This window comes from Oryctolagus cuniculus, chromosome 13 (assembly GCF_964237555.1).
Source record: "Oryctolagus cuniculus chromosome 13, mOryCun1.1, whole genome shotgun sequence".
In the NCBI taxonomy this organism is placed as follows: Eukaryota; Metazoa; Chordata; class Mammalia; order Lagomorpha; family Leporidae; genus Oryctolagus; species Oryctolagus cuniculus.
This window is the reverse complement of record NC_091444.1, coordinates 99,869,906-100,363,401: the sequence shown is the minus strand read 5'-3', so window position 1 is coordinate 100,363,401 and position 493,496 is coordinate 99,869,906. Positions and strand designations below refer to the sequence as shown.

At 47.1% G+C, this 493,496-nt stretch overlaps 3 protein-coding genes, 1 long non-coding RNA gene, 1 other non-coding gene and 2 pseudogenes across 9 annotated transcripts; 4 read left to right on the top strand and 3 right to left on the bottom strand.

The window, feature by feature from the left end:
* Nucleotides 1-25,554: 25,554 nt before the first annotated feature.
* Nucleotides 25,555-49,375, bottom strand: LOC103350887 (prostaglandin-E(2) 9-reductase-like; annotated as a pseudogene).
* Nucleotides 49,376-51,436: 2,061 nt separating this feature from the next.
* Nucleotides 51,437-52,484, top strand: LOC100343788 (protein FAM163B). Its single transcript, XM_051821596.2, is given in 3 exon segments — nucleotides 51,437-51,461; nucleotides 51,464-51,528; nucleotides 52,080-52,484. Coding segments are annotated over 3 exon segments (495 nt in total).
* Nucleotides 52,485-54,820: 2,336 nt separating this feature from the next.
* LOC103346828 (uncharacterized) lies at nucleotides 54,821-67,797 on the bottom strand. The gene is made up of 4 exons (XR_011381721.1): nucleotides 63,663-67,797; nucleotides 57,997-58,094; nucleotides 57,700-57,854; nucleotides 54,821-55,808 (listed from the first exon to the last, which is right to left on the bottom strand). It is a non-coding gene; the product is annotated as an uncharacterized protein (transcript).
* A 3,993-nt stretch (nucleotides 67,798-71,790) lies between these two features.
* On the top strand, nucleotides 71,791-72,532 carry LOC100358630 (peptidyl-prolyl cis-trans isomerase A pseudogene; annotated as a pseudogene).
* A 70,776-nt stretch (nucleotides 72,533-143,308) lies between these two features.
* On the top strand, nucleotides 143,309-144,028 carry LOC100358370 (large ribosomal subunit protein eL15). Its single transcript, XM_002717298.5, has one exon. It carries the CDS (start codon nucleotides 143,362-143,364, stop codon nucleotides 143,974-143,976), a length of 615 nt encoding a protein of 204 aa, XP_002717344.1. The 5' UTR covers nucleotides 143,309-143,361; the 3' UTR covers nucleotides 143,977-144,028.
* Nucleotides 144,029-169,623: 25,595 nt separating this feature from the next.
* Nucleotides 169,624-171,755, bottom strand: LOC138845074 (uncharacterized). The gene is made up of 2 exons (XR_011381800.1): nucleotides 171,555-171,755; nucleotides 169,624-169,972 (listed from the first exon to the last, which is right to left on the bottom strand). It is a non-coding gene; the product is annotated as an uncharacterized lncRNA (long non-coding RNA).
* Nucleotides 171,756-171,965: 210 nt separating this feature from the next.
* Nucleotides 171,966-442,799, top strand: MPP7 (MAGUK p55 scaffold protein 7). Of its 5 annotated transcripts, none has more exons than XR_011381720.1 (19): nucleotides 171,977-172,195; nucleotides 227,581-227,718; nucleotides 263,235-263,353; nucleotides 320,227-320,304; nucleotides 322,828-322,908; nucleotides 333,431-333,562; nucleotides 346,646-346,727; nucleotides 347,190-347,275; nucleotides 353,653-353,727; nucleotides 353,891-354,087; nucleotides 354,583-354,647; nucleotides 385,497-385,667; nucleotides 398,341-398,421; nucleotides 402,801-402,894; nucleotides 404,064-404,172; nucleotides 405,821-405,964; nucleotides 422,623-422,716; nucleotides 440,884-440,956; nucleotides 441,676-442,799. XR_011381720.1 is itself a non-coding variant. In XM_070056057.1 (19 exons), the coding sequence occupies exons 2-18, from the start codon at nucleotides 227,682-227,684 to the stop codon at nucleotides 422,665-422,667; spliced, it is 1,635 nt and encodes a 544-aa protein (XP_069912158.1). In that variant the 5' UTR covers nucleotides 171,977-172,195; nucleotides 227,581-227,681; the 3' UTR covers nucleotides 422,668-422,716; nucleotides 429,003-433,076. The 5 variants fall into 5 exon arrangements, 3 of the variants coding, with proteins under 3 accessions (XP_051677551.1, XP_069912158.1, XP_008266259.1); XR_011381719.1 differs by lacking the exons at nucleotides 440,884-440,956; nucleotides 441,676-442,799 and adding exons at nucleotides 363,819-363,857; nucleotides 429,003-433,076 and having other exon boundaries at nucleotides 422,623-428,914; XM_070056057.1 differs by lacking the exons at nucleotides 440,884-440,956; nucleotides 441,676-442,799 and adding exons at nucleotides 363,819-363,857; nucleotides 429,003-433,076.
* Nucleotides 442,800-493,496: the final 50,697 nt, after the last annotated feature.

Below are 493,496 nucleotides of genomic sequence, written 5' to 3'. Positions count from 1 at the left end.
ACCACAATGAGGTTTTACCTCAAGCTAATTAGAGTGGCTATAACTCAAAAAATTTAAAAAATGCAGCAAGGATGGGAGAAAAAACATACATTAATATACTGTTGTTGGCAATGTAATTAGGTATAACTATTATCAAAGAGTGTACAGACAATCCTCAGAAATCTGGAAATAGATATACCAATGAACAAGCCATCCTACTCCTGGGAGTTTACTCAAAGGGAATGAAATCAGCCAATAAAAGGGATGTGATGCCCCCAGGTTTATAGAAGCTAAATTAGCAATAGCTAAAATATGGAATCAGTGCAGATGTCCATCAACCAATAACTGGATAAATGAAATGTGGTAGATATATATTACAGAATAATACTCAGCCATAAAAAGACTGAAACCCTATCTTTTGCAGCACAATGAAAATTTGGGAAGTAATCAATGGTGAGAGCATAAAGAAAAAGATCTTTTAGAATGTGGTAACATGTTTGTAACTAGACTGAGGGGAAAGAGGTATTGAAGAAAGGTATGAAAAAGATAGTCGTATGGGATGTAACACACATGGAAAATTATATAGACTAGGGGAGAAAATAGTCCAAGACTTAAGAGAAAAAAGAACTCAGCTCAGAATACTGTACCCTGCAAAGCTCTCATTTTGAATGAAGGTGAAATAAACACCTTCCATAACAAACAGACATTGAAAGAATTTGTCACCACTCATCTTACAAAAGATGCCTACAAAAGCCTTGCAAAAGATGCTTAAGGATGTGTTACACATAAGAACAAAGAAAGATAGTCATCATTATGCAAGAATGTGAAGGCAGAAAATCTGCCAATAAACACAAAGGAAATGCAATGTAAACAATCGGTATATTTATGGAAAAATAGTAGGGGCAAGTCATTATTTATCAATAGTAACCATGAATTTAAATGGTGCTAACTCTCCAGTTAAGATACACATGGATTAAAAAATAATACCTATCTATTTGCTGCCTACAGGAAACATACCTCACCAACAAAGATACAAAAAGTAAAAGGAAGAAAAGTATATCCCATGCTAACAAGGCAAAAAAGCACAGGGGTAGCCATCCTAATACTGGAAAAAATAGACTTTAACACAAAAACTATTAAAAGTGAGAAAGAAAGACACTATATAATGATTAAAGAATCAATTCAACATGAAGATATGACTATAATAAACATGTACCCAAGTACAGGGTGTATCAGCTATTTAAAGTAAATATGAATGAATATTAATAAACAGAGACATAGACTTGAATACAGTACTAATGTATGATTTTAATATTGTCTATAGTCAATGCACAGATCAACTAGATAAAATCAACAAAACCAACAGTACTAATTGACACTATGTTCCACTTGGACCTAATTGATATCTACAGAACTGTTCAGTCCACAGTTGCACAATACACATTCTTCCCATCAGTGTGTGGAACTTCCTCTAAAATATATTTGCATGTTTAGTTATAAAGCAAGTCTCAGCAAATTAAAAAAATCATACCATGCGTCTTCTCTGATCACAATGGACTGTAGTTGGTTGTAGCAGGGGGCAATCTTTCCTGCTGAGCACCCTGCAGAGATGGAGAAGCCATCTGTGTCTGTGTGTGCAGCACGTCAGGAAGCTTTGTGCAGATTTCAGAAAGGAGAAGCAGTAGTTACCATTGCTGAGGGACTTCGAGGTGGTGGGACTCATTGCTCCCTGTCACTCATGGTAGTCCCATGAGGAGTCTTTTGTGAAGCAACTGGAAGTACACAGAACATTCAAGAGTGCTACCAGGAGGCAGTGGACACAGGAAGAAGGAGCACTAAGGACCCTGAGCCCAGATAGGGGTGCATTGACAACAGGACCCCAACTGACCTATACATTCATGCATTGATGTCCCAGTTCTCCAACTTTCATAAACACTTTGCAGAGGAATTATGTCTCTCCATCCTTTACTTTCTGTGCATCACAGAGTATTTGCACTTAAAACTTTATGTATGTATGAGATTCTAGTTCTTTGTGTTAAGTCTTCTGTTAATTGGGAGCATGGTCTTGGTGGTCTCAGGTTTTTGTCACTATTGCCAATTATATAAACAAAGATAATAGAATTGAAAATTAAATATGATTATCATTGTAATAAATATAAGAAGAAGATATTTGATGAGGAACATTCAAGTAATAAACACACAGGCAGTATCAATGTTAAGAATACTTCTTTTTAAACAATTAGTTGAGTGCAGGAGCTAGGAAAATGGATAATGCACCAGTAACAATGATAATAATGTTTTCTCTTTGGAAAATAAAAATCATGCAGTAACATCAAAAATTTAGTTTTCTGAGTATCTTGACATCTGGATTTGAATTTTAATTACAAATAAAGGCAAGACTACAAATGAATACAGACTTATTTCACATATCATCAGATTTGGTGCTGAAAATAAAAACAAATGATTTGTAATAACTGCTCAGAATAAATTATAATGCTCCAAATCTTTATATTAAATCCTCCTTGAAACTATAAAATGAGAAATCCTCTTCTATGCAACAAAAAAGTAATACTATCAATACCTTTAGGAGTATGCATATTTTTCTTGTTATATTTAGACATTGTTTTTATCTCCTTCACTTTATAAGACTAATAGGTTTCATTTAGGGATTCTTTCTGAGGGAAATCTCATATGAGATTAAGCCAATGTTGCAAATTTAAAATTCGAATTCCACAGTAGACAGACAAAAGTATTTGAATTTATATGGCTAATTCCTTATATTTTTTTTGAGAGGTTGAGTTACAGACAGTGAAAAGTAGAGTCAGAAAGGTCTTCCATCCACTGGTTCACTCCCCAATTGGCCGCAATGGCCAGAGCTGTGCTGATTCGAAGTCAGGAGCCAGGAGCTTCTTCCAGGTCGTATATGCCAGTGCAGGGACCCAAGGACTTGGACCATCTTCTCCTGCTTTCCCAGGCCATAACAGAGAGCTGGACTGGAAGTGGAGCAGCCAGGACTTGAACAAGTTCCCATATGGAATGCAGGGACTGCAGGCAGTGGCTTTACCTGCTAAGGCACAACACCTGCAGCAACTTTTCCTGCTATGCCATAGCACCGGTCCCCAAGCAATTATGTCATATATTGTTATTATATATTCATTAATAGTGACTCTTCAACTAAACTGTGAACTTAAAGTTAATGACTCTATGTCAGAAGCTCAGGATAAATATTGGGGGGTTCTTTCAAAATTTATGGTAAAACATATTTTATTCACAAAAGACCAAATAAATGCGAATAAGTACTTATACAGGGACAAAAACCAGCATAACAATATTTACTGCTGGATCGAAGTTAGAGCCCCAATGCATGTGCAAACATACAACTTTATTTCTCTTTAATCTCTTACATAACTTTCATCTGTCAATAGCAACAAATTAATTAAAGGATAACTCAATAGTTTTTCACTTAACTTTAAGCTAGCTTTAGATAATTGACAAGGTCTGAATTTAATTGAAAGGCTATTCTCCCCTTTTTTTTTTAATTTCTCTCCCTAGCCTCTGCCTATTCCAAGAAGAACTAATCCATGTAACAGTATGAGAGGATTTCTTTATTTAGATGTCCATAAAATATACGCTAATATACTTTGAAAGTAGGATTTGCTGAAAATCAGCTCTTCACCAACATATATGGGGTGCGGTGGAGAGAATAATAATTTTCCCTGAATATATTACATATTCAAGAACACTTTTAGGTAATGCATGCTTATAAATATCAGGAAGATCATGTTGTTAACCAAAGGGCACTCCATAAGCAAAATGTCAAAAGGGGTCTTAATTGAAATGAAAATTTAATTTCATTTTAAAAGTATTGTTTATCAGGGCTGACACTGTGGCACAGCAGGTTAACACCCTGGCCTGAAGCGCCGGCATCCTATATGGGCTCCAGTTTGAGACCCAGCTACTCCTCTTCTGATCTAGCTCTCTGCTATGTGGCCTGGGAAAGCAGTAGATGATGGCGCAAGTCCTTGAGCTCCTACACCCATGTGGGAGACCCGGAAGAAGCTCCTGGCTCCTGGCTTCAGATCAGCACAGCTCTGACCATTGCAGCCAATTGGGGGAGTGAATCAATGGATGGAAGACCTCTCTCTCTCTCTGCCTCTTCACTCTGTGTAACTCTGTAGCATGTAACATATATATTTCATATGTTAAACATACCTACATAAAAAGCATAAATTGGTTGCTGTTTTGCTTTTTTTCCTCCTTTTTTGGGTAATTTTTTCCTATGCAAATAATGGGAAAAACAGCTGTATAATTGTAGAATTTTTTTTTTGACAGGCAGAATGGACAGTGAGAGAGAGAGACAGAGAGAAAGGTCTTCCTTTTGCCGTTGGTTCACCCTCCAATGGCCGCCGCGGCTGGCGTGCTGCGGCCGGTGCACCGCGCTGATCCGATGGCAGGAGCCAGGAGCCAGGTGCTTCTCCTGGTCTCCCATGGGGTGCAGGGCCCAAGCACTTGGGCCATCCTCCACTGCACTCCCTGGCCACAGCAGAGAGCTGGCCTGGAAGAGGGGCAACCGGGACAGAATCCGGTGCCCCGACCGGGACTAGAACCCGGTGTGCCAGCGCCGCTAGGCGGAGGATTAGCCTAGTGAGCCGTGGCGCCGGCCTGTAGAATTTTTTGAGAGAATGAGATGTCTATATATTAACGACAATTTTTTTAAATAAAAGTTCCTAAAAGAGGGGGAAAAAAAGAAATTGCAAAGCAGTGTTTTGTTATTTATTTATTTATATAAAGGGGACAAGTTTCATGTTAACCATGATCAACGTGTTTGGTTAAAAGCAGTTTACAGCATCCAGCGGGCACTCAAGGTCAGCACCCCACATCATCATGAGCTTCCCACGTTGCCCACGAGCTGGGCCCTGGGCCTCAAGCACAGGAGGGGAAGGCTCAGAAGGGACTCAGTAGTCAAGAGCAGACAGTTTTCAAAGGCGTGCAAGAAAAGCCAAACTCTTCAGCTCCCCCAGGCCTAAGCACCAACGTCCTCCAGGGGGCCACTCTCTCCTGCCCTGCCCCACCGTGTGCTCTCACTGGAGTGGGCTCCCATCACAGTTGATCTCTGCAAAGGAGCTATGAGCATGCATACCTGCCCCAGGACTACTGCCTGCGATTCCTAAATGGGTGAATTATATGGTGTAGGAGTTATAGCTCAACATCAAGAAGAAAGTAATTTAGGAAGGAAACTGATGAGCCTTGATTATTGTTTAGGTGTGAAATAATACTGGCAGGGAAAAACAAGTTTTGTTGTGTTGTGTTTTGTATTTGATTACTCAGTGGGGCAGAAGGGAGTGACATGAAACAGAAAATATACAAACCTTATATAAGGAGGTGACATATAAGGAAATGACAAGCTTAGAACAAATTTGATCAGCTAGAGATGAAGCCATATCACTGAAGCTCAAGAGCAACCCCTAGGCTGGAGAAGATACACTTGGAGCCAGAACCATTACAATGGGTCATTGAAATCATTGAAGCGGGCAAGAAAGGACCAGGCAGGAGTCTGAGGGCTTCTGGTGTGTAGAGTCTTGCATGGGGAGTGGAATCACCTAAAGGGAGACAATTTCTTGAGACAGCACATATAAAAAAGCAAAGTCATGTGTAACATGTGTCAACTAAAGCAAGACTTCCAGGTGGTAGAGCTTCATTAATGTGTTTAGAAAACCCAAGAATCAGGAGGGAAATGGAGGCCTTATAGAGAAAGCAATACATTCTCTTTCTTCAAGTGATGTCCATTTTTCCTAATTGTGTTATTTTAGAATATTAAGTTTCCACAAGTAAAATCAAAATAATTTCAAAATATCATATATAAAAGAGATCCTTGGTCAAAATTGTCACTCAGTGCTAGCAAATTTCACTTGTCACACTGCTGCTAAAAGCTTTTCAAATGAAAGATGGTATCTTTCTAAGGAGTCTATAAAGTTAATATTATTTTAAATCAGTGATTCCTTATCAAGTCAATTTTCAGAAGGAGGTCAGTTTTTGTAAAATATTCTATTACTGGATATTTGAAAAAGTTTATATTCCTACTTAGTGTTCAGAGTAACTTCATTAATATTTACAACATGCTGCTTAGAATGTGCTTTTTCGCCAGTGCCGCAGCTCACTTTGCTAATCTTCTGCCTGTGGCGCCGGCACCCCAGGTTCTAGTCCCAGCCGGGGCACTGGATTCTGTCCCAGTTGCTCCTCTTCCAGGCCAGCTCTCTGCTGTGGCCCAGGAGTGTAGTGGAGGATGGCCCAAGTCCTTGGGCCTGCACCCGCATGGGAGACCAGGAGGAAGCACCTGGCTCCTGGCTTTGGATCAGCGCAGCACGCCGGCCGTAGTGGCCATTTGGGGGGTGAACCAATGGAAAGGAAGACCTTTCTCTCTGTCTCTCTCTCTCTCACTGTCTAAATCTGCCTGTCAAAAATAGTAATAATAATAATAAAGAATGTGCTTTTTCAAGAAAACTCACTGGGACTACTTGCCTTGGAAGTTACCTGCTTTTCAAAAGTAGTATACCAAGAGAAAAAGGTACTCTAACACATTGTTTGTAGAATGTAAACTAGTACAATCACTATTGAAGACAGTATAGTGATTCCTCAGAATCTAACAACTGGTTTACCATATAAGCTAGCCATCCCATTCCTGGGAATTTACCCAAAGGAAATGAAATCAGCTTATGAAAAAGATATCTGAATTATCCGTACTCCCATATGTATGGCAGCTCAATTCACAATAGTTAAGATATGGAATCAGCCCAGTTGTCCATCAACTGATGACTAGATAAAGAAAATGTGTGTGTGTATTTGTATATATATAAATGTGGCATATGTATAAATGTGGCATATAAATAAATGCGGTATTTTATATATTATGTATGGCATATAAATAAATGTGACATTATATATATATATATATATATATAGCTACTACTCAGGCATAAAGATGAATGAATTCCTGACTATTGCAACAAAAAGACACAATTATGCTTAGTGAAATAATGCAATCATGACCAATATATGTATTTTCTCTGATTTGTGTTCACTAATATATACAGTACAAAAATATAGTATATGTGATTGAAATTGACATCTTGAGATTTGATTATTGTTTATAGCCTTTTTCTATACTCTTAGGAACAGTGGTCTTTAATTCTTTAGTGGAGGATTAGCTTGTGGCTATAAAGTAAATTGAAAGTATGTCATTGCAAAAATCAAAAGAAAACAAGAAAGGAAGGAGAAGGGATGCGAAGGGAGGCATGACCATGGGAAGTATCATTTTGTACTTAAAAACTGTATATACGAAGTACAAGAAATGTCCTCTTTATATAAATAAATGAATTTATTTTAAAAACAATCAAATGAAACATTTACTAAAACTTTTCCGAAGTATTTACTTGTCTTTGCTTCCAATCTCAGCCAATATTTAATTATTCAGGAGATGAGTATTTGTATGAACTTGAGTTCTGTATTGCTTTCTTCATGTCCACTTGATGATTTTATTGTGTGTCAGTCCTTCTTCCATTAGAAAGGTCATGAAAGTGAAATTGAGGTAAGCTGAAACAATTAGTTACAAGCTGGCTTTACTCTGAGTGTGCAGTTCCCTGCCCATCGATATGTGCTAGTGCTTGCAGGGCAAGTTCTGTCAGTAATCTATGGAGATCCTTTCTTCTGTAGGTGAAACCTGAAAGTTCTTGTGCAAAGACCATGCCTGACTCTGCTCTCTGTTTTATTCCTGAGTGTGTAATTCAGGAGACTTAAATAGATTCACACTGTGTAAAACAGTGAGCAGAACTTTGCACACCCCTTCACTCAGTCTGTTCCTCCCTCCCTCTATCCTCTGGTTACCACTATTTTACTTCATGAATATAGCTTCCCCAACTCCATTTACTTTGGAAGACACTAAAGTGTGTTTTGCACAAACAAAGGAGCCAGCCATAATCCTTGACTGTAATGTGCACTCTTCTCCATTACTGCTTTCTTCATTCCTTCATTCACTCAGTCCTTCAGGACAAGCGAGTTTAGGGTGTGCTTTCACTGGGGGAGAAGCTGTGTGGCACACATTGGCTGTATGGACATTTCTGCTCTTTCCTATTTCATGCTTCCTTGCTTTAACTCCTGCTCCATGCTCTTTCCCATGGTCTGAGAATGACCATCCAATGGTTACATTAACTCACATGTAATTTTTTAAAAAAAATTTTTCTCGCCGGCGCCGTGGCTCACTAGGCTAATCCTCCACCTAGTGGCGCCGGCACACCGGGTTCTAGTCCTGGTCGGGGCGCCGGATTCTGTCCCGGTTGCCCCTCTTCCAGGCCAGCTCTCTGCTGTGGCCAGGGAGTGCAGTGGAGGATGGCCCAGGTGCTTGGGCCCTGCACCCCATGGGAGACCAGGAAAAGCACCTGGCTCCTGGCTCCTGCCATCGGATCAGCGCGGTGCGCCGGCTGCAGCGCGCCGGCCGCGGCGGCCATTGGAGGGTGAACCAACGGCAAAAAGAAGACCTTTCTCTCTCTCTCTGTCTCTCTCTCTCACTGTCCACTCTGCCTGTCAAAAAAAAATTTTTTTTCTCTATTCTAGAGCTTCAAGCCCTATTTTATGTTATACCATAATCCAACATTCGGGATCCTATTTTGGGCCACGCCCCATTCCAGCAAGGACTGCCCTGCCCCAGCTTCTCTGGATATAACATGGGGAGTAGATCCCTCCAGCTAGGGCCAGGAAAGGGCCTCATGCATGTGGCAAACCCAAGAGGTGACTGCCTGATGAATTGAAGTCTCATGGATCAATCCTTTCTTTGAAAAGACCTTGGAAGGAGTCAAAAATTGCTTCCAGTATAAAGCAGATGCTCACGACCATAACTCTCATTGGCTTTGCACAACACACACACACACACACACACACACATGCACAAACACACAAATAGGGTAGTTTCATATCAGATAAAACATGTAGACCCATGTTGCCAATACCATGCAGCAATATACAGAGAATAATCTTTCCCTCATTTAAGTAACTTGGTTATTGTCTAGTTTATTATTTATATTACATTTTGGCATCTGTATTTTATGTTCAATTATTATAAACTACACAAAATATAAAATTTTCCATTTTATCATTTTGAAAGAATATATGTCAAGAGGGTCAAGTAACCATTCTCCACATTATTATTATTATTTTTGCTTATTTTTTAAAGATTTATCCATTTATCTGAGTCAGCATTCAGGAGAGGAAGAGAGAGAGAGAGAGAGAGAGAGAGAGAGAGGTCCTCCATCTGCTCATTCATTCTCCAGATGGCCATGATAACCAGGGCTGAGTCTGTCTGAAGCCAGGGGCTAAGAGCTTCTTCTGGGTCTCCCACATGCGTGTAAGGGCCCAAAGCACTTGGACCATACTTCGCTGCTTTTCCAGGCCATTAGCAGGGAGCTGGACTGGAAGTGGATCAGCCGAGAGTCCAGTAAGCACCTTTATGGAATGCTGGTGTTGCAGGTGGTGGCTTTATCTTCTACACCACAGCACCTGCCCCTCCACATAATTTTTAGATCTGAGTAGTCAACTCTCCATTTCTACTTTTCCTTCAGCCCCTGGAAACCATTTTACTTTTAGATTCTGAGAATTTGATTCCTCTACATGTCCTGTACTATGTAGTTTAATAGAAACAAAAACAGGCATAGATCAGAGAGCATACAGCCCTGATTTTACTAAGTACTTAAAAATGTTGACCCTAAACCAAATCTCCTGCCCATTCTGTATGTATTTCATACAATCTATCATTCACTCTTTCTTTCACAAGTGTATTTCAGAAGGTGATGTAAGTCAAAGACAAAAAAGTGTTGATTGTAAATCTCTGTTGTTTCACATTTCATTCCTTCCTTTAGTTCCTGCTTATGGTTTGCAAGTCTCTGTCCACTTTTTCAGAGAACACTGAGCCAAAGATGTTATGACCTCAGTGTAATCTTTCAGAGGACATTCAAGGACGTTTTAGCCTCTAGTCCAATCTTATGTGAATGGAAGTAAGAGGAGGACTGCTATACAGAAAGAGCATCTCTGGCTTCAGTGAGCTTAAAACACTGACTTCAGGTCTCCATTCTTGCTCATTATGCACTTTATCCATTCTCCCACTCACTAACTTATGCACAACAAATTTGTTTCAGTAAGAATGTGCTTACATCAGAGAGAAACACAGTTCAACACATTTTTTGTTTATTTGTTTTGAAGAACTACTTTGTGATTCCTTACAAATGTCCTACTCTATGGATTGAAGTGCATTTCCTTTTTCCTTTCTGAGAACACCTACCCAATGTTACTAGGTAGCTTATATGTGGGATTTCAAAAATACTCAACTCAGGAGTTCCTGTGCAATTTTTTCATTATGCCATTTTCTACCATGAAATATTGCCTCTCACAATCCATTTATGGCTCCCGATATATTCCAATGGTAAGAAACTGTCCCTGCTTCTCTGGAATCTGCTAATTAGCAGATATCCTGGATCTGACCAGAAAGTGGTTTACAGGGACTTCACACACAGGACCTAGGTGCTTTTTCATTGATGCCTACTGGCACCAACAATCTAGCAAACATTTTAGATGGGTTCAGAAACTTCTGCCACTTCAGATTGGGTGCCAGAACTCAAAGCCACAGACACACACCTGCATGTGTTTCATCTGTGAAAACGTTGAGGCTGATGTTACCAATATTATGAAGGAATGATATATGGAGTACAGACTTCCTAGCATACCCACTGCACATGGTTGAACTCTTGTCGCAGACCCAGGAGGATACAATCTGATGATTGGACCTCACATTGGCAATCATTTCCTTAAAATATTTTAAAAGAATGCAACAAACTGTTCTACTTTAAGAAGCTTTGTATTGAAGTCTTGTGTATGTGTGTGTGTGTGTGTGTGTGTTTCTCTTTTGCTTTAGCACAAACACCAAAATTTGAGGTTCCTATTGGAAAAATCATCTAGAGCAATGTGGCTACTATTATGAATAAACTAACAGACAGAATAACCAATTCAAAGTCTAAGCAACATTGTTATCTAACAGATTATTTTTAGTTAAGATATTAATTTGGTGTAAATATAATTTATGTTGTTACATCATACTTAATTTTAAGCACAGACTAAAAGAATATCAAATATATTCACACAGAATGCCATAAATCTTTACAACTGTTCCCTACCAGCTACCTAGTTCTTCATTTCCTCCAAATAGTCCCTGGAAATAACAATTAGATCAGCCAATACTGTGATATTGACCCCTTTGTATATATTATATAATAGAGTTTGATTGAATGGAAACAAAAGGTGGACTGCTATACAGAAAAGTAACAGATCTAGCTTTAGTAAGCACTTTAAACTGACTTTAGGTCTGTGTTCTTACTCTTTCTGTACTTTATTAATTCTTCCACTCACTAATTTGCCCACAAGAAGTCTGTTTCAGGATGTGCTTAAATTACAGGGAAACAGAGTTGAACACATTTGTGTTTGGAACAACTACTTTATAACTCCTTGCTGAATGTCCTGCTCTATGGCCTGGAATCTTCTTTCTTTCTCCTTTCTGAAAACATATGCCCAATGTTAATTTGAGCTCATATGTAATATTTGAAAACACATCAGACACATTCTAAACTATACCCCTGTCCAATTTTTCTTTATGCTAGTTATAGTCATTTGCTGTTTCCACTAAAGTATCCCAAGAATGACTATGATAGAGTCTGACACAGGTATGCAGTAAAAAAGAAATAGGTGATATTATTGAAACCAACAAGACTTGTCTCCATCAGGAAGGGAATATCTACATACTCAGGTGATCTATATGTGTCTTTCCAGAAAAGACAAATTATCGTATAATGAAATTTCAGAGAGCATTCTTATTTCTGCAACACTATACCAATTTTTTTTTTGACAGGCAGAGTGAACAGTAAGAGAGAGAGACAGAGAGAAAGGTCTTCCTTTTTCCATTGGTTCACCACCCAATGGCCACTGCGGCGGACGTGCTGAAGCCAGCGCACGGTGCTAATCCGAAGCCAGGAGCCAGGTGCTTTTCCTGGTCTCCCATGGGGTGCAGGGCCCAAGGACTTGGGCCATCCTCCACTGCCTCCCCGGGCCATAGCAGAGAGCTGGACTGGAAGAGGGGCAACTGGGATAGAATCCGGCATGCCGACGGGGACTAGAACCTGGTGTGCTGGCACTGCAGGCAGAGGATTAGACTATTGAGCCGCGATGCCGGCCTACCAATTTTTGAGTACATAAATGTTTACATTGTTGAAATGTTTCACTTGTCACATTTATTTATATTCTAAATTAATATTTCCACAAACAAAAGGAATATAGAGTCCTCTCAACCTCATTTACACTATATTATTTATTTCATATTTAACCTTAGAGCACACAAGAAAGGGTGAAGTTCTTGTGTTAGCTGTAAATTGTTTCCAATAATGGGGTTTTATCTCTGTATCCCTTCTTTTTTTAAAGATTTAATTATTTATTTGAAAGGAAGATTTACAGAGAGGCAGAGGCAAAGAAAGAGAGAGGGAGAGAGCGGTCTTCCATCCACTGGTTCACTCCCCAGATGACTGCAATGGCCAAAGCCAGGAGCCAGGAGCTTCTTCTGGGTCTCCCATATGGGTGCAGGGGCCCAAGGACTTGGGCCATCTTCCACTGCTTTCCCAGGCCATAGCAGAGAGCTGGATTGGAAATGGAGCAGCCTGGATTCCAACCAGCACCCATAAAGGATGTCAACACTGCAGGTGGCAGCTTTACCTGTTATACCATAGTGCTGCCCCTCACTTTGGTTTTAAATTTCTCTTAAGGCTCTTCATCTCCTCCACTGAGCTCTTCATGCTTTGAAAAATTAAAGCCAGATGTTTTTGTTGACACTCTCAAGCCTTCCTTTCTCAGGGCATATGAAGTATTTTGGCCCTCAACACACATGCAGTGAAGTGGAAGGCAGAGATCTCAGACCATCAAAGTGAATTGGAAAGAACTAATTAACAATATAGAAGTGATATTTAACATTTATTTTTCCTTTCCTGATTTTTTACTCTAAATTTTTTTCTCCCAAAGTTACTATAAGCTACACTTTTACCTATATGGTAAGCTTTAATACTTTCCATTGAATTAGAATGGAGTTACTGTAACATACATCAGCTTAGAAATATATTGTAATTCTCTTTCTCCTACTCTATGTTCATTTATATGGACTTGTGTTCTCTTATTTACTTTTTGTGTTATAATTAATTTTACTTTACTTTTAGTGCTGAAATCCACCCAAATGATTCCTACCTAACTGTTCTATTATTTTTCAGACTTACCACAATGAACCCTTTTAAAAATTCTTGCTTTCTGGCACAATTCAATGTCTAAGGCTCATGTTTTGCTTGCTTTGTAGCAGATCTGGGGTTTATAATAGAAACAACAATGTCTGGACCACACAGTGGCTTCTTCACACCAATGTCATTTTTTTTCCATTTTACCTTTCCAGGAAATATGTCATTTATGAAAAAAATAATGGATTCTGACATTTTCCAATTTAAATTCAAGTTTCAAATTGAGCTACTTTTATTTTAGCATTTTCTTCTATATTAATATTAGCATTTCATAAAATCTTAGAGTTTTCTTTCTTGCTCATTTACATGTAGAATGTCAACCCTGTCTCAACCAGAGCAAACTGTTGGATTTCTTTAATTCAAAAGACATTGTTCTAGTTGCTGTAGTACTCTGAGACCAGAAAGAGATAAATGATACTAAAAGGACAACAGGAAGTTTATCTAAAATATCCTTGTTGAATATTTTTTAGATTTACAATACTTATTTTGCTAATCCTCTGCCTGCAGCGCCGGCACACCGGGTTCTAGTCCCGGTTGGGGCACCAGATTCTGTTCCGGTTGCTCCTCTTCCAGTCCAGCTCTCTGCTGTGGCCCGGGAGTGCAGTGGAGGATGGCCCAAGTCCTTGGGCCCTGCACCCCATGGGAGACCAGGAGGAAGCACCTGGCTCCTGGCTTCGGATCAGTGTGGTGCGCCAGCCACAGCGGCCATTGAGGGATGAACCAACAGAAAAGGAAGACCTTTCTCTCTGTCTCTTTCTCTCACTGTCCACTCTGCCTGTCAAATAAATAAATAAATAAATACAAATATATGCTAATTTTTTTTTGTTTGGGGTAAATTCCTAGAAGTGGGATGGAGGTGTGTCCATATATTCTTCCACAGTGGTTGTGCCAGTCTACATTTCTGCCAACAGTGGATTAAGGTACCTTTTCCCCACATCCTTGCCAGCATTTGTTGTTTGTTGATTTCTACATGAAAGCCATTCTAACTGGGTTGAGGTGAAATCTTGTTGTTTTGATTTGCATTTTGCTGATGGATAGTTATCCTGAGCAGTTTTTCATGTATGTTGACTATTTGGATTTCCTCTTTTGAAAATGCCTGTTCAAATCCTTTGCCAATTTCTTAACTGGATTGTTTGTTTTATTTTTGTTGAGTTTCTTGAGCTAGTCATAGATTCTGGATATTAATCCTTTTTCAGTTGCATAGTTTGCAAATGTTTCCTCCCCTTCTGTAGGATTGCCTCTTCATTTTGGTGAGTGCTTCTTGCCATGCTGAAACTTCTCAATTTGGTGTAATCCAATTTGTCAATTTTGGCTTTGATTGCCTGTGTTCCTGGGATCTTTTCAAATAAGTCTTTTTTTTTAAGATTTATTTATTTGAAAGAGTTATGTTATGTTATGCCCAGTTCGATTGTCCCCAGAGACCACCAAGGGGCTGATACCGCTGTAAAACACAGAAGAGTTTTGTTGCAGGCCTGGGTCTTGGCTCTCAGTCATCATTGGCACAGCAGATCCGAATTGAGAACCCAGACTATTCAGTTAATGGGGTTTTTACAGGGTTTTCAGAAACATTCTATACATTATAGCACCATTCAGCAAATTATCTCATTCTGCGGGAGATTCAAAGAACATCTCTTACAATTGATTAGTGCACTCAGTGGCAGGATGGCTTTGGAGTTGATGTTTTTTAAAATGATTGGCTAAAGTATAGGGTCCAAGCCGCTAGATTGCACATGCCAAACTGCAGGGTTTCAGGATGCTATCAATCACCTTAATGGCCTGAAAAGACACCCAGAACTCTAGGTATTTCCCTGTTATCTGCTGGTTGGCTATTGCTAGGGGTGTTTATTGCAAGGGGAGTTTATTTTTCTTTTTTCAGGAGCTTTTGACTTAGGGTTCAGGGCCTGACAGACCCAAGTTACAAGATGGAGGCCTATTCTAAAATAGCTATGCCTTGATCCAGGCTCAGGTTCTTCAGTTACACAGAGAGAGAAGGAGAGGCAGAGAAAGAGAGAGGTCTTCTACCCACTGGTTCACTCCCCAACTGGCTGTAACAGCCGGAGCTGCATCAATCCAAAGCCAGGAGCCAGGAGCATCTTCTGGGTCACTCACATGGGTGCAGGGCCCAAGGATTTGGGCTATCTTCTACTGCTCTCCCAGGCCATAGCAGAGAGCTGGATTGGAAGTGGAGCAGCCGGGTGTTGAACCAGCACCCATATGTGATGTAGCACTGCAGGCAGTGGCTTAAGCTGCTAAGCCACAGAGCCGGCTCCCCAAGAAGTCTTTACCTACAGTAATGTCATTCAGAATTCCCCCAATGTTCTCTAATGATTTGATGGTATCAGGTTTAGAATTAGATCTTTGATCCATTTTAGGTGGATTTTTGTAATTTGTAAGGTAACAGTCTTGCTTCATACTTACGCATGGGAAAAATCCATTTTTTATATTTACATCTACTTGTTGAATTGATCCCATAATGATTACATAGTGCCCTTCTTTGTCTCTTTCATCAGTTTTTATGTTAAAGTCTATTTTGTCTGATATTAAGATGGCTACACCAGCTCTTGGGTTCCATTAGCATCAAATAACTTTTTTCATCCTTTCACTTTCAGTCTACATGTATCTCTGTTGGTGAGATGTTTTTCTTGTAGGCAGCAAAAATATCGGTTTTGTTTTTGAATGTATTCAAAATGTATCTTTTAACTGGTGAGTTAGGCAATTTACATTCAAGGTTCCTATTAATAAGTAATAACTTGGTCCTGCCATTTTTCCAAAAATATTCCTATTGCTTACTTTGGATTTCCTTTGTACTTTTCCTGGGAGATTTTCTACCTTCACATTCTTTCATTATGATGACTACCTTTTTTGCGTTTCTGTGTTCAGCACATCCTTAAGCATCTTTTTAAGGCTGGATGAATCATGACTAATTCTTTCAATTTCTATTTGCTATGGAAGGTCTTTTTTTTTTTTTTTTTGACAGGCAGAGTGGACAGTGAGAGAGAGAGACAGAGAGAAAGGTCTTCCATTGCTGTTGGTTCACCCTCCAATGGCCGCCACGACCGGTGCACTGTGCTGATCTGAAGGCAGGAGCCAGGTGCTTATCCCGGTCTCCCATGGGGTGCAGGGCCCAAGACCACTGCACTCCCAGGCCACAGCAGAGAGCTGGACTGGAAGAGGGGCGACCGGGACAGAATCCAGCTCCCCGACCAGGACTAGAACCCAGTGTGCCAGTGCCGCAAGGTGGAGGATTAGCCTATTGACCCACAGCGCCAGCCTATGGAAGGTCTTTTTCATCCTTCATTCATAAATGAGAGCTTTGCTGGGTACAGTACTCTGGGCTCACAGGTTTTTTTCTTTTTCTATTTATTTATTTATTTATTTTTTGGCTTCAGGCTTGTAATATATTTTGCCAGGCTCTTCTAGCCTGTAGGGTTTCTGATAAGTTAGCTATGACTCTACTTGGAGATCATCTGAAAGTATTCTGACATTTCCATTGTGTACATTTTAGAATCTTTTATTTATGCTTTACTATGGAAACTTTGGCCACAGCAAGTAGTGGTCATGTCATTTAGGAGGTCACTGTGCTTCCTCTACGTGGATGTCCCTTTCTTTCTCCAAATTGGGAATTTTTTTGAAATTATTTCACTAAAAAGGCCTTCAGAAACTCCTAAAACCCATATGTTGGGTTGTTTGAGAGTATTCCATAAATCACCAACACTTTTTAATTTTTATAATTTATCCTTCTTCCTCTTCTTCTTCTCCTTCTCCTTCCTTTCTTTGTAAAATTTCCAGAGATTTGTCTTCTGACTTGGATATTGTTTCTTCTGCCTCACCCTGTCTGCTATTAAGACTCTCTACCACATTTTTATTTATCTGTTGAATTCTATTTCATTTTGATTTCTCTTTAAAAGCTCAGTTTCTTGGGAAATTTTTTCATGTATGTCATTTACAGATTTCTTTAATTCATGGATTTACTTCTTGTTATTTCAGAGAAATAATATGATTAACTTTTTGAATTCTATTTCCAGCAATTCATCAATCTCTTCATCTTCCCATTCTAGTGTTGAAGCATGGTTGTGTTGCTTTGGGGGCATGATGTTGTCTTTCTTATTCTTGTTTTTTTAATTTCTGCATTTAATTTTAGGTATCTGTGGAGATACCTCTGATGGCTTTTATCTTTGGATTATACCTCTATCACATAATGGAGTGTCTGCTCTTTCAGTGAACACCCATAAGTATGTGTTGGGTGGGGCCAGGAGGTCTGTTGGTTACAGTAGGGCGAGGGGCGTATCCATGGTGACACCCAAGTTGGGCATGGTAGATCTCATTTTTTTAAATCAGAGGAGAGGGTTTGATCAGCTCTGTTAGAATAGTCTCACCTTCAACTTCTCTCCTCTAAGGTGACCAAAGCCCTGGGCAATAGCCCCAAGTGTGTGCAATATTCATCGGCACTGCCACAAGATCCACACAAAGGATCCATGCATTCCTCCGTGTGAGCATGGATCTCACAGCAATGACCCACCACAGGCAATCAGGGAGCCCTAAGCATATGGAGCTGCTCACAGCCACTGCTCAGGGACCCAGACACACCCTGCACCTTCCCATGTGGCCACAGTGTTTCCATAGTCCTAGCATACAAGGTTCCCACAGTCACAGGGTGCCAAGGATCCACTCTGCCCTGTCACTCTGTCCTGTTCACAGCAAGGTGGAGGCACTCCCAGAGCCAGCCTCCTGAGGGTACTCTGCCCAAGCAGCCTAAGTTCCAGAGCCTGTGATGTGCTGGGAGGCCAGAGGCACCTCACAGTCTTACATGAGCACCTAGGCCCTATCAATCCTCCAGCCAGACTCAAGTATCTCCTCTCAGCTGGTTGCTGGACACGAGGATACAAGTTGGTCAATTGTTACATAAGTCCAAAATGGCATCTGCCCTCTCTCAGCTAGTTGCAGGGTGCTTTGCTGAGGGGCTGGAGAGAGAGAAATGTACCCTTTTTTTCCTCTATGTTGTCTGGTCCCCTGTCCCTCATGGGGCTCCAGGCTGGACTCACGCAAGCTTGTCCCTGCGGCTTTATTTCCATTGGCTTGGACTGCTATAGTCTGTTCTCAACTCACTTTGCAAAGCTGGTGCTGAGGCTCTTGGATGCTGGGGTCATGTGTTGTGCTCAGGCTGCATGTCCACACCCTCCATGTAGATCCACAATGTCCCTCTAATTTCTGTTGAGTTTCCACTGCAGTTTTCTCCCTAACTCTTCCCTGAGATTGCACTCACTTCACTTTTTGTTAACTATCTTCCCATAGACTAGAGCAGTAAGCTCCCTCCCTATTCTACCACCTTGGGTTATCTCCTATATTCTGCATATTAATACTTTATCCAACACATAGTTTCAAAATATGGTCTTCCAGGGGCCGACCTGTGGTGCACTGGGCTAAGCTGCTGCCTGTGATGCAGGCATCTTATTTAAGTGTCAGTTTGGGTCCCAGCTGCTCCACTTTTTATACAACACCTAGGAAATCAACAGAGGATGGCCTGATGCTTGGGCCCCTGCCGCCAACATGGTAGACCTGAGTGGAGTTGCTGGCTAATGCCTTCAGCATGGCTCATAGCCTGTCACTGTGGTCATTTGGGGAGTGAAGCAACATATGGAAGATTCTCTCTCTCTACCTCCCTCCCTCCCTCTCTCTTATTTCTCCCTCTCTCTGTAACTTTACTTGTCAAATAAAAATTTTTAAAGATTTATTTTATTTTATTTTATTTTATTTTTATTTGAAAGAGTTACAGAGAGAGGTAGAGACAGAGAAAAAGGTCTTCCATCAGCTGGTTCACTCCCTAGTTGGCCACAACAGCTGGAGCTGTGCCGATCTGAAGCCAGGAACCAGGAGCTTCTTCAGGGTCTCCCACATGGATGCAGGGGCACAAAGACTTGGGCCATCTTCTACTGCTTTTCCAGGCCATAGCAGAGAGCTGGATCGAAAGAGGAGCAGCCAGGACTGGAACTGGTGCCCATATGGGATGCCGGCACTTCAGGACAGAGCATTAACCTGCTGCACCACAGCGCTGGCCCCTCAAATAAAAACCTTTAAAAAAGTTTTCTTCCATTCTATCAGTTGTCTTTTTATCTGCTGATTGCTTCCTTTATTGTGTAGAAGCTTCTTAGTTTACAATAATCTGATTTGTCTGTTTCTTCTTTTGTTGCCCATGCTTTTGGTGTCTTATAAAAAAATAGTTGTCTCTGCCAATGCTTTCCAATGTTTCCCATTTGTTTTCTTCTAGTAGTTTCATAGTTTAATATATTCAGATCTATTTTGAATTTATTCTTGTGAAAGGCTTAAAGTGGGGTCTTGTTTCAAATTTCTGCATGTAGAAATTCAATTTTCCCAACACTATTGAAGTGACTGTCCTTTCTCCACGGAGTGTTTCTGGCATTTTTGTAAAGGATAAGTTGACCATTGATGTGTGGGATTTTTCTGGGGTTCCTATTCTCCTCCATCAGGAATTTCTACCCTATCCATGTTTCTATTTTCATGCCAGTATCATATTTTGTTTACAATTGCTCTTTGGATCTTATATTGTAATGCCTCCTTTTTTGTTTTTGTTGCTCAAGATTGCTTTGGTCATTCCAACTCTTTTATGTATGAATTTTAGGATTTTTTTTCTAGTTCTGTGATGAATGTCACTGGTATTTTGATGAGTATTGCACTGAATCTGTAAGTCATTTTGTGTGATATGGACAGGTTAATATTATTTCTTCCAATCAATGAACAAGGGAGGTCATTCCTTCTATTTTTGTGCATCTTATTCAATTTTTTATTAGTGTTTATAATTTGCATTGTAGAGATCTTTCACATCAGTAGTTTAATTTATTTCTAGGTATATATATATATATGTACACATACACATATGTACACACATTAACATATACTAGCCATTCTAAATGAAATTGCTCTTATAAATTCTTTCTCAGAAAGTTTGCTATTGGTGCTTAAAATTCTACTGATTTTTATGAGTTAATTTCATAATCTGCAACTTCTCTGAATTTACTTATCAGTTCTAATAGTCACTTGGTGGAATATTTTGGTTCTTCTCCATATATAGGATCATGCCATCCACAGAACATAATTCTATATAAATTATCTCATAAACAGGGATAATTTGACTTACTTGTTTCTGATTTGTATACCTTTTATTTCTTCTTTTGAAGAATGTCTATCCATACCATTTGACCATTTCTTAACTAATTTTCTGTTATCTAATAATCAACTAAAACTTCCAGAATCACACTGAATAGAATTTTAAGAGTGTAAATACTTGTCTGAACCAGATTTTAGTGGCAATGCTTTCTGATTTTTCTCAGTTTATTAATATGCTGCTATGGGCTTGTCATACATAACACTAATTGTGTTGTCATATGCTCCTTCTATACATAATTTATTCAAATTTTTTGTCTTTTTATTATGACTTGACATTTAATTGTATCAAATACATTCTTTATATCTACTGAGATGATAGATTTTGATCCTTTATTCTGTTGATGTGATGTATATTGTTTATTGACTTGTTCACATTCAGCCAGTAGTATATCTCTGTAGTAAATCCATCTTTGTCAGGGTGAATGACCTTTTTCTTCTTAAATGTCCAAAATTTCTTTTTTTTTTCCTTGTAATATTTATTTATTTATTTATTTATTTGGAAATCAAACTTATATAAAGATGGAGAGACAGAGAGATTTCCATTCACAAGTTCACTCCCCAGTTGACTGCATTGGCCAGGACTGAACCAGGCTAAAATTAGGATATGGGTTTCCTATGGGGTGGCAGGGGCCCAAGAACTTGGGATATCTTCTGCTGCTTTTTCCAGGCCATTTGCAGAGAGCTGGACCAGAAGTGCAGCAGCTGAGACACAAACTGGGACCCATATTGGATGCTGGTGTCACAGACAACAACTTTATGCTCTATGTCACAATACCAGTCCCAAGGAGAATGATCTCTTTGATATGTTATTGAATTTGATTTGCCAGTTTTTTAAATTATTTTTTATTTTTTTTAATTATTTATTGATTTATTTGAAAGTCAGAGTTACACAGAGCGAGAATGAGAGGCAGAGAGAAAGAGGTCTTCCATCCACTGGTTCACTCTCCAAATGGTCACAACTGCTGGAGCTTTGCTGATCCAAAGCCAGGAGCCAGGAGCTTCTTCCAGGTCTTCCCATGTGGGTGCAGGGGTCCAAGGGATTGGGCCATCTTCTACTGCTTTCCCAGGCCATAGCAGAGTGCTGGATCAAAAGCAGAGCAGCTGGGACTCAAACAGGCACCCATGTGGGATGCCAGCACTGCAGGTGGCAGCTTTACATGCTACCACCACAGTGCCAGCTTTGCCAACATTTTGATTAGGATATGTACATGAGAATTATTGATCTAGGCTGTTTTTATTGTTGTACCCTTGTCCGGTTTTGGAATTAAGATAACTCTTTTCTCATCAAATAAGTTTGAAAGGCTTCCCTCCTTTTCAGTCATTTGAAGTAGTTTGGGAAGATTTACTCTTAGTTCTTCTTTGAATGTTCAGTAGAATTCATCAATAAAATCATGTAAATCTAGGCTTTTCTTCATGGGGAGACTGTTTATTACTGACTCAATCTAATCACTGTATATGAGTATTTGTAATTTTCTTTCTTGTGGTGTCTTTGTCTGACTTTGATATAGAGTAAGGTTGATCTCATAGAATGAGTATCAGCAAGTTTTTATTTTTCTAAATTTTTTTGAAGTCATTCAAAAATGGTTTTATTAAGTAATCTGCTAGAAAACACTTCTTTGTTGGAAGGATTTTGCTTACTGATTCAATCTCCATACTATAAGCTGTATTCCAATTTTCTATTTTTTCATTAATTTTTGTAGGATACATGATTCTAAGAATTGGTTTCTTTGATTTGAATTATTACATTTTTGGCATGTAGTTTATTAGAATATTTTTGTCAATTTCCTGTTATTAAAAAATAGGTATTAAAGTTTCCAACTAATATTGTTGTGGTCAGTTCCTTCAATTGTTTCAGTGTTTTTTTATATTTTGCATATTGTGTATAATTTGTAGCTTTTATGTATGTTGTATTATGTTTTTATTAACTATATTATTGACTAGTTGACCAATTTAAAACAGTGTTCTTATTTCTCTTATCAATTTTTAAAATTTTTGTTTATTTATTTGAGAGAAAAAATATTCCCATTACTTGACTTACTCTCAAAATTTCTGGATAGGCCAGCGCCGCGGCTCACTAGGCTAATCCTCCGCCTTGCAGCACTGGCACACCGGGTTCTAGTCCTAGTCGGGGCACCGGATTCTGTTCCGGTTGCCCCTCTTCCAGGCCAGCTCTCTGCTGTGGCCCGGGAGGGCAGTGGAGGATGGCCCAAGTACTTGGGCCCTGCACCCCATGGGAGACCAGGATAAGTACCTGGCTCCTGCCATCGGATCAGCGCGGTGCACCGGCCGCAGCGCGCCGGCCACAGCGGCCATTGGAGGGTGAACCAACGGCAAAGGAAGACCTTTCTCTCTGTCTCTCTCTCTCTCTCACTGTCCACTCTGCCTGTAAAAAAAAAAAAATTCTGGATAGCTTGGGGACTGATATCAGGAGAAAATAACTCAATCCAGCGTTTCTACATGGATGGCAGGAACTCCATGACATGAGCTATCAACATTTCTTCGCAGGTCTGCATTAGCAGAAAACCAAAATCAGAAACTGAAACCTGGGGTAAAACTCAGGTGCTCTGTCACAGGGCATAGTCACCTTAACTAACATCTTAACCACTAGGTCAAACACCCACTCCTCATGTCACTGTTTTTGACATAAAAGTTATACCAATCTACATTGAATTTATGAATTTAATTTGAATAGCAACTTTAAAAATCTCTGGTTATTTATAATTCTCTTGCATCACTTTATGTTACTGATTAGAACTTTATCCATAGTGTGTGTGTGTGTGTGTGTGTGTGTTTATGGTTGATGCTTATTTATATGTATTTACCTTTCGATATCTGAAGGTAAAAAGATAAAGTGATGCATCAAAATTTTCAAAATATATACTTTATCCATGGCTATATATTTGTCTTTTTGTGGATGCCTTTCTAACTTTATATAGTATTGAGTTACTGTCCAGCATGCTTTCACCTCAACCTGATTAACTCCCTTTGACATTCTTGTATGGCAATTTCAGTGCTAATCAATTATTCAGACTTTATTTGAGATCATCTCAATAATCCTCCCCACTTAAAATATTATTTATTTATATGAGAGGCAGGGAGGTGACAGAGACAGAGGTCTTCCATTCACTAGTTCACTCTACAAATAACTGTAATAGCTGATGCGGGGGCCAAGCCAAAGTCAAGAGGAGGGATTCAATCCTATTATCCCACATGAATGGCAGAGACTTAAATATCTGCATCATATACTGCTGCCCACTAGGGTGATTCTCAGGAAGCTGTAATTGAGAGCAGAGTCAAGACTCCATAGTTGTCCCAAGTGGAGTCTTAACTACAACTCCAAGCGCCTGCCATTTCTCTCATTTTTGAAGACTATTTTTGTGTACTCTTAAGCTCCAGAATTTATGTTTTTTTAGTATATAATTTGCATACCTTAGTTGTTCTTATTTTATTCACATATTAGTTTTATGATTTCTTCGTACTTCAGTCAATATATTTTTTAAATTTTATTTGTTATACAAGTTTCATATATTTTATATATATATAGATTTAGGAACATAGTTGCATTTAGCAATTTGTCATCAAGACAGTTGTTTTAAAGTCTTTCTCTACAAAGCCATTAGCCTCTACTTCTTCAGAAATGTTTTCTCAAATCTGTTTTCATACTTACACTGACACATAATTTAGCATTTTTAATATTTACTTAACACTAATATGTAATGACTTTGTCATATTTGTGTTTTATATTTTTTGGACAGATTCTATATTACAATATTTAAAAGCATCAAACACTTAAGACAATCAAATTTACTTTAAATCTTGAGAAAATTGAGTTATAATGGAGTTGATACACAGGGAAGCATTTTTTATAATCCAGATTAATAAATGAATGTTTTGAGAGTTTTTCCCCAAACTATATTCTGTTGTATTTTTGCCTTTTTTTTTTTTTTTTGACAGGCAGAGTGGACAGTGAGAGAGAGAGACAGAGAGAAAGGTCTTCCTTTGCTGTTGGCTCACCCTCCAATGGCTGCTGCAGCCAGCGCACCATGCTGATCTGATGGCAGGAGCCAGGTACTTCTCCTGGTCTCCCATGGGGTCCAGGGCCCAAGCACTTGGGCCATCTTCCACTGCACTCCCTGGCCACAGCAGAGAGCTGGCCTGGAAGAGGGGCAACCAGGACAGAATCCGGCACCCCGACTGGGACTAGAACCCGGTGTGCTGGTGCCGCAAGGTGGAGGATTAGCCCAGTGAACCACGGTGCCTGCCTCTGTTGTATTTTTTAATATATATTTTAAGATTTAGCAATTTTTAGTATTTTGCTGTATTTTACTTCATATGTAGATATTATATGCATATATTTACCTAAGTGCAAACACACATTCCTTGAAACATGAATATTAATATCACATAACCGGAGATTCTCCATATCAGTCAGCTGTTTCTCTGATTTTCTATCCAGGTATAGCGACATGAATAGATTAGGACATGAACAGACTAAGTCTGAGTCTCAGCTCTGACTCTTCAATAAAATATATGGAAAGTTAGTTTTTATCAGCAGATATAATTATGAAGAATATTTGTCAACATCCCCAAGCAGAGACGTGCTCAACTCCATCCTCCTCAATTTCCCCCATCCCCTACCCCTATTCATCCTTCCAGGCTGGTTCCTCCCCTTAAGTCACCGACTAGCCTCCCCCCAGGGATCCCTAATACCTGAGTTTCTGGAGCTCTGATTCTTGAAGTTCTGTAGGGGAGCCCCTGCACTGTTGGTCACACTTGCAGTATTGCCTCACCTCCCACGCTCTGTGAAGTGAGTGTTCTTGTTTTTGAAACACTGCAGAAAAATTGGGAAAATCTTTGCTAATTGTCATCCAATTTGCAACATCCAGTCAGCCACATCTAAGGAATAGTTGTAACCATCTCCCAATAGAGGACTCCAGTCTTCTAAGAAAATCAATGAGGTGGGGACTTAGGAGTCAGAATGAAACAAATAAGTAACAGCATCTACGGTAGGTAAGCATCTTTAATAAAAACATTGTTTTATTTTTCAAGAAGTGACAGAAATGTAGTGCCAAGGCTTCTCACCCTGTAGATTTGGCTCTAGCTGAGTGGGAGTTGCTAATCAGCATGGATTAATCAGAAGAGAGGTGCCCACGCAGCAGCATCTGAGGTGTCTCCTGCATCATGATTCACAAGAAAGGGTCTTATGCTAGAAGTCTGACAAAGGCTTCCATGTTAATATTCATCAGAAAATGGGTAATTTATATAAATTACCCATTTAGTCTAATAGCACTAAAATGAGAAGATATACAGTCTAAACTTAATAAATACATTTCTAGAATAATTAATAAGTGGTTTATGTGAAATTACCATCAAAGTTAATAGTTTTTTTCTGTAAAATTGTAAAATCTGTTTATATTCATGAGCATTCCTTTATAATACATAAATTTAATCACATATAACTTTTTCTAATCATATTCCTTTACCAGAAATTTAATATATAAAACATGTAGAATAAAAAATTCAATAACATTTCTCACCCATAGCTGCATCTTTCAATAATGCAAAGTGATACCCACTGCTATCTTACATAAAAATCTCAAGGAAGAAGGAAAGCAAAAAGAATAAGGAAAGAGAGAGGAAAAGAGAGGGAGGTTGGAAGGGAAGAAGGGAATATCATTCTTATAACTGTATATATAAGCATTTGAATCTGTTGTCTTTTTACTAACGTTGCAATAATTTGAAAAAATAAAATATCGGAAAAAAACAAATTTTCAAGGGAAATTGAAATTTACTTTGCCTATTTTTGAATAAAGACACATCCACATGCTATTTAATACTAAAAACTATTTCAGGGGTATAGATTACTATTAGCAATTTTTTTTTTTGACAGGCAGAGTGGACAGTGAGAGAGAGAGACAGAGAGAGAAAGGTCTTCCTTTTGCCGTTGGTTCACCCTCCAATGGCCGCCGCTGCAGCCGGCGCACTGCGCTGATCCGATGGCAGGAGCCAGGAGCCAGGTGCTTTTCCTGGTCTCCCATGGGGTGCAGGGCCCAAGCACTTGGGCCATCCTCCACTGCACTCCCTGGCCATAGCAGAGAGCTGGCCTGGAAGAGGGGCAACCGGGACAGAATCCGGCGCCCCAACCGGGACTAGAACCCGGTGTGCCGGCGCCGCAAGGTGGAGGATTAGCCTATTGAGCCACAGCGCCGGCCATACTATTAGCAATTTAACATCCCTTTTACTAATTCTTTGCTCATTGCCCATCAGAAACAGTATAGTATATTAGATTAAGAAATGGGAAGAATGTCATTAATAAGATAGAATTCCATGTCTATATAGCTTCCTGCATAATTTACATATCTCTATTTAACAACTACAGAAACACAATGTGCTAAAAATGAATACTTATTAAAATATTTAATGGAGAGTAAGGATTATTCATTTTTTGTCACTTTCTCTTTGCATTTTGGCCCTGCCACATTCATTTTCCCTTATACTAATAAAATCATTAAAAATCAGAACATAGGTACCAATTTTGAGTACATACAATTTTTTATTATGCTAATTTCTTTCTTTATCCTGATCTCTTTCATTATTACATTTATTAATATTACAAGTTAAAAGCCCCAAAGGTGTGTATATTCCTTGCTACCCTCATATACAGTATGTATTTTTATTAGATTCTAAAATCTTCCAGCTCAAAAGAAGAATAAAGATCTTTTCTTTGTGTAAATTCTCTCCCATGATCATTTTTAAGCCTATATTCCCATTCCTGGATTTTAAATCTACCTTTAAGACTTCATCATCTGCATTGAGATCACCATGTTTTAGAAAATTATAGCGAAGTGTTTCTATTGAAATACTTGGCCAGCCTTTTTCAAGGTAAATGCAGTTGTTGGTTCTTTAAGAAAATTGCAATAAAAAGGGAGAGAGAAATTTTAAACTCTTAAAGAAATTAACTTGAAGAGATCTAATGAACAGTTCCATATGGAGATGATAAGAATTTCTGTTTAGGACCACAGAGCTGATGGAGACATCCTCAATCTTATAAGAATTGAGGAGGTTTGAGACAAATGAAGTAAAATATTTCAGTTTTGCAAAGATTTAATCATCCACATTGATTATCACCACAGTGCATGGTGAATAGAGACTAGTATCCTTTTATACATTCATCCTCAGAAAACAAATTTACCAAAGTCACTTACAAATCAGCAGTAACATATTGAAAATTTCTGTTCAGACCATCTACAACTTTCATGTCCTCTGAAGGCAACTGAAATTCAAATACCTATTAGAGAAGTAGAAAAAATATGTTATTTTCATCTTTTCATTTGTTGGTCTGGAAAATCTCAGTAAGTTAGATCGAATACTTCGAAGAAAATACTTAAAATATCTGAAAAGTTTCCAAACAATTTGAGACATTGAACAAAATTTTCAAGTCATCAGTAAATGTTGAATGAAAAATAAATCCACATATATACAGCCAACTATTTTGACAAAGGTGCCAAAAACATACACTGGGGAAAATATAGTCTTTACAATAATGGTGCTGGCAAAACTGGACATACACATGTGGAGGAATGAAATTAGATATCTACCACTCAGTGTACCCCCAAACCAACTCAGGATGGATCAAGTACCTAAATATAAGACCTAAAGCTACAAAATTGTTAAAAGAAAACTCAGGACAAACACTTCACGTCATTAGTGTAAATGATAATTTCTTGGGTAAGACCCCAAAAGTGCAGGCAACACAAACAAAACCAAAGAAAGGGACTATATCAAACTCGGAAGCTTCTGCACAGCAAAGGGCAAAATTGATAGATTAAAGAGACAACTGACAGGAGAAAATATTCACAATAAATTATCTGACAAAGGATTAATATTGAGAATATCAGCAATGTAAAAACTCAACAACAACAACAAAAAAAACCAACCAATCCAGTTAAGAAATGGCCAAAGTACCTGAATAGACACTTCTCAAAAGAAGAAATAAAAAAATAACCAATAAATATGTGAAAAGTGCTCAATATCAATAGCCATCAGGGAAATGAAAATCAAAACCACAATGAGAATATCACCTCATCCCATCAGAATGGATATTATCAAAAAAAGAGTAGCAAATGCTGATAAGGTTGTGGAGAAAGGGGAACACTTATACACTGTTGAGGGGAATGTAAATTAGTGCAACACTGTGGAGAATGGTATGGAGATTTCTTTAAAAATTATAAATGTAACTTCCATATTATCCAGCAATCCCATCACTGAGTATATATTCAAAATACATATACTAATTGTATTAAAGATATACCTCTCCACCATATTTATAGCCGCACTGTTCACAATAGCAATAGCCAAGGCATGGAATTAATCAAGGTGTTCATCATCAGATGAAAGGATAAACAAATTTGGTAAATATATTCAGTGGAATATTATTCAGCTTTAAGAAAAAGAATGAAATCTTGTAATTTTCAGAAAAATGGATGGAACTGAAGGATTTCATGTTGAATGAAATACATGAGACACAGCAAAATAATTGCCAAAGGTTCTCCTATACATGTGGAAGCTAAATTTTCTTTAAAAATTCTGAACACAGACTGTTAATTGCTTGAGATTGGGATAATTAGGAGGGATAAAAGGAGCATGGAAAAAAAATAGGGAAAGCTGGATGTGGTTCATTAATTGTGACAAATATAACAAAATGAGATGTTAACTGAGGCATATGGGAATTCATTGTATTACTAACTAACAATTTTTGCTTTGAAAATGACAGAAATGCATTACTAGATATAATTGATTCAAATTGTATTGCTCTACAGATAAAAGGAAATCTCAAAATCATCTGAGAACAAACAAAGCTGACATTATTTAAAAATGAGATGGCCATGTACTTACAAGATTGAGAAAAATCTAAAGGCAAACTTTGAAATATATGAAATAATTTAATAAAGTTATTTGATATAGTTGGGTTTTTATATCCCATCAACAAAAAATTAGAATAAGAAAAAAATGCTTTCAAATTAATTTAAGACAAGAATTTTCCATTTATAATGTTGTATTGAAGGACACAGGAACTTGCTTGAAATGTATCTCACTGTCTGTATTAGAGGAACCTTAAACATCAAAGTGATGATTACAGTTTGCTAATGTATGGACTACCCATATGAATTATTAGCAATATCCAAAAATCATGATACAGAGAAAGAATTTAGAAGTCTCCAACTCAATAATTGATGAATTCAAGTAATGGGTTTTTATTCTATAATTCTTTGAACTTTCCTATACATTTGAAAATGCTCAAAACAGAAAGGAAAAAGCAATTAAAGACGATCAGAATTATATTCTTTATAGTTAAACCTGACAAAACATATTAAAATACTTTAATAGAGAAAGTTATGCAATATATTGAAATATACTAAAGAAACTACCTAAATAATTGGAATTTTGCATACATAAACCTCAGTATTGCGAAAAATTCAATTCTCAGGATAAGCATTTGATGCAGCAGTGAGAAGGCCCTTAGGACAAACACACTCCCTATCAGAATGACTCAGTTCCTGTTTCATCTCTAATTCACATTCCAACTTCCTGCTAATTTATAACTTCTAAGGTAACAGGCGATGGCTTAATTGTGTTTGTCAGTCACATAGGAGGTGAAGAGTTCTAGAATCCTGTCTTGGGCTCATTCTAGTGCTAGTGAAGGTAATCAATGGTTAGAAGAATCTCTCGCTCTTGCTCTCACTCTCCCCCTCCTTCCCTCTCTCTTTCTCCAACTCTCTCCTTTTTCTGCTTTTCAAGTGTAAAATAAAGCTGAGAATTTAATAAAAGAAAAATACTAAAAAAAAAAAAACACACGTCTCTCAAATCTGATAGTTCAGTTCAATGTCAAGCAACTTGGTAGACTTACTCTAAGAAGAAGTTAAAAAGTTATTAAAATTTCACAAAATAGACAAATGAGTACAATAGCCAGGATATTTTTTTAACTTTTGTTTAATGAATATAAATTTCCAAAGTACGACTTATGGATTACAATGGCTTCCCCCCCATACCATCCCTCCCACCCACAACCTTCCCCTTTCCCACTCCTCTCCCCTTCCATTCACATCAAGATTCATTTTTGATTCTCTTAATATACAGAAGATCAGCTTAGTATACATTAAGTAAGGATTTCAACAGTTTGCTCCCACACAGAAACATAAAGTGAAAAATAATAGATGATTTTTTAAATGATGATGAAATCAGATCAGACCTATTGTCATGTTTAATCCCAGTGAGAGTCAAGTTGGGAATTGATAATTTCTTTTTTTTTTTTACAGAAGATCAGTTTAGTATACATTAAGTAAAGATTTCAACAGTTTGCACCCCCATAGAAACACAAAGTGAAATATACTGTTTGAGTACTCGTTATAGCATTAAATCTCAATGTACAGCACATTAAGGACAGAGATCCTACATGAGGAGCAAGTGCACAGTGACTCCTGCTGTTGACTTTACCAATTGACACTCCTGTCTATGGCATCAGTAATCTCCCTATGCTCCAGTCATGAGTTTCAAAGGCTATGGAAGCCCTCTGAGTTCTCCGACTCTTATCTTGTTTAGAAAAGTTCATAGTCAAAGTGGAGGTTCTCTCCTCCCTTCAGAGAAAGGTACCTCCTTCTTTGAAGACCTGTTCTTTCCACTGGGATCTCACTCACAGAGATCTTTCATTTAGGTTTTGTTGTTGTTGTTGTTGTTGTTGTTGTTGTTTGCCAGAGTGTCTTGGCTTTCCATGCCTGAAATACTCTCATGGGCTATTCAGCCAGATCCGAATGGCTTTAGGGCTGATTCTGAGGCCAGAGTGCTGTTTAGGACATCTGCCATTCTATGAGTCTGCTGAGTATCTCGCTTCCCATGTTGGATCACTCTCCCCTTTATTTATTCTATTGGTTAGTATTAGCAGGTACTAGACTTGTTTATGTGCTCCCTTTGACTCTTAGTCCTTTCATTATGATCAATTGTGAACTGAAATTGATCACTGGGACTAGTGAGATGGCATTGGTACATGCCACCTTGATGGGATTGAATTGGAGTCCCCTGGTATGTTTCTAACTCTACCATTTGGGGCAAGTCAGCTTGAGCATGTCCCAAATTATACATCTCTTCCCTCTCTTATTCCCACTCTTATGTTTAACAGGGATCACATTTCAGTTAAATTTCAACACTTAAGAATAACTGTGTATTAATTACAGAATTAAACCAGTCATATTAAGTAGAACAGACAAAAAAAAAACTACTAAGAGGAATAATGTATTAAGTTGTTCATTAACAGTCAGGGCTATGCTGATCAAGTCACCATTTCCCATAGTGTCCATTTCACTTCAGGAGGTTTCCTTTTTGGTGTTCAGTCAGTTGTCACCGATCAGGGAGAACATATGGTATTTGTCCCTTTGGGACTGGCTTACTTCACTCAGCATGATGTGTTCCAGATTCCTCCATTTTGTTGCAAATGACTGGATTTCATTGTTTCTTACTGCGGTATAGTATTCTAAAGAGTACATATCCCATAATTTCTTTATCCAGTCTACCATTGATGGGCATTTAGGTTGGTTCCAGGTCTTAGCTATTGTGAATTGAGCTGCAATAAACATTAGGGTGCAGACCGCTTTTTTGTTTGCCAATTTAAATTCCTTTGGGTAAATTCCAAGGAGTGGGATGGCTGGGTCGAACAGTAGGGTTATCTTCAGGTTTCTGAGGAATCTCCAGACTGACTTCCATAGTGGCTTGACCAGTTTGCATTCCCACCAACAGTGGGTTAGTGTCCCTTTTTCCCCACATCCTCGCCAGCATCTGTTGTTGGTAGATTTCTGCATGTGAGCCATTCTAACCGGGGTGAGGTGAAACCTCATTGTCGTTTTGATTTGCATTTCCCTGATTGCTAGTGATCGTGAACATTTTTTCATGTGTCTGTTGGCCATTTGGATTTCCCCTTTTGAAAAATGTCTATTGATGTCCTTGGCCCATCTCTTAAGTGGGTTGTTGGTTTTGTTTTTGTGGTGTTTCTTGATCTCTTTGTAGATTCTGGTTATTAACCCTTTATCTGTTGCATAGTTTGCAAATATTTTTTCCCATTCTGTTGGTTGTGTCTTCACTCTCCTGACTGTTTCTTTTGCAGTACAGAAACTTCTCAATTTGATGCAATCCCAATAGTTGATTTTGGCTTTGACTGCCTGTGCCTCCCGGGTCTTTTCCAGAAACTCTTTGCCTGTGCCAATATCTTGAAGGGTTTCTCCAGTGTTCTCTAATAACTTGATGGTGTCAGGTCGTAGATTTAGGTCTTTAATCCATGTTGAGTGGATTTTTGTGTAAGGTGTAAGGTAGGGGTCTTGCTTCATGCTTCTGCATGTCGAAATCCAGTTTTCCCAGCACCATTTATTGAATAGACTGTCCTTGCTCCAGGAATTGGTTTTAGATCCTTGATCAAATATAAGTTGGCTATAGATGTTTGGGTTGATTTCTGGTGTTTCAATTCTGTTCCATTGGTCTATCCATCTGTTTCTGTACCAGTACCATGCTGTTTTGATTACAACTGCCCTGTAGTTTGTCCTGAAATCTGGTATTGAGATGCCTCCGGCTTTGTTTTTGTTGTACAAGATTGCTTTAGCTATTCGAGGTCTCTTGTGCCTCCATATGAATTTCAGCATCATTTTTTCTAGATCTGAGAAGAATGTCTTTGGTATTCTGATTGGAATTGCATTGAATCTATAAATTGCTTTTGGGAGAATGGACATTTTGATGATATTGATTCTTCCAATCCATGAGCATGGAAGATTTTTCCATTTTTTGGTATCCTCTTCTATTTCTTTCTTTAAGATTTTGTAATTCTAATCGTAGAGATCTTTAACGTCCTTGGTTAAGTTTATTCCAAGGTATTTGATTGTTTTTGTAGCTATTGTGAATGGGATTGATCTTAGCAGTTCTTTCTCAGCCGTGGCATTGCTTGTGTATACAAAGGCTGTTGATTTTTGTGCATTGATTTTATATCCTGCCACTTTGCCAAACTCCGCTATGAGTTCCAATAGTCTCTTAGTAGAGTTCTTTGGATCCTCTAAGTAAGAATCATATTGTCTGCAAAGAGGGATACTTTGACTTCTTCCTTCTCAATTTGTATTCCTTTAATTTCTTTTTCTTGTCTGATGGCTCTGGCTAAAACTTCCAGAACTATGTTAAATAGCAGTGGTGAGAGTGGGCTGCCCTGCCTGGTGCCAGATCTCAGTGGAAATGCTTCCAACTTTTCCCCATTCAATAGGATGCTGGCTGTGGGTTTTTTATAAATTGCTTTGATTATATTGAGGAATGTTCCTTCTATACCCAATTTGCTTAGAGTTTTCATCATGAAAGGGTGTTGAATTTTATCAAATGCTTTCTCTGCATCTATTGAGATAATCATATGGTTTTTCTTCTGCAGTCTGTTAATGTGGTGAATCACATTGATTGATTTGCGAATGTTGAACCATCCCTGCATACCAGGGATGAATCCCACTTGGTCTGGGTGAATGATCTTTCTGATGTGTTGTTGCATTCTATTGGCGAGAATTTTATTGAGGATTTTTGCATCTATGTTCATCAGGGATATTTGGTTTGTAATTCTCTTTCAGTGCTGCATCTTTTTCCGGCTTAGGAATTAAGGTGATGCTGGCTTCATAGAAAGAATTTGGGAGGATTCCCTCTTTTTCGATTGTTCTGAATAGTTTGAGAAGAATTGGAGTTAGTTCTTCTTTAAATGTCTGGTAGAATTCAGCAGTGAATCCATCTGGTCCTGGGCTTTTCTTTGTTGGGAGGGCCTTTATTACTGTTTCAATTTCTGTTTCAGTTATGGGTCTATTTAGGTTTTCTATGTCTTCATGGTTCAATTTAGGTAGGTTGCATGTGTCCAGGAATCTATCCATTTCTTAAGATTTTCCTGTTTGCTGGCATACAGGTCCTTGAAGTAATTTCTGATTATTCTTTTTATTTCTGTGGTGTCTGTTGTTACATTTCCTTTTTCATCTCTGATTTTATTGATTTGGGTCTTTTCTCTTCTTTTTTAGTTAGTTGAGCCAATGGGGTTTCAATTTTGTTTATTTTTTCAAAAAACCAGCTTCTCGCTTGGCTGATTTTTTGTAGTTTTTTTTTTTTTTTTTTTGGATTCAATCCTGTTAATTTCTTCTCTGGTTTTAATTATTTCTCTTCTCCTACTAGATTTGGGTTTGGTTTACTGCAGTTTTTCTAGGTCCTTGAGATGCGCTGAAAGTTCATTTATTTGGTACCTTTCCAATTTATTGATATAGGCACCTATTGCTATAAATTTGCCTCTCAATACTGCTTTTGCTGTATCCCATAAGTTTTGATATGTTGTGTTGTTATCTTCATTTACTTCCTGAAAGTTTTTATTTCTCTTTTGATTTCTTGAATGACCCATTGTTCATTCAGGAGCATGTTGTTCAGTCTCCATGTGTTTGCATACTTTCTGGGGTTTCCTGAGTTGCTGATTTCCAGCTTCATTCCACTGTGGTCTGAGAAGCTGCATGGTATGATTCTAAGTCTTTTAAATTTGCTGAGACTTGCTTTATGGCCTAGTATGTGATCAATCCTAGAGAAGGTTCCATGCACTGCTGAGAAGAATGTGAAGTCTTTAGATGTAGGATTGAAAGTTCTGTAGATATCTGTTAGATCCATTTGGGCAATAGTGTCGATTAAATCTGCTGTTTCCTTGTTGATCTTCTGTCCTATTGATCTGTCTGTTTCTGAGAGTGGAGTATTGAAGTCCCCCAGTACTATTGTATTGGAATCTAAATCTCCCTTTAAGTCACTTAACATATCTTTTAAATAGACCGGTGCCCTGTAATTAGGTGCATATACATTTATAATAGTTACATCTTCCTGTTGAATTGAACCCTTAATCATTATATAGTGTCCCTCCTTGTCTCTCTTAACAGTTTTTGTATTAAAGTTTATTTTGTCTGATATTAATATGGCTACACCTGCTTTTTTTGGTTTCTTTTGGCATGGAATATCTTTTTCCAACCTTTCACTTTCAGTCTGCATGCATCTTTGTTAGAGAGATGTGTTTCTTGTAGGCAACAAATAGTTGGGTTGTGTTCTTTGAGCCAATCAGCCAATCAGTGTCTTTTAACTGAAGAATTCAGACCATTAATGTTCAATGTGACTATTGATACGTAGTGACTTTGCCCTGCCATTTTCCCGGAGATATTTTCTAGTATATGCTTTGAGCTTCCCATGCTCTTTTACTGGTAGGTGTTCTTCCTTTCCCTTCTTTCATATTGATGGCCGTGTTTCTGTGTTTCTGAGTGTAGCACATCTTTAAGTATCTTTTGCAGGGCCAGACGAGTGGCCACAAAGTCTTTCAATTTCTGTTTGCTATGAAAGGTCTTTATTTCACCTTCATTCACAAATGAGAGCTTGGCAGGATATAATATTCTGGGCTGGCAATTTTTCTCTCTTAGCACCTGTGCTATGTCTCGCCGTTCCCTCCTAGCCTGTAGTGTTTCTGATGAGAAGTCTGCTGTGAGTCTAATTGGAGATCCTCTGAGAGTAATCTGACGTTTCTCTCTTGCACATTTTAGGATCTTTTCTTTATGTTTCACTGTGGTAAGTTTAATTACCACGTGTCGTGGTGAGGATCTCTTTTGGTCATGTTTATTGGGGGTTCTATGAGCTTCCTGTACTAGGATGTCTCTGTCCTTCTCCAAACCTGGAAAGTTCTCTGCTAGCATCTCACTAAAAAGGCCTTCTAATCCTTTCTCTCTCTCCATGCCTTCAGGAACTTCTAGAACTCGAATGTTGGTTTTTTAAATAGTATCCTGTAGATTCCCAACAATATTTTTTAGATTTCTAATTTCCTCGTCTTTTCTTTGGTTTGACTGTATGTTTTCCTGTGCTCTATCTTCTAAGTCCGATATTCTCTCTTCTGCTTCACCCATTCTGTTTTTAAGGCTTTCTAATGTGTTTGTCATTTGATCTATTGAGCTCTTCATTTCATTTTGATTTCTCTTCACTATCACACTTTCCTGTTCTACTAGTTTCTGCGTTTCATTTTGATTCTTCCTTAAAAATTCATTTTCACGAGAGAGATTTTCAATCCTGTCCAATAAGGATTTCTGTAGTTCAAGGATTTGCTTTTGAAAACTTCTAAATGATCTTATCATAAATTTTTTGAAATCCGTATCTTGCATTTCTTCTATCTCATTATCTTCATAATCTTGGCTTGGGGTGTTTTGTTTATTTGGAGGCATCATAGTGTCATCGTTGATCTTGTTCCCTCGATTTCTGTGTTTGTTGCTTGGCATAGTTAATTCTTCTTTCGTCACTGTGTGTTTTTTTTTATTTATTTTTTTATTTTATACTATGTCTGTGTTAAGTGGACTGCCTGCTGTTGGAGGAGCCTTGGAGGCTTGAGATGGGTGTGGCCTCAGAGCTCTGCTTGGTTCTTCCAGGTTATGGGTGTGCAAAGGTGACACCCTCAGGTTATGTGTGGTAAATCTCTCTCTTTATTTATTTATTTATTTATTTATTTTATTCAGGGGGTAAGTAATACTGCATGGCACGGCTGTGCAGAATTGATGGTATTTAGCTTCCAATCTCTGGCTTCTACCCAAAGAGTCTGTGCAGGCTCTGTTTCTCCTCTGGACTCCCACTGGGTTGCCTAGGCTACTGAATTGTAGTGACTCAGTTCCTTAGCTCTCCCCTGTTATGTAAATCCAGAGAGGGGGCCTGCTCTTCATCTCTTGCAAACTCTTGGAAACTATTGTAAGCCTTGCAGCCTTGCAACCTTTGCAAGGTTGTCAGAAAGAGAAACCCCCCACCTTTTTTTTTCCTTCTCTCCGGTAGTGAGTCTGGTGCACTTTCCGGCTCCCCCCTAGATTCTGACCCCCGTTTCCCTGCCAATGTCTCAGGTTATTGAGCTCACCTCCCCTTCCATCGCCAATGTGTGGACTTGGAGCCCTGGGCGTCCCAACTCTCCCCGCTGGTGTCTGTGTGACATGCACTCCCCTTCCTGCACTGGCGCACAGACCCTGCAGCTCCCATGGCTCGGCTTCCGTGTGGTGGGCGACCTTGTTCTCCCAGTAGGTCCTCCGATTCACAGCCACTAGATCCAGAAGAGTTTCCTCTGCAATATTTTCCTGGTCCTTTTTCTGAGGCTACCATAACTCCCCTTTTATTAAACTAAATTTTCCCAGACTATCGGTGCACGCCCTCACTATTCCGCCATCTTGGCTCCGCCCCCACCATAGCCAGGATATTTTTTAAAATATAAGTTCCTTGATGCTTTAACATTCTGGAAAGCAAGATCTTACTTTCCAACACAATGAAGACACTTGAGATAGGTAAATAAATCTGTTGCAAAGATGAGTGAAGCAGTTGGCTTGTGTCACAGTGAGTTAAACTGCCATCTGGAATTCTGATATCCATATCAGAGCATGAGTTGGAGTCCTGGCTGCTCTTTCTCCAGTCCAGCTTCCTGCTAATGCACCAAGGAAAGCAGCAGAAGATGGTTCAAGTCCCTGGCACCCATGTGGGAGACTGTGTTGGGTTTTTGGGTTTTCAGGATCCTGCTTTTCAGCCTGGCTCGGGCTGCTCACTGCAGGCATTGGGGCATGAATCAGGGGGTGGAAGATCTGTCTCCTCCTCTCTTTCATCATAAACTTTTTTAAAAGGAGTGAAATAAGAAGCATAATTATTCTTTTGAAAAACTTTGATACTCATTTAATTTATTTACTAGAGGGAAGGAGGGAGAGAAAGAGAGAGAGGGGGAGAGAGAGAGAGAGAGAGTTCTCCCATCTGCTACTTCAATAACCAGGGCTGGGCTAGGCAGAAGTAAGGAGTCTAGAATTCAATGTGGGTTTCTTAAAAGGGGGGTAGTGATCCAAGTACTTGGGTTATCACTTGGAGCCTTTCAGGATGTGCATTAACATGAAACTGGATCAGAAGCAGAATGAGGCACTCCTATATGGTCTGGTTGAATCCTGAGCAGTGTCACAACAATCGCAATAAATACTTGCCCCTAATATTCTTCTTAAAATATATGTGTATATATGTGTATGTGAAATTGTTTTACATACGATTAAAAGAAATTTCAGCTGAATTAAAAACTAAGTTGAGAAGGAAAGGCAATATCATTTTCATATGATAATGTAATAGGATATTGTCAAGTTCTCAATAGAGAAAAGGATATGGCACATATCCGCTAGAAACAAAGGCATGGACATTTAACTACGTGAAGTGTAGGAACTTTTGATCATGAAGACATGCTATGGAAAAAAATGAAAACACTGGTGCTCATTGTGAGAGTACATCCCACAAATAGGCTAATCAACATCCTAGAAGAGAGTTGCCTCATTCTAAAGCATATGAAGCATAGAGAGTTGATTGCAAGTATACCAGACAGCCCATCATAGAATACAACTTCAATGAGCTTAGGTTGAGCCCAGACTAATTTCCAAAAAACTTCTTAGAGATAAGATTTAAAGGACTGGTGCCAAGGCTCAATAGGCACCTGCGGCGCTGGCACAATGGGTTCTAGTCCCGATGGGGTGCCGGATTCTGTCCCGGTTGCTCCTCTTCCAGGCCAGCTCTCTGCTGTGGCCAGGGAAGGCAGTGGAGGATGGCCCAAGCGCTTGGGCCCTGCATCCCATGGGAGACCAGGATAAGCACCTGGCTCATGGCTTCGGATCAGTGCCATGCGCCAGCCACAGCACGCCGGCCGCAGCGGCCATTGGAGGGTGAACCAACGGCAAAAAGGAAGACCTTTCCCTCTGTCTCTCTCTCACTATCCACTCTGCCTGTCAAAAAAAAAGATTTAAAATTCTTTTTATATTAGACTTCTACATGGAAGACATTTTGCTTTCCAATTATGACAGTTAATAATATAATAATGGGCCGGCGCCGCGGCTCACTAGGCTAATCCTCCGCCTAGCGGCGCCGGCACACCGGGTTCTAGTCCCGGTTGGGGCGCCGGATTCTGTCCCGGTTGCCCCTCTTCCAGGCCAGCCCTCTGCTGTGGCCGGGGAGTGCAGTGGAGGATGGCCCAGGTGCTTGGGCCCTGCACCCCATGGGAGACCAGGAAAAGCACCTGGCTCCTGGTTCCTGCCATCGGATCAGCGCGGTGCGCCGGCCGCAGCGCGCCGGCCGCGGCGGCCATTGGAGGGTGAACCAACGGCAAAGGAAGACCTTTCTCTCTGTCTCTCTCTCTCACTGTCCACTCTGCCTGTCAAAAAATAAAAAAATAAAAAAAAATAATATAATAATGGTCTCATAATTGAAAACCCAAGCATCATCAATCTAATGGACAAAGACCTGGAGTACATCAGAAGCAAAACAAAGAGAACATTCAGGTGATGATGGCCTGGGTCTGGAGGCATCAAGAATCCCACAGAGTATCCTTCACACACGTGCTTCTTTGTACGATGTCAAGAAATCTTTAGGATAAGTCTGTTTCTCTGTCTTGGGGCATGCATTCAAGATTTCTGTATATTTCTGAGACATAATGGCTAGGGAGAGTTAAGACTGAACATAAAATAGAAAATCAGGTTTCAGGATTGAATTGGCAATATACTCTTGCAGCCATTTAGGGAGTGAACCAGCAGATGGAAGACCTCTCTGCCTCTCCCTCTTTCTTTCTGTAACTCAGCCTTTCAAATAAATAAATAATAAAAAAAGAAAACTATTCAAACCTAACCTCTGATTTACATAAACTTGGAGCAGAGAAACAATTAACCTGTGATTACAAGACAGCAATCTGAGAAATCCAGAAAATTTGACAAAGTTAACCTGGATATTTTAGGAAAACAAAATTTCTGACTAACTAGGTGGAACAAGATGGGCTCTAGTTTTGTCAAAAAATCCCTTAGTGTTGTTTCTGTTGGTTACTTGTATCAACATAAATAGGTAATTTCTTTTATCTTCCACATATTACCATAGTCTCCAGTTAATATTTTCTGGATTCATGAAAGAGCATGAGGAAAATGATGAAAATTGTGTGAACTACTACATTGCAACACTTTAAGTAGAATACAATCAGGGACAACAATGCAAATGTATACTATGCACTGGATGTTAAGTGATAGGAGGAAGTAATTGTTAACTTCTTTAGACACAATAATGACACTATAACTGCAGGACAGTATCTTTGTACACAGGGGATGTTTTCTGATGTCTGTAGGAATAAATAGTAACACTTACCACAAACTATTAGGAGAGTGAGCAAAATATTGTATGTGTATGTAAACATACTCATATATGCCTGCTTACTTTGGGCCTTCTTTTCTTTCTTTCTCTTTCTTTCTTTCTTTCTTTCTTTATTTTTCCCTTTAATATTCACAATAGCATGCTTTTAATTTACTCTATAATTGCAGGCTTATTGTACCACTAACCACAATGTGAACCCTGTTAAACAAGTAAAAAGTAGGAAGATTACTGTTACACAGGGTTACAGACAAGGGCTACAAACAACAATCAAAACATATCAGTTTCATTCTTATACTTTGGGGTTTTTTGTATTCTATATTAAATACTGCATATCAGAGAAAATGTATGATATTTTCTGGGTTTTTTTTGGGGGGACTGGTGTTTTTCACTAAGCATAATGGTCTCCAGTTACATTTATTTGATGTCAAAAGGCAGGATTTCATTCTTTTTATGACTAAGTAGTATTCTGTTGTGTATATATATCACATTTTCTTTTTCTAGTCATCCTTTAAAAAATGTAGAGACAATGGAGACCCATCCATACCCTTCCATACAGAGGTTCAGCTGATAGAATCTTCCATTACACAAAGTAAGTTTAACAGGAGAGGAGAACAACTAGACACGTGGCAGTAGTATGAGAAGAGGATAATAACAAAAGGAGAAGAGGCTGAGAGTCCTCACCTGGTTGCAGACAGGCCTGTACTTGAGCCCTGGCTTGTTCAGAATCATCTCCAGCTGCCTGCGGTTGAAGTTGGATACCCCGATGGACTTGGCTGATCCTGCATCTTTGCATTTCTCCATGGCCTGAGAGGAAAGATTGTGAAGAAATATTTCCACAATTGGTTGCCAATATAAATGCATAACACAGTTAAAAGGAACACTGTCAAGAAATTACAGTGAGGCTAGTGGGCACTGACTGACCAAAAGAGAAAAGCTAGTAGAGAAAATCAGCAACAGCAAAAAAAAAAAAAATTCCTGCAACCTCCTTAGAAAACAAAAGACATTATTGTATATGGGGGGCAAAATATGCCTGACATCATTGCCCCAATTCTTCTCTCTGTTATGTCCCAGTATTGCCTTCCTCTCTCTCCACTCAGTACATCAACACTTGTTGGTGACATAAATCTCAAGATCCAAAGCTGCATATCTCATTCCCACAAATTGAAGTGTGATCTGATGCTCCCACTTCTGACTTCCTGTTTTCTCTCTCCTGGGAGTACTCACCTCCCAAGTGGCACAGATATCCACTGTGTCAAATATTGTCTTTCCATGTTCATCTGTTGGAATAATCTCCTCTCCAGGCTGGAATAGAAGCAGTTATTTTTTACTATTTCATTAAATTTAGATACCTACCCATGGCAAAACACTGAAGTATACTTATGGAGACAGCAATAAACTTTCATGAAATAAGTGGAGCAACCTCCCATAATTGCAAAATGCACTGCATATAAGTCTGTAAAGAATGTCATTGTACTACAGACCTTCTCTTTTCTTTTATATTTACTATACATGTTAATAAATACTACTACTTTCCAGATTGTAATAGGGTCCCGTAGATTTATGTTACTTTGTGTTTCTCTGTTCTTTCCTCTCTGGAGAGATATCTCTCATTCACTGGGAAAGTTACCAGTTCCCTGGCCTTGATCTCCACCAATAGTGGATGTTGCTCATCTCCTCAAAAACATTTTGTTCCAAGAGCAGATACTTGAATCACAGATGGTCATTCAAGGTCTTTTTTCTTAATAATAATAATTTTAATTCTAAAGGATACAGAGAAGCTGTCAAAATTAATGATCATGAGAAAATAATTGTCCCATGGCCATTTATGACACCAATGAAAAGGCTTAGACAAAACCAACAAAAATTAGATTAATACAGAAGAAAATGATTGCTATAAATACAAGCAGTTCCTAACATTACCTCAAATGTGTATGTTACTCATGGCCTGGCTTCCCCTTTTACAAAATCAAATAAACTAAATTGCTTCACTTGCTTTGGGCAGTTTCTATAACTTAGAAACTGTTGTAAAATTTATATCAGAGGCAGAGGCCAGCTTTGTGGCGCAGCAGGTTAAGGTGTTGCCAGTGACCTCAGGACCCCCTATTGGAGCACCAGTTTGAGCCTAAATTCCCTAGCCAGCTCCCTGATAATATGCCTGGGAAGGCAGCAGAAAAATGGTCCAAATACTTGGACCTTTGCCATGTCATGGAAGACTGTCATGGACTTCCTGGCTTACACCTTTAGCCTGTCCCTGTCCTGACCCTCAATGACCATTTGAGGAGTGAACCAGATGGAAGATCTGTCTTTCTCTTTCTGTCCCTCTGCCTTTCAAATAAATAAAAAAAATCTTTAAAAATAAGTAAAATACATTTTATGATGTTGGTTGCCTACCTTCAGAGCTGTTGGGAAGTGAATAATGTAGAGATCAATGTAATCCAACTGGAGTTTTTTCAGTGAGTCTTCCAAGCTTGGTCTGACCAGCTCTGGTCTATGAAAAATGCACCAAAGCTGAAATGATAAGCAATTAAAATTGTGGTGAATTAATATGTTAGTTAATTTTTTTGTTTCCTTCACATAATACTGAGATATTTTCCCTTGGTTAAAAGCTAATGAACACTGAAAGAAAATACATTACATTTTGTATTTCCTGTGATCTGAACTAACTATATCATCCTTCTCACTTGTTTAGCTATTACTCATTAATCCACCAATGCATGGAAGGTAATTATACCAGAGATAAAAATTTTATCATGTAATGCTAATGATCAGCATTTGAGTTATGCTTCACAAAGTTTACAAACAAATTCAATGGTCTGATTCTTATAATCATTAATCAGTGGTAATAATTACTATATATTTTAATCACATAATAAGCAGAAAAATATTTTGAGTATTTGAATATTGTTGTGTGCATGAATTAAGCCACTACTTTCAATGCTAGCATCTCATATTAGAGTGCTGGTTTGAGACTTGGCTGCTCCACTTAGCAACTTCATTTCTGCTGAGGTACCTTGGAAGGCTGTAGAAATGGCCCAGGTAATTTGTTCCTGTCACCCATGTAGGAGATCAGATTGGAGTTCCCAAATCCTGACTTCATCCTGGCCCAGACCTGGCTGTTGTAGCCACAGGGGCATCCAGCAGATGGAAGGACTCTATCTCTTTTTGTCTCTCCTCTGTCTCTTTATTCAAACAAATAAATAACTCTTTTTAAACCGTGTCAATTCATATTTACAATAATAAGAAATTTTAAAAAGTAATCCAGGAAATCAGGAACATCATATTTAGCTCACAGCCCTCTCTGATTTCACAAGCCATGCTGAATCACACTGTTTGGAGTTGATACTAGGGAAATCATGGGAATGAATTTCATTTAAAATATATAAATTTGGATATAGCACAAGGTGGCATTTACCAATGCCATCTCACTAGTCCCAGTGATCAATTTCTGTTCACAATTGATCATAATGATAGGACTAAGAACCAAAGGGATCACATAAACAAGAATAGTGTCTGCAAATACTAGCTGATAGAATAAAAAAGGGAGAGAACGATCCAACATGGTAAGTAAGATACACAGCAGACCCATAGAATGGCAGATGTCCTAAACAGCACTCTGGCCTCAGAATCAGCCCTTAAGGCATGCGGATCCAGCTGAAATGCCCATGAGAGTATTTCAGGCATGGAAAGCCAAGACACTCTTGGGGGGGGGGAACTAAATGAAAGATCTCCGTGAGTGAGATCCCAGTGGAAAGAACGGGTCATCAAAGAAGGAGGTACCTTTCTCTGAAGGGAGGAGAGAACTGCCACTTTGACCATGGCCTTGTCTAAATATGATCAGAGTCGGTGAACTCAGAGGGCTTCCATAGCCTTGGCAGCTCATGACAAGAGCCTAGGGTGATTACTGATGCCATAAACAAGAGTGTCAATTTGTTAAGTCAACAACAGGAGTCACTGTGCACTTATTCCTCATGTAGGATCTTTGTCCTTAGTGTGCTGTACATTGAGATTTAATGCTATAACTAGTACTCAAACAGTATTTTTCACTTTATGTTTCTGTGTGGGAGCAAACTGTTGAAATCTTTACTTAATGTATGCTAAACTGATATTCTGTATATAAAGAGAATTGAAAATGAATCATGATGTGAATGGAAGGGGAGAGGGAGTGGGAAAGGGGAGGGTTGCGGGTGGGAGGGAAGTTATGGGGGGAAGCCATTGTAATCCATATTCTGTACTTTGGAAATTTATATTCATTAAATAAATGTTTTTAAAAAATTGGATATAGCAATAATTAGAAAGCCATAATCTTTGTCTCTGTGATACTGGATGTTACAGGAGGATGTGTGATAACAATTTTACTAATAGGAATAATTACTCAACATCTATGAAGCATATCAAGTAATCATTTCTACACAACATTTCATTAACCATCTCTCCTACACATCATCTACACTCTACCTTTGAAGTGTAGAATATATCTTCTCTCTTCACAGTGCCATCTGCAATCTTGTTTTGGATGGCCAGACCTACTTCCTTTTTGTTTTTGTAAAAATAAGCAGAATCAATGTGGCGGAACCCAGCATCAGTAGCTATTTTGGTGGTTCCATAGCTTTGCTCTTAGGGACCTGAAGAAGGAGTTAAAAGTATTATTTGTAGATGCATGTGATTGAAAGCAGCTAAGATATTATTAATGACTTTTGGCAAATCCATTTTTCCTCATGTCTTGGGATAATTTTGCATTTGAACTCTGAGGGGATGAGCCCACCCAGTTTGCCTGATTTCCCTGAATTAATAGCAGGAGTTGGGAATCTCAGGCACCCCTTCACACTGGGCCACCCCTTTGATCAAAGGCATCAAAGGTCCTCAGGAACAAAGACAGCTTTATTGCTTTGCTAGAAAGATTCACAGTTTACTGCGAAAAGAAAATCATGGTTGATAATCATGCAGTGAATTTGCAAAGGAAAGTTAACACAGAGTAAAAATGAATGGAATGAAATATGGAAGCAATATACTGCAAGTTTCTATGAGTCCTCCCCCAGAAATAAACAGAGCACATTCAAATTGTTTGAACTGGATTTAAGAACATATATGGAAACTTATCAGCAAGGAACTCTGAATATGTCGATTCTTCATTCCTAAGACTTTTCCTATAGGGTTGATTACATAGATCCCCTCTGTTGGTCTACACCATATTTCGGTTTCAAATAAAAGCAAGGATACACACACTGTACTTGTCCTCACAAGCAATTTAGCTACATCCTCATATGCTAGGAAATGAGGAAGAACGAAGAAAGTAGGTTCTCCAGTGTCAACCAGGGATATGTTTGAAAATAAGTAGTTCAATTATGCTGAGTGAAATAAGCCAGTCCCAAAGGAACAAATATCATATGTTCTCCCTGATCGGTGACAACTAACCAAGCACCAAAAAGGAAACCTGTTAAAGTGAAATGGACACTATGAGAAACGGTGACTTGATCAGCCCTTGCCCTGACTGTTGATGAACAACTTAATATGTTATCCCTCGTAGTATTTTTTTTGTTTGTTCTACTTAATACTATTGGTTGAATTCTATAATTAATACACAGTTATTCTTAAGTGTTGAAACTTAACTGAAAAGTGATCGCTGTTAAATATAAGAGTGGGAATAAGAGAGGGAAGAGATGTACAATTTGGAACATGCTCAAGCTGACTTGCCCCAAACGGTAAAGTTAGAAACATACCAGGGGATTCCAATTCAATCCCATCAAGGTGGCATGTACCAATGCCATCTCACTAGTCCCAGTGATCAATTTCTGTTCACAATTGATCATAATGATAGGACTAAGAACCAAAGGGATCACATAAACAAGAATAGTGTCTACAAATACTAATCGATAGAATAAAAAAGGGAGAGAATAATCCAACATGGGAAGCGAGATACACAGCAGACCCATAGAATGGCAGATGTCCTAAACAGCACTCTGGCCTCAGAATCAGCCCTTAAGGTATTCAGATCCTGCTGAAAAGCCCATGAGACTATTTCAAGCATGGAAAGTCAAGACACTCTGTCAAAAAAAAATGACCTAAATGAAAGATCTCCACGAGTGAGATCCCAGTGGGTGATTACTGATGCCATAAACAAGAGTGTCAATTTGTTAAGTCAACAACAGGAGTCACTGTGCACTTACTCCTCATGTAGGATCTCTGGCCTTAATGTGCTGTACATTGTGATTTAATGCTATAACTAGTACTCAAACAGTATTTTTCACTTTGTGTTTCTATGTGGGCGCAAACTGTTGAAATCTTTACTTAATATATACTAAACTGATCTTCTGTATATAAAGAGAATTGAAAATGAATCTTGTGAATGGAAGGAGAGAGGGAGAGGGAAAGGGGAGGGTTGAAGGTGGGAGGGAAGTTATGGGGGGGGAGCCATTGTAATCCATAAGCTGTACTTTGGAAATTTATATTCATTAAATAAAAGTTAAAAGGGGGGGGTGAAGGAAGGGAAGGAAAGGGTGAGCCAACAAAAAAAAAAAGAAAAGAAAAGAAGTAGTTCAATTGACAGTAGGGCATTATGTTAATCTTTTCTGCAGGGTCATTATGTTCACACACAAAAATTATAGAAAAGAAAGAAAAGAAAACTACATGCTGACAGTAAAGATATATTATGAATTATAGAAATTTTACATGAGAAATTAATTGCCATGTAAGGGATTATCATGGAGGATATCATCCCTAAAACAAAGGCATTCCTTTTATGCAATATATAAGTAAAGTAGTACAATATCAAATTTTGGAGTTTCTTAAATTGGATAATGATTTGAAAGTGCATTTGTGAAAGATCAAAGAGGTAAGTCTAAGGAAACCTTTTTCATTTATTTCTTCAAATTGAGAAGCTGAAGTTTACAATGAAATCACCACAAAGTAGACAGTGAACCCATTTTCCTTTCCTGATATCATTCCTAGGTGTGAGGGCCTCAGAGATTCACCAAGACTGAAATATTACTAGTGTCCATGCTCCTTCCCCCTCCTTCATACCACTTTGCTCTGCAAAGAAAATCAAATCGTTAACATGTCATCAAAATATTCATCAGTGATTTCCTTAAGTTTTACACAAGAATCAAGTGGAAGTTCAAGTTTGAAGTAAATAGTCTCTTTTTTTTCAATTTCCAACTTTCTTCCTTTACTTTTTACACATACTACAAGTTCAAAGCACATCTTTCTTTCTACATTGGTCTGTGCTTATTTCTTTTTTAGAAAACTAGGATAATATCAGTGTGCAAAATTTTTTCCACTATGCTCACTTTCATTATGTAGGACCATTTGTACAATTTCCTTTAACATTTGTTATGATCAATAATTTAGCCATGTCCCTATTATTTTCCAGTTTTCTTCTAACATGATGTTGTACTTGCCTTCAGACAAGTTTCCTAGTACATGGGAAAACTTACTTAGCCCACAATCACTTAATGCCACACGTTGAAATTTGGGATCCATTGCCTTTCATTCCTCTGACCAAGCACACTCTGATTCCTCTGGCTTCACAGGGTATATAAATAACAGGAAGTCTACGGCCACATTCCTGTCTAATTTTAAGCAACATATGGGAGGAGTGAAATTAAAGCAGTATTCCATATTTACAGAAGAGTATCCTGTTCACTTACTTTAAATGAAGCAGAATTTTTAGGTTGATTACTTAAAAATCAGATTTACAAAATTTTCTCTTTGGAATCTCTCACTTGGTATTTTTAAGTATTAGTGCTGTGGCTCACTTGGTTAATCCTCCGCCTGCGGCGCTGGCATCCCATATAGGCACCAGGTTCTAGTCCCAGTTGCTCCTCTTCCAGTCCAGCTCTCTGCTGTGGCCCGGGAGGGCAGTGGAAGATGGCCCAAGTGCTTGGACCCTGCACCCCATGGGAGACCCGGAGGAAGCACCTGGCTCCTGCCTTCGTATTGGCGCGGTGCTGTCCACAGCAGCCATTTGGGGAGTGAACCAATGGAAGGAAGACCTTTCTCTCTATCTCTCTCTCTCACTGTCTATAACTCTACCAAATTAAAAAAAAAAAAAAAAGAAATTCGTTGAATAATTATTGGTGATTTATTAAGTTACAACCCTGCAAACATCTATGTCTTGTTTTTCTTATTTTTTTATTTTTTCATGCTGAAGTCTGCCTTTGATTACACTTTGAGACAATTAACTAGTTTACATGACAACACAAATGCACACACAGAATCAACTATTATTGAGCACTTTATCAAATACTGACCCTCAATGATACTTCAAAAGTTTAATTGAAGGAAAGTTAGCATTTTTAACTTTCCCTTTGGGAAAATATTTTCTGTAACTTCACTCTAGTTTTGTAATAATAATGTGCAAACCTAGAGAAGCAGGGAAGGGGCTGCCACCAGGCGGCCACAGGCTTGGGACACCACGGCTCAGTTCGAACGGAGATCTGGTTCTTCCAGGCCAGTGCATGTGGCCAGGGGCCAACCCCTCGCATCCTGGGTTCCTGGCGTGGCTCGTCCCCCTTATCGAGGCTGGCGGTGGCGAAGTCTCACCCTCAGCCACCGAAGAGCCCAGACCCTTGGCAGGTGGAAGCTGGCCTCAGGTCCTGGGGAGCTGGCGTGGTGGGGCTGCAACCTACGGTCATGCGCGATGGAGCCAAGAGCCCTGCAGTGAGCAGGACCCCCCCCCCCCGCAGCTCTCTGCTCGCCTCTGCCCCACCCCCCAGCACCCCCACACGCTGGCTTCCCCAGGGAGGTGGGGAGCCCGTGATGAAGTTCCACAGGAAGTGAGCGACAGGAACCCGCCGTGAGACCGAGTGCTGAACTGCGGCGCTGTGGCTCCCACCCCTCCCCTCGCCGGGCTGGACTGGGTTTCACATCGCGGTCCAGCACAGGTCACCGAAACGGCGGAGGAGGAGATGGCGGGGCTTCCTGTTGCTGGTCCGCTCTGAAGTCCTGCCCAGGGTCCTCCCAGATGCCCCCTCCCTGCCGGAAGCACAGCCCTGCAGGGAAGCGTCCCTGACCCTGTGCCGCCCCCAGACACAGCCCATGCCCCCCACAGCCCCGGCTCTGTCTCTGCTTATCCCTACCCCAATGCCTGACCACGTCCAGACCGCGTAGTATGGAGGCGGCACATGGTGGGCACTCAGTGGGTGATGGTGCCCTTAGTGTCGGCACTGCCGTCCCGGCCCAAGTGAGGAGGGAGTGCTGGCATCCCATATGGGCGCCGGTTCAAGTCCTTGCTGTTCCACTGTCGATCCAGCTCTCTGCTACGGTCTGGGAAAGCAGTAGAAGATGGCCCAAGTCCTTGGGTCCCTGCACCCACGTGGGAGACCTGGAAGAAGCTCCTGGCTCCTGGCTTTGGGTTGGCCCAGCTCTAGCCTTTGCTGCCAACTGGGGAGAGAACCAGCAGATGGAAGACCTCTCTTTCTCTCTCCCTCCCTCCCTCCCTCCCTCCCTTTCCTCTCCTCTCTGTGTAACTCTCACATTCAAATAAATAAATAAATAAATATTAAAAAAAAAAAAAAGATCAATGATCTTGAGGCTTCTGTAAGCCAGGAAGGGAGGAGGAGAAGGAATGGGACCTGAGCCGAAGGCACCTGCTGTAGCCGGATCCTGGGTGAACCAACTGACCATGGACGCTGGGGGTGTCAGGAGGGTGCCAGACAGACCCAGGCTCGCAGCCTGGCCACATCCTCAGCTGCCAGACGTCGCCCTGAGGGGTTTATGAGTGACCTCTGGGCACAGGGATTCCCTGCACAGGGCTCCGGTCACTTCCTCCATCCCAGCTCGGGTAATCGAGGGAATTGTGTAGCCTCTTGCTAACCCTTGCTGCAGCCAACACAGGCTGGGCTGAGCACCTGCCAGTGCCACAAGTCAGGGCATGTTGGTGCTGCTGTCACCTGTCCCGCTAGGGGCGGGTTGAGCCAGGGGACCCGTGGAGAGCACCTGCCACAATGACAAGCTCACAAGGAACGTGGGCCGGGCCGAGAATCGCACTCCTGAGAGGGTAGCCCAGGGAGGTTGTCAGCGTGGTTTCTGAAATCGGGCAGCTCCTGTTACTTAGCCAGAGACATGCTTTTCAAGGCATAGATAACGGGCAGGCATTTGGCCTCATCCCACTGCAGGGGCCAGGGTCTGACACACGCCTCTGGCTGGTGCAGACCTTGGGAGGGGCAGGCAATGGCGCGATTGGGCCCTGGATTGAGTTCCCAGCTTCCGACTTGGGCCCGGCCGAGCCCCCGCTGCCATTGGCAGCTGGGAAGGCAAACAGTACGTAGGAGCTCTCTTTGTCTCTACCTCTCACAAAATTGTTAATAAAACTATTTTTACAGATTTATTTATTTGAGAGGAAGAGTTAGAGAGAGAGAGAGAGAGAGACAAAGACAGAGAGGTCTTCCATAAGCTGGTTCACTCTCCAAATGGCTGCAACGGCTGGAGCTACACTGATCTGAAGCCAGGAGCCAGGAGCTTCTTCTGGGTCTCCCACGCAGGTACAGGGATGTGTGTAGCAGGGCACGGACTCTGAGATGCACCCAGATGCCCATGACATGTGACGTGTGTTGCAGGGTGGGGGACTGTGGGGTGCACCTGGACGCCCATGACACGTGATGTGTGTTGCAGAGCGGGGGGGGGGGCTATGGAGTGCACCCAGATGCCTGTGACACATGATGTGTGTTCCAGGCTGCTGAATCAGAAGGGGGCGGATGACAGCCGGGACCGTGGTCATCACCGGGGCATCTTTGCGACGGTGATCCTGCTCTGCTTTATCGCTGTTCTGTGCTACTGTCGGCTCCAGGTACCCCCCGGGGGTGGGCGGAGGGGAGGCTTGCGGCCGGCCCTGCCCCTGCCCCTGCCCCACGAGGTAGCCCCTGCAGAAGACCAGGAGGGCCGGACTCCAGGAGAGGGCGCTCCAGGCCTCCTGGCCAGTGACACGCAGCTGCCCAGTGAGAGAGCGATGCTGGGTGCTCGGACCAGCTCTGCGGCTCCTTCCCCATCCAAGCCCCCCCCCCCCCGCCCCGTGTCTGCCCGAGAGAGGAGTGGGAGCCACTGGTGCAGGGCAGCTTGAGCCCCCACTGTGCAGCGCCCCTCCGTGCCTCAGTTTCCCCACCTGAAAAACGGCTCAGCCTGGGGGTGGCTGTGCCGATCCAAGGAGTGGCTCTGAGAGGTGCCTAGCGCTTAGCCCAGCCTGAGCTGGATCCCAGAACACACAAGTGCGCAGATACAGGCGTCTGATCAGGCGCGCCCCCGCCCACCGCCCTGATGCTGTGCTCGGGGCCGGCTCCTCTCCCGCGCGGGGGGGACTGGGAGGGCCGGGGAGGGCCAGCCGGTCACCCGCTCTGCACACAGTACTACTGCTGTAAGAAGGAAGGCTCCGAGGAGGATGAAGAGGAGCCGGACTTCGCCGTGCACGCGCACCTGCCCCCGCTGCACTCCAACCGCAACATGGTGCTGACCAATGAGCCGGGGCTCTACCCGGCCACCTCCACCTCCTTCAGCCAGCGGTCCCCGCAGGCCCAGGCCCTGTGCTGCAGCTGCTCCCACCACGAGCCGCCCACGTTCTTCCTGCAGGAATTGGAGGACAAGGACCTGCGCAACAGTGGCGAGCGCGTGGCCTCCGCCAGCTTCAGCCAGGAGGACCTGGAGCTGTCCCCCAGCAGGGGTTTCGGGGGACTGCAGGCGCTCAACCCCAGCCGTCTCTGGGCCATGCGGGAGGGCTTAGCCCGCAGCCACAGTGTCAGCGCCGACGTGTGACTGTGCCCCCCGCCATGGCGCGCCACCCCGGCCCCCCTATCCTGGGGGCACCCCAGGCCCGCAGAGCCCCTGGGCTGGGTGCAGGGGTGAGACTCAGTGAACACAGGTGTAGCCATGGGTAGCAGGGAGACCTAATGCAGCGACAGGGTCGGGGCCATGGAGTGGGTCAGTCAGGCACACGGCCGCTGGTGGCCTCCAGCTCAGCCCGACAACGTGGCCGTGGTGTGGCCACCCCGCCCACCCTGGACCTCACGTGTTCCGGGAAGGGGCAGCCTCAGCCTTCCCTGCCACTGACGACCAGCTGCTGTCCGTAGGGGCCCCCTCTCGCTCTCACGTGCACACACACACGCATGAACATGCCCACGCATGCACACACACGTGCCCAGCACCTGCCTGCTTCCCTCCTGCAAGGGGGCTTCCCGGGCAGCCTACTCCTTGAGAGTTCACCCCAACCCACATTCTGGTCAAGGGAGGCCTGGGCAGGGTTGGGGGGCTGCTGCTCTGGGGGTACCGGCCCCAAGACCCCAGCCCGGCCCTCAGCTCTCCACACAGCACGCGAGCCAAAACCCGGAGGGCAGCATGAGGTGTGGCAGGGTGGGCAGAGCTGGGCCAGGGCTCGAGAGAGCCCTCCACCCATGCCCACCAAGAGGCGGGGCCTCCCGGGATGCAGTCAGAGTCCTGAGTGCTGAGGGGCGCTGGGTCTCGGCGGGATTCTGGGTCCTGAGGGAGATGGCTGCAGGGCGCGCTGTCTTGTCCCATCCCCAGCAGTGTCCCTGTGGAGGCTCCTGTGTGGAGCCGCCCTCTAAGCCCGCACTCCATCCAGCCCTGATTCAGGCTGGGGGCTCCCTGCTCCCTTCCATCAGCGGCAGAAATGACACCACTGGCTCCTTCAGGGCACCAGCCCCCACCCCCAGCTGAGGGAGGCCCAGGAACCCCTCCCTCTGACAAGGGCTGTGGCCATCCGCGAGTGAGGCTCATCTCCCACCGCGAGCTCCCAGAGCCTCCTGCAGTCGGGGGACACTGGCTGTTCAGGGACTCCTTGCCCCCCCCTCCCCTGGCCCCTGTTTGGATGCACCCTTGACTCCCTGCTCCTGGCCCCGCCCCCATCGAGTCTGTTCCTAATGCATTCATCTGGGGAGGGGTCTGGGGTGGGGGCGGGGGACGAGGGCCCTGAGGCAGCTGCTCCCATTTTGGTCACCAGCCTCTGCACATAGATACTTAGAGCTCTGGAATGCAGTGAGCACCCCCTGCCCTGGCCCGGTCCCTGCAGCGCCGTCCTGGGACCCACCCACCAGCCTGGCAGAGCCAATGGATCATCTCCTACCACCCTCCATGGCTTCAGTCTGGCTGCTGTGGCCAGTGCAAACCCTCTCTGCATTGTGCCATGCCCGTGCAGCCCAGGCCCTGCCTGGAGGAACCCAGAGTGGCTCTCTGGTGAGGGGTCTCCAAAACCACCTTTGTCAACCCTGGGGGGATGGAGGCTGTGCTCATCTCCCCTGGGAACCCCAGCTGAACCCGTCTGGGCTGGTAACAGAGCCACTGCCTCAGGGGGCTCCGGGCAGCCCTGACGGGGCACAAGGCCTTGTGTGTGATGGGCACACACACTCAGCGCTGGCAGAAAAGGAGGAGGCTCGGGCAGGAAGAGGATGGCAGAGCAGAGCAGGGACCGCGGGACACGGCATGGGCAGGGGCCACAGCCACTCAGCCCTCCCCGAGCGGAGCCGGAGCCCTTGAGCAGGTGGGGGCTGGGAGAGACCCTCTGCGGCAGCCACAGCGTGGTGGTGGAGTCGCAGCCGTTGAAGTCGCCGTTCAGAAGCCTGCAGCCAACGGTTGGGACCTGGGTTCTGTTCCCCAGGATGGCTCCAGACTCCAGCAGGGATGGCTCGAGGAATGGGGCTCCTTCCACCCACATGGGAGACCAGGGTTGAATTCTTGCTCCCAGCTTTGGCACCTGGCTCAGCCCCGGGCCATTGCCAGCAGATGGCAACTCTCTTGTGGGCGCCTTCTCTCTCTCTGCCTCTCTCTGCCTCTCTCTGTCTCTCTCTGCCTCTCCAATAAATACATTTTTTAAAAACGTGCAGCCCCTTGATGCATACATGTGCAGCCATGGGCACACACAGGCAAAAGCACCCCAGACTGGTTGCTGCCTCAGCTTCCCCAGGGTGGACCCCGCTCTGAGTCCAAGTTTGGGGACAGGCTGGGCCCCCATGCAGGAGGCAGCCACTGGCCTCTCTGGCACCTATGCCCAAAGGAAACAGTTCTCCTGGCCATCCTCAGTGCCGAGGCCAGCTGGCAGTCCCTTGGGTGGCGGAGCCCCAGGCCCCTCCCCTCCCGGCACCCTCCACGGCTGCTCTGCTCTTGCCTCTCCCCACGCCTGCCGCTGGGTCAGCCCAAAGGAGGGCTCTCGTCCAGCTCGGCACCCACGAGTCCAGACCAGGGGGCCCTCCGCAGAGCTCCAGAAACACCAGTCCTGAGGCTCCGCACACCTGCCTCGTCCCTGGTCCCCCAGCCTGCTGCAGGGGGCACTCTGGACCTTAGTGCAGATCCTCCCCTGCAGCCCCACACCAATGGAGGTTCCGGCCCACTCTGACCCCGGCGCAGGGCTCCTGAGGCCCCACTGCCCACTCTGTCTGTGGCCTTTGGTCTGCACCTGGCTGGCCCCAAACCCCAGGCCTTAGGGATTGAGAGACCCCACACGGCCACGCCCTGGCTCTCCCAAGCCCATGGGGTCCCCCGCCCCTCCTACCAGAAGCAGCAGAGACCCCACCAGGCCGCCATATATACGACCATTTTATTGACATACATGGATGAGTACTGACTGCGGTTACAGGACAAACCCACTGCTGAGAACCATGCACACCGAAAGAGGGCTCCCTGGGGCTTACAGTTCGGCAGGTGCTGGGCTGGGCCGGGCCATGAGGCAAACCCTCCAACTGATGGGCACCTAGATGCTGGCAGGGACCCACTGACACCCGGGCCACTGCCGCCACCTCTCCCACAGAGCCCGGTCAGGGTCACCTGCCAGTTATCTGGAGGAGGCCCTACCCAGAGACGGCCTGGACCCTGGGCACAGGTGAGCAACTTCCTGGGGACAGAGGCTGGGGTGGGGACGAGCGGCAGGGCGGGAGCCACGGGGCCGGCCACTCACCTCCAACCAGGGGCTGGAGTACCACTTGCAGCAAGGCCTCTCAAAACAGGTGCTCTCCTCCGGCAGCTTCTTGGTCAGCCCGCACTCAGGCCCGCTGTGCATCTACAACTTCCCATTGGTCAGCTCCATGCACAGGACCAGTCGCTTCTTCACACCTCGCCACAGGTGGTGTTGCACTGAGGCCAGGGACAGGTCAGATCAGAGGCCAGGGGCTGAGAGGGCTGGGACGGCTGACCCTGCCCGGGGTGGGGGGAACCCTGTGACAACAGCTGGTCAGTAGATATGGTGGTGGGGGGTACGCTGGGACCAATGGCGCATGGGCTGAGAACTCTGGTCCACAACCGTTTGTCCCCAAATGAGTTTGATCAAAAGCAGCGGAACCCAAAACCATCTGTTTGAAACAAATTGGTTAATGACCATTTGGCTGGGGGTGCTGTGGCCAGAATCGATTTAGCAGACAACACTTTGTCCCGAGATGATTTGGTTAATAGTGATCTTCTTGAAGGCACATTGGAAGCAATGGGTCTGGCGTGGGGTGGGGGTTGACAAGCATGGACAGCAGGCTGCCCGGCCCGCAGGCCAGAAGCAGTTGCAGCGGGACAGCACCTGCACCGTGCCCCATCGCTCGGGCTCCTGGGTGCCTGGTGTGGGGACGCTGCCAGTTCTGCATGCACCACCGTGGTGGAGCCTGTGCCCACTTGGAGCTGAAAGGTCGCAAGGGGCTCCCCCGCCTGTTTGGCTCTGTGTGTGTCAAATCCATCTCAGCGAGCTCCGCCTTCAAAGTTGCAGCCAGCTCCTGGCCAACCTGCTGTTCTCCAATGCCCTCTGGCCAGGCGCCCCCATCTCCGGGACACTCACCAGCCCCAGTCCTGGGCCAGCCAGTGGTTCTTGTCCCCGCAGCGGTGGATGGCCAGAGACTTGGTCTCCACCTGGCACTGGGACTCGAGGACTACGCGGCCATCGCTGGTCTTGCAGCACACGTGCCTGATGGTGTGGCCCTGCCCTCAGCTCCCTCTGCACTCCAAAAGGGAGAAGGCAGGGGCCGGGGGGGGGGCGCTCCACAAGCCCCCAGCCCCCAGGGAGGGGAAAGCACCCCAGGCAGTGTGGGAAGCGGTTGCCATAGTAACCACTTTTTAAATCACATTTTCTGTTCTAATTACAGAAATAATGCCTGCTTGATGACAAACACAGAGGGAGAAACATACACCTACAGATAGGGGCTGCGCACAGGGGACCCGGCTGGCATCTGAGCAGATGAGAGGGGCAGAGACAGAGACGGGGAGAGGCGGATGGAGACAGGGGAGACGGGCAGAGACAGGTCAAGACATGGGGAGAGGCAAACGGAGATAGGGTGAGATGAACAGAGACGGGGAGACGGGCAGAGACAGACAGGGAGAGATGGGGAGAGATGGACGCAGACGGGGGAGACGGGAAGAGACAGGGAGATGGACGGAGATGGGGAGAGACAGACCGAGACATGGGGAGAGGCGGATGGAGACAGGGGGGAGGTGGAAGGGCAGAGATGGACAGGGAAAGACAGACTGAGACATGGGGAGAGGCGGACGGAGATGGAGGGAGAGACGGGCAGAGATGGACAGGGAGAGATGGACAGGGAGAGATGGACAGGGAGAGATGGGGAGAGATGGACGGAGATGGGGAGAGACAGACCGAGACATGGGGAGAGGCGGATGGAGATGGAGGGGGGGACGGGCAGAGATGGAGACATGGGGGGAGGTGGATGGAGATGGGGAGAGATAGACGGAGCTGGGGGGAGGCGGACAGAGACAGGAGAGATGGGGGAGATGAGCAGAGACAGGGAGAGACAGACCGAGACGTGGGGGAGATGGATGGAAACGGGGGGAGACAGGCCGAGACGGACAGAGAGAGACAGATCGAGACAAGGAGAGACGGACGGAGACGGGCGGAGACAGCCAGGTCAGATGGGGGCTTTGATTCCTCGGAACTACAGGGAGACCTGGCACTCAGGGGCTCCTCCCTCACACCCTTGCTCCAGAAACTGGAGAAGCCGGGGGCAGCAGAGGCCAGCCCCGTGCCAGCCACGCTCACCAGCCCCCAGTCAGACGTGGTCCACTGGTGGTCGCAGGGGGACCTGTGCAGCTCTTTTCGCCCACCAGCCTGGTGTTGGGGTCACACAGCCTCTCGTCCTCAGAGCAGCGGATGTGCCTAGTCACCACGCTGTGCTCCCCGTACTTGGCTGTGCACTGTGAGGGGTGGGCGGGGGGCTGGGTATGAGGCTGAGCTCCATGGCTGGCTCTAGTCCTTGCCCCTCCACCCATGGCCCTGCCAAGCCCCAGCCAGCCCATGGCCAGCTCCACTCTGCAGAGGCCCACCCGGGACCAGTACCTGTGGTGCAGGTGGCACTGCAGGGTTCCTGTGATGAGAGCTTCCACCAGTACATGTTGGCCGGACTCACGCCTTGCTTACATGCCTTGGCCCTGGTCCTGAAAGGAAGTCCAGGAGAGAAGGAGCGAGAAGCACCCCTGCCGGCCACTCCTGGGAGGGGCCATTCCTCCTAACCACACGCTTGCCTTCAGCCGCGAGCATAACCCCACCAGCGGGTGCCAAAGCTCCCCAACACAGCTAGGGGGCAGAGAGCTGCAGCCTGGGAGCTGTTGGGGCTCCCTACAGGGGTGCTGAAGAATGTGGGTTTCACACCGTGACTGCACCCCACATGCAGGCATCTCACTCCCACCTTCTCCTGTCAGTCCTGGATTTCTTCCCACCAAGAAAGCAGCACTTGTGAGCCAAGAATGCTCCAGAATGCCCTGCTCCTGCCTCCCTCGAGCTGGGTGCTGGGTGGTTGGGGACACTGGCCACTCAGGCTCCAGCTACCAACATTAAAGAGCTCAGCTCCAGGCAGGGGTGTGGCAGCCAGCTTCCGCAGGGTCGCAGGGACCCTGGGCTGGAACTCTTGGCCAGGGCATGAGGCGCTGCAGCCGGCTACCATCAGGGCACATGGCTGCTTTGAACTAGCCATGTGCCGGGCCTGATCTCAAGCTCCAAGTGCGGGCTCACTCTGGATTCAGCATGAGGAGCAGGGACGCTGTGGCAGGGCGCAGACAGCCCCTGGGGTCCTGCGGCCTGCAGCAGGTCACTTGGGCCTGGTCTGGCGCTGGCCCCTTCACAGGGCCATTCGCTGGTCCCTTCCTAGGGCCGCTCCGACGTGCGTTCTTGCACTTGTGGGAGGAGTGGTAGCATCGACCGCTCCCATGCTCCGGGGACCCAGGAGACAATCTCCAACCGGAGCACCAGAGGCAAATCCACCCAGTCCAGGAGGGAGGGGACGTGGGAGGGAGAGGCAAGGCTGGGATGTGGTTATCATCTTTCCCCTAGCCGTGCCCTCACCTCGGGCTTCCAACCAGGAGTCTGTCGGCCTTGGAGGGAAGCCCCAGCCTCCTCTTTAAAAATGAGAAGAGACATGGATGGCAGGTTAAGCCGCTGCCTGTGGCGCCAGGAACCCACATGGGCAGCGGTTTGTGTCCCGGCTGCTCCACATCCAGTCCAGCTCCCTGCTGATGTTCCTGGGAAGGCCGTGGAAGATGGCCCAAGTGCTTGGAGCCCCGCACCCACGTGGAGGCCTGGATGGAGCTCCTGGTTCTTGGGTTCAGCCTGGCCCAGCCCCAGGCATTGCGGCCATTTCGGGAGAGAACCAGCAGATGGAAGATCCATCTCTCCTCTCTCTCTCGCTCTCTATCTCTCTGTGTTTCAAATAAATAAATCTTAAAAAAAGAGAGGGAGGAGGACTTCTAACATGGGAGGGGGCCGAGACCCGGGGACCTCAGAGCAAGAGAGGACCCGAAGCTGAATCCCTGACACTGGGTTCAGAAAACACCCCTGCTTCCAAAAGCTTTATGTCCCCCTGTGCCACACCACCCTTGAAACAAAGAGCCAGCCCCTCCCTGCCCCTCCACCCGCTGTCATTATCTAATGACAGCTCCCAGCCAGCAGGCAGGCATGCACCCAGCCCTCCTGAGGCCCTGGGGAGTCCCTGGAGGGGCTGCCCGCACGTCTCCTGTGGCCACAGGTGCAGCCTCCCCTGACCAGGATTTGCACAACCTGAGAAGTAAAACACCCAGGACATGGACGACCCCCTCTGGCCCCCACCTCCATCTGGAGGGAGGATATCTCGCCAGGCCAGGGGTTTCCAAATGGCCTGTCACTCACGGGGCCCCCTGCCCAGGAGATGCAGACTCTTCCGGCCTGGCTGGGGTGGCTCCCAGGTGACCGGGCAGAAAGGGCTGCTTTCCTGGCTGCTGCCCCCCCCTCTGAGGGAGCCCGCCCTGCTCCATGTCTCTCTGGGAACAGGCCCCGCCCTTGACTGCTGGAGCTGCTCTCAGATGGACATAGTCTCTCCTTTCTGGAATGCCTTTGATACGTCCTGCTTCCAGCTTCCTGTGTGCGGCCAGCTCACTGAGGTACAGCTTTTTGGACCCGGAGGTCTCCCCATGGCCTCCAGGGCCCTATCTCCCTGGGCCATCTTTGGGTGGATGGCAGGGACAGTGCACACTGACCAGCATTTGATGGACAGACGCTAAGACTCCAAGATGGGCAGCGGAGCCAAGGCTTGGAGATGGGGCCCAAGGATCTCAGTGCTTGCGCTGCACGAGACCCCGGGCCCGGCAGTCACCTTGCACCTGAGCCTGCAGGGGCCCTGTCTGGCACTTCCTGATGGACAGAGGAGCACCTGGAGCCCAGAGGCTGGTAGACTTGGCTCCAGGGCTCGCCATGTGTCCTGCTGTCCTGCCACACCACACAGACAACAGCAATGCCAGTGCCTGATGCTGAATTGAAGAGCTGGGCTCTGTGCCACCAGGACAGATGTGGCCGAGAGGGGCTGCTGTCCACCAGCTGCCCACCCCCCAGCTCCTGGGGATCCGGCCATGGCTCTGTGCTGTGCACACAGACGGCTCTGGGGGCAAAGAGGACCCAGGCTAGGGGTTGGGAACGGGACTCAAGGCCTTAGGTCCTGGCCGGAGCACACAGCTGAGCGGCGTCTGTGTCAGACCCTCCTGTTCTTCCCTTCGAAGCCCCTTGTGCTCAGAGCTGAAGCAAAGCCTGTTACTCCCTGCAAGCCTGAGAGTTTGTGGGTGCCAGGCACAGGGGACGTGCCTGCTGGGCAGCCTGTGGAGGGCCCAGCTGTGTCCTCCTGGCAAGGAAGGGTCCCTCTTGAGCCCCTCACAGTGCCAAAGTGGGTGGGAGGTCCTCCCAGCCCTAGCCCAAGGCCCCACAAGGGCTGGGCCTCGTAAAGAGGCCGGGGAGAGGTGCAGCACCCTGGGGTCCCTAGCTCTGCAGCTCTGGACCCTGGCCAATGGCCCAAACCCCTGGCCTTCCAACCCAGTCCTGGGGACCCCCAACTGAGCATCGCCCAAGGTCAAGGAACTGCAGGGGGCTGTCCCTGCCTTTGGGGCCCACCCCACCAGTGGGGGCTGAGCCTGGCTCCATCTGCTGAGAACATGCTTGCTGCCCACGGCTTTGTCACCAGGGAGCACCCTGTAGTGTGACAGGCAGGTCTGGGGCCACCTTGCTGCACACTGCACTGGTGAAGGTCACACCCCTCTGACACAGTCACACTGCCCAGGTGACCCCAGCTGTGACTGTCCAGGCGACCCCTGCTGTGACTGCCCAGGCGACCCCAGCTGTGACTGCCCAGGAGACCCCAGCTGTGACTGCCCATGCAACTCTAGCTGTGACTGCCCAGGCATGTCCAGCTGTGACTGCCCAGGCGTGTCCAGCTGTGACTGCCCAGGCGACCCCAGCTGTGACTGCCCAGGCGACCCCAGTTGTGACTGCCCAAGTGACCTCAGCTGTGAGTGCCCAGGTGACCCCAGCTGTGACTGCCCAGGCGTGTCCAGCTGTGACTGCCCAGGTGACCCCTGCTGTGACTGTCCAGGAGACCTCAGCTGTGACTGCCCAGGCGTGTCCAGCTGTGACTGCCCAGGTGACCCCAGCTGTGACTGCCCAGGTGACCCCAGCTGAGACTGCCCAGGTGACCTCAGCTGTAACTGCCCAGGCAACCCCAGCTGTGACTTCCCAGGTGACCCCAGCTGTGCCTGCCCAGGTGACCCCAGCTGTGACTGCCCAGGTGACCTCAGCTGTGACTACCCAGGTGACCGCAGCTGTGCCTGCCTGTGGGGAGCAACTGGGAGCAACTCGGACTAGACTAAGTTACTGGAATTAAGACTTATTCTATGCATCTGCTCTCCCACAATATGGCGCTGAGAAGGGAGAAACAGCTTCTACACAGCTGCCTCCAGTTCAACCAATAAACAGCAGGACCTGCTCCTGATTGGAGGAGAGCAGTGTACTCGGCGTGTGGGTAGCAGAGTTGGGATTGGCGGAAGAGGACTATAAAGGAGGAGAGAGACAACATGCACCAGGAACATCTATCTGAAGGAACACCTGTGCAGCCCCCGAGAGAGCCGGCCGGCGGTGTGCCGCTCCCCCACGGAAGTGGGGAAGGTGGCAGGGGGAACCGCCCTTCCACGGAGGTGGAAGGGTCGGTAGCCAACCCGGGAAGAACCAGCAGCAAACCCGGGGAGGGCCGAGCGGACAAAAGAACAGCGCAGGGTCCTGTGTCGTTCCTCCACGAAGAGGGGGAGCAACACCTGCCCAGGTGACCCCAGCTGTGACTGCACAGGTGACCCCAGCTGTGACTGCCCGGGTGACCTCAGCTGAGACTGCCCAGGTGACCCCAGCTGTGACTGCCCAGGTGACCTCAGCTGAGACTGCCCAGGTGACCCCAGCTGAGACTGCACAGGTGACCTCAGCTGTGCCTGCCCAGGTGACCCCAGCTGTGCCTGCCCAGGTGACCCCAGCTGTGACTGCCCAGGTGACCTCAGCTGAGACTGTCCAGGCGACCCCAGCTGTGACTTCCCAGGCGACCCCAGCTGTGACTGTCCAGGCGACCTCAGCTGTGACTGCCCAGGTGACCTCAGCTGTGAGTGCCCAGGCGACCCCAGCTGTAACTGCCCAGGCGACCCCAGCTGTGACTTCCCAGGTGACCCCAGCTGTGCCTGCCCAGGTGACCTCAGCTGTGACTGCCCAGGTGACCCCAGCTGTGACTGCCCAGGTGACCCCAGCTGTGACTGTCCAGGCGACCTCAGCTGTGACTGCCCAGGTGACCTCAGCTGTGACTGCCCAGGTGACCCCAGCTGTGCCTGCCCAGGTGACCTCAGCTGTGACTGCCCAGGAGACCCCTGCTGTGACTGTCCAGGTGACCCCAGCTGTGACTGCCCAGGTGACCCCAGCTGTGACTGCCCAGGTGACCCCAGCTGTGACTGTCCAGGTGACCGCAGCTGTGACTGTCCAGGTGACCGCAGCTGTGACTGCCCAGGTGACCCCAGCTGTGACTGTCCAGGTGACCGCAGCTGTGACTGCCCAGGTGACCCCAGCTGTGACTGCCCAGGTGACCCCAGCTGAGACTGTCCAGGTGACCCCAGCTGTGACTGCCCAGGCGTGTCCAGCTGTGCCTGCCAAGGTGGCCTCAGCTGTGACTGCCCGGGCGTGCCCAGCCATGCTGCCCAGTTGCCACTGGCTCTGGGGCCTCCAGGGGACCCTCACTGCACCCTTCCCAGGGCACTTCCTGCCTTGCTCCTGACCCTCGCTCTGGGGTCTGGCCCCCACTTGAGGACTGCTGGATCCTCCCTCACTGTCAGGCCTGTTGTGCAGCTGGAGGCCAAGCCGCCCCCATTCCAAAGTGAGTCCCTAGGGAGCCCCCCTAGGGCCAGGGCGGATGTGACAGGTGCAGGGTCACCTGCAGCTAGACGCCGACACCCTGGCTCAGGAGAAGAGCTCAGAACCGTGTCTTCCCCCGCCCCCCCCCCCCGCCCCTCCACCCTGTGTAAGCTCCATGCCCTGGCATTCGGCGGGGACCTGGGCCTGGGACTGACATTGAGGAGGACACGCTGAGGGCCAGGCCCCTGCCCTCTCCCCAGAGCCCCAGCACATGGGAAGCATGGCTGTCCCCCACTGCCCCAGGCCCTGGACAGGACAGGGGTGGGGCCTCCTACCTGCCCTGTGAGTTTCATTCCTGGCCGAGGTGGGGAGACTGGTGCTGGTGTCGGGGAAGGGGGCCGAGGAGGTGTTGGTGACCCTGTCACTGCTGAGCTCCAGGTAGGACCCGTTGAGCAGCTCAGCGCCGGCTCCCTCGTTCTCCTCGTAGCCCAGTCCAGGCTGTCAGCCAGGGAGCTCCCGGGGCCGCCCGGGGCGAAGATGCTGTTCACTGTCTCATTGAGACCGAACTCCTTCTAGTCGGAGCCGGCACCCAGCAGCTGTCCAGAGATGGCGTTGGCTGACAGGAACTCCTGGGACGTGAAATGGGCATCCATGTCTTGGCCCCCCTTGTCCCCCGCGACCACCATCCCTGTGGCATTGTGGTCTATGGAGGGAGACAGGGGCCTCGACACCAAGGGCTCCCTGACCCAGGCAAGGAGGTGCTGGGCTTGAACGCTCTCAGAAAGGAGTTTCTGCTCAGGTAAATAACCTGAGTTGGCCGCGGTCTGGACGGTGTCCTGCAGGAGCTAGAAGGGAGTCCGCCAGATCGTAGGCATGGGGACCTCAGCATGTGACCCCCCTGGGACTGGGAATTACGGTCCTTGGGGATGTCACTGGCTAGGGACCGTCACTGTGTCCTCACGAGGACACAGGGACAGATGGAGCAGAAGCGGCCGTGTGAGCACAGAGGCAGGCCCTGCACATCTGGGCCCCTGCAGCTCGGGCGCCCCTTCCCCTCCGAACACAGGCAGGCACTCCCTTTCTCTAAGCCTCAGTCTCCCCGTCTGTCAAATGGGGATAGCCAGAGACAGGCGGCCTCCTATCCAGGGGGTCCCCACCTGTGGGTGCAGCCAAGCATGCATGAGAAAGCTGTGTGTACACCAAGCCCCTCGCTCCAGCTGGCCCCAGGCCCGGCACCTCTGACCAACCACCCCTGGGAGGGGCTGAAGCCCTGCTCCCGCCACCCCCTCCGGGTTACCTTGGAAGCCCTTGGCCCTGGGAGGGCCCTTGCAGGCTCCGCCACCACCACCAGCCCACACACACACCTCATTGGTCTCCTGGCCCCTGCCTAGGCCCAGCTCCATCTCGGGCCCTGGGGGCCCAAACAGCCGGTTGTCCAGGCCCAGCCGCTCCGAGGAGGCCGGGCCATAGAGGGAGCCCGCCTCACAAAGCCCAGCAGGTCGGACCTGCCCAGCTCCCAGCGCTCTGCGCTCTGGGAGGTGGGCTCTGGGAGGCGGGCTCTGGGAGGCCATAGTGGAGCGGCTGCAGCAACATGTACTCGAAGGTGATGGAGGGGCTCTTGCCATTCTGGTTCCACACCTGGGGAGAGAGAAGCAGCACCGGGCCCTTCCCCACTCCTCTCCCTTCCCACCAGGGCTCCCGGCTCCCACCTGAGCCTCCCCCAAGGATGGCATGTGCCCCCATGCCAGGGGCAGCCTGGACCCCAGGCTAGGAAGCAGGGGCACAGAGCAAGAGGGGTAGCAGGAGTGGCCCACCCTGGACACAGAGGTGAGGGGTGCCCCACGTGCTTTCCTGAGTAATAAAGACAAAAGCACCAGCAGCTGCATGGGGCCGTCACTGCCCCCAGCCTCGCTGCAGGGCCCCCTGGGCCAGGCTGGTGGGCTGGGCAGACCCAGGCCTGCCTCGCTCTGGGCCAACCCCCAAGGCTGGGCCAGCTCCAAGCTCCCGTGAGACAGAGGCCTCTGCAGAGCCCCCGACGGTGGCCTGGCTGTCTCCCTCCCAGCACCTCCGTGGTGGGGGTCAGGGTGCTCCTGGGAAGCAGCCCGCACACTGGGACTCCCTGAGTGGTCGAGCACAGAGACCCCTGGAAGGCAGGGGTGCCAGCATGGAAAGGCCGGCAGTGTGAACTGGGTCTGGAGAAAAGGGCAAAATGTCATCTCACTTGTTAGCGGTGCCCAGTGAGCAGCCGCCACGGGGGAGGCTCCCTGCCGTGGAGAGTGTGGCTGTGCCGCTAATGCGGGCTGGCCCTAGAACCCCTGAAGCAGGTTCACGAGCAGCATCACCCCGGTGGCACGGCCCACGGCACACTCGTTGCTCATCGGGGCTGCTGCAGCTCCCTCCCCTAAGCATGACCCACCTGCCGTGACCCAGCACCACGCTGCCTGCCCGAGACCACTCGGCTCCTGGGTCAAGTTGGTTGCACTTGACCCCTCTGTCCTGGGGGAAGTAACTAAGCTTATTCCAAATGTGAGGCTTCCTTTGCCACCCACAGGGCCTGTGGTGCCCAGGGAGCTCGGATCCACTGAGGCAGGGAACCACACAGTAGTGCACTGGACAGTGGGGCCCGGCGGTGGGCACTGCCTGGGCAAGCCAGGGAAGGCGGAGCCACAGTGCAGCTCAGACAAAGGCCGTGCGAGGACTGGGCCCTGACTGCCAGGAGGCGGGCACTTCCACCTAGAGACAGCAGGTTCAGGCTGCCTCGGGCCATCTGGGCACCTGGCCAGGAGAGAACAGGCAGCCATCTAATCAGGGCAGCTGGCCCTGGGGGCCAAGACAGGGAGGGATGCTGTCTGAAGCGTACTGGTACCCTGCTGGTCCAGGGGACAGCTCTTGGCACCTGCAGCCCGACTGAGATGGTAGCTGGACAAGAGCAGTAGCCTTGGATTGAGAAAGGCATGGGGCCCAGAGGCCTCTCCCCAAGTGAGCCACCAAGGGGTGCCAGCCATGGGCCAGAGCCTGCGGAAGATATGGAAGAGATAGACGCTTTGTGGGCCAGCTGCAGTCCCCAGACCAGCGGCAGCTCAGTGCATGAACCCTCTCCCCTGGGGGCACCAGGGGGAGTAGGTAGTGCTGCCTGCCCAGGCAAGCTCCCTGTGCATGGTGTGGCATGGGCAACAGGAGACACGGAGCTGTGCCCCAGGGACACGGCAAGGCTGGGCCCTGCCACAGACACCTCGTCAGCCAGAGGGAGCTGCCCCTCACATGGCCACGTCCCCACAGCACAAGTGCACTCAGCCACGTGGGAAGTCCCCTGCTCCGATATGAGGCGACCATGACCCGCAGGCTGGCCTGGTCCCTGGTGGCAACCCTGGGCCCCTGGCTCCCTCCCGTGGGGCCCTCACCCCCTTCCTCAGTCCCTCCTGCATGCAGCCGGCTGCCCCTGAATGAGGGGCGCAGAGGGAGTGCTCAGGGCAGCGGGCAGCCTGTGGAAGGTGCGCCGTGGCCAGCAGGTATGGGGCTGGTGCTCCAGCCTGGTGCTGCCACAGACTTATGGTGGGACCCTGAGCGGCTGCTGCCTCCAGCCTGCCCATCTTCCAGCGCCCACATGGGCTGACACTGCAGCCCTGTCCTGGGGCATGGCCAGCCCAGGGGCACTGTTCTGGGAGCCACCTGGAGCCAGCCAGCTCTGACTCCATTACTGGGACGATGACACAAATATGTCTCCATTCACCCCATCAGCCTAGGGCTGGGCTGCCTGCATTCTCGGTCACCCTCTTGACTGTCAGTGGACACTCCCCAGGCCCAGCTCAGGACAGAAGACCACAAGTGAGCCCAGGTCCCCAGCAGCCCTGTCCCCACCCTGGGGCCAGAGGAAACAAGCAGGAAGACGCCCCAGCAAGCGGCCTGGGGGGGGTGGGGTGAGGGGCTCAGCCCGGCCCCCAGATATGCGACCAGGGTTCAGCTCAGGGCCCTTTCTTCCCTCGGCTCTCCCAGCTCGCAGGCCATCCTCAGTATTTCCACGCGTCAGTGCTGAGTACGACAGCTCTGCGGCCAGCTCTGAGAACATGCTGTTTCCTGGCCTTGCCACTGCTCCAGCGACCGAGCGAGCGCTAGAACAGCGGGCCTGGCCGGAGGCCCAGCTCCCCACGCTCAGCCAGGACCAGCCCCAGAGCCTGCAGCCTGCATGGCCGCCCTACCACCGGAGAGTCCCAGGCTGGCTGCAGCCAGAGGGCTGAATTCAGCAGAGCACCTCCCTTTCCAGTGCCTCCCCCAGTCCTGGCTCCCACGCAGCTGCTGAGACCTCCTGCCTGAGCCAGTCCCACTCATGATGGGGGGGCTCACTACCTGGCATCACCACCGCACCTCACCCAGCAGCTTGGGGTGGGGGTGGTGAACTCAGTTTCCTTGGAACACCCCACCCCCCCAATAGCTGACTTGAGCTCTGGCCTCTGGGGCCCACAGTACTCAGCCCACCCCCTTCCCAAAAGAAGGGGCCCGGGGTCCACCGCCCCTCCCCCAGTCCCACCTATGCACCCAGCACATAGACCGACTTCTTCCTTTCCACCATCTGGATGTCTCAGGCGCTGGCTGCGATGTGGGTCACCAGGGAGTAACCTGGAGGACACATGACAGGCGGTGAGCAGTGGGGGCCGCCTCTGGGTGCCCTCCATGGTGGCAGCATCCCCCAGGGAGGACAAAGCCCAGCTGGGGGGTCACCACCAAGTGAGGGAGGGGCAGCAGCTGCCTGTGGGCTGGCCCAGTCTCCACCAAGGTTAACAACACTTGAAACAGGGAAGGGCATTGTGACGTAGTGGGTAAGGCTGCCGACTGCAACTCCAGCATCCCATATGAGTGTCAGTTCAAGTCCTGGCTGCTCCACTTCCAATCCAACTCTTTTTTAGTGGCCTGGAAAAGCAGCAGAAAGCAGCCTGTGTCTGGGCCCCTGCCACCCACATGGGAGACCCCAGCCGTTGGTTCACCCTCCAATGGCCACTGTGGCCAGCGCACTGCGGCCGGCGTATCGCGCTGACCCGAAGCCAGGAGCCAGGTGCTTCTCCTGGTCTCCCATGGGGTGCAGGACCCAAGCACTTGGGCTATCCTCCACTGCACTCCCGGGCCACAGCAGAGAGCTGGACTGAAGAGGGGCAACCGGGACAGAATCCGGTGTGCCAGCGCCTCAGGCGGAGGATTAGCCTATTGAGCCGCAGCGCTGGCCAAAAACACTGACTTTCAAATGAGTAAATCTTAAACACACACACACACAAACATTTAATAAACCCATATTGTCTGCTACAAATCCATTGTTTGCAGAGAATTCTGGAGAATTATTTGGGATTTAGAGCAGGTTTGCATGATGGAGGAGGGAACTTAGAACAGCAACCTGCCAGTGACCACAAAAAGTTTAGGGGATTCTTGCTTCACGTGGATATAAAGAAAATTATCTCATTCAGCTGGTCGTATAAGTGTTGACAGAAAAGCTCTCTTCCTCTTAAAAAAGAAAATCTTGAAACGAACAGCTCTCACTGGACTGAGTTTCTTGACACACTGCTAAATCTAATGCATCTCTCTGTGCCTGGTTCTCAGTGTGTTTGACACGGAGCAAAGGGTCAGAGTGCCCTAGATGAAGGGTAAGTGACCATTCAGCCAGGCCCAGATGGAGGCCTTGAGGACGTCGGGGTATGCCCACCATTCCTGTTTAAAGCTCAGAGCTAAGTGTAAGGAAATCCAGTTTTGTTCTATTTTATGAAATATTAGATGTCAAGTGCTTTTGGTGTCTGGCTTTGCTGGAGCCTGCACCTGCCCAGATCTGCCTACACCCTGTCTTCCCAGTGAGCTCCTAATCTGCCCCCACATGTCCTGCCAGGCTAGTATATCGTGAACACAGCCTCAGACAAGGTGAAGAGTGTACCTTCTTTTAAGAAGCATTTTGATGTCATATTGAAACATCGCAAACATAAAATTTGAGGCTAGAGTTGGAACATGAAATTTTTTTCTAAGTTTATTTTTAGTTTACTTGAAAGATACAGAGACAGAGATAGGATCTTCTGTACACTGGGTCTCTCCTCCAAATGCCTGCAACAGCTGGATCTGGGCCAGGGAGAACCCAGGAACCGGGAGCTCTATCCAGGCCTCCCACAAGAGTGGCAACCACCCAAGCATTTGCCTTGGGCTGGCGCTGTGGTGCAGCGGATTGACGCCCTGGCCTGAGCGCTGGAATCCCCTATGGGTGCTGGTTCTAGTCCCGGCTGCTCCACTTTCGATCCAGCGCTCTGCTGTGGCCTGGGATAGCAGTAGAGGATGGCCCAAGTCCATAGGCCCCTAAACCCACATGGGAGACCCAGAGGAAGCTCCTGGCTTTGGATCAGCACAGTTCCGGCCATTGCGGCCAATTGGGGAGTGAACCATCGGATGGAGGACATCTCTCTCTCTCTCTCTCTCTCTCTCTCTCTCTGCCTCTCCTCTCTATGTGTAACTATGACTCTCAAGTAATAAATAAATAAATCTCAAAAAAAAGTGGGAGTTTGCCACTACGGGGTTGGGGGAGTGGAGGTAGAAGGCAAACTGCAGAAGAGTTGGGCGCTCTTTGAAGCCTCTGGGAACTTTCCTCTTATCTGTTTCATTAGCTGCCCCGTGCAGCTTATCTGTTTGCCAGATGCTTTGCAAGGAGTCTAGAAGGGTCTTGTTTAGCACCAAGGGTCTCAACTAAAGGGAGAAATGGGGTGGGGGAGAAGGGAAAAAGGCGCAACATGCCCTATTTAGGGATCCATTACACACCTGCTATATTCTTTCTTAAAATTACAGCTTTGGGGAATAAAGCACTAGAACATAAGTATGATAAGAAAATAAAGAAAAACAAAATTATACATTACCTGAAAAAATAAAGGGAATACAGCCTCATCAGAAAATATCAAGAAAATTCAATTAAGAACTACAAATATCGCAAATGACCACATTCACAATAAGAATATCTGCTCAAGTTGATACTGCAGTTCTAATCACTATATAAAGCTGTTTCTAAAAAATAACTCATCAGGGGCTGGAGCTGTGGCATAGTATGTTAAGCCTCTGCCTGTAGTGCTGGTACCCTATATGGCTGCTGGTTTGAGTCCTGGCTACTCCACTTCTGACCCAGCTCTCTGATGATGGCTTGGGAATGCAGTGCAGATGACTCAAGTGCTTTGGGCCCTGCACCCACATGGGAGACTCAGAAGAAATTCCTGGCTCCTGGCTTCAGACTGGCACAGCTCTGGCTGTTGGGGCCATTTGGAGAGTGAACCAGCAGATGTTAGACCTCGCTGCCTCTCCCTCTGTGTCTGCACTACTTGGAAAGGGAAGACTGCCAGTACATACTTTGGAGACCAATGGGACATGCAAAGTGCCTGCTGTCTCCTTCTTGGTGAAGTTGTAAGGAAGTGAAAGTATTAAGATATGTGGTTCCTCTGTTTATAGAAACAGACCTGCAGGAGCACAAAGGTCACTTTTAGAGATAACAGCCTGGTGATGAAACTTAAAGATTTAATATATTGTAAAATCCACACTAGATCATCAAGTGAGATGCTTCTATGCAAATAAATAAGCCCATATTTTTGTTGTCCTCACAGCTGAAACGCTCATGATGACAAACTGCAATGTAATTTTCATGGACACATTTTTCAAGTTAACAATTGAATGCCAAGAACAATCTTCCAGTATCTTTGTTTAAACTATTGTTTAAATGATATCACTGGGTCTTAAGTGCACATACATGAAGTAACTACACTGGCCATTCAGAAATATCCACTCAATCTTCTGTGTACTACTTACCACACTGCTGGGTGAGCAAACCTCGGTATCAGATATGCTCCTGGTGAGCATTTTTACTGTGAATTCTGTTAGAGAAATGACTCTGGCATATGTGTGCAAATATGTATGCACATGTATGAAAGAAAAATGGACCTCTTCCTTCTCCACATAGAAACTATGTGCAGTATTTCATTAGTACCTTAGGTTATGCAACCAAGATTATATGTAGCATTTAAAAACATATTACTTTTGATGGCAAGGCAGAATATCAATGCTCCCCACTCACCTGTTCTGCATTTCTGTATATGGGCCACCATGAGTGAAGATGGAGGTAATCCTACTGTAACATGCCCTAGGGGTTTCTGTCTCTATGTACCTCATATCTATCGGTGGGTTCTTGGCCCTTTTACCAAGAACAAAGAAGTAAAACAAAGTCAAGATTCAAAGACAAAATATACCTATCTGTATTTAAATGAGCAACATTTTCCTCTGATGAGACATTCTTCCCCTCATTCTGAAGTTACAGATACCAGTTTCTTCTTTATCCCATAAGTGAAACAGAAAAGGCAAACTAGCATTAGATTTAAAAATTTAGGAGCTTTCATTCTTGTCTAAACCATTCCTGTTTTAAAAACTGTTGAAATTTTCACATATAGCTAAAATTTCTAATACCCGCGCTTTGCAGATGCTGTTGTCGCCCGCAGCTGCTCTCCGTCAGCCATGGTCAACCCCACCGTGTTCTTCGACATCGCCGTGGACGGCGAGCCTTTGGGCCGCGTCTCCTTCTAGCTATTTGCAGACAAAGTTCCAAAGACGGCAGAAAACTTCCGTGCTCTGAGCACCGGAGAGAAAGGATTCGGTTATAAGGATTCCTGCTTTCACAGGATTATTCCAGGGTTTATGTGCCAGGGTGGTGACTTCACATGCCACAGTGGCACCAGCGGCAAGTCCATCTATGGAGAGAAGTTGGAGGATGAAAACTTCCTGCTGAAGCACACAGGTCCTGGCGTCTTGTCCATGGCAAACGCTGGGCCCAACACAAATGGCTCCCAGTTCTTCATCTGCACTGCCAAGACTGAATGGTTGGATGGCAAGCATGTGGTCTTTGGCAGAGTGAAAGAGGGCATGAGCATTGTGGAAGCCATGGAGCACTTTGGGTCCGAGAACGGCAAGACCAGCAAGAAGATCACCAATCCCAACTGTGGACAACTCTAATGCATCTGAGTTTTACCTCACCCACCTGACCATTCCTCTAGCTCAGGAGAGCGCCCTCCGCCCCATCTGCTCGTGACGCCCTGAATTGTGCTCTCCCTGCAGGTCTTTGGTTCCGTGTTTTCCTTACTTCCCCTCCAAGTCTAGTGGAATTGCAGAGTTAAAAGTTATGATTATGAAATAAAAATATAAACAACAACAACAACAAAAATTTCTAATACCCAGCAACTAGGAAAACACTTGAAAACCCTAATGTTAACTTCCTATAAAATGTTCCCAATGCACTGAGCCTGAGGTGTGTATAATATGAACATCAAAGTGTTATAGTTTGTCTTTTAATTTGAATGAAGACAAAGTTACAGTTTGAATTATCATGATGTACAATAACTGAGTTTTTTCTTTTCCTTTGGGAAGAAGTCTATCCTTCAAAATGAGATTATATTTTCCCTCAAAATCTGGCCAATTTGAGACTCATGCTACTCTAAGGGCCACCTCTTGTAAGATCACCAATATTCCAGCCCTTGAACTGCTAGAGGAAGTTTATGGGCTACAAGTTTATTGAACTGAGTCTTTGTGATTAGAGGCCACATTGTCTCCGGTATTAATCCGGGAAAACCACCTAGGACAGGAGCTACTGTCTGTCATCTGCCTCTTCCTCCCCCTGGACCCTCCTGTGTTCACCTGAGGCTTTGTCACTCAGGCCTTAGCTTAACCTGCTCTTCCTCACATTTCTGCTCCTACCAATGTTCGGCAGTCCACTTAGGCCTTGGCTGAGCTTGTCTGTATAGTTTCCTAGTTTCTTCATGCCAGTCCAATCTGCAAGCAAGGAGAAGGCCACAGTCTGCTTCCTCTCATGGTTCCTGCTACTTGGAAGGCTGTCAAATGAAAGCCTCTAATGTAACTTAGGATGGCAGTGTTGCCATCTGCTCCTTTATGAGTACAATGGTCCTCTTGTTGCACAGAATGGCCAACTAACTATGTAACCTGATTGTAGGGTGGAACAAGTCACTAACATCTAAAAGTTACTATCTGGGGCTTTAGGGGCAGCAAACTTACTTTGCCTGATCCATTGTTGCCTTACTTACCTCTGCAATTTAACTTCTTTGAGTCATAGCATCTGGCTCAACGACAAATTCAGGATGAATTCCTAGATTACTTTCCTTATCTACTGGCTCTTCCACCTGTACTTATTCCTATGACTTCTTCCATTGTTGATTTCCCCTTAGCTCTGAGGAACAGGTAGGTATGGCATCCTAGTCTTTCTCAGGGAAGGGTGCAGAGGCCAGAGAGCTGCTTACATAGCCCCACCAAGTCATTTGTTCCTCTGCAGAGGCTCACAGCCCAGGTGGCCATTGGTATCTGGAGCTGTGAACAAAGTGCCAGCTCAGCAGGATGAGTCTCTGGAGGAAGGCTGAAGTGTGATAGGGAAGAATTATTTCGCTAGCTACTTGATTTTCATTAGAGGGGGTTAGTATGGTAGTGAAACTCTGCAGCTTCACAGGCAAAAAAGCAGAATATGTGTGGGTGGGCAGATGAGTTAGGGATCTACTTTCCTTTTGTAGATTTTGTTTTGAACATCATAGTGAACTCCTAACCTCAGCTTTAGTGTCCTGGAACTTCATGCTTTTCTGATCTCTCAAAAAATAAACCTGTAGCTCCCTGAGTCATGTTAAACCTAACTGCTGGGGTATGTGGAGTGGGATCCTCTGCAGACTTCCTGACAATATCCATTGATAGTATTCTGCTCCACATCCCACTCAGTCTCAAGGTTCTAAACCTCTCCAGAATTCTGGGAGGCTGGGGCAATCTGCCCAGAAAACTCCATTCAGCTTGGATTGTGGTTTCCTCTGTCTCTGTCCATCAGCTTTCTACCATCTAGGTATATACAGTTTTCTTGATCACCCCTTGCCCTCTCATTTGTTCTTGCTGTGGGTTCACACCTTTAAAAATGTCCCTTTACTGGTATGTGGCAGGGAAGAGAACAGTGTGCCACCTTTCTTTGGAACAGTCCCAATGGTTTACAGAGATCTGACCCTGTGGACTTGGGCAGAAATGAAGAAAATGAGATTAAAGACCAGAACAGTCAGAGATGAGGTGAACTTTATTTCTCTGGGCCATGCACATTTGGGCATCCAGCACAGGGACTGACTCTACTCTGGCAATGCTGGGTGTGGCTGTTGTCTTCTCCCAAGCCCCACATTTTAGCCTTGCACTGTGTGATGTCACTGTCGATACTGAGGTGGAAGCAGCTCAGTCTCTAGTCATGGAGTTCAGGTTAGACCTTGAAAGGAGGAGCAGACATGGAATATTTGTAGATCCTTTGCACGTGGGGCATGCACAGAGTCATTTGAGGGACCAAAGGAGGGTCCATGCAGGGCAAGTCTGGCTATGGCAGCCATCCTTGTCCTTTCTGTCCAATGTGGTGAGCCTGCCCTCCGAGATCCAGGAGACTGAAAGACGCAGCAGTTCCACACAAGTGCTTTTATCCATGATTGCCAGGCTTTCACTATTCCAGAAAATTAAGAATCATTGATTTAATCACCTGCTTTTCATACTATTTCCTGGAAGTTGTCTGATTATCTAACTTGGATGGCTTTTATGTCTACTCCAATCTTCTTTCCTTTAGAGCCTAACAAGAATGATCTAATTGAATGATCTAATTGGCCACATTCTTGTTAGGCTGTCCCAACCTCATTTTCAACTCAGCCTGACTTCTTTTCATCTCTGCATTGTCCAGTGTTAGTAAAAATCTACTAACAAAATCAAGTTCATCTTGCATTACTAGTCAGGTAATGTCTCATCCCCTTATCTGCCTGTTTCTGCAGTCTTCTCTTATCCCCACTATTACCTCTTGGTAATTCTGCATCCACTAACCCATATACCTTGCTGAAGGCAATAAATTCCCTCGACTATGCTCCCTATTTGAAATTAAGCTCAATGCCCTTCCCTCACCTCGAAATCCTATCTGGTGTCTGCATCTACAGGGACAGTTACTGCCTGGAATAGTTCTCCTTCTGATACTTAACAACTGGATAACTGACCCATGCATTTTTTTCATATCCAATCATCTTTTGTTGGATATAGTAAGTCAGCCTCCCCTTCCTCCTGTTCCCATTTGACCTGCCTTTTCCTCTCTAGTTCTGTGACCATCTCGCTCTAGAACTCAGTCCTTCCTTGTCAAAGTGTTGAGGTTTCTTGCTGGATTTCCTTCCCTGTCTCCTACAGTCTTCTCTCCCCAAGGTGATATTCCACTTGGAAAGAAACTACTACAAACAAACAGCTTGCTTAGTCTCTTCCTCACTGGTAAAACCATGACTCACTGAGCCATTTATTCAAAGTTCCATAGAGACAAGAAGACCAGTCTCCTGTAACACCTGAGATGGGTAACGGATTTTCAAATAAATAAATAAATCTTTAAAAAATGATTAAGGGATCAATTCAATAGGAAGATGTAAGTATTATAAACATATATGCACCTAATTACAGAGCACCTGGCTATTTAAAATAAATGTGAAAGGATTTAAAGCAAGTCTTAGACTCCAATACAATAGGACTGGGGGAATTCAATACTCCACTTTCAGCAACTGACAGATCAACCAGACAGAAAATGAACAAGGAAACAGCAGATTTAATCAACACTTATAGACTGAATGACCTAACAGATATCTACAGAACTTTTCATCCTACAGTTGCAGAATACACATTCTTCTCAGCAGTGCATGGAACTTTCTCTAGGATTGACCACATACTAGGCCATAAAGCAAGTCTCAGCAAATTCAAAAAAATAAAAATCATACCATGCATCTTCTCAGACTGCACAGAATGAAGCTGGAAATCAGAAACCCAGAAATCTCTAGAGCATATACAAACACATGGAGACTGAACAACATGCTCCTGAATGGACAATGGGTCATAGAAGAAATCAAAAACTTTCTGGAAGCAAATGAAGATAACAACAAAATGTATCAAAACTTATGGGATTTACCAAAAGCAGTAAGAGGAAAGTTTATAGCAATAAGTGCCTACATCAAGAAATTAGAAAGAAACCAAGTAAATGAGCTATCAATGCATCTAGAGAATCTAGAAAATCTACAGCAAACCAAACCCAAAACTAGCAAGAGAAAAGAAATAATTAAAATGAGAGGAGAAATCAACAAAATTGAATCCAAAAAAATCACAAAAGTCTGCAAAACAAAGAGCTGATTTTTTGAAAAGATAAAATTGACACACCATTGGCCCAACTAACCAAAAGAGAGAGAAGACCCAAATCAATAACATTAGAGATGAAAAAGGGAATGTAACAACAGACACCACAGAAATACAAAAAATCATCAGAAATTACTACAAAGTGCTGTATGCCAACAAACTGGGAAATCTAGCAGAAAAGAACAGATTCCTGGACACACACAGCCTACCGAAATTGAACCATGAAAACACAGAAAACCTGAACAGACCCATAACCAAGACAGAAATTGAATCAGTAATAAAGGCCCTCGCAACAAAGAAAGCCCAGGACAGGATGGAGTCACTGCTGAATTCCACAAGATATTTAAAGAAGAACTAACTACAATTTTTTTCAAGCTATTCAAAACAATTGCAAAAGAGGAAATTCTCCCAATTTATTTCTACGAAGCCAGCATCACCTTAATTCCTAAACCTGAAAAAGATTTAGCAGAGAAAGGGAATTACAGACCAATTTCCCTGATGAACATAGACACAAAAATTCTCTTTTATTAAGTCTAGCCAATAGAATCCAATGATACACCACAACAATCATCCACCCAGATCAAGTAGGATTTATCCCTGGTATGCAGAGATGGTTCAACATTCTCAAATCAATCATCGATTGACAAAGTGCTGAAGAAAAACCATATGATTATCTCAATAAATGCAGAGAAAGCATTTGATAAAATACAATGCCCTTCCATGATGAACACTCTAAGCTCTCAGAGGCACAGGCAGCCAAAGCCAAAATTAAAAACTGGAATTACATCAAATTGAGAAGTTTCTGTACAGCAAAAGAAACAGTCAGGAAAGTGAAGAGGCAACCAGCAGAATGGGAGAAAATATTTGCAAGTTATGCAACTAATAAAGGATTAATAACCAGAATCTACAAAGAGATCAAGAAACTCCACCACAACAAAACAAACAACCCACAATGAAAACCCTTTTTTAACTCAAATATAAAACTGATGTTTCATATTTGATAAAGCATTCTTATCAACATGTTCAGAATCATTATTGTGACAAGACAGAATCACCTTTCCTATGTCAAGCAACTTGGTGATTTTATATGAATTTATTTTTTTTTAATTATGATAAGGCCAGCGCCGCAGCTCACTGGATTAATCCTCTGCCTGCGGCACTGGCACCCCGGGTTCTAGGCCTGGTCGGGGCACCGGATTCTGTCCCAGTTGCTCCTCTTCCAGTCCAGCTCTCTGCTGTGGCCCCAGAGTGCAGTGGAGGATGGCCCAGGTCCTTGGGCCCTGCACCCACATGGAAGACCAGGGGGAAGCACCTGGCTCCTGGCTTCAGATCAGCGCAGCACACCGGCCACACTGGCGTAGCAGCCACTTGAGGGGTGAACTAACGGGAAAATGAGGACCTTTCTCTCTGTCTCTGTCTCTCACTGTCCAGTCTGCCTGTCAAAAAATAAATAAATAAATAAAAATTATGATAAAATACACAAAATGTAAATTTTAGTAAAAATGTAGTTCAAGAGAATTAAACATATTCAATGTGTGAAACTCATCTCTAGAACTTTTTATACCCAATAACATTCCATTTCCCCTTCCCTTCAGCCCCTGGAAACCACATTTTACTTTTGATCAACTTGACCCCTCTACCTATCATGTAGGATACAGCATACTTTAAAAGCAGCAAAAAGAGGTCTGTCACACAGAGTACACCCAGCTCTGGTTTTAGTAAGCGCCTCCACACTGACTCTACAGCCTATGTTCTTCCCACTATGTATTCTTCAGTCACTCCTTCACTCAGAACAAGGATTTTAGAACTGGGTACATCAGGGAGACACAGTGTTAAACATGGGAGTTGTGTGGACATTTCTGTAGTTTCCTATTTGTGTATTCCTCAAGTTAGCTTTGTTCTTTGGCTTGAACAGCTCTTTCCCCCTTGTCGTTTTGAGAACACCCACCCAATGTTAATATGAGCTCAGGCATAACCTTTCAAAATCCATCATTCCACACACTACAGGCCTTAGTCTTATTTTTCTTTGTCCCAACACCTTATTTCTTGGAACCCTATTCCAAGTACTGCACCATTCCAGTGAACTCACCTTTCTGGCCTTCTGTGGATCTAGCCTTAGTATTAGACCTACCCTGGATACCACCAATGAAAAGATCATGGTTACATGACAATCCAGGGAGTAACTGTGTGCTGACTGGACACAACCTACATCAATCACCTAATAAGAAAGATTTATGAAGGATTCATAAACTTCTCCCACCTTAAAGTACCTATCTAAAGTGAAAATAATCTTTGTCTATTTTACAGCAAAATATGTATTAATATATGCACTTATTTATTTCTAAATTACTTGAGAATAAGAAATGTATCTGATCCATCTTTGTGTTCCCAATACCAGGTACAGAATGGATATATGAGTGCTTTGGCTGAATGCCAATCAGTGAACCCATGGTTTCCTCTGCTCCAACCATTAATAAACCTTTACACCATTCTGAAACATAATCAGACATTATCACATGTTGGCTGAACTAGATAAGGACTTTTACCAGTTGGCCTTGTGAATCAAGCCTAGGTCCCTTGTCCCTTATTCTAACATGACTGAGAAAGCCCCTGATGTCTTCAGTACATTCCTAGAGATAAAACAAAAATCAACCATCATTTTGCTAAGAAGCCACAATGTTAGACTGCAGATAACTAGCAAGACACTTAGTGCCCTGCCAAGTGAGCGTTCATCCTGGGCCCAGCAGATCAGCAGACCTCTTCCCATACAGAGCTGAGGCTGGGGCAAGGCAAAGGCTCACTTTTTTATTTATTTATTTTTTTCTCTTTTACAGTTTTAATTCTCTTCAGAAAAAATTTAAAAATCTCTCAGGAGTTTGCCCTGTTTTAGTACTTGGGAAGTCCCAACCCTATGTATTAACAAATGTGTAGCCTGCTAGTAGGTAAAAGTAATCACATACAGTATTGGGATTTTTTTTATGTTCTTTTTTTAACTTTTATTTAACAAATACAAATTTCCAAAGTACAGCTTATTGATTACAGTGGCTTTTCGCCCTATAACTTCGCTCCCACCCGCAACCCTCCATCTCCCACTTCCTCTCCCATTCCATTCACATCAAGATGCATTTTCAATTATCTTTATACACAGAAGATCAATTTAGTATAGATTAAGTAAAGCTTTCAACAGTTTGCACCCACACAGAAACACAAAGTGTAAAATACTGTTTGAGTACTAGTTATAGTATTAATTCACATTGTACAACACATTAAGGACAGAGATCCTACTTGAGGAGTAAGTGCACAGTGACTCCTGTTGTTGACTTGACAAATTGACACTCTTGTTTATGGCATCAGTAATCACCCTAGGCTCTTGCCATGAGTTGCCAAGGCTATGGAACGCTTTTGAGTTCATGGACTCTGATCTTATTTAGACAAGGTCATAGTCAAAGTGGAAGTTCTCCCCTCCCTTCAGAGAAAGGTACCTCCTTCTTTGATGGCCTGTTCTTTCCACTGGGATCTCACTTGCAGAGATCTTTCATTTAGGGTTTTTTTGTTTTGTTTTGTTTTGTTTTTGCCAGAGTGTCTTGGCTTTCCATGCCTAAAATACTCTCATGGGCTCTTCAGCCAGATCCTAATGCCTTAAGGGCTGATTCTGAGACAGATAGAGTTAGACAGTGAGAGAGTGACAGAGAGAAAGGTCTTCCTCCCATTGGTTCACCCCTCAAATGGCTGCACCGATATGAAGCCAGGAGCCAGGTGCTTCTCCTGGTCTCCCATGCGGGTGCAGGGCCCAAGCACTTGGGCCATCCTCCACTGCACTCCCAGGCCACAGCAGAGAGCTGGCCTGGAAGAGGAGCAACCGGGTCAGAATCTGGCACCCCAACCGGGACTAGAACCTGGGGTGCTGGCACCACAGGTGAAGGATTAGCCAAGCGAGCTGTGGCGCCAGCCAAAGGCTCACTTATAAATAGAAGTTGTGATCCCTTTAGTTTCATTTTTTTCCTTACCCCCAAAAACACAATCAAATTGCTGAAAACCAAAAATATAAGCATCTAGGCCGGCACCGCGGCTCACTAGGCTAATCCTCCACCTTGCGGTGCCAGCACACCGGGTTCTAGTCCCAGTCGGGGCGCCGGATTCTGTCCCGGTTGCCCCTCTTCCAGGCCAGCTCTCTGCTGTGGCCAGGGAGTGCAGTGGAGGATGGCCCAAGTGCTTGGGCCCTGCACCCCATGGGAGACCAGGATAAGTACCTGGCTTCTGCCATCGGATCAGTGCGGTGCGCCGGCTGCAGCGCGCTGGCCATGGCGGCCATTGGAGGGTGAACCAATGGCAAAAGGAAGACCTTTCTCTCTGTCTCTCTCTCTCTCACTGTCCACTCTGCCTGTCAAAAAAAAAAAAAGGAAAATATAAGCATCTAGAGGCAAACAAAGGGACACTGTAGAGAATAACAAATATAGTATTACATTTTTAAATGGAGTTTGGATATTCTTCCATTGTCATATAGATTACAATCAGCTTGTGAGATCCAAGAAAACATCTATGGAGGTTGATGAGTAGCATTGTATTGTATCTGTATATCAGCTTGAGGAAACTTTTTTTAAAAAAATAGGTCATTCCAATTATGGTATTGTGTGAGTAGGATTTAGACATTTTCTTGCCTTATAGATTCACCTCCTGGGGTAGAGGCAGCAAACAGAGAGCCTGAAACTTTACAGCTTTGATGAGAACACAATGAAGGGGCATACTCCCTTCTTGCAGGGAGAAAATCCTGGGCATGATTTTGGAATCCACGATAGAGAAAAAGAACCTGGGATTGAACTGGGCCCAAACAGCATCCACAAACATGACCCCAAATAAAGCAGTAAAACAAACGGCACTACAAATTATTAATCCCCTTCTATCTATACCACTGTTCCTGTGTTCTCTATCCTCTCAGGACTCATCATCTCTTTTACTACTTGAACTCAGAACAACAAAACTTACCCTCCTGAGACTAGAGTAGACGATTCCTCTCCTCACGGTCCCCTCATCACTGGTCCTATATCTTGCTCTGTGGTTACACAAGTAGACCACAGTTAGAGAGTCTGGTGTAGGCACGTTGTTCTTGCAGGAGAGAAAATCAGTCATGTCTGGAAAAACAGGAAGCGGGTGAAGGTACTTTGGCATCTGCAGAGAGAGAGAGAATGAGACGGAGATGAAAGCAAAATACAGATAGCAGTCACCTAACCAGGCTCTGTTCACAGGAAGGGGTCCTGTAACTGGCTGAGATAACATTTCAGGATGAGAGTTGACTTGCCATCGCTCTGTTCCCTATACCCACCAGGTCAGGCTGCTCAGATCCAGAGGTTTTTCAATTCTGAGCTTCAAAAGAACTGTCCCAGAAGGAGAGAAACTCTGCCCGGGATGAGATTTGTGAATCCTGAAGTCTGGAAGGGTGGCTGGATTTCCATCGACTAGGACAGTGCATGTAGCTATTAAGCAGGGCTGTTAGGAGGGGTTGGGGCTAAGACAGAGGAGTAACGGGAAAGGCGAGGAAAATGCACATGGCGGTGACTGGGTGGTCCAGCTGGAACACAGGAAGAGCTGGGCATGGAGAGAATTAAGGTTGGATAGTGGTAAGAGTTGTCATTAGTCAGAGGGAGGAAAAAAGTCGGGCAGAAAACAGTTAGATGTGGATCATAATGGAGAATAGCATCAGCACCAACAAAATGAGGTGAATAGGAAGCACGGGGGCTTATGGGACAATAGTAGGGAGTACTGGAAAGACGGTGATGCCCGGATGGGTGATTTGAAGGAGGGCGATACTGGCATGCAGGAACAGAAAGAGGGTGAGACCAGGGTGAAGGATCAGGACGGTGTGGCTGGTGTGAACCTGCAGATGGAGCAGGACACTGGGCTAAAGTATCAGAACAAGGGTGAGGTTGGGGCACAGGGCCAAAAGGAGGGTGAGGAGGGGACAGAGACCAGAAAATCTGAGATAACTTTTTTGTCATTTGTTTTAAGACTCTGTTAGTTGCTCATCTTGTCAAAAATGAAAATGAGTAACTGTAATTTTCCAGGCCAACTGTAGCCTTTATGTCATGCTCGACCACCATTGTTGCATGACATAATGCCCATTATGAAATACAGAGGTCCATCTCCACAGGCTACAGTGTGAAGGCCCCACTCACCAAGAATGTGGCCCCATGGCATAGGTTGAATAGTGAGTACGGGACATGTGGATAGGGAACAAGTGGATCTGTAATCACAGTCCCTGTTCTTGAGATAACACAGTTTTGACTCTCAGTTACCAAAGGGAATGGACATGCTTAAGGGGTCAGGGCCCCTTAGGAGAGAGGTTCTTTTGTAGAACTGGGAAACAGAGGAAGAAGTCAGTGTTATAGAAAGTGCAGTCCCTGTCCTTCGTGCTGAACCAAGGTAATGAGGATAGATTGAGAGTCTATTGACAGATGAAGACAGTAACACAGTCCGTCTCAAGTACTACTATCTTGGTGAGTGAGGGCAGCCTGTGGTTTTTAAAGAGGCTGTACAAGAGGTTGGGCTGCTGAACCAGTGTAAAAGCCTGTTGCAGGTCTCATAACAGTATATCCCAGATGTCAGTGCAATTTCATGAGAAACTTGCTTTATGGCCTGACCTCATTAGGAGGAGGGGATAGCAGCATGCTCTGCAAAAACTAAGTATTCAAAATCTTATTTCACTGGTATCTGAAAGAGACAAAGATTTGTGTTGAGCCTCCTGTGTTTATCAATCAGGATGAAGTCCACTCAGCCAAAGCCCATGCTTACTGTGTGTGCCCTTAGTCATTTGTCACCTTTTCATTCTGTTAAATTGAAACCTCTGGTCCTGCTGACCAAGGAGGGCAAGATTACTTCACAGCTTCAGCCACAATCTCCCAGAAAGGACTTGAGGGATGACCTTTACTTCTTCTTCTTTTTTTAAAAGATTTATTTATTTATTTGAAAGAGTTACAGAGAGAGAGGAGAGGCAGAGGAAGAGAGGTCTTCCATCCGTTGGTTCACACCCCAGATGGCTGCAATGGCCAGAGCTGGGCCGATCCAAAGCCAGGAGCCAGGAGTCTCTTCCGGGTCTCCCACATGGATGCAGGGGCCCAAGGACTTGGGCCATCTTCTGCTGCTTTCCCAGACCATAGCGGAGAGCTGGATCAGAAGAGGAGCATCCAGGACTAGAACCGGTGCCCATATGGGATGCCGGCGCTCCAGGCCAGGGTGTTAACCCACTGCACCACAGCGCCAGCCCCTGATCTTTACTTCTTTACCTCACCTCTTGAACACTACAGTCACTTGGTCGGCTGCGTGACTCCTACTTGGATCCTGTAACTCAAGGCAGAATCTAAAGGACAATAAGGTTCACAAGAATGTCTCCCTCCCCCAGTCCCTCCCTCCTGCCAGAGACCCCCCATAACTGTGGGAGATCCACTCATGACCTCTCATATCCCCTTGCAAAACAGCTTACAAAGAAGCTTGCTAAACAGGATAAGCGAAAGGCCTATAAGGCTTCTGGAAAGCTCCTGGAAGCAAGTTCTCTCTCCCACCAGTGGCAACTTCCCTTGACAACCAGATAAAAGCCCAGCCCTACATGTGCCCTGTGTGCAGTCTCTTTGCAAGAACAGACTGCCGCCCCTCTGTGCTTCAATGAAACAACCTGTCTCTGTTGAGGTTGGTCCCTGTCTCTTTTCTCCACTCCTTTCTGGGGGATACAAAAAAATCAGAACCCTGAGGTGTTCATAACCTGATAAAAGCTAGTAGAATGGCTGCCAACTCCTGAGTGTTAATGACTAGGTGTGGAGCCAGGAGCTTCATCCAGGTCTCCCACATGGGTGCCATTGGCCTGAACATTAAGTAATCTTCTGCTGATTTTTCCAGGCCATTTGCAGGGAGCTAGGTCAGAAGTGGAGCAGCCTGGACGTGAACTGGTGCTGACATGGGATGCCAGCATTGTAGGCAGAGGTTTTACCTGCTATGCCACAATGTCAGCCCCAAGTGTGGACTGTTGTTTACTACTTAAGTGATTCCAACTATTTTTTATAGTTTAGAGTGTGCAAGGCTTTAAAAAAAAAGAATATTTATTTGAAAAACTGACAGAGAAGGAGGGAAAGACAGACATCAAGATTTTCCCCAAATGGCTGCAAAGGCCATGGCCAGGCCAGGCTGAAGCCAGGAGCAAGAAAATCTAACCAAATCTCCAATGTGAGTTGAGGTGGCCCAAGTACTTGGGGCATCTTCAGCTGCTCTACTAGGCACATGAGCAGGAAGCTGGAGAGGAAGCAGAGCACTCAAGACTTGAACTAGCACTCCAAAATGGGATGCCACCATTGCACACAAGTCTTAACCAGTGTGTCACAATACCTGGCCCACTATACACATCTAATACTTCTTTCCTTAAAATTTTCCTAATTTTTTTTCTTTTTTGGTGTTATAATAAATAAAATTTGGTTAACTTGTGTACTGGTTTTGTATCCTCCAACTCTGCTGAACCCATTTTACAGCTCTAATGTTTGAAAATTTCTCAGGATTTTCTCTATATATGACACTATCAATCGAAAATACATTAGTTTTTCATCTCCCTTTGTAATCTTATTACTGAAAGTCTGGTCCTTGCCAACGGTATTGAATCAGAATAATGAGGAGGAGGTTTGAGGATAAAGGAAGGAGGAAATTCAGTCCACTGATGATAAGGAGGGCAGTAGACTGAAAGTCTCAATAACTATCATCTTACCCTGTGAAAGTGGTCTGGGCTTTTAAGGAATGCAAGAGAATTTGAGCTGAGAACATGATTAATGGAAAAATCAGGGTCAGATAATCAGGTCCTGAAGCCAGTGGCTGGCCTGTTTTCTTTTCAACTTAATACTTCATTAATTTTTTGAGATAATATTTTAGATTTACATTACAGTCAATGAATTAATGATCTACTAAAATAGACTTCAATGTTCAGAAACAAATAGGCAAGGCTGGTGCTGTGGTGGAGCAGGTTAAAGCCCTGGCCTGAAGTGCTGGCATCCCATATGGGTACCGGTTCTAGTCCTGGCTGCTCCTCTTCTGATCCAGCTCTCTGTTATGGCCTGGGAAAGCAGTAGAAGATGGCCCAAGTCCTTGGGCCCCTGCACTCATGTGGGAGACCAGGAAGAAGCTCCTGGCTCCTGGCTTTGGATCAGCACAGCTCCGACCGTTGCAGCCATCCGGGGGAGTGAACCAGCAGATGAAAGTCCTCTCTCTCTGTCTCTACCTCTCTCTGTAACTCTTTCAAATGAATAAAATAAATCTCATTAAAAAAAGAAAATAGGCAAGGCCTTTTAACAGTAGAAAAATACATAGATCTTCAACTTCAATCCTATGAAGTAAATTTTAAAGTAGTCACAAAATAATTGGAGCCATGAGTACATAATTTTAAATGATTTTTAAATGTAAGAAACACATCTACTAAAACGTGTTTCAAAATGTCTACCCATATAAATTCCCATTTTTGGCCAGCACTGTGGCTCAACAGGCTAATCCTCTACCTAGCAGCGCTGGCACACTGGGTTCTAGTCCCAGTCGGGGTGCCGGATTCTGTCCTGGTTGCCCCTCTTCCAGGTCAGCTCTCTGCTATGGCCTGGGAGTACAGTGGAGGATGGTCCAAGTCCTTGGGCCCTGCACCCCATGGGAGACCAGGAGAAGCACCTGGCTCCTGCCTTTGGATCAGCACGGTGCGCCGGCCGCAGTGCGCCGGCCACAGTGGCCATTGGAGGGTGAACCAACGGCAAAAGGAAGACCTTTCTCTCTCTCTCTCTCTCTCTCTCTCTCTCACTGTCCACTCTGCCTGTCAAAAAAATTTCCCATTTTTATAGAAATGTTTTCATTGGCTCTTGAATTTTTAAAAGTATAGAACAGGGGTCATAGCTGTGGGGACTGGGGATTTCTCCCTCTGACAAAAACCCCCAGAGGCACACTGGCTGCCAGTGCCTCCACTCCCCTTATTCTGGGAAGATGGCACTTTCCCACCTATGGAGTTCTGTGGGCATCTTGCCTACCTTCAATTCGCCTGCCCACCGGGATTCAAAGTCGATGGAGACTATGGGTTTCTCCCTCTAACAATACCTACAAGAGGTGCACAGGCTGCCACAGCCTCCACTCGCCTTATTCTAGAAAGGCAGCATTTCCCTGCTGGGGAAGGGGGGCAGCAATGTGTCCTCCACACACAAAGTGGGTTCTGCCCCCTGACTCGTCTGCCTGGAATCAAAGTCAGTGAGGACCACGAGTCTCTCCCCCAGACATGATCACCTGTGGAATCCTTTCCCCTCACTCTGGGAACGCGGCCTCACTGCCAGTCGCTGGCTGCAGGAACCACCAGCCACGGGAGTTGCTGGTGGTGTACAGCCAGCTGCTGCATGTCTGTGCAATCCTTGCTGCTCCATAGAGCCTCTCTTCTTACTGTAAATTCTCACTGGAAAACCTCTCCAACTATCTCCATGGGACACAGATCCTCTGTTATTCTCTGGTATTTTCCCGTGATCAAAATCAGCACACTCTTCCCTACTCAACCATCTTAAAACCCTGGTTAGTTTCTTAAAATCATATTTTATATGTAATAACCATCAATTTTTCTTTTAATGGTCCTCCTATTCTCCTTTAACACTGAGATCTAAATTTTGTTCCAGTTTTAAGTTAACCCACATAATAACCACTGCCCAAAAATCTAGATTGATATGAAAATACAAGCCTTCAATTTTTGGTAAAAGAAACAGGTATAAAATGAACATGCACTGTTTTGTGGTCATAATCCTATGTATAATTTCAGTTACACAATTCATGTGTGCATACACTATGTTGAGATCTACCACTTTATCATTTATATTTAGTAGAGAGAGACACGATTCCTTGAAAGCTAACTGAATCACTCCAGGCTACTCCCAGATACATTTACCTGGGAAAGCTCAGGCGGAAAAGTTGATTCTGCTCTAGGGAAGTCTTTATTCTGGGGACACAGAGATTATCCACTGGGATTAGCTGGGAGTCCACTCTTAGGAGTATTATATGTGGGAAATCTTTGAAAATAAAATCATATGACATCCTACCTTTGGGATGTTTTCAGAGAGGCATTGCTATGATTATCTCACCTTGGGAAAAAAGTATAGGAATAGGTTCAGATGGGGTGCTATGTTTAAAATACATTTCAGGTGAATCAGAGGGATCTTTGCAATGATTCAAAAGATTCACAACTTAAAAATCATCATTGCACTTTGTGTCCCTGAGTCCTAGCAAGCAGCTGTGCTCAGGACCCAAGCCCTCTGACCAGGTCTTGGGACAAAATAAGTGACAAGCATTCTTCTCCTGCTGTTTTTAGCATTGGGGCTCTGCAGCATCAGCTCGCACCTTCTAGGTGAAGAGCACTCAGGATAAAGTCCACCTCTGCCAAAGCACGGCCTGCTTACTTAGCTGAAGGTCTGATACTCAGCCCTACCTCTACCAGTGCCCTGGGAACAAGAGATTACTCCTAGGAGGCATCCTGGCACAGGACAGTCATTTCAACCCATACATCCCATGCATCTCCAAGAGAACAAACCTATATTAGGAGATGAACAATGTTGAGCTCAGAAACACGGACAACCATCTGGATATACAACTTGCTTCCTTGCTGCACATCCAATCAACAGTGTTCCCACTCTGTGCTTAAAAAAATACTCACTTGTTTTAGTCAAAAAGAAGAGATACAGAGAGACACACAGATATCTTCCATCTGCTAGTTCAATCACCATATGCCTACAATAGCCAGGACTGGAACAGGCCATAGCCAAGACTGGAACAGGCCAAAGCCAGGAGCCAGGAACTCAATCCAGGTCTATCATGCCAGAGGCAGGGACTCAACTCCTTGAGCCATCACCTGCTGCCTCCCAGGGTGCATATTATTAGGAATATGGAATCAAATATGGATACAGGATTCAAACTAAGGCTCTGCCATATGGAATTCAAGATGTCCCTTAGGACATCTTAACCACTATGACAAATGCCCACCCCTCAAGGCCTCTTTTGACATGACTTAGTTCGACAGTACCCACAATATGCAAAGCCAAAGGAGCAATGGAAGACTTCTGGTAAGCTATGCTATGGTTTGGATATGGGCTGAGTGCTTCCCTTGAGGGTTCATGTACAGAAAGTATGGTCTGCAGAATGGCAATGTGAGAGGTTACGGGGCCTTTAAGGCGTGGGGCCTAGTGGCAGGTAATGAGAGCATGCAGGCATCACTCTTAGAAGAGAAAGGTGCTGGTCTCATGGAGTGAGTGAGCTATTTTGAGCACTGGTTGTTATAAAGCCAGGCGCTCCATGCACTTGACCTTTCTGCACATGGCTGGTTCATTTTCCGCTGTTCCATGACACCATGAGGCAGCCAAGAAACCAAGCAGATGGGGATGGGGGTGCCTGATCTTGGGCTTTCAACCTCTAAAATGGACTTTTCTTTAGAAAGTACTCTGATTCATGTATTTTGTTAACAGCCACAGAAAACAGACTAGTACAAGCTGCTTCCTACCCACGCCTCTAACCTGGGAGAGCCATATGCATGATATGCTGGGAGTTCTCGAGTTACTGGAAGACTTAATTTGTTTCCTGTATCTTTCAATAGCTAAGACTCTGTGCCTAAACTTTCCACTGGCCATTATATGCAATGAAATCATTCAACTGTACGCATGGATTGAGGACCTCCTGGGTATCTGATGCTGAGGCTTTGATGCACGCACACAGGAGAGTGATCATATCTTCTGAATTCCAAACCAAGTCACTGACAAGTGAGGTGCTGATGACAGCAAGAAGTGGTGAGAAAGGTTTGGTCTGTGGGGTCAATCGCAACTGAGTGCAAATTCATTTCTTCAATCTAGCTCTGTGGCCTTTAACATCCTAGAGCTTTGCAGGACATCTTTTCTTTTTATTTATTTATTTATTTATTTATTTATTTATTTATTTATTTTTGACAGGCAGAGTGGACAGTGAGAGAGAGAGACAGAGAGAAAGGTCTTCCTTTGCCGTTGGTTCACCCTCCAATGGCCGCCGCGGCCAGCGCGCTGCGGCCGGCGCACCGCGCTGATCCGATGGCAGGAGCCAGGAGCCAGGTGCTTTTCCTGGTCTCCCATGGGGTGCAGGGCCCAAGCACCTGGGCCATCCTCCACTGCACTCCCTGGCCACAGCAGAGGGCTGGCCTGGAAGAGGGGCAACCGGGACAGAATCCGCCGCCCCAACCGGGACTAGAACCTGGTGTGCCGGCGCCGCTAGGCGGAGGATTAGCCTAGTGAGCCGCGGCGCCGGCCTGCAGGACATCTTAATCCCTTATCCAAACATGTTCTTCCCCGCTGTCTATTAGGATTTTTGTCATAATAAATGTGTTGCATTCCAGTTCAAAATGCCAGCTGGCTGGCAGTTTCTGATCCTTCCTTTTCCCTTGTACAAGGTCCAATGGGGGGAAGAGAATTTCACAAAGTAGTGGTCATAGTATCACACTTAGCAGGATGAGGTGCTGCAGTGAGCCAGCAAGAGAAGCAATGGGGGAACAGCATTCCACTTGATGTTTAAAGAAGCCAGTGTAGGAAAGCATCACACTTAGTGAAACAAGCCAGTCCCAAAAGGACCAATGCCATATGTTCTCCCTGACTTGTGATAACAAATAGAGCACACAAAAGGCAAGATATAGAAGTGAAATTGACACTTTGAGAAGCAACGACTTGCACAGCCCTTGTCCCGAATGTTGAGGAAGGATTTTTTTCATAATATTTGTTGAATAATCATATATGTATAAAGTTAATTGAAAATAGATGTTAGTAAAAAATAAGAATGGGAATAGGAGAGTGAGGAGGAAGAGGGGTGGAAGCGCGGATATGGTGGGAAGAATCACCATGTTCCTAAAGTTGTAATTATGAAATATATGAAGTCTGTATTTCTTAAAGATTTCTGGGGGAAAAAAAGAAGCCAGTGTACATCACCTAGAGAGTAATTACACTAAAATGAATCAAACCTACGCAGCCAACTACCAGTTCCCAAGAGAAACACAGGAAAGGGAAACCTGTTAATCGGCACCAAGGGGTATACTCAGCAAAACCCCAATCATGGCAGACTCTGTAGTACAAATGATCAGGCTTCTTCTCCTAATAACACTGAACTTAATCTCCATCTCCCCTGTGGATGGCAGGAACCCAACTGTGTGAGCTATCACCTGCTGCCTCTCAGGATTTGCCTCAGCAGGAAGCCAGAGTCAGGACTGATATAGGGCACAGATATCTTCACATGTACCTTGACTGCCACTAAGCCAAACATCCCCTCTATGGTTAATGTTTTAAAGTCATGATATTGTGATAAGGTATTGTGATTATGTGAATAAAAATGACCTCTTCCATTAGAAGTATATAATAAAATATTTGCAGATAAAATGAAAATGATGTTTGGAATTTGCTTTAACATAATCTCTGAGGAGAGGGCTAAAGATGAAACAGGGGGAGGGGAGTGATGGTCATATATGGAAGATCAAGAAGAATGACAGACTCCTAACCTGAAGTTAGAGACCAACACCACAGTGCCTTTTCCAAAGGAAAAAATATTTTTAGCCTGAATTTTGATGGGGAATGTGAGGATAACTTACTATTAGAAACACATAAAACTACATAGATGAAAACAGGCAACTATTAACTCTAGGAAAAACAAAGGTTGTAGAGGGAGGGAAAGCATTTTTTAAAATACACTTACTCATAATAGAAGCACTAAATGTTTTAAAATGAAGGTTACGTTGGGAAGTATTTCTGTGTGTAGAAGGTCAGACAGAGTAGTACATTTCTAACACTGGGCAATGCGGCTACATACAGCAGCATGAACACACTCTGGAGGCACATGTAGCTAAACATCTAAAGCAACAGGTGTGTTCCTGGTGGGAAGTGGAACGCTGTTTTTCACTTACAACATCTATAATGCAACCATGTATACAAGCAGGGTTTTTTCTATTTATTTCATTGGGGTGAAAACCAGGTAACATAAAACTTAACATCTTGAACATTTTACATTGGTGACACTGAGTACACTCAACAGTTGTGCTACCATCACCCATGCCCCTAACTCTTCTCATTTTATAAAACTGGAACTCTGCACCCATTAAATAATAGTCCCCCAGCACCTGGAAACTACCATTCTGCTCTGTCTCTATGACTGGGACTACTCCAGGCACTTTACACACTGCAATCATGCAACATTTCTCTTTTTATGATTGGCTTATTTCCCTTAGTAGAGTGTCGTTAAGGCTTTTCTTTGTTGCAACATGTTGTAACTGCCTTTTTTCAAAATTAAATATTATCCCATTGTAAGCATATATCACATATTATTTATCCAACCATCTGCCAATGGACACTTGTCATTTTCACATCTTTGCTATTCTGAATATTAATTAATGCTGCTGTGATTAATGCTGCTATGAACATGGATGTACAAATATCTTAAGATCTCACTTTTTTTTTTGACAGGCAGAGTAGACAGTGAGAGAAAGAGACAGAGAGAAAGGTCTTCCTTTTCCGTTGGTTCATCCCTCAATGGCCGCTGTGGCAAGCGCACCGCGCTGATCCAAAGCCAGGAGCCAGGTGCTTCTCCTGGTCTCCCATGTGGATGCAGGGCCCAAGGACCTGGGCCATTCTCCACTGCACTCCCGGGCCACAGCAGAGAGCTGGACTGGAAGAGCAGCAACCGGGACAGAATCCGGCACCCCGACCGGGACTAGAACCTGGGGTGCCAGCGCTGCAGGAGGAGGATTAGCCTATTGAGCTGCAGCACTGGCCAAGATCTCACTTTCAATTATTTTCAGAACATAACAAGAAACAATTATTGAATCATATAATTCCATTTTTATGTTTCTGAGAAACTGTGATACTGTTTTCCCAAGGGACCATACCATTTTACATTCCCAGTAATAGTGTACAAGAGTTCCAATTTCTCGACATGCTCACCTCACCAACACTTGTTATTTTGTCTTGGCTTTCTCTCTCCCTCTCTCTTAGAGTAGCCATCCTAATGGATATGTGTAGCTTTGATTTGCATTTCCTAATGATTAGAGCTGGTGACCTTTTGGAAAGTATTTTTCAGATAAATACATGATCTACAAGTATTTCTTCCCATTGCATAGGCTGTCTTCCTTCTGCTATTATTGCCCTTTTTAAATTATTTTTTATTTTTTCACTTATTTTTAAGGAATACAAATTCCATAAGTACAGCTTTAGGCATATAGTTACTCTTCCCACAATACCTGCCCTCCCACCTATACTCCCACCCCAACCCTCCTCCCTCTCCCCTTGCCAGTCCCATTCTCCATTAAGATTTATTTTCCATTAACTTTGTACATGTAAGACCAACTCTATACTAAGTAAAGATTTCAACAATTTGCACACACACACACACACACATAAAACTGTTTGACAACTAGTTTTACAATTAACTCTCATTTTACAATTCATTAAAGACAGAGGTCCTGCATGGGGAGTTCTTAATTTAACAATTAACACTCTCATGTATGATGTCAGTGACCACCCAATGCTCTGACATGAGCTGCCTAGGCTATGGAAGACTTTTCAGTCTATAAACTCCATCAGTATTTATACAAGGACATAAGCAAAGAAGTTCTCCCCTCCCTTTAGCGAAAAGTACATCCTTCTTTGATGGCCCCTTCTTTCCAATGGGGTCTCACTCAGAGATCCTTCATATAGCACATTTTTTAACCACAGTGTCTTGGCTTTCCATGCCTGAAATGCTATCATGGGCTTTTCAGCGAGACAAGGAAGACTTAAGGGCTGATTCCTAGGTCAGAGTGTTACTTAAAGTGATTCTCATTCTGTAAGTCAGCTGTATGGAGAGCTTCCCATGTTGGAATATTCTCTCCTTTTAAATTCTATTTATTATTATTACCAGACACTTGATCCTATTTATATGATCACTTGAACACTTAATCCTATCTATATGTTCACTTTAACACTTCATGTGATCACAATATTTTTCTTTAATTTGCATGTTTTAATTTCAGTGACATCCAATATGTATATTGTATATTTTTTCTTCTGTTGTCTGTGATTTTGCTGTCATGTTCAAGAAATCTCTTCTGAATTCAATGTTACAAAGGTTTTAACCAATGTGTACTTCTCTTTCCCTTTTTTAAGATTTTTTAAATTTATTTATTCAAAAGAGAGTTACACAGAGAGAAGAGAGGCAGAGAGAGAGGTCTTCTACCTGATGGTGCACTCCCCAATTGGCCAAAATGGCCGGAGCTGCACTGATCTGAAACCAGGAAACAGGAGCTTCCTCCAGGTCTCCCATGTGGGTGCAGGGGCCCAAGGACTTTGACCATCTTCTACTGATTTCCCAGGCCATATCAGAGAGCTGCATCAGAAGAGGAGCAGCTGGGACTAAAACTGGCACCCACATGGGATGCTGGTGCTCCAGGCCAGGGCGTTAACCCACTGCACCACAGCACCGGCCCCCACCAATGTACACTTTAAAGAGTTTCAATAGCTTCAGCTTTTATATTTAGGTCTTCGATCTACTTACAGTTAGTTTTTGTACATGTGTAAGAGTTCCATTTCATTCTTTTATATGTGAATACTCGATTTTCTCATCCCCATTTGCTGAAAAGACTCTCCTTTCCCTTTTGAAGGATCTTAGCACCTTTGCTGAAAATCATTTGACTTACTCATATATGCCAAAAGTCTATTTCTGGCTCTCTATTATATTCCACTCTATATTCTAATGCACACTTTTCTTTACACCAGTACTATGGTGTTTTGAAATCAGAAAGAATGAGTACTCCAACTTGATTCTTGCATTATTGTTTTAGTCTTCAGGGTTCTCTGAGATTCCACATGAATTTTAGGATAATTTTTCTTTTTCTGCTAAGATGTATTTGGGGTTCTGATAGGGACTGGGTTGAATCTGTAGATCACTGTTGGCACATTGATGTTTTAGCACAATCAAGTCTTTCAATCCATGAATATGGGATGCCCTACCATTTAATTACAGTTGACTTCTCATCAGAAACCCTTCAGGCTAGGAGAGAATGTCAAGATACATTCCAAGTCTTAAGAGAAAAGAACTGTCAATCAGAATAATGCACACTGCAAAGCTCTCATTTATGAATGAAGGTGAAATAAAGGCCTTCCATGACAAACAGAAATTGAAAGAATTTGTCACCAGTCATCTAGCCCTACAGAAATTGCTTAAGGAGGTGCTGCACACAGAAAAACAGAAACATGGTCATCACTACCAAAGAAGGGAAAGGAAAGAATCTCCCAGTAAAAGCACAACGGAAATCCAAAGTAAAAAATAGGAATATTTATGGGAAAATGGCAAGGCAAAGTCATTACTTACCAGTAGTCACCTTGAATGCAAATGGCCTCAACTCTCTAGTTAAAATACAGACTGGGAATGGATTAAAAAAACAAAACCCATCTATTGGCTGCCTACAAGACACACATCTCACCAAAAAAGATGCATGCAGACTGAAAGTGAAAGGATGGAAAAAGATATTCTGTGCTAACACAAACCAAAAAAGAGTTGGGGTAGCCATCCTAGTATCAGACAAAATAGACTTTAACACAAAAACTGTTTTTAACAGAGACAAAAATAACAATAATAAAGACCCTCCCAACAAAGAAAAGCACAGGACTGGATGGCTTCACTGCTGAATTCTATCAGATATTTAAAGAACTAACTCCAATTCTTCTCAAGTTATTCAAAACAACTAAAAGGGAGGGAATCCTCCCAAATTCTTTCTATGAAGCCAGCATCACCTTAATTCCTAAACCCAGAAAAAACACAACAGAGAAAAAAAACTATAGACCAATTTTTCTGATGAACATAGACACAAAAATCCTCAAAAAAAAATCTAGCCAATCAAATCTAACACATCAGAAAGATCATTCACCCAGACCAAGTGGGATTTATCCCTGGTATGCAGGAATGGTTCAACATTTGTAAACCAATCAATGTGATAACATCACATTAAAAAACTGAAGAATAAAAATCATGGTTTTCTCAACAGATGCAGAGAAAGCACTTGATAAAATACAGCATACTTTCATGATGAAAACTCTAAGCAAACTGGGTATAGAAGGAACATTCCTCAACACAATCAAGGAAATTTAAGACAAACTCACGGCCAGCATCATATTGAATAGGGAAAAGTTGGAAACATTCCAACTGGAATCCAGAACCAGATAAGGATGCCTGCTCTCACCACTGCTATTTAATATAGTCCTGGAAGTTTTAGCCAGAGTCATTAGGCAAAGAAAAGAAATCAAAGGGATAAAAATTGGGAAAGAGGAAGTCAAACTATCCTTATTTGCAGATTACATGATTCTGTATATAAGGGATCCAAAAGACTCCACCAAGAGACTACTGGAACTCATATAAGAGTTTAAAATATAAAATCAATACACAAAAATCAACAGCCTTTGTATACACAGAAAATGCCATGGTTGAGAAAGAACTTCTAAGATCAATCCCATGCACAATCACTACAAAATAAATCAAATACCTTAGAATAAATTTAATCAAAGATCTCTACAATGAGAATTACAAAACATTAAAGAAAGAAATAGAAGAAGATACAAAAAGTTGGAAAAATCTTCCATGTTTATGGATTGAAGGATAAATATCATCAAAATGTCCATTCTTACAAAAGCAATTTACAGATTCAATGCAATACCAATCGAAATACCAAAGATAGTCTTCTCAGATATAGAAAAATGATGCTGAAATTTAAATGGAAACATAGGAGACCCCCAAATAGCTTAAAGCAATTTTCTTGGTGTTTTCATTATTTATTTGACAGAGTTATAGACAGTGAGAGAGAGAGACAGAGAGAAAGGTTTTCCTTCCGTTGGTTCACTCCCCTAATGGCCGTTATGGCCGGCGCTGTGCTGATCCAAAGCCAGGAGCCAGGGGCTTCTTCCTGGTCTCCCATGTGGGTGCAAGGGCCCAAGCACTTGGGCCATCCTCCACTGCCCTCCCGGGCCACAGCAGAGAGCTGGACTGGAGGAAGAGCAACCGAGACTAGAACCCGGTGCCCATATGGGACGTCGGTGCCGCAGGCGGAGGGTTAACCAAGTTACCCATGGCCCCATCCCCACTGAAAGCAATCTTACATCAAATTGAGAAACTTTTTATTACAAAAGAAACAGGAAAGTGAAGAGGAAACTGATAGAATGGGAGAAATTATTTGCAAACTATGCAACTGATAAAGGATTAATAACCAGAATATATAAAGAGATCACAAAACTCCACAACAACAAAACAAACAACCCACTTAAGAAATGGGCCAAGGACTTAAATAAACATTTTTCAAGAGAGGAAATCCAAATGGCCAACAGACAAATGAAAAAAATGCCTAGGATCACTAGCCATCAGGGAAATGCAAATCAAAACCGCATGAGGTTTCACCTCACCCCAGTTAGAATGGCTTTCATACAGAAATCAACAAACAACAAATGCTGGCGAGGATGTGGGGGAAAAGACAGCCTAATCCACTGTTGGTGGGAATGTAAACTGGTAAAATCAATATGGAAGACAGTATAAAGATACCTCAGAAATCTGAATATAAATCTACCATATGACCCAGCCATCCCACTCCTGGGAATTTACTCAATGGAAATGAAATCAGCATATTAAAGAGTTATCTGAACTCCCACGTTTATTGCAGCTCTGTTCACAATAGCTAAGATATGGAATCAACCCAAATGCCCATCAACTGAAGACTGGATAAAGAAATTATGAGACCTGTACACCATAGAGTATTACACAGCAGTAAAAAAAATGAAATCCTGTCATTTGCAATAAAGTAGATGAAATTGGAAAACATCATACTTAGTGAAATACACCAGTCCCAAAAGGACAAATACTATATGGTCTCCCTGTTCTGTCATAACTAATAGAGAACCTAACAGGTTAATCTATAGAAGTAAAATTAACACTTTGAGATGCAATGACTTTGAATAGCCCCTGTCTCAAGTGTTGAGGAAGTTGGTTTTTTTTTTTTTTTTTTTGACAGGCAGAGTGGACAGTGAGAGAGAGAGAGACAGAGAGAAAGGTCTTCCTTTTGCCGTTGGTTCACCCTCCAATGGCCGCCGCGGCCGGTGCATCATGCTGATCCTATGGCAGGAGCCAGGAGCCAGGTGCTTTTCCTGGTCTCCCATGGGGTACAGGGCCCAAACACCTGGGCCATCCTCCACTGCACTCCCTGGCCACAGCAGAGGGCTGGCCTGGAAGAGGGGCAACCGGGACAGAATCTGGCGCCCCAACCGGGACTAGAACCCGGTGTGCCAGCGCCGCTAGGCGGAGGATTAGCCTAGTGAGCCTCGGCGCCAGCCCAAAAGTTTTTTTTTCTATACAATTTGTTGAACTCTTTACTTAGTATAGAGTAAATCATGAAAATAGATCTTAGTAAAAAAATATAAGAAAAAGATGGGTTGGAGTTTGGATGGGAGGGTGGGTACAATGGGAAGAATCACTGTATTCCTAAAGTTGTATTTATGAAAAGAATGGAGTTTGTATTCCTTAAATAAAAGGTTTCTGGGGAGGGGAGAGTCAAAATATCCAGCTTTGGAGGGAACACTGTGCATAACAACTATGCACATAGTTGTTATGGACATAGAATTCCACATAGAAGGCCAGTGCCGCGGCTCAATAGGCTAATCCTCCACCTTGTGGCACCGGCACACTGGGTTCTAGTCCCGGTCGGGGTGCCAGATTCTGTTCCGGTTGCCCCTCTTCCAGGCCAGCTCTCTGCTGTGGCCCAGGAGTGCAGTGGAGGATGGCCCAAGTGCTTGGGCCCTGCATCCACATGGGAGACCAGGAGAAGCACCTGGCTCCTGGCTTTGGATCGGCGTGGTGTGCCGGCCACAGTGCACCGGCCACAGTGGCCATTGGAGGGTGAACCAACAGTAAAGGAAGACCTTTCTTTCTGTCTCTCTCACTATCCACTCTGCCTGTCAAAAATTAAAAAAAAAAAAGAATTCCACATAGAATGGAAATAAAACCAAGAACTTGGACAAAGATAACGGGAAATAGTGGCATCTTTGAGGAGTGTGTTACAGACCACCTAACTGCACAGCAGATGTGGTCATGTTTGTAGTGGAACACAAAATTAGTACAGAGATAAGACAACAGGACAACCTTAATATTCATTTCTTGCATCTGCTTGAAATGTACCTTTTTTTTTTTTAAAGAAAAATGTATTTCTTTGAAAGAGATAAAGAGGGAGAAACAGAGAGAGAGAGAGAGAGAGAGAGGTCTTCCATCCACTGCTTCACTCTCCAAATGGCCACAACAGCCAGAGCTGGGCTGATCTGAAGCCAGGAACCAGGAGCTTTTCCAGGTCTCCCACGCAGGTGCAGGGACTCAAGGACTTGGGCCATTCTCTACTTCTTTCCCAGGCTGTAATAGAGAGCTGGATCACAAGTGGAGCAGCCAGGACTGGAACCGGCACCCATATGGGATGCCGGCACTGCTGGCAGCTTTGCAAAAGGAGTAGCATGTTTAATTCATTTCACAGATGAGTTCATCTTTCAAAAGTTAGAAAAAAATACTGAACTTAAGTGTGAGCCACAAGAATAGGGTAGGGGGGCCCACATCACGGCATAGTGGGTAAAGCCGTCACCTGCAGCACCAGCATCCCATATGGGCACTGGCTTACATCCCAATCCAGCTCCCTGCCAACAGCCTTGGAAAGCAAGGAAGAATGGCCCAAGTGCCTCAGCTGTGCACCCACATGGGAGACCCAAAAGAAGTCCTGCCTCCTGGCTTCAGATTGGCCCAGCTCCGACTGCTGCAGCCATTTGGGGAGTGAGCCAGTGGATGGAAGATCTCTCTTTCTCTCTTAGTCTCTCTCTGTAACTTTGCCTTTCAAATAGATAAGTAAATCTTTAATAATAATTAAAAAAAGAATAGGGTGGTAATTCAGCAATGACAAGCATATTTTGGGAGGAGTGACCACTTGGCACAGTTAAAGAGAAAACATCATTAAAAATTGTTTTCAAGCAATTTCAGGGGTGGGTCTTTGGTAAAGGGGATAAGCTGCTGCTTGGGACACCCAGATCCCAGATCTGAGAAGTCTTGGATGCCGTGCTTCCTGCTAATGCACCTGGGGAGAAGCAGTCGATGGCTCAAGCACTTGGGTCCGCGCACCACCCATGTGGAAGGCTCAGATCAAGTTCCTGGCTCCTGGTTTCAGTCTGGCTCAGCGCTAGCTGATGCAGGCACATGGGGTGAGAACCAGCAGATGAGAAATCTCTCTCTGTCTCTCTCTCTTTCTCTGACACTATGCATTTAAATCAATACATTATACACACATATGAACAAAAACAAATTTGAGACAGAAGGAAAACTGATATAGAACTAAAGAGCTCTTGAAATGTAGAATGGTTTTACAATTCTTAAACGAAATTCATGGGGCCAGCGTTGTAGAGCAATGGGTTAAGACACTGTCTGACATCAGCATCCCATGACCTGCTTATTTGAGTCCTGGCTGTTCCACTTCCAATCCAGATCCCTGCTCATGTGCCTGAGAAAGCAGCCAAAGATGGTCCAAGCGCATGGGCCCCTGCCACCCACATGGAAGATATGGATGAAATTCTAGGCTCAGGGCTTCATTGTGTTCATCTGGGGAGTGAATTGGAGGATGGAACTCTGCCTTTCAAATACATAAAATAAATCTTTAGAAAGATAAAATTCTGACTTATTTTCACAAATAATCACAGAGCAAAAAAGGAGAAATGCATCTACAGGAAGCTCTGGCTAATCTGGAAACTGTTTTTGATGTGTTAAACTTTGAAAGTCCACACGTAAACCAAAGAACAAGGTGGTGGCAGAGAGAATGCCCAAGGCACAAAACAAACTGAGGCTGGGGTGGGCATTTGGCCTAGCAGATAAGCTGCCTGTTGGGATGCCCACATTCCATAACAGAGTGTCTGGCTTCAAGTCCCAGCTCCACTCCTGATTCCAGCTTCCTGCTAATGTGTACCTGGGAAGCAGCAGGTGATGGCTTGGGTCCTTGTCATCCATGTGGGATCCTGGATTGAGTTCCCAGCTCCTGGCTTTGGCCTTGGCCCAGCCCCAGCTGTTGTGAACATTTTCGGTATGAACCAAAGGATGTTACCATCTGTCTGTATCTCTCGAATAAATAAAAATTTAAAAAATTAAAAATAAACGAAGGCTGGCCCCCAACATACATACACACACATCAATGTGTACATACATATTTATTATCTAGTTAAATATATACTTAGATATTATATTCACTAACAACATGTCATTAGGTTTATATAACTTATGTAAATACGTATTTTTAGCCATGTTCAAGAGCGATAAATTGATAGCACATGGTTTAAAGTGGTGATGGAATTTTTTTTTTTTGAATCTTAGATTTGAGGGGCCAGCACTGCAGTGCAGCGGGTAAAGCTGCTGCCTAGAGTGTTGGCTTCCCATATGGGCACTGGTTCTAGTCCCAGCTGCTCCACTTCTGATCCAGCTCTCTGCTATGGCCTGAGAAAGCAATAGAAGATGGCCCAAGTCCTTGGGCCCCTGCACCCACGTGGGAAGACCTGGAGGAAGCGCCTGGCTCCTGGCTTTGGATCGGCACAGCTCTGGCTATTGCGGCCAAATGGGGAGTGAACCAGCAGATGGAAGTTCTCTCTCTCTCTCTCTCTCTGCCTCTCCTTCTCTCTGTGTAACTCTGACTTTCAAATAAGTAACTACATCTTTAAAAAAAATCTCAGATGTGAAAGGTTCTCATTTGAGGACAGAACCAACTGTTGGGAAATCTCTCCTTACATTGAGCAAAATTGACCAGCCTCTCCCTGCTGCCGCAGGAATTCACAGATTTAAACACCAGAAGGGATTCTGCCTGTCTCAGAAGTCACAGAGCACACTGCTGCCATTCAGTGGGTACTATACGTGGCAAGAGATCAGGCATGAAGCAGCAGCATCTGTTGGCCACATGGTGGCCTGGAGAATGTATCCCCATCAGAAGAAAATTTAATTCAAATTCAAAATTTAGGTACTGTGTTTCCCAAGCAAAATACCTTCAGCTTCCCCCTGAGGGCCCCCAGTTTGCAATCCCTGCTTCAGAGGGTTTATGAGACTCAGAAAGGCAACATGATTGGCTCCAAACCTTGAACCAACCAGGAAAAACACACAGAAGATGTTAAATACCACATACAATCACCCAGCTTGGCTGACACCATAACCCGACTCACACGCTGAGGGTTCCAAATTGGTTTTTCCATTCGAGTGGTTCTACAGAAACAAACTTTACCTTGGGGATGTGAATTCACCACGAACCTAATCATCGCCTTCAATACTGCTTCATTCAGAGGGGTACTCTCCAGACAAGGGTTCCAGGCCCATTCTGGCTGCTCTGGTCAAGGCCACGTCCACTGGGTCCCCAACACCCAAGTCTGCTCAGGTGAAAGAGTAAGAAGAGGGGCTGGTGCTGTGGCATAGCAGGTAAAGTCGCCGCTTCCAGTGCCGGCATCCCATATGGGTGCCGGTTTGAGTCCCAGCTGCTCCACTTCTGATTCAGCTCTCTGCTATGGCCCGGGAAAGTAGTAGAAGGTGGCCCAAGTCCTTAGGCCCCTGCACCCGCGTGGGAGACTCAGAACAAGCTCCTGGCTTCTGGCTTCGGATCGGCACAGCTCCTGCCATTGCAGCAATTGGGGAGTGAACCAGCGAATGGAAGCTCTCTCTCTCTGTCTCTCTCTCTCTCTGCTTCTCCTTCTCTCTGTGTATCTCTGACTTTCAAATTAATAAGTAAATCTTAAAAAAAAAAAAAAGAAAGAGAAAAAGAAAACAGATCCACCTTCTCACTGGAATATCTTCTGTTTTCAGTTTTTTTTTTTTTTTTTTTTAACAGGCAGAGTGGACAGTGAGAGAGAGAGAGACAGAGAGAAAGGTCTTCCTTTTTGCCGTTGGTTCACCCTCCAAAGGTCGCCACAGCTGGCGCACTACGGCTGGCGCACCACGCTGATCCGAAGGCAGGAGCCAGGTACTTATCCTGGTCTCCCATGGGGTGCAGGGCCCAAGCACTTGGGCCATCCTCTACTGCACTCCCTGGCCACAGCAGAGAGCTGGCCTGGAAGAGGGGCAACCAGGACAGAATCCGGCGCCCCGACCGGGACTAGAACCCGGTGTGCCGGCGCCGCTAGGCGGAGGATTAGCCTATTGAGCCGCAGCGCTGGCCCTGTTTTCGGGTTTTAAACCTGTGCTATCCAACCCATGTTCTATGTATTCATTCTAGAGATTGATTTTTAACTATCTGCTTACTCGTTAACTCAAGAAAAGTTGGCCAGCCCTAAGTACAACTAATATCAAAGGATTTCTCGGTACCTGCTTGCCCTGAAATTTGTTGCTTCCTAATTTCTCTGGGTCAGGGAGAGAGAATTCAAACAGCTGGGCAGAAAACTCCTGGAGTAAAAACAAGAACTGGAGGGGACTGGCAGCACAGGCTTCAGTTCAGGGCTCGGCTGGGGCTGGGGATTAAGTGAGAGACGCTCCTGTGAGCTGGGCCTCACATCCCTTAGATTCACGCTGCAAAGCTGAAGTCTGCTATCCTGGCTTTCTTGTAGCCATAACATCCACAGCAATGCAAAGCTGACAGGTGAACATGACTCCAACAGCTGTGGGAGTTCCCTGTGTGCCTTCCAAATTAATAAGAAATAGGATAAGAATGCTATTGTGAAATATTTTAACTTTTTTGGAAAATGAGCATAGAACATATCAGTTCTGTACTAGGGTTCTCTATATCAATATTGCCAAAATATTTAAGGAATTCAAGTGTATTCCCTGCCAATATATCCTGCCTTTAACAGTAACATTTTACTATAACTCACAATTTTCTTAAGAGCAAATGTAAGAGATTTAATAATAAATGATACTCTTTTCAGTATGTTTATCTAAATTGGTCATCAAAACAACCCAAAAGCAAAAATTATAACAAATTCAAATGAAACAAATTTCACTTTGGCTGCATAGGAATTAGTCTTTAAAATAAATTTCTGTAACATTAACTAAGAGCTAAGCTTTCTAACAAATTCTTCTTTAAAGACTTTATTTATTTATTGGGGCTGGAGCTGTGGCATAGTGGGTTAAGCTGCCAGCTGCAGTGCCAGCATCCCATATAGGCACTGGTTCGAGTCCTGGCTGCTACACTTTCAATCCAGCTCTCTGCTATGGCCTGGGAAAGCCGTGGAGGATGGGTCTAAGTCCTTGAGCCCCTGCACCCACATGGGAGACCACAAGAAGCTCCTGGATCCTGGCTTTAGACTGGACCAGCTCCGGCTTTACAGCCATTTGGAGAGCGAACCAGCGGATGGAACACCTCTCTGTCTATGCCCCTCTGTAACTCTGCCTTTCAAAGAAGTAATAATACAAAATAAATCCTTTTCTTTTAAAAAACTAAAACATCAAGAGCTAATCTAACAAATTTTTAGGGAAATTTTATTCATTTACTTGAGAGACAGAAAGGTCTTCCCTCTGATAGTTCACTCCTCAAATGGCCACATCGGACAGAGCTGGGCCAATCTGAAGCCGGAAGCTTCTTCTGGGCCTCCCACGCAGGTGTAGGGGCCCAAACATTTGGCCATCTTCCTCTACTTTCCCAGGCAACAAGCAGAGTGCTAGATTGGAAGAGGAGCAGCAGGGACTAGACCTGGTGGCCATACAGGATGCTGGCGCCACAGGCAGAGGATTAACCTACTGCACCCCAGCGCCAGCCAGTGCCAAACTCTGACATTAACCCACGACAAAGATTTAAGGCTTTTTCCTCCCCTTGTCTCCTCATTTGTAAAGACACTGACCATTCCAGCCTTTCTTCCAGGATACTAGATGCATGGGTATAAAGTGAAATACAGAAGATAATCGGCTTTTTCACCTCCATCATTGCTACAAAGGCTCGGAAGTGCAAAGATTCTACAGAAATGACTTTTACTTTCTGCACTGTATTAAAATATTGCAAAGTATTTGTTATAAACACCGAGGATTGGACCGCACAGGGCTGAGAACGGCTGATCTAGGGGTGTGGGTGCATGAGTGAAAATGAAATGTACACAGCATATCCATTCTTTCTGTGTGTTGCTTTAGGGTCCCAGCGTGTGTCTATGAATGGCCGATGACAAGTGCGTTAGATTGGGACACGTACGCACGCGCTGACGTGTGTCACACTCGAGCTTCCCGGTCTCCCGAGGGCTGTGTGAGCTGGGAACGGGCGGACAGGCTCAGGCGGGCAGCGCTGTCTGCGACCCCAAGGCCAACACGGATGTCGCTGCTCTTGCACACGCGGTCTGCCTCGTTTCCTCCTTACACCTCCCTAAGTAACGATTGTGAACGGACCCACACCCGCAGCAAACGCTGAGAGCAACTTCTCAGACACGCACAAAGGAGCTGAGCGCACAAAATGTTCTGGTCAGGACGGCAAACTTTTCTAGAAACCTAAGCGTTCGCTCACACCTGAGTCTACCGGAATCTCTCCTAGGCCAGGCGCGGCGTCAGCGCGGAAGTTTCTAGAAAGCCCGAGGGCGCCATGACAGGCTGACTTGGGCAATGACCCCGGGGCTAAGCGGAAACCGGCCTTGCGTGCAAGTACCAACAGCTAATTTGGCAGAGGGGACTACACACACACACTCACGGGCCCCGCACACGGAGACACGCACACGAGTGGGCCAGCTGTCCACCGAAAAACCAAAACCGGTACCTGTAGCCGGGGAAGCCTGTCCGAGAACAGGATGAGGGGACGAGGTGCGGCCGGAAAAATGGACCGGTACCTCTAGGACAGGTCCACGACGGGAAAAAGAACCAGGAGCGAAACTAGGAAGTAACGTCCCTGGCGGTCCACCTCCTTTTATGGGGTTTGCCCCAGGGCCCCGGATGCAACAGGTGCCTCACGGCGAGGCACGTGGTGTAACTGACAAGCAGAGGGGCGGGGCGGTGGCTTGTGGCTTGTGGCGCCGCAGACTTCGCTAGCTTCGTGCCTCTCCCTTATCAAACCCAGAGGCCAGCGGTGGTGACAAGGGGCCACCATAACTCAGGTAAAAAGACGAAACTCGGAGACCCCCGCCCGGTTCCCGCCCGAGGGCGGCGGCGCCCCGCAGCGCGTGCACAGCCAGGTTCAGGTCCTGCACCCCGGGCGAGATGGGGCAGGAACGCGGGTGCAGGGAAGCAACGCGGGGCGCCCCGCCGTGGGCCCCGAGAGCACGCGCGTCCGCGAGCCCGCAGGAGACGCCGCAGCCGCCCGGCACCGCCCGTGAGCACCCGCAGCCGCGCGGCCACGCCGGGGTCTCCGCCGACGGCGAGCGCGGGGGCAGGGGGCGAGGTGGGGCGGGAGGGAGGACGGCGGCTGGAGACCCCGCGCCCGCGCAGCCCCGCACTCACCCGCCTCCCCGCGGGCTCGGGGCCGAGGGAGCCCGCGCCGCCCGCGCCTCCTCCGAGGCCCGGGACTGCGCTCGGGGCCTCTCCCGGGCTGAGGGCGGCCCGCGGGGCGTTCTCCTCAGGACGCGCGGGAGCGCGGGACACGGGGGACCTGGCTGGGCCCGCGCCTGGTTCCGTGCGCTGCTCCGGGCCGTGCCACAGACCCCACCGCCACCGCCGCGAGAGTGCAGGAGTGCGGGAGCCGGTGTTCGGGGCGCGGGCCCGGGGCGGCGCGGGTGACGGGGGGCCGCGGGAGGCGGTGTTCGCGGCGCGGGCCCGGGGCGGCGCGGGTGACGGGGGCCGCGGGAGCCGGTGTTCGGGGCGCAGGTGACGGGGGTCGCGGGAGGCGGTGTTTGGGACGCGGGACCTGGGCAGCGCGGATGACGGAGCCCGCGGAAGCGCGGGAGGCGGTGTTCGCAGGGTGGGGGGATGGAGCGCGGGAGCCGGTGTTCGGGGCGCGGATGACGGGGGCCGCGGGAGGCGGTGTTCGGGGCGCTGGCCCGGGGCGGCGCGGGTGACGAAGGCCGCGGGAGGCGGTGTTCGGGGCGCGGGCCCGGGGCGGCGCGGGTGACGAGGGTCGCGGGAGGCGGTGTTCGGGGCGCGGGCCCGGGGCGGCGCGGGTGACGGGGGCCGCGGGAGGCGGTGTTCGGGGCGCGGGCCCGGGGCGGCGCGGGTGACGGGGGCCGCGGGAGGCGGTGTTCGGGGCGCGGGCCCGGGGCGGCGCGGGTGACGGGGGCCGCGGGAGGCGGTGTTCGGGGCGCGGGCCCGGGGCGGCGCGGGTGACGGGGGCCGCGGGAGCTGGTGTTCGGGGCGCGGGCCCGGGGCAGCGCGGGTGGCGGGGGCCGTGGGAGGCGGTGTTCGGGGCGTGGACCCGGGGCGGCGCGGGTGACGGGCCCTCTGGAGCCGGGGCTGCCCTGGACACGGGAGGCGGCTGCGCGCAGAGGCTGGGGTGGCCGCGGGGTGTCGGGCCGCCGGGCTCCCAGATGTGGAGGCCAGAGGTGTCAGGCCTCGCTTCGTTTGGTCTGCGATATTTTCCCACTCTTTGAAGCTTAGAGACCTTATGAGGAGTGGAAGAGAAAGGGGTCTATGCCGGTGGGTGCACAGGATCCTCCAAGACGTGGATGAATCACAGAGGAAATGGCAGTTAGTTAGTAAGGAGCAGAGGCCGGCCCTCGGGGGGTGCTAGAACATTCCTGGGAGCCTCTTGATCCATCTGTTTCTCTTGCACGTTTTAATCATCTGTGTGCTACAACGGAACATTACCGGAACCGCCATGGACATCTCTGATACTGGTTTGAGAAAGTGATGCCTACTTGGGGGGTGAACCAACGGAAAAAGGAAGACCTCTCTCTCTCTCTCTAACTCTGCCCATCCAAAAAATGAAAAATAAAAAAAGAAAGTGATGCCTAAGGTGTGAGCATCCATGTCCTTTGCCAACTTCAGGCCAAGTGCTAGAATCTACCACTGGGTCATCACATGCCACAATTTGAATTTATTTTTGTTTGAACTTTGCTTTTTCTTTTTTTAAAGATTTATTTACTTATTTAAAAGGCAGTTTTAGAGAAAGAAAAACAGAGATAGTCCATTTGCTGGCTCATTCCACAAAGGCCGGAAACCCTGGGACTGGGCCAAGCTGAAGCCATGAGACTGGAGCTCCCTCCGGTAACAGGGGTAAAAGTACTTGGACCATCTTGTGCTGCTTTCCCAGACACATTAGCAGGGACTTCTGTTGGCACTGGAGCAGCCAGGACTCCAAATGGTGCTCATATGGGACTCCAGCGTCCCAGGCAGAGGCATAACCCAGAGTGCTGCAGTGCCAGGCCCCTTACCTGAAATTTTCTAAGGGGAAAACACAGCCTGGTATTTAAATTTGAAGCGGTCCCAGCTGACTTTGTCTATTTTTTCCTCACCATGTTCGAACACTGACTAAACTGGCCAACCTTGGGCTGTCAGCATAAATGACCACTCATTAGGATGCATTCCCAGCCACCCAGCCAGAGCCAGCTTCCCAGTGACTCCCTGAAGGACTCATCAGGGCTTGTCTTTGCCTTGTTGCCTGTGCACTGCCACTCCAAGTTCAGCTCAGTGACAGCAGACACCTGCCTCCTTCAAGTCTGTCACTAAATGGCACTCCCAGTTCAGCTCAGTAACAACAGACGCCTGTCTCCTTCAAATATGTCACTAAATGACACCTGGGTGGGTCAGAATCAACAGATCACTGCGTGAAAGGTGGTGGATCGACCCTGACCATCTTACTTGAACCAGAAAGATGAGGCCTGTATTCTCTTGGCCACAGTTGATGAAAACCAGTTGGAGAATTCAAAGTGGCTGTGTTTCTGGAAGGGGGACTTTAACTCCGAAAGTATGCCCGGGAGTTTGGTGTAGCAGAGGCCCCCTCCTAGCACTGCCTGCCCCTGGAGCAAGGGCACATGACCCAGTTCTGTCCAGTGGAGCTTTAGAGAAAATTCACCAGGGGCTCCTGGGAGAGACTTGAAAGTTTGTGTTCCACCGCCACAACTTAAGGTCAGCTGAACATGTAGCTGTTAAGCCATGCAGCCTGGCTTAGGCAAACCAGGCCTCTGGTGCATAGAGTGATTCAAGCACCAAATAGCGGTATGCAAGGACTGACGGTAACAAGGTACCACAGACTGGGTGCTTAAACACAGAAATGTCTTGTCTCGCAGTTCGGGAGCCTGAAGTCCAAAATCAAAGTGTTGTCAAGACCAGGTTCTTCTGAGGGCTGTGAAGGAGGGATCGCTCCAGCTTTTCTCTTTGACCTGCCAACGGCTGTCTTCACTGTCATGTGATATTCTCCCTGTGCACCTGCCTCTCTGCGCAGATTTCCCCGTTTTGTAAAGGTGCCAGTCATGTTGGATTAGGACCTGCTCTAAAGAACTCATTTTAACTTGAGTACCTTGTAAAGACTCTGTCTCAATAAGGTCATACTCCAAGGTACTTTAACAGGAATTTTGAAGATGACACAATTCACACAGCTTTCTGTATACTCATTAGTCTGCGTTTTAAGGGCTCATTCATGTAGGCTGGACTGGGGTCAACTAGTGAGGCAGCCAATGGAAACTTTTGCAGGATGTAACTAGAGAGAGAGACAGGCAAGGCTGGCTTGAGTGCCCATGTGCTCCATTAGGAGTGGACCTAGGCAAACCTCATGGGGCTTGCAGGGAAGCACAGTGACTTACACTGGACAGCAATGAAGTTAAGTCTTATTACAGGGCAGGACCACCTGTCAGTGGGATTATCAGCAGGAATTTTCATGAGAGAAAGGTTCATGGAGTCTTAGGGCATCCTAAAGACCCAATTCACCGATTCCTAGCTTCCCTTACAGATCAGGACCATGCGTCAAAGACGTCCAGCCTGTTACCTCCCTGTGCCTGAACTTATTTCTCAATGACACCCTGTGGACCAAGGCCCGTGGTCTACAAATGCAATGGCTTCTTCTCCTTAGACTCTAGCCTCCTAGACATTCATTTACTCAGTGAATGCCTTCGCATACCAGCATGTGCTGGGTGCTCTGTTGGCAGAACTGGGTTATCAGTTTAAGTCCTGGCCAAAAAAAAAAAAATGCCACCCAGGAGACTCTATTCAGAATCCCTGGAACATAGGGAAGGGGCATGGAGCATAGGAAGCAAAGGAGCAAGTGCAGAAAAGGAGGAGTAGATGGGTAGGGGTGCATGATGTGGGCCCTTTAAGCCGTGATAGAGACTGACATGTTATTCCAAGAATAAATAAATAAAAGCATCATGTTCTGATTTGTGTTGTAAGACAGCCATTCTGGTTATACTGTAGAAATCGAATGCAGAGGTGCAAGAGTAGGAAGAGTAGTAACAAGGCACATTAGGTAAGGTTCCCTGGGAGACAGACTCCAGGATCAGATGTTTAGAGCCCCGGGGCCCGGAGGAGGATTTGCTTGGGTGCTCTTAGAATCTTCGTATTTTGTGATAACTGTGACAGGTGAATCACAGTCTGGCCAGGCCGAGGCAGCTCAGGGCTCAGACCCTTCAGAGGCAGCAATGTGGGTCATCCCACTGCCAAGCATCTGAGGCCAGAGACCAGCCAAGGTCTCAGGACACAGAATGTGTGAGCAGCTGTGCCATCCCCCAGACCCTCCAGGTGAGAAAGGACAGGGAAGGGAGAAGAGGCAAGAGGAACAGGAACTTTCGAACTCGTCGGCCCCATCGTAAGCCGGCTTTGCCTTCTCTGAGCATGGCCTGAGTTGCTCTTGTGTCTTGTGGGTGCTTCTCGGCTCTTCAGACACCTCGCCTCACTGGTGCCTTCCTGGGGGCCTCCACCCCTCTGAGAGCAAGCTTCTCCAGTGTGGTTCTAGTCGCGGCAGTGGGGCAGGTCAGTCCAGCTGCCACCTGCCAAGGTCCTGCAGCTGCCCTCCCACCTCCACCTCCCGCCACCTGCGGATTTCCCCCCACTGGTCCTTAGGCAGCGTTTCCATGGCATTTGCCCAGGGCATTCTGTGCTCTCCCACCTCCACCTCCTGCCACCTGCAGATTTTCCCCCACTGGTCCACAGGCTGCATTTCCATGGCATTTGCCCAGCACATTCTGGACATGAAGGCCTGTCCTCAAGTAGGGGTCAGGCACCTGTCCGCTCCGTCCTCCTCACCTCCAGCCACAGGGCAGAGGACACATGTTCAGCTCTCAGTGGTCTCCTCCAGGAAGTACCTGTTCTCCTCTCCTCTCTCAAGGGAGGCTGGGAGTAGAGGTGTGGGAGTGGAAGTGACTGATGTGGCTCTCTCCCTGGCAATCCACTCATTTCCCTTCTCTAACTGCAACATGGGGGAGCTGGGTAATTGACTTTCTAGTTACTACCATTACATTTTAATTAATTGATTTGTTTGAGAGGCACGTGCACACTGACATACATACACAGATGTCTTCTATCCATTGGTTCACTCTCCAAATTCCCACGACAGCCAGAGCTGGTCCAGGCTGAGGCTAGGAGCCTAGAACTCCATCCAGGTCACCTATGTGTGTGGCAGTGGCCCAAGTACCTAGACCATCTGGTGCCTTCCCAGGTGCATTAACAAGAAACTGGGCTAGAAGTGCAGCATCCAGGACTTGAATTCCTGCTCCAATATGGGGTACAGGTGTATGAATCAGCAGCCTAACCCACTGCACCACAGCAGTGGCCCCTAGAAAGACTTTAACCTGGAAAAATAATGGAGAAACTTGGATTCTGAGAGGAATACACAAAGCTAGCCAGCAGTACTGTCAAAAGGCAAGAGTACTCAATGACAGGAAACACTTCCATCTGTGTTCCTGCTACCTCCAGCTCTTTTCCACACAGCAGTAAGAGGCATCTGTAAAAATCTGTGTAAATCTGAATGGAACTTGGAACCTCTCAGGACTTTACACTAAACTTGGAATAAAACCCCCAAACCCCCTGGATGATCTCACTCCTACTCACTGGGTCGTCCCTCGTGTCAACTACATGCTCCCTTTGCTCTCTGTATTCTGTCAATACTGATCTGACTTTCCTAAAACCCCATGCTTTTGACAACTTCAGGATGTTTCACTTCTGGTTCCTTCTGCCTGGTTGGTTGGACCGTTTTCTTCACTGGTCCCAATAGAGTTGAAGATTTTTCTCACCACCTTACCTACAGTTATTTGACCTTGATCTCCGCACTCTCTGTTTCCTTCATAGGACTCATCTGAATATAAGTTTTTACTTCTTATTTACTTGTTTATCATCTGCCTTTCACCCAAGAGTTCAAGCTCAGTGCGGTGAGGCTTGATCTCTGCCCTGTTTTCTGTTGAACTGCTATTCCCCGTGGCTGATACGGGTAGATGGGTGGATGGATGGATGATGGATGGATGTGTGGGCGGATGGATGATGGATGAATGGATGTGTGCATGAGTGGATGTGTTACTAGATGCTAAGTGGATGTATGGATGTGTTGATGCATGAATGGATCTGTGGATGAGTGGATGGATAGATAGGTGGATACAGAGGTGAATGAATGACTAAATGGATGGATAGCTAAGTCTTCCGAAACCTTGACTTTGCTTTCTCTACTGGCACTAGCAAGCTCTTATTTAACATACAGTTTGTTTGAATTATGCTGTGCTGGGCACTGCTCAAAGTTTCTTGGCACTTCACAGCTGGAGAGAACCAAAACAATTAGAGACAAAGCAGGAAGTGATTCGACATGGAGGAGAGGTCATTTTATTCATTCCTGAATAACTACTGCAGAAATAACAGCTGTTACATGACTTGTTTTAGAATTTAAGATTTGCCTCACCAAAAAGCAAAAAGGCCAAAAGCCTAATTTATTTGTAAAAGTGATTATACACACTTTCTGTGTGTGTGTGTTTGTATGTGTTTGTGCATGTGTGTCCTCTACATACACAACAGAAGGATTCAAGGCTCACAGAAGTTTCATACCGCGTGCTTCTTTGTGTAAACGGAATGTTCCTACTTTTCAGAATGCCAAAAAATTCCAGGCAAATCTGGAAAATCTGTTTTTGTCTAAAACCTCTTCAAGCACTTTCTCAAAGATTTATGATGTCTGAGAAATATTATATTTCGAGACATTGAAATCCAAGATGGACAAAAATTAGAGAAAGTCATTGGAAAGAATTCTCCCGCTCTACACCATTCCACCTCTAAATGTGTTATTTCGTGTGGGTCTAGGAAAGTATGTAGGAGAGGAAAAACTCCTCTTACCTAACTATACAGTTTATAGCAAGGTGATCCTAGACAAGGAAACAAAGGCCCATGACAAAGCCACCGAAATGGTTGAGGAATGACAGCAAAGAAAGGACCACCACAGGCAGGACCAAGGTGAGCCTGGGTGCAAGATTGCACTTGTGATGAGTAACAGCCTTGACTTTGCATTCATTTTTATTTTTTAAGGATTTATTTTATTTATTTGAAAGAAAGAGTTACAGAGATAGGTAGAGCCAGAGAAAGATAAATGTCTTCCATTCTGCTGGCTCACTCCCCCAGTGTCCGCTGTGGCCAGAACTGAGCCAATCCGAAGCCAGGAGCGTCTTTGGGTCTCCCATGCGAGTACAGGGGACTAAGGAGTTGTGCCATCTACTGTTTCCCAGGCCACAGCAGAGAGCTGAATCGGAAGAGGAGCAGCCAGGACTAGAAATAGCGCCTATATGGAATGCCAGCGCTAAAGGCTGGGGCTTCAACCCACTGTGCCACAGTGCCAGCCCCTGACCTTGCATTGCATTCTTAATTATCTGGATTCAAGTCTAGGCATGATCACTCTCTGACTATAGAGCCTTGTTCCTTGTTCTGTATAAGTCTCTGTCTCCTGCCTTGTACAATTGAAATGATCATCATAGATATTTTTAATACTGCTATTATAAAGAATAAATGAAAAGCCACTGTGCATAAAGTCCTTAGCACAGCGCACCCGTTAGAAAGCCCTTAGTGCCCAGGAAGCATGCAATAAATATCTACCACAATCACTTGTCAAACTCAGCACCATGCAATAGAGAAATAATTATGAGCCGTACATGTAATTTTTTTCTAACAGCTACCCTAACAAAATTAAAGGGATAAAATCAATTTAAATAATGTTTTCGGGGCTGGTATTGTGGCACAGTGTGTTAAGCCATCATTTGGGACACCATCATCGCATATCAGAGAGCTGGATTGAGTCCTGGCTGCTCTACTTTTGATCCAGCTTCTTGCCTGGAAAGATGGCAGATGATGGCCCAAGTACTTGGGTCCCTGCCACTCATGTGGAAATCAGGGATGGAATCCAGATGGAGTTCCAGGCTCCTGGCTTTGGCCTGGCCCAGCCCTGGCTGTTGCAGGCACTTGGGGAGTGAAATAGAAGATTGGAGATTCTCTCTCTCTCTCTCTCTCTCTCTGTGTGTGTGTGTGTGTGTGTGTGTGTACGCCTGTCTGCCTCTTCCTCTCTCTAAAACTCTACCTGCGAGTCTTACAGGAGACTGTCTCCCCACCACAGGATCAGAGGGATTTCTTGCCATACCCAAGGTTCCTTCTAGAAGCCAGACGCTGAATTAACACCATCAGAGACCCAACAAGTTCACACTTCTCCCACCTGGGAGATGACCCCTGCTACAGCAGTGTTTTCCTGCTTTCCCGCCTTTGCATGCCGCAAGGAACCAGCAGAGGGCAGCCTGGTACTTTGTTCATCGCGTCTCTGCCGTGGGCGCTGAGAAGGGCAGCGGGCGAGGTTGGGAGTCTGTGAGGCAGGCAGAGGTGGGGATTCCAGCGTTGCCTCAGATCGTTCCGACTGCTATTTGGAGGGCCCTCGCGACTCCTTTTCCAGCTCAAAGGGTGATCTGCACCATGTGAATGGTGGCGTCATGCACACACCGTGACTAACATTTGAGCAGTGCCTGTCTCCTTTACCTAATATACCATGAGCTCTCTGACAGACTTTTTAAAAATAGTCTTTTGTATTTTTTTGAAGATTAAAATCTATTTGAAAGACAAAATGACGGAGGGGGGGCCCACACACTGTGATAGGTAGAGATCTGCTGGTTCATCCCCCGGTGTTCACAACAGCCAGGGCTGGGCCAGGCTGAAGTCAGGAGCCTGGTCCTCGTCCGGGTCTCCCACATGGGTGGCAGGGGCTCAAGCACTTTGAGCCATCCTTTGCTGCCTTTCAGGGACATTAGCAGGCAGCTGACTTGGAAATGGAGTAGCCTGGGCTTGAACCAGCACCTCAGGTGGAATGCTGGATTGCAATGGTGGCTTACCCTGCTGTGCCACGATGCCAGCCCCTCTCTGACAAAGTTTTTTAAAAAATGCTTGTCTTGGGTTGGAGGGAAGTTTGGGGGGGAAAAGCCATTATAATCTATAAGCTGTACTTTGGAAATTTATATTCATTAAATAAAAGTTTAAAGAAAGAAACTGAATAGTCCATAACTTAGATGAAATATGCCTCTACATAATCACAATAAAAAGTCTGCAACCATTAAAAAAAATGCTTGTCTTACATAGTTGGATGGTACTAAGGAGTCCTTGTTTGCAAAATCTGAACCTTCTTAAGCAATCTTTGCTTAAGAAAAGGCTTAGAATTCCCAGTAAATATTTCCATAATTAAATAACTTTGCACAGAGTGTGGCATCTCTGAGGGAGAACCAAATCCTGCAGATACCAAAATCACATCTCTGATGACACAGTTAAGTAACAGAAATAAACCATCACCTGGGTCAGTTTTTCCTGCCAGCAAAAAGTGTCAACTTACTTCAGCCTAACAGGAGGGTTAGATAGCATTTAGACAATTGGATGATTATAGTGGATTTTTTTTTTTTTTTTTGCCTAAGCTAACAGATAATGTACATATACTCCTTAAGGAGTTTTTGTTTGTTTTGTTTTGTTTTGTTTTTTTTGACAGGCAGAGTGGACAGTGAGAGAGAGAGACAGAGAGAAAGGTCTTCCTTTGCCATTGGTTCACCCTCCAATGGCCGCCGCGGCCGGCGCGCTGCGGCCGGCGCACCGCGCCGATCCGGTGGCAGGAGCCAGGAGCCAGGTGCTTTTCCTGGTCTCCCATGGGGTGCAGGGCCCAAGCACCTGGGCCATCCTCCACTGCACTCCCTGGCCACAGCAGAGGGCTGGCCTGGAAGGGGGGCAACCGGGACAGAATCCGGCGCCCCGACCGGGACTAGAACCCGGTGTGCCGGCGCCGCTAGGCGGAGGATTAGCCTAGTGAGCCGCGGCGCCGGCCTCTTAAGGAGTTTTTTAAACATTGTGAAAATTAGTTACTTTGAATAAAAGGTATAAAAATAAAGGATTCTGAATCATGTCTATCATTATGTTCACTTGCGGACTTCTCATTCCCATATTTACTACATTAACTGTTTGCCGGGGGCCATGTTTGGGAAGGTGGTTGAGTTACTGCTTAACATGCCTGCCTCCCATGTCAGAGTGCCTGGTTCAGATCCCAGCTTCTCTGCTGCTGATCCAGCTTCCTGCTAATGCACACCCTGAGAGGCAGCAGATGATGGCTCAAGTGCTTGGGCCCCTGCCACCCAGGGATACCCAGATTGAGTTCCAGGCTCCTGGCTTCAGCCTGGCCCAGCCCTGGTTGTTGCAGGCATTTGGGGAGTGAGCCAGTGAATGGAAGATCTCTGCCTTTCACACAAAATGAAAAGTGGGTAAATTTTTTAAGATATATTTACTGGATATCTTGTCTGTAAGAGGCCTTTGCTGGTTCATGGACATAGGAAGATGGTCCTTTCTCAGAATCTTTTAAGATTTACTTATTTATTTGAAAGTTAGAGTTACAGAAAGAGGGAGAGACACAGGGAGATCTTCCATCCACTGGTTCACTCTCCAGATGGCCACAACGGCCTGGGTTAGGCCAGCCTGAAGCCAGTAGCTGGGACTGTCTTCCAAGTCTCCCACGTGGGTGCAGGGGCTCAAGCACTTGGGCCATCTTCCATTGCTTTTCCCAGGCCATTAGCAGGGAGCTAGATCGGAAGGGGAACAGCTGAGATGTGAACTAGTGCCCATATGGGACACCAGTGTTGCAGTTACTTATCTGCTATGCCACAACATCGGCCTGCCTACTCAGAATCTTAGAGCGCGGAGGGATGTGGCATTTGAGATGGTCCTGAAAAGACAGATGCATCCGTAGATGAATAGATATGTAAATGAAATGTTACTCAGCCCTCACAAGAAGGGAAGTCTCAGGCCCCAGATGAGCAAGCCTTGGACACGTCACACCACGGGAAGTAGCCAGAGTGACAGTTCATTCTGGGTGTGACCTGACTGGACCAAGTGGTACCCAGATCAACAGTATTTCTGTGTGTGTCCGGGGGGCTGTTTCTGGAGGACTTTACATGTGAATGGTTGGATCCGGTAAAGTGGGTGGCTGTGTCCTAGACACGTGTTCATTCCTTGGGCACTGAGGTCTTAAATAGAACAAATGGTAGCCGAAAGAGGAATTCTCCGTGCCACCCCCAGCACCCCCTGCTTTTGTTTGCTCTTGTGCCAGGGACAGGAGTCTGTCTAGCCTGGGGTATCCACCATCGACTCCCCTGGTGCTCTGTGGGATACACCTTGGCTCTCCTGAGTCTGCAGTTTACAGACAGCTGACTTCACACTCCCTACAATTGTATGAGCCAATTGCTCATAATAAATTCCTTCACATATATACACACACATATATACATAAATGGTACATGAGTGCCTCAAAAATGCACATGATCTTTTAATTCCCCGTTTTCCATGAAATTTTTAGGACTCTCTCATATAACCCATTGGCTCTGTTTCTCTGGGGGAATGCAAATACAATTAGATGCAAAACGACCACTATTTTATGCTTCTACTCACATGAAGTATCTAGAATTGGTGAATTCATGCAAACAGAAGACTGGGGCTGACTTTGTGCAGCACCTTAAGTCACCACTGGGGATACCTGCCTCCTACTTGGGATACCTGATCTGAGTCCTGGCTGTTGTGCTTCCAGTCCAGCTTCCTGCCAGTGTGCCCCCTGGGAAGCAGTGGGTGATGGTTCAAGTACTCGGGTCCTTGCTATCCACATAGGGGACCCGGATGGGGCTTCCAGCTCCTGACTTTGACCTGGCCCAGCACTTGGCTGTTGTGGGCATTTGGGGAGTGAACCAGCAGACGGAAGATATCTCTGTCTCTCTACCTTTCAAATAAAAAGAGAACAAATAAATAGAAATGTTTAAAACCCAGTGGATTCCAGGGTCCCAGCAGCTGAGGGAAGGGCAATGGAGAGTTACTGTGTAGTAGAAAGCATTCTGGAAATGGATATGGTGGTGGTTGGCAGCACTAGGAATGTTCTTATGACACTGAATCATATTCTTCAAAATAAACAGTAAGTTTGATGTTCTGTATACTTTACCGCAATAAAAAAAAGTGTTTTATAAAAGGGAAGACAGACAGAGCTTGTGAGTGTCCACTGGGATGCTCTGAGCAAAAGCTACAGCAACAGCAAAGACTGCCGGGACAGGACAAATGGAGGAAGCTCAGTTCTGGCAGAAACAGAGCCCCACAGGTACCCGATTTGCAGTCATGGCCACACGAGGCTGCTGGGGCCCTGGGCAGGTCTGAAAGAGTGGGTGTGGGCAGCAGTTCGAGTCCTGCTGGCTCCAGGCCCAGGCCGAGACATCCAGGGAGGTCCCACTCACCAAGCAGAGAGCCTGCTGGGAAACATGATTGTAGATCCCACGCAGACAGCAAGGGGCCAGGAGCAGCACCGGGCATGTCTGGCCAGAGCTGGGGAGGCCCCAGAGTGTCGTTTGTTTGGGGAAGTAAGAAGCACAGAGGGAAAGCGAGCAGAGCCAGCACTCGCTAGCTGTGCTGCCGCAGTGCTGCCAGTGCCCTGGGAGCCTTCCTCCTGGCGCCTGGGCTCTCAGCAGCCACTGACAGTGAAAGTCTCAGGCAGTGCTCAGGGCCTAGGAGATCTGACCAGGCCAGTGGCCATGGGTCCCCAGGGTGCAGGAACTGACTCCAAACCACCCCAGATGCTGGGCCCAGGCTGCTGATTGGCTGTTGATAGGATTAGCTTGGTACCTGGGGAGCTGCATGGAGTTAGCAAAGACGGAAGAAGGTGCTGGGATCACAGGAAATGGAGAATGTGGCAGAAAAGGCTGCCAGGAACTTTAGGGTCAGACTGGGCAAGTTTAGTGCCAGGGTGAAGAGTATGGCTCGAATGCCAAGGCAGAAAACTCCAGAACAGGGAAATGGCATAACTGCCATGAGAACCCTGCCAGGGCAAGTGTTTGGATGCCTCTTGGGATGCCCACATCCCACATCAGAGGCATGGGTTCAAGTCCCAGCTCCTCAGCTCCTGATTGCAGCTTCCTGCTAGTGCACACTATGGAAGGTAGCAGGTGGTGACTCAAGTGTGGATTCACCCACACGGGAGACTGAGTTCCTGCTTCTGGCTTCAGCTTGGCCCAGACCCAGCTGTGGCAGGCATTTGGGAAGTGAACCATTGGATAGACGATCGAGCAATCTCCCTCTCTCTCTCTCTGCCTTTCTAATAAAGTAATAATTTTTAAAAATAAGGAAAAAAAGCCTTTAAAAAATTACCAGGGGCCGGCACTGTGGCACCCAGGGTTACACCACAGTCTGCAGTGCCGGCATCTCATATGGGTGCCAGTTTCAGTCCTGGCTGCTCAACTTATAATGGAGCTTCTTGCTATTGTGCCTGGCAAAGCAGGGGGAGATGGCCCAGATTCTTGGGCCTCTGCACCCATGTGGGAGACCTGGAAAAAGCTCCTGGCTCCTGGCTTTGGCCTGGCCCAGCCCTGGCCTTTGTGGCCATTTGGGGAGTGGGCCAGCACACGGAAGCTAGCTCTCTTTCTCCCTCTCTCTTTCTCTCTCTCCCTCTCCCTCTCCCTCTCCTTCTCTCCTCCCTCCCCTTCTCTCCATAACTCTGCCTTCAAGTAAAAATAAATTTAAAAAAGCTTTTAAAAATTAATCTGGTATGTAAGGTGGTTATATGAGAATACATTTAAAAATTAGTGGAAAATGGAATTAAAAGATGTTTCTTTTGGTGCAAAATAATTTTAAATCCATGCATTGCTTTTTAAAGTAAGCATTTTCCTTAAACTTTCTTTTTGAGGTTTATTATTCATTTGAAAGGCAGAGAGAGAGAGAGAGAGAGAGAGGGAGAGGGAGGGAGGGAGAGAAACTGACTTCCATCCACTGAAAGGCGCTTGCGACAGCCAGGGTTAGGCCAGGCCTAAGGCAGGAGGCTGGAACTCCATCTTGGTCTCTCAAATAAGTGGCGGGGATCCAAGTATTTGAGCCATCACCTGACACCTCCCAGGGTGCACATTACTGGGAAGCTGAATTGAAAGCAGAGCTGGGATTCTGTACCAGGCATTCCTGTATAGGATGCGGCATCCCAAGTGCAGAGCTAGCCCACTGTGGCCTCACACCTACCCCTTTCCTTAAATTTCCTGAAGATCCCTCTATATGTGGGTCTCAGCTTTTCTATGGCACCAAAGCAAATTTATCTTTTAATTCCATTTTCCACAAACTTCTGGAATTCCCCTCATATAAGAATCAGTAAGTAGACTGGTGATGGTAACAGAATTCATGGGGAGAAATGAATGGAGGATTAGGTGTTTAAGTTATTTTTTGTTGGAGAGAGTGAAGTGTGTTGCAGTTGTTTTCCGTGTTTTAATTTATTGTAGTCATTTATAAGTGAAACGCAAATGTATTCATTTTTCATTATAAATGTTACACTCATCCTAGGAAATTTGAGAGATAAAAATGGAGGTTAGAAAATGATATTCCCCTCAGTTTTTCCTGCACCAGGATAACCACCACTGATATTTTAGTATATTTCCTCTAAGTCCTTTTTTTTAATGTCACTTTTAATGTGGTTTTGCCTATTTTTTTCTTTAAGGTTTATTTTATTTATTTTAAAGACAGAGTTACAGAGAGAGGTAGAGACAGACAGAGAGAAAGGTCTTCCACCTGCTGGTTCACTCCCCAAATGGTCACAACAGCTGGAGCTGAGTCAATCCAAAGCCAGGAGTTTCATCCAAGTCTCCCACGTGGGTGCAGGGGCTCAAGGACTTAGACCATCCTCTGCTGCTTTTCCAGGCACATTAGCAGAGAGCTGGATCAAAAGTGGAGCAGCCAAGATTTGAACTGGTGTCCCTGTGGGATGCCAGCACTGCAGGCCGAGGCTTTAACCTGCTGCATCACAGCGCCGGCCCCTAAGTCTTTTTTTTTAAGATTTATTTATTTGTTTGAAAGTCAGAGTTAGAGAGAGAGAGATCTTCCATCCGCTGGTTCACTCCCCAGATGGCCGCAATGGCCAGGGCTGAGCCAGGCTGAAGCCAGGAGTTTCATTTAGGTCTCCCAATGGGTGCAGTGGTCCAAGCTCTTGGGCCATCTGCTGCTGCTTTCCCAGACACATCAGCAGGAAGCTGGATCGGAAGTGAAGCAGTCAGGACTCGAACCGGCACCCGTATGGGATGCTGGTGTGGCAGTCAGTGGCTTTATCTGCTATGCTACAACGCTGCCCTCCCCACCCTGTGTTTTGCTGTACCTAGTTATATACATTGTTTTCTTGTTTTCCTCACATAGTTGTGATTGTTATGAATACAGTTTTGGGGGCCTGACGCTGTAGAACAGAGGGTTAAACTCCACCTGTGGCACCGGCATCCCATATGTGTGCCAGTTCAAGTTCTGGCTGCTCTACTTCCAATCCAGCTCCATGCTGATGCACCTGGGAAAGCAGCAAAGGTGGCCCAGTCCCTGGGCCCCTGCACCCACATGGGAGACCCAGAGGAAGCTCCTGGCTGCTGGTCTCACTCTGGCTTTTGGGGAGTGAACCAGCAAATGGAAGATTCTCTCTCTCTCTCTCTCTGTCTCTCTCTGGCTATGCCTTTCAAATAAATAAATAAAATTTTAAAAAGAATACAATTTTGTATCAGTTTTTCACTATACACAGTCTTATTGTCTAGTGAGAACTTGTAGTGGTTAAGAGTATAGACCCTAGGCCGGCACCGCGGCTCACTAGGCTAATCCTCCGCCTAGCGGCACCGGCACACAGGGTTCTAGTCCTGATCGGGGCGCCGGAATCTGTCCCGGTTGCCCCTCTTCCAGGCCAGCTCTCTGCTGTGGCCAGGGAGTGTAGTGGAGGATGGCCCAAGTGCTTGGGCCCTGCACCCCATGGGAGACCAGGAGAAGTACCTGGCTCCTGCCATCGGATCAGCGCGGTGCGCCGGCCGCAGCGCGCCTCCGCGGCGGCCATTGGAGGGTGAACCAACGGCAAAGGAAGACCTTTCTCTCTGTCTCTCTCTCTCTCACTGTCCACTCTGCCTGTCAAAAAAAAAAAAAAAAAGAAAGAAAAGAAAAAAAGAAAGAAAAAAAGAGTATAGACCCTAGACCCAGACTGCCCAAGTTCAAATCCAACACCTGCCATCAGCCATCTGAGTGACAGCCTCTCTGTGCCTCAGTCCCTCCATTATAAAATGGTAGTAACCGTGGTAATGATATCAGAATGGTTGGGACAGTTAAATGAGTTAACATTTAGAAAGCTTTTAAATCTGGCATATAGTATCTCTATGTGTTGGGCATTTTACTAAGCAATTATAAACATGTGTGAGATATTTGGGAGTTTTTTTTTTCTCAAAACGAAAAGTAGATGAATTCACAAAGAATTATGCTGTCATTAACGTTTACAGGAAAGCAGGAAGAATGGTTTTGGAGGCAGCAAGGAATCTATCTATCTATCTATCTATTGATTAGAATAATCTATTGATTGAATCACATTGAAGTCCAGACAAAAAACAACAGGTGGAAATACCTTGGAGCGCTTGGAAGTACAGAAGAGAAGTTGGGAACAGACATGGATTTAGGGGCTATCTGCCTAGAGGTGCCAGATGATATAAGAAACAAGGTCACTAAAGGGAAAGGAAGTGTTGAGCTGAAAACTGAAGAGATGTGTTTAGGGGTGCAGCTGGGTCACAGGCCAGTTGAAATACAAATGTATTTAACATTTGAATGAAAGCGGGGCAGCTGTCATAGCTCAGTGCCTTAAGCCAGCTTGGAGTGCATACATCCCATATGAGAGTGCTGGTTTGAGTCCCAGCCGCTCTACTTCCAATCCAGTTACCTGTGAATGCACCAGGCAAGCAGCAAATCAGATGTCAGGTACTTGGGTTCCTGTCACTCATGCTGGGGAGACCCAGATTGGGGTACAGGCTCCCAGCTTCCCGCCTGGCCTTATCTGTTTGAACAGATAAGAGGAGTCTGAACACACACAGAAGTACCCTGATATGCAGAGGAGGGTCCAGGAAGAGCTCCTGTAGGGTGATGGGGACAGGAGTGGGGTCAGAGTGGAGTCTGCAGGTGAGAGACACCAACCCTGGACACATACACACACACACACACACACACACACACACTGGGTCTAAATCCCAGGTCAGCCACCTCTTAGCTAGGAGGCCTTGAGGCATGTCCTGCAGAGGTCAGTTTCTGTATCTGTAAAAGAAATGAAACAAGAGTGGCAGTGATATTTTACGTCCCCATCTTGTTGGACAAATTCCTATACCCTGTGTGTTAGCTATTTTTATTCTGGATCACTAGACCAAGGTGGGACAGATAATCTTGGGAAAACCCAGTGACAAAGAACAAAATCTACCCAGCTTCGTCAGCTGTGACTAAGCAGCCAGACAGGCAGCTCCAGGGAGCCTCGGGCCTGCTTTAATTTTTCATTGGCCTTATCACCCTCTGATTAGATGTTTGCATATCATGTGCATTACACATTTATGTCTTATGCATATATAATACGATCAACCTTCCACCACTAAGAGCGTAAGTTACCTGATAACAGACAGCTGGATCTGTTTCCTTCATGGTCAGCACAACCGTTTTCAAAGTCAGGAACTAGAGACGCATTCCTTGTAGGGAAGCTTGTTCAAACCTGAGGCTGATTCCACAGGACACAGCACAGCCAGGGAGGGGCGGGTGGAACAGAGGCCTTCGTCCAGGAAAGGCCGTGGCTGGCTGAGGTGGGGTTCTTGCTGGGGGAAGCCAGGGGATGAAAGAAGGGCGGAAACCAAGGGTGGAAGTTCAAGTCGCAGGGACGTGAGCCGCTGCTTTCTCTCTGGAATGTTCCGGGAGGCTTTCATGGGGCCTGGGCCAGGGAAATGCAACCCTGTATGGATGTGTTCCATTGTGTGTCTCTCTTCTTGTTGATTTTTTTAATTCATTGGTCTAGTTTAAAAATACAGATCACAATGAAAGCGATTGCTTCTCATGGTTTCTTATTTGTCTAATCTGTTCCATCATTTTTCTGCCTCTACTCGGGTTTTTTTCTGAGTTAAAATTTCAGGACTTCATCCATGTGGATGGGGAATGATCTTATTATAGGAACCCCACCTTCTTCATTCAGTGATTGTCCTGGTTTCTGACTTGTTCATTCAGACATCATGCCGGTTTCTTGTGTTGGACAGCATCAAGAGGTTGCTTCCTTCCCTTTTCTGGCATCTTGAGTGTTTAAGAGTTAACTCACGAAACAACCCTGTTGTTCCTGACACTGCCCTCTGTGGCTTCCCCAGAGCCTGGGTGAGGTGCCGTGGAGGAGGGCCGGGCCGAGCAGGCCTCCTGGATTTACACCGCAGATGCTCACAGATCCCAAAGTACTTCTATCTCTTTCGCAAACTCAGTTGCCTCGAAATCCCCTCCTTTTGTCGTTTTAAGCATGGTGCGGCTTTCTGTGCTCCACCCTTCTGCCATGCCCACAGCATCCCCTGGGCACTTTTGCAGCCCTACCAGCCTAGTTTTGCAGGTGACACAGAGGAGAGCCCCTGGATTTAAGTGATGCTGGGTTCCCATCCAGCTCCGCTACCTCCAAGCTGAATGAGCTTCCTCAGGTTGTCTGACCCCAAGCCTCAGTCTCCCCACCTGTGAAATGGGTGTCACGATAACACTGCCTCGGAGAACAGCTGTAGGCATTAGCAGAAAAAGTCCATCCAAGGCTTCTCAGGATGGAAGCTGGGCTAAGCAAGTGTGTTACTTTTCCCGAAGGGGTCTCACACCCAGGTTTTAAATGTCACTTACCCAGCATCCTGAGGCTCAGCTATGATTCGAGACACAAAGATATTAAATGCAGTTTCCATGAACGAGGTGGTGATTGCAACTTCAGACTCTTCATTCCCAGCCTTGGCTGTTTCTAACAGGTTAAGTTGGTTCTCGGCAAAAACCAGGAGATAACCACTTTTTTCATGCAGTGCCCGATGTCCCCTCCTCACATTTGCTCACTGCATCCTGCAGCCTTCGTCCTCACACTAAAACCTTCACGGGTGGAGCTTAACATGTCACCCTCCTCTGGCATTTGTACTTTATCAGTGATTTCTTTTTGTAAAAAAAAATATTATTTATTTGACAGACAGAGGGTTATTTCCCATAGGATGGTTCACTCCCCAGACACCTGCAACAGCCAGGGTTGGGCCAGGCCAAAGCCAGGAGTCAGGACCTCCATCTGGCCTCCCACGAGGGCGGCAGGAGCCCAAGGACTTGAGCCACCACTGCTGCTCCCCAAGGTGTGCATTAGCAGGGAGCGGGGCCTGGAGCAGAGACGGAGCTGGAACCCACACCTTCTGTTGTGAGACGTGGGCAGTCCAGCTGCGTCTTCACCACTGACCAGACACCCACCTCCAGTGCATTTGTTTAAACACCAGAAAGCCCTCAAGGGGCGAGGAATGGGTGCCTAAAGGAAAGTGTAGGCCGGGAATGCTGAGCAGGGGCCTTCGCAGGGAGTGCACCTTTTATCACCGCCTGTGGTGGACAGAATAACGATGTCCTAATCCTTGGAGGCTGCCATCTTGCCCCACAGGGGAAAGGGTGGCAATGAGATGTGGCGGTGCCTTCAGCCTCTCCCAGGCAGACTCTGCAGTCATCGGTGGGTCAGAGTCAGGAGGAGATGGAGAGAGAGAGAGACAGAGAGAGAAATGGGGGGGGGGGTTGAAGGTGTTGTGGGATCTGGGGGTGTTCCCAGCTGGGTTGGTTCCCAGTGTGTGTTTTGGTGCGAGAGACAAGTTCAAAGCAGAGGCACAGCTAAAGTGCAAGACTGGGAGTGAGATCTGTTTAAAGGTACTAAAAAGAGCACACCCTCAGAGATAAACAAGGCAACCTCCTGGGGGAGAACTGGCTCAGTTACGTCCTTATCAGCTGGAGGGGGCGGGGTGGTGTCCTAACTGAATCCACAGCTGGGATGGATTTGGCAGGGTTCACTGTGCGTGGTGATCTCTGGGGAGGTCTCATGCCGTCTGCACGCAGAGCTCACATATACGTGTTCATCACTGTGTCTTCTGCCTGAGGGGGAGTGAGGCTCAGGTGCATTATGGGAGCATGGCTGTGCAGAACCGACATGGAAGGGGGTGGGATGTTAGCAGCACCCGGTTCAAGCAAGAAGACAGCTGGCAGCCTCGGAGCACCACTGCTGCCTCTGAAGATGGAGGAAGGAGCTGCAAGCCGGCGACATCAGGCAGTGTCTAGAAGCTGGGAATGAAAGGAAATGACCCACGCCCCAGACTTTCTGAGGACACCTCGGGTCCAGGACATCTGGCCTCCCAGGCTGAGAGAACACACTGGCATTGTTCTCAGCCACTGTGTCTGTGGTGACCTGTTCCATCAGTCACAGGAAGCTGATACACAGTTCCTGCTCCCTCCGTGGTCAGGCCAGCTCTTCTTCCCCGCTCTGCTCCCACGTGTGCATGATTTCAAACACAGATCCAGGGCACGTGGTGCTGTGCACGTGTTGCAGAGAGAGCTCTTGCTCACAGTCAGTGCAGAGTTCGTTCGTGAAACCCTTGACTTGGGCTGCCCAAGTGTGCCTGGCCAAGGGCACAAGCGAGAGCTAAGTCCAGGCCAAGTCACATCCCCGAGCAAGGAGAGGCATTTGCCCAGAGGAGGGGACACCTTTTTCTCGTTTGCCCAAAGGCCCCAGATGGACTAGCAGCGTGCTAGAACACTGATCATGGTTCCACCCAGGACCACTGGGTGTGAACTGTTCCAGTTACCAGTTTGGATGGCAGCTATAATTGATTAAATAATGCACCTCTTGGGCCTTCAGTTCCTTTGATTAAGAAGGAGACTCCAGATGCGATGAACTCACTAACCTTATTCCAGCCTGCTGGCCTTCCCCTCGCTGTTCCTCAGGCATGCATCTCCTGCCTCAGGGCCTTTGCACTCACTGTGTCCTCCTCCTTCCTTACCTCTCTGCTAAGCCACTGGAAGGGCATCTAGCCGGACAAGACTCCGTTCATCAGTCACCCTACTCAGTGGCATCACCCTGTGCTTTCTTCCCTCACTCCACTCAACTGTCTTCCTATTTCTTCTCACTAACATTGCCCCATGGGAATCAAAGTCCAGAACACTGTTTCATGCGCCATTATAGCATCCCCCAGTACCCCCTTGCCTGAGCACATAGTAGCTGTTCAAGAAACAGTTGCTGGCTGGCGCCGCGGCTCACTAGGCTAATCCTCCGCCTTGTGGCGCCGGCACACCGGGTTCTAGTCCCGGTTGGGGCGCCGGATTCTGTCCCGGTTGCTCCTCTTCCAGTCCAGTTCTCTGGTGTGGCCCGGGAGTGCAGTGGAGGATGGCCCAGGTGCTTGGGCCCTGCACCCCATGGGAGACCAGGAGAAGCACCTGGCTCCTGGCTTAGGATCAGCGCAATGCACTGGCCACAGCACACCGGCTGCAGCGGCCATTGGAGGGTGAACCAACGGCAAAGGAAGCCCTTTCTCTCTGTCTCTGTCTCTCTCTCACTGTCCACTCTGCCTGTCAAAAAAAAAAAAGAATGAAATAGTTGCTGAATGCATTGGCATTTCTTATTTTTCAAGCTAATTAATTCATTTTCATTTATTTGAAAGGCAGGTGCGCGCGCACACACACACACGCACACGCTCACATTCAGATCTTCCATCTATTGGTGCTCTCCCTAAATGCTCACAATAGCCAGGGCTGGGCCAGGCTGAATCCAGGAACCCAGAACACAACTCAGGTCTCCCACCTGGGTGGCAGGGATCCAAGTACTTGAGCTGTCACCTGCTGCCTCCCTGGGTGTGCATTAGCAGGGAGCTGGATCAGAAGTGGAGGCTGCTTGGTTAATCCTCTGCCTGTGGCACCAGCATCCATTATGGGCACCGAGTTCTAGTCTGGGTTGCTCCTCTTCCAGTCCAGCTCTCTGCTGTGGCCCGGGAAGGCAGTGGAGGATGGCCCAAGTGCTTGGGCCCTGCACCCGCATGGGAGACCAGGAGGAAGCACCTGGCTCCTGGCTTCGGATCAGTGCAGCACCGGCTGTAGCAGCCATCTGGGGGGTGAACCAATGGAAGGAAGACCTTTCTCTCTGTCTCTCTCTCCCTCACTATCTAACTCTGCCTGTCAAATTTAAAGAAAAGAAAAGAAAAGAAAAGAAAGGAAAAGAAAGGAAAAGAAAGGAAAAGAAAAGAAAAGAAAAGAAAAGAAAAGAAAAGAAAAGAAAAGAAAAGAAAAGAAAAGAAAAGAAGTGGGGGCTGGACTGAAACCCCGGCACTCCAGTATGGGACGGGGACATCCCGAGCAGTTGGCTTACCTGCTGCGCCGCAACACCCACCCCATAGTTAACCTGCCTTCCACAGCAGCACTTTTGCATGTCTCATAGTGTGTGTGTGTGTGTGTGTGTGTGTGTGAGAGAGAGAGAGAGAGAGAGAGAGAGAGAGCGAGCACACGGAGTGGAGTGGTCAGTTCGTGCTCCTTGACTTCATGGAAGTGACGGGGAGGTGAGAGTGACGAGTGCTCTGGCCTGTCTTGCCGGTGTCGGTTTTCTAGGATGTGGCAGAATGAGGAAACTCACAACATGAGACATCTGCCTAAAATCGTAATATTCTACGTGAGCCGTCTCCTCCCTGCCCCTCAGCGTCACCTGGAAATCTGCTAATTCTTTACAAACTCTTGCTGACCCATGAGAAGCGCTCATGCTCACAAATTCCTTCCTTTTCCCTCCAGACCCCAAGTTAGTACTGGAGAAAATGCCACGGTCCCCTCTGTCCTCAACCCTCCCGTGACTTCCCTGTGCTGGTCCAGCTCTGGGCTGCAGCCTCCTGCCCCTTCCGCCCAGGGGCGGCACCTGTTTAGATGCCCCGGTGTGGAAGCTCGCCAGCTCCCTGCTCTTCTGTGCCCATTCCTTTGGTCTGATCACTTTCACTCAGGTGTGCGCCAGGGCAGCCGGGTCACCGCATGCCAGTCCTCTTAGGGTTCTTTCTCGTTGTAGCAGAAATAACTTCTGCCTCTGCTGCTTCACTCCTTAGACGGTGAGGATCCCTGGTTGGGGGAGGTCTAGAGAGGGAGCCGTGGCCACAGAGACGCGCACCGTATAGTTTTTGCTGTCCTCGACTCCTCGTAAGCAGTGAGTCTTTTCAGTGTGTGTTCCTTGACAGGAACTCCATGGCGCTGAGTGGCTTTCCCTGGGAGATTGGCATCTGTTTAACATAGCATGGTGGCAGACACCTGACCCAAAGCCACCACCCCCTTCCCTCGCCGGTTCAGCGGCGGCCACTCAGACACTACAGACTCACGTTTGCAGTGTCCCGAGGGAATGCTGAACGTCTGACTGGTAGGGTCCTCTGTCAGCGACAGGCAGAAAGATCTGGAGAGAAACTGAAGTGCGAGTACTTTCCGGGAAGACAGTAACTATCGCCATCCCAAGGGCTTTGTCCCCACATGGCTGCATTGCGGGCCTCTGAGACAGACAAGTTCGCCATCTGACCACGGTGGGAAGTTCACTAATTCCGAATGGAAAAATTAATCAGCTCAGAAGAGGATGGGTGGGATTTATGTCTTCCTCCTTTTCCTGTCAATTAGAGGGACGTGGTTCAGGTGGAAAGACGGCTTGGCAAGAAGTCTGAGCGTCCAAAGAATGAGAAGAGCTAAGTTGTGGCCACCCAGAGAGGAGGCCCCCCAGGGAGCCCCGCAGAGGGTGCGTGAGGGCATTCGATTGGTGAGATGGCGTCCAGGCTGCTGCCGTCACAACAGGGCATCAGGGGCCAGTGGTCCCTGGCAGGTGCTCTCTGCAACTTTGCAGCCATGTGTGACCAGGGGCAAATTTCCATCAGCAAATCTCTGGTGTCTGCTCTGCCCAAGCCAAGGTCAATGTCATGTGGTGCACAAGCTGAGGCTGGGAGAGGACCAAAGGGCATTTACAAGAATGTCTAGCTTTTCCCACAGTGTGAAGGACAGCAAAACAGGAAACCCCCCGGGCTGCAGGCCCCAGTCTGCTCTGTGTAAACACCGTCTGCAAAGCTGCCCCGGCCACTTCCCTTTCACTGAGTGTGCATCACTCCCCCTTCTTCATCCTTTCTTTCTCTCCTCCTGTTGTTCTCAGCCTGTTTCATTTTTTCCACTTTTTTCAACTCCTTCTTTGTGTTCTCTCTTTCTTTTTTCTTTTCTTTTCTTTTTTTTTAATTTATTTATTTTGGGAGTCAGAGTTGCAGAGAGAGAGAGACAGAGAGACAGAGAAACAGAGATCTTCCCATCTGCTGGTTCACTCCCCAGATAGCCACAACAGCCAGCGCTGGGTTAGGCAGGAGCCAGGAGCTTCTTCCAGGACTCCTATGTGGGAGGCAGGGGCTCAAGTCGTTAGGCCATTATCCACTGCTTTCCCAGGCCATTAACAGGCAGCTGGATTGGAAGTGGAGCAGCTGAGACAGGAACTGGTGCCATCTGGGATGCTGGCATTGCAGGCGGTGGCTTTACCCACTACACCACAGTGCCAGCCCCTCTCTTTGCTGTATTTTAAAATTCATTCATTTTTCTTTTATTTTAAAGACAGAATGACACACACACACACACACACACAAATCTTCCATCTGTTTGTTCACTCCCCAAATACTCACAACAGCCAGGCCAGATCTAGGAGCTGAGAACCCCATCGGGGGCTCCCATGTGGGTGACAGGGACCCAAGAACTTGAGCCATCACTGCTGTCTCCCATGGTGTGCAGTCCAGAAAATTGGATCAGAAACAGGGCTGGGACTTGAACCAGACACTTCAGGGTGGGATGCCAGCATTACAAGTAGGGTCTTAACCACGAAGACAAAATCCTGCCCCAGGTTTCTCTTCGCTTATTCTCTTTCCTTGTTTTCTCTCTTAGCCTCTCCTTCCTCCTTAATTTCTGTCGTCTACAGCAGGCAGTAAAGAGTTCTGGATCTAAAGTCCTCACCATCTGAGATTGGAAAAGGATTTTAAGTCAAATTCATTCACACAATGGCAGCAACTGTCTTTTAAACATTTACAGGAACTTGATCAAGGAAGTGCATAGGGTAAAACCTCTTCTGTGTTCTCTGCATTGTCTGCTGGAATTAGAGGAGTATTAAAAATGGCACCACTGTGGTCAGCGTTGTGGTGTAGCTACATTGTGCCCCAGCCTGTGATGCTGGCATCACATATGAGTGCCAGTTTGAGTCCTGGATGTTCACTTCCAATCCAGCTCCCTATTAATCCATCTAGGAAAGCAATGAAAGATGGCCCAAGTGCTTGGGACCCTGCCACCCACATCGGAGACCTGGAAGAAGCCCCTGGTTCTTGGCTTGGGCCTGGCTCAACCTTGGCTATTGTGGCCATATGGGGACTGAACCAGCAGATGGAAGATCTTTCTATTTCTATCTCTCCTTCTCTGTAGCTATGACTTTCAAGTAAATAAATAAGTCTTTAAAAAATGGCACTGTTATTATACTCATTTGAGATAAATATAATTTAAGAACTTAGAGCTTGTAGATATTTCTGCATGATTTTTAAAACTTGGCTAAGGTATGTGGTTGATTCATATATGAGGTAAATTGATGTTATTTATAATTTTTTTATATTTAAAAAGGTCTTTCAGAATAGCTGACATCGTACATCATAGCCAATTATCATAGTACCCAGGATATAAGGTTTCACTGTTATAGTTGCAAAGCTGACTAGTCACTCAGGTTGTTGAAGCAATTATTTGATGAGGTTGAGTTTTTAACAGATGCCGACAGCACACCTGTGTTCCCTCTTCTTTTTGGAATATTTTATGAATTGTGTCACAGGGAGCCTTGGTGTGAATTCCAGAACCCTGCAGGAAATGCCGGTCCCAAGCGTGATGTCCCCTGTGTTGCCACAGCCCTTGCTGAGTAGCCCCATGCCCATGTCTTGTTGACAACCTGTCATAGCATGGCCTGGATCTGAGATCCACTTGGCCCCATTCCCGCCAATGGCCTAGATGAGGCCCCCACCAATGGGGTGCAGGGTGCTCACGATGGCTCCTTGGGAGTTCTGGACCCCATCAGTGTGGTGAGTCCCAGGTGAGGGTACCCAGTGTTGCCTGCACAGTCACCCTTTTGCCCTGAAGGGAGGTTCTGACTCATTTCTCTTCTCCATAGGAATGCCTCCAGACCATGGGAAACGTGTGAGTCAAGCAACACACAGTGTCATCTTCCAAAGACAAGACCGAAATAGAGGTTCGCTTGAACTTTTCAGATGTCTGCTCTACATGATGCCAACAGCAAACACTTGAATCCTGAGTGGACTCAGCACGGTATGCACGGGACATGTAATGAGCTCCTTATAAATGTTGAATGAATGCACAGAATACAGCAAGTAGGTTCCAATGACATTCTAGAAATTCAATATTGATGGAGAGACTAAGCCGAAAGAGTAAAACTTAAGAATTAAATTAATTTAATGGTAATTTAAGACTTGCTATTTACTGTATTTGGAACAAATAATTAAGTAAAGTCAAAATATCATCAACATATGAACCTTCACTAAAGAATATTAAATGAATCACAAATCTATAGTATGCAACAGCAAACATTTTTTTCAGATAGATTAAATGACAAGATATATTAAAAAGTGCTTCACTTTTTTTTTTTAAGGTTTACTGATTCATTTCAAAGGCAGAGCAACAGAGAGGGAGGGAGAGACAGAGAGAAAGAGACCTTGTAACCTCTGATTCACTCTCCAGATGCTCACAACAGCCAAGGCTGAGCTACACCAAAGCCAGAGCCTGGAACTCCATCTGGGTCTCCTACTTGGGCCATCTTCCATTGACTCCCAGGTGCATTAACAGGGAGCTGGATCCGAAGCAGAGCAGCCAGGACTCAAACCAGCGCTCCAATATGGGCTTCTGGCATTGCAGGCAGCAGCTTAATCTGCTGTGCCACCATGCCAGCCTCCTTTTCTTTCTTTAATAGTTCCATTGACGTCCACTCGCCGTACAATAAACTTCATGCATTTTAAAATACACAATGTATGATTCTTGATACAGGTAGACACCCTTGAAGCCATCAGTATGTCAGATAATGGATGTGTTCATCACCCTTGAAAGATAGCCCTCGTTGTTTTGTAATTCCTCCCTCTCACCCTGTCCACTCTCTCCCCAGGCCCAGGAAACCTCTGAACTGCTTTTTGTCACTCTTGATTGTTTTGCATCTCCTAGAATTTATGTACATATACAGAATGGTCTCTTCTTTGTCTGGGTTTTTTCACTCAGTGTAATACAGTGCTGCTGTGTGTGTCAATACTCCACTCATTTTAAATGCACGCCTGCTGTTCCATTGGGTAACTACACTGTAGTGTGTTTCTCCATTTATCTGTTTGGACATTTGGTTTGTTTCCAGGAACAAAGTCATTCCAGAGGCAGGCGCTGTATCACAGCAGGTTAAACCACAGCTTGGTACACCTGCATCTCATACCAGAATGCCTGGGTTCAAGTGCTCACCACTCTGCTTGCAATCCAACTTCCTGCTGTTACATGTCCTGACAGGCAGCAGACGATGGCTCAAGTAGCTCTTAGGTATCTGCCACCCCTGCAGGAGACCTGCACAGAGTTCCAGGCTCCTGGTTTTGGCCTGGCCCAGCCCTGATTGATGAGGGCATTTGGGGAGAGAATCAGCAGAAGGAAGGTTCCCTCCCTCCCTCCCTCCATCTCTCTCTCTCTCTGTGTGTGTGTATTGTTCTTGAGAAAGCAGTTATATATTTATTGTTGGTGTAGCATGCTTTCCAGTGTAGTTTTACCATTTTTCATTCTTAGCAGCTGGGTATGAGAATCTTACTTGCCCCACATCCTCTCTAACACTTGGTGGATCAGTAAGTTAAATTTTAGCCAGTCTAGTGGGCATCACATTGGGGTTTTAACCTGTACTTTGTCAATGACTGATGATACTGAATCTTTTCATGGACTTTTTGCCATCTGTGTATCTTTCTTATTTATTTATTTATTTATTTTTGAAGATTGATTTATGTTTTCAAAAGGCAGAGTTATTGGGGGGGGGGCTGGAGAGAGCAACAGATTCCATTCAAGGTTCACTCTGCCAAATGGCCTCAATGGCTGGGACTGGGCCAGGCTGAAACCAGGAGCCAGGAACTCCAACCAGGTTTCCCATGCAGGTGGCAGGGGCCCAAGCACTTGGGCCATCCTCCACTGCACTCCCTGGCCACAGCAGAGAGTTGGCCTGGAAGAGGGGCAACCGGGACAGAATCCGGCGCCCCGACCGGGACTAGAACCCGGTGTGCTGGCGCCGCTAGGTGGAGGATTATTAGCCTAGTGAGCCTTGGCGCCGGCCTTCCCAGGCACATTAACAGGGGGCTGGATGGGAAGTGGAGCAGCGGGGACTCAAAGCCATATGGGGATGGCTTTAACCCACTGTGCTACCATGCCAGCCACTATGTATCTTGGTTGGTGAAGTGAATGTTCAATTAATTTGCCGTTTTAAAAATAAAATTGTTAATTTTCTTATGATTGAGCTTTTTCTTAATTTATTTATTTTTTGACAGGCAGAGTGGACAGTGAGAGAGAGAGAAAGAAAGGTTTTCCTTTTTGCCTTTGGGTTGGTTCACCCTCCAATGGCTGCCGCGGCCAGCACGCCGCTGCAGCTGGCGCACGGCGCTGATCCGATGGCAGGAGCCAGGTGCTTCTCCTGGTCTCCCATGGGGTGCAGGGCCAACCGGGACTAGAACCTGGTGTGCAGGTGCCGCAAGCGGAGGATTAGCCAAGTGAGCCGCAGCGCCAGCCGAATTACACTGTTATCTTAACAAAAAAACAAACCACAAACCACAAATCTGATAAAGGTTTTGTGTCTAGAATTTACAAGGGCCCTTTCCAAAGCAAAAAAAGGCATATAATGAAATAGTGGATTTCAAAAATATTTTGCACCAAAACAAACGTATCATTTTATTCCATTTTCTAGGAGCTTTTTGAAGTATGCTCACTTAAGGACCTCTTAAAGCTCAATCATAGCCGGCGCTCCGGCTCACTAGGCTAATCCTCCGCCTAGCGGCGCCAGCACACCAGGTTCTAGTCCTGGTCGGGGCACCGAATTCTGTCCCGGTTGCTCCTCTTCCAGGCCAGCTCTCTGCTGTGGCCAGGGAGTGCAGTGGAGGATGGCCCCCCTGGCTCCTGGCTTCGGGTCAGCACGGTGCACTGGGGGGGTGAACCAACGGCAAAGGAAGACTTTCTCTCTGTCTCTCTCTCTCTCACTGTCCAACTCTGCCTGTCAAAAAAAAAAAAAAAAAAGAAGAAGATAACAGTGTAATTCAAAAAGTGTAAGTTATTCATTTTGATGCATTTCTGTTTAGCAATTTTTTCCCTTTATGGATCATATCTAAGATATCTTTGCCCAATCTAAGGTCATAAATATTTTCCCCTAGAAATTTTCTTTGAGGAGTTTCTGTTTTATTCTTTATCTGGTTATAAGAGCTGTTCTGAAGGAATTTTTGCATATGTCACATGGTGTGAATCAAAGCTCATTTTTCTGCATATATTTATTAAATTATTCCTGCACTATTTTTGAAAAAAAAAAAAACTTTCATTTTATCATGCAATTTCCCATGTGTTTTGTTGAAGATTTACTTCAAAGTGTTTACTTTTGGGTTCTGTTGCATTCTACTGATCTACCTGCTTGATTATGCTCTGTTTTTATTTTTTTTTTAAAGATTTATTTATTTATTATTTTTTAAGGATTTATTTATTTATTTGAAAGAGTTAACACAGAGAGAGAAGGAGAGGCAGAGAGAGAGAGAGAGTATTCCATCTGCTGGTTCACTCCCCAATTGGCCACAACCACTGGAGCTACACCCATCCGAAGCCAGGAGCCAGGAGCTTCCTCCGGGTCTCCCATGCAGGTGCAGGGCCCAAGCATTTGGGCCATCTTCTACTGCTTTCCCAGGCCATATCAGAGAGCTGGATCAGAAGTGGAGCAGCTGGAACTTGAACCGGCACCCATATGGGATGCTGGCACTGCCATGCCACAGTGCCTGCCCCAATGCTCTGTTTTTATTCGTTAATTTACAAGTTTTGGGTTTTTCTACTTTAATAAGAAAATGGAAAATTTCATTAAAAGATATCATCAATTAAATCATAGAGAGGCTTCATCTTGGAGAAATGTTTGCTAATACAGATTGAGGTTTGGGATTTGCTTTAATATAATCTAATCAACTTTTTATTTTTTTATTATTTATTTTTTTAAAGATTTATTTATTTACTTGCAAGTCAGAGTTACACAGAGAGAGGAGAGGCAGAGAGAGAGAGAGAGGTCTTCCATCCGGTGGTTCACTCCCCAGTTGGCCACAATGGCCGGAGCTGCACCCATCCAAAGCCAGGAGCCAGGAGCTTCCTCCGGGTCTCCCACATGGATGCAGGGGCCCAAGGACTTGGGCCATCTTCTACTGCTTTCCCAGGCCAAAGCAGAGAGCTGGATCAGAAGTGGAGCAGCTGGGTCTCGAACCAGCGCCCATATGGGATGCTGGCGCTTCAGGCTAGGGCATTAACCCACTGCGCCACAGCCACAGCCCCCTAATCAACATCTGTTATATACCTGGGGATTCTCAGTGGCCTCACACTTCTCCCTTCTGTCTCTTCCTTTGATTTCTTGCTTCCCCTAAATTCTTTTTGGCTTAAATGTGTGTATTTGAGAGAAAAAGAGAGCATTCCTGTCTGCTGGTTCACTCCCTCAACAGCCAGAGCTGGGCCAAGTGTGAACCAGCAGCAGCTGTTCAGTCCAGGCTTCAAACGTGGGTGGCGCATGGCTGCCTCCTTGGGTCTGCATTAGCAGGAAGCTGGAGTTAGAACCTGACACCAGGAGCAACAGTGGGGGAAGTGAGCATGTTTAACACTTGCCCTACGCTTCCCTAAACTCTCATCTCAGCCTCGTGTCTCCTATTCCGTGTGGGCTCTCCCTTGCCTGTGTGATGATTCCAAAACGTACCCTCATTTTAGAGAGAAAGAATTTAAAGCTGCCAGAAGCTACCTTGCTAGAGAATACAGCAAGAAGACCTCATCACAGGGGCCAGTGTTGTGGGTAAGCCGCTGCCCGTGATGCTAGCGTCTCATATGAGCACCAGTCCACGTCCTGGCTGCTCCACCTCTGACCCAGCTCCCGGCTGATGGCCTGGAAAAAGCAGTGGGAGATGGCCCAAGCGCTTGGACCTCTGCCTCACACTCATGGGAGACCCACGTAACTCCTGGCTCCTGGCTTCAGTTGTGGCCATCTGGGGAATGAACCATCAGATGGAAGATCTCTTTCTCTCTCTCTAACCCTGCCTTTCAAATACAATAAAATAAATCTTGAAAAAAGAACTCACCATGAAATGCCCAAACTTGGGATCTGCTGGATTCAAAAAAGTTATGACTTTAAGGGCATAAGCTGGGGCAGCAACACCCTGGGGCTGAGCTTGAAATGGAGCTGCCTGGGCTTTGCCGAGTACCCTGTGGGGACAGTAGCTGGACACCACGGCCGGTGGGCACCACCTTACACTCTGTGCCTTGCACTGGTGCAGAAGCCATGTGCACTGGTTCCGTAGCAGCCTCCGCAGTTTGCGTTACCAGCCTTTCCTGGGCTAGCACTGTGCGTGAGGGGTGCAGGTGCTCCGAGTGAGTCACGTGATCGCGGGAGCCGTCACCGCTCTGCAGCCGCTGTGTTGCTAGCGTTCTTTGGATTGAGGTATTTAATACTTTCCATGAGCCATGCACTAAAGTATCGCAGAATAGGCTTTGTCTTCCCAAATGCCATCAGAGTTTTCTAAACCACAAATCTGATCATGTCATTTAAAAAAAAAAAGCGTTGGGGGCCGGCGCTGTGGCACAGCAGGTTAACGCCCTGGCCTGAAGCGCCGGCATCCCATATGGGTGCCAGTACGAGTTCCGGCAGCTCCTCTCCCCATCCAGCTCTCTGCTATGGCCTGAGAAAGCAGTACAAGATGGCCCAAACCCTTGGGCCCCTGCACCCGCATGGGAGATCCAGAAGAAGCTCCTGGCTCCTGGCTTCAGATCGGCACAGCTCCAGCCATTGTGGCCACCTGGGGAATGAACCATCGATGGAAGGCCTCTCTCTCTCTGCCTCTCCTCTCTCTGTGTAACTCTGACTTTCAAATAAATAAAATAAATCTTAAAAAAAAAAAAAAGCTTTGTTTGTTTCTTTGAAAGACAGAGAGAGAAGGAGGGAAGAACTGGGTGGGGATGAGGAGGGGTGAGCAGGATCAGCCATCTGCTGGTTCAGTCCCCAGATGGTTGAAATAGCCAAGGCTGGACTAGGCCAAAGCTAGGAGCCAGGAATCGCATCTCCATGTGGGTGGCAGGGGCCCAAGCGTTTGGGTTGTCATCTGCTCTTTGACAGGTGCACATCAGGGCTGCTCCAGTATGGGATGCTGGAGTTACAAGTGGTGACTTAACCAGCTGTACCCTTCAAGTCTTTTTTTTTTTCATGAAGCCTGATGAAGCTCTCTTCACACCCCAGAGAAAACCCAGTCTCCTTAGCCTCGGCTTCATGTTCACTTCTTTTCTCATTTTAGAAAATCCCTTAAGAGCTTGGGGCTCCTGGACATGTGATAATTCATCCTCCTCATGTGCATGGATTAGGAGTTGGATTTTGCTGCCTGTTACACACACCCGATGGCACGGGCTTAACCAAGTTTTTCTCACACTTTACAAGAAATCTGGGAGTGGACAGTCCTGAGCTTGTTGAGCTGTTAGGGAAGTTTTAATGGAGCCAGATTTCTCCTGCTCATTATTAAAACCTGCAGCCACTCACACCAGCATACATGGTAGAGCTAAGAGCTCAGACCACCTGTGTCAACTACTGGCTTAGAGGATTTGAGGTCAAAGACTGCATATAGAAATATCCAGTTCACCAGGACTTGGCTGTTGGTGCTGGGAAGACCCTGCCCATGGCAAAGAGTGTAACCAGCGAGTAGCTTCCCTGTTGCTTTGGGAAGTTTTCCACGTGAATCTGTTATGGTAACAGTCACCTTCAGCTATGGTTACTTAGGAAGACTCACGGCAAAAGCGCCACCTTGCTAGGTGCACCTGCCCTCAATTAATTAAGTCCTGAACTTGGCTCCATCCAAACCAGATGAAACCAGTTAAGTCTAAACTCAGATTTAAATCAAATTAAACAATTTGAGTCTAAACTTAAAGTCCTGTAAGCATTCTTCCTTGATGGTCCTACACCGGGACATTGCTCAGACTCTGTGAAGCAGTGCGCCTGAGTGAGGTTGTGTTGTTACTGTGAAATACACAGAAATTCCTAAGGCAGTCGGGAAAAGAGCAGTATTTAATATTTGTATGTCAGTTCAGTGTTTCAACAAGATCTATTGCTTTAAATAATCTTTTTTTTTATTTTTTTTTGTTTTTTGACAGGCAGAGTGGACAGTGAGAGAGAGAGACAGAGAGAAAGGTCTTCCTTTGCCCTTGGTTCACCCTCCAATGGCCGCCGCGGCTGGCGCGCTGCAGCCTGCACACTGCGCTGATCCGATGGCAGGAGCCAGGTGCTTCTCCTGGTCTCCCACGGGGTGCAGGGCCCAAGCACTTGGGCCATCCTCCACTGCACTCCCTGGCCATAGCAGAGAGCTGGCCTGGAAGAGGGGCAACCGGGACAGAATCCAGCACCCTGACCGGGACTAGAACCAGAGATTCCCATCCACAGATTCGCTCCCCAAATGCCTGCAACGCCACCAGAATCAAGAGCTGAGAATAGAACCCCAGTGTCCCGTGGGAGTGGCAACATCAACTGCCTGAACCAGCTGCCGGAGAGGTCACTGCTGCCTCCCAGGGTCTGCATTAGAGGAAGCGGGAGTGAAGAGCCAGAGCCAGGTACTGAACCCAGGAACTCTGATGCAGTGTGTGGGCGTCTTAACCACCAAGTTAAATGCCCGCTCCTGGGGCTGGCATTGGTTGCAGTGGTCCAAGCCACCATTTGGGATGCCTGCATGCCATTTCAGGGTGCCAGTTTGAGTCCCAGCTGCTCTGTTTCCGATCCAGCTCCCTGCTAAAGCACCTGGGAAAGCAGTGGATGATGGCCCACATGCTTGGGCCCTGACCACCCACACAGGGACCCTAGATGGAGCTTCTGGCCCCTGACTTTGGCCTGGCCCCACCTCAGTCGTTGTGGGAGTGAACTAGTCAGTGGGCGTTTCTCTCTCTCTCACCCCCTCTCTCTCACTCTGCTTTTCAAATAAATAAATACATCTTTTTAAAAATCTGTTTGCCCCTTTTTAAAAAATCTTAATGTGGCTACTGAATAATTTAGAATTGTATATGCAGCTCTGTTGGACAGAGGTGGCTTAAACTATAATTTTTTAAAAAGTTTATTTATTTGAAGGGCAGAGTGACACAGCGAGAGTATGAGACAGGCACACACACACACACACACACACACACAGATCTTCTATCCACTGGTTCAGGTCCCAAATGCTCACAACAGTCCGGTCTGGGTGCGGCCAAAGGCAGGAGCCAGGAACTCTATCCAGGTCTCCTGCATCGGTTGCAGAGGCCCAAGTGCCTGGGTCGTCTTCCATTGCCTGCACATTAGCAGGACACTGGATTGGAAGCAGAGCAGTGGGAACTTGAACTGGAACTCTGATATGGGATGCTGATGTCACCATATCACTGGCCCACCCCCAATTTTAATTTTAATTGAGTTGATTATGTTATTGCCTTACGGTGGCTCTTGATATATCAATATGTATCTTTTTATAACAATATGTATAGCAAATATTTCTCTTCAGTTCTGTAGCTAACTTCTACCTTGAGTCACAAATCCCCCTGATATGCAAAAGTTGTACATTTTTTAAGAATCTGCCCATAAATTTCTTCACTGCTTTTGGGTTTTGTGGCCTGCTAAGGAAACCTTTCACCACAACAAGGTTACAAAAATAGCTTCCTGTGTTTCCTTAAAGTCATTCTTTCTTTAACATTTACTTTTTTAAGATATCTGGAACTGATGCTTTTGTGTGTTGTGAGACAGGAAGTTTGCAGCTTGTTATTAAATTAGAAGATCCATAAATAAAGAAAAGAATACAAGTCGGATGTGAATGGTTGGATGTCGTTTCAGCGAGAGACAGTTGTTTGAGCGTTTGTTACAAATGTACCCCAATTCTCTGAACACCGTTTATGGCGCCTTCTCTTCTCTACTGCTGTTGAGTTTTCTTTTTCCATGAACCACAGCATTTCAGTAGCACATGAAGCACGATGACTCTCGGTGTCATCCACACACGTGCTCATTCGTGCACGAGAATCTCACCATCTCAATCACCTGGGAACGTTTCTATGTCTAGAAGAGCAGTCCTCTTAGAAATCGTGTGCACAGCGTGCCCTGTCAGTGACCCTCAGAATCAGCTGGCCGACACACACATCAGATCCCGTTAGGATTTTCATTGAGGTTTGCATTCAGATCTGGCTGAAAAGCCCATGAGACTATTTCAGATATGGAAAGCCAAGACACTCTGTCAAAAAAAAAAAAATGACCTAAATGAAAGATCTCTGCGAGTGAGATCCCAGTGGGTGATTACTGATGCCATAAACAAGAGTGTCAATTTGTTAAGTCAACAACAGGAGTCACTGTGCACTTACTCCTCATGTAGGATCTCTGTCCTTAACGTGCTGTACATTGAGATTTAATGCTGTAACAAGTACTCAAACAGTATATTTCACTTTGTCTTTCTATGGGGGTGCAAACTGTTGAAATCTTTACTTAATGCATACTAAACTGATCTTCTGTAAAAAAAAAAAAAAATTATCAATTCCCAACTTGACTCTCACTGGGATTAAACATGACAATAGGTCTGATCTGATTTCATCATCATTTAAAAAATCATCTATTATTTTTCACTTTATGTTTCTGTGTGGGAGCAAACTGTTGAAATCCTTACTTAATGTATACTAAGCTGATCTTCTGTATATTAAGATAATCGAAAATGAATCTTGATGTGAATGGAAGGGGAGAGAGAGTGGGAAAGGGGAGGGTTGCGGGTGGGAGGGACGGTATGGGGGGAAGCCATTGTAATCCATAAGTCGTACTTTGGAAATTTATATTCATTAAATAAAAGTTTAAAAAAATGTGGACTTTTGGAAATATTAATGTTATTATTAACATGCATATGCAGGAACACAGTATATCTCTTCATTTATTCATGTCTTCTCTTAAAATAAACTCATCCCTTTTTTAAAAAATAAATTTATCTTTTAATTCTATTTTTTCTTTTTTTGGAGTTTATTTTTTAACTTTTATTTAATAAATATAAATTTCCAAAGTACAGTTTATGGATTACAGTGGTTTGCCCCCCATAACTTCCCTCCCACCCGCAACCCTCCCATCTCCCACTCCCTCTCCCATTCCATTCACATCAAGATTCATTTTCAATTCTCTTTATATACAAAAGATCAATTTAGAAAAGATTTCAACTGTTTGCACCTACACAGAAACACAAAGTGTAAAGTACTGTTTGAGTACTAGTTATAGCATTAATTCACATTGTACAACACATTAAGGACAGAGATCCTACATGGGGAGTAAGTGCACAGTGACTCCTGCTGTTGACTTAACAATTGACACTCTTGTTTATGGCGTCAGTAATCACCCTAGGCTCTTGTCGTGAGTTGCCAAGGCTGGAAACCTTTTGAGTTCACCGACTCCGATCTTACTTAGACAAGGCCATGGTCAAAGTGGAAGTTCTCTCCTCCCTTCAGAGAAAGGTACCTCCTTCTTTGATGGCCCGTTCTTTCCACTGGGATCTCGCACACTGCCCCAAACAGTAGAGTTAATTCTATTTTTTCATGAACTTTTTTGTTTGAGATTTATTTACTTGAAAGGCAGAGTTACAGAGAGAGAGAGAGAAAGAGAAAAAGAGAATCTTCCATTTGCTGGTTCACTTCCCAAGTGGCCACAACAGCCTAGGCTAGGACAGGACAAAGCCAGGAGCCAGGAGCTTTATCGAGGTCTCCCACATGGACGCTAGGGTCCAAGTACTTGGGCCACCTTCTACTGCTTTCCCAGGCACATTTAGCAGAGAGCTATGCAGAAGTGGAGATGATGGCATCCTAGGTGGTGGCTTACGCACCCTGTGCCACAATGCAGGCCCCAAGAAGTTTTTATGTAAACAGCTCTTGTTGCTATTGTGAATTTTTGTTCTTTTTTCATGTGTGCCTCTTTATTTGTTTCTTTTTTTAATATCTATTCTTTTTTTTCTTTTTGAGACAGCATATCTTTAATTTACATTGCCAAAGGCTTAATGCTTCATTAAGTAAAGAGATCAACAAATAAAAAGTAAAAAGACCCTATAGTCCAGTAGGAAAATAGGTGAGGGCTGTAAACAATAATCAAATGAAAACATGTTCAACTTCACTCATATAAGTGCACTCTAAAAGGTCATAAAATCATTAAAACAATAGTAGAATATAATTTTTAACAATTTGACAGAGATTTAAAACAAATTGACAGAACGCTGCATTGTGCCTGAGCAAGTACAAACAGAGGAGAACCACACATTGATAAAATTTGACACTCCTTTATTTGCTAGAAGTCAAGAACAGGCTCATGCCCTAAAGAACTCTCAATCCCAAAGCTCAAAGCAACAGGGTTTATAAAGGCAAAAACCGCCTTTCCGTCTGCCGGCAGCCATCAGGTAAGCCAGGATGGGCGCGTACAAGTACATCCAGGAGCTATGGAGAAAGAAGCAGTCGGACGTGATGCGCTTTCTCCTGCGGGTCCGCTGCTGGCAGTACCGCCAGCTCTCGGCGCTGCACAGGGCGCCGCGCCCCACGCGGCCCGACAAGGCGCGCAGGCTGGGCTACAAGGCCAAACAAGGTTATGTCATCTATAGGATTCGTGTGCGCCGTGGTGGCCGCAAGCGCCCGGTTCCCAAGGGTGCGACCTACGGCAAGCCTGTCCATCATGGCGTTAACCAGCTCAAGTTTGCACGAAGCCTTCAGTCTGTTGCCGAGGAACGAGCTGGGCGCCACTGTGGAGCTCTGAGAGTCCTGAATTCTTACTGGGTTGGTGAAGATTCCACGTACAAATTCTTTGAGGTTATCCTTATTGATCCATTCCATAAAGCCATCAGAAGAAATCCTGACACCCAGTGGATCACCAAGCCAGTCCACAAGCACAGGGAAATGCGTGGGCTGACATCTGCAGGCCGCAAGAGTCGTGGCCTTGGAAAGGGTCACAAGTTCCACCACACTATTGGTGGTTCTCGCCGTGCAGCCTGGAGAAGGCGCAATACCCTCCAGCTGCACCGTTACCGCTAACTCAAGTAATGTTTGTGAAATTCATACCTAATAAACCATTTAGGACAGTCAACGTCTGCTTAAGGGTGTTATTTGTCTGTTAAAACTAGTCTGCCAATAATTTCATGAATGCTTTGTCAAATTATGAAAGTTAAAAGTACAATAATGTTTGAAGACTGGGGTATCTTGTTTCTAATAAGGTAAACTTTTATCTTATTAGGGGATTCATGTGTCAGTGTTTAAAACATGCTGTGTGGTAAAATAGGTGTAAAATAAACTCTTTAAAAGAGAAAAAAAAATAAAGGCAGAAACCACAAGGAGGGGAGTGGAAATGCATGGTTGCTAGGGTCAAGCTGACCTAAAAGCATATGCAAATCTAGTATCAGTTGTAGTCTTGATAATACCAATTACAGTCTTGACATTAGTCCAGGTACCGACCTAAATCCTGTGTGGGGCCGGCGCCGCGACTCACTAGGCTAATCCTCCGCCTCGCGGCGCCGACACACCCCGGGTTCTAGTCCCGGTCGGGGCGCCGGATTCTGTCCTGGTTGCCCCTCTTCCAGGCCAGCTCTCTGCTGTGGCCTGGGAGTGCAGTGGAGGATGGCCCAAGTGCTTGGGCCCTGCACCCCATGGGAGACCAGGAGGAAGCACCTGGCTCCTGCCATCGGATCAGCGCAGTGCGCCGGCCGCAGCGCACCAGCCGCAGCGGCCACTGGAGGGTGAACCAACGGCAAAGGAAGACCTTTCTCTCTGTCTCTCTCTCTCACTGTTCACTCTGCCTGTCAAAAAAAAAAAAAAAAAAAATCCTGTGTGGGACATAGACCAATTACAATCGTGATGTTAATCCAGGCACAGCCTGTCTGAAGCTCGAGCAGTCATGCTAGAGGATGTCTGTGTTTTGCCAAGCAGGATGCAGAGCACTGCCATGGTCTTAGTTTTAGACCATAGTTAGTCCAGACCATAGTCTCACGGTGGGGGTGCTTTCTCAGGGTGGAGTCTCGGGTGCTCTAACCTGGAGTCCCTGCTGTCAGTCAGGCGTCACTTCAGCTGCACTTGCAGCCCAGCAGTACACACGGGCATTTCTTTCTTCCGCTTTTATTTCATTAAAAAAATTAGCTCCCACATATGAGGGAGAACGTGTGTTGTTTGTCTTTCTGCGTCCAGCTTATTTCACTCAACATGATGCCCTCCAGTTGCAAACATTTTGCCACAAATGGTAGAATTTCACTCTTCTTTACAGATGAATAATATTCCACTGTGTACAAATACCACATTTTCTCTATCCATTCACCTGTTTTTTAAGATTTTATTTTTATTATTTATTTGAAAGTCAGAGTTACACACAGAAAGCAAGAGAAGTAGAGAGAGAGAGAGAGAGAGAGAGAGAGAGAGGTCTTCCATCCATTGGTTCACTCCACAGTTGGCCACAATGGCTGGAGCTGTGCCGATCCAAAGCCAGGAGCTTCTTCTGGGTCTCCCGCGTGGGTTCAGGGGCCCAAGCACTTCCACTGTTTTTCCAGGCCATAACAGAGAGCTGGATTGGAAGTGGAGCAGCCCAGTCTTGAACTGGCGCCCATACAGGATGCCAGCATAGCAGGTGGCAGCTTTACCCCATATACCACAGCGCCAGCCCCTGTCCATTCATCTGATGATGGACACCTGGGTTGGTTCCACATTTCGGCTGCTGTGAGCAGTGCTGCTGTGGTGCAGCTATCTCTCTGATTCACTGTGTTCAAGTCTTTTGAGTATATACCCAGTAGTGGGCTTACTGGAGCACATGGCAAGTCTAGTTCTAGTTCTTAAAGAAATCTCCACCCTGTTTTCCACAGTGGCTGCACTAACTTACATTCCAACCAATAGCATATAACTGTTCCCTGTTGGGGCCAGTGCTGTGGCATAGCGGGTAAAGCCACTGCCCACAGTGTCTGCATCACTTATGGGCGCTGGTTCGAGTCCTGGCTGCTCCACTTCCAATCCAGCTCTCTGCTATGGCCTGGGAAAGCAGTAGAAGATGGCTCAAGTCCTTGGGCCCTTTGTACCCTCATGGGAGACCCAGAAGATGCTCCTGGCTTTGGATTAGCACAGCTCTGGCCATTGTGGCCAACTAGGGAGTGAACCATTGGATAGAAGACCTCTCTCTCTCTCTACCTTTCTCTCTCTGTCTCTCCTTCTCTCTCTGTGTAACTCTGACTTTCAAGTAAAATAAATAAATCTTTAAAAAAAGAAAGTTCCGGGGCCGGTGCTGTGGCTCACTTGGTTAATTCTCTGCCTGTGGCACCGGCATCCCATAGGAGCACCGGGTTCTAGTCCCGGTTGCTCCTCTTCCAGTCAAGCTCTCTGCTGTGGCCTGGGAGGGCTGTGAAGGATGGTCCAAATGCTTGGGCCCTGCACCCACATGGGAGACCAGGAGAAGCACCTGGCTCCTGGCTTCGGATCGGCACAGCGCCAGCTGTAGCAGCCATTTGGAGGGTGAACCAATGGAAGGAAGACCTTTCTCTCTGTCTCTCACTGTCTATAACTCTACCTGTCAAATAAAAAAATAAAAGTTTAAAAAGTTCCCCGCCGTCCAATTCCTTGTCAGCATTTGTTGCCCTCTGTCGTTTGGGTAACAGCCATGCTGACGGGAGAGGGCAGAGCTCATTGTGGGAACTGATACTCTTTTCTCTCCTTCTCAAGTACATCCCAGTCCAACCACTGCTCTCCACAGATCTCCCCGCACACCTGGCTCCCAGCTCCTGGCTGTGGCCTGGCCCAGCTCTGGGCCATTACAATGGGCATTTGGGTATTGAACAAGTAAGTCAAAGATTCTCTTTCTCTCCCCACCCCCTTTCTTTCTCTCTTCCTCTCAAATAAATAATGATTTTTTGAAAATTAATAGGAAGTGAACAGCCCTAGAAGTAGTTAGGGAAAGTGGCCCCAACACTACGTGCAGGAAAGAGAAGTGCATCCAGTGCTTTAGGGAAGACGTGTTCAGTTCGACAGTACATGTTTATCAAACACCCGCTTTGTGTGCCAGGTGCCGGTCTGGCAGCGGTCACCACAGAGTCCCTGCCCACAGCCACGGAAGCCTGATGGGGACACGGAGACCTGGAGCCCGGCCAAAGCTTCAGATGACTGCTGCCCCAGTTGACAGCTTTGTGAATTTTTATATATTTATTTTTATGTAAATGGGAGAGAAAAAGAGAAGGTTTTTGCCATATGCTGGTTCACTCTTCAAATGCCCACAAAGGCAAGGAATAGGCCAGACTGAAGCTAGGTGCTAGGAACTCAACCAGGGTCTCCCACGTAGGTAGCAGGGACCCAGCTGCTTGGGCTATCACTGCTGCCTCTTGGGGTTTGCATTAGCAGGGAGCTGGACTCAGGAGCCAAGCAGGGACTTGAACCCAGGCACTCCAATATAGGATGTGGGTGGCCCACGGGGCATCTTAACAGCTGCACCACACATCTGCCCACCAGCCTACATTGAGATTGCAACCTTGGGAGCCACCCTAAACCAGAAAATTTTAACTAATCTGCTCCCCAATTTCTGACCCCTCTCCCCTACAACTGAGATTCAAAAAATGTCATGTTAAACCCCCAAGTTTTGGAGTTATTTGTTATACAACAATAGGCAATGAATATAATTTTAAAATGCATTTTATCTCATTTCAACAGGCATTTGGAAGGGAAAGAAAATGTATGCACTTGATCTGTCATCTTGAACCAGAACCCAATCATTTGAACAAAAAACACTTATAAAGTTAAAAAAAAATAAGGTTTAGAAGTAGAGGTCCAGAAAGGAAAAATTTTAAATATGAAATTCCACAGAACATTTTAGCCCCCATCAGTGTATATGTGTCGTAAGGTAGAAAATCATTTGCATCAAAACAAATAAACCTGAACACTGGGGGAGATGGAAGAGAGCAAGGAGGTGAAACTGTTGCTTGGCAACGAAAAAAAAAAAAAGAGAGAGAGAGATGAAACAGCTGCTTGGATCAGACCCTGGAGCCACCTTCTCCCCCAGGACTGAGTTGCTGTGTGGGGTTGACTGTTCCCTGGAGGCGGCAGGGGGTTGTCTGTGGATGCGTCCTTTTTGTAGGTCTGGATCAAGGTTTACTGAAGGTTCAATATTTTGCTTCAGCACATTCAGTGTTAATTCCTCTCCATTAGTTGTTTTAAAAACTCTATCTTAGGAATTCTCCTCTTTAACTTCTTTTTTCCCCACCTCATTGATTCTCTCCTCCAAGCCTCTCTCTTGCCCTCTCATGCCCCACTCCTCACCTAACACAAAATTTCTCGCAGCCCAAATGTCACTAGTTCATGACAGTTTAGATGTTCACAAGAATGCTCTACATTTCTTCTGTTTCCAGATCTAAGTATTAATCCCATCCACATTGCACTTGTTCTCTCTGAAAAATGTATCCACCCATGCCTCTCGTCAAATGCAAACTGTTTCTTCAAAAAAACCTTTGGAGCAAAATTAACGTTCTAAGAAATGAGATTAAAATTGTTTGCACTGCCAAGTTTTGAGCAGACGTCAGTTACATTATTTCCTGTGTTGTTACAGCTTCACCAGTGTGTGATGTTGCCTAATGGAACATCACAGAACTGCCTGCAACCTTTTCCTGTTATTTGAGTGTTTCATTTCAGCTGAAAATTTATGGCCCCTATAATTACAGACCTCTGGAATCTGAACAGGGAATTCCAGAACGCTAGCATTTCAGCACATTTTGTTCAATCAGGTGGATCTCACAGTGTCATCACGAAAGACTGCAGCCCGGACACAGATGTGTCCCACTCGACGTGAGTGTCAGCTGCTGGACACTCGGCGTGCTCCGTGTCCCCTCTGTTTCCTCTGCATACAAAGCAGATGTAGTATCCACTCTGCAGAGTTCTGCGAGGGTTAAGCGTGGTGCCATACTGCAGAGTATGTACCACATTTTAAAAAATAAAACGTTGATTTTGTACACACACATACACAAAGAATGGAACAAGCTTTTCCAGATATAAGAATTTTTATATTTATCTATTGTTATTTATTTTAAAAGTGTGGGGTGGGGAGAGAGAGAGAGAGAGATTTCCCACCCACTGATTCACTCCCCCTATCCCCACAGCAGCCAAGGCTGAGCCAGGCAAAAGTCAGGACCTGGGAACCGTCTGGGTTGCCCACGTGGGTAGCAGGGACCATTTGAGCCATCACCTGCTGCCTCCCAGGGTGTGTGTTAGCAGGAAGCTGGAACTAGGAGCCCATCATGACTCAGACCCAGGCGCTCTGATAAGGGATGCAAGCATCTACGACGACAGCTTTGCATCCCATAGAACACCCACCTCTCTGGTGTAAGGGTTTCCAACAGCTGATACTACTCCTATTCTAAATCACCATTAAGATCCTAAAATGCATATAAACTGCTAACTGTGAAACAGTAACTTTAAAACTTCCATGCATCAAAAAATTGTAAATCACACCCCTTCAGCTTTAATTTGTGTCATTTATTATTAAACGGAGTGAGGGCGGAATATAGTTAGGCGATCACTAAGGGAGACAGCTGGGAAATAGAAACACCACATCCAAGGTAAGCCTTTTGCAAATCATTCACTACACACACACACACACACACATACACACACACACACTTGACAGCTGACAATGCATTTGTCTCAGTTACTACCCAGGTTGCTTAAAGCGTACTGTTAGTGAAGCAAAGATCTGTAGATCGCTCCCTTTCTGCAAGAATAAAACCTCCCCAGCGTCTTCTGGTGGTTGGAAGAGGGACCAGGGGAGAGGGCAGGTGGAGTAACCCACACCAGGACTGCAGCTGCATAAACAGAGCAGGCGCCTGCTCACTGAGCTGTGACTTAGTGGCACCACATCCCCTTGTACACTATAGGGTGGAATGTATCACTTCTCAATGTCGAAAACCTGGAATTAGCACCTGTAACTTTAGCAATCCCAAGAGAGGAAATGTGGGAATAAAAGTCCTCATTTTCTGAGTAAAGATAATATTTTTATAGAAGCGAGCACTTGGCCTGGCAGTTATGACACTGCTTGGGATGCCCACGTCCCATATCCAAGCATCTGGATTTGGGATCTGGCTCCATTGCAATTTCAGCTTCCTGTTAATGTGCGGTGGCCTGGGAGACAGCAGGTGATCACTCAAGTATCTGGGCCCTTGCTATCCATGTGGGAGAGCTAGATTGAGCTCTGGGCTCCTGGCTCTGGCCCGGCCCAGCCGCAGCTGTTGTGGGCATTTGGGGAGAGAGCCGGCAGATGGAAGGTATTCTCCGTCTCTCCCACCCTCTCCTCCCTCTCCCCCCTTCTCTCTCTCCGCTTGCCATCCCCTATCTCTCTGTATCTCTCTGCCTTTCCAAAACAAAACAAACAAACAAACAAATAAATAAATACCATACAAATTAAAATTACTTTTCTAAATATCCTCTTTAGCTTGTATTAAAATTTCCATTGCAGGCCGTCACCACGGCTCACTAGGCTAATCCTCCGCCTAGCGGCGCAGGCACACCGGGTTCCAGTCCCGGTCGGGGCGCCGGATTCTGTCCCGGTTGCCCCTCTTCCAGGCCAGCTCTCTGCTGTGGCCAGGGAGTGCAGTGGAGGATGGCCCAGGTGCTTGGGCCCTGCACCCCATGGGAGACCAGGAAAAGCACCTGGCTCCTGGCTCCTGCCATCGGATCAGCGCGGTGCGCCGGCCGCAGCGCGGCAGCCGCGGCGGCCATTGGAGGGTGAACCAACGGCAAAAGGAAGACCTTTCTCTCTGTCTCTCTCTCTCACTGTCCACTCTGCCTGTCAAAAAAAAAAAATTTCCATTGCAAGCTGACTGGCTAAAATATAAGTGAGTGAGACCAAGTATTGGAGTTAAATATTGCACAATGAGATTGAGTGCATAGTTATTGCCTTACAATTCATGTTATAATTTATTTGAAATTATTTTAAGTAGTTCCCAGAGTCTTTCCCTTGCATTTTATGTAGGAACTTGCCCTTAGAGGTGTATGATGGTGCTTTAAACAGTTAATGGGAAAACAGAACTGGGCACCAGCATTGTGGCACAGTGAATTAAGCCACTGCTTCTGGCATCCCTTATCAGAGTGCCAGTTCGAGTCCTGGGTGATCCACGTCTGATCCAGCTCCCTGCTAATGCACTTGGGAAGGCAACATAAGATGGCCCAAGTCCTTGGGCCCCTGCCATCCATGTGGGAGACCCAGATGGAGTTTTTGGCTCCTGGCTTTGGCCTGGCCCAGCCCTAGCTATGGCAGCCATTTGGGAAATGGATAGAAGCAGCAGATGGAAGATTTCTCTCTTTCTGTCTCTCTGTCTCTGTCTTTCTGCCCCACCCCCTTGCTCTGCCTTTCAAATACATAGACTAAAAACTTTAATTAATTAAACAAGAATAGGGGGCTGGCGCTGGCACAGCAGGTTAACGCCCTGGCCTGAAGCACCAGCATCCCATATGGGTGCCTGTTCTAGTCCAGGCTGCTCCACTTCCAATCCAGCTCTCTCCCATGGCCTGGGAAAGCAGTAGAAGATGGTTCAAGTCCTTGGGCCCCTGCACCCATGTAGGAGACCTGGAAGAAGCTCCTGGCTCCTGGCTACGGATGGGCACAAACCCCAGCCATTGTGACCAATTGGGGAGAGACTCAGCCGATGAAAGACCTCTCCCTCTCTCTTTCTCTCTCTCTCTTTCTCTCTCTGTAACTCTTTCAAATAAATAAATCACTAAAAAAAGCAAGAATAGGACTAAAAGAGGTTTTTCATAGTACACAAATATTTTAAAATACACATATAATACATCTCTTCCATGAATATTTTGAAGATGCTTTGTATGCAAGGATTTCAAAATTTTTTGCACTGGAGCCAGCACTGTGGCACAGTGGGTTAAAGCTCTGGCCTAAAGTGCTGGCATCCCATATGGGTGCCGGTTCTAGTCTCAGCTGCTCCTCTTCCGATCCAGCTCTCTGCTATGGCCTGGGAAAGCAGTAGAAGATGGCCCTAGTGCTTGGTCCCCTGCACCCACATGGGAGACCCAGAGGAAGCTCCTGGCCTCGGATCGGCACAGCTCTGGCCATTGCGGCCATCTGGGGAGGGAACCAGCAGATGGAAGACCTCTCTCTCTGTGTCTCTACCTCTCTCTGTAAATCTGTCTTTCAAATAAATAAAATAAATCTTTTAAACACTTTTTTGCACCAAAGTAAACTCATCTTTCCATTTCCTATGAAATGTTGAAGTGCTGTCTCACTTATGGGAGGCCCCTCCCCTCAGAGCCATTAGCGTAGGGAGGAAGAGGAGGAGAAAGCCACCGAAGGCAGGGTCCACTCAGTGAGGAGCCAGGGAGCTGGGAAGTGGCAGAAGACCTAACTGAGCTTCAGTCCTTTATCAGGTGCTTGCTGAGCACCTACTCTGTGCTGCATCTTGAGTGCTCACTGAACTTCCAGTGAACACACAGGACTTCAGACTGTCCCCTGTGCTACCCAGTGGCTAGTAGGCTGCATTGGAGACTCAGGGAGGTCAGCTTCAGACATGGAGGGTGAGGAAGGCCTGCCCAAGGAAGTAGCGATCCAAGCTGAGAACAGGAAGAGGAGGAGTCAGCCCTGTGAAAATAGTGGGGGAAGATCACCCCCACAGGACAGAGTACCTCCTCTGTGAAGGCTCCCAGGGGGGAGAGGAAGGGGTCCCCATAACATCTTAGTCCACAGCATTTTGGTGTAGATGGAATGCGATAGACAAGGTGAAGATTTGTAAGAGAGGAGATGAGAGACACAGAGACAGTGCTAGTTGGGCAGTGAAAAATACAGATTTTGCTTTGGGGTGTGATGGCCGCTGTTGTGGTAAGCAGGCAAGTGAGATCTGTGGTTGATGCGTGGAGAGAGGGGAAGGCAGACAAGAGTGGGGAGCAGAGAGAGCGCAGGAGGAGCCATTCGCACAACTCCAGAGAGAGGGATGGTGGCAGCCCAGAGGAGAGTGATGGCAGAGGAGAGGGAAGAGGCACAGTTCCTGCTGGGTTGACTGTGGGGGTGAGGGAGAAGGAGGAAGCACAGATGACTCCCAGGTTTCTGTTAAGTTGTGAGTGGGCTACCCCTGGCTAGGATGGGGAGTCATGAGCCTGGTGATGGGGGTAGATGTTTGGCCTAGTGGTTAAGTCCTTACCTGGGACACCTGCATCGCATACTGAAGTGTCCGTGTTCAAGTCCTGCTTCCTAGTCCAGCTTTCTGCTTATGTGCACCCTGATGGCTCAGGTACTTGGGTTCCTGCCGCCCACCTGAGAGTCCTGGATGGAGTTCTAGGCTCCTGGCTTCCACTGGTCCAGCCCTGGCATTTGAGGAGTGAACCCATGGCTGGAATATTGTGTGTGTGTCCATCTGCCTCTCAAAGAAATAAAATGAAATCTTAAAGAGTTTGGTTTTGGGGAAAGTGAAGGACCAAAGCCCATGGCCCTGTGTCTGCCTGGACGTGTGGTCGCATTTGAAGGGACTAGGGCTGGGACAGACTGCACCTTGCCACCCCCTGCAAGGATACCACCTCTCAAACCTGTGGTCTTGCAGCCACACCTTTCTCCCCTAGGTCCTTCACTTCCTCATCCCAGCCATCTCTGCTCTCTCATCTTCTTGAAATCTCCACTTTCCTAAGCCCTAGCAGTCCTCTTCTCACTGGCCTTTGTGCTACCTTACACTGAACCTGTGCTCAGCGATGTGGGCCACGTACTCAGCAGCACTCTCAACTCCCCGTGTTTCTTTTTCCTTCAGAGTCATCCCTTCATTTCAAAAAAAAAAAAAATTGGGATGCCCTATTTGTTGGGGAAGCATAGTTTTATTGATAAAACCTGAAGCCACCTCTGTAAAAAATTATCTGTGCTTCCATGGCACTGTCCCTTTCATTAATGATAGTTTCAGTTGCAACGCGCAAGATACAGGGTTGAGCTCAGATGGGGAGGGAAGTGAAGAGACGGCCTAAAATAAGCCGACCCTTCAGGAAGCAAGGTCTTTTGGACACAGCTCTAAGAGAGCTGATTGACAGCGTGGGAGGTAGTTTGCCAACTGGGGAGTCTATAAACTTGGTTGCTCAGATCCTGTGTTTGAGTGGAGTCCTCACAAGCCATGCAGCTCTGTCTTTTCCCTCGGCTTCCCTGGGTCTTTGCCCTCACCCCTCATTTTTTCTGTTTCTTCTCCTAATATTTTCTGTTTTTTTCCAGACTGAATAATTTCTATTTGTTTGTGTTCAAATTCACAGGCTCTTTTTTCTACCTTTCCAATCTACTGTGAAGACCATCCAGGGGTTTTTAAAATTTTAGATGTTAAACTTGTTGGCTCTAAATTTTCCATCTGATTTTTCCTTAAATAGCTTCTTTTCTGCTACTAAGATTTTTCCCATCTGTTCACCTTTTATGACCAGCTTTCCCTTTAATCTCTTGAACATGTTTGTATCTTTATTAGCTGCTTCAATGTTCATGTCTGCTAATTGCAACCCTTGGGTCACCTCAGAACATATTTCTGTTGGCTGGTTTTTCTTTTACTTGTGCGTTACATATCCCTGTTTCTTTATCTTCATAGTAATTTTTTATTGTATATAAGACATTGTGACTGATACATTCTAGACACTTTGGAATCTCTTATATTTCTTGAAGAATACTGACTTTAGTTTCAATAATCAGATAAGTCATTGCTGATCCATTTGTGGAAGCCTGGTGCTACATGGTTTTAGGAAAAGGTCTATTTTGGATTTACCCTTAATCCTGGCGTTAACCCCTTAGTCCTGGAACATAGTTCTTGCTTGTAAAATGAGGCCCTTGGATTGCAAAGACACTCCGGATGTGTTTACCAAGCCCTTCTAACTTGCAGGTTTCCAAATCGCAGCTTTGTTTGCTCTGCGGTAGCAGCTGTAATCCATGGGAGCTCTTTAGCCTTTCAGATACAGATTCCTGCTGGGCTCCTTGGAGTTCGCCCCAAGTATGAACAATTCAAGTCAGCAGAGGCTTTGGAGAGAGCTGAGATCCACATTTGGTTCCCTCTACTGCAGGCTCTCCACCCTCACTATCCAGCTGCCCAAGCAACCCCTTGTGTCATCTCTGGCCCCCAGACCAGCACGATGATGGCTTTCTGCTTGAGTTCCAGCCACCCCATCCTGCGGGGCCAGGACTGTCCCAAGAGGAAAAGCCGCGTCGCTGACGCGCTCTCCCGGTTTCTGCCGCTACGTCATTCTCCAGTGCCTCCAACTCTTGAAAATCTGTTCCGCAGTGGAAGTTGTGGCCTACAGAAAGGCTAGCCCAGTAACAAGCTACCGCACTGTTGCCAGTCCTGACACTCGGTGAGACGTGTTCTTGTTGGTGACTATTAGCAGAAATGTGTTTAGTAGATGCTACGTGGTATCTCCACTGGTAAGCAAGGAAGAGCATCTCCCTTCATAGTCTCCTTCCTCCTCACATCCCCTCAAAGAAGGAGGGAAAAGGCAGTCTGCCCTGAACAAAAGTGGAAATTCATAACAAAGAGAAGAGGAGAAAAGTGCTCACGGTCAAAGAGATTTAGCTAAGGAGCTGGGAGTGGCCTTCACACCTTCATATTTGTACTGCTCCTACTGGACAAGATGAGAGTGGTAAAGCATCTTATAAAATGTTGAAAGGCAGAGAGAGAGCTAGGAGAGAGGTCTTCTGCCCGCTGGTTCACTCTCCAAATGCCTGTAACAGCCAGGAGCCAGGAGCTCCATCCAGGTCTCCCCGTGGGTGGCAGGGGCCATCAGCTGCCGCCTCCCCAGTGTGCATTATTAGGAAGCTGCAGTTGGAAGCACAGACAGGACTCAATCCCAGGCACACTGATAGGGCAGGAGGGCATCCCACTGTGCCAAAAATGCCCGCCCCGTGTCATTGTACGCTAGTAAGGCTCACAGAAATGTGTGTCTATCTTCAGCCGTAGAAGAACCTCGTTCAGATTTACGTTTTGATAATTTAATTTACATTACAAGTGATACTCAATTTTGCTTTATTAAGGAAAAGTTTCTCAACTGAGAACTAATAGAAATGTCAAAAGCATTAGTAAAGCAGTTGGCTTCCAAGATAACATGCAAAAATCACTGCTTTCTAAACAAAATACACAATGAAAACATCAAGGAAGAGAGACAGCATTCACTCAGTCACCCACAAACCAGAACCACAAAATCAGGGCTGGCTTTGAGGCGCAGCAGGTTAAACCTTCACCTGTGAGGCTGGCATCCCGTATGAGCACCGGTTCGAGTCCTGGCTGTTCCACTTCCAGTCCAGCTCCCTTCTAACGTTCCTGGGAAGGCAGCAGAAAGTGGCCCAAGTGCTTGGGCTCCTGTCATCCCCGCGGGAGAACCGGTGGAGTTCCAGACTCCTGGCTTCAGCCTGGCCCAGCACTGGCCTCTTGCTGCCATTTTGGGGAACAAGTGGGTGGAAGATCTGTCTCTGTAACTCTGCCTTTAAAATAAATAAATCTTTTTAGAAAGTGCATAATCTTTAGGAACTAGTAAGGCAGTATTCCAGGAATATGGAATTTGTTTTTGTTTTAGAGTAAGCAATGATTTGAAGTAATAATAGTCTTTTAGTTAATAAATAAATCAACAAAGATGTTCCATTCAGAGGAGAGGAAGCAGGCAGGGTGACTTGAGCTTCAAAAAATAGCCTGGATTTTCTGGAAAACAATAGAACAAAGCAGTACCTTTTATAGTACATTTTTTAAAAAACTGTATTTATTTGAAAGGTAGAGTGACAGGGAGAAAGGGAGAGAGAGAGACTAATTTCTTCCAACTGCTGGTTCACTCCCCAAATGCCTGCAACAGCCAGGTCTGGGCCAGGCCAGAGCCAGGAGTGAGGAACTCCATCCAGGTCTCCTACCCGGGTGGCAGGCATCTAAGTACTTGAGCCATCATCTGTTGCCTTCCCAGGTACATCAGTAGGGATCTGTAAAGGAAGTGGAGCAGCTGGGACTCAAACCGGCACTCAGATATGAGATGGCAGCCTCATAAGCTGTGCTTAACCCACCACACCACACCACCATCCCCTACGGTACATGCTAATTTTTTAAATTATTATTTTTTATTTTATTTATTTATTTGAGAGTCAGAGTCACACAGAGAGAGAAGAGGCAGAGAGAGAGAGAGAGAAAGAGAGGTCTCTCATTCGATGGTTCATTCCCTAGATGGCCGCAACAGCCAGAGCTGTGCTGATCTGAAGCCAGGAGCCAGGAGCTTCTTCCAGGTCTCCCACGCGGGTGCAGGGCCCAAGGACTTGAGCATCTTCCACTGCTTTCCCAGGCCATAGCAGAGAGCTGGATGGGAAGTGGAGCAGCTGGGTCTCAAACCGGCGCCTATATGGGATGCCGGTGCTTCAGGCCAGTAAAGTCTTTCTAATATAGCAGAAAAGTACATCAGCTTTTCCTCTCTAAGGCAGAAAATGAGATCAGGAATACGAAGTTTATCTCTTTGGAAAAGAGATCCACTTGTTCTTGTTGTAATTTGGAAACGCCCCTGAGTCTGATTCACGAAATCATTCATCAGGAATTGTGGAGGTGGATTCCAGAGCTGCACATCAGTGACCGAGCAGCAGGGACAGCGAGTGCAGTTCTAAATAGATTCGATTTTAATTCATTTTTTCTTGCAAAATTCAAAATTAAATCCAAAGGCTGAAGTTTTGTGTTAGCCATCCACCAAGACTTTATGATATTAATGAAGAACTAGAAGATTGAATCAAAATAAGAAAAGTATTCATGATTCTCAGGACAGAACAACTTTGTCCATGAGAACAAGAACTTCTTTGCTGATTGAATGTGGATTGAAGACTGAATCAATTTCTACAACTGAAAGATACAAAAGCATTTTCTCATTCCCCAGCTCCGTGGACTGGGGGAACCCCGTGCTAAATGCCATTTCTTTTCTTGTCTCTTGTAAGGCATCATTATCTCAGCTATTTTTGGTCCGTGGAACCCTTGCAGTCACCCCCGTTCTGTGTCACACCATCAGTGCACACGCACGCGAACACGCTGTCAGAGCACAAGGGCCGCTGGTGTGTCCCGCCTCAAGACTGTCACTCGGAAATCCGAGTTTCACCTGGTTCTCGACTTGACGCGTGTTCTAACTGTGTCCCTAGACCACCTGTGCAAAGTTTCACACCCAGCGGCAAAAACAGAACACTTGCTGGAACAATGGAAAAGTGAGGGGATGGTGTCCATGAAATAAGTGATGGGATCAACCAAGCAGAACGCAGACGAGTCTGTGAATTTGGGTCTTTAAAAATCACCCATGAAAATAAAACAAATCGCAGGCTTTCCTTTCTCTCTCTGACACCCTTCCGTTTAGCCTGTGCGTGTGGAAGTTCTTCACCGCGTTGCTATGCCGGTCGGCCAGTGTCTCGTCTCTTACGGTCAAACAAGAAAAAAGACAAATATTTTCTTTCCCCCAGCTGCAAATCTTTTTCATTCTTTTGCTGATGTCAGTCAAAATGAGTTTTGAATACGTTCGGTAGAAGGTGGAATATTCATATTTTTAAGCTCTCTTTCCAAAGCAGCTTCCCACAATTGAGTGAAAGATTTTTTTTTCTTTTTACCTCTGTGGCAAGTTGAAGTCAGAACCTGAGAAGCTGAGAGACCGTGCCCAGTGTGGGCTGTGCTGTATGATGAGCTATTTTTACCCCAGGCTTGCAGCCATCTGGTTTCCCTGCAAAGATGCCCGTTGGTATTTCTCAGTGCATGCAGCTGGTCACATGGGTTCTTTGCCCAAGTAAAGGCTGCTGACCCGGGGAGGAATGTGTCCACACTGCGGGCATCGCAGGACCTCGCCATGCGCTGAGCCCTGGCCTTCCTGCAGCTGAAAGCTGGAGTGAGTTCCCTCTTCCATGGGAGCTGACAGCAGCTGGGATTCTCAAGCCCCGTGTGAACCTGCAGGGACTGACCCAGACCTGTCACACGACCCCTCCACCTCTCGCTACTCTGCTTTGCCGGTGGGAGCAGTGGATCAGGTGAAGTTTAGGGAACTGAAGGCCTGGTCACAGCAAAACTATGCCGTGGGCCGGCGCCGTGGCTCACTAGGCTAATCCTCCGCCTAGCGGCGCCGGCACACCAGGTTCTAGTCCCAGTCGGGGCACTGGGTTTTGTCCCGGTTGCCCCTCTTCCAGGCCAGCTCTCTGCTGTGGCCAGGGAGTGCAGTGGAGGATGGCCCGAGTACTTGGGCCCTGCACCCCATGGGAGACCAGGAGAAGCACCTGGCTCCTGGCTCCTGCCATCGGATCAGCGCGGTGTGCCAGCCGTGGCGGCCATTGGAGGGTGAACCAACGACAAAAAGGAAGCGCTCTCTCTCTCACTGTCCACTCTGCCTGTCAAAAAAAAAACTATGCCGTGGACAGGCAGCTTTTTGTAAAAAAAAAAAAAAAATTAAAACAAAAAAGCATGGCCAAAGCTGACGCTGGGGAAGGGATCCATCGTCTGACCGCTCCATTAGCCTCCGCCCTCATGGTGGCCATCACAGCACCATCAGGAAAAGTGTCTCACCGTCCTGGACCCCTTTGCTTGTCGTCTTAAGGACTGGACCTGCAGGGCTACCAGTCGCCATTTGGAGAAGTGTCGGTTTCTTTACCTTATCAACGCCTTTCAACCCGGCGACTATTTATAGAGTGCCTGAACCAGCGCCCTCTGGCTTGGCAGGTGCCACAGATGGTGGCAGGCGGCCCAGCAGCTGCACTCTGTTCAGGGGTCCTTTTATTCCGCCGTCCTGATTTATGTGCTACAGGCCTTTGGGTGGCAGTGCCCACTGGAAAGAAAACTGCAGATAATTAAAATGGGATTATCCGAATGAAAGTAAGAGAAGTCCACAGACTTCAGAACCTTTCCGTGCATTCTCACACCCACTGACACACACAGTCCTCGGCGGTCATCTGTGTGACAGGTCGTCACAGCCAGGGAGCAGTGAGCGAGAGCAGTGAGTTCATGCACACATCGGAGACGTAGAGGGATGGGCGAGGAGACCTTTCTCTTTAAGGAAGTTCTCTCTCTTTCTCTAAGTGTATTTCTTTACTTGTATTTGAAAGGCAGAGTGGCAGGAAGGGAAGACACACACACACCCACACACACACACACCCACACACACACACTCACAGAAGGAGGGAGAGAGAGCTCGCACCTGCTGCTCACGCCCCAAATGCCCATACAGCCAGGGTTGTACCAGGAAACTCCAAGGGATGCACTCAGCAGAGCTCTGACATCGCACAAAATGCACCCAATATCTCTCCAAGTTTTTCAGGAAAGCAGTGTTGATCTTCCGTATCTCCACAGCTAAACACCGAAATGCCTCCAAAAACAATAGCTTACAGTCATAGTTCAGTGCAAACAAGGCATTTAAAACACGTTTCTATAAAGAGAGCTTATCTGCAGGGTTTCGGGTAATAGCTAAGCATTTTGGCTTGGACATGAGGCAGAGACAGGGTTGATTCCTAGCTCTGCCACATACTGATCATTTAAACTGGGGCGGGGCTGGCATTGTAGTGTGATAGGTTAAGCCGCTGTCTGCATCACCTTATGGGCACTGGTTCAAATTCCTGGTGGCTCCACTTCCAATCCAGCTCTCTGCTGTGGCCTGGGAAAGCAGCAGAGGATGGCCCAAGTCCTTGGGCCCCTGCACCCACGTGGGAGACCCAGATGAAGCTCCTGGCTCCTGGCTTCAGCTCGGCCCAGCCTTGGCTTTGCAGCAATTTGGGGAGTGAACCAGTGGATGGAAGGTCTCTCTCTCTCTAACTCTGCCTTTAAGAGTAAATGAATACATCTTTTCTTATTTTTTAAGATTTATTTATTTATCTGAGAGGGGGAGAGAGAGAAAGAGAAGGGGGGAGGGAGGGGAACAGAGAGAGAGAGAGGTCTTCCATCCGCTGATTCACTCCCCAAATGCCCACAATAGCCAGAACCAGGCTCAATCCAGGAACCCTGAACTCTACCCGCATCTCCCATGTGGATGGCAGGGTCCCAAATACTTGAGCCATCACCTGCTGCCTCCCAGGGAGTGCCTTAGCAGGAAGCTGGATCAGAAGCAGAGATGAGACAGCATCCCAGGCACTCAGATATGAGACGCAGGCATCCCAGAGTGGCTTAACCTGCTGCACCATGGTCCCTGCCCCCAATTATTTTACTTTGAAATAGTCTTCCTCCACCCTAATCTTCCTAAAGTACCATTTTCCTCAAAAACAAAAACAAAAAATCTTATAACAAGTCCTACTGGTTTTGGGGTCAGGTCCAAGTTTCTTGGCCCGGAAGTCTGGGTCTTTCCATGATTGTCCAATCCCTCCTCCCCTGCCGAAGAATTGTTTTATTCTGAGCTGACATCCCCGAGTGTGTACAAGCACACGGCTCATTTCTGCCTCAGAGATGTTCCTCTCCTCGTACCCCAGAATTCAGCACCCCTCCCCCCGTTAAGGTGCCTTCTCACCAGGTCAGACTTCTCTCCCTCAACTCATTTCTTGTCCGTTGCTCTGGGATCGTCTCCAGCGACACTGACTCCTGTGCATGGAGACACCGTGGGCGATTAGGAGACATGCATAAAGGCCCCCCACGCCCACCCCGTGCCTAAACACATTCCTGCCCTAAGCCATCCAGGGGACAGAAGAATACTTTGGAAAGATAAGCTGTGTATCTCTATACAACACTCTGCGCTTTGCATACTTAGCACCCCATCTGAATTTATACCCTGAATCTGTTTCATTGCAGCCATCTCTGCCTCCTGGCTCACCCTGGGGGCCCTCGTGTACACACTAACTACATTAACTTAAGATGTGAAATCTTAGGCCAGCACTGCGGTGTAGTGGGTAAACCTGCTGCTTGCAGTACGCGCATTCCACGTGGCACTGGTTCCCGTCCCAGCTGCTCCGCTTCCAATCCAGCTCTCTGCTGATGGCCTGAGAAAGCAGCGGAGGATGCCCCAAATGATTGGGCCCCTGCACCCTCGTGGGAGACCTAGGAGAAGCTCTTGGCTCCTGGCTGCGGATCATCCCAGCTCTGGCTGTTGACGCCATCTGGGGAGTGAACCAGCAGATGGAAGATACTCTCTCTAACTCTGCCTTTCAAATAAATAAATAAATCTTAAAAAAAAAAAAAAAAGAAGAAAAGAAAAGAAAGTGAACCAGCAGATGCAAGACTCTCTCTCTCTCTCTCCCTCTCCCTCGCCCTCTCCCCATCTCTCCACTGTAACTCTGCTTTTCAAATAAATAAATAAGTACATCTTTTTTAAAAACTATGCTGCTTGGGATGCCTGTACTTCATATCAGAATGTCTAGGTTCAGGTCCTGATTAATTTTATGATTCCAGCTTTCTGCTAATGCACACCCTGGGAGGCTGCAGGTGATGGCTCAAGTAGTTGGGACCCTGCCTCCTGTGTGGGAGACCCAGATGGAGTTCCTGGATTCTGGCTTCAGGGCTTTGACCTGGCTCGGTGCCAGCTACTGTGGGCATTTTGGAAGCAAACCAGAGGACGGAAAATCTCTCTGTCCCGGTCTCTCAAGTAAATGTTAAAACTTTCTTAGAGGGGCTGGTGCTGTGGCACAGTGGGTTAATGCCCTGGCCTGAAGCTCTGGCATCCCATATAGGTGCCGGTTCGAGACCCGGCTGCTCCACTTCCGATCCAGCTCTCTGCTGTGGCCTGGGAAAGCACTAGAGGAAGGCCCAAGTCCTTGGGCCCCTGCTCCCGTGTGGGAGACCCAGAAGAAGCTCCTGGCTCCTGGATCAGTGCAGCTCCGGCATTGCGGCCAATTGGGGAGTGAACCAGCAGATCATAGACCCCTCTTTCTTTTTCTGCCTCTCCTCTCTCTGTGTAACTCTGACTTTCATTTAAATAAATAAATCTTTCTTAAAAAAAAAAACTTTCTTAGAAAAAGAACCTAGGGGCACTTCAGCCGGGGAACCCCAGCTTGTGAAGTAGCCTGGCTTCTGGGGGCGCAGCCTGACGCACCGCACGCTGCTCCTGGCTGGGGCCCCCATGGTGAGTATCTCAGTGCAGTCTCTCCTTACCGGTGTCTGCAGCCGCTGTGAGCCACTGGCGCCTCTCCGGTTTCAGGCAGCGTCTGCTTTCCAGGTCAGCACCGATTAATTAACAGTGCTCTGTAGCAGAGTTTCCGGGGTGACCCAAGTAAGCCAAGGGAACCGTGCTGGCCTCGCCCCCAGGGAGCTCCACGTGGTGAGCACAAAAGGACTAGGCTTAATTGATTGTGAATTCCTATCCGCTCATCTCCAGCTCGAAGCGTATTTTTTTCCTCCAATTTTTCTCTGTGTCCGCTCTGCATGTAACATGCTTATCCTGTAGGACCCCAAAAGCGGTGTCCTCTTGTGACGACCCCAGAAACACAGACTCCGGACCAGACGATGCAATAGAACAGGAGGTAATTTATTTCATTTGTACAAATGGGCCCCCTACTGCTGCAAGCAGCAAGCAAGTGAGAGGAGCCCGGAGCAGCTATCTTACACAGCTTTTAAAGGGCAAAACCACAAAATTAACATATTATAGGCTGGCGTAAGTTCATTGGATAATTTTCAGTAGCGGGCCTTGTATGGCAGTCTGAAGTGCTAATGTCGGTGGAAAAGTACTAGGTCAAAGGGATACATTAGAGGGAGGGGGTTTTTAGGAGACAGGAATAGGTTGCTACGGGCCTTGCAGCTTTCTTTGTTAACCTTGAGCAAGCGTAGGGAAGGGGCTTATCTACAAGGCAGGTGTTCTGTGTATCTCTGGTTAGTAGCTGACTGCTTTCTCTGTGAACCGGTTTACTCCCCATTTCCCAAGGCCGTCTCTGGAACGGTTTGTCTCAGGAGCCCCATTTTTTTTTTTTTTTATGGTGGCTCTTGGCTCCTTTCAATCCCAAACCATATGTCTTAACAGGTGATGTTCTTTAGGTCTCTTCTTACATAATGAGTATGGCTAAAAAATGATGATGAGACCACTTTTTAGAAAAATATTTATTTATTTGAAAGGCAGAGAGAGAGGGAGAGCACCACAGGGAGAGATTCCACCCACTGGCTCACTCCCCAAATAGCCTCAACAGTCAGGGCTTGGCTAGGGCAAAGCCAGGAACCTGAACTCGGCCTGGGTCTCCCCCATGAGTGGCAGGGACCCAAGTGTCTGGGGCCATCATCTGCTGTCTCCCAGGCCCATTAGCAGAAAGCAGCATTGGAAACTTGGGGCAGCTGGGCCTTGAACCAGCACTCAGAGATGGGTGCAGATGTCCCAAGTGGTGGTTAACCTGCTGTGTCACATGCTTCCTTGGGACTGGGGTTGTGCGCTTTTTTTTTTGTACTATGCATAAATGTTTTCAGTCTATAATCATGCCAGAAAGATGTTTTGTCTTTTTTATGAAAGTTAAATTCAACTAAAAACATTATTTTCTCATCCCAAGTTCAAACACTACAGATATGAAGAGTGTTTTAAAATTACTCTGGACTACTTCAGATTTATAGCTTTCCAGACTCGGGAAATTGGAAAAAGACGATTATTTGGTTTCGATGAGAATCTAGGAGTTTTCTATATCTCTATATATCTATATCTATCTATCATCTTTCTTTGTACTTCAAACAATTCATAAGAAAAAGACTTAAAAGCATTTAGGCACAGAAACTTTTGAGATCCATGCATCTAAGGGGGTATTCAAAAAGTTCACGCAAATGAATATTATGAGAAAAGCAAGCCAGGGCAAGGGAGTTCATTGTCATGGATATGCAAATAGCCCCTAGTTCATTTCCCTGCTGCAAACAACAGATAGTGCCATTCCTGCACATGCGCACTTCATAGCATTCCGAGGGTCAGTCAACAGTAGTTGCAGGACTGGAACTGAGTGTGGTGATGGTGACAAAGCATTTGTGTGACGTGATGCGGCAGCAGGAAGTGCAGACCTCAAGCCAGATCCTGGGAAAGCAGGAGTGGCAGAAGCTGGGAGGAACTTGTCCCTACCAACAAAGCGCCACAGCCAACACAGCCAGACGCGAGCGTGTAGTCCCACCTGGTTGTGTTCATGAACTTGTAGCAAGGGAGAGTGTGCTAAGACACCACAGAGGCCCTCAGCAAACAAAGGAAGAGCAGAGTTATCTTAGGATTTGGGAGAGGGGGTGGGATTTGGGTGAGATTGGGAGGAAGCAATGCTGGGATGGACTCAGCAGAGTAAAGTTGTGCACAACACTTTCATAACATTTAGTAATTGATTGACGTGAGATTTGGCTTGAAAGATTCAGAGCCCATTTCCTTGGGAACTGTAGAGTTAGGATAAATGTGGCCTTCTGTGTCCCCAAATCCCTGACCTGAAATTCTGCACCTGGGCTGGACACCACGGCTCCTCCCTGTGTCTGGTGGCTCACGGGCTGCCAGTGGTCTAGGCAGTCAGAGGAGGCAGGTCCATTCGTAGGGATATTCAAATAACAACCTCTCTGACCATACGATTTTGGAGATCTTTTGGTGTCAGCCGACAAAAGCACTTTTTACAGAGTCATACTGGCAGGATGAAAAGGAAACCTCTGGTGGAGTCAGCAAGAGATGACAGATGTGACACTCTAAAGGTGGTTCCAGGGGTGGGCATGGTGCTAACAGCGGGTTAGGCTTCCAGAGATGGAAGCAAATCTTCAAAGGAAATTCAGTCACTCAGTGACTTAGAAAACAGTATTTATTTACTTAATTTATTTGAAAGGCAAAGAGACAGAGCTCTTTCATCTGTTGGTTCACTCCCCAGATGCTCACAACGGCCAGGCTGAAGCCAGGAGCCAGAAACTCCACCTGGGTCTCCCACGTGGGTGCTTGAGCCATCATTACTGCCTCCCAGGGTGCCAATTAACAGGAAGCTGGAATCGGGAGTGGAGCCAGGACTGGAACTCCACCAGGCACTCTGCACAGGATGTGGACATCCCAAATGGCATCTTAACCACTGTCCCACACACCCACACCCACTCCTCATTCAGTGACTTTTAAAAGTCCCTCACCGAAGATACGATCACAGAAGGGCTGAGGAAACTGGGTTTAAGAAAGGGTGCTGTGAGTCCAGCCTGCCCAGCTCCACCCAGAAATGCAAATCACCTAACTGGGAAAACATGTTGGATCATGGGAATACTCACCCCAACCAAGGAGAGACTGACGTTACAAGTCTAACCTCAGCCTATAGCCCATATTGTAGCAGTAGGCAGCTTCTAGTTGTCCTGTCTCCTACTCCATCATAGCGTGTTCAATAAGTCTAACTCTGCTCACTCTGACTTCTCTGATGAACTCTTCTGCACCTGTAATGCTGTCCTCAGTGGGTCGCTCTCTGGGACAATCCTCCTCAATCTCAGGGGGGAGGCAGGCAGGCATCAATAGGACCAGGAGGGGTGGTGGTGCTGTGGCATAGCAGGTAAGGCTGTTGCCTGCAGCGCCAGCATCCCGTATGGTCACTGGTTTGACTTCTGGGTGCTGCACTTCTGATCCAGCTCCCTGCTAATGTACCTGGGAAAGCAGCAGAGGATGGCCCCACTGCTTGGGCTCCTGCCACCCACATGGGAGACCCTTAGCTTCTGGCTTCAACCCAGCCCAGCTCTGTCTGTTACAGCCATTTTGGGAGTGAACCAGGGGGTGGAAGACCTCTCTCTTTCTCTCTCCCTCTCTGTAACTGCCTTTCAAATAAATACATCTTAAAACACACACACAGAGGAATAGGAGGGCAGTTGGATAAGTGAACTCTAGCATTTGGAGGGTCTGACCTTGACTGGACAAGGAGAGGGCCGAGAGGTGAAGACACTGGTTTGAGCAGTAGTCATGCAGAGGGTTGAAAGGCTGAGGACACTGGTTTGAGCAGCAGTGGGCGGGAGGGTGGCGAAAGGGAATATCTAAGACACGGAATCATCTGTGCCTCTGCAGATGGGGTAGAGTGTGGCTGGATATTCCCTGAGACCAGAAAAGACGCACTGGTTAGTAGCACTGGCCGCAAATGTCGAAATCCTGCCCCAGAGGAACACAGGGAGAGGGCACCGGGCCACGCCTCACCTCTCCACCAACAGAGCAATCTGCGTGAAGCAACAGCACCAGAAGCTGCAAGGCCTGGCCCAGACCCTGACAGGGACACTCAGATGTTCCAAGTGCAGGTCTCTAGGGACATCAGACATTCCCCCAGGAGCAGGGACGTGCAAGCTGTAGTCACTGGCCAGGCTCAGGAGGCCAACTGTCTTGGCCACAGCTCCAGGTGGCATGAACACGCTGTCCCTAGAGTCTTTTCCCCTCGCATTGCACAGGAGCTTGGAGGACATCTGAGGGGTGGGGGAGAGGAGGAGCCCTTTCTTCTTTATGGCCCAGGGAACGTTGGAATCGGGAGCCTGGCTGCAAAGTTGGGGTAGGCCTATGCTGCTTGAAGCGTTGATCACAGTCGTGACCTTTGAGTATAAATCGATGACCTTAAACACAGCGTGCGTCCTAAACTGACCAAAGGATCTTTATGGCCCGAGCGCCACCAGGAAAGTGAAGCGTTTGTCTAAGTTCATCAGGACGGGGCGCAGAGCTCCCCTGCCTGCTTCCCTCCCACTCGCCCTACTCTCTGGTCTCGTCTGAGCCAGGGACAGTGGGCTGCTCACTGGCACTCTCCAACGTGGCAAGTGCATTTGCTCTCTGCAATGAGTTGAGGTCAAGAGGTGCACTTCAGACAGGGACAAGGCAAGCCCAGGGAAGAGCCGTAGGGCAACGCCAAGCTGAAGCCAGCAGGGACAAGGGCAGTGGTCTGGGCGCCGAGTGGAGGAGACAGATTGCTGGTCACCACCATGACCTTTGGCCTCAGTGCCTGGGTCTTGATTTGACTGTAAAAAGCGGTGAAGGCTTCCACAGAGCAGGATATGAAGTCCTATTCAATGGGGACTGAAAAGTCGGGGCACAATGTGTGCCTATCCGGTAAAGTGCCCTTGCCTCTTCTCCAGGGAATCCCTGCCCCCTGGTGGGGACAGAGCCTGGCAGCTATGCCCCGCCCCCTGCACCCCATCCCTCATCATGGGTGATGGGGTGGGGGCAGCTGAACCAACTGTATTTTCTCTCCATAGAATCTGGGATTAGGGGGGCCAGCACTGTGGCATGGTAGGTTAAGCCTCTGCCTGTGGTGCTGGCATCCCATATGAGCACTGGTTCAAGTCCTGACTGCTCCACTTCAGACCCAGCTTCCTGCTAATGGCCTGGGAAAAGCAGTGGAAGGTGGCCCAAGTGCTTGGGCCCTTGCACTTGCATGGCAGACCCAGAAGAAGCTCCTAGCCCCTGGCTTCAGATTGGCGCAGCTCCGGCTGCTGCAGTCATTTGGGGAGTGAACCAGTGGATGGAAGACCTCTCTCTTGGTCTCTCTCTCTCTCCCTCCCTCTCTCTCTCTCTTTCTCTCTCTCTCTCTGTCTGTAACTCTGCCTCTCAAACAAATAAATCTTAAAAAGAAAAAGAACCTGGGATTAGGTCAAGGATATGGGAAGCTCTGTCACACAGACATAGGGGTCATGAAAACTTGTTTATTTTTAAGATTTATTTATTTATTTGAAAGGCAGAGAGAGAGAGAGAGAGAGAGAGAGAGAGAGAGAGAGAGAGAGAGATGGATCTTCCATCTGCAGGTTCACTCCCCAAATTCCTGCAACAGCCACGGCCAAAGCCAGAAGTCAGAAACTCCATCTGGGTCTCTCACGTGGGAGGCAGGGACTCACATACTTGGGCCGTCCTCTGTTGCCTCCCAGGTGCATTAGCAGAGAGCTGGATGAGAAGCAGAGCAGCTGGGACTCGAAAAATGGGAGGCGGTATTGCAAGCTGTGGCTTAAGTCGCTGTGCCACAAGCCAGCCCAGACAGTGAGACTTCAGAGCAGAAACGTAGACAGTACACCAGGTTTGGAGACACACAGAACCCAGCTGAGGCTGCCTCATGGTTTAGCAGGTCCCGGCTCCCGGCCTACCTGAGGACAGACTTACTATTTGTCGTTGCAACTTTTGGCTTGCCTGCGATTATCAGCTGGGCAGGCTGAGATACTTGGACACACCCTGGCTTCCAGCATTTTGTCTTTGTGGCCCTGCCACAGGACCTTCTCAGTGTCTGCTAGTGTTGGAAGGTCAACTGATGAAGATGCAGAAAGCTATGCCAGAGAGGAGAAGACAAGGCTAAACAGAGAGTCGATCTCTCTTCCAGGGGCTTCTGCCCACGTGGGAGACCCGCACTGCAGGCAGCAGTTTCACCCACCACGCCACAGCGCTGGCCCCACACATCACTTTCTTCCTGCCTCCGTTTCCCTGTGCCCTGCAGCTTTGTCAAGCTGGTGTTTCCGTGTTGAGGTGGCATTTCACATCTCTTTTCTCCCTGAAGTGTTTTGGAAGTCTGTTTCCGTTCTTCCGGTTGCTTTTTTCTCCTCTCCTTTGTCCTCTCCGCTCTGTGAGTTTATCTGTTTCCCAGTTCCAATCTGTCTCCTCACAAGCACAGCTTCAAGTCTGTCTTGTTTAAGGCTGCACTCTGAGTGCTTAGTATCAGGTGATCGATACGGGTTGCATGTTTGACAAGTAAATGAATAATCTCAGAGATAAATGATTTTATCCCAAAGAAAGGATGTTAATGGTGGAATTTCAGGCAATGTTATAGAAAAAAAAAACTCTTGGGTGGTATTCTTTTGAATTTGTTCATAGTAGGCAATGCTAAATTCTTCCTTTCCCCACTTTGTACATAATTTTAAAAATATTTGGATATTAACTCTAATTCACCTGCTCAGATTTCTTTTTTTTTTTTTTAGATTTATTTATTAATTTGAAAGGCAAAGTTACAGAGAAGCAGAGAGAGCAAGAGGTCTTCCATCTGCTGGTTTACTCCCCAGATGGATGCAAGGGTCGGATATGCGCTGACCTGAAGCCAAGAGCCAGGGCCAGGAGCTTCTTCCGGGTCTCCCATCCAGGTGCAGGGGCCCAAGGACTTGGGCCATCTTCTACTGCCTTCCCAGGCCATAGCAGAGTTGGATCGGAAGTGAAGCAGCTGGGCCTGGAACCAGCGTCCACATGGGATGCCGGCAGTGCAGGTGGCAACTTCATCTGCTATGCCACAGAGCCAGCCCCTGGAGTTCCTGTTCTAATACAAATTTTTGAGCTACTGTTTAGGTTTCTGTTTAAGAGTTTTTTTTTTTTTTTTTAAGTTCATTGTTAGGTACTAAGGTCATTTTTTTTTTCCAAAGAGCTTTACTTTATTCTCAGGAATTAAGAGGAAATAAAAAAATTTGTCCTGTTTTTTGACTCAGCTTCTGTGGTCTTTGTTTTTTGAGAGGCAGAGAGACAAAGAGCTCCCATCCTCTTCTCTCCCCAAATGCCCATTAACAGCCAGGCTGTGGGTGGCAGGCACCCAACGACTTGGGCCGGCACTGCTGCCTCCCAGAACCTGCACCAGCAGAAAGCTGGGATAGGGAGTGGAGCTGGGACTTGGACCGAGGTAGCGGATGTGAGTGTCCACACGGGGCCAAACACTTGCCCCCGGAATGTGCTTTTGATGCTCCTCAGCTAACAGGGGTGTCTGGAAGTCAGGCAGGGCTGGTTTTCCAGAGGTCAGAGCTGGGACTGGAAGCCGGGCACTTTGGCAAGGGAGGCAGGCATTGTCACTGCCGGGCCGGCTGCTGGCCCCCAGCCTCACTTGGTGTAGATGTCAACCGCAGATTCCTCTCTTTTCCCTAGGCTTGATTTTCGTCAACCGCCTGTTTCTTTCCCCCTTCACTATTATGCAATTCCCAGAGTTGTTGGGGGAGGTGCCTGGCTTAGAACTCCAAGGCAGCTGGAGAGAGTGAGGGCAGGTGGGGTTGGAGAGCTCAGATGAGTGTAATTATGGGCCATTGATACTGGCCGTTTGGTTTCCAAAGTCTGTTGTCACGTTTTTGTTTTAATACATTATTTCTCCTGCTTAGCACTATTCAGAAAAAAACCCTTTTTTTGGATGCTTGTATTTATTTGAAAGGCAGTGTGGGGGAGGAGGGGAGAGAGAGGGAGGAGGGAGAGGCAGAGAGAGAGAAAGGGAGAGGGAGAATGAATCACATATCTGCTGGTTCACTCCCCCCAGATGCCCACAATGACCAGGGCTGGGCCGTGGGGTGACCAGGAGCCAGAAATCCCATCCAGGTCTCCCCCATGGGTGGCAGGGGCCCAAGCACCTGGGCCACCCTCTGCTGCCTCCCAGGTGCACAGGGGCTGGTAAAGGCTGTCACTTTCTTGTCTTCCTTGTAATTTCCGGCTTCAGCTGAGCTTCCCGATTTGTATCTGCGGAATTTCTTTCTGCAGCTTGACTTCTTCCTGGCAGGTTTTTTTTTCGCGGCCTTTGCAGGCTTTTGCTCTCCTTGGCTCACATTTGCAGGGCTTTTCAAGGGGCCGAAGGGGTTGACTGTTCATGGTTTTTGGTGGCCCCCAGGTGTCCAGCACGTTGACTGTTACTGTACTGAGGAGGAACCCGTCCCCTGGAGACCCTCCTCCCAATTTTTAACATTTTTTAATTAAAAAAAAGTTTTTTTTTTTACCATTCTCTATGTCTTACAAATTTTTTTTTACCGTTCTCTATACTTACTCATTTTTCTATTTGTTTTTACTATTCTCTATACTTCTCTAATTTTTTTTTTTCTGATTACGAAGAGATGCAGGCTCACTAAGGATCTAAGCAGCCACGTCACCTATCTCACCTGGGTGACAACACCTGCAAGGCTGCGAAGCCTCGGGCGGCGTTTCCAACAACGCCATTCTCCGCGTTCACACGCAGCTCTACGGCCAGCGGGCGAGCGAAGCTGGGGGGTCCTGGGCTCCCCCAGACAAGCAGCGCACCCCACAAAGGCCCGGGAACCTGCGGGAAGAGAACCGGGCGGCCGGGGGGCGGAGTTAGCGCTGACTGCGGCTGGGAGGGCGGAGCCTCACCGCCGTCACCAATCAGGGCTCCGCTTTGTTTTCTCCGCCCGGCCAATGAGGGAGTTCCACCGGAGGGGCTGTCTGCGAATTTGAGACGCCCACCGTGGCCGCAGCCTATCAGCAGGCGCCTCTGACGTAGCGTCCGCGAGGCTCCCGCCCCCCGCGGGCGGCTGCGGCCACGCCCCCGCGGCCTCGGCACCGCCCCCCCGAGGGAGGGGGCCCAGGCGGTTCCTCCCCGGGCTGGAGGTGGGGGCCGCCGGGCTGCCGCCGGGCTCCAACGTCTGCGCCCGCCGCGGAGTCGCCGAGCCCGCGGGCTGCTGATTGTTCCCTTTGGCGGCGCCTCCGGAGCTGCGGGACCCGGGGACTCGCAGCGGCCGGAGCGAGCGCGCTCCCCCACAGACCACCGCCCGCCGGGAGCCAGGTACTTGGGGGGCGCGCGAAGCCGAGGCGCGGGGTCGGCGCCCGGGTTTGCAAGGTCGGCGGCGGCCGGGCCGAGCGGGGCGGCGGGGCCCCTCGCCCTCCGGGAGCCTCTCCCGGCGCCGGCACCTTGCGCGGCGGTGGGGGTGGGGTGGCGCGCGTGCAGGTGCGGGGCTCCGCGGGACGCGGGCGCGGGCTCCCGGCGGGTGGGAGAGCCGGGAGCCGGGAGCGGGGAGCCGGGGAGCCGGGTGCGGTGTGTGTGTGCGCCTATTTCTTCCCCGCCTCGGGTCGTGTTGAGGCGCCCTGCGGCGTGCGGGGTGCTCGCTGACGTCTTCCACTCGTGCGCTGCGGTTAGAAACTCAAAGCGGCCTTTCCCGCGAGCTGGCCCGGGGGCTTCCCCCGGCGTGGACCCCCGTGGCGTGGCTCGCCTGTGGGTGGGCGGGGCGTGGGCGCCGCCCCGGGGGACACCTGGCCCTCCCCGGGTGTGCCCGGGTACACCTGCGCCCAGGTACACCTGCCACCCGGGCGGCGATACTTTGCCCGTGGTGGAGTATCAGCGAGTTTGCCTCACGGAGGGAGAAGCCCCACGCGCAGGGTGTCTGCAGCGGTGGCCCCCGGGGAGAGACAGCGTGCCGTCCACGCGGGTTCACTTGGGTCCCGCGAACTGCGTGTCCCTGGAGGGCGTCTCCCGGAGACGCTCAGGGCTGTGCGCTCCTGGTGAGGCCCATTTCACAGCTGACAGCTCCGCAGGCCTCGGATTCCCGCCCTGTTTGACCCCTGAGCGCCTTTAATCCCAGGGCTGGGCCAGGGTTCCCACAGCCCAGCTGAGCTCCTACAGCCAGGTCTGATCACGTGGGTCCAGGTGATTTGCAAGTAAAGAAATCCTGGTTCTTAGGGCTTGTTCCCTTGTCTCTCCCCCCACCCCCGCCACCCCACCCGCAGTTTGCTAAGATGTTTGGAATTTCACCAGAAAGGTAATTTTCCACACAGGCAAAAAGAATCCAAACCAAACACAACTTAGTGTTCTTGTGTGCAAATCTGTGTTTTAAATTTTGGGAAGTTTACGTGGTCTGGCTTCTGAATTGACTTGAAATAGTATGGTAAACGCGGATGGAGCCTACTGCACTTTGACTTCTGGCTTTGGTGTGCGAAGTCTCGATGTTTGTAGAGGGCGGAAAGAATAATTTCCTAATTGGAATAACTCAAGGGTGTGTGGGGGTCAGGGTGGAGCTGGCGTCCACGCTGGGGTGATGTCAAGGTTTCGGAAGCTCCAGGGTACTGCTGGGTTATCCGCCCACTAATGTGATTAGTTATAGGAACAAGGGCGTGCCTTGTGGATGACTGGATGGGAACTCCACTGAGGGGGAAGCAGTCCCTAGTTTGCCCCCAACCCGTGCAGTCTGTTATGTGTTGCACGCACATTTTGGCATAACTTCCGCAGGCCTGTGGGTGTAGCTCTGCCTTGATTTCCCTGCTGGCTTATTTATGCTTGGTCGCCTTTTCCTTAACGTTTTACTCTCCTGTCAAGTTAAAGCTGCCAGCGCCCAAGCACACATTTCCATTAAGAATCCTGCCGCGTCTGTTAAAGGAAACAGTTCTTCTCCTGGTGACTCCAGCCTGGTCATCCAGTTTCTGTTGGTGAAGTACTTGCCTGGATTCTTGCCTCACAGCCCCCAGATGCTCCCTGATTTTCAAGGATTCTGATTTGTTTCTTCTCCCTCTTTGCCCTCCCTCCCCCTCCCTCCCCCCCTGTCTCCATTAAAATTAATCAATCACAACATGACTTGGCTTCCATTAGAGGGTGCACTGGATGCTGCTAATTGGAGATTTCAGATAGTTTTTTTTTCCCCTCTTTTTCAAGATTTTATTTATTTATTTGAAAGAGAGAGAGAGATTGAAGGAAGCTTCTCCTGCTGGTTCACTCCCCAAGTGGCTGCAACAGCCAGGACTGAGCCAGTCTGAAGCCAGGAGCTTCTTCCAGGTCTCCCACATGGGTGCAAGGGCCCAAGCACCTGGGCCGTCTTCCACTGCTTTCCCAGGCCACAGCAGAGAGCTGGATCGGAAGTGGAGCAGCTGGAACCGGCGCCCATATGGGATTCACCCGCTATGCCACAGCACCGGCCCCCAAGACGATTCTTTTTCTTATAAACATCTCATGGTCAGAGATGCAGACATACTGCAACATATCTGTCATCACTGCACTCAGAATTGCCATGAGTACCTTTGTCCCTTCAGGGGATTTTCTGAAATGAGATGATGTGGAAGGAACAAGTAGCTTAACTTAAAGTAAAGGAAATTGTTAGTAATTTCAGAAAAAGCCCCTGCTAAAAAGCTCTTTAGTTCTCCCTGTGGGTCAGGAACCCAGATCAGAATGTAGATTTATTTGTCTTTATTATGCATTCTTATATATTTTTAAATGGATTGTGTTTTATTTAAATCTACATTTTTAAGGATTTATTTATTTGAAAGAGTGATGGGGTGGGGGAAGACAGAGTGAGACAATTTTTTTTTAAAGGTTTATTTATTTACTTGAAAGTCAGTTACACAGAGAGAAGGAGAGCAGAGAGGCAGAGAGAGAGAGGTCTTCCATCCGCTGGTTTACTCCCCAATTGGCTGCAACAGCTGGAGCTGCGCTGATCCAAAGCCAGGAGCTAGGAGCTTCTTCCAGGTCTCCCATCCAGGTGCAGGGGCCCAAGGACTTGGGCCATCTTCTGCTGCTTTCCCAGGCCACAGCAGAGAGCTGGATTGGAAGTGGAGCAGCCAGGACTCAAACCAGCGCCCATATGAGATGCCGGCCCTGCAGGCAGCGGCTTTACCCACTACGCCACAGCGCCGACCCTGAGACAGATCTTCTGTCTGCTGGTTCCCTCCCCAAATGGCAACAACTGCGACTGGGCCAGGCTGAAGCCAGAAGTCAGGAACTCCATCCCATGTGAGTGGCAGGGACACAGCACTTCGGCCATCCTCTGCTGCATTCTCTGGTGTCTTACTAGGGAGCTGGATTGGAAGTGGAGCTGCTGGGCCTTGCACACTGGGCTCTGATATGGGATGTTTACTGGGTTACAACACCTGGCACTTGTAGGTTAAATCTTAGGTGCATTGGGACAGAGCTCTGGGGACACTTTGCTTTCTTAGATGACTGATTCAAGTGGCAAAGTGGGTGTATAGTGAGATTATTTGATACCTACTAGGAACGGATGCAGAAGTGAAAATTTACTTTTCTAGGCATGTAAAACTTTCTTGAACTTTCATTTGATAAATATATTTTTTCATTATAATATGTTTTTTGAGGATTTACTTATTTATTTGAAAAGCATGTTACAGAGAGAGAGAGGCACAAACGCAAGAGAAATCTTCTATCCATAGGTTCACTCCCCAGATGGACGTAATGACTGAGTTTGTGCCAGGCCAAAGCCAGGAGCCTGGAACTCCATCCGGGTCTCCCATGTGAGTGGCAGGAGGATAAGCACTTGGGCCATCATCTGTTCTTTTCTCAGGCACATTAGCAGGGAGCTAGATTGGAAGCGCACCAGCCGGGACTCAAATCGGTGACCCTGGTACTCATATGGAATACTGGCATCGCAGGCGGTGGCTTAACCTGCTGTGCCACAGTGCTGTCCCCACTGTAATCATATTAATAAGCGGCTTGCTTAACTTAATAAAAGAGAAGGGAAGTGTTCGTCTCTCTGGCTGCTGATAGGAGCCCGTCAGGCCAGGCTGGTGACAGAATGAATAGGAAACAGCTGTTGCTTTGATAAAAAGCCATATACATCCATTTTCAGTACGGACACGGCAATGCTCAAGCCGCGGGAGGACCCTCGGGGATGGCTGCATTTTGTGAGGTGTTCCAAGAGCACACTGGATCAGAGCTGAAGCCAGGCGAGCTCATTCGGTGGTTGGCGCGTGTTTATTTCCTTAGCCCTGACACCAGGCTGGGGAGGAGAGTCCTGGTAATGTTTCTTAGAAGTGCGCCTGGTTCCAGGGTGCTGGCGACGTGCCAGGGGGAATTGGAAGCAGGCTGCGTCTTCCAGTGAGGTGCTTCTTGGCCATGTGGCCAGGCCGAGGTGGGGCACGGAAAGGCTGGTGGTCGTGAATAGCTGGACGTGTGACAAAGCCACCCTCAAGCCAGCTTCTCTCTGAAGACTTCATGCTGGTCCAGAAGCATCTTAAGTCAGGTTTCTTTAATTTAGAGGTCTGTTCTATTTATTTGGAGGTCAGAGTTAGAGGGAGAGATGGAGAGAGTGAGTGAGTTATCTTCCATCCGCTGCATCGCTCCAGCCAGGAACTCCATCTGGCTCTCCTACGTGGGTGGCTGGGCCATCTCCTGTTTTCCCAGGCGCATCAGCAGGGAGCCGGATCCTCTAAGGAGCAGCCAGGACTTGCAGGCAGTGGATGCCTGGGTTTATAACACGCCTGTGGTCCAGCCTGGGGCTGGGTACTCTTCAGTCTTCAGAGGTGCAGTTTCCTCTCTTGAAGAAAGTAGAATCCTGGCCGGCGCCGTGGCTCACTTGGCTAATCCTCTGCCTGTGGCACCGGCACTCCGGGTTCTAGTCCCTGTTGGGGCACTGGTTCTGTCCCGGTTGCCCCTCCTCCAGGCCAGCTCTCTGCTGTGGCCCGGGAGAGCAGTGGAGGATGGCCCAAGTGCTTGGGCCCTGCACCCCATGGGAGACCAGGATAAGTACCTGGCTCCTGGCTTTGGATCGGTGCAGTGCCGGCCGTAGCTGCCACTTGGGGGATGAACCAACGGCAAAGGAAGACCTTTCTCTCTGTCTCTCTCTCTCTCTTACTGTCTAACTCTGCCTGTCAAAAAAACAAAAAAAGTAGAATCCTGAGCTCTATAAAACGAATGAGCAGTGTGCAGGTGAGTCGGACTTTCAAGTGTTCTCTGGTTTCCAGTATGTTCTCGAATTGCGGTTTGGGCTGGAGTGCACTTTGGTTTCTCAGCATCTTTGTCTTCCCCCACCCCTTTGAAAAAGCCCCTTTTAGGAATAGATCCACTGTAATCCACACAGGTCACTGGGCCTGGGGAGAGTGGGCTTGTTGTCTCGACACTTGGAAATGGCAAGGACCGGGTAGGAGGCTACAATATGCAGGTATAGGTGAATGGCAGGGATATTCCGGGTGCCTTTTCCTGTAGTGCATCTGGTCAACCCTCCATCTCTTTGCTTCTGCTACAGTAACAAAGTGGCATCTGTACTGACCAGATTTCCTCCTACCTGATAATAACTGTGCGTACACCTTGGAATTAGTTACCATGAATCATATAGAGAGGATTTGAAGAAGGAACATGTGCATCCGGTTCCATGAAGATCCTGTGCCACTTTATATAAGGGACGGGACATCCATGGATGTTGGCGTGGGGTGTGTGTGGAAGATTCTGGATCCAGTCTCCCATGGACACTGCGGGATGACTGTGTCGGAGCAGCCTCTGATGTGTCCTCACGTGCTGCTTAGCATGACTCATGATAACAAGGCTCTCTTTGAAAGATGGTTCACCTCTGTGTGTATTCAAAAGCGGTTCGAGTCCTGAGACTGAAACATTCCGGAGCGCTTTCACTTCTTTTTTGGCAATGGAAGTTTGCTGAAGGGCTGTAAGAATTTGGAGTCGAGCCCGGGGTTAAAAAGGATTATGGCATCACAGCCTGAGATCTGTCAAGCTCCTCTGGAGATCCTCAAACTATTTGTTTGCCCCTTCCTAATATGGCTCTGATTTTGCTTCCCAGGAGTCGGCGGGTCGGCCCTGACCTCCACGCTCCTTGCCATTTCTTTTTTCTTTTCTTTTCTTTTTTTTTTTTTTTTTTTTTTGACAGGCAGAGTGGACAGTGAGAGAGAGAGACAGAGAGAAAGGTCTTCCTTTGCCGTTGGTTCACCCTCCAATGGCCGCCGCGGCCGGCGCGCTGCAGCCGGTGCACTGCACTGATCCGATGGCAGGAGCCAGGAGCCAGGTGCTTCTCCTGGTCTCCCATGGGGTGCAGTGCCCAAGCACCTGGGCCATCCTCCACTGCACTCCCTGGCCACAACAGAGAGCTGGCCTGGAAGAGGGGCAACCAGGACAGAATCCGGCGCCCCAACCGGGACTAGAACCCGGTGTGCCGGCACCTCTAGGCGGAGGATTAGCCTAGTGAGCCGCGGCGCCGGCCGCTCCTTGCCATTTCTGAGTTTGATTCAGCACCCAGGAAGGGCCTGTGATGGCACACTGGTTAGGTGGTGTGCTCAGGGTGCAGGCCGGGCATTAGGGCAGGTGTGGGGCAGAAGTTGGTGGGCTGCGGGTAGTGAGGCAGTAAATTCGCATCACTTAGATTTGCATGCAGTCATTTTAAATAGGATAGCAATGTTACATCTTGGGATTTTCAAAATGGGAATCCTTTGGCCCTTAACATTCAGCTTGGTATGAAGAACTGAGACCCCCTGGTTCTGGAACATTCGCATGGAGGACTGTGCAAGCTGGGTTCCTGGGTGTCTGACAGCAGATCTAGGTGGGTCCTGACAGTTTGCAATTTCTACTGCCTTCCAAGGTCATGGTGGTGCTACAAGTTCAGGGACCACGCTGAGTAGAATAGGGGAGAGCTCCCAGAAGTTTGTGAAAAAACTAGGCATGGATTTCAAAAATGTTTTGCCCCAAAATAAACATACCTTTTCCTTCCATCTTCCATGAACTTTGTGTAGTACCTGAGTCTGAGTGGTTGATGTCAGATTTGAACTTGAAACATCAGGGTCTGAATCCCTGCTCTCTCACTGACCTGTTCTTTAAGTGAGTTTTTTTTTTTTTTTTAATTATTGATTTATTTGAGAGGCAGAGTTAGAGAGAGAGATTGATCTTCCATCCATTAGTTCACTCCCCAAATGGCCAAAACGGCCAAGGCTGGGCCAGACCTAAGCCAGGAGCCAGGAGCTTGAGCCATCTTCTGCTGCTTTTCCCAGGGGCCATTAGCAGGGAGCTGGATTGGAAGTACAGCAGCCAGGACTCAAACTGGTGTCCATATGGGATGCCCATGCTGCAAGCAGCAACTTAACCTACTGCGCCACAGTGCCAGCCCTACTTAGGCAAGTTTGTTAGCCTCTGTTTTCACCTCAAGGCAAACATGTTGTATTATGTTGTGTGTTGACTGAGCTCAAAGGTGTAAGAACATTGGCTGGTAGGCACCCAGTAGTATATGAAATAAGTAGAAATCTGAGTTTTATAAAATTGAGTTGAGATCTTTATGTTAATCCTCATTTCCTAGCTCTGTGCTGGGGAGGGCAGGGGGCAATGCAAGTGCTCAATTACAATGTAATGAGTGAAAGAAGAGTTTCTGAATCTTTTCCAGAAACATTTAAAAAATTTATTGTATAATATATTTTTAATTTATGTATTTCCAACTTTTGAAAGGCAATGAGATGGAGAGAGAATAGGGAAACAGACACAGAGAGAGAGAGGGAGAGACAGAGGGAGAAAGAAAGATCTTCTGTCTAGTGGTTCTCTCCAACTGGCTGCAACAGCCGGTGACAGGCGAGGCTGAAGTCAGGAGCCCAGAACTCCATCTCAGTCTCCCAGACACACAGCAGGGGTCCCAAGTGCTTGAGTCGTCATCTTTTGCCTCTCAGGGTGTGCACATTAGTTAGCAAGCTCGATCGACAGTGGAGTAGATGGGACTCGAACCGGGTACCTGGACATGGATGCGGGCGTCCGGAGCAAGACTCAAGCCACTGCACCAAACCCTGGTTCCCCTAGATGGAGAATTTTGCTGTTGGGGGTATGCTTCCATTCCCCCTTCTCCAAAACACACACACGTGGAAAAGGTGGACTGGTTGGGTCAAAGCATGCTGGACCCTCATGCTAATCCTCGTAGTCGGCTCTTTGTTGTTCCTGCGAGTTAAATTACAGGAAGTGTCCGAGAGTCGTCCTCATGACAGTCTTGACCCCGTCCTTGGTGACCTTGAAGGCAGACAGTCCTTGGAGCTCCCTCCTGCCTGAGTGCTGAATGCCCGATTCATTTCCTTCCTTCCTTCCTTCCTTCCTTCCTTCCTTCCTTCCTTCCTTCCTTCCTTCCTTCCTTCCTTCCTTCCTTTCTTTCTTTCTTTCTTTCTCAGGCAGAGTGAGAGAGAGAGAGAAAGATCTTCCTTTTTCCGTTGGTTCACCCCTCAAGTGGCCGCAACGGCCGGTGCATTGTGGCCGGCACGCTGTGCCAATCCGAAGCCAGGAGCCAGGTGCTTCTCCTGGTCTCCCATGCTGGTGCAGGGCCCAAGAACCTGGGCCATCCTCCACTGCACTCCCGGGCCACAGCAGAGAGCTGGACTGGAAGAGGAGCAGCTGGGACAGAATCCGGTGCCCCAACTGGGACTAGAACCCGGGGTGCCTGCGCCAGAGGCGGAGGATTAGCCTAGTGAGCCGCAGCACCGGCTCTGATTCATTCTCTTTCTGCAGATCCCCGGGAGCCCACCCCTCTTAGCATTGTTCTCTGCAATCACTGATTTTATCTGCTTTGTATCACATTCTTATCATGATGTTACTTGTTGCCTTTTTATGGTTTCCCTCACTATGGGGGGGGGGGGCTTGACCTTTGCTATTGGTGCTTAGCAGGGGCACACGATACTGGTAAGTCAGGTTCATCAGAGGGAGGTGCGATGTGGAGTCATCTCCTTCTGTCATTCCCCAGAACACACCCCTGTTGTGGCTCTGTGCACAGTCTCTGCTTTATTTCACTGTGTTTGTCCCCATCCTCACCTGTCCCCATGCCTATCTGTCACGTGTATGCATCATTGCATTACGCGCGCCAGATGGTTACCGGAATGTCTGTCCTGGGTTACACTCTCTCCAGCTGCTGTCTGCCACAGTGTCCTTGCTGGCACTCGTGACTTTATAATTTTTTCCGATCTGATGCAACAGGTGGAGCTGTTCTTGTTTGCAGGTCTCTGATTGCTAACGTGGCTGGGTAACTTAGCACTTGCTGATTAGCCTTGTGGGTCTCCCCTTTTGTGCCCTGGGCATTTAGATATTCTTGGCCTCGTCTATAATTTATCAGGTTGCCTAGCTGCCTCTTCCTTTTCTGCCCTAAGATACAGGAGATGTTTGGTATTTTCTAGATGTTAGTCTAATTTTAGCTGTTGCAAATATCTTATTTTTTTTTATTTGACAGATAGAGTTATAGACAGAGAGAGACAGAGAAAAGGTCTTCTTTCCGTTGGTTCAGTCCCCAAATGGCTGCCATGGCCGGCGCTGCATTGACCTGAAGCCAGGAGCTGGGTACTTCCTCCTGGTCTCCCATGCGGGTGCAGGGGCCCAAGCACCTGGGCCATCCTCTACTGCCTTCCTGGGCCACAGCAGAGACTGGACTGGAAGAGGAGCAGCCGGGACAGAACCCGGTGCCCATATGGGATGCCGGCACCGCAGGCAGAGGATTAACCAAGTGAGCCATGGCGCCAGCCCCGAGGAAATACTTTTCTACTCCTGGTTAACAAATGGATGTTTCAACATTTTCTTTACTGAATAACCTAGTGGTATGAATTGCTGCCTCTATTACATATCAAGGTATATCCCCATCCGTGATGTATTCTGATCAGTTTATTCTGTTGTAAATCCACAGTGCTTTTTGTTTTTAATGTTTATGTATTACTTTTTTTTCTAAAGATTTATTTTATTTATTTGAAAGACAGTTAGAGAGGTAGAGCCAGAGAGAAAGAGATCTATCTGCTGGTTCACTCCCTGAATGACTGCAACAGCTGCAGCTGAGCTGATCCAAAGCCAGGAGCCAGGAGCTTCCTCCAGGTCTCCTACACGGGTGTAGGGGCCCAAGGACTTGGGCCATCTTCTACTGCTTTCCCATGCCATAGCAGAGAGCTGGATAGGAAGTAGAGCAGCCGGGACTTGAACCAGCACACATATGGGATGCATTTCCCAACCAGCTGCCCTGGCTTTTTAGAAGTAAATCTCGAGGGACCTGTTGCAGGGTACTGGAAGGCTGCCGCTCTGCCCTCCGTGGCCCTGCTGAAATGAACTCACTGTCCACCTCCATGGCCATGCACGGCGTGGGAAACCAGGGAAGAGTGGAGGGGAGGGGCGGGGGCTTCTGGAGGCCACTGCACAGGGGGAGTAACTGGGTTTTAGGGAAACTGAGTGAGCCCAAAGCACAGACAACAGCTTCTCAGATTTTCCTGGGAGTTGAAGGACAGACAGTAGCGTGGGACAGAGTCTCATTGAGGTGTGGTGCCATTGCTCAGTCTTCCCTCCCGTGATATGGGTGCAATCCCTGGCCATTGAGATGTCAGGTCGGAGGAAGCCCGAGACACCTGCGTTCCTTGTGGAAGAGCTTCCTTCCATCACTCAAGGGGGCTTCGAGAGGGGGCTCCTGCCTGCACCTGGGGGAGAAGGCAGGGGGTGTCGGGGGAGGTTAGAGTGACCTGGATTCTCAGACAGTCTCTGAGGCCTTCCCGTGTTCTGGAATCCACGGTGCTCGGCCGCCAAAGCACCACACTTCGGGGTGTCGTTTTCTGAGCCCTGACACTACCAGTATAAGGAGAAAAAAGTAGCTTAGTGCATTGGGAATTTAAAACAATGGTAGAGGAGCTGGCGTTGTGGTGCAGTGGGTTAGCCACCACTCACAATGCTGTCTTCCCAGATGCCAGTGCCTGTTGGAGTCCTGGCTGCACTCTTCCAGCCCAGCTGCCTGCTAATGTCCCTGGGAAAGCAGGGGACGATGGCCCAAGCACTCAGGCCCCTGCTACCCATTGAGAGCCCAGGTGAAGCTCCTGGCTGTTGGCTTCAACCTGTTGCGGCCATTTGGGGAGTCAATAAACACATGCAAGATCTTTCTCTCTCTCTACCTTTCCACCTTTCCACCTTTCTCTCTCTCTCTCCTTACCTGTGTCTTTCCCTCTCTCTGTTTCTCTGCCTTTCAAATAAATAAATATCTTTAACTATATATATATATATATGAAAAATAGTGGGAACATCTTAGGGTTGTTAAAGGATTTGGAATTTTTCTGAACTAAAACTATTTTTTGTGCCTTTAGAGTCATGTATATATGGCATAGAATTATCCTTTTAAATGTTTTGACTTCTGAGAGCAGATTTGAAAAGGTGTAAGGCCAGCCTTGCCTTCAGGGTACTTCTAGTAAAATAAAGTGGGCGAGAAGTTGACATTTATTATTACATGAATTCGAAACTGGGTAGAATGAGTTAACAAATAAAAGTTAAATTTGTCGCGATATACAAGGTTGAAAACCCCGGTGATAGAGAATTTAGAGCTTTCTTTGGGAGAAAAAGACGCAGTAGGTGATGTGGATCCTCTGGTGGACAAGTCTTGCGGATCCTAAGAGGTTCTGGGTGGGGCTTGGAGGAACAGGGCTGGGAAGGCAGAGCCCAGAGCCACCCGCTGCAGGCTTTGCTTACTTTACTCCTGCTGCTGGCCAAACCTGTTTTACACTGCCCCTCCCACCCCATTCCTTTTCTTGGTCTTGAGTGCTTGCTGAATACACAAAGCCTGCCACTGGGACAGCACAGGAGGGTGTGGGTGTCAGTGGGCACCTGTGAGCCCCTCCTGGGGGCTGTGATGGCTGCGCCCCAGCGGCAGGTGGAGTCACGCACACCCTGTGTTTTCCTGTCCTCTTGTCTATTTCAGAATGGGCTCCTTAGTGAAGCACCCAGGTATGCACTGATTGTTAGTAATCTCATCAGAGCTATTTAGTTGCAAGGGGTCGAGAGGGAAAGAGATCCATCTTCCATCTTCCATCTGCTGGTTCACTCTCTAAATGGACACAACAGCTAGGACTGGATCAGACTTTGAAACCAGGATCCAGAAACTCCATCCAGATCTCCTCCATAGGGGCCCAAGCACTTGAGCCATCATTACAGCCTTCCCAAGTTCACGAGCAGGAAGTTAGATTGCAAGTGGAGCAGCTGGGACTTAAACCACTACTCTGGTCTGGGATTTGAGCATCGCGTCCTGGGTGGTGGCATAACCTGCTGTACCATCTCTTTCAAATGGCGGCTTAACCTGTTGTGCCACAACGCCAGCCCCAGTGCCTTGCACTTTATAAAACACCCACTGTGATTTTGATGTGGCATCTCTGGTTCTAGGTCATTCTCACCTGCAGATGAGTCTAAAACTGGGTAATGATAGGTACTCTTGCTTTTGCACGTGGGGCTGAAAGTGTCTCTTGGGACATGAACAATATTGCAAAATTCCTTATCCAAACGGACGCATTGCTGCCTGTTCATTTTGGACTTCATAAAGGCTTTGGGATGCTTTAACAGAAAAGGACAGAACTGCAGTTTACAAGTTCCAGCGGCCACGGCCTGATCCCCTGCTCTACTGCAGGCCCAAGGTGAGGCCTCCTTCGACGGTCAGGCTGAATTCCCCTAGCAGCCCTGTGGGAATTGTTAGGTCCATTCTACAGATGGAAAAACTGAGTCACAAGGCAGTTAACTAGTTTGCCTTTGAGTCATAGAACCAGGAAGCAGCGAGACCAGGATTCAAACCCAGGCCAGCCCTGGTCCTGTGGAGTGGAGACCAGTGTGTGAGCTTTGCATTCTCATTGGGAGCTTCCTCTCCTTTGAATGAATTTGATCTTTCCCTCTCTGGCTTTGTGTATTAATCTGCATAAGCACGAATCTCACTTGGTTTGATTTTAGTGCTCTAAATTTTCTGTTTTCCACCGAAGCATACCCCTTTGAGTCAGAAGTTTGCCCAGAAGCTGAGAGACCCCTCAAAAAACAGCTCACTGCAGGCATGATACTGTTTGGGGTCTTACGTTTGATTTAATGGATTAAAAGCCATTTTCCATTGCATGTAATTGACATACCAGGAAGATGCATCATTTTTTTTATGCCGACCCCTGAATCACACTATCAGCTTTTTGATGCTACAGTGAAATTCCTGAGACAGGCTCCTTGAACTCACAGTGTTAGAGGCTGAAATTCCAAATGGCATGATACAGACAGTAGCAAAAGCTTCATGGTGGATGTGGGGCACCTGCAGAGAGAGAGGGAGGGAGGGGTGGGGGAGGGAGGTAGAAGGAGGGAGAAAGGGAGAGAGGAGAGGAGGGGAGGGAGGGAGGGGGAGAGAGGAGAGGAGGGGAGGGAAGGAGAGGGAGAAAGGAGAAGAGTGAAATGGACAGGCCCCAAATCAGGCTTCCCCTAAGGTTTATTTTTATTTATTTGAAAGACAGAATGACAGAGAGAAAAGACAGATCTTCAATCTACTGGTTCATCCCCCAAATGGCTGCAACTGTAGGTGCTGGGCCAAGGCTGAAGCCAGGAGCCAGGAACCCCATTTGGGTCTCCCACATGGAGGCAGGGAGGCAGGGACTTGGGCCACCTGCTGGTGCTTTCCCAGGACCATTAGCAAGGAGCTGAATCTACAGCAGAGCAGCCAGGACTTGAACCAAGCTCCTATGTGGGATGCCGGCATTGCAGGTGGCGGCTTAACCCACTGCAAGCAGTGCAGCTGTGTGGCTGAGCGCTGCTATCCTAGGTAGGTGGACCCCAACCCCCCCTTCCACCCACCCAGGCCACTGTGCCTTGGAGTCTACTCCATCCCTGTTGGATGAGCCAAAGGTGCAGGGACACTCTGGGAGGTGGGCAGCCACTGGGCTGAGACGTCCCCTTCCTTGGGGCTGGGTTCCCAGGGAGGCGTGCACCTGCCAGCAGTCATGCCGGGGTGACATCAGAGATGCACTGGAGCATACAGGAGCTCCCCGTGCACTTCCTGCTGCACGCAGACAGCAGGTTCTGCTGGGTCTTGCACGCTGCTTTGCTTGCCAGGGCCCTCACTGCGGTGAGGAAGAAGGGTTGAGTTCTCTTTAACAGTGACTCTGCCCGTCATCTTGCAGGGCCCTGGAGAATTTGCCTCCACTTCCCTTCCTTGTTCCACCCGTGTCCATTATCGCCCTGGCACGCAGCCAAAAGCCTTAAGGCTGTTGTGTGCCCTGGTTGCTAAGGAGGCAGATGCTCACTGCAGGTCGGCTGAGCGTCTCCAAACCTCAGTTTTCCTATCTGAGGTAGCCTGGTCCCCATACCTGCTGTGAGCGAAAGTCGCGTTCTTCTGTCAGATGACACAAAGCTCTTAGTATGGTCCCCGGCACACATCGAAGCCCGTATGTGGTGAGAACTGGTTACTATTCACAGTATTGATGTTAACGACCCTGGAAAGCTGATTGTTCCCATCTGTCAAGTTGGTGACCAGCGGCTGGCATCTCCTCCTGCCTCGTCGCAGGGTGTCCTGCTGTCATTTTTCTTCCTGTGTTACTGTCGCTGCCTCCTGTACCCCAATATTTGTGACAACACAGCAGTTACAATGTCTTGTTGCTATCTACTGGTTCATTCCTCAGATGGCCACACTTGTCAGTGCTGGGCCAGCCTGAAGACAGGAGCCAGGAGCTTCATCCCATGTGGGTGGCAGGGGCCCAAGTACTTGGGCCATCTTCCACTGGTTTTCCCAGGTGCATTAGCAGGGAGCTGGATGGGAAGTGGAACAGCCAGGACACAAACCAGCACCTATATGGGATGCCAGCGTCGCAGACAGTGTCTTTACCTGGTGCGCTGCAGCGCCAGCCTCCTTTATATCGTCCTTTATAAAAATGCCTTTGATGCCTCGAATCTCACACACGAAGTCTAAATTGCTGTTTGCATTTAGAGTCTGTACTCTTGAGGCCTAGATGTGGTCATTTTCCACTATTTATTTTTTTCATTATTCTATGCATTCGTTTCTGGCCAGATTACCCAGCCTGAATGTAGACTTGAATTTTGGGGGATTTGATGATGAGGAGGAGAAATTATTGGAGATGTCTTTGAAGTTTAGGGTTTTCCCATCATCTAATATCCCTGATGCGTGCCTTGTGTAAATGATTAGTGTGTAAATGCATGGATTTCTTTCTTTGCTTTTTTTGTTTTTAAATGTATTTGAGAGACAGAGAAAGAGGGAACTCTACCATCTGCTTGTTCACTCCCAAAATGCAACAGCCTCTGATTGGGGCTGCAGCTGGGGAGTCAGAAACTCAGTCGAGGTCTTTTCCACGTGTGCGATAGAAGCCCAGTCACTTGAGCCATTGCCCTGCACCTCTGCATTGGCAGGAAGCCGGAGTCGCACCCTGGAGGTGAGACTTGAACCCAGCACTCCCGTGCAGCATGTGGCCATCTCTGTCACTAAAGGCACAGCAGGTGTTTAGGGGCAGCCGTTATATCACGGCTTGGGACACCAGTGCCCGAGTTCAAGTTCCAGTTCTACTCCCAGTTTCAGCCTCCTGCTAGTGCATTCCCTGGGAGGCAGAGGTGATGCCTCAAGTACTTGAGCCCCTGCCACCCATGGACGTGGTTGACCTGGATTAAGTTCCTGGCTCCTGGCTTCAGCCTGGCTTAAGCTGGCTCCGAGGTGGCTGCTGTAGGCATCTGGGGAACAAACCGGCAGACAGGAGCGCTCTCTGTCTCTTCCCCGTTCGTCCCTCTCCCATCTCTCTCCGTCTCTGTGCTTTTCAAATGAAATGTAAAGAAAAGTGCAAAGAAAGAAATCCTGTGCATTTCTGTTGTGAGCAAACGACGAACCTGCAAAACCAACTCTGAGGTTCAAGTCTTAGCAAAAGCGAGTGAGTCGCTGGCAGACCGTGTGGCCCACGATGCTGGCTTTGGGGGAGGGACTTAGACGGGGAAGGGAAAGGCTGGGGGTGAGTGGGGAGGCCATACGTTATTATCTTGTTCCCCTTGGCTTCCTGGAGAGATACTGATGCTCCTGTCATTTCCTGGTTCCTTCCCCATAGATTGGCTGTGGGAGCCATTCTATTTCTAGACATATTTTAGGAGCCCCAAATAGAAACTGGCCGCTCGGTGGACGTCCGCCTCCCCCTGCTTGCCCTAGAGTTAATTGGGAAAGGCACGTCAGGTATGTTTTCAGTGGTAATTTCATGACGTCAGAGATTTGAGTCCTTTAAAAAAAAAAAAACAGTTGGAGGGCAGGTGTTTTGGTGCAGCGTGTGAAACTTTTGCCGCTTGGGCCACACACACCCCGTATCAGAGTGCCTGGTTCGAGTCCTGGCTACTCCGCATTTCTGATCTATTCCTGGGAAGCCACAGATGATGGCCCAAGTACTTGGGTTCCTGCCACCCACATGGGAGACCTGGATGAAGCTCCTGGCGCCTGGCTTCAGTCTGGTCCAGCCCTGGCTGTTGTGGTCATTTGAGGAATAGACCAGTGGAGGGAAGATTCTTTCTCTGTGCGTGCCACTCTGCCTTTCAAATGAATAAGTAGATCTCTTGCAAAATGGGTGAAGTTTCAGGAATATTGACTAGCAAAGTGAATACTCTAAACACACATCTGACCAGAAATTAACAGTGACCTAACTCTTGGGCCTATTTGTTTCGAATTATTATTAGTGAAAGCAATGAAACAAGCCGGCGCCGTGGCTCAATAGGCTAATCCTCCACCTTGCGGCGCCGGCACACCGGGTTCTAGTCCCGGTTGGGGCGCCAGATTCTGTCCCGGTTGCCCCTCTTCCAGGCCAGCTCTCTGCTATGGCCAGGGAGTGCAGTGGAGGATGGCCCAGGTGCTTGGGCCCTGCACCCCATGGGAGACCAGGAAAAAGCACCTGGCTCCTGGCTCCTGCCAGGATCAGCGCGGTGCGCTGGCCGCGGCGGCCATTGGAGGGTGAACCAGCGGCAAAGGAAGACCTTTCTCTCTCTGTCTCTCTCTCTCACTGTCCACTCTGCCTGTCAAAAAAAAAAAAAAAAAAAAGCAAGCAATGAAACATTACAGAAAAAGTTGAACTATACTTTGTTCCCCTTCCTGATCCTATTCCCTTTTTTCTCCAAAAATGATTGCTAATACAAATTTGTGTATATCCTTTCATCATTTCTTGAACACAAAAACATTTATTTATTTATTTATTTGAAAGGCAGAGAGACAGAAGAGACAGAGACATCTTCCATCTGATGGCTGCAACAGTCAGGTCTGAGCCAGGTTGAAGCCAGGAGCTAGGAATTCTGACTGGGTCTCTCACATGGGTGGCAGGGGCCCAAGCACTTGGCCTGTCACTGCTGCTGCCCAGGTGCATTAGCAGGGAGCTGGGTCAGAAGTGGAGATGCTGCTGTCGCAGGCGGCTGCTACGTCACAGTGCCAGTGACGGGCCCTCCCACTTTCACACACAGGTCCACCTTTTTTTTTTTTTTTTTTTTAAGATTTATTTTATCCTTTTGAAAGAGTTACAGAGAGAGGTAGAGACAGGATTCTTCGGACTGCTGATTCATTCCCTAAATGGCTGCAAGAGCTGGAGCTGAGCCAATCCAAAGCCAGGAGCCCAGAGCTTCTTTCAGGCCTCCCACGTGGCTGTAGGGGCCCAAGGACCTGGACCATCCTCCACTGCTTTCCAAGGCACATTAGCAGGGAGCTGGATTGGAAGAGGAGCAGCCGGGACTCGAATCGGCACCTGTATGGGATGCTGGTGCTGCAAGCCACTGTGCTCCAGCGCTGGCCCCTAGGTCCAGTTATGATCGGCCTGGTCTGTGTGAATGGAGCCGCTCTCCTTTCCATGTTTAAGGTGAGGAGCTGTGGGTTCCCACGGTTGGCCATCCTGCTTTGTCCGTCTGTTCACCTCTGGCCCGCATTCTCCAGCTGTTGCTTCCCTGAGCGTGTCCTCACTTGCATCACGTTGTTTTCTTAGGGGACTTCTCTCCATCAACTTGCAAGGGCTCCTCCATTCTATCCCAGATCGACCAAATGGCCTGGGGCAAATTGTCAGTCTTTCTAAGACTGCATTTCTGCATTTGTCAGCCAACGTGGGAAGAACAGCATTTCAGGTCTGTGGCTGTAGCAGACTCTATGTCAGCATGCAGCCGATTCTGTCGCTGGCACAATCAGGCGTTAAGCCCATTATTTCTAATCTTATCTAGTCTTAATCCCTTTACCCAGATTTCGTTGATGTTTATATTGTTTTGCCCTCTGAGTATCCAGATTTTACCCTTTTAGAAACATAAGCCTGTTGTGTAATGAGATCCGTCTCTTTGGTCCTTATTCTCTTAGAGTAAAATCTGTCCTTGCAAGACAAGTGTTCCAGCAAATAGACACACCCATCCGATGGCATCTTTCCAAAGTTCCTCATCTGTAGTGTCTTGTTTTTTGTATATTCTACTCATTCTTTAGTAATCCTTCAAAGACTCTTTTTGCCACACCAACTTTAATATATTATTTTGTTTGTGTAGTGCTGTCTTGTTGGTTTACTGCCTGAACACAGGAGCTAGTTCTTCATCCCAACTACAGCTTCCTTCTGGGCTATGGCTCCTGTTTTGGGTTAGTGTTTAGCCTAACCAATACCGAGCATCTATTATGTTTCAATAAAAGCTTCTTCCTTGGTAGTGTTTGTGCTCAGGGTAGAAAGCATGTGACAGTCTTTTGGTTGGGAATATTTAAGGGGCCAGCATCATGGTGTAGTAGGTTAAGCCTCTTCCTGCAGTGCTGGCATCCTGTATGGGGGCTGGTTTAAGTCCTGGCTGCTCCACTTATGATCCAGCTTCCAGCTAACACACCTGGGAAAGCAGTAGAAGATGGCCCAAGTGCTTGGGTTCCTGCACCCACATGGAAGACCCAGAGGCAGCTCCTGGCTCCTGGCTTCAGATCGGCCCAGCTCTGGCCATTGCGTCATTTGGGGAGTGAACCAGTGGTTGGAAGACCTTTCTCTCTGTCTTTCCCTCTCTCTGTCAGTAACTCTGCCCCTCAAGTAAATAAATTAATCCTTTTTGAAAAATAAGGTCAAAAAAAAAAAAAAAAGAAAAAGAAGGATATTTAACCAAACAGTGAGTACTGTGGAACTTCCATGCACGAAACGCTGTAGCAGGATCAGTGGTTGACAAGATAGGCAAACTTTCTGCATATACAAACACAATTTTTTCCAGTCTCAAATTGTTTTATTTACTGTTTATAAATTAAAAGCTGTTACTATATGTGTTTTTGACATACAGCAATTGCACGTCTGTGGGTACAGCATGGTGTCTCCAGCCATGTAGACGGCATGCAGGGATCCAGTCAGGGTAGCTGGCCTCTCTGTCACCTCGGACTCGTGTCATTCCTTCCAGGATGCACTTTTTTAGTTTAAAGAGTGTTCTTTAGAGTTGCTGTGTAACCAGCAGGTGGGCGGCTTATTCTCAGAAGCATTGCTCAGGAGTTAGAGAACAGTGGCTTGGGCCAGCCTGTTGGTGGCCCAACCGTGGTCAGTTGGTGGACTCAGCAGTGGCCAGTAAGACTTCTGACTCGGCCGTCCATTCCTTGAGAGAGGATCAGTTATTGGGAGAGCATGTCTCAGGGAGGTGGTGGAAAGAGATGTTCATCTTTTAGACAAAGATTTATTTATTTATTTGAAAGGCTGAAAGAGGAGAGAGAGAAAGATCTTCCATTTGCTGGTTCATGCCCCTAAATGGTCACAATGGCTGGGGCTGGGACAGGCCAAAACCAGGAGCCTAGAACTCCATCCAGGTCTCCCACGTGGCTGGCAGGAGCCCAAGGACTTGGGCCATCTGCTGCTGCTGTCCAGGGTGTGCATTAACAGGAAGGTGGATTGGAAGTGGAGCAGCCAGAACTGGAAGGTGTTATAAGAAGTGGTTTAACCCACTGTGCCACAGGTCCCTCCCCAGCCCCCACAACAATTTTTTATTTAGTTTAATCCTTAGACTCTAAGTTCCTAAGAAGGCAACTACAAAGGTTTTTATGTTTGTATATGTCCATGGTCTGTCTCTGGGCTCTTCAAATAATAGGAATCCAGGAAAATCGGGGTGAGCTCAGTCTGTTGAAATGCTGAGGTCCAGAGTGAGGAGGCATTGTTGGAGCCCAGAATTCACCCTCAGTGGTCATCTCTAAGATGCCGTCCCCAGGGCCTGTTGCTACCTGAGACCCACCATACCAGGAGTGCCTGGTGTTGTGGTGTAGCAGATAAAGCTGCTGCCTGCAGCACTAACTTCCCATATGGACACTGGTTCAAGTCCTGGCTGCTCCTCTTCTGATCCAGTTCCCTGCTGTGGCCTGGGAAAGCAGTGGAAGATGGCCCAAGTGCTTGGGCTCCTGCTATCCACCTGGGAGACCCAGCAGAAGCTCCTGGCTTTGGACTGGCTCAGTTTTGGCTGTTGTGGCCATTTGGGAAGTGAACCTTCTCTCTCTCTCTCTAATTCTCTTGTAACTCTGACTTTCAAATAAATAAATAAATAAATATATTTTTTAATCTGGGTCATGGCATCCAGATTGAGTTCTAGGCTTCTGGCTTTGGCATAGCCCCATTGTGGGCATTTGGGAGTGAAGCAGAGGGTGGGAATTTCTCTTTCTCTCTCTTTAATGAAAGCAGGCTGAAATATTATGGGAAAGACAAAACTTGAGAGTAGCTTATGGTTGCTGGTTATTTATGCTGCAACATTTGATAGCCTTGAGAGTGCCGGGAGGGACTGGAAAGAGCATGAGGTCCCAGGCATTTAGGCTCCTTCTCCCCCTGGCAGGCCCTGCTACAGGGTCCGAGTTCTGTGGTTTGTGCTGTGTAGGCCCCGTGTCAGCATTGGGTGGTGGATAGGATTGTCCCATAAATCCGTTTTCTCAGTGGTTCTGTTAGTCTGGGAGTCACTCTTGTAATGTATTAGAAAATCGGTAAATTTTATGAAGCTGTTCCTTGTTTGTTTTGTTTCCATGGTGTTTCTGTTTTGTGGAATTATTTTTTAAAATATTTATTTATTTATTTATTTATTTATTTATAAGCCAGAATTAAAGCGAGAGAGAAAGAGAGAGAGAGAGATCTTCCATGTGCTGGTTCACTTTCCAAATGGCTGCAACGGCCAGAGCTCGGCCGATCCGAAGCCAGGAGCCAGGAGCTTCTTCCAGGTCTCCCATGCGGGTGCAGGGGCCCAGACACTTGGGCCATCTTCTGCTGCTTTTCCCAGGCCACATTAGCAGGGAGCTGCATCAAAGTGGAGCAGCCAGGACTGGAATTGGTGCCAATATGGGATACTGGGGCTGTTGATGGAGGCTTCGCCTGCTGCGCCACCCCACCAGCCCCTGTGGAATTCTTTTGATAACTAATAACGACAGGACAGAGTTTGTTGAGTGTGGATCACTATAGACGGTAGTACTTTGTGATTAACATCCTGCGATGAGTGTGGATCACTATAGACGGTAGTACTTTGTGATTAACATCCTGCGAGTCACAGGAGGGAGCTCAGAAAGTTCATGCATATTCATAGGCTGGCACAACTTCGCGGTTTTAAAAAAATGTTTTTGCACCAAAACAAACATTGTTTAATTCCATTTTGGAAATCCCTTCAGGGATATGGATAGAAATCCGTGGAGTGTAGCCCACACAGAACTCCGTGTTGTTCACGCAACAAGGGATTGTGTTCTGCAAACGGGAGGGGGCCCCTTTCCTTGTGTTTGCATCCTTTGCTGCCTTGGCTTTGAAACGGACGTCTTTTAAGTGTTTTGCTGTTCCAGGGTTATCTCTGATCGCTTCAGCAGGAAGGCGAGTGTGGCTGAGTGAACTGGAATGTGAGGGTGGGGAGAGTCTCCTCATTTCACTGAGGTTACTCTTCCCTGGCTGAGTCACCGCTAGGGTGGGTCTCCCGTTACCTGGTAACCACAGGGCCTACGAGGTCAGCTGTGACATCTTGACCAAATACCAGAGTATTCGGTTCTCAATGCTTTTAATCTTTCTGGGACTGTGATCTCTTCCTAGATAGATTTCTTTTGTAATTGTGCTGTAAGGCCCACAAGAGGGCCTGGCGATGTGGTGCAGCAGGTCAAGTCCCTGCTGCTCCACTTCTGATCCAGCTCCCTGCTAATGTGCCTGGGAAGACAGTGGAAGATGGCCCAAGTGCCTGGGCCCCCGCACCCATGTGGTAGACCCAGTGGAGTTTCAATCTGCTGTGACCATTTGGGGAGTGAACCAGATTATAGAAAATTTCTCTCTCTCTCTATTACTCTACCTTTAAAATAAATCTTTATTTAAAAAAAAAGAAAGTCATAGAAGTTGTTTGCTGGTTATTTTGGGGCACATTGACTTACAGTTTCTTTTAGACTCCGGATGCCTTTGGCATTGTTTGATAGCATTTATTTTTGTTTGTGCTGTGAAATGATACTGTGGGTTGTCCCACTTGATCTATAACAAAATCATTAGGTGATAACAGATGAGTAAGATTTAATAATTAAATGTAGCAGATTACAAAATGAAACTATGCCAGCTTCCCCACACACAAGGATTTCCCCCCAATATCCTTTTCCTTTTCTGTTCTCTCTCTCTCTCTCTTTTTAAAGATTTATTTATTTGAAAGGCAAAGTTTCAGAGAGGCAGAGGCAGAGAGAGAAGTCTTCCATCTACTGGTTCACTCCACAGATGGCCACAACAGCTGGAGCTGGGCCCATCTGAAGCCAGGAGCCAGGAGCTTCCTCCAGGTCTCCCATGCGGGTGCAGGGACCCAAGGACTTGGGCCATCTTCTACTGCTTTCCCAGGCCACAGCAGAGAGCTGAATCGGAAGTGGAGCAGCCGGGACTCATACTGGTGCCCAAAAGGATACCGGCACTACAGACAGAGGCTCTACCCACTACGCCACGGTGTTGGTCCCTTTTTTAAAAAAAAATCTTTACTTGTTGTTAGCAGAGTTTATATAAAATTAAAACCGAAGCACGTCTTCAGGTCAGCTCAGTTAATGAAAGGTGCAGTCCAGTAAAAGGGGTCCTTTACCTGCATCTGATGGTTGATGATTCTCCAGCACTTACTACTGGGACCAGCTCGTCTTCTAGAAGACATTTCCAGCCATGAATATATGTTCTATTTTTGTTACTGGAGGCTCTATGAATGCCTTCCCTCTGTTCATCACTCTGTGTACATGTGTGTATTATTGTATTCACATGTAATATGTACAGAGGTAGAGTTCTATAAAATGACTTACTTTTGTAATTTTTTTCTATTTTTTGAAGTTTTATTTATTTGAAGTGCAGAGTGATAGGAGCCATACACGATACACACACACTCATGCACATATCAGATCCATCTTCCATCCAATGGTTCACTCCTCAAATGCCCACAACACCAGGGCTAGGCCTGGAGCCAGGAACTCCATCTGAGTGTCCATGTGCTTGGGCCGTCATGTGCTGCCTCCCACACACACACTAGCAGGAAGCTGGATCAGGAAGTAGAGGCGGGACTCAAACCAGGCGCTCCAGTATAGGATGCGGGAATACCAAATGGCAGCTTAACTGCTATGCTACAATGCCTGCCCCTTAAATAAACTTTTAAAAAATAAATAAAACACATACAGAACAGTGCTGTAAGTGCACAGTGTCGTGAGTTTTCAGGAATTGGCCACACCTGTGTACATGGCATGTCTGGGGATTGTGTTTCAGAGATAACTTCCCTTCATATGTGTGATGGGCACATGCATCCATTCAAGTCATACATTTTAGTTTGGCAGGGAGTGTGTGGTTCTTCCTACCTCAGCTGCTTTTCAGGTTTAGGTGCTCATAGTCAAGCTACATGGACTGAGGCCACACACACACACATGCACATGCACAGAGCTTCCACCCATGGGTTCACTCCCCAAATGCCTTGGGCCATAAGCCAGGAACTCAACCCAGGCCTCCCACCTGGGTGGACTTTAGTGATTGGCCATCACCTGCTGCCTTAGAGCACATATTAGCAGGTAGCTGGGATCGAGGGTGGAGCTGGGACTTGAACCCAGATACTCCAGTGTGGGACGCAGGTATCCCAACTGGCAACTTCACCACTGTGCCAAATGCCTGCCCTGCACACTGGGCTCTGCACACTTGCTTCCCTCAGCTCCCTGTGAGCTGCCTTCTCTCGCTCTATATCAGTGTCAGCCCCGCAGCTTTCCCAGAAGAACCTTAGCCCTGCCTTAGGGCTCTCGTGGAGGCCGGGGGATTTGTGTATGTTTAGAGACTTCTGAGCTAGGCTCCCCGGACCCATCCGAGGGAGGACAGACACCTCTGAGTGTCTTCTCACAGTCTTGAGGGCAGCAGAGCTCAAGGACAGGCAGATCATGCATTATACTAATTATATTAAAATACAGTCCTGGATCAAGCCCGCTCAGGAAGAGATCAGTATCTACATCACGGTTTAAGGGCATACAACGAGCTTTTGCAGAGTTGTCAGTCACCGTGCTCTTAGCCAGAGTGGTCATGGCTAACACTGTGGAAACCTCCTGAAGGTCTCAGAGATCCATGGACCCCACCACCGAATGTTCTGAGTTCTCAAGGGAGAGCAGGCGGGTTTCAAGGGCTCACGGCGGCTGTCTGTCCTTAAGTGAAGTATCCTCGGGTTCCTCCGCTCCTTCCAGACAGATAAGCCGCACACACGGATGGGGAAAGGCGTGTTGAGGGCTTGTTGCTTGGACTCTGTTTGCTAGAAGCTGTGTTCATGAGCTGCCTGTGGGTTATGCCCGTGATCTGATTAATAGGATGCTTAAGAAAATGAAAGCACCCCAGCTGCAGATCATGGCGAGGTGGGTCAGGTCTGCCTTTACCGTGAGTCCACTGCACCTGTATCGCCAGCCCCAGTCTTTAGCTTATGATGGTGCTAAGAAGTCCAAAGGGCGGATGATCGGGGTGACCCCACGAGGGGATCCTGACGTCACTCACTGTCACTAGAGGAAGAGTGACGTGCACTTATTCCCAAGGGCTGTGGTCTTCAAAACCACCCTTAAGCTTCCTAACACCCTTCCCCAGAACAGCAGCCGGAGCAGTGCGGCCTTGGTGTTGGAGGAACTCCAGGTCGACAGGATGCCCCAAGAGGTTTTTAAATTGTGGTTTCTGGTCATTTTTATGCATCTTTGCCGATTAAGATTGAACTCTCATTTCTTACTGAACACCGAAAAGAAGCACGGTGGCTGTTAGGTAGAGCCGTGTAGATGGAGTGCTGACTCAGGCAGACAGGCCTCCCGTGGTTCAGCACCAGGAGGAAGGTGGAGGGTGCTACCATGGGGTTTCCTTTTCTCTTTCTCTCTCTCTCTTTCTCCTTTTTTTTCCCCATGAAGATCAGGGTTTGTAAACCCAGACAGTTTCAGAACTGTGGCGTTTCCTGTGCATTGTGGTTAGGAACATGCAGATGTGTTGGGTGTTAGATCTTGCCAAATGCAAGTGTAGCTGGAGGTTTTGTCAGCTGCGATTTGCCTGACCCTCACCTCTGTGTGTGTTGAGGTCCCTGTGCTGGTCAAGGACAAGCTCAGATACCTCCTCATCCTCACCCTTTGACCTGCACTGGCTGTCTCCCGGGCCGCCTGGCATCTGCCAGCCTCCACCCACCAGACGGAGGCGTTGAAGTGGATCTCGGGATTCATCTGGTTGCTCTGTTAAGCTTTGCAGGTGAGGAAACCTGGCTCCTAGAGGAGCAGAGACTGGCCGTGGCCACATCGTTGTATCTGAGTGAACCCGTGAAACCAGACTGCCCCCTGGCTCCAACGCCTGTCCCTCCATAGCCTCGCAGTGTGTCCCGTGAGAGTACCCCAACCCAAAGCTCTGTATATCAGTCACGGCCGGAAATGAAATTCCAGCTTTTTGTAGCTCGCCGTGCTGCCACGTAGTTTTCTGCTTAAAACTCTTGCAGCCTTGCAGCCCTGTTTCTCTGCATCGCCCATGAGTTGACGTTAGTGGTGATTGAGTTAGGAGTGATGCTGCATTCACTTCTTTTATGGCGCCATTGAAGGAGACGAGACAGAATGGCCACCGCAGGGGCTCACATGCGCTTGGCCCCAGATTCTTGTGGCGTTCAGTTCAGATCAGCCACAGTCTGTTGGGCATTTGCTGTTGTCGCTCGCTGTTGCGGGCATTGAACAAGCACTGTGTGGCACCTGCTGCCTTGGAGCCTGGGAAGGGAAACCTAACTCCTTCGTGCTGCTCTTCCCTTCTCATTCCTAGAGCAGGATTACGACAGCCTCCTGCAAGCGCCTCCATCAGCCTGGTGAGCACAGTGTGTACAAGGAAGAATTGACAGCATCACTGACTTCATTGGCTCTTCCACGTGCGGGAAGCTGTTCGTGTGTGGAGTCATCAGGACAGGAGCTTGTTTACAATTTGTTTATTTACTTATAAGAAAGACAGAGATCGAGAGAGAGAGAGATCGAGAGACAGAGAGAGAGAGAGAGAGAGAGATCGATCTTGCAGCCACTGGCTCACTTCCCAAATGTCAGCATGAGGGAGCCAGGAACTCCATCCAGGTCTCCCACATGGGTGGCAGGGACTCAAGTGCTTGAAACCATCTTTTGCTGCCTTCCCAGGCACATTAGCAGGGAGCTGGATGGGAAGTGGGGCAACTAAGACTTGGACCAGGCCCTCCAATGTGGGTGTCCCAAGTCACAGCTGAACCCACAGCACCCCAACAGCTTCCCCATTGGCATCTCATTTTCTTTTCTTTCTTTCTTTTTTTTTTTTTTTAAGATTTTATTTATTTATTTGAGAGGTAGACTTACAGACAGTGAGAGGGAGAGACAGAAAAGTCCTCTGTCCGTTGGTTCACTCCCCAAATGGCCGCAGTGGCCGGAGCTGTGCCGATCCAAAGCCAGGAGCCAAGTGCCTCCTGCCGGTCTCCCACACGGGTGCAGGGGCCCGAGCACTTGGTCCATCCTCCACTGCTTTCCCAGGCCATAGCAGAGAGCTGGATTGGAAGAGGAGCAACCAGGACTAGAACCGGTGCCCATATGGGATACCGACACTGCAGGCAGAGGATTAACTTTCTGCGCCATGGCACCGGCCCCAGCATCTCATTTTCTATATATATATAGTCAGGTGCTGTACCGTGACACTTACACCAACGAGGCACTGACTACATTGTGGTGGCCCCATAGGATTATAATGGAGCTGAAAATCCCTTCTAGCCAGTGATATCATGGCACCCTAACACTGCAGCTCAGCATGTCACTCATGTGTATGGGGTGACGTCAGCACAGACAAACCTGTTCTGCCAGCTGTGTGAAAGCACAGCACATAGAATTACTCCCTGTGCCTGATACGTGGTGGTGAGACTGTGCTACTGGTTTATGAATTCCTAAGAGTACACTTTTGAGAGTTGCCTGTAATTAAAAAAATAGTGTATCCAGGGACACCCTGTTTAGGCCAGCAGCAGGCTCCCACAGCTCAGGCTAACTGCATCTCCCGTGTGCATGCAGAGCCGTGTCCAGTGCCTGACCTAGGTTTGCTCTCAACAAGGCCTTCCTAAGAGTGCATTCCCGCCATTCGCCAGTGTGCCACTGTGTGAATCGGTACTAATGGCAGCTTGTGAACTGGATTTTTTTCTTTTCTTTTTCAAAAATGTACAAACTGAAAGTCCCACCCTCAAGGAAGTGCCTTGGAAGGTGGGTCAGTGAGAGTGACATAGTGGCCGGGAGGCACTGTTAGCAGTGGTTAAACCCCTGGGCTGTGCTACGCTGGGCCAGCTGCTCACCTGCTCTGTGCCTCAGTGTTGTTCTCTGTGCATTAAGGACCCAAATAGACTTCATGCTTTGTGCGGGTGGAGGGGCAGTGAATGAGTTGATACGGGTGAGTTATTTGTAATACTTTATTTTCTTAAGACTTACGTATTTATTGGAAAGTCAGAGTTAGGGAGGGGGAAAGAGAGGGAGAGAGAGAGAGAGAGAGAGAGAGAGAGAGAGAGAGAGAGAAGAGAGAGAAAGAAAGAGAGAGAGAAAGAAAGAGAGAGAGAGAAAGAGAGAGAGAGAGAAAGAGAGAGAGAAAGAAAAGAGAGAGAGAAAGAAAGAGAGAGAGAAAGAAAGAGAGAGAGAAAGAAAGAGAGAGAGAAAGAAAGAGAGAGAGAAAGAAAGAGAGAGAGAAAGAAAGAGAGAGAGAAAGAAAGAGAGAGAGAAAGAAAGAGAGAGAGAAAGAAAGAAAGAAAGAAAGAAAGAAAGAAAGAAAGAAAGAAAGAAAGAAAGAAAGAAAGAAAGAAAGAATATCTTACATCCATGGGTTCACTCCCCAAATGGCTGCAATGGCCAGGGCTAGGCCAGGTGGAAGCTGGGAGCTTCACCTGAGTCTCCCGTGTGGCTGCAGGGGCCCGAGTACTTGGGCTGTCTGCTGCTGCTTTCCCAGATGTATTAACAGGGAGCTGGACTGGAAATGGAGGCAGCTGGGAAACAAACTGGTGCCCATATAGGATGCAGCTTAACCCATTACACCACAGTGCGGGAACTTGGAATACTTTTCGTTAGAAATACTACCAATGTTCTGCAGAAAATCTTGGTTTTGCTATACAGAAGAGTAAATAAAAAACTTCAGTAGAAGTTTATTTGTAGGAAGTCCGAGTCTCCTTTACTGAACACATCAGCCACATATCCATACTATGCAAGTGTTTGCTGGGTGCAGACCTTAGGGAGAGAGAGAGAGAGAGAGAGAGAGAGAGAGTGTGTGTGTGTGTGTGTTGTTTTGTGGATTAGGCAAAGTCCGCGATTTGTTGGGGAGCGCTCTTCGCCCAGCTCTGATGAGGAGGCAGCAGTCTTTGCAGCAGTTTGTTTCCTGAATCCCAGTGAAAGGCAATGAGAAGTTGTGGGCCCAGCAGATGGTGCTGGCAAAGGGAAGCCTTGACTCTTGTCCTGCTAGGTGGCTTGGTGCGCTCGCTCGCTGTTGTTGATACCTCTGAAGGAACAGGGCTTTTGTGAGTTGGAAATGTTGGCTGCTTTTCCCCAATCCTATTTATAGTAGGAATGCTTTCTTTGCATTTAAAACTGGGGATGCACATTTCAAAAGGGCCTACCAGGTGCTTTTGCACGTGGTCCCTGCTTCTGTTTGTGTGGTCAGAATTTCTCTCCTTTGCTTTCCATTTCAGCCGCACCTGCCTGGAGCCCCCTGGGCTCTCAGCTCCTGCGGGACCTGCTCTGGCTGCAGGACCCCCACCTCCTCGCCGCCCCCTCCTGCCTGTCTGCGCCAGTGAGGCGGGTCTCCATTTACCTTTACCTTCGTAGGGAAATGTCCCCTTCCACCCACACTCCTTATCCATCAAGTAGTCCCACGCATATTCCCAGCACTGTGTCCGTCACGTTTGCTGGTGTCCATTGGTCAATTATTTATTTGGCCACTGTGTGAATTTTCTCTTCTTCGCTCTCCAGACCGTGAGCTATGTGAAGCCAGGGCTGGGCCGGTTTTGCTCACCACCATATGCTGAGCCCCTGAAGGCCGTGCCTGACCGGAGTAAATATTCCAGCATTCCTGGACTCACTGAGTGGCTCCAATGAATGCAGACATCCGCAAATGCTCTCTGCAAGGGGCCAGACTGCAACTATATTAAGGGCTGCAGCATGGGGGTGCCTGTTGTAGGACTCTCCTCTGCCCCTGTGGGACAGGCAGCCGCGCACAAAGTGCGCAGGAATGAATGAATGAACCAGAAGGGAATGAATGATCCAGTGCCCCTGGATTTCTGGACAAAGTACAGGCCTTGTGCTGCGGTGTGCCGGGCTCTGGCCACACGTGGTTTGCACGTGGAGTGGTTTGACTCCCCCCCATTTAGGACCACGTTTGATGAGCCTCCTGTTGAAGTTTGTTTTTTTTTTTTTAAGTTTTAATTTTTCAAAAACATTATTTATGTATTTATTTTCATTTTATTTGGAAGGCAGAGAGACAGCCAGACAGATCTTCCATCCTCAGACACCTGCAACAGCCAGGACTGAAGCAGGCAGAAGACAGGAGCCGGAGCTGGTCTCCCACGGGGGTGCCAGCGACCCACGGTCTTGAGCCATCACCCGCTGCCTCTCGGGGTATGCATTAGCAGGAAGCTGTGTCAGAAGCAGAGGAGCCGGGGCTCGAACCGGGCACTGTGATATGGGATGTGGGTGTCGTAAGCAGCGACCTAACCACAGTGCCCAATGCCTGCTCCGACAGCAATGCCTTAGAACAGAAGGCAGCCTAAGCAAGTCAGTGATAACCAGAATTGACTGCAGCACGAAACCCCTTATTGAGCACTGACTGTATGCAGTATACACTGGAAACCAGGACACAGAGCTAACGCTGAGCAGACGCTTGCTCATTAACTAGGGTGAGGAGCAGTGCGAAGCCCACAAGTCAGCCAGCCTCATACACAGGGACACGAGTGAGGTTAGAGGTAAACCAGGTGTCTGAGGGAGCCGGAAGGGGCAGGACTGTGGAGCAGGAAGACCAGGTTTTAAGAACAGTGATTGCAGAAGGGAGAGAAGGCTCTGTGCCGTGTGTTATCTACACTCTCCCCTTTCTCTTTATTTAAAAGATTTGAAAGAGAGAGAGAGAATCTTGCATCTACTCATTCACTCCCCAAATGCCTGTAACAGCTGGGGCTGGTCCAGGTGGGAGTCAGGAGCTTCTTCCAGGTCTCCCACATGGGTGCAGGGGCCCAAGCACTTGGGCCATCTTCTGCTGCTTTCCCAGGTGCAGTAGCATGGAGCTGGATCGGAAATGGAGCAGCCGGGACTTGAACGGGCATCACAGGTGGTGGTGTAACCTGAGCCACAATGCCGGCCCCCCCACAACCCCTTTTTCTAGTTCTTGGTGGCAGAGCTCTAAAGAGGATATTGTATGGACCTGAAGCTCACAGTGTGCTGGGAGATCACGGAGGCTGACACCTGCATTTGAGGATGTGGAAGCCTTTATCGGCAGAGCTGGACTTGAGTTCAGATGCCTGCTCTCCCTGGCTGTTGACGTGGGCAGGTGTTGGGTCTCCAGGTTGGGAGCGCTGCAGGTGCAAGCCTGTGAGAGAGTGTCACTGGCCACTCAGCGCCGAGCCCTTGAGCCCCAGAGCCTTCCAGCAGTGCTATGGCTGTATCGATGGTGACGAGCTCCAGAGCCGGCTTGGGGTTGTTCCAAAAACCCGTTCTTTTCTCTCCTAGCTTCTTATTTTTTTCAAATTGAAAAATGCAAGTTGTGTCAGCGTTCATTGATTGGGAATGGGTGTGTGGCCCAGTGATGAAGGTACCCGCGTCTACACTGCAGTGTCTGGGTTCAATTCCCTGCTCCAGCTCCTGATCCCAGCTTCCTGCTACCGCAGACCCTGGGAGGCAGCAGGTGATGGCTCCGGTACCTGGGTCCCTGCCACCCAGCTGAGTTCTGGGCTCCTGGATTTGGCCCAGCCAAGTGCTGGCTGTTACAGGAATTTGTGGGGGAGTGAAACAGCCTGTGGGGCTGTCTGTCTGTCTCTGGCTCAAGGAAATAATACAAAAATGTACTGATCTGACTTGATTAAGCTAGGAAGCCTGTGATATGTATTTCTGGGTTATGGAACAGTAGCATAGATACATTATTAACAGGCTGAGTGATTTATAGGGATTTTACACTTAGAAACTATCCATTTGGGAAAGAGAAAAGTAAAATTACAGCTTGTTTGGATGTGAGAGCCCTTGATGGGCGCTAAGCTCGTGACTGTTCTTATAAACCACCCCCGTGCTTTGTATTTTTTTTTCTTCATTTACCCAATGTTTTTTCTCACATCTTCAGTTTTTGGCTCCTGTCTGCTGGTCTTTAAAAGCAGCATCAGCAGCAATAAACAGACCCTGTGCTAGGAACCTCTGGGCACCACTCTTGCCCGCTGTCACGCGTGACTCCCTCTATGGGCTGTGTGTGCTCATTGCCTCTGCTCTCATCTGGGCACCGCTCTTGCCCGCTGTCACGCGTGACTCTTGCCCGCTGTCACGCGTGACTCTTGGGCTGTGTGTGCTCATTGCCTCTGCTCTCATCTGGGCACCGCTCTTGCCTGCTGTCACGCGTGACTCCCTCTGTGGGCTCTGTGTGCTCATTGCCTCTGCTCTCAGCCTGCTGCTGCTGCTTAAAGATTTATTGATTTTTTTGAAAGGCAGGGTTAGAGAGAGGCAGAGGCAGACAGAGAGAGAGAGGTCTTCCATCCACTGGTTCACTCCCCAAATGACAGCAACAGCTGGAGCTGCACCAACCTGAAGCCAGGAGCTAAGTGCTTCCTCAGGGTCTCCTTCATGGGTGCAGGGGCCCAAGCACTTGGGCCATCTTCTTTTGCTTCCCAGGCCACAGCGGAGAGCTGCATTGGAAGGGGAGCAGCCAGGACTTGAACCGGTGCCCACATGGGATGCTGGCACTGCAGGCAGAGGCTTCACCTGCTACGCCATGGTGCCAGATCCCTCAGCCTGTTTCTGAAATTCCGTCTTTCTTGCCACATCCAACTTCTTCTTCTTTTTTTTTTTTGGACAGGCAGAGTGGACAGTGAGAGAGAGAGACAGAGAGAAAGGTCTTCCTTTGCTGTTGGTTCACCCTCTAATGGCTGCTGCAGCTGGCACACTGCGGCTGGCACACCGTGCTGATCTGAAGGCAGGAGCCAGGTACTTCTCCTGGTCTCCCATGGGGTGCAGGGCCCAAGCACTTGGGCCATCCTCCACTGCACTCCCGGGCCACAGCAGAGAGCTGGCCTGGAAGAGGGGCAACCGGGACAGAATCCAGTGCCCCGACCGGGACTAGAACCCGGTGTGCCGGCGCCGCAGGCAGAGGATTAGCCTAGTGAGCCGTGGCGCCAGCTCATCCAACTTCTAAGACCTCATCCTGAGCACGGCCTTTCCCGGCAGCCCCTCTCCGCCAGACCCACTGCTCGGGCTGGCATTCAAGATCATTCTTGTCCCCTCTAACTCCTACTCATACGCTAACATTTACCGTGATTTCCTCCCAGCTATAATAAACAGTTTCCGCGGCAGGTTCTGTGCCTCCCACTTCCATATGTTCTCCAGGCTGTTGGGCACACAGGGTAGATGAATGCTTGCTCTCTGTGCATTTCTTTGTGAATTTGAAATTTTTTTTTTTTTTTAAGGCAGAGTTGCAAAGAGAGAGAGGGAGATACCCAGAGAAAGTTTCCATCCACTAGTTCACTCCCCAAATGGCCACATTGCCAGGGCTGAGCTAGGTTGAAGCCAGGAGCCTGGAACTCCATCTGGGTCTCCAACATGGGCTGTTGGGGCCCAAGCACTTGGGCCAATCTTCTGCTGCCTCCCCAGGTGCATTAGCTGGATAGAAGTGGAGCAGGCGGGACTCCACCTGGCACTGCCCATATGGGATACCGGTGTCTCCAGAGACAGATCAACTGTGCCACAACATTGGCTGAAATGCTGAAATGACGTTTTATTTTTAAAATAATCCCAATGCCACGGCTGACTTTTTTTTTTTTTTTTTTTATGTCCATTCTGATTCCAAGATTGATCAAGGCAGACACGTCCAGAAGCAGTGGGTGCTGTCACTGTCGTCCCATCTGCAGGGTCTAGCGATTCAGGGTTGAGCACCTGTGTGTCTTCCTGCCTGCATTGCTCCATCAGCCCTCCTGACTTGTAGCCGGGTTGCACACGAGGCTCCTCCTTACTTCTCTTCAGTGGATCTTGGGTGCAGTGAGGACTTGGTGCATTTTCCCACTGTGTGTGTGTGTGTGTCTTTCTCTCTCTCTTTCTCTCTCTCTTTGTTGCTGCAAAGTATACCCTCAGCGTAGGGCCTGGGACCTCCCTATAATCTTTGGGTCCCATGTAGATAGGTCCCATTCAGTAAGACTAAAAAGGACTAAAACCAGGCACCTAATCAGTCCTGAGAATAGTAGAAATATACTAGACTGTCCTTTGTCTAAGGTCGGGCAAACTGCAGACTTTGTGAACTGGTCACCGCAAACTCGTGAGGCCCAGGGATCCCTGAGCCGTGACAGATGTCCCCTGGAAAGAAAGGACTGGCCCTAGGGCTCAGTTCTCACAGTGCCCAGCAGCCAAGGCCAGCTGGGTGTAGTGGGGGAAATGCCCAGTGGATCCACAAAGCCAGAGCACTCTCTAATAGACACCTGGGGGAGGAGGACACAGGTTGCGTGCCCTGAGTGCACCTTGGCCATCAGTGGAAGGGGTGGGGTTACAGGAAGCAGGGGGAGTTTCGGGAGGGGCCGGTCCCTTGGGGAAACAGATGTTTCTGGAGTGCTGGGGGCTGTGGGCAGGACGCAGTGGTGCGAAGAAAGTCACGCCAGGGTTTGAGTTAAGGCGTGAACTTCCCTTCAGGAAGGTGAAACACACTGTTCTAGAATGTGTAACTCTGGCTATTTAGGGAGCATGGGTTTTGCCTCCTGATGTGCAGCTCGGACCGCTTGAGGGTTTTTGTTGGTGTACATGCCACGCAGCCCCAAGTCTCCTGCCCGTTTACAGAGATAGCGTTGAGGAAGATGGGGCAGGTGGAGCCAGGGGATCTGGACCTGCCCCTGTGTTCACTCCCCAAATGGATAAACTATTTAAAAATCTGCTTAGGGGCCAGTGCTGTGGCATAGTAGTTAAATCTTCTGCTTACAACACTGGCATTCCATGAGGGCGTCAGTTCGTGTCCTGGCTGCTCCACTTCCAATCCAGGTCCCTGCTAATGCTCCTGGGAAAGCAGCAGCAGATGACTCAAGTCCTTGGGCCCCTACACCCATGTAGGAGACCCGGAAGAAGCTCCTGGCTCCTGGCCTCTGCTTGGCTGAGCCCCAGGTGTTGCAGCCAGCTGTAGAGTGAACCAGTGGACAGAAGACCCTTGCCTCCTCTCACTGTCTGTAACTCCACCTCTCAAATAAATAAATAAAAATCTTTAAAAATAATTTAAAGTGAGCCGGCGCCGCGGCTCACTAGGCTAATCCTCCGCCTAGCGGCGCCGGCACACCGGGTTCTAGTCCCGGTCGGGGCGCCGGATTCTGTCCCTGTTGCCCCTCTTCCAGGCCAGCCCTCTGCTGTGGCCAGGGAGTGCAGTTGGAGGATGGCCCAGGTGCTTGGGCCCTGCACCCCATGGGAGACCAGGAAAAGCACCTGGCTCCTGGCTCCTGCCATCGGATCAGTGCGGTGCGCCGGCCGCAGCGCGCCGGCCGCGGTGGCCATTGGAGGGTGAACCAACGGCAAAGGAAGACCTTTCTCTCTGTCTCTCTCTCTCACTGTCCACTCTGCCTGTCCAAAAAAATAAAATAAAAAAAAATAATTTAAAGTGTTTATTTCTACAATGGAAGAATTGAACCTAATTAAATTTTATTTGAAATTAGCTTTAAAGCTTAACAAAAGTAATTTTCCCAAATCCCCTTAATCACATATGAACATAATTTTCTAATTTACCACATTTCTAGAATTTTATTATGTTAAAGTGAGTACTTTGTATCTTCCTATTTTACCTACTAAGTAACCTGAATTTTTTCCCATGGGATTATTTTAAACATTCTTAGAATGAAGGTGACTTAAAATGATTTGAAAAGTTCTCCTCGGGAACTCTAAATGCCCAAGACCTCTTTAGATCTCGCTGTTTTAAGTGGTTTCTGTTGGAGTTACTTATTTTCCCACCCTCTCAAGAAGCTTCTGGGTCTGAGGTTGGCAGGAGCAGGTTAGTGCGATAAATGTAGGAGCCTGCAATGAAGAGTGCCCGGGAGCTAATGGTTAAAGACCAACCCTGCCCTTGACCTTGCCTGCCTTGGTAACCCTCCTCATCCTCACCCTCAGCGCCTGGTTTTCAGAGAATGTTGTCCTTGGGAGCGGCGATACCAGACTGTTCTGGGACCTAAAATGTCCATTTTATGTTGAATAAGATTTTAACGTTTGGGGTTGGCATTGTGGCGCAGTGGGCTAAGCTGCCGCCTGCGAAGCCAGCATCCTGTGTGAGCACTGGTTTGTGTCCCGGCTGCTTCACTTTCCAATCCAGCTCCCTGCCTAGGAAGGCAGCAGAAGATGGCTCAAGTGCTTGGGTCCCTGCACCCATGTGGGAGGTGTGCACAGAGTTCCAGATCCACGCCTGGCCCAGCCCCAGCCCTGATTGCCGACATTTGGAGAGTGAACCAATAGATAGAAGATGTCTCTTTCTCTCTCTTGTCTCTCTGTCTCTTGCTCTCTGTGTCTCCCTCTCTCTCTGATACTCTGCCTTTCAGATACATAAAATAAATCTTTAAAAAGATTTTAATTTTTTTAGAAAAAGGTTTATTTATTTTTACTTGAAAACAGAGACAGAGAGCGTTCATCTATTGATTCACTCCCCAAATGGCCTCAATGGTCAGGGTTGGGCCAGGGCTGGACAAGCTGAAGCCAGGAACCAGGAGTTTCTTCCAGGTCTCCCAAGTGGGTGGGAGCATTTGGGCCATCTTCCACTGCTTTCCCCGGCAAGTTAGCAGGGGGCTGGATCAGAAGTGGAACAAGGGGACTAGAACCAGTGCCCCTTGGGATGCCAGATCGCAGGTGGGGTGTTCACCAGCTGCACCACAGTGCTGGTCCCAAGACTTTAATTTTTTTTTTTTTAAACAGTCTGCAAGAGCTAAAGCAGCAGCAGAATTCCTTCATGAGTTCAGTTGTAACTCACACTGAGTCACGGAGCTATTTATAGGGTCATGCAATTAGCCGTGAAGTGCGGGCGCATTCTCGTGCTCAGAAACACGGATCCTGCTAGTGTGCCAGGGAACTCTGAGCGCTGGTAGACACCAGTGGCGAAGGACAGTGGAATGTTTTCCTTCTCAGCGATATTCTTGGTGGGCCTGTTAACGAACAGTGCAATCACAGAGGGACAGCTCTGGTCCTGGGCATTGCTGCAGATGCATCCACTGAAGTTAGCCACTGGGGTTTACCTGATGCTGTTGCCAGAACCCTGGAAGACGTGGGTGCCTGGGAAAGGCAAGGTTTTGTTTGGAAGATACAGAAGCGCACACTGAGTTTTGACGTATTCATTGTGCTAAGTGCATATGTGGAAGCAAGTAACAGGCTGTAAAACACTGTACTCGTTTGTTGATGTAGCTGTTAGAATAGAAAGCGTGAAGCTTGTTCTGCAGTCTTAGTTGTCTTATGTCTTACTCGTGGAGAAGCTTTTATATAAAAGTTTGCTGCAAATTTGACTGCTGTACTGAATGATGTTATAAAAACAGTGACTCTAACAGTGCCATAGCCCTGAAAGTTTCGTTCAGACCCCAGATTTTTTTTTTTTTTTAATTTTATCAAAGAGATGGAATCTCTATACAAATACCTGCTGTTCCATAACTGAAGTGTGAGTTGACGAAGCTGAGTGTCTGTCAGGAGTTTGTGTATTTGAATGGTGATTTTCAGTTTGTAGTTTTGTGGAGGGATGGTTACACTGAAAGAGTGTTTCCTTAGGGAAAATGGTATGATCAAAATGACACAATTGAACATCCCGATGAACTTAATACTTTACAAGGACTGTGTATGTATGCATTACTTTTTATTGACAGTTTATTGATTAAAAGCAAAAATTTAACTGGGGAACAGTCCTATTAAAAATGGGCTGTTTACTTCTATTTCTTGGGCCCGGCGCTGTGGCACAGCAGGTTAACACCTTGGCCTGAAGTGCCGGCGTCCCATATGGGCACCGGTTCTGCTCCCGGCTGCTCCTCTTCCCATTTCTGCTATGGCCTGGGATAGCAGTAGAAAATGGCCCAAGTCCTTGGGCCCCTGCACCCACGTGGGAGACATGGAAGAAGCTCCTGGCTTTGAATCGGCTCAGCTCCGGCCATTGCAGCCATCTGGGGAGTGAACCAGCGAATGAGAGACCTCTCTCTCTGTCTCTCCCTCTCTTCTGTAACTCGTTCAAATAAATAAAAATTAAATCTTAAAAAAAAAAAGGACCAGTGCTGTGACGCAGCTGGTTAAAGCCCTAGCCTGAAGCACTGGCATCCCATATGGGCGTCAGTTCTAGTCCCGGCTGCTCCTCTTCTGATCCAGCTCTCTGCTATGGCCTGGGAAAGCAGTAGAAGATGGCCCAAGTCCCTGGGCCCCTGAACCCACATGGGAGACCAGGAAGAAGCTCCTGGCTCCTGGCTTGGATCAGCTCAGCTCCGGCCGTGTGGCCATCTGGGGAGTGAACCAGTAGATGGAAGACCTCTCTGCTCTACCTCTCTAACTCTGTCTTTCAGATAAATAAATCAATCTTTAAAAAAAAAGGTTTATTTTATTTTATTTGAAAAATAGAGTGGGAGAGACAGAGACAGAGAGACAGAGACAGAGATCTTCCATCTGCTGGTTCACTCCCCAAATGGCCGTAACGGCCAGAGCTAAGCCCATCTGAAGCCAGGAGTCAGGGGCTTCTTCTGAGTCTCCCACATAGGTACAGGGTCCTAAGGACTTGGGCCGTCTTCTGCTACTTTCCCAGGTGCATTAACAGGGAGCTGGACTGGAAGTAGAGCAGCCAGGTCTCTGTCCGACGCCCATATGGGATGCCAGTGCAGTAGCCTGGGCCTTTAACCCCCTGTGCCACAGCCCCACAAAACATATTTATTAAGGAAGGAATAGGAATAGGAGAGCCTATTGAATTTTTGATTGTATCGTATTTGATTATATATCAAATGATTATAAAAATGATTTTAAATTCTCTCTCTCTCTGACATTCTGCCTATCCAAATAAATAAATCAAGAGATCTTAAAAACGAAAAAACGGGGGCCAGCATCGTGGCACAGCAGGGTAAGTGACCTCCTGCAATGCTGGTTTCCCATATCTGAGTGCTGGTCTGAGTCCCAGCTGCCTCACGTCTGATCCACCTCCCTGCTGATGTGATTGATGTGATGGTGGCCCAGGTGCTTGGGCCCCTGCTGCCCATGTGGGTGACCCGGGGTGGGGTTCCAGGCTCCTGGCTTTGACCTGGCTCAGCCCTGGCCATTGCAGCCATTTCAGAGAGTGAAGCCAACGGATGGAAGACCTCTCTTTCTGCCTCTTTCTCTGTAGCTCTGCCTTTCTGAGTAAGTGAATGAATCTTTGCATGTTTTTTCACCTTCTGTGGACAGAGTTTTATTGCTGATCCAGGTCCATGAGAGACGTGCAGAGCTCAGGAGTGGAGCCTTTCCAAGCACGGGACCTGATAGTATGAGAGTTATGTCCAGGGAGCAAACCTGGGTTTGCATGAAAATACCTGAGCAGGTTGTCTTGGGACATGTATTTGTCTCTCTTCCATCACCACAGCGAAACAGCTGAAGCTGTGTGCATGGCACGACGGGGAAGCCATAGAGCAGGGGAGGGCCAGCAAAGCCCCCCGAGTGGGCCCCACCTGTCACTGCTCCCTCTCTCCACCACCATCCCCACGCCGAAGACCGAGCTCTCCAGGCACTTAGACCGTGCAAACCACACTGGGGAGTTTTGTATTCCATCTTTTCCCGCATGCTTCGGTTTTCAGTGTTGTTAATTGTACAATAAGACTTGTTTCACCAGGCCCTGGCTTCCTGCCAGGCCCCGGATGAATGATAGGACACCCCATTTGTGCTGTGATGTGAAACATCAACCTGTACATGTTGCTTCTCGGTGCTCTGCGGACTCTGCCACTGTTGCTGCATTTTCACCTTCTGTGACCTTGATCTCACTAATCCAGAACCTTCTAAAGGGTTGTAGAAATCTCTGAAAGTCGTAGAGTTCCTGGGAGGTGTTTTTTTTTTTTTTTTTTTGGTATTAGTTTGTTATTACCACAGTGAAATACCTAAGAAAATCTACTTGTGGAGAAAGGAGGTGGATTTTGGAGGTTTGCAGTCTCCGATCCAATGGTTCTGGTGAGGCTGGAGGAAGATGGGGTGGGGTGTGTGCAGAGGACGGGGTCTCGGGTAGAGCCGGGGAGCAGGCAGAGTGCTGGGCTCAGCTCGGCTTCTATAACCAAGCCTCTCATGGAACTGCCTTCCTAGGGCACTCCCTGGGATCGAGCGTGCACCCTCAGTACCATCCACTTAGGTCTGTGGGGTCTACGTGTGTGCACGTGTCTGGGAGCCATCTCCTGCTTAGACCGTAGCCCATCTGTGTCCTTTCTGTGGACCAGGCTGGCATGGCTCAGAGGACTTCCAGTGACCATGGCCAAGTGTGGTTACCTGCATAGCCCTGGGTCTTTGTATTCATTTGTTTATTCTCAGCGTACAAGCGGCAGGCATCTCTCTGTGCCGGGTATTGTAGAAGATAATTATTGGGACTGTCGCTGTGGCATAGCGGGCCAAGCCTCCACCTGCAACACTGGCATCCTATATGGGTGCCGGTTTGAGCCCCGGCCGCTCCACTTCCAATGCGGCTCTCTGCTTATGTGCCTGGGAAAGCAGTGGGTGATGGCCTAAGTGCTTGGGCCCCTGCACTCACTTGGGAGACTCAGAGGAAGTTCCTGGCTGCTGACTTCAGACTTGCCCAGCCCGGGCTGTTGTGGCCATTTGGGGAGTGAACCAGTGTGTGAAGGAGCTCTCTCCCCCTCTTTCTCTCTGTAACTTTGCCTGTTGAAAAAAAAAATAAATCTTTATAACAATAACAATAGCAATAACAACAAAAACAAGATAGCTATTTATCTTTCCTTAAGGAATTTATAATTCAACGGAAGAGAAGGACACATAGGTACTTACATAAAGGTATAAGGTACAATGATAGATTACATGGGTCCTAAGGCTCAGGATGGAATTGTATGCCATAGTTGCTGTTTAATTTTTATTTTTTTCCCTCCATTTTTTTAAAAGATTATTTATTTGAAAGTCAGAGTTACACAGAGAGGAGAGGCAGAGAGAGAGACAGACAGACAGACAGACAGAGGTCTTCCATCCACTGGTTCACTCCCCAGTTGGCTGCAATGGCCAGAGCTACGTCGGTCCAAAGCCAAGAGCCAGAAGCTTCTTCCAGGTCTCCCTTGTGTGTGCAGGGGCCCAAGGACTTGGGCCATCTTCTGCTGCTTTCCCAGGCCATAGCAGAGAGCTGGATGGGAAGAGAGCAGCCGGGATCAGAACCAGCGCTTATGTGGGATGCTGACCCCGCAAGCCAGGGCATTAACCCGCTGCGCCACAGTGCCGGTCTCTTCCCTCCATTATTAAAAATGATTTTATTTCATCTGAAAGGCAGAGTTGCAGTCAGAGAAGGAGAGACAGAGAAAAAGAGAGATTTTCCCTCTGCTGGTTCACTCCCCAAATGGCTACAATGGCCAGAGCTGGACCCAGCTGAACCAGGAGCCTGGAACTCCATCCAGGTCTCCCACATAGATGGCAGTGGCGAATTAACAGGAAGCTAGATCAGAAACTGATGGGACACTCATGGCAGGGACTCAATCCCAGGCGCTTAGCCTGCTGCACCACTACGTCCACCCTGCTATTTAACCTTCCTAAGAGTGTTTTATTTTAAAAACATGTTTGTTTGTTTTGATTTATATCAAAGGTGGAGAGAAAGAGAGAGAGGAGATTTTCTACCTACTGGTTCACTGTCCACATTCCTGCAACAGCTGGGGCTGGGCCAGGCCAAGGCCAGAAGCCAGGAACTACATCTAGGTCTCCCATGGGGGTGGCAGGGACTCAGTATGTGGGCCAGCACCTGCTGCCTCCCAGGTACATTAGCAGGGTGCTGGATTGGAAACAGGCTCCATCTCATTCCTCTGCGGGATTGTCAGTATCCCAAGTGGATAACAAGAAAACAATAATAAAAAAAAGTCTTTTTTTTTTTTTTGCCTCAGGTTTTAATTATGTAAGATTTGAATACTCATTATGAAATTTTAAAAAGGACAAAGAATATAGACTAAAAATTTAGTCTCATTTTACATCCCAAACCCCCCACCCTGTTTGACTTTTATTTGTTCATTCATTTTATTTTTTAAGATTTATTTATTTCAAAGAGTTCCAGAGAGAGATTTTCTAATAGTTGGTTCACTCCCAGGTGGCCACAAGGACCAGGGCTGAGGCAGACAGAAGCCAGGAGCTCCATCCGAGTCTCCCACGTGGGTGGCAGGATCCCAGACACTTGGGCCCTCTTCCGCTGCTTTCCCAGGCCATCAGCAGGGAGCTGGATCGGAAGTGGAGCAGCTGAGACTGGAACCGGTGCCCATATGGGATGCCAGCACTGCAGACAGTGGCTCTGTCCCATCCATCACAAGCCGGGCCCCCTCATTTACTTTCTTCTGTAAACTGTTGCCTGATTGGTGGGCATTTGAGCCCCTTACCTTTTGCTTTTCCTGCTGTCAGCCATCCTTATGAGCATGCACGGGTCGCAAAGGCTCTGCAACAGTGTAAGCTCACCTGTAACTTGGTTTTCCGTGAGCATTCTGACCTCCCCTTGAACCTGCCGCGCCCTTGAGTACATTACCTACGTACTGTTGAGGTCTTTGGCCTAATAGACTTTTTTTTTTTTTTTTTTTTTTTTGATAGGCAGAGTGGACAGTGAGAGAGACAGAGAGAAAGGTCTTCCTTTGCCGTTGGTTCACCCTCCAATGGCCGCCGCGCCAGCACGCTGCGGCTGGGGCACCGCGCTGATCCAAAGGCAAGAGCCAGGTACTTATCCTGGTCTCCCATGGGGTGCAGGGCCCAAGCACCTGGGCCATCCTCCACTGCACTCCCGGGCCACAGCAGAGGGCTGGCCTGGAAGAGGGCAACCGGGACAGAATCCGGCGCCCCGACCGGGACTAGAACCTGGGGTGCCGGTGCCACAAGGCGGAGGATTAGCCTAGTGATCCGTGGCGCCGGCCATGCTTAATAGACTTTTATTCCAAACCTAACTGGAAACTCAAAAGGCTGGGGGAGTGTGGGGTTGGCCCTCACCTTGTCTACTTGGGGTCTGCAGAGGTCGGTCCTGTGGCTGCATTTGACCTTGGCTGTGCTTCAACTCCCTCCGTCCACCTTCCCCTCCTCTCCTGCCACTTGCACCCCCGTTGCTCCCATGGCATCGGGATGTGCTCCTTCCCACACTGTCCCACATTCCAGAATTTCTCTTTATACCGTGCCACTGGTGTCTTGTTGACCTGACTTGGGCACAGTCCCGCTTGTCAGGTTGGGGGAAATGGAGCAGGCGTGTCTGTCCGATAAGTAGCATTTTCAGCATTCCATCCCTGGATTCCCAAAGTGGATTTCCGTAGAGTGAGATTTCACTGGTCCCCAAACAAGTAAGATGCAGACTGTTTAGGATACTGCTAACGTCTCCCAGAACTCCCAGAACACAGGTGTTCATTCTATAAACTTGAGCGAGTGCTCTCTTGGATCCAGAAAAATGTCCCATTGAGCTCTGTGATTGGCGTTTTGTTATAATAGGCAGAGAAAAAATAGTTCCATAATAAGCTTGTAGAGTTAAGAAGAAAAGAGTCTTTATCCCTTTTCTATACATTTTTTTTAAACTTAGTTCCTTGGCATATAGAACAATGAGGACACAATAATCCAGAGGCTAGGGACAGTTGTGGTGCAGCAGGTTTAGCTGCTCCTTGGGACACCCGCATCCCACATCAGAGTACGAGGTTTGAGTCCTGGCTACTCCCCGCTCCTAATCCAGCTTCCTGCTAATGTGCCTTGTGGGCAACGGCAGATGGCCCAAGTACTTGGTTCCTGCACCCACGTGGGAGACTTGGATGGAGTCCATGGCTCCTGACCCAGCCCTGGCTGTTGCTGTTATTTGGGGAATGAACCAGTGGGTAGAAGACCTCTCTCTGCCTCTGCCTTTGTCTCTGTCTCTCCTCTCTTTATCACACTGCTTTGAAATAATTAAGTAAAGAAATAATCTTTAAATATTCAGAGCACAGAAGGGATAAAATGCAGCAATCCCCAGTTTCCATTTTACAACAAGTTCGTGTTTGTTAGTTGATACAGCTTCCTTCTAGAATCTTCCTTCTCTGCCACTATTCGATACTTGTTCTCAGAGCCACAATCCAGAGCTGTTTCATAGTTTGCCCCGTAGGAGGTTCTCCCCTTCATTTTGTGCAGATTTCTGGATTGCATGGGTTCTCCTCGAAGTTGTGTGTGTTCGTGCATGCCTGCGTGTGTGTGTGCGTGCGTGTGTGTTGGGGCACGCAGCCTGGTTCCCCGCCAGTGCTGAGCTGCAGTGAGTAAGGTGGCAAGTTTCGTCTTGTTTCAGCTCTCAGCCATTCTTGTGGTTGTGAGACGCACCCACCTTGTAGATAGCAGATTTGTTCTGCCCAAGCTTTGGTTCTGAGCTAGACCTGATTTCTAGTTATCTGTGTCATCCTTATTAGTTACATTTTGGATACATCTGCTGGGTAGGTTTTAGTAATTAGTCTCTCTTTTTTGCCTGTTATTTAAGGAACCGATTTTGGAATTCTTGGTACTAAAAAAGATAAGATCAAGCGGTTAGCTCAGGATGAGTCAGTACAGTTTCATTAGTTGCATTTGGCGTACTGTTGCAAAATTACTACTTAAGAGCAAGAAGACAATCCCTCGCCGGAACCTTTGTTACCGTAATGGCCTTCCTGAACAAGCTTTTATCTTCTTGGGCCCTTTCTTCCCTCTTTCCCATCCCAATTTGTTCTTGAGGGATTAGGACAGAGAACGCTTAGTGCTCCAGCAACCCAACACTGCCATTTAGCCAGCTGCTCCCGACTTGCACAGCTATGATTTCACTGCCAGCGATTTTAGCTAGTTTGTGAAATTAGCAGCCTTAGAATAAATGTTCCCCCCGCGGTTTACAGGAGAGGAAAAAAGAGTCTTTTTGAGACACGGTCACAGTGTCTTAGTCCAAGGAGATTTTATATCTGTATCTATCTATATGTATAGATATATATCTATAGTGCAATTGAAGATAATTCACAGAGGAGTGGATAAAGCAGAAATAGCCCATGTGAGGTCTCCAGGGGTCATGCTGTGTCACATGCAGTGAGAAGTTAAGGAAGTGGATTTTGTTGTTGTGAATTTTCACAGCAGCCGGGGGTGGGGGGAGTGGGGGTGGGGGTGGGGGGGGGAGTGGGGGTGGGGGGTGTGTGTGTGTGGTGGAGGAGTGGGGGGTGGGGAGGAGAATTGTGAGCGTTTCTCCACCAGGGTCTTCGCAGGGTTCCTGGGTGTAGACATCGAGGTGTGCTGTCTTTTCTCTTTCTCTTTTCTTGAGGTTGGCCCCAGGTCTCAGGTGCTGAGAGATCAAAGTCCTCCCGGTTTGTAGGTCTCCCTCATCTTTGTAGTTTTTTGTGCTTATCTCCTGAGCTCTCCTGGCTGCCTCTTCTCACTCTGGCAACCTGGGGGGTGGGGGGGGTGGGGGGCATTTGTGGCCACAAATCCTTCTGTCATTGCTGTCACTTTCCCCTGGAGGGCTTATCTTTTACGGAAAATCAGAAACCATCCGGATCTTCAAAGAAATGCAGATCAGACAGATGAGAAGATCTCCTTTCTAGGAAGTGCAGCAGCTGCTAGCCTGGGGGTTTCAGCCCTGGGGGGGGGGAGGGAGGGAAGCTTTTGCTGGTTGACGTCACTTAAACAGGTTCCACTTTTAAAGAGCCCTAAGCCTGTTGATCTCCTCCTTAAGCGTTGATGTGGTTGCCCTCTGATGCTGGGTTGTTTCTTGCCTTTTTTTTCTGCTGAAGAGGACAGTGACTTCCCCGCAGGTTGCCTGCAGAGCGGCCAATCTGGATGGGAGACCGAGAGATGCCAGTTTCCCGTGGTACAACCCAGGCTTCAGTGAGACCTGGTTTTCACACCTGTTAGAAAGCTGGGACATTCCTAGTCTTCCTGCTGGCTTAAAAACTTTTTTTTTCCCAAATAGTCTTAAAATTTATTTGATTTTTATTTATTTGAAAGTGTGTGTGTGTGGGGGGGGGGATGTCTTCGTTGTACCCCCCACCAACCCTCCCCCCACCCAGTTCACTCTCCAAACACCTACAACAACCAAGCTGAAGCCAGGAGCCTAAAACTCCATCCGGGTCTCCCATGTGGGTGGCAGGAGCCCAAGTCCTTGGGCCATCACTGCTGCCTCCCAGGAGGCAGTGGAGCGGGGACTCCTCCCTGGCGGCTGGGGGCATCCTGACTGCTCATTCGGTTCCACCTCTCCTCCCTTTCGCGAGGGAAGAAACCTCGCGCTGATTACAGCGAAGACAGCTCAGATGGCCTCTGTCGGAAACCTCGGCCGCCACGGCCCAGCTTGAACTCCTGAAGCTAGGAACAGAACCGCACAGTTCCGTCTCCATCTGCAGAGCCTGAAATTCAGAAGTGGGATTGATCTTAGGATAAGGACATCCGGATGGGTATGCTTGTCATCTGGCATTCTCCATTAATAAGCCATGTAGGCTCTTGCCACATGTTAACAGAATTCTGAATACTGGCACAAATAAACCAGGCATTGTGGTAAGTTTTTAAGCTTTTTATTCAGTGAGAGCAATGCCTAGGAGAGTGTCGGCCCTATCTGAGAGAGAGAGAAATCTGGATTCATACCGAGCATAGAAGCCAGCCACGTTGAGGAGCATGCAGGCCGGGAAGCCTGGAAGGGCTGGGCCCACCATGTTCCAGGCCTTTAATCCACTTCCAAAGGGGAGTGGTTAATTAGACTGATTGGCAGGTGGGCACACAGGTGTGGCCAGGTAGGGGCATGAAGTCACACAGGGGGTGTGGTGAAGGCATGGTCTTCCAGCTCACAAACCTAGTAACCAATTTTATCCTATATGCCTGCCTACAACGCAAGCACTTTGGCCACCTTCCACTGTTTTCCCAGGCCAGTAGCAGGGTGCTGGATCAGAAGTAGAGCAGCTAGGACTCGAACCGGTGCCCGTATGGGATGCTGGTATTGCAGGCGACAGCTTTACCCACCACACCACAGTGCCAGTCCCCAATAATTATGTGATAGCTAACAGCAGTGTGCAAGTCATGTCCCCAAAGGAAAGTCTCGCAAAGCTCCAGGCCCATTGTCGTGTCTGCAGTGGAGTTAGTGTTAGTTTCTGAAATCGCAGAGGCAAAGCTGAAAACCAGACCAGGAACTGGCTTAAGCAAGTCTAGGCTAAAAGTCAAAGACGAGAGAAGTCTCTGAAGTTTGAATAGAGGGTGCTGGGGAATGTGGAGGGGCCTCAGGTGGGTGGTGCAGGCGTGCCAATGCCAAAACACCTTAGTTCCCTGCAGATGTTGCGGGTGCAGTGGTAACTACAAGAAACGCTTCTTCCGTTACATTTCAATGTAAGTCGATCAACGCACTGTTGCACACCTGTTTGATTATTTCCTAGGGTAGATTTCTACAAATTAAATTAGTGGATCAGAAATTATTACATTTCCAAAACTATAACGTATTACCATATGGTTTCTTTTTTAAAATAAAAAAGTCATCTCCTCGAATTAAGTCCATATTAAATGTCTACTTTTATTGCCAAATTCTGTATTTATCAGCAGTGTATATTCTTTGAGCCTTCACAGACTTTTTTTTCCAAAGCTAGGGAGGGAATGTTTCTCTTAAGGTTAACTTACTTTTCCTTTTGATAAATAAAATGATGGCGCCCTCTGCTGATTTTGAAAGGAATTGCTGCATAGCAAATGATAACAGATTTGTAAAAGAGCATGTGCGTTTCTTTTTCCTTATTTTAAAGATTTATTTATTTGAAAATTGGAGAGACAGAATCTTCCACCTACTGGTTCACTCCCCAAATGGCTTCATCACCCAGGACTGGGCCAGGCTGAAGCCAGGAGCCAGGAGCTTTTGGGTCTCCCAGGTAGGTACCTGGGGCCAAAGCACTTGGGTCATTCTCTGCTGCCTTCCCAGGCCATGAGCAGGCAGCTGGATGGGAAGTGGAGCAGCTGGGACATGAACCAGCGCCCATATGGGATGTCAGCACTGCAGACAGCAGTTTAACCTGCGGTGCCACACCGACAACTCCATGTGCGTTTCTGATTACCCTCGTACTGGCCGTGTGGCTAGTTTTGGGCACACCGCCTGGTGCCAGGGGTTCTGATGGCATCCATGGGTTAAACCCACTCTCAGAAGCAGGCAGGGAACCACAGGGGACCAGTCCACAGAGACGTGACATGGCATTCCTGCTCAGGGATGGCGTCGTGCAGCAAATTCGAGGGTAGGCACCAACGTGAGAGACAGGCAGGCTCAGAGGGCATGTCACCACGCGTGTCATCGCAGGGGGGCTGCCGAGCCACCGCTGGGTTTGCTAGGGAGATGAAGTTAGGATTTTGGGGTGCAGAGCATGGTTCCGGTACACGCAATGAGAGGAACACAGAGGCTTGGGTTTACCATGATCAGTTAGCAGTTATGTGCAGTGGGTTAAAACAGGAAGCTTAAACGTCTTGATCAATATGCAGAGACTGGTTCTCACGGGGAAAAGCCCGACTTGATACGGAGTTGTGCGTATTACACGTGAGTGGTGCTTTGAGAACACGTGTTTCATCATTGTTGATAGCTTCAAAAATACACGTGTAAATATGCGCAGACACAGCCATTGTGTGCTGTACTTAGTGTAACTTTTTAAGGCTGGCCTTTGAAAATACTTAATTATAAGTTCATTATTATGACATCAATATTTAACAAACTGGAATTGATTTTTGGGAAGCTTAACAAACTGGAATTGATTTTTATTTGAGGTTGTATTTTTATTTGAGGTTGGGGAGAGGTCTTTTATCAGCCCATTTACTTTTATCTGCCCAATAGCTAGGTCTGGGGTCAGGCTGAAGCCAGGAGCCAGGGACTCCACCTTGGTCTCCACGTGGGTGGCAGGGGCTCAGGCACTTGGGCCACCTTCTGCCGCCTTGCCAGGCACATTAGCAGGGAGCTGGATTGGAAGTGGAGCAGCCGGGACTTGAACTGGTGCTCACTGTGGGATGCTGGCTTCGCGAGGGATGGCTTAACCTGCTGTGCCACCATGCAGGCCCTGAAAGCTTGTTTTTCGACAGCTCTGGTGCAGAGTCTAGGAAACTGATGAAGCTAGACGGTTTGGGTGATCTGTGTTGTCCAGTCGGTGTTCGCTGGTACCCAGCTTCCTCGCAGATGCTTCTAGCAAGGAAAGAACAGTTGCATTAAACCACGCAGCACTAACCAGCACCCAAGAAACAGCAATGAAAACACCTAGAGTGAATTATTTATGTTCTTTAAAAATCACACTGCTTGGGCCAGCGCTGTGGCACAGTGGGTTAATCCTCTGCCTGCGGCGCCAGCATCCCATATGGGCGCCGGTTCTAGTCCCGGCTGCTCCTCTTCTAACCCAGCTCTCTGCTGTGGCCTGGGAAAGCAGTAGAAGATGGCAGAAGACCTTGGGCTCCTGCATCCACATGGGAGACTGGAAAGAAGCTCCTGGCTCCTGGCTTTGGATCGGTGCAGCTCCAACCGTTGCAGCCATTGGGGAGTGAACCAGCGGACAGAAGACCTTTCTCTCTGTCTCTCCCTCTCATTGTCTGTAACTCTACCTCTCAAATAAATAAATAAAATATTTAAAAAAAATAAAAATCGCACTGTTGATTTTTACAAACGAGCAGTCTTTCAGTCATTACGGACTTGGCCTTGCTTGAGTAGCCAACGACCCGGATGACAAATGATTTCTTGCTCATACTGTATGTCCTTCGCTTGCTGCTGGCGTGCCCTGCTCCCTGTCGGGGACTTGAGCTGAAGGAGGGGCCGTCACCCAGGACATTTGCATCTCCCTGCAAGTGACCAGCGACCCCTCTTATTCTGTTGGCCGTGGTGAGCCTTATAAGACCTCAGCTAACCTCAGGTGGGTGGGGTGCAGTGTTTCTCTATGATGGGATGGAGAGGTCAATGAAATATTTCCTAGTGGCACTATTTTGTTTTTTTAAAAAATGCAGTTAGAAAAATTCCCTAAACCGACAGATATGGCCAAGTTCCTTCCACTGGTGACTGCAATAGTGGTTGGCTTTTGTGCCTGTGACTTGGTGATGCCACAATGCCAGTCCGCAAGTTCTCTGATTTTTTCTCCTGGGTTGTGTCGGCTGTTGAGTCCATCTACTGACGTTTTCAGTTCATTTACTGTACTAGTAAGCTCCCAGCTTTTGTTTGGTTGCAGTAGTTCCTGTCTCTTGGTTGACACGGTTATTCTTGTTCATGCATTGTTTTCCTGATTTTGTTTCTATTTGCTCATTGAGCATCCTTTATCTTTTTTTTAAGATTTCTTTATTTGAAAGGCAGAGTTATGGGGGTGTGTGTGTGGAGGGGAGACAGAGTCAGAGAGATCTTCCATCCACTGGCTCAAACCCCAAATGGCCACAATGCCCAGAGCTGGGCCGATTAAAAACTAGGAGCCAGGAGCTTCTTCCTGGTCTCTCGCATGGCTGCAGGGGCCCAAATACTTTGGCCGTCCTCTGCTGCTTTCCCAGGTGCATTAGCAGGGAGCTGGATTGGAAGTGGAGCAGCCAGGACTTGAACCTGGATGCTGGCACTGCAGGCAGCCACTTAGGGTGCCACTCCACAGTGCCTGCCCCAGAGGGGAGATCTTCCACCTGCTGGTTCACTTCCCACAAATGGCCGCAACTGCCAGGGCTGGGCCAGGCTGAAACCAGGCACTCCTGCGTTGTGGGCATCCCAAGTAGCATCTTAACCACTACTCCAAACACAAGTCCCTAAATTCCACTCTGTGTAATTACATGTATACCACTTAGCCACATGTTGCCTTTTTTGACAGTGTTAATTTATGAAGATTAAGATGTTAGCAGTAATATAACCAGTGAGTCACTTTTTTTAATTTTTGTTTTTTTAACAGGCAGAGTGGACAGTGAGAGAGAGAGACAGAGAGAAAGGTCTTCCTTTGCTGTTGGTTCATCCTCCAATGGCCGCCGCGGCCGGTGCACTGTGGCTGGCGCACTGTGCTGATCTGAAGGCAGGAGCCAGGTATTTCTCCTGGTCTCCCATGGGGTGCAGGGCCCAAGGACTTGGGCCATCCTCCACTGCACTCCCTGGCCACAGCAGAGAGCTGGCCTGGAAGAGGGGCAACTGGGAAAGAATCCGGTGCCCCGACTGGGACTAGAACCCGGTGTGCCGGCACTGCAAGGCAGAGGATTAGCCTAGTGAGCTGTGGCGCCGGCAACTTTTTTTTTAATTTTTAAAGACTTATTTATTTACTTGAGAGGCAGAGTTACAGACAGAGAGAGGGACAGAGAGAGAGAGAGAGGACTTCCATCTGCTGATTCACTCCACAAATAACTGCAAGGGCCGGCGCTGGGACAATTTGAATCCAGGAGCCTGGAACTGTCCAGGTCCTCCCATATGGGTGGCAGAGGCCCTGATACATGGGTCATTTTCTGCTGCTTTCCCAGGTGCGTTAGCAGAGAGCTGGATTGCAAGTGGAGCAGCCAGGATTCCAATATGGGATGCATCCCAAGGTGTGGCTTCACCTGCTGTGCCACAGCGCCGGCCCCCCATCTAGCTGTCTTTAGACCATTCCCCAGGTGGCTTTTTATCCAATAAACAGGCCTCCAAGTGACTCTGTTCCCTCTCAGTATAAGGGAGCCTATCTGAGAAGGGTTTGTTGATAGAAACCCAAATGGTAGACATTGAATTTTCTGGGTTTCCCTGGGGGTAGGGGCCCAAGCATGTTGGCCATCTTCTGCTTTCCCGGGCCTTAGCACAGAGCTGGATTGGAAGAGGAGCAGCCGGAACTTGAACCGGTGCCCATATGGGATGCCATCACCGCAGGGGGAGGATTAACCTACAGCGCTGGTCCTCAGTGGGTCACTTTTAAAGACATTCTGTGAGATTGATTGAGAAGTCTGTTCTTGCGTGTGTTATCTTACTGCTCCATGAGATTTCTAAAATGTACCTGTAGAGCATTTTTCTTTGGTGGGATAACCCATAGTTGGATTCCTGAGCACAGTTATTGTCTCCTGATGACGGACAGGCTCTTGATGGGACTCAGTTTATCACAATGCCAGTTAACTAGCAGTTTTCATGTTCTGGAACACTCTTCCAGATGGAGAGGAACTGTGTTTGGGAGTTACTTGGTCTCTTACTCCTAGGCACGAAGTACATGCTGTTTTTGTGGGTGAAGTGACTTTTTTGCTGTACTGCAAACTCCACACTCTGTGGCAGACACTTGCAGTTCTGCGGTTGGCCACTAGGTGTCACCAGTGCCCTAGGAGCAGGGCAGGTCACCCAGTTGGGTAGAAATGGAACTTTGGGAGCTCCCAGACCCGTGTTTCCACATGGTGGATGCCAGAAGAACCTGATACAGTGTGATATATAGAAGCAAGGTACAACTGGAATAATGAAATTTCAAAAATAAGCCCTTTTAACGGAGAGCTGCAGTGGTTCCACCGGGTATTGTAAATGCGTCAGGTGCACGGGGTACTGGTGTTGCATTCCTGGCACTGAGGTTCGACCTCTCTTTTATGGAAAGTCGGATTGAACTTCCATTTAAGAATATTCGGTAATCCCTCTCAGGACACACTGCAACAGCTGGTATTTTGGTGTTGTAGTAAATCGATCCCATACAACAGTCAGTAATAATTATGGCTGGGTTCTGACAGATTCCAAAGCATTTTCAATAAATTTAGCCAAAGAAAATAACATCACTGCTACAAAAAAAAAAAAAAAAAATTAACTCCGTTTGAAAGTTAAAACTCACAACACTGCTTCGTTTCATAAAACACTAAGTGTTTTGCTGGTTAGGAATCTATCACACCCTTTGTTTTGTTTTGTTTTGTTTTAATCTATCTATTCTTGGGGCCGGCATTTTGCCGAGTGTGTAAGATACTGGTGGAGGCATTGCATCCATATCAGAGCACCTGGGTTCGAGTCCCAGCCCTGTTCCCGGTGATTCCAGCTCCCTGCTCACGTGCATCCCGGGAGGCAGCAGGTGACGGCTCAAGTGCTTGGGTCCCTGCCACCCACATGGGAGACCCCAGTTGAATTCCCGGCTCCCAGCTTCAGCCTGACCCAGCTCCAGCTGTTGTGGGCATTTGAGGAGTGAAGAGTTCTCCCTCTGTGTGTGTCCCTCTGTCTCTGCAATAAAAGAAGAATAAAAAAAAAATCTACTCGTGTACGTTCTGAGAAGATAGTGCATTTATGTTTAGAAGATGATTTCTCTGTGGCTTTGGAAAAAACGTAGCCGTGAGTTCTTTATGAAATGAAACACGAGATGCTTAAGGCCCTCACATATGGCGACGTCAGTTTGAGAGGCTGTTTTGATTTGGAAAGCGAGGTCTTTAGTTTGAATGGAATGTGAATGCACCAAATTGTATCAGATTTTAATTTCGCTTGCCGTAACAGCATAAATTGGTTTATTATATGGCGTATGTGGCTTATAAAAGCCAAACATTGTAAGTTCTTGAGGCCACAAAGAAAGTGTTGGGTTTCGTAGTATGGATTATATAGTACATATGTATAGATTATATAGTATGCGTGTTTCCATAGTCATAGGAACAATCTATGCCACTCAAATAAGGAGTTTTCGGATGGCAGAAAGAGCTTGCATTGTATATACACACACGTATGATACATACCTACCTGGATCTATACATGTTTATTGCCTTGTATATGTGTATATACACATGTTTATGTGTAGACATGTATATGCTTACATTTTACAAATTTTTTTATGAAGTTAATTCTTGGATTTCTGAATACTTTATTTTATTTTATTATACACAGAGAGAAGGAGAGGCAGAAAAAGAGGTCTTCTAACTGCTGATTCACTCCCTAATTGGCCGCAGTGGGCAGAGCTGTGCCTATCTGAAGCCAGGAGCCAGGAGCTTCTTCCCGGTCTCCCACACATGGGTTCAGGGGCCCAAATACTTGGGCCATCTTCCATGCTTTCCTAGGCCAGAGCAGAGATTGGGAGGGGAGCAGCCAAGACTCAAACTGGTGCCCATATGGGATGCTGGCTCTGCAGGCGGCGGCTTTAACCCACTACACCTCAGTGCTGGCCCCACATTATACAAATTTTGATAGGTTTTTCTAATTTTTTTTACATGGTCGGCATAAGTGTGCTTATATCTTACACATTTTAATGGATCTTCCTTTTTTTAGTTGGCAAAACCAACATTTAACATCGAATGCATTCTTTGAATATTCATGGTCCATTTTGGACTTTGTTGAGTTTGAATTCACTGCAAGCCCATTGTTGTGTAAGGAGCATCTTTGCCACTTGGAGGCTGACTCCTGATTGTTGGAATCATTTATGGAAGTGCAGCTGGCTTTGGCCTTTTCAAGCTACTAGGGAAATCGGCTTCAGCAGTGGGCATGAGTGGACCCTCACTTTGTCTTTTTCTCCCACCCCTTTTTTTTTTGGTTGTTGTTGCTGTTTTTAGCTGGGCCGTTTATATTTTTCCCCTGGTATTTGAAATAACCATCCTTTTGTTAGCGCTCTGTGACGTCACTCTGGAAAGCAGAGATGTCCCAGCACCGAGTGCGGTCCAAGGTGATGGCCTCTGCTCGGCCTTGGGACAGTTAGAAAGTGCATTTAGAAGGCTTCCAGAGGACCTCAGCATTCGGGTTTTTTTTTTTTTTATTTCAAGAAGAGGTTGACCAGCCCCGTTGTCTTTATTCTGTGATGTGAATCAGCAGCTTGCAGACTTCCAGAATTGGAGTGAGCCAGTTTTCCTCCATGTCCAGGTTTCTCTTTCTCCGCTGTCACTAATGTATGATAAAATACGCTTCCAAATTTCTGACTATGCCAGGTAGAGAATTGGGGCAAATGCATTAAAAAATGAACTTGAACACATTGTGTGGTTCTTGTGAGTTTTTATAAAAATGTAAGTGGAGTGCATTTTCCATTATTAGGCGGTGGTGAACCAAATGTAAACCACATGGCCTCTTGCTAGGTGTCAGGCCAATGTAAATTTTAATCTCGCCGCGTTCTCCACTGTTTTCGTTTCATAATCTCATTACGTGCATTTAAAAAACCCTGGGCGTCTAGCGAGGACTCCTGGGGATCCCTGGGAATGTTTTGTTTTTCATTTGGATGTTGGTTATGAGCTGGTTGGCATTCAGAAAGCTCATTTATCTGTACATGTAGGTGCCCGTCTTGGTATGTTCAATAATTTTTTTTTTTAAGGAAATCCCAGTCATAGCAGCCGGGGTTTATTGTTTGCTTGCTGGGTGCCACGGTCTGTTGTATACCTCGCGTCCTGAGTTACCAGACGACCGCTTGTAAGATTGACTCTGTCGTGCAAGGTCACGGCTCTAACAGGATTGCAGATTAGGCCAGTGCTGGCGCCCTGGCTCTTAGCTGTACCCTGAGCTGCCGCTGCTGGTTATTTTGGGATGTAATCATTCCTTAGGGCGGTTATTGAAAACAGTGCTCTGATCTCGTAAGACGCGAGCTGACTTTTGTGTAGTAGCTGGGGTCATTCGGTTTGCTGTGGGTGACTGACACATGTGTGAACCTGCGATACCATCTCGCTGCTTCTGCAAGGTCATGTGCTCCTCCAAGGTCATGTGCCGGCTTCCGATAGAGCACTCCGCCGTCGTCATGTGAGGATGAGCTGTCGAGCAAATACGGTTCTGTGTGGCCCAACAGCCTCTGTTGTGTGCGACAGGCTGTACCGCCTCTGTTCTGCATTAAGAAGTGGAGTTTAGAATTGTTACAGTAACAGCGGGAAAGAGCGTCTCAGGGCTCTCCCTGGATCCAATCAGAGGTCCCCAAACTAAATGTGAAAACCTTTAAGGAAGCCTCCATACCCCATACAGCACACTTATGTTTTCCATTAGAAATCTGCGTGTCAAACTCAGACGCTCCTCCACTCACTGTTTGCCTGTAGCCTGTAGGAAAAAACACAGCTAAACTCTAGAAGCCAGTGATGGCTCTGGGGGTATGTGGAAATCAGAATTGTGATTTTGTTAAAGGATGTCCTATCTGAATGACACTATTTTTCTTTCTTTCTTTTGTAATGCAAGTGTTTCTTTTCTTTTTAGAGTCAGCCTTCAAGATCTGAGTCTTGCAGTGGGTGTGGCCACAGGCCGGGGACTGGAACTGCGTGTGGCTCGCCGGGGCCAGTGTGTGGAGCTGTGGCATCATGCCAGCCTTGGCCACGGGACCTGGTACTGACACAGGTATGCGAGCCCAGTGGGGCTGTGTCCCTGTCCCCTTTTCCTTAAATGTTCTTGTTCACAGTGGAGCGAGCATCGCCTTAAGTTAAGTGCAGACGGGTCCTACTTGGCTCTCTAGCTAACACGAGGGCCGTGAGCTCAGCTTGGGTCTGCCCTACTTCCAGAAAGGTAACCTTGGGCAGGGCTCTGGTGCGCCTGCTGTCCGCACACAGGAGTTACCTGGGTGACAGCGTGCATTTTAAGAGCAACCCTTCAGTGTTTTAAACATGCAAAATGTGACAGGTCCCACTACCCCCACATGGCCTTTCACTCACTCTTAACAACAGATAGGCAGATAGGGACTTTTTACTTTTTTTTTTTTTTTTTTTTTTTGGTGGCCACATTTGCCTCAGACTCTTACTTTTTTCTTTAAGGCAGAAAAACATTATGCCTACCGCAGGTGTAAAAACTATCTAGAAATTGCTGCGATGGGAGCCAATTAAAACTAAGAAACAGTTTCTACCTTGTTATGAGTGGTGAGGCTTGGAGATGCATCTACTGAATATTTTAAGAAGGGGGAAAAAAATCCCCACGGACACACGCGGGCATGTGTGCGTGTGCACGTGTATGTGTGTAGAATCCCCTCCTGTCCGTCTGGGTCAGGAGGTGGCTGGGACGGAGGCTGCCCTGGCGATCCTGCCGGCAGGACTAGGAAAACAGCACATGGGTGGGAGACCCCTCCAGGAAGCAGCAGCCCATGCGTGGGTGGCCCTGAGCTTGCGGGGTTGGGCTGTCCCTGGCCACCCTGCTCTCCCTAGCTGGGACAGCTGTCGCAAACTGGACGGTCGCAGCCACAGCACCCCTCACCTCCGGAGGCTGCTTCGCAGATTTGATTGTGTGTGGCCCGCGGGGTGTTACTTCGCCTCTTTGGTTTGCATCATTTGTAGGCATTCTTAACTGTTTTATCAGATTTTGTCCTGTTTTTATCCAGCACGATCCGTCGAGTGTTCAATTACGTAGCATTTTTCTTTCTCAGGATGCTAGTTTGGAAGCCAGGTCCTTTGGAAAAAAAAAAAATCCTTTTTCTTTTTCATGTTTATGTGGTCCCACATTGTATTTTTATATATTTACTGTATATAAAAAACGAATGGTTTAATTTTGCAAAGCCATTTGGGAAATCATAGATAACATCGATTTGAGCTATAAATTTACTCTCGTAGGGTCTGGATAGATTTTATACCTTGCTATGCCCTAAAAAATATGCTGTGGTTTGGTTGAACACAAATCATTGTTGCTTACAAAGAACTCAAGGGTAACAAAAATGGGGGTTTTATAGTTTACAGGAGTTCAGTGTAGGCGTCAGTTTTTAAAAATTGCCTAGGCCATTCAGGATTTTAAAAGGGCTTACCCCTACTAGGCTGCCTATTTGCCTTGCTTTGCCATGTTTGTTGACCTTGAGTCGACACGGTGCCACCGCAGTTATAGGAGCCCCAGAGCACAGCGCCGCGGACACCATCACTTGTGTGTCGTAGCCCCGTGGGTCCACGGCCGCGCAGTGCCCGTGATGTTGTCCCCGGGAGGTCTCCAGTGGGCCAGAGGCAGAGTGAGCCTAGAGCTGCAGAAAAGCTCCCAGTGGGCAAAATGCTTCCAGCGTCAAACTCTGCCCGCTTCTCCCTCTGTCCCTTTGACTCCTTTTGCTAAAGGAAAAGAAAATTTAATTACACGATTCCCGCAGAAGAACATTCGCCTGTGCCTGACCTCATTCGTTCTTTCTGTTTGATAAGTACCCTTCCAGAGTTTTCCTTGCATTAAACACACATGGATATACAGGAACAGTTTTGAGTCCTTTTAGTTTTCTTTGCCTTTTAAGCACTGAGTTTTATTAGAGCTTATGGATCCCACTCTCACTCTCTAGAATAAGCGTGTGTCCTGGAGGGGTATTTCCGTGGTATACATAACAGTGAGTGCGTTTCTGTGCGTAGTTAGCCCCGTATACATCTGTGTACCTGCGCAGTGTTGTGCATAGACTCCCAGCCTAATGAACCACTGCCCTGTTCACGAATCCCTCGTTTCCTCCCTTCTGTAAATACCTGCGAAGGGAAGATGCATGTGCAGTTAATGAGGCTGTCAAATCGCTCTCCAGAGTGGCTAAACTAATGAATGATTTACGGACAGCGCGTTCAAGATTCTTCCCGCCCCCCACCCCCAACACGGCTGCCAGCACTCAAGACCTTCAGCCTGTATCATTTTTGCCAGTCCAGTGGGAAAACACGTAGCCCTTCGAGTGTGAAATGTGTGGGCGCTGCCGCCGCTGCCCCGGAGCCTGCCCCTCGTGTCTGATGGCCGCTCCTCTCTGAGTTACCCGCCTACATCCTTTTTCCGGGATGGCACTGGTTTAGCGTTTTCTAATTTGTTGCTGGAATTCCTTTGTTGGTGTTCTGTGCGTGAATCCCTCAGGCCCTGGTAGGTTGAGCACCGTTTTGAGTGACCCAGTAGTTACCCTTCTGTTTTCTTTAAACGCCGTCATTAATTTTATGGACGTTGAGAACTTTCATGTGGTCAAATCACTCTTTTTCTGTAGGGCTCATGACTGTTTCTTTCTTTTGTTTAAGAAGGCCTGCCCCACCCCAAGATCGTGAAGATTTTTCTCTAAGGTGTTCTGATAATTTTACAAATTTGGTTTTGCACATTCGGAATTGTAATCCAATGGCAGTGTGTATGTGGAGAGAGAGGGGCAGTGGTCTAATTTGATTTTATTTCCCCACGGGGACTGCCAGTTCTCGCAGGGTCACTTAGGCAATAATCCATCTTTGCCATACAGACTTGCAGTATCCCCTCTGCCATCCGCCAGCATCATGCATATTTTGGGTTCTCTTTCTTAGCTGTGCTGATGTTGATCTTTTCCTACAAACATTTACAAGAGAATCTTTCAGGACAAGTTTAGAATTACAGAAAAGTCACGAAGACTGTACAGAGTTCTAATATGCCTCACACCGTCTCTTCCTTTATTAGTGCCTTGGTTTTGGTTTTTCCATCAGTGACCCAAGAGCGATACGTTCTTATCGACTAAAACCTACGCTTTGTTCAGATGCCCTCGGTTTCCCCGAGCATCCGTTTTGTTCCAGAATCTTCCCTGGGATATCCTGCCACGTTCAGTTGCTATGTCATGTTAAGCTCCTCTGGGCTCTGCTGGGTTTCTCAGACTTGGCCCTGATTTGGGGGACGTGCGTTGGTCAAGGAACCTCGTCATAAGATTCCCGTCTGTTGGAATCTGGATGTTTTTCTCACAAGGAGACTGGGGCTGTGTGTTTCGGGGAGTGCCATGCTGTCATCTGGCCTGACACCGCTGTCCATGTCTGCACTGTAGTCTTTGGGAGGAAGTCTACATGCAGCCCACACTGCACAGGTAAAGGGTGAAGTAGCTCCAGAAATTATTTGGAAGTTCTGTCCTCCTCCTCCCTCGTGGGTTCCTGTCACTGGAGACTCGCGGGACATTGAGTCTGCCCCGTGCGGTTCAGTCCAGCAACGCCTTTCTGTATTCTGACGCTCAGGTTGTCCCAGCCCTGGCTGTGGGGGCCTTGCTGTTGAGTGCTTCCATCCTCTCCTCCCCCCCCCCCCCATCATGTGGCCTCGTTTGTGTGGCTCTCGTGTGTCCTCACGCTGGCGCTAGGGACGCCCCGGGCTCATCATCAGTTTTCCCTGCCCGGGTGCTGGAATCAGCCATGTCCCTGCAGAGCCCTGCTCTCTGTTAAAGAGAGTGAGCCTGGAAGCCAGGATCTGGGCGCTGGAGCTGCTGTCTCTTGTCTGCCCCTCCGCCGACAGAGCAGAGACGTGTATGTGAATATACCAACCTGTGTGTAAGCACACGTGTGTGTCCAGCGGTCGGTGTTTCTGGGTGTAGTCACTGGTGCAGCGTGGAGCTCAGTACGAATTCTCACTGCCGCCTCCAGCTCTCAGCTGTTAGCGCACAGACGCAGTCAGCGCAGACTCCCTCCTCGCTTCCCGGCAGACCCCAGCCGGCACGGCCCACCGCCCGCGTACTTCATGTCAGTCCTGGTCTCAGTGTCCACGGGATCTTCAGAAGGTTCCTGACAGAGGCGTGCTGTGCAACACTGCACGTGGATTTCGATGCTTGGCGTTACGATAAATTTACTTCTTCTTCTTTTTACAAACCTTTTAAGGACCCTCTTAAGACCATTCTCGTGAACACATAGGAAACAACCCTTCTCAGCGAGGGAGTGGATCTTGTTTTTATTCCTGCACAGTACGGGGCTGCTCATTCCTTTCCTGCATAAAACCTCTGTGAGTTTTGCTTTTCTAATTTCATTAAGAAGGATTTTTGCAAACAGCATATAATGTGAAACATAATATATGTGCAGAAACGCATGTAAAACTTTTATAAGTGCAGTTTTAAAAGTGGGTGTAAGACCCACGCCCACGTGACCCACCACCTAGGCGAGGAAATCGGACATGTCGAGGGCAACCGTGTTTTCCTTCACAGCTACCCTCTCCTCTGCCTCCTTAGAGGTGGACAGTAAAATAAATAATAAATAAAAACAAAGAGGAAAGAAAAGAGCAGAGCAGATTGTGGGGCCTATGTGGTGGCACAGTGGGTGAAGCCACCTCCTGCAACGCCAGAATCCCATGTCGGAGCTTCGGTTAGAGATCCAGCTGCTCCACTTCCACGTGGAAAGGCAGTGGAAGACGGTCTAAGTCCTTGGGTCCCTGCCACCACGTGGGAGACCCGGGGTCCTGACGGCAGCCTGGCCCCGCCCCAGCCATTCTGGCCATTTGGGGAGTGAGCCAACGGATGGAAGGTCTCTCTGTGTGTTTCTGTGTCTCCCTCTTTCTCTGTCCCACTGCCTTTCAAATAAATAGCATAATTTTTTTTAAAAATAAGATTCTTACCGCACAGCATATGTTAATAATGATTTTGTAAGCATTCCTAGGCAGTATACTCTAACTTTGCTTGTTGTTGAGCCTTATAAATACATGGAATTATGCCAGGTTTTTATTTTAGGTTTAAAATGAACATTTACTTTTACAATTTTAATTTATTTTAATTTATTTGAAAGGGAGTAAGCGAGCAGAGAATCTTCCATTTGCTGGTTTGTTCTCCAAATGCCCCCATCAACCAGGGTTGGCCCAAGCTGAAGCTGAGAGCTAGGAACTGCATGTGCATGTCCCTTGTGGGTGGCAGGGACCGAGTACTTGAGCCATCGCCTGTTTCACTGATCTGGAGCCAGGAGCTTCCCCCTGGTCTCCCACGCAGGTGCAGGAGCCCAAGGACTTGGGTCATCTTCCACTGCTTTCCCAGGCCACAGCCGAGAGCTGGATTGGAAGTGGAACATCCGGGACTTGAACCAGCACTGGCACTGCAGGCGGCGACTTTACCCACTATGCCACAGTGCCGGCCCCTCTTACATGTTATTTTAAGAGAAAAGAAAGGCAGTGCAGCTCCTATTGTACTGATCACTTATTTTTTTTAAAGATTACCGGCCAATTGAAAGAGAACAGCACACATCTTTGCACAGAAATTCTGGAAAATTTCCTTTTGCCTGGTTCCCAATAAAAAGAAAAATGCCCACTGTGTGGCTTTGCATCTTTCCCTGCGGGAAGAGCGTTTGCTTTTTGACCAGGTCTAGCTGAGAATAGGGAGTCCCCGGCCTGCAGGTTCAGAGCAGAAACACACTGCTGGCTCCAGCACGCCCTCCTGGCTCCTGCAGCACAGGCCTGGGCCCTCCTGCCTCTCCCCGTCCCAGCCAGCACAGTCGACACGGTGGGCTGCCACCGTGAACTTGAGAAATCTTTTTCCACTGGATGGCCGACAGTAATTTAAACATATACAGGGCTAAGCAACTCTGTAACTAAGCCCGCTGTGTAATTACCTTCCCACTAAACCCAGATCAAATTTATCTTGAAAGCAACCCATCTTTAATTAGGTTCCCCTGGGCGGCCACCGGCCAGCGCGCGTTCTCAGAGCGCCCCGACCCTGCTGTGCTGCTCGCTCAGGTGCCCAGCGGCACTCATGTCCTCCAACACCATTTTGCTGTGTGATTGGAGACTTCGGCTGTTTGTTCCCGACTGTGCCCTTAACTTGCTTTTGCCTTTTCCAGTGCTCTCAATCGATGCTGTGTGGGAGGTGGGCCAGGGTTCTCCCAAGTTAATGTTTTCCCGTGTGAGTGCCCAGCTGTTCTGCCGCGTCCTAGGCTGCAGGCTGGCGCTTCCCTGTGGCTTGCAGCCTTCACCAAAAGGTTGAGTGCGAGAAGAGGGACTGAGGAGCCTTGAGTGCGTTCCAGATCGCAAAGACATTGTTCCAACATTTCTTCTTTTCCTGTTGGTTCTTTTTTTCTTTCCCCTCTGTACACTCAGTATTAGATCAAGGACGCTTCCTGGTATGGTGGCTGCTTTTCTTCCCCCTTTTCCTTTCCTTTTTTTTCCCCCTTTTCTTTTAGTGACTAGCCTTTCGACTTTAAATTCTATCAAGTGCATTTGACTGTTCCAGGGGTCATCTGAATGGCTTCCTCTTAGTCCCCTGACCTTTAGCAAATTGTGTTGATGTTGGAACGTTAAACCAACGTGCACTTTGCCATTTGGTGGTAGTTGTAGTGGACTGTTCGTTTCGTAGACTGCTGGGTCTGGTTTGCTCGTCCTGTGTTTAGGATTTTGCAATCCGTGTCCAGGAGGGATCTTTAGCCTCTATGTCCCTTTCTCGTGCTTACATTTTTGCAGAGTCATGCTAACCTCTCACCGTATGCTGGGGAGGAGGGATCTTTCTTTTTGGAGAAGTTTGTTAGCTTACCTGTTAGGCTTGCTGGGACTGGAAATTGTCCTTTTGACAGAGTTTTGGCAGCTGGTTCGCTTATTGTAAACACTCTGGAGAACAGCCGTTCTATGCCTGAGTCGGTTTTGGTGATTTTGTTTTTCTAAGACTCAATCCATTTCATCAAAAGTTTTGAATTTGCTGTGAAATAATCACTTATAATATTTTATGTCTGTAGTTTCCGCACTGATGCTTTTAATTTGGTGCCGACCTTGGTAATTTTTACCCTCTCTTCTTCTCTCTGATTAATTTTATTAGAGTTTTGTTGTTTATTAGTCTTTTTGCATGTACAGCTTTTGGCCTACTGTGCATTTGGTTTTATTTTGTTAACTTTTATCATTCTCTAATTCTTTGAAATACTGCATTTCATAAATACACAGTCTTCTTTCCTGTTACTAATCTTCACATTTACATATTTCTGAGATTATGTCATGCTATAATTTTAAAATATTTTCTAATTTCATTCAATATTTGTTTTATTTCATAATTAGTAATTGAATATTTAGAATGTTTTAAAATATCCAACTAAGGACGTAAAATTTTATTTGTTACTGATTTTTGCTTTAATTGATTTGTGGTCAGAAACTGGATTTGTATTATTTTAGTTCTTTGAACTTTTTTGGACTTATTTTAGTAATTGTTCTGTATGTGTTTAACAATAGGGTGCTTCAAAAAGTTCTTGGAAAATGGAATTAAAAGATTATTTTTTGCAAAATTTGTTTTTGAAGATTTGTTTATGTATTTGAAAGAGAGTGACAGAGCAATAGTGAGAGCATGTGTGCATAGGAGGGAGGGAGGGAGACAGAGAGAGAGAGACGGAGAGAGAGAGACAGAGAGACAGAGAGAGAATTCCATCTGCTGGTTCACTCCTCAAATGGCCACAGTAGCCAGGGCTGGGCCAAACCAAAGCCAGGAGCCAGGAGCTCGGTCTTAGTTTTCCACTAAGGTGGCAGGGAACCAGAGACTTGGGCCATTCTCCACTGTCTTCCCAGGCACATTAGCAGGGAGCTGGATTGGAAGCAGAGCAGCCAGCACTCAAATTGGCACTAATGGGATGCCCATATCACAAGTAGCACCCAAGCTCACTGTGCCACACTCCAGGCCCTGCAAACCATTTTGAAATCCATGCATTGATTTTTTTTTTTTTTTAGATTTATTTATTTGAAAGAGTTACACACAGAGAGAGGTAGAGACAGAGAGAGAGGTCTTCCATCCACTGGTTCACTCCCCAACTGGCCGCAATGCCAGAGCTGCACCGATCCGAAGGCAGGAGCCAGGAGCTTCTTCTGGGTCTCCCACGCGGGTTCAGGGGCCCAAGGACTTGGGCCATCTTCCACTGCTTTCCCAGGCCATAGCACGGCTGTAGCTTTATACAACCCATATAAAGTATAGCAGAGAGCTATATTGGAAGTGGAGCAACTGGGACTTGAACCAGCGCCCATATGGAATGCTGGTACTGCAGGTGGCAGCTTTACCCCACTATTCTATAGCGCCAGTCACCATGCATTGATCGTTTATAATAATGCTTTTTGCACATTTTGAAGATCCTCCTTGTGTGCATTGATTTTAAATTTTTTTACACCAAAGCAAACTTACCTTTTAATTTATTTTCCACAAGCTTTTTTTGAAGTCCCCTCAGTTCTTGAGTTATTCAGTGTTATTTGCACGTTGCGGCCATTTTGTTGAATGAATCATCCAGGTATTCTGTGTTTTTATTGTTTTTGTTGTTGATGACCAAGAGAATCAGTTAACAAAAAAGTCTCCCTTAATAACTGTGCATTTCTCTTGTGGCTCTGCCGGCTTTTGTTTTCTGGATTTACAGTTGCTACTTTTACTGTTGAATTATACTTTTTTTTAAAAAAAAAAAAAAGATTTATTTATTTATTTGAAAGTCAGTTACAGAGAGAGGTAGAGACAGAGAGAGAGAGAGAGGTCTTCCATCCGCTGGTTTACTCCCCAGATGGCTGCAACGGCCAGAGCTGCACCGATCCGAAGCCACGAGCCAGGAGCTTCTCCCAGGTCCCCCACGCGCGGGTGCAGGGATCCAAGGACTTGGGCCATCTTTTACTGCTATCCCAGGCCAAAGCAGAGAGCTCGATGGGAAGAGGAGCAGCCAGGACTTGAACTGGCGCCCACATGGGATGCTGGTACTTCAGGCCGGGGTATTAACCTGCTGCGCCATAGCCCCGGCCCCTCTCTGGATAGTTCTAACATTTTCTTTCTCTGCGTCTCTGCAGTTTCACCATGATGTGTCTAGGTTGTGTTTCGCTTTCTGTGCCTTACTGAGAATTCTTTGGGCTTTTGAAATATGTGTATCCATGTAGTTTATGAATTCTGGAAAATCCTTTCCCATGGTCTTTTCCATTATTCCCTACATGCATTGCAGTTTCTCTTTCCTCTCTGGTATGCAGTTAAACACGGGTAAGTCTTGGCCTGAACCTGTATCTCCCATACTATGTGTCCATAGTTCCACCTTTTTGCTTTTTCATTTTGTTCTCTGTGTAATTCTCACCTATCTTCCATTTTTATTTTTGTTGAAAGATTTTTAAGCTAATTTACTTACTTGAGAGGCAGAGATACACGGAGAGATCTGACACCCACAGATTCACTTCCCAAATGCCTGCCTCAGCTGGGACTAGGTCAGACCAGAGCCAGGAGCCAGGAACTCCATCCGCTCTCCCACATGGCTGGCAGGGACCCAAGCACTTGGCCCATCACCTGTTGCCTCCCAAGGGTGGGCGTTGGCAGGAAGCTGCAGTCAGAAACAGAGCCAAGGCTCACGCCAGGCCCTCTGTTATGGGATGGGGGGGTCCTAAGTGGCGTCTTAACCGCTGTGAATCACTTGGCCCTTTTTGTCCCATTAATTGCTTTTGTGAGCTATAAATGACCCCCTTTAGTTGTTAGTATTAAGTTTCTAATTTCAGTGACACATATTGTTTATAAGAAGTTCTGTTGAGTTTCTTTTAAAAATGGTTAGCCAGTATTCAAGCTGTCTGCATCGTGGACCAGTCTGGTCAGGAGATGCTGTTCACCGTATTTCCTACATCAAAACCACGATGCATTTGTCTTTAACGTGGTGGTCTCAAGTTGTACGGAATATGTCACCAAGATTCTCCCTACAGGACATTATTTAAAATCATGAAAATGGGCTTTATTGCTATTGTTAAGGACATGAAAATATTTTCTTTCTCATCTTTCATTAAAAAAAAAAAAAAAAAAACCTTGTGATTTCTCCCCTTGATAATATGTCGATTTTTGTTGTGGAAATGTAAGGTCTTGAACTTGCTGTTTTTTTTTTTTTCCCAGTTGTTCCCTCAAAGAAACTTCTGATTTGACTCATGTTCATGAATTTTTCAGGTTCTTCCACAGCCACTCAAAACCATTAGGTGCCTAGGTGACTGCTAAGTGTTCCTTGTGAACAAAAGGTGACATGTGGATTGGCACTTAGGCACGGCTTATTTTTGTAGATGTAGACAGACAGTGAATCAGCACACCTATTCTCGTCCTTGTCACTGTTCGTAAAATATGTAGGAACCAAGCAAAAAAGCCCTCTCAGTGTAACAGGCATGGGTTTTCCAGGGCTGCAGAGAAATGTCACTGCTCTTTTCTCCTCTGTGCAGTGTGTCAACTTGTATCCTATCAAGAGTGCCCTCTCCGGCGCCGTAGTGCAGTGGGTTAATCCTCTGCCTATGGTGCTGGCATCCCATATAGGCGCCGGTTCGAGTCCCGGCTGTTCCTCTTCCAAGCCAGCTCTCTACTGTGGCCTGGGATAGCAGTAGAAGATGACCCAAGTCCTTGGGCCCTTGCACCCACGTGGGAGACCAGCAAGAAGCACCTGGCTCCTGGCTTCAGATCGGGGCAGCTCCGGCTGTTGCAGCCATTTGGAGAGTGAACCAGCGGATGGAAGACTTCTCTCTCATTGTCGCTGACTCTACCTCTCAAATAAATAAATAAATAAATAAAATCTTTTTTAAAAAGAGTGCCCTCTAGTGGCCAAGGAAGTGACTGCGGGCAGGTGTCCTGACAGCACCTGCTCTGCCAACTCAAGTACCCTGGCTGTTAAGAAAAGCCTCCGGGGCCAGCACTGTGGCATAGCAGAAAGAACAGCAGCCTGCAAGGTGTCCCATGTGGGCACCGGTTCAAGTCCCAGCATCTCCACTTCCGATCCAGCTCTCTGCTATGGCCTGGGAAAGCAGTAGAGGATGGCCCAAGCCCTTGGGCCCCTGCACTTGCAAGGGAGACCTGGAAGAAGCTCCTGGCTTTTGACAGGACCAGCTCTGGCCATTGTGGCCATTTGGGGAGTGAACGAACGGATGGAAGACATCTCTCCCCCTCTCTCTGTCTGTCTCTCTCTCTGCCTCTGCCTTTCAAATATATAAATAAATCTTTACAAAGAAAAGAGAAGCCCCCAGCAGTCATTCTAGGTAAGGATTTTGCCCGAGATTTTCATTCGCTGTTCGATATATGCGTTTCATTTTGATGCTCATTTTATAGTCTTTTTGGAAATAATGTGCTATAGCGAGCGCAGGCTTTACTGGGGGCTGTGTAGCTTACCTTTCTATTAAGTTTTCAACACTGAGATAAATACATATGATATAAAATTTGCCATTTTAACCATTTTTAAGCACACAGTTCAGGGCATCGACCACATGGTCGTGTGACCGTCACCACCATTTATAAAAAATTCTTGTCACCCCAAACGCAGGCTCTGTGTCCATTAGGAGGAAGTCGCCCATCCCTTCCCTCTAGCCCCAGCAGCCACCCTTCTGCATCCTGTCCCAGCCTTGGTCTGTTTCAGGTATCTCATTGTCCCGGGATCATGGGCTTTCCATTTATTGACCGACTTGCTCCACTTTGAGTGTTTCTGAGGGTCACCCATGTTGTCTGTAGCACGTAGGAGAAATGTGTTCCTTTTTCATGTTTGAGTAGTATTCCACGGTAGGTATATGTACTGCTTTTTGTGTAGCCATTTATCTGTTGGTGACCACTGGGATGTTTCCATCTTCAGGCTGTTGTGAATAATCCTGCAGTGAACATCACTGCACAGGCGCCTGACCAAGTCCTTGATTTAAATTCTGTGGGCAGGTGTCTGGGAGTTCAGTTTCTTGGTCAAACAGTAACTCTGTGTTTAGCTTTTTGAAGACTTGCCAAACTGTATCATTTTGCACTTCTACAGCAATGCATATAGGGGTTCCCGTTTCTTTACATTCTCATCAACATTTGTCATTTCCTATATTTTTAAGAACTTACATCCATTCTAAGTGTGTGACTTGGATCTGCATTTCCCTGGTGATGAATGACATCAAGTGTCTTTTCATGTGCTCGTTGGTCAATTGTTTTTATTTGGAGAAATGTCTATTCAAGTCCATTGTCCATTTCTAAAATTGGGTTGTCTTTTTAATGTTGAATTTTAGCAATTCTACATATATTATAAGTATTAAAAACCACCATTGTGAATTAGTAATTTTTTTTTTTTTTGACAGGCAGAGTGGACAGTGAGAGAGAGAGACAGAGAGAAAGGTCTTCCTTTTGCCGTTGGTTCACCCTCCAATGGCCGCCGCGGCCGGCGCGCTGTGGCCGGCGCACCGCGCTGATTCAAAGGCAGGAGCCAGGTGCTTCTCCTGGTCTCCCATGGGGTGCAGGGCCCAAGCACCTGGGCCATCCTCCACTGCACTCCCTGGCCACAGCAGAGAGCTGGACTAGAAGAGGGGCAACCGGGACAGAATCCGGCACCCCGACCGGGACTAGAACCCGGTGTGCCGGCGCCTATTGAGCCGCGGTGCCGGCCGTAATATTTTCTTATTTTGTAAGTTGTCTTTTTTACTTTCTTGATATTGTCCTTTGATGCACTGAAATTTTTAATTTTGAAGAAGTTCTGTTGTTACTTTTTTTTTTAAAGACTTTATTTATTTGAAAGGCAGAGTTAGAGAGAGAGGCGAGGCAGAGAGAGAGACATCTTCCATCTGCTGGTTCACTCCTCAGATGGCCCAAGGCTGGGCCAGGCCAAAGCCAGGAGCCAGGAGCTTCTTCCAGGTCTCCCATGTAGGTGCAGGGGCCAAGCACTTGGGCCATCATTTGCTGCCTTCCCAGGCACATCAGTAGGGAGCTGGATTGGAAGTGAAGCAGCCAGGACTCCAACTGGCTCCCATAGGGGATGCCAGTTCTGCAGGCAGTGGCTTAACCTGCTGTGCCGCAGTGCTGGCCCCCTGTTGCTGCTTCTTAATGACACGTGAAGAATCCACTTCCAAATCCAAGGTCTTACACATTTACCCCTATGTTTTCCTCTGAGAGTTTTATGGTTTTTAGTCTTACATTTAGATTGTTGATCCAGTTTGAGTTCATTTCTGTGTCTGGTGTGAGGTAGGGGTCCATCTTTCCTTTTAACCTGTGGAAATCCAGTTGTTCCATTACTGCCTGTGTAGTTCTCGTCTCTGTGTTGAGTGATCACTGGTTTTCATCCTAGAAGGCATTTGCCTGTGCTTTATCTGGGAGCTGTTTGTAGTAGAGCTCAATGTCCTTTGTTCAGAATTACTGGAAAGCTTTGGTGAGTTTATGCTTCTGCTGGACAGAATTTCTTCATTGGCAGAGCACTGTGGATAGTGGGAAACTGTTGGGTTAAATACAATCTAATTCTTACTGTTGTGTTTTGTATTCTAATTATTTCGGTCCTTTTTTTTTTTTTTTTTTTTTTTTTGATTGACTAGATGTGTTTCTGTTTTTCCCAGTACAGGTAGACTCACACTGTGTTTTTGTTTTGAGATTTTATTTATTTATTTGAGAGGCAAAGTTGTAGACGGAGGGAGAGAGGCAGAGGTTCACTCCTCACATGGCCACAACTGCCAGAGCTGGGCCATTCTGAAGCCAGGAGCTTCTTCCAGGTCTCCCATGTGAGTGCAGGGGCCCAAGCACTTGGGCCGTCTTCTACTGCTTTCCCAGGCCATAGCAGAGAGCTGGATTGGAAGAGGAGCAGCCAGGACTTGAACTGGTGCCCTTATGGGATGCCGGTGCCACAGGTGGAGGCTTAGTCTACTACGCCACAGCACCGGCCCCTACAACGTGTTTTAAGACTGGAATCCTCCATCAGGTGTGTGGCCTAGTAGTTAAGATACCGGTTATGACACCCCTGACCCACATCCAAGTACCTGCATCCTGTACCCACTGCCAGCTCCCAGTTAAAGCCTCTGGACAGTACAGACCCTGGAGGGCAGCAGTGATGGCTCAAGTACCTGGGTTCCTGCCATCCCCGTGGGAGACCCGAATTTAATTCCAAGCTCCTAGCTTTGGCCTGGCCTAGCTCTAGTCCCTGTGAGCATTTGGGGAGTGAGCCAGTAGATGGAAGATGCTCTTTAGCTGTTATTTCTCTGGTAAATAAACCAGTCAATTAAAAAGGCTCGTCAACTTATAAAAATATTCTAATCTCCTTGTCTTTCTCCCTTGATGGTGTTATTCTGAGGTTGGTCCCTGCTATCGAATAGAAATGGATAACAGAAAAGGGACCTTTAAAATTAAACCACATTGAACAGGCGGTTAGATGGAGCATAGAGAATCATGGGGGAGAGAATCAGAACTTGATCCAGAAAAAGGAAACAAAACTGGGATCATATTCTTAATTTAAGTAAGTTGGAGGTGATAATCTCAACTCTGTGCCGAGTTATAGAACAGATAAAGAATGGATCCTGCCGAACTGTTATTAACATAAGATGCTTACAGCATTTTAATTGACTTTTCTGGCAAGATAATGAAATGGGTTATTTTAAACAAAAATAATTGAAGGCTTTGGTTTCTCTATAGATTATTTTTTTAAACTTTGATATCCGTATCGTTCCTTTTTGATGTTCAGTACGTTGTAAAGCTAGTTCGTTTTTGTCTTGCCTAGTTGTCAGCTGGCCAGGCTCTTTCACAGTCTAGTCCATCACCATTACTGTTTGTGGTTAGATTTTCTCAGCTTTGAAAAATCCTGTATTTTTGCATTGTTGTTTATGGCATCTGAGACCAATGACGTTAGCGTAGTGGATCTGTCTGAGGTAGAAGCTATGTTTGAAAGAGGCTTTGTATTAGACATTTATTTGTGTATTTGTAATTATCTTTATTTATATTTTCCTTTGTAACTTTTAGCACTTCGGACTCAGATCGCTAATATTGAGGAGGCTGGGAACACCCATGTTTGTGTTTAAACAAAGATTTATTTTATTTTATTTGAAAGAGTTGGAGGGAGAGGGAATCTTCCATCTGCTGGTTCACTACCAAATGGCTGCAGCAGCCTGGCCCAGCCAGGTGGAAACCAGGAGCTTCATCTGGGTCTCCCACGTGGGTGCAGGGGCGCAAACACTTGGAATATCCTTTGCTGCCTTCCTAGGCGCATTAGCAGGGAGCTGGATTGTTAGTGGAGCAGCTAGGACAGAGAGAGAGAGAGGTCTTCCATCCACTGGTTCACTCCCCAAATGCCCGCAACAGCTAGAGGGCGAGGATTGTCCGGCCCTTGTGCCGTGTAAGGCGCGTGATGTCATTTGATCTGACCCAGCTAAGGCAACTGCAGGCTGGACTCAAAGTTCCATAGATCTGTTGCAGACCAAGTTCTGACATTGCTAATTTTGTGTGGGCAGCAACTGATGTTACAGATATCCAGAAGGCGCTTGGCAGCAAAAAGGCTCCCCACCTCCTGATTAAGCCCTCATTGGCTGTCTGCTGGAATGCATTAGCAGGAAGCTGGATTGGAAGCAGAGGTACCAGGACTCAAACCCAGGTACCCTAATACAGGCGTCCCTGGCGGTGGCTTAACCTGCTTCATACAACGCCTGCCCTGCACTACAGTGATGCCTGTGTGAGCCAAGCCTGAAATTCTGTTTGTCATTTTGTGAAATGTTTGGTTAACCTGTAATATCAGTACACGTGTGTGGGCCCTAGTGCAGTATTTCACTATCTCGACACAGTGTACTCTAATCAAAGTAGGCATCTGGCCTTTCCCTGTCTTTGTCTTTTCTTTGTGTTTGGACCCTACCAACACTTCTCTTCCAGTTCTTTGTAGCACGAAATCCATCACTGTGAACAGCAGCCACCCTCCTGTGCTGGGGGACTCCGGACCTTCTCTCTTCTACCCAAGAGAGGTCAGGGTTTTTCTGTAAGTGTTGCTGGTGAAACTAGGTGTGCATATGCAGAAGATTGCAATGAGACCCGGCCCCCAGACCGAGCGCCACTTCTCGCCCTGTACAAAACACAGCAGCCATAGATGGAAGATCTAAATGTGGGACCTGGGTAAACACTGCCTGGACGCTGCTGGCTTTTAGAGTGAGCCCCCCCAAAGCACAGACAACAAAAGCAAGACTAGGCAAATGGGATTATATCAGACCCAGAGCTTTCTCCACAGCAGAGGCAAACAGCCCACAGAGTGCAGAGACAGCTGACAGAATGGGAAAAGACGTTTGCACACTGTTCATGTGACAAGAGATTGAGATCCAGAACATCGGGGGTTTTAAAACAACTCAGTAACAACAACAACGAATCCAAATAATCTAGTTAAGGTGTGGGCGAAGGATCTAGGAACTGATTTTGATTTTAATCTGTTTTTGTTAATAGATATATGGCTCCATATAATTGCAGTTGTGCAAAAGTACATTAAATTCTGAAATCCAAATGGCAGTCAGCAATCAGAAGTTAATTGGAGGGCTGGTGCTGTGGCACGGTGGGCTAAGCCTCCGCCTGTGGTGCCAGCATCCCATATGGGTGCTGGTTTATGTCCCGGCTGCTCCTCTTCTGATCTAGCTTCCTGCTGATGGCCTGAGAAAGCAGTAGAAGGTGGCCTAAGTGCATGAGCCCCAGTACCCATGTGGGAGACCCGAAACAAACTCCTGGCTCTTAGCTTTAGGTTGGCCCAGCTTTGCCCATGGCAGCCATCTGGGGAGTGAACCAGCGGATGGAAGACCTCTCTCTCCATCTCTCCCTTTCTCTGTCTGTAACTCTACCTCTCAAATAAGCAAAATCTTAAAAAAAAAAAAAAAAGTTAATTGGAGGAGCTGTGAGAAGACATCCCTTCTGTAGCACTTGTACAATGTCATGTAACAGTGCTGGGAGTGGTTTCTCCGAAAATCATGAGTGTATTGCAAATTTGAACATGAGTGCACAAAATCTTAGTGACTTTTCCTTCAGTGGTGCTGAATTCTTGGTGGGAGTGTCCTATGGACCATTTGAGAGGCCACTGGGGCCTCTACTGGACAGTTTAAGAGTGCTCTCCTGCTCTGATTACTCAGAGGCTTAGAACCCAGGAAGCAATTTAGAAATGCCCATCCAAGCCAGCGCTGCGGCTCAATAGGCTAATCCTCTGCCTGCAGCACCGGCACACTGGGTTCTAGTCCCAGTCGGTGTGCCGGATTCTGTCCTGGTTGCCCCTCTTCCAGTCTAGCTCTCTGCTGTGGCCTGGGAGTGCAGTGGAGGATGGCCTAAGTCCTTGGGTCCTGCACCCACATGGGAGACCAGGAGAAGCACCTGGCTCCTGCCTTCAGATCAGCGCGGTGCGCCAGCCGCAGCAGCCATTGGAGGGTGAACCAACAGAAAAGGGAAGACCTTTCTCTCTGTCTCTCTCTCTCACTGTCCACTCTGCCTGTCAAAAAAAAAAGAAAGAAATGCCCATCCTTGGGGCCAGTGCTGTGGTGTAGCAGGTAAAGCTGCCTGCAGTGCCAGCATCCCATATGTGCACCTGTTAGAATCCCCACAGCTCCACTTCTTGTCCAGCTCTCTGCTAATGCACCTGGGAAAGCAGCAGAAGATGGCCCAAGTGCTTGGACCCCTGACATCCACATGGGAGTCCCAGAAGAAGCTCCTGGCTCCTGACTTTGGTCTGGCCCAGCCTTGGCTGTTGTGGCCATTTGGGGAGTGAACCAGCACATGGATGATCTCTCTCTCTCTCTCTCTCTCTCTCTCTCTCTCTCCATATGTGTGTATGCATGTGTGTCTCTCCATGTACCAGGCACATTAGCAGGGAGCTGGGTTGGAAGTGGAGCAGCCAGGACCTGAACCAGAGCTCATATGGGGTGCTGGTGTTGCAGGCCGTGGCTTAACCCACTGCACTGCAACACCAGCTCTGTTAATACGATTTTTTTTTTCGGTAGATTTGTATTTGAGATTCCAAGGATGTGATTGTTTTTCCTTTGAGGAGGGAACTTTCGGGCTGCAGGGTGAGCTGTCCAGTGACACTGGAGATCAGACCTTGAAGATGACTTAATTCAGTTAGAAAACTGTTGCAGAGCTGTCAAAAATCCTGTAACAATTTTAAAATAACCTGTTTGCCAACATTCACATTTAAGCATTCAACCTCTCTCTTTGTTAGAATGCTCTTGAATCTCTCAAGATTTTTTAAAAACTTATTTATTTGAGAGGCAGAAGGAGAGAGAGAGAGAGAGAGAGAGAGACACTTCCCACCTGCTGGTTTACTCCCCAGATGCCGGCAACAACTGGGGCTGGGCCAGACCGAAGCTAGGAACTCCATCCCTGTGGGTGGCAGGAACTCAGCCACTGGAACCATCATCTGCTGCCTCCCAGGGGATACATTAGCAACAAGCTGGCCCAGAAGCAGAATCACTGGGCCTCAAACCTGCACTCCCAAGCAGCAGAGTAACTCGGTGCATCACAATGCCTGCCTCACCCATTCTTCGTCTCTGTTGGTTATGGCCACGGTCCTGGAAGAAAGCTCTCGTTCTCCTGTGGCATTCTGTGCAGCCAAAAAGCCATTTTCTGCTTCTCTGGTTTTCTCTTGCCGTTCCTCATGTCTCTGATCGAGGTTGGGACCTGTTGATCTGTTACTTATCATGGCACACACGGAGATGGAGGATGCTGCCTGCAGCGTAAAACAAAATCCAGATCGACTTTTCAACCTGGTCCAACTCCACAAGGTGTGCTTCACTGTAAATGCATAATGATGGAAATAAGTCTCAGCCTAGGGTGTTGTGCCGTAAAGCAAGTGCAGTGTTGTAGTTTTTCTAGCAGGTTCTGCAGGACTGGTTGATTGTACCATGAATGGCATCAGCTTTTGGAAAGGACAGCCGTGGACCGTCATTTGTAAGGGTTTTAGAGATAATTTTCACTTTGCTATGGCTTTTCTCTCTTGGGTGTGGACTGCAGAATATTAACATGCCATGCAAAACTAGACGAGGTGATTACGGATTGGAACCCGTTTCGAACTCAGAGAGGAAAGTGAAAGTTACACACAGGTGTGTGCACTTGCCCTCTCTCAGCTCATCTGATCTTATAGACTCTTTAAGTTAATTGTGGAACATGTTATTCAGCAAACCGCATTGTTTAATTGTTTAAATTGTTTTGCTCATTCACCAGCTCAGCTTGGGAAGTGCTTTCACAGGTCATTTGCAGCACGGGTCATTTGTCTTAGAGTGTAAGACAAAGAATGCTTCTGTCAGTTGTACCCAAGTATTTCGGGAGTATAGCTACACTTGGAATCAAAACAGACTTTAAATGAGAAAAATCGAAGCCTGCTATGAATGGCACTGACTACCACTGATTATTTTACCTTTGACAAAGTGGAAAATTGAAAGCTTGGTGTATCCCATTTTATTAATATAATAAAATTTTATAGTGTTGTTCTGGGCTTCAATATATGTTCTTTAGTGTTTATTAGCCCTAGGTTATAGTAAAGCGTTTTTGGTCCTAACTCTGTCTACACTGTGCAGAATGCAAATAAAAAAAGAAAAAAAAAAATAAGCAAAAACTCCAAGAAATACCTCGTTTGGCTTTTCTGCCTCTCAAGTCTCTCCCTGTGTCATTTCTAAATAGTTTGCTTGCTTCTGCTATCTAATATGATTGAACACAGAGCACATCTTTTTTTATCATTTAGCACAGGTTTATAGCTTCCCCAGACTTGTTCTAATAATGAAGCTATGAGGGCTATGACAAGAATGGCGATATTGAATTTCTCTAGACTCACAGTAAATTTTTCCGTTCTGATGTCAGGAATGCTGAGGCTGTGGAGCCGGCAAGCAGGGTGAATGTGTTCACTGTGGGAACACTCGCATCCAATTCTGAGCTGCTTGCTCAGTTAGGAGCTGCTACCGTCTTTTACAGAATATTCTGGGTTTCTTCAGAAGCAGTTTTCTGGAACTGCAAAAATGTCTTCACTTTTTTTTTTTTTTTAAATGCTTTCGTGTTTTAGATAGGCAGTTTAGGGGGGAATGAACGTCACAGCTTGGCATTATATCCATTTCTGTAGGTTTGATAACAACCTATATTTGTTCAAATACAGTGAAAAGGCAGAGGAGAGTGAGTCTTTGAAACGAAAGTTTCTTTATAACTGATGTAGGCGGGTCTGGATCTGTGGTCTTAGATTTTCAGATTATCTAAGTAGACCTGGACTGGGGCTCAGATGTGTTGCTTTGCAGAGTGCAGTGGAGATGGAAGGGAAGAACGGGTGTGATTCTCTGTTGTCCATTTAGTTTTGGTTAAAACATTTTTGGAACCAGGAGTTGGGGTGTTTCAATAGCCCTAGATCGTGTGGTGGCTAAGTATACATTGGCATAACTGTCCTGTTTTGTAATTTTTTTAAAATTCTCATCGTTTTAGACAGCTGACACTTTCCCCTGATTTAGCAGATTTTTAACTCTGAATTGGCCACCTCCCCCGCTCCCAGAGTCTTGTGTATGGGGCTGGCCGTGCTAACACTGCTGGACTGTGGCTGAATGGCCGTGGGTAACTTTGCCTTAAAATCTGGGCCTGATTCGTGGATCACCAAGCTTCCCGTTGAGTCTTCCTAGTGTCTTCGTGTTCTGCGAATACCTAACACACGTTTAAACCAACATCATTGACTTAAAGAGAGCCGCTCCCCTTCTCTTGCCTTCCCCGAAGCTAAGCTGAAGCTGCGAGCCTGGAACTCCATTGCCTGCTCGCCTGATGCCCCAAGCAGGCACAACCCACAGGGCCATAGGGGACAGCAGCAGCTGCTGCTTGAGGCTGAGAGTCATACCTGCGCTGTGACACCAGGCCACATCCCGTTCTGCCCTTCCACAGTCACCCCCTGCCCTCCGGTCCCGCTGGCCCCAGCTGAGCCAAGGCTGCTTCTCCAGGGGGCTTTACTGCTCTCTTCCTTACTCATTCCATATGAGCCAGCAGATGGGAGCCCTGTCGTCTCTCTGCCTCTCCAGTAAATAAAATCAGGTAATTAAAAATTAAATGATAGTCATACTCCTTGAGTCGAGGCTTGTTACGGACTGTTTGGGCCTACTGCTCCGAATTCAGCCTGGATTTTCTGAGTCTTAGTTTTGACAAAAAAGAGAGGACAGTAGTAGATACAGAATCGATCTGGTATCTAAGTGGACTGTTCTCCGTGCCCTTGAAGAGTTCGGTGCGCGCGCTGCGGAGGGATTGAGTGCTTTGAATGAACACCTGGTGTCAGGCGGGTCTGTTCCGAGGAACACCATCTCATGTGGCAGCACTGGTATGCCACAGGGGGTCACATCCAGGGTGTGTCTTCATTATGTCTAAAACTGACAGTCTACCAGGAAGGGAAAGTCACTTATAATTATCTCAGTGAAAGGATTAGCATTCCTTTTTCTTTGGAAAAAAAATTCATGTATTTGAGAATTAGAGAGAGAGAGATGTCCTATGCACTGGTTCATTCCCCTGAATGTCCATGTCAGTCAGGGCTTGGCTAAGCTGAAGCTGGGAGCCGGGAACTCCATCCAGGTCTCCCACATGGGTGGCAGGGACCCAAGCACTTGAGCAGTCTCACCCACTGCCTCCCAGGGTGTGCGTTAGCAGGGCGCTTCCGTCCTCCTTCTGACTCTAGATTCTACTGTTCGTGTCTAGACCGAGCCAGGCTGGGAGATGCAATCAGTCTTTGTTCCTCTCCGATTCACACTTTTCCCCACCCAGTACCCGGAGCCTGTGGCTGCCTGTCCTTATTGTCTATTACAAAAGCCATTTTCCTGCCTCAAGGGTTTGCCGTGGGATAAACTCACGATTTGTAGCGTGTCTTTTGAATAACTTGGGCATGCTCACATATTTTAGCTTTGATTTTTGTTTAAAAGACACTGCCGTGGGTTTTAAGCAAAGTGAAGCATCTTTCAAAGCTTTGCAAAAATACCTCTCCCCCAGCCCCCCAGTCCTGTCACTGTTCTGTGTGGTTAGTACCCCTGCACCTGCTCTGCAGATTCACGCCTTTGTCACAGGGCTGTGAGGTCAGGTCTTCCTGTACCTATCCTGTAGCAGGCGGAATGGATGCACAGGGAACCCGTCCTGTAGCAGGCGGAATGGATGCACAGGGAACCCGTCCTGTAGCAGGCGGAACCCGTCCTGTAGCAGGCAGAATGGATGCACAGGGAACCCGTCCTGTAGCAGGTGGAACCCGTCCTGTAGCAGGCAGAATGGATGCACAGGGAACCCGTCCTGTAGCAGGCAGAATGGATGCACAGGGAACCCGTCCTGTAGCAGGCAGAATGGATGCACAGGGAACCCGTCCTGTAGCAGGCAGAATGGATGCATAGAGAGCTTTTCTCTTTTGGCCAGTTGCAGAACTGGCCTCTGTATCTGTGCCCATTGGCTCGGGTCTAAGCATCTACCCCAGAGCTGAGGCGGGTTTTTGGCGCCCCTACATGGGTGCCTCCTGGTGCCTCTCTGCTTCCCTCGGCTCCACCTTCGGGAAGTGCTCTGTGCAAGTTCTCAGAGCCCAGTCACCACCCTCTGCTTCCAACTTGGTAATATCTGCTGTGTTCCCCTCGTCCCGCCCTGGGCTCCCCAGCCTCGCACAGGGCGATCACTCACTGAGAGAGCAGCGAGGCTAGGAGAGGGGCAGGAGGACTTGCGAAGCCTGGCAGAACCCCCCGGAGTTGCCAGCTACCTGAGTGCACCCCCTTTGATGTGTTAGGTTGTGCTGAGCCCACCTGGGGCTTTGGGGCCAGCCTGTCACTGTGATCCGTAATTTCAAGGGTCCAGGAAGGAGTGGACTGTGACAGCAGTGGCACAGTCATCAGGAAGCTGATTAACTGGAGCGTTAGCGTGAGGGTGCTTGGATAGGATTTCACTTCAGGGAACAGCAAGCAGCAAGTCCCCTGTGGCCAGGGCAGAGTTGGAGGGAAGGTTCTGAACTATGCCGCTGGAAAAGAGTCTGCATCAGATTGTGACCCCCAAGCCTAATTTTGAAGATGCTAAAAGTGGAGTCTATCCTGTCAGAAGCACAGGGGTGTAGAACAGGAGTGCAAGGAGTTGTCTCCTGTCACTTGGGATTTTTTTACCCAGATAAGACATGGAGAACGACTGGATGCAGATCCTGCAGATGCGTGCAGGTGTTGGCACAGCTGGTAAACCTCCAAGTGGAGCTCCTGCATCCCATGTCCTTGAGTCCCCACTCCACTCCCGATTCCAGCTTCCAGCTAATGGCGCACGCTGGGCGGCTTCGGTGGAGTTCCCAGCTCCTGGGCTCAGCGTGACCTAGCCCTGGCTGTTGCAGGCATTTAGGGAGTGAACCTGCAGATGGAAGAACTCTCTCTGCATATCTCTGTTTCTCTTCCTGCCTTTCAAATAAAGATGCGTACATACATGAATGAATAAATAAATTAAAAATAGGTCCTGCAGATGGCCCTCTTGGACCTTAGAATTAGTGAGTGAATGAATAGTGGTGAATTTCTGGATCAAGGAGAATGCAAGCTTCAGGTTTTCATGTGGCCAAGAATTTATGACCTCCCTGGATTATTCATTTTTCCCTTCTCCCAACCTTCTTCTCTTTAAATTTTTGAGTTTTTAAAAAGTTTTATTTATTTAAGAAGGAGAGACAGAGAGATCTTCCATCTGCTGGTTCACTCCCCAAATGCTTGCAACAGCCAGGTCTGGGCCAGCTGAATCCAGCAGTTCTAAACTCAACCCAGTCTCTCCCATGAGTGGCAAGGACCCAACTACTTGAACCGTCGACCTGCTGTCTCCCAGGAAGCTGTGAGTCGGGAATGGAGCTGGGGCTTGGAGCCAGGCACTCTGATGCAGGACTGGCCATCCCAAGCAATGTAGCTTAACCACAGCACCAAATGCCAGCCCCTCCTCCCTGCCTGGCTCTCAGCAGGTGAATGATTACTCCACAGGGGAGTAGTAACCACGTCCCCCTCCCCCCAACACTCCCTCCCTGACCTGCCCTCTCCCTCCCTGGGACAAGAGTCAGCTACTGCGTTCCCACCCCAAGTGGTCCCCTGCCTGCCCACCTGCTGAGGGAGCAGCTCTCTAGCAAACGCCCCCCACCCTGCATCACCAGAATTTCTCCCCGTAGTGCACCCTGGCCGTTTGCACACAAATTTGCTACTGGTGGTTTTTTTCATCTCCAGAAAGTGTCTTCCCCCTGCTTCCTTTACAACCAGCAGTTTTCTCTTCCTGAGAGTTGGCTGTGGTCGCCGTCTCCCACGTGTCTCTTCCCATTTTCAGTTTTCTCGGCCAAAGTTGAAGCCCTTGGTGGAGTCTCAGTGCTCACGGGGCTTGCTTCGTTCATGGCATTAACGCTGTGGATCGTTCGTTCTTCCTCGACACCCCTGGTTTCTGGCTCATCGCCATCCTGGTCCTTCCCTCAGTGGCTGTGTGTCTCCTCCTCTCTTCTGCCTCTCCAACCCTGAGACTCCTCTGCTGTCTGCACCACGCACTCGGGCAGTCTCAGGGCTTTAAACGCCATGCATATGCCAGCCTCCCTCCCCCCCCCCCCCAGCAGTCACACCGTCAGCCCACCCTGCCCCGGTGAGCTCCTGACTCCCAAGTCTCCCTGCCCACTGCATCCCTGCTGGTACCCAGGAGGTAGGAGGGCACCCAGTAAGTTTATGGAAGATAGAATTCGAGGCCAGTGCCGTGGCTCACTAGGTAATCCTCCGCCTGCGGCGTTGTCACCCCGGGTTCTATTCCCGGTCAGGGTACTGGACTCTGTCCCAGTTGCTCCTCTTCCAGGCCAGCTCTCTGCTGTGGCTCGGGAGTGCAGTGGAGGATGGCCCAAGTGCTTGGGCCCTGCACCCATGTGGGAGACCAGGAGGAAGCACCTGGCTCCTGCCATCGCATCAGCAGTGTGCTGGCTGCAGCGGCCACTTGGGGGGTGAACCAACGGAAAAAGGAAGACCTTTCTCTAATAAAAAAAGAAGAAGAAAAAAAAAAAAGAATTCAAAGGTGAGTTCATTTCAATAAAAAAAAAAAAAAATTGAAATCCCTGGCTAGTTTGCTCCTACCACCATTTTTATGAACTCTTTGAAGACTCTCTGTAGTCATGGCTTTAAAACATGTTCACACCAAAATAAACTGATCTTTCAATATTGTTTTGCACCCTCGTGTTTTAAATTCCCCGTGTCTAAAACAACTTCCCCATTACAGTTGATGATAACTTAAAAAATAGCCTTGAAGAAGTGTTTGATGCCCGTCTGTTTTGCATAGGCCTGTTCCGTCCGACAAGATTTCCTGTTTCATTCTGCTCTCCCAGTCGGTGCAGAGTTTGAATATTTCTCCCAGGGTTCAGCAACTGCTACCTGGGGCCAGGCAGCCATCCCCTCCTGCTGGCTGGGTTTGCCACTCCGACCCTGGCACCTGCTTCTCTGTCTCTGCCATGGGCTCCCTGCCATGTAGGCTCCGTTCAGCAGCCTGACCTCTAAGTCAGACCTCATCCCTCCTTTACGCAAAACCCTGCAGTGGCCTTTTCTCTGTGAAACAGAAGCAGAGGAGGGCGCTGTGGTGCAGTGGTTAAGGCACTGCTGGAGAGGATGCCTGCATCCCGTACCCGAGTGCCGGGTTCCGGTCCTGGCCCCTTCTCTTCCACCTGGCTCCCTGTTGAAACGCACCCTGGGAAGCAGGAGGCGATGTCCCAAGTGCTTGAGTCCCTGCCACCCCTGTGGGTGACCTGGATGGAGACCTGGGTTTCTGGCTTGGGCCCTGGCCCAGCTCCACCTGTTGTGAGCATTTGGAGAATGAACCAGCAATGGCAGCTCTCTCTCTCTCTCTCTCTCTGCCTTTTGGATAAAATGAAAATAAATAAGTAAAATGTTTAAGAAATAAAAGTGAAAATCCGCCCAGGATTAGTGCAGGCCCCGTCCTCTCTCACAGCCTCTCCCTGCCTCTCCGTCTGTTTCAGACACAGTAGGTTCCTGCCCTTCTTCACATACCCCAGCTTTCCCTGTCTCACAGGTTGGTTGGTTTGTGTCTAATGTAGTCTGATCCCTCTGCCTGAAATGCTTGTCCATTGTATCCCCAAGTGGCAACTCTGCCTTCTTCTGCTCTCTGCTCACGCGTCCCTGGCTCCTTGTGGTCCACCCTGAACACCTGACTTGGCTAGGTTGGTGGCGCCCGGTTGTCTGTAATCCACCTCACACAGGGCTGTGTGGTCTTTCTCTGATCGCTCTTGTCACTTACTGCGTAGTGTACCTGGGATGCTTATCATCTGTCTTTGCTGCGGAAGACAAGAGTAAAGATTTTTTTTTTTTTAAACAGGCAGAGTTACAGAGAGAAAGGTTTTCCTTCCATTGATTCACCCCCCAAATGGCCACTACGGCCGGAACTGCACTGATCCGAAGCCAGGAGCCAGGTGCTTCTTCCTGGTCCCCTATGCGGGTACAGGGGCCTAAGGACCTGGGCCATCCTCCACTGCCTTCCCGGGCCACAGCAGAGAGCTGGACTGGACTAGAAGAGGGGCAACCGGACTAGAACCCAGCGCCCATATGGGATGCTGGCGCTGCAGGCAGAGGATTAACCAAGTGAGCCACGGCGCTGGCGCCGGGTAAAGATCTTTGTCTCTGGTTCACTGGTGGATCCTCAACCCCTTGAACAATGTCTGGTGAGAAGAACTCCCAGTGGCCAGGAAATGCTGTGTTGAGTGAATGGTTATGCCACCAAGTGACCGCTGGCCTTATCAGCATGACCGGTACTGGCTATTGGCAAGTTTCCTTGTTTCCTAAGTCCATAGGAGGAAAGTTCTGTGCTCTGCTCAACTTGCTTTAATCGTTTGCTAGATGAAGCATTGCTTTGTGTGTTAATGTCGTCTGCCTTTCCCCCCTAATTATGTTCCATTGCCCATTTTTCTGGGGTTTCTTTTATCTTCCAGTGTGCTTCATAGCAATTGCTTGCTTGTTACAAACAATTTTTAGCAGTTTCCAACCTGAAAATCTTATTTGTTATAAAATCTATCAAATGTTGCAAAGTCCATTGTCATGCTAGGCAGAGCTATTTTTTTTTTTTTTAAACTCCAACATGCTATAAATATCTGATAAAATCTTCTGGTGTGATCCAGCTATAACCCTAGGTTTGGCATTTAGTTTTTCCTCTGTAGGTAGCCCTTGAGATTCTGGGGTAGAAGATTGAAGCCGTGTGGCATTACGAGAGGAGGCATCAGGCAGAGCGGAGTTCAGGCACTGAGTAAACCACCCACGGGCTTGCTGCACATCATCCTGGAAATGGGGTCTGTGACAGCACCTGCGTGGGGCACTGAGTGAGTCAGAACCTGTGAAGTCCATACCGAGGCGAGGTCTTCAAAAAGTTTATGGAAATTGCATAATGTGGAGAAAAAAAAAACAACAAAGCTTTCTCGTGCCAAAGCAAGCATCTTTTCGTTCCATTTTGCACAAACTTTTTGAAGTGCCCTGGTATATGCTATAGCTAAGTATTAATTATGATTAACAATGCTAACTAGGCATTGCTACTGATAATAATTATTACTAAGTATTGTTTTAGGGCGCTTTATCAGGCTGTGGTAGGAGGGCTAGATTAAAGGCAGGGTGGGATGGGAAGAGGCATTGTTTTTAATAACTGGATTTATTAGGCCAGGTGAAAATTCTTGGAGCCCCGACTATGTCAGTGAAACTTACCCACAGTTACAAGTGCTGTGCTATATCCCAGGGGGTTGAGTAATTTTATTAAAAGGTGATGAAATCTTATTAATCCAAAATGACAACCCTTTGTAATTATCTTCATTTTTTTTTTTAAAGAAACACTCTTTAAAAAAAAAATACTTACTTGAAAGGCAGACAAAGAAAGAGAGAGAGAGAGAGAAAGAAAACACTAGTTCCTTCCTCCGCCTTTGCGGTCTCTTTGGACCCTCAATGGCTCACATGATGCCCCCAGTGTTGGTGAGGTTGGAGTCTCTCTCTCTCCAGCATTTGCTGATTCAAATGCCAGTGTCCTCCAGAAACACTCTCACAGACATGCCCCCCAAAATAATGTTTTCCTGGCAATCTGGGCATCTCTTAGCCCAGGCAGGTTGACTTGTAAAATTAACCCTCACAGGAGTGCTATTGAACTTGGAACCTCAGCCTAATTAATGCCTCCCAGCTGAGTTGTCGGGATCCAGGCCGGGAACACCTAAGAACGGGCAGGCACTGTGAATAGAAGCCTTTGGTGTAGTCGTGTTTGCCCTTCACTGATCACTGTTAAGTATTTTTTTCATTGTGCCCCCAATTCCAGCCACCCTGAAGCAATGGCAGGAAGACAATATCCTTCCCCGCGAGAGATAAGAGGCACCTCACATCCACACACGTCACACACACATGCACACATGCACACACATGTGTGAGCACACACGCACAGCAGATTGAGCCGGTTACCATTTCATTGCCTCTTATCCGCAAATCCGCACTTTGCCTGCTCTGTGCCCTTTTCGCTGCAGGCACGGTGCTAAGGCCCGTCAGTAGAGGGCGCTGGAGGACAGTGCAGGACTGGCAGTCCACGTGCTGCGTGGGGGTGCGGCCATAGTCACCTGCCTTGAACGTGAGTGCCATCCTGGGGACAGATTCCCAGCACATCCCGGAGCGTCCAGGGTCTGACTTCCTAGATCTGATCGCCCGCACCCTGGAGGGTGCCGGGTGGTGATGGAGCAGCTCTGACTCGGGGGCCCAGCCGTCTGGTGAGCTGCAGACACCCCCACTACGGAGCCCCGAGTCCCAGCCCCTCTTCCAGGGCTGCTTCCTCCCTGGGTGCTGTCCTGCTGCCTGGGTGTTGGTAAACCGTCACTTACATTAAACTTTCCCCATCCTAGTTACTGCCTCACTCCCATCTTCAGATTGGACAGTGGCTGGTGTGCGAACATGCAAAGCAGAAACTAGGTGCTGAGTGTTACAGACATTCGATGCACTAAAAATATGTGGATTTACATAATGATGATGATGATTCTCATGATTTTTTAAAAGAGATTATTTATTGATTTGAAAGGCACATATAAAAAGAGAGAGAAGAGAGGGAGATCTTCCATCTGCTGGTTCACTCCCCGAATGGCCACAACGGCCAGCACTGGGCCAGGCCAAAGCAGGAGCCTGGAACTCCATCCAGGTCTCCCACAGCGGTGTCAAAGGCCTAAATACTTGGGCCACCTTCCACTGCCTGCCCATCCACATTAGCAGTGAGCTGGATTGGAAGTGGAGCAGCGGGGGTGGGAACGTTGGCACTCGCAGGGGATGCTGGCATCACAGGCAGCAGCGTCACCTGCTATACCACGGCGCTGTGGCCCAGCTTCCGTGGCTGTTGCTGGATTTCCCACTCACGTGGCCTCCAACCTCAAGTGGTCCCTTCTGGGCCCTGCTTTCCTCCTTTGAATTCCAAGTTCAGCATTTTCTGCCTTGCCTTGGTTGCATCCCGTGCATCGTAATCAGGCTGGCCCTCAGCATATTTTGGTTTTGCCGAGTTGCTACCTTTTTTCTCAGGATAGGAGATGCACAAATTTGGGGCCGGCATTTGTGAAAAATGTAAATAAAATGGTTGTGTGAACCGTGCAGATGGGGGCCAAAACAAATACTGTCATGACTGTATTTTCCCTCGGAGGTAAAAGCATGTTTTCCTAATGCAATTGTAACCAGATGTTTTCAGGAAGCATGAGCATTTTATCAATGAGATGTTTGAATTTTGAATTAAGCAATTAAGAAATCATTGATTGGATGTCTTTCAATGGGAGCTTCCATATCTGTGTGTTTACTTGGAAGAAAATGTGTTTTAGATATTTTTCTGGGAAAACAGGAGAACCTCATGTTTTGGACTGCTCTCTCTCTGTCTCTGTCTCTGTGTGTGTGTATGTATGTGTGTGTGTATGTGTGTGTGTGTGTCTGGTGTCTTCCCAGACTGTGGGGTCTCTGGGGGCCGAGGGAGTCCTGCCTTCTACACTTGGCTGTGTCCCCAGTGACCAGCACAGTTCTCCAAGTACATTCCTCAGCCTCTGTGGTTGCTGATTCTTAGGCACGTGGCCTGCGCAGGTTTCCCCGGCCTGCATCACATGTAATGGACAGAAACCTGTGGCCCTGGGTGCTGTAGGCTGAGGAGCCCAAGGTGGGAGGGGCCAGCAGCTGGCAAAACTTCCTGGTCACGTCACCCCCATTGGACGGAGCAAGCGAGGGGGTACAGAATGGCAGTGAGAGTGATCTATCTCGCTCTTCAGTAAGGAGCCCACTCCTGAGATAACTGACCCACTTCTGAGACAACCAACCCATTCCTGAGATAACCAACCTGTCCTGGAGATAATTAACCCACTTCTGAGATAACCAACCTGTTCCTGAGATAACTAACCCCCTCCTGAGATAACTGACCCACTCCTGAAATAACTAACCCATGCCCAAGATAACCAACCCATTCCTGAGATAAGCTGTTCCTGAGATAACTAATCTACTCCTGAGATAACCAACCCATTCCTGAGATAACTAACTCATACCTGCAATAACTAACCCACTCCTGAGATAACTGACTCACTCTGAGGATAACTGACCCACTCCTGAGATACTAATCCACCCTTGAGATAACCAACCCACTCCTGAGGTAACTAACCCATTCCCAAGATAACCAACCCATACCTGAGATCAACAACCTGTTCCTGAGATAACTAATCTACTCCTGAGATAACCAACCCATTCCTGAGATAACTCATACCTGCAATAACTAACCCACTCCTGAGATAACTGACTCACTCTGAGGATAACTGACCCACTCCTGAGATACTAATCCACCCTTGAGATAACCAACCCACTCCTGAGGTAACTAACCCATTCCCAAGATAACCAACCCATACCTGAGATCAACAACCTGTTCCTGAGATAACTAATCCACTCCTGAGATAACCAATCCATTCCTGAGATAACTAACTCATACCTTCAATAACCAACCCACTCCTGAGGAAACTGATCCATTCTTGGGATAACTGACCCACTCCTAGGATAACTCACTCACTCCTATGTCTCTGGCTTAATCCTTTTTTTTTTTTTTTTTTTTTTTTTAAGATTTATTTATTTGAAAGGCAGAGAGAGAGAGAGAGATCTTCCATCCCTTCTCCATTCTTGAAGACAGAGCCTTCAGGGCCATTACCTTCCCGTGGGTCCCACCTGCCTGCACTGTTGTGTTAGGAATGCAGTTTCTAACACGTGGACTTTAGGGGATGCGTTCAGACCCTGGCCCAACCCTAACCCCCCAGTTGCTCCTCCTTCTCCGCAGCCTCTGCTGACGATACGGCCCTCCTTTGCAGGATTTGAGCCCCTTGCCTCTGCAGCAGTGGTTACTGGTGCACCTGCCTGTGCTGGCCTTCCCTGCCGTCCACGCTCCAAGGACAGGCGCCAGGGCTGCTGTGTCTTAGGTCGCGAGCCCTGAACAGTGTTTGATCATGGCTGCCGCACCTGCTTGGGGAAATGAATTCTTCACCAGCTTGAATGGCTACAGGATGCTGGGGAACTGAGTATGTTTAGGTCAAAATTTAGAAAATAAACCCTGCCACCTAAACTCCTGTTACTTGTATTCTGAATCTCTAGGACCAAAACTATTTGGATTTCATGGTATAATTTGCTATTGGAACTGTAGAAATTGAATCCCAGGAGCGTTTGCAAACACGTGTCACAACCCAGACACATTTTATGAATGGGCTAGGGAGTTTTTTTAAGGGCCTCCCAGATCTCTTTGAAGTGGCTGTCTGGTTACCTTCATGGAGACTGCACACACCTCTGGCCTGGGAGCTCCTGTATCTGTGTCGAACCGCAGGTTGGCACTGTCCTGTGTCTTCCGGCTTCAGTCATGGTTACCAACGCGGTAGCTAATGGGAGGAACTGCTCTTGTCCCCAGGGTGCCACATTGTGGCAAAGAAATTAGAACTGCATCAAGGTAGCAAAAAAGCTGGTAACTTAGGTTCATGAGCTTCAGGTGCTAGAAAAAAAAAATCAATAAAAATCAATTAAAACCCATGCAGGAAATTTGTCTGGAAAAGTTGCATTTGAAAGGTAAGTTCATTTTGTCACAAAACTATTGGAAGCTGTGCATCGTTTTTTTCTTGAAGACCCCTTGTGGCCGTGGGTACCCTTGTAATATGGCTTATCCCCACAAACCTTAAGCAGTACTTGGGTAGAGTTAACACTTTCCATATGTAAAACACTAGGGTGGCTTATTTCTTAGTGTGCCAGCGTACCCAGTTGGAATGTATAGTTAAGCTGTTGTGTTGACTTTGAACCTTTCTGTTGATTTGGCGTGTTTGTTATAGTGGAAGCAGTATTAAGGAAAAGGACAGCACAACTTTCCACTGGTGCCAGCCATGGTGCTAAACGCTGCCATGTGTGTATTCCATTGGGTTCTCACAACAGCTGTATTTATCGCAGTTCTTTCTTCTGGGTCAGTAGATAGTTCTGATTCGCACGCTGTTGTAAGAAACAACCCAGAGAGAGCCCACGTAGCCCGTACCCATCTCCTCCAGCACTGACGTCTTAGTGGGCTCCAGTAGAAAGCACCATAAGTAGGAAGCTGTCATTGGGCCAGGCCTCTGTGGTTTGGATGTGGCGTGTGTTGGAACTCCCAACCACGTTGCAGCCATGCTGGGGGGTGGGATCCAGCAGGGGGTGATTAGCTCATGGGAGCGCCCCCTCCCCCCCCATAAATGGATCCATGCTGTTAGCATAGGAGTGGGCTGCGCACTGTGAGAGCAGCCTTGCTGTCAAAGTCAGTTCTGCCACTTTGTGCTTGCTGGCCCTTGCTGGCTTTCTAGCCCTTCTGCCTCTGCCATGGAATAACACAGGACAGTGGCCCTGAAAAGATGCCAGCCCCTCGGTGTGACTTCCCGACTTCCAGAGCTGTGAGCCGAATGGGCTTCTATTGCCTGTAACTTACCTGTTCTGGGATATTCTGTTGTAGCAACCTATTGTGGACCAACGCATGGCCCTCATTCAGATTTCATCAGTGTTCTGTGTGCTCATTTGTGTGGGTGCATGTGTGTTTGTATATTTACATTTTTTTTAAAAGATTTATTTATTTGAAAGAGTTAAGAGAGGGAGGGAGGGAGGGAGAGAGAGAGAGAGAGAGAGGTCTTCCATCTGCTGGTTCACTTCCCACATGGCACAACAGCCAGGGCTGAGCCAGACCGAAGCCAGGAGCCAGGAGCTTCTTCCAGGCCTTTCATGCGGGTGGTAGGGGCTCAAGCCCTTGGGCCATCTTCTGCTGCTTTTCCCAGGCTCATTAGTAGGGAGATGGATCAGAAGTGGAGCAGCCAAGTCTCCAACTAGCACCCATATGGGATGACAGCATCACAGGCCGTGTCTTTACCTGCTACAGCATAACTCCGGCCCTGTGTAGTTAAAGTTCTGTGCAGTTTTACCGCCTGTGCAGGTTACCATTGCTTTTCAAACACACGAGGGAAACAAGCGTAGGTAAGTTATTTGCAGTGCTCTCTGTATGCGTGGAGCTGAGGTTTGAATAATAGTAATAATTAATAACAGCGTCTGAAACTCACCAGGTTGTACATATTGAGAAATTACCCTTCCCGGTTGCCCCTCTTCCAGGCCAGCTCTCTGCTGTGGCCAGGGAGTGCAGTGGAAGATGGCCCAAGTGCTTGGGCCCTGCACCCCATGGGAGACCAGGAGAAGCACCCGGCTCCTGGCTTCGGATCAGCGCGGTGCGCCAGCCGCAGCGCGCCAGCCACGGCGGCCATTGGAGGGTGAACCAACAGAAAAAGGAAGACCTTTCTCTCTGTCTCTCTCTCTGTCACTGTCCACTCTGCCTGTCAAAATAAATAAATAAATAAATAAATAAATAAAAGAGAAATTACCCTTTGGTACTATACTTTTAATCCTTCCAACATTCCTCTTTGTAAAATTTTTTTTTTTTTGAGTGGGGGGGTGCACTAAATATAGTCCCTAAGGAATGTTTGAATTTAATCAAAAATTAAATCCTTCCAACAAGGATTTCATGTAAATTGTTTCACAGTTGAATTAGTATCTTTAATTAAAGTCACATATTGCCAAGGAATAGGTCATTATTTTTACAGCTCCTGGAGTCAGCAACAAAATACTGAAATTCCACCCCCCTCCACCTCCTTTTTTCTTTCTCTTTCTTTCTTTTTTACATAATTTCACGTTTTGAACCTTTGACCTTAGCCAACTGATCTTGGTGATTGTTGATTACTTTTCTATTTATATAAAAATATAATGAGAGCTGTATGATTACAGATTGAGTTAGGTCGAGATAGCTTAAAAATAGTTTTATTAAGTTATAAATGAGAGTGCGTATAGGCAGAATGCCAGGTTTGGAAGGGGATAAGTGAAAGCCACCGAAGATTGGGAGAAGTTTGTTTTTTGTAGAGTGGTTTTTTTTTTTTTTTTTGAGTTGGGGGGCACTAAATACAGTCCCTAAGGAATGTTTGAATTTATTCAAATTTCCCAAGTAACCTATCTGATTTTCAAAGTGGTACCTCAGTGTGTCTGATGGTGAATGCCCACTGATTAGCAGAATATTATAATGCTTCAGGAAGATCATAGACCAATCAGCAGCCCGTAAGTTACCATTCCTTGCTCGTTAAATATCTTGTAAAGCTGTCTCTCGGATGCACAGCACCACTTATTCAGATAAAAATAACAGCAGTGCCGTGTGCTGAGATCCCTGGAGGTCCTGCTGTTTTTGTAGACGGCAGACAGAAATAAAAGGAATTTTGTCCTTTTTACCTCCTGTAATCCCAGTGGAAAATGAAACATGTGCTACGAGTTGATGCTGACTCCTGCCAGGTCCCCTCCCTAAAGAGTCTCGGGCGAGCCCTGTTGCAACACGCCTTGGACAGAAGTCTGCCGGCCTCTGATGGAGATGGATGGTTTAGGTAGCGCGCTACCGAGGAACACTGCACTACTGTGTACCCCAGGGCGCTTCGAGGAGCGGGGAGGGGCGCCTCCTGTCACTTGCATCTGTTACCTTAACTCTTTCAGGGGTGTGAGATCAACTTGCCAGACTTTGAAATTGCCCTGCCCCGCCCCACTCAGAGCGCCAGCACCATGTGGGTTGATTTCATCTGACTGGGTAGAACTTTGGCTGTTCCACCGTGCAGATGTTCTCCGAGCCATGTGTTATAGGAACACAATTTGTCCTGGGAACTACAAAGCCGTTTTTCATGGGCCACTCGATCGCTTTTCTGCTCTTCTAAGGAAGTTTTTCCTATTCGTGACTCACTGCACTCTCTGGCTAAGGCGGAGAGAAATGTAATAACAATCAGGGAAAGGAATGTGCGCGCTTTTCTTCCTTCTCGAAAACCTGTGCACGCTTTCTGTCTTGGTTATGTAAACTCGGACGACCTAGCATGCCGACAACAGTGGAAGGTAAAAGACTGGTCCCTGAACGCACACGTCTCTGGAATCTGAAAAATCAAGAAAGCCCCCCTCGCTTCTTGGGGAGAAGCGTTTTGCTCTTACGGCTCAGAGCACAAGTCCAGGAGGGAGGGCGGGTTCCAGCCGGCACTGCCACACACCTTCAGCGAAATTAATGAGATCACCCTGAGCTGACGCTCTGTTTTATTTTCATTTTATAGGTCTGTGTGAGCTGTTGGCTGCTCTAGCAGCACAGCTGCAGCCACATGTGGACAGCCAGGAAGACCTGACCTTCCTCTGGGACATGTTTGGTGAAAAAAGCCTGCATTCACTGGTCAAGGTAAACCCTGCCCATGTCAAGTTCTCTTTGCAAAAAAAAAAAAAAAAAAAAAAAGGCATATGGAAAAATGTTTTGCACGCCATGTAGTAAACCAGAGATCGAATTGTTGCTCCCTGCAAAAACAAGACAGCCTCTTTCCATTTCACTGACAGGCGTGGAAATTGTTAAAGATTCTACCAAAAATACCTAGATGATTTCACTTAATGGGGGTGATCCGGCTGTGCCTACTAATACAGCAAACATGTGGTTGCTTTTGTTTAGGAAAAGCCTATGAAATAGTAGCAGGAAGGCTTACACTCCTCGAAGGTCAGCATTCACGAGCTGGAATTTAACTTAAATAAATAAATGTTCACCGTCCAAACGAGCAGGAATATATTTTCTGAGGTCAAGAATGGCAGCAGTTCAGTAGCCACATTCATTTAAAATAATTTCCTTTAACAAAGTCAACTGAAATTCTAGTAAGCTGTTCCCTTCCCCTGGCACAACTCCACCGAAAATGGTATTTTGTAGATAAATAACACCGAGGCGAAGTATGAATAAAAACCGTTTTTGGAGACAGTGGTAGGAAAGCATCACGGCTTGAAAATGATCAGCCACCAGGAACCAGATCCGGGCGCAACGCTGGGAGTCATCAGGCCTCTTAAAATAGGAAACCGAGAGCGAGAAGCTCACTGGAAAATAGGCCACTCTTGCTTCTGGAAATATGAATTGCATTTCTCTCGTTTCGCTCGGGCTGAAAGGAATCGAGAGTCTTTCCTGTGTCCGTAGGAGGTGAAAACCTCTGCCCCTGTGTTCCTCCGGCCCATAATTAATTAGCCGAATTTGTTGTGGTTGCCTGTCACCACACGAGGCCTTTCCTGGAGGTGCAGCGTTTCAAAGTGAGCGAGTTTGGAGTTGCTGATTGCTTCTCAGAATGGAATAGTTCTGTTTTTTTTTTTTTTTCTTTTGTTTTTGTTTTTTTTTTTTTTCCTTGCTACATTTTCTGAAATTTGTGTGACAATTCTCTAGGAGTGAAAGTGTCCACATGTGACATTTTCCTAGCGCAATACATGGAAAGACAAGAATGTTCATTTATTTGTTTTTCCTTAACAACAGAATTGCCAGGGTGCCGTGTGTCATGAGTGAATTTTAGGTTGTGAGCTGCTCTCTGGGTATTGGTTGGGCATGGTCTCAGGATTGTAACTGATGATGCTTACGACTTGGTGAGGCCGTCCCAAAAAATAATCCTGTGAAGATTGGAAGTACACCAGCTAGGGACCTATTTCTATTGATTTGATCTTTTGATAGGAGGAATAAAACATATTTGAATTGCTGTTATCATCCTGTAATCATCAAGTAAACATGCCCCCAAATGACGGATGCTTCCTCATTAGTATTTAGCCACAGCATAGTTGCTATCTCAGTTTTCTGACCTGGAAAGTGGAAGTCATAATGCCCATTACCAAGGTTGCGTCCAAGTTTCAAATAAAGACCTCAGTTCTTCCATGGTCGTGTAGCTTAAGCAAAATTTAAGCAGTATTAAGTGTTGAGGAGAAAGTGACACGGCTTAAAGATGTACAAAAACTACAGAAATGGTTGTTATTTTTTGTTTAAAGAGTGAAACTGGTGCGTGAAAACAGTTCTTAGTTACACCGGCTGTCGGGTTTAAGCGTAGGCTGTTTTCCAAAGTACATGTCAGTGATAGGTGGGTGGGGGGCATACAGGAGGGTGGTGGTGTCCAGTTTCTTAAACACGATGAAGCAGACCACTCGATGTTGTCAGTACTAACACAGTACTAACGCAGTCTGAATGTTTTCCTCTAGTTACAAGAAAGTGTCCTTTTGCAGTTGTTTTTATGACATTCCTCTAGTGCACTCTGGCCTGCCATCGGACGCAGACTTCCAGTCCTATTTGTTTCAACTGCATAAAGTCTGAATGCATCCAGGAAGCACACTCCTGGGGTTGCAGCTCTAAACCACCCAGCTGTGTTCCAGGCGCCTCTGCTTAAGGCTGGCAGGGTAGACCTTCCACCTTTCTGCGTGAATCTTTGGAAAAGACTTGGCTTTTAGGCTCTTTTGCCTGCACTTGCAGCTGTGATGTAGAACTGGGTGGACGCAGTGTGCCCCTTTTATTCTCACATGCACCTTCCGTAGCCCTTGTGTTTTGTGTTTATATACAACAAATTGTAAATCACCACACAGTCTGAAATACTTTTGTTGTAACGCGACATACACATAAGAAGAGGCGATTGGGTACGACTGACAGTCGGCGTGACAGGGACAGGTGCGGCCCAGTGCCTCCGCCCAGGAGCCACTCTCCGGCAGGAACCCCGCAGGATAAGACAGTGTCTATGGAAAGAAATAGTTACCCTATAGGATGTCAGCTGGGGATATTTTTTAAAAGAAAAAGGTTCAGATGAGCAGTTGAAGAGTAATAAAGACTTTGAGCATGAGATTTTAGAGGTATCAGGAGGAAGGCAGCACTGAGAAAAGAGAAGAACAGACAATCGATGGAAATACACACATTTACAGGGGTGGCAAGACGAGGATATTAAAATCTTCATGACCTGGTGACTAGGATAGCCTGCCCATGATGAGTGAGACCTGTGTTTCTGACCCAGCTTCTGCAAATCTGCAGGCCCACGATGCATATAATTGTGTCCTTTTTTTTTAAGGTTTATTTATTTATTTGAAAGAGAGAGAGAGAGAGAGAGGTCTTCTATCCAGTGGTTCACTTCCCAAATGGCTCCAATGGCTAGAGCTGTGCCGATACAAAGCCAGGAGCCAGGAGCCTCTTCCAGGTCTCCCACGTGGGTGCAGGGGCCCAAGGACTTGGGCCGTCTTCCACTGCTTCCCAGGCCATAGCAGAGAGCTGGATCAGAAGTGGAGCAGCCGGGACTCTAGCTGGCACTCATATGGGATGCTGGATCTGCAGTACCAGGATGCACTCCACCACAGTACCGGCCCCTAAAATTGTGTTTTAACCACATTTCTTGACTTCCTCTCTACTTGTGTTTTTCCCTGATGAGATTTCCTAGTTTAAATTTTCTTTTTCTCGGTTATGTTATGAGTCTGATTATACATGGATTTCAAAAAATTTTTATGGCAAATTAAACTTACCTTTTAATTCTGTTTTTCCATGACCCTTTTAATTAATTCCGCTCGTGTTTTTGTGATCTTGTTTAAATTTATTTTACAGCAAGATGTGGCATAAAGACATGCTTAAATATTGTATTTCTTTTAAATAACAGTGCTAGTTCTGTTTGCTCAAGAAGTTTTTGTTCCTAACTCACAACTGTGTTGGAGTTCTAGGATAAGACTGTGAAATTGTTAGGACGTGTTAAACAGTTGCGTCTCTTCCTCTGTTTTTTTTACGTAGTCTTATATCTGTTTGAGGGTAGAAGGAAGAAAACGCATCAATCTGAATTTTATCTTTTTGGAGATTTTGAAGCATTTCCACAAACACAAGTTGCTATTTTGGAGAAAAATTTTTTCTAGTATGGTTGAATTAGTATGTGTGTTTCTGTGATGCAAGTCTTAAAGGGCTAAGGGTGAATACTCAGCTAGATTCTTTTTTTTTTTTTTTTTAACAGGCAGAGTGGACAGTGAGAGAGAGACAGAGAGAAAGGTCTTCCTTTTGCTGTTGGTTCACCCTCCAATGGCTGCCGCGGCCAGCGCGCTGCGGCCGGCGCACCGTGCTGATCCAATGGCAGGAGCCACGTGCTTCTCCTGGTCTCCCATGGGGTGCAGGGCCCAAGCACTTGGGCCATCCTCCACTGCACTCCCGGGCCACAGCAGAGGGCTGGCCTGGAAGAGGGGCAACCGGGACAGAATCCGGCGCCCCAACCAGGACTAGAACCCAGTGTGCCGGTGCCGCAAGGCGGAGGATTAGCCTAGTGAGCCGCGGTGCCGGCCTCAGCTAGACTCTTATAACATTGGATCATGGCTTTAACTTTCATCATTGCTTGATTGATTTGTGTGCTATTTGCTGAGTCCTTACTCTGTACTGTACGGATCCCTAGGACTCAGATGTCCACCGTGGCAGGTGCAGTCCCTGGCCTTGTGTAGTCTCCACTCCAGTTTCCCAGAGGGGTTACCCACAAGAGGTGAGCTACTCCATAATAGATCATGCTTAGGGCTTTCTTTTTCTAAGAGGTACAAGGTGCCCAACCGGCTCAACAACTGGTCCCAGCGAGCGGCCCATGGCAGCTTTGGTGTCTTTGGCTTGAACTTGCCATGTTGAATGGGAGTTGCTCATTCATGGACATTCATGGGAGCGGTTGGGGATGGGGGAGATAGGGCAGGCCAGGGTGAGCCCAGTCCCTCCCGTGGAGGCTGGCAGCTTCTGTGGCTGGTGTGTGAAGTGAGGAAGGCCATGGGCAGCACAGTGTGGCAGGAAGGGTGAGCAGAGGCCAGTTTTTGAATGGCTTGTGAACCACATAGGGTGCGTAGACTTAATCCTAAAACAGTGGGCACCATTGCATTGAAAGGCATAAAGCAGCAGAGTGAAGGTAGCAGATTTTTCTTGTGGAAGTCCATCGGCCAGCTGTCTCCAGTAGGGGGCATGAGATGTCCAGGTCAGAGATGATGGTGGCAAAATGTTGGGAGTGGGGAGTGGATTTGGACTTGGGAGAGGGGGCCTGGTCTTCAGCCTGGGCTCACCAGCCTGTGTGCTGGTTATGAGCGTGTTGAAACTCCTCCTGCTGTGACACCCAGCCAGTGTATAAGCCTGGCTACTGGGGGTCAGGAAAAGGGATCCAGGAGATCTCCAGAAGCTGCAAGATCCAGGTACTAGATCTTACCTATGCAAACTCTCTTCAGAGGAGACGAAAGGTGATTTTAGTTTTCCTTATGTTGATTGGTTGTTTGGAGCATGAGCCAATATCCCACCAGATAATACCAATCTTGAACGGAGCCTAATTATGTCCTAGGTTAGAGATACTGGACCTGGGAGTAAGGCTGCCAGGTAAAATACAGGAAAACATCCAGTTAAATTTGAATTTCCGATACATAATGAGTATGATATTGATGTTTTCATTTGGGAAACCCAGCCACTCCGTTAGGGATAGTCATCAACATTTAGGTGGAAACAGATTTGTCAAGTTATAATTGAGTCAACCCATTTAAAGCATCCAATTCAGTGGGCTTTAGTATATGAGAGTTGTGTGGCCATTACCACGATTTGAATGTTTTTATTACCTCCTTGCTGACCCCTGCCAAGCCCTGTGTCCTCTTTAATCCCAGCCCCGAGCAGCCTTGGATCTTCTCTCTGCATTGACAGAGACGGGTCACATGTGTGCTTCACTGACTGGCTGCCATCATTTAGCCTGCTGTTTTCAAAGTCCACCCATATGCTAGCCCGCACCAGTGCACCGTTCTTTTTTGCGGCCACATAGTACCGTGTGTTGTACCGAGTTCTGTTTACGCTTTTAGTCATTGAAGCACACGCAGGCTGTGTCCCCTGAGGCTGTTACGAATTACTGTTGCACAGAACCTCTGTGTGCACATTTTTGTTCCTAGTTTTCGGTTCTCTAGTGTATGTATCAGGGAGTGGAACAGCCGAGTCAACTGATAAATCCATGCTTCATGTTTAAGAACCTGCCCAACTCTTTCCCAGAGATGCTACTCTGATTTGTTTTTCCATCTGCGGGGTATGACGGTTCTGATTTCTCTGCATCCTCACCGACATATTTTTAAAGTTCATTTATTTTTATTTGAAAGGCAGAGTGTCACACACACACACACACACACACACGAATCTTCCATCCACTGGTTCATTCCCCAAATGACCACAATGGCCAGAACTGGACCAGGAAGAGCTCAGGAACTCCATCTGGGTCTCATACGTGGATGGCAGAGACCCAAGTACTTGGGCCATTATCTGCTGCTTCCCAAGCACATTAGTAGGAAGCTAAGTGGAGGTGGGACTCCATCCCAGGCACTCTGATATGTGGTATTCCCCCCAGCAATGGCTTAACCATTGCACCACAGTGCCTGTCTGTACCGCATATGTGTGTGTTTATACACACACACACACACACACACACATATTTAAGATTTATTTATTTATTTGAAAGGTGTGGGGTCCCGGAAGGTCTTCTATCCACTGGTTCACTTCCCAAATGGCTGCATTGGGCAGAGCTGTGCCAGTCTGAAGCCAAGAGCTGCTTCTGGGACTCCCACATGGGTGCAGGAGCCCAAGCACTTGGGTCATCTTCCCTGCTTTCCCAGGCCATTAGCAGAGAGCTGGATCAGAAGTGGAGCAGCCGGAATTCAAACTGGTGCCCATATGGGATGCCAGCATTACGGGCAGTGGTTTTACCTGCTACACCACAGTGCCAGCCCCGCACCAGATATTTTTATCTGAGTTTTTTATTCCACCTACCTTAGTGGGTACGTAGTGACATTGTGATTTTGACTTATATTTTCCAGATGACTGGATGATGCAAGTCATCTTTTCATGGTTATCGGCTTCTTGTGCATCTTTGGAGAAATGTGTGTTGGATTCCTTGTCAGTTTTTCCCCATTAGATTCTTTTTAGTGAACAGACTTTCACTTTTTAGAATGGTTTTAAATTTACAGAAAAGTGAAGCAGGTGGCATATACAGCTTCCAGAATATTCCTTCTGCCCCAGTTCCCCTTATTATTAACCTCCTGCATTAGTGTGTTATGTGCATAATTAATGAACCAATATTGATCTCATTATTGCGTGAACTTGGAGTTCACTCTGGGCAGTTCTGTGGGTTTTGACAAATGCGTAGTTGTGTGTCTACCATTGTGGTGTCATACAGAATAGTTTCATTTCCCTACAAACTCCCTCTACTTTCCCATCCCCTCTCTCCACCTTGGCAACACTGATCTTTATAGTGTTTGAACTGTCTTGTCTTTTGCAGAAGTCACATAGTTGCAGTCAAGTGCAGATAGCAGGTAACCTTTTTCAAATGGGCTTTTGTCACTTAGAAATATGTATTTAAGGTGCCAACTAGTCTTTGTAGGGCTTCAATCCCTCCTTGCCTAGCTGAGTAGTCTTCCATTCTAGGTATGTGTCACAGTGTGTTTCATCATTCACCTGTGGAAGGTCATGTTCATTGCTTCCAGTTTTGAGCACTTACAGATGAGGCTCCTGTAAACATTTGTGTGCAGGCTTTTGTGTGGCTGTAGGTTTTCAACTCTTTGGGGTAGGTACCAAGGAGCAGGATTGTTAGGTCCTATTTGGGTCATGTGGTAAGAATGACTTTCTAAGAAACTTCCAAATTGTCTTCTGAAGTGACCCTTAGCATTTTCACTCACACCACTAAGGAATGTGAGCTCCTATTGAGTGATGAAACACTTTAAATTGTTTTTTTAAAAGATGTGAGTATTGTGCCTTCGTTGAAATGTTTGCATATGAATAGCCTGTTGTTCTAAAATCAGTTGTTGAGAAGGCCATTATTTTTCCATTAAATTGCCTTTCCTCTTCAAAAGTCAGCTGATTTTATTTGCTTGGGTCAGTTTCTGGGTGCTCTTTTACATGCCATTACTGATTTCTCTCTTCTTTCACCTTTTCTATGCTGTATTGATTACTGAGGCTTTAAATTAAATCTTCAGTTAGGGTGGTGTCAGTCCTCTGACTTTTTTCTTCTGTATTGTGCTGACTCATGTGAGTCTTTTGTCTTTTTTTTTTTTTAACATTTTATTTGTTTACTTGAAAGACTTACAGAGAGGCAGAAGCAGAGAGAGAGAGAGAGAGAGAGAGAGAGAGGTCTTCCATCCACTGATTCACTCCCCAAATGGCCGCAACAGCTGGAGCTGTGCCAAACGGAATCTAGGAACTAGAAGCTTCCTCTGGGTCTCCCATGTGGGTGCAGGGGCCCAAGGACTTGGGCCACCTTTTACTGCTTTCCCAGGCCATAGCAGAGAGTTGGATCGGAAGTGGAGCAGCTGGGACTCAAACCAGAGCCCACATGGGATGCCAGCACTGTAGGTGGTGGCTTCACCCATCATGCCTCAGCGCCAGCACCCTTTCACTTTTTCATAGAAACTTTAGAATCCATTTGCCATTTTCACAAAATAACTTCCTGGGATTTTTATTAGGTTTGCGTATTTTTAAGATCAATTAGGAATAGTTGGCTTCTTAACGATATTGTGCATTCCTGTCCATGAACATGGTATATCTCTCAATTGAGATCTTTGGTTTTTTTAAAACCACAGTTTTGTATTTTCTTATTTATATTTTGCACATATTTTGTTAGATTTATACTTAGATATTTCTTTATTTTGAACACTGTAGCTTGGAAATGATATTATATTTTTAATTTCTGATTTCAGTTGTTCAGTGCTGGTATACAGGAAAGCAGTTGACTTTTGTATATTAACCTTGTATCCTGCATTCTTGCTATAATAGTTTTTTAGTGTCCAGAGTTTTCTTCTTGTTTGGGATTTTTCTATAGAGTCGATCACATCATGTGTAAACAAAAATAGCTGTATTCTTTCTTGGTCCGTATGTCTTTTGTTTATTTTCATTGTCTTATCACATCAGCCAGGACTCTACGATGTTGAATAGCAGTGGGGGAGGCTATTCTTGCCTTGTTACCAATCACAGAGGAAAATGATCTAGTTTCTAATCAGTAGTGCTATGTTAGCTGTAGATAACCTGTACATATTCTTTACCAAGTTGAGGGAGTTCTTTCTGTCATTAGTTTGCTGAGGTTTTGTTTTTAAAATCATGAATGGGTATTGAATGTTTTTGGTAAGTACTGATATGATCATATGATTTTACTTTTTCAATGTTGCTGTTATGGATTACATTAATTCTTGAGGTTGAGCCAGCCTTTGCAAACTTGTAATACATCACACTTAATTAATCCTATACATTGCTGGATTTTATTTGCTAATGTTTTATTGGGGATCTTTGCATCTGCTTATACAAGAGTCTGTGGCTTTGCTTCCTTATAATGTCTTTGTCTGATTTTGACAGTAGAGTAATACTGGCCTTGTTAGGAAAATGGCTCAGTTTTATCTATGGTGCGATCTACACCCTGACAACCATCCTAGGTTCTAGACCCCACCACCATTGCTGGAAGCCAGGTGGCCACATGGCTCAACCACCCCTGTCAAGCTCCACCCCCATCCTAATGGGATTTGCTGCTCCTGCTTCCCTGCCCACCCTCTGGCGAAGTTTTAAAAGGACCTGTTCCTGAACACGTGGCTCTCTCTCTTACAGTCTCTCTGCTCTCTCTTGGCTTCTCTCTCGAGCCCCTCTCCTCTCCTTTCCCTCTCTCGGCTGCTCTCTGCTCTCTCTCTTCTCTCCTTGCTAACTCCTCTCCTCTCTGTCTCTCTCTCTCTTACACTCTCCTTTCTCTTTTTCCTTCCTCGCCCCTTCCCTCCGGTCTGCAGGTTTTCCCCAATAAACCCTTTCCTTTACTCCAGTGTCTGGTGTGTTTTGTGGCGGCCTTACATTAGTGCCGAAACCCAGGACCTTACGGGCCTCACAGGATAAGCTAGGAAGTGTACTCTTTGTTTGATTAACTTTTTTTTCTCCCTAACAGAGATAGTAGAGAATTGATAAAATTTATTCCTTACATGTTTTCTAGAATTCATCAGGGAAACCGTCTAGGTCTGGTGCTTATTGTTTTAGAAATCTATTAATTTTTGGTTCAGGTTCTTTAACAGATACTAGTATAGACTTATTCAGATTTTTAAATTTCTCAATTTTCAAATTTGAGAATTATTCATAATAATGCTTTGTTATGCTTTTATTGTCTGTGATGGTTCCTCTGTCATTATTGGTGTTAGTAATTCCTTTCTTCTCTCCTTTTGCTTGACTATCCTGGTTGTAGATTTATCAATTTATTGATTTTTAAAAGAAACAGCTTATGATTTTGCTGTGTTCCTGTTTTCTTCCTCTCTTTCTTGTTTTAGTGTCATTGAGTTCTGCTCTAATTTTATTATCTTTTCTGTTTACTCTTCTTTCTGTGGTTTCCAAAGCTGGAGGGTTAGATGATCAGTTTTAGATTTTCGTGTTTTTAATATCTGCATTCAGTGATATAAATTTCCCTCTAACCACTGCCTTTGCAACATTCCGTAAATCTTGATGTTACATTTTCATTTAGGTCAAAATATTCTTCAGTTCTTTGGAAACCAGCATTGTGGAGCAGGGGATAGAGCCACTGCCTGTGACACTGGCATCCTATATGAGCACTAAATTGAGTCCCAGCTGCTTAACTTCTGATCCAGCTCCCTGCTAGTGCTCCTGGGAAAGCAGTAGAAGATGGCCCAAGTGCTTGGGCCACTGCTGCTCACCTGGGAGACCCGGATGGAGCCCCTGGCTCCTGGCTTTGGCCTAGCTCAGTCTTGGCCATTGCAGCCATTTGGGTAGTGAACTAGCGGATGGACGGTCTCTCCCTCTCTCTGTAACTCTAACTTTCAAATAAAAGACATAAATATTTCACCCATGTGCTGTTTAGAATCATTGTTTACTCTCTAAATGCTTGGAGATGTCTCCTGCTGTGTTTCTGAGAGTGTGTACTGTATGATTTCCATTTTTTTTTAAAGATTTAGGTTGTGATTTATAGCCCAAGGTGTTACCTAGTTTGGTGAGTATTCCATGTGAACTTGAAAAGAATGCATATACTGCTATTATGAGAGTAAGTTTCGTAAGTGTTAGTCAGATGGGGTTGATTGATGATGGTGTTACGTTCAGCCATAGCCTTACCGATTTTTCTCCCTGCCGGATCTGTTATTTGCCTATGGAGGAGTGTTAGAGTTTCTGAGCACAGGTTGAGTGCCCCTTATGCGAAGTGCTTGGGACCCAGAGGCGTTTAAGATTCTGCATCTCTGTGAATTGTTTGCAGAGGCTTCCCTGGTTGGACATCTCTAATATGAAATCCAAAATGCTTTGAAATCTGAAACTTGTTGAGTGCCATGTCAGATTGTTGTACTTGGTGTGCTCAGCCTGTATGGTGATGGATTTGTTCATTGGTCCTTGCAGTTTTATTAGTTTTGCTTCATGTATTTTAATGTTCTATTGTTAGGTGCATACACAGTAAAGATGGCTGTGTCTTCTTGGAGAATAATCTTGGAGAACTGACTGTAATCATTATGTAATGCCTTTCTGTGTTCTGTATTTTTGATAATCTTCATTTTGAGTCTCCTGAAATACACACACACACACACACACACACATACACGCTTCTGCTTTCTTTTGGTTAGTATTATTGTGGTTTATCTTTCTCCTTCCTTTTTCTTTTTAGCTGTCTGTACCTTTGTATTTAAAGAAAATTTCTTATAGACAAGATATAGTTGAGTCTTCCTTTTTATCTACTCTGACAGCCTCTTTTCATTGGTTTATTTAGACCACTCACATTTGGAGTGATAATATAATTGGGTTAATATTTCCCATGTTGACAACTGATTTTCTTTTTTTTTTTTTTAACAAGGAAGGAATAGATCCTTTTATTTATTTATTTATTTTGACAGGCAGAGTTAGACAGTGAGAAAGACAGAGAGAAAGGTCTTCCTTCCGTTGGTTCACCCCCCAAATGGCCACCACGGCTGGTGTGCTGCGCCAATCCAAAGCCAGGAGCTGGGTGCCTCCTCCTGGTCTCCCACGCGGGTGCAGGGCCCAAGCACTTGGGTCATCCTCTACTGCACTCCCGGGCCACAGCAGAGAGCTGGACTGGAAGAGGAGCAACTGGGACAGAACTGGCGCCCCGACCGGGACTAGAACCCGGGGTGCTGGCGCCACAGGCGGAGGAATAGCCAAGTAAGCCGCAGTGCTGGCCAACAACTGATTTTCATTCTTTACATTTATTTATTTTGATTGCTCTCTTTCTGTCCTCTATTTTTTTAATTTCTTTTTAAAGGTTTATTTATTTATTTATTTGAAAGGCAGAGTTAGAGGCAGAGAGAGAGGGAGTCTTCCATCCACTGGTTCACTGCTCAGATTGCTGCAACAGCTGGAGCTATGTCGATCCAAAGCCAAGAGCCAGGGGCCCAAGCATTTGAGTCATCCTCTACTGCTTTCCCAGGCCATAGCAGAGAGCTGGATCGGAAGTGGAGCAGCCGGGACTCGAACCCATGCCCATGTGGGATCCTGGCACTGCAGGCTGTGGCTTTATTTGCTATGCCACAGCACTGGCCCCTGTCCTCTACTTTCAGTTGAACCTTTTCTATGATTTCATTTGTTTTGCTGCCTTAGCATTTCCACATACTTTTAATTTTTTAACTTTAATTTTGAAAATGTTTATGTAAGAGAGGCCGGCACAGTGACTCACTAGGCTAATCCTCCGCCTGCGGCACCGGCACCCCGGGTTCTAGTCCCGGTCGGGGCACCGGATTCTGTCCCGGTTGCTCCTCTTCCAGTCCAGCTCTCTGCTGTGGCCCGGGAGTACAGTGGAGGATGGCCCAAGTCCTTGGGCCCTGCACCTGCATGGGAGACCAGGAGAAGCACCTGGCTCCTGGCTTCAGATCAGCGCGGTGCGCCGGCCGCAGCACGCCAGCTGCAGCGGCCATTGGAGCGTGAACCAATGGCAAAAGGAAGACCTTTCTCTCTGTCTCTCTCTCACTGTCCACTTTGCCTGTCACAAAAAAAAAAAAAAGAAAGAAAGAAAGAAAGAAGAGAGGAGAGGAGAGGAGAGAAGAGGAGAGAAGAGGAGAGAAGAGGAGAGAAGAGGAGAGAAGAGGAGAGAAGAGAGAAGAGAAGAGAAAAGAAAGGGCTCCTGTCCTCTCATTCTCAAAAAGAACCAACCTGGCCCCCAGCTTCCTCTCCCACGTGAGTGACAGGAGTCCTCACCAGGCCCTCTCTGGGTCTGCACTGGTGGAAACCTGGTGTCTGGAGCAGGGTCGGGTTTCACACCCAGGCCCCACAATGTGAGGTGCTGGCCCTTCCCTGGCATTTTAACTGCTGGGCCAAGCACATACCTCCAACATAGTTTTTAAATGAAATTTTTCATGTTTGTCATATGTCAAACATATGTCTTTGTTCTGTATTTAATGCAGGTCCCCTTTCAAGCCACACTCCCCTGTTTCACAGGTAGTACAGGTGTCGCGTGTCAAAGCAGTCTCAATTTTTCCCTTCCCATCCACTGTAACACTGCTGCCCTTCTATCATCTGCACGTTAGTAACCCAATACTTTTTTTTTTTTGCTATTATTGCTTTGAATAATAAATCAATTAAGAAAAAAGATTTTGTTTCATTTTCATTTATTCGTTTTCTGACCTTCAATTCTCTGTGTAAGTGTCTGACCTATGGCTTTTATCCTGTCTCTCTGAAGAACTTCTCTCTCTCTTTTTTTTTTTTTTTTTTTTTTTTGACAGGCAGAGTGGACAGTGAGAGAGACAGAGAGAAAGGTCTTCCTTTGCCGTTGGTTCACCCTCCAATGGCCGCCATGGCCGGCGCGCTACGGACGGCGCACCGCGCTGAACCGATGGCAGGAGCCAGGTGCTTCTCCTGGTCTTCCATGGGGTGCAGGGCCCAAGCACCTGGGCCATCCTCCACTGCACTCCCTGGCCACAGCAGAGAGCTGGCCTGGAAGGGGGGCAACCGGGACAGAATCTGACGCCCCGACCAGGACTAGAACCTGGTGTGCCAGCGCCGCTAGGCGGAGGATTAGCCTACTGAGCCGCGGCGCCGGCCTTCCAGGGTGATTCTTAGCCGGGTCTTCTGGAGGTCCATGGTCCTGCTAATCCTCCAGTGGCCTCTTTGGAGATTTTTATCTTCGTGTTTGGTTTTCTGCAGTTTGAATGTGGTAGGCCAAGGTATAGCTTCTTTGGCAGTTACTCTGCTTGGTATTCGTTGAGCTTCCTGGATTTGTGCCCCGGTATTAGTTTCTGACTTTGGAGAGAAAGTTAGAAACAACCATCATTACTTCAGATGTTTCTTCTGCTCTTTTCTCTCCTTTTTTTTTTTTTTTAACTTGTTTTTCTCTCTGCTTCTGACGTTCCTGTGATATATACGTCACACCTTTTGTAACTGTCCTTGGGACAAGTTCTCTTCCTTGTTTCTCTTTGCATTTTGGTTTGGGAAGCTTCTGGTAGCGTATCTTCAAGCTCTCCCTGGGCACGTGCAGTCTCCCGATGCACACATCAAAGACAGTCTTCATTTCTGTCCCAGTGTTTTTTATTTCTCGTGTTCCACGTCGCTCCTCTCTCGGAGTTTCCGTCTCTGTTTTACATTACTCATTCTCTCTTGCCTGTTGTGTGCTGTTCCCGTTAGAGCCCGTCGTATACTAATTAGTCCCCATTAGATTAGTGGCGTACTAATCCTGCTTGTATTAAATTCCCTGCTTCATAGTTCTAAAACCCGGGTCCTGTCTGCGTCTGCTTCGGATCCTCGGGTTGTCTCGTCCGACTGCGTTTCCCTTGCTTTTTATCATGCCTTGTAAATTCTTGTTGAAAGCGAACCGTGATATATGAGGTACCAGGCACTGAGCTAATTAGGCTGTTAGTGTGAGTTTTTATGTTAATACGGCTTGGAGCTGGGCTGTGTTTAGCGTTCACGGGAGCTGTCAGTGCCAGGGAGCTTGGCTTCCATCATGCCTTCCCCGGCCCCCTAACCTGGTGCCTTTGGGCGCCTGAGAAGTCTGTCTGCAGATCTGCATCTTGTAGCTCTCCCAGTTCTAATCCTCTGACACTTTATTGGAGCCCCGTGGATGGTGATGAGTTGTCGGGGAGAGGAAATGTTCCATAATCTTTTAATTAAATGTTAGTGTTTTACCGGCCCGAGTCCCTCTCCGGGCTGTGACTTTCTGAGGCATGTGTTTGTTTGCTTTTTGTTTCGCTCCGTTAGGCGAGGCAAAATGATAGAATGGGGGCCAGCGCTGTGGCATAGCAGGTTAAGCCACCGCCTGCAGAACCGGCATCCCATAAGCGCGCCAGTTCGTGTCCCAGCTGCTCCACTTCTGATCCAGCTCCCTGCCTGGGCCCTTGCCAGCGTGTGGGAGACCTGGAAGAAGCTCCTGGCTCCTGGCCTTGGATCGTCCTAGCTCTGGCCGTTGCATCCATTTGGGGAGTGAACCAGTGGATGGCAATCTCTTTGTCTCTCCCTCTCTCTCTCTGTAACTCTGCCTCTCAAATAAATAAATCTTTTAAGAGTGATAAAATGAGTTATAGTTGTCTCATTCATTACCTTTTCCTCACATCAAGCAAAGCTCTGGGAAAGCAGTATTTGCCCTCCCTCCCTCCCTCCCTCCTCCCTCCCTCCCTTCATTAATTTGAAAGGCAGAGGGGCAGAGAGATCTTCTATCTGCTGATTCAGCAAGCCCCCACCCCCGCCCCAAATGCTGCAGTGGCTGGGGCTGGGCCAGGCTGAAGAGCCACGAACTCCATCCAGGTTTTCCACCTGGTTGGATGGAACCCAAGCCCTCAGGGCATCTTCTGCTGCTTTCCCAGATACATTAGCACGGAGCTGGGGGGAAGCAGAGCAGCTAGGTCTCAAACCAGCGCCCTGATAGGGGATGCCGGTGGCAGAAGTGGTGGCTTAACCCCACTGCACCACAGCGCTGGCTCCAAAGCAGTTTCCCTCTGAGGGCAGGGCCTTGGTCTGCAGAAGGCTCTAGGCATCTGTATGGCGTTGTGGTGAAATGGCTCCTGTTCCTTTCCCCCGGTGGAAACAGTAGGGGATTTTCCCCCTCTTCACCTGTGAGAACTTGGTGGGGCTCTCGGAGGAAAATGGGGCAGGAGCCCTCCGAAGCCAGCCCCCAGCAGCCCCCCCAAGTCTGCATTCAGGGTCCCTGGCTGCGGCAGCTTCTGCACCCGCTGAGCCCACCCCCACCCACACCCATCACTCTAGGGTTTTACCTGTGTTTTCGGGTCTCTGTTCAATCTGGGACAAGCTGTCGCTTTTTCAGCATGCTCTGCCTTCTTGTTATCAGGACTGCAGTGGTGACTTCCAAAAGGTCTTTGCGTGTTGGAGCCGATCCGGGAGATTCCTGGTGCCAGCCTTCCAGTTTGGTTGTTTTCCTTCATATTACTGACTTTGTAAGAGTTTCTGTCTTCACTGTGGACACAGGGTCCTCATCAGGTGTATAGTTTGCAAATCTTCCCTCACATTGTGTGGGTTATGTGTTTGCCTTTCTGATGGGGGCCTTTTGGTGGGTTTCTTTCTGAACTTGAAAACTTTGCAAATTAAGCTAAAAGGAATTCACTTTGCTTCCTGTCTTGATCCGTTTCATTCAAAGAAAACAGGGCTCCACACACCTCAGTAGAAGAAATCATGGGCCGGCGCCACGGCTCACTAGGCTAATCCTCCGCCTTGCGGCGCCAGCACACCGGGTTCTAGTCCCGGTTGGGGCGCTGGAGTCTGTCCCGGTTGCCCCTCTTCCAGACCAGCTCTCTGCAGTGGAGGATGGCCCAAGTGCTTGGGCCCTGCACCCCATGGAGACCAGGAGAAGTACCTGGCTCCTGCCATCGGATCAGCGCGGTGCGCCGGCCGCGGCGGCCATTGGAGGGTGAACCAACGGCAACGGAAGACCTTTCTCTCTGTCTCTCTTTCACTGTCCACTCTGCCTGTCAAAAAAAAAAAAAAAAAGAAGAAGAAGAAATCATGGCTATGTCACAGTTAATCTTTCTTTCCTCTAAATTCTGTAATTTATCGACCAGTCTGCTCTAAACCGCAGGACTACACATAACCTCGTCCCGGTGATAATCTCTTAGCTGCCTCTGTCTACTCCTTTATCCTAACAAAGATGAACACTCTTTTGGGGTAACACAGATTCCCAGTTTTATCTGTAACATGACAGGAATCCCCACTGCTTAATATCATGGAGAAATTGTATTTGTAATCCAAAATACCCAGTTCCTCTTCTAAAGCATGTCCTGATTTTTTAAAAAAAATGTTTATTTGTTTTTATTTATTTGAAAGGAAGAATGACGGTGACGGAAAGAGCGAGTGAGAGAGAGGAAAAGAGAGGGAGGGAGGGAGGGAGGGAGGGAGGAAGAGAGAGATCTTCCACTTGCTGATTCACTCCCCAAATGCCTGAAGCAGCCAGGGTAGAGGTGGGCCAAAGCCAGGGGCCCAGAACTCAATCCTGGTCTCCCATGTGGGCATCAGGGACTCAAGTCCTTGGGTCTTCATCTGCTTCCTGCCAGCATGCACGTTAGCAGGAAGCTGGACCAGGAGCGGAGTCAGGACTCAATATGGGATGTGGGCATCCCAGACGGGCAGCTTAACCCACTGCACCACAGCGCCCAGCCCTGAAATGTTGATTTTCATGACATCCCTGAAGTTGTGGGCATTAGCTGAACTAGTAGGAGAAAAGTGTGAAGGTTTTAATGCCTGTGAATTCTGGTTAAACCTAAAAGTGAATATCTTAGTCTTTAGTCCAAATGAATTCTGAACCTATGCTCATAGAGCCACTTGTGAACAAAAATATACTTTTAAAATGTGATTATCTCCAACCTGGAAATTTGAGAAAGTGGAAAACCAGTTTGAGGGTTAATGCCTGATCTCCCGGTCTTTCAGTAATTCACATTTTGTTAATAATTAGCGCCGTGAGGTTTCCCTTGAAGTAGTTACTTCCAGGTTAATTGATATAGTCAAGTTATTAACAAAAGAAATACTTCTACTGAGCTCTGATTTCATAAATTCCTCCTTTAAGGCACTTCAGTTCCTCTCACTTTTTTTAAATCTAGGAGCAGCGAAAGGCATCCTGCTAAGAGGCAAAGGAGACTTTTGTGTAGTCGTGAGTCAGATTTAAGGCTCAAAGAGGATTTCACACGACACTGGGCCGACACAGACTGTGCCGTTTGGGGCAGGGAGGGATGACTTGCGTCTGAAATACTGTTTGCCTTGGGTGGGAGGAAAAAGAAAAAGGCAGCCAGACGTCGTGAGTGACACGTGCCCACCTGTGTGACGCCAGGCACCCTTGGGTGTCCGCCGCTGGTGAGGGCCCTTGGCCAATCAGAGGTGACCGTGCAGCCAGCCATGTCGGAGCAGCCGGAGGAAGTGCTACCTTCATTAGCGTGTGCATGTTTGTTTTTTCTCAGGTGCAGACAAGTGGAAAGGCCTCTGAAGACAGGAATTCCTGGGCCCCTGGGTCAGCTGTTGCCCCTTTTCATCATCCTCGCAAAACGGCGGCCATGTGCCGTCCCCTTCTGGACTCTGGCTTGGGGTGGGGCTGAGGGGGATTGGAGCCAGATGAGGGAGCACTTGATGAGGCTGCTGTGTCTTCCTGCAGGCATTGGCATGGCGTGTTAGCGAGGGATTGGAGACCCATTGGCTGCTCAGTGCCAAAGCAGCCATCTTCTGCTTGGGTGCATCTGTGACTCAATCACGGAGAGTCTGCATGCTCCCCCAGAAACAAGCATGGGGCTTTCTAGAAGTTCCCGACTTAGGAACAGTTCGTTCGCGACCTGCATGAAGTCAGGGAGTCTCCCACACCCCGACTTCCTGTCTAGGTGGTTTCTGTTTCTCTCTGGTTGTGGAGAATAGGAATTCCAGTAGGGAGGGAGGCTGTGTCTGTGCACATTCCACCCAACAGTGGGGTTGCTGGGCCAGGGAGATGCTTCTGCCACCACACGCGGGCTTGCCAAGGCTCTCCTAAGGGATCGCCCATATCCGGTAGAAGGACCGGGTGGGTGAGGTGTGTGTGTGCCCCGGGTTTTTCCCTCTGGGTCCCAGTCTCCAGCTTGCACAGTTTTGGGTCCAGGCTCTAAGGCAGGGCAGGTGGCGGCTCACATCCCATTGCCAGGCAGCACTGCACAGGGTGGTCCTGGCACCCACATTGGTTCTCCAAGTACGTCGACCCCGGGACATTTTGGAATCATTGCAAACAAATCAATCTCCATGATTTGTTTTCCTCTGGCTAAGAAATCTTAAGACATCTCAGTTCTTGTCCTCACAAACTTGCTTGGGGGAGATGGGGTGACTTCTTTTATTCTATTTAAATTATTCTCTTAAATGTTTATTTATTTATCCATTTATTTATTTATTTAACTGAAGGTGGGATGGGGAGAGAGAGAGAGAGAGAGAGAGAGAGAGAGATTGATTGATTGATCTGCTGGTTCACTCTCCAAATGCCCACAACAGCTTAGACTGTACCAGGCTGAAGCCAGGAGCCAAGAACTCCATCTGAGTCTTCTACATGGATGACAAGGACTCAAGCACTTTAGCCATCATCTGCTGTCTTCCTAGGTGCATTAGCAGGAAGCTGGATTGGAAGCTAAGCAAGCTGGGACTCGAACCAGTGCTCCAAAATGGGATGCCAGCATCAGAGGCAGTGGCTTAACCCGCTAAGTCACAACATCAGCCCCAATTTAAATTATGTATAGGATATCTAACTGAATTGCAGTGATTTCTGCATAGAATGGAGAAGCATCCATTTCTAATGTGCTCCGTACAGAAAGCTACACTGTGTCTGATAGGAGTCCATGTGGAAGTGACTGACTGCATAGGAGTTAAGAGGAAAGAGGGCCTAGACAGGAGAGGACTGGGATGGGATGTGGCACGGAGGACATGTGTACAGGCTGTTGCACACCTCTCACAAGCTCTGTCCAAGGAAAACTCAAGGTTAGATGTGGCACAACAGGTAAAGCTATAGCTTGGGATGCCGCATCCCATATCTGGGTGCCTGGAATCAAATAAAATCTCTGGTTCCCTTCCATCCTCCTGCTAACGTACGCTCAGGAAGGCAGGTGATGGCTTAAGTGCTTGGGTCCCTGTCACCGATGGCAGACACCCAGATGGGGTTCAGCCTTGGCTTAGCCCTAGCTGTTGTGGGCATTTCTTGGGTGTATGTAGCCAGGGCTGGGCAAAGCCTTAGCCAGGAGCCCAGAACTCCACCAGGCTCTCCCACGTGAGTGGCAAGACTCAAGCACTTGAGCCATCATCTGTTGCCTCCCTGGGTGCACTTTGGCAGGACGCTGGATTGAAAGTGGAGGCAGAACTTGATCCTAGGCATTGTGATATGGAATGTAGGTGTCCCAAGCGATGGCTTACCCTGCTGTACTACAAGACCCATCTCCATAATATTGTCATACTATTTTACTTCACTGCCTTACTTGCCTTATACACTAAATGGGGATATTACTAGTACTGACTTTGCATGGTGGTTGTGAGCGTAAATAAATTACTACATGAAATGTGCTTAGTGTCTGGTACCTAGTAAATCATCATTATCTTCCTCCTCCATCGTCATCCTCCTCCATCGTCATCCTCCTCCATCGTCATCCTCCTCCATCGTCATCCTCCTCCATCGTCGTCATCCTCCTCCTCCTCCTCCTCCTCCTCCTCCATCGTCGTCCTCCTCCTCCTCCATCGTCATCCTCCTCCTCCTCCATCGTCATCCTGAATTTCTCGTCTTGGATTTTGTTAGACATGAGATGCCAGGGTTCCCACCCTTTGACTACGTGGTTTTTCCGGGATGACATTTTCTTGCCTTAATACATTTTTGTCCTTGCCTTTTAATGTCCTTGGTCTTATTCTATAAAATCACAGTGAAAATCAGTGCAGTTCATGATTAGGTGTTCCTGAAAAGTCCTCGAGTTGGCTAAGTGCGCTAACTTCTCCTCCACTTTCAGGATGTTGTGGAATACTCGGAGCATTCAAAATGAGAGGGAGAGAGAAAGTGTTGCCCAAATGTGACTCTTCCTGTTCCTTTGCTTCACCTGCTAGAGGTAAACTCCCAGCTGGAGTTTAGATTCACAAATAGCATGAGCTGTTCTTTTGTCTGTTTTAAACTTTGTTCTGTGAAGACTTAGCACATACAGTTGCTTTCAGCCTGTTTAGTTTTTGCTGGTACAAAAAGCTCTTATGCAGACATTGATGTTGCTACATTTGGCATTACACAAAGACGAGATCACAAGTGATCTGTTCTCTGGGACCCGTGTAGTGGTGCAGTGGGTTAAGCCACTGCTGCAGTGCCAGCATCCCATATGGGCACCAGTTCGAGTCCCAGCTGCTCCACTTCCAACCCACCTGCCTGCTAATGTGCCTTTGGAAAGCAGTGGATAGCAGCTCAGGTGTTTGGGTCCCTGCTGCTCACATGGGAGAACCAGACTGAGTTCCTGGCTCCAGGCTCCTGGCTTCGGCCTGGCACAGTCCTGGCCATTGGCGCCCATTTGGGGAGCGAAGCAGTGGATGGAAGACTTCCCTTTCTCTCTCCCTCCCTCTCTCCTTCCCTCCCTCCGTCTCTGTAATTCTGCCTTTCTCAAATAAATGCATCATTTAAAAATATTCTGTTCTCCTGCTAGTGAATAATATTTTCAATGAAAGTTGTCCTATGTGTCCACAAGTCCCATGTTCTGAGACCATCTTTTTTTTTTTTTTTTTTTTTTTTTTTTTTTTTTTTTTTTTTTTTTTTTTTTCCTTTTATTTGAAAGTCAGAGGGGAGAGAGAGGGAAGGAGAAAGGGGGGAGGGTTTATCTTCCATGCACTAGTTCACTCTCCAGAACGCTGTAATGGTCAGCACTTGGCCAGGCCAGAGCCAGGAGCTTCTTCCCATCTCCCATGGGGTGCAGGGGCCCAAGCACTTGGGCCATCCTCTGATGCTTTCCTAGGCGCATTAGCAGGGAGCTGGATTGGAAGTGGAGCAACCCGCCGGTGCTGCAGGCAGGGACTTTACCCGCTGCTCCCCATCGTCACGTCCACGTCACTGTTAGAGGTCCTGCAGTGTATGACTCGTGTGTACATCCCTTTGAGAACCTGTGTGACTCTCCCTCAGCCTCGCCCCCAGGAGAGGAGTGGCTGGGCCTGGGGATGTGCACCCTGCAGTTTGCTAGTTTGCGCTTCTGAGTGATCCGACCAAATTCCAGTAGGAGGGTGCCAACAACTTCCCGTCCACTTGCTAACAGTCCAGCCTGCATTTTGTCCAGCAGGACCATCTGCCGTGATGCCTCCTCATTCCAGTTTTCTGTTTACCTAAAGACTGAGAGTGGTTTTGGGGGCCAGCTTCCTTTGTACACCCCGTGCCTGTTCCCCTCAGCCCCTTTGGGTCATTTGCCTGTTCCAGTTGATTTATGGGAATTCCTTTCCGTGTTCTGATCCCGGGTCCCTGTTTATATATTCTGAATAACTCCAGGTGTGTGCTGCTGCCCCTCCTCCCGGTCATTCATCCTAAGTGTGAAAACGTACATCCATACGGAAAGTCTGCCTTCTGTCTGAAACGCAGAAGGAAAGGGCGCATTTATGGAGACACCGTGCAACCCGGGGAGCTAGTCTGGGAGGCTGAGGCGGGTGTAGCCCCCGGCCAAGTCTGAGGTCTGGTTTATTTTTATGTGCTAGCTCCCAAGGGCTCCCCTGGTGCCGCCGCGCTGATCTCATGTTCCCCTTTGGTGGCGAGCATCTATATCACGTTTTTTCGCACCTGGCCCAGTAATGGGTACAGTGGTTCAGGGAGTGAAGCTCCCCTGGGCAGGGTGTGTGTGTGGTTTCTCCTTGCTACATCCATGTCACCCCAAGCATCCTAGATGCTGGGGAGAGATTGCTTGGCTGAGAGGATTTGCTTACTGAAATATCAGGGTTATGCACAGAGAACTGATGAATGTAGTTTTTTTTCCCCACCTACTCGTTTGTTTGTTTGTTTGTTTTTTTTTTTGACAGAGTCAGACAGTGAGAGACAGAAAGGTCTTCCTTTCATTGGTTCACCCCTCAAATTGCCACTACGGCCGGCGCTGCACCGATCTGGAGCCAGGTGCCTCCTCCTGGCCCCCCTGCGGGTGCAGGGCCCAAGCACTTGGGCCATCCTCCACTGCCTTCTTGGGCCACAGCAGAGAGCTGGACTGGAAGAGGAGCAACCGGGACAGAATCCGGTGTTCCATCCGGGACTAGAACCCGGGGTGCTGGCGCCGCAGGCAGAGGATTAGCCAAGTGAGCCGCGGCAAATGGCCCACCTACTCATTCTGACATCTTTATGACATGACAATACATTTTTTTTATCCAGCTGGTTTAAAATGGAAAGTTATTGTTAATAGGTCAGTTGTCACTATGTCCTATGACTGACAGGTCAATAAAGGAAGTAGGAATTAGGAGTGTTGAGTGGTGATCATGGTTTAGAAGGAACACACCATCCAAGGAAGCAGTTGAATTACATTGGTCTTATGGCTTTCCATTTTCACATAAAATATTTTTAAAATCTTCAACATTTTTAAATTAAATATTTTTAGCAGTTTCAAAATGTTACTTAAATATCTCATTATAATTGATTGTATAAATAATATATTAGTGTAACTATTATTAATAAAAATCCTGCAAGTGAAATTATACGATTTTGTGTAAATTTCAAATTATCTATTGTCAGTCAAAAAAGTATTTCATATCTTTATCTGTCTATCCACCCATTATCCACCCATGCATCCATCTACCTGTCTGTCCATCCATCCATCCATCATCTGCCTGTCTACCCATCCACCTATCCATCCACTCATCTACTCAACTATCCACCCATCCATTCATCTATCCACACATCCATTCCTCCACCCACCCATCCATCCACCTGCCTATCTACCCATCCATCCATCCACCCAACCATCTATCTATCCCTCTATCCACCCATCCATCCACCCATCCACACATGCATTCATCCACCCACTCATCACCCACCCACTCATCACCCACCCATCACTCATCCATCACCCATCCATTCATCCATCCATCATGTTCTAATGTTCACAGATGCATGTGAGATTGGTCTTCCCTGCCCTTTGATGTCACTTATGGTCACATGACTGGTGTAATCAAGAAAACTTAGGTGGATGTAAAACGTGTCCCTGATGGTCAGAAGCCTTTAAGAGGAAGACACTGGGGGCCGGCTCTGTGGCACAACAGGTTAAGCCAACGCTTGCAGCGTGTGCATCCCTTATGGGTACCAGTTCAACTCCCAGCCACTCCATTTCTGATTCAGCTCCCTGCTAATGCACCTGGGAGGGCAGCAAGCAAGGGTTTCCTGAATCAAAGTACAACACACACACACACACTCCTGATGCAGAGCCTTCCTACTTACCAAAAATCATGTAGCTTTCAATGTCAAACTGTGTATTTTCATAGGCAGTCAGTATTTTAATTATAACTTCATATTCTTTTGTACCTTGGAGGCATAGCCTGCATAATAACTTTTTTCCTCATACTTTTTCTTTCTGAGAAGGCATTTTCAGAATTAAAGGGTGTTAACTGCTAACATGAAAACTTGCTTGTGAATTTCCTCTATTTCAATTGGTTGGTTATAAATGATCTAGATAGTAAAAATGGGATTTTCATCCCCTGACGCAGTTGAACATGCGTCTTTGGCTTTTCCTTTGAATAAATCTCTAGTTGGTCCCCCTGGCGTGCTTGGTGAATTTGGGTAATGTCTCCAGATACCTTTCAATCTGAGGTGCTTCCACTAGATGGTGCCCATTGCTTTAGGAAGCCCGAGACTCAGCCGGGAGATGCTTGTCCGTCTGTCAGTCCACTGGGCTAAAAAGAAAAGAAACAAACCCGGGCCATAGCCCTGTGAAAAATGCTTGTGAAATTTCCTTGGGTCGCATAAAGAGCTTTGTGGCGGTGGTATTTATGATTAATAATGTAGTTTGTTTCCAAGGGATGGAAAATGTTACCTGGCTCATTGACGTAAAAGGTATTCAAATGCATGTCACGCGTCGTGTTAGGTGATGCGGCTCCGGTGGTGAAAGCCTGTGTGGGGGTTGACGTTGTGGTACAGTGGGTTAAGCTGCTGCCTGTGACGCTGGTGTCCCATGTGGGCGCTGGTTCGGCAGAGTCCCGGCTGCTCTTCTTCTGATCCAGCTCCCTGCTGATGTGCCTGGGAAAGCAGCAGAGCATGGCCTGAGTGCTTGGGGCCCTGCACCCACGTGGGAGATCCAGATGGAATTCCTGGCTCCTGGCTTCATCCTGGCCCAGCCCCAGCCATTGCTGCCACTGGGGAGTGAACCAGCAGATGGAAGATCTCTCTCTTTTTCTGTCTCCCTGTCTCCATGCATCTTAAAAAAAAAAAGAAGAAAAAGAAGAAGAGGAGGAAACAACTTGCATGGTGGTCTCTTGGAATTGGTCCTCAAATAATCACTTACTTAAGTCTAAAATGATAACTGAGATGCAGACAGGTCCTTGGGGCTTAAATTGTCTGTTTCCAGATAGTAGACAGAGGTGGCGGTGGCGTTTGCTCTGATTCAGGGAGTTTTGGTAAGTAAGTGGCCGCGGAGCCCGTTGAATACCATCCCCTCTAAAGGCTGCCTGAGAATTCACCAGCCAGAGTAAAGGAGGCCACGGGTTGGGGTCGGGGGCTCCTCGTCTGCTTTTGACCCCAGCCGTTGTCCTGTCTGGGCCCTTGTGTCCTTTGCTTCTCACCTCTTTGGTGAGTTACGTCCCCTTTGCGTTTTTTCTACCTTTCTGCACACCCTCTTCGGCCGATCTTAGTCTTTCTGAAGCAGGAATCTACCTGTCATCCTCTGCTGTTGCTCTCTGATCCTCCCCTTAGCTTTTGCTTCCCTTCTGCCTGTTGAGTTTCTTAAAACGCGCTGTCAGAATCTGAATTGTGATCGGTTTGGGTTGGGTGCCTCTGTTCTCTTTTCGTAACATCCTAGTCTTCCTTCATGGGTACAGTGTGGAATCTTTCTGAGGACAATTCAAGTAAACCCCTCATGTATGGGTTGCTCGCTTGGTTCCATGTGCTTTTCAGAGTTCCAAGTACCTTGTTTAGTTCTGTCTGCAACCCTCAGAGATATGCAGAGTTATAGAGATTTATTTATTTATTTGAAAGTTGGAGTTACATAGAAAGGGAAGGAGAGGCAGAGAGAGAGGCCTTCCATACGCTGGTTCACAACCCAGTTGGCCGCAACGGCCGGAGCTCACCAGTCCGAAGCCAGGAGCTTTTTTGGGGTCTCCCGCATGGGTGCAGGGGCCCAAGCACTTGGGCCATCTTCTACTGCTTTCCCAGGCCACAGCAGAGAGCTGGATTGGAAGAGGAGCAGCCGGGACTCGAACTGGTGCCCATATGGGGTGCTGGCACTGCAGGCAGTGGTTTTACCCTCTATGCCATGGTGCCGGCCCGGAGTTCTGTGCTTTTAACCTCAGGCTGTTCTGCTTGCTGGTGGGTGGAGACTCAGTGGCTTGGTGTGGGTTATATTTTGGGTTCTCTTCCTTTTGCTCACAATCCCTGTTTACTCTGGGATTTTTTTCCTCCTGGTTTCTCTGCTTGGTGTTTACCCAGCAGAGACTCCCTGCAAATGTCGTCGTCGTCTTTGTAAAGTGAGATGCTAACAAGCCAGAGTAGAGGCTCCCTATTCCTGGGAGGACCGGGGCTGGTGGACTCTCTGCAGCTGTGGTTTGCGACTCCCCATGACGTTTGCTGGTATCTGGAGACAGTCGCGACCTCAGCGTATTAAATTAAAATCCTGGGCTCACATTTTATTTTTAGCTCGTTACTTCTTCAACTTAGGGCATAAAATGTTTCTTTCTGATGCTGGGAGGCAAGAGCCACAGCTCAAGTAATCGGGTTCCTGGCCCCCGCATGGGACACCTACATTGAGTTCCTGGCTCCTGGCTTTCAGGTGGAGGCCCTCTGAGGCATTTGGGGGAGTGAATCAGCAGATGGGAGCTGTTCCTGTTAGCCCCTCAAATGATAAATGTTTTTAAAAACCAGCCAATTCCTCAAAGCTGGAATTAAAAAAAAAAAAAAAACCTTTATGGGTAGTTTTGCCTGTTTGTGGCATTGTATTTAAAGAGAGCCATAAACGGCTGCTGCATATACCTGTCTACTTTTTTTCCAAGTGTGTTTATGTAATTTATTTATTTTATGATTGGATGCATTCATTTTTGTTGCTGCATAGTATTCCATTCTATAATTGTGGTGCAATCCACCCATTCACCTGTTGGGGGATGCTTTGGCCGCTGGTGGCCTCTCAGGGTCTGCGCTAGCAGCAAGCTGGGAGTGGGAGAGGGAGCCAGGAACCCTGATAAGGGACATGGACATTTCAGCTGGTGTCAGCCATGTGCCTTCCCTCACCTGGAACTTCCACAGCTTTACTTGTAGGGTTTTTTTTTTTTTAAAGATTTATCTATTTATTTGATTTATCTTTATTTATTTGAAAGGTAGAAATACAGAGAAGGAGAAAGAAAGAAGAGAGATAGATAGATAGATAGAGATATATAGAGAGAGACCTCTTCCACCTGCTGGTTCACTCTCCAGATGCAAAAGCCATGGCTGGGCCTACCCGAAACCAGGATCCAGGGCTTCTTCTGGGTCTTCCACATGGGTACAGGAGCCGAAGCACTTGGACCATCTTCTGTTGTTTTCTCGGGTGCATTAGCAGAGAGCTGGATCAGAAGTGGAGCAGCCAGGACTCGAACTGGCACCCATATGAGAGGATGGCGCTGCAGGTGGAATCTTAACCTTCTACAACACAGCACAGGCCCCTGTAGGTCTTTTGTTTGTTAACAATGCCAGTTTTATTTCTTCAATCACGGTCTCTATTCTGCCTGTATATCTGTCCATCATTTTGGTCATATGGCTCCGTCTGGGATCTCCAGTGCAGTATGGAGTGGTGTTTGGATAGTGGATCTCTTTGTCTCTTTTCCCAGCCTTCTTCCCTGTCATTATCCCTCACCCATTGCTCTGCACCTCCCCTCCCGTGTGTCCTGCTCGCTTTCATTCCCCCGGGAGCAGTCTCTCCCCTGGCTCTCTCCTTTTACATAGGAGCTTCTACCACTGTCTTACCTCCCCCTGCCTTCTGTTGGATTTTTTAAAGACACTTTAAAAGATTTCATTTCATCTCAGCAAACCTATGATAAGTGGGCAACCCCACAGTGTGGAAATCCTTATAGCCCTAGGAGTGTTGAGAAGATTAAAGGGATTAATTTAATCATCTATATGGTGTATACATTCAGTGTTTGCTGATTTTATAATTAGCAGTAGTATTTAGAGAGTGCCATGTTCATTCACCCAGCAAAGTAAATAACTATTTGAATAAAGTATTAAAACTGGCAGTGATTAAAAGAAAAATGTGGTACGTAAGTATAATTTATTACCATTTACTCAGATTTTTGGCAAACACGAGTAATTAGATACACAAGAAATAATCAGTAATATAACCAGTATAATTCCTATAGCTTGGAAAGTATTTCTTTTCAATGTTAAGGTCTTTTTTTTTTTTTTTTTTAAAGATTTATTTATTTGAAAGAGTTACAGAGAGAGAGGTCCAATGGTTCACTCCCCAGTTGGCCACAATGGCCAGAGCTGCGCTGATCCCAAGCCAGGAGCCAGGAGCCAGGAGCTTCCTCCAGGTCTCCCACACAGTACAGGAGCCCAAGGACTTGGGCCATCTTCTGCTGCTTTCCCAGGCCACAGCAGAGAGCTGGACCAGAAGAGGAGCAGCCGGGACTAGAACTGGTGCCCATATGGGATGCCAGCGCTTCAGGCCATGAATGTTAAGTTATTTTGTGTTTCATCAGATTTATTTTTCTCCTTTAGAACCAGATGAAAAGTGTTATTTCACCTTAGCTAGAAAGTCAACTTTGTGCCACTGCTCATGTTTGTCACACCCACATGGCCTGGGTCAAGGTAGTAAAACCCGAGACCTTCCATAGGAGAAACACGGTATGAGGAAGCCTAGGGCGGAGCAAGCGTCTGGATCCAAGTAGGAGTTTACTACTGAGGCCGTTTATCCTGCATCTAAGTCAGCAGTGAAGATAGAATAGGGTAGGCATGCATCCCTTCTTGCGAGTTTTTTTTTTTTTTTTTGGGGGGGGGGCGGTGTCATACAATTCCAGCAGCACCTGTTTCTAAATCACACCTCATCATATATTTATTTCCGCTGAATTTTAAAAATCCATGGCATGTTGAGGTCCTGACTTGATTTTGATCAAAGAAAAGCCTGAGACTCATAGGACAGTTTGATTTGGTGCCTTTGCAGCTCCACGAACGTGTGATGCCAAGGGCTGTGACATTGTCCTCTCCGAAGGCCACTGCAAGGCCATCGCATCCTCTGGGGTCTGGTGGTGTGTGAGGCTGGCCGAGACCCGAGCACACGCTCTCGTGCTGCCGGGGCAGTAGTGGCTGCGGCTTTGGTGAATGTACGGAGTGCATCCAGAGGAGGACTGAGCCACGGTGTTAGGGTGACTGCAGGCACCCACAGACCAGCCAGTCTTCCCCTGCCTCCTTTTTTCCCAAGGTGCACTCTCTGGAACACAACCTGGGCCAAAAACTCAGCCGAGCCAGCAAGAGGAGACAGAGCAAAGCCGTAGAAAGTCTGCGAGGAAGGAAAAGTGGGTAAGGTCACAGGAGCAGTGTTCCAGCATCTAGATGGGTGGGCTTGTGTGACCCAGGGTTTGTTTATCCAAGGAGCCCACAAAATTCTAAGGTCAGCTCCCAAGCTTAAAGTATGATGTGGTTCAAAAGCTTGGCCCCATGCATGCACCTTGAACAGCGTCCATGTTACAGGTATCAGTGCGTGTACGAGAAGGCCTAGCTCAATTCTGCTTTCCCTTCCTGTGTGATCATGTGTTTTGCCTTTTGTGTGTGTTCTTACTCTTTAAATTCTCTGCTCGCTTACAGTTCACTTGGCCTCTGTCACAGGCTGCCACCAAGCCTAACTAGCAATTTTTTTCCCCTTAGCCATTAAAATATAAAGTTGTAAGGAAAATAGCCTTTTTCCACAGCACAGAATTCTGAGGTTAAAAATAAAAAAAAAGGAAGAAGTATACACAAACATTCTCCTTACTTTCCCTCTGGTTTTCTTTCTTTTCCCTCACGGACGTCTGTTTATTTTCTTTTTTTGAGAAAATTGGTTAAAAAGCGAGGTAGAGGCAGACACCTAGCATGGCGGTGAAGACTGCCCAGGACACGAGCATCCCACGTCTCTCGTCTGGGAGGGCCTGAGTGTCAGTGCCAGCTCCTCTCCTAGTTCCAGCTTCCTCCTGATGCAGACCCTGGGAGGCAGCAGATGATGGCTCAAGTAGTGAGAGACCTGGGTGGAGTTCCTGGGTCCCGGCTTCAGCCCCAGCCACTGTGGGGAGTGAAGATCTATGTGTGTGTTTCTGTCTCTCTGTCTCTCTCTGCCTTTCAAATAAATAACATAAATCTTTTTTTTTTTTTTTTTTACAATTCCTACCTCACACCATACATTAAACATAATTACTATTTTTATAAGCATTCCTAGGCAGTATACTCTAACTTTGCTTGTTGTTGAGTTTTATATAAATAAATGGAATTATACCAGGTTTTTTTTTTAGGTTTAAAATGAATATTTATTTACTTTTACAATTTTAATTTATTTGAAAGAGGGCAGAAAATCTTCCATTTGCTGGTTCAGTCTCCAATTCTCCCAGTAACCAGGGTTGGTCCAAGCTGAAGCTGAGAGCTGGAAACGCCACCCGGGTCTCCCACGTGGGTGGCAGGGACCCCAGCACTTGAGCCATCACCTGCTGCCTATTGGAGCCATGTGGATGGCTGAAGCTGTGTAAATCTGATGTTGGCTAACTCAGAATATAGATTGTAGTGATAGACCTGTTACCTCCGGCTGTGAGAGAACATGTTTCCCAGTCTCTCACCCGAGTTGGGCTCTGAAAGGGACGAACTGAACAAAACGTATAAATGACGTCACACCCATGAGCTGAGGGTCCGAGATGATTGGGGCTGAAGAGGCAGATATGGTGGGAAATGTAACTTTTGAAGATGGAATCCTTAAAATAAAGAGCTCAATGACTAAAATTGCAGATTAGGTATCCCTGGGCAAAATTTGTGAACTTGAAAATGTGTCTGTGTGTCTGATGGCACTAGCCAGAGAGGAGGCATCTGTGTGTTATAATTACACAGTAATAAAAGCGGTGGGAAAGGCAGGATGAGAGGTGTGAAGATTAGGGTTAGAGCATCTCACCCGGGCTGAGCTGGAAACCCAGAAAACAGAGAGAGAAAGGAGGAGAGAGGACATGAGAGGCAGAGTGCTGTTGAGTTCCTCCTAGAGCGGAAGAGAGGCCAGGACTACAGTCAACAAACTCAACGCACTCCTACCACAGTCAGCACACATGCACACTTACACACATGTGAAATCAGACACATTCACACACGTGAAATCAACACAGACATGTGAAATCAAAACACATGCTTACACACACGTGAAATCACACACTTACACACATGTGAAATCAGTACACTTACACATGTGTGAAATCAGACACATTTACACACATGAAACCGACGCACAAAACCGACATACACATTCTCACACATGTGGAAGCAACATGCGTGAAAACACATGCTTACACACGTGAAATCAACACACATGTTTACACGTGTGAACTCACATCTCACAGACATTTGGAGAGTGAACTAGTGGATAGAAAACATTTTCTCCCTCTCTCTCCCCCACCCTCTTCCCTTCCTCCTTCTCCCCTCCCCTCCTCCCTCCCTACCTTTCTCCTCCCCTCCCCCTTTCAAGCAAATAAAAATAAACCTAAACAAAGGAGTTGAACTGATACATTTTAAAATAAGGGGTAAAAGAGCTGTAGAATAACCACTCATCGCCAGCGCCGTGGCTCAATAGGCTAATCCTCCGCCTTGCGGCACCAGCACACTGGGTTCTAGTCCCGGTCGGGGCGCCGGATTCTGTCCCGGTTGCCCCTCTTCCAGGCCAGCTCTCTGCTGTGGCCAGGGAGTGCAGTGGAGGATGGCCCAGGTGCTTGGGCCCTGCACCCCATAGGAGACCAGGAGAAGCACCTGGCTCCTGCCATCGGATCAGTGCGGTGCGCCGGCCGCAGCACGCCGGCCGCGGCGGCCATTGGAGGGTGAATCAATGGCAAAAGGAAGACCTTTCTCTCTGTCTCTCTCTCTCACTGTCCACTCTGCCTGTCAAAAAAAAAAAAAAAAAAAAGAAAACAAAAACAAAAACAAAAAAAAAACACTCATCTCCCGCAGAAGGCAGGGACAGAATAGGGAGAAGCAGGTGCCAGTAGTACAGACAGAGAATGAAGAGTCCAGTGAAGCCAGGAATCAAGAGGACTGTAGCTCAAGATCCAGTTCACAGATTTCAAGGGGAGCAACGTGAAAGCCATTAGGGCAAGTCATTTGAAAACCTCGATGAAATGTGAGAATTTCTAGAAGAAATAACTTTCAGAATTGGCGAGAAGAAGCCTGAACTCAAGATTAGATAAAGAAAGCATCAGGTTCAAATGTCTTTACTGCTGTAGTCTGCGCCTCTCTCAAGGATCCTCCTCAGAGTCTTCCAGAAAGTATGATGGTACCTCAACAAGTTCGTGGAGAACAGACAATGTTACGTTTGTTTTGGGTGAAAAAAGAATCTGGAACCCATGCACAAAGACCTCTTGCATGCATGGCTTTCAAGTTTTTGGCACCAAAGTAAACCTCTTTTAATTACGTTTTGCACAAGGCTTTTGAGGCGTCCTCCTATGGAAAGCGTGTGTCTCTCAGGCCATGAGACTTGGCCTGGCCTTGATACAAGAGCCCGACAACAGTATGAGTGAGCAGCATTCTAGGTCAGCCCGAACTCCTGCAAACACAAGTCAAGTCGCCAGCCAGGGAAAACCGGCAGAGAGGCTGTGAGTCACATACTGTAACCGGGTTGGGTATAACATTGGGAAAAATGTATACCTGCTACATATAATTATTCTCATGTAACGAAGGCAAAGTTGATCATGCGACTATTTATTTATTGGAGACATACACACAAACACACACAGAGCATGCTCCCCTCTCTAGTTCACTCCCCAGCTCTCTCGGCAGCTGGAACTGGGCCAGCCTGGGAGGCGGGAATGCCATCCAGGTCTCCCACGAGGCGGGGGCAAGGACCCAGCTACTTGAACCATTACCTGCTGTCTCCCGGGCTTTGTATTAGCAGGAAGCTGGAATTGGGAGCTGAGCCAGAAATCGAACCCGGAAATGGCTCCTTGGCCACCGGACCAAATGCCCACCCCGGCGTTTCGGGAGGATCAGGAAGGAGGACCCTAGTAAAATCTACGATAATCTGTATTCTCAACGGGAAAAGCTGAAAGCATTCCTGTGGACTCAGAAGCAGGGACTGCCATTAAGACACCCGCGTCCCACATCATAGTGACTGGGTTTGAGGCCTGCCACTGGCTCCTGCCTCTGCTAATGCAGGCCCTGAGAGGCAGCAGTGACGTCACACGTAGTTGAGGCCCTGCCACCCACGGGAGGCCTGAATTGAGTTTCCAGACCCTGAATTTGGCCCTGACTTCCCTCAGTCATTACAGGCATCTGAGGAGTGAACCAGCAGATGCGAGTGCACGCTCTCTCTCTCTCTTTTCTTTCTCAAATAAAAGTATTTTTAAAAAGATGTATTAATTTACTTGAGAGGACAGAATTACAGATAGAGAACGGGAGAGACAGAGAGAGTGATCTTCATGTACTGGTTCACCCCCCAATTGGCCTCAATGGCCAGAGCTGCACCAATCCGAAGCCAGAAGCCAGGAGCTTCCTGCAAGTCTCCCACGTGTGTGCAGGGGCCCAAGGACTTGGGCCATCTTCTGCTTCCCCAGGCCACAGCAGAGAGCTGGATTGGCAGTGGAGCAGCTGGGACACAAACTGGGATGTCGGTGCCACAGGTGGAGGCTTAGCCAACTATGCCATAGCGCCAGCCCTCCAAAAACATAATTTTTTAAAAAGTCAGCAACAAATACAAAATGCTTCCTATCAGCAGTTTTAAAAGCAAACACCTTGAAAAGGAGATTCTCAGGTTGACTGTAGGATGGGACACTGGGAGAAGTATTGGAAAGGAAGAAGGGTAGCTGTTGTCATTCACAGGATACCCATTGTCCCCACATAGCCCAGTGGGGGAGTTGGTGCTGGGTGGCCAACCATGAGGCCTAAATTTTAAAAATCTGTGGTTTCTGATTCTCAGCAACCGACAGAAAATGAAATCCAGCATTTTTTTTAAAACAGTGTTTACAGTAGTATCAAAACCCTGGAGTTATCTGGGTGTACATGCCCAGGAAAGTTGGGAGAGTACTGAGACACAGACAAGTGGAGAATGGTTCTGTCTCCTTGATCTAGAGGGAGGCTGGCTGTGCAAACCCAGGGCTCCACTTTGGAGGGCCCCAGAGCTTCAGGGTGAGTACAGGAACCCCAGACAGATGCCACCCAGAGCCTGCACCCACCCGATGGTGTCAGGTGTCAGACATCAAGGTTTGTTTTAAGACTATGAAAGTGAACGCATGGGCCAGGAGCTGGAGTGCTCTGAGCTACAGCTGCGGGTGTTGGGAACCAGACAGCACAGTCAAGAAAGAAGGATGCTGACAAAATAGTTTACCCATTTAAAAAGAGTAGGTTTTGGGATTGGCATTGTGGCATAACAGGTAAACATCTGCTGGCATCCACAGGGTCGTTGGTTCAAGCCCCCGCTGCTCCACTTCTGACCCAGCTCCCTGCTGTTGTCCTGGGAAAGCAGTGGGAGATGAGTGCTTGAGCCCCTGAACACACATGGGAGACCCAGATGCATTCCTGACTCCTGGCTTCCGCCTGGCCCAGCCCTCGCCATTGCAGTCATCTGGGGAAATGAACCAGCAGATGGAAGATCTCTCTGCCTCTGTCTCTCTCTTTCTCTCTCTGCAACTCGGTCTTTCAAATAAATAGAATAAGTCTTTTTTTTTTTTTTTTAAACGTGTAGGTTTGGATCCCTACATTACTTTATAAATGAAGTCAGTTCTAGGTGGACTGTAGGTCTAAATATGAAAGGCCAGACTTGGAAACTCTTACAAGGTGAAACGGAAAAGTATCTTTTAAAAAAAATAGTGTGAAAATTTACTCCATTAACACTTAGAACTTTATTGCCCATAAATAAGTGAAAAGATAAGTGACAGATTGAGAGAGAGAATTCTAACACTTAGAATTGACAAAGGTCTGGGCCAGTGCTGTGGTGTAGTGGGTAAAGCCGCCGCCTGCAGTGCCAGTATCTCTTATGGGCACGAGTTCGAGTCCCAGCAGCCCCACTTCTGATCCAACTCTTTGCTATGTCCTGGGAAAGCAGTGGAAGATGGCCCAAGTCCTTGGGCCCCTGCACCCATGTGAGAGACTCGGAAGAAGCTCCTGGCTTCGGATTGGCACAGTTCCAGCCATTATGGCCAATTGGGGAGTGAACCAATGGATGGAAGACCTCTCTTCCTCCCTCCCTCCCTCCCTCTCTCTCTCTGTAATTTTGCTTTTCAAATAAATAAATCTATAAAAAAATTGACAAAGGTTCAATTTCATAAAAGTATAAAGAATACCTCCGAAAGGGTAAGATAAATACTTTAAGAGAAAAACAGGGGGCCGGCGCCGCGGCTCACTAGGCTAATCCTCCGCCTAGCGGCGCCGGCACACCGGGTTCTAGTCCCAGTCGGGGCGCCGGATTCTGTCCCGGTTGCCCCTCTTCCAGGCCAGCTCTCTGCTGTGGCCAGGGAGTGCAGTGGAGGATGGCCCAGGTGCTTGGGCCCTGCACCCCATGGGAGACCAGGAAAAGCACCTGGCTCCTGGTTCCTGCCATCGGATCAGCGCGGTGCGCTGGCCGCAGCGCGCCGGCCGCGGCAGCCATTGGAGGGTGAACCAACGGCAAAGGAAGACCTTTCTCTCTGTCTCTCTCTCTCTCTCACTGTCCACTCTGCCTGTCACAAAAAAAAAAAAGAAAAAAGAAAAAAGAAAAACAGGGGACAGCACCAGAAACATGTAGGGCCCCGCGGACATAGAAAATAGCATCTCTGTTGACAAAAATTGAAGAATTCTGTTAATACCAAGTGTTGTTGAACCTGAGGATCGACTTTAAATTTTACGAGTGAGGGGCAAAGAAGTAAGTGTTTTGGAAAGCAAGTTGGTGTCCACTGATTAAGTTAAAGATGATTTCCCGAGTCCCAGTCATTGTTTTCATGGGAATACACGTTAGGAAACCGAAGCAGAAGCAGATGTGGTACTCAGTCTCGGGTACTCTGCTAAGGGATGCAGGGGTCCCAAGTGATGGCTTAAGCCGCTGCACCCACAATACCTGCCCCTCAAAATGCTTTATTTTTTTTTTAAAGATTTTATTTATTTGAGAGGTAGAGGTACAGACAGAGACAGACAGACAGAGAGAAAGGTCTTCCATCCACTGGTTGACTCCCCAAATGTCCACAGTAGCTGAAACTGGTCCAGTCCAAAGCCAGGAGCCAGGAGTTTCCTCTGGGTCTCCCACAAGGGTGCTGGGGCCCAAGCACTTGGGCCATGTTCCGCTGCTTTCCCAGGCCATAGAGAGGAACAGCTGGGACATGAACCAGTGCTCATATGGGATGCTGGTGCCACTCTGCCGGCCCCTCAAAAATGCCTTTGTACGTTCTCATTTGATGTGGTGAATGGATCATGGCTGCCCTTAAAATGTCTCAGGCCCAGGTAAGTCCAGTGCAAGCACGAGAGCCTTGTGATAGGGGAGAGAGTTGAGTGGAAGCCTAGAGATTGGCAGTGGGGTGAGCGCAGGGGTTCTTAGGATGAAAAGCTTTTGTACCCTATTTCAGTTCATTGGAATCAGGTCTCTAGGTGGGGCCCGCATCCACAAAGACGAGATGACTGGGGAGAATAAAGACAGAGGGAGGAGGCCCTGGGGAGCTCTTCTGGGGACTGCCTACCAAACTCGGGAGATCCTTGCTGCATAATGAACGTGCATCCTGCTCGCCCCTCTTCCCACACCTGTGCTTCTCTGGGCCCCAGTCCACCTGTCCACCTGTCCACCTGTCTCAGCAGGCCCCTCTTCACCTGTGAGGACAGGTGTGGGGATTCAGGAAGGCTGCTATTTTATCTTCATGTTCCCGAGAAACGGGGTCAGTGTTTGCTGGGCTTCGGCTTGAGATTTTTCTCCTCTGGTGCCGTGCGTTTTGAAAAATTGTCTACCATTTGCTCATTCCAGTGGGATTTTGAGCAGAAAATGCGGGCGATTTGTGAGCTCAGTTGGCGGCTGTGAAACACGCTCGCTGAGAAGGCTGTCCTTTCGCCCCTCGAGAGAGCAGTCCTTGCATGCTGCGACCCAAAGCTGGGTTCACGGTGGTTTTGATGTTAAGCACAGGTTTGGTTTGAACTGGCCGAGGAGGAGATTTCAGAGGAGGAGAATTTGATCGGCTCAGCCGTGGAGGGTGAATCCAGTTGCAGTGTGCATTGTGCTGTGGATTTCTGTGAGCCTGAATGATGTCAGGGGCTGGCGCTGTGGTGCAGCGGGTTTAACGCCCTGGCCTGAAGTGCTGGCATCCCACATGGGCGCCGGTTTGAGACCCGGCTGCTCCACTTCTAATCCAGCTCTCCGCTATGGCCTGGGAAAGCAGTAGAAGATGGCCCGAGGCCTTGGGCCCCTGCACTCACATGGGAAACCCCAAAGAAGCTCTTGGCTTCAGATTGGCACAGCTCTGGCCTCTGTGGCCAGTTGAGGAATGAACCAGCAGATGGAAGACCTACCTACCTCTCTCTCTCTCTCTCTCTCTCTCTCTCTCTGTCTCTCTCCCCCCGTCTCTCTCTCTCTCTCTCTCTCTCTCTATAACTCTTTCAAATAAATAAATAAATCTAAAAAAAAAAATGATGTCAGTGATTGTGTCTTACACTCCTGGGAATTTGAAAAGAATGAGGTTTTTTGTGCCTTTTGGTATGAATCATGAATCATGAGGTTGCTTTAAACCTAGTACAGTGCTGTAAGAATTTTATAATTTCATTCCTCTAAGTACATCTTAACACAAACATATAGAATTTTTCTCCAGATTTATTTATTTACTTGAGAGGCAGAGTTGCAGATAGAGAGAGGGAGAGACAGAGAGAGAGGTCTTCCATCCGCTGGTCCACTCATCAAATCGCCATAGTGACTGAACTGCTTTCCTGTGCTGTAGCAGAGAGCTGGATTGGGAGAGGAGCAGCCAAGACACAAACCAGCACCCCCTCTAAGTAAGTTTTGACAAAAACATATACAATTCTAAGGACTTTATTGAGTGACAAGGTGGGAAAATGGTATCCTTAGAAAACTGAGTTTTCACATTTCATTAGAAATAAATTGGAAAACATATTTAGCTTACACTTTGGAAGTCTGGTTAGGTTTGAAGGGGATAGGAGACATTGTTTTGAAACAAGATTAAAACAGTAAGTTTTGTTCCGTATTCCTGTATATTACTGGTTTTTGGTTTTTGCTGCCTGAGAGGTATATTTGACTATTCATGTCTGCCAAGGTTCCTTTGCAAGGGGGGACGTCATGGTCTTGGTGAAAACATGGAATTGAAGGATAAGTCTGTTCTGCTTTGAAGCAAATTTGAAATCCATGCATTGTTTATTCATGTTATGCACTTTCTGTGAACTTTTTTGAATTCCTGTCATATGCATGGGTTTCAGAACTTTCTGCACCAAACTTATCTTTTAATTCCCTTTTCCATGAACTTTTTGAAGTATCCTCATATAATAGCAGCTTTGACTTTTCTGTTTAAAAAATGAATTCACAGTGAGAAATGTTTTTCCTAGGAAGATAAACATTTTAGGTAACTCTGCCAGGAATAAGGGCGGCACGGGGGCCGTGTAGAACATACACCCTGGGAGAGGGGCGTGCTGTTTTTTGGGATGTGCTGCAATATATATTTGAATGCAATAAAATATCCCAGCTGTAATGATAGCAAGGCAAGGAAATAACACTCTATTTTATTATTCAGAGAAGAAAAAATAGGACAGCATTTTAGAACATGAAAATAATGTGCAAGAAAAATACCACGTTGAAAAGCTTGCCTAAACATGCAGTAAAGGATAGCCTGGAAAGATGATGCCAACAGCCACGGTCAATGCCAAGGGCGCGTGGTCTGGGGCAGTGAGGTCCCTGGTGCTGACCGTGACAGCCAAGGGCCAGAATGAAAGGCGTCAAGGAAGGTCTGGAAGAAACGTAAACGAGACATTAAAGGGATTGGGCAAACTGGAGTTCATGAAATGCTAAAGCCTGCTCTAAGCGTACTAGTCTTTTCTGTAAAGCTTCCTGTCACCACTTGTCAGACCTGCAGGTCACCATTCTTATAGAAAAGTGCCACCTGGCTCAGAGAGTGACACACTGTCTCTGGGCTGGGCTGGGGATTCCAGGTCAAATGCCAGAGTCTAAAGAAAACGTGCGTAAGATGAAAAGTTTCATCACCGGTGCCGGGTCGTGTGATTTCACTGTGAGCTGTGCAGCCATGAAGAAATGTCCCATTCCCTTTCATTCCCTGCGTGTACCTTGTGATATACAGCAGTGGTTCCCAGTGTGTGGGCTGTGGAACCCTGCGGGTACCTGAGACTGCTGGGGGATGATGGGGAGGGGTATACGAAGTCGAGACTATGTTCATGATACGATGACCCTGGTTTTCTCACTGGGTTAGTGTTTCTGTGTATGGTTTAAAAAAAAAAAAAAGCACTGGTGGGTAAAAGTGCCATCATGCAGATCAAGACCAGGGCACCTGCACAGCTGTCAGTGAGTCCTCAAGTTCATTGCCATGCCCTCACAGGAAATCTAGTACACGCCAGTGTTACTGATGTGCTTTTTGAAGCAGGAAAAATTATTGATTTCCTGCAATCTTAACCAGTGAGTATGTGTCTTTTTACTATTTTTAAAAAAGATTTATTTATTTATTTTATTTATTTATTTATTTATTAGAGAGGCAGAGGCAGAGAGAGAGAATGTGTGTATGTGTCGGCTGGGGGGGAGGGTTGGTCTTCCACTCACTGGTTAACTCCCCAAATGGCTGCAGCATCTGGAGTTGGGCCAATCTGAAGCCAGGAGCCAGGAGCTTCATCCAGGTCTCCCATGTGGGTGCAGGGGCCCAAGTCCTTGGACCATCTTCTACCATAACAGAGAGCTGGATCAGAAGTGGAGCAGCTGAGACTCAAACCAGCACACACGTGGGATGCTGGCACTGCAGGCGGCTTTATCCACTACGCCACAGCACTGACCCCCTCTCAGATCTTTTTAATGTAGAAAAAACGGGAAGTTTCCTGAAAGCACTTTGGTGCAAACCAGACTTGTGGTTGTCATGGGGATGAACAGCCACGGGCTTAATTTGTGATCTCCAGTGTGTGATTTGTTCATAGCACACCTAGACACACTCTTCTTAGTCAGGTTCAGTGGTATTGGAAGGCCTCCCCCCCCCCCAAACACCTGAAATGAGCCTGTTCTTGCAAAAACAATGATAAATATTGTCAAGCATAAAACGCAAGCTCTCAAGCAGATACTGGAATTTTGGGAAAGTTGTGTCTGCTTCCGTGAGGTAAGCATTTGGGAAATCTGCGTGACTCAGTAAGGCTGTACTTTCCAAATGACCCATGTGCACTAGAACCGAATCGTGCTTGGGCAGGAGAGGTTAAGAGAACGCAAGGACGACGGTTGGCTGATGTGATGGGCAGTGGAAGGCTCGCGGGTGTGACTGCGGAGTTCACACCGCACCTCTGGAGTTTGGGTGTGGTATCAGCGGAAGCCTCTAATTACCTGGAAAGTCTACTGAAATATTTCTCCTGGGCGAGGCCTGTTTCACGCACTGCATTTCACCAAAGCTGCTTGTACCAGCAGATTGAAGGCAGAAGCAAGGGGCATCCAGGTGTTCTTTTCAGCACAGAGAAGAGATGTTTGCAAATTTGTGAACCAATGTCACTTTTCCAAAATATCTGTTTTGAAAAAACATTTATTTTTTACAATGTTGTTTAGGCATACTTATGTTAAATGAACCCACATATTTAAACAAATAAATATAAATACATTTATTTAAATAAATTAATTGGAACAAATTTATTTTAAGTGAGTCAGTGTATATATATATATATATTTTTTTTTTAATTCCTGTTTTTACTTTCAGTACTGCAATACCAACACAGGTTGACTATCCCTTACCCAAAATAGTTAGGACCAGAATTGTTTTCAGATTTCAGAGTTTTTATAGATTTTGGAATATTTGAATAGATTTTACTGGTTGAGCATCCCTAATGCAAAAAATCTGAAAATATTCAATACACCAAAATCCAAGAGTGTCTGAGCACCACGTCAGTGCTCAAACAGTTTTGGATTTTGGAAGATTTAGAATCTTGGATGTCTGGGTCAGGGGTGCTCAACAACTTAGACAAAACCCAGGTAAGAACTCTTTGGGACATGCCCTGATTTTAAGAGATTGAAAGGATCTCAAGACCGATGAGTTCTCAGAACTCTTGATCTTTATACTGTTGTAGCCAATTACTGAACGAACGACTCAATTCAAGTTAAGAGGCAGTCTTACTTTTCTCCAGTTGTGGTGGCCAAAATGTGTTTCACCCCAGCTAAGTTTCCTATCTGTCTCTTTTTTATTTGACAGGTGGAGTTACAGAGAGAGAGAGAGAGAGACAGAGACAGAGACAGAGAGAAAGGTCTTCCTTCCATTGGTTCACTCCCCAAATGGCTGCTACGGCCAGCGCTGCGCCGATCCAAAGCCAGGAGCCAGGTGCTTCTCCTGGTCTCCCATGCGGGTGCAGGTGCCCAAGCACTTGGGCCATCCTCCACTGCCCTCCCAGGCCACAGCAGAGAGCTGGACTGGAAGAGGAGCAACCGGGACCAGAACCCAGCGCCCATATGGGTTGCCGGCGCTGCGGGAGGAGGATTAACCAAGGGAGCCATGGCACCGGCCTCCCATCTGTCTCTAACACAAAGTCTCTAGCTCCCAAGACCTTTCCAGCTATTAGAAGGTCAGCTTCATACTGCTGCTGTCATGTCTGACTTAGCTCTTCTCCCTCCCTGGTGCTAGCTGGTAGGGGAGGAGTTGTCAGGCCTGGCACACAGTGTGTGTGCCTTCATCTCCGCTTCCCCAACTTCCCCAGCACTCTTTGGGAAATGGACCCGGTTTAGTTCTGCAAAGAGATCCAGCTCTTCCGGGGCGCTGGGTTTGGGAGATGAAAGGGAAAGGTACATTTCTGTCCTAACAGCCGCATGGTCACTGCTTCTCCCGCTAGCACGGGCTGGCGTCCTTCGTCTGTGTGGCAGGTGCCTGCACCTTGCGTCTTGCCCAGGATGCACAGTTACAGGGCTGTTGGCTGGATGATCAGCAAGGTGGCTGGAGCCCAGCTGCCTTCAGTGGGGTCCACATGACCCCTGGGAAACCCCAGCATCCTCTGGAGGCCATGCAGTAGTCTCCCCCATCGTCCTCTGTCTTTATTCTGCTGTGTCTCTCCTCCTCCCTCCTCCCTCCTCCCTCCTCCCTCCTCCCTCCTCCCTCCTCCTCCTCCTCCTCCTCCCTCCTCCCTCCTCCTCCTCCCTCCTCCTCCTCCCTCCTCCTCCCTCCTCCTCCCTCCTCCTCCCTCCTCCTCCCTCCTCCTCTTCCCTCCTCCTCCTGCTCCTCCTCTTCCCTCCTCCTCCTCCCTCCTCCTCCTCCTCCTCCCTCCTCCTCCTCCCTCCTCCCTTCTCCTCCCTCCTCCTCCTTCCTCCTCCTCCCTTCTCCCTCCTCCTCCCTCCTCCTCCCTCCTCCTCCCTCCTCCTCCTCCCTCCTCCTCCTCCCTCCTCCTCCTCCCTTCTCCCTCCTCCTCTCTCCTCCCTCATCCTCCCTCATCCTCCCTCCTCCTCCCTCCTCCCTTCTCCTCCCTCCTCCTCCTTCCTCCTCCTCCCTTCTCCCTCCTCCTCTCTCCTCCCTCATCCTCCCTCCTCCTCCTTCCTCCTCCTCCTCCCTCCTCCTCCCTCCGCCTCCCTCCTCCTCCCTCCTCCTCTTCCCTCCTCCTCCTGCTCCTCCTCTTCCCTCCTCCTCCTCCCTTCTCCTCCTCCCTCCTCCTCCTCCCTCCTCCTCCCCCCTCCTCTCCTCCCTCCTCCCTTCCCTTCTCCTCCCTCCTCCTCCTTCCTCCTCCTCCTCCCTCCTCCTCCCTCCGCCTCCCTCCTCCTCCCTCCTCCTCTTCCCTCCTCCTCCTGCTCCTCCTCTTCCCTCCTCCTCCCCCCTCCTCCCTCCTCCCCCCTCCTCCCTCCTCCTCCTCCCTCCTCCTCCTCCCTCCTCCTCCTCCCCCCTCCTCCCCCCCCTGCCGTGACTAGGTAGGCACAAAAGACCAGTCAGCTGGGCTGGAGAGTGTCTTTTCCATCCTTGTGTCTGCAGGCTCCTGTTCTCTGTTCTCTGTGAGAGATTCTGTCTTAGAGATTTACCCCTGTTAACTTGACTCTTCGCTGGGCTGTAGATCTTGTCTTCTGTTCTGCTGTTTTGGTAAGAGTTTTATCTGGGCGGGGGAGAGGGGTCCCTTAAAGTTTATGGAAATCTCTATTGCACAGAAAATCTATGCATGGATAATAATGGAGATGGCTGGTGGTTAGGTTTCAGCCATTTTTTTAGACTCCAGAGAGAGGTATATATTTCCAATTATTGGAAGTTTCCCTTAGAATGTGGCACACTTAATTCTTTTTCCTCAAGTCTGGGCACTACTCTTAAGTTTTGGGGCAAGAAGGGAAAAAAAATCACACTCATCACCCCCTTATGCTGTGATCCCAAAGCCTTACCAAGTGTCCCAACTCATGACTCATGCACTAATGACAGATACCACTTTGGAGCACCTGTTTTATGTGAGGTATAGGGATGCAGCGGTGACATGGAGGGAGGTTGTCCCTCATCGGTAAATTTCATTACCCGTGGGAACGGGGGTAAGCCAATAAGTACAATACCGCTGTAGATACAAAGTCTGATCATGGAAATGAACTAAAGTGTGGGGAGCTGTCAGAACTCATAACAGAAGAGCATTAGTTTTGATTGCATTGGAACATTGGGGAGTTTGAGTGACATCTCAGCTGCGACCCGAAGATGGAGTGTAGATACCCCCCCATAGCTGGGAGAGCCCAGTGAGTCTGAGGCACTGACATAGGGCTCCTGTGGCTGGGTCTTGGGGTGGAGTGGTTTGAGATAGAATCCAGCAGGTGCTGGGCCGTGCTGGGCCCCGGAGCGAGCTGAAATCGGCACAGATACCTTTAAGCTCTAGTGCAACAGCAAGCCGCAGAAGGGCTCGTGTCAGGAAGTGACAGCCGACGTACGATTGCCGGAGGGGTTTCCACCATCAATGCAGGCGGTTGCTGTCCAGTCCCCATTTTCCATTCAGTCATGCTGGAGTGCGCGCTCCACTCCCAGCCCAGGTCCTAGCTCATCTGAAAACTATGTGAGTTTCCTCAGCAGTGTCAACACAGTTAGGGACTGTGGGCAAAGGGTCTGTAACTTGCCATCGGGAGATGAGAGCAGACCACAAGGAAAGCTGTGGGTGATGCTGTCTCTGAAACCATTCCGACAGTGGCTCTTTTTTTTTTTTTTTTCTCTAAGATTCTTTCCGTGTAGCTGTTACACTTTTCCCTGCATGAAGATTTCATTGTTCTCTCCACTGACAGAGCCTTCTCCTTTGGGAACAGGCCAGTGAGAGCTGTGTGTTGGCTCTGGGACGGTGGCTTACCCCACTGTTAATAAACATGTGGATTGAGTTCTTCATCCCAGACCTCTGCCCGCCTGGAAATCTGATGGCGATTCTTCTTTTCTTTCGAGATTCATTTATTTATTTGAAAGGCAGAGTTACAGGGCAGCGGGGAGAGATCTTCCATCCAGTGGTTCACTACCCAGATGGCTGCAATGGCCAGAGATGGACCAATCTAAAGCCAGGAGCCAGGAGCTTCCTACAGGTCTCCCATGTGGGTGCAGGGGCCCAAGCACTTGGGTCATCTTTCACTGCTTTCCCAGGTGCATTAGCAGGGAGCTGGATTGGAACTGGAGCAGCCGGGACTTGAACCAGCAGCCATATGGGATGCCGACACTGCAGGCAGCAGCTGTACCTGCTACGCCACAGCACTCGCCCCTCACTGATTTTTCTCTGCTTCCTCTTGCATACTCGCCCTCAGTTGCCACTTATTGTGGTCATGATCTCTCTTCTGCCTCTGTCCAGGCATACTTCGTTCAGGCCCTGTCTCCTTTTACAGAGGGGTGGTTTAGCATACTCAGGGATGCATTTTCTCTGTGCAACAGCCAAGGCCACCAGTTCTGCTTTGACTTCTGTCTTTTGCTCATGCCGTACGTGTCGTGCACCATGATGTCATCAATGGAGACGGTTCTTTCTTTCTTCTAGAACTACCAGCGGAAGGTAGAGGGCAGGCAGGACCATTTCCTGGGTAGCTGCTGCTTTCAGGGAGAGAGCCTGAGGGTCTTTCAATGGAGACTTGAATTCTGACAGTTAACTCCTGTAGGAGGCGCTGTTCTCCTGTCCTAAGTATGCACAGCCCAAGGCTTAGTGAATGAAGTGCATCCTGCGTTGTGGAGCAGCAAGTAAGGGGCAGAGCTGGGCCACGCCCTCTGATGCCTTTGACTTTGAGGCGCTCAGTCCATGACACTGATACCCTTTTCACACCGTGCAAATCGTATCAACTCCACAAGTTTATTTTTCTTTGTCCTTGTCCGTTTCTCCCCTTGTGGCTAGCAGTAAAATCCCTAAAACGTCGGGGGCCTGTGTGCGTTCCTGGGGACTAGCGAGGGAAACAAGAGCTGGGGAGGGGACCTCCTGCTGCACGGAGTGAGCCCGGGAGGACTCAGCAGTCACAGGCGCCCAGCAGTCACGTGTCCTGTTGGAATTTCTTACCCCGAAGCAGTCTCCCCCTAACTGGCTTCCTGTTTCCAGTCCCCATCTGCACACGGACGTGGAGCAAAGCACATCCCTCGACCGTGTCTCTCCTCTTCTCCCATGGCTTGTTATTTTTTTAATGGATAAAGTCCAAGCCTTTCAGTATGAATCAACCATCTGTGTTCTGGATTATTTTCCTAGAAGAATACATGTAAACACTTCTGTGTATGGGGGCCCGCCGAGAGATACCCCTGAATTCTCCTGGCCCCATGGGGGTCCTGGATACCTGACTCCCCACTTTTTAAGGCTGTTCATTTTTGTCCCTAAACAGTTTTTATTTTAAAGCCATAATTGTAATAAGTGTCAGTTAAAATGTAAACTGTGAACATGTGTGTGATACAATCAATGGCTATGAACACATGTGATATAATTACGGCTGTGAGCATGAGTGTGCCGTAACTGAAGGCCGTGAGCATGTGTGTGATGTAATTGATGGCTATTTGTGGGTATATTAAAACCTGTCCAGATTCCTTGACCTGATTGTTAATACCATCCCCTACCATCATAAAAAACTGAACGGTTTCCAGCTCTTCAGTGATCATTGAAATATGGGTGGGGCTGGTGTTGTGGCATAGTGATTTAAGCCTCCGCCTGCAGTGCCGGCATCCCATATGGGTGCTGGTTTGAGTCCAGGCTGCTCCACTTCCGATCCAGCTCCCTGCTAATGGCCTGGGGAAAGCAGCAGAGAATGGCCTAAGTGCTAGGGCCTCCGTACCAATGTGGGAGACCTGGATGAAGCTCCTGCCTCCCGACTTGAGCCTGGCCCAACCCCAGCTGTTGCAGCCATTTGGGGAGTGAACCAGCAAATAGAAGATCTCTCTCTCTCTCTCTCTCTCTCTCTTGCTCTATCTCTCCCTCTCTCTGCCTTTCAAATAAAAAATAAAAAAAATTTTTTTTAAAAAAGGAAACATGGGTATTTGGAGTGGCAGATCTGGTCATTGTCAGGCAACGAAATTTGTGTAATGGGAAAAATGGGGTTAACAGATGAGCTTAGTTTGGTGCAAAAAGTGTTGGAAGTGAATGCATAGCTTTTTTTTTTTTTTTTTTTTTTTTCAGGGAAAGAGTTTATTGGTGGGGAAACCTGACAGACCAGAGGGAAGGGGCGAAGAAGGAAAAGAAGGAGAGCGTAAGAGAGGTCGAGAGAGAGAGAGAGATCAGGAGACAGAGAGAGAGGGTGAGACAGGGAGAGCCAGCCATGTGTTCAGGAACAAGGTCCTGTTACACCTTTCCCCGGGGGCGGGGGGTAGGGTGAGCAGGGAGGCAGGAGCAGCACATCCCATTAGGATGGGGGTGGAGCTGACATCGGTGGTTGGGCTGTGGGGTCACCTGGCTTCCAGAGCCCAGGATGGTGTCCAGGGTATAGATCGCACCGCAGATAGGACTGCACCATTTTACTAGCATTCCCCCCTTTTGTTTTTTATAAACAAGAGTTGTATGGGATTACATCAGCCCCAAAGTCTAGGAGGGGTAAAGGGATGATGATCAGTCTTTAGAGCTACTTCCTGCTGACTTGGGGCAACAGGTACTCTCTGCTGGCATGGGGTGATGTCTCAAGCCATTGTCTCCTGGGTGGGAAGCCGAGTATATCCCTGTAGCAGCATTTGGTTGACTGCTTGCTTGGTGAAGGCCTTGGTTCGTTCCATCATCACTTCCTATAAACACTTAAACAGACACGGTAGTATAAAAGACAGGGTAAGAATAGCAACCAGTCATCCTAAGAGTGGCATTATTAACCAAATAATGAGAGGATTTCATGGAAGAGTGGAAATGGGGGGTGGCTCTCTGGACCCTTGTGCAGACTGTTTGATGGACATGGTTTGAAGCTAATCCCAACCAAAACTGGGAGAAAGGCCACTCATCTTTTGTGGGTAGAGGGGTTTGTCTGTAGAGAAATTCTGAACAATCATACAACATTGAGTGGGGGAGAGGACCATCAATACACACAGGTCAGGAGTAGAGCCACTGATCTAAGAGTAGAGGCTATGATTATAAAGTAAAGAGGCCCAAGTGGGCTAGACAGGGTCTAGAACAAAGGACAGAGTCATTATTAGAGGACCTAAGAAAGGTGCTGTCTAAGCCATGACTAAGTTCTCCAACTGAGAGGCAAATAGAAACAGAAGGGGCCTGATAATCATCTGGTGGGCTTTAAGGCCTTGGCAGTTATGAGGCCCAGACCTATCTATCTCTTCCCATGGGGTACATCCTAAGGGAGGTGTGAACCTCCTTGGGGAAGGCACCCTGTTGACCTCCATTACCTAGCTGGCCTGGGAGGAGAGCTGGCCAGGTCAAGGCAGGTGGCATCTTCTGCCTGCAGTACACACATAGCTTTTTGTAATAAAACGCTCCCTGTGATCTTTCTGCTGCTCCCTCGCATGCACAGATACTGGGTTGCTTCACAGTGGGACGGATGACGTCCTTCTGTGTAACTCCAGTTCACTTTTGTTGTTGTAAGAAATGTTGAACGCCCCGGCCCCGTCGTTCTCCGGGATTCTGTTCTGAGAACTCAGGGAACCCGATCTGTGGAGAATGTTCCGAGAAGTGATGTCAAGTGGAATCACGACGTTTTTCAGCCGAAATGGGAAAGGCGGATGGCTTGCTGCTTTTCAGTAGTCTGACGGACGTCTGAGTTATTTTTAGTGCTTCTGTTTTGCAAGACTTTATAGCCATGCCCCTCGGGAGAATTACTCCTCTCTGTAGGGATTTGCCCAGCTGTGTGCTTTTTAGCTGTCCTTATGAGCACAGTCGCGCTCACCAGTTCTGCATAACACAGGGTATCTAAGCACAAAAACCTTGTAAGCATCTCTGTTTTGACTTGAGAAATTAACTCCCAATTAGGCAAACTATTATTTTCAACAACAACAACAACAACAAATGCACTGAAATTCAATAAAACATCTGCCAAATGAATCGCAGATGTGAAAGGTCTTGCTCCTAAGGGCACCCCTACAAATGCACCTGCAATTTTCCCCTGAAAATAAAAAGAGATGTTTCCCCCCTTTCACAATAATATTGCTGGAGAGAACTGGCTGCTGGCCTCGTTGGAAGTCAGAATTTACTTACATTAATTAATCAGTTTGGGGCTAGCTTTATGGCACAGCAGGTAAAGCTGCCGCCTGCAATGCCGGCATCCCATAGGAGTGCTGGTTTGAGACCCAGATGCTCCGTTTCTGATCCAGCTCCCTGCTAATGCACCTGGGAAAGCAGCAGAAGATGGCTCAAGTGCTTGGGCCCTTGGTGTGCACTCAAGAGACCGGAAGGAGTTTCTGACTCCCGGCTTAAGCCTGGCCCAGCCTCAGCCATTGCAGCCTGTTGGGGAATGGAATCTTCCAGCAGTTGGAAGATCTCTCTCTCTGTCTTTCCTTTCCCCTCCCCTTCTTTGTCACTCTGCCTTTCAAATAAAGTAAACAATAAAGAAAATAATAATCAACTCAGCCTTCCTGCCCGAAGCATCTAGAAATGCTGGGAAGAAACTGCAGACATTCTTTTTTTTTAAAAAAAAAAAAAAAGATTTTATTTATTTATTTGAGAGAGGGACACACACACAGAGAGATCTTCCATCTACTTGTTCACTCCCTAAATGGCCTCAATGGCTGGAGCTGGGCTGATCCAAAACCTGGAGCCAGGAGCTTCTTCTGAGTCTCCCACTTGGACCATCTACCACTGCTTTCCCAGGCCTTAGCACAGATCTGGATCGGAAGTAAAGCAGCCGGAACGCGAACCAGTGCCCGTATGAGATTGCCCGCGCTGCAGGCGGAGGCTTATCCTACTATGCCACAGCGCCAGCCCCAAGAGCTCTCTCATCTTTGAGCCACAGGAGTAAAAATGATATTCATTAAAAAGAAACCAAAAGTCTGTGGATAGGTTCCTACGAGTGTAGACACAGTTTAGGAGACAACAGCGAGCCGGCGTCGCGGCTCACTAGGCTAATCCTCTGCCTTGTGGCGCCGGCACACCGGGTTCTAGTCCCGGTCGGGGCGCCAGATTCTGTCCCGGTTGCCCCTCTTCCAGGCCAGCTCTCTGCTGTGGCCAGGGAGTGCAGTGGAGGATGGCCCAGGTGCTTGGGCCCTGCACCCCGTGGGAGACCAGGAGAAGCACCTGGCTCCTGCCATCGGATCAGCGCGGTGCGCCGGCCGCGGCGGCCGTTGGAGGGTGAACCAACGGCAAAGGAAGACCTTTCTCTCTGTCTCTCTCTCACTGTCCACTCTGCCTGTCAAAAAACAAACAAAAAACAAACAAAAAAAAACAGTGATGTGGAAGATAAACAAGAACAATTCCCAGACTTGAGAAAGATGGGTTGAGACACAACAACTTGGTTTTCCAATTTGGGTTGCTGGTAAGGTGATTCTGAAACTAATTGAGAAGCTTTGCTTTACGAGCTATCAAGAATGTAGGTTAAACTATACTAATGGCTTTGGCTCAGGTAGAGACAAATCAGTGGTCACAGCAGGTACCGATACAGACAGTGCTATGGGAGAGTTTGGTAAATAGCATCAGTCAGTGATGAGCAGATTCAATAGTGCCATCTTTTTTTTTTTTTTTTTTTAAGCTTTATTTATTTATTTGAAAGTCAGAGGCAGAGAGAGAGAGAAAGAGAAAGGCTTCCATCCTCTGGTTCACTCCCCAAATGGCCACAGTGACGGGAGCTGTGCCGATCCAAAGCAGGAGCCAGGAGCTTCTTTCAGGTCTGCCACGTGGGTGCAGGGGCCCATGGACTTGGGCTACCTTCTGCTGCTTTCCCAGGCCACAGCAGAGAGCTGGATAGGAAGTGGAGCAGCCGGGACTTGAACCTGTGCGCATATGGGATGCTGGCACGGCAGGCGGCGGCTGTATCCTCTTGAAAAAGATAAAATTCCTCATGGGTGTGAGTTAAGATGAGCAAAGAGGCCCGCGTTGTGGTGCAGCAGATTAGGCTGTTGGCTGTGATGCTGGCGTCTCCTATGAGTGTCAGTTCAAGTCCCGGCTCCTCCACTTCCAGTCCCACCCCCTGCTAATGTGCCTAGGAAAGCAGCAGAGGATGGCCCCAGTACTTGGGCCCCTGCACCCATGTGGGAGACACGGATGGAGTTTTGGACTCCTAGCTTCAGCCTGGCCCAGACCTGGCCATTGTGGCCATTTAGGGAGTGAACCAGAAGACCGAATCTCTCTCTCTCCTTTCTGTCTCACTTTGTCTCTCTCCCTCTCTCTTTTTAACTCTGCCTTCAAATAAATAAATCTTTTTTTTTTTTTAAAGAAGAATTGAGCAAAATGTTAATACTTTTTCAGGATCACTGGACAATCTGTTTCTTACATTAAGATAAGAAATACTTTGTTAAGATATAAAATGTATAACTGTAAAGAAAAAGCTATGTTTCTTTGTCTATATTAAAATACCAACTGTGTTTGCCAGTGTATTATATCAGGTAGAATAAAAATTGACAAATCATCCCTAAAATATAATGGGTTAAGTACTATCCCTCTCGGTAATCACTTGCAGCTCTGGGGGCTTTCCTGCCCAAGGCCATGGCCATTTGGATATTAGTAATGTTCTCAGGGCACACACAATTATTGCTTAAAAATTAACCTGCTGTAGATTTACTGAATTTCAAGTCCCACCTAGGTTGCCTTGGCAGGGCCAGACCAAATGATTTCTCAGGCTTTGTTGAGCCCCAGGTCTGAACGTTCCTCCTCGTGATTTAGGGGACGTGCCAGGTGGGTGCCCCCACTCCCCTTCACATGGCATCTTGGAGACTCAAGTTCTTTCTTTTTTTTTATTTTTTTTTTATTTTTTTTTTATTTTTTTTTTTTGACAGGCAGAGTGGACAGTGAGAGAGAGACAGAGAGAAAGGTCTTCCTTTGCCGTTGGTTCACCCTCCAATGGCCGCCGCGGCCAGCGCGCTGCGGCCAGCGCACCGCGCTGATCCGATGGCAGGAGCCAGGAGCCAGGTGCTTTTCCTGGTCTCCCATGGGGTGCAGGGCCCAAGCACCTGGGCCATCCTCCACTGCACTCCCTGGCCACAGCAGAGGGCTGGCCTGGAAGAGGGGCAACCGGGACAGAATCCGGCACCCCAACCGGGACTAGAACCCGGTGTGCCGGCGCCGCTAGGCGGAGGATTAGCCTAGTGAGCCGCGGCGCCGGCCTTCAAGTTCTTTCTAGCTGGTGGCTCTGCCGTGTCTGAGGCCCTTGTCATGGGCCTGGCGCAGTTTTATTAGTAGGCATCTGGGAAGGGAACTAGTGGATGGAAGATATCTCTCTGGCTCTCCTCTCTCTCAGTCACTCTGCCTTTCAAATAAATAAGTAGAAAAGAATAAATTTTTAAAAAGCAGAAGAATGACTCAAGGTAAAAATAGAAAAGTGAAACATTAGAAAACAGTGGTAAGACTGGTAAGTCTCCAAGGTGATTCAGAAGAAGCCAGATTTAACTGATGAAGAAGGAAAACCAAGAAAGCACATACACACACACCAAATAAAAAATGGTCGTGGAGAAAAAATTAGTTAAAAATTTTTCAAAAAATTTGAGGACTAGGCTGCTTAAATAGATTTAGAAAAAAAATTTTAAAGATTATTTATTTGAAAATCAGAGTTACACAGAGAGGGAAGGAGAGACAGAGAGAAAGAGGTCTTCCATCTGCTGTTGCACTCCCCGGTTGGCCACAATGGCTAGAGTTGCGCCAATCCAAACCCAGGAGTCAGGAGCTTTTTCCAGGTCTCCCATGTTTGTGAGGGGCCCAAGCACTTGGGCCATCTTCTATTGCTTTCCCTGGCCATAGCAGAGAGCTGGGTTGGAAGTGGAGCAGCTGGGACTTGAACCACCACCCATATGGGATGCTGGCACTGCAGGCGGTAGCTTTACTCATTACACCACAGCATCAGCCCCGAAAAAAAATTTTTTTAAACAACCAGATAAAAATAATTTTCTAGGAAAATACCGCTTTGTGCAGCTGAGCCTAAAGAGACCGTCAACTCTCAGTGGAGAAATTCCCATAAAACAAGCCAGAGGAAATTATGTTGGAGATAAAGCTGTTCCCCCAAATATGTCAGACGCGGTTGTTTTTGCCAGGGAGCGCGCTCAGGTCTTCAGAAAAGACCGCGTTCTGGTGATGTCGACCCGTTCTCAAGAGGGTCTTGTAAAAAGACAGCGGGCGTGCAGAGTTTCCAAAGTAGCAAAATTAACATGGCATTGGTACCCAAACCCCGGGAGACGGGACCAGAAAACCAGCGTCAGCCTCTGTTGGTGATACTGATGTAGAGCTTCTGCATACCCCACTAGCCAGTGGAGTGCCCCAGCAGGTCCCAGCGGCAGGGTAGGAGCTGCAAAGACAGTGCGTGACGCTGAACGCTCATTCTGTTACAAAACCCTTGATGCGTGGAGGCTGCGTGGGTTCTGACCTCCCGGGATGACCCAGGTCTTTGGCAGCCACACTGCTTCCCGTTCAAGGCAGGAAGAAAAGGAAGGTGTGTGCTCTCCTGTTGCTTTCCTGGAGGTATTGAACAAGGAGGTTAGCCAGATGACACTGGTGGTGTGAAATTGGAATGCAGGCTACGGTTAGCACTGTTGCCTCTGCCTCCTCTTTATTGCTGCTTTTCTCTCCTGACCTCTATTTGGGTTTTTTTTTCCCGCTTTTGGAAAAAAAGCACTATATATTTAAAAGAGGACCCAACTATTACTTTTTAATTCCTAAACAACATAATGTACAATTTCCAGCTCTTTCTGGCTATAATTGTGCCCCCCAAGTAGTTCTTCTTTTCAAAGGTTTATTTGTTTATTTGAAAGGCAGAGTTAAAGACAGGGCTGGGCCCGGCTGAAGCCAGGAGCCAGGAACTTCATCTGGGTCTCCTATGTGGGTGCAGGGACCCAAGCTTTGAGCCATCTTCCACTGCTTTCCCAGGTGCATTAGCAGGGAACTGGATCAGAAGTGGAGCAGCTGGGACTTGAACCAGCACTCATATGGGATTCTGGCATCACAGGTGGCAGCTTAAGCCACTGCCAGCCCCCTGAGTATTTTCTTGTTTATTACTCAGCATCTCACCGTCAGGTTTTAAGTGAAGAAGGTAGGTGGTTGGTGTGTGTACGTCTAGTTCTAGACTGGGTTCTGATATTAACATACTAGAAATTCACATGACTGAGCACTGTACCTCCAGTGCTTTTTTTGTACTTAGAAGCCAGGAGATGTATTCTGGCTTTGTTTTATGTCATCATTCAGACAGCCGTGGTGGAGTCTTGCAGTCCCATACCTCTGCACACCATCAAGAGCTTTGAAACAAATTAGTGCCTTGGGACTTGTTAAGCTTAAAGGTTCGTCCTCCGGTGATTGAAGCTCCATTTTAACAGAGTTCTACTTTCTTTGTATGTGTCCACTCACTTTCGATTATTGGCACCAGAGTCCCTCCGTAAAATCAAACTTCTACTTTCAGGCGGTAACGGTAGCTCTCTTTTGAGAATCAGTCGTATGGAAACATGACTTCAATTTTAACTTTTTCTGATTACACAAATAATTTTAGAAAACAAGCCCATATGAATATTTAGTAGCACGTAATATACCTGGAGTTGGAACTGCCCTTTGCTTCATGGTGTACTTTAAATATGTCAGCATGTCATCATTAGCAGGCGCTTACTCGGGAGTGACCGTATGTCTCTCCGTCGTATGAAATTAATTTAGCCAGGGTCTCTTCTCGGCAAACATCTGCAGCCTTGGCTCTGTTTTTCTTCCAGCCCTCTTTCTCCTTCCTCCTTGGGTTACTCATGGGAGAAAAATGAAGTAGGCTGTTATGTCGTGGTTGAACCTGCAACGGGAAATGTTTAGTTAAAGCAAATGAGATTTTCAAGGTTTGGCTGTACCTTATGTTTAATCGTCGTTGCTAGTTTGCTTATTGATATTTCAGCCACATCTTTGGTTCTCTGTCTACTGCCTTCACAAATGTTCCCACTCAGGGAAATGTGCCAAACTGCCTCGCGGTGGATTTTTCTGGAATGGGTAACTTACAGAATTTAATATAAAACGATGTCCTATTTTATCATGGGGAAGCTACTAGCCACATGTGGACATCAAGTTTAACTTACCTTAGGTTAAGTGAAATAAACTCAGTTCCTCAAGTGTGCTAGCCACAGTGTCTGTGCGCGATGCTCACACGTGGCTAGCAGCTCCCTTACTGGATGGCAGCTGTAGAACACAGTGGGTGGACTTTATAGAACATTCTGTCGGCCAGCCTTGGAGTCAAGTCCATCCTGTGTTGATACAGGCAAGTCTAGGACCACTGGGAGGTGTCAGAAGGAAGAGCTACTTGGATGTGTGGAAAGACACCATCAGGTTCCTCTGGGGGTGGAAGACAGTGGCTCCCGTCTGTCCTGTGTCTGGGTACACACCCTCCATGCCCCTGACACAGGTCGTATCTGTCCATGAGACGGTGAGTGAAGCCAGGAAGGAACACATTTTAGACTCCTTAAAGACTGTAGGACTGGTTTTACTGACAACCAGTATATAAGTCATAGAGACACATGGCGTGCTTTGCTAAGTATGGGCCTCTGTATTTATTATGGCAAGGAAGCACACACTTGGGCCAAGTTATTGTAATCAAGTCAGATGAGGTTAGGAGAGGGTAGGCTCAGTGTTCTGGGATGGTGCCTCTTGAGATGACCTGACTCTTGATGGTTATTTAAACAAACAAAAAGAATTTAGCTCTTAGGATGGTTGGTTTTTAGGTTCTGCTTCCTTGGTGTCTCAAATCAAATCTGGACTTTTTTATTGCTTGTATTTTTTTTTTTTTTGAAGTTGTTTACCTTGATGCGATAAGGGTTTGCAGATTCCAAGATACGAAGTAGAAAACCTTGGCCAAATTATTATGGTAATGTCATAAGTGTCAAAATCCTCTCCCTGGTGCCAGACGTTAAGTCCCCTGGTTGCCAAGAAGGTAATGGAATCCTCTCTCAGCAATCACGTCTGGCTAATCAGAATAAAATCTATCTTGCAGACTTTTACAAGGGAGTTTGGTTGGCTCTGAGTGTAATTAGGAGTATATACTTGGTACCTGTTAAAAACAGGCAATTGTGAGGTGCAACTGGTTTGCACGTCTACTGGGGAGTAGTTTTCTTCAGCTCTGAAGACGCTAGAGTGAGTATAAAATGGTAAGGACACCCACGCAAGAGCTGCGATGGGTGAATCTGGGAGACTGACAGATCCACGTTTGCCACAGCATCTCCCATTTCTTAATGCTGTACTGCTGCCTAACTGCATTAAAACAGATTCTTGTTTTTCTGTTTCTTTTTTTCATGGTGATGACGAGTGAACGACCAGAATGCTTTTTTAAAAATTTATCAGTGTCATTGTTTTATAAATGATATTATTTAAGCTAAATAGCTGTAAGACTCCTTCGGCTCTTTTCAAAATTTGAATTTGGGGGAAAATGGGCAATTGGAAGCAAACGCTGAAGAAATGAGGGGAGCAGTGAGCTTGATCGGGTGCTGTGGACTTGGCGCCCACGTGTGCACAGCGCCAGTGTCGCCCTCGTCCATGCCAACCTGTCAGAATGTGGCTGCCAGTTTATGCTGCACAGTAGTCGTAATTTATGTCCCTAGCAGGAATGTAAGCTACAGCTGATGCTTGAGGCACTGAGGCAGTGGATCTTAGAAATTCTGCATGTAAGAAAATGGACGTCTGCCGGCGCCACCGTAGCTCAATAGGCTAATCCTCTGCCTGCGGCGCTGGCACCCCGGGTTCTAGTCCCAGTCAGGGCACCGGATTCTGTCCCGGTTGTCCCTCTTCCAGGCCAGCTCTCTGCTGTGGCCAGGGAGTGCAGTGGAGGATGGCCCAAGTGCTTGGGCCCTGCACCCCATGGGAGACCAGGAAAAGCACCTGGCTCCTGGCTTCGGATCAGCTCCTGGCTTCAGATCAGCGGAAAAGGAAGACCTTTCTCTCTCTCTCTCTCTCACTGTTCACTCAGCCTGTCAAAAAAAAAAAAAAAAAAAAAAAAGAAAGAAAAGAAAAGAAAAGAAAAGAAAAGAAAAGAAAAGAAAAGAAAAGAAAAGAAAAGAAAAGAAAAGAAAAGAAAAGAAAAGAAAAGAAAAGAAAAGAAAAGAAAAGAAAAGAAAAGAAAAGAAAAGAAAAGAAAAGAAAAGAAAAGAAAAAGAAAAGAAAAAGAAAAAGAAAACGGACGTGTTTATCCAGAGGAACATCAAAGGCTTTGTTTTTATGTGAATTCCATTTGATGACCCCATGTTGGATACACTGGACCAGAGTAACAGATGAATTCCACGGGCACATATGTGAGCGCGCGCGCACACACACACACACACACACCTGTGTCATCTATAGGTTTACAGAATTGCATTGCTTTCATTGAGAATATTCTAGGGATTGGGCTGCATGTGCAATCTTTAAAATATTTCAATACCTGAGATGGTTTGCCAGCAGGCAAACTGACACTCATTTGATTTTCTTCCAGATTCACGAGAAACTCCACTACTACGAGAAGCAGAGTCCCGTGCCCATTCTCCACGGCGCGGCAGCCTTGGCCGGTGACGTAAGTGTCCGAGACGCGTCTGCCCCAGACCTGGCCCAGGCAGAACCCGTCGCAGTGCCGACAGATGCAGGCAGTCCTAGGACTGCAAACCAGGAGAAGCTGCGAGAGTTTCCAGAAGTCCTGTCATCACTCAGCACATGCTGATATTATGTTGATTTTCATTGACTTTCCTGTTCTGAAGATTCTGCTTGTGGGCAGTGCTCTTGTCCCACCGTTGTAACTGCGTTACAGCAAGTGTAGGCTCCACACCCTGTGGCTGCGCAGGAGCTGTCAGCTCCCAGTGTACTGAGAATACCATAGACAGGCGGAATGCTTTGGAGAAATACACAAATGAGATCGCTGTGTTGCTGCCAGGACTGAAAACAGACAGATGCTGGTATAGGAACGAGACATACCAAACACATTAAAAAAAAAAAAAAGACAGGATTATTTTTTAAATGGATTATAAAACACAGTAATGATTTATGGATATTAGACCTTTCCAAATTACCTTCATAACCAAAAAATAAATTTTAGAAGCAGTTGGCATTGATGGAGTAGTTAATTTCCTGTAGCTATAATTTTATTTTGAGCCCAGAGGAGGGGCACTCACTTGCTGATTCTTGCTGTTAACTCTGGGACGCGGATGAATTGAGAGCACACCTGGGTAAACTAAAAGGCTGCTAAGCCCGGCGAGATGAATGTTGAGTGGGAAGGCAGGTTTTAGCGATACCCTGCAACACACTCATAGCTTTTTTATGTTGAGTTTTATTAGGATAAAACGTTTAATCAGTTTAGTAAAATACGAGGGCGGTCGCAGGATGTTCAAAAGGACCACCTTCAGAAAGTGGATTTTCTTTGATATATTTTCTCTGTTCTGTAGAAAATAAAACGGTAACATGATAGACAACCCATGTGGTGCACTGTTTGTTTAGCCTGCAAACATTTCCCCTCCTGTTTTGTTGCAGAGGTTATAAGCGTGTTTAATCCATTGAGTCCCAAGTTTTCAATCCTGTGAGTGTTTCAGCAGCATACTATGTATTCTTACAGTGCTGTGATTGATTTATTGCTTGATTTAAGTCAGTGTGGTTGTGCTACATATGGAAAGATGGGACTTAGCGGGTTAGTATGCAAGCTCACTTTGCATTTTAGAGCCAAAACTTGGGAAATGCAGGTGAATATAAATGTAGATGAGTGGTTGCAGCGATAAGGGGCAGTTGCCACACAAGAAAACCCAGCTTTAAAACGTGGACTGCTAAGGCCTTTAGAGAAGGTGTGTAAAAGCCAGTGAGATTGACGCCCAATCATATTACAGCAATACTGCTCTTAAAAGTGCGACTCTCCTGGGTAAGTGTCAACCGTAGAACTCACGGGACTTGCCCAAGGAATCTATTTATGTGTGACAGTGTATTATTAGGTTTTATGTGGCAAAAGAGTGGAAAGAACCTTTGTCTTTTTGTAAGTTTACCATTGTGCCTTGAAATGGCACAAGCAATCTTTGAAGTGTAGTGAATGAATCTGGCACTTTTCTCCAATCTTAAATTTTTATGTGTAATTTATATTAGGTCCTTCTTTTAGAAGTGAAGTCCTTTTTTTTTTTTCAGAGATAAGAACAGCTATTTTTAGCTTGGTAAAAACAGAGTCAAAAGAAAATTTCATGCAGTGTTTTAAGAAGGGTTTTTTTTTTAAATGGGAATATATATATATATATATATTTGAACGATATACTCCATAGTAAATAATTTGAAAGGTTTTTCCCGTTTAAATCTTGCATTGCTACTTACAGGAATGATACGGCCCTTCCTATAGTTCTAAAACCGGGTAGAAATCTTGGTAGAAAGACCTCTTAATGGAAACCACGAGGCAGGTTCTACATTCCAACAACCTTCTCTTTAGATAGAGCCAGCAAAATGGGAATTCTTGCCACTACAGTCAAGTGCAGTCAGCATTTTTTGGTACCTGGGTAGTTGTCAGCCTCTTACAGGTCACTTTATGATTAATTCATTAACACTGAACAGACTTCTTAGTCGGTGTAGATAAACATAATAAAAGTTTCAGACCGTTTGCTCTACTGGGGCCATTCTAGTTCTTTCTACCCCAGCTCTAAACACCATAGCTCCCGTGGGCTTTTGGAAAACCCTGTGGGTTTCACCACCTTGTTCAGAAGATTTTTTTTTTTTTTTTGGTGCGTGTGTGTGCAATGTCAAAGCCTGATCCAGGCCTTTTTACCTTTTTACAAGTAGTCCTTTGTCTGCGTGCAAGAGACCATTCATGTAGACGAAGTGCTGCATTTGCCCTCGTTGCAATAAATCAGAAGCCGATCCAGCTGATAGGATGCCTTGAGCTGCCCTCAGCAGAGAGCCTGGGCTTGGCTCTGGCCTGGGAAGAAGAGCTCTGATGGATGGGTCTGATGTCTTTCCCGCTGGTCTCTTCCCAAGCAGTGGGAAGCAGCAGCCCTGAGCACGATGGGAGCCCCGCGGTTGGCTGCCGGGACCGCACGGTGCTCACTGCAGGCTACTGATGCCCGTGTCATCTCCCTTGCAGCTGGCCGAGGAGCTTCAGAGCAGGCCAGGCAGCAGCGAGATCCGAGAGCTGTTGAAACTGCTGTCCAAACCCAACGTCAAGGTGAGGCTGCGTTACGCCCGTGACGGACACCTTCCACAGGGACCGCTCTCTGAGCCTGCAGAGGAATTTTGTTGTGGGCATCAGTTTTCAAGTAAATGTGTTTTCAAATAGTGCATAGTATTTTAATAGCCCAGATCCCATTAAGGAAAAAGAGTGAAGCTTTTGACTACAATGTTGTGAGAAACTTAGAAGATATGTTCGTTGGGAAGCTCGGGATTTAAGTTGGCAAATGGTATGTAGCTTCAGGGTCATTTTCCTTTAAATGAAGGTAAGAGCGCAGAATACAGAACCTACTAGCAATTTTGCTAAGGTTCATTTTACTTGGCCACTGTGCGTTCTCATATATTTGGCAAATAAAGTCCACTGTTCTATGGAACTGTTTCAGCGTTCCTCTTCCTCCTCCCCATCTTTCGCTCTTCGGTCGACTCGGAACACTGCAGAGCAGAGTGGTGTTCTGCTTCCAGGTCCCAGTGTGGTCAGGGGGCTGGTGCAACAGTTGGGGTGCTACATGGGGCTCCTGGGTACCAAACCTGAGCGCCCGGCTGTGTGTCCTGCCTCCACTTGCAGTTCCAGCTCCCTGCTAATGTGCACCCAGTGCTTGGTTCCCTGACACCCGCTTAGGAGACCCACTTCGGGAGTGAACCAGCAGATGGAAGCTCTCTTTCTGCCTGTCCATCTCTGTCTCTCTGCCTTTCAAATTAAAAGTAAAAAGTAAAAAATGCCAGTAAGTATTGCTAGACAAGGCTTCAATTCTCCCATCCATTTCCTCCAAAATGTATCACTTATTTTTCTTCCAAATGCGATGAGCCTACTGAAGGCATTTCAAAATGTTCTTGGTATTATTCTAATGTCATTAGTTCATGAGATATTGTAAAATAAACATTTTGAACTTGCATATAAAATATGCATTATTTTTACGGGTCAAAATTGCATCTGAAATGTATAGTGATACAGTTAAAATGATCACTGAACTTCCAAGGATTATTGGTAAGCATACATGAAGTGTTGAATGAAACTTTATGACCAGATTTTAAAACAGGTTGTAATCTTCTTTGAGAGATGTCCTTCGGAACCATGCTGTATTTGGTCTGAAATTTATGTTCCAAAAAATCGAGATAGTGTGAAATGAAAGATGAAGGAAAAACACACATGAACGATAGTACCTACTCTCTGTATGTCAGTAGAAATGGTACAGGACTGTAGTCCTGTAGAGAGTGATTGGATACGTTAGTAAAATGAAGGTAGTGTACTTCCAGTTATTCAGAAGATTGATTGCGTTTTTGTTCTAAAGGAGCAGGATCGGGTTAGGATAGAAAAGTTGCTTGAAGTTGAAGGAATGTGGGCAGGCGTTGAGAGTTCCAGACACAGAAATGCTGAAAGATCTCTCCTTCCGTCTCAGATGTCCCGTGTGAAGTTACTGCCAGCCAGAGCAGGGTCAGGTTGGTGATCTTGGCTTGGGAATATTTGAAGTGAAAGGGATGTTCGGGGGAAAGAAAAGCGATTTTGCAATTCTGGTATTCTGTTCACTGGTGTTTGAAATCAGCGTAGCTAAACTAGATTATACTGGGTGAAAGCTGGCGTTTGTCTGCTGAGGGAAGGTGTGACTTAAGCTGGTATTGGGACGGTAGATTTCATAAAATTGCTCCACACTGAATAATTAAATTGTAGTATGTGGGAGATAATTTAGATGGGTAATTTTGCTGATTTTTTGTGATCATACAGCAGTGTGACCAAAGAATGGGTGAGGGGGAAATCTGCATGAAGTCTGTGCATGTGAGAAATAGGCGTAGACAGCGGATGAGACTCCACACACCAGTGCTGCAGTTGGCAGTGGTCACTTGGAGCTAGCCAGTCTCAGGAGGATGTGTCTTTCTTCTCTTTCTGACCTAACAGTTAACTTTGCTTTCCTTGAAGTCATTTATGTGAGCTGCCATCACCTCAGATCTCACTTCTATCAAAGCTCAGCCCCAAATACATTCTAAACTGTTTCAGAACAGAATCAGCCAGTCCTTTTTCTTTTTTTCTTTTTCTTTCTTTCCTCCCCTCCCCTCCCCTCCCCTCCTCTCCCCTCCTCTCCCCTCTCCCCTCTCCCCTCCTCTCCCCTCTCCCCTCCTCTCCCCTGTCCCCTCCTCTCCCCTCCTCTCCCCGCTCCCCTCCCCTCCCCTCTCCCCTTTCCCCTCCTCTCCCCTCTCCCCTCCTCTCCCCTGTCCCCTCCTCTCCCCTCCTCTCCCCGCTCCCCTCCCCTCCCCTCCCCTCTCCCCTTTCCCCTCCTCTCCCCTCTCCCCTCTCCCCTCCTCTCCCCTGTCCCCTCCTCTCCCCTCTCCCCTCTCCCCTCCTCTCCCCTGTCCCCTCCTCTCCCCTTCTCTCCCCTCTCCCCTCCCCTCCCCTCTCCCCTCTCCCCTCTCCCCTCCTCTCCCCTGTCTCCTCCCCTCCCCTCCCCTCTCCCCTCCTCTCCCCGCCTCTCCCCTCTCCCTTCCCCTCCCCTCCCCTCCCCTCTTTCTTTTCTGTTCTGTTCTATTCTGTTTTTGTCCTGGGAAGGAAGTGAAATATTTGCTGTTGTATTTTTCTCATTTAAAGCAGAAGTGAGGTTTGATAGAAGATGGCATCTATACATTTAAGTGACCACCAAAATGCAATTCTGATGTGTTCATATGAATAATGTTCATTTTTCTAAGATTTATTTTATTTACTTGAAAGGCAGAGTTACAGAGAGAGGGAGAGACAGAGAAAGAGATCATTCATCCTCAGTTTCACTGCCCAGAAGGCCACAATGGCCAGGGCTGGGCCAGGCCAGCGCCAGGAGCCACAAGCTTCATCCCGGTCTCCCATGAGGGTACACTGCTTTCCCTGGTACATTAACAGGGAGCTGAATTGGAAGTGGAGCAACCGGGACTTGAACTGGCACTGATGTGGGATGCTGATGTAGCAAGCGGCAGCCCTACCTGCTGTGCCACAGTGCCGGCCCCGTGAGTAGTGTTCCTTCTAATGGACAAGGGAAATTATTTATTTTAAAGATGGCTACTCTATTTTCAACATTTAATTCACTGTTCAAGAAACCTGAGGTGTACCTCCAGAATAATAGGACTTTTTAAAAAAACACGCACACAGATAGATGAGAGCTGTTCAAAAAGTTTACAGAAAATGGGTTTTATGGAAAAACTGTGAATTTCAAAAAATTTTTCATACCAAAGTAAATGTAACTTTTAATTACATTGTTCCGTGAACTTTTTGAAATATTCTCGTGGACTGTCAAAGAAGCAGTCACTGTGGAAAGATATCACGCGTGTTCCACATGTTTACCACATCGTGGGTTCTTTTTTTTTTAGGATTTATTTATTTATTTGAAAGGCAGGGCAACAGGGAGATACAGGGAAGTTCTCTGACTTACTTCAGTGATTTGTTAGTATCATTATAGACAGATTTTCCTCCATTCTTAGGTATTTCTTCCATGCCTACTGCGTGCTGGGTCATCTGGATACAACTTGTAGTAGCAGTCTGTTGGTTAATAAAGGGGTAGGAGACATAATTGGGTAAAAAAAGGAATTCGTGAGTTCCGGCGCTGTGGTGTAGCGGGTAAATCTGCCACCTGCAACCCCAGCATCCCATACGGGTGCCTGTACATGTCCCGATCCAGCTCCCTGCTAACGTGCCTGGAAAAGCAGTGGAAGATGGCCAAGTATTTAAGCCCCTGCTACTGGTGTGGGAGACCCGGATGAAGCTCCTCCTGGCTCCTGACTTGGGCCTGGCCCAGCCCTGGCCATTGTGGCCTTCTGGGGAGCGAACCAGCAGGAAGGTGTCTGTCTGTCTGTCTCTCTTTCTGTAACTCTTTCAGAGTAAATAAATCTTTAAAGGAAAAAAAAGGGAGGAACACATGGAAATGATGTGGAACACACAGGAAAAGCACCAGATTCAAGCCTAGGCGCTGAAGGAGGTTGACGGAGGAGGTGACTCACAAACTGAGAGCTGCAGATGGGGCCCGAATGGACAGGCGGCAGCAGAGGACTGTGTCCGAGTGGCAGAAGCCCACACAGAAATTAAACGCACTCAGCCTGAGGCTAGGAGGTCGTCTCCATGTCACAGCTGGAGCTGGGCAGTCACGCCTGCAGAGCAGGGCCCGCCCAGGGGGGTCTGGTCTATGCTGTAGTGCCGGCATGGCTGTCGGTGACCTCTCTTTCCCTTCTAGTCATTTCCCTGTTTCAGTGATAAATTAATTATATGGCCATGTAACCGCATATGCAAGAGACTAGATTTCCTCCTAAGCGCAGGGAACAGCCATGGAAGGGATTTAGGCAGGCAGGAGACACCCTCACGCCCATTGTCACCCAGACAAGTGTCTGAGGTAGAGGTGGCATGGGGCAGGAGGACTGGGGTTCTGAATGCAAGGAAGGAAGCTTCTAGAAAGAATTGAGGTGGACTGTGATATGGCCCTAATGGAGGAAGCAGGGCATGGGTGGCTTTGAAGGGTAACTGGTTAAATCATTTGGGGAAAAATAAGAAAATTGTCTGCTGGAATGAATTCCAGCAAGATTTGAGATTTAAGTATGAAAATATTGAACCAGAGAATAGTGGCAAGAAAGTTTCTCTATCATAAGATAGAGAAAAAGTATTCAGAGCCAGAGACAGAAGGACACAGAAACATGTATACACACGCACACACATGTGCACACACATACAAAAAAATAACGGAGAAGCTTAAAAAAAAAACCCTGTAAGTGAAGTTGAAAGGAATATATCTATAGAAATGATTCATGATGTTACCTCCTTTTTAATTTTACCGTTTACACAGTGACTTGATAAAGACTTAAATTCAAATAAGGTTTTTTGATAATACATGATTATATTTAAAGATTATTTATTTATTTGAAACAGTGACAGAAAGAGATGGAGAGAGATTTTTCCTCTGCTGGTTCACTCCCCTAAATGGTCACAACAGCCGGGGCTTGGCCAGACTGAAACCAGAAGCCAGGAACTCCATCCGGGTGTCCCACATGGGTGACGGTGACCCAAGCACTTGAACCATTATCTGCTGACTCCCAGGTACATTAGAAGGAACTAGTTAGGAAATGGAGGCTGGGTTCAATCCCAGGCACATTAATAGGCCACGTAACAAGCAGCGGCTTCCCCCACCACACTTAACACAGCCTGCCCCTATGATTATATTTCTTTTTCAAGATTTGTTTATTCGTTTGAAAAATAGAGTGACAGAGAGAGGAAGATCTTGTATCTGGTATTTGTCTTTTCTATGTCTGGCTTATTTCACTCTACATAATGATCTTTAGGAAGCCAGGAGTCAGGAACTCCATCTGGGCCTCCCACCTGGGCAGCAGGGACTCAAGTACTTGGGCCCTCATCCACTGCCTTCCAGGCCCAGTAGCAGGGGGCTGGATGGACAACATGGAGTACCTGGGATTTGAACCAGGCTCCCGTATAAGATGCTGCACCACAACACCTACCCCGTGTGTTGTTTTTATTACTGCATGGAGTAGTCTTATTTGTCTCTGTCTCTCGCTCATACCCATGTGCCTGCAGCATAACAGGCTTCCAGTACATTGAATTCAATGTAATTATTAAATGTTGCAGGTTTTTGTTCCACTTTAGCCTCTTCTGTCTCCTCAAATAATTCTGTAGTGTCTGCAATAGTTGGGCTTTTCCCTCATGTTCTCTAACTCACAGTGCACCACACTGAGGTCCTGTTCATGCTCTCCTTAGGAGTCTGTTCAGAGAAGTGCTGAGACTCTTCTTGAACCATCTGTGCCCTTCAGCTCTCCAACAGCTGGGAAACGGTTTGTCATTCTGTAGCAATAGTCTCTCCTGAGGACTGTCAAAGATTGAAAAATTTTGTCCAGTGTGAGTTGATCAATCTGTTACCACACTAAAAAAATTATTCTTATTAAGTCAACAATGTCTACAAAATCTGACCTTACTGTTCAAGTCTTTTTTTTAAATTAATTAATTTATTTCAAAGGCCGAGTTCAGAGAGAGAAGAGGTAGAGAGAGAGAGAGCTTCCATCCACTGCACTCCCCACAAGGCAACCATGGCCGGGACTGGGCCAGGCCAAAGCCAGGAGCTTCTTCTGGGTCTCCCACATGGGTGTAGGAGCCCAACCACTTGGGCCATCAGCAGTGGAGCAGCCGGTACTCGAACCAGTGCCCAGATGGGTTGCTGGCGTTGCAGGCGGTGGCTTTTCCCTCTATGCCACAGCCCCAGCCTTTCAAATCTTGAAGGGTAGAAGAAACGACAGATGGTGAGAAAAGGGGGGGATGTAGTGAGTAGCCCAGCAGAGAGAAGAGAGTGTGACTTTACCTTCCAATGGTGAAGTCAGCAAGAGTGGTGGTGCTACCGGGGGGCATTGCTGAGGGCTGCTGACTGACTTGTCTCGAGACTGCTTCCGGGGGAAGCAGAGACAGTCATTCTGAAATGAGAGAGGCGGATCAACCTTCTGCATCATCATTCTGGGGCTTGCTTTGAGAAAACGAAGTGACACCCTCCGCAGAACATGGTATCATTTAGGACGTCAGGGAGTGTTTTGTAGATTGCTGAAAAGGTAAAAAAAAAAAAAAAAAAATTGTTGTACTCTTTTGATTTTTCGTAAGCATTCACTCCCCTGATGTTGCTCACTGCAAGAGCAAGCAGAATGAGTTAAGGCTAAAGGAGGAAGTTAGGCGTCCTTCCGACGCTAAATGAGTGTCGCTCACGCGTCTGAGCTGGACACTGAATTCTGTGGCCCTGACAGATACGTAGACCATAGAGTTAACTCCAGGGGGTCCCAGGCAGTGAGAGTTTGTGAGCCTGATGACTTACAAGGCCACGTTTCAATTTCCTGCAGATCCTTTCGAGCAACAGGTAAACCCATCAGTTGGGATGGGGTGGTGGTTACGGCATATGGAAACACAATTTTCATCTCCGTTGTTGCCCTATGAAAGCAAAGTCTGTATATTGAAGAATAAGATCCCTACCATGAGTATAGGAAAGTGGAACATAAAATGACTTGTAGTTGTCCAAAATAAAAAGGCTGCTCACCAGAAATACTTGTAAAGCAAAGCTAATAACACAGGTGATCTTGATATCTATAAAGCTATTTTGGAATCCAAACATGGAAGTGAGTCCAGTGCTAAGGAGAAAAGAATATCTATGGCTATAACTTATAATATTGCAACTATAGTAATTACATTATTTTAAAATATTTTTATTAGCTGTCTCTATTTTTCTTTACTCTGGGCAACACAGTAGCTGTAGGTACCCAGATAATGGGTCTCTCTCGTGTTGCTCATTCCATGTTCCCATCTGCTGTGGTTTTCCTCTTGTCTAAAGACTTCCTACAGCATTCCCTGCAATGCATGTATTGATGCTGACATGTCTTTCCCCGCCCTTGTAAGTCTTTAGAAAGTCCTCGATGTTCCTTCATTTCTAAAAGATATTTCTGCTGGGTATAGAATTCTAGGTTGACAGTACTTGTGTTTTTCTTTTTTCTTTTCTTTCTTTTTTTTTTTTTTTTAAGACTTTTTAAAAAGATTTATACTTTGTTTTATTTGAAAGGCAGAGTGACAGGAAGAGAGAGAAACACACACACACACACACACACACACACACACGGGGCGGGGGGAGATCTATCCATCTTCTGGTTTACTGCCCAAATGGCCGCAGCAGCCGGAGCTGGGCCAGGTTGAAGCCAGGAGTCTGGAACCCCATCCAGGTCTCCCGTGTGGGTGACAGAGGCCCATTGTCCACTGCCTTTCCAGGCTTGTTGGACCTGAAGCAGTGTTCTGATACAGGATGCTGGTGTCAGGCGGCAGCTTGGCCTGCTTCCCCACAACTCTGGCCATGTACTCATATTTTTCTTGGAGTTTTTTGAAGATGTTTTTCTGTTGTCTTGTGGCTCATATTGTTTCTGATGGAAAATTATGTCATTCTAAGTAATATGCTTTTTTTTCTTATGATTTTAAAAATTTCTGACTAATTTCAAGTAATTTGGTCTTATTTTTCTTATTCTTGGGAACTTTGAATTTTTTGGCACATATGGGCACATATATATATTTTTTAACCAAATTTGGAGCCTTTTGTTATTTTTTTAGCATTCCCTCTTTCTTTAGAGATGCCAGTTGCATTTTAATACCATTTAATGTTGTCACACAATTCATTAATGCCCCGTTCATAATTTTTCCATACATTTTTTCTCTATGTTTCTTTTTGGAGAGTTTATATTGCTCTGTGAGTTTACTTTTTCTTCTGCTTTGTCTAATCTGTATTAATCTCATGTGGTATACTTTTTTCATTTCCTACATCATATTTTTCATTTTAGAGCTTTGACTTAAATGTTTTTTATGTATTTCTTATTCCCTGGTCAGTCTTTCTCCAGCCTTTTTGAGATTTAGAGTATAGTTGTAAAAATAGCTTTTAACTTCCTTGTCTGCTATCTGTGTAATTTCAGGGTTTGGTTCCATTGCTTTTTTTATTATGTGTAACAGTCTCTGTTCTGTTTGCAGGCCTGGTAATTTTTGCTTGACTGCTGGTAATGAGTTGTACCTTGTTTGAGGCTGGATACTTTTGTGTTTCTATTGATAATATTGTTGAACTTTTTTCTGTTATACAGTTATATGGAAACATTTTAAGCCTTGATTTATTTGGTAAAGATTTATTTATTCAAAAGTCAGAGTTACAGAGAGAGCAAGAGTGGGAGAGCGTGCGAGAGAGAGAGAGAGAGAGAGAGAGTTCTTCATCCTCTGGTTCACTTCCCAAATGTCCCCAATGGCCAGATTGAAGCCAGGAGTTTAATCTGGGTCTCCCTTATAGGTTCAGGGACCCAAACACTTGAACCATCATCCACTGCTTTCCCAAGCACATTAGCAGGGCGTTGGATCAGAAGTGGAGCTGCGAGGACTCAAACTAGCGCCTATATGACATGTTGGTATTTCAGGCAGTGGCTTAAGCCCATTACACCACAATGCCAGCCCCAATTTGCCATTTATTTATTTATTTCATATTTGCTTGATTGTTTGCTTTTAAAAGTTTTAGGTGAGACTATAGTGTGTTTAATCTTGGGCTGATTTTTTTTCCCTGTATTGAAACAGTACCAATGGTATTACTCTCCACCACACCATGGGAATTAATAATGTTTCCCCCTCTTGCTGGTGAAGTCAGGAACCATTCCCACCCTGTGCAAGTCTCAGGGACTGTTCTTATGGTACAGGGATTTGTCAGCTTGGGGGCTGATGAGACATGGGGGTCAGGTCATTGTTTGGGGGGTAGGGACTGTCCTGTGTGCAGCCATGGGTGGAGGTGCGTCCTTGGCCTCTGTGCACGGTCTGGGAGTAGCATCCCTGAGTTGTGACCACCAGAGGTGTCTTCAGATGTTGCCTGGGCGTCAGACAGCCCATGGCTGGGAACCATCACGCCAGCCCTTGACGGTGCTTTCTTTCACACATGTGCCGCACACAGGACTTGGCTCAGGAGTCCAGCAGGGCCTCGCCCAGACCTCTGGAGTTCTGCTCTTCTTCCACTGTCTCCCCGGCGCACCTCAGCTCCTCGACTCCCTGCATTCCCAGTTTGCTTTTCCCACCTCAGGGAGACCACTGGGTTCCGTGGGGATTCCTGGTCCCCCGTTGCAGCCTGGAAGCCGTCTCTAAGCTTACAGGGCAGCCGTGGGCTCCCATCACTTATTTTTCTCTCTCAGTGATCGCTTCAGAACCCTTTTACTTATCTTTTTATTTATTTATTTTTTTTTCGAGTGAGTCCCTGTTAATTTCATCCTGGCCTTTGTTTCTCATTTTGGTTTTTAGATTTTTTTTTTTTTTAACTTGAAAGAGTTGCAGGGATTGAGGGGCTGAGACAAGGACATCTCCCATCTGCTGGTTTACTTCCCAAATGGCTGCAATGGCCAGGGATGGTTCAGGCTGAAGCCAGGATCCTGATCTCCTTCCGGGTCTGCCACGTGGGTGGCAAGGACCCAAGCACTCAGGCCATCTTCTGCTGATTTCCCAGGTGTGATAGCAGGGCTCTGGATTGGAAGTGGAGCAGCTGAGGCTTGAACCAGCCGCCCACATTGGGATGCCAGCATCACAGGCAGCCGCTTAACATGCTGGCCCCCATTTTCATTCTCGAAAAATGCTTTTATGGGACCTTAATTACACAGACAACTAAAACATCAAGGGAATCAATTGTATTGACCAGTTCCTTATTTTTATTTTTTTTTTCTGATAGGGGAAAAAAAATTAGGGAATAAAATATCTGTAGAATTCTTTCGTTCCTGCTGGCTCATTGACAGTATATCTATAGCCTTGTCTCTCCCTCCACTGACCCTGCTCCCATCTGCCACCCTTCTCAGGAGAAACCAGGGGCTTTGCTGCCTCTGTAGTCTCCATCCAGGTCTCTCTCCCCCATCCTCCTACCCCCCCACCCACCGCTGTTTGACAGTTGGCTTTGAGAGTACTTGGCTTACTACTTGCCATCATCGGGTCAAAACGGTAACACTCTTTGGGGGTCCTGGGTTTCGTTTCTATCCTAACCAACCTTTGAATTTCGTAGGCTTTGCTGTCTGTACACGACACTGTGGCGCAAAAGAACTATGACCCGGTGCTGCCACCCATGCCCGATGACATCGACGATGAGGAAGACTCCGTGAAGATCATCCGCCTGGTCAAAAACAGAGAGCCACTGGTGAGTTGGGAGTCTCCATCTCCCTCTCAGCTACGAGTGGGCACCACGGTGAAGCCAGATCAGGTGGCCGCGCACCGTGCACCTTCTCGACATCCCTCACAAATGGGACATGTGTACCTGAAGAGTATGATGTCCAGGAATGATAACGGAGCCCCATAAAGTGGCAGGCATTCTCTTGGTGATTGAGCAATCATTCTGAATATGCGTTCCCCTCCCACCCACCCCCCCACCCCCGGTTGACACCTATAAAGGAAAGCTCCATATGCCCCCAGTACAGATGATTGGTGCATAAGTGGTGCAGCTTATAAAAGAAATAGCTGTTGACCGTTCAGGCAAGCCAATTTATTCTCAACTAATGAAGAGAAATGTATCAGGTATCAGAGGTTTCAGATATAAATAGAACCACCTACTGTAGCGGCAGGATTTATTAGGACGTTGAACCACACCAAGGGGCCTGTGGTAGGGAGGACACTGCCACCCTCCCCAGCCCTGTCCTGATCCCCAGGCTCTGTGAGTGCATCATCTGACCCGGCACAATGGGCGTGGCGTGATTACATTCATGGTCTTAAAGACGAGGAGATTGTCCTGGATTATGCCATGGACCCCACCTAATCAAAAGGGTTCCCGCAAAAGTGAAAGGGGAGGCGGTGGGGTTGGAGCCCAAGAAAGAAGTTGGAATGACGGCGGCAGAGGCTGGGGTGATGTGGAGACTGGCACAGGGAGTGCGGGAGATCTCTGGAGACCGGCAGAGGCCAGGACTGCGTTCCTGGAAGGCTCTGGGTGGGAACTGTGCTGGCCCATGTCTCGGCGAGTGACACTGAGGCTCCGCGGTTACCATCCAGGGCCGCCTCCAGCGCCCCCTGGTGCCATGAACCATGAAGACCCAGTGACAACAAAACTTCCTGTGAAAAACAGACCAGCTGGCAAGTCTTGGTCTGCAAATCTTCTGATATTTTTTTATCCCTGTAGCATCCATGTTGGCTTTCTGGCCTTCAGAGTGATGAGATCAGAAGTTAAGAAGTTTGTCTTCTTTTCAGCCACAAAATTGGGGTTCACTTAGCAGAGCAGCAATAGAAGATAAATCCAAGGCCTATCCATTATCTTTATGGAACTACATTCAAAAGAAACATCATTAAGTATCATTACTAAGCACTTGATTTTAAATGGACTCACCCTGAAATGCATTTTGTGTGTGTATGATCTGAAAGCAGATTGTTGGTACTGTGTTCAGTACTTTACATCCATTATATTTAATCCTTGTGGTGGGTATCATTTTTCTGTATTTTAAACCAGATAGCTATATCCAAAAAAGCAAAACACCTCCCCCTGCCCCCTACCCCATGTCACTGACAATGAGTGGTAGACTAGAACCCTGAACTCTTGATCTTCAAGTACTAGTTTTCCTTCTATACAGTATTATGTCTTTGTCCTTTTTGCTAATTTTTATTTACTTGTGTGTGGTATATTGATAAATAACACTGGATACTATTACTCAAAAAAAACAAGTGAGTTTGCTTATTTGATAAGGAGATTGATTGAGTCCTTGTCACCCACCTCTGACATTCTAAGACTCTTTATATTTCTGATTAGGATTGTTTACTTTTAGTTTATAAAACATGTGCTTTTCATCCATGCCTGTAAGTCTAGAAGAGTAACCTAAGTATCTCTCTTTTTTATTTTTATTTATTATTTTTTTTTTTTTGAGAGGCAGAGTTAGTGAGACAGAGAGAGAGAGAGAGAGAGAGAGTAGAAAGGTCTTCCTTTTTCTGTTGGTTCACCCCCTAAGTGGCCACTACGGCTCGCTGCGCCATTCTGAAGTCAGGAGCCAGGTGCTTCCTCCTGGTCTCCCATGCGGGTGCAGGACCCAACCACTTGGGCCATCCTCCACTGCCCTCCCGGGCCACAGCAGAGAGCTGGACTAGAAGAGGAGCAACCGGGACAGAATCCAGCACCCCAGCTGGGACTTGAACCCAGGGTGCCGGCACCACAGGCAGAGGATTAGCCTAGTGAGCCGCGCCGCCAGCCAATCTCTTGTTTTTATAATAAGAGTGGATGGCGGCCGGTGCTGTGGCTCGCTAGGCTAATCCTCCGCCTAGCAGCGCCGGCACACCAGGTTCTACTCCCGGTTGGGGGGCCGGTTCTGTCCCGGTTGCCCAGCTCTTCCAGTCCAGCTCTCTGCTGTGGCCTGGGAGTGCAGTGGAGGATGGCCCAAATGTGTGAGCCCTGCACCTGCATGGGAGACCCGGAGAAGCACCTGGCTCCTGGCTTTGGATCAGCGCGATACACCGGCCGCGGCGGCAATTGGAGGGTGAACCAACGGCAAAAGGAAGGCCTTTCTGTCTGTCTTTCTCTCACTGTCCACTCTGCCTGTCCAAAAAAAAAAAAAAAAAAAAGTGGATGGCACTCACATAGGGTCCAGAGGAAGCTGTCTCAGGGACCTGTCGTTGAGAGTGACTCATTCTTGGTGGATTCCGCACATCTATTAATAAGAAATATTTTTGTTTGGATGAATTCAGCCTCTTAGGTATTAAAAGACTGGCCATACTGAGCACTTAGGTAAAACATTAGTAATAATTCTCTTTTTAAAAGCAGATTTATTTGAAAGGCAGAGTTACAGGGAAGGAGGGAGAGACAGAGATCTTTCATCCAGTGGTTCACTTCCCAAATGGCCACAACAGCCAGAGCTGGTCCAGCTGAAGCCAGGAGCCAGGAGCTTCATCCGGGTCTCCCACATGGGTGCAGGGGCCCATACACTTGGGCCATCCTCTGCTGCTTTCCCAGGCACACTAGCAGGGAGCTGGATGGGAAGTGGAACAGCCGGGACTCAAACGAGCACCCGTATGGGATGCCTGCATCTCAGGTAAGGCTCAATCCTCTGTGCTACAATGCCGGCCCCAGTAATAATTCTTCGATCAGTGCTCCCAGGGGCCACAGTTTTTGGCGTGCTGGTTTGGTGAGCTGATATTTAGGCAGTCAAACACCAGCCTTTAACTTCCATGCCTCTGACCCACTGAGATTTCTCACAAGTTTTTCTGTAGCTGAACCTGCGTTAAATCTGTTTAAATAAAAAGAAGTTGAGTAAGCATAGAATGTGCTATGCTCATTTGTGGTTGACCGTATTGTCCCCTTTTGCTTAGAAGCCGGTTAGAACTCCCGGAGCTGGCTTCAGCTGGAGGTGGTAGTTCTCCGTTAGCCTGCTTTTCTCACAGTTGATGGGATGGGACTGTGAGCTAGGGTCACAGCAAGAGCTTCCGTGCTCAGTTGGAGCTGAGAGGACCAAGCAATGCATGGGCAGGAGGACAAGAGCAGTCACTCAGTAGGAGTTTAGAAGAACTTTGCTTTCAGTTAGCTAGAATAGAAGGGAATTCAAGATAATCAAAATGTGGAGTTTCTTGAGGAGTCTGATGGAATGATAGTTGTTAAAAAGTGAATGTTTGCTAAGTGTGAAGATACAATGTTTGTACATTTAGAGCAAGAGCGTCTCTCCAGATTGCTCATTCTCGTGCTAGTGGAATGGGATGCGATGTAGCAGCTGGGTAATGTACTTGAGAGCCTACTCGTCTGTATAACATTTAAGGTGTGTTAAAAAATGTTAATTCTACCTCATTTTATTCACAGTTCTCATTCTGTCTGCCCATTTTGTATATGAATTTAAAGGTTTTTTTCTCTCTCTAGTTTTCAGTTAATGATTTAAAACTTTATTGCCACACAATACTTCTACATGTGATACTCTGATGTGTATATACGTAATGTGTTTTTTGAAGATTGATTTATTTTAAGTGAAAGGCAAGAAGAGAGAGAGAGAAAGCGAGAGAGAGAGAGGGAGGGAGGGAGATAGAGATCTTCCATCTGCTGGTTCACTCCTCAGAAATGGTGCAACATCCATGGCTGGGCCAGGCTGAAGCCAGGAGCCAGGAACCCAACCTGGTCTCCCCCGTGGGTGCAGGGCCCAAGCACCTGGGCCATCTTCTGCTCCTTCCCAGGTGCATTAGCAGGAAGCAGCTGGGACACCAACTGGCACTCTGATACGCGATGCTGGCATTGCAGGCAGCAGCTTAACCTGCTGCCCCACAGTGCCGCCCCCAGTGAACAATGCATCGTAATCAAGTTGGGGTGGCTAGTGTTTCCACCTCCTTAAATAGCAATCACTTGTTTGCATGTGGAGCCTATGGAGTCCTCTCTTTATAAATATTTAGCAAGCTGTTGTAAACTGTAGCCCGATACTGTGCTGTGTAGAGCACTAGAAATGATTCTACTTGTCTAACTCATTTTTCAGTTAATTATTTGAAAGTCAGTTTGGAGCAGGTATTGTGATACAGTGGGATGCCCATGGCTCTTACTGAAGTGCCTGGTTTGAGTGCTGGCAGTCTTGCTCCTGATCCAGCTTCCTGCTAATATACACCCTGGGAGGCAGCAGGTGGAAACTCCGATGGAATTAGAAGCTCCCGGCCCAAGCTCTGGGTGTTGCATCTGAGGCATGTGCCAACAGATGGAGTATTAGAAGATGGATCTCTCCCTCTCTGTCACTGCCTTCCAAATAAATAAATACAAATAACTAAAAATTTAAAAGTTAAAAATCTAAAGGTAGATTGGGAATGTCTAACCATGCAAATGTATGCAGGTAGTTTCTTAAAACTCTAGTTTTAGTTCTCAGTATTTAATGTAACCTAAAGTTAACTTAAATGTTTACAAGTTGCTTTACCTATAAAAATTGTTTTAACCATGATCTTCCTACTCAGTTACAATTTTATAGCTGTATTTAAAAAAATAATAAATCACCAAAAGCTTTGTCTAGAAAAATAGAACCTCTAACTGGAATGGCAAAAATTCCAAAATTACTTGTTCTTATCCAGCTGTGTCTTTGGGGTATTGTCTTCAGTTTAACAGTTGCTGTGAAGGCAAAGTGAATAAACTCAAAGTTTAGGGGCTGGTGTTGTGGCACAATGGACTAAGCTCCTGCTTACAATGCCAGCATCCCTTCTCAGAGAGCTGGTTCGAGTCCCAGCTGTTCTGTTTCCCATCCAGCTTCCTGCTAATGCACCTGGAAAGACAGCCAGTGATGGCCCAAGTACTTGGGCCCCTGGCATTCATGGGAGAGACCCAGATGGAGTTCCTGGCTCCTGGCTTCAGCCTTCCCCAGACTTGGATCTTGTGGCCATTTAGGGAGTGAACCAGTGGATGGAAAATCTCTCTCTCTCTCTCTCTCTGTCACTTCACCTTTGAAATAAAAAATAAAATAAAAAAGAGATAAATTTCCCAAACAATAATAGCTTAAAAAATGCACTACACAGAGAGTTTAGAAATATTTTGCTGTCAATATCATTTTGTCAAATGACATTTGCCAGCTTGGAGAGGTTATTGGAGCAGCCACGAGACTGCTGAAGCCTAACAAAAGGCACACGGAGAGATCCGGAGTCCAAGTGTCATCAGGAGAGTGAGTCCAAGCTGCAGAAGCAGAAAGAGACAAGGGGCAGAAGTCGAGCTGGAGCAGAATGATGTGCAGTGGGTCAGGAAATGTCCAGCAAATGATTCACAAAAAAGGCTGTGAGATTTAGCAGCCGAGGGGTAGCTTATCGGAGTCATTTAAGAATGCAGTTCTGCGGCTGGTGTTTGGCACAGTGGTTCAGATGCCACTGGCGATGCCCGCATCCCATGTTGTAGCGCCTGGGTTCCTGTCCCGGCTCCACTCCTGATTCCAGCTTCCTGCTAGTGTGTATCCTGGGAGGTAGCAGGTGATGATTCAAATGCTTGGGTCCCTGCTACCCATGTGGGAGCCTTGGGTGGAGTTCGTGGTTCCTGGCTTCAGCCTGGCCTAGCCCTGGATGTTGTGGGCATTTAGAGAGTGAATCAGTGGATGGCAGTAAGATTAAAAAAAAAAAATAGTGCAATTCTGTTTATAAGATGCAATAATGGCCGGCACCGCGGCTCACTAGGCTGATCCTCCGCCTTGCAGCGCCGGCACACCAGGTTCTAGTCCCAGTCGAGGTGCCGGATTCTGTCCCGGTTGCCCCTCTTCCAGGCCAGCTCTCTGCTGTGGCCCGGGAGTGCAGTGGAGGATGGCCCAAGTGCTTGGGCCCTGCACCCCATGGGAGACCAGGAGAAGCACCTGGCTCCTGCCATCGGATCAGTGCAGTGTGCCGGCTGCAGTGCGCCTGCCGCAGCGGCCATTGGAGGGTGAGCCAATGGCAAAGGAAGACCTTTCTCTCTGTCTCTCTCTCTCACTGTCCACTCTGCCTGTCAAAAAAAAAAAAAAATCCAATAATAACATGTTGACACGAGCACAGGCCAGACTGGGTAGTCTGAGTAGGCATGAGGATTCTGGTACTTGTTTGCTGTCTGTTCTGCAGTGACAAATCACTGTATCAGCATTGGGTTCCTCGTCAGAAAACCAGGAGGGACCTCTTCAAATGTATTCTGAGCATCAGCTGAGATGCAGTGTGTTTGAATCACTCTAAAAGATGAGTTCAAAAGCGTCATCTAAAGGTTACATGGAATGGTACAGGCCGAGGCCAGGTTAGTGCCATCATTCAGGGAAGAGTGGTCCCCTGCCCCCATTTGGCAGTAGAAAGAAGACAGGACATTAGTGTGAGGGGACTTGAGGCAGTAGGTGGACAGTGACGTGATCAGGATACAAGGAGCAAAGCTCCCCTCCCTCCCTTGTTGTCGCTCCCCCTCTTCGTGGAGGAACGACACTAAGCCCCTGCGCTGTTCTTTCGTCTGCTCGGCCCTCCCCGGGTTTGCTGCTGGTTCTTCCCGGGTTGGCTACTGTCCCTTCCACCTCCGTGGAAGGGCAGTTCCCCCTGGCCACAGTCCCCACTTCCGCAGGGGAGCGGCACACCACCGGCCGGCTCTCTGGGGGTGCACAGGTGTTCCTTCAGCTAGATGTTCCCCTTAGATGTTCCTGGTGCATGCCGTCTCTCTCCTCCTTTATAGTCCTCCTCCGCCAATCCCAACTCGGCTGCCCACACGCCGAGTACGCTGCTCTCCAATCAGGAGCAAGTCCTACAGTTTATTAGTTGAACTGGAGGCAGCTGTGCGGAAGCTGTTTACTTCTCTCCCAGCGCCATATTGTGGGAGAGCAGATGCATAGAATAAGTCCTAATTCCAGCAACTCAGTCCAGTCCGGATTGCTCCCCACACCTTGTGAGTTTGGAGTGATCTGCATTTGACTTATCTGGAAAATTCATTTTTAGAGACAGCTGAAGAAGATGAAATTCTGTCCATTGGTGAGCGCATTTTGAGCCTCAATTTTCGGTGTTCCCTGCATGGATTGTCCTCTTGCTTCTTTGCAAACAGGTTACTGTATTTTCCTTAATGCAGACTTCTGTGCTGTATCCTGAAGGATTTATGTCACTCAGGAGGAGCCGGGGAATTTGGATTTTAAGACAAGTCTGAGGTGTTCTCAATGCAAGGATTTCATAAGACCACACTGTGATCGCAGTTACTACAACGACTCAACCTGAGATTATGCTACCTACTGTTGAAAATTTGTAGGAGATGACGTTTTTATTTAAGGAGATCATCATAGTCTAACCTTAGCAGTTATCTCTCAGAAAGCATTTTATAGAATTACCAAAAATCTAACCAGAATTTTAACCTCTCAGTCTATCCTGAACCTCTCTATGTAGCTTTCATTTTTTGTTAAGAAGAAAAATCACCTAGAATAAATTTGAAATAATAATGTTAAAAAATACGTAAGTTCCAAAATACTAGATTCAGTTTTAATGCGTTTTGCATTTACAAACAGTGCCATAAAAACATCAGCTTTTTAATTTTTAATGATTTATTTATTTAAAAGCAGAGTAGCAGAGAGAGAGGGGGAGAGAGAGAGAGAGAGATCTTCTATCTGCTTGTTCATTCCTCAAATGGCCACAACGGCTAGGGTGAGGCAAAGCCAAAGCTAGAAGCCAGGAACTCCATCTGGGTCTCCCACACGGGTGCCAGGAGCCCAAACACTTGGGCCATCCTCCAGTGCCCTCCCAGGTGCATTAGCAGGGAGCTGGATCAGAAGCAGGTGAACCATGCCTCAAAGCAGAAGAGCTACTATGAGACGCCGGTGTCCCAAGCCCAGCTTAACCTGCCACGCCACAGTGCTGGCCCCAGTCAGCTTTACACAGTCTCACACATATGTGCTGTGTATGATTGAGTGTTAATCTTATTTTCACACACTACGTTGCACTAATCACACATCAGGGGATTATGATAATGAGGGTCTGGAAGGCAATATGGAATTAGAAGTCTTCAAGCATTCAGGGTACACAAGTGAGCTTCTCAGGTCTGTAGCTCACCCTCCAGGGAAGCAGAACCAGCAGACAGCAAGCGCAGCGCCCCATCTCTAACAAGGCGACCCTTCCGCGTTGGAGTGTTCCTTTCAGTCCACACCTCCTGCAAGTGCTTTTCGTCGTGTGGAGCTCTCACAAAAACATCTGTGTGTCAGTGACTCCCGGGGCTATTTCTCTTCCAGACCCTTTCTTCTGATCTTTAAATTTGTGTATCCATCTGTCTACTTGATTTTTACATTTGGCCGCCTAATAGGTATTTCAGTCTTCACATGTCCAAAAATAAACTGCTGATCTTTGTCCCCAAGTGTGTTCCACCCAGAGTCTTTCTTTCTTTCAGTTGATGGCAATTCCACCTCCCAGTTGCTCAGCCAAAACCCATCCAGTCCATCTTTGACTCTTCTCTTTCTTTGCGCATCCCACAGCCAACCCACTGGGAAATCCTTTTGGCTCCACTAACAGCACTTGCATATCCAGACCACTTTTCATCACCTGTACCCCTGCCAATCAGCTCCAAGCCCCATCATCCTTCCCTGTGGATCCGGGCAGCAGCCTGCTCTGTGTGTCACTGCGTTCATCCTTGCCTTCTGCTGTAGTTTGAATGTGCTCTGGCCCTCAAACCCTGCAGACGTTGAAGCGGCTAAGAGGCGGACCTAGTGGGACATCCTCAAGTCGCTGGGGGCGTGCCCACAGAAAGTAGTTCTCATAAGATGGTTATAAAAGACAGTGTCGGGCCCAGCTGCTCACTGTGCCTCCTGGCACACTGCCATCCGCCACCCTCACTGGGTGCCAAGCCAGTGGGGCCACCCAGTCTTGGACCTGAAAATCCCAGACTGAGTGGAATAAACCCTTCTCCTTATAAAGCTAGGTGCCTCGGCTGGAACTGTGGCTCACTAGGCTAATCCTCCGCCTTGCGGCGCCGGCACACCAGGTTCTAGTCCCGGTTGGGGCACCGGATTCTGTCCCGGTTGCCCCTCTTCCAGGCCAGCTCTCTGCTGTGGCCAGGGAGTGCAGTGGAGGATGGCCCAAGTCCTAGGGTCCTGCACCCGCATGGGAGACCAGGAAAAGCACCTGGCTCCTGCCTTCGGATCAGTGTGGTGCGCTGGCCGCAGCACGCCTGCCGCGGTGGCCATTGGAGGGTGAACCAACGGCAAAGGAAGACCTTTCTCTCTGTCTCTCTCTCTCATTGTCCACTCTGCCTGTCAAAAAAAAAAAAAAATTAAAAAAAAAAAAAAGCTAAGTGCTTCAACATTTCTATGCAAAGCTAAGTAATAAGCGCCTGCCTTCAATGTGGGCACAGTAGGTGGAGAGTCTTCCAGATCATGTCACACCCCCTGTCCTCAACCCAGCATTTCACAATCCTCTCGTTCATCCAGAGGAAAAGCAAACTTCTTTTTTTTAAGGGTTTGTTTATTTGAGAGGCAGAGTTACACAGAGAAGGAAAACAAAGAGAAAGGTCTTCTGTCAGCTGGTTCATTCCCTAGATGGCCGCAACAGCTGGAGCTGGGCCATGCCAAAGCCAGGAGCCAGGAGCTTCTTCCGGGTCTCCCACATGGATGCAGAGACCCAAGGACTTGGGCTATCTCCTACTGCTTTCCCAGGCCATAGCAGAGAGCTGGACTGGACGCCGGGATTTGAACAGGTGCCTATGTGGGATGCTGGCCCTGCAGGGGGAGGCTCGGCACTGGCCCCAAAACCAAGCTTAATCCCACGATTTCATAACCTGGCTCCCCACTGCCCTCCAACCTGGCCGTCTCTTTCACCCTACTCCAGCCAACCTGGCCGCTCTGCTCCTCCCAGAACAGTCCATTCACAACCATCCACAGTACCTCCAAGCTGGCCGTCTCTTCCACGCTGTCCCCTCACTGACTCCCTCACTTGCTTCCAGGCTTTCTGGTTTCTAGTGTCGTCTTCTCAGCGAGTCCTCGTCACTTGTCATCCTCCTTCCCTCAGTCCCGGCTTCCTGATCTTCCCGGCTTACCTTGCCATGCCCACGTAGAATTGACTTATCTTCTCTCCGGCTGTCTGTTGTGAGGGTTCTACATAAGCTCGTGCGAAAATGAGGTTTGAAAGCCACACATAGTTTTTTCTAAGGAGTATTTTTCCATGAGCTTTTGGAAGTTCCCCCATAAGCATGGGTTTCAGATATATATTTTTTTGCATCAAAATAAACTTGCAGTGCCATTTCCCACCTTTGTGCATTTAAAATTTTACCTGCTTCCCTGGTTAGAAAGCCCTCTGAGAAGGCGGAAAGGGTTGTTCTCTTCACCAGGGTGTTACAGGCCTGAGTGCTCATGAACTTTTTTTTTTTTTTTTAAGATTTATTTATTTATTTTAAAGGCAGAGTTACAGAGAGGCAGAGGCAGAGAGAGAAAGAGAGAATCTCCCATCTGCTAGTTCACTCCCCAGAAAACTGCAACAGCCGGAGCTGCACTGATCCGAAGTCAGGAACCAGGAGCTGCTTCTGGGTCTCCCATGCGGGTGCCCCAGCCCAAGGTCTGGGCGCATCTTCTACTGCTTTCCCAGGCGCATTAGCAGGGAGCTGGATCAGAAGTGGCACAGCTGGGTCTTGAACCGGCGCTCACATGGGATGCTGGCATTGCAGACAGTGGCTTTACCTGCTATTCCACCGCGCTGGCCCCATCTCATTGCTTTAAAAGCCTTAAGACCATTGTCACCACTTGATGTGGGAATGTGGTATGCACACTCCAGGAAGGAAGGAATTTATCTCTAGGAGACAAGCTACCCACAGGGTAATGAACTCATGATGTTTTAGACAAAATGACCTCAGGAAAAGAATGTCATGGGGTAAACAGTACCGAATGATAATTAAGATTAAGAACAGAGTGTCTGGGGGGCCGGGGCGCACTAGGTAATCCTCTGCCTGAGGCGCTGTCATCCCATATGGACGCCAGTTCTAGTCCCGGTTGCTCCTCTTCCAGTCCAGCTCTCTGCTGTGGCCCGGGAGTGCAGCAGAGGATGGCCCAAGTGCTTGGGCCCTGCACCCCACGGGAGACCAGGAGGAAGCACGTGGCTCCTGGCTTCAGACTGGCGTAGCTCCGGCTGTTGTGGCCATTAGGGGAGTGAGTGAAACAATGGAAGGAAGACCTCTCGCTCGCTCGCTCGCTCTCTCTCTAATTCTGCCTGTCCAAAAAACAAACAAACAAAAAAAAAACAAAAAACAGAGTGTCTGGTTAGATTGCCTTGGACAAGTCCTAACTTCACCATAGACTAGTAGTTTAATCTTAGACAACTTTTTGCCATTTGAGGTTCAATTTCTCACCCATAAAATACAGATAAGCCAATTCACATTACACTACTAGATTCTTTGTCCATTAGACATGCTTTGGCGGGAAATTTTGAAAAGCTCATTAAGGAGGCCGGTGCCACAGCTTACTAGGCTGTGGCGCTAGCAACCCCGGGTTCTAGTCCCGGTTGGGGCACCGGTTCTGTCCCGGTTTCTCCTCTTCCAGTCTAGCTCTCTTCTGTGGCCCAGGAGTGCAGTGGAGGATGGCCCAAGTGCTTGGGCCCTGCACCCTCATGGGAGACCAGGAGGAAGCACCTGGCTCCTGACTTCGGAATGGCGCAGAGAGCCATAGCAGCCACTTAGGGGGTGAACCAACAGAAAAAGGAAGACCTTTCTCTCTCTCTCTCTCTCTCTCTCTCTAACTCTGCCTGTCAAAAAAAAAAAAGAAAAAGAAAGAAAGAAAGAAAGAAAGAAAGAAAGAAAGAAAGAAAGAAAGAAAGAAAGAAAGAAGAAAGAGAAAAGCTCATTCAGGAAAATGAAAACTGATATAATCAAACTAAATCATGATATGTATTTCTAGTCAATTTGGCCCCCAAGTTAGCTGTTGAAATAAAAGCAGAAAAATACCAATTGGTGGTTCTAAGGTTTCCAACCATGGGGAGAGGTCCTGCAACTCTTTGGCATCAAGTGCTTGCATTCTCAGGTAAAGTGCCACAGTATCATCCCATTGCTGACTTATTTGACTTTTACAGTTATCAGGTAAATATGTGATGTCTGTTCTCTATAAAACATACAGAATCACAAATGAATTCCTCCTGGTATTTATGTGTCAGGTCTCTAACGATATAAACGCACTCATTGATGAACGTGAGCGAAGTTCCACTTCTTGGGGGTGGGTTCTGCCACCACTTCAGGGTCACCTTCGTAGCAGTCAGATGCAGTGCCGGGAGGCTTTCTGAACCAAAGCCAGTTTCTTGGAAGGGAACCACGTAAAGGTTTTGAGCGTGGCCAACTTTTGCCCATTGTTCTGGTCAATCAGGGCTCCATTGGTTGGCATCCAGGTATTTGTAAGTGGAGAATTTGGAGATTCTTTGAGTCCATTTCCTAAGCTTACACCAAAGCATTAGTTCTCTTTGTACTAGGGACAGTCCAAGTTCCTGTGTTCTGGGTGAACAGATCTGGCTACCTGATTGCCAAGTTTTGTTTTGTTTTATTTTGTTTTGTTTTGTTTTTTTTTTCCTCTTTCTTTGTCATTATCTCCCTGTTCCTGTTGTCTGATGGCTTAGTGTCTACAAGGCTCACCAAAGTGAAAAATCAAGGGACCGAGTATTAGTTTTCTTATTACTTACATCTTTGGTCTGTTCACATAAGCACCACCCTTCCACCTTCCTCATGAGTGATCAAGGCAAAATGAAATGAGAAAAACAAGCAGCGTTCAAATATAAGAAAGAAGATCCGGATAGACTGATTTTGCAGTTCTGAAGAAGTTAGAGATCTCAGCAGTCTCATCCTGCCTCATTCCCTCCCTTTCCTTTCATTTTCTTTCCTCCTCTCAAGGGAGCTACCATCAAGAAGGATGAGCAGAGCGGCGCCATCGTGGTGGCCAGGATCATGCGGGGCGGAGCTGCGGACCGCAGTGGTGAGCAGTCAGCGTGCCGAGTGGGTGCTCCGTGCGTGGGTGCGCGTCTGGTAGAAATACGGCCGACCCGGCGCTGAGATCCTGCGGTCTCTGTTGCAGTGTGGGAATGTAGCCATGTGAGTGGTCGGAAAGGCTCAATCCCTGCCTTCCCAGGTTGCGTTCACGCTGGTCTCCGTGTCGCTGCTGTGCAAGGTGCCCCCGAGGGCCCGCAGCTTCTCAGCTCGCTGAGCGTCTGCTAAGACGCGGTGACCGGCCTTCCTAGACGGAGGCCCGGGCACTGGAGCCGTTGCTTGGCCAGCGTCATGACGGTGTTGTCATCTTGCATTCGTGGTGACGAGCATGGAATCAGAAGCCTGAAAAGTGTCGGCGCCTCCTTTCCAATCCTCATTAAGGGCCTTGCTTTCATGAGGGAAACCATTGCAAGTGACAGCTTCCAATTTCCCCGAATTGTCCACCCTGCAGGGCTCATTCACGTGGGCGACGAGCTCCGGGAAGTCAACGGGATCCCCGTTGAGGACAAAAGGCCCGAGGAAGTCATACAGATTTTGGTAAGGCGCAGGTTTGTTTTGAAGCTGCAATAAAAAGAAAATCGAAGTGCGTTGTTTCAGATGTTTCAGATCTGCTTTTGAAAAGCTGAATATCAAATATATTTGTTCCAGGCATAGAAGGCATGCAGGAAGAATGAAACTTTTTGTAATGTGTTGACGTCAGAGATACTTCATGGGTTTCCTCTGTTTCCCTGTGTTTTCTGTCTTCCCTAAGTGCAGTAGGGGGTAGTTATTACTCTGGTCGATGAATTGTCCCACCGCGGTGAACGTAATATCTTTATGTCTCACCGTGTTACCACCAGCACTGTTTCACTGCAAAATCCGTACTCCACAGAAGTCAGACGAGCCCGCAGAAACTGGAGCAAGCATCAGTCGGGTTCACGTGAACGGATGCTGCAGGCTCTAGGATTTTAAGGACTGATATAGTGATGGCTAAGTATCTGCTTGCATCTTTAAAAGTGCAGGGGCCGGTGCTGTGGTGTAGTGGGTAAAGCCACCGCCTGCAGTGCCGGCATCCCATATGGGCACTGGCACTGGTTTGAGTTCCGGCTGCTCCACTTCTGATCCAGCTCTCTGCTATGGCCTGGGAAAGAAGTAGAAGATAGTCCAAGTGCTTGGGCCCTGCACCCGCGTGGGAGACCTGGAAAAAGCTCCTGGCTCCTGACTTCAGATTGGTGCAGCTCCAGCCGTTGTGGCCAATTGGGGAGTGAACCAGCAGATGGAAGACCTGTCTCTCTCTCTGCCCTCCTTCTCTCCCCATGTAGCTCTGACTTTCAAATAAATAAATAAATCTTTCTTTAAAAAAAAAAAAACTACACTAGAAACCTTAAAGCAATAAAAGAGACTTGAACTTGTCAAGACAGACATCTGTATATATGGATGTTTAGTATATTCTTAAAATGGCCTTTAATTTTTAAAAATAATCTTATTTATCTAATTTATCTTCACTTTATTTGAAAAGCAGAGCGAGAGACAGAGAGAGAGATCTTCCTCTGCTGGTCCACTACCTAAATGCCTGCAACGGCTGGGGCTAGCCCAGGCCAAAGCCAGGAGCCAGGAGCTCAACCCGAGTCTCCCAGCAGGGGCCCAAACCCTTGAGTTGTCATCCTCTGCCTCCGAAGGTGTGCATTAGTGGGAAGTTTGATCAAAACTGGAGCTGGGACTGGAACTGGACCCTTTAGTACAGGATGTAGATTTCCCAAATGGCATGTTTGCACCAAACACCAAATACTCCGTCCCTATTTATTTATTCTTAAACTCATTGGTTTGGGAGATGGCGAGAGAAAGAGAGCACATCCACGGGTGAGTGCCTCCCACCTGCTGGCTCATCCCCAGATGCCTGCAGTGGCCTGAGCTGCTACCCGTGGCTGACCCCAGGAGCCGGGAACCCAACCTCACCTCCCATGCGGGTGGCAGGCACTCATCCACTTGAGCCAGCACCTGCTGCCTCCCAGGGTGTGCATTAGCAGGGAGCTGGGACTGGGAACTGGAGCCAGGGCACAATCCAGCACTCCAGTATGGGACATGGGCACATTATCTGGCATCGTAACCACTAGCCCATACATCCCTAAGAAGGTGTTTTAGGTCAGCGGGAAGATGATAGGACTGTTTCATTAGTGGAATTAGATTAATTGATAACTCTGTTAGAAAAAAATAAAGGTGATCGCTATTTTACACCACTCAAAAACAAATCCCCAAAAACTAAGTGTGTAAGTGAAAAACATAACAAATTCCACAATTAAATGTAGCATACAATTTTTTATAATTCTAGGGTAGAGAAAGAGTTTTTAACCTTGGTTGCAATAGGAAAATAGCAGTTGTGTCTGCCAGAATTTAAAGCTGTCTATACAGAAAAAAAAGAATTCCACAAATAAACTTGAAAGAGAAGTAAGGTAATAGGAAAAATAGTATTGACTTATATGTATATAGAGATAATAAAAATCAATAAGGAAAACATTTACAAGAAAATCAGTTACAGATATGCACAGTTTACAAAAGAAAACTTGGTGGGTGATGAACATTGTTCTTGGGATTTAAATGCCTGGAGTTTGCCCGAGTATAGGGAGATAGACATGTTTATTTGCTTTGGATGATGGGATAAATTAATAAAATGTTTTAAGATGGCCATCTGAAACTCAAAATTTTAAATATATGTATTCTTTCATGAAGAAATTCAATCCTTGGGGATTAATCCTAAGGAAATAAATTGACAAAATATCTTTTTTAAAGACTTTTTTTTTATTTGAAAGGCACAGTTACAGAGAAGGGGGGGGTAAGAGGGGGAGACATTGAAGTAGCACCTTTTTTTTTTTTTTTTTTTTGACAGGTAGAGTTATAGAGTTATAGACAGTGAGAGAGAGACAGAGAGAAAGGTCTTCCTTCCATTGGTTCACTCCCGTAATGGCCGCTACTGCCAGTGCTGCGCCAGTCCGAAGCCAAGAGCCAGGTGCTTTCTCCTGGTCTCCCATGCGGGTGCAGGGACTCAAGCACTTGGGCCATCCTCCGCTGCCCTCCCGGGCCACAGCAGAGAGCTGGACTGGAAGAGGAGCAGCCAGGACTAGAACCCGGGGTGCCGGTGCCGCAGGTGGAGGATTAGCCAAGTGAGCCATGGCGCCAGCCTGAGGTAGCACCTTGACAGTAGGGACTCCATTTTGGAGCACCTGAGACTCCATCTTGAGAAAGCAGCCCCCCCCCCACCACCACCACCATGAGACTCTGGTCTTGAACTGTGACCTAAAACCCTCAGACAATAGCAGCCCCCTACATCACACTTGGCAAAGCATAGAAATCCCCTAGCATGATCGCTTGAGCTTGGAAGCAGATAGGCTGCACCTGGGTTAATGATAAGATTGTAATTTGTCTATGTCCCACATATAATTTAGGCCAGTACCTGGATTAATGTCATAATGTTATAATTGAACTTGTTAAGATTGTAACTGGTATTGTTAAGATTATAATTGATATGACTTTTGCATAGGCTTTAGGTCAGCTTGTCCCCAGTAACCACATATTGCCTTCTGATCTAAGCGACCATGTATTCCCCTCCCGATTTTGTGGTTTTTGCTTTTAGAAACCCTGTTGCTTTGGGCTTTGGGGTTGAGGGTTCTTTAGGGCATGAGCCTGCTCTCTGCCACTGGCAATAAAGGACCATCAAATTTTATCAGTGTGTGGTGCTTCTCTGTTTGCACTCACTCAGGTACAGCAACACAGAGATCTTCCATCTGCTGGTTTCTTCTCCAAATGACTACAACGGCCAAGTAGGAACCATGAGCTTCTTCCAAGTATCCCACATGGGGCTTGGGCCGTCTTCCACTGATTTCCCAGGTGCATTAGCAGGGAGCTGGATTGGAAGCAGAGCAGTCAGGACCTGAACCAATGTCCATGTGGGATGCCATGTTGCAGGCGGCGGTATACCACAGTGCTGGCCCCAAAAGAGCTTTGCAATATTTGGATACTGGGACCCATGTTAACCTAGAGGTTAAGACACCTGCATCCCACATCAAAGTGCCTGAGTTCAATTTCCACCTCAAGTTTCTGATTCCAGCCTTCTACCAATGCATAGCTTGCAAGGCAGCTGTGACAGCCCAGATAATTGGGCTCCTGCCCCACCATGTGGGAGACTTGAGTTGTGTGGCAGGCTCCTGGCTCCAGCCCTGTCCCAATCCCAGCTGTCAAAGACGTTTGTAGATTCAACCAACCAATGGCAGCTGCTTCTGTGTATCTCTAGCTCTCTGCCTTTCAAATTTTTTAAATATTTGGAAATTATCAGGAACGTTTCATTGACATTCATCCATTTAGACCTATATGACAGTAGTGGTAATAATAAAATCTAATAATGATTGATCTCTTTTTTTTTTTTATTTTTTTTATTTTTTGACAGGCAGAGTGGACAGTGAGAGAGAGAGACAGGTCTTCCTTTGCCGTTGGTTCACCCTCCAATGGCCGCCGCGGCCTGCGCGCTGTGGCCGGCGCACCGCGCTGATCCGATGGCAGGAGCCAGGAGCCAGGTGCTTTTCCTGGTCTCCCATGGGGTGCAGGGCCCAAGCACCTGGGCCATCCTCCACTGCCCTCCCTGGCCACAGCAGAGAGCTGGCCTGGAAGAGGGGCAACCGGGACAGAATCCGGCGCCCCGACCGGGACTAGAACCCGGTGTGCCGGCGCCACTAGGCAGAGGATTAGCCTAGTGAGCTGCGGCGCCGGCCGATTGATCTCTTAATGAACGACACTGTTGTAAGGATTTGACCTCCTTTTAAAAAACAAATCCTAGAAACGCGGGAGGGGATTATCGAGAAGACGGCTCTGTGCTTACCTATGCGATTCCATATGATATGGATTGTGAAGGTGCGTGGGTTACTTTGATGATAAGCAAAAGCTACACTATCGCCATTTCTAAAGAAATCACCTCTTTATCAAATTTTGTTGTTGGCACCACCCGGACTCCAGTTCTCGTAAATCGCCATGTTGAGCTGGAGTGCCTCCCCGGGTCTTGCCAGGGCCAACTCACTGCAACATTGCATACGCTTCGGAGACTTGAGCTTTAGCTCAGTGGAGTTCTGGTTTCCCAGCACACCAGTGAAGCGAGCTGCAGAGTTCTCTGAACTGCCCCCCACCCCGCCCCTTGCCTCCCGCCCTCGGCTCTTAAATATGTGTATTTAATGCTTCTGTGGAGATCTCAAGTTAGCAGGAATAAACAGATAATCAGAAATCATTGGGGCCAGCGCCGCAGCTCAACAGGCTAATCCTCCACCTAACAGCGCCAGCACACCAGGTTCTAGTCCCGGTCGGGGCACCAGATTCTGTCCCGGTTGCCCCTCTTCCAGGCCAGCTCTCTGCTGTGGCCAGGGAGTGAAGTGGAGGATGGCCCAAGTGCTTGGGCCCTGCACCCCATGGGAGACCAGGAGAAGTACCTGGCTCCTGCCATCGGATCAGCGCAGTGGCCATTGGAGGGTGAACCAACGGAAAAGGAAGACCTTTCTCTCTGTCTCTCTCTCTCTCTCACTGTCCACTCTGCCTGTCAAAAAATAAATAAATAAATAAAAAACATTGCATAAATACTTTTTTTTTTTTTGACAGGCAGAGTGGACAGTGAGAGAGAGAGACAGAGAGAAAGGTCTTCCTTTTGCCGTTGGTTCACCCTCCAATGGCTGCCGCGGCCGGCGCGCTGCGACCAGCGCACCGCGCTGATCCGATGGCAGGAGCCAGGAGCCAGGTGCTTTTCCTGGTCTCCCATGGGGTGCAGGGCCCAAGCACATGGGCCATCCTCCACAGCACTCCCTGGCCACAGCAGAGGGCTGGCCTGGAAGAGGGGCAACCGGGACAGAATCCGGCGCCCCGACCGGGACTAGAACCCGGTGTGCCGGCGCCGCTAGGCGGAGGATTAGCCTAGTGAGCTGCGGCGCCGGCCAACATTGCATAAATACTTAAATATGGCTGCTGTAAATGCTAAAAAGAGAAATAGAGAATGACTGGAGAGTATTTAAGATGACACTTACCCTTATCTGAAATAGTGAAGATTTGGGGAGGGGAAATCAGCATAGACATTCTGTGTTTTTCATCCTTTAATTAATCTATTTTTGATGTTTTATTCACTGCCCAGAATCTCATTGATAGGACTGTTCTTTAAAAAATAAAATAGACTTATTTAATTATTTTGAAAGAGTGACGGGGCGGGGGGGGAGAAAGGTCTTCCATCTGCTGGTTCACTCCCCAAATGGCCGTAATGGCCAGGGCTAGACCAGGCTGAAGCCAGGATCATCCAGTCTCCCACGTGGATTCATGCACCCAAACACTTAGGCCATCTTCCATTCCTTTTCCAGGCTGTTAGCCGGGAGCTGGATTGGAAGCGGAGCAGCTGGGGCAGGAACTGGTGCCCATATGAGATGCTGGCATTGTGGGCAGCAGCTTTACCCCCTATGCCTCGGTGCCAGCCAGATGGGGCCATTATTCCTAATTTTCTTTGATGGGCATCGCCACTGGTAGAATCATGTGTTTAGGGATGGACTGCTGACAATTTGGGTATTTTATGTCAAACGACACAAAGGCTGATGCTTACATGTGCCTTGTTTTGGTAATTTAATGTGTTTATCTAAGACACTGTTCTTTCTTGTTTCTCTTTTGAGGTAGTGTGACAAAGATGTTGATATGTTTATTGGCATCTTAAAAGTAGTAGAAGTGGACCAAATGGTTTTGTTTTTATGGCTCATTTAGCAAACCTCAGACCTTTCTTACGTTTCAGGAATTTCTATCCCCAAATGTCTTCCGATTGGTCTATCTAAGATGGGAAACCCCAATTTTCCAATACTTTTCGCTTTCTGGGTATTTGATCTCAGCTTTCCCTGATTCTCGTCTTCTCACAACACTCTTTTGTCTGCTACCAGGCCCAGTCCGAGGGAGCCATCACGTTTAAGATCATTCCCAGCATCAAGGAGGAGACACCAGCCAAGGAAGGCAAGGTAATCAACTCTTTAAAAAAAAACACGTGTGGTCTGGGGTGGGCGAAGCCGCAGCTCCCCGAGTCACATGCAGCCGCTCTGGGACTGCCGGCTTGGCATCACAGCTTGTGGAAGTGTCCACAGTCGACTCTCAGAAGGCAGACCATTGCCACATCTCTCCCAGATGTTCATCAAGGCCCTCTTTGACTACGATCCCACGGAGGACAAGGCGATCCCATGTAAGGAAGCCGGACTCGCCTTCAGAAAGGGAGACATCCTGCAGATCATGAGCCAGGACGACCCGACGTGGTGGCAGGCGAAGCATGAAGGCGACGCCAACCCCAGGGCGGGCCTCATTCCCTCTAAGCATTTCCAGGAAAGGTGAGGCACAGGTGCACGGCACTAGCCCCTCCTCAGCTGACCCCTAGTTTCCTACAGAACACCCCTGCCCCGGAGTGCGGGTACAGATCACCCTGCGAAGGCTTTATCCCTTGAGTTTAAATTTCTGTTTTGTCTGAGCATGGATGAATGATGTCCAAAAATAATAGCACAGGACCAGGGTACCCTGGCTTTTGTATTATCGAAGCAAACAGAAAACAGCACATTGCTGTCTGCAGCCTCACTGCTGGGGGGGTGGGGTGGGGGTGGGTATGGGGGGGTGGGGGGTGGGGGGTGGAGCAGTTAGAGAAGATAATTTACACAGATCTGACAGTGGAAGATTTAGGTCTGAACTGGAATAACTGGAATTGTGTTCATGTTCACCCTGACTTCCAGGGTTTTGTTTTTTCTGCTGTTAAGACTTTCAGTATTCTGGTGCTGTGTTAACTTCCGCCCCATGCTCAAAATTGATCAGCGTGTCCACCTTCTTTCTTCCAGGAGATTGGCCCTGAGACGAGCAGAGATATTAGTTCAGCCCTTGAAAGTCTCCAGCAGGAAATCATGTAAGTTGGTTGATAAGGAGGCAGAGGAGCCAAGTCCTGCTGTCTATTTTTTGTTTTTGTATTTTGTGTCTGTTTTTTGTTTTTTTTTTTTATTTTTGCATGACTCATTAAAGCAGGTGCCTAGGGAAGACCGAGGGGCCGTGTTGCCTTGCAGTAGTTCTTGGTCAGGGCTGCTCAGGAACCAAGCAAATATGAAAGTCCCACGAGGAGTATGCCTGTCAGTCCGTGGAAGGCAGATGAGCGGGTGCTTTATAATCAGCCGTGATTCACTCTTTAAGGAAACCACGAGCCCCCACTGCCCTCTCTGATTTCCAGTCCTGGGTATTTTGGTGAATACTCAAGTCTTTTTCTTTCTCCCAAACTAGCAGACTTGGGCAAGATCTTCCTTGCTTATCCACAAATCATTGTAACTCTGACCTTTTGCCCATCTGTTCAGAGTCATTGCCAGAGTAGATCGAAAGAAAATGCGTAAGAAAAAGAGGCGGTGTTGGATGTCTGAGTGGCACCGCCTGGACGTGGGTGCATTTCCGTCCAGTTTACCAACGTAGGCCTCTTGCGGCTTTGTGAGTTTCCACGTCCCCACTCTCTCAAGTGCCCGTCCTGTAAACTCACCTCCCTTAAATGTTTCATGCTTCTAGGTCTTTAAGAGTTTTTTTTTTTTTTTTAAAGCTCTTTGTTCTAAGCGTGGAAATTATACATTAAAAAGTGAAATAAGCCAATAAACGGCCCTGGGATTTTACACCAACATCTGTTTTTAGTATCGTTGTATTTTTTTTTCTTCACATCTCCTGTTCTTTCTGTCAGCGTGTAGACGCGTAGAGCCCAGGAATCACATTAGAAAGAGAGCCAAACTGCAGCCGAGAATAAATCTCCCAGCAAGCGAGTACTTAAACCACGGCGCTGATGCAAAAGCCTGCTGGTTCTTGCTGCGTTAAGTCTGAGCAGACGGGAAAAACACTTGCCGCGAGCCAGGGGGCTTTGGAGTCGTGAGGAGGCTCAGCATCGAGCCTCACGTGGTTTACGAGTGGGGTGGCTCGCCACCGGCAGCCCCTGCAGCTGGAGGGAGCCTTGCGTTGTCCACCTGCCTTCCGCTTGGAGCCAGCATTGTACTGGGGGCCCACCGCGTTCCTTCCTAGTGTGCTTGGTACACATGGCCTCCAACTGGGGGAACTTGACGACTGGAGTGAAAGTGAGAAGGTCCTTGGACCTGAGACTCAGGACCCTAAGCCACTTCGGAGTGTATAATGTGGTATAAGTGTGATTTTCCGTCTGCTTCAAGTTTTGGATCAATGTGCATGTGTGTCCCTTGAAAGAAGTCAAGTGGATTGGCTTTTCGGTAGAGGCGTATGAATGTGGGAAGGGGTTTGTGTGTAGATATGAACTGTGATGGACGCCTTGGGTCTGCGATTTGCCTCATATCCTTGTCGTGTCAATATCTTAATATGTGCACCTGCGGGGTGTGTGGTCCAGGAGTGATCTTTACTGAAATGCCCCCTGCCTCTTCAGGACCATTCCGAAGTCATTCCTGGCCACCGTCCTCTTTCCTTCCTTCCTCTTCTGTGTCCCTGTCTTTTGTTGCAAAGCTGTATTTAAAGTCACCAAAAGATGCAGTGTTCGTTCTCCTACATATATGATGTTATTTATTTTCAACTAAATCTGGTCAAGATTATCCAAGTGAATCACGTGTGCATAGTAAATTTGGACTTGTTCAGAGAGACAGCAGAGTTGCATAAAAATTATAGAAAACTGGTGTTCTGTAACCCCCAAAGAGCTGGAATTTCAGTTGGAATTTCTTTGACTGTTATCTCCTAAACTTAAGAGTTATGCAAAAGTCATTGGGATTACGTCTGAACATACGAATGGCATTTTAAAGCACTTTAACCTCTGTGTTTGACAGTGGTTCTTTTTACATATTTATATAAAATATAATATGTATATATTTTATATATTTAAAAAACTAAACCCTTATATATAAACTAAATCTCATAAAGGTCACCTGGATTTCAACATTTGGCACTTAGGATCTTGGAATAGGAAGTTCATGTTATAATGTGCTTTGCTAAATTACAGATTTACGCTCTAAAGAAAAACAGGAAGTTGGTATAAAATCATTTATTTTTGTGACCTTGAATGCTAATTCATAGGCTAGGTTTTAAGAAGTTTTAGACTTAACATAAAATTTCTTAAAAAATAATGCTGTCGTGTTGGTATTTATAATTTTATGGGAAAAATATAGTCAAAAGTTTTACAAGTTTCCACCTAGGAAGATATTGTAAGGGTGGGATTTGGAAGGAAGGGTGAATTTAGTTATATAATCATGTGTCAGATGAAACGATTAATTTGTTCACTAAGTGACTGCTTGCATTACCATGAGTTGACTATTTGCTTCATGATGTGTTATTGTAAGTGGAGTTTGCATAGAGAAAAATTTCATGGAAGCTGATTCTGCAACTAGAGGGGTACAGTTATATCAGCATAGAAGTCAAAGAAGAATGGCCAGTCCCAGTCTTGTCATCTTGTGGTCTGGGTTTGTGCTGCAGCTCTGGGCCCTGGCCCTTGGGAGCCATGATGTGCAGCAGCCTCTAGGCTTTAAAATCTGCACTGTTACAGAACTCCAAGAACAGATGCAACTAACTGCTGGCTTCCTTCCTGCCCTTGAGAATCTTAGTACATCTCATATGTGCCCCAAAAACAAGCTTTGCAAACCGAATAGTGCCCTTAAAAAGTCAAACTTTCCTAAACACACAAATACCAACTTTTATAAAATAAAATATTCTTCACTCTTAGAAGCCTAACCTAGGATCTCATTCCTCTTCCTTGGGTATATATTATGTTTTGGAGCAGTTGGTTATCCAACAAAGAACCTTGCAGGAGGAGGACTTTGAACTTCTCTTTCTCTCCCTCATTCCTCTGATGATGGGTTTCCCCCATGAGGAGCTGGCATGAGGGCTGCAGACAGGGCTGCAGGGCTGCCTCTCTTGTGGGTTTTCTTCGCTGTGACCACCTTTAGGATAATTCCATAAAAGACACAGTTTATGGGCTCTGAAAATGAGTAAGGCCAGATCTCACATCTCAACCAGCATGGGAGAGTCGTTTCTCTTGGTAATTTGCATTTCTCCTGTCGATAAAATTTAAAGAAGTTTTCCTTTTTTGCCATTTAGAAGCATATATAGAAGCAATTTCATATTTGTCTTTAAGAAAGAAATATGTATTTCTTTATTTGAAATCTGAATGTACAGGTTAAGAATTATCTGTCTAGTGACATAAACATTAACTTTTTTAGGCTATCATTTATATTTAAATGCGTTATCTGTAACTTCAGAATGGATGGAGAGGGCCGGTGCCATGGCTCACTAGGCTAATCCTCTTCCTTTGGCACCGGCACCCTGGGTTCTAGTCCCGGTCGGCGTACCGGATTCTGTCCCGGTTGCTCCTCTTCCAGTCCAGCTCTCTGCTGTGGCCCGGGAGTGCAGTGGAGGATGGCCCAAGTGCTTGGGGCTTGGGCCCTGCACCCCATGGAAGACCAGGAGGAAGCACCTGGCTCCTGGCTTTAGATTGGTGCAGTGCGCCCGCCGTAGCAGCCACTTGGGGGATGAACCAATGGAAAAAGGAAGACCTTTTTCTCTGTCTCTCTTACTGTCTAACTCTGCCTGTCAAAAAAAAAAAAAAAAAAAAAAAAAGGAATAGAAAGAAGGCTCTTCTTGATCATGGAGCATATCTTACTTAGAACATTCAAGTATGATTTTACTGTCCGTGCTTTGTTTCTTTTTTTGGGGATCTCAAAAATATTTAGAAATTAGAAATTGGAAAATTTCTAACACGGCAGACTGGATGGATGTCATTTAAAATTTTTCTTTTGCAAAGTATCTCTCGTAAAATTCTTTTCATAAAAAGAAGCAAAAAAATGCACAGTATTTTGAAAAAAAAATTTTTACTGTAGAATTTGCCTTAACCAGTCATGATTATCATCACAGTATTTCACCAGAGCCAGAAGGTATCCTTTCTGATCACCTGATTGGTCCCAAGACAAAGTACATTGTAGGTTGAAGATCACAGTCTGCCAATCAAACAGCTCAAACACTGAGCCACAGAATAAATTTGCTGTGCCCGGTCCCGGTATTTTAGAGGCGGGGAAGCATTTAGGAATGCTGACGTCACACTGTGCTACAGGTTGTTGCCATAAAGCTTTGAAGTGGAGCACCCTGAAGTGGAGCACCCTCCTTGCTGTGACATCCCAGGCACTGGAATGCTTTCACACGACACGTTAATGCCGAAACAAATGGATTGCATATGTGGTGACGGCAGGTTTGCCGTTGAAAACCTGGTCAACCGCCTTAATGTTGGTGGCGCTTTGTGTAAACAGAAACACACGAGGTCTTACAGAGCACCTGCAGTACTCACCGACACTGTTGGAGAGAAGCCAGAGTGCAGCGTTGGTGTGGAAGGAGGCGCAGAACTCGGCTGTTGGTTTCACTTCCCCGTCGCCTATACCTGGAGCTGGTTGTGCTGAAGACCTGGCGGACCCTTAGCACTCGCCATGAAATGGTTTCTCTCTGCTTGTCCGGAGCGTTGCTCCTGAGATAGCCAGCTCCCAGGGGAGGGGCACTGAGACAGCCTGACACGGAGACCCAAAGCCACGCAGCAAAGAGCGAGTTGATTGACGGTTGGGACTTTGGTCTGTGGGATGATTGTTGCAGACTTTTAGGGGAGCTGTAGGTGGGGGTTGCAGCGAGCCCGCTCAGACCCTGTGAGTGATGGTCCCCCATGGAAGACACGGCGGGTTCTCCAGTGGGTGGGCGTCCGCTGCACCCAGCTCAGAGTGCTGCCCTGCTGTGCACTGGTCGACATGGCTGTTCACAGCATGTTTCCAGTCCGTTCTCTGGAGACGGCAGGCTGATGTCTGTGTGCTCCTGTTGGCCTCGCCCTTGGGACTTTTGGCAGTTTTCCTCTCCTGCTCATCCGCACTTGAAGATAGTGGAAGGTGGATGCCCGGTGGTGCTGGGGGAGGAGCTGGTCCCTCCCAGGTGGTGCTGGGGGGAACGCAGTTGGGGTATTGAGGCTGCAGGGAGAGGCAGAGGGTGAGGGCACCGGGAAGGAGTCAGGAAGAAACCTCTCCCGAGACTTTGTATGTGCTGGCCCAAGGCTTGTGTGGTCAAAAAGTGATTGTGGTATGATAGTGTGCATTGCGGTCGGACACGAGGGCTTCGGAGCAGCTGGAGTTACGTGGATCCAGACCCCTGGTTTGCCACTTAATGAGTGCTCTCCCATCTATAAAACGGAATAACAGTACTGAACTCAGTTGGCAAATTAAATGAGTTTTTGCAGGAAGAGATGTATAATTTGGGGCATGCTCGGGCTGACTTGCCCCAATTGGTAGAGTTGGAAACATACCAGGGGATTCCAATTCAATCCCATCAAGGTGGCATGTGCCAATGCCATCTCACTACTCCAAGTGATCAATTTCAGTTCACAATTGATCATAATGAAAGGACTAAGAGTCAAAGGGAGCACATAAACAAGTCTAGTATCTGCTAACACCAACCGATAGAATAAATAAAGGGGAGAGTGATCCAACATGGGAAGCGAGATACTCAGCAGACTCATAGAATGACGGATGTCCTGAATAGCACTCTGGCCTCAGAATCAGCCCTAAAGGCACTCGGATCTGGCTGAAAAGCCCATGAGAGTATTTCAGGCATGGAAAGCCAAGACACTCTGGCAAAAAGATCTCTGTGAGTGAGATCCCAGTGGAAAGAACAGGTCTTCAAAGAGGGAGGTGCCTTTCTCTGAAGGGAGGAGAGAACCTCCACTTTGACTATGACCGTGTCTAAACAAGATAAGAGTCGGAGAACTCAGGGGGCTTCCATAGCCTTGGAAACTCATAACTGGTGCATGGGGAGATTGCTGATGCCATAAACAGGAGTGTCAATTGGTAAAGTCAACAGCAGGAGTCACTGTGCACTTACTCCTGATGTAGGATCTCTGTCCTTAACGTGCTGTACACTGGGGCTTGATGCTATAACGAGTACTCAAACAGTATATTTCACTTTGTGTTTCTATGGGGGTGCAAACGACTGAAATCTTTACTTAATGTACACTAAACTGATCTTCTGTAAAAAAAAAAAAAAAAAAAAAAAGAAAGAAATTATCAATTCCCAACTTGACTCTCACTGGGATTAAACATGACAATAGGTCTGATCTGATTTCATCATCATTTAAAAAAAATCATCTATTATTTTTCACTTTATGTTTCTGTGTGGGAGCAAACTGTTGAAATACTTACTTAGTGTATACTAAGCTGATCTTCTGTATATTGGGATAATCGAAAATGAATCTTGATGTGAATGGAAGGGGAGAGGGAGTGGGAAGGGGGAGGGTTGTGGGTGGGAGGGACGGTATGGGGGGGGAAGCCATTGTAACACATGAGTCGTACTTTGGAAATTTATATTCATTAAATAAAAGATAAAAAAAAAATTAAATGAATTTTTGCATTTTCAGAACCGCGCCTTGCCTATGGTAGCAGCTGTGTAATTATCACAACCCTTTTCTGAGATCCATCTTTTAGAATCTTTCCTCTTTTTTTTTTTTTTTTTTTAACTTGCCTGTCTAAGGAAATCTGTCAGCTTGCTTTTCCCACCCAGGGTCCATTAAGCCTAATACTTGCTACTGGATACATGCATGCGTTTTTATTGTGGAAAAAAACTCCATATGCTTCCTAGCTAAAAATTGTATGGAGAAATCTCCTCTCCAGAATTTAGCCACTGTATTCATGACCTTTTATTAGAACTTGAAATATACAATGTGTAATATAAATTAAGCAGTGTTTATTTTTTTTATTGTGAGTTGGTGCTAGAGTGTTAGGTTTTGTTTTGTTTTGTTTTGTTCTCACAACTTGGCTATCATCATCTGATTTCCACAGCACCGAGTCCTTACCCGGGGGCGCAGTATTTGGTCGGTCTGTTCTCGCCAGAAGACTTGCACCGGGTACAGCTGTCTGCTTCGTCACCAGGCACGGGCTATTCAGTGTTAGCTCTGCTGGCATTGTTACTGGGGTGCCAGGCCTGGCTGGCCCAGCATCACACGGTTGCTTCTTTGTTTCACAGTCATTTGTTGTAGGTGCTGATGACACGGCCAGGTATTAAGAGATGGCCGTAAATGCAATGACAGTGTGGTTGGCTCAGACTGTGAGCCTGGGTGAAAATGGTCTGCTCGAATAGAACCATAGAACCGGCTCAGTTTGAGGCCCCCTGAGTATTTGAAAAGTGGACACAAATGGGATCCACTCTCCCTGCAGAGCCTTTGGCTGTGGTTTCCAGCTCAGAGTGAGACGAGCAGGGGGACTGCCCTGTGTCTGCTGTCCACTCTGCAGGCCTCGTATTGCGATAAGCTCCCCCTGGGCTCAAGGTCAGGTTTTTCTTTAGGCCAGGATTTTACCCATCCTTCCTGAAGGTGAGAATCCTAAGTCAAACTTAAATTGTAGATTTTGCTGTCTTCTTTGCTATCTTCTTAGCAATTGCAGACACACGTAGGATTACTTTTTTCACGTAGCTTTCGTCATCCTGTGAGCAGAATGAAAAGAACGGGTTCTGCCCGACCTCACTGGCTACGTGTAATAAATTGATCATTGTTAGGCTGTTGTCCCATTTAAGGAAAGGTAGACACGTTTGAAGGATGAAATGTATTGCATCTAAAAAAAATCCATTTCACCATTTTTCTAAAATGTCTTCAAAGTCTTGAACAGATTAACTTACAAATGGACTTATCCTATGAAAATAAATATCGTTCCCTCTTTGAAGGTATTATTTTAAAAAGTGCTGAAGCTTTTTCCTTTTTCTTCTGGTCAGTTATTCCCACTTGGTTGTTTAATTTCCTTGAATATTTTGCGTTCTTTTGAAAGTATTTACGTGTTTCGTAGAGCAAGGGTGCAGTGCAGTCTGAAGTGTGGTTCACAAATTCTGTTTATTTATTGCCTAATAATTTTGAAATTCATTTGTTTTTTTTTTTTCCCTCCCCTTTGGCTTTTCTAAGATGAGGAAACTGTTGAGTGTGGTAGGTAGATTTTGTTTCTTTCTTCTTGTTTCACCTTCCTCCTTTAATTGTATTTTCTGCACATTTAATCATTTCCTTTCTTGTTCCCTTTGTGCTTCTCAGAGGAAATTAAAGGTACATGTATAAAAACTGCCCGACATAGCCTGGTCATTTTATTTCGTGCACCTATGTGTGGGATCAGATTGAAGCTAGCAAGCCAGTTGTAAAAGAACTCCATTGCACATCCCACCTCCACCCTGGCATTTCAGTACCAGAGTGTGTGGTTGGATTCTGTCTCACAAAGAAACCTGCATTTTCCTTTTTTTTTTTTTTCTCTCCATGTAGCAGAAACACAGAATGTGATCTGAAATAGAACAGGGTGTTTTAGTGTTTTAATCTCTGCCAACACTCTCAAATGAAGGTGAGTGAGGAGAGCAGTGGTGAGGCCAGTAGCATCTCCTGCACCGTCTGGTTTCTGCTCAGTCGTGTTCTTAGCCCAGACGGATAGAAACGAAGACCAAAAACCAGCACAGCACCACTTCGTTCAGTTTGTAAGCTCTGAATAGCCCAGGAGTCGTTTAATTCTGAGAAACCGTATCATTCACGTTGAGAAATGCTTTTCCCTGCTCTACTTGGGAGCACAGTCCAGACCTTACCTTACCCGTGACCCACTCCCCAGCACAGGCATCCCCCGTACCTCCTGTCCACAAGAGGGGAGCGTTTGGATCTTAAGCCTTGTGTCTGTCCCCTTGGGCGGGAGTAGTGGAGCAACGTTTCAATGTTATCAGAGAGCTTCACTTAGAGCAGTCAGGTTATTTTGGGCATCTAGTGTTGTCCTTGTCTTAGTCGGGCAAGGAGAACCGTTTCAGAAAAGAATCTCTTGTAGTTTCCTGGGAGGCGCCTCCAGGAACCTCCGGATACACTGAAACTCAAGTCAAAGCAGCCTTGCGTGATTGACTTCGGACTCAGATGTGAAACAGAAAGTTTTACATCTGGGAGTGACAGCGTGGATGGCTGTGCTCTGCTGTGCGTGCTGGGATTTGCTGTGCGTGCTGTGTGTTTAGCACCTGTGGCCGGGCTCCTAACTGTATTGTGCTTTATTTCTCGGCTTCTGTTCTGTGCGCTTTGCACCCACTCCGGAAGATGCCACGTTCCCTGGGCACGGCAGCGGAACCTACCTAGGTGAGCACTCGGCCTTGGGGGAGGATTTCTTGCTCTCTTCAAAGGCATGGTGTTATTTTGTTGTAAACGAGCACCTTTTAGAAGCATGCTCTGGCCGGTGCCGCAGCTCACTAGGCTAATCCTCCGCCTTGCGGCGCCGGCACACAGGGTTCTAGTCCCGGTCGGGGCACCGGATTCTGTCCCTGTTGCTCCTCTTCCAGGCCAGCTCTCTGCTGTGGCCTGGGAAGGCAGTGGAGGATGGCCCAAGTGCTTGGGCCCTGCACCCCATGGGAGACCAGGAGAAGTACCTGGCTCCTGGCTTCGGATCAGCGCGGTGCGCCGGCTGCAGCGCGCCAGCCGTGGCGGCCATTGGAGGGTGAACCAAAGGCAAAAGGAAGACCTTCTCTCTCTCTCTCTCACTATCCACTCTGCCTGTAAAAAAAAAAAAAAAAAAAAAGAAGCATGCTCTGAGAGCCTGCAGGGGAAGTAACTGTTGCTTTCAGGATCATTTTAGAAACTCCCTGGATTCTACTTCTTTGTTAGCTGTTGTAAATAATTTTGGATAGAGTAAGGAAAAACATCCCATTGGTGCTAAGTAACAACTCGATCAACAGCATATGGCCTTTTCTAAGTCATCTGGTGCATTGTGATATTCAAAGCTTTTAAATACCTTCATCTTTGATAACTTTTTGGTTCTATTTTCTTTTTCTTTTTTTTAAATTTTATATATTTGAAAGTTAGAGTTACAGAGAGAAAGGGAGACAGAGAGACATTTTGGACCATCTTCCACGGCTTTCCCAGGCACATTAACAGGGAGCTGGATTAGAAGTGGAGCAGCTGGGACTAGAACCGGCACCCATATCAGATGCCAGCACTGCAGGCCAGGGCTTTAACCTACTGTGCCACTCTTCATTAAGATTCATTTTTAATTACCTTTATATACAGAAGACCAACTCTATACTAAGTAAAGATTTCAACAACTTGTACTCACACAGACACACAAAGTATAAAGTACTGTTTGAAGATTTGAAGACAAGTTTTACCGTTAATTCTCATAGTACAACTCATTAAGGACAGAGATCCGGCTGGCACCGCGGCTCAACAGGCTAATCCTCCGCCTGCGGCACTGGCATACCGGGTTCTAGTCCCGGTCGGGACACCGGATTCTGTCCCAGTTGCCCCTCTTCCAGGCCAGCTCTCTGTTATGGCCCAGGAGTGCAGTGGAGGATGGCCCAAGTCCTTGGGCCCTGCACCCCATGGAAGACCAGGAGAAGCTCCTGGCTCCTGGCTTCGGATCAGCACAATGCGCTGGCCACAGCACGCTGACCATTGGAGGATGAACCAACGGCAAGAGGAAGACCTTTCTCTCTGTCTCTCTCTCTCACTGTCCACTCTGCCTGTCAAAAAAAAATTAAAAAAAAAAAAAAAAAGAGAGATCCTAGATGGGGAGTAAGTGCACAGTGACTCCTATTGATTTAACAATTGACACTCTTTTGTATGACATCAGTGATCACCTGAGGCTCTTGTCATGAGCTGCCAAGGCTATGGAAGCTTTTTGAGTCTACAAACTTTGATATTATTTAGACAGGGCAATAAGCAAAATGGAAGTTCTCTTCTCCCTTCAGAGAAAGGTACCTCCTTCTTTGATGGCCCCTTCTTTCTACTGGGATCTCACTCACAGAGATCCTTCAAATAGATCATTTTTTACCACAGTGTCTCAGCTTTCCATGCCTGAAATGCTCTCCTGGGCTTTTCAGCCAAATCCAAATGCTTCAAGGGCTGATTCTGAGGTCAGAGTGCTGTTTAGGGCATTTGTCATTCTGTGAGTCTGCTGTGTGGCCTTCTTCCCATGTTGGATCATTCCCCTCCCCCCTCCTTTTTTTTGATAGGCAGAGTGAGACAGTGTGAGAGAGAGACAGAGAGAAAGGTCTTCCTTCCATTGTTTTACCCCCCAAATGGCTGCTACAGCTGGCACACTGCGCCGATCCAAAGCCAGGAGCCAGGTGCTTCCTCCTGGTCTCCCATGAGGGTGCAGGGCCCAAGGACCTGGGCCATCCTCCACTGCCCTCCCGGGCCACAGCAGAGAGCTGGCCTGGAAGAGGAGCAACCGGGACAGAATCCGGTGCCCCGACTGGGACTAGAACCCAGTGTGCCGGCGCCGCAGGCAGAGGATTAACCTAGTGAGCTGCGGCGCCGGCCCGTTTTCCCCTTTTTAATTCTATCTGTTGTTGTTACCAGACATTTGGTCTTATTTATGTGATCCTATTGACACTTAATCCGATGTCTATGGTCAGTTACACACTTTAATATGATCACTTTAACATATAAGATGACATTAGTACCACCCAGCTTAACAAGATTTGGAGTCCCATGACAAGTTTTTAGCTTTACCCTTAGGGGTAAGTCCGTGGAACTGTGTGCCTAACTGTACAGCTCCTCTGTCTCTTATTCCCGCTTGTATTTTTTACTGGAATCTATTTTCAATTGGATTTAAACACCTAATAATAATTCTGTATTACATAAGAAGTTCAACCAATGGTATTAAGTACAAAAAGAAAATTTACTCATTTCAGAAGGGTATAGTACACCAAATATTCCACCTCCCCTTAGTGCCTGGAAGCTGAATGGCTTAAAACAGCAACCTGTTTGTCTTCAGAACTCTGTGGTCATTTTGCAGATCTGCTGATCTGGGCCAGCGTGGTGGAGCTTTGCAGCCTGTGATTGGGCTCAGCTGTTGATGTCCTGTGGGCAAGAGCAAGCCTCACCACCATGCTGGCATCCGTGAGGGAGGACATGATGAGATGCATGGCCATCAGTGCACACATCTGTTCCTCTAAGAGGTCAGGAACCACTGACCCTAAGGCCTTTGACCATTCGTTGGCTGATGATGGGATTCACACCGAGTGGATGGATAGCTGTCACACAAAGCAGTGTCTGATGAGTGCCGTAGAAAATGCTGTGACCAGAGAGGGGCTGATACCCCAGCCGGAGCAGGCAGGCCCTCAGCCCCACAAGACTGGACACCAGTGCTGGACCGTCACTCAGGTGGACATCTAGCTAGCAGCTGGGGAGAGAGGTGGAAGTGACAGTGTGGGAAGGGGTGAGAGGTGCAGAGCGCCAGACGTGGTTAACCTTGGGGGATGTGTAGGTGATGGGACTAGAAATTCAGTTTGGCTGTTTGGTAAGGTGAGACCTTCAATGGCAAGCCAAGGAATGGACTCCTCTCATAGTTTTCTGCCTGATTTTTGCACCCAGTGTTATTCTTTGTGTAAGATTTCATCCAAAATAATGGGTTCTAAATCTTTATCTGTCTCCTAGCATTTAGGACTTTCTGAAAGTGAACATTTAGTCAGTTGATAGACTTTGAAAGTCCAGAAGTGAAGGGATGACCAGTTCTTTGGGTTTCTTTAGAGCAACTTGGAGCCACGGCTTGCATCAGAGAAATAATTCACCGGGGAGCCAAATTTGCAAAGTGTCAAGGAGTAGGAGAGGTGACAAAGGGTAACAGAGGTGGCAGAAGGAGTGGCGGAGGTGAGAGTGGAGGGGAGGTAGCAGTTGAATTCAGGGCAGTTCTCATGGAGGGTGGGGGGCGGCAGGAATGTCTACTGTCATCTGCGGGGTGACGGGGCTGACAAGAGGACCGGGTGCCTGAGAGAGGAGGTGATTGCTAGAGCCCTGGGGAGAGCAGGTGGGTGGGATGAGGGCCCCAGGAGCATGTCGGGCAAAAGCCTGTGGCATCAGCAGGTGAACTTCACCACGCAGACTTCCCGGCTCTTTGAAGTGGTTGCCTGGACGCCACTGTGCATCACCCAGTGAGTGACAGATGAGAACAGGGGACCAGCTCTTGGGAATATCATGAACCCCACCAATCCTGTCGACCTGGTAGCTGACAGACCATGTGCAGGACTGTGTTTAGAGGATCTCTTTTGTTTGTTTCCATATCAACTTGAGAGATTGCCTATAAAGATTTCTGGCTCCTTTGGCACAAAGGAAGATTTGAGTCAGAGAGGCCTGCAATTCCTGATGAAGCTAAGTAGCTGCAGCTGAGCTACCCCCAGGCCCGTGAATGGGGCACGAACTCTGCAGCCCACCCCCACCACCACCCCCATCCCCCAGCCCTTGTCATCTTGGCCTTGTTGAGGCAGGATCACCCATTAGCATGTACTGGCATCTCTACACGCAACCTTGAGGAAGTTCGCCCAGGCACTCAAGAGAAAAATGCGACAACAAAGCTGCTCAAGGGTTGAATGTTGTGCGGAATGCATGAGGGTGCTTCCAGAAAGTGGAAGTAATAGGTAAGTTTAGGGGCCAGCATGGTGACACAGTGGGTTAAACCACCACTTGCAACACTAGTGGAGTGCCAGTTTGAGTCCTGGATGCTCCACTCTTCTTCCTGCTAACGCACCTGGGGAGGCAACAGAACGTGGACCAAGTACTTGGGTCCCTGCACCCACATGGGAAGCCTGGATGGAGCTCCGGGCTCCTGGCTTCCACCTGGTCCAGCCCTGGCCATTGTAGGCATTTGGGGAGTGAACCAATAGATGGAGGATTTCTCTCTCTTACTCTCTTTCTGTAACTCTGCCTTTCAAATATTTTTTTTAAATTCTGATGCAAAAAAAGAAAATATAGAAAGCCGTGCATAGTTTCATAGTGGACATTTTCCATGGACTTTTTGAAGATTCCTCATGTTAACACTGTTTGCAACTTGGACTTCTCCTGCCTGACTGTTGAATCAGGCTCTGGCTACAAGCACAGCTGTTCTCTCCGTTCAGCTCTGGGTCGCAGGCATGGTAGTGTCTCTTCTACACTTTACTGTGGCAAAGGCAGAAGTGTGGCCCTGGGGTTTTTAACACACACTCGTCCTGAAACCATTTCTTTCATGTCTGAAGACTTGACTAACCTGCGCACCATGAGGTCTGTGCACCTAGAATTTCCTGTAGATGCCATAACGTAAGGGGACCTAGGAAGATAGCTTAAGAAAGGAGCGCACACAGAAAAGACTTTGTTTAAAAAGAATATTTCCTTTACGAGTGACATCATAGGACACATAAACTCAAAGTGTTTCTTATTTTAAGAAAATGCTCCAACTGACAACCAAAGATTAGAAGTTGGTTCTTTGTGGAACAGGCAAGTTTGATCATAAGACATTACAGTATTTAAATTCTTGAAGAATTGCTTCATTACAAAGAGATTGCACAAACTGATTATCTTGGAGGTTTCTGGTCTTCCCCAGAAAAAGTCAAATTCTGATAACACCTGCAGGTCTTGCGTGTGTTGAAAAGCAGCCTCATAGTTTATCATGCTAACAGAAATGGCAAAACTGTTTTGTGGTAACAGTATATGTTTATTAAACACCCTGAAATAGAGCAGGCTCCCAAAAGCTCATGGAAAATGCATATTATGGAGAGAAACTCTGCATGGACTTCAGTGTTTTTGTTTTTGTTTTTTTGCAACAGAACAAAATTAATTCCATTTTTACATGAACTTCTTTTTTAAAAAATCATTTATTTTTTTATTTGAGAGAGGGGGACAGAGAGATTAGACTTCCATTCATTGGTTCACTCCCCAAATGCCCACAACAACAAGGGACAGGCCAGGCTGAAGCCAGGAGTCACAGACTCCATCCAGGTCTCTCATGTGGGGGGCAGGTGCCCAAGTCCTTTTTTGCAGGTGCAACTATCAGAGAGCTGGATTGGAAGTGGAGCAGCCAGGACTCAACCTGGGGCTCCAGTAGATTGCGCAGTGCTCACTTAGCATGCGGTGGCTTAACCCACTATACCACAATGCTAGCCCCTCCGTAGACATTTTTATTTTTTTAAAAGATTTTATATATTGGCCGGCGCCGCGGCTCACTAGGCTAATCCTCCGCCCTGCGGCGCCGGCACACCGGGTTCTAGTCCCGGTCGGGGCGCCAGAGTCTGTCCCGGTTGCCCCTCTTCCAGGCCAGCTCTCTGCTGTGGCCAGGGAGTGCAGTGGAGGATGGCCCAAGTGCTTGGGCCCTGCACCCCATGGGAGACCAGGAGAAGCACCTGGCTCCTGCCATTGGATCAGCGCAGTGCGCCGGCCGCAGCGCACGGGCCACGGCGGCCTTTGGAGGGTGAACCAACGGCAAAAGGAAGACCTTTCCCTCTGTCTCTCTCTCTCACTGTCCACTCTGCCTGTAAAAAAAAAAAATAGACAAGCAGATCAGCCCTGGTTGGCAGTTGTCGCTGGTATTTACAGAGTATAATTTGCTCGTAATACAATTTCCGAATTAAATATATATGCATTTACTGACTGCCTCTTGTATTCCAGACACTGTACTGGGCACCAGAGTTACCATAGCAACATCCTTGCACTCAGGCTGGTTCAAGAAGGCCTCCCCGAGGTCCCCTTTGAACAAAAGCCGGAAGGGAGCTGTGTGGGCTTAAGCATTCCAGACAGCGACAGGATCACAAGGGAGACCAGTGTGGTCAGGTAGGGTGGACAAGGGTGGGGGTGATTGGAATTGAGGTTGTCAGGGTAACAGAATGGTCCTGGCCGGAAGGAGTGGGACTCTTCTTTTGTGTGAGACAGGAACTCTTTGAAGGATCCTGGGCGGAGCTCTGACATGACCTGGCTCACGTGGGTTCAGGTGCTGAGAAGAGAGTGTAAGGGAGCGAGGGCAGCGGCAGAGAACTCCTGAGTCTCAGTGGCCTCAGTGGAGGCGATGTGAAGGCATCAGTTCCCAGATGTAGTTTTATATTTTGTTTTGTTTTGTTTTAATTAATTATTTGAGAGGCACAGTTACAGAGAGGTCTTCTATTTGCTGGTTCACTCCCCAAATGGCTGCCACTGCCAGAGCTGGGCCGATCCAAGCCAGGAGCTTCTTCCAGGTCTCCCACCAGGGTGCAGGGGCACAAGGACTTGGGCCGTCTTCTACAGCTTTCCCAGGCCATAGCAGAGAGCTGGATCGGAAGTGGTGCAGCCGGGACTTGAACCAGCACCCGTATGGGATGCCGGCACTGTAGGCAGAAGCTTAACCTACCATGCTACAACACTGACCGTAGATAGATTTTGAAGGTAGCACTGACAGTATTTTCAGACAAATAGGAGTATCACGATGGTGTAGACAGTATTTGGAGTTAGAAGCTGCAAGAATGGAGCTCCCATTTACTGAGACAGCAGAGACTATGGGGGTGGGGTAGAGGACGTTTAGATGTTCTATGTGGGACACAGTGTGAGGGAGACCTAAATGGAAATGTCAGCTAGGCAGATGGGCAGACAGCCCTTGAGTTCAGGCCATCAACTTGGGCGTTGTCCACGATAGACCATACTGGAAGCCATGAAGCTGGATGAGATCCCCAGGGGGGTGAGCGTAGCAACGGGTAAGAAAAGAACTCCACGTCGAGGAGGAGGAAAAGCATGTGTGTGATTTTTTCCCCGGGAGCCAAGTGAATGCAGAACCTCAAAGGAGGACAGAGTGATTGACTGTGACAGATGCTGCCGAAGGGTCCCATGGGATGCGGAGTGAGCCGTGACCACAGATATCGCGACAGGGAGCTTCCTGGAGACCTTCCTGATCAGCGTGCAGAGCTTGGTTGGGTGGAAGAGCCGGCAAAAAAATCCAGCACCCTTTCTTGGAGAGAGAAACGAAGACTGGAAGGGTCCACAGGTGGAATTTCTTGGTGGTCATGGGAGGTCAGTTTGGGTCAAGTCCTTTGACAGGCTAGACAAGGCCACATCCTGGAAGAAGCCTGCTTTGCTCACAGTCTGCCAGTCTTAACGTTATTCTCATCCAAAATGTAGAAACATCCAGAGTTGTGTTCAACCAAATATCTGGGCACCGTGGCCAGATAAAGTTAGCCATCACTTTCTCCTCTCCTGCTCTGAATACGTCTGTGGTAGTTATGCATTGAGGAAGAATGTTTCCTCCCAAGATCTGCCATGTCTTCCACATCAAATGTTTCTCTCACTAAAACAATGTGTCTCAATGGCGCAGGTCAACCAAAACGGTTATAGCATTTTGGCCTCTGCATATCACGTACAGGGGCGTAAGATTTGGGGACCCAGCAGAACCTAGGAGAGAGAACCTCCTTCCCAGGTATGTCACAGCACCTGCACGCACGCTGGTTGAACAAGAAGGAACTCTGCATAATCTCAGCATGTCTGGCTCACGTAGCCAGGGTCGGCTGGCCTCTGTGCTTGGTACGTGGCCCTTTTGTCTGGTTCTAAGGCAGCTCTGGAAAACAGACAAGGGAGTGCCAGAAATTTGACTTTCTTATGAGAGCTTTCCCAAGAACTACCTAGAAAAATCTCTGAGATACTGTCTTACCTTAGGGCCTTACTTTTTTTTTTTTTTTTTTTTTTTTTAAGAAAAAAAGATATGTATTTGAGAGGCAGAGTTACAGATAGAGAGATGGAGAGACAGAGACAAAGACCTTCCATCTGCTGGTTCACTCCCCAGTCGCCCACAACGGTCAGTGCTGGGCCAATCCAGAGCCAGGAGCTTCCTCTGGGTCACCCATGTGGGTAAAGGGGCTCAAGCATTTGGGCCAGCTTCCGCTGCTTTCCCAGGCCACAGCAGAGAGCAGGATCAGAAGAGGAGCAGCTGGGCCACGAACTGGCACCCATATGGGATGCTGACACTGCAAATAGGGGCTTAGCTCGCTGCGCCACAGCACTGGTCCCAGACCTTATTTGGGGAGGGGGGGTATTTATTTATTTGCAAGGCAGAAGGAATGAGGGTGGGGATGGAGGGGAAGTCTTCTGTCTAATGATTCACTCCCCCAGTGCCTGCCAGGAGCCAGGAGCCCCATCTGAACCTGACGTAGTCTAAAACCTTGTGCCTCCTAGGCACGGTAGTGGGAAGTTGCCTCAGAGGCAGAGGCAGGACGTGATCCCAGGCCCTCTGAAATGGGCCACGGGCCTCCCGGGTGGCAGCTGAGTCCCCAAGGCCACAGAGCACCTTGCCTTTGTCCATCACCTGCATCCTCGCCTTGTGTTTGGTGAGTCACAGAAGGAACAGAAGTGGTCCACCCACAGACAGATCACCCTGGCACCAAAGGGGTGGCCCCCAGAAGCCGCTTGTCAGCTTGATGAAGATAGCCCATTCGTTTGCACGTTTTTTCCAAAGTATCTACAGTTCAAAAGAGCGTATGCCAGTAGCCCTTCACCCGATGGCGAGTCCTATTTATGAAAAATGTATTCTGCACCAGAATCGTCTTTGGACAGTCTTGGAGAGAAGTCATCTGACAACCCAGGATGTGAACGTCAGTGTTTATAAGGCGGGCACTTGAAAGCTGGGTTCAGTAAGCCATCTGATAGTGGAGAACGTGTGCGAGGCGATTCTCAGCCGACGTGTGCCACACCTCGTTTCTTGTAAGTCAGAGTTTCATCAGTGAAGAAGATCTGCCCATTATCACTCGAAAGAAGGGAGGAAGGGGGCCTGGGCCATAGAAGTTACGTGGAGTTTGCAGAAAATACTGTAATCGTAACACGAGGGGAAACTTACGACATCCCATAAATATGAATTGCAGAAAATTACATCTTTGAAAGTGGAACCCCCATACATCAAGGGCTGCCAGTGCATAAAGGTGGTGAAGCCGTTTATTTTATGCACACACACACACGATTGGGAATAATTCACTGACTCTCCTTACAGGCTCTTGAAAATTGCGTTTCGCTTTGATGGGTGGGTGAGCAGTGGTCCCTCTCTGAACGTGTAACTGCTTCTTAATTAGAACAGTCAGCTTTAAAGGTACCCCTTTTCCTACGGTGCTGCAGAATCATCCACACGAAAAAATAATTCTTTCCTGACATGGGTGGGAATGACAGAGTGTTTTCTTCTGGTGAATTCATTAATGCAAATTTTCCCTGATTAGTTCACAAAGCACTGTTTATCAGGTATCTGTTTTCTTACCTAGTTTCTCCTTGCAACCGGTCTCCTGAAAAATCCATTTTCCTCCACTTCTGCCCTTTGCTACAGTCCTACATGCATTCCTTTAAAACAAGATCAGTTTGGGGGCTTAACGGAAGTTCAGACTGCTTTTTTCTGTGCAACTCAACAAGTGTTGACCATAAAGTTAAATAAAAAACAAACTTGTCCATGCTGTTGTTTCTCTTAACTGTACTTAGTCACCTCATCCTGTCATTCCGTTTGTTTTTTCCTAATCCTGTTCCTTATTTCTCCCTGTTCTCTTCCATTTAAGTACCATTGATCCTCAATGTGTTCTGTTTTATAAATCCGGTAAACATGTCCGTCTGCCCCGATATTTGATCTTTTTGTTCAAGAATGTGACATAGGTAAATACAGTTAGGACCAAATTGTTTGCTGTAATATTTTGTCCAAAAAAAAAAAAAAAAAGTTGAGACCAAAAGAACATTTAGAAGCATTCTTTCAGAAGTGGTTCAGGCTCGTTCTTGAACAAGAAGGAACTCTGCATAATCTCAACATGTCTGGAATACTACTTGGAAATATTTTTTCTGACAGAAAAAAAAAAGGAAAAAAACCATTCCCAGAATTATAGGTTGCACGGATGGACTCAACTTACAAAAATATATATTAAAAATTCAAATCCAATTTTCCCTTCAGTTCAGAACTGTATTTTTATGTGCAATTTTATGTGTGCAAACTGTATTTTTTTGCATAATTTTGGAAGTGTAAGTAAGAATTCATTTCTTTATTAGCTGGCTGGCAGAAAATTGGATCCTAACATGGTTTCTTTTTCTCTGTTTTAATGGGGATGCTGTGCTGAGCTTTAAAAATAATTGTGAGTGGTACCAGGAGCACTTTGAAGACGTGATAATTGTTTGCCTTGGAAATTGCTGGTTAATGTCTGATGTAAGCGCCCATGGTTTCATTCCACGCTTGCTGTGGCTTTTCGTTCCTTTTCTTTGCCCTTGAGATGGGCTGAAAGATTCACGCGGGTAGATAGCATTTGGACACATCTTTATGTTTTATTGGGAGCAACTGTGTGCCACTCCAGAGATGAATTTTCTGTTAATTTGTTTAAAACACTTTTTCTCCCTTTCTCCGTAACGTGACTGTAAGCTGTGACGACGTTAGCGCGTATGTCTTTGGTGTGGTGCTTGTTTCTTTTTCCAGCCGTGCGTTTATAAGGTGAATCTAGTCAACTGAGTACCCCAGTCTGCTGAGGGTCAGTGTTGCCTTTCTGCTCCGTGTAATCCTCCTTCCACTGTCTTTGCTTAGAGAACACTTTTAAATGTTCTTAGTTATCTCAGGTTAATTTTGATTGATGCACTGTGGGAGCACGATTTCAATCATAATTCTGTGTTCAGAGCCTGTGGCTAGGTCATTTTTTTACTTGTTATGATCTGTGCTAACAGCAGTGGCATTATATTCGAAAGGTTTATTTTTAATAGAACTTTTCAGTGTTTTGTTGTCAGAAATCTAACATTGTCTAATAATTTCCAGCTGCTTAGTTTATATTAATGTCTACATGGTTTTTTTTTTTAATCTTAAAAAAAGTTACTTTATACTTAAAAATTCTCTTCCTTGTAACGAATAAAGAGCTTGTTGAACCAGTTAAATATTTGCCTGGTCAAACCATCCCATAGTTTAAGAAGCAAAAAATAATTTACATACACTGCTTGTGGTAGTTTTTCCAACTACAACAAAATGAAATCCACACTATGGTGTATTTAAGGTGAGAAAAAAAAGAACTTAAATATTTATTTTTAACTGCTTTTAAGATACAAGCCGTTTTCTTGACCGCTTGCATCAAATAAGCGGATTTCTTTCACAAGCAGGAGTTTTAAATAAATCCATCTCTAAGCCTGTAATTTTTGAAGTACCTGTGAGCAGTGTAATTCTGTGAAGATTCAAGATATGCACTTAAATGACATGCTGTGAACATGTCATTTAAACATAGTAAAAGCGTATTTAAACATTAGAAATGCATAGTAGCCAATGTTGTTAGGAGAGTTGATTATGTAAAAGAAATATATAGTTGAAGATGGACTCTGTGTCATCTGAAAAGTTGCAGGAGGATAATGTAATAATATCCTCTCTCTCTCTGAATCGACAGCAAGCCCCCCATTCTCTCACTTTGACACAGTTTCTGGGGCTGTCCGTGTGGGTGGTAGATTACTTTGGCTTTCTTTGAGGGTCTTTTGTGTTAATGGATATGTTTATTCATAAGATGCTAATCATGCAGTTTTTATAAAATTGGAATTTTATGAACACATGAGATCATTAAACGCGAATGCTTACATTGCAGATTTACATTGAAGTTGCTCGCAGCAGCTGAAGAATATGGCAATTAGCGACTTTCCGTTTTATTAGTTTGGTTGTCAGATTTCCAAACTCTCAAGTCCTTTTCTTTTATATTCTCCTTTCTTCGATGAAAATCCTGGATCTTTGCCCGTCTTCCATGGTCCTTGATCTGTAGCGTTCTTATCCCAACATCTCTCTCTCTCTCTCTCTCTCTCTCTCTAAATCATTTCAATGGTTTTGCTCTCGTTGCTTTCTTCATGTTTGGATTTATCAACTGTCTGTAAGTGTTGTAAATACGCCAGCTTGACCGTAACCGCTTCAGTGTATTCACGGCGAGAGCTTCACTCTGGGATGTAATGAACACGGGTTTCGCGCTGCCTGTCTGTGTAGCCTGGCCAATGCTCCTGCCAGCGCTGGAGATCATTTGTCACACTGCTTGTAGACTGTGGACTCCGCTTTCGTCAATTTGTAAAATAATGCGACAGGATGAAGAGTTTGAAAAATAGCACAAAGTAATTACCCACAGCCCTCTCTAACGCAACCACTATCTGTTCTTTGTCTTTCTGTATTTCTGTATCCATACCAATTTTCGCATTTGTAAAAAGTGTAAAACTCTAGTGTAAATATGATTATTATATTCTGTCTAGCTTTTCCCATTATTATATCAAATGCGTTTTCATGGTGCTATATAATATTTCAAAATTTTTATTTATTTGAAAGGGAGAGTGACAGAGAGAGAGAGACAGAGAGATTTTCCATCTATTGGTTTGTTTACCAAATACACTCAGCACAGCCTGGGCTGGGCCAGGCCAAAATCAGGAGCCTGGAACTCCATCTGGGTCTCCCACGTGGGCGGAAGGGACCCAAGCGCTTGGACTTAGCTGGGGGCCAAATCAGAATTGAAGTAGCTGGGACTAGAACCGGTGCGCCTATGGGATGTGAGCATCACCGGTGTTAGCTTAATCTCACCTCCTGCCCTGCAGCCACAACGCTGGCCAAGAAGCTTATTTTAACAATGGTAACGATGTCTTAATTTACATATATAGGTACTAACACTTCTGATGGCTGATTTTGCGCAATGTGATGTTGTGAAATAGCTTTGGACATGACCAAATCACAGTTGCCCAAATTTACTTTTTTCCTTAAATGTCAAAGTCACATCTGAATGATGAGAACACTTGCAGAAATAAACCTCATGGTCCCCATTGTGAAAACTCCTTAAAGTATTTGAGAATAGTTTTTAGTGGCCACCAGCAGATCCTCCCTCCCTCCCTCCACCCTTCCTCCCTCTCCTCCTCCCTCTCTTCCTCTCTTCCCTCCTGATTAACAGGTGATACTCCTACTGTTTTCCAGGGCACACTTTCTTGATTCAGTGCATGCAAGGGTTTACTGATGACATCAGGCTGTCAGCATTTCTCTCTCTTTTTTTTTTTAATATTTATTTATGTGAAAGGCAGAGTTTCAGAGAAGCAGAGGGGGAGAGGGAGAGGGAGAGTGGGAGGGAGGGAGAGAGAGAGAGGTCTTCCATCCACTGGGTCACTCCCCAAATGGCTGCAATGGCCAGAGCTGAACTGATCCGAAGCCAGGAACCAGGAGCTTCTTCCAGGTCTCCCCTGTGGGTGCAGGGGCCCAAGTGCTTGGACCATCCTCCACTGCCTTCCCAGATGCATTCGCAGGGACTCGAACCGGCACCCATATGGGATGCTGGCGCTGCAGGCTGTGGCTTTACCTGCAATGCCAAAGCGCCAGCCCCCATGTCTTACTTCTTTGTGCCTGGAGCCCTCTCTGGCGTGTGACACAGGAGTGTGAATGCCAGTCATGCCGGAGCTATGGCGCCCTGGAACCTGTCCCTTCTGTCCGACTGTGTTTGCTGCCTGTCCTCCAGGCCCTTCTCCCCGGAGCACCTTCAGGCCAGTGGCATAGTCACACAGGTCCTTGGGTTGAAACCAGAGGACTCTAAAATAATTGTATATCATTATATTTGGGAGGGAAAAGAACCTTCTACCAGAAACAACTGCTTATGTTTTTGATCCCTAAATTAAGCTACCGCTCTTCCTTGATAATTTCCCTATGAAATTATTTCTCGCAGTATCAGCAGGTGCGTCATTTTCCCACGGTGCCTCTCCATGTGTAGGCGGGCATTTCCAGGTCTCCTTGTGGCTTTGTTTTGTCGTTTACCAGTTGACCCAGACAAAGCCTTGGCAGTCATTTCTTTATGACCCCCAAAAAGGCTTCTTAACAAACATGTGGACAGTGGCTTCCTGCCTCACTGGGAATAAAGTCTTCTACACGAAGTGCTTCGTGTAGGGCCTGTTATCTAGTAAGTTCTCAGTAAATCTCCACGGCTTGTGAGAGCGTGAGTGAAACACCGCCCAGGAATAACCTTTTTACTCTGCTGACGTCATAGGCAGCAGTCTGATAGCGAGTCCACACATGTGCATCAACCCCAAGTGGTAAAAGGGATTGTTCTCGAAGTATTGCTGGGACCACGGGGTAATTATTTAGAAAAATATCAGATTACAGCCACACTTCACGAGCTTGAGCTCATGATCGCGCATGAGTAATTCCAGATGGGATGAAAAAAATTAAGTGTAAAGCCATACAACCTCCTTTTGAAAACCTGAGAAAATGTAGGTGAGTACTGACCAGAGCTAAGGGCAGGAAAGTCCTCACAACAGTGGAAGAAGTCACAAAGGAGAGAAATTGACAAGTTCAGACTCCTAAACCTTGTCAGTTTCTTCTTCTTAAAAGTTAGCAGGGAAATTGAAAAGCTTTAAACTCTTTGGGATAAGGCAAAGACCTTGCAATGACCTTACTGAAAGAAATGTGTGTGTGTGTTTATGAAGATCGGAAAATGATCGAAATGTGTTAATAACAGTTTGCAGAAGAAATAAGAATTGCAAATGAGTAACCAGCATAAAAAAGAAGTTCAACCCCTCTAGCAGTGAAAATAGCAACAATGTACAACTTGTCCCTTGTCAAATCACTGAAGATTTTAAAGAAGCGTGGAGCAGTCCTTTTATGAGAGATTGGTGAGCTGAGCATTGTACCTGTCCTGGGTGAAAATGGACGTTGTTATTAACCGATCCGCAAAGCACTTGGCCAAGCTGTAACTTCTGGCAGTTTGTCCTAGTGAAATAAATCATTGTGCAATGAAGCTATCTACAGAGATGTTTATTGTAGCCTTATTGAAGGAAGGAGCAAATAGCAAGCCGCGTAAATATCCCTCTTTATATTTAAAACGTGTTTTACTGTAAACAGAGTTTGCAGTTAAGAGATTCATTAACCAGTCGCCATAAACAGTGTCTGCTGGAAAACATTAGGTCAGCAGGTTCCCTTAGCGATTTGGGGCCGACCTGCAGTTCCAGTCCTAACTCTGGAGTGACTTTGCTATTGTAATAAAGTAAACGTGATATTCCTTTCAAAAACACAAATCTCTAGCAGCTGTGGGTAAGCTCCCTGGAAAAAAAAAAAAAAAAAAAAAAGCCTGCCTGGAAAAAAAAAAAAGTTGAGCCAATTATAAATTACAAAAACGTGAAATAGCAGGGAAAAATGTATTTTGTGTAAAACCATTCCCTTGCTCTAAGTTGCTTTTTAATGTTCCTTTTCTTTCCTTTAGATTTTTGTGCCACAACGTAAGTAGGTTCTGGGTTCTTTTTGGATTTTATCTAAAAGAGTCCTTGCTTGCTTTCAGCTGAAGTTCATAGTTCTTTTGGTCTCCCCTTTAAAAAGGGAACCAAGTATTATGACTGAAATATCTGAAGTATAATGATCCAAGTATTATGATCAGTAGCCCCCTTTGTTTTCTGACACAGAACTTGGTCTCCTTGAAGCTCACCCTTACGTTAGCCTGGGAGTTCGGATACGTCAATCATTATTTGACTGAAGCTTGGGCGTTCCAGCCTGTGTCCTACCTAGAAGGGCAGGCCAGCTGCAGTCCCCTCTGGCTGCCGAGAGAGAACAGAACCCTGGAAGCAGTCTGAGAACTAATCACACACAGTACTGAGGCTTTCATGCCTTTTGGTGTAACCTTTGTTCTGGCTGCTTTATCGGCTGTTCCAGGCTGCAAATTTTCCTTTCTAGTTTTCTTACTCTGTGTGTATCTGCATACATGCACCTGTGTGTCTGAATGTAAGATATGGGTATGTAACTCTAGAACGTAGCTGAGCAGAGGAATAAATAACAGATTGAGATCAGTAGGAAAGATAAGAGGGAAGGATGCTTTTTAAATATGGTCACAGAAATATCTGCCAGAAAAGGAACCGTCAAGACACACTCGATCTTCCTGTTGTGTCTTTTCTCTCTCTCTTTTTAAAGACTGATTTATTTATTTGAAAGAGTTTCAGAGACAGAGATAAGAGGTCTATCCATCTCCCCCAAGTGACTTCAACAGCCAGGGATGGGCCAGGCCAGAGCCAGGAGCCAGGAACTCCATCCGGGTCTCCCATGTGGATGCAGGGGCCCAAGCACTTGGACCATCTTCCACTGCTTTCCCAAGTGCATCAGCAGGGAGCTGGATCTGAAGTGGAGCAGCTGGGACTTGAACTTGCGCCCCTATGGGATGCTGGCGTCGCAGGTGCTGGCCTTACCTACTGCTCCACAGTGGCAGCTCCCTATTGTATCTTTTTAAAATTCCTTACCACTTAATAAGGTGCTTCAGGCATTTAACATGTGTAGCATATTTCATCTGAGCTTTAATCTTAGCATCTCGTATCTTTCATAATATTTTTATGAAACTTAATTAAAATAAAGATTCAATAAAAGTGGACTGATGAGGCTCTTAGTTCAGTTCCTTTGTTTCTTGCTAGACACAGTTTCTGAGATTCCCCCGGCCACACAGCTGATAGATCAGCAAGGAAGCGTAGGTGCTGGACCAGACCGCCTGCCCCTCTCTCGCCGGTGACCAGGCAGCCACCTGCCTGCCTCTCTTGTTTCATAACCCAAGGATGAGGGGCTGAAGCTGGGGACCTACGTGGACTGCATGTGGTTGGTGGTTGCTACTGTGAAACTGCCGGGGATGAGTGCGTGAGTGACAGGTGCACCTGTGCCCACGCTGAGGGGCCAGCCTGGTGACGTCCAGAGCTCCACCCAGCTCTAAGGCAGTCACCGGCACACTGCCCGGTCCTGCCATCTTCCTCTGAGACTGTTGACTTGGGAAGGTGCAAAATGTGTCCTGCCTGCTTTGTTGCAATTTGAACGAGATAGGAATGACCGTGTGGGTTTTTGTCACTGGGTGCTTAAATTCCAGTTGGTCAGCTTGCGGGTGAGCACCTGCTCTGTACAGAGCCCTGGATGGCTGACATCAAGCCGTTCTTCAGGGCACGGTCCCCATCTGGGACATCGCCACCTCACTTCAGAAACCTCAGTACCGTCTCTCTCTTCCCTGCTCTGTCATTTATGATGAAAGGAGAAGCACCAGTGTGTTGCCAACATGCAGGCATTGTGATTCTGGGTTCAGCTGGGATTTGCTGGTGAGGAATCTTTCGGGTTTTCACTGTCGGACGTTATTTGCTTTGGACAACACATTTATGTCCCTGCTCCATCTGTTCCTGTGCCAAGAATCTGTAGCTCTGTAGTGAGCTGAGGAAACACTCCCTCAGACCTCCATCACAAGGAATACTCGTAAAGGAGTTTATATATCTTTTTTTAAAGATTTTATTTATTTATTTGAGAGGTAGAGTTATAGACAGGCAGAGGGAGGGGCAGAGAGAAAGGCCTTCCATCCGCTGGTTCACTCCCCAAATGGCCACAGCAGCCTAAGCTGGGCCCATTTGAAGCCAGGAGCCAGGAGCTTCTTCAGGGTCTCCCACCTGGGTGCAGGGGCCCAAGCACTTAGGCCATCCTCCACTGCTTTCCCAGGCCCATCATCAGGGAGCTGGATCGGAAGTGGAGCAGCCGGGACTAGAACCAGCTCCCATATGGGATGCCAGCACCGCAGGCGAGGCTTGGCCTATGAAGCCACAACACCAGCACAGGAGTTTATATTTCTAGCTGCGTATCCTATAATTAACTTCCAGGAGGCATGAGCCATGCACCTGATATTAGAACATTCTAGCTTTTCTAATTAGAACAAAAATAATTAACATTCATAGAACTTAGAAAATCTGCATGAGAATAGTGAAGAGGTTGATTCAGGGGTCCAAGTGATGATAGATTATAATAGTTGGTTATTTTATGATATTGTCTGTACTTATATCAAACCAAGCTAAAATGATTAAATTATTAGGTAGTTTAAACAACATATTTTTATCAGTCTAAAATCACACAAAATATTAGGGCAGTGGATTATGTGAGTTGTAACTTTATTTAAATTTGAACTGCTATTTAAGGGATGACTATTCACAACTAGTTTATAGGAAATGAAGGTCAATGATTTCAGAGAGGCTGATGAGGCAGGAACAAAGCTAGGGAAACATTAGTCCCATCTATTGAAAAGTCAGTTTACAATGCTGGAAAGTAGCTTTGTTTATTGAAAATGTGCCTCTAGGGGCTGGTGCCTTGGCATAGTAGGTAAAGCCTCCGCCTGTGGAGCCTGCATCCCATATGGGCACGAGTTCAAGTCCCAGCTGCTCCACTTCCGATCCAGCTCTCTGCTAACTGCCTGGGAAAGCAGTAGAAGATGGCCCAAGTCCTTGGGCACCTGTACCCGTGTGGGAGACCCTGAAAAAGTTCCTGGCTTCTGGCCTCGGATGGGCCCAGATCAGGCTGTTGCAGCCATTTGGAGAATGAACTAGCAGATGGAAGACCTCTCTCTCCTTTTCTGTGTCTGTAACTCTGTCTCTCAAATAAATAAATAATCTTTAAAAAGGAAAAAAGGGGGAAAAGTATCCCTATCACTTTATATTTTATTAGTCACAGGCATTTTATTAATCGTTCTTCACAGAGTATTAGTAGCGATATGATATATATTAACTCCTTGGAATTAACATACTTTTATTATATTGAGTGGGCTTCCTGAGGAAATAACTAAAAGAATGGCAGATGTGGGGTCTGGGGCCAAACCAGAGCTCTGTCACACTGCATTGGAGCCTGGGCCAGCCGTCGGGAGTGAGAGAGCTGGGTGCAGAGGTGGCTGGGGACAGCTGAAGTCCCAGGAGACACCTGTCTTCGGGGTAATGGCCTGCAGATCTCGCTGCCTCTCGCGTGCTGTGGTGAAGACTCCGGGGCAGGAGGGGAACTTCCCCATGTCCTAGAAAACACGAGGAACAGCGGAACTTTCCCCCGTCCTTACCCAGGAGCTGGAACCCTCGCTATAGAGACCCCGGTGTGTCTCATTCCTGGGCCGCTTCACGTGTTTTTCTTCAGACTGCAGATCTGGGGCCACCCCTTTCCTTGTTTCAAATCTTTTCCCAATAATCTTTGCCCTCAAATAACTCCAGTATCCCTTCCAAGTCAGAATAACTCTTGGAAGGCTGTAAAAATGCATTATCAGATGAATTTTATCACTCCATTCTTAAGATCTTAACTGATTTTCATTAAACTCTGATTTTCATTAAACCCTAAGCTGAGCTGTCTAAATCTGTGTTTAGTCACTGATAATTTTTTTTTTTAAACATAGTTGCTGGGGCCGGCACTGTGGCACAGTGGGTAAAGCCGCCACCTGCAGGGCCAGCATCCCACATGGGCGCCGGTTCAAGTCCCGGCTGCTCCACTTCCAATCCAGCTCTCTTCTATGGCCTGGGAAAGCAGTAGAAGATGGCCCAAGTCCTTGGGCCCCTGCACCCACATGGGAGACCTGGAGGAAGCTCCTGGCTCCTGGCTTTGGATCAGCGCAGCTCTGGCCATTGCGGCCATTTGGGGAGTGAACCAGTGGATGGAAGACTTTCTCTCTGCCTCTCCTTCTCTCTCTGTGTAACTCTTTCAAATAAATGAATCTTTAAAAAAAATTGCTTTTATTTTAAGTTTTATTAATTTCTCAAGTCAATGGTAATAGTCACTATATTCATAGTCCCTAAAATTCACACATGTCAGTTCTAATGGTTTTTTCATTTCATTATAAAATACCTCAATTTTGCTTTTTTTAAAAAAAAATTTATCTTATTTAAAAGGCAGAGTAACAGAGAGGGAGGGAGACAGATTTTTCCATCCTCTGATTCACTCCCCAAATGCCCATGACAGGTGGGCCTCTGGAACTCCCATCAGACTCCTCCATATAGGTGGTGGGGCCCGGGTACATGGACCATCTTCTGCTGCTTTCCCAGGAGTACCAGCAGGAGGTGGATCGGAAGCAGAGCAGCCAGAACTCGAAGCATCGCTCCAGTGTGGGATGCCAGCGTTGCAGGTGGCAGCTTAAGGTGCTGCTCCACAACTGGCACTAAGATGTCTTGCCTTTCTAAGAAACTTTTATACCTAGCCAGTTTAACCCATATTCTTCCTAAAGAGAATATCCATTTATATATTTAAACATGTGCTTGCGTATTATTTTATACTATGGTGCTGACATAGAATATAGATTCCACGTTTGAATAAGCACACTGTCTTCTCCTTGAAGTCTGGATTTGGAGCAAGTCTAAGTGTTAGGTGGAGAACTGATTGGCCCTGCTTCCTGAGTGCTTGATTGGCGTGTGTGATAATCCCCAGTCTTCTAGAAAGGAAATGAAACCAGAACGAGGCAGTAGCCAGCGGCGCAAAAGACAATGAAATGGAGTTGACTGAGAAGAGAAACTTTAGCCTAAACTTAAGTACACACTAAATGACAGCTTAGGAGGGTTCTTTGCACAGACATGAAGTGTACTTAAGTCTTTAAAATGGGAAAATGTAACATAACCTGTGGATGGGCACACAGTGGAGACTGTGAAAGCTAGTTCTTCTTCATTGCAAATGCTTTAGATAATGAAAACAGAATTTCCGTGGGAGATAGCGAACCTGGCTCGGTCGGTTAGCCCTTCGCTGGGAATCCCATCAGAGTGGAGTGACTTCAGAGTTGCCCGCTGAGCCTGGTTCTCAGCCCAGCCCACACCGTGAGTTCCCTGATTTAGTTTGCTTTTCATTTAACAGTAGATGCTGTCTGTGCCACAGGTGTGTGTTTAGGTTATGCTTCGAATATTGATGCATGGGAGAATTTGTCATTTACATCTACAATGCTTTTATGGTGTCTTTAATTTTTTGAAAGTGTGTTCACCAATCCACAGTGAATATATTGGTGACTTCTGAGTGATTCTGCTTTATTATGGTTTCTTTATGATTTCTGAAAAGAATTCTTTATGATCTAGAACCAAATAAATATATATTATTCCAGGTATAAAAATTAAATATTAAATAGATATTTCTCTTACAAATGGCTGTCTTAAGAAATTGTGTACAATTTTTTTTTCTCTTGATGAATGCACTTATAATAGTGTTCTAATGAATAAAATCCAACCTAGCTCTGAGAGGTTTTTTTTTTTAATTTTTGCTTTTGGGGTTTTTTTTTTGGGGAGGTGGGGTTATTACACAATATATATTTCTCCCTTCTGTATTTGCAGCCGGCTTTCGAAGAAGCTTCCGCCTTAGTAGAAAAGATAAGAAAACAAACAAGTCCATGTACGAGTGCAAGAAGAGTGAACAGTACGACACAGCTGACGTGCCCACCTACGAGGAGGTGACGCCATACCGGAGACAAACTCACGAGAAATACCGGCTGGTCGTCTTGGTTGGTGAGTGCTGGCTTTCGCGTGTAAGTCTGAGTGACACACTGAGGGTCCAGCTTCAAGGTGCATGCTACCTGTGGCTTTCAAGCTGCAAGTCGCTCATCTTAAAGGCCTTTGTCCAGCCTGCACAGCGCAGTCTCCTGGCCTTTGGTGCTTGCAGGTCATGCAGAGACTTTAAGTCGTCCATGAAGAATGGATGCTGGTGGCACCTTCATGGGGCCTGTGTAGGGGAGGGGACAGCAAAAACACTGTGCCTCTCTCAAGCCTCTGGTCCCAAGCAGTTTGCGTAAGGGGGACTCACCTGGGCTCCCTGTGGCACTGAGACCTTCAGCGCAATGAGCTGTCATGGTAGTCCTCCGTTATCTCCGGCTGCGCAGTCACTTGATGAAGCTGCATTAGGTAGTTAGGAAATGCGAGTCGGGGTGGGCATTGGTCCTGTAGCTTAGGACGCCCACGTCTCATCGTCGAGTGCCCAAGTTCTTGGCTACAGCTTCCTGCTAATGCAGACCTTAGGAGTCCGTGGTGATTGACAGCTCAAATACTTGGATTCCTGCCACCCACATGGGAGACCTGGATTGGGTTCCTGGCTCCTGAAAAAGCCTAGAGCTGGGGATGGTTGCAGGTGTTTGGGAAGTGGACCAGTGGACAGGGAGTAGCACAGGCTCTCCCTCTCTTTTTCTGTCTCTCAACTAAATAAGTAGACGTGTCAGTCGGTTTGACTCCCATTAACATCCCAAGCTTCCCCCTTGTCCAGCCTTCACAGATGTGGACAATCTCAGGCTTCCCCTGCCCTTGTTGCTCCTGTAAACGTGTGGTAAGAGATCCCAGCTCCCAGGACCAAAGCCAGTGATTTAAAACAAAGGGTTATAATGCCTCCTGTTCACTGCTCTTTTTACCGGGGTGGCGAATGTCCTGCCCACGGGCCATATGCGGTCTTCAGAATCATTTTTTCTAACTGCCAAGGCAACCACGGGCAGGACTCGAAACAGTGAATCTACAGCATGCTGATTTTTTTAAAGATTTATTTTATTTATTTGAAAAATGAGTTACAGAGAGAAGTAGAGACAGAGAGAGAAGTCTTCCATCTACTGGTTCACTCCCAAGATGGCCGCAACAGCCAGAGCTGCGCCAATCCAAAGCCAGGAGCCAGGAGCTTCTTCCGGGTCTCCCACGTGGGTGCAGGGGCCCAAGGACTTGGGCCATCTTCTACTGCACTCCCAGGCCATAGCAGAGAGCTGGATCGGAAGAGGAACATCCGGGACTAGAACCGGTGCCCATATGGGATGCCAGCGCTTCAGGCCAGGGCGTTAACCTACTGTGCCACAGCGCCGGCCCCAGCATGCTAATTTTTAAGTTGACAATTGTGTGGGGGCCCGTGAATGATGTTGGCAGTATGCAGATGGCCACCCCTGCTTTATAAACCCGACGGCAGTCACGTGGAAGGAGTCCTTTGAAAGGCTGCAGCACGTGGTGTCCATTCAAATAGACTTTCCCACATCTTTCTGCACGGGAGGTGGTTGGTGGCGCCAGCAGCTGCTGGCATGGCTTGCATGATTCAGAAGTGTGGGTTCACACACACACATCCAAAGGAGATTCAGAATGCGCTCTAGCTGCAGGGTCCAGGTCTCCCCAGACCTCCCCTGCTGAATATTCCCATAGGTGCATTTGTTTGCATGGACCTTGCAGTGCCCGGCTCCCAAATAGCAGTGCACACATTCCCAGGCTCACACACACGACCAGTGGCCATTGCATTAGAAGTCATCTGGACGGTGGGGTGGGCATTTGGCCTGGCAGTTAAACTTCTCACCAAGAAGCCCACATCCCACCCTGGAACGCCTTGGCTGGATGCCTGGCTCCAGGTTCCTGCCACTGTGCACCCTGGAAGGCACTAGGTGATGGTGGCTTGGGTGGCTGTGTTCCTGCCACCCACGTGGGAGACCTAGATTGTGTTCTGGCCGTTGCAGGCATTTGAGGAGTGAACACTGCAAATGGGAGAGGTGTGTGTGTGTGTGTGTGTGTGTGTGTGTGTGAGTGTGAGTGACTGTCACTCTGCCTCACAAGAAAGATACTTCTAAAAGTCAAGTTACTGTTTAGCTTGGTTTAATCGTATGCACTTGGGCTGTCACATTTCCCTTTGCCCTTGACCTTGGGTCCCTGACATCTGAATGCAAAAGGAACTTGTTTGTGGCAAAGAGCCTCTCTTTTGCATCAGGCCATTCCTCCCTCCTCTCATTGGATTCTTATACTCCCAGCAGGACCCTAAAGTGATGTACGTCCCACTACAGCTGCTGCCCTTCCCCGACTGCTGTGTGGATTCCTTAGGTTTCCATGTCCTGCTTCTCGGAGAATCCCTGTGATCTCCCAACATGAGCAGGACCCTCAGCCCCCGGGTCAGTCCATCAAGCTTGCAGCCTCTCCCCCCCGCCCCCCCCCCCGACCCCTACCCCGCTGTTCAGGCACGACCCCTCACTGTTCGTTCGAGGCCCCAGTGAGTTCCTAGAGTGTTCTAGGCGGATGGTCTCAGTCCAGCTTGCTCAGATCCGCCCACGTTTTCCACTGCCTGCCGAGGGTGAGTCTTGCCATCACCGGGAAGCGCTCTGTGCTCCATCTGTTTGCTGTGTCCTTGGAGTTCAGAGACAGCCTCTCAGGAGCCACAGGCAGAAGCACTCTTGGAGAGGACGCAGTGGGCAGTGCCCCTGCCTGCTCGCAGACCTCCAGCCCCACCTCTAGGGCTACGCAGTTTTTACCTGTATTATACTCACTGTGGATGTCTTTAATCCACAGTTTCTGATGGAATCAACAGCCTGGCTTTTTTTGGCGGGGGAGGAGCAGGGTGGCAGTGAGTCTGCGCTTCCTCCATGTCCCCAGGTGATATTGAGCTGCTGGGCAGAGGGACTGGGGAGTGTGTTTGGCTTTTGAGCCATTGCCGCTGGTTGTAGCACTGATGTCCATAGGTGCCAGGCTGTGCACACAGGCAGTGCCTTGTTGCTGTCTGACTTGGTGGTAGTGAACTGGCTGCAGCAGCGTACTTTGGCTTTTTGCTTCCCTTGGCGTTACATTTCAATGCTGGGCTTTCTCATGCATGTGTTACAGTGATGGCTTAACCACTGGGGGCGTAGCGGTTCAGGTACCTCTTGGGACAGCCACATCTCCCACTGGAGGGCTGGGTTTCAGTCCTGGCTCTACCAGATTCAGGCTTCCTGCTGGGTGCACCCTGGGAGGCAGCAGGCGATGGGTGCTCCTCATGTGGGAAACCTAGATTGGATTCCTTAGTCTCAGGTGTTTAGGGGAGTGAACTGGCAAATGGGACCCCTCTCTGTCCATGCCTCTCAAACAAATACATAAAAACTTTAAAAAAAAAACCCTCACTTTTAATTGTATCTTAATTGGATATTGTGGATTTGCTCAACGATTTATGCTTTTTAGCCATTATTCTGAAATTTCTATAAGAAAAATTAACTTCCTCTGGAACTCTTTAAGCCCCTGACACTCTGCTCCCCTATTCATGAGCAGTATTTCTCAAGTTCATACAATTGCTTTAAAACATAAAGGACTTAATAACGAGTGCCGGTCTTGTTCTTTTTCTTGTGTTAGTAACACAGCTGAACAGTGGCTCCTGTGTCTTTCTAGGGAGGGCAGAGAAAGAAAAGCAGGGAAACGACCTAAATCCAGCACCCCCCAACCCCATGCCATGGGTTGGCCAGTAGGGGGCAAGCTTCTGCCCTACCCACTCCATGGCAGAGAGAGAGAGAGAGAAGTCTTCCATCTGCCAGTTCACTCCCCAAATGGCTGCAGTGGCCCAGGTTAGGCCGAAGTCAGAAACCAGGAGCTCCATCCCGCATGGGTGGCAGAGGCCCAGGCACTTGGGGCATCTGCTGCTGCTTTCCCAGACTCATTAGCAAGAAGCTGGATCAGAAATGAAGCAGCCAGGACTTGAACTGGGCCCCAAATGGGGTGCTGGCATTGCAGGCAGCAGCTCTACCCACTAGGCCACATCGCAGGCCCCCTGATTTGGTTTTGTCTGGTGTTCTCAAAGCTGCCGGAAGCAATGCTCATCTTGAAACTGGAAGAGAAACGTGCCTGGGGAGGTACGGAGTATTGGTCTTTCCTGCCGATACCATAATACCACATGGTTTTTGTTGGGTTTAATGCCGAAGAAATGAAAGCAGATCAAGTTAGCATAATTAGCATAATTGGTGCTTCCTGAGGAATATTTTTCTCCTATTATGAAAGCAACAGGGGCTCGTGTTATGTCGCAGGGTGTGAAGCTGCCACCTACAATGCCAGAATCCCATGCTGGAGCACTGGTTTCAGTCCCGGCTGCTCAACTTCTCATCTGACTCCCTGCTAATGCACCTGGGAAAGGAGCAGATGAGGCCCAGGGCCTTGGGCCCCTGCCACCCACGTGGGAAACCCAGATGAAATTCCAGACTCCTGGCTTCAGCCTGGCCCAGCCCTGGCTGTTGCAGCCGTTTGGAGAGTGAACCAGCAGATGGAAGATCTCTTTCTCTCTCCCTGTCTCTCTGGATCACCCTTTCTTTCTATAATGCTGACTTTCAAAGTAAAGTAATTTTGTTAAATATTTATTTTATTTATTTGAAAGATGAGTTACAGAGAGAAATAGAGACAGAGAGAGAGGTCTTCCATTTGCTGGTTCACTCCCCAGATGGCCGCAACGGCCGGAGCTGTGCTGATCCAAAGCCAGGAGCCAGGAGCTTCTTCCGGGTCTCCCACGTGGGTGCAGGGGCCCAAGGACTTGGGCCATCTCCCACTGCTTTCCCAGACCATAGCAGAGACCTGGATTGGAAGTGGAGCAGCCGGGACTAGAACCGGTGCCCATATGGGATGCCGGTGCTTCAGATCAGGGCTTTAACCCACTGCACCACAGCACCAGCCCCTAAAGTAATTTTTTTAAAAAAAGAAAGAAAAGAACTCTTCCATCAGGGCTTGTTATGAGTTGCTTAGCTGCTGTTATACCTGTTGTGTAGTTTGATCGCGAGAGAACTTGAAGTTTAGTTTTATAAACGCATCTATCATTCCCAAACACAAAAATCCAGCCACGCACTAATACGATTGTGGGTCAAATAGAATAACATTGTTTTAAATGCCCCCCCAGGGCAACAAAATAGTTCTTCAATATGATCAGTAGACTTTTTATAGCAGATGTCTGATCCCGGGCATCTCTGGAGAGTTCCGCGGGTTCATCTTGCAATAAATCAGATGAACACGTGCGCCCCGCCCCAGGTAACAGAGGCAGCTTAGATGTGTATTACAGACTCCAGGAATTCTGATAGTTTTCGCTGGATAGCGAGGGTAACGAGTCTGGCCAAAACCATTAAAAATGTCTGCAGGGAAATGTGGAGGAATTCTCGGGTTTAGCAGAACAGGTACATTGGAGGTGAACGCGTGGTAAAAGCTTCCTCCGTGTCAGTAGTGGGGCACATTGTGCCCTTTTCATGTTTGCACGAAACGCACAAGTGAGTAGTATTTGGCCAGTGCCAAAAAAATCTCTCCGATATATAATTTATGATTGGCCATGCATCCAAATAAGAATGGGTTTTGTCACTGATGCATTAGGCCTGTTGCCTGAATGTACACTGTGATAAAACCAATTTGGCTTGTCTCCACCTACCTGTGCTTCTCCTTTTGCGGAGGTTCTTTCCCGATTGCATTATCTTCACCATGACTGTCCTTTCCTGTGGAAGGTACCACCCACCTGTATTTAAATTATGAAATTGAATCTGGTATTCATCAGCTTTAAGAAAAACCAGGGTTTGGCCCTGTGGCATAGTGGGTAAAGCTGTTACCTGCAATGGCAGCATCCCATACGGGTGCTGGTTGGTGTCCCAGCTACTCCACTTCTGATGCAGCTCCCCATTGGTGGCCTGGGAAAGGCAGTGGAAGGTGCTCCAAGTGCTTGGGCCCCTGCACCCATGTGGGAGACCTGGAAGAAGCTTCTGGCTCCTGGATTTGGCCTGGCCCAGCCCTGGCTCCTGTGGCTAACCTTGAGCATGGCACCTGCCCACCACACCCAGGCATCGCAGGTGCATGTGTCTTGTGACTCCCACTCCTTCCAGTAGTTCGACATCTGCAACAGCCCAGCAAGTGGGTGCGGTTTAAATAAATAAGCTAACAAGTGACTACAGTTTACCAGTGAGGAAGACAACTGGGGAACAAGGCAGACACCATCTTTGCTAGCACAGAGCTCAGTCTGTTAGGGGAACAGGACAGCTGGCAACTGTGAGATAGTGTGGTAAGTTCTTCTGAGTGGGAATAAAGGAAACACTTGAACTTGGTATCTAACCCACATTTAGTGTGACTGCGAGGATTCCTTTAAAGTATATCTAAGCTGAATCTCAAACAATAAACAAGAAGTGGGTAAGTGAAGAAAAGGCAGGAGTTTTCTTTCTTTTTTGGATAAAAATGGTTTAAGATATACTTTATGGGCCGGCGCTGTGGCATAGTAGGCTAAGCCTCTGCCTGTGGCACTGGCATTCCTTATGGGCACCAGTTCGTGTTCTGGCTGCTTCTCTTCAGATCCAGCTCTCTGCTTATGGATTGGGAAAGCAGTGGAGGATGGCCCAAGAGCTCGGGTCCCTGCACCCACATGGGAGACCCGGAGGAAGCTCCTGACTTCAGATCAGTCCAGCTCCAGCTGTTGCAGCCATCTGCTGTTTCACTCCCCAAATGTCCACAATGGCCAGGGCTGGGCCAAGCCAAAGCCAGGTGCTTCATCTGGGTCTTCCATATGGGTGCAGGGCCCCAAGCCATCCTCCACTGCCTTCTCAGGTGCATCAGCAGGGAGCTGGGTCAGAAGTGGAGCAGCCAGTACTTGAACCACCCTGAGATACAGAGACCGTGCCATATTCCAGAAAGCAGGAGAAATTGATGTCACTTGCAAAGGAAGGAGTGGCAAGGATAAAGAGGAGGAGCAGCTGTGAGTGTGGCTCATGGCATGCAATGAACATGCACCTTTTGCAAGAGTCACAGTTGATTCTGCACACACCACAAGAAGTGCGAGCGGGGCTGCCTAAGCCAGGATGGTGGGAACGGGAGCGAGCCGAACGAAGCTGGAGGAGAGCTTAAGGTTAAGGGAAAATGGGGAGCTTTGTCATCCTCGTGTTCGGGTGGGAGAGGCCGTGTTGATACTGAGGAAAGGAGCTAGCAGCAAGAGGTGCACTTTCGGAGAGACACCTGTAAGACAAGGTCTCAGAGGGGTCCCACTGGACACGAGGACAGAGGCTGGCCCAGCGGGGCGGAGAAGCAGAACTTCACGGGGAACTTTGCAGGTATCCCCCTGTTGGCTTCCGTGTGCTCTGATGCGGTTGAGGTAGGACCCGTCTGCTCATCAGATGTTTATTGAGAACGGGCTTTGGGAGCGTGGTAAATGGCACGATTCCTGCGCTCACAGCGCCCCTGTCTGATGGGGAAGACCAATGTCATATCCAGCGGATGGATGGGAGTGTTTAAGTCTGATGGAGGAGTTGTACAGGATACTCTAAAGACCAACGGGAGGGTGGCTTTTGAAAATGACCTCTCTGCCAGGGCCGGGGCCGTGGCTCACTTGGTTAATCCTCCACCTTGCAGCGCCGGCATCCCATATGGGCGCCGGGTTCTAGTCCCGGTTGCTCCTCTTCCAGTCCAGCTCTCTGCTGTGACCCAGGAGGGCAGTGGAGGATGGCCCAAGTGCTTGGGCTCCTGCACCCGCATGGGAGACCAGGAGGAAACACCTGGCTCCTGGCTTCGGATCGGTGCAGCACTGGCCATAGAGGCCATGTGGGGGGTGAACCAATGGAAGGAAGACCTTTCTCTCTGTCTCTCTCTCACTGTCTATAACTCTACCTGTCAAATAAATAAGTAAAAATTAAAAAAAAAAGAAAGAAAAAAAGAAAATGACCTCTCTGCCACCAGACGTCACTGAAAGGAAATGGTTGGTGAGGGGTGGGCGTTTGGCCTGGCGGTTAACGCTCTGATTAAGACACACACGTTCCACATCGTAATGCCTGGGTTCAAATCCTGGCTCCGGCTCCAGACTCCACGTGCCTGCTAAGGCAGACCCTGGGGGGCAACTGTGACACTGAAACGATTAGATTCCTGCCACCCATGTGTGGGAGACCTAGATTGAGTTCTTGGCTCCTGGCTTAGGCTGGCCCAGCCCAGCCAGGATGGTTGCAAGCATTTGGGGAATGAACTGTCTGTCTCTATGTGTCTTGCTCTGCTTCTCAAGTAAATAAAGTACACAGGGGCTGATGAGTAGATGTGAGAGAGCTGTTAGGATGTTGTTTAAACTGGTGGTTTAAGCCACCGTTTGGGACAGCCACCACGAGTCCCAGCTACGCCATGTTCTTGCTCATGCACCCCTGAGAGGCAGCAGGTGGTGGCCTGAGTGTGTCAACTCCCACCACCCACATGGGAGCCAGGTTGATTTCTTGGCTCTTGGCTCTGGCCTGGGCCATCCCTGGCTGTTGCTGGCATTTGGGGGAGTGAACCAGCAGACAGAAGATCAGTCTCTTGTCTCTCTCTCCCCCTTTCACCCTCCCGGTCTCTCTCGCTCTCTCTGTTGCTCTGCCTTCCAAATAAATGAGTAACTTAACTTAAAAAAACTGGTGGCATCATGGAGCAGGGTCTGAATGATATTTAGGAGATCAAATCGGCATCCTTTGACAATTAACGGTAGAGGTGTGCGAGAGAAACAAGGCAGGCTCCCAGGTGTGAGTAGCCAGGAGAATGGGAGGGGAGGGAGGTTGCCATTGCATGGACCTCTAAGAAATCCACCTGCTCGGGGAAGCGCAGATTCACTGTGGGAGCAGGTAAGAGGACTGGCTTGTGTGTGGAGACCCGCCTGCTGCTATCTTGGCTGTGAGGGTTTTCTGTACTAGCCCGGTGGGGGTGTGCTGAGGGGCCATGGACTGAGCATAGATGGGAGTTTGCTTGGCAAGTTTGGAAAAGCAACAGAGTTGAAGATACCAGCAGGCAGAAGAAGAGTCCTGATGTCCCGTGGAAGGGAAGCCGTGAGGGCTTTTGGAATTTTTATTGTTTTGTTTTTAATGTAAAGAAATAAAGTCCTTACGATCACAAGCAGCGTCTGAATGAGAGACCCGAAAATTTCAGGGATTTGGTGTTACACTGGGAGGTGTGCGTTTGATGCTTTAGTATGAAGCAGCACCTGGCGATGCCTGGTTAGGGGTCGACATGACTGCAGACATCAGGGAGGCAAGAAGCTGGTGCTTTGGAGGGCGTTCCACACGGGTGCTGACATTACCCACGGTGCTGGCAGGAAGTAAGGCGCAGGAAGTGTCTGGAGCCAGTGCCAAGGACTTCCCTCTGCTAAACAGTCATCACTAAAGTGGTGACTCAGCAGGATTTCTATAGATCCTAAAGTGCTGAGTCACTGCCTGAGAGTATTTAACTCCGCGGTAGGGGCAGAGCTCGGGCCATTTGTGTTCCTGTCTTCACTTTGAGAGTCTTGACACATTACCCTTATTTCCTTTTTTTATTTTCATTTATTTATTTTTTGACAGGCAGAGTGGACAGTGAGAGACAGAGAGAAAGGTCTTCCTTTACCGTTGGTTCACCCCACAATGGCCGCTGTGGCCAGCGCGCTGCGGCTGGCGCACCACGCTGATCCGAAACCAGGAGCCTGGTGCTTCCTTCTGGTCTCCCATGCGGGTGCGGGGCCCAAGCACTTGGGCCATCCTCCACTGCACTCCCGGGCCACAGCAGAGAGCTGGACTGGAAGAGGAGCAACCGGGACAGAATCCGGTGCCCCGATCAGGACTAGAACCCAGGGTGCCAGCGCCACCAGCAGAGGATTAGTCTATTGAACCGCGGCGCTGGCCCCCTTATTTCCTTATTGCAATTAAGGTTGTCCACCCCTCCCCCCTTTTTTAAGGCAGAGATAGAAGGGGGTGGGGCAGAGATCTTCCATCCGCTGGTTCACTCCGCAAATGGCCTCAATGGCCAGGACTTGAACCAGCACCCACATGGAATACCAGCACCGCAGGAGGGGGCTTCACCTTCCAGGGCACAGTGCCAGCCCCAAGGTTGTTTCCTGATCACAGCCAAGTACGTCTGATCCGTGGTCTCTATCCAAGTGCAGTCCTTGTCCTGACACTCACCTGAGCTCCTCTGTGCCTTCACTGCCTTCCTTTTTTGCACCGAATGGGCCCCTGCCCTTTTAAATCCAAATGTATTAATAACAAGCAGGTGCAGACATCTGGCTTCGTTCGGGCTTCTGCTCCAGGCGTGCCAAGCATTTCCGTGTCGGAATCCCTATTGTTTTATTATCAATTACTTTTCTGGCTCTCCCATATTACAGTTAGGGCAATATATTAACTTGGAGGGGGCGCTGTATGTGTTAGTAAGCTCCATTAGTCATTAAGTCCATCTCAGGGCATAAAAGGGATATTATGGAGTGTTTATTATAAAAGAGAGGGCTGAAAGCTGTTGGCTTAGACAACAAGGGAACGTTGCCAGTGCGCTGGTGCCGGAGCACAGCGTGGGGAGAGGTGGGAGGTGGTAGTGGGCGAGCTCCCCCCTGGGAGCAGGTGTTTTTTCGGTCCAACAGCAGGTCCCAATTCCTGCCCCCTTCAGCTGTGCTCAGACTTTGCCCTGCACACGGAATGCACACCCTACTCTATTCTATCCACCTACAACGTGCCTGCCTTCTCTGGGAGAGAACCTCACTGTTTCCAAGGATCCCTCGCGACTCACCCATGTAGAAAGAAGAGATAGGCAAGAGAAAACCATCACCACTCTGTTATTCCAGAGCCCCCCCACCCCCGCGCCCCGCCAGAGCTGTGAGAAGCTTGCAGATGTGAAGGGAATGCCAGGCATTTGGGACATCTGTCTTTCTAACATTTGAGTTCTGATTCCTCTTTGAAAAAACTGCTCTTTTGTTTATTCGGCAGTTTTGTGGTCCCAGTTAACAGGTGACTTCCTTTGAAAGCAGAGTTCATTTATCACCATTGATCATCTCCAGCCTTTAATAAATGCCTCGCTCAGTACGCAGGCTCAGTGTGCATGCGCCGGGTGATTTAAACGTGTGAGGCCTGTGCATGTTTTCAGATGCTTGAGGACCAACTGAAAATACACAGTGGAGCCAAGATCTTGAACATTCAAAAGGCATAGTTGACTTTGCATCCAAAGTCAAGTCCGGGTAAAAGGCTTTCTTTTATTAAAATCTAAAGATATTTAAAATTGAGCTTTTCCATGCTCCGGCTGTGCAACAGTGTTTTCGGCTTTTGTGGCTGCCCTTACTTGGGAATGGACTCAGATACGCTTTTAAGTGCGCTTTGTTTAAAACATTAATATTTCTGGGACTGGCACTGTGGCGTAGCAGGTTGGGCTGCTGACTTCGATGCTGGCATCTCATGTGGGCACCAATCGGGTCCTGGCTGCTTCATTTCTGATCCAGCTCCCTGCTAATGGCCTGGGAAAGCAGCAGCAGATGACCCCAAGTCCTTGGGTCCCTGCACCCACATGGGAGACCCGGAAGAAGCTACTGGTTCCTGGCTTTGGCCTGGCTCAGCTCCAGCCATCGTGACCATTTGGGAAGTGGATGGAAGATCTCTCTCTCTCTCTCTCTAACACTGACTTTAAAATAAATAATTCTTTAAACAAATCTTTTTAATTTTCATTCCAATTGCATATGTTTATGGGATACGGTATGATGATTCAATACATATATACAATGTATAATGATCAAGTCAAGTTAGTTAGCACCCATCTCCTTAAACATCTTTAAAAGTTTTGGTTTACTACTCAATAATTGTGTGTATTTGTAAAGCATAAATATTTCCAACTTTTTGAGGGAACAGCAGAGACTTTAAAAAGTAAACAACAAGAGAAATGGATTTCTAAGAGAGTGAGCACTTGGCACAGCAGTTAAGGTACTCTTTGAGATGCCCGCATCCCCTAGTGGGGTGCCTGGGTTTGAGCCCAGACGTCTCTGCTTCCCATCCAGCTTCCTGCTGGTGTGCACCCTGGAAGGGCACAGGCACTTGGGTCCCTGCCACCCGTTTGCGAGGCTCAGATTGAGTTCCAGGCTCTTGGCTTTGGCCTGACCTAGCCCTGGCTGTTGCAAGCATCTTGGGAGTGAACCCATGGACAGAAGATGAGTCTCTGTGTCTCTGCCCTGCAAGTAATTTAAAAACAACACCAACACCACCAGCCCTCGCCTGGCCTCATGGACACCTGGAAATGATCTCTACTTAGGAGGCAAGGTCGGGGACCTGTTTGCCGTCAGTCTTACAGGTTCACGTCAGGTGTAGAGATGTGTATGTGCCAGCGCCGTGGCTTACTAGGCTAATCCTCCACCTAGCGGCGCTGGCACACCGGGTTCTAGTCCCGGTCGGGGCGCCGGATTCTGTCCCGGTTGCCCCTCTTCCACCAGCTCTCTGCTGTGGCCAGAGAGTGCAGTGGAGGATGGCCCAAGTCCTTGGGCCCTGCACCCCATGGGAGACCAGGAGAAGTACCTGGCTCCTGCCATCGGATCAGCGCGGTGCGGCGGCCATTGGAGAGTGAACCAGCGGCAAGGGAAGACCTTTCTCTCTGTCTCTCTCTCTCTCTCACTGTCCACTCTGCCTGTCAAAAAAAAAAAAAAAAAAAAAGAAAGAAAGAAAGAAAGAAATGTGTATGTGGTGCTGTGTGTGGTAATCGATCTCTGTGATTCTTTCAGGTCCTGTAGGAGTGGGGCTGAATGAGCTGAAGCGGAAACTGCTGATCAGCGACACCCAGCACTACGGTGTGACCGTGCCCCGTGAGTTGTGCCCATTTTACAGGGCAAGAAACTGAGACTGGGTGGTTATGGGGCTTGCCTGGATCGCATGGATCACTGGCAGGACATCTGTTCTCACAATACCTTACTCGTAGATTTTTATGGTGACTTTTAGCACACATACAACTTCACATTATTGTTTACAGATCTCTGAAATAGAAGTCCCACTATTCTGTTTCCCAAAATAAATGCTAATGTGTTCCAGAGTATTTCACCAGCTTTAGGAGCACAACAACCAAACCCACAGAGAGCCGACGGAGACGTCTTACGTTAGAAACTTTTCTTAATGACTTTTGGTAGGCACAAACTAGCAGATAGTGTTCAGCAGGCCATATAGTTCAGATTCGGTCGGTGGCTTTTCAGGACACGGAATTAAATCTGTTTTTGTAAAAGCAGTTTTCGTAGGCATTCTTACAAATGCAATGTGATGCCTGAGACATTTTGATCTCCAGAATAAATGCCATTTGACTGCTTAATATGTTGATGTTAGAAAAAGCTGTCTGAAAGGCTAAATTGAAATGTTGGCTTTTTCAAGTGGTTTTGGTACTTTTTTTTTTTTTTTAAGTCGTTTGTGCCCTTAGCAATGTTCTCTAGTTTGGGAAGAGTTCAACTTTATTTTAAAATCACCATATTCTGTTGCGTCCAGTTACTTCTTGTTACTACATTTTTTCCAAATTGTTGTTTGTAATCATTTTCAGCCCTAAGTTACACGACTGCTGGTTTGTACCAGCAGAGATGAAAGTCAAGGAAAATGTGGAATTAGTTCCCTTTTTCCCTTCCCCCTTTAATTATTCACTTCTCTTACCAAAGCCCAGACGTGGTGTCCTCAGTAATTAGGACCGTTTGCACAACGGTCCTTCGGCCTACAGGTGACCAGCAGTGAAGAGGAGAAACTTAGGAGACACAAGAGCAGATTACAAAGAGCAAAATGAATTGATGCCTTCCCACTGTGTGCCCCTGTCTTCACTCACTAGGCCCTGCCAGCAGAGGTGGCCGTGCAGGGGACACTGTGTCCACTTGGCAGGGAAGGAGACACGCACAGGCAGGAGTCTTTGATCCCTTCCGGGTTCTGCGGATGTTGGCTGCACTTGGATTCTTTTTAAATTGTTATATTTTAAAGATTTATTTATTTATTTGAGAAGCAGAGTTAGAGAGAGAGAGAGAGAGAGAGGTCTTCCATCTGCTGGTTCACGCCCCAGATGGCCACAACTGCCAGCGCTGTGCCAATCCGAAGCCAGGAGCCAGGAGCTTCTTCCCGGTCTCCCCCGCGGGTGCAGGGGCCCAAGCACTTGGGCCATCTTCTACTGCTTTCCCAAACCATCAACAGGGAGCTGGATCTGAAGTGGAGCAGCCGAGACTGGAACCGGCACCCTTACGGGATGCCAGTGCTGCAGACAGAGGCTTAACCTGCTACGCCACAGCGCCAGCCCCCAAGTTGTACCTGAATTTAAACCAGGTTTCATGAAAGCGCATCTCATGCTCCTCCCCCTGTGTGAGCCAGCAGCCCTTTATGGTCGCCCAGTTAGGAGTAGAAACATTTCTTTGGAAGGTGATAAATATCAAAAAGGCCAAGATGCGGATGTGACCCTCTGGGGTGGCTCTGGTGTTCCTGACTTGGGCCAACTACTAAGATGACATGTGCTTCTGAAGTTGTTCTGGAAGATGGAAATTTCCAGAAAGATTGTGGGGTTGGGACTCTTCAAAGAAACCCCCCAAGTTAATCTTTTCCATTCTGATTCAGGTTTCTTCCCCTCCCCTCCCCTTCTTTTCTTGATTAATTGGTTGATTTTTCAAAAGAGAGAGACAGAGAAAGAGGTCATCCATCCACTGGTTCACTCCCCCAATGCCTGCAACAGCCAGGGCTGGGCCAGGCTGAAACCAGGAGCCAGGACCTCCATCTGGGTTCCCACAAGGGTGGCAGGGGCCCAAGCACTCGGGCCATCTTCTGCTGCCTTCTTGGGCACATTAGCAGGGAGCTGGATCGGAAGTGGAGCAGCTGGAACTTGAGCGATAACACCCACTCTTAATTTTCTTAATCCTGTCTTTTCAGAGGAAAATGTCTTAATTTCAATGAAGTTTTAATTTATCCTTTTTTTTTTTTTTTGGTTGATATTTGTGTTCAGTGTAAAACTCCTCAGCTAGCTCAAGGTCACAAAGAAATTCTGTTTTCTTTGAGAAGTTTCATGGTTTTACGTTTAGGTTCTTTCAAATCCATTTCAAATTATTGTTTGTTCTGTTGTTTAACAGGCTTGCCTTGTTCCTCATCTCAGGGGAACAAATTTCCATCTCTCACTGTTGAGTACCAGGGTGCTTCAAAAGTGTGTACAAAGAAGGCATTGAAAGATAACTTTGGGGGCAGGCACTTTGTGCGCTGGTTAAAATGGGGTTCCTGTCAGTGTGTGGATTCAAGTCCCGGCGCCATTGCCCATCCATCTTCCTGCTAATGTGCACCCTGGGAGGCTGCACTGATACCTCAGGTACTTGGATCCCTGCCACCCACTTGAGCAACCCAATGGAGTTCCAGGCTCCTGGCCTGGCCCCGCTGTTGTAGGGATTTGAGCAGTGAACCCGCAGATGGAAGCTCTCTCTGTGTGTCTCAAATAAAAGGAAAAGAAATAAGAAGCAAACATTTTTTTTAAATGGCTGTTTGCTTGGTTTTTTTTTTTTTTTTTTTTTTGGTGCTAACAATATGTGAAATCCATGCATAATTTTTTTTCATAACACACATTTTCCATGAATGTGTTGAAGACCCCTGGTAATGGGACTTTGTAAGTTCTGTTAGAATATTCTGCAGAATGTCGGTGTTTTTATCTTAGCAGGTAGTCCGCAGCTGACGTCTAGACTCTAAGTTCTCTATCTCATTTACCTTTGCTGTGTTGATTGGAGTCTGCCTGGTTCAGGGAGCGGTTTGAGCCTTGAGTGCATGATTCCAATTTCAGCTCAGTTCTACAGCTTTTCTACCTTGGTTTGGGTGGGGTGGGGGTCTGTGCCTCCATTATTGAGGCTGAGATTTGTGTGTTCTTAGTGCTTGTCTTAAAACCTTTGGGATGCTGATTTGAGTCTCAGCTGCATGGATGTCACCCAGGGGCTATTCTTAGAGTTGTGTCAGTTCACAGGGAAAAAAAAAAAAACAGAAAGAAAGTAGCTCCTTCTCCAATTTCCTCCCCTCCTGCATCCCTGCCACGGCCCTCCACAGGGCTTCCTCCCCTCCCACCCCAGCCCAGTCTTTTCACCAAAAAAAAGACAGGGTTTCTTATGGAGCACAGCTGAAGAACATCCCACCACGCTGTTCTGCCAGTGATCCCTTCGTTTGGGGACAGAGCCACAGGGAAAAGGAAGTTAAACTCCTCCGCACAGCACACGGGCTGGCTCCCTCCAGGATCCACCTGCTTATCTCGAAGAGCTCAGAGCCCTTGAGTGGGGTCCTCAGTAGGAAGGAGGGGCTCCAGTGGGCTTGCACTCGCTGTCCTAGCACAGGAGCTGCTGGGTGGGGGTGGGGTTGGTTCTGCTCCTGTTTACTCTACTAACGGATAATCAGGAGCTGCTGAAAGACTTAGAAATGCATGGGGGCCTGAGAAGACGCCCTAGCACCTCTGCAGGGGAGGGGACGAGCAGCCCCTCCGGTCCGTGCGTCCAGGCAGGGAGCAGCTCTAGGGCCTGCCTCACAGCCTGGTGGACTAGGCGGGGGAGTCAGGATCAATAAATAGAGATAGTCAGAGGCCAGCGTTGTTGTGCTGCAGAGGTTAAGCCACCGCCTGCACCTTCCGGCATTCCATGTGAGCGCGGGTTCTAGTCCCAGATGGTCCTGCTTCCAAACCTGGTTACTGGTAATGCACCTGGGAAAGCAGCGGAAGATGGCCCAGGTACTTGGGACTTTACACCCATGTGGGAGACCCGGATGGAGTTCCAGGTTCCTGACTTCAATCTGGCCCAACCAGGACACTATGGCCATTTGGGGAGTGAACCATGGGATGGAAGACCTCTCTCTCTTACTCTCTCTCTTTCTGGGTTGTGTGTGTGTGTTTCCCTCTTTCTCTGTAACTGCCTTTCAAAGAAATTATAAATGAAGAAAATAAAGCTAATCAGCATGTGCTTTTTTAGTTAATAACCACTTTTATTTAATTGTCATAATAACCTTCTAAGTCATGAAGAAATTCAATGGAATTGTTAATCCATCTTCACATTCATGTAATTTTAATATCAGTGGGAAGTCTAAATTTTTGACACGATCTTATATTTTTCTTTGTTGATTTGCTTTTGAACGGTTTAAAAATCCCGTTTAAGAAAACCAAGTACATGTGGTGGTCTGTATTTCAGTATTTTCTTCGGGCTTTTCTAAACTCTTCTGCGTTCAATCACAGATACCACAAGAGCAAGAAGAAGCCAGGAAAGCGACGGCGTTGAGTACATTTTCATCTCCAAGCACCTGTTCGAGACAGACGTCCAAAACAACAAGTACGTGGAATCTTCTAGAATTCTTGGGCTTACTTTTAAGCACATGCCCGTCTATCCAGTTATAGAAAGCCAAGGGTCCCCCTTCATTTGAAATGTATTTTGGTTATTGCAGAATTGAAACCGACTTGAAAATAATCACAGTAATCCAGGGAGTAATTGTGTCCCATCTTCACGTGTGCTGTTTATAACCTGGAGCTGCTGCAGGAGGTTGCTCCTCTTCCAGTCCAGCTGTCTGCTGTGGCCCGGGAAGGCAGTGGAGGATGGCCCAAGTGCTTGGGCCCTGCACCCGCATGGGAGACCAGGAGAAGCACCTGGCTCCTGCCTTCACATCAGCATGGTGCGCCAGCCACAGCAGTCATTTTGGGGGGTGTACCAATGGGAAAAGAAAGACCTTTCTCTCTGTCTCTCTCTCACTGTCTGACTCTGCCTGTCAAAAAACAAAAAACTAATGAGCCACCAGGTCCTATACCCCAGAGTCTCCTACAGCACCCCTCTTCTCACATGGGCGCTTTCACACTTGGAAACACGGTTCCATTTTTGGTACTCGCCTGTGCCGTCTCCTCCAGCAAGCTCTTAAGTTTTCTCCTCCCCCCCCCCCCAAAGGTTTTCCATTTGCTTAAGCATGAATATTTTAGGATATCAGACGCAGCGTGTATTTTAGTGCAGGATTGTGGGATTTTATTGAAACATCGAAATGCTTTTTGCGCCCTTGGCGCAGCCGTTGTGTTTTTATAGCACGTAATTGGCTGTCCTTGTTCCATTAGCCACCACCCAGCTCCCGTGGCTCCTCGGGCCTGTGTGGCTCCTCGGTCACGTGCAGCACAACTTCAGGAGTCTCTGTTGTCTGGCTTACTCCCTGTTTTATTGCGTCGCATTAGTTCCGAAACGGGGGGTGATGGAAAGCATAAGCGTGCCCCTGGACTGAAGTACTTTTCTTCTGCGTTAAGTGTAATCCAAGCAAGTGTTACTGATTTGGAAATATAAAATTGAAGATTTTTTTTTTTTAAGTTGACATTCTGAAGTACTTGGCTCTATTTATTTTATTAAACATAATAAAAAAATAAATTGCGTGTTCAGCCAAAATAGCTTTAACCTATGAATGATGCCTTGCCACCTATAATATTGTTTTAATTCATACAGGGCTCCAATGCATCTCTCGTTTTCTGTAGGTTCATTGAATACGGTGAATATAAAAACAACTACTACGGCACAAGCATAGACTCGGTGCGGTCTGTCCTCGCTAAGAACAAAGTTTGCTTGCTGGATGTTCAGCCCCATGTAAGTACGCAGTGACCTTGCCCTTGACCTGTGTGACCTCGTGCATGTCACCGGCACACTTAATGTGTACCAAGTCTGCAGTCTGCACGCGTTTCGGCTTCTACGGCACTTTGCCAGGATGTCAAAAGCATTTAAAGGTACATGGAGACATCTTTGGTGACAAAAATGCCTGTCAGGTTATTAGCAAACGGGAGTGGAGAAGACACCCAAGACCCGTGTTTGGGTTTGTAACTCTCGTTTGTGTTTGGTTTTTGTCAAGTAAGGCGACTCTTAGATATTTCTGTGTGTTAGTTTTAGTTACTTATTTATTTTGAAAGGCAGAGTGATAGAGGGAGAGAAAGAGAGATTTTCCATCTACTGCTTCATTCCCCAAAAATCCGCATCGGCTGGTCCAGGCTGAAACCAGGAACCAGAAACCCCATCCAGGTCTCCCATAATAGTGAAAGGGACCCAAGTACTCGAGCCATCTTTTGCTGCCTTGCCTGGAGCAGTAGCCGGGCGCTGGATCGGAAGTGGAGCAGCCAGGACTCCCCTGTCGGATGCCTGCATGGCCCATGATGTCCTAACCTGCTGAGCCACTATGTGGGGGAGGGGGGGAGATAAAAATATTTTCAAATACAAGTTCAGCTCTCCAGCCTTTTTTTTTTTTAAGGAGGTTTTTGTTACAGCTAGTTATCAAGGACCCTCTGGGTAATAATAATATCAAAAGACTTACTGAGTTTAGGGAATTCTCTCCCACACACAGGTAGATGGAAGGAATACAAAGGGCCCAGGGAGGTGAGTAGAAGTCACAGAAACCTACTGTGTTTTCTATGAATAATAGAAGAGAGCGGCTTGGAGGCCCCAAACACAAAGTGATGGAGAGGACAGGGGCGGGTCAGGACCCTGATTTGATCCGTGCACATTATATGCATTTTCTGCAATGTCACCCTCTACCCCCTCACACTAAGGTAATTAAAAAGTATCTATTTTTAGTCTATTGACTGTTAATAAAAATTGTGTTTAAGGAGGTGAAAATCCTAACTAAAGTGAGCTGAGCACCACACGTATCTAATTATCTATCATACCATATGCCATTCTGGTATGTGCAGTTAATGGTTTAACCCATTAAGTACCAACTTTTCAATTCTGCAATATTTAAGCAGCATACTATTTATTTCAGAGTTATCATAGTAGTAAATTTATTGCTCAATGTCAGTCTTTTTTTTAATATTTATTTCATTTAGAAGGCAGAGTTACAGAGAGGCAGAAAGAGAGAGAGAGGTCTTCCATCTGCTGGTTCATTCCCTAGATGGCCAAAATGGCTGGAGCTGGACCAATCCGAAGCCAGGAGCTTCTTCTGGGTCTCCCACGCGGGTTCAGGGACCCAAGGACTTGGGCCATCTTCTACCGCTTTCTCAGGCCATAGCAGAGAGCTGGATCAGAAGAGGAGCAGTCGGGATTGGAACTGGCGCCCGTATGGGATGCTGGCACTGCAGGTGGCGGCTTTAACCCTACGCCACAGCACCAGGCCCCTCAATGTCAGCCTTTACTGGAGTCCTGTGTCTACGACAATAGAACATACTCAGTAAAAGAATTTTCTCCTGAGCAAGCAAATGCGGTAACCATTGGTGTTAGGAAGAAATGCCAGTGGCTTTCTCCCTTACAGACAGTGAAGCACCTAAGGACGCTCGAGTTCAAGCCCTACGTGATCTTTATAAAGCCTCCGTCCATAGAGCGATTGAGGGTGACGAGAAAGAACGCCAAGATCATCTCCAGCAGAGACGACCAGGCAGCTGCAAAGCCCTTTACGGTGAGTACGGGCACGTGCTGCGAGGACGCACAGCTGTCCCCGGAAGCAGCCCGCTGCCACCGGCAAGGCTGTCACGGGTGAACCTGTGGTCCAAAACTCTGCAAAGCGTGGACTTGGATTTGGGTACATGCTTCTTCAACAGTTGTGTCATAATTGCATTTTGTGCTTCCGTGAGTGGCTCTTCTGTTGTTACCTTCCCTGCCAACTCCCCCAAATGCCCGTCCTACCTGGCGCGGGGCTGGGCCTCAGCCAGGACCTGAGGACTTGGTCTGGGTCTCCCGCATGAGTGGCGGGGGACCCAAGTGCTTGAACCATCACCTGCTGCCTCTCCAGGTACACGTTAGCAAGAGGCTGGACTCAGCAGTGGAGCCGGGACTCAAACCCCAGCACTCAGGCTTGGGATATAGGATGGACATGGCCCAGGCAGTGTCTTAACCACTGTGCCAGATGTCCACTCCGAGCTCTCTGTATTAAACTGACTCAAAAATATTTTGTCTGCTACTATGAATATTTTGTCTGCTACTATGAATATTTTGTCTGTTATGCATACATATTAGATTTTCGTAGGCCAAACATTTATATAAAAAGGCTAATTATTTTCAGACCAGCCTTACTTTTAAATCTAAAAAGACCAAAGTCAGTTACTTTTAACTCATTTGTAATCTAGATGAAAACTGTTAATAGTGTGTCTTGTTATTTACTTAATTTGCATCGATAATCATATTTGACACAATAAAAGTAAAAGCACCATTTGGGGTATAGGATACATCGACTAATATTAATATTCCACAATGAATATTACTGGAATTGGTGACTGTGATGTGTTAATGACTAGAATGGCTTCTACACAGCCAATCAAAATACTTCCTGGCTTCAAAATGTGAACAGGAGGGCTCCTCAGACGCTCATAATGAGATTGGAAGGGTATGGCAACCACCCTCCGTAAATGCATCCAACTGGGGAAAGTAGCTTATGTTCTAAATTCCTTCCTATGAATAAGCATAAATAACGCAGCCAGGGGCTGCATCAGCACCAGTTCTTTTTTCCCATATCCCTGTCACACATAATGAGTTAGCGACTGCTCCTCTTAAATTCAGCATATGAGGGGGTTTTGACTGTTGGAGGATTTCAGTTCCAAGCTGATCAGAGAGGTAGTTATAGAAATGAGGGCCTGCGAAGAACTTGTGGTGAAAGAGGGTAATTTTTATTTCTGGCTGAGATGAAACACTGAACACTGAGCAGAGCAGCAGTAGATCAACCAGTGGTGGAATGTTTGCATGGCTGGGAAGTGATGTCATTGCCTGGTTAACCGATTTTTTTTGTTCCGATACTTCCTTCTGTAGGAAGAAGACTTTCAAGAAATGATCAAATCTGCACAGATAATGGAAAGCCAATATGGCCATCTTTTTGACAAAATTATAATAAATGATGACCTCACCACGGCCTTTAATGAGCTAAAAACAACTTTTGACAAATTAGAGACAGATACCCATTGGGTCCCTGTGAGCTGGCTGCATTCATAACTTAGGAAAATCCCCATAATTGGTTTTTTAATTGAGTGCATGGTTAAATCAGTTACCATTTTGGTGGTAGGGTTGTTTTTTTTTTTTTTTTCTCTGTATCACTGTCATAGCTGTACAATCTGGGTTAAAACCAAATGCCGGTTTTGTGTGTATCTTTTACAGGCTTATTTGAAACACAGTGTGTGAGTCTTAAGAGTCAAAATCAGAATTTGCACAGTACTGTATTCCGAGCAAAACTCTGAAACCTTCTTGTAGTCTGTAGTAGAACTCTGTCTGGGCTAGATTTTTTTTTTTTTTCCTTTTAAAGAGACGTAGCTGGAGACTTAAGGTAATATGGGACTTCGGTGCTTCATCCGGGCTCAGAGATGGGCACCACCGTGCAGTCTGCGCGTTAAGCCCTGGAAGACTTACCTGAGTGGCCTCGGGCAGCTCCAGACAGATGCGGAAGCTTTGCTGCTCTCCACGTGACCCATCATGGATTTGTCGGGGCTGGCAGGAAGGCAGAGGCCTCGCACAGGTCCCCCAGTGCTTCATACACAGCACGTTCACACTGTGCATTTTGAAGGAGTCACCAAACGTTGACCTTGAGTGAGTGGCCTCGGCTTAGTAGCTTGGGAAGTCCTGATGAGTGCACCAGCAAATATGCAATAAGGGAAAATAGATTTAAAAAAAAAAAATCATTGTGTATGCAACTAAAAACCCTTCCTTAAGGCTTAGGAAGCCTTAGGAAGAACGAGGGATACCTTGGGGCAAGAGATGATGACACGGGACATTTTCATTTGTAAATCCTCATGAGACCCTTTCTGAAGCCCCCAAAGTGGTGGGTTTTTAACTGACTGAATTTTCCCAGTAAATCAGAAGAACATGATTCCCATTCTGAAACATATGATATGACTAGAGAAAATGTCATCACTTTTCAGATACGTACAATGGATCACCATACATTTAAATTTCAGTAAGATAGGTCCTGGAAAAATGTTCATGTAACATTAGCTTTTTTGTCACCAAAGCAATCGTTAACACCAATGAGACACCATCGTAACGTTGGCTCTTGTTAGAAGTTCAAGAAAGACTCTTAGATGGTAAACATCAAGATCTCTCGTTTTCTTTATACTACTGATCTTCAGCAAGCAAATCTGATAATTTAAAATATCAGAAATATCTGTATGCTCCTTAAGAGAATTCATTGCATCTGTGACTTTTAAACCGAAAAAAGATTATTTTTTGTTGATCTGTAAAGAGAGTTTAAATGTCATGTTTAAAGAAAAATAGAATGTAGTGAAATTTTATATATTTATGAACTATTTGAAAGGCATATTTTTTTAATTTTTAGACGGGGCTATTCATAAAACAAATTGATTATATGTAAAGATGTCATAATTTAAAATACTAGTTTTGTAACTCGAAGTCAGCATTCCATGTAAATACTTTTCTTGCACAGATAGAGCCACAAGTGCATTCGGTATTTGGTAGAGTTATGACTCGATGTCTGTAGACCTGCCAGCTCACCTGCGACAAACACATTCAGAAACTCCCCCTGCGGCCTGAGATGCATTCTCAGCAAAATCACCAGGTGATCAGACCAAGCGCTACTTAACCACAGCGTCCAAATAATGAGTTCCAAGTCGATGAGCAACAGTAGTTTAGTTTCAGAAGCAGCAGGTGAGGAGGAAGGTCATCACACCTTGACTATGAAGCTATCGAATTGTACAGCAGATCTAAGAAAAGCACATGTCTTTGTTTGGGATGGAACATTTCAGTTCTTGAACACGGATGAGAATTTCCTATAGAGCAAGAACTTCCTGTACCAAGAATGGGGGTGCATGCAGCGAGTGCGTGATTTTGGCAATCTACTGCATAATGTAGGCAGTCCAGATTCTTTCTCCTTAAACATCGACAGTGATTTTCTTTTGAAAATTTTCACTTGCAGATAATCGCTTTGGTTCTTTCCTTGGAGGCTAGAGAGAGTGTGACGGTACTGGAACCTGTCCTTTTTGGTAGTACTGGTGGTGGTGGTGGTAGTAGTGATGGGGTGTTGCCAAAATGTGACAATCCAGGCCTCCTCCCTTTTTTTTTTTTTTTTTTTTGTTGTTGTTGTTGTTTTTAAGACCAGATCTAGAGAACAATATTTTCTTAAATAATAAAGAGAAAGCACTTTGGCAGTTTGAGAAATCAGGTAGTAGACATAGCTTTATCCATGGTGTTCACATATGGCCATCTTCATGTCTGCAGAGAGATTTCATTAAAATTTAGTGTGGCCTGGCCAGACCTGAAGGCCTGCTGATAACCACAGCAGAGGCCCCAGAACCGGTACTTCCTTCCCATGGCTCTCTTCTCCGGCGCGGAGATCAGCAGTGTGCCCTCTGGCCCAGCAGCAAGCTCCCAAGGCAGAGTGGCAGCCACTATTTGAGAAAAACAGGGGTGCTGGCTTTCATAAGCCATGTAATGAAAACTGAGAACCAAGAAGGAAATTTTGTGCTCTTGTGACTTGACAAATTAGAATTGGTGAAAAGCAAATAAAAAGAGGAAATTGAACTTTATGATTTTTTTTTTAACCATGACTTGACTAAGCAATATGGGAGTTCTTTCTTGGAATCTCCTGAGAGTGTGGAATGATTGAAATGTGTCAAAAGTGTAATAACTCACAATTGACAAGTATGTAAACTTCTCAGAGCTACAAAACATGTTGTTAAAGTCTTCCTGAAGATACAGATTTTTATTATTTATTTCCTTTTTGAGTAGTGAGGATTTATAAGTAAATGTAATGGAAAACCTTTGATCTTAATAAAGTATCTTGGAACAATGTATGTACTTAATTATTTTTCCACTCGTTATTCCACTCTATTACACTGTTAATTTGTTCTGTTACGCTGCTATTCGCTGTGACAGAGCAACTTTGCCTTTGTGCTGCGGTAGGAAGTGAATCATTTGAACTTGCCATAATGAAAACTGAATTTCCTGTTTCATTTCCCATCAAACACTTCTGGCATCCAGGTCACTGGAGACACAGAGCTCGCCAGCCTTCCTCTTCCCCATACAGTACAGTGTTGGAGCATGTGGAGAAACACAGTGGGATGGTCCTGACCAGCCCTGAGGGGGATACCCCTGCACCCTCTGCACCTTCAGGAGTCAGCGTGCTGCACAACCCTCGGCCTTATAAGTTGCAGATGGGCAACACCAAACTTCTCAGCCACACACACGTGGGAACAGACTCCACTGCTTCTGCAGGCAAATTCATTAATGCAGGTCTTGTAGCAGTTAAGAGCATGGGGCGTGGGGGTGGGCACACCTGCCCTTTGGGACACCCTCATCCCACATCAGTGCCTGGGTTCAAGTCCTGCATCCGCTTCCAGTCCAGCTGCCTGCTAACGCACACCCTGGGAGGCAGCAGGTGATGGCTCAAGTGCTTGGGTCCCTGTCACCCATGTCGGAGACACAGGTGGAGTTGTTGGGTCCTGGTCCAGTCCCAGCTATTGTGGGCATTTGGTGAGTGAACCAGTGGATGGAAGATTCATTCATTCTCATTATCTATCTGTCTATCTATCTATCTATTGGTGAGTGAACCAGTGGATGGAAGATCCTTGGTTCTGCTTTTCAAATAATTTTTTTTAAATATTATTTAAGGTAGAAAAATGTCATGTATTTCCTGTGTACAGATTCAGAAACAGAGAGATACTTCTCACCCTACCCTCACTTCCACCCACACTCCCACCCCTCCTCTTCCCTCTCCTATTCCCATTCTTAAGTTTTACAAAGATCTATTTTCAGCTAGCTTTATACTCATAAGATTAACCCTACACTAAGTAAAGAGTTCAACAAATAGTATGAAACAAAAAACTGTTCCTTAACCATTGAAACAAGGTAATGTAAATAATCATTGAATTTCACAATGTCAATTTCATTCCCATAGATTACCTTGTAAGTACTCTATTAGTTACCACAGATCAGAGAAAACATGGTATTTGTCTTTTTGGGGCTGGCTTATTTCACTAAGCATAATGGTTTCCAGTTACATCCATTTTGTTGCAAAAGACAGGATTCATTCTTTTTTATGGCTGAGTGGTATTCCATAGTGTGTGTATACCATAATTTCTTTATCAGTCATCAGTTGATGGACATCTGGGTTGATTCCATTTCTTAGCTATTGTGAATTGAGCTGCAATAAACAAGAGAGTATAGATCACTCTTTTATATGCTGATTTCATTTCCTTTGGGTAAATTCCCAGGAGTGGGATGGTTGGGTCATATGGTAGGTCTATATTCAGATTTCTGAGATACCTCCATACCATCTTCCACAGTGGCTGCACCTGTTTACATTCCCACCAGCAGTGGATTAGGCTACCTCTTTCTCTACATCCTGGCCAACATTTGTTGATTTCAATGTGAAAGCCATTCTAATGGAGTGAGGTGAAACCTGATTGTGGTTTTGATTTGCATTTCCCTGATGGTTAGTGATCATGAGCATTTTTTCAAGTGTCTGTTGGCCATTTGAATTTCCTCACTTAAAAATTGCCTGTTCAAGTCCTTTGCCTGTTTCTTACTGGACTGTTTGTTTTGCTATTGTTGAATTTCTTGAGCTTAAGACTGTACTTTTGGGGATCATTTCTATGGTGCAAATTTCTTGAGCTATTTATAGATTCTGGATATTAACCCTTTATCAGTGGCATGGTTTGCAAATGTTTCTCTCATTCTGTCAGTTGCCTCTTCACATTGCTAAGTGTTTCTGTTGCAGTGTAAAAGCTTCTTAGTTTGATATAATCCCATTTGTCAATTTTGGCCTTGATCGCCTGTGCTTCTAGGGTCTCTTCCAAGAAGTTTTTGCCTATGCCTATGTCTTGCAGAGTTTCCCCAATGTTCTCCAGTAATTTGATGGTCTCAGTCACAGATTTAGGCCCTTGATCCATTTTGAGTGGATTTTTCTGTAAGGTGTAAGGTAGGGTTCTTGTTTCATACTTGTGCACATGCAAATCCCGTTTTCCCAGCACCATATGTTGAAGAGACTGTCCTTGCTCCAGGGATCGACTTTAGCTCCTTTGTCAAAGATAAGTTGGGTGTAGATGTGTGGATTGGTTGCTGGAATTTCTATTCTGTTCCATTGGTCTACACGTCTCTTTTCGCCAGTACCAGGCTGTTTTTTTTTTTTTTTTTAAGATTTATTTATTTATTTGAAAGTCAAAGTTACACAGAGAGAGGAGAGGCAGAGAGAGAGGTCTTCTGTCTAATGGTTCACTCCCCAATAGGCCGCAACAGCCGGAACTGCACCAATCCGAAGCCAGGAGCCAGGAGCTTCTTCTCTGGGTCTCCCACACGGGTGCAGGGGCCCAAGGACTTGGGCCATCTTCTGTAATCCCAGGCCATAGCAGAGAGCTGGATCAGAAGTGGAGCAGTTGGCCGGCGCCACTGCTCACTAAGCTAATCCTCCGCCTGCGGCGCTGGCACACAGGGTTCTAGTCCCGGTTGAGGAGCTGGATTCTGTCCCGGTTGCCCCTCTTCCAGGCCAGCTCTCTGCTATGGCCCGGAAGTGCAGTGGAGGATGGCCCAAGTGCTTGGGCCCTGCACCCACATGGGAGACCAGGAGAAGCACCTGGCTCCTGCCTTCGGATCAGTGTGGTGAGCCGGCCGTGGCGGCCATTGGAGGGTGAACCAACGGTAAAGGAAGACCTTTCTCCCTCTCTCTCTTTCTCTCTGTCCACTCTGCCTGTCAAGAAAAGAAAGAAGTGGAGCAGTTGGGATTTGAACTGGCACCCATATGGGATGCTGGTGCTTAAGGCCAGGGTGTTAACCTGCTAAACCACAGCACCACCCCCTAGGCTGTTTTGATTATAACTTCCCTGTAGTATGTCTTATAATCTGATACTGTGAAACAAAGCTGATACCTCCAGCTTTTTGTTATATAAGATTAGTTTAGCTATTGAGGGTCTTTTGTGTTTCCATATGAATTTTAGCTTCATTCTTTTCTAGATCTGAGAAGAATGTCATTGGTATTTTCATTGGGATCACATTGAATCTATAAATTTATTTTGGTAGTATGGACATTTTGATAATATTGACTCTTCCAGTCCATTAACATGGAAGATTTTTCCTTTTTTTGTGTGTCTTACATTTTCTTTCTTTAATGTTTTATAATTTTCATCATAGAGGTCTTTGACATCATTGATTAAATTTATTCCAAGCTATTTAATTTTTTGTAGCTATTGTGAATGGGATTGATCTTAGAAATTATTTTTACTTTTAATTATTTAAGGATTTATTTACTTGGAAGGCAGAGATACAGACAGAGTGAGAGTGAGAGAGAGAGAGAGATCTTCCATCTGCTGGTGATGGCCTAGGCTGAATCAGGCTGGAGCCAGGAGCCAGGAACTTCTTTGGGGTCTTCCAAGTAGGTGCAGGAGCCCAAGCACTTGGGCCATCTGCATCTGCTTTCCCAGGAGCATCAGCAGAGAGCCAGATTGGAAGTGAAACAGCCAGGAGTGCCCCCCCACCAATGCCTGGTCTTTAAAATACTCTTTAACATATTAGGGGCCCAAACAAGTCACGCTATAGACATTTGTTTTATTGGACTCCACTTTTTTTCCCTCTCCCTCTGGATAAAAGTTTAATCTTAAAATCCAAGTCTGAGAGAAAGTTGTTAATGGTTTTTGATTTATCATGATTGTGTTCTAACTTTGTTTGCCCCTTGGGCTTCTTGTCTGAGAAAACTGAAAGGCTGGCCAAACACTAGTCGAGTCTACCATTTGAACGTGGTAGCGTCTCTTTAATTGCTTAATTCCCCTTGGGCATACTCATGCCAGATGTTCATTTGTTGAGTCCTTGCTCCATGCCAGGCATTTTGCTAATTAACAGTAAGTAGCCTGTCTGCAATCATCAGCTCTACTCACATAGAAAAGTTCTAAATAGAAATATATTTAGGTAACTCTGGAAACTGGCTACAAATCAATATAGTTATTGTAAAAATTAAAGAAAATGGTATATAGCAAAAGTAATGAGTATATTATTACTAGGAATCTAGAAAATACCAACGTAGCAGGATAGAAGGAGGATATCGCACTTTTCTGCTGTGGCATAGTAGGTAAACCCACCCATGATGCTGGCATCCCATATGGGTGCTGGTTCCAGTCCCCCCTGCTCCACTTCCAATTCAACTCTGCTCGTGTGCCTGGGAAAACAGCAGATGGCTGTTTTCAGTTTTCTCAGACAAGAAGCCCAAGGGGCACACAAAGTTAGAACACAATCATGATAAATCAAAATGCTTGGGTCACTGCCACCCATGTGGGAGACCAGGATAGAGTTCTGGGTTCCTGGTTTGGGCCTGGCCCAGCTCCAGTCATTGTAGCCATTTAGGGGGTGAGCGAGGAGGTGGGAGTTTCTCCTTCTCTTTCTCTCCTTCTCTGTAACTCCACCTATCAAATCAAATAAAATCTTTTAAAATAACTTTTCTAAATATAAATTTAAAAAGTGAATACTTTTTAAGAACTTGAAAGCAATCACCCGTGGGACTGAAAGTAAATATAAAAAGAGTTTTAATTTTCCCTGTTGTGGGTGTTGTGGCACAGCAGAGTAAACCTCTTGGGACATCCACACCCTATATTCGAGTTCCAGTTTGAGTCCCAGCTACTCCACTTCTGATCCAGCTCTCTGCTAATGCAGCCTGGGAGGCAACAGATGGCAACTCAAGTGCTTGGGCCTCTGCCATCCTCGTGGGACACCCAGGTGGAGTTCCTGGCTGTTGTGGACATTTTGGAAGTGAACCTGTGGAAGGAAGATTCATCTCTCATCTCCCCTCCCCTCCCCTCCCCTCTTCTCTCTCTCTCTCTCTCTCTCCTCTCTCTCTGTCCCCCTCCCTCCCTCCCTGTCTCTTTCAGGTACTTGAAAGTAAATGAACATTTAACACAAAGAGAATCCTTAAGGTGATATGACAGAAACAAGATCAAATGTGTCTCATACAACAAATATAAATGGCATAAATTCATGAATTAAGAGATTTCAGCAACAGCAAAAATTGAAACTAACCAGCTGTTTCCGAAAACCAAATGTTTCAATAAGATTGGTAACCAAATGCCAGGCAAGTGCAAGCAAACAAAAAGCAGGAGGAAAAATAATGATATCAAGGAAGAATTTAATGTCCATTAATTGGGTCAAAAAATCACTCTTTGTCCATCAATAGTGTAAGCCACAAAAGGGAGAGCACTGAGGCAGAAAGGAAGAATTGGGAAACATGGTCAACAAAACCACATTATTTGGTAATCTGCAAAAGGCTTATCTTAGGCCTTAAAGAAAAATGGTTATAGAGGGTCTGAATAATGTGGTTCCTCAAGCTGATCTTATGGTTTGAGATGAATGATTTGTACTGAAAGCTCAGACTATACCTCACTGAGCATTTTGAAAATGTTTTAAATTTATTTTCATTTATTTAAAATGCAGAGAGAAAGCCCTTTCATCCACCAATTACTCCCCCAAATGCTTGCAATAGCCAGGGCTGGGTCTGGCTGAAGCCATAGATGAACTCTAGGAGGGTCTCCCACATGGGTGACAGGAACCCAAGTACTTGCGCCATCACCTGCTGCCCCCCAGGGTGTGCATTAGCTGGAAGCTGGAATCAGAAGTAGAGCCAGGATCCAAGCCTAGGCACTCTGATGTAGGATTGGATGTCCAATTAGCATCTTTAACCTCTGCTCCAAACACTGCTCCATTGAGCATTTACAAATCAGAATCCTAGTGTAGGCTAAACTAGAACTTCCTTAATTCCAAAATGTTTAAATACTGTAAATTATGTTTTGTATTCACAGCCAAATAGAACTAGAAATGAATAACAAATAGAATCCAAAAATAAGATCTAAAATTTTTTAATGTTAAAGCATGCTGATCATTGGGCAGATAAAAATGAAATTGCAAACTATCCAGAAAATAACAATGGCACTGTCAGAATCTGCAGAATATGAGTAAAATTAACTCAGGAAAAATTTTCTCTTCAATATTTTTTCTGAGAAATTAATATAAATAAACATTGGTTCCAGCAACTGGGGGAAAAGTAACATGAGTAATATTTTGGCTAGGTTATCCCATACACTGAATTTCCCGGGAATGCACTAGCATGTAAGTCAAAGGAAGATTATACTTCATTTTTTTCCTGAACTCTACCAGGAAGCCCTCACGGTTTTCTGGTGTGTAGGTCTTCAGCTGGGCATGTCTGCATGCATCCCCACCCTGGCATGCACAGTAACTATCTGCATTTGATAGCTACTGTCTTCTAGGGAGACTTGCTTGAGCATGTCTATGTGAAAATCTGCATGGTTTCATTTTCAACAGATTTTCATTAATTCTCCCATCCATTATGATGAGGCATTTTTTTTAATTCAGCAGAGTACATTAACTGTGGATTTTTATTTCAGGATAGCAGAACGATATTACACAATTTCTCTTAGGGGTAACGGGATAGGCTGTTGTCGCTTCACATGTACTTCTATTCAAGTCTCACCGATTTTGCACCTCCTGAATTTCACCACTCAACCTGTTGTAATGTTATAATTTGGTGTGATTAATATATAGCAGCATAAAAGTATCCTCAGAGACACTACTGGTATGAACAGACTGCTGAAATAGTTTTAAAGTTTTTCCAAAAAAACTAAGAGGATTAAATAAAATAATGTACATTAATACTGACCTAAATATTAACAGATTCAGCTGAGACAGGTGTTTGACCTAGTGGTCAAGACACCCGCCTCCCACATTGGAGTGCCCGGGTGTGATGTCTGGGTCTGGCTCCTGGCTCCAGTTTCCTGCTAATGCAGACCCTGGGAAGCAGTGACGATGGCTCAAGTAGTTGTATCTGTGCTCCACATGCAGACCTGGAGTTCCTAGCTCCTGGCTTTGTCCCAGCCAAGTCCCAGGCCAGTGTAGGCATGTGCAGCCAGGTGAACCAACACATGGGAGATTCTCTCTCTCTCTCTCTCTCTCTCTCTCTCTCTCTCTCTCTCTCTCTCTGCTTCTGTCTGACTAATCTGTGGAAAGGTGGGAGGAATTGTGGAAATTTCTTTAACTAGATGGAGGTCTGCCCCTGCCAAGGCACATGCAGGCAGGACTTGAAATCCAATAGACCTATAGCAGGTTAATTTTTACATTGAAAATGTTGTATGGCCTGTGAATGATGTTATCAATATCCAAATGGCCCTTGGCAGAAAAAAAGGTTCCTCACCCCTGAAGGGGATGCAAGGTCATTTGTGGTTTCTGGAAGAGCAGCTCTGTGTGGCTGACAGTTGAGATAGGTTTTCTAAAGAAGGAAAATAGCTTTGTAACTTCATACACTGAGCTCTTCAGCTGGTGAGAACATGCAAAGCAGGCTGCAGATACCTGCTAGGAGACTGACAGACCAAGTGTAACAAAAGCTTGGTGCCAGGTTCTCTTAGGCATCAAAGAAGGGGCTGGTGTTGTGGCCCCTTGGTGGGTTAAGCCACTGCCTGGGACACCTATTGGAGCGTGTTCAAATCCCAGCTACTCAGCTTCCAGTCCAGCTCCCTGCCCACTGGGAAAGCAGCAGAAGATGGCCCATGTGCTTGGGTCCCTGCACCCACATGGGAGACCTGGATGATGCTCCTGGCTTCAGTCTGGCCCAGTCCTGGCTGTTGAGGGCATGTGTGGAGTGACATGAGAAGGGAGAGGTTCAAGAGCTCTGGGGACAGGTAACTCCCACATGGAGGACTAGAGTGGAGGTGAGAAGGAGAGTGTTGGTAGGAGTGTCCAAGGGGCCTTCATTTTCTTCATAAATTAGGAATAATGAATTCTCAGAGTTGGTCTAGCTATTTTTTTAAGTAGCTTTTTTTTTTTTTAAGTGTCTTACCTTCCCTGACTGGCATAAAATAGCATTTGCATATTACATTGCCTGGAATTCCTTGAGCTTAAAAATAAATAAAACTTGAGTTGTTTATTTATTTGAGAGGCAGAATGATCTCCCAGCTGCTGGGTCACTCCCCATATGCCTACAATGGCCCAGGCTGGGCCAGGCTGAAGCCAGAAGCTGGGAACTCAATCCAGGAATCCCATGTGGGTGGGAGGAACCCAAGTACTCGAGCTGCTACCCCAGGGTGTGCATTGACAGGAAGCCGGAGTCAGGAGCAGAGTCAGGATTCAAACCCTGGCTCTCTGATATGGGATGTGGGCCTCCTGACTGGTGTTTGATCTGCTGTACCCAACATCTGCCCTCTTTCAGTCTTAAGTGTCCAGGTACCCAGGCCAAACTGGCTTCAGTTAAAAAGCACTCTGCTCCTGTATCTGGATAGCCCAGGGCGGAGCTGGCCGGAGTTGGTGTTTGATGTTGGGGCTATGGCAACATTATCAAGACTTGGATCTTTGTGTTTTGAGGCACAGGGGGTTGGCCTGGCTCCCTGGGTTTCCTTCCATGGACTGGCTGCACTCTCAGACAGGTTCTGCATTCGGGATACAAGCCAGCTGTACTAGGAACTCCCCGCAAGACAGCTGGACAACAGGGGGTCCTCTGGGAACTCCTGACAAAGTCCTGACCTTTCTTCCAATTGCTCTTCAAGGCAGACTCTGTTAAAAACCCAGATTCTGGGCCCCAGCTCAAGAGTGAGATGTGGGGTGAGGCCTTGCTAACAAGTTCCCGGGGGAGGTGCTGCCCCCAGGCCTGGGCCCACATGCTGAGAACCATTGATCTCCAAGCAGCCAGGGTCACCTCCACAGGGTTGAGGGCAGTTCCTGCCCAAGATGTGCTTGTCCAGGAGGGCATGTCTCTTATGGGAGGTGAGAGCTGGGACCACAGGGATCACCATTCCCTGTGCAAGACCTGAGTTTTTTTGACTTGTTGGATCTGGTAATAGGGGCAAATCTGAATGCAGAATGTAGGTTTATTTGTCTTAGATCTGAGAGGCAGAAAGAGTTCCCATCTATCGGTGTTACTCCCCCTCCCCTAAATACCTGCAAAAGCCAGAGTTGGGGCAGATGGAAGCCAAGAGTTGGGAACCCAGTCTGGGTCTCCCACAGGGTTAGCGGGGATACACCAACTTGACGCCTTCCAAATGTCAGGTTAGCAGGGAGCTGGAGTCCGGCACAAGGCCAGGACCTGAACCCAGGCGCTCTGATATGGGGCATGAGTGTCGCAGTGGCGGCTTCAGTGCTGCACCAAGCGCCTACGTCTGTGGGTTAATCTTCATGTGAGTGTGGAAGCCCAGCTCCTTGTGAACACCTGGGAGGTTCCTTGCCCCAGGTTTGCAAGTCAAAGTTGAGTGTGCGATGGCCGGCGCCGCGGCTCACTAGGCTAATCCTCCGCTTTGCGGCGCCGGCACACCGGGTTCTAGTCCCGGTTGGGGCGCCGGATTCTGTCCCGGTTGCCCCTCTTCCAGGCCAGCTCTCTGCTGTGGCCAGGGAGTGCAGTGGAGGATGGCCCAAGTGCTTGGGCCCTGCACGACCAGGAGAAGCACCTGGCTCCTGCCATCGGATCGGCGCGGTGTGCCGGCCGCAGTGCGCTCGCTGCGGCGACCATTGAAGGGTGAACCAATGGCAAAGGAAGACCTTTCTCTCTGTCTCTCTCTCTCACTGTCCACTCTGCCTGTCAAAAAAAAAAAAAAAAAAAAAAAAAAAAGTCGAGTGTGCGGAACATTGTGGTGACAATCAGTTCTGAGTGTGTTCTCCAGCCCCTTGTCTTGGGGCGCTGGCCCCTTCATTGGCCTTGATAGTTTTTGACTTTTATATCGATCATAAATCTGGGGCCTCTTTTCCATATTCTGGGAAAATGGACCCAAATCCACGCTAAATGATGCCAATACTGTATTATTTTGAAGGCTCGGGGCCTGGGTTCCTTCCATTGGTTTTGCCCTAACCTACCCCTCCCAGGTTTTCAGTTCCACAAAGCAATCACTTTTCTGCCACAATTCAAGTCTGCTTCACAGAGCCCCTTGTGGAATAGTATGACGACTAATCCCCGCGGGGGCCATCAGGGAAGGCGTCCTGAGTATGCAGAATTCACTGGAGAGGCTCAGGGGTGCGAAGATGGAGGAAGATGGAGGAAGCCCAACAGGACCAGACCCCAGGTGTCCAAGGGTGCTGCCTGAGATGAAACTGACGAGATAAACAAGAGTCAGGTCACAACCAGCTTCCTGACATCCTCTAAGGATCTTAAAAGCAAAGGGGAGAGAGAACTCAGGCTGATGAGATGATCGTGGCCAAGGCAATGGAGCCAAGTAGACAGATGTTGAAAGCTGTGGCATGAGCATTAGCAGAGGCGGCGCAAGGGATGGGGACTGCAGGCTGTGAGAGGAGGGCGGCTAGCAGCATAGTGCCTCGGAGAGCCTGGAACAGGGTGGGGTGGGTGGGGAGAAGAGAGCTCAGGTTTACATATGGTTAAGTTTGAGGTGTCTGTGCAGGAAGCAGGTGCAGCTGGATATGTGGATCTGAAGCTTCGGGAGAAAGAACCAGACTGAAGTTGAGGATTTGGAAGTCCTCGCCATACAGAAGGTGATCCAAGGATAGAGAACCACACAGAGAATGTGTAGAATGAGGAAGAGAAGCCTGGAATGCAATTCTGAGAGTTGCCTGTGTTTAAGAGAGAGAAGAAAAGGAACAGCAAAGCAGACACCAGGGGACCTACACGAGAACCGCTCAGTGCCACTCGCTGCTCAAGGAGGGCGTGCCCCAACCTCCACACCAAATGCTGGCCAAACGCAAGTTAAGTCAGGTTGTGACTTAAGTCCTGGCAGTGAGATGCTTCTCGGTGGCCTCAGGTGGTTTGAATGAAGTGCAGGCAAGAATACAAGGTCGCAGAGGGTTCCTGAGTGAGTTAGAGAGGAGGTATTCAAAGCTCTCTGCATAAGGACTCCTAAGATATAAGTGGAAGCGTCTCATTGATCAAGGCATAGCCAGAAGAAGTGTGGGCAAGGTGCAAGTCCTAGGAGATTAGATCAGAGATGATGAGGCAGACTCTGGAAGGCTCCTTAGGCCAAGACAGGTGCTCTGGGATTGAAGCTCAGTTGAGACAGAAGGCAATGGGAAGCCCTAGCAGAGAAGTCATGCTTCCATTTGGGAGTAAACACAGCCCTTCTATCATAGCCAGAGAGGGTGAAGAATTTGTGAGTCAGAGGAAGGATGCTGTGGTTAATTTCTACTCAGTTTCTTCTGAGGTAGGGGGGGAGGTGTGTAGTTACAGTTGAGTGGAGTGAACCAGGGTGAGAGGTGTGTGGTTACAGTTGAGTGGAGTGAACCAGTGTGAAAACAGTCCTGGAGCCAGTGCTGCGGCTCACTAGGCTAATCCTCCGTCCAGCAGCGCTGGCACCCCGGGTTCTAGTCCCGGTCGGGGCGCCGGATTCTGTCCCGGTTGCCCCTCTTCCAGGCCAGCTCTCTGCTGTGGCCCGGGAGTGCAGTGGAGGATGGCCCAAGTGCTTGGGCCCTGCACCCCATGGGAGACCAGGAGAAGCACCTGGCTCCTGCCTTCGGATTAGCGCGGTGTGCCAGCGGCAGCACGCCGGCCACGGCGACCATTGGAGGGTGAACCAACGGCAAAAGGAAGACCTTTCTCTCTCTCTCTCTCTCTCTCTCACTGTCCACTCTGCCTGTCAAAAAAAGAAAAAAGAAAATAGTCCTGGAGGAGCTATCATGGCAATGGCACATGAAGGACCTCTGGAAATCCATGAGACACTGGCTAAACTGTCAGACTGAATGTTGTTAGAACTTTACACATCAGGCAAAGACTCGCAGCAATCTAAAGAGTGCTTACTTGGAGCAGGTGTTGTGGCGCAGCAGGTCAGGCCCTCGTGGGACGTCCGCATCCACATCAGAGTGCCTGATCCAAATCCCAGCTCCTCCACTTCCAAGCCAGCTTCCTGCTAATGTGCACATTAAGACACAGCAGATGTTGGACCAAATAGCCTACGAGCCTGTGCCGCCCACAAGGGAGACCTGGACAGAGTTCCAGGCCCCTGGCTTCAGCCTGGCCTGGCCTCGGCTATGCATGCATTCTGGGGAGTGAGCCAGCAAGTGGAAGATATTCTCTGCCTCTCTCTCTGTCTCTGTGTGTCTGCCTTTTCAAATAAATAGCTAAATAAAGAGTATTCGAGGAAAACAGCTAAATCTGGAAGACAGCAGTGAGCTTTGTGGTTGATCCTATTCCCATGGTCTTCTCCCCACCTCCAGAGTGACAACTGCACAGTGACTGTTCTGTGGAACCTTGGAAACTGACATCCCTACCATTGCAGTGGAAACCAATAGCCTAGGAGCCACATGAGAGGTAGGAATGGGGTTCGAACTCTCCCAAAGCCCCCTTTCCAGGCAGCTACCACTGTCCGACCCGCCTGGCAGCTCCCTGAGAAGTTTGGATTGTGTCGTTATTTAACCTAATCCAGAACTCTGCTCTCAATATTGTCGCTCCCCGTCTTCGTGGAGGAACGACACAGGACCCTGTGTTGTTCTTTCGTCTGCTCGGCCCTCCCCGGGTTTGCTGCTGGTTCTTCCCGGGTTGGCTACTGACCCTTCCACCTCCGTGGAAGGGCAGTTCTCCCTGGCCACTTTCCCCACTTCCGCGGGGGAGCGGCACTCCGCCGGCCGGCTCTCTCGGGGGCTGCACAGGTGTTCCTCAGGTGTTCCTGGTGCATGTTGTCTCTCTCCTCCTTTATAGTCCTCTTCCACCAATCCCAACTCTGCTACCCACACGCCGAGTACGCTGCTCTCCTCCAATCAGGAGCAGGATCAGCTCCTGGAGGTCACCACTCAAGTTGGCAAGAGGCAGCTGCGTAGAAGCTGTTTTCTCCTCTCCCAGCACCATATTGTGGGAGAGCAGATGCATAGAATAAGTCTTAATTCCAGTAACTCAGTCCAGTCCGGGTTGCTCCCCACAGATCCCCCTTTCTTTTTATTTTTTGGCGTTGATACGTGCCTGTCTTCGGTGTCCCGCGGCACACACTCTGCTCTGCTTGCTAGAGTTGCCCACAGGTGCTTACAAGTCCTATCAATCAGGCAAACCGAATCCAAGCCCTCTCATTGCCGTCTTGTGGGGAGACTTATTGGTGTTGGTTCGTGCCTATCTTCGGTGACCTGCAGCTCATACTCTGGTCGAGCTGCCTGCTGGTGCTTACCGCCTTACTAATCAGGCAGACCGAATCCAAGCCTTCTCATTGCGGTATTGTGGGGAGACTTATTGATGTTAATTCGTGCCTGTCTTCAGTGACCTGCGGCGCATAAGCTGCTAGCCGCCCGCAGGTGCTTACCACCTCCCTAATCAGGCAGACCGAATCCAAGCTCTCTCATTGCCATGTTGAGGGGAGGCCTTATTTTTCTCTATTTCTCTATCTCCGGGCATTCCTATCTCTCCCATTTTACTTCTATCTGCCAGCATTCCTATTTCTCTCATTTTACTTTTAAACTTCTGTTTCTCTTATCCCTGCGGCATCCCGGCGCCTGCCCCGAGGCTGCTTCTCGGCGCCTCGCCCTGCGACGGCGGCTTCCCGGCTCTGAGCCGCTTCAGCCCGCGCTTCTCTCATCTGCGCGGCTTCCCGGCTTCGCGCGCGCACTCCGCGGTCTCCGCGCCCCTTCGCGCCTACACCACAGCCTCGCACTAGCCCCACGTTCCCTATCTATTCACGCCCCGTGCTCTCTCTGCACGCGGCGGCTTCCGCGAGTCACACAGTGTAGCTTACGTTTCCGCCACCACCGGTATTCAATCTAAGTTCCCCGGGCTAACCTGGCGAATTCAACCTAGCTCACGCGTCTGCGCCTTTCGGTCTGGCTTCCCGTCCTTTGCTCCCCAGGCTAATCTGACGGATTCCAACCTGGCGGCCCATGTCTCTGCCTCTGGTTCCAGATTTTCGCCTTTTGCTCCCCGGGCTGACTTGAAGAATCCCAAGATAGCTTACGTCTCCGCTTCAGCCTGCACTCGCGGCTTCATCCTCCCTAACATATTTTTCTCTACCCGGTATGTTTCCCTAAGTTTTCTTCCAACAATATTCCTCCCTCATTTCTCCTGGCCTCTCCCCACAGTCCGTATCCAAGTCTAAGTTTCTTATAGGTTTCACTTTCACTTTCAACCTGCAGTCCGTATCTGAGTCTAACTTTCTTCTTGCTTTCACTTTAAATCCTAACTTCTTTCCCACAGTCCGTATCCGAGTCTATGCCTAGGCTTTCAATAGCTTCTTCCGGCACCTTTTCCGTCCGGCTTTCCCCTAGGCTCTTCTAGTCTCTCTCTCCGGTATTTTCCTGCTTCTTCCCGTTTCTTCCCTCCTAGGTTTCCTATCCGAGTCACGGCACCATTATGTCGCTCCCCCTCTTCGTGGAGGAGCGACACTAAACCCTGCCTAGGCTTCATATCTGAGTCACGGCACCATTATGTCGCTCCCCCTCTTCATGGAGGAACGACACTAAACCCTGCCTAGGCTTCATATCCAAGTCACGGCACCATTATGTCGCTCCCCCTCTTCGTGGAGGAGCGACAAATATGAGCAGCTCTCCCCCTGGGGCATCTGTGGAAACAACCAGTGGTTGTTGTTCAACAGTGCCGCAATACCATGTAGCATGAATGAGGGAGAAAATGCACCAGGGGAAACTGGGAAATGAGATGTTCAGCAGGTGCTTTGGAAACTGTGGCTGTTTCTAGACACCTAGAGAGCCAGGCTTGCAGGAATGACCCAGAAGGAAGTGACCTAGTGTATCACTCCTTGCTGAACTCAAGGCCCTGCAGAGGCAGGAGGTGAAGGCTAAGGCAGGGCTAAAGCTCTATGTCAGAGCATTGAAGGCATGCCCTAACATGTCCTCTCATTAGCTGACCATGAAGCCAAGTGAACAGAGACTTCAGCTATTATGCACAACAAAGGATACAGATTTTACAAAACTAGTCCAGGAAAGCCATGTAGAAGCAAAACCAAACATCATCAACAACAATAACAGAGCAGTTAGTGGGCGAATCTCCTGTGCCCATTTTTCATTAAAAAAATTAAGAGATGGAAATAAACAGGAAACATAAAAAAGCAATTAGTAGAAACTGCTTACAATAAGCTCAGACATTAGACTCCCTAGACAAATATTTAAACCAACTGTTATAAATATGCTCAAAGAACTAAAGAAAACTATCTCTAAAATACTAAAGAAAATTGTGACAATCTCTCCCCCAAATAGAGAACTTCAGTAAGAGAAATATAGAAAACAGAAATTTAAAAAGGACTAGGATGTACAATAACTGAAATTAAAAATTCACTGGAAGATCCTAAGATTTGAACAATCAGAAGAGGAAATCATCAAACTCAAAGGAAATTATACAGTCCAAGAAATAGGCAAAAAATAATGGAAACAAAATGAACACGGGGTGGACATCTGACAACACACCCATTGGGACACCCATATCCCACACTGGAGTGTCTGGGTTCAAGTCCCGGCTCTGCTCCCAATTCCAGCTTCCTGCTAATGTACAACCTGAGAAGCAGCAGGTGACGGCTCAAGTGGTTGAGTACTTACCACCCACATGGGAGGCCTGCATTGAGTTCCTGGATCCCAGCTTTGACCTGACCCAGCAGTAGCCTTTGTGGGTATTTGGATTGGAGATTCATTCTCTCTCTCTCTCTCTCTCTCTCTCTCCCCTTCCATTCCTCCCTCCCTCATAAATAAACTTAGAATAAAATGAACAGAGCATCAGAGACGTGTGGGACAGTGTCAAACACACCAACACAGGTGCACTAGGAGTCCAACAGTAAGAAGAGAAAGGAAAGGGAGCAGACAGAATATTTGAAAGTTCAAAAATCTCAGCTGCAGGAGATGATGTTGTGGCGCAGCAGGTTAAGCTGACGCTTGCAATGCCAGCATTCCATATCTTAGTGCCAGTTCAAGTCCCAGCTGCTCTACTGCTGATCCAGCGTACCCCATGCACCACAACACTGTCCCCCTCCTCCACAAATGTTTGTAGCAGCTTTATTCATAATGGCCAAAACTTGGAAGCATCCAAGATGTCTTTTAGTAGGCAAATGGCTAAACTGTGGCCCAACCAGATACTGGATTTAATTCAAGTCTGGTAAGAAATGAACTATCCAACCATGAAAAGGCAAGGAGTGTCTGTTTGGGCTGCTATAATTAAAAAAAAAAAAAAAAAAACAAAAACAAATGAACAAACAAACAAACAAAACAATGACTTGGGTATATCCTAGGGGCCGGCATTGGTACAGTGGTTAAGTCACTGCTTGGGAGGCCTACATCCTGTATCAGACTGCCTGGTTCAAGTCCTGGCTTCTTGGCTTCTGATCCAGTTTCATGCACCTGTGGCTAGCAAATGTTGTCTTTGTTCTCAAACTTATCTATGCCAGTTATGCTTATTACAATTACATAGTTTAATTAAGTGTAACAGAATTATGGGAACCAATGAACTATGATTATAAAAATAGGACATTTTGGAGTGGACGGTGTGGTGCGGTGGGTTAAGCCACCATTTGGTATGTCCATGTCCCATATCCCCATGCTTTTTTTTAAAAAAAATTTATTTATTTATTTGAGAGGTAGAGTTACAGATAAAGGGAGAGAGGGAAAGGTCTTCCATCCTGTGGTTCACTCCCCAAATGGCTGCAACTGCCAGAGCTGGGCTGATCCGAAGCCAGGAACCAGGAGCTTCTTCTGGGTCTCCCACGTGGGTGCAGGGGCCCAAAGTAGTTGGGGGCATCTTCCATTGTTTCCCAGGCCATAAGTAGAGAGTTGAATCACAAGTGGAACAGCCAGGACACGAACCAGCACCCATATAGGATGCCACAGCCACAGGCTGAGGCTTGGCCTATTATGCCACAGCGTTGGCCCCAATCCCTATGCTTCTGTCCACCTTGCTAGCACACTCTGGGATGCAACAGTGATGGCCCATGGTACTTGGGTCCCTGCCACCCACGTGGGAGACCCGGATGGAGTTCTGGGCTCCTGGCTTTGGCCTGGCACAGCCATTTGGGAAGTGAACCAGTAGATGGAAGATCTGTGTGTGTGTGTGTGTGTGTGTGCGCGCGCACGTGCAATTCTGTCAAAAAATTCTTTTTTAAAAAACAGTTCTCAAGCTATAAAAATTGGTGTGAATTACAATCATTTAAAAGGATTCTTATATTCTTCATTGGGTCTTTGAATTCTTACTCCATCTTTTAAACATTTAAAAAACAAGTTGAGGCCGGCGCCGCGGCTCACTAGGCTAATCCTCCGCCTAGCGGCGCTGGCACACCGGGTTCTAGTCCCGGTCGGGGCGCCGGATTCTGTCCCGGTTGCCCCTCTTCCAGGCCAGCTCTCTGCTGTGGCCAGGGAGTGCAGTGGAGGATGGCCCAGGTGCTTGGGCCCTGCACCCCTTGGGAGACCAGGAAAAGCACCTGGCTCCTGGCTCCTGCCATCGGATCAGCGCGGTGCGCCGGCCGCAGCGCGCCGGCCGCGGCGGCCATTGGAGGGTGAACCAACGGCAAAGGAAGACCTTTCTCTCTGTCTCTCTCTCTCACTGTCCACTCTGCCTGTCAAAAAAAAAACAAAAACAAAAACAAAAACAAAAACAAAAAAAAAAAACACCAAGTTGAAATGTTAAATGTGTGGATGCATTGCAGCTAAAATTTATGTGGAAAAAAAAAAAAAAAAACCAAGCAGATAAAGCGCTTGTTTTCCCGAGTGGAGTTTTGAGAAATGCAAGTCCCTATGCTCTTCACACCAGGGTGGGCCCATTCCAGAGCTGTCTTAAGTCCCCTCATTCTCCCGGTGCCCCTCGCAGCCTGGTGCCTGGCACAGGTACCCAGCTGGACTTCCACTTAGCCGGCTTCTGTTGCCCGGCGGTGCGCTCTGCCCAAAGACCACTGGCTGAATGACAGCAGGGCACCCAGACGACAAGCCAAACGGGCCCTTTAAAAAATGCGCGAGGATCAAATGAAATATGACTTTAAGTACTGCAGCAGGCAACGCTGTCGAGATGGCGAGGAGCAGCCGGGGAGAATCGTGAATCTGCTGGCGATGAGCGGGGGCTTTGCGCAGCTGGAGAGGGTCCCGGGGCCAACCCGGCCTGAGGCAGGGCCCGCCCGAGGCACGACCTCACCAGAAGACAGGGCCACGCATCCGCGCGCACAGACAGCACTTGTGTTGATCCTGGGCTCGGGTCGCCCTGGCATCCGTGCCTCGCCCCTTTCCCCGGTCCGCTCTGTCTCGCTGGAGGACCAAACGCTGCAGATTCTGCCAAGCCCAGCAGACCCTAGTACATCACAAAGTGGAGGAAAGGGGGAAAAACCAGGATATTTCTCCCAAAAAGTTCATGGAGACCTCGAAGGAAGATATACTTTATTTGGGTGCAAAAAAAATGTTTGAATTCCATGTGCTGTTTTTTCCTAATACCCATCTTTGCACGTACATTTCAAAGCCTTCCCGAATCTGTCCAGGCAACATCTGACGCAGGAGAGTCCTCCCACGGTGCTGCTCTCTGATAACCTCGGCTCTTGGCAGCCTCAGGCTGGCTCAGGTGGGACAGGGGCTTCCCAGCCCGCGTGGACCCTGACGGGTGCGGCACACGGTGAGACGCTGCTGCCACGTCTGTTCTGTGTCTGCAGGTTTCTCGCCTGTGTGTTTCCCGCTGGCTACGTGCTCCGGTGACGATTGTCCTGCCTTGCATTCTCCAAGGTGATTCCATTTACGACTCGAAGCTACACTTCAACTTCTAAATGCACTTTCTTGTTTTCTAGTTATTACATTTTGGCCTAATAGTTTCCAAACACTGTTTTATTATGTTCCACGCTTAAAAAGCCACCTGGCTCTTCTCCCTTTCTGGTCTTTTTTGGTTAAACTATCTTTAAGCCCCCTTGCATGTTTTTGTAATGTGTAACACAGACTCCGTTACGACAGAACCGTTTCAAAAGACTTGTGCAGCTGGGAAGTTTTTGATGATTTCATTTTATAAGTCCTTTGGAATGAACGTGGGCATTAGGACACAATGACTACAACATCAGTTTAACAAGATCTGAGTGGCCTTATTTTTACAGAGAAGTTAACATTTCTAGACATGGCGATTCCAACAGTGGCTGGCTCTATAAGGCTTTAAAAAATAGAATTTAGCAGACGTATAAAATGGAAAAAAAATACAAACGTTGTCATAAATCTTGTAGAGTAAAGTGTTTTTTGATTGCTTCGGAGAGAAACAAGATGAGATCGGCCAGGTGCTGTTTGCTAAAGCGTAGGGTTGATGTTTCAACATCTCAGAGGGATCGAATGAAAGAAACCCAAGAACAGAGGTCACGTTGGAGGGGGGACTCCAGGGAGAAACGAGGTCCATCTGGACTCTCAGTAAGAAACGGGAAAGTACCGGGCCCACCAGAGGGCTGGAAACTGCGGAGCCTGGCAGGATCACCAGACCAGACCCTCCCTCTGGGGCGGGTGCCAGTCTGCACCCACCCTGGCCATGCCGCTGCTCCGTGGGGTTCACAACGGAGCAACGGGGAGCAGACGTGGGACCGCCTGGCTTTTGTGGCTACTGTGGCGGCTGCATCAGTGACACAGGCCCCAGAGCTGTTGGTCTCCGAGGAATGATGGCATGGACACAGCCCTCTCTCCAGTCCACACCCTGGCGAGCACCAGGAGACTCACGATGAGCCATGCCTCTGGGCCAGCTGAACTCTGCCATAGACATACAGGTCTTTTTCTTGAGGGTCTTGGTCTTTGTAGATAGTGTGCACTTCATCCTCTGGAAAATACTTTAAAGGCTATTGAATACCTTGGCTTTTCAAAAAAAATACACACACTTTTTTTTAAAGATTTTATTTATTTATTTGAAAGTCAAAGTTACACAGAGAGGAGAGGCAGAGAGAGAGAGAGAGAGAAGTCGTCCATCCGCTGGTTCACTCCTCAATTGGCCGCAATGGCCAGAGCTGTGTCAATCCGAAGGCAGGAGCCAGGAGCTTCTTCTGGGTCTCCCATGCAGGTGCAGGGGCCCAAGGACTTGGGCCATCTTCTGCTGCTTTCCTAGGCCATAGCAGAGAACTTGATAAGAAATGGAGCAGCCAGGACTAGAACTGGCGCCCATATGGGATGCCAGCACTGCAGGCTGCGGCTTTATCCGATAAACCACAGTGCCGGCCCCATGTTTTTTAAATTCTTAAAAAGGTTTTGTTCTTATGCTATTTGAAAGTGAGAGCAGAGCGAGAGTGAGCAAAAGAGAGAGAGAGAGAGAGAGAGAGAGACCTTCCGTTCATTGATTGACTCCTCAGATGCCAGCAAGAGCTTCGGCTGGGCCAGGTCAAAGCCAAGAGCCCAGTACTCCAGCCCAGATCTTGCATTTGGGTGGCAGGAGGCCCAGCACTTGAGCTATGACTTGCTGGCTTCTAGGGTGCATGTTAGCAGGAAGCCAGCTCAGAAGTGGAGGAGCCAAGATTCAAACCCAGGCACTCTGCTATGAGATGAAAGTGTCCCAAGGGGCAGTTTAACACATTGCTACGACGCCTGCTGTATCTCTCATCATTTTTTAAAAGATTTATTTATTTATTTATTTGAAAGTCAGAGTTGCACTCACACAAACATAGTGAGTATTCATACCCATTATCATTTCTTTTCCCTTTGGCTTTTTTTTTAATATTTATTTATTTATTTATTTATTTTTGACAGGCAGAGTGGACAGTGAGAGAGAGAGACAGAGAGAAAGGTCTTCCTTTGCCGTTGATTCACCCTCCAATGGCCACCGCGGCTGGCGCACCGCGCTGATCCGATGCCAGGACCCAGGTACTTATCCTGGTCTCCCATGGGGTGCAGGGCCCAAGTACTTGGGCCATCCTCCACTGCACTCCCAGGCCACAGCAGAGAGCTGGCCTGGAAGAGGGGCAGCCGGGACAGAATCCGGCGCCCTGACCGGGACTAGAACCCGGTGTGCCAACACCGCAAGGTGGAGGATTAGCCTTGTGAGCCGCGGTGCTGGCTCCCTTTGGCTTTTAAAAGCTATGTGGTTTGACCACGTGACATCAGTATTAACTTCCTGAAGAGTTTCAAGAGTCAGAAACTTGAAGGACAGGGTGTGGCATTCTGGGAACCAAAGACTGGAGCAGCAAGTCCAGGGCCCATGGTGGTGGGGTGTTGGGAAGGAGAGGAGGTGGTTTAACCACATGGCACGTCATTTGGAAAATCAAACAAAACACCCATGGTTCTATAGCCACTACTGCAAATTTAGTGGGCTCCTAACCATGCATTGTGTTCAACTGTGTTTTTCACAGAGCTATGATCAGGGAATACACAATTTTGCATCCTGCCTTGTAAATTTGATGTCCATGTGTACGTGCGTACTTATGAACAAAACTGCAAGATGGAGAGACAGACCTGCCATATTCTCATTGTGGACACATGATCGCAGCCACTGAAGTAAATGTTTGGGATTCCACTCTCAGGCTGCAAGTTCAGTGCACTTGTCACACAGGTGTGTTTGGAGACCAACATATATGACAATAAAGGGAGTTGAGGGCTATTGATGCCGCTTTTTAATTTCTAAGTCTAGAAAGTGCTATTGACTGAAACATAGACTTCTTCAACCTTTGCATTTTGTTACTATTTTAGTTCTTGATCAGATTGAATTAATTTTTACTGGAAAACTGAAAGCTACAAGTTCAATCTGATTATACACGATAACCTGGGGGGAAAAAAAAGATGACAGCATTTACTGCTTGAGGCACTTATTTCCAAGAATGTAGTTTTGCTAATTGAATTTCATGCTTTATTGAACTTTTTATGCACTAATTCAAGTAAAGTTAAGTTAAATACTTTACCGAAGGAAATTACAGAGACTGGACACTTTGCTCACATAATGCCAAGTACTGCACGGATCGTGTTTAATATTTGGATTGAAATAGTCATAGAAGTTGCTTCTAATAAATATTTAGCATAGATGATAAAAAGATTTTGAAAAGAAAACCATCTGGTTGTCTTCATGATATATAAATTGGAATAAAGTCTTGTATATCCCACACACAGCACTTCATGTGACTTATCCATTTATTGGTATCAAATCTGAGGTCAGCTATGGAGCTCAACTTTCCAGTTATACTAAGACTGAGACATCTAAGACGTGTTTTAGGCCGCTTCCAGGAAGCTGAAGTGTTTGCCTAGCGGCAGACGACAAAGTTGGGCTCTCTTGCATTCTTTCTCCTATGCCTAGGGTCTCTCTGGCTTTCCCGTGTCCAGGATACAAGTGTAACCCAGTGAATTCTCCCCACCCACTTCCCTCCAATCTGGGGGCTCTGACTGGAGGGTCTGATTTGACCTGATTCCTCCCCAAGTCCTCCTGAATTCTTTTGTTTGCTGTGTTGACTTCCCTTCTGATCTCAATTTCTTTTGCTATCTAGCTGACACCCTGCTCCCTAGTGTAGCAAGTTTTAGAGTTTGGTAGACAATTTAGCCAGGTGATTTTGACACTCCTACATCAGATTCCAAGTTATCTGATTATAGCAATGCAAGAAGGAGGACTAACGTTTTTCCTGAACACGTGTTAAAGGCAGTTTTACTTACTGAGAGGTCTGAGGGTTATCTTGCTTGCCAGTCAGGAGCTTGCCATGAGAAAACCAATATGAATGGTCATTTATTCTTTCAGGTGACGTCTGCACCGAACAGGGAACCGAAATTCCAGAATCATCTTCATTTCCCCTACTCGGCCTTGTTCATTTTAAATGACCAAATAGATCTGAGCTTTTTTTTTTTTTTTTTTTTTTTTGACAGGCAGAGTGGACAGTGAGAGAGAGAGACAGAGAGAAAGGTCTTCCTTTGCTGTTGGTTCACCCTCCAATGGCCGCCACGGCCAGCGCATCCGAAGCCAGGAGCCAGGTGCTTATCCTGGTCTCCTATGCGGATGTAGGGCCCAAGTACTTGGGCCATCTTCCCCTGTACTCCCGGGCCACAGCAGAGAGCTGGTCTGGAAGAGGGGCAACCGGGACAGAATCTGGAGCCCCGACCAGGACTAGAACCTGGTGTGCCAGCACTGCAAGGCAGAGGATTAGCCTATTGAGCCACGGAGCCGGCCTAGATCTGAGCTTTTAAAATGACAATTTAACGGTTGTAACATAAATACATTCTCAAAGTAATAAATAAGAAAGAGTACTTGATATTTAAATGCCGAACAATGTTTAAAATGGTTTGTTCAGATTCTCAGTAAAATATGAAATTTACTGAGTTTATTTTCATTTCTTTAATTTTTGGATCCATCCTGAATCAGATGGATTTATGTTTGTTAGTATGTTTAGTAGTAGCTTACTTGGAAAATTCCTAAGTCCTGCTGATTCTTTTTTTTTTTTTTAATTTTTGTTTGAGAGGCTGAAAGAGACACAGACAGAGGGAGACAGAAAGGCAGAGTGAGAGAGACAGAGAGCAGAGTGAGAGAGACGGAGGGAGATTTTCCAACCACTGATTCACTCCCCAGATGCCCTCAACGACCAGGGCTGGGCCAGGCTGAAGCTGTGAGCTGAGAACTCAGTCCGGGTCTCCCACGTGGGTGGCAGGGACCCAACTTCCTGGACCATCACTGCTGCCTCCCAGAGTGCGCATTAGCAGGAGCCTGGAATAGAAGCAGGGCCGGGACTCAAGCCCGGCGTTCTGATAGGGCACGCAGCCATCCAAAGTGCATCTTAACTGCTATGCCATTCTTCCACTCCCCTGCTAACTGTTAGCCCATTGAGGACTAACCAGTTTTCTGCCTTAAAATATACATTTGATTTTTTAAATATTTGTTTTATTTATCTGCAAGACAGTGTCATGGAGAGAGGTAGAGGCAGAGAGAAAGAGAGGTCTTCCATCCGCTGGTTTGTTCCTCAAATGACCGCAATGGCTGGAGTTGAGGCAATCCAAAGCCAGGAGCCAGGATGTGAACCATCTTCTACTGCTTTCCAAGGCCATAGCAGAGAGCTGGATTGGAAGCAGAGCAGCCAGGACTCGAACTGGCGTCCATATGGGATGCCGGCACTGCGGGCAGCGACTTCACCCACTATGCCCCAGCGCCAGCCCCATAGATTTGATTTTTAAGACAATCCCACATTCCTTCTCTAAATGCTGATGCAACCTGAATTTGTGAAGTCCTGGATATTCCTGGATTAAATGAAATATTTAAATTCTATGAAATCAGAGAAGTTTTTTAAAAACAATTGTATTGTTGAATCATTTTGTATAATATGATTTCTACTAAGAAAAGCATTTCTATGGGAGGAAAAAAAAGTCCTTACTGCTTAGTTTATTTCATGCAAAATCAACCCATTCTCCCTACATTGTGAAGACCTGTAAAATCATTAATAGCCATGGCTAATGTTTGCTAACAGTCACATGTCTTACTAATACAAAAGTTTTAATTACTCGAGGAAGCCAAGGATGATTTATATAAGAAACAGATATTTGAACAATCATTTGAAACAATATTTTCCAAAATAGAATAAAAGAACTAATAAAGCTTGAAATTCTGACGTTGCTAAAATATCCCCCCAAAACATAGTTTCTATATGTAAAATACAACCGCTCTAGAGAAATGAGGAAGACGGAACTACCTGGGGAAAGTTTTGTATAGGTTACACATTTGAAATTAATAAGAGGGGCCGGCAATGCGGCGTAGCAGGTAAAGCCACCGCCTGCAGTGCCAGCATCCCACATGGGCGCTGGTTCGGGACCTGGCTGCTCTACTTCCGATCCAGCTCTCTGCTGTGGCCTGGGAAAGCAGTAGAAGATGGCCCAAGTCCTTGGGCCTCTGCACCCGCCTGGGACATCTGGAGGAAGCTCCTGGCTCCTGGCTTTGGATTGGTGCAGCTCCAGCCATTGCTGCCATCTGGGGAGTGAACCTGAACCAGTAGTTGGAAGACTTCTCTCTCTCTCTCTCTCTCTCTCTGCCTCTGCCTCTCCTTCTTTCTCTGTGTAACTCTGCCTTTCAAATAAATAAGTAAATCTTGAAAAATTTAATAAGAAACATTTTAAAGGGTCTGAAAAAAGTATTCCTCTAATAGATCTGACTAGAAATATCTTTTTACTATGACTATTATATGACTCTTCAACACTTTTAACAAGTGAGTGAGGAAGCAATTAGAAGTAATTTTCACAATGAAATATATTACTATAAATCAACATAAAATTTTACTTTATATTTTATACCAATATAGAGTTACCAATAACCAATAGGTTTTTTTGCTTCAACCAGAAGATCCACACATTTCAAGCAAAGCACGTTTGTGATAAATTAATACTAATATATTCTGACTGATATTTATATTTGACAAGTTATTCCTAGTCTTCAAAAGAAATATATTAAAGTTCTTAAGTTCAAAAGGCACTTAGAGAAAATGGCCTAGGAAAAATTATAAAATGGGCAAAGTAAATGATCAATCATCCCACAGAAGATTAAAGACAGAAGCAAATGTGTTCAGTCTCATTAGTAGGCATATATTAGCACATTCTATAAAAATATTCTCATCAGCAAAATTTAAATATTGATAACATCCAAGCTTGCAAGGGCATGGATTATATTGGCAAGCTATGAAAAGATAGGATCTTGGGGCTAGCATTATGGAGCAGTGGGTTAAGCGGCATCCCATATGACTTCCGGTTTTCGTCCCAGCTGCTCTACTTCCAATTCAGCTTCCTGCCAATGGCCTGAGAAAAGCAGTGAAGATGCCCTGAGTGTTTGGGCCCCCTGCTACCCATGTGGGAACCCGTATGAAGCTATTGGCTCCTCGCTCCAGCCTGGCCCAGTGTTTGCTGTTGCAACCATCGTGGTGTGTGAACCAATGGACTGAAGATCTTTCTGTTTCTCCCTCTTGCTTTATAACTCTGACTTTCAAGATAAATAAATAAATCTTAAATAAAAAGATAGGATATCTTGGAAAAGTCATGTGTAGCGTGTAATTAAATGTTTAAATGCTCATTCTTTAATTTTAAAAAAATTTAACAATTTTATTTATTTGAAAGGCAAAGTGACAGAGACAGACCAAGAGATCTCCCATCTGCTGGTTCACTCCCCAGGTACAAAAGCCAGGGCTGGGCCAGGCTGAAGCCAGGAGCCAGGAACTCAATCTGGGTCTCCCATATGGGTGTCAGGGAACCGAGTCCTGCAGCCATCACCTGCTGCCTCTCAAGGAACTCGTTAGCAGGAAGCTGGAATTGGGAGCAAACCCAGGACTGCAACCAGGCACTCTAACATGGGATGCTGGTGTCCCAACCCACATCTAAACCACTGCACTGAACGCCTGGTCTTGAATACCCACTCTTATCCCACAGCAGTCCTACTTTTAACAAATATATTGGTCCTCTCTGAAGGAAGCTTATTCTTCCCAGAGAATGCCCTAAGGATTTCCTTGAAAAATAAATTTCCAAGGTAAATGAGCAACTCACAGCTGAAAAATCATTCAAAATAAAAAAGAAATAAATTATTATGATAACAGATAGGAATAGCGATACCCCCAAAAAACTCAAAAAATTTCAGATATTATGAAACACGTATTATAAAATAATGTTTGGCATGTTTAAATAAAAGGTTTTAAAGTTTGCATACAATATGACAAACTATATAGAATGATCAATCAGATTCAACTAGGAACCAGATGGAGCATGAGAAATTAAGATATAATAAGTAAAATGAACAAAAAACTCCCATGATGGGGTTAACAGTGGATGGGACCAAGTTGATGAGAGAATTAATGATCTCAAAGACAAACAGGCCTGAAAAAATTATCCCAAATGTGCACAGATGCAAAATATAGGACAAGAAGATTATGAAAAATAGCAGCTAGAGTGGAAACGTGTCTATGAAAAGATCGAGAAGGAGAAGACAGACAAAACAGGACAGAAGTACTAAGAATAAAACAGTTGTGAGTGTTCTAGAACTGATAAAAACAACCTTCCAGATTCAAGAGCACAGTGAAAATCCAGCAGGATCCATACACAGAAAATCAACAAGCAGATAAATCACAGTGACACTGGAGAGCATCGAAGACGAGGAAGACCCTGCAAGGAGAAATATTACCTTCCAAGGAGCTCAACAAAAGCTCATGTCTTGACAGCAGCAAAGAGAGCCAGGAGACAGAATGACACACTCAATGTGCATAGGAAAAAATCTTCTCAACCTGAAGCTTTCTACTCAGAAAAAGTATCTTTTCTGCACAAAGCCAAAATGATGACATACTCAAGCCATCGAAAAGCGAGGAGAGTTCACCATGAGCAGACTTTGCCAAAGGAAAATCTAAAGAGTATGCTAGAGATAGATGGAAGATGATCTCATATTCAAAGGCTGAGATACAAACAGGAGTGGAGACAGACCTCCACTGGTAGCCAAGAACAGGATTTAGATTCGTGCTCCAGTCTGAAACACCACCACCATCACCACCACCAAAGAACAGAGTGGCAAGCATCAAGAGTTACAAAAGCAGACGATACTGTGTTCATTCTCCTGATGATAGCGATTAGTCCGTATATGTCAAGACTCATCAAATTGCACAACCCAAGTATTTGCTGCTTATGGTACATCAGTCATCCCTCAATAATTATATTTTAAGAGAAACTGGAAAATAAATGGATGAATATAAATAACACAAAAGTAATATTAGTGTTTTAAGGGGTTAAAAAAGGAATCTATAGGCAGAATCATACTGGCATTTTATCCCAAAGGGGGATCCAAGTTTTATAGGGATGAGGATAATGTTCAGGAGGCATAGGTTAAGGTATTGATTAATTTGAGACTTTGATAAGTTAATAATGCATGCTTTGAAGGGGGAGTAAACACTAAAAAAAATCAGAGTACATAACTTCCGAACGGTAGAGGACAGTATAGAATTAGAAGGAAACACTCAATCCAAGCAGGAAGCAACAGAGGAGAGAAAAAGAGTCATAGAAAAGATGGGTGAAGGGTGGATGTTGGGGTACAGTAGGCTTAGCTGCCACCAGGGACACCTGCCTCCCACATTGAGCACCAGTTTGAATCCAGGCTGCTCAGTTTCAGAGCCAGCTTCTTGCTAATGCACTCTGGGAGGCAGCGGGTGATGGCTCAAGTGTTGGAGCCCCTGCCACCTATGGAGATTCAGGTAAGAGTTCTGGGCTCCTGGCTTTTGGCCTGGCCCAGCCCTGGCAGTAGTGGGCACCGGGGGAGTCAAACCATGGATGGAAGATATCTCTGTCTCAGTCTTTTTAATAAATAAGTGGTTTTTTTTAAAGAACATATAGGACAAATAGCACAAAATAAGATGACATATAAGGCAAATGAATCAAATACCTTTTTTAAACACAAAATACTCAGGCTGTTTAAAAACTCAGCTACATTGTGTTCCAATCCACATAGCTATAAACTCCCAGAACAGCTTAAAGTAAAAAAAAAAAAAAAATGGAGATATTTTATGACAATAGGAGTAAATACCAAGGAAATGTAACCAATTTAAACTTCTATGCACCTATTAAGGTAGCTTCAAAATACAAAAAGCAAAAGCGCTCCACATGATTAATTTTGGCCACCGACAGATAAGTGGAACTGTCGTGTGGCATTTCCTTAAATAAAGCCATTTTGTGAACCTTGCTCTCTTTCTTCTTATTTTTCTTCTTTCAGTTGGCTGACACATGGTCTTGATGGCTGCAGAGGGAGCAGTTCCAGGACCTGGGGCCATGTGCAGTGGAATAGCCTGGGTCCCTCAGGGTTTGGCAGAGTGGAGACTTCCGGCAGCCCCCAACTCTTCTCTCCAGGCTGTTGTGAACAATCCATTTCTGTCTACGGAAGCCACTGTTTTGGGAGTCTGTTTCTCACAGCAGATCCCAGTCTTAGCTGATATAGAATGAAATGTATAGAAACCAAGGAAGTAGACACTTTGGCAAAGGAGGCAAAAAATCATCATGGCCTTCCTAATCCCCAAGTGTGTCTGAAATGTTATTGTAACACTTAGGAAGTCAACAGCACAGAAGAGAAAGTAGTTTCCTCAAATGACAACTGGCAATATATTGCATATGGTTTATTAATCTATGCTTCTGCCTCTTACTTGCAGGTAATCTGCCAGTTAGGAAGGAAATAGAAGATTAGAAGATTAGTTTGGTTCATTTAGACTTCCTTCCTTCCCCCCACCCCTTTTTTTTCCTACTTCAAGCACTTAATATCCAGGGAAATTGCCAAATGGCCCATTTGTGCTTAATATCCTCTATAGAAAATTTAATTGATTAAAAGGGGTATCCCCCAAAGAATATACACATTCTCGTTTCTGTTCTATAATATCTGATTACGAGGTGTTTGTGTTCCTTAGAAACTAGTTTTGTTCCTACTGCTGCTGCTGCTGTTTTTCAACCCAGTGACAAGACCCAGAGAAGAGTTACTCAAGCACAAACTCTTGCCAGGTACTATGGAGATGAGGAAGCCGACCACAGAGAGAGTCAAAGGAGGATTTCAATGTGGAAAACTCAAAGTCAGTGACCTCAGTGAACGGTTAGGATGCCAACTCTGAAAGCCAGTAGCCTATGGCACAATTTTTGATCCATGCAAATCCAAGTTGCCAAGACTTTGAAGGGATAGAAGACAGGGATAGAAGATCTCTGTCAATGAACCAAACAAGTGATCTCCAAATGGGTATGCATCAAGTCTTCTCCAAGATTTTGTGAGTGTAGGCAGATCATAGGAAATCAATTTCTAATGTCCAGATTCCTCCAACAACTTTCCTATCTAAGAATGTTCCTATGCGCAAGGCGTCATCCCAGTTTTCTTGTCCTACTGACTCTTGCACAATCGTCCTCCAACTTTATGAGACTTTGAGCTATGTTCCAGTCCATGAAATAAACAAGTCATCTCACCATAAGCCCTAGCATTTCTTTTCTTACAGATAAATCACATTGAGTGATAAAACTAATTTTCACTGCAAATAGCTCACCTATCATTTTATGATTTGAAAAGGGTAACGCTTTTGGCTTTTATCTCTTTGATGATATTACAGAGTCAAAGTGCAAAAACACCACTAGTCACCCAAAGAATGCTTCTCTTCTCAAAATAAGAAATATCCTGTCCTGCCATGGTCTCATTTGGTATGGACACATGATTTACTAAGCATCTGGAAGCCATTCTTTTAAGACGTCTTCAGTGTTTCCTTTGGTGTTATTGGGAGACATCACCCGGATATTATTAATCCTCAGTTTGTTTTTCCAAAATATCAAGTCTCACATTAAATCCTTTATTCTCCATGAGGATTTCTGGGGTAATCACTTCTTGGCTAGACTACACACTTTCTATATCAAATAGCTTTCTCTACATTCCAGTGCATTTTGCTCTAAGTTTCTACTTTCTAAAGATTCAGAACAAGTGCTACTTGACATAAAATGGGTTTAAACACGCTTCACAGCATTCTGCAGTTTCTTCTTATTTAGATAAAACAAAGAGCTTAGAATTAAACAGTAAGACTCTAAATACAACAATTTATGAAAAAATTTAAAATAGCACAAAAAAAGAAGCCAATTGGAAACACTTAATCATTCATTTTGCAGATCATCCTGGATATTCTTGCTAGAGATGGAACATGATTATGTAATGAGAATGATGACCTACCCAAGGACACAGGTGATGAATGTTGAATACTATGATGAAGGGTGCTTTATCAGATCGCAATATTTGTTCCAATAATTTCTTTACTCTTTTATGGTGCTGTCACATATTTATTTATATCTTTGTCAAGGCTTCGTGATGGACAAATAAGAACCTCCATCCTGACTTTGAACTTAGCCATAGGACTGTTTCGGTTAGTGGGTACAATACAATCAGAAACTTGCGAGTATCCGTGGAAGGGATCCCCTGTAATCAGGACATGCCGCAGGGAACCCTTGCTCGTGAACCTGGGTTCCAGAATGTGACAGATGCAGCAGACTCACAGCCTGGAACCAAGACCAGAAGACACAGCTTAAAGCAGAGCCACTCAGTCAGGACCAGCCTAGCCCAGCCAAACAGCAACTGAGTCTCCTGAGTGAGTATTAACACACGCATGCCACTGAGTTTGGAGGCAGGCTGTCAGGCGGCATCATTGCTGCAAGAGTTGACGGTCAGCTAAGAAGCTCCACTTCCTCTGATGGTCTGTGTTCACCTGGAGTGAGTTAGCCTTTGTGACCAATGGCTGGGCCTGGATGATGGAGCTAGACAGTGGCTGGCCTTGGTTCTTTTTGAGGCCTTGATTTTCTCCTGGCTGTTGATGAACAACAATTCTCATCATTCTCTTTAGTGTTGTATCAATGTTCCTGTATTCTGAAATTTCATGCTTTAGCTGCTATTGCTATTTTCTTTTTTAGATATTTTTATTGACTTCTCATTCTGGAAGAAGAGAGTATAATTCTGTTATTCCCTACTCTACACAAATACTCTCCCTACTCCACCACCACCCGAATATCTGATGGGAAGGACTCTGAAACAGAACCATCTACAGATCCTCGCACTTAGGCTGGGTCTTCTTCCTGAAGGTGTAAGCCGGGTTGCCGGGGGAGAAAGGTAACCAGGAGACAGGGCTGTTGCCTCTCAGCCTTCAGTGTGTTCGCGCTGTCAGTACAGTGTTCTCAGCTGTGCCTGGTGTTCGAGTTAGCAAGCTTTCTTTTGGGGAAGAAGACATGGGGTCCGGTTACTCCTTAAATGAGACCTTCAAGCTGTCTTCCTGCTTCTAGCCCACCTGTACCCCGGCCTTCAGAGACGCCTCCAAGGTCTGAGTCTTCTCAGGCTCTGTGATTTGCAAATGCTTTATTTTTGTTGGCTTTGACGGCTTCGAGCTATCCAGTTTCAGCATTCTCCTCTCTGCTAAGCCAGTTCAACTCTTGTGTTTCTGTTCCCCACACTTTGTTGTTTTGGCCCGTCTCGGTCTCTCACATTGTCTTTCCCACTGTCAGTTTAGTAGGTTTTTGGAGTTTGTACAATGTCCACACTCAACTGGATTGTGGTGATGCAGCATGTGGGTTTAAAACACAGTGAATTCCATATTGTCTTCATCATTTCAAACTGTGAATACAATTTATTTTTCTAGGATTTCTTTCATGTAATGTGTGAAGCTCATGGCATGCTTCTGTGTCGCACCAAAAATTTAATTCCAAGATTCTAATGTTGATTATTTTCTTGCAAAAGCTTTCCAACCAAAAGGCCAACTAACTGTATTACATGTAAATAACAAGCAAGGAAAAAACATCTTTTCTCTGTGAAGTGCTTTAATTCAAAATGTTTAAGAATTTCACAATTTTAGAATCAAAAGTTGGATACATAAAACAATCCACTGTACACTGATATCTAATACATGACCTAATTTTAATTATGTATATATAAATGTACTTACATTTCCTTTGGCTATGGTTTTTCATATCACCTTAATTTTTTTTTTACAGTGGGGACACAGGTTCATTGTACTATATCAAAATAAAAGAGGTATATAAACAAGGCATTTCTAAGGCAGTGTATATTATTGATTTGTTGTGTAACTATTCACAATGTGTACATATGCAAAAAAAAAAAATGTGAGAATTCCGATCCAGCTCTCTGCTACGGCCTGGGAAAACAGTAGAAGATGGCCAAGTCCTTGGGCCCCTGCACCCATGTGGGAGACCCGGAAGAAGCTCCTGGCTTCGGATCAGTGCAGCTCTGGCCGTTGCAGCCATCTGGGGAGTGAACCAGCGGATGGAAGACCTCTCTCTCTCTGCCTCCCCTCTCTCTGTGTAACTCTGACTTTCAAATAAATAAATAAATCTTGAAAAAAAATGCGAGAATTGGGCCAACATCACAGTGCAGTGGTTAAGCCACTACTCTGCTTATTATCCAGACATGCTATACTAGAGCCTCAGCTGTTTTGCTTCTTCTTTTTTTTTTTTTAAGATTTATTTATTTATTTGAAAGTCAGTGTTACACACAGAGAGAAGGAGAGAGAGAGAGAGAGAGAGAGAGAGAGAGAGGTCTTCCATATGCTGTTCACTCCCCAACAAAGCCATGCCAATCTGAAACCAGGAGCTTCTTCCGGGTCTCCCACGCAGGTGCAAGGGCCCAAGGACTTGGGCCATCTTCTACTGCTTTCCCAGGCCATAGCAGAGAGCTGGATCAGAAGTGGAGCAGCCGGGACTCGAACCGGTGCCCATATGGGATGCAGGCACTGCAGGCGGCGGCTAACCTGCTATGACACGGTGCTGACCCCTATTTTGCTTCTGATCCAGCTCCCCGATACTGTGCCTGAGAAGGCAGAGGAGAATGGTCCAAGTGCTTGGGCTCCTGCCGCCCATGTGGGAGACCAGGAAGTAGTTCCTATCTCCAGGCTTCAGCCTGGCTCAGCCTCTGCTGGGGTGGCCAAGGTATGCAAATTGTTTCATTAGTTCAAGACAGAATAGATGATCCATGCCACAGCGAGGTCTCAGTCTCACTGAGATCTAAAGTTGTGCAAGCAAGGAGAGCAATTAGCCTACAGATTAAGACACCAGGTAAGGTGCCCAAGTCCCGCATCAGAGTGCCTGGGTTTGATTCCTGAGTCCAGCTCTTGACCCAGCTTCTTGCATATGTAGACCCTGAAACACAGTGGTGATGATGCAAGTCACTGCGTTTTTGTCCCCCACACGGAGACTGGGACCGAGTTCCAACTCCCAGCTTCAGGCCTGGGCTGGCTGGCCCCAGCCATTGTGGGCATTTGGTGAGTGAACCATTGAATGGGAGTATTCTCTCTCTTTCTACCACTCAAACCAATTAATTAAAATGTAATGGTAGTAACCAGAAAGTCAATTACCCGGCTCCCCCATGTTGCAGTTAGGGAAGGGAAATGAGTGGATTGCCAGGGAGAGAGCCACACCAGTCACCTCCACTCCCACACCTCTACTCCCAGCCTCCCTTGAGAGAGGAGGGGAGAACAGGTACTTCCTGGAGGAGACCACTGACAGCTGAACACCTGCGCCACCCCGAGCCTCTGCGCGCAGTCGCCTCCCGCGTCCTGGGCAGCCCGGGCCCCCGAGGTCCCCGTGACCCGCGCCGCCCCGAACACCGCCTCCCGCGTCCGGGGCAACCCGGCTCCCGCGGCCTCGGTCACCCGCGCCGCCCCGGGCTCGCGCCCCGAGCACCGCCTCCCGCGCTACCGCGGCCCCGTCACCCGCACTCTCCCGGCGGTGGCGGTGGGGTCTGTGGCACGGCCCGGAGCAGCGCACGGAACCAGGCGCGGGCCCAGCCAGGTCCCCCGTGTCCCGCGCTCCCGCGCGTCCTGAGGAAAACGCCCCGCGGGCCGCCCTCAGCCCGGGAGAGGCCCCGAGCGCAGTCCCGGGCCTCGGAGGAGACGCGGGCGGCGCGGGCTCCCTCGGCCCCGAGCCCGCGGGGAGGCGGGTGAGTGCGGGGCTGCGCGGGCGCGGGGTCTCCCGCCGCCGTCCTCCCTCCCGCCCCACCTCGCCCCCTGCCCCCGCGCTCGCCGTCGGCGGAGACCCCGGCGTGGCCGCGCGGCTGCGGGTGCTCACGGGCGGTGTCGGGCGGCTGCGGCGTCTCCTGCGGGCTCGCGGACGCGCGTGCTCTCGGGGCCCACGGCGGGGCGCCCCGCGTTGCTTCCCTGCACCCGCGTTCCTGCCCCATCTCGCCCGGGGTGCAGGACCTGAACCTGGCTGTGCACGCACTGCGGGGCGCCGCCGCCCTCGGGCGGGAACCGGGCGGGGGTCTCCGAGTTTCATCTTTTTACCTGAGTTATGGTGGCCCCTTGTCACCACCGCTGGTTTTTGTTTTTTAAATACATATTTATATCTATGTCTATATATACCTCCCACCCCCCCCCCCCCCATAACGCTGCCCTTGCCATGTTCTCTCGGGCGTTCTAGAAACTTCCGCGCTGACGCCGCGCCTGGCCTGGGAAAGATTCCGGTAGACTCAGGTGTGAGCGAACGCCTAGGTTTCTAGAAAAGTTTGCGTCATGACCAGAACATTTTGTGCGCTCAGCTCCTTTGTGCGTGTCTGAGAAGCTGCTCTCAGCGTTTGCTGCGGGTGTGGGTCCGTTCACAATGTTACTTGGGGAGGTGTAAGGAGGAAACGAGGCAGACCGCGTGTGCAAGAGCAGCGACATCCGTGTTGGCCTTGGGCTTGCAGACAGCGCTGCCCGCCTGAGCCTTTCCGCCCGTTCCCAGCTCACACAGCCCTCGGGAGACCGGGAAGCTCGAGTGTGACACACGTCAGCGCGTGCGTACCTGTCCCAATCTAACGCACTTGTCATCGGTCATTCATAGACACACGCTGGGACCCTAAAGCAACACACAGAAAGAATGGATATGCTGGTACATCTCATTTTCACTCATGCACCCACACCCCTAGATCAGCCGTTCTCAACCCTGTGCGGTCCGATCCTTGGTTCTTTTATGACAAATATTTTGTAGTGCTGACTGGCTGTTTTGGACTCGGGATCTAGCTAACCGCCTGACCTGTCCAGTGTGGTTTACCAGCAGTGGACTGGCTGCAAAATGAAGGAACCAGGAAAGGAGGGTAATTGTCAGAAAGTGAGGCCTGGGCAGGGCCACGCTGGTCACACTAGCGAGTGTCAGGTGCTCCAGCCCTACGAGGGATTACTGTAAGCTTACCCACTCCAGATGCGGGCTCCCGGGCTGCGGATAAATTGCTTCACTAGCGATTCCATCAATTGGGGTGGTGTTCCAAAATGCTGAGCGCTTGTAAAGTTAAAACAAAAATTCCTCCAGCCTTTCTTTCGTTTATGTGATAGGTACAACCTGGAAAATTCGGGGTGTATTAAAACGGTGAAAAAACAGGTTGTGATTTTGCAGAGGCCCTAGGCTGTGGTGTTACCTGCAGTTTCTCAGCCAGCGGCTGCACGGAGGGTGCAGCAGAATTCTCCCTTCTTTGTCCTGTGCTGCTCTCCAGAGGAAAGCCTTGCCCCTCGGTCCTCATCACTTGCATGCCAGCAGTGTCCCCTTCCTGTTAACCTTGGTGGCTAGACATCTGTGCAATATCTTTGTATTGCTTCCCAGCAGGAAACACTGCCTTACGGAGAGCCCCGGTGCAGACGTCCTGTTATTGGATTTCAAGATTTAATACAGTACAGAAAGTAAAATCTCCCAAGTCATGGCTGTAGAATCTCTGTTCTCCGGAGCCTTTGTAATAACGATGGAAGGAAAAAAGCTGATTATCTTGTAACGGTAAAACCATGCATCCAGTCTTCTGGAAGAAAGGCTAGAATGACCAGCATGAACAACAAGTGGGAAAACAAGCAAGGAAAAGGCCCCAAGTGTTGGTTCTCAATTAATGTAAGAATGTGTCAGAGGCTCACTAGGCTAATCCTCTGCCTGCGGCGCCGGCACCCCGGGTTCTAGTCCCGGTCGGGGGTGCCGGATTCTGTCCCGGTTGCCCCTCTTCCAGGCCAGCTCTCTGCTGTGGCCTGGGAAGGCAGTGGAGGATGGCCCAAGTGCTTGGGCCCTGCACCCCATGGGAGACCAGGATAAGCACCTGGCTCCTGGCTTCGGATCAGCACAGTGCGCTAGCCGCGGCGGCCATTGGAGGGTGAACCAATGGCAAAAGGAAGACCTTTCTCTCTGTCTCTCTCTCTCACTGTCCACTCTACCTGTCAGAAAAAAAAAAATTTGTCAGAATGTGTGGCCCTTATTTAACATTACAGATAGTATCTTTTAAAAGATCTTCCAAAGTCTAATTCCTATTTTGCGAAACTGAATTTGTTTCTTTTGAATTTGTGTTAAGTTGTGCTGCTAAACTGTGTCGATAACCAATTTAGATAAACAGGCTAAAAATATTTTCCCTTATCTTACATCTCATACATTTGCTCAAGAAAATTGTGAATTACAGTAGAACGTTGCTATTATGGGCAAGATATATTGGCAGGGAATATAGCAGTTGGATTTTTTAAATCTTTTGGTAATATTGATAATTAGGGCCCTAAAGTAGAATTAATATGTCCTATGTTAATTCCCCCCCAAAATTAAAAATATTTCACAATAGCATTCTTATCCTATTTCTTACTAATTCGGAAGGCACACAGGGAACTCCCACAGCTGTTGGAGTCATGTTCACCTGTCAGCTTTGCATTGCTGTGGATGTTATGGCTACAAGAAAGCCAGGATAGCAGACTTCAGCTTTGCAGCGTGAATCTAAGGGATGTGAGGCCCAGCTCACAGGAGCGTCTCTCACTTAATCCCCAGCCCCAGCCGAGCCCTGAACCAAAGCCTGTGCTGCCAGTCCCCTCCAGTTCTTGTTTTTACTCCAGGAGTTTTCTGCCCAGCTGTTTGAATTCTCTCTCCCTGACCCAGAGAAATTAGAAAGCAACTAATTTCAGGACGAGCAGGTACCGGGAAATCCTTCGATGTTAATTTTACCTAGAACTCACCAACTATTTTGTTGAATTGATGAGTAAGTAGATAATTAAAAATCAGTCTCTAGGATGAACATGAGTTGGGTAGTTCTGATTTAAAATCCTGAAAATGTTCCAGTGAGGAGGTGGATCTGTTGTCTCTTTCTCACTCTTTCCACTCTGAGCAGACTTGGATGTTGGGGACCCAGTGGGCGTGGCCTTGACCAGAGCAGCCAGAATGGGCCTGGAACCCTTGTCTGGAGAGTACCCCTCTGAATGAAGCAGTATTGAAGGCGGTGATTAGGTTTGTGGTGAATTCACATCCCCAAGGTAAAGTTTGTTTCTGTAGAACCACTCGAATGGAAAACCAATTTGGAGGCCTCAGCGTGTGAGTCGGGTTATGGTGTCAGCCAAGCCTGGTGATTGTATGTGGTATGTAACATCTTCTGTGTGTTCCTCCTGATTGGTTCAAAGTTTGGAGCCAATCACGTAGCCTGAGTCTCATAAACCCTCTGAAGCAGGGATTGCAAACTGGGGGCCCTCAGGGGAAAGCTGAGGATAGTTCTCTTGGATAACAGAGTACCCAAATTTTAAATTTGAATTAAATTTTCTTTTGATAGGGGATATTCTCCAGGTCACCATGCGACCAGAAGCTGCTGCTCCACGCCTGATCTCTTGCCATCTGTAGTACCTGCCGGATGCCAGCAGTGTCCTCTGTGACTTCTGGTACGTAAATCTGTCCATTCCAGGGCAGCTATGAGGAGGGTGGCCAGTTTTGCTCAGTATAAGGAGAGATTTCTCAACAGTTCTGTCCTCAAATGAGGACCTTTCAAATCTGAGATTTAAAAAAAAAATTCTACCACCCTTTAAACGGTGTACTATCAATTTCTCTGTCTTGAACATGGCTAATATATATATTTACATAAGTTATATAAACCTAGTGATATGTTATTAGTGAACATAATATCTACATATTTAATTGTTAGGTATTAAATATATGCACATTGATTTGTGTATATGCATATATTGAGGGCCAGCCTCATTTTATTTTTAGTTTTTTAAATTTTATTTATTTGAGGGAGACAGACAGAGCTGTGATCTTTTGTTTCATGCCGCAAATGTTCACGCAGCAGCCAGGGCTGAGCCATGGCCAAAGCCAGGAGCTGGGGATTCAGTCCAGGTCTCCCATGTGGCTGTTCAGGGACCCAGGCCATCACCTGCTGCTTCCCAGGAGCATATCAGCAGGAAGCTGGAATCAGGAGTGGAGCTGGGACTTGAGGCCGGCACTGTGATGGGGAATGTGGGCATCCCAGTGGGCAGCTTAGCCACTAGGCCAGTGCCCACCCCGGCCTCAGTTTGTTTTGTGGCTCAGGTATTCTTTCTCCTACCACCTTGTTCTTTGGTTTTACGTGTGAACTTTTAAAGTCTTACATAACAAAAATGGTTTCCTGGTAGCCAAACCCTCTGAGTTTATTTGTGAGAATTTATTTTTTCTAAAGATTTATTTCATTTATTTGAAAGAATTACAGAGAGGGGGATAGAGAGTGAGAACAGAGAAGATCTTCCATCTGCTGGTTCACTCCCCTAATGGCCACAATGATCAAGGCTGGGCCAGGCTGAAGCCAGGAGCCTGGAACTCCATCCGGGTCTCACATGTGAGTGGTGGGCGCCCAACCACTCAGGCCATCTTCCACTGCTTTCCCAGGCACGTTTGCAGGGAGCTGGATTGTAAGTGGAGCAGCCAGGACTCAAACCAGTGCTCAGACGGGATGGCAGCGTCACAGGCAATGGCTTAACCTGCTATACCATAGTGCCTGCCCCATGAATTTCATTTTTCGAACTGCAAAACCGTAGTACATTTAAGGAGCTCTTTAGTTCTTTGGTTTGCTTTCTGTCTCAAATTTGCTTTTGTTCTTGTGTGTAAAGTTTATTTGTTTCAAAGGCAGACTGACACAGAAAGAGAGATCTCCCTTCAGCTGGTTCTCTTCCCAGATGCCTGCAACGGCCCAGGCTGGACCAGGCTGAAACAGGAGCCAGGAGCTGCATCCAGATCTCCCATGTGGGTGGTGCAGACTGAAGCACTTGAGCTGTCAAATACTGCCTCCCAGGTGCATTAGCAAGAAGCAGGATTGGAAGGAGAGGTAAGATTTGATCGAAGGCACTCTGATACGCACTATGGAGGCAGCCAGATGCAAGCGCTTGAGCCATTACCTGTTGCTTCCCAGGTGAGCGTGAGCCAAAAGAATTCATTGTTAAAACAGTCCTGGCCTGGTGCTGTGGCGTGGTGGGTAAAGCCACTGATTCAGGTCCCGGCTGCTCCACTTCCGATCCAGCTCTCTGCTGTGGCCTGGGAAAGCAGTAGAAGATGGCCCAAGTCCTTGGGCCCCTGCACCCATGTGGGAGACCCAGAGGAAGCTCCTGGCTCCTGGCTTTGGATCGGTGCAGCTCTGGCCATTGCAGCCAATTAGGGAGTGAACTAGCAGATGGAAGACCCCCCTCTCTCTCTGCCTCTCCTTCTCTCTCTGTGTAACTCTTTTAAGTAAATAAATAAATCTTTTAAAAAAAGAAAAACAGCCCTGACTACTTCCGTCTGACACACGCTCTGTGGCTTAGCTGCCGTCTCTTAGTGCACAGTTTAAACATTTATTTAACATGGGGAAGCAGCTCTCTGTCCAGACAGGATTCAGATCTGTGCATCCTTGTGTAAGGCCAAACTCATCAGAAAGGTTTGGGCTTGGAGTCTGTGCTTGTGTTCCTACCAAGCAGGGGTGTCTTAGATATTTGAGAAGATGGATTTTCTTCTGTGGACACGCATTCTCTCAGGCCTCCTGCGCTGTACGTGACCCCTTTTGTCGGTCTCAGCAGGTACTGATGAGAGTCTACTTATTTCTGTTTGTGACTTGACCTCTCATTGACAATGTCCATCTCCAGATGCGCCCTCTGTCGCCGTCAGTAGATGTGTGATGAGCTTTTTCGGAATTGGGCTAATCAGCATCTGCTACTGAAACTGGTCCCTGAGAAGGTTTTGCCTCTCACCAGGTCACCAGGTGGCAGCGTTCCTCGTGTGCGGGTCATTCCTAACTGCACACAGGCCCAGCACCTTGCACGGGTGGCCTGGTTCTCCGAAGGCTCATCCTCACATGTGTGTGCATCCTGCAGTCACCCCAGTCATTGCATCTCCATGCTTGTTTTGTGTGTGTGTGTGTGGGGGGGTGGTATCTCTGTTTGCCTTTTCCCAAATACCCGAGGTCTGTTCTCGTTACTGTTGGCAGTTGCTTTTGTCCTCGGCAGACAGGAGATCAGTCATTCCCTGATGCGCCTCAGCCTGGAGTGGAGTCCACAGGAAGTCGAGGACAAATGATGCCCTTTGTGGAAGTCCTGTCCTGCAGCGTGCCCAGAGCTGGGGTGCTTCAACTTTTCCAGAACAGAGCGTGGGAAACTTGGAGACAGAAAATCATTCAGAATCCCTGTGTGCAAAGCCCACGGGCTCGCCCCTTCTCTCCTCTGCAGACCTATGGTTGTTGAGTCCTGCCTGCTCCAGTATTGCTGTGTTTTAGTGGCACAGCTCACGCTGCTGTGTCTCAGTGGCGGGTATGAGTTGGGACAGAATTATATGCTGGTCGGAGGTCAGAAGTCTAACACGAATCTGTAGGGCTAGAAGTCACGGTATCGGCCAGGGTGGGCCTACGCACTTGCAACCCAACCCCAGCTGTTGTGGGCTATTTGAGGAGTGAAATAAAGGAACAGTAGAGAATGAACATTCTCTCTGTCTTGCAAATAAATACATTTAAAAATTATTTTTAAAAAGAAATAAAAAGTTAGGTCAGGTCTTCATATGTGTGCAGTCAGGACTATCAGTGTGTAATAAAAATGTAGACAGTTTAATAGAGTAACTTGCAGAAATCTATAGACACATCATTAATGTAAAAACAACTAAATATTTTTAAGTTACCCCCAAATCACTAAAATTGACAGCAATGCAAATCTAGGAGACCTAGTAACTTCTGCTCAGGAAGAGCCCATTTAGAAAAATTGTGTATTATCCTAAGTAAACCAGAGTGGGAAAATAACTCCTAGAGAGATGTTAATTTGTGCCTTTTTCATGGCTGTTTTGTTCGTAGCACAGCGTAGCCAAGAAAATTTCTAACCGCTAACCATTGTGGTGTAAAAATTTTATAAATAAAATAACATTAGAGAGTCCCAAAGCATGAATGAGCCTCTAGAGCTAGTGAGTTTTCTAAAAAAAGACTTCAGACACCAACACATTGTTAGAGAAACAAAAGTGAAGACTTTAGTTATTTGGGTTCAATTGTGGATTCAGGAAATTGCCTACCATTTCCTTCCTGCATGTAGCCTATGGTTGCTGGTGAATTTAAGGATTCAAGGCTCTGAGTGTGGATGAACGTGACAAGATGGATGAGTTTCTAAGCAGAAGTATTTAATTTTCTGTATTTTATGTAATGAGACATAGGAGTAATCTCGCTAAGTGTCTTAATTTTTAACTTCTACCTGGTATCAAGGTAACATAGCTTTCCTTTTTTGTTTTTTAAGATTTTATTTACTTATTTGAGAGGTAGAGTTACAGACAGTGAGAGGTGAGAGACCGAGAGAAAGGTCTTCCTTTCGTTGATTCACTCAGATGGCCCCAACAGCTGGAGTGAGGCCAGGCTGAAGAATAGATAAAAAAATAAAGACACACACCTTGTTATTTCTCACTGCACCACAAATTAAAATGAGGAGCTTTGGGCGATTGTCAGACACTCATTATTTGTTGCCAGAGACACAATCCTGAACGACATAGCAGTGTGTACTGAAGGTGATACTGCCGTCGAGTATTGGAACTTCCAGAAACACCACCTTGTGGTGGTGGTGGTGGTGGTGGGGACTCATTTGTTATAGTCTCTTGAAAAAAAAAATTCTACAACTTGGAAAGTAAAAAGTCCTATATACGACTTTGTGAAAACGTCACCCATTCTCCTTGGCCGTGATGCTACGCTCACATCACATCTCTGCTGATAGATGGCTCCATTTCTGACTTTGGTGTGTGGTTTAGAGAGAACCCTCGTGGCTCTGCAAAGCTCTGGCCATCCTCTGTGGCCAGGGCAAGGTCTGGCTCCACGCACTACCCTGGGTGCTAATCTGTTTCCTTTAAGAACAGGGTGGACCCTTCCTTTAGCAGAGAGAGAGAACCCTTCGCCATTTCCTTCTCAGCCACACGCGCTGTAGATTCATAGCCTTCCTTGAAGAGTTAGTCACTCAGCACTGAGGAAACTGTTTCTCCTCTCCAGTAGAGATAGAAGATGTTCTTGCGATCACCCAAACATGCAAACGGAATGCACTTGGTTGCCTGCTATAAATGCACCGTGAACGTTCCCTGTGAGTAGAAATCCCTAGTGGGAGGTAATGATGTGTTGGATGTATTGTGCTTTTGTAGAGTCATGACACCAGTGGGTCCTAGCTTTGAGATCCCTCAGTTCTGCCCAATAAAATAGGAGATGGGAAGGAAAACTGCCTTTTTTTAATTTTCAGCTCATTCTTCATGAGGGTATCTACACGTTGAGGTCACTTTCCTGGGCAAGGGTGAAACCTCGATGGTAAAGTTGAATTCAAGAGGGCAGTTAACAGATGCACGACTGAAGTCCATTAGATTCAACTTACTGTAGAGATTTAATACATAGACTGCTGCATATCTGGTCTGGCTAGTTATCCTTTATTGCATTTTGCTTCTCCTGCAAGGGTTGAGGTACAACCCTCGGTTTGAGCCCCAGGTTTCCTGGTGCGTTGCAGCTTGGTAGTCAGGTTTATGTCTTTCTCTGTAAGTCACCTGGTATGTATTTTCCTCCGTCTTCATGAGACAACAGCATGAAGCTGAGAAGCTAAGATGCTGCAGGTGTGGTCCCTTGGCCTCCGTTCCCTCATCTCCCTTTCCCCACGCAGTCCATGCCTCAGCCCTGAGCCTTTTGTGCCCTTCTGGTAATGGAGTCCATTTCCTGTTGGAACGTCCACGCCATCCCTGCACTTGTCTTTGTCTCCGTCGTGTCAGCCTTCCCGAATTCCTCCCACAGGCATTTCCCCTCCTCAACCCAATGCAGATGGATTTGCATCGTTCTTGAACTTCTCCATGCTAAGCAGGGCTTTTGTATTGCTTTTTGACATTCATCAAATTCTGTGTTCAGCATCTTGCGGTTCACATTTTACATTTATGTCAGCCCTGACCTTGAGCTGCTGCTGAAGTTTCTCGTTGTAATCCTGGTGTGTGTGCGACAATGGTTAGACTGGCCTTTGCAACTCCAGCGCCAGCAGCCGCTGAGAGCAGCAGCAGTGTGAACAGGTGGGAAGTCTGGCAGTGGATCTGTCCCCTGTGAGATGCAGGCTGTTTTGGAAGTAACACTGGTGTGGACCCCAGGCGCGGGTACACACAGTTCTAGCGATGCGTCTTCTAAGGACATCAATATTTCTCCATCTTCATGTCCATTCTCATTGGAGTCAGTACGTGTGCATTTTACACAGTTGAAAAGCAAATGTCTTGGCTTTTGTCCTGGTAGGAAGCTTGATGGGTGTAGGTGTTGTGATACAAGGTAGCACATTATCATCAGTGTTCTTGGATTTAATAAAATCTCAGAAGCAGACATAAATTCTAGCTAGGTCATCAGAGAAAGCTTGATGGAAAAAATACACTTAAGTGGCTTTAAGGGATTTTTTAGTCTATGCTTATTGTCTGAGAAGACAAGGGTAATTTCCATTTATTTCTATTTTCTGCCAACTGACAGAGACTCCATAGTGAACACCCTGGCCTCAGACTCTCATGCAATGGAATAAGACTGCATGAGACATTCTTTATAAAATTACCAAACGTGGTGACCCTGAGGGTGGGAAGAAGATTTGGGGAGCTGGACTGCTGAAGCCAGCAGCTCTTACATCTGTTCATTCTGCTTTGAGTCCTCTATTTTAAAAGGAGACCCCTAAAAATTTGTTACAAACATTGTTTTCAGAATTTTAGGAAAAAAAAAACACAAGAAAAATGAATTCTGAAAGTTACTGTTACTGATCAACATATGTTTTATTGGAATAAAATTTTATCGGATTGATTTAGGCTGGTCCTAAAATTTTTAAAAATTTAGTTACTGTTGTGAGAACATTCTAGTAGGACTTAACTCATCTCTGGAGACCTTAAGTGACCTTGCTATGTTCAAAGACTCTTAAGATCATTGCATAAATTATAATGCAAATACTGCATAGAGTGTGTCTCTGAACTTGCTCATTTCCTGTTTTTTGGTAATGTTGTTGATAAATGATGTCATTTTTACATGGAGTAGATTTAATGTTACGTTCAACATGAATCATTAATTCCTTGATGTTTTAACTGCACTTTTAATTACAAAAAAGACATTCATCCTGTTAAACTGAAATGTGTTTGTGTGTGTCCTGTAGATTCTGTTTTAAAGCATTTACACTGGATTTTTAAAGAATTATTTCAGAGAAATATGTTTAGATGGAGGGACTGTGCCACAGGATAGCTGCTACCGTGACTCTCAGGAAAAGAACAAACAGGTTGGCCTCCGTGGACCATACCTCAGTGGTGTGTACGCTCCGGTTCAGTTTTCATATTTACAGATTCAGGACGCTTTCGACGGCTGCATCGTTATGGAACACTTAACAAAATGGAAGCTTAAAATTCCCACACTATTTGTTGTCGGGGCCAGCCCGTGGAACGCAGCCTGTTAACTGCTTGATGATTGGTTTCAGAGGATGGCTCTTGAAGCGTATGTCAAGGTCATCTCGGAGACAGAATCACAGGGACTCGTGTTAGGTGCTGGGGAGGCCACGCAGCGCCGAGACCTCGCCCATTCTTTGCCGTACAGAAGGAGTGTTCTTCGATGGTGTAAGTCATTTTTTCCAAAATGCAACCAACAAGCCAGTGGGCTGGGGTTCTTGGCGAGCCGTCCACAGACCCTGGGACAGAGAAGGAAGCCTCGTCGTAGCAGGTGGAGGCCAAACTGCTAGGAAACAGGTGTGAGAGTGGCCACTCCCCTTTACAGAATAGAAACCTCTGTAGCATCATCAGATACTACTTAGTTGGGAAAGACACGGAAGGAATGCAGAGGTGAGAGGTGAGGCAGGCCTCAGGACTGCAGCTCCCCTCCTGAGAGCAGAAGGGAGAGAGGGAAACAAGGCAGAGCTGGCGGGGAGCGCCCCGTGTCCCAGCTGGGACGCAGGCCTCTGTGCCGGCTGCTTGGTGCCCCAGGTGCCTGGAATCCATGAAGCTGGGGCCCATACCTGTGAGCAGTGGGTGCTACCAGTGAGAGCTTGCACCTTGGCACTCAGAGGAGGGTCCTCGGAGAGCAGACAGAGCCGGGGGTCCAGACCTTTACAGACGGGACACCGCCCTGGTTGGGGGCAATGGGGAGAAAAGAACACCTAGACGCTGGAACCCACTGTCAGGACTGGACGCAGTTGCCACCGCCTGGGGTAAAGGCCGTGGTTGGGGCAGCTGGGCAAGCCGACAGGTGTGTGTCCTGCCTCCCTCTGCTGGGGCATCATCTGCTTTGGCTTCTGCTGGCTGAGCCCAGCCTGACCTGGCCAAGGAGGAAAGCATTTCTGAGGATTCCCAGTCCAGCGTCACAGAGCCGAGTCTGAGCAGGTAGGCGCTGGCCCGAGAGAGAAGCCGCTCATGAAGCCCTGGACGCACACGCCCGTCTCCTGTGGTCACCGCCCCTAGCTGCGAGCGGCTCTGCTCTACATCATCCTGCCTAGGCCCTTCCTCGTGCGTGTGACACTCCCAGGCTGCTGCCTGCGCCCCTCGCTGGGGACCCAGCTGTCGCAGGGCTCAGCTTGCAGTGAGTACGGCCTGGTTGGGGTTGGGGCGAGTGCTGGTGCCTCCCCTGGTGGCGTCATCTCCTGTGCCATGGCCTCCGTGTTTCTCTCACTGGCATTGCCCTGCGCAGGAAGAAGGTAGACAGCCTAAGCAGGATCTTGTGTTGGTTTGCTTTGATAGTCTAGAGGAATGAAATCGTTAGAGAACAAAAGATAGAAGGAATGATTTTCTTCTTCTTCTTCTTCTTCTTCTTTTTTTTTTTTTTTTGTTAAATCAATGCTTTCCCCTCCTGGAGGTGAGGAAATGTTTTTTTTTTTTTTTTAAGATTTTATTTATTTACTTGAGAGGCAGAGTTAGAGACAGAGAGAAAGGTCTTCCATCTGCTGGTTCACCCCCAAATGGATGCAACGGCTGGAGCTGCGCTGATCCGAAGCCAGGAGCCAGGAGCTTCTTCCAGGTCTCCCATGTGGGTACAGGGACCCAGTCATTTGGGCCATCTTCCACTGCTTTCCCAGGCCATTAGCAGGGTGCTTGATGGGAAGTGAAGTGGCTGGGACTCGAACTGGCGCCCACATGGGATGCTGGTGCTGCAAGAGGAGGCTTCACCTACTGTGCCACAGTGCCAGCCCCAGAAGGAATGATTTTCTCTGATCTTCTAGATGTGGGCAAGCAGTCTTTGTTCCTCACGCACCCCACCCAGCCTTATCAGGTGTGGACACATCTAGATGTTTGCGTGCATTTTACAAACCAAAGATGAGGGCCATCAAAATGGTTCAAGAATCGCAACATGCAAAGCACACTACAGTTATATGTGCATTTATGTGTTTTATATATATATATATATACACACACATACATATATATGTATCTAGTTATGTATGACACATGCGGAAAATGCATATTATGAAAAAAAACCTTCATGGGTATAAAAATGTTTTGCACCAAAATACGCTTATGTTTTAGTTTCATTTTCTGTGAGTCTTCTGGCTTTGTGTATTCTATGGATAGTTGTATGATGTGTGTGTACCTATGTATTATATATGGCCTGTTATGCGAGAATAATAAGGGGAATGAGGGCAGGAACGAGACAGGAAGGGAGAGAGACAGAGGCAGCAGGTGGGGCACAGAGAGTTAGGCCACAGTAGCCCCAGGAAAATGACCTGTCTAGTAGCCGTGCTGCACACAGAGCCCGAGCAGGGCGTGACGGACACTGGCTCCCCCCCTACACCCCCAGGACCTGCAACTCTTCAGGCCTTTTATGACCTTCCCAGCTAAGGCTCTGGAAGCCACCATGCATTTTCTAGAAGACCGCGGAAGGCAGGGGGCTGGGTAGCAGACTGCCCCACGAGTGTGGGAGGGCCTTGGCAAGAGCTTGCTGAATGACTGAGTGACACGGAGTGAAGGGGCGGTGTTCTGCCCGTGCGTTCCTCGGACAGAGGGGACACCTGTGCCTGCGCCCAGGCTGTGATGGATGGATCTGGCTCTACCACTGCTTCCATTAACCACAGGACATTCTCACTCCCAAAGGACAGAGCGGATGAAGATAAGGGAATTAATTATGAGTGAAAAAGTGCGATGTATAAAGATGTCACATTTTTAAGAGCAAAATCAGCAAAATTTTCAGGAAATGTCTAAACAGGTAAGTTTTAATACTCTCTTGTGAACTTTCATAGCATATTAGTCGATTAAAATTTTTCTATACTGTAAGGAAACTGGAGAGTGATTTTGCCTATTTTTGAACATTACATTTGATTATTAGTTTGCTTCTCACCATATAAAATAAGTACTGTTACTGTAGCTGTTGAAAAAATGTTTTAGATTTTCTGTAGATAGCTGTCATACTTCAGATTGCTTTCCAAATAGGACATTTTTCTTCCTCTTTTAGCTAAAGCACCAACAACACAAGACTGGGCCCTTGGCAAAGCCTGGGCATTTTGATGGTTTTATCTTTCTGGGCCTCCGTGATTGCTTCTTTGTTTTTGACAGGCAGAGTTAGACAGTGAGAGAGAGAGACAGAGAGAAAGGTCTTCCTTTTCTGTTGGTTCACCCCCCAAGTGGCCGCTGTGGCCGGCGCATTGAGGCCGGCGTGCTGCGCCGATCCAAAGCCAGGAGCCAGGTGCTTCCTCCTGGTCTCCCATGCGGGTGCAGGGCCCAAGCACTTGGGCCATCCTCCACTGCCTTCCCGGGCCACAGCAGAGCTGGACTGGAAGAGGGGCAACCAGGACAGAATCCAGCGCCCCAAGCGGGACTAGAACCCGGGGTGCCAGCACAGCAGGCGGAGGATTAGCCAAGTGAGCCGCGGTGCCGGCCTCCATGATTGCTTCTAATGAGATTGTTTTCATGAGTGTGTCCATTGCACGTGCACAAGACTGTGTTACTTTTATTCCTTTCATGGTTTTTAAAGCAATGCCAGACACAGAGATCAGTCAAGGCAGTAGTTTGTGAAGTAAGATTCTGAATGAAGCTGACTGGCAACAAAAGGGGGTATGGGGTAAACGTCTGGCGTAGAGACTACGACACCAGTTAAGATGCCTGTGTCTCGCGCTCGGAGGCCTGGGTTCCAGTCGTTTTTTTGCTCCTGATCCCAGCTTCCTGCTAATGCACACCCTGGAAGGCAGCAGGTGGTGACTCAAGTAGTTGGGTTGTCGGGTTCCTTCCACCCTTGTGGGTGACCTGGACTGGGTTTCTGGCTGCTGGCTGCAGTCCCAGTCATTGTCTGCATACCCTGTCTTGTGTAGTCTCTCTGTTTACATCTGTCTGTCTGTCTCTGTTTTTCTGCCTCTCTAATAATAATACTAATATGGGACCCAAGAATGCAAGATCTGCAAGAAGTCTAATATGAAACCCATAAGCTTCAGGCTGCGTCTCCAGCGCATGGAGATGGAAGCCAGTTGCTGGTGGCCCCGTGACTTCCCGAGTGCGCAGCTCTCGGTCCTGGCACTGCTCTTGGTCGTCCTGTTGGAGCTCCTGCTTCCTGGATTCCAGTTTTATCTTGCAGATGTTATTTTGGTAAAATATATAGATAAGACAAAGTTTGCTGCTTTACTGGTTTTTTAGTTTGGTGGCGGTCATTACATTCACGGTGTTACACCACCGTCACTGCTGACCATTTCCACATATTTCCCATCACTTCCAACTAAAATCCTGTGACCCTAAGCAGTAATTCCCATTTCTCCTTCCCCCAGGCCTGTGGAGCCTGTATCTACTGCATTTCTATGATTGTGCCTGTTCTAGGTATTTCACATCAGTGTTTGCCCTTTTGTGTGTGTCCTTTGTCACTTAGTGTCATGTTTTCAGGGCTCAACCATGTGGTAGTATATATCAGAACTTCATTCCTTTTGAAGGCTGGGCAATATCCCTTTAAGTACATCCCATAATTTATCCATTCATCTACTGGTGGACACTGGTTTGTTTCCATCTTTTGTCTGTTGTGTATAATAACTGCTTACCAACATTGGTGGACCAGTATTCGTTGGAGAGCCTGTTTTCTGTTCTTTGGTGGGTGTTTACCTGGAAGCGGAATTACTAGATCATATGTTAATTCTGTATTGAATTTTGGGAGGAACCACCAGACTTCTCCATAGTGGCTGCACCGTTCCACATTCTCACCACGAGTACAGGGTTCTCCACATCCTCGTCCACACCTCTTATTTGCTGTTGTTTTGTTTTCATTAGAAACTATGCTAGTAATTTTGAGGTGGTATCTTGTGGTTTGATTTGTATCTGTCTAATGATCTGTGATATTCAGCATATTTTTATGCAGTTACTGACCATTCATATATCCTCTTTGAAGAAATAGCTATTCGTATAATTTGCTCATTTTAAAAAATCTGATTATCTTTCTGTTATTGAGGTGTAGGAGTTCTTAATATATTCTGGATTTTAGTCCCTTATCAGTTAGAAGACTTTAAAATATCTTCTCCTATTTCTTAGATTGTCTTTTAACTTTTATGATAATGTCCTTTGTGTATGGACATTTTTAATTTTAGTGAACTCTAATTTATCTGTTTGTTTTATTTTGTTGCTTGTGCTTTGGTATCATATTTGGGAAACCATTGCAAAATCCAAGTCATGCAGATTTGCCCTGTGTTTTCCTGTACTGATTTTACACTTTGGCTCTGAAACGTCAGTCTTTGGTCCATTTTAATTTTTGAATGTGGTATAAGGTAAGCTCCAGCTTCATCCTCCTGCGCAAGAGGAAATTCTTGCCGCATTGAGTGGTCTTGGCATCCTTGCCGATCATTGACTGTACATGGTGGGGGGGGGGCTTGTGCCATTGATCCAGCACCACACTTTCACACTGTGATAGCGTCAGAGTAGTTTTGAAATAAGGGAAATGTGAGTCCTCACGCTTTGTTCCTGTTTCTCAAGTCTGTTTTGGCTTTTCGGGGTTTGTTGACTCTCTACCTAAATTTGGGGCTTGGTTTTACCATTTGTGCAAAAAATGCCACTGGGATTTTGATATTTCATTGAATTTATAGATCGCTTTATGAAGTACTGTCATCTTAACAATACTAAACCTTCCAAGTCACGAGCAAGAGATAACTTTCCTATTTCTATAATTAATTTCTCTCAGCAGTGTTTGTAGTTTTCGGTGTATAAGTCTTTCTCCTCCATCAAATTCACTAAGTGTGTATTCTTTTTGATGCTGCTGTAAACAGAGTAACTTTCTAAGTCTCATTTTGGTTATTCACTGCTAGCAGATAGAAATGCAGTGCATTTTTAAGTGTAAATTAGATTTGGTTTTTGAGTGTTACATCCACGGTTGAATCCTGGGGCTGGATCTTGTGATGTAGCAAATCAAGCTGATGCCTGGGCTGCCTGCATCCTGTATTCTGATCCAGCTTCCTGCTGATGTGCCTAGGAGGCCGCACATAACGATGGCCCAAGTACTTGGGTCCCTGACACCCACACAGTAGACCGGGATGGAGTTCCTGGCTTCTAGCTTCAGCCTGGCCCAGCCCTGGTTCTTGTCATCATTCGGGGAGTCAACCAACAGACGGAAGACCCTTCTTCCTCTTGCTCCACCTTTCAATACATAAATAAAACTTAAATTTTACAAAAAGATTGAATCTTACAACTTCAATGAGATCATTTAACTTAGTTTGTCTGTGTGCGTGTGGATTCTTTAGAGGTTTTTACATAATGTATCTCAGCATCTGAGAACACAGATAGTTTTACTTCTAGCTTTCTAGTCCTGTGGTTTTAAAAATTTCTTTTTCATGCGTAATAACTGTGACTAGAACTTTCTGGGCCATGGTGTCTCGGAGTTCCTGACTGGAGGGAAAAGCTGCTATGCTTTCACCACTGAGTGTGGTGTAGCCCTGGGGTGTTCATCTAGGGCTTGATCATGTTAAGAAAGTCCCTTCTACTCACACCTCCTTTTCCGAGCGCACCCGTCGTTTGGTGGAGAGTCCTGGTAAAGAGGCGTGTCGGAGGGGAAGAAACTGAGGATTAGCGTGCTTTGAAATATCTATCTCCCCTCAGCTGTTGTTTCTAGAACAGTACTTGTCATGTGAAGTGGATTTTTGCTTAGCATTATAAAGGCCTTTTATCCTCTGTGACCTGTTTGCTTTGGCTTTTGCAGGCTTCTGGAGCCTTTAGGATCGGCTGTGATTTTCACGGTGTGGTTTGTACAAGTCCTTGTTTGTTTGTTTTTCATTAGTGGTGACTTTCAGCCCTGGAAAATGTTTTTCATGTTACAACTTTAATGATTTTTTCCTTCTCTGGTCTCTCTCACTAGTTGGATGTTGGGCCTCTGTGATTTGTCCTTTGATGTTTATTTTTCCCACTTGCTCCCACCATGGTTTGTCTTTCTGAAAACATTATTTTATTTTTTTGTTGTATGTAGCTTTAACATTTAAAGCTTCCATATTGTTTAAGTTTTGGTTTTTGATCTTTATTTTTATAGAATTTGGGTCTTGTTCCATGAATATACTATCTTCTCTCTTAGTATTATTGCTAATAGTACTTTTTAAAGTTTTATTTATTTATCTATTTATTTTTATTTGAAAGAGTTACAAGGGGTGGGGAGACAGAGAGAGGTCTTCTAGCGTCTGGTTTACTCCCCAAATGGCAGCAACGGCCAGGGCTGGGCCAAGCCGAAGCCAGGAGCAAGAAGCCTCTTCTGGGTCTCCTCTGTGAAGGCAGGGTCCCAAGCACATGGACCATCTTCTGCTGCCTTCCCAGGTGCAGTAGCAGGGAGCTGGATCAGAAGTGGGTCAGCCAGGACTTGAATTGGTGCCCATATAGGATGCCAGCTCTGCAGGTAGCCACTTAACCCACTATACCACAGCACAGGCCCCAGTTTTATTTATTTACTTGAAAGGCAAAGTGAAAGAGAGTGTGGTAAGACAGGGAAATCTATCTTCGGGTTCACCCTCCCAAATGCCTGCAATAGCCAAGGGTGGGCCAGGCAAAGCCAGGAGCCCAGAAATCCATCTGGGTCTCTTACGTGAGCAGCAGGAACCCACATACTTGGGCCATCATCTGTTGCCTTCTAGGCACGCTAGCAGGAAGCTGGATTGAAAGCAGAGGTGGGATTCAATTCCAGGCCCTCTGCTTTGGATGTGGGTGTCGCGAGCACAGGCTTAACCTGCTACTCTACAGTGCAGTGCCTGCTACCGCTAACAGTTTTTGAAGTTGCATTCAGGGTGGGAGCCAGGACTAAACTGCTAGGTCAAATGCCCACCTGAATATCATGAATTTTGACAGCTGTCTACTCAGTGTCCCCAATGAAGATGGAACATTCTTGTCACTCCAGAAAACTCCTTCATCTCCACTTTGATTTAATCTTCATCTCTCAGATGACCACTCTTCTGTCATTGTTAGTGTTGTCTGTGGTCGTCCTGTGATCATAATGCTGCATTACGTTTCCCTCAGGGTAATGCTTTTGAGATTCGCCTGTGCCTTCACATCTATCTTTAGTTGATTTTTTCGGTGGATGAGTAGCGTTCCATTGCATGGATATACCACAGTTTGTTTCTCCACGCACCTGCTGATGGACATACCGGTTGCTTCAAATTCCGGGCTGTTACAAAAAAAGCTGCTATGAACTTTTTTTGCACAAGTATTTGTATGATCATGTATTTCCTTTGCTCCTAAATAAAACCAAAGAGTGAAACGGCAAGGTGATATGGTAGTTGTGTATTTAATTTTTTAAGCAATTGATAAACTACATTCCACAGTGTTTGTAATGGTTCATACTCTTGATGGAGGTATAGGAGAAGCCTGTTCTTCCACATTCTGTCAATAGCTGATATGATCAGTCCTTAAGTTTAGACAACCTACTGAGAGAGTATTGTTATCTCATTGGGTTTTAATTTGCATTTCTTAATTAATTAATTTCCATTTTATTTGAAAGGCAGAGACAGAAAGATAGGCCAAGAGAGGGAGAGGGATTCCATTTGTGTTTCACTCCCCAAATGCCCACAACAGCCAGAGTTGGTCCAGGCTGAGACCAAAAAACGGAAACTCCATCTGGGTCTGCCACGTGGGCAGCAGAGGCCCAAATACTTGAACCATCACCTGCTGCTTCCCACGAAGCAGGAATGAATCAGAGAACTATGACGCAACCAGGCACTCAGCTGTAGGATGCAGGGGTCCCAAGCAGTGATCCAGCCTCTGTGCCGAATGCTTGCTATTAGTTTGATTTTTTTTTATTCACTCAGACCAAGTATCCACTGCTTTGCGTTTCTTGAAAGCATCCTTTCATATGCTTGTTTGTTTCATATAGCTTGTGTGATAAAATTTCTATTTGGATCTTTTGTAATTTTAAGAATGTGGTTGTTTGGTTACTTACGATTGAGTTGTGAGAATCTGTCTGTGCTCCTGGCACATGTAGTCTGTCAGATATGTGGTCTGTAAATATTTGGTCCTGGTTTGTGTCCTATATTTTCATCCTCAGTGTCTTTCAAAGACCAAATGTCCTCAATTTTGATGAAGTCAAATATGTTAATTTTTCTTTATCGCATTTTAGCTAATAAAACCTTGGCAAACCCAATATCACAAAGATTGATTTTCTCTAATATTTTCTTCTAGAAATTTTAAAATTTTATGTTTTACATTTAAGCCTGTGATGTGCTTCAGTTTTATTTATGTGTATGATATATGTATCAAAGTTCATATTCATTTGCATATAGGTGTTTGTTCCAGCACCAATTGTCTAAAAAAAAAAACCTGTCATTTCTCCATTTAATTATCTTTATATCTTTATAAAGCATCAGTGTTCCACATGTGTGAGAATGTGTTTGTGTACACTCTGTTCTGCTCTGTTGCTCTCATATTTGTCTGTTTTTACACCGGTGTCTCACTGGATTGATTACTGTAGCTTTAGAGAAAATTTTGATGTCAAAATCTGCCAGCAGTGTCCTTTCTTCATGTTTGCTAGTCTAGGTCTTTTTGCACATCCATAAGATCATGAGTGTCAGCTTGTCAGTCCCATAAAAAGATGGAAGGAATTGTGATTGATGGATTGACTGTGTAGATGAATTCAGGGAAAACAGAAATCTGAGTAACACAGAGTTGTCTGATCCAGGGACACAGTGTGGCTCGCCTTTTGTTGAGGTCTTGTACTAGTTCCTCCTTATCTGTGGTTTGGCTTTCTGTGGTTTCAATTATCTGTGGCCAGTGGCGGTCCAAAAATACTAGGTGGAATGTTCCAGAAATAAATAATTCATAAGTATTAGATGGCAGGCTGTTCTGAGTAACATCATGCAGTCTCGCTCCACGCGTCTCCATCCTGCCCAGGACATGAAGCATCCATCCCTTTATCTAGTGGGTCCATGCCGTATGCACCCCCCGGGCTGTGTACTCGCACAGCAGCCGTCTCAGTTGTCACAGTGATCATCGTGAATCACAGTGTTCGAGTGATCTTGATTTAGCCCATCTTGACCCCAGAACACCAGCTCTGGTACAGATGCCAATGTCACAAGCAGTGGCTTAGCCTGCTGCTCCACATCTCCCCCTCCTGTTTTAGCAGGTCTTCTCTGACACCCATGGGGGCAGCTCTGGGGATACTGCAAGGTGGAGGGGAGAGTGTAGACTCCCCATGTGGTCCCTGTTGACTGCCCTGCTGGTGTAGACCGCTTCATTCCCTCTGGGCAGGGGTGGACGCTCAGGCTGCTGGCGCACCTCTGGCCGGAGGGGAGAGCGCTTTGTTGAGCACCACCAGTGGAGCCCCCTCGTCACAGGGGAAAGTGAGCCCAAGACATGAGGAAGACTAATTTTGTTGCGTGCCTCGAAATCCTATGGTTTTGCTTTTCTAGTTTGTTGATCAGTGAATACATTAATTTTTCAGATATTGAACTCATGTTGAATTCTGGGATCCATCCCACTTAGTCATGATGTTTTTACCCCGTTGGTGTTTTTCTGAGGGATTCTGTACCTGTGGAGGATGTAGGTTGTTGGTCATGTTTTAACGTCTTTGTCTGGTTTTGATATCTGGGTAATGTGGCCTCATGAAATGAGTTGAGAAGTGTTCACTACTTCTCTCCTTTCTAGAATTCTTTGTGTTAGATAGAATTCACCAGTGGAACAATCTGTACCTGGAGCCTTCTTTGTTGGAACATTTATGAATTAATTCAAGTTCTTTCATAGATGCAGAACTATTCCAATTTCTCTTACAGGGCTTTGGTAGTTTGTATGTTTCAATAAATTTGTACTTTTTTACTAACTTACCTAATTTACTGGCATCAAACCCAGGATTCCATCATGACCCTTTAATATCTGGAGAGTTTGGTGTGTTGACTCCTCTTTTTCATTCCTAAAATTTGTAACGTACGCCTTCTTTCTTGTTTTCCTTGATCAATCTGGATAGAGATGCAATCATTTTATTGACATTTTTCAAAGAACCAGATATTTGCTTCATTGGTCTTTCATTGACTCTATGATTTTTTGTGTTTGATTTGCCCTTTTTATTACATTTCTTAAGTTAGAAGTTTAGTTCAGTGGTTTAAGATCTTCATTTTTTTTCTGCTATAAATTCTTATGCTGTAAATTTAGTGGCAAGTGCTGTGTGCCATAGATTTTGATATGCGGCGTGTTTATTCACAACAGTGTATCTGATGATTTCTAGTTTAGTTAAAAGAAGTGGGCCTTTAAATGATTTTAGTTCCTTTACATGTGTTGAATGCTCGTTTTGTGGCTGAGGTCAAGGTCTGCTTTGGAAACTGTTGCCGTGTGCACTTCGGAAGAGTGCATTCTGGTGGGGGTGTGCGGCACATCTTAGGAGTGCCCTCAGGTCGAGCCGGCTGGTCCTATCCTTGCTGCTGCATTGCATTGGCAGTCTGCTCATGTTGTTGATTCATGAGAGGAGTTTTGAAGTCTCCTACTTGCGGACTTGTCTGCTTTTTCTTCTAGTTGTTTCTGCTTCATGTGTTCTGAAGTTCTGGTGTTGGGTGAACATACATATAGAATTCAGTCATTATGCACGCTTCTCTTTATCTCTGATATTATTTGCTTTTGAGGCTGTTTTGCTTGACTTTAATCTAGCCACTCCCATTTTCTTTTTATTATTGTTTGCATGAACACGTTTTTCCTCCAGCTCTTTATTTATTTTAAATATTTATTTATTATCTCATTTACTTAGTTTATCTGAAAAGCAGAGGGATGGAGAGAGAGAGCAAGAGTGAGAGAGATCCTCCATCTGCCGGCTCTCTCCCCAGAAGCCCACAACAGCCAGGGGTAGGCCGGGAGGAAGGCAGGAGTCAGGAGCTCCATCCTGGTCTTCCATGTGGGTGGCAGGGACCTGAGTACTTGAGTCACCACCTGCTGCCTGCCCGGGGACAATGGAGCTGAGATTCAAATCCGGGTCCTTTGGTATTGGATTTGGGCACCCCAAGTAGTGTCTTAACCCCTGTGCCAAACCTGAGCCTTCTATTTTTTTAAAAAAATTTATTTACTTATTTGAAAATCAGAGTTACACAGAGAGAGAAGGAGAGGCAGAGAGAGAGTTATTCTATTCACTGGTTCACTCCCCAATTGGCAACAGCTGGAGCTGTGCTGATCCGAAGCCAGAAACCAGGAGCTTCTTCCAGGTCTTCCACAAGGGTGCAGGGGCCCAAGGACTTGGGCCATCTTCTACTGCTTTTGCAGGCCATAGCAGAGAGCTGGATCAGAAGTGGAGCAGCCAGGACTAGAACCAACACCCATATGGGATGCCGGCACTGCAGGCGGCGGCTTTACCCGCTGTGCCACAGCGCCAGCTCCCGAGCCTTCTATTTTAGCACATATTTATCTTTGTGTGTAGTTTCTCTTGACTTGAAGTGGTTGTCTTTTTGTCATCCAGCTAGATGATTGTCTTGTCTTTTAATTCAAGTGTTTCCATTGTTTTCACTTGATGTAACTACTGATATAGTTTAAATTAAATTTACCTTCTTGCTAATTCTTTTCTATTTATCTCATGTGTTCTGTGTTTGTTTTTCCTCTTTTTCTGCACTTTTTGAAATCATTGACTTTTAAAAGTTGCTATATTTTCATTACATTCCTCATTTATCACGTGCGCTTATTTTCTTCACGGTTCCTTTGTTGCTCCCTGAGGACTTACAGTGTGTATCTCTACCCTTCAGTAATATTTTTCACTTCACAAGTAGCTATAACCCCCTCAAAATGCTGCCATTTTTGGTTTAGATACTCATGTTATGTTTTAGAAGAATTAAAAGAATACAAAACATGTTTTATATTTATTTTTGTAATTCCTACAGCTTTTTGTTTCTTGGTATGGGTCCATGCTTCTGTCTGGCATGCTATTCCTGATGATGGATGAAGTACCTTTCACATTCCTTCTGGGGCTGTGGCCAGTGAATTTTCTGTTTGTTTATTTGTGGAAGTCTTTATCTTTCCTTTCCTATTGAAATATATATATATGTATTTCAGAAAAGTAGATCCAAAGTAGGTATAAAGATATATAAAGTTGGCCGGTGCCATGGCTCAATAGGCTAATCCTCTGCCTTGCGGCGCCGGCACACCGGGTTCTAGTCCCGGTCGGGGCGCTGGATTCTGTCCCGGTGGCCCCTCTTCCAGGCCAGCTCTCTGCTGTGGTCCGGGAGTGCAGTGGAGGATGGCCCAAGTGCTTGGGCCCTGCACCCCATGGGAGACCAGGAGAAGCACCTGATTCCTGCCATCGGATCAGCGCGGTGCGCTGGCCGCAGCGCGCCAGCCGCGGCAGCCATTGGAGGGTGAACCAATGGCAAAGGAAGACCTTTCTCTCTGTCTCTCTCTCTCTCACTGTCCACTCTGCCTGTCAAAAAAAAAAAAAAAAAAGATATATAAAGTATATATATCTCAGTAAAGAATTTTGACAGGCTTTTACCTTTGTTCTTTTCAGTTCTTTTTTTTTTTTTTTTAAAGCTATATTATTATTTATTTGAAAGCTAGAGTTACAGACAGAGAGAGAGGTCTTTCATCCGCTGGTTCACTCCCCAGATGGCTGCAGCAGCCAGAGCTGGGCATTGGGAGCCTCCTTTCAAGCATTCATCACGGGTGTTCAGCTCCAGCAAACCCCAGAAAACTCAAGTGGTACCACTGCCAAGAGTGTTCTTAATCTTGTCTTTGCAAAGGAGGTTAAATTCGTTGATGAACAGCGAAAGGAAAAAGTTCAAAAGGTTCAGCTTGATGAGGCGCCTAAGAAGGGAGATGCTGCCGCCGACCCAGAGCAGAGCACGCTGAAGAAGAGCCAGACTAATTTTGGGAAGGATCAGATGACCAAGAGGTTACAGCCAACCTTAAACTGGAAGGCCACCGTCGATGTCAGAGTGTATGTTGACGACTGCTTGATGGGTTTTCCGACACATCTTTAGTAACCAGATATGGGCCTAAGTTTCCATAGACCTTCATTTCGTAGAAGAGACATATAGAGTCGATACTTGGACATCCCAGCTTTGCACAAATTGATTCTCTTCTGCTGCCTTCTATATGCCCAGCAGAAAGAATTTTTTTTTTACATTTTAGTTAGTGCATTTACCTGAAGGGCAGAGAGAGAGAGAGAGGGAGAGAGAGAGAGAGAGATCCCATTCACTGGTTCACTCCCAAATACCAGGAATGCTGGGTCTGTGTGGAGCTGGGCCAGACCAAAGCCAGGGCCACAACTCCTCGAGCCATCACTGCTACCCACAAGGCACACATCAGCAGGAAGCTGAAATGGGGAGCAGAGCTGGGACTTGAACTCAGGCACTGCGGAATAGGACGCGGATGTGCCAAGAGGCGTCCTAACCACTACACCAGACGCCTGACCCCAAAGCAGACAGATTCGGAGCACTGTGCAGGGAAGGGAAGAACAGAGTTCACTTTGGAGTACTTGGTGAGTGAGGATAAATAACATGCGAAGAAGAGGATGAAACACGTGGAGAAACAGCACAGGCAATGTAAGCTCCGCACGGGACTTCATGCAGTAGGTGCTGGAAGAACTTGGCGTGCTCAAAATTACATGCAGTTAATCAGAGAAGCTTCCATAGCGATGACGCTTCCCGCATGAGCGTAACTTTAACACAGGGTACTTTACAAAGCTTGTGGGCAACGGAATTAAAAGATAAATTCATGTTGATGCCAAAAAGCTTTTTTTTTTTTTTTTTAAATATGTTATCCATTTGAAAGGCAGAGATACAGAGAAAGGTAGAGACAGAGAGAGAGGTCTTTCATCTGCAGGTTCACTCCCCAGTTGGCCACAACGGCTATAGCTGCACTGATCCAAAATCAGAAGCCAGGAGTTTCTTCTGGGTCTCTCACAAGGGTGCAGGGGCCCGATGACTTGGGCTATCCTCACTGCTTTCGCAAAGCCATTAGCAGGGAGTTGGGTTGGAAGTGGAGCAGCCAGGGCTTGAACTGGCACCTGTATGGGATGCCGGTGCTGCAGGTCAGGGCCTTAACCCACTGCTACAGCACCATCCCCAATGCCAAAAACATGTGCCATCCGTGTTTAGAAAGGATCCTGAAAATGTTCACGGAGAGTGCGAATTATGAAAAAAATTGCGGATGGGCATCAGGATTGCTTTATGTGAAAATAAACTTGGCCTTGAATTCCATTTTCCATGAACTTTTAGAATTGTCTCCATACAGTAAAAATGCTAGCATCTCAAAAGCGTTAATGAAGGCTCATGGATAGTGAGCACTGGTTTGCAGATGTAGGAAATAAAACTGCCTTCCCCCGGGACCCTTCGTAAACAGCCGACAAAGCCAAGGTTATGGTCCGTGCTCACTACACGCTGTGGAACCCAAGGCCCCCGGAGCACGCTGTCACCTGTGGCAAACCGCTCACGAGTTCCAGCCTCTGTTCCGTGTCACAGGATTGGGTGAAGACCTGGCTCGCAGCAGGGTGCACAGGGCCCTAGGCATTCTGAGAAGCACAGGGTTCTGGATGGGAGCCCCTAGAGAGCTGTCGGGAAGGAGTCTTCCGAAGAGGGGGACCCTCACACTCGTGGGAGTGCCATCCACGGTGGAGGGGGGGACCTCTGACAGAGCGACTCTGAGGGTGCATGCGCAGCTCCCAGGACAGAGGGAAGTTAGGAAGCACGTGGGAGTGCCTGGGGAGCCCAAGGGACGCGGCCAGCTGCCAGGTGGGGCTGGAACTTGTCATTGTTGGTGTCGGGAAAACACAGTGGGGCACAGGAGGGTGAGGGTATCTGTGTACATTCCCATCTTCTATTTCTATTATTTACCCGCATAAAGTAATACAGCAAATCTGTATACATTTATTTATTTATTTATTATTTTAGCCACAAACTCCCAGTAAAAGACACCCAAGTGGACAAACATGGAGAAAGACTTGACAAGGCACGGCCGTCTATCACCCTGGAAGAGCACCGCTGCCCCGGTGTGTGTCCCTCGGCGGGACAGCTTCCCTGCGGCCACCCCACACAGCCCTCTGCCTGTGACGTTAGGGTCCTGAGATCAGCACTGACACTCCTAGGGCTGGTGGTAGGTAGGAGAGTATTGGACTCCTTTGTATGTGCCAGAGAGGCTTGTGATGCGCCAGTAGGGATTCTTGCAGTGTAGGGATTTACTGGCTCAGTGTCGGGACCTCTCCCCTGTGTGCGTGGCCGGCCCTGCAGTTACATCATCTGTCGCACCTCCCTGTGCTCGGGCACTGCTGACTGCCAGTTCTGGTGTGATTTGTGGTCTTTCTCAATCAACCAGTGATCGGTAGGAGGCCGGCTAGCAAACCTCTTACCTGATGTCCAGTTTGGCCACAGAGGTGTCGTATCTGGTGGAGAAAGGTCAGCCCCTTTCATTAGAGAGTGTCAGGATGGGGGTGGGAAGAAATGGCAGAAATCCCATATTTTAAAGGTTCTATATGCAAGGGAAAAAAACTTGAAGCTACTCTATGACCTTTATGCTACTTTTCCTTTTATGACTCGCTATACTAAAGCACTGAATTTGTTTAACAATTTTTCAGCTACTTATTTTGAAACAGTTATGGGTTCACAGGAAGTTGTGATGATAGCACAGAGAGGTCTCAGACTCTGCACCTCCCTCCCCCCACCCCCAGCAGTTACATCCTGTTGTCAAACAGAGAGCCTGGGCTGGCCCCGCGGCTCAATAGGCTAATCCTCTGCCTGCGGCGCCGGCACCCTGGGTTCTAGTCCCGGTCGGGGTGCCGGATTCTGTCCCGGTTGCCCCTCTTCCAGGCCAGCTCTCTGCTGTGGCCCGGGAGTGCAGTGGAGGATGGCCCAAGTGCTTGGGCCCTGCACCCCATGGGAGACCAGGATAAGCACCTGGCTTCTGCCATCGGATCAGCACAGTGCGCTGGCCACAGAGCGCCAGCCGCGGCAGCCATTGGAGGGTGAACCAAGGGCAAAGGAAGACCTTTCTCTCTGTCTCTCTCACTCACTGTCCACTCTGCCTGTCAAAACACACACACACACACACACACACACACACACACAGAGCCTGACGTTGGCACAGGGTGCGTGTCTTGGTCACGTGAGGCCAGCCTCCTTAGAGCTGCGCCCTCCCTACGCTGAGCTCCCTCGTGCCGCCGCCTCGCAGTCGCACCCACTGCTCTGCCCCCGCCGCCTTGAGCACTCCTGATCCTGGCCTTTGTTCATCCCTGCCCTTCCCTGGAGCCCCATCCAGGTTATCAGCTGGATCCGTGGTTTCTCCGCATGGCTGTGAAGCAGTCCGTGGCATACATGTGTAGCATGCGTCACCGACGGGGACAGGTCGGTTGTTTGTGGTTTGGGGCAGTTACAAGTCAAGGTCAGTGAACAGGCGTGTGCAGGATTTTGTATGAGTGTGTGTTTCTCTAGGATAAATGCCCATTGCCAGCACTCCATGGCTGCTGTCTGTAGAGCCAGCCTTTTCCAGGCAGCTGTATCCTGAATTCCCACCAGCGGTGGGTAAGAGACACGGTCTCTGCTCATCCCCGCCAGCACTTGGTGCTGGCCCTGGGTTTGGCTGAGCTCTTCTGCAGGCTGTGGAGTGGTGTCCCATTGTGGTCTTAGCACCTGGTAGTGATGTTGAGCACCTTGTCCTGCGGCCATTGGGGCTGCACTAATGGGCACTGGGGTGAACATGAGTCTCGGTGTGGCTTATTGTCGTTGTGCATTGGTTTTTTTTTGTTTTTTGTTTTTTGTTTTTTGTTTTTTGTTTTTGTTTGTTTGTTTTTTTTTTTTTTTTTGACAGGCAGAGTGGACAGTGAGAGAGAGAGAGACAGAGAGAAAGGTCTTCCTTTGCCGTTGGTTCACCCTCCAATGGCCGCCACGGCCGGCGCGCTGCAGCCTGCACACCACGCTGATCTGAAGCCAGGAGCCAGGAGCCAGGTGCTTTTCCTGGTCTCCCATGGGGTGCAGGGCCCAAGCACTTGGGCCATCCTCCACTGTACTCCCTGGCCACAGCAGAGAGCTGGCCTGGAAGAGGGGCAACCGGGACAGAATCCGGCGCCCCGACCGGGACTAGAACCCGGTGTGCCGGCGCCGCAAGGCGGAGGATTAGCCTAGTGAGCCGCGGTGCCGGCATTATTGGTTTTTTTTTCATGGATTGTGTGGGATTGGGTAGTTCTGGGTCAGGTGGAATTCTCCAGTGAAGCCATAGAGGCCAGAAGATTTCTGTTTAACCTGTAAAATCATGGATTAAATGACATTTATAGTTACAGAGCCTAAACTTACTCGTTTCATATTGGGAAAATTGTGTGCTGGTTTGTACTTTGAAAGGGATCACTTCATTTGATCCATGTTGCCAACTTTATGTACGTACAGTCTTGCTAGAAGTTTTCCATTTTATTGATCTTTTCAATAGAAGCAGCTTTTTGTTCTCCTGATGTATCGGATTGCTCTTCTGTTTCCAATTCTAGTTTCCCTTAGGTTCTTTGAGTGCCTGCGAAGAATGTCCTTTGTGCTGTTGGGTGGGTGCTCTGTCCACGGGGACTGAATCGCGCTGTTTGATAGCGCTGTTGCTTTCTCCTGCGTCCGTCCTTACTTTCTGTTTATTCTGTCAGTTGTTCCAGTCTTTCACTATAATTGCAGATTTTCCCCTGGCTCCTTTTCGCTGTTTTGCTCCATGCATTTTGTAGCTTTGTTATTTGGTGTGTGTATAGTTAGGGTTGCTATATCTTCCTTTTATCATTATGTAATGCCCCTGGTAACTTTTGTCCCTAAAGTCTACCTAATCTGATATTAGTACCAGAAATTCTGCTTTTTTGATTATTTTTGTATGATACATCTTTTTTCCTTTTTAATTTCAGACTGCCCATAGCATTATATTTGGATTGAGTTTCCTGTAGAAAATTTGCAATTGGCTCTTATTTTTTAATCCACTAAGCCAAACTCTGACCTGACATATTTAGATGATTTACCTTTTTTTTTTTTATTATTTGACAGATAGAGTTAGACAGTGAGAGAGAGACAGAGAGAAAGGTCTTCCTTCCATTGGTTCACCCCCTGATTGGCTGCTACGGCCGGAACTACGCTGATCCGAAGCCAGGAGCCAGGTGCTTCTCCTGGTCTCCCATGTGGGTGCAGGGCCCAAGCACTTGGGCTGTCCTCCACTGCCCTCCCGGGCCATAGCAGAGAGCTGGCCTGGAAGAGGAGCAACCGGGACTAGAACCTGGAGGATTAACCAAGTGAGCCACAGCGCCAGCCCCTTGTTTTTTTATTTTTATTTTTTTTTGAGATTTATTTAATTTATTTGAAAGTCAGAGTTACGTAGAAGAGAGAAAGAAAGGCAGAGAGAGAGAGAGAGAGAGAGAGAGGTCTTCGATCCTTTGGTTGACTCTCCAAATGACTGCAACGGCCGGAGCTGAGCTGATCTGAAGCCAGGAGCCAGGAGCCTCCTCCGGGTCTCCCACAGGGTTGCAGGGGCCCAAGCACTTGGACCATCTTCCACTGCTTTCCCAGGCCGTAGCAGGGAGGTGGCTTGGAAGTGAAGCAGCCGGGACTCGAACCGGTGCCCGTAGGGGATGCCAGCACTGCAGGCCAGGGCTTTACCCGCTACACCACAGCGCCGGCCCGTAGATGATTCACCTTTAATGTCATTATCGATGCGTTAGTACCTATGTCTGCCATTGCTTGGAAGCAGCAGGCATTTCTTTGGTGTGCTCTTTGCTCCCTTTGAAGTCTCTCCTTGTTGGCTTCTCGGGGACCTTGTTGGCTTCTTGGGGACCCACTCTAGGACAGATGGGGCTAACAGAAAACCCTCAGGTCCCCAGACTCTGCTTCCTCTCAGAGACATAGGATGTTTCTTGTATTTATAAATCCCAGGGTTTTAAACTGTATTTGATACTGAGCGGGAGGAATGGGGAAAAGCATAATTATGTCTTCTTTCCTAAATGAGTGTTTCGACCTAGTCAGACTTCAGTTAGGTGGAGAACTTCAGGATAAAGTTGTAATGTGCCCAAGCAACACCTGTTGCTCCTTGGTAAAAATGACAGCTTCTCTGTGTCCAGACTTGCCTCAGTGAACATGAAGAGGAGGTATGAGGGGGTCTTCGGGAAGTTCAGAGGGCGGCTGAGCGCCTCTTAGCCGTGGTCACGTGGCCTGCACGAGTCCTGTCTCTGCCTGGACTCCTGTCCCTGTACCACTCTGCAGGGTCTCCGTCTGAACAGCCCTTCTACTTTGCTCTTCCTTCTTGTTTTTCAGATTAATTAATTTATTTGAGAGGCAGAGTTACTAGAGAGAGGGAGAGACAGAGAGAAAGGTCTTCCATCCACTGTATTTCCCAAATGGCCACAATAGCGAGAGCTGGGCCGATCCCAAGCCAGAAGCCAGGAGTTTCTTCCAGCTCTCCCATGTGGGTGCAGGGGCCCAAGGATTTGGGCCATCTTCTACTGCTTTTGCAGGCCAAAGCAGAGAGCTGGATCGGAAGTGGAGCAGCTGGGATTCAAACCGATGCCCATATGGGATGTAGGCACCACCAGCAGTGGCTTAACCTACTATGCCACAGCACTGGCCCCTTGCTCTTCCTTCTAAGCCTTCTTCTCAGATCCCTTCATATTACAAGGAAATGAATTTCCTGACATCTTTGAGCTGTATACCAAGAGCCTCTACCCTCTCCTTCCCTGCATTTTATTAAAACCGCACAAAGGCAGCAGCCCTGCTTGGACTGTCCTTTGCCCCAGGCCCTCCCTAATCACGGGGCGGGGGGGTCTTCATCAACCAAAACTCCAAGAGGAAGGCTAGACTCAACCTTGGCCTGCCAGCTCCTTGGTTCCAGTGCCACTCACCATTGCCTCCTGTCCGTCAACCCACTCCTCTGGCCATTTCCTGAACGTTAGCACTAGGAGTGCTGTCCTTCCAGACTCTCCCCCTCACCTGAGTTAGTTTGTTTGTGTACTCATTTGCTCATTCATGCATGTTTCACTAAGTATTTCGTGAGTGCCATCTGCGTAACAGGTGCCGGAGCGATAGAAAACAGGGTGGCTGGAGTTCTTGCCCCCAGGGTGCTTTCTACACAACCTACAAGGAAAAACCGGAATGAGACATTTCCCATTAAGACGGAAGCTGTAGAGAAGTAGACAAGGTGCTAAGTTAGAAAATAATGGGAAACCAGGCAGTGTGTTCCCTGCAGAGTGGCTGGGATGGGATAGACCTACACAACTGTGCTTGCTGACGGCAGCCACATGTTAATGTTAGAATTAACTAGAAGGTGTGGAAATTTACTTGCTGTGCCCTGGGATCAGGGATACTGGGAAGTAATATCCAGATAACTGTCCAGGTTCACCATGTCTTCACGCGAGTGATGAGTAATCAGCTCATCAACAAGGAGACATCCTTGCGCATTTGGTGACATAGCAGCTGGAGCTGTGCTTCTGGGGCTGGGAGGTGGAGACGAGCCAGGGTAGCGAGAGTGCACCAGGGGCCTCTGCAGGCACGCCGGGCGTGTGGTGGAGCGTGGCTGCACTCGTCTGCAGGGATTGGCCCAGGGTTCCTGTGATAAAGCTGCCTCTGTGGCAAACACTAGAATGTGCCGTCCCTCATGAAACCCTGTGTGCCGATGTCCCCAGGAGCTGCTGGGTGACAGCTTGGTCCCCAGCCTGCCCGTTCAGGCCGCTGCTGCTCTTTGACGTCTTGTGCCTCTGCAGGTACTTAGCGTTCTCTTTCACATTAGGCATGTGTAGCACCGCCCAGTTAAACTTTCTGTGACCAGAAGACGTGGCCAGTATCTGAGCTGACCACTATGGTAGCTGCTAGCCATAAGGCACTAGTGAGCATTTAAAATGTGGCTAGTGTGATTGGAAGGTTGAATTTTTAATTTTGGTCAATTTTAGCTAAATTGATGCATGTGAGTATAGCTATGGAGAGCCACAGAGACCGATTGCTGTCATCGGTGCAGCCCAGCATTGGCCACGCCGTCCCCTTGTTTGTGCCTCGCTGTTCTCACCCTCATCGTTACCACAGTGAGAGCAATGGCACTGAACACCTGCTGTTGAGGCCGCTCCTCGTGTCGGTCTTAGCAGCCATTTCTAGGACTCAGAAGGTGTTGATACCTTATCTGTTGCTTTTAGGCACATTGCCAAAATATTATCCCTGTAACCGTGTCCCTCCTGTCGCTCATGGGTTTCCATTCGTTGTTTCTTGATTGTTCGTAGTAGGAGCATTGGTAAGAGTGAGGAGATTTTTAGTGAGGGCTCCTCAGAGAGCAAGGAGGGAGAAGAACCAGCTGATCCCCGTCAGGAAGCAAATGTGGATTCACCGACTGAATATTGGCAAATTCAGAAGCTGGTGAAATATTTAAAGGTAAGACCTTTTATACTATGTTTGCAATGTTCATTTTAAATTGTCTCCCAAAAATGTATGTTCTGCTCCCAAGGTTATTGTGTTTCTCTCAAATTAAGGGTGAGAAACATCCCTTAAATTAGCCTAACAGGAGGTCTTACTACCATGAGGGGTCAGGATTAGTCTTCAGGGAGCAGTCAGGCTGCCTGGTACCAGCCCTCTCTCCTGGCTTGAGCATGACAGACCAGTGCATGGGTGCATTTTATGATCAGTAGTGTGGCATGGGGAAGAGCATGGATTTTTGAAGCTGGATTTAGGTTCAGGTTTGTTTTTTTTTTTTTTTTAATATTTATTTATTTGAAAGTCATGGGGCTGGCACGGTGGCGCCGTACGTTAATCCTCCGCCTGTGGCGCTGACATCCCATATGGGCGCCGGGTTCTAGTCCCAGTTGCTCCTCTTCCAGTCCTGCTCTCCGCTGTGGCCTGGGAAGGCAGTAGAAGATGGCCCAAGTGCTTGGGCCCCTGCACCCGCATGGGAGACCAGGAAGAATCTCCTGTCTCCTGGCTTCAGATCTGCATAGCTCCAGCCATAGCGGCCATTTGGGGAGTGAACCAACGGAAGGAAGACCTTTCTCTCTGTCTCTCTCTCTCACTGTCTGTAACTCTACCTGTCAAACATATAAATAAAAATATTTTTTAAAAAAAGTCAGAGTTACAGAGATAGAGGGAGAGACAGAGAAAGAGAAAGGGGGGGGGGGTGTCTTCTGTCTTCTGGTTCACTCCCCAAATGGCCACAATGGCCATCGTCGGGCCAGACAACTTTATTTATTTATTTATTTTTTAAAGATTATTTATTTGAGAGACAAAGCTACAGATAGAGAGATGGAGAGACAGGGAGAGAGGTCCTCCATCCTCTGGCTTATTCCTCAAATGGCCGAAAGGGCCAGAGCTGAACCGATCTGAAGCTGGAAGACAGGAGCTCCCTCCGGGTCTCCTATGCGGGTGCAGGGACCCAGACACTTGGGCCGTCTTCCTCTGCTTTCCCAGGCCACCAGCAGGGAGCTGGATCAGAAGTGGAGCAGCTGGGTCTACACGCAATGTCCATATGGGACGTCTGAGCTGCAGGTGGAGGCCATAGTGCCGGTCCCACAAATAAATCTTTACAAAAATAAAAATATTTTCAGATTTAAAAAAAAAAAAACATATGGGGCCCGGCGCTGCGGCTCACTAGGCTAATCCTCCGCCTTGCGGCGCTGGCACACCGGGTTCTAGTCCCAGTCGGGGCACCGGATTCTGTCCCGGTTGCCCCTCTTCCAGGCCAGCTCTCTGCTGTGGCCCGGGAGTGCAGTGGAGGATGGCCCAAGTGCTTGGGCCTGCACCCCATGGGAGACCAGGAGAAGCACCTGGCTCCTGCCATCGGATCAGCGCGGTGCACTGGCCGTGGCGGCCATTGGAGGGTGAACCAACGGCAAAGGAAGGCCTTTCTCTCTCTCTCTCTCACTGTCCACTCTGCCTGTCGAAAAAAAAAAAAAAAAACATATGGACCGGCGCCGCGGCTCAATAGGCTAATCCTCCGCCTGTGGTGCCGGCACACCGGGTTCTAGTCCCAGTCGGGGTGCCGGATTCTGTCCCGGTTGCCCCTCTTCCAGGCCAGTTCTCTGCTGTGGCCAGGGAGTGCAGTGGAGGATGGCCCAGGTGCTTGGGCCCTGCACCCCATGGGAGACCAGGAGAAGCACCTGGCTCCTGGCTTTGGATCAGCATGGTGCACCGGCCGCAGTGCACCGGCAGCAGCGGTCATTGGAGGGTGAACCAATGGTAAAGGAAGACCTTTCTCTCTGTCTCTCTCTCACTGTCCACTCTGCCTGTCAAAAAATAAAAACAAAAAAACAACAAAAACAAATGCTTATAAGAAGCAAATGCTAATGCTCAACTTGGAGATCTTTGAGAAGCCTCTTAATGATTTGACCAGCATCAAAGTAAAATGAAGAAATAGTTCTTTTTTTCTTTTTTTTTTTTAGTCTGGGACTGTTTGCCATAAAACCAACATCAATAGGATTTGGTAGAGCAATTAATGCTTTGTGTTTTAAAGTTTTATTTTAAGAATGGTATCCTGGAAATAGTATTTTCATATCATCGTCCGACTTTTAGAATGGTTTTTATTTATTTGGCGTTGGTTTTGTGATAATGCTCCCCTCGCTTGTTGCCTTCTGTTACCAGCCGACTATAGCAGGTGGGGACCATTTTTACATTTATCTCAGCGTAATTTGTGTCACACACACACTGGCTTACAGTGATAATAAGCTGTGTGCACTTACATGCGTTTACTGTGTAAGTTTTGTTTCTGTTTTTGTGTTTTTTTAAACAGATTACCTTTAACAATCTTAGCAGAACTCTGCCACACACACACTCACTGCTTGTTATGGAAATGACCCGTTGTTGTGATGGTGGCTTATTCTTAGTGCAAAACATGTAAATAAACTATTTATTTGGAGATGCTACTGGCTAACTTGCACTTGCAGGAACTTCTTGAGAATTCCCAAGAATTCCAGTTTCTGATTCCTGAATCGTGAAGATGAACATCTGCAGGGAATTTGGGAGCAGTAGCACAAGAGTGCAGCTGGATGTGGCTGTACACGTCTGCCTGCCCCACGGCAGGTGTTCCTGTGTGTCGCTCCCCGTCTTCGTGGAGGAACGACACAGGACCCTGCGTTGTTCTTTTGTCTGCTCGGCCCTCCCCGGGTTTGCTGCTGGTTCTTCCCGGGTTGGCTACCGACCCTTCCACCTCCGTGGAAGGGCGGGCCCCCTGCCACCTTCCCCACTTCCGCGGGGGAGCGGCACACTGCCGGCCGGCTCTCTCGGGGGCTGCACAGGTGTTCCTTCAGGTAGATGTTCCCCTTAGATGTTCCTGGTGCATGTTGTCTCTCTCCTCCTTTATAGTCCTCTTCCACCAATCCCAACTCGGCTGCCCACACGCCGAGTACGCTGCTCTCCTCCAATCAGGAGCAGGATCAGCTCCTGGAGGTCATCACTCAAGTTGGCAAGAGGCAGCTGCATAGAAGCTGTTTTCTCCTCTCCCAGCGCCATATTGTGGGAGAGCAGATGCATAGAATAAGTCTTAATTCCAGTAACTTAGTCTAGTCCGAGTTGCTCCCCACACTGTGCACAGAGACTGGGTGGGTAGTGGCCTACCCAGCACACCTGGTAGCCAGGGCCCAGCCTCCGGGCATCTGGGACAACTGGGCTCGCATGCCTTTGCCCCTTTACTGAGCCACAGAGCTACCCACAATTGCCTCTCCTCACCTCTTAAAGAGCTCTGGGGAAAAACACTGGCAGCAGACGACTGCCACCCGCGGTGCTCTCAGGTGGGCAGCCCGAACTGGGCAGGGCCGTTGGCTCTGGGACACGGCTTTTGCAAAGAATTGCAGGCGCCAAGGAGCCCTGGTTTATTGTCTTCATTTCACTTCGTGAAAGGAACTAGAGAAGTGACAGGAGCAGGAACCCCCAAGATGGGCCAGGGGGCAGAGGCACTGAGCCCCGGAGAGCCATCTTGGATGTCGCAGCGATGTGGCAGGGGTTGGAATCGTGCCGCTGGTGAGCTCGTGGCCTTGGCCGGGTTGACTGACCTCTGACGGCTTCAGTTTCCTCATTGTGACGATGGAAAAAAAACAGACGTTCTCCCGTGCTGGGATTCCGATGAGTCTGAAATGAAACAGAACACACAGAAAACACTCAGCTCAGCACATTCAGTAACAGTTGGCGTTGATAATTACTGCTGTTGCCTGATGATTGTTATAGAAAACGTGTGGTGGAAAGTCAGGCTCATCCGCTCGAGCAGGTGGCCCTCGCTCTTCACTCCGAAGTTTTCTAGCAACCAGTCAAAGGAGGGAAATACAGTGAGTTAATGCAGCGAGGGAAAGACTTACCGTCCTAAAATAAAACACACCGTTTGCCAATGAGGATAACTGATCCTGGTGCTAAGAGCAGAAGGAATTTTCTCCCTTAGGATCTAACGGGGCAGGCACGGAGTGAGGTAGTGAACATTCTTGTCCATACCCTCCCAGTGAACATGGCAAGAGCGATCCTAACAGCCTAATGATTGAGTAACGATCTCGAGTTTTCCAGCCATTTAGGATAAGCCTGTGCAGCATCAGGCCAAAAAGGGATGCCCTATTTCTGTCCCAGAACAGCTAAGGAAAACATTTATTGATGAAGTGCTACTCAAGCTTGCACAAGTTATTCATCAGTAAATCATGTGCAAATGTGATACTTTTGGCCAGACAGTAAATTGCTTGGAATTCTTATAGTTCCCACAGGTAAATATTCTTAACATAGCCAATAAAAGAAAAAATATATCTACAAATGATTTCAAGGTTTTTGACACAGATAAATGTTTTATATGGAGACACAAAAGGATATTAAAAGTCTGTGAAACGCAAAATTGAATGTCTCTAGGTGATCTCAAAATAAATATACCTGACATTTTAATTTATAAAATTATGGCTTAGATGTAGACTTCAGCTAGCACAGAAATGTCAATGTTGACCCGACTTTCTACTTAGCATTTTCCAAGTAGAGCAATGTCTGTGATTGCTGAAAAAAAATTTTGATGAGCTCATTAATACCCAAACAGGTCAGTGAACTATAGCTTATTATTTATCCAGAGCTATGAGCTCAGAACTTGGCCCCTACATAAAGGGAGTTTGCATTTAATTATTTGGCTTTGACATATGTTCATTTCGGTTTGTAAGTTTTATATATATGTATATGTATATATATATATGGTCTTTTCATCTGGATTTTTAGAACACAATTCAGTTCTTCAATGAATGACTACGTTGCATTTTCACTCATCAATCTTCCAGCCTCTCTTTGCCCCCGTGGCTGATAAGCCCTCCTGTTCTGCCCCTTGCTAGTGGGATGCTAGTGGAGAGGTTATTTGTTTGTGTCACTTGCCAGGTGTCTTCCTGACGAACACACGTGGTGGGGAGCAGAGAGGACCGGGCGGCTCACTGCCGCTTCCTCTTGGGCGCTCGCTCCTGCCCTGAGCCGCTGTTGCTGCCCCTGCTGCTGCATCTCGGCTCACTTCACCCGGAAGTCACTGCTCCCACAGCTAGGGCTGCTTTCGAAGTGCGCAGGGAAAGCGGTTTGCTTTCGATCACTCCGGCGAAGGGAGGAGATGGTTTGTTCTGGTCTGTGCTCTACACCAATCCCATGAGTTGTTCTAAAGCTAACAGTGAGGTTCGGCTCATGTCTAAAGAAGGCACGTTGGAGAAGCTCTTTGAGAAATAGGACAGTTGTTTTGGGAAATAACGGATTTAATAGTCGTTGGATATTATGCACATTGACACTCGTGGGTGCTGCAGTAGAGAGAGGTAAAGTGTTGAAAGTGTCAGCGCTGGCTAGATCTGTGTTTCATACATGTCAGAGGAAGCATCCCGACCCAGGAAGACAGCACAGAGAGCCTGTTGAAATCCAATTCCACGTGCATTGAGTGTGGAGTTGAATGCTGTGTGATCAGTAAATCCAGGGGAGAAGTGGAGGATCTGATTGGTGAGCTTTTACATAGTTTGGAAGGATCTGGGAGGCTGGATCTGGGATCATTTGCTAGGCTGTCACCTGAGGATACAATGTCTGCACCGTCTGGCCTCGGCTCTAGGCTCTCGGCTCAGCTCACAAGAGGCAGACCACCTGCGAAGGGCACAGGTCTGTTCCGAGAGCTTGCCACAGGCATGGAGCCATGCAGGGAAGTCCCGCAGGGCCATTTCTCAGCCTGCCCCTCCTCCCTGTGAGTTTCTGCACCTGGGGTTTTCATCAGAGTCCACCTGGGAGAATGGGGACGGTGAGCGCACTGACAGGCAGGTGAGGCCGGCAGCAGGTGGTCGCAGAATGACTCCGATAGGGGGCAGGTGTTTGGCCCAGCAGTTAAGCTGCCCCTCGGAACACCTGCATCGCTTATCAAAATGCCTGGGTTTCTGTTCTGGCTCCTCTGCTTCTGATCCAGCTTCCTGCTGATGTGCACCCTGGAGGCAGTGGATGATGGCTCAAGAGCCTGAGTTCACCAGATGGGAGATTTTCTCTCTCCCTCTCGCTCTCTCTCTCTCTGCCTTTCAAACAAAGTAAAAACAAAAGATGTAAAAAAAATTTTTTTAAAGAATAAATCTGGGAAGGGACAAGAGGCCACTGCCAAGGGAGCTGCACTGAGAGAGAGAGAGAGAGAAATCATCTCACGTTTGTCCTGTCCCCTCAACCCACAGTGGGTCGATGGGGGTAGCCTGGTTTGTGTACTCTGTGCGACCAAAGCCACGTGCCTGTCACTTTCCACGTGAGCCAGGGAGCTTGACAGTTCTTTTCCTCTGTCCACAAGTTGAGAATTTCCCAGGCCATGAAAATGGCAGATGCCTGGTGGTGCCTGTGGCTTAGCGGTGGCCGGTGCTGCACCCCAGAGTGATGTCTGAAAGACACTGTGGTCAGCAGTGCCACCAGGCTGCAGGCGTCCACAGAGACACCCAGGGTGGGCACGTGTGGGATTTCCTCTCTGCGAGGGGTTCCTTGGCAACGCCATTTTTTCAGCTGGAAAGCTTTGCTAGAGACTTTTTTTTTTGGGAGGTGGGGAAGGGTGCTCGGTGTTTTAATGGTCATCCATGATCTGATTCTCTCTCTCTCTCTCTCTCTCTCTCTCGCGCGCGCGCGCACACACACACACACACACACACACCCTTAATGGGTTAAAGAGTTCTAAGTGGAAATTAGAGGTTATGTGATTTTTTCACTGCAGGAATTTGATGTTCTTTGTGACCAATTACAGTTAATTAAATTCCTTTCCCCTTACTCGGGTTTTGGGTATGGGGTGGCAGGTAGTGTGATCCTTGTTTCGCTGGTGGAAAAGCTGAGAAATATTTCGCTCCAGGCCACACAGAAGGTGGCTGCGGGCCGGGACCGCGTCCAGCCTTCTATCTTTATAGCCTGTTGCCTGGTTGTTCTGTCCCGCCGTTAAGAAATGCAGGACCCAGGAGGCCTGCAGTGCTCACACTGTCCGCTTCTGTCTTCTGGATTTCTCCATCGAGTCGGAGCCTGAGCGGGGAGCGCTTCTCAGAAGGGAACTCCGCACCCCTTTTTGGAGGGCTGTGTTTTGTGGGGTTTCTACCTAAGGAGATGGAGAAGAGTTAGTGTAGAGTTAATTCTTGTTAAAAGAAACCTTTTGAAAATGAGAAACGGGCTTAGGCACTCAAATCGACTCCGGTAGTTAGGAAAATTAGTCCCACTTTCCCGAGAAACACTCTGTGAGTTAAGACATATGTTGCTGCACTGAAGTGAGTTAATTTGGAAAAAAAAAGTTTTAATGGCAAAGTAAAGAGGAGAAATTTGGTGCCGTTTTAAAAAAGTTACTTGTTCAAATCATAAGGTACTAAAAGCCCATTATCTTTTTTTTAGAGATTTATTTATTTTATTTTAAAGTGTTTCACAGAGAGAGGAGAGGCAGAGAGAGAGAGAGGTCTTCCATCCACTGGTTCACTCCCCAATTGGCCACAACGGCCGGAGCTGTGCCAATCCGAAGCCAGGAGCCAGGAGCTTCTCTCGGCTCTCCCATGTGGGTGCAGGGGCCCAAGGCCTCGGGCCATCTTCCACTGCTTTCCCAGGCCGTAGCAGAGAGCTGGATCGGAAGAGGAGCAGCCGGGCCTCGAACTGGCGCCCATATGGGATGCTAGCACTGCAGGCAGCGGCTTTACCTGCTACGCCAGAGCACCGGCCCCCAAATTCCATTACCTAACAGTTTCTACTCTGTAGACTCTGCATGTACGGTTTCATAAATACTGCTGGGTGAGAGGGGACGCGTTTTAAGCCCTTGGGTTACTCGACACATGTGTTACTTGTATGTTGAGATTGCCCAGGGAAGAGGAATTCATCTCCATTTATTTTTGTCACGAAGGAGAAGGAGGAAACAAGAGGGCAGTTCCTTATCTCCAGGGTGGAGTCTGCACTCCACAATTAAAGGAGAACTCCCCTGACCTCTTGGCGATCACAGATCAGTGTGGAGAGACAGAGCGAGGCTCATCAGGTGTCGGTGATGAGCAGTGCCGTCCCCACCAGCCCCACTGCTCAGAAGTGACAGGGCGTCCCTTCACGTTTCATTCTGGCCCAGCTGGGGCAGAATTAGACGGGACATGTGCTGATCTAGTTATTACCAATATTGTGATTGGCAAGAAACTTGATGTCTGAGCAGTTTTCTGTAATGAGCTGAGAGTATAATAGGTTTAGGTTTTCAGGGGGAATGTGTTGCTTGATGTACGGGGGTACTTCCACAAGTCCATGGGAAAATGGAACTAAAAAAAAGAAAAATACACATTTTCCCATGAGCTTTTTGAACACACAGCAACATTTATTTATTTATTTTTTGGTTCTTCACATTGAATTGTGCTTTTCCCCCTGAAATTTGAGAAAGCTAAATAGTTTGGAGACTATTCATCTTCCGTGTGTCTGTAAGGCTGGGGTCATCATTACTGTCCTCCTTTTCCCGCCCTGCCCTCTAGGAGGGTGTGGCCATCTCCACGTGCCTGCTGCTGGGTCTGGACAGGTGTAGCCCTTCTGCATCCCTGCTCCTGTCTGGGCTGAAGTTCTTACGATACAGTGCACACAATACACTGATGCACACTTGGGTAAAAATGCAAGCCACCCAGGAGAAGAAAACAGAATACCCCCTTGTTTGCATACAGAAATGAAATGATACTTCTGCTCATGCTGTATTTTGCTTTTTTATATTTAGTATTCCACCTTGGTGATCTCTCTTGTCTGCCTCAGGCCTTGTAATTACGAGATAGTATTTAATTATGTCATTACATCACTAGTTTTTTAAAAAAAGATTTGTTTATGTATTTATTTGAAAGATAGAATGAGCGAGAGAGAGGGGAGAGAGAGAGAGAGATTTACTTCCATCTGCTGGTTTACTCCCCAGATGGTTGCAAAAGGCAGGTCTGAGTCAGGCCAAAGCCAGGAGCCAGGACTTCCATCTGGGTCTCCCACAAGGACAGCAGGGGCCCGGGCACTTGGGCCACCTGCTGCTGCTTTCCCAGGTGCATCACCAGGGAGCTGGATCGGAAGCTTATATGTGTCACTGTCATCGCAGGCAGCAGCTTAATCTGCTGTGCCACAACGCCAGCCCCAGCAGCAGCAGCTAATGTTTTCATGTGCTCTTTGGATATGTACACTCCCCGTAGGAGGCATTTGAAGGGGGAGCACGTGGGTTCGAGGCAGAGCTGTGTACGTTTCAGTTTGTGATAGCCCTAGTGGGGAGCTGTTGGACGAGTGATTTCTAGAACTCTGCTGTGCAGCACTGTGCCCGCAGAGAGAACTAGGTACTGTGTGTGAGACAGGTTTAAGGAGGGAGATCTCATGTTAAGTGTTCATAGTGCAAAGGTGAGGGGGCACAGGAAACTTTCGTGGGTGATGGATCTCTGTGTTCCCTTGGGGTGTGGGTGGTTTTGCAAGTTTCTGCGTATGTCCAGACTCATCAAATTGTGTATATTTAATGTGTGCAGTTTGTTGCATATCAATTATACTTCCACAAAACTTTTTTTAAACAGAAAGAATATGTATGTGCACCCTAAAATTTGAGAGACCTTACGTGAAAAATTTTAAGTATAGTAAGGAATAATGAAGAATAATAAACCAAGGGCGACTCCTTATAGAAAGCAAACATTAATTGTACTCAACCAGTGATATACCAGTGTTTTTCTGCACTGGGCACAGGGCAGAATCAGCCAAGGCTGTTAAAAATGAGAGCAAACAGACAGAGGACCTGGTGCCCGGGTAGCATTTGTGGAAGTTTTGATTGAATTGATCTGGGATACATTCTAAGCCTTTGTGGACTCTCAAATCTTCCCAGAGTATTAAAATTGTTCACCTAGAGGTAAAATCCGTTGTTGTGAATTCTTAATAATTAAAATTAAAAATAAATGTTCTGGCCAGTTCTGCTGGGGGGAATGCATCTAGCTTGCATTTGCATATCCCGGATTACTAACTCCCGAGGTTGTCTCATATGTCAGGTAGCCACTGTATTGCATTCCTTGCCAGGTTTTTTTTTTTTGTGATTATTTGCTTTTTCGTTCTTGATGATGCAGACCAACCCTGTGGCTAATACACTAATTACAGATATATTCTCATTTTTAATGTGTTTTTTAGCCTACTCTTTTGTACTTTTTGTCATTCTATCAACTGTTTTCTTCATGGCTTAGGAGCTGGATGGTTTTTCTGTAGCCCTTCCAGGAGGACACAAATATTTTCTGTCTCCTTCTGACGGTTTTATAGCTTTTTCAAGAAATGCTCAGATCCCTAATACATCTTGAACTCAGTCTATGTGGAGGGCAAGGCAGGCATGGGGCTGTCCTTTCTCCCTTTGGGCTAGGTGGCGAGTGTGTCAACACTGGCCATGGGTTCATCCTCCCTTCCCTGCTGGGGTCTGAGTGCTGCTTTTACCATGTTCCGCACGTTCTCACCCGTGAGAGAGTTTGTTTCTGGATCTTTCTCTGTTGCATTGATGTATTTTAGAATGTTCCCATGCCAGGTCCATACTGGTGTAGTCACTGTTAGTTCATGTTTGGTAGACCAGACAGTTTTTTTAAAAAAAATTCTAAATTTTTGCAAATCTTTCATTCTAGATAATCCTTAGAACTAAAGCATCCTGTTGGGATTTTGGTTATTTTATATAAATTTTTATATTACTTTTGGATTGATTGCAATTTTTTTTAAAAAAAAAGATTGATTTATTTATTTGAAACTCAGAGGGAGAGAGAGGGAGAAACAGAATGAGAGAGATCATCCACCCCTAGTTCACTCCCCAGATGGCTGCAACAGAAGCCAGGAGCTTCTTCCAGGTCTCCCACATGGGTGCAGGGGCCCAAGCACTTGGGCCATCTTCCACTGCTTTTCCCAGGCCGTTAGCAGGGAGTTGGATCAGAAGTGGAGCACCCAGGACATGAACCGGCATCCTTATGGGATGCTGGCATTGCTGGCAGAAGCTTTACCCACTACACCACAACTCTGGTCCCCACTGTGATTTTAATGATGTTGAGTTATCTTGTTCAGGAATGTGGTGCGACCATTCATTTATTTGGTCTTTCATGTGCTTCAGTAAAACTGAATAGCCCTTTTTTGTATATATATCTAAAACACATCTTATGGGATGTAGTCATAGTTGTTTTGGTTACTACTATTTTGCTGACACTGACATGAATACAAAATTGAAGTGTTTGACTTGTTATTTCTATATTTAAGTACTGCCCTCGTATCTGGCCACTTTATCAGACTATCTTGATTAATTGTCATAATTGTCTGGCTTGTACTCCCGAATCTTTTTAGGACCACTTGTATTACCATAAAATTTTTCTTTACTTCAGTGACTAGCAGAGTCTGGTAAACCAGCGATTTTTATGAATGTCCCGTGGCTACTTAAAAAGAAGGGGTATGGAATCCTTACATTGTTCCTTACCCATTCCTGGTTTTAAAAAAAAATTATTTACCAGCTTTTCATAGGACACCTTTAGTCTCATTTCCTTAAGGGAACACACATACACACACACACACACACACACACACACACAAACGCACGTGCAAATGTTGAGATAGGTTTATGGAAGATGGAACCTAAAGATAAATTTACTTGGGAGCAGAAAAAGTTTGAAACCTTACAGAGGTTTTTTATGGTAGACATTTCCATGAACTTTTCAAAGGCACCCGCTGTGTCTGCTTTCCATCCCACAAACAATCCCCCCCCCCCCCCTTTTCCCGGGGGTTCTGTGGAGTCGTGGGTCTTCGAGCACCGAGTCATCATCGGAACAAAACGGATTTGCAAACCCACAGCAGCCCAGCGACCGGTTTTACTACCTTGACTCGCAGGCCCGGGTTTCACTCCCTGTGCACACCTTCTCCTGGACCGCTCACAGCCAGCCTCCGTGCTGGGCGCCAGGCCCTCTGTCATCATTAGCAGGCAGTCACTGGCAGGCGCTCCCTCTGCTTACTCCGAGTGGCGTGCTTGGAGGCAGAACTGCTGAGCGTGTGCAAAGCCAGCTGGACGGCTGTGGGGTGGTTACGTTGCTTCCCGGGGGACAGGAGAGGCCTCGCGGTCCTGCTCCTGCATGGGCTGCGGAGCCTCTGGCACTCAGTTCGAATGATGGCCCCACACGTGTGTTCCCCACCAGAGTCGCATCCACCAGCTGCCAGTCTTTCCTTTTCTAAGTCCCTTGATGCCATCGAGTGAGGTCACCCCTGCCTCCTACTCCCGAGCTAGGCTCTTGCCTCTGGATCTTGCATTCCTGGACACCGGGAACGGTCTCCACGCGTCCATGCTTGCCCGCCGCAGCCAAGGGGACCTGTGCAGCCAAGAGTGGCCTTTGTAAAATGTCAGCAGCTCATGGGAGCCGTCCAAGAAATTAAGATTTAAAACTCTCAGCCCTGCCTCTGGGCCTGGCAGCCGCTGCCGCCCACCCAGTCCACTCCTGCAGCCCCTCTGCCACTATAGTTCTGGCTACGTGGCCTTTGAGGGCTTAGCCATACCCCACGCACGGTTTGCTGCGACTAACTCTTCTCTCCTCCCAGATCGCACCCTTATTTCCTGTCCAGATCTCACTCAGACCCTCTTTCCCCAGAGATGATGTCCCAGGCTCCCTTCAAGCCCCCTCTTGAGTGCCTCCCAGTAGCCCCAGGCCCCTCTCTCCCGTAGCACCTCAGACGTAAAGTCAGTTATTTTGAGTGGCCTTGGCGAAAGTTGAAAGCTGTCTCCTCCCTGTGCCGTAAACTCCCCAGAGGCACGGAGCACAGCTGCTTCCGTCCCGCCTTGTCTGAGGTCCACCTGCAGTGGCCATCCCTGGAGGGCAGTGGGGTCACAGAGCCAGCACCGGTGTCTCTGCCCTTCTGCAGAGCTCCACAGGTAGAAATTCCTCTTCCTGTAGGTCTTAGCAACCTCCATAGACGGCTTTTTTCCTCTTCCTTTCCTTGAGTGGAGAACTTTCACCTCTTCACTTAAAGGAAACACTTCGCAGCCTCTCTTCGGCAGACGACACCTGCCCATCCCCATCGGCACTGGCTGTTAGACTTTGGGGCCGTCAGTGAGTTTAATAAAGGTTGTTTGAACACAGGGCTTGTGATCCCATGACAGCCCATCTGATAACAGAGGCAGATATTCAGAAAGAGAAACCGCATTTATGTAATTTTTATTATGGTATAATATTCTACTATAATGTTATTATAAGATAATTTCATAATATTAAAATGCTATACTACCATGCCATTATAAAGTTATAATATTATTTATTTTATTATTGTTATTAAGTTCTCTGTGCCTAATTTGGAAATTAAGCATCATCAGTATGTATGTAGTAGAAAAAAATCACAGTGTGTATATAGGGCTTGGGACTGTCTGTGGTTTTAGGCACCCACTGGGGGTCTTGGAATGGGTCCCCTGTGGGTAAAGGGGGGACTGTTGGATGGCTCTTGTACCTATCTAGTACCTGTTGCAGTGCTTGGCAAATAACATGAGAGATTCGGGCAGTGCGTGGAGACGTGCAAAGAAAAGATAGGGCGTCTCCTCCCCCCCTTTCTGGCGCTCCCTCGCTGTTAAGCCTGCGGCGTGTTTGCTGAGCAGAGAGCAGCGTGGTCCCTGCTGTGTACTCGATGACATTGTGCGTCTCAAGTTAGCAAGCTTTATGTCTTTACCCGCAGGGAGGGAGGGGCTCTGTGTGCCAGACAGGGTCAGACTGCCTTATTCCAAAGATTTGTCTTAAGGGTAATAAAAGAATTTGTTTAGCAAAATGTCCTCAATTGATCTCATCTTTAAAAAAAAAAAAAGTAAGAAGAGAGTGAGAGAGAAAGCAGCACTGGGTCAGCCTCTGCATGTGTGAATGCTGATGGTGTGATGGTGACTGAGCTCACATCTCCCTGCCCTGGGAAGGAACCAGAGCCGGGCCTGCAGGGGCTGGAAGACAGCTCACAGAAGAATTGCATTCATTTCAGAAGCGGGAAAGCTCTGCAGAATCTAGTAAAAGAATATTTCACTCTATCTTCTCCACCTCTGAAAACCTCGCAAATGCAAGTGGGTGATCAAATGTGCAAATAAGTATTGGCAACTAATGACGTTCTCAGGGGACGTTTAATTGAAAAAGGAGCGAGTCTGGGTCGCGTGGCCTCCGTCGGATGTTTGCGGCGTCTGGACGAAGTAGCGTGAACGTTTGAAAGTCCTTTGACATAGCTGGTATTTAAAGAATAGCAATTGGCTAGCGTTTGTGGCACTGTATGTGGACTATTTTGGCTCCCGTCCTCCGGTATCCATTCTGAAAGATTTATAATCCTTTTGGGAGTGTGGTCAGTGACAAGAGTAGAACTAAATCCTGAAATGTGGAAAAACTAACTTTCCCTAATATAAAACCGTCCTGAAAAAAAAAAAAAAAGAAAAATCCCTCAAGCCTGTGAATATGTTTCCAGATTTTCAGAAAAAGCTGGTGATATACAGAAAGTTTTCTTCTATGAGGGTCTAACGGATAATGACAGAAGTGAATTGTCAGACCCATGACCTCAAAGTTGACCTGGAGCATATAATTCAAAGACAAACTCTTACCTGTTGGGCGTCTGCTGCAAATTAAGCAGCATTCAAAAGCAAAAAGTGTCATTGATTATAGTGTACATAGTGAAATGAAGCTCACAAGATAGAAACGTTCTAGAAGAGAAGAATGGAGATGCCTTGAATAGGAAGCAAAGATCAGGCCAAATCTGCAAGCAGAGAAAATATTCCCCTGCAAGAAGAGCAGGGAGAAGTTTCCTGACCCTGCACACCTGCAAACTCCAGGCAGCTGTGTTCCTGGGGTAACAGGGCTGGAGGGGAGGCCCCGGGCAGGCAGGCATGAGGCAGGACGGCTCCTCCTCCAGCGGCCTACAGCTTCTATTGCTTTCCTGCGCTTCCCCGTGAAGCTCTTGGTTTGAGGTCTCAGATCGCTAAAGAAGGAGCCCATCTTCCTGGCTCCTTTTAACCATTTAAGTTGAGAACAAAGAGTGACTCAATAGGCTAATCCTCCGCCTAGCGGCGCCAGCACACCAGGTTCTAGTCCCGGTCGGGGCACCGGATTCTGTCCCGGTTGCCCCTCTTCCAGGCCAGCTCTCTGCTGTGGCCCGGGAGTGCGGTGGAGGATGGCCCAAGTCCTTGGGCCCTGCACCATCATGGGAGACCAGGAGAAGCACCTGGCTCCTGCCTTCAGATCAGCGCGGTGCGCCGGCTGTGGCGGCCATTGGAGGGTGAACCAACGGCAAAAGGAAGACCTTTCTCTCTGTCTCTCTCTCTCTCTTTCACTGTCCACTCTGCCTGTAAAAAAAAAAAAAAAAAAAAAAAAAAAAAAAAAAAAGCTGCCTTTGGCTTTTCTAAAACAGAAATGCAAAGTGCTGGCGTGTGGGAGCCTCCTGTCCCCAAAGAAAGGAGTTTATGTAATAAAGACAAAGGATTTGTTGCATTTCAAAACCAACTGGTGACATTTCTCTTGATAGCAAGGGAGAAGGAGCTGCTGGAAGCTGTCAGAAGGGGACTTGAGTATTTTAAACGCCAGTGAAGGCTGTTGCCACTCTAAACGTAACCTCGAATCCTGAGGACGGGGGCTGAGAGTGGCCCTCAGACAGATGGGAAGTGGACACTCACCAGCATCACCACAGGACGTTCAGAGAGCACTGCCAGGAATGGAGGAGGACTTCCTTAAAAGGGGGAGGAGGGGAGGCTGAGCTCTCCACCTCTCCGTCTTCACTTCCGGATGCGTTCCCTGTAGCAGTCCTGTTTTAGCTTCTGGTTTTCAAAGCAGTAGAGTGCGTGCAATTCACAAGAGGGCTCAGGCTCATGTGTGT

Coding starts and splice junctions, on each gene's coding strand:
- LOC100358370 (XM_002717298.5), top strand. CDS start 143,362: ATGGGCGCGTACAAGTACATCCAGGAGCTATGGAGAAAGAAGCAGTCG.
- MPP7 (XM_008268037.4), top strand. CDS start 227,682: ATGCCAGCCTTGGCCACGGGACCTGGTACTGACACAG. Junction 322,909..333,430: donor TGTCCAAACCCAACGTCAAG/GTGAGGCTGCGT, acceptor TGAATTTCGTAG/GCTTTGCTGTCTGTACACGA. Junction 347,276..353,652: donor AGGAAGTCATACAGATTTTG/GTAAGGCGCAGG, acceptor GTCTGCTACCAG/GCCCAGTCCGAGGGAGCCAT.